The 513490-nt window shown below is 41.4% G+C and overlaps 1 protein-coding gene, 1 long non-coding RNA gene, 2 other non-coding genes and 2 pseudogenes across 10 annotated transcripts; 4 read left to right on the plus strand and 2 right to left on the minus strand.

The window, feature by feature from the left end:
- The first annotated feature begins 66074 nt into the window (after positions 1 to 66074).
- LOC112615416 lies at positions 66075 to 66177 on the plus strand. The gene has a single exon (XR_003117354.1). It is a non-coding gene; the product is annotated as a U6 spliceosomal RNA (small nuclear RNA).
- A 55707-nt stretch (positions 66178 to 121884) lies between these two features.
- On the plus strand, positions 121885 to 122217 carry LOC112611651 (annotated as a pseudogene).
- A 35056-nt stretch (positions 122218 to 157273) lies between these two features.
- Positions 157274 to 485087, minus strand: PBX1 (PBX homeobox 1). 6 transcript variants are annotated; one of them, XM_025380095.1, is made up of 9 exons: positions 484242 to 485087; positions 480964 to 481037; positions 251035 to 251279; positions 243904 to 244094; positions 236145 to 236280; positions 231643 to 231802; positions 223641 to 223753; positions 222200 to 222289; positions 191472 to 193967 (listed from the first exon to the last, which is right to left on the minus strand). In XM_025380095.1, exons 1-9 carry the CDS (start codon positions 484430 to 484432, stop codon positions 193692 to 193694), a joined length of 1476 nt encoding a protein of 491 aa, XP_025235880.1. In that variant the 5' UTR covers positions 484433 to 485087; the 3' UTR covers positions 191472 to 193691. The 6 variants fall into 6 exon arrangements, with proteins under 6 accessions (XP_025235913.1, XP_025235880.1, XP_025235922.1 ...); XM_025380113.1 differs by having other exon boundaries at positions 193392 to 196733; positions 223665 to 223753; XM_025380104.1 differs by having other exon boundaries at positions 193392 to 196733; positions 484242 to 484896.
- On the plus strand, positions 269260 to 274803 carry LOC112621006. Its single transcript, XR_003118638.1, has 4 exons — positions 269260 to 269473; positions 272332 to 273595; positions 273808 to 274064; positions 274559 to 274803. It is a non-coding gene; the product is annotated as an uncharacterized LOC112621006 (long non-coding RNA).
- On the minus strand, positions 404201 to 404307 carry LOC112615565. Its single transcript, XR_003117406.1, has one exon. It is a non-coding gene; the product is annotated as a U6 spliceosomal RNA (small nuclear RNA).
- Positions 485088 to 506037: 20950 nt separating the features above from the next.
- Positions 506038 to 506861, plus strand: LOC112611824 (annotated as a pseudogene). Its single transcript, XR_003116780.1, has one exon. The product of XR_003116780.1 is annotated as a 60S ribosomal protein L7 pseudogene (transcript).
- Positions 506862 to 513490: the final 6629 nt, after the last annotated feature.

Raw genomic sequence — 513490 nt, forward strand, 5'->3', positions numbered from 1 at the left:
ATAAAATCACAGACTCGATTCCCTGTTCCCTAAAGGCAAACCATGAATGTGTCCTGGTTTGGATAACAATATATGTGATCCCCCAATGTGGGAGAACTCAGGCAAATGTAACTCCCTACAGCTGGGTGTCTGAGAAGCTGAGAGATGGGCAGCCTCCAGACAACCTAGAAGTTCTTTGAATGACAAAGCGCACTTGGCCACTCTTCTGGGCTGAATTTTATCCCCTTAAAATTTATATATTGAAGCAAATCCTTAACAGCTCAGAATGTGACAGTATTTGGAGATGGAGTCTTGAAAGAGGTGATGAAGTTGAAATGAGGTCATATGGGTGGGCCTTAACCCATGTGACTGCAGCCCTATGAGAAGAGGAGATCAGGACACAGATATGCATAGAGGGAAGGCCGTGTGAGCACACAGTGACAAGGCTGCCATCTATAAGCCAAGGAGAGAGGCCTCAGAAGAAATCCACCTTACTGACAAGGTGGAGGCTGGACTTCTAGCTTCCAAAACTGAGAGAAAATAAATGTCTACAGTTTAGGCCACCCTGTTTATGATACTTGGTTACGGTGGCCCTAGTAAAGTAATACAGCCTCTCTGTGAGACATATAAAACAGTGTTCACCAGGAAATAAAAAACAGTGTTCCAGGAGTGATGGGCCTTGGACAGCAGTACTTAGTCTCTAAGAACAAAAGCCTGAATTGAAAAGGTCAATCTCTATGGGCCAGGTCTAGAGAGAAGGATCTAGTCAGTGTGAAGTAGCCACAGGAGTTACCAGTCCAGCCTCTGGGAACTTGTGGACCTTTACAAAGTCCTGGTGACAAGGCTTGAGGTGTGACCACACCTCCTCCCCTTGGCAGCTGACTTTCTTGTGACCGCAGCTACTTCTGGTGGTTGTGCCTGCCATGTACTTAGACATGTGACTTCAGAGGCAGGCCCGTCTTTGGGGTGCCATGGTTACCACCATGACACTTTCTCCCAAGGTCCTCTCCCCCCATAACCCCCCACACAGCCCAGCAGGAGGAGAGAGTGGCCATGCCTCAGGCCCTCACTACTCTGGACTCTGGGTAGCAGTCCCCTCTGTGACTGACGGCACTGTTAATCTGCTATCCCATGTCCATCCATTTACTAGGGGCTGGGATTTGGAAACCAATGGACCTGAATTCACATTTTGGCTGTGCCATGAGCCACATTTACCATCTTAGGCAAAATACAAAATCCCTCTAAGTGTGTGATTTGGGATATAATAATACCTGCCAGTTAGGATTACTACAAGGATTAGGCAAGCTGATGAATGTGAATTTCTCAGCATGCTGTCTGCCTAAGGAAGCATAGCTAATGCCAGTGGTAATATTTCTGGACCAGCCCTGCTTTAGTGGAGGCAGCTGCCTTTCTAGCCCAGGGAGAAACACTTTATTAAAAGATGCTCTTTACGGGAGGTCTTGTGACTCATAAGACCACCCTCAACATCCTGTACTTGGGGCCTGTGTCAAGCAACCAGTGACCTCCATTACCCACCACTCACTTTCTCTTGGGTCTCAGCTCTTTCTGAAAGGAGACCTGTGGTCTCATTGTTTGGACCACCTATATCCTATACTTCACCTTTGAGTTCTTTCTTTAGCGTGGCCCATAAACTCCCTAGGCCTCTGTTTTACCTTTCATTCCCATACAGTGGAGTGTTTGGGAGACCCCAAACAATGGAGTGTTTCAGAACAAAATATGGAGAAGCTGATTCTGCATCTGGAGTAAGACTCAAGGCCCCCACACTGCTAGGTGTACTGACTTTGCAGGATCAATGCTGAAACCACCCTCACAGAGGGTATAATATTGTAAAACATATATGGCTTTTCTTCGGAGTTTTCAGGCATACAACTCCTAAAATCCTTAGAACCTCCAAGGTGATATATGCTAATGAGTTGACTAATTACTTCTAGGTAGCTTCAGGATAGAAGCTGGTCTCTAGAAAAACCAAGGCATGATTGGAAGATTGAGACTTTCTTCCCCACTCCCCAACCTCTGGGGAAGGGAAAGAGGCTGAAGGTCAAGTTGATCACCAATGGTATTTAATCAGTCATACCTAGGTCATGAAACTTCCACAAAAACGCAAAGGGCTGGGTTTGGAGAACTTCAGATGACTGAACATGGCGAGGTACCTAGAGCGGGCACCCCTTCCCACACATCTTGCCTTATGCATCTCTCCCATCTGATGTTCATCTATAGCCTTTGTAATATCCTTTATAATAAACCAGTAAATATAAGTGTTTCCCTGAGTTTTGTGAGCTGCTCTAGCAAATTAATCAAACCAGGAGGGGGTTATGAGAACCCCAATTTGTAGTTGATTTGTGAGAAGTATAAGTAAAACAACCTGGGGCTTGCAATTGGCATCTCAATGGGTGGTGACACTCTTGGGGGACTGAACCCTCAACCTTTGGGATCTGACGCTGTCTCCAGGTAGATAGTGTCAGAATTGAATTGAATTAGAAGACATCCAGCTGGTGTCTTCTGCTGAATCTGGAGAACTGCTTTCTTGCTTGATGCGTGGGGGAAAAAAATCCCGCCTATTTGGTCATAGAAGCATTCTGTGGTAGGAGAGTACGGTAGGAGAAATGCAGTGTGTTTTTTCCACTCAGAGACAGACATCTGCTACTTCTAACCTAAGGCGAGGAAGGACTCCGTTGGATCTTAGGAAACTGAGGTCTCCAATCTGTCACCATCAGAGGTCTCCATCCATTCCCTCTACTCTCTTAGTCACCATCAGAGGTCTCCATCCATTCCCTCTAGTCTCTTACCTGGATAAACTTTACAGAACTCAGGTCTACAGGAAGCTGAACCTGTTCCTGAGACTGAATTAGGAAGGGAACAACATTGAGATGATTTCCCAGGAAATAATGTCTAACAAGTCTATAGAACACCCCCATCATCATCCAACCCCTACTTATTGCACATAAAAAATACTTTATAATATCCCATGTATAATTATCAAGCTTTCTAATTATTATTCCCTCAGGAATACAAGGTCTTGATTACCCCTCAAGAATGTATGTTCCTCTTTAGAAAAGTTTAAATATTATCTATATTTTCCCAGAAGATGTAGATTAAAAGGAACATGCACCTGTCACACTTTCCCTACTGAGGTATTTGAAAGCTAATTATAGACAATACAGCCACATTTTTATGCATTTTTCCCCATATAGAGTATTTTTTCATGAGATGCACACAGAGACATATGAATAAACAGAAAAATTGCCAAATCAAGAGATATGGAGATTTTTGAGAATTGTGATGCATACATGCTGTTAAGTACTTTACAGAAAAGTCCTATCATGATACAGCACCTCAAGTTCAGAGAGAGTAGATATTTCACTGGATAGTAATAGGTATTGTCATTTAAAAATATTTGCCAGTCTATAGATAAAAATAATATGTTGTTTTGATTTCTGTATCTTTAACAAACTGAATGGCAAGGTTGAATGTTTTTCATGGGTTCATTTATTAGCAGCATTTTGTCTTCTTGTGAATTTTTGTTTTTTTATATTATCTTTTAGGATTCTATTGTTTTTCTCACCAATTAGCATGCATTTTTAAATAAAGTTGCTAGATCTTTGTCTGACGCCATTTTCTGCAAATGAAGAAATGTGCCTCAGGTCAGATAGCTAGTGACTCAGATCAAATTCAAACTGAGGTTTGTTTGACTCCAGCACTTATTCTCTTCCAATTATATTGCATTTCTTTCCAGTATGCCAGGGAATGGTGACTTAGACAATGTCTGTGTTGGGTCTGAGGCGACTCAGAGCCAAGACCTACATAAATATGGAGCCCGATTACTGCAATGCAAGTCCTGGAAATGTCTCATAAGTAATTTCTCATTTAACCTCAAAATACTCCTATTAAATGTGAATCAAGTATAATTATGATATTGACATTTTACAGATGAAGCTGCTAGGGTAAAATAATATTCATGTGCATTAGGTCAAGTAGAGGTCAAATCAAGTCTTAGACTCAAAACTATTATTTTATGATAATACTGTAACACTCCATTTATCTGTCACCATCAGAAAGAAGAGGCAGGTCACTTAAGTTAATTTTCAGTTAAATAAAAATTACCCCTTTAAATGCCAATTAAAAAAACTTTTATAAAACTTTCACAAAAAATATGACTGATCACATACATTTATTTTTTCTTTCCCTTAAGAAACTGCTAAAATGATAGTAAATAAAAATTTCAAAGGCATAAAACACAACAATGAAGAAACATCGCAGATAAAATTTTAAATAAATTTCTGAGAGACAGAGAGAGAGAAAGAGAGGATAGAGAGGAAAGTTGTAATTGTTGAAGTAAGACACAGGCGTGCAGGAGGCCTGTACAAAGCAATGCTTAGACTGTGGTCTGTGGGTCAGCGGGTCACACCCAGAACGTGTTAGTTTCCCTTGCCAGAACTACGGAATCAGATTCTGTGGATTGGACCAGAAATCTATTTAATAAGCTCAGTTGATTCTTACATATTGTCAAGTTTGGGAAGCATGAACTTAGAGAACACCTGGGTGGTACAAATGAAGAAGCTGTTCTTTACCTTCCTAATCCCAATGAGGTATGGAATTTGCAAGCACCAGGAATGAGAGAGAGGCAAACAAGCTTCATGTTCTTTGGGGGGCCCAGGAGAATGGTACAAATAGAGTCCCCGAGCTCCAGCTAGCACCCCTTCCTTTGCTTCCTACCTCTGTTCTGCACCACAAAAGGCCTCCTGTGCACCTGTGTAGTCAACCCAGTTGGCACGTGTTGGAGCTTCATCCACACCTACAAGTGACCTCCCCTTGGCTACCTTTCAAGGCCTAGGAAAGAGAGCTGAACAGTCTCTGGAAGGAAGAGAGCTTGGAGCTGATTGGGCAGAGAATTCTTAGATCTTGGTTAGCCAGAGCATGGTCAAAAAGGGGAACTGTGAGCACTGGATGGTTTCCTTGGTCCTTTGAACTCCTTGCCCAGTGGGGAGGACTGAGGCCAGAGGAAGGACAGAATGGGAACCTCCGTAGCACAAGAACCAGGGCAGAGGCTGCAGCCATGTGGCTAGAAGGGTGGATAGGAAGTTAACATGGAGTTATAAATCAGATTAATTGAAAGCACATTTACATACTTCCTGTTTTCCTGAACACCTGGTTTTTCCTTACTCACTTCACCACCCTTGATTTATTTTTTTCAAAATTGGGAAACTGAATATCCTTTAGAAAAAAAAAATCTGCACTTTTTATCCTAAAGATCTCCCTAAGAAATAGCCGCACACTTCTGGCCTAATGATCCTGGGTCATAGCCTGCCGGATGAAAGTCCCATCCATAGGCATTAAGCCCCTAGTCTGCTCTTGGTTGTCACATTTAAGATATAGACATGACTAAGGATTGATAGACTGTTGAGGAATGCCAGCCTGATGGAGATAATATAGAAAAAATAATGTCATAAAAAATGTGTAAGAAAAATATCAGAGAGTCTATAAAACTAGTTAGAATCCTCTGAGATAAAAGAATAACTGCATTCATAAAACAAGAAATGATATCATGAAAATAGAACAATCAAAACAGAAAGGAGCTGTTTGACATTAAGACTCTGATTGCCAAATATAGCACTCTGAGTTGTTTATGCAAAAACTCTTCGCCTCACCTCCCCTCTTCTGGCAGAATCCTGATTGTGTGCACCCTTCTCCAAATGTCTTGTGTTTCAGGGAAGACTTAGTTCCTCCCCATCACCAGAAGTGGGTCTTGAGTAGTTTAATGTGAAAATTCTATTCCCTCTGTCATATGACTGGCTTAAGAATGAGTATGTGACACAATATTGGCCAATGAAGTTTGAAGAAAAGTCTGTTATGGGGTTTCTGGGACAATTTTTCTTGCTCTTAAAAAAGGACACAAGACAGATGTTTCCTTTTCTTCCTTCAGATCTAGTTGTGTGGAGATACAATACTTGGTGTTGCTGCAGCCATCCTATTACTAAGAGTCTATAAGCCAAGTGACAAGGGTGACATAATGCAGCTGCCACAGCCCTATGTCATTAAGCAGTTGAATTAATCAACCACTTTGCTACTCACCTCTGAACTTTTTGCTTTGGGAGATAATCCCCTTTTTGTTTAACCTATTTTGAGTTGAATCCTTACTTACTCGAAGGCCACAAGCATCTTAATTGACATATTTAAAGAAAAATATTCCATTGAAACTTTGGAAAACAATACCAAGAAAAAGCTCTCAAAACATAGAACAAATAGGCCCAAGTGGAATATATAAATTAAACCATCAGACTTAAAAATCAGTCTAGGACAGAGTTCCAGAAAGAGAGTTCAGAGAATGAAAAGGGGGAATTATCAAAGGAGTAGTACAATGGCATTTTCAAGAATGAGAGTTATAAATTTCCAGATTGAAAAGTCTTCCCAATCATCAGTTAGAATAAATGAAACACTATCAAACCAGACATATTACAGTGGAATGTTAGATAAAAAGATGTTTTCAGAGAGTAAAAAGCAGGTCATTTGCAACAGAAAAAAACAGATTGTTCATCAGGAATTCTGGATGCTAGAAGTCAGTGGGTGGGACAATTCCCTTGAAATACTAGGAAAATTTATTCTCAATGGGAGAATTCTGCACTCAGCCAAACTCTAAGTCTACTCTAAGGAGGTGGAATAAACATTTTTTCAAATATGCAACAAGAAAGAGGAAGATATGTAAAATAATACTATTGTTCAGCAAATGCTCGCTTCTCTCCGCTCCACTCTAAAGGAGTGTACTTCCCCATCCCTTGGAGGTTGGGATTGGCCATGTGACTTCTTCATCCAACGGACTGTGAATATATGTGATGGATACTGTATTGAGCAGAGGCTTTAAATGTGCTTGTGAGTTAATCTTTCACCTCTTATATTCCTAGTTTTGTTATTTAATAAAAGAGCAACCTTCAGGCAGTGTTAGTTTTTCAATTTGTGCCCCAAAATGAAAGACACATGGAGTCTACCTGAACCTGTCTGACAACTGAGACCCAAGGCAAACTACTCAGTTGTTTCAATGAAAAAGAAAGTCTAATTAAAATAGCAATATAGGGTAGAGAGAGAGAGGTTTTTTGTTTGTTTGTTTGTTTTTCTGTATTAACTGGTTGTTTCAGTATAATTTGTTGGAATATTTTTTTCTCTCCTTATTATATCGCTTTGGTAACTTTGCTGAAAATCAGTATACTGCATATGTGCGGGTTGTTTTCTATGCTCCATTCTGATCTCTCTGTCATTATGCCATACCACACTCATGTGATTACTGTAGCTTTTTTTTTTTTTTTTTTTTGAGGCGGAGTCTTCACTCTGTCCCCCAGGCTGGAGTGCAGTGGCACCATCTCGGCTCACTGCAAGCTCCGCCTCCCGGGTTCGCGCCATTCTCCTGCCTCAGCCTCCCGAGTAGCTGGGACTACAGGCGCCCGCCACCGCGCCCGGCTAATTTTTTTTGTATTTTAGTAGAGACGGGGTTTCACCTTGTTAGCCAGGATGGTCTCGATCTCCTGACCTCGTGATCCGCCCGCCTCGGCCTCCCAAAGTGCAGGGATTACAGGCGTGAGCCACCGCGCCCGGCAGCTTTTTAGCAGGTCTTGAAATCAGGCTTGAGAATTCAACTTTCGCCTCTCTCTCTTTTTTTCTCTCTCTCTCTGAGATTGTTTTGATTAATCTGGGCCATTGCATTTTTATGAATATTTTAGAATCAACTACCAATTTCTGTTTAAAAAGTCTGTAGGTATTATGATTGAGATTGTGTTTATAGATCAATTTCAGGAGAACTGACGTCTTAACAATATTGAGTCTTTCAACTGATGGTAATGGTATATTTCTGTTCATTCAGGCCTTTTCTGTTTTATCTCGGTAGTTTCAAATTTTTAAGGTAGAAGTCTTGCATGATTTTTGGTAAACTTATTCTTACTTTTTATGTTGATGCTATTGCAAATAATTTTTTTAAGTTTCATTTTCCAATTTTTTGCTTTTTAAAAAGGTACTAACCTTGTATCTAGTAACCTTTCTAATTCTACTTATTAGGTCTAGTAGATTTTTTTCAAAAAGGTTACATAAAGTTTTCTACATAAACGATTATTTTATCTATGAATATTTCACTGCTTCCTTTCCAAACTTTATACTTTTTTTTAAATAGCTGTTCTAAATAACACTAGGAGGGATGAGAATAGACATCCCTGCCTCTCTCCCAATCTTCAGGAGAAATAATTTAATATACCACTATTATCACCATTGAAGATAATGACCACAGGCCAGGTGCTGTGGCTCACACCTGTAATCCCAGCACTTTGGGAGGCTGAGGTGGGCGGATCATGAGGTCAGGAGTTTGAGACTAGCCTGGCCAATATGGTGAAACTTCATCTCTACTGAAAATACAAAAAACTTAGCTGGGTGTGGTGGTGCGCACGTGGGGTCCCAGCTACTCAGGAGGAGGCTGAGGCAGAACAGTCACTTGAACCTGGGAGGCTGAGGTTGCAGTGAGCCAAGATCATGCCACTGGACTCCAGCTTGGGTGACAGAGCGAGACTCTATCTCAAAAAAATAAATAAATAAAAATAAAAATAAATAATGACCACATAGGTTTTTTAATATGTATCTTTTACCAAGTTATAGAAGCTTCCTTCTATCCTAATTTTCCTAAGAATTTAAAAATCATAAATGTATGTTAAATTTTCACAAAAATGTTCACCTCCATCAAGCCAATCATATTTTTCTATTTTGTTCTGTTATTGCAATGAATTACTTTGTTTCAGTTGTTAAAGTAGTATTGCATTTCTAGAATAAACTCTGCTAGTCTTCATGAGATTTGCTATATTTTGTTAAGGATATTTTTCATTCATGTAAAAACGACTTTTTAAAATTTTCTTGTGATATCCTGTCAGATTTAGATATTAATGTCATGTGAGTCTTATAAAGAAATTGAGTTTTTCCTCCTTCATGTTATAGAAGTATAAGATTGCTATTATTTCATCCTTTGAATATTTGAAGAGTTCACCATTGAAACCATCTGAGCATGAAGTTTTCTTTGTGGAAAAGTTTTTTTAAAAATTACCAATGAAATTTTATAAGTAGATACAACTATTTACATTTTGTGTATCGTCTTGTGTCAGTTTTGATATGTTGTAATTTTATAAGGAATTTGTCTATTTTATCAAAGTTAAATTTATTGGTATAAAATTTTGCTTTATTATTGTAATAACTGTAATTTAACATTACTATTTTAAGGTAAATGTAAATTATATTTTGGTAATCTTAACAGTCCATTATCAGTAATAGAACAACTGGATGAAAAATCTGTAAGGCTATGAAGATATTAAGAATGAATAACACCATCAATCACCTTTATCTAATAGATTTTTTACAGAACACTATACCCACAAAAAGAATGGAATACACAATCTTTGAAAAAATATAAATTGTTTACTGAGCCATAAATACCTCAACACATTTTAAAAGTCTGATTTTAAGAACTGTTATAAAGCTATGGTAAGATATTTTAATCTAATTTATTTATATTTGAAGCGTCTTTCTTATAGATGACATACAATTGGAAATCAACTTTTAGGCAAACTATTAGTACTAATTCATTGAATCCAGAACTTTTGCTTATAATACCCCTGTCAGTAAATTTGCCCTGGTCTAATATTATACCCCTTTCATCCTTATCCAAGTCATAGTGTTCTTTTCCACATATGTTCCCCTAAATATCTGATTATATAATTGTCAGAATCTTGCAGTTCATTCTCTGTGTGTGATACTTCATGGGTTATAGTTCTTCACTGACTCCTTGGGGCCTGCTGAGACTTGAGTCTGGATATAGCTCTAAGAGTAATGAGATGTTGTAGGTATAGGTCTTGAGGAGAATCAGAATTTCCATGCAAAGTAGGAGACAGCATTGTAGGTCCTTCAGGGAAGAGGAGGCTAATCTCCTCAGACAAGGGAGAAAGGTATGTATCTAGTTCACGCAATCTTGGCAGAATATAAGAATTCAAAGAAATTAGCTTCATTTGAATCTATGCACATATCCCCATTCCAAATGTTGGCATTCTACTCCTTACCAACGAATGTTCTAAGAGATTCTGCAAACTTGTAAATTCAATTTGCATTATAACTCAGCCATTCATAAGATTAAACTTGGAGTTATTCTTCACAAATCTCAACCTGAAGTGAGAAAGATAGGGCAGCTGGAATTGCTTTGTGGCCATGTATCTCGACTTTGATTTGGAAATTTGATGTGCTGAGCTTCTTATTTTCCTCTTCCATGTTCTACAATATAATTGGATGCAACCAACCAATCCCATAGTATACTCTTTATTTCCACTAAAATCTAAAATCTTTTATGGCAGTAGCTGCTTGATCATTCAAAACTTTGTCTTCTTCAGGCACTTGACTCCATGTGACCACACATCATGAATTAAAGAACTGTTATATTACTGCACGCCATGGACTTCTATTTACCTGTGTCTCCCACTGACCACTAGAAATAGGGTCATTAACACCTGTAAATAGTCAGATCAGAGATTCTCATCCTTTAGATTCTATTCACCTGGAACCACTTCTGGAACAAAAACTGCCATTCAGAGTTCAGTCAGAGAAGCAGGTGACTCAGTGTAATGGAATAACACATTTATCATACGTTGCGCAATTGTGACACCGTGCATAATTGTGGGAGGAGTTTAAGAAATGGAGGTGTGGAATGGGAAGCTAGACGATCAGACAAGAAGGCACTGGTGCAGGTGGACAAGTTGGAACTTGCAAGGGAATCTAAACAACCAAGTGTGGGAGGCGGTGAAAGTGAGACCACATAGAGGGAAACTTAAGGAGGGGTGATTGGAAAGCCTCTGTGGATCTGCGACAAGAGGCTGGAGGTAGTCTGGGCTGTTGTTGGACAACAGGACTGAGAGTTAAAAGAGCTAGACATGGGAAAAAGGAGAGTAAGGACAAGCTAGAGCATGCTAGGCACCTCTGCTTTTTTGTTAATGTATCAAACTGCAAAGGTCTTCAGAGAGTAATGCTGCTTCCCTTCCAGCTCCCACGTCTCAAATCTCATGCAAATTCCCCTCTTAGCAACTCTGGCTCAGAGTGGTGCATAAGGAGACTCTGGGAAATTTAGTGCTCACAATAGAAAAAACCGGGATACATATCCTGAATACCACTTACTCTTCTCTTCCCAAAATTATTTCTAAAATAAATAATGGTGATAGCGAACCTACCGGTATAGATCTTGATCATAAATTTTTGTGTGTTAAGTAAACACTTCTGAATCACTCCAGATGAATATTCAAATTAAATTATATGCACATTTATCACATTGTCTATACTGAAGAATTTTAAAGTTTATTACCTCAAGACAGTATAATGTGCATACATATGCCTATCAGAACATGGTTGAAGATATAAATGTAAAATATACAGAGAGATGTCAATAAATACAGTTCATACACACAAATACTCATCAATATACATACATAGGAAAAGTATTGAATGAGAGACAAAATTTTTGGAGTGGTCATCCTAGGGTGTAGATTACATGTAATTTTACCTTTTGATTTTTTTTTCAGTTGTTTTTAGTTGAATATATATTATTTTATAATCAGAAATTTTATAAATATAAACCAAATGAATAAATTCTTGTTTTCTTTATTTGGGACTAAATGTTAAATGATATATTGCATACAGTAAACAATAAATTTAATTCATCAAAACTTATGATCTAGAACTTCTAGCATACTAGGCATTATGGCTGAGTTCTTAGTTTTGAATTCTGCAAATAAAATAATGACCATTTTTCTTTGTACTTTTTTTTCTTGACCTCTGCTTTTCACGTTTTACAAAGAAAAAGGCTTATTTTCATTTCATTGCAACCCCTCCCCCACCCTATTCTCCTTTACATATGTGAAAACATTAACCTTCTCATTTAATGAAAAGCACTACCCCCCAGGCTTTGGCACTAAGTAGAGGCACAGACTGCCTTAGGAAGAGACAGGTTGGGATTGGCTGCCCCTGGCCGCACCTGTAGACTCTAAATCTCCACAAATCAGAGCTGAGTGCCTGGCCTCATGAAATGTTATTTGAATTTGGCTACTGGGAAAGAAGGGTAAAAATCTAACAACTGTGTCTTGGTTTCATCTTTGGGTTGGAGGCTAGGGATATGGGTTTCTGTGCCTCTTAGGGAACAAAAGAGCTGGGCTGGCATTTAGTTTCATCATGGGAATCATCCACTATGACCATCCAGAGGTCCGTGCCCGCCAGTCCCATTTCTGTTACTATATTTAGTCCATTATGAATATGGAATAACACTGAAAATGATTCACATCGACATCCCTCTGTCTAGCCTAATAACGTCAACGTCATTAACAACAAACGCTAAGTTCATCCTGACAGTGTGATTTGGAAATCTCAGCCCTCCCTGGTGCCCTACTCTGCCTGTCTTGGTAGATAGCCTGGGCACAGCACATGCATGCTTTTCTACTCCCCAATCACCTCCCCCTCCAAAGGGAAAAAAGAGATGTGAAGACCAGTGAGAGCAAAGGTTGCTGTTGGCTGCAAGGACTGTTGATGGCATGCTGAGCTAGTGAGAGTCAGGTCCTCTTCAAGGGGAGTGAGAGAGGAGGGAAAAGTGAGAGCTGGAGAAACCTCTTCTCTCCTTCCTTGCTCTCTCTCTCTCTCTCCATATCTCCCCCTCTCTCTGCCTCCTCTCTCTGTGCCTCTGCCCCTCTCTCTCTCTGACTTTCATTCTCTCCACACCTCCCAATTGAACTGCTGATGCTCTACAATCTCAACGGCCCTTCTCTCTTCTGGCAAGTTTTATATCTTCATCATTAATATTCCTACTCAAGCTTTTCCCACAGAGGGCCTCTCCACATATTACTGCACGTTACTCCACTAAGAGGTGAGTCATCTATTCTTTACCTTTATAGCATTTATCAGAGTTTACTTATTTAAATAAACATCTGTTTTCCTCACTAGCCTATAAGCTCTGTGAGGGCAAGGCCCATTTTATAGGGCCTTGAGCAGTGACTTGCAATCATGGTGTTAAAGAAATAGCAGTTAAATAAATAAATACAAGGGAGGAAGACAGAAAGAAGAGAGAGAAAGAACAGAATTCAGTATTGCCTCCAATTTATACAAGGCAGAACAGAGGTACTGAGCTGGTGAATTATTTGATTCAGGCCCTTTGGTAAAATAATGGAAAAATCTACATGAGGTACTTCATTTTTACATTCTGGCTTTGATGTTCCCACTTCCACCCCACTGCAAAACTGTCTGTTCCCCTGAGCATACTGTGCATGCTCAGCCCTGCTTACCTCTGGTCTGTAACAGATCATGGTAGGCAATTCAATCCAGGATAACTGTGTGGTCAAAGTAGAGTTCTACACAAGACAGAGTGACCTGAAACCCTCTCCCTTACTTTGTTTTCAGTGTAAACCAGTCTTGGTGAACAGTTTATCTAACTGCTCTACAACTATCTACACGACCAAACTATCTAGTCCAGTGCTGGTAACCCAAGGCTAAAATCAGTCTCCTGTCTTCAGTTGCATTGCTTGGCCCATAACAGAGGGAAACCCACAGCGCAGCATCATCTACTTGGGTTTGTATTCCTCCCCTTTCAAACTTCTCTTCCTGCATCACATCCAATAGTTGTGCACTAGAGGAAGTCTACTCCCCAGGCTCCTTTGGCAGGGGCTGAGTGGAACTCTCCATCTTTTTCAGCATCTCCACCTTTTCCATCTTTTTCAACAGAGAAATTGCTCAAGGAGAGGTGAGATTCATTAATCCAGGAGTTGCCTGCCTTACTTTGAAAATGTAGGCACAGAATTTTCTCCTGCAGCCAAAGACTGAGGGGGACAGACTCCTGTAATTTCCATCTTCTTTGCTCTGAATGAGGACGTGAGAAATTCTTCCCAACTGCTTTGTTTTGAAGGGAAAGAAACTTGTTTGTACTTTCTTTCTACTTCATAAAGGGAAAGTGAAGAATGAACTAATGTTGTCAACTTAACTTGCTAATAGTCTGTTCAAAGTTAAGTTGACGAATTGGATTATGAAATGTGCTGCGTATGCTTGGATAAAAGTGTGCTGTTCCCTAGGAACCGGTGTGGGATCAGCACGAACAAGTCATGCTAAACACTTCTTTTGGGAAACTATATTAGAAACTATATTAGGGAAATACTGTAGACAGGATGTACATTCTCTCATATATGCATTGTGATATGAAGCCCAGATAGACAGCCAATATGATGAATTAAGGAAATAAGGTTGAAAATTATCTTAACAAATTCCAAGTTTATCATCAATAATGTTAACTAGTTTTTTGTTTCCAGGCCTGGTTCTCCATCCACGTTTTCAATGCTGTCTTAAAAATCAACTTTGTTACGATGGCTCAGGTCTGTAATCCCAGCACTTTGGTAGGTCAACATGGCAGTATTGCTTGAGGCCAGGAGTTCAAGACCAGCTTAAGTAACATACTGAGACCTCCATTTCTACTAAAAATTAAAGAAATTAACTGGGCTTATGGCATGTGCCTGTAGTCTCATCTACTCAGGAGACCAAAGTAGGAGAATTGCTTGAGCCTGGGAGGTCAAGGCTGCAGTGAGCTGCGATTGCCCCACTCACCACTGCACTCCAGCTTGGGTGACAGAGTGAGACCATGTCTAAAAACAAAAACCACTTGTTGTTGCTGAGGTATGATTTATATACAGTAAATGTTCTCATTTTAAGTTTGCAGTTTGATGAGTTTTGACAAGTATTGTGTGTTCATCACCCTAATCAAGATGTAGAACTTAAAGCTTTTTGATACTGTGATTTAGAATCCTAACTCCATCTTCCTCTCTCTGCTAATAACTTCCATCATGGCTCAAAGACAGAAAGTAAATTAGGTATTTGAGATGTTAAATATTTTATTTTGTATTTATTTATTTGTTTATTTAGGTATGTTGAGACAAGTCCTCGCTCTGTCATCCAGGCTGGAGTGCAGTGGCACAATCACTGCTTACTGCAGTCTCAACCTCCCAGGGTCAAATGATTCTCCCACCTCAGACTCCCAATAATGGAGACTACAGGTGTGCACCACCACACCCAGCTATTTTTAAACATTTTTAGTAGAGATAGGATCTCTCTATGTTGCCTAGGCTAGTCTCAAACTCCTGGCCTCCAGCCTTCCTCCCACCTCAGCCTCCCACAGTGCTGGAATTTTAGGTATGAGCCACTGTGCCTGGTCAAATATTTTATTTATTTTAGTTAGTTACTTATTTTTATTTTTAATTGTGGCAAAATATATATAACATAAAATTTACCAACTTAGCCATTTTAAAGTGTAGAGTTTAGTAATGTTAAGTATATTCGCATTGTTGTACAACCAATTGCCAGAAGTTTTTAAGAGATGAAAATTAGTTTGAATAACCTTCATTGAAGTTATCATACAAAATTGATTAGGCATTTCCTAAGCACTCCCAATAAACCCCCTCATCTAGGGGACACTTTTTGTAGTGATTAAGAGCATAAACTCTGGAATCATGTCACCTGGATTCAAATCACAGCCCCACCACTTAACATATTTTATCTCTAAAACATCATCAATTATAAGATACACTATTATTCTATTAAACACTAAGAAGAAAAACAATGCCCCCAATTAAACTAAGAAGCAATGCCTTATGGTGGTTCTCTATGATGCATGCATTAGTTGCAACACTCTCTCATGGCTTTAAAGTTTCTTTCTTCTTTTTCAAGGAATTTGGTCATTTATTACAATCATGTCTTGCTTGGCATATGATAGGCAATCCTTTTGCGTGTCTCTCAGGAATAAAGAGAAACAGCTTCAGCTGTGTGTGAGCATTATCCTTTCTTAGATCTCATAAAGGATTGCATTATTGTTCTGCAAGAAAATATGGACTTGCTATTATTCCTCCAGTGATAAATATTTGTTTCTCAAATAAAAAATTTATGATCTGCTGCTCTATTTTTGTCTCTTTGTGTATACAATAACTTTTAATTTTAATGCCAAGTCATAGTGTACTCCTTTGAAGATATTTTAAGCAGCAATTAAGCTCAATGTTTATACGTGATTGAAGCAAGAACAATATGAACAGCTATGACCAAGGCCACACATGTGCATGAAATGGCAATGATATCAAACTGCACCCTGGTTGCCAGCAATTGTGAAACATCATTGATTATAAGAGGCATCCTTATTTCAGAGATGTTAAGAATGAAAAAATGTGCATCTTGTAACAGTGCAGGTTATGTGTCCTTTGTTAGGATATTTAACTTCCTTGTGCCTCAGGCTCCTAATCTATAAAATGAAGCTAATAATAGTACATGCTTCATAGGATATGAGTGAAGATTAAATGAAACACTTAGCACAGTAACTCATGTACAATAAGCATCCAATAAATATTAACCATGGTTATTATTAATGATCATCTTAGTTGTAGCCAAGTACATCAGATGTCTATTGTTACATAACAAATCACTTCAAACTTACTGGCTCGAAACAATAAACATTTATTATTTCAGTTTCTGTGAGTCAGGAATTTAGAACTGGCTTGCCTGGGTGGTTCTGGTGCAGGGTCTCTCATGTAGTTGCAGTCAGGATATAGGCAGAGGCTACAGTCATTGGTAGGCTTGACTGAGGTTGGAGGATCATCTTCCTAGATGACTAACTCATATGATTATTGGCTGGGGCCTCAGCTCCTTACCACATGTACCTCTTCAGAGCTTCTTCCGTGTCTTCATGACATGGTAACTGGCTTTCCCCAAAGCAGATGATCAAAGAGAGGAAGAAATAATTCACCGTACTTTTTATCACATAGTCTCTGAAATTGTATACTTTCACTTCCAGTTTTATCCTATCCGTTAGAGGCAAGTCACTAAGTCTTACCAACACTCAAGAATGGGGATCAAGCTCCACTTCTTGAAGGAAAGAATACCACAGAGAGTTTGTAGACACTTTGTAAAACCACCACACCACAGTAACTTTAGGTCAAAATAATGATTATCAGCGTCTCTTTCATATTCTCAATTATCTATTAACCAATATCTATGCTGTAATTTTTCTTACCAATAATATTAGTTAAGTTCCCAATAAGAAATAGGTAGCACATTCAAATTAGGATACTTTGAGAAAACCTTATTGCAAAATGTGTGGGCAGGTGATAGGTAGTACAGGAACCCGGGGCAAGCAGCAACAGGGCAATTACTCCCACAGACCTAAAGGAATAAAGCCGGAGAGTGAATCATAATCAACAAGAAGAGAAAGTCCTGCAGAGCAGGCTATATTGAGAGGAAGATCTTGGTGGGGGGACTCTGCCAGCCTTTGGCAACTTTATAGGGAGGAAGCCAGGGAAATAAGCATCCTGACCTTATTCTCCTCTACCTAAAAGAGAAAAAAACCACTATTTTTCTCTATACTCTCTATACTCCCACACTTACTCTCAATCTTCCACTTCTGACAGCAAGCAATTCCTCACTTTTTGGCAGACACCAACTGAGTGTCTTGTAATTTAACTCACTTCTGACTCAATTTACCTGGAGATAGCATCAGTTTCCAAGTGGTAAGGGCCCAATCCCACAAGACTGTCCCCAGTTCAGATCAATGGCAAGTCCAGGTTGTCACCTGTGCTCTGACCAACAGCTGTACATCAGAGGTTCCCACAATTCCCTCCTTGGGTTTGATCACTTGCTATAACAAATCACAGAACGCAGGAAAATAGATTTTATTAACAGACTATGAGTTTGTTATAAAAGAATACAATTTAGGAATAATCAGACGGAAGAGATGCACAGGGCCAGATGTGGGGAAGGGATACAGGGCTTCCATGACCTCTCTAGGCATACTGCCTTCATAGTACATATGTGTTCACCAATCCAGAAGCTCTCCAAACTTTGTCCTTTTGAGTTTTTGTAAGGTATGTTTGATTAATCACTGGCCATTGGTGACAAGTCAATTTCCAGCCCCTCTCCCCTTCCTGGAAGTAGGGGGATGGAGTGAGGCTGAAAGTTTTAACTCTCTCATCCCAAAGTTGGTTCCCCTGGCAACCAGCCCCCATCCTGTGGGCTTTCCAAAAACCACCTCATTAACGTAATTCGAGTGGTGAAAAGGGCTTACTATGAATAACAAAAGTTGCTCCACTCACCTTTGTTGTACTTACAACCTACACAATTCCAAGAGTTTTAGGAGCCCTGTGCCAGGAACAGAGACAAAGACCAAACATATATTTTTATTGTAAATCAAAATATCACATATCCTACCGTTTTTTTGATGGAGGTCCCAATTTAGCTGAAGCCAAAGTCATGAAAGCCTTGTTGGAGGTGGGACCTAGAGATCAGCCTGCTGTGGGAGAGCAGGGCAGAGAAAGGGGAGTGCTTAATCTGGATAAGTAGAGAGATGATAACCAACACGATCTGTCCCCTTTCCCCCTTAACATCCCAAACAGAGGACTCAGAAAGTCCCATCAGCAATTTTATCACCATGGGGAAATGTCAGAGTAGTCACATTTCTCTTGAAACTTGAAACACTAGTCACCTTCTTCATTTGAGTTTGTAACAAAAAAACGAGGAGAAAGAAACTGTCTAAAGAAACATAAAGCACTGTAATAATCTCTGCCTCTGTAGCATCCTGAGGTTAAGTGGGCATTGATAGCAGCCTTCTTCCATTACAGATTCCTTATTCCCTTTGACTTTTGCCAAAATCTCAGCTGAACAGGGTCCTTTACTTTGCAAGGATAATGAAACTTTAATTTCTGCAGAGTCTGAGTTCTTGGTGTTTAAGTCTTTATTTGGTCATAACAGATTTTCATTAACCAGGATTATGGGGCAAAGGAGTATTAAGAAGCAATTCAGTGAATACCCTGTGTTCTAAATATAATTACTGTTGCTGGTTTTGGGTAGCAGTAATGAAATTTCTCTCTGATAATTGGGATCAATCACCCCACCCAGTGCAGTGATCTCCCCTCTTCTCTGTCTGTTGTTTAGAGGCATGAGAAACTCAAAATGAATAGAGACAGACTTAGCATCCCATTCCTCTGGAAGATGACTTATTGCCTTGATGGAAGCTTTTCTTCACTGAGCAGTAGAACCTCCAAAGACATGTAACTCAAGTTCATAGGAAAAAGAAGAAAAAATATGTCCAGTAGGTTATTAGATAGATAAGAGAGAGAGGGACCTCTCCCACTTCCAGCTTTTGACTCCTGAACCTCTTGACCACGGGGAGGTGATGTTGGTTGAAGGCAGGGTATTGACTCTCAAGTGGGACTATATCTCAACCTTTGGTGGGACAGTTCACTACTTTATCAAGCTAGCTGCGTCTGGAAGTTGGGGCATGTGATAAAGTCACTGAATTCTGTGGTCATAAAAGATATTGCTCTTTTATAAAATATGTCTAGTGTTAAGACTTATTTTTATGTCTTAACAGTATTTTTATGTCTTAACTGTTGTGCGACATACCACAATGATGGATGAGGCATTTTAAAGTCTACAAATAATGATACTGACTGAAACACCTCGGGTAAGAAAATAAATATGTGTTTCCCCCTGTGAGGACAAGATGCTGCCCACTTTAGAAGAAGCATGGCCCAGTGCAACCACCCTGCAAGCTGACAGCTCTCTGGGAAATGATGCCATATAGAGGGCTCAGCATGGGCCTTTTCTATTGGCAATTCACTCGGCCATCATGGTAGTTGAACTTGCTTTGATGGAGAACGACCATGCTGTGGGCCTTCGTCCATGCCTCCATGGCCACTTTGTACCTGGGTACATTAAGTAAGCACTGGGATGGCTGGGGAAAGAGGCTGATTGGCATCTACAAGATGAATCATCTTATCCCTTTGCTTATTTAGAGTTTCCTCAACCTTTAGCGGGCATTTATCAGAATGATCTCTTTAGTTTCAGAGCTCCATTGATGATTTGTTATCAATTTTCCAATTTTGTACTTTCCAATTTCCTGATCAGCTGGTCTATCATTAATCATTGCTCATAAATCAGAATATATACATAATTCAGGCCATCTTCCATACAAAGTGTGCAACAGAATAGACTGCCCAAAATTCTGCCTTATTGCAGGATTTTTTCTTGCCATCTACAGTGCAGCATCTGCAGACTTTTTGTTGTGTACGGTGTAGATCTATAAATGAGTCAGGCCAATGCTTTTCTTTTCTAATTGGTCATAGAGAATACCACATGAGGCCATATGTGTAGACTCAGGAAGAGGCAATGAAATACAGGATGGGCAGGTGTTGTTATAATATGGTCTCTTTGTACAATTAACCTGTGTCCCCTTGACTGTTTTGGGTTTAGTCTTTTTATTTTACTTTATTTGTTTTATTTTTGAGATAGGGTCTTGCTCTGTCACCTAGGCTGGAGTGCAGTGGTGTGACCATGGCTCACTGCAGCCTCGACCTTTCAGGCTCAAGCAATCCTCCCATCTAAGCCTCCCAAGTAGCTGGGACTATAGGTGCACACCACCACACCTGGCTAATTTTTGATTTTTTTTGTGCAGATGAGATCTCACTGTGTTGCCACAGCTGGTCTCAAACTCCTGGGCTCAAGCAATCCCCCTGCCTCAGCCTCTCAAAGTATTGGGATTACAGGCATGAGCCACCACACCTGCTGGGTTCAGTCTTTTATATACCACTTCACTTTCGTAAGGTAATGTTTCTCTGTATGTCCACTTTTATGGTTCTATAGATAATACTCAGTTCATTATGGGAAATTCAAGTCACATAGTCACTTGGTGATCCATTGTCAAGCATTCAGTTTCAACCAGTGGCAAGCCATAAGCTATGTTCAAATGCAGAATAGATGTTGGCAGAGGATGAATTCATAGCCTTATCAACCACAGCAAACTTATGGTGTGGTTTTCCTTAACTTCTGGAGGCTCTATCCTACACCCGTGGCTAACATAAATGCTTCCAATATGAAGAGATCTTTGGATCACAAAAGCCCAGGCAGAAGGGTATCTTGCACTATAGCTTTCATCTGCCACAGGTCTACTTGTTCTAGGCTTTATTCAAAACTGACATACATGGGTTACTTGGTAAATGAATCAGAATAACATGCCAAAAAATATTTTGGTCTTAATATACCAAAAACAAAACCTATGAAGCTGTGTGCTTTGGCTTCATGGTGGGTGGTATAAATATGGCAAATGAGTAGGTTACTTTATAAGGAACATCCAACATACTCTGGACTATTACTGGAGCCTGAGAAATACATCCAGTATGCAAACTTGAACTTTTGCAGGGTTTAACTCCTACACTCGGGAATGCCCATGTTATACTAAGGCATCTAACAGGATTATCATTCCATCATGGCCAGTTTTAAATAGCATGATGTCATTAATTTACCACTGTGATGTTCCACTGGTACATTAGGTAATTCCCTAATGGGATAGGAGGACAATTGGGATATTAGGACAATTATGAGAAATCAAGAAAGTTGTTATAGCCCTGAGAAAGGCTGTGAAAGTATATTGTTGAGATTGTCATGTAAATGCAAATCTGCTACTGCTTTTTCTTACTGATTGAAATAGAAAAGAAAGGAAACAAAGCATTTAACAAGTCAATAACTGTGTCTGATGTCAGGGATAATGTTTATTTGCTGTAATAATTATACCTCATCTAAAGTTGTAGTGGTGATTATAATAACGAGATAGTTTTTAATAATTTACTGACATTCTTTACAACCCATATGGCTTTTGCACCATACAAACAGGCAATTTAATTGAGAGTTTAGAAGGAATTTCTACTTCTGCATCTCTCAAGTCTTTGATGAATGTCCTATTCTCTGCCATTTTCTTAAGATTACGGTATCGATTTTGTTTTGCTGTCTTGGTGGAGGTGTAGAGAAGTCAGTTTTAAAGACTTCCACTTGTCTCTTCTTAACCTAATAGCCTTACTTCATGGAAAGGAAATAAAGAACCTGCCTTTTAACAGATGCAGGCATACCTTGTTTTATTGCACTTTGCTTTATTGCATTTCACAGAGAGTACATCTATTACTATAGACTATTGGCACCATCTTTTCCAACAGCATGTGCTCATACTGTGTCTCTGGGTCACATTTTGGTAATTTTCACAGTATTTCAAACTTTTTCATTATTAATATATTTTTATAGTAATATGTGATCAATGATCATTGATGTTACCATTTTAATTATTTTGGAGTACAATTAATCATGTCCGTATAAGATGATAGTGAACTTAATTTATAAATTAAGTTCTGTCTGTTGTGATTGCTCTCCTGACCATCTATTCTGTCATCTCTTTTCCTCTCCTTAGGCCTCCCTATTCTCTAAGACACAACATTAGTAACATTACATCAATTAATAACCCTACAATGGCCTCTAAGTGTTCAAGCAAAAGAAAGAGTTGCATGTCTCTCAAATTAAATAAAAAGCTGAAAACAAAATTAGTGAGGAAGGCATGTTGAAAATCAAGATAGGCTGAAAGCTAGGCCTCTTGTGTCAAACAAATAGCCAAGTTGTGAATACAAAGAAAAAGTTCATGAAGACAAATAAAAGTGCCGTCAGTGAATACAGAAGTGCTAAGAAAGTGAAACCGTCTTACTGTCAAAATGGAAAAAGTTTTAGTGGTCTGGATAGAAGATAAAACCAGCCATAAGTTTCCCTTAAGCCAAGGCCTAATCCAGAGCAAGACTCTAACTCTATTCAATTCTATGAAGACTGAAAAAGGTGAAGAAGCTGCAGAAGAAAATTTGAAGCTAGCAGAGGCTAGTTCATAAGGTTTAAGGTAAAAAGCTGTCTTCATAACATAAAAGTGCAAGGTAAAGCAACAAGTGCTAACGTAGAATCTGTAGCAAGTTATGTAGAAGATCTAGCTAAGATAATTAATCAAGGTAGCTACATTAAACAACAGATCTTCAGTGTAAAGTAAGTAGCTTTATACTGGAGGAAGATGCCATCTAGAACTTTTATAGCTAGAAAGGAGTCAATGCCTGGCTTCAGAGCTTTAAAGGACAGACTGACTCTCTTGTTAGGGGCTCAGATAGCTGGTGACTTTAAGTTGAAGCCAATGTTCATGATTCATTCAGAAAATCTCAGAACCCTTAAGAATTATGCTAAATCTATTCTCCTTATTCTCGATCAGTGGAACAACAAAGCCTTAACAACAGCACGTCTGTTTACAGCAAGGTTTATTGAATATTTTAACTCCATCGTTGAGACCTACTGCTCAGAAAAAAAGATTACTTTCAAAATATTACTGCTGATTGAAGTGTACCTGGTCATCCAAAGTTATGCTAGAGACGTACAAGGAGGTGAATGCTGAAGTGGTCTGGAACTAAATTTACAATATATCTGAGTTATGTCTGCACTTGCATTTCTGTGATATAGTCAGGGACCAATGAGTCTGCATGGGCCCATTTTAAAATAAGCTTGGGTCAAGGCTTGATCTATTATCTGGTCTCCACTATAATATGGAGATTTTGGGTCAAGACTCCATCTATCATCTCATCTCCATAGTCCGCTACTTGACAAGTAGACCATGGTCACATTTTGAGTCTCTAAGGGATCAGTATTAGTTCAAAGCTGGTATCTAATAACCTCAGGGAAATATGATTATTTCCTCTTTTCCACAATCACCCTGATAAATGGCCTTAGATTCTTATGATGAAGTCTTGATTAAAGTTTCATGGTATAGAAACTTAATGGTATATACTTATGGCTATACTGTGGGGTCTAAACTCAAAAGAATTTGGCCGCCTCCTCAGTCAAAGGGCTCTTGGTCTGGCAACAGGCTTAATTCTGGGAACTGTTTCAGTGGTTGGGGATGGCCATTCTAGCAAAGTAAGTTAGGTTTCTGTACATGCAACCTAACATATTTTTCTTACATACATCAAGCAATTTTAGTAGACAAGCTATGTATATTATATCTAGGGACACTGTGACTCATTAGTCATTAACACACATTAAAATACTCTATCATTTTGTCATTGTGGCCTATGATAATAATTGTCCTCCTATTATCTGATGATTCAGTGATACCACCTGGCCCCTATGAGAATAGGATCTCATTAGTGCAATTGAGGTTAGGGAATCCCAATCTATTGCATCATCCCCACTATCCTCTCTAGCCTACAGAAGAGAACAATTACAAGAGCCTTTAGCTGTGCTTGTGCTCAACTCATCAGTGCATTTCCTAATTTCTTGGTGAAGGGAGTGTCCCTTGGGTCTTCCTTTGGAAGGTATATTTACAGAGTATCTAATTAGAGTGCACATAATGAATTCATTTCAACATTCACATTTACTGATCCTTCAGACCTATTCTTTTACAGAATGTTGGTGCAATTCTAGTATTTTGATCTCGTTAATTCAAGACCATGATTGATTATAGGCTTTCATTCACCAAAGCATTAAGCCCCAAATTTTGAGTTAGGGCATCCATGTCACTGAAATCAGCTTATATGAGTGTAATACTTATCCTCCCTTGTCTAATACTCTTAAAATTCATCCTCATGCTTCCCTTCCTCCTGTTTGGGGTGATCTTGCAGTTCTCTTTGTGTATAGCCTGTCTCCTCATGAGCAGCACTCGTGTCTCTCTAACTGGGCTAATCCTTGTTATTGGCCTGGAGGTGATGACAGGTGGTGAGGGCAGGGCCTGAGGAGAGTTGGTGTCAGCTTGTGAGGCAAATGCCCCTATTATACTTTTGCCTTTTTGACAGCCTTTTTATTTGGAGAAAGATGAGTTGAGGCAGAAGATAAGGGGAGAGGGTAAGGAAAGAAGTTGGCTTCTCTGACAAAGAAGTTCAGGGATTTTGGAGGTTCAAAGTTCTCAGCCTCATTTATGTCTGTCCATATATCTACGTTCCACATTTCATGGTTTCCCTTCTTCCTCACAGTACTCATAACTTAAGAAGCACAGAGAACAATTAATTGGCACTGTGATGTTTACAACTCTGTAATACAGATTTGGGTCTTGGTACTCAGCCATACTTACCTCACAACTATTGGAGATGAAAGATTCTTCAAAGCTGTCATGATTCCATACACTGTTTTCACTACATACTCATAATTTTAATTGTTTTTCCTTAGGTTTGTACTCTAGAGCATCACACAAAAGAATGTTAACTTGGCCCAAATAGAATTCTTTATTCCCTTCTTTAAATCATACTTTTTTCTCCAGCTTTCCCTACATCATTAGTTATTACTTGTTTCCACTTAATTGGTTAAGCCAAGAGCTAGGATTTCTCTCCTTTCCTCACTCCGCATATCCAATGTTTTAGCAAATACTGCGACTCCACCTATCTTTAAAATGTGCTCCTATCAGTTGGAGGCCATTATTCTAAGTGAAGTAACTCAGGAATGGAAAACCAAACATCATATGTTCTCACTCATAAGTGGGAGCAAAACTATGAGGGTGCAAAGGATGATACAATGGATGATAGATAAGAATCTATCTTATCTATCTTATCTTTGTCATTGTATGTACTGTGGTAACTCAGGGAAAAGAGTTCGGGGGGTGGTGAGGGATAAAAGACTGCACATTGGGTACAGTGTACACTGCTCGGGTGATGGGTGTACCAAAATCCCAGAAATCACCACTAAAGAACTTACTCATCTAACCAAACACCACCTGTTCCCCAAAAACCTATGGAAATTAAAAAAAAAAATTAATGTGCTCCTATTCATTTCTTTGCATCAGTTGCTATAACTGCAGACTAAGCCAACCCATCTCTTGACAGTCTACTAACTGGTCTTCTTGACACCCTACAATTTATTCTCCATCAGAATTCTGAGTGATCCTTAAAAAACTAAAAAAATTGTATCCCTTTGCTGTTTAAAAACCCTTCATGCCTTTCTATCACATTTAGAATTAAGAAAATAATCTTTCCATCTTGTTGAAAAGCCACACATGCTCCCATCCCTGCTTATTTCTCTGTTTTTCTCTCCTGCTGTGCTCCCTAGCTCACTCTGGTATAGACACACAGGTCTTTTAAGTCCTTGAGAATGAAAGCTTATCCCCATCTTTGGACTTTTGCCTTCCCTGGTCCCTTTACCTGAAATGTTCTTCCTTCTGATCTTTGAAGAGCTGGCTCCTTGTCTTGCAGATTTCAGCAGAAATGTCACTCCTTAGAGACCTCAGCATAGCACTTTCCATCACTTAACTGGTCTTTTTTGGTGAGTTATCCCTTTATCTATTTGCCTGTGTATTTATTATCTTTCTCTCTCTTTAGAATATAAGCACAAATCTTGTTCTGCTTGTTCACCAATACATCTCTACACCTAAAAAATAGCACGTAATAGTTTCCCTGCAAGTACTTGTTGAATGAATAAATGAAGCCTCCATCTGTGAGGGAACTACTTTGGCTCACATGATGTCACTAAAGCAAAGCCATGGAATAAATGAACATTAACTAAGTTGGAGGCAATAAATAAATGAACAAACAAGAAGTCAGGAATAAAAGGACATATTAAGCCCAATGAAACTGATTTTATAAAAACACAGAGGTTATTCACTAAAAAGGAAAACCAAGGCTGGCTGCGGTGGCTCAAGCCTGTAATCCCAGCACTTTGGGAGGCTGAGGCAGGTGGATCACAAGGTCAAGAGATTGAGACCATCCTGGCCAACTTGGTGAAACCCCATCTCTACTAAAAATACAAAAATTAGCTGGGCGTGGTGGTGCATGCCTGTAGTTCCAGCTACTCAGGAGGCTGAGGCAGGAGAATTGATTGAACCTGAGAGGCAGAGGTTGCAGTGAGTTGAGATCATACCACTGCACTCCAGCCTGGTGACAGAGCCAGACTCTATCCAAAAAAAAAAAAAAAGGAAAACCAAAAGCAGACCTATAGGAAATTAATTTATGAGAGACTGGATATAGAAATGAAAAATGACAAGACTGTCTGTAAAAATGGAACCCTGATTTACAATCTGCAGTAACTAGTCGAGGAAGTAAACTTAGTATGTACAGTAAACCAATACAGAAAACCAAACAATAAACCTTGTAGCAATCGGCCCCACATGGCCAGACAGCTTTCCTGATTTTTGCCTCCATTTCCAACTCAGGATCAGCTGGAAAGCCAAATATGCACCCTACTCCAATCACATAAAATGTCCTAATTCTAGTTAACCTGATTATAATTTTCCCAGGTCAACAGCCTCTAGTCAGGGCATACTTGAAGTCCTCCCTTTCTTCCACTGTAAAGCTTTACCACTCCTTTGCCAAAGTTTGAATCTCTTTCTAATGTGTGTGATGGTGACTGACTCCCTTGCTATAGCAAGCTCAGAGCAAATAACCTTTGCTTTTACTCATTTGGGTGGCCTTTGTTTATTTCCACAAATTATACCAACATATCTAATACCTGGATAATGCAGGATAACGAAGGCATTCAGCATGAATTTTCCAGACAATTGTGTATGTGAACCAGACCTCTGGGATTTAAAATGGACTTTTGCATTGAATTGCTGTGTATAGAGCCCCATGTAATGCTAGAATAGTTTAATGAGGTTGCATTGAATTGTGTGATATATATCCCCAGGAGTATTGACTTGATAGATCATTATGCAGTCACATTTCCTTCTCTCTTTAAAGAAAGAACAGGAGAAATGGGGGAAAAGAGGTTGCGGTTGAATATAGTATAAAGTTTCTTTTCTTTGACAAATGTCTACCAAATTAAATATATATAATTATATATGGTTATTTATCTTTAAAGGATGTTTCAGAGACAGAATTATAAGGGAAACTACCTTTCTGTTGTGGTTGCCTGTTTGGGTACTGTGAGCAAGAAAGAAATTGCTTTATTCAAACCATTAATGAAATGTCACTGTCAATCCACCTCTAACTGCATCATGTGCTTTTTATTCTTTGTGTTAAAAATAAAGAAATAAAGACAGAATATTTCCAGATAACATCTTGTGCCTGTAGAAGCAAGCTGTGTTTTAACCCCAAGCTTTATGCTGATTTCTTGCTTATTTATAAAGTTTACTATAAAAAATCAAACATCTACATTTAAGTGCATAAGAAAATATTACCATGAGGAAATTTTTTGCTTGTCAATCATTATTTCCAATAACATCTTCTGATTTTCCCAATGATATGAATGTTTTCCCTTCTTCCCTCCTTCCTTGCTCCTTCTCTTTTTTATTTTTGTTATTGCAAAGAGAGGGCTGAGTTTCTTTCTAATTAACCTTTTCTATCTGTGGCATTGTGCTTTCTTATTCAGTTCCATGATATGTATACGCTGATCCCAAACTTTGAAAAGAGATATTCTTAAGAAACCCTAATGGGTTAATATCGAACCCTAACTCATTGTATGGTCCTAAAACAGAAGACCTGGAATAATTTGTGGTGTACTTAATAAACATTTCCTGGGTTTCATGTATCAACACATGCTTGGCTAAGCTAAGACATGCTGAAGGTATAGTCAACTGAATCCTTGATACTAAAGATACGGTATTTCCCCTGGATAGCTCCATGTCAGAGCAGACACACCTGACTCTGACCTGGCTCCCTCAAATTCCTCAGCTCTCTCAGAAACACTTTGGCAAAATGAAAACCAGGTAGCTAGTGCTTTTTGAAAGCAGTTGTATTGCTGGGGCGACGAGATTACCTGCTGCTTATGAGGACATTGACTCAAAGTTTTAAGGTTGGCTTTTGGACACTATTGATTGAGGGTGGATTGACCTGCCTATTCTAGGAAAAAGGATGATGCTGGAGGTAACATTGAGTTGAGAACAAGACAGGGTCACCTGTGGCATCTTTCTTGTAAACTTTTGTTTATTCTATGACATTAGATGAAAAGATATTGTCAGGAATATGCCTTGACCTCTAGATTCAGAAGGAGAGAGAAAATTGTTGTCAGTAGACCTGGCAGTATTCCCCTTATAAGGTACAGTGAACTGACTGGGAGATGTGCATGAATGGAATACAGTCACTTTGGGACTGCTGGGCTTAGGGTCTCTTTGTTACAGAATTTAGCTTTGTCTGGCAAGACTTCGAGTTGCCTTCAGCATGTTTAGAAACTCCAATAGCAGCACCTAAGTCTAAGGAAATTAGCAAATTTTTGAAATTCCTCACCAATGGCACTGAGGTATTTTGAGTCTTTGGTAAACTGACTCACTCCACAAACAGGAACAGAACTAGATAATGTGTGTTGAATACTTACCATGTGCAGGCACAGTGCAAGGAGCATCTGTACATTATTTCTTTTAGTCTTCCATACAACTTAATGAAGTAGATACATGTAACCTTTCTCTTTTCTAAAAAATAAAACTGAGATACAGAAAGCTTGAGACTTGTCCAAACCAGAAAGTTTGAGGTACAGAAGAGATGCAGAATTTCTCTTCTACAAACCTATGACAGGAGTTTCTATGCTATCCAGAAGAAATAAAACTCACCAACCCGTCCCTCTCTCCTCCTTTTGTCCTTGCTTATCCAAAGCAACTTCCTCTAGTCAAGGAATAAATGAGATAGTTTCTTGACTTTCTGGATGGGACTAAATCAAAACAGAGTCCACATCAGATTTGTCATTGGAGTCTAAATTTAGTCGTTGCTATGGTTTGAATGTGTCCCCCAAAAGTTATGTGTTTGAAACTTAATCCCCATTACAACAGTGTTGAGATGGGAGGATCTTTAAAAGATGATTAGGTAATCTTTTAAAGGCATTGGGTTCATGCTGTTATTGTGGGACTGAGTTCCTGATAAAAGGGTGAGCTTAGCCCCCTTCCTCTCTCTCTCTCTCCCTACTTCGTGTGTGTGCACTTGAGCTTCCTTACCCTTTCACCTTCTGTCATGGGATGACGGAGCAAGAAGGCCCTCACAAGATGCCACCCCTTAGCCTTCCCTCTCTGTTCTTTATGAATTATTCAGTCTCAGGTCTTCTGTTTTAGCAGCAAAAACAGACTAAGACAGTAGATATGCCCTCACACATGTCTCAGTTCTTAGATTTTGGACTGACATATTTTTCTTTCAAGATCAAATGATAAAAATGCCAGGCCCGCCACCCACTTTATGTTCCTTACCTTTTCCCAATCCCCAAGTCATTTTGCCTAATGATTTTTAACTGTACAGTCATGTGGTGATGCATTTGCTTCCCCTTTTATTTATTTTCCTAATATATTATGTGCTGCCTGCTTCATGTTCACTCTTCACCAGTCCTTGTCTTCATAGCTCTTTATCCCCAATCCCAATTTTGGAATAATCATCTGTAGCCATTAACTGACTTAACAAATCTTTCTGTCAGTGAGATATTTTATGGAAATTGAAAATTAATTAACGTTTATCTCAGTGGCTAATCACATAAGATCTACTGCCTTCCTATCTCAGGTTCTAAAATAATGATTGCCCATGAATTGAGCAAGGAAGATCTTGATAAGTCCTGACAGGACACAAGCTGAGATGAGACGGAATGGTTAAGCTTCAGCCTCTTCTGCTAATGAGATCCACGGGGGTATAATAGCTGAAAGTTTCTAAGAAAAGATGGCCTCACCACTTGAGCAGTTAGTTACCAAAACACATGGGCTGTATCTACACACACAAACATACACAGTCACAGAGACAATTATTAAATGCCAAAAAGTTGTTGGCTTCAATGTTTAAAAATAGTCTTTTTGTTAAAAGAAATTGACCCTTTATTCTATCATATATTTATTCATTCATTTGGAAAATATTTATTTATTAATCATCATATGCAATTTTCATTTGTCAAGTACTGGGGAAACAAAAGTGCTTAAGACGTGGTCCCTGTGTCATTTAATTTAAGGGCAGTACACAATGTACACAGCTGAGTGAGGCAAATACATTGAAATTTAACTTTTATTACTACTAAGTTAATATTATTAATTAACTTTTATTAATACTAAATCCATCAAGTCATAGTAATAATCTTAACAAAGTAGATACAGTTAGCACTCTATAAATGTAAACTTCTTGGGGATAAGAAGTGTTTCTCATTTATTTTTGCATCTCCCAGAACCTGGTATTAGTTGAAAAAATACATTCTGATTGTCTATTACTTGACACATAATAGGTGATTCATAAGTATTTGTGAAATTAATAAACTTATTGTTTAAATATTAAAACAAATATTCAGTATTGAATTGGTTGGTGTAAAAGCCCAGATGTGCAGAGGCTTTGTAAGTTGTATTTCAAACAAGGTTTCTTTTAGTTATAGTGAATTTATGTAAGCCTAGCTGAAATAAGAAACCCAGGGTGGCTTGAGTGGGAACATGTCGGGATCTCAGGAGATCTGGACACAGAAATTCCCCAGGTGCTCTGGTTTTCTTGCTTCTCTGCTTCTTGTTTCTCCCCCTCTTTCTCCCTCTCTCTCTCCCCTCTCTCTCCATCCCTTTCCCTGGCCATCTTTATGTGCGTTGCTCTATGATCTGTTTTGTATGTCCTCAGTTTAGTTAAATACATTGGAGCAAATGACCAGCCTCTCTATCCCAACTCCAGATTCTCAGGGGAAAGAATCTGATTGGTTCATTTTTGATCAATCCACTCATGGTCAAATCATCTTCCACTCATGGTCAAGTCATCTTCCACTCATGATCAAATCATCCATAGCTGCAGATGGGGAAAGAGGGGGTGTGTAGTCCAAACCTGACCAACTGGACTCACACCTGTTATATGTATGATGTTCTCGGGGGGGCGGAGCAAGATGGCCGAATAGGAACAGCTCCAGTCTCCAACATGGCACAAGTATACATATGTAACAAACCTGCACGTTATGCACATGTGCCCTACAACTTAAAGTATAATAATAAAAAATAAATAAATAAATAAATAAATAAATAAATAAAGAAAAAAAAGAAAAAAAAAATAAAATATCCCTCTCCAATGTCCCTTGGAACTTCTACCTGTTGCCACCCTACTTCAGCTTTACGGAATCTTTATGGCTTGCCCTAGTAGGGGATTTTGTCAGACACAAGAGTTGTGTGAATTAAATTTTAGTAACTGGCATGTGAGATTTGGATTCTGCAGGGAAGAATTTATTTAAAGGATTCTGTGGTGAATACTTTGAATTTAAAAACAGCGTTCTTTTTTATGTTCTCTAAGTGAAGATTTTTACTGTTTAGATTTTCTTAGAGCAGGACCACTAATATTATTTCCATAACACTCCCTTTTCTGCCCCTTTCTCCTGATAGAAGCAAATACAGAATTTGAATGGATTACTTAGGAGAAATAACACTAGGTGGCTAGTGTTTCCACTCAATAGAAAATATTTTTACAAACTCATAGAGCCAGGTGGGACCTTATGGACCATGGAATTCCAAATCTTTCACTTCACATACAAAAAACTTGATGCTTAGAACACAAAAATAATTTGCCCAAGATCACAAAGATACATAGTGGGCCTTATTTAAAAGACACATATTTTTGTATTTATTTTGATTATAACTAAGTAATTTCTTTGTAACCTAAGGGATGTTTTTGTAATAAAAGTGTTAATGCAGAGAATTTTGTATAGCTTTTTTTTTTTTAACTTATTTTAATTACAAGACTTGGAGAGTGTTTTGCCTCAAGTCTCTCTCAGAAACAATGCATGTTGACAATAATTTTTCCAGCAAAGGAGTGGGGAGAGCCAGCATCTGGTTTTAAATATTGTTAGCACAGTGGAATGAAGGCCCTGGTGAATTTACGGAGACCTTCACTGTTACACAATCCAAAGGGGCCTTTGGAATATATATATTTTTCCATCTCTTTTGGTGACTAATCAAGAGACAGACATTTTCCAAGAAACCATCTTGGTTTTAGACAATGGTTTTTAAATTTGCAAGGAACTCAAGGGCTGTTTGGCAAGGGAAGTTCAGCTTTGGGTTGTCTGTAAAATTACTGCTTGTTGTTTTTCATATTTTTGTGTGAACGTTATTTCTGAGTCCAAAGTCTTTTTCCTTTTTTGGTCAGCAAATTTCACTTTCTTCCTCATGCTCTAGCAGAGCATTTGTTTCCAGATAATGTCAAGGAAAATGGCCAGGAAGCAAATATCACAAGTATAACAGCTTAGTGGTGGAAGTTTTATTACATTTTCCTTAACATGGCCCAGATGAAAAGCAACATCAAGATGCTTCAAATTTTCTTTGGCTCAAAATTCTTGTCTTTCTAGAATATAGCAGCAAAAAGAAAAATTGTGGGCTCAGGTTACATGCAGAAAAATGTTTGATTCCCAGCCTACACTTAGATTTGTTCATCTGCACCTGCAGATGCTTTGGTTCTCTGACTCCTCCACCAACAGGAGCCAATCTCCCATTTCTGCTGCCAGTACTTGAAGCTGTCTGATGCTGCTGTCACCACCACAGCACTACTTTTCTGCTGCTGGTGCTCCTGTAGCTGCCGTTATTACTCTAAGAGCCATTTCTGCTACAAACAGAAAGAAAATTTTCCTCTAAGGGCAACATCTCTCTCAGCCCCAACATCAACATTTTGTTTATTTTTCCATGAGTAGGCTGCTTCTTTTCTTCATCAATTAAAACATAGTACTAAGTTTTCTTTTGGGGGGGACATACACCCTTGTATCGTTGTCTCACTCAACATATCCTTTAGTGACCTTGAATCAGCTGCCTGAAATGGTTCATTTATCTTCCAGCATTCTCATACTTCAGGGCTATTGCTTTGATTTCCAAGGCACCCTCCTCTCCCCACCCCTGGCAATAATGTCCACCTGCATGCTTTTTGTTGAGAAGTCCTTAAGCCCCAGATGTACTTTTTGTCTTTGTAGGTGGACCAGAAAATCACACAAAAAACAAGACTTTGCTATTCTGGTGTGATGCCTAAAAGTTTCCGTACTAGGTGAGCAGATTAGGCTCTGATCACAAAATTCTGGAGGTTCTGTGACTTCGGTAGATTTGGAAAGGCCATTGTAGGAGAGAGAGCTGTAGGATGTGGGTCATAATAAGAAGTTTACCATTCCTAACTCATTTTCCCCTTTAAATTGAATGTAAACTAATTTTTTATGTAAGCAATGTTTGCTTTGGGTACCTCCTGCCTCCGTTTTTGGATTTTGCCCATCGCCTGCTGTCCAATGTTTTGTTTAAATGATGCCAAACATTTGGATGGTTAGCTGGATTGTTCAGTTTTTCACCCAGATGTTTGCAATCCTGTGGACATTGTCAAAGATTTGTTTATTATCATCCAGCATGTAATCACACTGTGTCTGAATAATCTTCATCTTCCAGATGAAAACTGAAAAAGTCAGTCAGTCATCCAGATGTCTCCAAATGTCTGGGTGTTTGTCATTGCCAATGAACATCTGGATGGCTGCTTTTTTAATAGTTTTTATTCATGTCTCTGGCATAGATACAGTCTCGGGTTGAGTTGCTCTGGATACAGCACAATAAATAGCCTTAGTGGTGATGGGTAGATATTTAACAGAGATACATTCGCAGGGTTCCAGCGGTTAGAATTCCAGTCATTGGCTTGTGCAATTGGAAAATCATCACCACCTGAGAAAGTCTCGAAGAGAAACGGCATGGTGACCCTTCAGGGTTCTCTCTAGAGGGCTGTCAGCATTGGGGTGGGGCGGGGGGTGGTTAGGAGGTTGTGTGTCATCAACATTTATGTAGAGTGCCTCTAGGGCTGAAAATACAACTCAGAGAAAAAATGAAGAATCTTGGCACCATTTATAGCCCCAAACACAAAGCATGAAAATAACCACCCATCATAAATATAAGCAGATATCTAAATAAATCTCAGGAAATTTTTTTTTTTTTTGGACAACTATAAAATGAAAGAGCTGCATTGGATGATCACTAAGTTCTTCTCCAGTTTCAGCAGTTTATCATTCTATAAAACCTATAAGCCCATTCAATAAAGGAAGCAGGAATACAGGAAGTAGAGTGGCCCGGTGGTTAAGAGCAGACAAACTTCAGAGTCAGAAACACCTGCTTCACATCCTGGTGCTGTTCCTCATTAGCTCCATGAATCCAGGCAAGCTCCCAGTTTTGAACCGTGATTTCCTTGCCTGAGAAGTGTAATGATTTGGATCATTGTGGTGAGGACTAAATGAGACAATGTTTTCAAAGAACTTATACAAAGTCTGGTGTACCATAAAACAATAGGACAATAAGTGCAATGTAAATTTAAGATTAATTTTTAAATTAATGTCTAGAGTGAATCTGTAATTCAGACAAGAGGCCAGGCTAGATTTATGAACTTGAGTCATACGAAAAAGATAGGAAAAGAAAGAGCAGACATGGAGATCAAAGCCTGAGGCATTCCAATATGAAAGGTCTGGTGGAAAAGGATCAGTCTGTGAAGCAGGGGCAAACCAGGAAGGTGTGGTGTTCTGAAAGCCAGCAGAGGAGATAGCTTTCAACTAACAACTTGGTGATGGGAGATGGAGAAATGTATTAGAGTTAGCATCATAGATGTTGTCTTAGTTTGGATTTCTTAGCAGCAAACTCAGGAATAAGAATTCAAGTAGAGGGAGTGGGAAACAGACAAGAAAGACAAGGCAGGTGGTAAAGGGTGTGTCATCAGGGCAGCTACCAGTGTGGGCAACTGATGTTGGATATCACTGGGAAAACGCTGGAAGCTGGTGCAAAATCCATTCCTCAGAGGGTCACTTCAAACGACGGGCATCATTTATTCATTAAACCCAGTCAATCATCTGTTGAGGTCTTCTCCTGGGGTGAGGAGAAGACATTGTTTTGTTGGCGTTTCTGTTCTACTGTGCAGAGGCAAAGTGAGCTACAGTGCCAAGAGGGGCCACTGGGTAAAGAAGTGTAGGTGCTGGCATTTGGAAGTTGAGCTTACAAGCAGTGGAGTAGGAAGAACGTGGAGTTAAGGCAGTGTTCTGGAGTGAGATGGACAGAAACCAGACTAAAGTGGAATGAGGAGTGAATCAAAAGTGAGGAAGTGGAAATGGCACGTGCTGACAACTTGTTTGAGAAGGCTAAGTGTGCAGAGGAGAACATAAACGAGCTATTAACCAATGTGAGATATGGTTTCAAGGGGCAGTGCTTTTAAAAATGAGATATTCTTCCTTAGAGTATGTTTTATGGTGATATAAATGAGCTGACAGAGAAGGAGACAATGGTTAGGAGAGAGAGTGAAGAGCTGGAGTAAAATCCTTGAGAAAAAGAGAAGAGAAAGGGGTTTTGTGCACACTCAGGAGACTGGCTTTCATGGGTGAGAGATGGTTTTTCTATCTCCATGAGAGCAGAGGTGGAGAAGATGGGTACAGGCAGGTGTTCCTATGTATGGTTTCTGTTTTTCTGAATAAATTGTGAGGCAATGTCATTTGTGGAAGGTGGAAGGCCAAGGTTCGGGAGGCTCAATGAGATGATATAAAGTGATTATCTCAGAGAGGGAAGAACAAGCTCCGCAATATTTTCAGTCTATTATATGGATTTTCTCTTTGCTTGGTGCCTTAACTGAAATCTGCCTGTCCCTTGAGGGCGTACTTTTTCCTGAAGTCCTATAAAGAGGAGGCTGTTTTTACCCTCCTTCCCTGAACCTTCAGAACCAGGATGGGAGCAGAGATCCTACTTGCACCCCATTGCCATTTCCAGACTACTTATCTGTTTTTCACCTTCGAAACTCTGTTTCTGTACTCTGAAAGGCCATTTCAAAATTTTGCATCACTCATTCATTTTTCCGCAGCCTCAGTTCTGCTGTACTTCCTTCAGTGAAAATTCGAATCCTGTGTTTGTTGTTTGTATTTTAGTTCTGTTGGAATCATTTCTTATCTCATTTACATCTCTTTGTCTTACATGGTTGCTGTTTTTCCCATCCTGTTGTCCTATCATCTCACCCTGTTCATTTTTGTTATTTTCTGCTTCTGTTTGACAGAGGAAATCCCATCCAGACCTCTATTATGACGATGCCAATCAGTTTCTGGACATTTTCTTCTGTGTGCTACAAAAGGTCGGTTTCAGGCGGATCTTATTCTGGGTCTTCTGGGTACTTTCTCTTGGTCAGAATTACTTATTTTTATTTTTTCTTTTATGGCTTCATTTTGGTTGCTTTCTCCTCAGTAATCTTTGGAGAAGGCAGCGTCTTTGTCCACTTTTGTTGTCGGCCGTGAAGGCATTGTTTTGGTTCACAACTTATGTGCTAACACACCCACCACGGAAGGGACAGTTGATGAGTTTAGCTCTTAATTTATTTCTCAATTTCTAGGTGAGTTTCAAACAGTGCCCTCTGCTCTAATGAGTTTTTAACTTATGTCTACTTGAATATTTTATTTAAAGTCAATATGATTCTTTAAAAACTATTATTTATAATATGTATGGCTACCAGAGCTTTTCTCATCTCTGCCATCAATGAGCCTCTTCTTATTTCTGACTTAACTCTTTTCTGGCATTGCAGCCCCTGTCTGAATAAAAACAATGTGTGTGTGTGGGTAGGGGTATAAGTAGGAGAAGATATAATGTCCAGGGAAATGATATCTTCCCATTTTATAGAGCAAGACCACGGAAGGAGAAGAACAGCTGCCCAGTTTTTGGCTTGAGTCAGGAGAAGCATGATGAGAGGGCACAAAACATTTTCTTATCTTTGTTTAGGTGACCTGTGGCCCAGGGGATGTCAGATTATGCCACAAACTCAAGTCTGGTCCAGGTTTTCCTCACCCGGATCTGTTGGTGTTCATATCAATTCCTCCCCGTATCCAGCATGAAGTGGCTTGTCCTTTTTTTTTTTTTTTCAGAATAGTATGAGTCATCATCTTTCTTCTGAATCCTCTCTGATATTTAGTAACAATTTGGGTTAGGCTAACTAGATTCATTTTGGACTAGCAATTTCTATCCTCTAGAAATGGAAATGTCCTGGGGGCAGCTCAGTAATTCCAAAGAGGCTGCATGATATTGTTGTGTGTGAGTGTTATAGCTGGATTTATCTGGGCCCTGGGCTTGATTACCTTTTTATAATCATATGGTCTTCCATCTGTTAAATGGAGCTTCATAAAGTTATACTAACTTCATAAGGTTTATAAAAGTGTTTAATAAAATAGTGATAAAATTTGATAATATGTGAAACACCTAACCCAGTACATGGTGCATAGTACGGACTCAATAACAGCTTGTTATTATGATTCATGGGACACACTGTCAAAGTCCTTGTAACAAACCCATGTTAAAGAGCTTAGTAAACAGGATCAACTAAGTTATACTACTAATAACTAACTTCGTATTGCATCATTATAAAGTTCTTTTTAAAGTATATATTTTTTTGCTGACATCATAAGAACTTGTGAAGCAGGGAATGTTGGCAGCAACTCAGCCTACAGAATGAGTCTCAAGGAAATAAGGTGAATTATTCTGTACAGCTAGCTAACTTAGAGCTGAACCTGGAACCCAAGCCCTCTAATTCTAAAATTTGTGGTTTTCAACACTGCCTCTCCAGTCTTTGACAATGCACTGGCTGGGACCAGTACTAACAGCCCAAAGTCCTGCAAGGACCCTCTGCCCCACTGCCTGCTGGGAAATCAGGTAAGTATTCCTAATTTTTGTCTTAAGAACCCAGAGAGAAACATCTCATGCTACTCTTCATCACATCACTGAACTGAAGCACAGCTATGAAAGATGTTTTATCGGGTGTCATTTGTGTTCTTTGTAAGAAAAGCTTTCTAGTGAACACACTTAAGATACTTCTATTTGTTCTATTTTTAACAAAAACTGAGCAGCAACCTTCCCCTGCGGCAACATTGTCACTCAGATCACTTATGACTTGTTTTTAGACTGAACGTGAATTCAAAAGCATCTGCTTTTGACAAATGAACACAAATGAACAATTGCTTTAACAAAATATTTCTCATTTTGGGAAGAGAGCTAAAATTTAAAGTGTATATGCACAACTGGGAAAGAATTCTTGGTCTTTTGGACTTCATCTCTGCCTTTTTAGACAGTAGATGAATCCAAACTATGGCTTTCACTTTACTTGGGGTAGGGGTGGGGCAAGAAAAGTGAAAAGCAAACTTTCTCTCACTAATTTTGATATTTTTTGGAATAGTACATAGGAACTAAGAATGATGGATAAATTCTCATGTAGTCATCTCCCCTTCCCCATGAATGTTTTCAGGGACTAGAGCTTTCAGACATGTTTGAGTTATGGACCTGTAAAAATAGAATTGTATTGACATTTTCTCAAAGAAGGGTCCCTACATTCATTGTCAAGTAATTCAAAGCCATTTCAACTTCTCTATTCAGCTTGGATATGGCCTTCATTTCATTTACCTTTCCAAGACTTGTGAAAGCTGAGAGCTTCTGTGTGCAGTTACTGTAGCACCACGTAGAAGGCATAGATGCAGGTATCAACTGTGTCTGGTGAAGAGAATGTATGTACAATAACATGAGAGAGGTAGAAAGCTTTTCCAAAGAAAATGCATGTAAATAATTAGATAAGAAAATAAAAACAGAGTAAGAAGAATCAAAACCTAAAAGCTTAACAATATTTCACAGGCTTGTGTATATCCCAATCCTTTGCATAGATAAATAGCTATACACACCATGTAATTCGTTCAATCAAAAATATTTACTGAACATGTACTATATGTCAGGCATTATTCTAGGCACTGTTCTAGACACTGGAGGTACAGCAATGAACAAAGTGGCTTTACTATTTTACATTTCCATCAGCAATGTATGACAGCTCCTGTTTCTCCACATTTTTACCACCTGTTATTATATATCTTTTTATTATAACTATCTTCATGTGTGTGAAATGGTATCTCATTGTGGTTTTGATTTGCTTTTCCCTAATGGCTAATACAGTTGAGCATGTTTTCATGTGCTTATTGGCCACCTGTATATCGTTCATAGATAGGTGTGTATTCTAATTCTTTGCCCATTTTTTCAGTTAGGTCATTTGTATTTTTATAGTTGGATTGTAAGAGTTCTTTAGAAATCTTGGGTATGCTAGACTCTTTCAGAAATAATTTGCAAATATTTCCTTCCATTTGATGGGTTACATTTTCACTTTCTTGATGGTGCCCTTTGAAGCACAAAAGTTTTAAATTTTGATGAAATTCTAATTTATTTATTTTTTCATTGTTGCTTTTGGTGTCATATCGAAGATACCATTGCCAAATTCAAGGTTATAAAGATTTATTCCTATGTTTTCTTCTAAGAGTTTTATAGTTTTCTCTTACTCTAAAAGTGTTTGATCCATTTTGAGCTCATTTTTATATGGTGTGACATAGGTTTCTGTGATGGTTAATTTTATGTGTCAACTTCACTGGGCCAGGGGATGCCTAGATAGCTGCTTAAACACAATTTCTGGGTGTGTCTGTGAGGTGTTGCTGGAAGAGAATGGCATTTGAATTGGTGGACTGAGTAAAGCCGATGGCCCTCCCCAATGTGTGTGGACATCATACAATCCACTGAGGGCCTGAATAGGACAAAAAGACAGAGGAAGGCTGAATTTGCCCTCTGCCTGACTGCTTAAGCTGGGATATCAATCTTCTCCTGCTCTTGGTGTTCCTGGTTCTCAAGCATCTTTCAGGTTCTCAGGCCTCTGAATTGTACCACTGCCTTTCCTAGGTCTCCAGCTTGCAGATGGTTGACCATGGCACTTCTCAGTCTTCGTAATCACATGAGCCAATTCCTTATAATAAATCTCATTTTACATGTATCTATATCTGTCTCTCTAGTGTGTGCGTGTGTGTGTGTGTGTTCTATTGGTTCTTTTTCTTTGGAGAATTTTGACTATTATAGGGTTCAATTTCATTATTTTGCATGTAAGTATCCAGATGTCCAAGCACCTTTTGTAGAAGAGACTATTTTTTCACTATTGAATGGTATTGACACCCTTGTAAAAAATCAGTTGACCATAGATAAATGGGGTTTTAAAAAATAGACTTTCAGTTCTATTTCATCCATATGTCTAGCCTTATGCCAGCAACATAATGCTTTGATTATTGTAGCTTTGTAGTAAGTTTGAACTCAAAGAAAGTGTAAGTCATCTGTTTTTCTTTTCCAAGATTGTTTCAGCTACTTGAGGTCCCTTGCAATTCTGTATGAATTTTAAGATTACCCTCTTCCATTTGTGCAAAAAGGGTCTTTGGAGTTGTGATGGGGATTGCAGTGAATCTGCATGTCAATTTGGAAATTATTGTCATTTTAATAATATTAAGTTTTGCAATTCATGAACACAGAATGTTTTTTAATTTGTTTAGATTTTCTTTGCCTTATTTCAATGATATTTTATAGTTTTCATTAAACTTCTTTTGTTAAATGGATTTCTCTCCATTTTATTCTTTTTGTTACTATTACAATTGTTTTTAAGTTGTTTACTGTCATTGTACGGAAAAACAATAGATTTTTGTGTTTTAATCTTGTATCTTGCAATCTTGCTGAATTTGTTTACTAGCAATAATAGTTTTTCAATTGATTCCTTAATATTTTCTATTTACAAAGTTATGTCATTACAAATAGAGAGTGTTACTCCTTCCCTTTCAATCAGTATGCCTTTTTTTTCTTTTCTTGTTTAATTGCTCTGGTTATAACATCCAGTGCAATGCTGAATGAAACTGGCAAGAGTAAACATCCTTGTCTTGTTCCTGATCTTAGGGGGAAAACAGTCCATGTTTTGCCATGGAAGTGTGATGCGAGTTATGTGTTTTTCATCGATGCCCATTATCAGATTAATGAAGTTCTCTTCTGTTCCTAGTTTGTGATTTTTTTTTATCATAAAGTGAGTTGGATTTTGTCAAATGCTTTTTCTGCATCAATTAATGTAATCATGTGATTTATGTTCCTTATTTAGTAGTATGGTGAATTATTGGTTTCTGTATTTGAAACCTAACATTGCAAAAAAAAATTCTACCTGGTTATCATGTATAATTCTTTTAATATTCTTTTAGATTTAGTTTGCTAATATTTTGTAAAAGATATTTATGTTTCTATTTATAAGGAATATTGTTTTATAGGTTTTTTGCAATCGCCTGTTCTGATTTTGGTATCAGGAAAATACTGCCCTGCAGAATAAGATGGGAACATTTTCCTTTTCTATTTTTTGGAAGAGTTTTTGAAGAATAGATGTTAGCCTTTTTAAATGTTCAAAAGAATTCATAGTGAAGCCATCTTTTCTGGAACCTTCTTTCCTTTTCTTTTCCTGGTCTTTTCTTTTCTTTTCCTTTCTTTTCTCTTTTCTTTTCTTTTCAAGATGAGGTCTCACTGTGTTGCACAGGCTGGCCTCAAACTCCTCAGACTAAGCAATTCTCCCATCTCAGCCTCCTGAGTAGCAGAGACAACAGGTGAACACCACTATGCTCAGCTTTTGTCTGGGCTTTTATTTGTGGTAAGTTATTGTTAAATTATTAATTCCAATTTCTTTAGTTGTTATAAATCTGTTCAGATTTTCTATTTCTTCTTGAGTTTTTTTGGTAGTTTGTATGTTTCTAGGAATGTATCCACTTCATCTGAGTTATCTAATTTGTTAGGGTGTAATTATCCATACACTAGTATGGATACAGTTATTTTTGTTTCTGTTTGGTCAGTAGTAATGTCTCACTGTTCTTGATTTTAGTAATTTGAGTCTTCTCTGTTTTTTCTTGGTCAGGCTACCTAAAAGATTATTAATTTTCTTGATATTTTTAACGAACATTTTGAAATGTTTTGTTGATTATCTCTTTTGGTTTTGTTGATTTTTCTCTACTGTTTTTTGACTCTCTTTTTCATTTATTTCTCCTCGATCTTTACTATTTTTTTCCTTCTGTTTGCTTTGAATTTAATTTGTTCTCCTTTTTCTAGTGTTTTAAGGTGAAAAGCTAGGTTACTGATTTGAGATTTTTCTTCTTTTTAAATATAGGTGTTTCCAGCTATAAATTGCCCTTTAAGCTGTATTTTAGCTGTGATCTACAAGTTTTAGTATGTTAAGTTTCCATTTTCATTCATCTCAAAGTATTTTTTAATTTTCCTTATGAGTTCTTCTTTGACTATTTATATTACTATTGGTTACTTACAAATATTTTAATTTCTACGTATCTGTGTATTTCTCAATTTTCCTTCTGTTATTGATTTCTAATTTTATTCCATTGTGTTCAGTGTACATACTTTGTATATTTCAGTGTTTTAACATTTATTGAGACTTATTTTATGGGCCAATGTGTCATCTATTTTGGAGAGTGTTCCATGGGCACTTGAGAAGAATGTCTATTCTGCTGTTGTTGAGTGGAATATTTTATAGATGTTTGTTAGCTCTAATTGGTTCATGGTATTGTTCAAGAATTATATTTCCTTGTTAATCTATTTGTTATATCTATTATTGAAAGTGGGGTATTGATGTCTCAAACTATTATTTTTGAATTGACTATTTCTCCCTTCATTTCTGTCAGTTTGCTTCATGTATTTTTGCTCTCTGTTGTTAGGTGCTGCAAAATTTTAGTTAATTTCATGGTTTTAAAAAAGTTGATTCTGACAAATCAATTGGCAGTCTTCTCATTGTTTTTATGGAGAAGAGAAATTTTGCAGGTCCTTAGTTTCTATTTTCACTGACATCATCCTTAGATAACAGGTTTTGCTGATGAGTTACATGTGGCCTGGGCAGGAAAGAGAGGAGGCAAAGATGCTGCCAAGATTTTTTATCTGAACAATTATTAATGTGAAACTGACATTTTCTGATATGGAAAGATCTCCAGGAAGATCGTATTTTAAAGAGGGGGGGAAATCAGTTTTCGGCATGTTACCTTTACCTATTAGCTATCCAAGGGGAGATGTCAAGTCTCATTCAAGGCACAAGTCTGGAACTGAGTGAAGCCCAGGCTGCAGGTGTAAAATCACAGGCAAAGACTGCAAGACTCTGCATCTCCAGGCTTATACCCATGATGCCACTTAAGAGCCCTCTGGACTAGTAAAAGTGTTCTAGGTACTGTCCCTCAAACATGCCAAACACTGTCCTGCTCCTCACTTTTGCTCACTTTGCTCTGTCTGCCTAACAGACTTTCTTATGCCTTGCTTACAATTGACCCTTCTTTTAAAACTCAATTAGCTTTATCACAAGTCTTCTCACCAATGGAGCCTTGTGCTGCCTGTTTCTCTTCTAATTCTCTGTTACTTACTGCTTGAGAATTTTCATTTAATATACTTTTTACCATGAATACATTTGTTTTCTATAACATTCCTCACCTTGGCCATATTGTACTTATTTGTTTCTATATCTGATGTCTCATGAAACTCCGAGATCTTTGAGACAGGAACTGCTGAAATGTATTCATTTTTGTATTTCTAGGTTTCAGCACAGTGTTTAGCATATAGTAGGTGTTCAACAAGTATTTCTGAATGAATGTGGATGTGGTATGTGTTGGCCCCTATGTTAGGTAATCTTCTGCTTCAACAAAACACAGTGTATCCAAAACTGAATTTGATTTTTTACTTCCAACAAATTACAGACAATGACACTATCATTTGCCCATTACCAAAACCCAAAACCTAGTACTCTCTTTTCACTAGTGTTTCTCCCACTTCTACCCACTCGTGTCTAAGCAATAATAGGTCTTTTCAGTTCTTCATCATAAACCTTTCTTCAATCCACCTACTACTCTCATCCTTAAAGTCACTTTCTTCTTCTAGACTATCGTCTAACCTGAATTGTTTTCAGAGACTTCGTGTGCTTCCCTGCAATCTCTCCACTCTGCATTCTTAATGATATTTCTGATGTTGGAAACGTATTGTGATCTCTGCTCCGTGATATCCTTTGTTGATCCCAGGGTCATAAGTTAAAATCCAAACTCTGGGGAGAGGGATAGCATTAGAAGATATACCTAATGTAAATGACGAGTTAATGGGTGCAGCACACCAGCATGGCACATGTATACATATGTAACAAACCTGCATGTTGTGCACATGTACCCTAGAACTTAAAGTATAATTAAAAAAAAAATCCAAACTCTAACTATGGCTGCAAAAATAATTTTTATCTCCAGTATCAGCTCCTCTATCAGTCCAAATATTTTACTATTTATCATCTCCTCTATTAATCTATATATTCCATCAGTCTATCTTCTCTACCCCACTGAACTAGGATACTACGCACTTGTCAAAGGCATTATGCCCTCTCTTTATACCAGGCTTTTGCACATGCTGCAAAAACAAAACTAAATAAACAAACAATTGCTCTGTATATTCTATTCCTCTTTACCTAGATAAGGTCTTCTCTTTTCTATGTCTCATCTTAAACATAAATTTCCTCTAAGAAACCCTTCTCTGATCACAGAGCCTCTTCTCTGTGTTCTCATAGCTCCTGGTGCTTAAACTTTGGTAATACTCATTATACTGATTGTAATTGCGTGAATTGGGCTTTTCTTATGGTTCTTGTGGTTGTGGTTGTGATTGTGGAAGTTTTACCCACTGGGTTATAAACTCCTTGAGAACGGAACTTCATCATCTGCATTTTCTGAACTTTGCATCGGATTTAGTGCAAGTAAGTTTTCAAGATGTATGCAAGAGTGTACTAGGTGATTTACTTCATTGAATGAAATACACTTAATAGTCATATGGGGTGGGTATTATTGCCTTCCTATTATCAATGAAGAACTTGGTGCTCAGTAAGCATAAGTTGATTTCCCAAGTTCACAGAACTGGTAGGTGATACAACTCAGCTTTTTACCAAGTCTTTCTGACCTTAAATGTAGTGTTCTTTTTAATCAATCAGAGCTATCACCATTATGGCACTTAGCCTATGGATTATTGCATTGTTCTTCATCTCTTCCTACAATCGGTTAAAACATCCTTAAGGGTATCATCTAAGCCTGAAATTTCTTTCTGCCTCCCTATTTTCTGACACCAAGCAGTTGCACAATATACATTGATTATTTCATGTGAAAACATTAATAATATTTAATGAATCCGTAAATACTAGGGACTATTCATAGTTTTTATTAGCAGCCTTAATCCTCAGACCTTCTACCTAGAACTTTCCTTCTGCTAAAAACCAAGAGCAGGTAAGAGAGAAAATATGTGGAATGTCGATATACATACAAATTTGGATATGGAAAAAACTTCTGGAGATTCTGTCAAGTCCTACATTCTCATTTTATGAACATGAAAGTTGAAGCTTAAAAAGTTTCAGCAACATATCCTGTGCTACTGGGGTGATATTTAGCAGAACAGAGAGGGACACACTGATCTCTTTTCAGTATCACTATCTGACCACACTGCTGTGTAACCTCTTTATGCCAGTCATAGGAACACTAGTAATCAAGGTAGACTAATGAAGTCGACCCACTGACTCACTGTTGAGGAACAAGACCTTGGGTGATTTGGGAGAACTGGAAAACTGAATGTGTCTTTCCTTGTAGGTAACAATTTCTCCTCTGGGGAAGGCAATACCAGCATCCCCACTGCAGCATCTCGGTAAGCTGTCTGGGCTGCTGCGATGGGTGTTCAGTCAGTGCATGAGCCTGGAGTGCTCCAGGACGTGCCCTGGATACTGTGGATGGGGCTGCATTTGCATTATCTTCAGAGTTTTTCCAAAGCTGAGCTCTCTCTTCCATGAGTTACAATACAGGAGGTGTATCAGGCTCTATACGAAAAGCAGATTATTGAAAGGAAATTATTGGAAATAAAAGCTCATTTTCAGGCATTTTGTGTATCCTACGAGGTTGTTTTTCAAAGAAATTCTGCACTGCTTTATTTAGTGAATAAAAGCAGTGGTTAGACTAGAAGTCTTTTAATTTTTTTTTCACCTCTGAGATTGTATGAGTATGTTGATAGCATAAATGATCACACTTCAATTTCTCTGCATTTAGTAAGCCTCAATTCTTGCTGGCAAACCTGGAAGCAAATGGGACCAGGATAAATTGGGCATTTGCTCTCTGCCAAGTACTTCACGTGCATTAGCTAGTATAATCCCCCTGATATTTTTGTGAGATTCGAGCCTCACTTTATAGATGAAGCTGCTGAGGTGCAGGGAAATTTTAAGTGGCTTCCAAAACAGCAATCAGGCTTGAAAAACCTTGGGTTTAAACCTTGGTCTGTGTGATGTCCATGCACAGGAAGCTAACTTCAAGGTTGTTTTGGCCATTTTTACCTCCTTCATAATGTGCTTAGAACAAAATACAGTTCCACTTTGGTGAGGTCTGTTGTCCTGGCACAAAAGTAGAGATGCTGTTGTCCTGAAGATAAATTTAAATAGAATTTAGAAACCAGGGTCCACAGACTCCTTTGTGCCTTTTAGAACAACTGCCTCTTGACCGCCAGTGTCGTTTTTACGCAGGACATTATGTGGAGCTGCAGTAACTCACTTGCTCAGGTCTCTAATGTGAAGTTCTCAAGATAAATAGGCTTAACTCAGAAATATTTACACATACATAGAGGGATAAATATAAACAGTTTCTTGAAGATGCCACCCTAGATTGAGAAGTGGGCAAAGCCAGCCAATCAGTTGACCACAAACTGATCCCCTTTAAAAGCTTCTGTTCTCTAATTGACTTGGCTAATTACTTTTTATAACCTGGCCTGATTGTGAGCCTACCGTATCAGCAGAGCCTTAGGAGCAGACACATGGAGTTACTTCTCCAGAGTTGTAGTCAGCCAGTTAGTCAACAAGAGTTGATTGGCAACTACCATACATCAGGCATTGCTTTAGGGACTGGAGACACAGCACTGACAAAATACCTGACAATGAATTGACATTCCAGAGGCCAAAGACAGGCAACATAAACACATAATATTATACTTTTGCTTGGGTTCTGTCCCCCTCTTTCTGATGTCCTGCCTATTCAGAAATGAGACGACAACATCTCCTGGGAAGGAATACTTTTTCCCCTTCTAGAAATGAATCATGATTGGTTTGGACATTTCTCTTTAACATTGATTAATTTAGGGCTAGTTAATAACTGTGACTCAGTTCTGCGATCTTAGGAAGAGTCTGCTTAGCACATTTGATAAAGATTCTCCTCCCTCCTAATAAAATGAAAGGTTTTCTTTTCTTCTTCCCTTTGGACATGTGCAGATGTCATACTTGGAGCTGCAGCAGCCATCTTATACTCATGAGGTGCATCATCAGTGCTGCACTGAAGATGATGCATCAAACAGATGGAAGAGATTAGGTTTGCAATGATACTGTCAAGCTCTTGAACCAACCTTAGAGCCACTGACCTTTAGCATTATTGAGGAGTAAAATATAATCACTTTCTGCTGGGTGTTTCTAACCTGCAGCCAGAAGTATTCTAACTAATATAGCAAGGATAGTGGACTCTATTGTTATTGCAGTGGGAAGACAGTGGAGGGTTTTAGGCAGGAGCACGATACTTTGATTTGTGGTTCAAGCGATTTCTCTGGATGCCATTTGAAGAGTGGATCAGAGTGGAAGCAGGAGTGCAGTGAGGAACCTGCTACAGTAGCCCATGATTGAATAGGGCTGTAAAATGAGGACAAAATGAAATGTTAGATTTTGGATTTACTATGGAGATAATTTTCATAAGACTTGCTGATAGATTGATTTGGATGTGGAGTATAAGGAAAAGAGATGAGAAAATGATAGATAATGCTGCTGTTTATGTCAAAGATTTGGAGAGGTGGGGTGTGGGGTCAATGGTCCTATTTTAGTAAAGTTAATTTTGAGGTGCTTATTAGATATCCGAGTAGATATATCCAGTAGGCAAATGTATAGACCAGTCTCGAGCTCAGGGCAGAGGTTTAGATAGAGATACAGTATAAAGTTTGGAGTCGTCAGTGTTAGAAGGGACTAGATAAAATCACCTGGAAATAGTATAGATGAAGAAGAGAAGAGAACCAAAGACAAAGCCTGGGGATGCTTCAGTGTTAGGAAATGTGGTAGAGGAGACAGAGAGAGTAAAGGAGAAGGCAAGCAAAGGAATCTGAGAAGGAGAGGTCAGTGAGGGAGGAAGTAAACCAGGTAAGGGTGGTGGCACCAAAGGCCATAACAAAGTGTTCCACGAATGAGAGTGGTCAACCATGCCAAGTGTGGCTAAGAGCAATGAGGGAGGAAAATTGATCATTTGCTTTAGGAAGACCTAGTCAATGTTTCTCAATCTTTAATAAGCATAGAGATCACCTGGGAATTATTAAAATCATATTTGGGAGCTGGGGAAGGGACTCTGCAATTCTCTGCTCTATTTTCTTTTCTTTTCTTTTCTTTTCTTTTATTTTATTTATTTTATTTTTTTTGAGACGGAGTCTCGCTCTGCCTCCCAGGCTGGAGTGCAGTGGCCGGATCTTGGCTCACTGCAAGCTCCGCCTCCCGGGTTCACGCCATTCTCCTGTCTCAGCCTCCCGAGAAACTGGGACTACAGGCGCCCGCCACCTCGTCCGGCTAGTTTTTTGTATTTTTTTTTAGTAGAGACGGGGTTTCACCGTGTTAGCCAGGATGGTCTCGATCTCCTGACCTCGTGATCCGCCCGCCTCGGCCTCCCAAAGTGCTGGGATTACAGGCTTGAGCCACCGCGCCCGGCCTTATTTTATTTTATTTTTTGAGACAAGGTCTCACTCTGTCACCCAGGTTGGAGTGCATTGGCACAATCTCAGCTTACTGCCGCCTTCACCTTCCAGGCTCGAGCCATCCTCCGACCTCAGCCTCCCAAGTAACTGGGACAACAGGCATGTACCATCAAGCCTGGCTAATTTTTTTTTTTTTTTTTTTTGGGTAGAGATAGGGTCTCACCATGTGGCCCAGGCTGATCTTGAACACCTGAATTCAATCAAAATGCCTGTCTCATCCTCCCAGTGTTGGGATTACAGGCATAAGCCACCATGCCCAGCCTTCTCTGCTTTTCTAACAAGCTGCCAGATAATGCTGAATCTACTTGCCCTTTGACCACACTTTGCATATCTCAAAGATTAGGTTGTTGGTGCCCTTGACAAGAAGTCAAGCTCCAGTGGAGTAGTGAAAGACAAAAGTCATCTTGGAGTGAGTTGGAGAGAGAATGAGAGTTTAGGGAGTGCAGACTGAAAATGAAAATGTGGACAGTTGTTGAGGGATCAAAAGATTTCTCTCTCTCTCTCTCTCTTTCTCTCCCCTGGCACTTTAATGTGTTTGTTCGATTTGTATCTACGTGTGCCTGCACAAATTCATCCTCCTGGTCATGATCCCATGAGGTGATTGCTGTGATTCTTGAGGGAGGATCGGATTTTCCCTGTGCACCCCCAGTGCACCAGCCCTGGGGCTAAATCCTGGAGTGACCCTGGCATTAGAGAGGCAGAGCATAGCGCATATAAGCTTCAAGCTGACTTTGTGTGTTTGCCACACGACTGAAGGCATCACAGAGTCACTCAGTAGACTGCTAATGATGACATTCCTTTCCAGAGGGCCTCTAAGCACAGTTATTTTTGTTACAGGGTATTTTATGAAAAATGCTACATATAAATATGATATGCACAAACTATATATTGTTTATAAGACTATCTTATAGACTTTTTTTTTTTTTTAATAAAGCACATTATACCACTCACATTTCCCCAGTTACCAAGACTCTGGTGTCAGACTGCTTAAGTTAAAAATCTAGTTCTAAATATTTATTAGCTGTGTAACCTTGAGCAAATTACTTAATTCTCCTAAATTTCAGTTTCTTCACCTTCCAGAGTTAAAAGTACCTAATATCTTTGTTGGGAGGATTAACCAAGCTAATAAATATAAATACTTAGCACAGTAGCTGGCATATAGTGAAAGCTTTAATTATTTGTCTGTTATTACATAATCTAATGCATAAAGTATGAAATAGTCCAGGAATTGGGCCTCCAATAAGTTATCAAATTTGGTTGACTTTATAATAATTTAATGGAATGATCAGAAAAGAAATATTAATGATGGATACGTTTTCATTTTTAGCCTCAAATTGGCAAATGTAAAAACCAAGTATAATGGCCAAAATACTGCTAAATAGCAAGATAATTTCCAGTGCTGCTTTATTATGTTTTTTTTTTAAAGGTGTTCATTCCTGTTTTTTGGCATCCAGAGTCAAAATCAGAATCAGAATCCCAGAACTTTAAAGACAAATGATCTTAGAGGTCACCTCGTCTGACTACTGCTGTATAAACGTGGGACCAAGGCTGGTGAATTTGGGCAGCTCTCACAAAGTCACGTTACCCATAAAGAAATGAAAGAATTGGAATTTAAATATAGGTCTCTGGATTCTTTAACCAACGTTCCTGGATCATATGAGTGATGAGATTAGCAGGGGAAATGTTTCAGGTTAAATCACACAAAATGTCTTTGTGGCATCAGCCTGAGGTGTAAAGAGGCAGCTGGCCCCACAGCAGGTACACACAGAGCAGTGTGGGGGTGGGACTGCAAACTCTTGACATCTGACCTCATCCTTATACACATTTTGCCCTTCCCTGTAGGCTCTGTTCTGATGCCCGTCTTGTCTCTCCAAGTTTTGTGGTTCCTCCTTCTGGTTTACAAAACATCTCCTTTCAATCACAGTGACTGTGTGGGTCAGTTGTCTGTTTGTCTCTTTGGCATGGTTTCATGACTCTTTTTTTCAAGCTCTCTCTTTTTTTTAATTTAAAAGCTTTATTACATCATTTAGACTTGAAAGAAGTCACAATAGTTAACACACTTACACATGTTCTGTATACCACCAACCAAACTGGATTGATTTCAGAATTGTTATTAATAAAAAATAAACATACTTACAGTGAAAATGAAAACATGCTAGCAAGTTTGATAATTAAACTTTTATCTATAATTAGTTTGGGGGAAGTGCCAATCTACAGGATTGCATATAAGACACGGTGTCATTAAGTTTAAAAAGTTCATAATTGAAGAACTTTGTTGTAATATATATGATCCATTTCTTACTACAGTTTTTTTCCTCCCCAAACTAAAAGTTTTAACCTATTTATGTAAAAAGCTCTATTTTCCCTTTATTGGAGGTAAAAGTAGAAAAAGCTCTAAACTCTCCCTAGAACCATCTAAGTAATAGAGCTATTTAATGCTACAAATATGACTATAAAACTACAGAAATAAACCGTTATAAAATTTGTGCTCCTTGTCCTCCAAAATGGCACGGGTTCCTAATGACACTTGCCCCATGGTGAGTTGGGTGGAATGTCCAGGGTTCCACAAATGTTTTCTGACCTCAGAAGGTTGAGCCTGGACACACGTGACTCACTTAAACCTGTTAAAGACCAAATTACCCAGATAAAAATTGTTGAATAAGTCCAACCTAGAACTGCTAGGTTGGGTTTCATTTGAGTGTCTATATTGGTAAACTACAGCAGGCATGGAAAATAGCTTTCATTTTCATGTGCTAGCTCCAAATGATTGCTAGTGGCTGCCTAGCCTACTCTGACTAGGATAGTGGTCTGCGCTGCACCTTATCAGAAAGGAAGGAGTATGGAGGACGAAATGAATGAATGCTGTTTAGAAATGCCTGCCACAGGTCACCAACTGGAGAGTGGTGGCTCCTGGTGGCTTATTTTCAATCTCTAAATGGCTAATTGGAGCATTTTCTGGGACTTGCTTTGTAGATGTGTCCTTGGAGTGTTGAAGTTCTTCTCTAATACCCAACTGATACACTTTATACTTATCTACCTTTAAGGAGATAAAACCATATTTAGAGAATGTGAGAAGATCCAAGGAGGAGAAGAGGAAGGATTTTAAAATTTGCTGAGGGCTTATTGAGTCCTATATACTTTCGTGCATGCAATGGTTTTTTTTTAGGTATGAAAAAAATGTCCAAACAGGAGGGAATGATTTGCCCTGACTGAAGCAGAGATTTTGGCAGGGGTCACATGTCCCAGCTGTTGGAAGAAGAGGAGCTAGGGGTCAGGGAGCCTGCAGGCCCTGATATTTTTGGGTCACATTGTCACAGTTAAGTGTCAGAGAACCAGAAAGGCAACACTGAATAATGAGAGGAAATAATGGGAAGCTTATTAACATATTTTATAAAAATTAATAACTTTGACATTTCCCCACTGTTGTACAGTGCCTCAAGATCCCAGGCTCTGCCTTGTGCAAAAAAAAGTGTTTCCCAAATCACTCAGCTCCTTGCTCTGGTGGGCAACTCTGGAATCCCTATGAGCAGAGACGTCATCCCATGCAAGAACATTGGACAGTGTTAAAACGCGGGGTCTTGGGAGGCCAAGGAGGGCGGATCACAAGGTTAGGAGATCGAGACCATCCTGGCTAACACGGTGAAACCCCGTCTCTACTAAAAATACAAAAAATTAGCCAAGCATGGTGGTGGGCGCCTGTAGTCCCAGCTACTCGAGAGGCTGAGGCAGGAGAAGGGCGTGAACCCGGGAGGTGGAGCTTGCAGTGAACTGAGATCGCCCCACTGCACTCCAGCCTGGGCGACAGAACGAAACTCCGTCTCAAAAACGAACAAACAAACAAAAAATGTGGGGTGTAGGACTAGTGACTTTGGTGTAGTTTTTGTTCTATAACTTTCTGATTTTAAAACACCAGGTAAATTCTAAAACCTCTAACTTCACTTTATTTTCTCAAAAATGAAAAACTCCATTGCATACTTCAAACCTCCATTGTATACTTTAAAGGTTGCAGTTACTCTGTACTAAAAGTGCTAACAGCCTCTTCAAAATATGTTTATGGCTGGAGGATGAAACTTAGCTTTACTGACTAGTTAACTCATGGCTTATTCTCTTTTGGATACAAATGAGGTCATTTCAACTTCATAATATAAATTTCACTGGCACCTGTTTGTGGAGGATCTTATGCTAAGTAACCACACAAGCACATACGCACATGCGAGTGCACTCATACACATGCATACATATATTTCTGGCAGCCCACTAGAGAGAGCTCACATGCATCCAGGAGTAAATCCCCAGCTGCCGTGTGGAGTTCCTGGGTATCGCTGCTCTCTCTGCCTCCAGCAAGTGTCACCGGCTTCCCCAGGCAGAGCTGATGTTCTCTCCACACCCAGAAAGTGCTGCCACCTCTGTTGGCACTATCGCCATCACCAATGAGGCCATTCAGTCCTTGCTGGATGCTACCATCTCTTGCCATTGGTTTTACTGCATCCTAGAAGGTACAGCAAGCTCCTGCTAGCCACTGCTGTCTTCCATGTGTCACCACTGTGGTTTCTCCCATCCCCCCAAAGACCCTGAAATCTGCTGGGAATGACAACTGAGCTCTTAAGGTAACATATCTGCACTTCGTTTCTTGGTTAAACGGGGGATGCTGTCTCCCTGTTTTTTGGTCTTCCAATGTGTGAGAGGAACCCTAAAGTAGTTAGCTTATCCCCCCAACACTTACCCACCATTTAATTAAACATGTTTGATCTTTTGGTTTTTATTTACAGCACTGTCTCAGACTGGGTCCTAGACATGAGTCCACATGGCTGGGTTAAGGATAAATTTGATTTCAGGGACCAGAATCACTCTTCTCCAACAACCTTTGGCTTGATACTGGGTTTCACAGAAGTTGCTAACAGTTCCCTAGAACTTTTTACCTCTTTTTTTTCCTATAGTAACAGATCCCCTCTCCCCCTGCCCCAGTTAGGTAGCTGGGCAGACGTCATTCAGCTAGAAACTGCATTTCCTGAGGATTCTTGTAATGAAATTTGACAATATGACCAAGTTTAGGTCAAAGGTTTCAAGTAGGACTGAAATGCATTTTAATGGTTCTGTTGAGGACCTAGGAGAAAGATCATCTATCCTAAGGGAAGGAGGCTGCTATGACCCAGTATTTTAGTTTAAATGCAGACTGTGCTGGTGTAACAAAGAGACTCAAAAATACACAATAGCATAAGATACATGTTTATGTTGGCTTGAAATGGTGACTGGATCCTAAAGAATTAGACGGGGTCTTCTGCATGTATTTTTGCCTTTTGTGCAGGTTGGAAAAAAAAAACAACAACACATGGTAGTTATCCTTTGACTATGCACTACAGAGTGGCAGAGCTATTCGGTGGAAGAGACCTGGATGTTTCAGTGACCTCATGGAGCATGGCTACTTTGTTACCCTGGACTGTCCATTTCTGGGCTGTTTCTCTTTAATTCACACTATTGTATTTTTTGTTTGTTTGTTTTCTTTGTTATAGCAGCATAGCCTGTACTTTTGTTAGTCTTATACTTGGTTCTTTATTTCCTTAGGATGAGCTTTCTTCTAGGAGGCTTCTTAGGAAACATGAAAATGATCTTCTAATGGACCATTTTACTAACTCACTCAACATACCCAGGCATGTCTCTAAACAGAGCAGAGATTCAAGATGTGCTCCCTGCTCCATTTTTGGGGTAAGCTTCTTCCAATTACTATCACAAAATTTGTTGTGGCTGTTGTTCTCTAAGCTTGAGAAAATTTCCTATTTATATTTGCAAATCTATTTTTCAAAAGGCTGTAAAATGTGTACCTTTAGGAATTATTTTATGTACTCTCTGACCTGTTGCCTAGGGCAGCAGTCAAGAAAAGACTTGAATTTTATGGAAATTACCAAAAGAAGACTTTGTGCAGCGGATAACTGTGGTGGCTTTAACACAGGATCTTTCGGTGCCAGCTTATTTTGAAGCCACCAAGGCTATGAAATGTGCAAAAGAGCCTAGATGAACTAGTTCTCTGAGCTGCAGCCCTCCCAGGTGTTGTGTACATGACTGCAGGGAAGGGGAGCCTTTTCATTGTTGATGTGGAGAAAGATATAACACAGTCCGCCGTGTTCAGGGGATGTATGCATGTTAATTGAGTAATTTCCAGCCCACATGTTCCAGAAAGCAGAACTTTCCATGAAACTCTCTGGGGGTGAGGCATAAAAGAGTACACACTGGGTACAGTGTACACTGCTCAGGTGATGGATACACCAAAACGTCAGAAGTCACCACTAAAAAACTTATTCTTGTAACCAAACACCACCTGTTCTCCTAAAATCCTGTTGAAATAAAATAAGAAAAAAATGAAAAAAAGACAAAACAAAATGACCATTAATATTTGAGTAGAGCTTATTCGTTGATATTTTCATTGTCAGAACCCTTTGAGGTATATACTATGATTGCCACCAACTTAAGGATGCAGAATCAGAAACACACAGGAAAGAAGTCAAATACCTTTCCCAAGTCAGAGAGAGTATATGACCTGAAAAAGAACCACATCCAAACTTCATTTCAAATTCCCTGCTCCTACCAGTACTCAACATGATCTCATTCTTGTTGCACCCAGCTCATCTTCCTCTTTATTTCTAAAAATGATTTGAAATCAGGATGATTATTGCTGATCCTGAAAAAGAAAACAATTGCAAATAGATGCTTTTAAGTCATGTTACATAGCAGAATAGAAGAGTAAAATGTAGTGAGTTCACCTAAGGGAAACATGCTACAGTTAAACAATTAATATAGCAACATAGCAAGATTTGAACCATGCAGTTGAGTGAAAAAAATGAGAGACCAAGGTGAGTTCTATAGCATGATACCATATATAGAAGTTAAGCAAACAAATACAAAAAACAATGTTGGTAGCAAATTCCTATTGGAGCATATCTAGATAAAACATAATAGAGGAGGTGCCTAGGGAGGGCAGCAGGAGGAGAATGGAGATGTTGACAAGAGCCTGTCATGAACTAATGAGTATGGCTAAACCTCTTTGCACTTCAAATTCTGAAGGGAAAAGATGCATAACAACATTGTTTCAAGACCAGGGATGGATCAACAGAACAAGTGAGTCAGGAAGCCACTGACTTGGCCAGATAAACTTCAGAGTCCCTTTTAATGTTAACATTTTGTGTCCAGTGATTTTAATTCATTAGTTCATGCAATATTTATGTAATGTTTACCATATACATGGCAATATTCTCAGTGCCTGAGTACCTCAAAACGCAAATCAGAATGACCCTTTGCCATTGTGGAGATTATATTCTAGTGAGAGGAGACAGATAACAAGCAGTAAACATAAAATTATGGTATATGAAAAAGGTGATAAATACTAAAGGCAAAAAAATACAGGCAGAGGAAGGTATTAGGAGTGCAGAGGAAGAGTGCCAGGGTGCAATTTATGATGGGGTGCTCGGGAGAGGACTTATTTTTAAAGGTGGTATTTGAGCAAATACTTGAAAAAGTAGGACACTCTATATAAATAATTGGGAGAAGAATATTTCAGGGAGAGGTTTCAGCCATGCAAAGTCCCAAGGCAAGGAAGGATATGCCTGGCATGTTCAAAGTATATACTATGATTGCCACCAACATAAGGACGCAGCATCAGAAACACACAGGAGTGAGTTCAAATACCTTTCCCAATTCACAGAGAGAGTACATGGCCTGAAGAAGCACCACATCTAAATTTCATTTCAAAGGAGGTCTGCGAAGGAGGTCTGGGAATTTGGGGTTTTATCTGAGTCCGATAGGAGCCATCAGAGGGTTTTGAACAGAGGGGTAACATCACATGATTTACATTTTGAAAGGATCATTCGGACTGCTGTGTGAAACATAGCCTGGCAGATATGAAAGGAGGAAGACTAGTAGGAGGCAATTGAAGTGTCCAGGTGAGAGATGGTTTTGACAAGAGTAGTAGCAGTGGAGATGTTAAGAGGTGGTCGCATTCTGAATATTGTTTTGAAGGTGCAGTAGACCTCCCCTTGTCCATGAAGCTATGTTTCAAGATGCCCCAGTTGATGAGAGAAACCACAGATAGTACTGAACCCTAGGTACACTATGATTTTTCCCACTCATACATACCTATGGTAAAGTTTAATTTGTAAGTTAGGTACAGTAAGATATTAGTAATAACAACTAATAATAAAATAGAGCAACTAAGGAAAATCAGGGTTATTTGAACACAGCACTGTGATACTGTGACAACCAATCTACTGGCAGCTACTAAGTGACTAAGGGTAGCATAGACAAGGTGGGTGTGCTGGACAAAAGGATGATTCACATCCCTGGTGGGGTAGAATGGGCTGGTGCAAGATTTCATCACACTACTCAGGATGGTGCACAAATGGAAACTTATAAATTCTTTATTTATATAATTTTTTATTTAATATTTTTGGATCAAGGTTGACCACAGGTAACTGAAACCACAGAAAACCAAACCATAGCTAAGAGGGAACTATGGTAAAGACAACATGAGGTCCCAATGGATTGGATGTGGGTGTGGGAGAAGAGAGGAGCCAGGGATGATGTTTTCAGTTGAACAACCATAAGGAGGGAGTTGCCATGCCTGAAATGGGGGAGAAGACTTCAGGTTGCATAGATTTGGCTGGGGAGGGGATGGGGCTGGGGTGGAGCTCACAGGTTAAGCTTTGGATGTGTTAAGTTGAGATGTCTGTTACACATTCAAGTAGAGATGTCAAATAGGCAATAGATTTATGATTCTGGAATTCCAGTAAGAGGTATAAAGATAAAAAGAGTTTGAAGAAATAAAACATTTCCAAGTCTTGCACTAAGGATGCCATACATGATATATATTAAGGAGTTTGTGTCTGTTATTTCTGAGGATTTTATATCTGGAGTGTGTACAGTCATCACGAATGTCATTGTCACCACCATGACTAAACCCCTGCTGTGTTAAAGGTACTTTGGGAAGTTTTCTGAGCATTTGAGTGTATGCCTGTGTTTTGGACCTGCTCTGATGTACAACAGAGACCCATTTAGATTGCTCTCGGCAGACTAAGTTTGGGCAGAATGGATGATGGTATGTAGCCCAATGGCTGTCACATACTGGCATCCCAAGATAAAAAGAAGTCATAGTAGAAAATAATTTAAAGTCAGTTCCTCAGGTGTGCAGAAATACAATTCACATTTTGCAACATTCAGTCGTATTTTTAGCTCCCAATTCACCTGAGGCCTGAAAAACAGTCTTAGTCCACTTGGAGTAGATTCAGACACTTTTGGTTTAAAGTCAGTAAACTCTAGGTTTTCTCTTGTGCTTCCTTTCTGGGGTAGCCTATATGTTCTGGAGTGCATATGGTCACACTGGGGTGGAGACAAGTGTCTGGTGGGAATCTGTAACTGTCCATGTGCAGAGGTGTGCATTGCTACATCTCTGTCCTTTTTTTTTTTTTTTTTTTTTGAGACAGAGTCTTGTTCTGTCACCCAGGCTGGAATGCAGTGGTGCAATCTCAGCTCACTGCAAGCTCCACCTCCCGGGTTTGCGCCATTCTCCTGCCTCAGCCTCCTGATTAGCTGGGACTACAGGCGCCTGCCACTATGCCTGGCTAATTTTTTGTATTTTAATAGAGACAGGGTTTCACCACATTAGCCAGGATGGTCTCAATCTCCTGACCTCGTGATCCGCCCGCCACAGCCTCCCAAAGTGCTGGGATTACAGGCATGAACCACTGCGCCTGGCCACTACATCTCCTTCTTGATTGTCATCATAGTTTCTCACAGGCCTCTGCTGGGATCTCTGCATTCACATCTGGTCTTCTGTCCACAAGCTTTTCCACTGTGGGATTTTCTTGTCAAGACTGTGACACTCCTTCAGGTGCACTGGTTCTTTCTCTTTCCCCTACTCCCTCCATCCCTCTCTTCCTCCCTCTGTTGGTTCCTCAACTCTTACCTCTTGGCTTAATCGGAAGTGATGAGGGGGAGTAGATAGAGGAAAGCTTGACTGCTCTTTCAGCAACTCTGGGGGCCCAGGAAACATGCAGTGGACTGTCCCTTTCTTCTCCAACTTTTTTTGTGGCCTGCTTGCTCTGTGTCTGCTGCTTGACACCTTGAAAGTATAAGAAGCCACTGTGGGTGATGCCCAACTCCTCCCTCCCTGCTTTATAGAAAGCAGACCATGGTTTCTATCATCTCCTCCTGGTCTTCAGTTTAACAGGGATATCATGCATTTCCCAGCAATGTCAATCCCCAGGACATAGTCCAAGATTAGTAGGCAATAGGGCCCATTCTCAGAAACTCAAACTAGGATGTTTCTTGTTTCCTTTCCTATTGTTTTTCAACTTGTCAGCTCAGAGATTTTGTTTTTCATTTCCCTCTATATGGTAAGAAATGGGCTAGACAATTATTTTTCTAAGCCTATAATTTATGCCAGGACTGCAGCGTCTTTTGCTCCTTCTCTCTTCCTTGCTGTGGCTACACTTCCTGGGTAGGGTAGAAACCGTGGTGTAAATCAAATGGATAAGGTGGAAAAGGGCAATACAAAGAAGAGGAAAGCAAAGACATTTTAGAGACAAATTTATGGATCTTCCCAACATCATTCAGCCACAGAATCTCTGGAGATCTGTGCTCAAATTTCAGCTTCACTGCTTCACCTCCAGGCTCCAGCTCAACTCTGCCTCAGACCTGGGCTTCTGACATTAGAGAAGCAAAGTACAAGATGCATCAGACAGTGTACCCATCTGCAGGTTATCACCAGCCCCCAGGAAACCCAGGTAGGGCACCTCCTTCAAAATTTTAGTTTTCCTATTTATCAGACAGGCATGTGTATCTCATGCATACACACATATGTTGGGGAGCATATGAGATGATGAGACTGTGGGGAAGGAGGTGGTGATCAGAGATAACTAAAAGAGCTCTGAACTCTTAATCAAAGGCTCTGAGGCCAAAAACCTTCTGTGTGACTTTTTTCCACTCATTGACACTTCTGTTCCTCAGTACCTTTTTCTGAACTATGAAGGGAGATAGTAGGCTCACTTATCCACTTACTGGTTCAGTCATAAATTCAACATTTACTGGGCATCCCCTGTATTCTATGCATTGTGCTAAGTGCTCTGTCACTATTGCAATTACTGCAGTTTCTTATAGATCACCTCTGACAACTGCAATGACAACCACCATGAGCTGGGCTCCTACGGGATGCCAGGCACTGTGCTAAGTGCTTCATCTATGTTATTGCATCCAATCCTTGGGAAGGGATTAATTCCATCTCTATTTTGCTGTTGAGAAAGAGAAAGTTTATGAGATTAAGGGACATAGTCAAGGTTTTCCAACTAGGAATAAGCATCAGTCAGGGTTTGGACTCCAGCCTTTCTGTTCCTGAAACAAATGAATAAAAAAGATTCACTGTCACAACATCATGTCCTTTGCATCAGCATGGATGGAGCTAGAGGCACTTATTCTAAACAAATTAACACAGGAACAGAAAACCAAGTACCGCATGTTCTCACTTATAAGTGGGCGCTGAACATTGAGTTCTCATGGACACAAAGAAGGAAACAAACGACACCAGGGCCTACTTGAGGGTGGAAGGTGGGAGGAGGGTGAGGATCAAAAAACTACCTATTAAGTACTATGCTTACTACTTGGGTGGTGAAATAATCTGTACACCAAGCCCTTGCATCATGCAATTTATCTATATAAGAAACCTGCACATGTACCCCTGAGCCTAAAATAAAAGTTAAAAAAGTCACTATCTTCCAATGTCTCATATTCTTGTTTCTTCTGATTTAAACATGCTATGATTCTACATAGATTTGAATGCATTATATGCACATCCAGACACACATACAGAATATTTCATAAGTCATTTGTCGTTGCTATTTCAGAAATGAGTAAAATACTTAGGACAGTGGACACACAGGTGTGTCCTGTAAGTAAGGATGACTCTGTGAGGTCTTTGATCCAATATCTTACTTTCTGTAGTGCTCACAACCCCATTTCAGGGCTGGGTTCCCATAGATGGGCAAATATTTGGTCCAGCCTTTGTTGCAACTGCACAGCTACCTATAAAGAAGGAAGAGTTGCCCTCTCTTTTCTCCTCCCACAATTGAGTGTCTCTTTCCTGAGCTCATCTGGGGCACAGTAGGAATGCTGCCAGAAATGCTACCCAACTGCACCTTTGGGTGCTAAGAGTAGTTTCCCACATATGATGGAAACTGGAGATAGGGCATTGACTGCTCTGGACTGGGTGGTAAGAAACAGGGCTCCTCCAATCCTCCTATTTGGTGAATTAATCCTTTTGGTTCAAAAGATGCCTCAGACAAACAGGAGCTGTCATTTTGGAACACAGGGATTCAGGAAACACTTGGGAAAGTACTTGCCAGAAATTGCTCTTGAGTGACTTTATCTCAAAGAATTGCTGAGGCTGAGCTGTTATCAAATTAAATGGCAGACCTCAACATATCCACGCTCCCAATAAACCACATTTATTACCTTACAAAAGTGACATTTTCTTTGACAGTGAAGTAGCATAGTTGTAAAGAAATAATTTTCCATAACATTGTTAGTCACTGGCATGCAAAATCATTCTCTGGCATCAAACTCAAATGATGTCTTCAATGATGAGTATCATCATAAAAAGATGGACTGGGCTCTGATATTATGGAGGAGGTTGAAGCAAGAGGAAGGAGGAGAAAAAGCATTTTCTGCAATCCTTCTATGATAGGAACTGAGATGAGAATCTGAACGGAAGGCCACACTGTACGGAGACTTACTCCAAGCATCCATCCCCATTCTATCCAGTTGAAATGAATAGCAGGGAAGGAATGAAACCTAGATTACCTTTACTAAGGGGAATTGGAATGGGAAAAATATTTACAACAAGTATTAGGTTGATTGCAAAAGTAATTGCGCTTTTTACCATTGAAAGTAATGGCAAAAATCGCAGTTACTTTTGCATCAACCTAATACAAATTTAGCTGCACAGAAAATGCACTTTTCTATTATCCTGTCCTCTCCCAGGAGATGCACAAAGGCAAGAAAGTCTGTACTACTTAACATTTGTGTAGCAGTTGAAATGTACAGTGTCTTTTCGTGAATTGACCTATATATGTCTCTCAATAGCCCTGTGAGTTAGAAATTATCATTCACGTCTTATAGAGAAGGAAATCGAAGCTCAGAGAAGGGAGTTAAATCTAATATTTTATAAAATCGGGGCTTGTGGAATCTAAAGTTTGGAAGGCACCTTAGAAGTGATCTAGTTGAAACTCTAGTCCAAATCAGTCTAATTTAGCTCAATTCCACTGGATTCAATAAACATTCATTTAGTACCTGGTTGTGCCTAACACTGTGTCAGACCCTGATATAAAAATAGGAATTGGTTCTGGTTTCTGTCCTGGAAGAGCATACTGGCAAGGGGGACAGCCTGGTAAACCACTTACTCTCACACTGTGAAGTAGATGATACCTGAAAGAGGTATGTGTGGTACAATCTAGGCAGGAGCCATTATTCACCTGGAAGGGCGGGTGCTGGGGAGAAGTAGTCTAGAGAGGTCCCAGGAGCTGAGCTCCTAAGGAGGAGGAACCTGTCTGTGGGACTGGGAAGGAAGGGCCGCTGGTCAGCAGGGCAGGACTGTGCAGGCAGAGGGAGCAGTATGGGCCCAGGACAAAGGGATGCTCAGAGGAGCCTGGCAGTCTGTGGGGCTAGCGTGTGGCTTTGTGGGAGAAGAAGTGGTGAGGAAGCTGGAAAGGGAAATCAAGATGGGAATCTGAAGGACGTTGAGGACCATGTTATGTAATTCAGGTTCTCTCCTCTAGGAAATAGGGACCCATCAAAGGCTTTTAAGCACAAGAGTACAGAAATAGTGATAATAATGATCCCAGGTAACATTTATTGAGCACTTACCACAGGCCAGACACTTTGCTAGACGCTTTACATGCAGTAGCACATTTAATTTTCTCCAAAACACTTTGAGGAAAGAACTGCTATGATCTCTGTCTTACAAATGTGGAAACCAGGGGTTAGGGAGCTGAAGTAGCCTGTTGTGGCAGAGTCAGGCTCCCCAGCTGTGACAGGCTTAGATGGCTGTGTTTATCAGAACGATCACTAAAAGCACTGTGAAAGGTCAGCTTCAAAGGAGAAGGGGTTTATCCTGGCCCCAAATGTATGACTCAGGACTCATCGGGAGGCCCTCCGTTTCTGAGCTGGGGAAGCAAACGCTCCTGTCCTTCCATGTTTGCTCCCTTCCCCAGGAAGCTCAGGAGAGGAATGTGGCCCTAGTTACCCAAGCCATTTAGCTACTGCCTTCCGCCTGTCCCGACCATGTTTACCCCCTCTCCCTCCCACATTTGCACTCTTCATGAGTGACAGCTCTGAAACCCACCAGTGTTGGTTCAATGGACTTTAGGGAAATCGAGGCTATTCAACCTAGAAAGTGGACAACAAGCATGGTAGGGGCTACCTGTGGTCCAAGATAGGTTTGGAAAGGCAGGATGAGCAGAGAACAACATACCATTTGCACCTTGCAGAGTGGGCCTCAGAAATATTCTGATTCCATGTCAATTAAATATGGGCAATCGTGAATATATGGGTTAAAGATATGAAAATGGCTGGACTGTAAATCAGTTTATTTAAATGCATTTTCGATAGCAGAATATAGGCATATCATTAGCTTGTAAATGTGTCTAATAAGCCTGTCTTCACTAATATGCTAGAAAGAGTCTAATTAACTCTTTTTTCCTCCAGTTAGACAGTCGTGTGAGAATCCCTGATCACAATTCCACACTATCTTTTTAGCATCAGCAAAGCAGCATTAAAACAGCCCCTGTGACATCTATAAAAATGCTAGTTTATAATTAGGACGATCTTGGCTTGAACAATAATGTTGCAATTTGCAGTGATGGCTTCTGTTTCCCTTTCATTTTAATGTATTAGTCTGCAATGCTCTGGAGATTTCTGGACAGACTAGCTTGTTTCCATTTCCAAAATTGCTAGCATTATATGCTTTAGGTTAAGGAAGAAGCAGCTGCGATTTGGTGGGAGTTTTTTGGGGGGAGTGGGAGGAATGTAAAGGCAAAAGAAATACTAATGAGAAAAGCCAAGTATAACATCACCCATTTATTTCGTAACCCATCATCTGATGTGAGAGCCATGTTGTGGAGCCATAGGAATCCCAAAACAACAGAACCCTTGTGTTTCCCAGTGTTCTCCAGTACAGGGGTGGTTAGCCTCTTTCCATCAGGCTCCTAGAGGCCTGCACAAATCTGCCATGGATTCCACCAAGGAAATTCAAGAAGGTGGACCTTTTTGCTCTTTCAAGCTTATAATTCTTTGTAGAGTCAATTTAGATATTGAGACAAAATGCCCACATCACTATCAGAACCACATCACTAAGCCTGCCATGTCTCTTTTGTCATGCCTGGAACACATTTGTCCTTGTTGCCTAAAGCTAGAGTTCTTAACACGGGAAAAGAACAGCCCAAGGATAGGCTTCAGGAAATGTGTGGATACCCTGAAATCGAATGTAATGCTAAATGAACATCAGAATTCTCTGCAGAAGATTTTACCCACATCAAAATGCGTGTTACACCATTGAAGAAACTGACTGAGGAGACCTTAGGTGGGATTTGGGAATCTGTATTTTTTTAAAAGAACCTCCCTGGTACTTTTGATAATATATCTTTAACTGGGGAGAATGTTCATGACTTTTATCAGAACCTCAAAAAAATCTGTGACCCCAAGAAATTTAAGAACCCCTTGTATGAAGTTTGGCATGCTAGGTGCTTTTTAGTCTGACCTCATCTTTCTTTTTCAACACTATTCTCCTATTGGGGGATTGAGGGACCTAATAAATAGCACCATTCTTTCCTAACTGACAATTTAGAAATAAATTAGTAAGGTAGAAAGGAGATGAACATATTACTTTATTTTCTAAGTGGCTAATTGCAATGGACTGAACATTTTCAACAAACACATATGTTGAAATCCTAACTCCCAATGTGATAGTATCAGTAGGTAAGGTCTTTGGGAGGTAATCAGGTCATAAGGGTGGAGACTTTACAAATGAAATTGATGCCTTTATGAAAGGGACCATAGAGAGCTCATTCGCCCTCTTTCTGCCATGTGAGGATTCAAGAAGTCAGCAGCATGCAACCTGGTAGAGAGTCCTCAGTAGAACTAACCATGCTGAAATCCTGATCTCAGATTTCCAGCCTGCAGAACTGTGAGAAATAAAGATCTGTTGTTTACAAGCCATTCAGTCTATGTTACTTTGTCATAGCAGCCTGAACTAAGACATTAATATTGAAGAAGGTGGCATATAACTTCAGGCTAGTAGGGTAATTAATACTGAAACTACAAGTTTCTACCCACCTAGCCTCAGGTAGTGCTGGATGTAGGAGCAGAACCTGCTCCTGAAAGCTATGACATGGGGGAGCAGGGCAGCTCCTGTGTTGTCCCCAAGCAGCTGACTCCAAAGAGGAGGAAGGGCAGGTGCTGGAAAGCACAGGCTAAACTTCTTGCCTAAACTGCACTGGGGTAGAATGAATGAAGGGATAAAGAGAGGCCAGGACTGTTACTCTAACGGAGCTCTGTCTACATGGAGGCAAGCATCAGGAACAGCGATTACTCCTTGACTAAAATTTTCCATTATTTCTTAATAGGTCATGTGTTTCCCTGCCTCTGTATCCTGTTTAACATCTATCCTGTCTGAAATGCCCTCTCAGTGCTCATTTCAGCAGCACATATACTAAAATTGGAACGATACAGAGAAGATTAGCATGGCCCCTGTTCAAGGATGCAATGTCCTCTCAATCATCATCGTTTATCTGAATTTCATGTATCCTTGAAAACCAGGTGGAGTTTGACTTCCTCGGTTGAGTCTTCTCTGACTGCTGCTGTGGGTAAACGTTGCCTGTACCAGGAGCAGTCTGCTCGGAGTCCCCACAGCAGTTCTCCAAAGCCTGATTGACACCGACGTTACCTGCAGGAGAGTTTACCCACACCAAAACCTTGGCCTCACTCTTGGAGAATCTGATCAGATCTTGAGCGGGGTTTAAGAATCTGTATTTTTAAAACGTCTCCCAGGAGAGTTCTAATAATCTGCCTCATCCAGAAACCACCGTCCAGTCATTATTTGCATGACCCTTTTGACACTCACAGCCCTGGCTGCAAGAGGAGAGAAATGCGTCTCACAAAGTAAAAGGGTTACAAAAAGGTGCATAGGATATAGAGCACAGGGGAGCTTAGTTAGGATGGGCATCATGGAAAAGAGGCTTAAACATGGGTGAGGAGACAGTGGTGCCAATTGTGGGGAAGTAGTGGGGATAACCTCCAGCAATTTCTCTGCAGCCAAAAGTGACCTCAGATGTCAAGAGGGCATAAGAGAATTATATGACCATTATCTGTAAAGGAGTATGATCATAATACCTTTGTGTGGGTGAATTAAGTAAACAAAGTATACAAAGTATATAATGCACCTAGCATAGTTCCCAAAATATAGAAGATACAGCAGTCCCTCTTTATTCATGGTTTCACTTTTTGTGGTTTCAGTTACCTGTGGTCAACTGCAGTCTAAAAATATTAAGTAAAAAATTCCAGAAGCAAACTATTTGTAAGTTTAAAATTGCATGCTGTCCTCTGTACCATGATGAAATATTGCTCCATGCCACCTGGGACACGAGCGATCCTTTTTTCCAGTGTATATATGCTCTGTGTGATACCCGCCCATCATGATATAGGAATAAACAGTGTATATAGGGTTAGTACAATCTGCAGCTTTAAGCATCCACTAGGAGTCTTTGAACTTATTCTTTGCTGATATTGGGGGACTACTGTACAGTGAATACAACTTGGAATGTCATTGTAACCCAGATTTAATTTTGTGCCTATAATACTTGCCTGTGGAAAGAAAATGGGACAAGTAATAACAAAATCACACATGGACAGAAGAAACACTGATATTCTCATTTTGTTCATATATTGATTTTTGCTGGCTTCCATTAGTTCATTGTGCTTTCTTTTAGCTTTTTGAGCATATTTAAAACAGTTGTTTTAAAGTCTTTTTCTATAAGTCAAATGTCTGTGATTCTTCAAAGATGATTTCTGCCAATTTATTTTCTTCCTTTGAACAAGCTATGTTTTCCTGTTTCTCTGTATGCCTTGTAATTTTTGTTGAAAATTGGTTATTTGGAAAAACAGCTCTGTGAATCTGTGGTCTGCAGTCTCTTGCAGCTTTCATGAGCAGCCCTGCCACTTCTCACTTAAGTTCCAAGCAGGGTGAGACAGAGAACCATCCTTCATGGAGCTCCCAGATATGTTGGAACATTGCAATTCAGGTCTTCTCTGCTCTTCTGATTCAAAGAAGGGAATGGGGAACTGGGTTGCCCCTCCTCCAGGCCCAGTGTACCATGCTAGGGAGGGTGTAGGAGAAGGGCAAGTGAATCACCATGAATTTGCCTCATATTTTGAATGTAGCTTTTCCTTGATTAAATGTTTGCTTGGTTGCTGTAGACTTTTGACTGTTTTCAGAGCTCCTGTAAGGTTATTTTAGCCAGTTTCTGTTTGTTCTTTGATGTTTCCCTGAGGAAATGAGGGATGGACTATCCTAGTCCACCATTTTTATATCAGTCCTTCTTGATCGTCCCTTTTAGTTATCTATCTTTCAGGATGTCACTACTATTTTTCAAAAAAATTAGGATTTACAGACATAATATTTTAAAGAATAATACAATTATTGAATTGATGGAATAAGAATGGACTTCAGAAACCATTTTGCCCAAATCTTTTTTTCTTTTTCTTTGGTGAGGAAGTGAAGGCTTCCTTCTGGAAAGGGAAAGAGACTTTTCTGAAGTCACACAATCGTGAGTGGCAGATGGGAGCCTCAAACCAAGATTTTCTAACTGAATGTCCAGTGGCATCAGCGTAAGAAATACGTGTAACCCCGGAGAGTGTCCAGTAGGCAGGATTTAGCGATGCAGCCAGGATTTAATGATGCTGGCACTGCTCTCATCCTGCGTGCCTTGTGCCCTTCCCCATCCTGCACACCCTTTTCCTCTTCTGGGACAGTAGCGATCATTTCCAGTTCTTCATGTTAATTAAAGCAGTGCTGACATGGCTGCTCAGACAGGAAGTGCTGCAGCTGTGTTTCTCTTCTCTTCTTACAGGTATTGCCTTTGGAAGTTCCCCAGCAACTGTCTGAGAGTGCTGCTTGATATTAGGGAAGACAGAGTGGAGAGTGATCCTGCACCATTATCTCAGGACATGCAGACTTTCATCAGGTGACTGTTGTAGCTAATGGGCCCAAAGGCTTTAAAGCTTCATAGAACCTGAGATAGAGATTGGACAGGTCCTTTTAGAAAGCTGTTCAGGTGACCTAAAAAGTTGATTTAAGAACATTTTTCACTGACGTTATTTTCCCCCAAAATTATATGTTCTATATCTTGCTTTTGCACTCACTTCATTATCAATAGTAGTATTAGTGAAAGTGGTGGCAGTAGTAGCAATAGCAGTAATGCTTCTTGGCTGTGCAGTAGATGTTGTGAGGGTCAGTAGTCCTGGGAAATCTTACAAAACTAAGGACCTGTTCTTCCAAAAAGTATAGATACAAATAAACATACGATTATGAGACTGCAAGAATTTTACAAGCCTCCTAAAATCTAGACCTCAGATTGAGACACCCCTGTGGACAGATGATACCATTAGCTTATTTGCCATGCTGTTGTGGATAAGCCAGTTTGTCTGGTTTCTATTTTCGCACATGTTAAAATGGGAATAGATAGTGTATTCATAGTTGGAGAGAACAAGATTAACAGCAGAGGACTAGGCCTGGTGTAGCATCAGCCTGGAGTAAGCAGCTGTAGGACACAGGAAAAAAGGAGAAACAGAACCTGAATATGAGGGGATCCTGCAAGAAGGCAGGTGACAGGCAACAGGCTGGCATGAGAGAGGCCCACCCTCAGGAATCAGCAGAGGATGGGGAGATTAGCAGATTCCAGTAGGCAGGATATTTGAGAAGTAGACAATTTTTTAGTTTCTAGCTGAAAGACCAGTAGTCAGCACCGGGTAGATTTGAATACCTGGTAGTTAGTCAATGAGTAGCAGGAAGTGAATTCCTAGGCTGGGAATCAGGGACAGAACTGCCATCCCTGGGGAGGTAACCCAGGGCAACAGAGCAAGAGGAAGTGAAATGTAGCCAGGGCCTGGGAGAAATAGGCACCAAGAACCATCTAGCCACAAGAAATGGAACTCATATTGGGGCTGAGACACGGGACAAAGCAGGCCACCCCTAGAAACCAGACAGATGAAAGACAGGCACCAGCGGTTTACAAAAGGATACAATTAGTCAGTATAGATATTAAAATGTCAGACCTCAATATTAATCAAGTAACTGCAAATTAAAACATGATACCATATTTTGCTTATTAAACTAGTAGCAGTTTTTTAAGCTAAAGGACCATTCATGTTAGTTAGGGTAAGTTAGTTAGTAAGAAAATGGGTACACACTGAATGCTGAGCACTTTGATGGGTGCAATTTTTCCTAATTTGGAAAAAAAGCCAAAAACTTGCACAGATTTTGGCTCAATGTTTTCACTCTGAGAAATTTACACAGACAAACATTTAAGAATGTGCACATACATTTAGCTACAAGAATGCTAATTGCAGAGAAATCAGATGTCCAATAACAAGCAACTGGTTAATGAATTATACAATATCCATATATTGGCAGATAATGAATAAGTATAGCTGATGATGTATAATTATATTTATTGGCATGGAAAGATGTTCATGCTACATCGCTAAAGAAAAGAATCTGGTCACAAATGGGTACATTTGGTATGTTCCTGACACATAGTATACTCTTAATAAAAATGTGATTTATTGATATAGGAAGAAGAACATAGGCCAAAATGTCAACAATTATTACCTCTGGTTAGTGGATAATGGAAATTTTTTTCTTGTCTTTTCTTTTACCTATTTTCTTACTTTTCCACCAATGAGCAAGCATTATTCGTATAACACAGAAAAAGTAAAAGTTACTTTTTAAAAGTACAGATTATTAACTGAATGCCTCCTTTACCAGCAGTCCAGGGAATATTAACTAGCATGCCCTGATCTGCAAGTCAGGCTTAGATGACCTCCCCAAAGCCTAGGCTGCAAGACCCCTAGGCCGAGAGGCAGGCATCGTGGGTCTGTGCTCCTCCCATCCTGCTCCCCTCTCCAGGCTCCACCACTCTATGAAAAGCTAAGTCACTGTCAGACCGGTGGTCCGATCCCAAACGCCAGGCCTCATTTAGAGGAGCCTTTCTCAAGCACCTTATATTTGTTAATTACATAAATACCAAATACTGAAAGCTCCACAAGGACAGAGTAGGTCTGTCTTGTCTGTTGTATTGTCTTCAGTGCCTACAGCACAGTGCTTGGCACATAACAGAAGCTTGATAGAAAGTAGAGTAACTGATATAGTATAAATGTTTTTAAATAAGGTGAAGAAAGAGGAAAGGAAATAAAACTAGAGTCCATGAGTGAGTACCCGATATATGCCAGGTACTATTTTAGGAATTTTCATGAGACGAGAGTTAGTATAGACCAGTGGTCAAAGACGCAAGCTCTGATACTCAGGATGCCTCGGGTTGAATCTTGGTTCTACTGACTACCTCAGTGACTCTGAGAAAGCTGCTTAACTCTCTAAGCCTACATTTTCTCGTAAGTAAAATGGAAACATCGTGCCCAGACTCCAAGACATGGCCTCCAATAAGCCATGCCTTCTGGTATTACTGCCCTGGTACAGTTTCCGCCCACCTTCCCACTCTGCTGGCCTGTGATCCAGTTGAATAAACAGAAGGAAACCAAATGTGATCTTCTGGGAATTCAGAACCTAGGCATTAAAAGGCTTGATAGACACTGCCTTTGTGCTTTTGGGGACCCTTAGCTGCCTTGTAAGAAGTCTATCCTGGAGACACCATGATGTGAAAAGGCCACGAGGAGAGGTAAAGCCCTGAGACCATGTGGAGAGAGGGACCCAGTCTTTCCAACATTTCCACTGAGCCCACGTGACTTCAGTCCTAACTGCATCTGATTGCACCACATAAGAGACCCCAAGAAAGGCCAGCAGAAGAACCCCAGCTGAGCCCCATCAACTCACAGAACTATATGAGATCAAAAAATTGTTATTTTAAGTCATCAAATTTTGGAGTGGATTATAACACAAGAACAATAGCTTTTACTTTGTAGATAAAATACGATCATGCACATAAAGCACCTGCGTCCATTAATTATTTGGTCTTTGCAAACAATTCTGCAAAGTGGGAATCGACTTTTCCATTTTCATGATGAGGAGTCTGAAATAGAAGGGAGAAGTAGAGGACGGGCATGGTGGCTCCTACTTGGAACCCAAGCACTTTTTGTTCCAGCTATGCAGGATGCTGAGGCAGGAGGATGACCTGAGCCTGGGAGGTCCAGGCTTCAGTGAGCAATGCTTGCACCACTGCACTCCAGCCTGAGCGAGACTCTATCTAAAAAAAAAAAAAAAAAAAAAAAAAAAGAAAAAAGAAGTGCTGGGGGAGGGTTAGAGACAGTATTATTCAAGGGACCAAGTCAATCTCGCTCTGAAAACATATTTTCCTTACTTCATAGCCATCTCTCTAGAAAAAGAGAAGTAGCAACTTACCCCAAAGTCTTAGGAACCCAAGTCTATTTTTCCACATCAAATCATTTTAGTAATAAATAACAAGAGGAATGAAGGCTATGTGAACTGAAGAGTGTGCTCTCAAGATGGAGCTGGTTGCTGTGGAGATGGCTGTGATATCTCAAGCTGATGATGATTTCAGTTGGGGAAATGAACCGCAGGAGTGGATGCACCAGGAAGCACCAAAGCTCTTTCTCCTAATTCAATATAATGAGGGAAGTTAAACTACAAATGAATGAAAATAGGGATGGAGTATTTTCTAAAGATAATGCTTCCCGGCATCTCCACAGCGCTCTAAAGGACACCATCAGCTGGCAGAATGAGAACAGCAGTAAGTGCCATTCAGTGTTAATTACATTTAAATGTAAATCTAAAGGCATCGGGCACAGACAAGTCATTTTAAATAACATTTCATCCTGGGCTATTAAAATTTTTATTTGTCATCATCTAATTGATTTGTGTCCATTTCAATTATTTGTTTTCTTTATGCTCGTCACTTCCCCGGGCCAGTGGGAACAGGCAGCTAGGAACTTTCATGTCCTCCCTCCACTGTGTTCATTCTCATCAACACCTGCCATCCCGAATATCTGATAACGTACCTTTTCAAAGTAGTTCACCTCCTGCCTGCTCCCTGACCAGAGAAACTAGCTTTGTGTGATGCTAAGCAATCCCTCAGCCCTTCTCAACCCAACTCAAAAACCATCCTAGGAAGGCTACCTGGAGGAACTTTTTTAGTATATTTCACCTAACCGGTGAACATGTCTATTTTGTCTTATTAGGTATCTACAAGCTCTTTAGGCAAAGGTGTGCTGACTGCCTTTTATCTCAGCCGTTTCTCATAATGTACCCATCCCCACAACACACACACCCTACAGCACTGCTGTCAACTCAGTGCTAGCTTCTCTCATCAAAAGTTGCCCATCATGTATCCCATTCTTTCAAGTCTCCTACAAGGGGACAAGGGTGATAATGGATTAATTAATTAATAAAATAAAGCACTGCTAATGTGTTAGTTTTCTCATGCACGACCCTGGCCAGATAACAATATACTGTAAATTAAATAAAAATGCACATATCGGCCAAGGATCACCTGAAGTCAGGAGTTCAAGACCAGCCTGGCCAACGTGGCAAAACCCTGTCTGTACTAAAAATACAAAAATTAGCCAGACATGGTGGCAGGCGCCTGTAATCCCAGTTACTCAGGAGGCTGAGGCAGGAGTATCGCTTCAACCTGGAGGCTGAGGCAGGAGAATCGCTTAAACCTGGTGGGGGGGCGAAGGTTGCAATGAGCCGAGATCACACCACTTCACTCCAGCCTGGGCGAAGAAGTGAAACTCAGTCAAAAAAAAAATAAAAGTGTATGTCTCCTTAAGACAAAAACGGAGTTAATGGAGAAAGTAAGGAACAATATATCCAACTAGAAGGGTAGATAATTTGAAATAGGGACACTTTTCTGGACCCTTAAATCATATTAGGAAATCAGTTGCCTATTTTGCCCAGGCCTTTGAATACCAGGTTTGAAATAACTTTGTTTTGTAGATCTGGTGGTGGTGAATGTTGTAATTGAGTTCTCTAGGGCTCCCAACCCACCGTCCATATAATAAAAGGCAGATGGGAGATGTTATTCAGTTGACATGGGGCTTCGGGACAAGTACAAGGTAGAGGCAGCAGCAGAGGCAGAAAGGAGGAAAGTTTTCCCTCCCATATTCGAGTGTGCTTGCATTTCCCCCCTCACACTCCCCCAGACCATCCTTCATTCGCAGACAACGTGCTCATGCCTTTGAATGCCTCCATCTCTATGCATGCTGCTTTTTCCACAGCAGTATGAATCAGAACAGACATGGCTTCCAAAGAGCCAAAGGGAATGGCATTCACCCATCACTGCAGGGACAGGCACTGGAGGCTCCAGCAGTTGACAATATGTTTGTAACAGATCACTGGGCAATTTTCCAGTCTGATACTTCCACTCTGCCTGTGTCCTCCAAAGCACAAGGTATCAGGAAAGTTGGCAGTCTAGTGTGACGAAGGCTTTGAAACACAACCCCCATTACACACCGCACGCTGGAAGGCATCCAAGCTGCAGTACCCCGTTGAATTCATTTGCAAGTCTCTGAGTCCCAGGTTAATTGTACCAAACAATGGCCCTGACCCATCAGTACAAAAAGACAACTGGCAGGCTCGCAAGCGTCTGTTCATTTAACTCACCGCTCTAAGTGTCAAGGTACTTACACAGGCATGTGCGCAGGTGGTGAGCACAGGAATACATACGGCCGATGCATATTAACACATATGTGTACCTTTATAGATAGCTACCTGCACATGTACACATATATTCACACACACACATGCACACACACGAACCAAACTAAATAAATCATCCATCAGACTGGCTCTTAAGCCAACTGGACTTGGCCTTAGTGTGCTCCCAGAGCCAGGGCGCAGCTCTGCAATGCTCTGAGAAGGAAACACATTCTAGCCACTGATAGTTACCTGAGCCTAAATTCCATTCCCAAGTACAGCCTCGCCGCTTAGCTTTGAAAGTCAGCAAGTTCACGTCCCAGCCATGAAACAAGGTTTTTCATAGCTGCCTAACCGGGCACATGCTTGACCTGTCCGTGAGGCTGTGGCCCCTCCTACCCCACTTCAGGGAGAGGCCAGAGGTCCCACCCTAGCTCCCTCTGCTCTGCAGCTCTGCTTCCTGTCCCTTAGCTCTCCCATCCCCTGACTCTCATTGGTCACTCGGCTAATGAGCATCTGTCCACTCTTGCATCCCCTCCTGTTATTCCAGGTATAGGTCCAGCTGGCAAAGCTGCCATACACGAACTTGGTGAGGCTGCCAAATGCCTATTCACACACACCTGAAGGCTTCTGGCTGTGCCACCACCACACATAAACTGTGCCACACATAAACTAGTGTAGCAGGAGAGCGAGGAGCTTAAGAACAAGGACATTAGGGAGAAACTGATGTGGATTTGAATCGCCACTATTTAGCTATGTGTCCTTAGACATGCTCTCTGACCTTCAGTTTCCTCAGCTATCAAAGGTGGATGAATAAAACCTACCTTCAGCTTCCTCAACTTCCTCAAGAACCCTTATAAGATTATTGTGAGGCTTAAGTATGTCATGAGCTTAGCCCTGTTCCAGGTATTAAGGGGCCAATAAGTGTTGAACATCACCACTAACATCTTCATCATCGTTGTTCTCATCATCACTTCATGCTCTTCAGCAGGAGAAAGTACTGTGTCCTCATCATGACCCTTGTTGGCGCCTACCACTTGTTCATTTTTGTCCTGCAACCTCAGCTCTCCCAAGTAGCGACACAAAAGTTAAGAACTTTTTTTGCAAAGTTTTTTCTTTCTTTCTTTCTTTTTCTTTCTTTTTCTTTCTTTCTTTCTTTTTCTTTCTTTCTTTTTCTTCCTTCCTTCCTTCCTTCCTTCCTTCCTTCCTTCCTTCCTTCCTTCCTTCCTTTTTCTTTCTTTCTTTTTGCTTTGCTTTGTTGGTTTAGGGGAAAGAGAATGAAAATTTAGTAAGAAGCAGCTACACCCCAGGTACTTTATATAGAGTTAAAAGCTTGGAAATGTCCCCACAAAGCCTAGATTGCCTCTGCATGTATAACTTCGTGAGAAAGGGTTGTCTGGGTGAGAGGATGGTGCATTCATCTCTGAGGGGAGAAGGAGTTCAACTCTCGTGTATGTTGGAAGTGGTGGGAGCAGCAAAGCTCATTGCAAAGAAGGAGGACCCAGCCCCAAGCCTGGTCAGGAAGGTGGAAGGTAGAGTTGTAAGGACCCCAGCATCGCCGTCAGAATGTTAATTCTGTGTCAGCATGCAGCCTGTCTAGGGGCCCCAGGACACATGTTAACCCACAGAGGGGTATCTGGCTCCGGGTGAGAAGAAGGATGAGATGGGGGAAAACAATTTCCCTTCTTAGAAGATGAATTTATCTCTTCAGACATAGTGTCTGGCACAGAGAATGCTGCCCGAGAGAATAATAATATTGGATTTATTGTGCAATTATGATGTGCCAAGCGTTTTTCTAAATACATGCAAATTAACTTAATCCTCACAATGGTTCTATGAGACAAAGACTTATTATTACCATTCTATAGATGAGGAAACTAAACACAGTGAAGTTATTTCCAGCACAAAGTCCCACAACTAGCAAACTTCAGAGCTAGGATTTGAGCCCTGGAGTCTGGCTCAGGGGCCTTCACTAAAAACCATCATGGAACCAGGTGTGGTGGCTCAGGCCTGTATTCCCAGCACTTTGGGAGGCCGAGGCAGGAGGATCACAAGGTCAGGAGTTCGAGACCAGCCTGGCCAACATGGTGAAACCCCGTCTCTACCAAAAATATAAAAATTAGCCGGGCATGGTGGCGCACGCCTGTAATCCCAGCTACTCAGCAGGCTGAGGCAGGAGAATTGCTTGAACCCAGGAGGCACAGGTTGCAGTGAGCTGAGATCATGCCACTGCACTTCAGCCTGGGCAACAGAGTGAGACTCCATCTCATGGGGGGAAAACAAAACAAAACAACAACAAAAAACCACGCCCCATCATGGAAGCAAGCTGCTGCAGAAAAATAGCTAGGGATACTCAACAGTAGGCCCAGGCAACAGCAGTTGGTGTGGAGCTGACTTTCTGGGCAGAAGCAATAGCACCTTCTCAACCATAGTGACCAAGTGACCACATGGAACATGGATAACTAAAACAGTTTGTGGAATCTGAGAGAACATTTTCCCTCACCCTCACCTAGAAGGGCAGACCTCAATTTCCATTAGCCTGACATTAGCAACCAGCTGAGGGTGAGAGGAGGAAGGCATCCTGAATAGGAAGTAACAGGGCAATCTGATTATGCCTTGGATGTGCCCCCAGGCAGGTTTGATCTAGCACAGGGGTCCTCAACTATTGCCTGTCTGCAGTTAATTCTGGTCCAACACCTATTTTTGTAAATAAAAGTGGGACACAGCTATGCCCATTTAGTCACCCATTCTCTGTGCCTGCTTTTGCACTCACTACCATGTTGAAGCTGAATAATCGGGACAGAGTCTGTGTGGTCTGCAAAGCCTAAAATACCTACAAACTGGCCCTTTACAGGAAAAAAAAAAAAAAAAGAAAGAAAAAAGAAAGAAAAAAAAGAGAACGCTGACTTCTAGTTCAAAGAAATACTTGCTCTTTAACATTTTATCATTCAACCTTCCCAGGCCAGGGCATTATTTTTTTATTTTCCTTGTTTTGCAGATGGAAAAATCTGGGGCCATGAGAAGTTAGGCAATTTATTCAAAGTTTTATGTGTCAAATTTCTATGCATCAGATTTAGGGCCCAGATTTCTTGACTCCAAAGGCCATTTTCCTTCAACGTCATCATTTCACAAGAGTTTTTTCCCTGTATGTAGACAGCATAGAAGCCTCTATTTCTCCTCCAAACTTACAAAGTCCCAAGGAACAGGAAAAGTAGTAAGTTATATATGCATGCATCCAGATACATAGTTCTGTCTTTCATGTTCTATTTCCAGAAACTCCAAAAACGCTGGGCCGGGCATGGTGGCTCACACCTATAATCCCAGCACTTTGGGAGGCCAAGGTGGGTAGATCACTTTAGGTCAGGAGTTTGAGACCGGCCTGGTTAACATGGTGAAACCTCATCTCTACTAAAAATACAAAAATTAGCCGGGTGCAGTGGTGGGGACCTATAATCCCAGCTACTTGGGAGGTTGAGGCAGGAGAATTGCTTGAACCCAGGACACAGAAGTTGCAGCAAACTAAGGCCATGCCACTGTACTCCAGCCTGGGTGACAGAGTGAGATTCTGTCTGAAAAAAAAGAAGGACACTGGATGTCATTTATGCCAAATTACCTGTACTTCACATGTATACATGTATATATGAAGACCTCAGGCTTCTAACTTCAAATTCATGACTGTTTTTGAACCTAGAGAAGAGTTGAGATCACAAAGCAATCAACTGGCCCACAATCGACAGAAAGACAGTGTCTGCGGGGAAGGAGGAAATTCAGGCACCTGTTCACCTTAGGGTAGACACATGGTAAGAAGAATTCTGCTGCAATAGCTGGCAAATTGGTGAGGGCTGAATGCTGGCTGGTGACACAGTGTGATCCCTAGGGCCTGCAGAAATTAGAAGAGTCTGCACTCTCTTGCAATCTTGTTCTGCATGAACCCTATCAGGCACTCACAGAATGGATCAGAGGAGTCCTAAGAAGTGTCTATTGTGTGCAGACTTCGGTGAGAGGAGGAGTAGCCACAGAGAGCGGCAAGATAGTTCCTTAGATCTTTTTCCTTTATCTCTCCTACAGAACAAAAGTCTTAATCTGTGGGGAGAAGCACAATAAGTACTTCTGGCCTTGGGGCATTAATGAATACTCATTTCAGCTTGGAAAAGGAAACAAGGAAGAAAATTCTACTCCTGGGGAGAATTTTGACAGACATTACCTTAGTAAAATGATCAACTTAGTAAAATGATGCACTACCTGTATATGTATTGCCATCAAGTACCCCTAATATACTGAGAAGAGCACTTCACATCTGTGGCAACCTTCCAATAACCTCAGTTTAATCATAAGGAAATACCAGACAAACCCAATTGAGGGACATTCTAAACAGTCACTGACCAGTAACCTTTAAAAGTGTCAAAGTCACGGAAAAAAAAGGTAAGCCTGAGCTACCGTCATAGATTGGAGCAGACTATAAGACATGATAATTAAATGCAGTGTAGAGTCCAAATAGGACCCTAGAACAGAGAAAAGGATGTTAAATATATTCTGTGCTTTATTTAATAGTACTACACTAAGGTTAGTTTTATAGATTTTACAAATATTTAAGATATTAACCTTAGGGGAAACAGGGTAAAGGGTATATGAGAACTTTCCATACTATATTTTGCAATGCTATTATAAATTTAAAATATTATTTTCAATTAAAACATAACTATCAAAAAAGTATATGTGAGTTGAATTTTACTTTATCACTGATTGCCATTAGAATACCAGAAACCTGTTATTTAATTCTGATTGCTCTTTAAGGTACTGACTATAACATGTTAGTTTTCCACATCTCTACTCTATCATTCTGGCAATTGTGTCATTGTCTGTAAACAAACACATAATTTTACGAGTACAACATGTTTGAAAGAGTCTTACATTGGTATTTTTCAAATAAATGATATCTTTTGCAAACTTGAGTCTCTTCTAATGTATACATTTTATAAATTTAATTATTTCATATCAGATCACATGAGTTAATGAGTAGCTACCAAACTGAACATACTATGCATGCTCACACTTCAGTATGAAGGTGAATCACCTTTGTCTTTGCTATTTCTTCTGCTGAAATGTTCTTGTCCCATTCTCTATCAGTTCTCATTATTCAAAATGCAGCTCAAATGGTCTACTTTTTTCATTTCGTACATTCAGAGTGTGATGTCTTTAACAGCTGTAATTTTCAGAATATTGAAAAGCTGGTGCATCATAGGCATTTACTCTGAGGACTGACATTTGCCAAAAACATCCAGTTTGACCATATTGGTACACACTTGAATATCAGCCCTTCTTGATCAATTTCACATTCCATTCGCTCTTGCAATGTATATAGTGCTTTAAAGCATGTCTATCTTTATTGGCTTGTGTTTAGTAGTTTCCTCATCTTTGTGTATCCTCAATGCATTTAGCAGTGTCTTTTACCTAACCCTTGCTTGAAGGGTCCACAGAGGCTGAGTGACAGAGCTGGAAATTGAACACTCATTTTTACGAGAGTGCATAGTATGTTCCTATGACTGCAAATCTCATACTGTTTGTACTGTGTCTCTCCTCTATCTTGTACCAGTTAGGATGTGTGTTACTCCAAGGTCAACAGTGGCTTTGACAATGAAGAACTGTGTGATCTAACATCACAATAATTCTGGATATGGATAATACCAGGTTTATTGTTGAACATCAACATATCATCAAGAACCCAGGCTCATGTCTCTCTCATCTCTTTCTCATCTCTGCCATCCTCAACGTGTTGGGTTTTTTTTTTTTTTTTTTTGAGACAGAGTCTTGCTCTGTCACCCAGGCTGGAGTGCAGTGGCGCTATCTCAGCTCACTACACCCTCCACCTCTTGGGTTTGAGCTATTCTCATAACTCAGCCTTCTGAGTAGCTGGGATTACAGGTGTGCCCCACCACTCTGGCTAATTTTTTTTTTTTTAAAGTAGAGACAGGGTTTCTCCATTTGGCCAGGCTGGTCTCGAACTCCTGGCCCACCTCAGCCTCCCAAAGTGCTAGGATTACAGGTGTGAGCCAGCACACCCAGCCTGGCTTTTTGTCCTTAGGTTTGTTGCCGAATAGTTGCAAAATGGATCCAAAGTACCAGAGTTATCCATAATAGCATCTTGCACAGAAACAAAAGGTACACAGAAGAGAATCTTTGCAACTCATGAGACTTTCCTTTATGTTTCACTGTCCAGAAGGGGTCACATACACAACCCTAGACCAATCACTGGAAATAAGAAATGAAATGTCTGTAATTAACTTAGTTCAGTCACAGTTCCTTCCCTGGAGCTGGGGTAGAGACCTACATTCCCAGAGCATGTTTTCTCTGTGTTATACCTGAGCAAACTTGGGATTCTATTAGCAAAAAGGAGGAGAGAATGACTTTTGGAAAGGCAACTAACGTCTGCCACATGTGCGATCCTGAATTATTCCTTATTTTTATACATATTTATATTGTCCGTTTATATTAATTACTATCCTGATAGCAGGAGTCAAGTCTTAGACTTTCTTTGAATTCTCCACAGAGCTTGGTTCAGAGATGAGCACAAGAAACATTTGTTGATTGGTTGGAGAAAAAAAAAATCACAGTCTAAAGTCAAAGAGTTGAAGACCCAGTCATTCACATTGCTTCCCTATTTCCATGCCAGCCTTAGATGGGTCCCTTTGGTGCACTTGCAGAGGGTGCCAAGTTGGAAGAAGGGCACCAGGAATTGTGTGTGGCAATATTCAGTTCATTGGCTGGGCATGCACATGTGCCAAATTATACACCAGGCAGGCATTGGGACACCTGTTTTGACAAAGCATGTCTATTATGGGATTTGTATAGCTACTAATGCCAGCAGCAGAGTTCTCCACATTCATCATGCTGTGTCTCATCTCCATATTTTTGCTCATGTGACCCCGTTTTCCTGGAATACTTTTCCCTCTCCCACCACTCTTTCACCTGGTTAAACCTGCTTATAATTTAAACCCTCCTAAAGAGTCTTTCTTCTCGGATTCTTCCCAGCTGGCTGGGTTTAGGGCTTCCTCTTCTCTGGTACTGGGTGCGTATCTTAATGATTATACTTAATAGTATTATATTTCATATATGAGGAGACTTTAATAAGTTCATGGAAAATGTAATTACAAGATAAAAATAATAAATATAAATTTTATTTCTCAGCATAAACTCCACCAAGGTTAAGACACTTTGTAAGCAATGAGACCAGCCATTTAGTTCATCCCTAAAGAAGTGAGGGTCCTAGGAATTTAACCAGGTCAATGAAGGCTTTTTTACATTATTAACTGAAATAAATGTTCTTTAAATATTATTTAAGATTAGGAAATAATAGAAAGTCAGAAAAATCCAAATCAGAACTGTAAGGTGAATGCCTAATGATTTTCTATCAAAACTCCCGTAAAATTGCCCATGTTTGATGAGAAGACTGTGCGGGAGCATTATCATGGTGGAGAAAGACTCTGGTGAGGCTTTGCTGGGCATTTTTCTTTTTTAAATTTATTTTATTTTATTTTATTTTGAGACAGGATCTCATCCTATCGCCAAGGCTGGAGTGCAGTGGCATGATCTCAGCTCACTACAGCCTCAATCTCCCAGGTTCAAGCGATCCTTCTGCTTCAGTCTCCCAAGTAGCTGGGACTACAGGCATGCACCACCACTCAGACTAACATTTTTCTGCTAAAGCTTTGGCTAACTTTGTCAAAACACTCTCATAATAATTAGATGTTATGGTTCTTTGGCCCTCCAGAAACTCAAAAAGCAAAATGTATTGAGTAACCCAAAAATCTATTGCCATGATCTTCTCTGTTGACCTGACAGCTTTTGCTTTGACTGGACAACTTCTGCATGTTGGTTAGCCATTGCTTTGAGTGTGCTTTGCCTTCAGGATCATAGGAGTAAAGCCATGTTTCATCTACTATTACAATTCTTGGGAGAAATGCTCCAGGGTCTTGATCCCACTTATTAAAAATTTCCATTGAAACCTCTGCTCTTGTCTGCCACTGATCTGGGCACAATGATTTTGGTACACATCAGATGGCCAGTTTGCTCACCTTTAATTTTTCAGTTAGAATTGTGTGAGCAGAACCAGTTGAGATGTCTATGGTGTTGGCTATTGCTTGTGCTGTTAATCATTGGTTGCCTTCCATTAAGGCACAAACAAGGTGACTTTTTTCCTCAAAAATTGATTTGAATGATCTGCCACCACAGGCTTCATCTTCAACAGCATCTTATTCCCTCTTAAAATGAGTTATCCATTTGTAAACTGATGATTTCTTTGGGGCATCATCCTCATAAACTTTTCATGAAGCCTTAATGATTTCACCATTCTTCCACGTAAGCTTCAACATAAATTTAATGTTTATTCTTGCTTCAATTTTAGCAGAATTCATATTGCTCTGGTAAGGGCTGTTTTCAACCTGAGTCTTATCCCTCTTAGTCTCTCCCCTCAAACTACATTCCCTTCAGACATGTTATAAAAAGTTAGCATGAATTTATTTTGGTGCAAAAAAATTTTTGAAATCCATGCATAGTTTTTTCATAATATGCATTTTCCATGAACTTTTTGAAGGCCCTTCCTATATATGATAGTATTTGCTATTTCAGTGCTTATTTTCTTTTAGGCCTATAATAAGTGTTTTAAATATATTATCTCCATCAGAAAAGCCCTATGATACATTACTGGGCTTAATTCCCACTGGGGAGCAAAATTAAATACAGATAGAATTAAAGGTATAGTTACAAGCTCTGAAAAGTGCTTTAAAGGGAAACATACAGGGCCGTGAAAACATCTAAGAGGGAAAGCAGACCTAGTCCACCATGAGGAAGCAACATTTAAATTGAGAGTGATAGACTGAATGAACATCCTCTGGGTAAGGGGAGAGGGAGCGAAGGCTCCAAGCACAAGGCAGAGCATCTGTGAGGCCCTGTGATGGGAGGGAGCATAACAGAAAGAAGGAGAAACAGAAGGTCAGTGAGAGAACAGCAGAGAGAGTGATGGGAGCATGGGGTGCTCATCTTCATTCAAGATGAAGCTGGGGTGGTGGGCAGGGGTGTTTGCATGAGCCCTCACAGGCCACATAAAGGGTATTGTATTTTTTGTCTAAGAGCCACTAGAAGATGCTGAAGGATTTTAAGGTATCTTAGGGTGCATGTGAGTGAGGTGTGGGGCAGGAATCACATAATCAGGTTTCTGTTTTGAAAAAAATCACTTGGACTACAGGGTAAAGACTTCATAGAAGATGAGCGAGAAGGGCCTTGGAGAGAAGAATTAACAGCCAATTTCAGTGGTCCAGGAAGGAGAGGGTGGTGGTTTAGAGTAGGGAAGTGGTCATGAAGATGGAGCAGGATAGATGGACTCAGACTATATTCATTTTCTATTACTGCCATAACAAATTAACACAAACTTTGTAACCCAAATCAACATGCATTTATTATCTCACAGTCCTGGCACAGAATGGCTCAGTTGCGTTCTCTGTTCAGGGTCTCACAAAGCTGAAGTCAAGGCGTTGGCCAGCCTGGGCTCTTTTCCAGAGGCTCTGAGGAAGACTCTGCTTCCCGACTCATTCAGGTTGTTGGCAGAATTCAATTTCTTGAGGTTGTGTGACTGTAGTATTCATTTCCTTGACACATAACCTCCTTTACCTTCGAGCCAATGATGGTGCATTAAATCCTTCTCTTTTCTTAGAATCTTAACTTCCTCTTTTGCTGCAGCTCTCTGGTTTCCTTTTTTGTCTTCCTCTTCTGCTATTAAGGGCTCATCGATTACATTGGGAATACTTGGATAACCCTAGATAATCTCTCTACCTTAAAGTCAGCGGATCAGTAACTAATATCTTCAATGTCCCTTTTGACATGTAATATTACAATGGGCATGACTTCAGAAGGCAAAGGCCATGGGGACAAAAATTGTGCCTATCATACAAGCTTCATTAAGGAGATCAAATCAACAGTTCTTAGAAATGGGATGAAGGGATGGTAATTATATTCTAATTCCTTGAATTCCAGATGCAAGTGAAGAGAAGTTAAAGTCCAATATCAGGTAACAGCCTACTGCTATTTATCAGCTCTTCTCATCAGATATTTTGCAAGCCTGGTACATCACGGTGACTAATAAGCACTGAGTCAGAGGAGGACTGGCCTGAGCTCTAGTCCCGGCTTCACTGGCATTTAAGCAAATAAGACCACCTCTTAGAATCTTGGTTTTCCAGTTCCTAAAAGGACGAAATTGAACCAGATAGTTTCTTTCACCTGCAAGTTTCTAACACTGAGTTAATCATATTCATTTGTCTTTTCTTACTGCTACTTGATCAGGAACAGGCCAGGTGTGAGGAGGAGGGACTAGAGAACTGCTGGCAAATGCTGAATTCATCATGTCTTTTCCTAGAGTTAATGCCAACAGATGTTTCTGAGTCATAATAAAAGGTTAAATATTTTAATAAAAAAGACACATGTTGAAGGTGATTTGAGTTTCTATTAAACTCCCCCATACCCACAATTTTTCCTCACATGCAAATGAACTGGAAGCTTATTAATGAGATGAGAGGCTGGAGCCTAATTAGCAACAGGACTGGGGAAGCTTATATTGGCTGATTCAGCAAACTAACTGGATAATTGCTGTAACTGGACTTTGGCAGCTTCTAGAAAACCTTATTAATGGAACTCTCAGAAATTGCCTTGATTATGGCCTCTCAACCTAGGGGCTTAATCCAGGCCATAGATGTTTTATGGTTTTTCTGCACAGGGAATCACTCTATTCCATCATCGTTAGTGGGCAGGCAGAATACAAACCATTTCTTGCTAGGTCAAAGCTTTATCAACTTGGAGACCCAAGGGAGCTTGTGTGTCAACTGCTGACCCAGTCTTTTCCTAAGCCCAATCTTTATTTATTCCTTGGCTTGGAGAGATACACCTGATGGTACTTTTCACATTCATTGTCTATTTAATTACAGGAGGTCTAGTATTTTAGATGTTAATTTTTAATTTAACAAACACTTATAACGCATTTATCATGCCAGATACAGTTGCAAGTGATGTATACTTATGAAAACTCATTAATCCTCCCAACAATCCTATGAGGTAGATGTCAGTATCCTCAATTTATAGATGAAGACATTGAGGCACTAAGTAACTTACCTGACATCACAAGTCAGTAAGGAGCAGAGCCAATATTTAAACTCAAGAAGTTGGTGGAGTGCAACAGCTCATGCCTGTAATCCCAGCACTTTGGTAGGCCAAGGTAGGAGGATCACTTGAGACCAGGAGTTTGAGACCAGCCTGGGCAACAGAGCAAGACCTCATCCTTATTTTTTAAAATAAAATAACTTTAAAAATAAACCCAAGAAGTTTGGCTCCTGAATTCACACTCTCAGTCACATCATTACGATGCCTCTGTAGCTTGACATGATAATAGTTAAGAAGAAAAACTGGATAAGGCAAAACAGTGGGCTCCCAAACTAAGGCTTGTTATCTAAAATAGTAGTTGTAAAAACAGAACATTAACTTTGTTTTGTTAGAAATATTTTATGCTGTTGGGTTTTTCCCAGCTGTTGTTGTTTTGTTATTGAACAATCATTCCTTCTCTATGTTAACAACTTAAAACCTATGTGGCCAAATTGCCTTCAAACTGAAATTACTTTGCCTGGCTTTTGAAGTTCCTTGTTAACTGGCTCCAGCTTATTGGTCTTGTCTTAGTTGTGTTACCTGAACAGTACCTTTAAGCTACTGCTCCAGAGAATCAAAAAGGAAGGCCTAGTTTCTCATCCTATTCAGGACCTTTGTCCTACACTACTTACTTCAACTTTTATTTCACCTGAAATCTTCGACTTAATCATCCTGCTTTCCACTGAGCTTCATTTATTGATTTTCTACTCAATTCTATATGTGACTGAGCTGAAGTCTGGAAGTATGGAATAAAAGGAAAATCACAACATAGTTCTTGATCTTAAGAAACTTATAGTCTAATGGAGGAAATAGATCCCTGACTTTTAAAAAGTCAATATAATATGATGTATGGAGATGGATGTAAATTTGCAGTTCTCTGAAAGATTAGAGAAGAAAATAATTTTTGGAGAAAATGATCCCTGAGCTAAGTCTTGAAAGATAAGTGTTATCCAGGTAAAGAGATGTGTGTAAATAAACATGGGAGTCGGTGCCATCAGAGAATGGAACAGCCTGGTGTGTGTGGGGAACCACAAGGGTGAGAGTGAAACGTGTAAGGCAGGGAATTGTGAACTGAGTCTGGAGAGATGGCAGGCCTGTGTCATGCAGGACCTCCTATGTCCTGATAAGGGACTTGGGCTTATTCCTCTTGAAAGGAACTGAGCATGGTTATGAGTAGGTCAAATTTAGATTCTAAAGAGAGTAGTCCCACTGCAATGGGAAGAACGGATTTAGTAAGTCAAGACTGGAGGTAGGAAGACCACCTGAGCTGTTTCTGCAGAGGAACTGCTTGCAAATAGCACCTGGTTTGCAGCCCCATCCCTTTGGATGACACCATTCCACTAAAATAGCTACAAGCTCACCAAAATCAAAGCCCAATGGACCACACAATGACAGGATTTTTGAGGAATCTTTATCGACGAAAAGTAAAAGCAGTTGGATGGAGAAATACCTACCCGAACTTCGCTTCATGTAAAAGACAGCCCCTGAGAAAAGAGAGGGAGATGCTTTATCTCTCTGAGTCAGGGACTTCACTTGAGTGTTGAAGTACTCTTCATGGTTTTCCTGTTTTTTCTTCTTTTTGGAGCCAGACTCCTTGGAAGAGTTGTATTCATGTGCTGTTTTCTTTCTTCAACTCCCCATTCTTCAAACCATCATAACATGGCCTCTGCCTTCCCTGCTCTGCCCAAACTATTCTCGTCAAGGTCACTAGTGACATCATCCCTGTTACCAAATCTCTGTTTTCATCTTACTTAAACTCTTAGCAACATTTGACCCAGTCAAAAACACCCTCATGATAAAGCCTGAGTGAAATAACATTTTTTATGAACATGGTTTCCAAATGTATCGCTTTAGCCCAGATATCTCTGAGCTTCAGCCTCACATTTCCAACTCTCTTTTCAACATCCCTACTTGAAGATCTCTTACACATTTTAAGTATTACATGCCCAAAATGGAACTCTTGATGTACGCCTTCTACCCCCAACATGCACATGCCTGCTGAGTTCTGGAACACTCTGCTGGAACTCCCTTGGGGATGTCTGTGCACTACTCAGCATCTGCATGTGGGGGGCCACCTCAGGCCAGAGAAAGAATTCCCCAAAAAGATGAGGGGAGATGATTCCTGGTACTCACGCGGGGCTGGAAATTGTGTCTGTTCCCACCAGACAGAGTGGAAAACCTCATAACTCACAGGGCAATGAGCAGAGTACTCAAAGGGCTTTGTCTCGATAGTGGGGAAAGTTAATGTTACACAAAAATTCTAGGCTTTTGTACTGAGGAACCAAATAATAGATGAAGTGAAACAGCTTAAAAGCAAAACCCGAAAAAAACCACTCTTTCCAAGTAACTTACACAGCATCCCAAAACAATGCTCAAGAACAATTATAGAAATTAAAAAATATTCAGCCTCTAACAAAGTAAAAATCACATCTGACATCCAAAAAAAAAAAATCACAGGCATGCAAAGAAGCAGAAAAATACTACCTGCAATGAGGAGGAAAATCAACCTACAAATACTGACCCCAAAGGTTACAGAATTAGTAGATAAAAACATTAAAAAATATAATTATAACTGTACTCCATATGTTCAAAAATCTAGAGAAAAAATTAAACATGTTAAGTAGAGATGGAAATACATCTATACATATATATCTCTACACTATCTATATATCTGTATCTATAGATCTCGATAGATATCTATATATAGCTATCTTTCACTCTCTTTATACATATATAGACAGGTTGTATATATATATATATCTATATATTACTTATCGACATGAAAACATGGTTGAGATGTAAAATACACTAGATGGGATTAACAGCAGATTAGACACTGCAGAATAAAAGAATAACCAACTCGAAAACATAGAGATAAAAACTATCTAAAATGAAACACCAAGAGAAAAAAATTGTGTTAAAGAATAAGAAGAGAGCTGTGGGACAATTTCAAGCATCTTAATATGCAGGAAATTGGAGTCTGAAAGACAGTAGAGCAGGGAACAGTAAAAAGAAAAAAAAATGAAAGAAACAAGGGCTAAAATTTCTCCAAATTTGATAAAAATCATGAACCTGGAGATCTATAGAAAGGATATTACAGATATAAAAAGTAATGAACTATAGATCCATGTAGTCATATAGAAGAATCTCAACATAATCATGCTGAGTGAAAGAAGTCCGACCACCCCCTATCAAGAAAAGAGAGACAGTCTGGTGCAGTGACTCACGTGTGTAATCTCAACACTTCAGGAGACCAAGGTGGGAGGATTTCTTGAGTCCAGGAATTCAAGACCAGCCTGGGAAACATAGTAAGACACTATCTCTACTTAAAAAAATAAAAAAATAAAAAGTAGCAGAGTGTGGTGTCGCGCACCTGTAGTTCTAGCTATTGGTGAGGGTTGGCAGGGGGACTGAGGTGGGAGGACTGCTTAAGTCCAGGAGGTCAAGGTTGCAGTGAGCCATGACTGTGCCACTGCACTGCAGCATGGGAGACACAGCGACATCCTGTATCAAAAAGAAAGAGAGAGAGAAAATATACTGTATGATTACACTTATATAAAATTCCAGAAAATTATAACCTAATCTAAAATGACAGAAAGCAGAGTGGTAGTTGCCTAGGGATTCTAGGATGGGTGTGGAGGATAGAAGCAAGGGATTATTTAGGGAGATGGGGAAACTTTTGAGGTTGATGATATGTTCATCATCTTGACCATAGATAGTGATGATTTCATAGGTGTATATAAATTATGAAACTTAGAATATCACATGTTTGAAATAGTGTAATTTATCGTGTGTCAATTATAACACAAAGCTATTTTAAGAAATTAATTGACCACCACTAGAGAAATCTTATAAACCACTAATTATTTTTAAAATTAATAAATGAAGAGAAATAAATGGAAGTAAAATCAATACTTTGTCCTCCTTTCCTTTATGAGCTGTTCTATTGAGGATCTAAAAAAAAGATGAAGAAAAATGTCTCTTATACATGTGTTCCAATTTTTTTAAATAATAGAGGAATGAAAAAATGTAAATTTATCATTTTCGTTTTCTTTTCTTTCTTTCTTTTTTTATTTAATTTTATTTTTTTACTTTTTTTGAGGGAATCTTGCTCTGTCACCCAGGCTGGAGTGCAGTGGCATGATCTTGGCTGACTGCAACCTCCACCTCCTGGGTTCAAACAGTTCTCCTGCCTCAGCCTCCTGAGTAGCTGGGACTACTAATTTTTATTATTTATTTATTTATTTATTTATTTTTGAGATAGAGTCTCATTCTGTCGCCCAGGCTGGAGTGCAGTGGCACAATCTCAGCTCCCTGCAACCTCTGCCTCCCAGATTCAAGTGATTCTCCTGTCTTAGACTCCCGAGTAGCTGGGAATACAGGTGCATGCCACCATGCCAGCTAATTTTTGTACTTTTTAGTAGAGACAAGGTTTCACCATGTTGGCCAGCTGGTCTCAAACTTCTGACTTCAAGTGATCTGCCTTTCTTGGCCTCCCAAAGTACTGGAATTACAGGTGTGAGCCGCTGCACCCCGCTGAATTTATCATTTTCTAAGCCCTAATGGTTAATGGATCTAGGCATTGATAATCAGTGGCTGCTAAGATTACAAAACAGTGGGAACCAGCCCTTATGTGTTGCCTGATGTTAGAACACAATACCACCTCTGAAGTAGCCTTGCCCCAAAAACCTGAACATATATATTCAACAACTAAATCATGAGAAATATATAGAACAGGAGGACATGTTAAAGGATACCATGGAGGTTCAAGAGGCAAAACCTAGTCTGTGGGAAACCCTACAGGTCAAACCACCCAGACTCTTCAGTAGATGATTACAAGACGGGAAAAAATAAAGGGAATGTAATAAATTAAAAGAAATTTGGGCACTTCAACTAATTACAATGTATGTAGCTTACTTGGATCTTGATGTAAACAAAATGTAAAAAGTTGATTTAATTGATATAAAATTGATAAAACTGGTAGTTGGGACACTGGGTATTAGACAGTATTGAGTAATTATCATTAATATTTTATTACATGTTATTTTTAAGAGTTCATATATCTTATTTTAAGAGTTAAATATCTATTTGTGGATGAAATAATATGATGCCTGAAATTTGCCTCCAAAGAATATCGTGGAGGATAGTAGGTAAGTATAGTGGTGAAACAAGATTTGCCATGAGTTGATCATTGTTAAAGCTGGGTAACACACACAATAGAGTTTATTCTACTATTCAGTGCACAAAATTGAAATTTTCCACAGTAAGTTTTTAAAGAATTTTATCTTGTTTGAAACCTGAATTTTATTTTGTTCCACAAAGCTAAGGGGAGCTAGCTTAAATAACGTGGAATGACATAGAACAAATTGAAGGTTAAATAACATTTTTTTTTATTAGATATGCAACTAGTTTCATGGGTAGAAATGGCATCTGGAGACAAGACTAAAACCTGCTTGTTTATACCCTAGGACAGAAATTATGGTATTTGTTGAAACCCAAACTGAACAAATCTGACACTGCAAGAAACCACAGACTTCCTTACCCTCGTCATTGGCAGAAGCTCCTGCCTCCGCAGGGTGCTCACATCCAGATTCTTGGATGTTCATCAAGACCAGATTGAGTCTTTAGGGCTTCACCCATCACCAAGCAAAACGATGTCTCGTTGCTTTTCCCCATCGCATATGTCACTGGAGATCAGTTAAAATCTTACCCTTAGGTGGTTGTTGGGAGCACACCTCATTTACTTAAGGCAGACAAGTGGATCAGCCTCAGATCTGTAACAAGTTTCCCTTCCAAAAAAGAAAATGCCAGCCTTCCTTGTAGCGTTGGTCCTCGGCTTTAGAAACCAGTACATCTTTATGTTAGTAACTTCCTTCTGCAGAGTCGCTAACCAGTTTTCTTGACTAGCACTGAGTTCAGAGTCTTTCCTGGGATGTCAATGTGCAACACAGCTGAGTGGGCAACTGCTCTGTAAAAGTTGTTGATCTCAGAATCTCATGGGAGAGTAAAGGGGAAGAGAGGGCTAATTTTTCTTTCTTTCTTTCTTTTTTTTTTTTGTCTCTCTCAATGTCACTCTGCTACAGTCAAGAAAAGACAGTGATACCCAACCTTAGATTTACACCAGAATCATCTGAGGAACTTGGAAATATACTCTGGTTATTGGTATAAAATAGCCCCAAGCATTAGTATTTTTTTCCCAGGTGATTCCAGTGTTCAGTCAAGTCCGAGTAGCCCTGATTGGAAGACCTGAGAAACATCAATGACGATGTGAAGCTCTGTCTGTGAACATGGCTCCTGAATACTTACCACACACCTACTCACGAAAGCTCATAGAAGACAAAGGGAGAGAAGGCACAGTGCTATGAAAACATCAAATGTTTAAGCTGAACTAAGCGTGATCAATATCTTCCACTTTTGTGCCCTCTGATAACTTCAACAAGCTAAGTGCTCTGGAGTCCAGCTGGTTCACTCACTTTTGTCTGTTGCTGTCTAACTCTAGAGTTAATAGGTGGTGAAAACAAGTGTGACTAGAGCACAGAAATGGGAGTCAAGGAAGACAAGCTATAGTCCCAGTTTAACCATTGACTTGTTAGCCTGATGAACCAAAACCACACTCCTAGCCACCCTCTGTGGCCATGTAAGCATGGCCACAGTCCCCTCTATAGCCAACAGGGGCAATTCATCTCAAGGAACTGGTGGCCTGTGCTTGGGACTTGTTTTCTTTGCTTTGGTGTGTCCCTGTCCCCGGTTTCATCCTATTGCCTTAAAACTGATCTCAGTTTTTTGCCTAGCCCATGTGGACTTGTGTTTTAGTTCTAATCTCAGTTTTGCTCCAGACTCTGCCTTTCAGATTTCCCCAGGCTCCACAACTCACAGCAATACAATCCCATTCCCACCACAGCCTAGTCTTTTAGAATCCCTCCCATCCCCATTTCATACTCCTCATACTCAGGCCCTCCCTAAGTTTGTCCCACTAGGCCACCGCTTTTCCAAGACATCTAGACGTCACTGGAGAAAACATAGTACAGAAAGACAGTGGATGGGCTTGGTGTTGGCCAAAACTGAATTTGAATCTTCGCTCTGCTGCTTACTAGCTCAGTGACTCTTTTTTAACACTGGGACCTCTCTAACTTGTGCATGATGATATTTACTTTTTAGATATATTATAGGGAATAAATTTGGTAATGTATGCAAAATGTGTGTCCATATAATATAGGCACTGTGCCAATATCAATGTATTGCTTTTCAGTTTTAATTCCAAACTTTATTGCCTGCTCTGTAAAAAATGGAGATGGGTCCTTTAAATATTTCTCTTTTGCCAGCAGGCACAATGTCAAACTCTGTCAGTAGAGGATGCTAGAAGGACACTGATAGAGGATGGAGTTTTCCTTTCTGGTTCCTTTGTGCTTTCTTGCCAATGTCCTGCAACATTTGCAACTTCCACAGTGCTCTACTCCTGCAGTGTAAGTGTCTTCCCCAGGGCAAGGTTCCTGCTGCATGTACAGCTTGCCCAGTACCTATCTTCCACAGGGCGCACAGTTTCCTTAGTCACCAGAGCCTGCAGCCCAGGCAGCTTCTCCAGCGCCTGGCTCCTGCAGTGACAGTTTCCCCAATGCCTGGATTCTGCAGCAGGTCTAGTGGCCAGCAGCTTACCCCCTTCATCCCCTTATGTGTCTTTGCAATGGAGTGCATTGGCAAGGAACCTCCTCATCATAACACTCCCTGGCTGATCCTTTATGGGATTGTTCAGCAAGTTCTTAGGTGCAGTACCTAACTAGTGACAGCTTCCCTTAGCGCTCCACAGGATGAATTCCTAGCAAAGTCCACCTGTTTGACACCTTAGTTAATTCTTTATTATCTAGTGAGCCACAGCTATGCCCTATCTGGATCTCAGCTGGAAAGAGAGAAGGGAGTCTTTCTGGAACACTTTATGTCAGTCCTGGAGGTAGTGACTGCTCCTTTTATCTGCTACCCTATATTCTTTAGACTCTCTTTACCTCTTACTCTCCAATCCCCTGTTACTTCAATCTACCATTATAGCTAATTCTTTATATTACATTTTCCTTGTTCACGTTATTGTATGGTTTCTATCTTCTGGTTGGACCCTGGCTGATACATACATCTAATTCATATTAAGCGAGCCCAACACTAAATAGATTGGCCTAGATAATCTGTTATATATTATTTCTCTTCTAGTTCTAAGACTTTAAAAAAAAATTTGATTCCACAACTCATGTTACTTCTCATGATAATAAAAAGTGTAATGCATAAGTTATAAATTAATACCTGAAGACAAAACAACATTGAAGGCCCTGCCATATGATATGTATTCATAGTAACACACGGCCAGACCCAGGCCTAGCAAGAATCCTTCAGCAGTCCACATCTCCTGTATGAGGGCCTTCATTCTGCAGTAACATTCTCCCCTACCTTGCCTCCTAAAGTATTCTTTTAGATTCTTTCAAGAAGTTTGTTCTTTTCTGGAATGTACCTCAATATGGTTTCATGGGAAGGAGTGGATTAGTTTAGAGATGAGATTGCTTATCACTGAAAAACAAAACGTTCTTAGGACTTCAGAAAAATTCAGTGGAAAATGGTCTACATTAGTGGTTTCTAAAGAAACAGAAAAACAAGAATAACTAAAGTTTGGGTAACAAGGGTTGTAGTGCTAATTGTTCTACTAAGCTGGTAGTCATTTTAATTTCCTGCCAATGGGATATTGTTGAGAAATTTGTTTTAAAATTAAAGTCAGTTCCTTTCCCAGTGAGTCACTAGTAATTGGTGCCTTTGAAAAGACTGAACAGGACTTATGACTTTAAGTTTCTTTCTTAATTTGCATTTTTAATTAGATGGGATCTCAAAGGGTTTCTGAGACTTTTTTCTTTTTGCCTTTGCATTGCCTTTTTTTGGGTTGTTGCTCTGCAATTAGAATTTGTAACAAATGAGTTGCTGGCATATAAATGTCAACTCTGAGGTAAAATATGGTTGCTGAAGAACTGAGCAGGATTCTGACCACTACTTTTTAAATGAAAGCTCTTTTTAGCACATTCCTCTGATGAGGCAGAATACGTTGCGCTGGAAGAAGGAATGCTCAGATTTAACTCTGGTTAAAGTTCTTTCTGTAAATGTTTTTTTCCCATGTATGTGAATAAATTTTTGAAGGATATAATGCCCACTTCAGAGAACATTTAATTTTTACTCAAGAGCTAGTGTAGAATCATCAAGTGGACAAAGTCAACAACCTAGAAGAAGGGAGTTGGATTCAATGAACTCTTCAAAGAGAGTTCCAGCCAAACAGTGTCATCTGGTTAAATTTTGTTTTATTAAATGATTGTAAGACAATAACCACAGGGCCAGTATTTAACTAGCCACAAACTAGTAGGCTATAATTGATCAATGCTAAATCATTGTATCCAAACTCTCAGCTTCACTCATTCCTTCACATTTCCAGAGCCCGTGATACATGTCCGGTACTGGTGGGTCAAGAGTCCTGCTCAGTAGCCTTTGCTTTCAGAGTCTAGTAAAGACATGCCTGTACATACAAGAGTGTATTAAACGTGCCGTGGACACAGGCAAAGCAGGACATACATCTGCCATTCCGCAAACAGATTATCTAAGCTATTTTTAAAGGCCTCTAAAGAAGAGGATTCTGTAAACTCCCATGACAACCTATCCAGTACGCCGCCAGGAACCACTTCCTCATATCTAGCTTAAGCCCCTCATTCTATGGTTAAGCCATTATTCTCTTGTTCTGTTCTCAGCTGAGAGAGAAAACAGCTGCTCCCCATCCTGCTTAGGTGAGCCTTTTATAGACTTCAAGACGGTGTCTGCGTTCTGTCTACTTGTGACAGGAAAGAAACTGGGGCTGCCAACGAAGATAACAATAATAATTTTCACTTGGAGATGGAATTATTATTGCTATGGTTACTAGTAAGATTTCTTTCCAAAGAAAAAAAGGCATTTATTCAGCACTCTGCCTCAAAGAAGAACAAAGTGCTAATAAACCCTTCTGGTTTGTCTGATTTGTTGATTACTCAGAAACGTCAAATGGGAACTGGTCAAAACATGTCCCTCTGCCATTTGGACTGGGGTGGAGAACTTGATGAAAACCAGTTCTTCTCTCGGTTTCTGAGCTGCAAATGTTTCATGCTTAAACCAAATAGAATCTCCAGTTTATTAAATCAGGGTAATTTCAACCAGGGACTTTGAAGAAATAAACAAGAATATGATTTAGAAGTTGTAATCATCATTAAGACAAAAGGGATCTAACAACCTTTTTTAAACTGTGAAGAGAGCCCTAGAGAATTCACAAAATGGTCGAGACAGGCTTATGTATGATTAGTTGCCTGGGTCTTATGATTTGAAGAATGCCAGCCATAGTTACCTTTCCAAAAATATATTCCCTAGTGGCCAGCCAACAACACCCCATGTTCCCATTTTTGTTTTCTAATGTTTAAGACAGAAAAGTTCAAAATTAAAGTAACATTGTCTTCTGGGGGGGAAAAAGACACATTTCACAATTAGTTATTATCAGTTCTTAACTCTTCAACTCACAGTAGTTTGTTAGATTAGTCATAGCCAAGAGCAGGATTTGAAAGAATGGACACAGGACAAATGTCTGCGGTCTAGGCTGAGCAGAAGCAGGATAAGAGTAAGACCTGTAGTAATGCCATTGGTACACTGGCCTCAGGATGGAATGTTTATGGCAGGGAGGGGTAGACAGGGAGAGCCACTGAATGAAAAGTGTACATAAAAGAGAGCTAGATAAGTTTTTATAAACTGAATACATCATGTAAACCAGCACCTAGATCAACAAACAGAACATTACTAGCACCTCAGAAAAATCTCCTCTCTTGCCTTCTATTTACTACATTGCCCCAAGTGCAACCACTCTCCTGATGTCTAACACTAGAGAGTAATGTTTCCATTATACTTTATATAACCAGCATCAAACTATTTGTATTCTTTTCTGTTTCTGGTCTTTTTGTTCTTAATCTTATATTTGTAATATTCATCAATATTTTTATAAATAATTGTAAATTATTTGGCATTAGCATGTTGTATGAATAAATAACAATGTATTTACCCATTCTGTTGTTAATAGGCACTTAGTAGTGTCCAGACTAGAGTATTAAAAATAGTGATGGGAGTAATGATATCAAGATGGTGGAATAGGAGATTCCAGACCTCATCTCCCCACAGAAACACTGATTTAACAATTATCCATGGACCAAAAACATGATAATGAGAGTTCTGTAACCCAGGTGAAAGGTTATAATGCTGAAGTAGAGCCCAGAAACCACAAAAGATGCACTGGAGAAAGTGAGAAGAACAGTGTTACTTTATCCATTTTGCCCCTCCCCAAAGCCTGCACTGCACAGCACAGCACCAAAAGAGATCCCCTCAGCCCACCAGTCCTCCTGTGGGGAAAGAAATAATAAAGGGAATGTCTGACTTTGTGCAGACCTTAGCACCAGGCCCACGCCAGTGGATCTCAGCACCAGGTCTACCTTCACATACCTTGGCACCATGCCTGCCTACCAATGGACACTGGCAGAAGACCTACCTGCCCATAGACCCCAATACCAGGCCCACGTACCCACAGATCCCACCAGTTGGCCCACCTAGAACTCCTGGATATGCTAACTAGTGAAGAGCTTTCTGTGGCAAGATTAGTGTGCAAGGACTGAAAAAGGGTGACTACTTCTTCAAATGCGTAGACACCAACTCAGGGCTATAAGGATCAGGGAAACATGGTACCACTGAAGAACAAAAGGAACCAAAATCACTAAAGGAACAAAAGAAAACTCTAGTAACTAACCCTAAAGAAATAAACAGCTACAAGCCATTAAAAGAACCAAACAGAAATTCTGCAGCTGAAGAACACAATGACTGAACTACAAACTTCAGCAGAGACTTCAACAGCTGACTTGATCAAGCAGAAGAAAGGATCAGTTAGCTCAAAGACAGATTATTTGAAATTACTAAGTCAGGAACAACATCAACAACAAAGAATGAAAAAGAGTGAAAAAAGCCTATTGAACATCAGCAAACCAAAATATACATTATGAGATTTACAAAAGCACAGGAGAAAGAGAAAGGCACAGAAAGCTTATTTAAATAAATAATGGCTGAACACTCCCCAAATCTGGGAGGGGAAATGTACATGGAGACTCATGAAGCCCAAAGAATCTCAAATAAGTAGAACTTAAAGAGATTTATGCTGAGATACAATATTATTAAGCAGTCAAAAGCCAAAGATAAAAAAAATTTTGAAAACAGCAAGAGAAAAGTGACTCATTACATACAAGAAACTCCCCATAGGACTATAAGCAGATTTCTCAGCCAAAATCCTGTAAGTCAGAGAGGAATGGGATGATGTTCAAAATGCAGAAAGAAGAAAAATAAAAACAACTGCCAACCAAGAATTCTATACCTGGCAAATCTATCCATTAGAAATGAAGAAGGGATAAAGATTTTCCCACAGAAACAGAAAACTGAGCAAGTTGATCAAAACTAGACTTTTCTTACAAAAAATAATACAGTTCTCCAAGTTGAAACAAGAGTCCTGAAGAGCAACACAAATGCCTATGGAAAAGGTAAATATATAAACAAATACAAAATAATGTAACACTGTAAAGATGGTGTATAAATTACTTTTAACCCTAGTATAAAAATTTAAAGACGAAAGAATTAAGAATAACTATAACCACAAAAAGTGGTTTATAAATATACAACATAAGAATAAGTAAATTCTGACATCAAACATAAAATGTGTGCATGGTGACAAAAGTATAGAGTTTGTTTATGTGATTAAAATTGTCAGCTCATACTAGACAGCTATAACAATAAAATGTTTTTTGCAAGCCTCATGGTAACCACTCACACAAAAAAGAAAAGTGTATCACTACCAAAATTATTTATTGCCAAAGAAAATAGAAAAAGAGGAAGAGAGGAATAAAAAACTACAACAATGAAAACAATTAACAAAATGGCAATGGTAAGTCTTACCTATCAATAATTATTTTTAATGTAAAATTATTAAATTCACCATTCAAAAGACATTGAGTGGCTGAATGGATTAAAACAAATGAACAAACAAAAACAAGACTTAACTCTATGCTGTCTATAAAAAAAACAAACAAAAACTCACCCTAGGTTTAAGGACACACATAGACTGAGTGAAGGAATGAAAAAAATATATATTCCATGCAAAAGATAACCAAAAGAGAACAGCAGTGGCTATACTTACATCAGACAAAATAGACTTTAAGTCAAAATTATCATAAAAGATGAAGAGGATCATTATATAATAACAAAGGTTCAATGCAAAAGAAAGATAAAACATTTATATATATGTGTGTCTGTGTGTCTATATATATATATATGAACTTAACATCAGAGTATCTAAATATATAAAGCAAACATTGACAGATCTGAAGGGAGAAATAGATAGCAAAGTACTAGTAGTAGGAGACTTCAATACCCTACTTACAATAACAGACAGATCATCCAGATGGAAAATCAACAGGAAGCAGCTGACTTGAACAACACTACAGACATACTCAGAATACATCACCCAACTGCAGCAGAGTAGACATTCTTCTCAAGTGTACCTGGAACATTCTCCATCATAAATCACATGCTAGGTCACAAAACAAATCTTAAACTTAAGAACATTAATATCATCCCAAGTATCTTTTCCAATCATAAGGGAATGAAACTAGAACTCAGTAGCAAGAGGAAAATGGGAAAATTTACAAAAACATAAAAATTAAACAACACACTCATGAATAACCACTGGGTCAAAGAATAAATCATAAGGGAAATTTAAAAATATCTCAAAACAAACAAAAATCAAAACACATGTACCAAAATTTATGGGATGCAGCAAAAGAAATATGAAGGGGAAAATTTTATAGTGATAAATTTCCACATTATAAAAGAAGAAAGATTTTTTTAAAAACCTAATGTTACACCTCCAGGAACTAGAAAAAGAACAAACTATGCCCAAAATTAGCCGAAGAAAAATATTATAAAGATTAGACACAAATAAAATAACGAATAGGAAAATTTAACAAAAATACAAATTGATTTTTTGAAGAGATAAACAAAATGGCCAACCCCTTATCTAGACTAAGAGAAAAGAGTGAAGACTCAAATAAATAAAATCAGATGTGGAAGAGGACACTGGGCCTGGTGGCCCACACCTGTAATTCCAGCACTTTGGGAGGCCAAGGCAGGCAGATTGCTTGAGCCCAGGAGTTCAAGACTAGCCTGGGCAACATGGTCAAACCCCATCTCTACATAAAATACAAAACTTAGCCAGGCGTGGTGGCACATGCCTTTAGTCCCAGCTACTTGGGAAGCTGAGGTGGGAGAATCACTTGATCCCTGATCATGGCTGCAATAAGCCATGATCGGGTCACTGTACTCCAGCCTGGGTGACAGAGTGAAACTCTGTTTCGAAAGAAAGAAAAGAAATGGGATAAATTCCTAGGAACATAGGTACCAAAACTGAATCAAGAAGAAATAGAAAGCCAGAAGAGACCCATAGCAAAAAAAACGATTGAATCAGTAATCAGAAACATTTCAATAAAGGAAAACATACAACCAAATAACATCGCAGGTGAATTCTACCAAACATTTAAAGGAAAACTAATATCATTCCTTCTGAATTTCTTCCAAAAAGTAGAAAAATGAACATTTCCATTTTTATGAGGCCACCATCACCCTGAAATGAAAGCCAGACAAATACATCACAGGAAAATGACAAACCAATATCCCTGATGAACATGAATGCAGACATCGTCTCCAAAATATTAGTAAACAGCCCACTGAAAGGTTCATAACCAAGTGGAATTACCTCTGGGATTCAAGGATGGTTTAACATATACAAATCAATCATTGTGATACATCACACTAACAGAATGAAAGATAAAAATCACATAATCATCTCAATAGATGCAGGAAAAAGCATTTGAAAAAGTTCAGCATCCTTTCATGATGAAAACTGCCAACAAATGAGGTACAGAAGAAATTAACTTAGACATAAATAAAGCCTGTATATGAAAAGCCCACAGCTGACATCATACTCTGTGGTGAAACACTGAAAGCTTTTATTCTAAGATCTGGAACTGGGCAAAGATGCCCACTCTCATCACTTCTATCCAACAAAACACTATAGATCCTAACCAGAGAAATCAGGCAAGAAAAAGAAATAAAAGTCAGCTAGATTAGAAAGGAAGAAGTAAAATTATCTCTGTTTGCAGATGACACGATCTGATATGTAGAAAATATCAGAGACTACACAAGTTTCAGGATACACAATTCAGCAAAATTATGATACAAAAGTAATGTACAGATATCAATTATGTTTCTACACACTAACAATGAATTATCTGAAAAGGAAATTAAGAAAACAATCTCACTTACAATAGCACCAGAAGGAACAAAGCTAATTAAGGGGTGAAAGGCCTATACACTGATAACTATAAAACACTGACAAAAGAAATTAAAGCAGACACAAATAATTGCAAAGACATGCCATGTTCAGGGATTGGAAGAATTAATATTGTTAAAATGTTCATACTACCCAAAGTGATATACAGATTCAATGCAATCCCTATCAAAAGCCCAATAATACTTTTTGCAGAAATAGGAAAAACAATCCTAAAATTCATGTGGAACCACAAAGACTCTGAATAGCCAAAGCCATTTTGAGCAAGAAGAACAAATCTGGAGACATCATACTTTATGATTTCAAAATAGATTAGAAAGCTACAGTAATCAAAACATTATGGTACTAAAAGCAGACATATAAAGCAATGAAACAGAATGAAGAGCCCAGAAATAAACCCATGTATATATGGTCAACTGGTCCTTGACATGGGTGCCAAGAATTTGCAATGAGGAAATGATAGTTTTTTCAACAAATTGTGTTGGGAAAACTTGATATCCACATGCAAAACAATGAAATTGGATCCTTATTTTACACTATATACAAAAATCAACCAAAATAAAGACTTAAATGTCAGATCTGAAACTGTAAAATTTGTAGAAGAAAACATAGAGAAAATGTCTTCTGACCTTGGCCTTGGGCAATGATTTCTTAGGATATTATACCAAACTGAAGGCAACAAAAGCAAAAATAGACAAACTAAGAAAAAAACTAAAAGAAAAAGAAACATCCGCACTTGGAAACTACAGAAAAGGAGAAAATATTTGCAAACCATATATCTGATAAAGAGTTAATGTTCAAAACAAATGAAACTCCTATAACTCAATAATAAACATTAAAAACAAAAACAATAACCTGATTGAAAAATGGACAAAGGAACTGAATAGGCATTTTTCCAAAAAAATACAAATGACCAGCCAGATCTGAAAAGGTGCTCAATGTCGCTAATCGACAGGGAAATGCAAATCAAAACCACAAAGAAATACCACTTCATACCTGTTAGGATGGCTATTATAAAATGAAAAAAGATAAATATATGCAAAGATGTGGAGAAAAGGGAACATTTGTACATCATTGGTGGGAATACAAATTGGTGCAGCCACTACGAAAAAACAGTATGGAGGCTCCTAAAAATCTTAAAAATAGAACTACCATATGATCCAGCAATCTCATTTCTGGGTGTATATCCAAAGGAATTGAAATCAGGATCTTGAAGAGATATCTGCACTCCCATACTCATTGCATCATTATTAACAATAGCCAATACTCAGAAGCAATGTAAATGTTTATGGATGGATGAACGGATAAATAATACATAGATAAGACAAACCCACAGCCAACATCATACAGATGGGGAAATGTTGAAAGTGTTCCCTCTAAGAATGAGAACAAGACAAGGATACCCACTTTCACCACTTCTGTTCAACACAGTAATGGAAGTCCTAACCAGAACAATCAAGCAAGAGCAAGAAATAAAGGGCATCCAAATTGAAAAAAGAGGAAACAAACTATTTGTGTTTACTGATGATATGACTGTATACCTAGAAAGCCCTAAAAACTCCTCCAAAATACTCCTAGATTTGATAAATGAATTCAGTAAAGTCTCAGGTTACTAAATCAATGTACACAAATAAGTACCAGGTTATACACCAACAACAATCAAGCCAAGAATAAAATCAAGAGCTCAATCCTTTCACAATAGCTGCAAAACAAAACAATACAACCCAACTAGGAATATATTTAGCCAAGGAGGTGAAAGCTCTCTCCAAGGAAAACTATAAAATACTGCTGAAAGAAATCATAGATGACACAAACAAATGTCAAATATATTCCATATTCATGGATTGGAAGAATCAATATCAAGAAACTGAACATACTGCCCAAAGCAAACTAGAGATTCAATGCAATTCCTATCAAAATACAAATCCTAAAATTCATATGGAATTTATAAAAGCCCAAATAGCCAAAACAATTCTAAGCAAAATGAACAAATCTGGAAGCATCACATTACCCAATTTCAAATTATAACATCAGGCTATAGGGGAGAAAAAAAAACAAAAAAACAAAAAACCAGCATGACACTGGTATAAAAGTAGACACATAGACCAACAGAATAGAATAGAGAACCAAGAAATATAGCCAAATACTTACAATCAACTTATCTTTGACAAAACATACAAAAATATGAACTAGGGAAAAGATACCATAGTCAATAAATGGTGCTGGGAAAATTGGGTAGCCACACATAGAAGAATGAACCTTGATCCTAATCTCTCACCATATACTAAAATGTATGTGGATCGTAAGATGGATCAAAGACTTAAATATGTGACCTGAAAACATAAAATTTCTAGAAGAAAACCTAGAAAAAACTCTTTTGGATATTAGGGTAGGCAAAGAATTTATGACTAGGACCCCAAAAGCAAATGCAACAAAAACAAAAATAAATAAATGAGACCTAATTAAACTAAAACACTTTTGCACAGCAAAATAAATAATCATCAGAGTAAAAACACAATCCATAGAATGGGAGAAAATAGTTGTGAATTATGCATCAGACAAAGGACCAATACCAAGAATCTACAAGGAACTTAAACCATCAGCAAGAAAAAAATCTCCTCAACAAGTGGGCAAATGACATGAACACTTCTCAAAAGAAGATACACAAATGGCCAACAAATACATGACAAAAGTGCTCAAGATCACTAATCATCAGGGAAATAAATGTCAAAACCACAGTGAGATACCATCTAATCACAACTAGAACTGCCATTATTAAAAAGTCAAAAAACAATAGATATTGACATTAATGTGGTGAAAAGGGAACACTGGTACACTGTTGATGAGAGTGTAAATTAGTACAACCTCAATGGAAAACAGTATTAAGATTTCTCAAAGAACTAAAAATATATCTACATTTGATCCAGCAATCTCAAGTACTGAGTATTTACCCAAAGGAAAATAAGTCATTATATCAAAAAGATACCTGCACACATATGTTTATCACAGCACAATTCACAATGGCAAAGATATGGAACCAACCTAAATCCATCAACTAATAAGTGGATAAGAAAAATGTAGTACATATACACCATGGAATAATACACAGCCATGAAAAGGGATAAAATAATGTCTTTTGCAGCCACTTGGAAGGAGCTGGAGGCCATTATGCTAAGTAAAGTAACTCAGGGATGGAAAATCAAATACCATATATTCTCTTATAAGTGGGAGCTAAGCTGTGGGTAGGCAGAGGTATGCAGAGTGGTATAATGGACATTGGAGACTCTGAAGGGAGGAGGGTGGGAGGAAGAGGTTGGGAGAAGGGTGGGAGGAGCATGAGGGATAAAAAATTGCATATTAGGTTAAATGTTCACTACTTGGGTGGTGGGTGCACTAAAATCTCGGACTTCACCATTGTACAATTCATTCATGTAACCAAAAAACCACTTGTACCTCAAAAGCTTTTATATATATATACACACACACATATATATGTGTATATATATGTTTTTATATATATATAATATGTGTATATATACACACACATATATATAGAATACACATACATATTCTGTGTGTGTATATATATATACACACACACATAGTCTGTACATATGTACAGAATATGTGGCATGCATTGGAATATTAATCAGTCTTTAAAAAAAGAAAATCTTGCTATTTGCAACATCATCATAGATGAACCTGGAGGACATACTATATGAAAAACAAGGCATACACATAAGGACAAATACTCATGATACCATTTATATGATTAATATAAAATAGACTCCTAGAAGCAGGATGAAATGGTGGTGCCGAAATAGAGAAAAAAATGGGCACATCCATACTTCATAATACGTTCCCCTTTTCTAGTTTTCTAACTCTAGTTGGCTTTTGTTACTTGCCACCTAAAGAACATTAACAAATATAGTGATCATTAACAAATATACCTGATCAATCTGTTAGGAGAAGGCATTATTGATGTTTTTTCATCACACAGGTAATATGTTTGTTAGGGTTAGGTATTGCTGCATAGCATAGAAAAATAAAACAACCTTAGTTGAAATGAGATGGAACTTTATTCCCTCTTGGGTGAAACAAGGCTGAAGGTAGGCAACTTAGGGCTGATACAACAGTTCTTCAGTTATCATAAAACTAGGATCCTTATATCTTTTGTGGCTTTTTTTTTTGCCACTCCTAGCTAAAAATTTGTCCCTCAAGACTGCTTCATGGTTCAAGTTGTCAACTAAAGGCCCAGCCTTCCTGTTTAAGTTGCAGATCCAAAGAAGGAGGAAAGGCAGAGGGGCTGAAAGACGCTCCCAGGCAATCTGTTTTATGCTGCTTTCACTGAAGTTCCTCTCAACAGCTCCTATTTCTGTCTCATTGGCTAATATTGAGTCAAGCGGCTACCCCCAGGTCCTAGAGCGCATGGAAAAATGTCTTTTATCTGGACACATGGCAGCCCAAAGATACAAAGGTTCCCTGAGAAAGAAGGAGAAAATGGAGAGTGGGTAGAGAACTAACAGTCCCTGCAAGTCACACAGGACACTGAGCTATATCCACAAGGAGTGAAAGGGTTTTCTATTTAAAAGCACACAAATCTACTCAAGTTAACTGCAATGGTGGTTTATCAAAATTCTCCCCAGCAAGTGCCATTAAAGAGGGAGAGGTGGAGAGACCACTGAATCCATGACCACTCTCCCTCAGGAAGGGGATGAGGGAAGGCACAGGCATGAGGTAATAAAAATGTGCTGCCTGGGTTCACAAAGCAGCAATTGTTTTAAGGGTCTTAAATTTCCCATCAGCCTCATAAATTTCCTTTGAGATATTTACACGGAACCAATATCTCTCCTGCTTCCTCCTATAGAGATGGTGTGCATTGTTTCTTCTCAGGAAGCATGCAAAATGGGTTAGCTGGCAAACAGCTAAAGTAAGTTCTCTGGAGACTCTTTTTGTCTTAAGCAGATGCTGTGTCTCTATGAGGCAATCTGTAGAGAAAAATGCATCCTTTCCCAATTGAGCAAGAAGTCAAAGGATCAGGGGAGTCTCCAAAGCCCCCATGTGTGTTAACCAGAAGCACAGAGGTGAAAAGAGCAAAGGGAACTGGAGGAAGATTAGGAAGGAGTTGGGAAAGAGGGTCACACTCTCAAAAGTGAGTGCTGTATTTTTTTAATGTCAGATCCATTGCCTGCAAACTGCCGGTAATAAAAAGAAGATACCAGCTCACCTTGGGACGTGCAGATACTTCTGAATTTATGAGAAAGGACATCTGTGGAGCATGAAAAAAAATACATTAAGAGCAGGCAAGATTTTCTTTTGGAAGCTTTCTGGACAAGGAACTGAGATTTTTTCCCCCTCGTTCATAGTGGGAAAATGACAGTTAAAAGCATGCTTTGGAGTCAGTGGGGGCTCTCTGAACTTGGTTCAGTCTCTTAAAATCTCCACCCGCATTCCAACTCAGTGCTGCTGTTTGTTCACCATGCAAAAAGCATCCAGGCCTAGAGGAATAGTGTGGCTGATGCCTGCACCCTCCTACTGTTTCCTAATTCACCTGAGATGCCCTCTGGTCACCAAGATGTTTTCTGAGGTGTTGCTATCTCACCCAACGGGCACATATGGTCAGTTGGTTACCTTGCTGCTATTAACATATTTAAGTTGGTGAGGGAGTTGTTTCCCTTTTATCACAATTCTAGCAGTTGCATTATTTTCCAGAGGTTATGGTGCTTGAATATTATTTGGGAAATATGCATATTCTTAATTACATTTTAAGAAAACCTCAAGACTTTATCAGAAGCAGACATGAATTTTGGAAAAGAGAAATAATTGCAATTTTATTTTCTAGCAAAAAGTCAAGGACCAATATAAGGGCTAAGAGTATGTTTTGGAGTCACAGAGTTGAATCTTGGTTAAACCACTTAATTGCTGTGTGCTTGTGGGCAAGATACTTGGCTTCTCTGTGCCTCAGTTGCCATGTAGTATATTAATGCAAGAGTTCATTAATTGCATTAGTGAATTAAAACAGTGCCTCACACATTGTAAGACCTCTATAAATGTTAGCTATTATTATTAATGACCAGAATACCACTTGCTACTTAATAAGACATCTTTCTCAATGTCCTCTCTGATTTCAAGAAAGCTGAACACATAAAGGAAACCTCTTTTCTCAACTTGTTTGGACAATGATACAGGTTTAACCCACATTCTCTTCACTTACTGTTCAGAATTCTTGGGTAAAACTTCCTGTTTTTAGTGAATATTCACACTACTAGACATCTCATTCTCTTATTTGAGGAGATGTAAAACTAAGTATTTACTTAAAAGATTGTAACAGTTACTGTCTTGTCCCCTGAGATCCTCTTTGCCTCACCCATCTCTGAGAGCCTTGGGTGTGATGGTCACCAGTTATGTGCAGACAACGCGGACTTCACGCCTGACATGTTGCACCTCTCTCCATGCTTCTTCACACGCATACTGCTCTATACTGCTCTCTTTGCCTGCTGCCCAGGGAAGTCTCTATCATTGCTAAAGCATAAACAACCAGGAAGAACAGGGGAGTTAACTTCCCCGTGAGCTGAACCTTTACCTAATGTGAGAAGGAGACATCCGATGAATTCTTCTGTCTTCCTCATCCTGGGTGGACTGTCCTGACAAGCAACTATCCATAAGGTGCCTCAGAAGATGGCCCTGCGAGATCCAGCAATCACTTGCACTTGATGCCAGAGGCTGGACAACTTGGAAACGTCTCACATCATCTCTCCCTCTTTCCCTGCCTGCGGCCCATTTTCCCTCACTTCTGCTCCCCTGGGATCACAATCCTGAATAAAGTCGTGGCACTTAGTCTTTTGCCTCAGGCTGTGCTTCCTGGGGAACCCAGTCTACAGCAAAATCTGTAACTTTAAATTTTAAGAGAGATGAGCTTCTTTTCAAACTGTCGTCATTTATTTTGCATATTTGCATATTAGAAGCTCCTGTCTTGTTTGATGCATTGATTCTTTACAGGGATTTGAATCTTCATACCAATAGAATTCTTTATGAAAATTTGATTTAATTATTCAGAAACTTCTTCAGTGATACTTTTTTTTCTCTGTGGGGTCTGAAGAAATCCTAGATATAGAGCAAAGTTGTTGAGATATTCATCAAATTGCGAATCTGAGAATGGTCACCTCCACTCTTGGCTGACAGCCGTCAGTCCTAACCCCACCTAAAATGCCTAATATACTTTCAAGATTATTTGTCACTGAGACCTCATCACTCTATTCCGCTGAACCTTTAGGAGTTTCAGATATGCTTTTGCAAATACTTTAGGTATTCCTATCTTCTTTAATCCCCTTTATGTCAATAGGATGGCCTACCTTTCTTTAATCTCTTTACAATGGCATTCTTCTACCCCCTGCCCCACTTCTTGCAAATAATTCCAGGACTCCCCGCATTTACTGTCACATAATGGCTTGAGTATTTACTGTTATTTATACACACCGAGTGTCACATGTAACAAGATATGATATGAATTTGACTCAGGTGTATTGGGACTTTCTAAATAAGCCTTAGCTCAATATTATTCACCAGGAAGCCATTTATTATTGAGTTATGTTTATGACTGTACGGCTATATAGAAAAATAATACCTACTAAAAGACCCAGCATGTTTTAATGGCTCTTTACTTTCTCTTCTTTCTCCTCTGCTGACTTGAGCTCTTTTCCTAGTTTTTCCTTTTACTGAGTGGCTAATTCTTCAGAAAGCGGGCAGGGGGCACTCTTATTTCCACTCTCTCTGGGTTTGTTCTGTCTCTTCTTTTTCTTTCTTTCTTTTTTTTTTTTTTGAGACGGAGTCTCGCCCTGTTGCCCAGGCTGGAGTGCAGTGGCCAGATCTCAGCTCACTGCAAGCTCCGCCTCCCGGGTTTACGCCATTCTCCTGCCTCAGCCTCCTGAGTAGCTGGGACTACAGGCGCCCGCCACCTCGCCCGGCTAGTTTTTCTGTACCTTTTAGTAGAGACGGAGTTTCACTGTGTTAGCCAGGATGGTCTCGATCTCCTGACCTCGTGATCCGCCCGTCTCGGCCTCCCAAAGTGCTGGGATTACAGGCTTGAGCCACCGCACCCGGCCTGTTCTGTCTCTTCTTTAATGATAGGAACAAGAGTGTAATGTAAGAGAAGAGTTTGAAGTATTATCCTCAGCCACTTTCCTTGGTAAATCTTCCCACCACCTCCTTCCCTCTCCAACTCAGAGAGTAGTGAGGTATTCTTTGCTCACTACCCAGAATGTAGAGATGCAAGGAGAAAACAACAGAAACCAAAGTTTAGCTTCTGTGTTCTTAATATAGAATTTCCAAACTCAACATTTTGGGAGGAAAAAAAAGGAGAGAGGTGGGATGTTTTGAACTCCCCATACGTAACTATTGAATAATGACAAATAAGATTCTTAAAGACATAGGAAACAAAAATTTTGTAATATAAATTGGCTTGGAAGAAGACATGCTGAGCCCTTTTCTTCCACACAGGAGAAAATCTGGGCCAGGTGCGGTGGCTCACGCCTGTAATCCCAGCACTTTGGGAGGCCGAGGTGGGCAGATCACTTAAGGTCAGGAGTTTGAGACCAGACTGGCCAACACAGTGAAACCCCATCTCTACTAAAAAATACAGAAATTAGCCAGGCCTGGTGGTGCACATCTGTAGCCCCAGCTACTCAGGAGGCTGAGGCAGGAGAATCGCTTGAACTCAGGAGGCAGGGGCTGCAGTGAGCCGAGATGACTCCACTGCACTCCAGCCTGAGTGACAGAGCAAGACTCCATCCCAAAAAAAAGAAAAGAAAAGAAAAGAAAATCTGAATTCCTGGAGAGGCAGAGAGGAGAGGGATAGAATTAGACATTGTTGTGGGTCTCTTAGAAGGATCTATGCATCCCTTGCATCCAGCTCCACTCCCACTCCCCAGATTTAGTCATACAATGCTGAAAAGTTTCCCCGGAGCATCTTAGTGCTCTATCAGGACAGTAGAAATAGTAGCTTGTCTTTTCTAAGTAGAGAGGGTCTGCAGTACCCAAACTACTTTCTCATGATCCTGCAATAGTGCTACAGAATCGGGTCGCCCTTGGGAGGGGGCTCTGCAGTAGCGGTGAGGGGGTGAGCAGAGCTGAAACGGCCTTACATTTGGGCAATGAGGCGAGCTGTGATATGACTTTCAGGAACTAATGACCAAGATCAAACATCGTCATGGATGCCAGAGGAGACTATGGGTGCTGTGGATGAGGAGTGTGGCCTGACTATTAGATAGGAGAGTTCTTCAAAAGCTTGTGACAGATTGAAGACCTGCTATATGCTCAAGCCTCCTCGGGGTCTAGATAGTCACTGTCACTTGATACTGGGACTTCTGTAGTTCTACCTTGGAAGCTGGAGGTGAAGTCCTCTTTTCTTGCTTTGCTGGAGTCCTCTAAACCGCTTAATTTGTCACCCTACATCCACCATGTCCAATAAACACCATTATAAAAGTAAATGGAGAAGTCACTGTGCTTAGAGAATTTAGCATCTCATGTTCAGGGGCTCATCTTTCCCTTGCTAGAAGTCTGTGCTGTCCCTTCACGGTGCCTTTCTTCCATAAAAGGAAACAATAATATTTGTATCCTATTCATAAGAAGATGGAAGTGCATTACATGAACATGAGCTCTAATGGACTTTAAGTTCTAAGGAAAAAGTTGCTGAACAAGGGTAATGTGCTTTTTAAAAACTGACCATTGCACACAGAGCCAGATACTTTAACACTACTGCATTCTTTCTTTCTCTTTTTTTTTCCTACAAGATGTCATATTGTATCTTTGCAAGGCTTCCAGCAAACAGGAGGGCTCATCAATTTCAACCTAAAGCTATTAAAATGTTACTTTGTTAGCAATAATTAAGGTGTGCAGCCAGGGCTCCCTATAGATCACACTCAGAGTCAGGGTCATATTTTTCTCCTATGGCACCTCAGGTATCTTAAATTACCAAGTAGTCAGGGGAGGAGGGGCAAGCTGGGGGTTGGGCAGGAAGGCAGAAAGGGAGGAAGATGCTTGCCTTACACATAAAAGTAGAAATAATAAATGACGCTTTTCCTATGAGAAAAGAAGGGATTGGCATAGGACTGTTCTCCTATGCCAAGCCCTCATAAAAGTTTTTTAAAATATTTTCTCTCAATCTGTTGAAATGTTTAAAAACAAATGTTAGTCTGATTTTTTAAAAAAGCATTTTTTAAATTAGACTTTTTAAGTCATCAGAGGCACTAAAATTCTCCTTCAGCTTTGGCTGACAAAATATGTACATTCTATATACCACAGCACCAGGAAACGTTATGTCCTCTATGTCATGTTTTCTTCTTCCTTTTATTTTCCTTCTTAATCTTATTTCCGTCTCCGGATTGTGTCTTTAGCTGCCCAAGGAAACTGCACTTCATTGCTCTTTCTTTTTCTGTGCTCTTATTCACCCCATCCACCTCGTAACACTCTCATGAAATCAGAAAGTCATGAAATTTACTCAAAGAAAGCTTTCTATAGAAAAATCCTTTGTATGAAAATTTGAGGTTGCGGGGTATTCAAAGGAAGGTTCATGGAACCTTGGAACTCAAGTTTACGAGGAAACACTAGAAGCAAAAAAAGGCTGGGACTGTGAAACCTGGAAATAGAGTCAACTGTCTAATGTGAGGCTGATAATGGGTAAAAATATCTTCCTGTTTCTGATTCTCATTCTCCCTGTGTGCATAAGGACTCTAGGGTACAGGAAATACATTGCACTGTACATTGGAGATGTTTATGACCATGAAAGAAATCCAGGATCCTTATGAACCTATGGGGTAGAAGTTCGATGCAATGGAAATAGTTCCAAATGTGGAGATGGGAGTCCTAGGTCTTATTAGCTCTGCGACATTGACCTCAACATCTAAGTATCTCCTTTTTTCATCCATTAAATGGAGATACCTCTTACCTCACAGTGTTATGATAATTAAATCAGATAATGTATGTAAAAGAGCACCATAGATCATAAAGTGGTATCCCAACATTATTTTTGTTAAGTTCTGTGGTAAATTGGGTTCTCTATCCCAATTCTTTGTCCCTGGTCACATGACTGCTTGGACAATGAAATTTGGGCAGACAGTATATCAGCTGCCAATTCCTTGCGTCAGCCTGAGAGGTGCCACACATGGCTGCTCTCCCTCCTGCACCTTGCCATCGTCATGAGAAAAGTATGCCCTGACTAGCTGACTGGTCCTTGAAAGATGAAAGCTCTAACCTGTACCTTAGGGGAGGGGTTCTCAAATGTTAGTAGCAGAATGACCTAGAAAGCTCATTAAATCACAGATTGCTGGGACCCAGCCCAAGAGATCCTGATGCAGTCAGTCTGGGGTGAGGTCTGATGGTTTGCATTTTAAATAAGTTTCACTGTGTTGGTGATGCTGCTAGTCCAGTTATTTTTGGAACTTGCTCCCTTCTTTCCTCCCCTCCTTCCTTCTTTCTTTCCTTCCATCCTTCCTCCCTCCCTTCCAGTGTATATACCAACCCTCTATCACAGGTCATTTGTGTTCTAAAAGAGACTAATAGGTACAATTTTATCCTATCAATGACTGGTGTGACTGCATTTAAAATTCGGTTTCAAAGTTGCCTCTGAAGAACATTTAAAATAGCTTCTAATTACCAGAGTGAGAACAGAGAGACAGAGTAGCGAAAAGAATGAAGCCTCAGAACCACAGGCTTAGAGATGCCCAATGACCCCCAGACCATAGCAGTCAACTTCCAGGGTAGCTTGAGGACATGTGAGCTAAATCAATGCCCACTGTTGCGCAACACTAAGAATCTGTGGTCATTACATAGCAGTAACTGACCAACATAAGGTAATTGCTCAAACAAGTCATAGATTGAAGAATATATGATTGTCTTTGCAGTAACCAGGCTTCTGAAAGTGAGGCAAGAGATAACCCCTAAATTATAACTGTTGGGCAGTTCTGAAAGTCTTTAAAATGCCATGGGACATTGATTTTTCCCGGGGAACAATCTCCCGCTTCTTCTATTTATCAAGTTTCCTCTGCTCCATCCTGTTCCTTTGTCTATTTCTCTGCTCTCACTGTAAATGTTCCTAGAGATTTGTCAAATATTTTTCAGAAGCAGATTTGAAGGCATATTCTAAATTCAGCTATACTAGTGACTGATGGAATGAACTTGTTTCCACCTGTAATATGAAAATGATGTACCCAGTGGAGGGAAGAAAGCAGGGAAGAAAGAGAAGGAGGGAGGGAAGGAGGAAGGATGGACTTGCAGAGCCCCATAGACTCTGAGGAGCTCTCTGTTCAATGACCCACAGCATCAATTTTTATCAATCTCCCTGAGTGTCCACTTGAGGGACAGGAGAACCAATGGGAAGGTAGGACCTCTGCTACTCTAGGTACTATTCTGTGTTTGAGGAACTGGTTATCTGGTGTGGATGTGCAGCAGACAACTTCCTTCTCTAGACTGTAAGCTCCTCAAGGGCAGAGATTTTTGTTCCATTCACTGATGAATCTCAAAAATCTACAGTAGTGCCTGGCACACTAGGCATTCAACAAATATTTGTTGAATTGGAAATGAACTGAATTGCCCTGAGACCAGGCCATGGACAGTTTCTGGAAGTAGCAGGTTTCCAGGCAGATGAACCAACCCCCAGCCTCACAAAGCCAGTGCCCTCTAGTATGGTCACCAACTCACAGCTCCCAGCACTGCCCATCCCCATAACAGCAGTGACACCTGATTTCAAGAGCCAGACATTCCACTTATTATATCCAACTGCTTCTTTTTCTCTTGAATCCTTTTTATTAGTGCTCTCATTTTCCACTTGGCTTCATTTCCTCTAAGCCTTTACCCCTCCATTATTCCTTACTGTGACAACATTATCACACGGCAATTATGACAGTTTTTGCTGTTATGAAGTATTTAATCTGCTTTTCATGTCAACATTGAGATGGAGATGGCATAGTATTTTACACCTTTGGAAACTGAGGCATAGGGGAGATGAGTAATTTGCCCAACATCACCTGGCAAGCAGGTGGTGGAGCTGAAACTTGAGATTGCTAACAGGAGTGTTCGCGCTACTGATCCACACTGCATAAAAAGTGTTTGGTTATTTTCTGGGCCAGTGTTAAGCCTGTGACTCTGGTAAACCCTATTTAGGTCTCTGGGATTATAAAGCAGAATGTTAACTGCCATGCTTCATCAGAGTGACAAAAAGTCTCCCACTTCTAGAAGACTCTACAGCTTGCGAATCACCTTCAAACACAGTCCCATTTGATAATGAAGGACCCTCCCTAGTTAAAGTGATGGCTTTCTTGACCGACTCCCTCAAGTTCTGCAAGCAAAAAAAGTACCCAGAATGTCACAGTGATAAATAATGCTACATTGATTCTGCCGCTTTCCAAGTCCCACAGGTCCCTGGATTGAGCTGGGCTGCAGCCCTAGAAAACTAGATCATTCTGTGTGTCTCAGACTGGGGTCTGAAAGTGAGATCATTGAAAATGGTGCAAGAGTAGGGAGCAAGAGGCAGCAGGAACGGGAAGTCTCCACACCACTGAGGTAAATGCTGACAGGAGTATGCACAGTAAAATATTTTACTACGAAGCAGAATTACTCCAAAGACTGATGGACTTGCTCGCGAGACCCACTCACATTTATGAAGGTCATAAGTTACAGGCGTCCAGCTCACTCACAGGAGCGCAGCCATCACCTTTTATGGGTGAAACTTCCTGCAATATATTAAACTCTCCAGAAAACAGACAGGGGGTTTATGGCAAACGATAACTTTAATGCCCAGAAACCATTCGGTGATTTTGGGAGGATTATTAGTAACAAGGGCAAGATGTTGAGTCGTTTCCAGGCACTAGGCTCTCTCTCTCCTGCCTGCTCATGCCAATCCTCTTTTCTCCTCTGAATGCTGGCCAGAAATGTGGACCCCGAGCCCCACCTACAGTAAAAGGGGATGTGAGGAAGCAGTGGGTGAAAGAGGGCTGACCTTTATTGGCTGAAGAGTAGACATGGCCCTGAAGACAAGAGGGGCCTCATCGGAATCTTTAGGCTGGAACCGAGACTATTGCTGAGAACCTTAAAGGACAAGTGGTCACAGAGATACCCAATATCACTGCAACTTGTTGCCAACAATCAGGAGCTGTTCCTGTATGAGTCCCCAACCACCCCTCATTTGGAGGAAGTTATAAAAAGGACAAGGCTGGGGTCACTTTAAGAAATGCTTTGCTCTGCATGATTTAGAAGAATCCCTGAAGGCCTTTTCTATTAAAATCTGAGCACTTTTGAGTTGGTTTGTTCCAAGTCCTCCTCAGAAATGCCTTCTAACCTCAGCTGTCACAGCTGTATGCAGATGGCTGTCGGCTGGTGGAGGGGTTTTCAGAAGGCAGGCCAAAAGATCTGGGCGTGGAGGAGTCTGCAAAATGTCCCATCCAGGAGGCTCAGACTCGGTGACTCCACAGCACATGGCATCTCATTTCCTAGGGTCGGGAAAGGGCAAGAGCACTGGACTGGGAGTCAGGAGTTGTGCATTAAAGTCATAATCTTGGATCGTAGGCACATCAATCACTGCAACTCTCAGGAGCTTTGTTTCCTGGCCCATAAAAGAGATGGCCAAGATCCTTCCATGGAGTCCTTTATTGCTGTACTCTCTGATCATGACTTCTTGCCTGGGTTCTCACCAAACAAACACTGGCAGCACTCAGAACCAGTTCTCCAAATGGGATTTAGCCATTTTTTTGTTTTCTCTATGGAACTTTTTATAAAAAGCACGTTTAGATCATTCTTAGTGACTGAGCATCAAACTTTGGAATCCCCTTGAAGAGAAAAGGGAAGAGGCTGGGTGCAGTGGCTCATGCCTGTAATCCCAACACTTTGGGAGGTTGAGGCGAGATCACGCCACTGCACTCCAGCCTGCGTAACAGAGTGAGACTCAGTTTCAACAACAAAAAAAAAAAAAAAAAAAAAGAGAGAGAGAGAAGGGAAGAAACAAAAGCAGAAAGTACCCTGTCGGGAAAGTACAAAGACCTGGCTTTTAGTTCTCATGGAGTCTTCAATTGGCTGTGCATTGCTTCTTGAACTGCACTTCTACTTCCTCCTCCATACACTGAGCGGGATAATAACTGCTTACACTTATGATGGTTTACTATGTGTTAGACAGTGTTCCAAGAGCTTTCTATGTGTGTTTTGTATATTCATTTAATCCTCACAACTCTTTGAGGTAGAGATTATTATTATCCCCACTTTACAGAGGGGGAAATCAAAGTGTAGAAAGGTTTGGTAACCTGCTCAAGGTCTTACAGTGAGCAAGAAGCAGAAATTTAAAACTCAGGCTGTCTGGCTCAGAATCCAGCACTATACAGCCGAGATTTTTAAGTCCTCTAGGATGCTAGTTCACAAACTCTTGTGTTTATCTGCTGCATCTGTGAAGCGTCACAAACTCTTGTGTTTATCTGTATCATCTGTGAAGCATCTAAAATATTCAGGTTCTGAACTGTCTTCTAGGGATTCTGATTTGGCAGTAATGTGACAGGTTCTAGGACTTCGTATTTGTATCAAATGTCAAAGGCACCTAAATTTGGTGATTGAAAAGTCACAGCACTCTGAGACGCACTGTTCTAGAGTAGCTCCATACGTTTTAGGAGCCTTTGCGGGGAGTTAGGGACAGATTGAGTGGGTGGACGACATCTTCCTGTCTTTGAAGACTTTCCCATCTACTTTGGGAGAAACCCCATAGACAGCATATTAAATCAAAAGGTGGCTTAGAACACCCACCCCTTCCCATCAGGTGGCTGATCCTTTTCATCCCATCCAGGTACAACTCAAACAGTAGCAGCCTCACATCTAGTACACTGGGGCAAGGACTCATCTCCCTGGAGGCCCTCGCCTGTCTGCTGCTTCTCCACTCCCGTGACCTTTGGCTCTCAGCATAGTCCAGGGCTGTGGGGCAGCTCCAGGATTGGGGTCAATGGAGGGGTGGACTCAAGGCAGATTCTACCTCCCTTTCCTTCATGTGAGTGCAAAAGGAAAAGGCAAAGCCATTTGCACCCCAAGGGACCAGCTTTATCCAGGGAGGGTACTCTCTGGTAACTGCTTGAGGAAGTAACCAGGCAGTATGACAAACTATTTGTTTCTCTTCTTTATGAAGGAGAGACTGTCCTTCCAGTTGCTGACAAAAACTTTCACATTCCTTCTGCTTTCCCCCAGTGCACATATGGGAGAAAATGCATACATGAATGTGCACACAGATCAAGCCCTCTCTCCTCCTACCCCCATCTGTGCATCTGAACCAGCCACCTGCACCCACTGTAACCCATCACTCTTTTTCATGGATCTGGCTGTGGCTGTGTGTTTGGTTGTCTGTTAGGGTGTCTCTATCTCCCATCATACCTTTCTGTCTTTCTTTGTTATTAACTCTAGATCATCTGTTCCTCGAGGACAGGAGTTGATTTCTGCAAACTTCCTTTTGTTATGTTCACATTCAAGTTACCAGGTATGTAGGCCTTTAATACAGACATTGCTCATGGGTGAGATTCATTTGATGCTTCTAGAGTCCAAAGAACTTTCCTTTTATATGCTTACAGCTATCTGTCTTTCAAAAATGTTCTAAAGGGAAAGTTTCTGATGCTATCAGCAAAGTTTGAAAATCACTTGAATTTTTTTCCAATATCTCTGTTTTAAATAATCCAACATAGTGTTGTCCCCCAGTTTTCTGACACCCCAAACTGTTTGCATGATATTCACCAAATAATTGCCAAAAATATTTAACAGGATTGCACTAAGTTTACCAATGAGACTTAATGACTATGAGTTTTTAAAACAATGAAAGTACATATAAAACACTGTTAGTAGATAAATATTAGTTATCATTAATACTATAATTATTAAACTAATTAATAAGATAATTACTATTTAAAAATTTTTCCCATTGTTAATATCAGTCTAAAATGTGAATTTTTATGAGTTTTCCGATAAATTCATATAACTGAATTTCTAGCCAGTTCACACTTCTGTATCTTGTTCATAAGGATATCATTTAAAATATTGTCAAATGTCTTGCTGAAATAGACATGTAGCATTTTCCTGATATGTCAGTCTAATAATCATAGCAAAATAGAGACATGCATTGGGGATGTATGAATTGTTCAAAGTAAATCTATGCTAATCCTTGAGACTACTCCTTTCTTTTATAAATACTCTTTATGTGTTAATTTTCTATTTGAGAATTTTCCTAAACAATACACATCTATTTTATAGTATGCAGTTTCTAGCTTCAATCATTTTCTCTTTCTTGATAACTTTCATAGGCTTTTACTTTTCTTGTCTCATATTTGATATGGTTTCTCAAAGATCTCGGCTCTTTAGTCCTGTCTGAACGCTGTCTATTTACTAACAAGATGAGAATAAAGTACTTTCATCTGCACCTAGGCACTAGCACTCCTGTAAAGAGCTGAGGTCTTTTCCTACCACTTCCACAGCTAACTTGGGCTATAATTCCTTTCTGCTGTGAGGGTCTTATCTTCGAATAAAAAGAGAAGTAAATGAAGAGTTAGAAATTGTCCTCCATCTTGGATAAAGTGTAAGCGAGGTTCCGCAAATGCTGAATGCCCTGAAAAGTGCCCATGCCACACGGAATTAGACCAGCAAAGTGCCGTGCCACACAGAATTAGGCCAGCGAGGCATGTTTCTCTCTGCGCATCAGTAGGAATACTTCATCATCCTTAGAACAGCTTGCATGGGAGAAAGTGCTCCTTAAGTTCTGATCTGCTATCCTTCCCGGAATATCTTGGTTCACAAAAGTATGATTCTTTCATTTCATCTGAAATTTCACTTGTTCCTTAAAGAAGCAGAGGCAGAAACAATTTCTGGATGTTTTTCGTTTAAATATGCCAAACAATCTTGTTCAGGAAACACATTCTAGTGTCTAAGCCTCAATTCTGATACTAGAGATTTTAGTTTATGGCTTCTTGTTCTTTCTTCAGTGAGCTGGAGGACATCTCACAAAAACTGACATTCTGTGTTAGGTGATGAATATGCTTCCTATAAATAAAGAATAACGACAGGTTATCTACTGAATGGTAAGTATGATACCAAACACTGCATGCCATGGACTGAATTGTGCCACCTCCAAATCCATATGCAGAAGCCCTAAGCCCCAGTGTGACTGTGTTTGGAGATTGAGATTTTAAGGAGATAATTAAGGTTAAATGAGGTCATAAGAGTAGGGCCCTGATCTGATATTGGTATCCTTATAAGAAGAGACACCAGGCCGGGTGTGGTGGCTCACACCTATAATCTCAGCACTCTGGGAGGCCGAGGTGGGTGAATCACTTGAGGTCAGGAGTTTGAGATCAGCCTGGCCAAAATGGTGAAATCCCTTCTCTACTAAGAATACAAAAACTAGCCAGGCATGGTGGCAGGCGCCAGTAATCCCAGCTACTTGGGAGGCTGAGGCAGGAGAATTGCTTGAACCTGGGAAGCGGAGGTTGCAGTGAGCCAAGATAGTGCCATTGCACTCCAGCCTGGGTGACAGCAAGACTCTGTAAAAAAAAAAACAAAAAAAAAAAAAAAAGAAAGAAAGAAAGAAAGAAGAAAAAGACACCAGAGAGCTAATGACTTCTCTTCTCCTCCTCCCCCTGCTCATTGTCTTCCCACTCCTCCTTCCCCTGACCCTATCTTGTGAAGACACAGCAGGAAGGTGGCCATCTGCAATCCAGGAAGAGAGCCCCCACCAAAAACCCATCCTGCCGGGCCTTGATCTAGGACTTCCAGCCTTCAGAACCACAAGAAAATTAATTTCTGGTGTTTAAACCACCCAGTCTGTGGCATTTTATTACGACAATTTGAGCAGTTGTATATGCTGTGAAAAGAGTATAGCCACTGGATAAGTGCTGTACTTAAATTTTAAACCTAACCAAAGTTAGGCTCTTAATTGTTGGTTGATCTTGGACAAGTGATTATCCTCTTATCATCCTTCTTCATATGTAAAACAGGGCTAACTTTATGAGGCCTGTCTCACAGGATTTTTTTTTAGATTAAAAGAACAATGTGTGAAGCCAGTTGTTTTCATGCTTTGCTGCAGATTGGAATCATCCGAGGATCTTCTAGAAAATGCCGATGCCTGTCTCTCACCCCCAGTTATTGTGGATTAACTGGTATAGGGCATTGAGAGTTTTAAAATCTTCCCAGGTGATTGAAATATGCAACAAAGTTTGGGAACCAAGGTATTAAAATATTAGATACAGAACAGGTATCTGTTAAATAGTGGCTTTTCCCCCTTTGCTTTTTCTTCCCTGATAATACAGAAGCAATGTGCTTTATTTTTTATATCTGAGTGGAACAAGATGAGTCATTTTGGTAGGAACTGACGGCCTGAACAAGATAAAGCTCTTGCTGTCATGGGGCTGACATTCTCATGGAGCATCTTTTCATATAAATATTGCTTCTATAGTCATCTCCCATGTTTAGACTGTCCAGGTTCCTGAAGATCTGCAGTCTTTGCTAATTTCTCAAATCAGGATGCACACTTGTCTTCAATCTCCCTCTTTTCTTCTCCCCTGCCACCCCTGGCCCCCAGTAAATACACCTCTGGCTAGCACCTATTTCCAGCTTCCAAGTCTCTCAGATCCAGGATAGCTGCTGTGAGAAGTAAGTGGATGCACCTCCCAGCTGGTCTGTCACTTGGTGGAAAGGATGCACCTGCCTTCTGCCCCTTGGGGTTATCTCGCAGCTGGGTACTCTCAAGGGACACTCTGCCTCCTTTACTCCTACATTTCAACATGAAATTACTCACTTACCTAACTTCTCATTCTTTGGAGGCAACTTATCTCCAGGACTTGAAAACTAATCAACAACTAGGTATTTGTTTTAGTGCTGGGAATTGCAAAATGACCACTGCCTTTTATCCCTTAGTTCTGATTGTCATTGACTTGCAACATCTCATGAATCAGTTTCTGGGGCAAATCTGCCCTGAGTGGCTTCTTCTCCCAACACCATATTGTTTTCTGGGAGGTCCTTTTGGCATTGTCTTAAACTGAATTCAAGTTATGAATGTGGAATTCTAAAATCACAAGGCACATGGATGGTACCAGAGAAGATGAATGCTGACATTCCACTGGGGTTTGAGCTCCAAGACTGTCCCATAGAAGGGTTTCCAATAGAAATGGAGAAGAGGAGATATAGCAAAACTACCTACAAACTTAAAAAATATATATGCACATCCTCCCCTCTGGTTCTACTCTACTCTGGTTGGCTGAAGGGGAATACTCAATGTGTTTATTTGGGAAAAAAATCTTCATCAACCACTGCATCACTAACTTTGTTACTACCATGCCTTTAAGAATTACTGATTTAGTGACCAAATACACTTGGCTCTAAATAGTTCTTTCCAACCTCTGCTTGATCATTAGAATTATTCCCACAGCTTTTACAAAACACAGATTCCCAGGTCCCACCCCAGATTGCTAAGTCAGAATTTTTTAAAGTATAGTCTATCCTCCATATTCGTGGGTTCTGCATGAACAGATTCAACCGACTTTAAATGAAAAAATGTTGAAAGCAAAGAAAATCACAATAAAACAAAAAATAATAGAAACATTTAAAAGTATAATATAACAATTATTTATAGCATTTACATCGTATTAGGTATTATTAGTAATCTGGAGATGATTTAAAGTATACAGGAAAATGTGTATAGATTATATGCAAATACTAAGCCATTTTATATGAGGATCTTGAACATCTGAGGATTTTGGTATCCGAGGGAGTCCTGGAACCAATTCCCCCAGGATACCAAGGGACAACTGTAGTATCAGAAGATTGTAATTAGAAAAAAAAGCTCCAGGTGATTACGGCATTAGCCAGGGCTGAGAAGCATTGACATGGTAAGTAAGAGCCTGGATGTTGCTTTTCTCTTCCCGCCATCTTGGCTCCTGTGGAGGCCTGCTGGGAACAGGACTTCTAAAAGAAAATATGTTTGGGAGGCTGTGGTCCAAGGCCGTTTTTACTGGCTATGAGCGGGGTCTCCAGAACCAAAGGGAGCACACAGTTCTTCTTAAAGCTGAAGGTGGTTATGCCCGAGATGAAACAGAATTCTCTTTGAACTAGAGATGCGCTTACGTATACAAAGCAAAGAACAACATAGTGACTCCCGGCGGCAAACCAAACAAAACCAGAGTAATCTGGGGAAAGTTAACTCGGGCCCACGGAAACAGCAGCATGGTTCGTGCCAAATTCCAAAGCAATCTTCCTGCTAAGGCTATTGGACACAGAGTCCGAGCGATGTTGTACCCCTTAAGGATTTAAACTAAGGAAAAGTCAATAAATAAACGTGGATTTGCGCTCTTAAAAAAAAAAAAAGAGAGCCTGGATGTTGCACCCAAATGTGAAATAAATCTCTGTAGGTGTTGCAGCACCTAACACTTTACATCTGAGAGGTGCTCATAAATCATAATCAAAAGTCGCCATTATTGAGAACCTGTTGTATGTATGTAATGTACCGGGCGCTTTATATGCATTATTTCACTCAGTTCTCACAATAATCAACTTCATGCATAAAGTTCAGAGAGATTAAGGCTCCCTGTGTCAGAATCCAGATTGCGACCCAGGACTGATTCCACAGTTCATGCCTACTTCACACCATATTCTCCCCACCCCATGAGTGTTCAATGCAGCAAGATTCATCAATCTTTTAGCCCCTCCTAAAAACCAGACCCCCTAGTCTCAAATGAACAGTCATTCACTGCCTCACACACACCTAAAATTAAGACACTTAAGCATGCAAAGGCAGATGAAAACTGCACAATTCCTGGTAAATGTCTGCATGGGAGCTTTTGGGTGGCCAAAAATAGGTGACTTCCAAGCATTCATCATCCCGTGGGCATATACAGCACCTCAGAACAGGACTGACTAGGAAGGGCTGGCATCCAGAGTTTGAGGACCCAGGAGGAAGCACACTGGTGATTTAAGGGGCAAAATTTGAATTGCAAAGGGAAAGACTTGGAAGGATTCTCGTATGAAGCAAACTGCTTGCTGAGTTATCACTTTTTTCTCCTAGAGAGCGTTTCATAAAGTACACATCTTTAATGCCCTAGAGTGGCATTTTACAGTTAACCACAGGTCCCACATGTTGGTTTACACGTGAAAGTAGACATGTGATATTGAAATCCCTAGAATGGACATGTGCAATAAGGTAGGCAGAGGCTGAATTCAGAGAGGTCAACCAAGGGTGACTGGGTAGATGCAGGCAAGGTCCAGAGACCTGTAAGTTAAGGAAGCTGCTCCAGCCAGAAAATGATACTGGGCTTGGCTGGGTGTGATGGGTTCTGGGCTGACAGACCATGGATGGAGACAGAAAGCTGACAAAGGTCATTGAAGGCCTGAAGGCAAATCAGGAGACCTCTCAGTCCCTGTAAATCATTAGTATCTCTAAGTGCTATAATCAATCCACCCCCCAGAGAATTCTGTGAATTAGAGTCAGAGAATCTTCCAGTTTTCCACATGGAGGCAGCTGGAGAAGATGTGAAACCGTAGCTTAACCTGTCTTTCCTCTGTGCACATGCATAGACATATACACACATGTGTGCATACATACACACACTCACCAGACCCCTGCCACTTCATATGCACATCACTCCACCACCTGGTCCTTCTTTCAGGACATCCCCTTATTTTCTCGTTTTAAGCACCCTAAAGGACCCCAGTGTGAGTGAAGGTTCGGAACAACCTCAGCTGAGTCTGAGGCTGAAGTCAGGTGATGTTTGCCATGCCCGGTGGCTTCATCACGGTGTCCAGGAGCAATTGAATGAGAGTCCAAGAGTAAAGAACACGTCATGAGGAAGGCAGTTGTCTATTCAGAGATGCAGGGAGGCAGAGAATCCTTCCAACAAAGTGCATTCCTGCCTTTTAGTTCATTCTGGTGCTGTCATTGATCCAGAAACTGAGTCTTAACCCCTCATTTGTCCAGAAGTACATCTCCCCTTGATTGGGTAAATGGTGCCCAGTGATACAGTGAGATCTTCACAGGGAAGTTTTTTGCCTCTCATTGCTTTGCATGTTAAAAGGCTCTTAGTTCATCTTAATTAAAAGATCATGGGCACCGCACCTACTCTCTGGGAACACGTCATACAGCTTCCTTGTGTTTAAGAGAGAGGGCTTCCACACTTGACAACAGGTTGGCAGGAATAGTGGGATGAAGAAAAAGAAGAGGTTAAGGGTGACGCCCAGATTTCTCAGTTAGGCAACATAGCTGAGGGTGTGTGGTGACCAACGCAGTATTTTCATAAGTAGAAACTGATTTTTCAGGAGGACACGTAACCATCTACTGACCTGCTTCCTCTGCACGTGACTCCTCCGGATCTTTCCTGCTCCTGTCCTCCACTGCTTTCCTCTCATTCCTACTAGCCTCTTAGCAATCAGACCCTTTCTCCCCCTCCTACTCTCCCTGCCTTGTGATAGCTCCCACTGTTAATCCCCTAATAAATACCTTACACTTAGGTGTATGTCCCAGTGAGTTCTTCAAAACACTTTCACATACATCCTCTTGTCTTCCCTGCAAAACAACCTTCCTCTTTCACCGAAAAGGCACCTTCATAGGTTTGCTTTTCCCCAAATAGTAAAAAACGTGAAGACTGCTGTTTTTTGGCTGTTTTCCTTGTGTGTTTCTTTCTGTTCATTTTGTCAGTCTATCTGACTTATTGTTGCTTTATTTTAGGTTCTGCATTACTCACTGGCAAAGGCTAGTGCATACTATGCTCAAAGCAGCAAGCACTGAGAATGCTGGGAATTCGGGATCATGTTAGTCAGGAGTAGAGTTTACTGTACTAGACCCATGCACTTAGAGGTGTCTGAAATGGCCCAAGCTGCTTTAGGAGGTGGTGAGACCCCCAACCAGTGGAGGTGTTCAAATAGCAACAGGATGGCTTTTCCATATATTGTAGAGGAAATGACGGATAGAGCAGGTTAGATTGAAACCCCCTATACCTCCTATTAACTTCTCTGATTTTCTCATTACATGAAAATATTGGCCAAAATTTTGTGGCAAAGAATATCTGAGGGTTTTGTTTTAAGAGAAACCTTTTGTGCATGTAAATTTTGATAGGCCCTCCCCCTTCAAAGTAGCCTTGGGTGAAATTTTGTGGTCTTCATTCAGTTTTTCCTTCCTTTAGCACTACATAGTGCCAGCCAGGTCTTAAAGCAAATGCCTGTTGGTAACTTCTGAAGGCAAAGCCCTTCCCATGGAGCCAGACCCCTCAGCCAGAAGCTAGTGAGTCAGTAAAGGCCAGGCAGGAGAATCGACGGCCCCCTCATGCTCCTGGACTGATTAGTTCTCCCTGTCTTTTGTTTTCTTTTTAAACCTCCTGGCACTTTAAAAATCCAGTCCTCAGCATGCTCCTGGACCCTTTCCCCAAGCATCATTTAGTCTCAGAGAAAGAAAACCATTTTCATGTTAGCCTAAGGAAGCATTTCCCAAAGTGTGATTAGGGGAACACTTGCCTTAATAGGTGCTTCTGGTAAACAGGTCCTTCTGCTCAAATATTACTGCCCGTGTTCTTTCCCTTTGGAAGGTTTCAGTGTGCATTTGCGTGTTAAAAGCTTTGAGAAATCCTGCACAAAGAAACCTATTGCAGTTTGTTAACCCAGAATTTGCCAAATGTATTTGATCACAGAAATATTTTTCTAGAACATTTATTTTGGAAGTGGAGGAGCGGGAGGGGAATGGGGCTATGGCAAATCAGTTGGTATCTGGAATATCTGCAAAGTGTGGCCTGAACAAGGCAAAAAGATGAGCATATCATTCACAATTAAGGGAAATGATTTCGGTTTCTGGATTATGTATTGTTTGGAGCGAATATTCCATGGTGCCCACCTCCACCTCCAGGCACATTGGCATAAGTGAGGGAGAGTTGACAATATTATCAGTCTTTCAGCAACAGCAAGTCCTAGGTGCCTCCCTCTGGAATTAGTCTTTGATGAGTGTTATTGACTTAGCTCCAAGTTGCTGGCTATTGAGGGCAGGATAACCTTCATCTTCACAACGGTGCCCAGGTCGTGCCTGCAGCTTCCTCTAGGAGCAAGGGTATTTCATCTTCCAACTCCAGGGCATTTGTCCTGCAGCACCTGGAGTAGAATGATAACTCCTGCCATGGGATGCTCCTGGCAATTCACTTGGCAGGAGTGAGGGGCTCAGAGGCTCTCTTCACAAATCTCTAAATCAACTGGCCATGCAGATGCGGGAACAGTAGCAGCTGTTTCAGAGGCAAGGGCCATTCATCTTCTACCTTTTATTCTCTTGTTTCTGGAGAACCTGGAAGAGTGACGTTGTCTGCCACCAAGCATTGCCTACGTGAGTGCTCACTAAGATTCACACAGGACGATGTAATACGCTGGGTACCTTCAGAAAGCTTCCACGTGGAGGGCAGGGTTCTTTCATGAAAAGGCCTTAGAAGCACAAAGGTTCTGTTTTAAAAGAGCTCATGAAATCCAAAGTTCCTGCTCTGCAGTTTCTGTGGTCACTAGTCAATACAAATCAGAAATGAATTGTGCCCAGTCCTGTTCTAAGAACTGAGGGAGGTTCAGAAAAAAAGTATAAGATGGTGAATCTGAGCTTCTGGTTGAGTAGTGGTGGTAATACCTAGGGGAGGTCTCAGGGAAGGGCTTTAGTTATCCCCCACTAATCTCTACCCTCCTCTTGAACCACTAAATAAGCCTGAGATTTATTTTTTTGAAGGAAGATTTGCCTGGTTCACATGGTTCAACACCTCCACATGGGTGTTTAAAAGAAATCACACATGTAACATCTCCAAAGCTAAACTCTTCTCTGGCCTGCACATTCCCAGTCTTCATCTCAGTTGACAAGTGACACTATCCTTCTTTAGAGAAGCCTTCGAGTCATTCCTGAGTGGAGTCAGGCTACTATCTGTTAGTAAGTCCTGTTGGGTCTACCTCCAAAAAGAGCCAAGATTTACCCCCAAAAGAGCCAAAATCTAACCAGGCTCATAACCTTCACTTCTTGCACCCTTGTCTAAGTCATCTTCCTCTCTCACCCAGTTTTACAACAACAGTCTCCTGACAGATCCTCCTGTTTCTGCCTTTGCCCACATTTACAGTCTGTCCTCAACCCAATGCAAGAACGACTCTTAAAATGAGAAGTCAGAAAATGGGATTTCTCTGTCCCAAACACTTTCAGGATCATGCTTTCTTGTGCAGGGAATAAGCCACTGTACTTTGGTTACCTCCACAGTCCTCCATGGTCTGCCCCTCCTACTACCTCTGGTTTTGTTCCCTAGCACATTTCTTTTTCCTTCTGCTCCAGTCATATCATCCCCAAATCTCCAGCACAGTCTTCCTCAGTACCTTGTGCTTGTTATTCCTTCTACCTGGAAGCCTCTTTGCTCAAGATATCTACATGGCTCAACCCCTCACCTTTGTTAGCTCTTTGCTTAAGGCTCTCTCTCCCCACCTTATATAAAGCCCTCACTATCTCCCTTTGCTGCTTTATTTTTCTAACATTTATCACCATCTGCCACAGTGTATAGTTTACGTTTATGTCTCCTCCACTCCCCATTAGTATCTAACCTCCTTGAGGGCATTTTTTTTATTCTGTTTGATTCCGTTTCAAGGAACAGGGCCCAGCATATAGAAGGCACTCAACAAATATTCACTGAATAAAGGAACCAAAGAATAGTAACATTGTGTATATCAATATACCACATGAGGCAGGTGCTATGTATATGATTTCATTTCATCTTCACAACCTCCCAAAAAGCTAGATATTCTAATTATGCATCCCACCACAATTAACCACAAGAAAACCCAGGCACAGAGAGGCTAAATGACTTGCATTCAATCAGCAATGGTCACAATCACATTTCAGACTCACACCTATCTACCTCCTAAATTCATGTTCCCAACCGCTCTACTCAATTCCTCCCACTTACAGTCCTCCAGACAACCAGAGCTACTGGGATCTCCAAGGAAAGAGAAATGGATTGTCACAGTGGGAGATCTGCAAAAGCTTCCCCCAGGAGATAGAATTTGATGCGGACCTTAGCAGATGAATACATTCTAACAGGTAGAGAAAATAGCAGGTGGCATTCTAAGCTGGGGAGAAGCATGAGAGGTATGGAAGTAGAGCAATTCAAATGTGTTCATCCAGGGGTGGCTTAGATAGGCAACCTCCTCATCCCAGTTTGCCTTTGTTGCCTTGGTTAGAACTTCCTGGTTCTAGCACCAACAATCCTGTGTTCTGGGAAAACTGGGACAGAGGGTCCCCTAAGTGACAAATGGATCAGGTTTAATAGGTTAGAGTGTTGATCGTGCACATTGTTGAGGAAATATTGAAAGTAAAAGTGGAAAAGAGCTTTGAGGCTGAGGAAATGAGTTTGGCGCTCATTGTGCCAGTAAGGGGAAACCTTTGGAGGTTTTGAGAAGGGGATGATGTGTGGAAACACAGGGTTACATGAAACAGGCAAAGCCAATACTAACCTGATTGTGGTGAAGTACTGCCTTGTATAGGGTCGACCATGGATGCCAGAGGAGCTGACAGTAGAGAGAGACCAATCAAGTCTGGACTCAGCTATCCCAGGTGCTTTCAAGGAGCTGCTGCCTCTTGAAATTGGCATTTCCCCCTCTGCTTACAGTTCTCCAATCCTTTTTACATCTGTTGCCAACACCATCTCCTGGGCATGGATAGAGGTATGTCATTTTCCATGCCTTTGCGTCCATAAGTATTTATAAACCTTGGAGACCCAGGGAAAGCCCCTGTTTTGGGCTTCATTTCACATTTTCTCATCAACTCAAGCTTCTCTTTGCTCAGGCATGGACCTATGAGCTGCTTCCTTCTAGAGTGGCAGGTCTTGTGGCCAAGGTCCTCTCAGATCTTGTGCACTGGGTTGCTTTCATATGAGAACTTTTCATCCTCTCTTTTGTGAGTTCTACACTTACTAATTCAATGGAAAGCCCTTATTTAAAGAACAGTGTGAGTGCAGTGTCCATGCATGTTTAAATAGATGAGAAAGAAGTACTGGACAGTCTGCGAGTGGCCTTCACCCTTGGAGAGATCTATGCTCATCTCTATAAACTGCACACAAGGCAACGGTGCCGGATAAAAAACAACCAAAATAAATGCATCTGATAGTTTGTTTCTCAGTGTGGCATACGTAACATCAAATACAACAGTCCTACCATCAGAGGTCCTCAGCACTTCATGAACTACATAGCAAGGGAAGTAAGGCCTCAAACAAACTGTTGTTCAACTGTGATAAGCAAACTCAGCTCCTGGTCAAGCAGAAAACTGTCCTCTGTTCTCACAGATATCTTACACACACACACACAGACACACACACACCCCTACCTGTTTCTTTTTTAAATCTTCAGAACATACAAAGAAATTTTGTCTTAAAAATTGGCTGGGCATGGTGGCTCATGCCTGTAATAGCAACACTTCGGGAGGCTGAGGTGGGCAGATCACTTGAGGTCAGCAGTTGGAGACCAGCCTGGCCAACATGGTGAAACCTCGTATCTACTAAAAATATTAAAAAAAAAAAAAAAAAATTAGCTGGGCGTGGTGGCTCACACTTGTAATCCCAGCTACTCCTCCAAAGGCTGAGGCAGGAGAGTTGCTCCAACTCGGGAGGTAGAGGCTGCAGTGAGTGGAGATCACACCACTGCACTCCAGGCTGGGTGACAGAGTGAGACTCTGTCTCAAAAAAATAGATAAACAAAAAATAAATAAATACAAATAAATACAAGGTCCACAGAAATAACTGACCTCAGTGCCTAGGAAATCATTTGCCTCCAGTTTCCTTCAGAAGTAAAGTCAGGCTTCACTCAGAGGTCAGGAAGCCAGAGCTCAGTTCTTCCTAGCTGTACCTCAAGCTTAATTTGCTAGGTGAATAGGAGATGGTGTCCAGCAATTGTAATGAAAGCAAGCTCTTCAAATGGAGCAACTGTAGTCTGCACCATGAGATGTCTTGGAATCAGCCAGACTCACCCTCCATCCCACCATGCTTTCTGAGGTGATGAGGATGGAAACACAAAAAGAGGCTCTGGCATTATAGAACCCTGATGGGTGGTGGCAAAGGATGGAACCCAGAACTGGCCAAGCTTCTAGTTCTTTCCTCCATTTCCCCCACTCATTTCAATGTTGCTGATTTGCATTCAGAAGGAGCTGAATTCAGTCTGGATGCATCAGTTACTAGCTGCGTGAATTGAGTAACTTACTTAACTTCTAAACTTAAGTTTATTCATGTATAAAACAGGGAAAGTTTCTTGGTAATCTGAAAATTGCTATGGTGTTGTTGTAAGAACTTAGTATAGTACCTAGTATATAGTAAGAGGTCAGAAGTAATAACTGGAATTACTATGCCTTCGGCTAGTCTATTTTCTTGCTTCCTCTATTCTTACTTCTCCTGCTCACCCATCTCACACCCTAACTTCAACTCCCAACCCAGGGTCGGTAAACTGAAACTTGCTTTCACCTGCCATTGATTGATTTGTGAGATGGGCTGCCTCACAAAACCACTCTCAGATATTTAACTGAATTTGAAATTTAAAACCATCTCTTATTCATGTGTGGCTCAGACATTGCTTTGAACCTGGTTAGTTCAAGAATTTTTTTTAAAGATGGATATATGTTTAAAAAGCTCACAAGTCCTCTTGGGCACCAAATGGCTCTTTGGAAAGAATCCTGTGACAAGTTAAGTGTAAATGAACCAGAAACATAGAGATTAAATTCCTCCTGAAATACTCCTGGGTGTGGAAATTAAGAAAAAAGCAATTGCAAGATGTCTCCAGTTCTGCAGACCTGCTTGCAGCTGGCTTCCCTTAAGGCTGCCTGCTGAGCTGTGGGAAGAGCTCGGCTGGCTCGGCCAGGCCTCCGGGGTACCCCTGCAGCCATGGGGTTACTTATTCCTGAGATGGGGCAGCGGAGGCAATTTGATGGAGGCGACTTTCATTCTAACTGCTTTTCCGGCAAAGCTCCTCTCTGGGAACCTCAGACTGGCACCTTTCACCATTGTTAAATTCACTTAAGATAAAAGCGACACCAGGCAAATGACAAGGGAAGAGCCATTAAGGGATGAGCGTAAGCAGTGACTGACAGGCAGGCTCTGTGAAGCGCTCAGCTGCCAGCCCCAGCCTTGGCAGGAATCATCACCCCGAGTGCCTCCCCTAGCCAGCGCTTGACAAATGGGCAAGATTCAGTCCAAGCCTATGGGCTCAGCCCTTTGTTTCCCAGAGCCTCAGCCTCCATGCCTATTCACCCGCACACTACCAGCCCCTCCACCCAGGAACAGCATCAGCAACTACGCAGAGAGGAGCCCATTGCTGCTGAAGGTGAGAGGCTGTCCTCTGCTGCTTTCAGGTGAGTGCCTGCGGTGGTGAGCCACGGAGCGTGGACTACGAATTCATTCACTGCATAGTCAGGAGAGACAATATGAAGATTGAAAACAGCAAACCATAGAAAATACGCACTCTGCCAAGTCTGTCTTTTATACTGTTGTTTTTCGGTCCAAGTACAAAATTATGTTGGCCATCTTGGTCTTTTCTTGGGATTGTGCACAAGGACACCCAATGGGGCTCTTTGCTGAGATACACTCACCATGCAAGCGGGCTCATACAGGTGTGCAGCAACACTGGCTCTGAGTAAATTACTGGCTAAATAATGTTTCTCTTTTTATTAAGGTGACTTCTTTTACTGAAAAAAAATTAGAAAGTACAAAAATAAAAACCTACAAAGAACAATGGCAATCTCATAGAAGGTCCGCAATTGTTAACATATTATTACATTTCTTAAGTGCGAGGTCTCCATAGCCAGATTGCATGGGGTCCTATTCTCGCTCTGCCACCTCTCAGCTGTGTAAGCCTGGGAGAGTTACTTAACTTCTCTGTGCTGTGCTTTCATTTCCGCATCTTTAAAATGAAGATAAGTATAGAACCCACCTCATGAAGTTATTGTAAGCATTAAATGAGTTAAAAACACAAAGCTCAGAACACTACAAAGACTCATTAAATGTTAGCTGTTATCATGCACCAATTTTCACTAACCTGTCATTGTAGTTGTGATTCCATTATATCAGTGGTTCTCTGCCTGGGGAGATTTTAACCCCAGGGGACATTTGACAATATCTGGAGACGTTTCGGTTGTCACAACTAAATGAGTTGGGACTACCGTCATCTAGTGGGTAGAAGCCAGAAATGCTACTTATCTTCCTACAATGCACAGGATAGCCCTCAATGACAAAGAATTGGCCACTCAAAAATGTCAACAAGTGCCAAGGTCGAAAAACCTACATTAGGTTACTACACACATTGCGACAGATCCCAGCCCCGACTTGCTCCCTGTGGATTTCAGCTGTCCCTCAGGGCATGTCTTGTAGGATCCTGGAGTCTCACACATGCTTGGGAACACAACTCTTTCCTGCTCCAGCCTGCCTGCCATCCGTGCTGCTGCTGTTCTCCATAAGATGGCTCCTTCGGTGGGCACAGCTACCCTGTGCTGGTGCCAGCCTGAAACGAGTGGGAGGGTGGGGAGAGGCTGACCAGCGACCCTCTCTTAAATCTAAGGCCCATCTTGTTCCTTAGATCCTGAAGTGGCATAGTTGGTGCCCAGAGGCTAGCAAACTTTTACCAACACAGTTCTTCAGCTTTTCTCCCTAACTTCTCTCTCAGTTGAGACTCAAAACCTGACTGGCTGGGTTTTGAAACAGAGTCCATGCCATTGAAATCGCTCCCACCTCCTTTTCCCTCCATCACTTTGGCTATCTTCATCCCCAATATGTCTTTCTCTTTCTTGAGCCAAAAAACATAAAGATCTCATGAATATCAGTCTTAACAACTCATACAAATAGATTCTGAGGGGCAGCAAGCCAAAGATATCCATATCTCAGCAATAGTCTCTCTTGTACACACAAACTTAACGATACATAACTTTTTAAAACAAAATTGTGATTTTACTGCACACCCTGACACCTTACTCTTTCACTAAAGAAAATGTCATTAACACATTCAGATGTCAATAAATTGTCTTCTATATCACCATTTTATTGACTGTATAAAATTCCATTTTGTCACTGTATAATATCTTTGGGCCCATTCCTCTTTTATTAGACATGGAGGTTATTCCTTAATGTTGAAAATTATAAGAAATGTGACATTGAATATCATTGTAAAGCAGCTTTTCACACTTGTTCAGTATTTTTCTAGGATAAATTTCTAGAATGTAATTTAAGGTTTTTTGATACATACTGTAGAAAAAAATTGTGACAGTTAGTTTTATGTAGCAACTTGATTGGACCACAGGATGCCCAGATAGCCATTTAAACATGACTTCTGGGTATGTGTGTGAGGATGCTTCCAGAAGAGATTAGAATTTGAATTGGTGGACTGAGTAAAACAGTTGTCTCTTCCCAGTGTGGAAAAGCATCATTCAATCTCTTGAGGGTCTGAACAGAACAAAAGGATGAAGAAAGGATGAACTTGCTCTCTGCCTGATTGCTTGAGCTGGGACATCCATCTTCTCCTGCCTTTAGGACTCCTGGCTCTCAGGCTTTTAGACCTGAACTGGAATCTACAGCCACTGGACTCTCTGGCTTTCAGGTCTTCAAACTACATCACCAGTTTTCCTGGGCCTGAACCTTGCCAATGACAGATTGTGGGACTTCTGAGTCTCCATAATCATGTGAGCCCATATTTTATAACCAATGTTTTTATCTATATCTATATATTTATATCTGTATCTATCTGTATCTACACCTCCTATTGGGTTTCTTTTTCTGGAGACCTCTGACTAATACAAAAGGATTTAAGAACTTTGTTTTAGCCAACAGCATCTGCCCATTGGAAGCACATTGGAATGGCAACCCAATATCCAACATGGCTGGGAAAGCGAAGTACTTCAGTTATTGGAATGTACTAGTTAGCTGAGCATTTCCATCTGCCAATACCACAAGTGGGAGGACTATTTCTAAACACTTACCACTAAATTATGCAGAACAAATTTCCATCTTCTTTGGACTATTCAAAAGTCATTTTGAAATGGCTGCTGCATGGCCAGCAGACTGAGCTGAGAGAAATTTGTAGCTGTAGAGAATCTTCATTAGTGCAGCCAGGCCTTCCCTTTCTAGGCAATTCCTGGATCTAGGAGAGATTAACTGAGACTGACACCTTTAAAGGTCTGAAAACATATTTACTGTCTACTCTCTCAGAGCACTGCTCTCTATAAGGCTTCATCCATATAACAAGGCTACCTTTGCTAGATTGGCCTCTTCCTTTCTCCCTCTCATAACTTGTCTTGCCACTAAACCTGATTTACCAACATAACCAGTTTTGGGCTATACTCTGAGCTCACATTTTTTTTCTATAACCTCAAGATGGAATATAAGATTCTGCACCTTATTGTTGGCTTGGGTCTTTATTCTGAAGGTTTCTGTGTGCACGTTAAATAAATTTATATGCCTTTTCTCCTATTAAAGCAAAAACAAAAACAAAAGTCATTTGTAGTGATTCAGGGTAATCATTATAACCTAATTTCTCAATGCAGAGTTTCAAATGATGTTTTGAAAAGTTCTGCCTGGGCAACGTGGCGAGATCCCACATCTACAAAAAATTTAAAACTTAGCTGGGCATGGTGCCTTGTAGTCCTAGCTACTTGAGAGGCTGAGATGGAATGATTGCTTGAACCCAGGAGTTTAAGACTGTAGTGAGCTGTGATAGTGCCACTGTACTCCAGCCTAGGTGACAGAGTGAGATCCTATCTCAAAAAAAAAAAAAAAAAAAAAAAAAAAAAGATAAAGGAAAAGAAGAGTTCTAAGTGGCAAAGACTTACGGAAATGTAAAGGTTTGTTATTTCAGTTTTCAAATAAGGAGAAACTGTATTGACCAGATTCATCAAGAAATGACATACCTTAAAAGCTTCTTTTTTGGGTAAGTTTCTAATAGCAACTTGTTTACATGTCATTTGCCTCTACCTCATAAAAGCAAAATAAAGAATATGTGAAAATTCCCGTTTTAGCTTTTGATGGTATTCCAGATGAATGTGTTTAACTATAATTTTAATATCTCAAAACACTGTTCAGTCATAAATTTTTTTCAGTGTGTCAATAATAAAAATAAGGATGATAATAATAGGGAAGCATCACAATGAAGGAAAAAAATACTTTCTACTACCCTGCGGATGCATGAAGAGAGGAATCTATAGGCAGACTGAGCACTGCTCATAACTAGCCCTATAGCCATGGCCTTGGGCAAGTCAATTATTCTTTTTGGAACATGATTTTTTCATAAATAATGAAAGGTGGGAAGGTGGGAAGAGGGAAAGAAGCCGAAAAGATAACTATTGGGTACTGAGCTTAATACCTGGATGATGAAATAATATGTACAACAAACCCCCATGACACGTGTTTACCTGTGTAACAAACTTTCACATGTACCCCTAAACCTAAAAGAAAAGTTTAAGAAAAGAAAAGAGAAGGTGGTGATTTCTGAGATACTTTAAGCTGTAAAATGTCTACGATTTTATGACTTCGCTCACTTCTTAAGGGGGTTTTGAAATTCTGTTCTTTCATCTTCTTAAAGAATTTTCAAGCTAACAAAAGCCATTTTTCTTAGGGAACAAAATATTGAGTGAGATTTTTTCCCAGTATCCTGGAATGTTGGTTAAAGCCCCAAGCTGAGAACAATGGGTAAGAAGTATATCTGTCAGAGGCATTTGAACCAAAGTGACTCCATCTTGAATAGGGGCTGGGTAAAATGAGACTGAGATCTACTGGGCTGTATTCCCGGGAAGTTAGGCATTCTAAGTCACAGGATGAGATAAGAGATCAGCACAAGGTACAGGTAATAAAGACCTGGCTGATAAAACAGGTTGCCATAAAGAAGCTGGCCAAAACCCACCAAAACCAAGATGGGGACAAAAGTGACCTCTGATCATCCTCACTGCTCATGATATGTTAATTATAATGCATTAGCATGCTAAAAGACACTCCCAACAGTGCCATGACAGTTTACAAATGCCATGGCAATGTCTGTAAGTTACCCTATATGGTCAGAAAGTGGAGGAACTCTCAGTTCTGGGAATTGCCAACTCCTTTCCCAGAAAACTCATGAATAATCCAACCCTTGTTTAGCATATAATCAAGAAATAACCATAAAAATAACCAACCATCAGCCCTCAGGGCTGGCTCTGCCTATGGAGTAGCCATTATTTTATGTCTTTCCTTTCTTAATAAATTTGCTCTCACTTTATGGATTTGCCTCTAATTCTTTCTTGCATGAAATCCAAGAACCCTTTCTTGGGGTCTGGATCTGGACTCCTTTCTGGTAACATCCCCTCATTTTAAAGAGAGGAATTAAAACATTCTGCTGAACATACTTAAAGAAAGCAGGACCTGTTCAGCAAACATCAAACCACATCAATGCCCGGTAGTGCATATAAAACAAGTCCAGAGATTGAATGAGTGACTGAAGAGTTACACTGAAAGGTTTTAGGCTAGTAGTGGTATCTCTTCTGCATTTACCTTTTTAGGGTTGTCCTTCCCCAAATCAAGTGATAAGGATTCATGAGAAATACACATAGAAGTTGAGGGTACCTGTGAAAAGTGAGAGAAAGGCCTCTTACTTCCCCACTGGATGTTTACAGGGTGTGGAGTTGAAGGAGGGAGAAGGGGTGAAAGGGTCCTTGGAAGGATTCTTTGAGATTGTATGTGAAACTCATGACTGTTGCCTCTTCTCTCCTAGAATTGGGCCTGAAGACCAGCTGTGGCCATGCACAATGGTGAGTGAGGAGAGACAGTGGTAGTAGACAGCCATCTCCACTACCACGTTTTGGTCTGGCAGAGATGAGTGAGTTTCCTATGGCCACGTAGGTCCTGTGGGAAGTTTCTGGACTTGAGTCACCATACAAGAAGGAAGCCTGTTGGCGCAAAAGTACTTCGGGAGTAATAGCTGTGGGGTGAACAACACAGAGAGCCAGGGTTAGCCGAGAGAGGATTACTTGGCACCAGTAACATGAAAGTCTTCCCTTCTTCATCTATAAACCCCTTCCCCCTACTTGGACCCCAGGATATCCAGAAGGCAAAGTTGAAAGGTGGCCAAGAATGAGAAGCCACATTTGCCCCCTCCCTCACTGTAGGTGCTTGAGCCACAAGAGAGGCATGAGATAAAGAGGGAAAAGAATTGCAGATTGCACCTGAGATCTGAATTTCTGTTGTGGTGGTGGTGGTTGTTGTTCTTGGAGACAGTCTTTTGCTTTGTTACCCGGGCTGGAGTGCAGAGGCTCGATCATAGCTCGCTGCAACCTTGGAGTCCTGAGCTCAAGTGATCCTCTTGCCTCAGCCACCCAAGTCACTGGAACTACAGGAATGGACCACCACACCTAGTCAATTCTTTTTTTTCTTTTTTGTAGAGATAAGATCTCGCTTTGTTGCCCAGGCTGGTCTCAAACTCCTGGCCTCAAGCCACCTGGTCTCGGTCTCCCAAAGTGCTGAAATTACAGGCGTGAGTCATCTCTCCCCAGCCTTGAGATCAAAGTCATGTTAGACTAGATTTGACCTTTTAATACCTGAAATGGAGTAATAATTAAATAAATGACTGTATTTATGACCAAACGTGAACAAACACTTGAGGAACTGCCTGAGAGTCCACGAAGATACGGGAAAATGGAATATAGTTGGGCAAGTTTCCTGAGTGGCAGACCCCACCCACGTTGGCATGAAAATAACTTCAACATGTCTAGAATTCATAATGTGTTTAAAATAGTTGGGTTTTTTTTTTCAATGTGATTTTATAGCTGAAAAAACAGAGGCATGAACTATGATCTTTTAACCAAGTATCTGCTTTGCCTATCACATATCCTAACAGTGCTGGATTATTTTTCTTTCCAAACACATTTTTTTGTGTATGTGTTTTCTTTTCTATGGCCTTCTTCACTTTCACAACTATAATATTATTCTAACATACTAACTCCATAGCAACAACAAAAATCAGTAAATGTCCTTTCTTCAATAGATATATAGAGGAAGGTTTATGGCAAAGTAGTAAGAAAAATCTGTCCATAAAGAAAGTAATGTTATTTTAACCATAGAATTGTTACTTTCAGTGAATTCCTTCTTCAGATATACAAGGAATTCACTGAACAAGAAATGAATATTCTTTACTTATATTTGTATAAGATGTGTAGAAAAAAAATCTACTTTTCAGAGAAATTATTTCATAAAATTGGGTTTGTGGAAAGCTATGGCTTTTGAAGACAGACTTGGGTTAAATTCCTGGCTCTTCTGCTTATTATCTATCTCTGTGACCTTGGGCAAATTACTTAGTCTCCCTGAACTTCAGTTTTCTCTTCTGTAAAATGGAACTATTGGTATTTATTTCAACAAATTGTGAGTCTGTGAGCGTTAAATGAAATCACATATGTCACAGATTGGCTCAAAGTACAGTCAACACATTTAAGCTTCCTGTCTTCCTCCCTCTGCTATTTGGTCCTAGACACAAGTTTGCCTAATCTTTACTTATTATCATTATATATATATATGTGTGTGTGTGTGTGTGTGCGTGTGTGTGTGTGTAGTTTATTATAACTATTTTACTTAACTTGGTATTTTTTGATTTTGCTTTTGTTTGTGTTTTACAGACAGGGTCTCGCTGCTGTCCAGGCTGGAGTGCAGTGGCACCATCATAGCTCACTACAACCTCAAAATGATCCTCCCACCTCAGCCTCCCAGGTAGCTGGGACTATAGGTGCAGGCCACCATGCCTGGCTAATTTTTAAATTTTTTATAGAGACAGAGTCTCATTATGTTGCCGAGGCTGGCCTTGAACTCCTGGTCTGGAGTGGTCCTCCTGCTTTGGCCTCTCAAAGTGCTGGGATTACAGGTGTGAGCCATCATGCCCAGCCTTAACTGATTTTTAATAATTATAAACATAATCTATATTTGTTACAAAGTCAGGAAGTATAATAAAATGTTTAATTTCCTCACCTTTTCTGACTCTAACCTCCTGAAATACCCAATATTAACAGTTTTGGTAGGGGGACACTCTTTCATACTTTTCTTTATGCTCCTACAAATATGTTTTACACATTACTCTGAAGACTGCTTTTGCTTCCACTGAGGCAACTTTCCATGTCAGAATGGGTGTGGTCAATGACTCAATGGGAGTTTAACAAAGTATTGTCAATTTAGATTCCAAGGCAGAGCTCTGGTCCTCTAAATAATTACTTCCCTCTGGGTTTTTCCTTCATGAGAGGGATATGAGCTACTTGTTGGACTGGAAACTGTTCCTGATGTCAGCTTAAAAGCTCTTTCTGTTTAGAACAAATCCAGTCTCTGGGTCATTAGAAAGTCACATGTCACATGTCACAAACTGTCAGCCTTTCTCTCCCATCACTCCTTATTACTTAAGGGTGTTGGCTGAGATCCCAACATCTTTATCCCTCAGGGTTTGGAAGCCTGGGCAGCTTCTGTTTCTCTCTCTCTCTCTCCTTTCTTTCTCATATCCCTCCACCATTGTCATTGTCTTTACGGAAGGTGTTGCTTATGAATCTCAGAATTATCCGCCTTAGCAAAACCCTTTAGAGACCTTGATTCCAGTACTGATGACATCAATACCACCAGAATCAATGGAAAAATAAAAACAAAAACATCTCTATCTGTATCTGACTCTGAGCAGAGTGTGGCCTTAGCCATGAGAGTTGAGGTGTTGAGTACAAAGGATCATCAAAGATCATTTGTCGTAGGCCAGGGGCAGTGGCTCATGCCTGTAATCCTAGGACTTTGGAAGGCCTAGGTGAGTGGATCACTTGAGGCCAGGAGTTCCAGAGCAGCCTGGCCAGCATGGTGAAATCCTATCTCTACTAAAAATAGCAATTCTATTGCTGGATAATCAGTTTCAAAGGTGTATTAATCCTTTCTCACACAGCTAATAAAGACATCTCCGAGACTGGGTAATTTATAAAGAAACAGAAGTTTGTGGACACACAGTTCCACATGGCTGAGGAGGCCTCACAATCATAGTAGAAGGTGAAGGAGTAGCAAAGTCACATCTTACGTGGTGGTAGGTAAGAGAGCTTGTGCAAGGGAACTCCCATTTATAAAACCATCAGATCTCATGAGACTTATTCACTATCCCAAGAACGGCATGGGAAAAACCTGCCCCCATGATGCAATTACCTCCCACTGAGTCCCTCCCACGACACGTGGGGATTATGGGAGCTGCAATTCAAGATGAGATTTGGGTGGGGACATAGCCAAACCATATCAAAAGGCAATAAAAAATAAAAGTATTTTCTATGATAAAACTGTGATGACATTATTTGTCTGATTATTTTCAAGGAATGGCAGCATCTTTGAGGATCTCGGAGTCAGAGAAATTCAGACACCAAAAAGTTGAAGAGACTTAAGAGGTCCTTTCTACCTTTCTGTCTGACTCTTAATTCTCCTATTTCATCTCCTTGAAATGTGTCATTGATCATCTGTTTGGAACCCACTAACAATGGAGAACTCAATTCAGCATGACAGAGGGGAGGAACCAGACATGTAAATAGGGCATTATAATAAAATGTGATTAATGCTATGAAAGAGCTGTGGAGTGGCCACTATGGGAGTGGTCATGAGGAATGGCCTGGTCTGGAAGGCTGGGGAATGAAATAAGGCTTCCAAGGGAAAATGACATTGTGCTGGCTCTTGAAAGACAGAAATGAGTTCGGCAGATAAGGGGAATAGTGAGGGAGTGAGTGGAGACTATTCAGAAGTGGGCAAAAATAGCAAACATTTAGCAAGCATGTGAATCATGTGACAGGTGTCTCAGTGTGGCTGGAGCATGGACTATGGATGGAGGGATGTTGACAGATCAAGCAGAGCCCAAACTGGAAACTACCCCATGCTGAGGAGTTTGGATTTTATCCTGAAGTTGAAAGGAAGTCATTTAAGAGTTTTAAGGGATTGACAGGATCAAATTTGCTTTTAAAATGAACTGGATAAGAATGGAATCTGGGAGACCCCGAGGAAGCTAGTGCAGGGCCTGACAAAGAGGGATCAAGGAAGGAGGAGAGACAGCAGTAAAAGTTAAAAAAAATTATAAGAATGTGGGTGTGGTATGGATAGAGAGTGGGAGAAGTAGAGGATGATGCCCAGGTTTCTAGTTTGGGTACTTGGTACCTGAAAAAGTATGCAGGGGGAAGCAGAGCAAGTTCTATGCCATCACTGGCAAACTTCAGGTATAAAGTGAGTCTTCTTGTATTGATCTGAAAATGACTACCACCCTTTAACCTTCTCAGGGATGGTCTTAGTCTCTCCTCCATTATTACAAATAGCAATGAACATTGTTTTGTGAATATACTCAGTTGCAAATAAATATTCTACTGGCAGACTGTCTAATAAGCCAGATTTTATCATGTTTTTCTCTCTCTCTCTATATATATATAATTATATATATAGTTGTATATTATGTATATAAAATTATATAAAAAATATAATTCTTGTTTTTCTAGGAGCTCAAAAATTTTATATATATATATATATATATATATATATATATATGTAAAGAGAGAGAGCACTTTAGGAGGCCGAGGCAGGCGGACATCTTGAGCTCTGGAGTTCAAGACCAGCCTGGGCAACATGGCAACATGCCGTCTTTACAAAAATTAGCCAGGAGTGGTGGTGTGTGCCTGTTGTCCCAGCTACTTGGGAGGCTGAGGCGGGAGAGTCAATTGAGCCCTGGAGGTTGAGGTTGCAGTGAGCTGTGACTGTGCCACTGCACTTCAGCCTGGGTGACAGAGCAAGACAGAGATTTTTTTTAAAAAACAAGTAAATAAACGTTCAGCAAATGCAAACACTGGGAAACAATGGATAAATTGTGAAAAAAGTAATGGTATCCCATCCTTTCTCTCTTCCCACTGGCCTCTTCATTGCTTGTGTTGCATGTCTTACTGTTTATTCCACCATAATGACTAGGAGGCTAACCACAGCTCTGTTCCTAATACAATACTCCTTGTTTCGCAAAAGCCCTTGGGAAGAAGGAATCAAATATAGAATTTGCTGAAGAGCACAAATATCAGCAGTATTCAACTATCCAAATCCAACCTAATGACATTCAGCTAAATCTGGGATGTCAAACATGCTATTCACCCCCTGTGACAACTGTTACTGCTTTTTCCTTTTCCTATCCAAACTTTTTTCAAAGAAAGGATATCTTTTGACTAGGCCAGTTACTAAACTTCACTGAAGAAGAGACGTGAAGAATGAAGTGATTTCATGTAGAGGCACAGTTTGTGGAGGTTATGCCAATTCCTGCTCAGGCCAACATGTTTCTTGCTTGAGAAGTCAGCGAAACTCAAACTGCACAGCCTTTTCTTCCTTCCCGGCATATCTTTACTCATATGGCAAAGTTGCAAGCATGTCTTATTTGAACAGGAGTCAATGTAGATATGTCTCACTCTTATATTGAACCAGTATTGCTTTTTAAGTATATGGGGAAACATTGCTTTGAATACAGTCCCATTAAGTTAAAAACTGCAGTGAAACATCATCTGAAGATGTAGATGGAAAGCTGGTTGAGTAACAGTATTTTCATTTCACTCCCCACCCTCAAAATTCACGAAACCATTGGAATTAAGTTTTAGGAAATAAAGGAATAACAACAAGAGAAATCCCTCTCTAAAGAAAAAAGAAAACTTCACAAACCCATTTACAACCTATAACACAGCCACTTAATAACATTAAGTTTGGGCCAAGATGATAGGCCACAGGAAAGCCGAAGGCAGAAAGAAGGCAGAAAATGGACAGATTGCAACATGGAATGCCTGTGAATTAAAGCAGAGAATTATCTCTCATTTCCTTTTAGATGGCCAAGTTTTTTATGGATTTGTAAACACTGCTATGCAAAAGATCTTAACCCTTTGTCTTTCACACAGGTTGAATATTTTCTTCTGAATTTTATATTTTAATTAAAATTTTGCCTATAACTTATTTTGTTTTGGTATTGTTTTTGTTTTGTTTGGGGGTAGGGTGCTTTTTAGGTAGCCAAATATATTATTTTCCTATCTTTGGTGCTGTGATTAGAAAAAATGCTGTAAAATGCTTTGTATTAAAAACAGTGTTTCCCATATATTTAAAAAGTGATACTGGCTCAATATAATCATGAGAAATATCTACATTTACTCCTATTAAAGTAAGACACGGTTGCAATTTTGCCAAAAGATGAATTAGAGAGTATTTATCCTGATATTTTACCAAAATGTTAGTTCATCTGAAATTGATCTTGAAATTTACCTTTTCCAACAAATGAATTAACTCAGCATTAAATAAACCAGACTTTCTGCTGTCATTTTTATCACATATGAACTTCTTATATATACATTAGAGTCCTGTTTTTAACCTTTTTTAAAACTTTTTTAAGTGATGTTGCAAGATTTTTTTTTTTTTAACTTTTATTTTGGGTTCGGGGATACATGCACAGGTTTGTAATATGGGTAAATTCATGTCATGGGGGTTTGTTGTACAAATTATTTTGTCACTCAGGTACTAAACCTAGTACCCAATAGTTATTTTTTTCTGCTCCTCTCCCTTCTCCCACCCTCGAGGAGGTCCCAGTGCCTGTTGTTCCCTTCTTTGTGTTCATGTGTTCTCATCATTTAGCTCACACTTATAAGTGAGAACATGCAGTATTTGGTTTTCAGTGTCTGTGTTAGTTTGCTTAGGATAATGGCCTCCAGCTCCATTCATGTTCTTGCAAAAGACACGGTCTCATTCTTTTTATGACTGCATAGTATTCCATGGTGTATATCTACCATGCTTTCTTTCTTCAATCGGTCATTGATGAGCATTTAGATTTATTCCATGTCTTCACTATTGTGAATACTGCTGCAATGAACATATGCATGCATATGTCTTTATAATAGAATGATTTATATTCCTCTGGGTATACACCCAGTAATGGGATTGCTGGATCAAATGATAGTTCTGGTTTTTTTTTTTTTTTTTTTTTTTTTTTTTTTTGAGACGGAGTCTCGCTCTGCCGCCCAGGCTGGAGTGCAGTGGCCGGATCTCTACTCACTGCAAGCTCCGCCTCCCGGGTTCACGCCATTCTCCTGCCTCAGCCTCACGAGTAGCTGGGACTACAGGCGCCCGCCACCGCGCCCGGCTAGTTTTTTGTATTTTTTAGTAGAGACGGGGTTTCACCATGTTAGCCAGGATGGTCTCGATCTCCTGACCTCGTGATCCGCCCGTCTCGGCCTCCCAAAGTGCTGGGATTACAGGCTTGAGCCACCGCGCCCGGCCGATAGTTCTGTTTTTAACTCTTTGAAGAATCACCGTACTTCTTTCCACAATGGTTGAACTAATTTACACTCCCATCACTCCCACTAACACAGTGTATAAGTGCTCCCCCTTTTCTTTGCAACCTCACTAGCACTGGTTACTTTTTGACTTTTTAAAAATAGCCATTCTCACTGGTATGAGATGATACTAATTGTGGTTTTGGTTTTCATTTCTCTAATGATCAGTGATGTTGAGTTTTTTTTTTTGTTTTTTTTTTTTTTTAGACAGAGTTTCACTCTTGTTGCCCAGGCTGGAGTGCAATGGTGTGGTCTCGGCTCACCACAACCTCCACCCCTTGGGTTCAAGCGATTCTCCCACCTCAGCCTCCCGAGTAGCTGGGATTACAGGAATGTGCCACCACGCCTGGCTAATTTTGTATTTTTAGTAGAGACGGGGTTTCTCTATGTTGGTCAGGCTGGTCGCGAACTCCCAGTCTCGGGTGATATGCCCGCCTTGGCCTCCCAACGTGCTGGGAGTACAGGTGTGAGCCACTGTGCCCGGCCGAGCTTTTATATATATACTTTTTGGCTGCATATATGTCTTATTTAGAAAAGTGTCTGTTTATGTCCTTTGCCCACTTTTTAATGTGGTTGTTTGTTTTTTTCTTGTAAATTTGTTTAAGTTCCTTGTACATGCTGGATATTAGACCTTTGTCAGATGATAGTTTGCAAATATTTTCTCCCATTCTATAGGTTGTCTGTTTACGTTGTTGATAGTTTCTTTTGCTGTGTAGAAGCTTTTAAAGTTTAATTATATCTCATTTGTCAACTTTTGCTTTTGTTGCAATTGCTTTTGGAGTCTTTGTCATGAAATCTTTGCCTGTTCCTATGTCCGAGATGGTATTGCCTACATTATCTTCCAGGCTTTTTATAGTTTTGACTTTTACAGTTAAGTCCTTAATTCATCTTGAGTTGATTTTTGTATATGGTGTAAGAAAGGGGTCCGGTTTCACTTTTCTGCATATGGCTAGGCAGTTCTCTCAGCACCATTTATTAAATAGGGAGTACTTTCCCCATTGCTTGTTTTTGCTAGCTTTGTCAAAGAACACATGGTTGTAGCTGTGTGGCCTTATTTCTGGGCTCTCTATTCTGTTCCATTTGTCTATGTGTTGGTTTTGTACCAGTATCATGCTGTTTTGGTTACTGTAGCTTTGTAGTATAGTTTTAAGTTGGGTAACATGATGCCTCCAGCTTTGTTTGTTCTTTTTGCTTAGGATTGCCTTGGGTATTCAGGCTCTTTTTTGTTTCCATATACATTTTAAAATAGTTTGTTCTAATTCTGTAAAGAATGTCATTGACAGTTTGATAGGAAGAGCATTGAATCTATAAATTGCTTTGGGTAGTATGGCTATTTTAATGATATTGATTCTTCCTATCCATGAGCATGGGATGTTTTCCATTTGTTTGTGTCATCTCTGATTTCTTTGAGCAGTGTTTTGTAATTCTTATTGTAGAAATCTTTCACCTCCCTGGTTAGCTGTATGCCTAGGTATTTAAATGGGATTATATTTCTTATTCAGCTCTCGGCTTGATTGTTATTGGTGTATAGGAATGTTAGTGATTTTTGTAGATTGATTTTGTATCCTGAAACTTTGTTGAAGTTGTTGATTAGCTGAAGGAGCTTTTGGTGTTTTTTTAGATCTAGAAAGACTATGAGGTTTTCTAAACGTAGAACTACATCATCTGCAAACAGGGATAATCTGACTTCCTCTCTTCCTATTTGGATGCCCTTTATTTCTTTTTCTTGCTGATTTCCCTGACCAGAACTTCCAATACTATGTTGAATAGCAGTGGTAAGAGAGGGTAACCTTGCAAGATGGTATTGTTAATAAATAACTGTTAAATTTAGTAGAAATGAAGTGCATACTGAAGTGTTTAGGTGTATCTGCAATGTACTTTAGCAAAATTAAAAGAGGGTAAAAAAAGAATCAGATATGGAGAAAAGTTGATAGTTGCTGAAGCTCGGTGATAGGCAATGTTGTACTCTGTACTCGTGAGCATGTTTGGGGAAGTTCATAATGAAAACTTTAAAAGAGGTTTAAGTTGATATCACATTGCAAACATCTTGGATTCACTGCTCTCTAATACTTGGAACTCTGTTGTCTTATCTCAGTCTACATTATAACCTCTCATCTGAATTTGTGCTTTTTCCCAGGTTTGGTACCCCAGGATCCTCCAGTTTTATTTTTCTGGCTTTTGCCTCTTGGCACACTGCTAGTGCTGCCCCCTTTCATTGACTTGGAGTAGCTTGCATGAGGTCAGCTGCTACCCCAAAAAACTGTCCTCGTGAGTGAAAAAAAGAGGAAATTTCTGGAGGTTGCTGATTGGCCTCTTTCCCCAATTGCCTTCCACCCACCTCTGTTCCATGGTCAAAGACAAAGCTATACTTTCAGTCAAACATTTCTTATTATCTTTCCACACTTATTTGGAGAATGAAAGCAGCTGACTGTCTTTCCTTGTTTTTTAGACAGAGTCTCGCTTTGGTGCCCAGGCTGGTGTGCAGTGGCACCATCACAGCTCACTGAAGCCTCAACCTCCCAGGCAATTCTACCTCAGCCTCCCAAGTAGCTGGGACTACAGGCATGCACCACCACACCCGACTATTTTTTGTATTTATGTTGCCTAGACTGGTCCCAGAATCTTGGCCTTAAGTGACCTTCTCGCCTCTGGTTCCCAAAGTGTACAGGCATGAAAAAAACCACCTGGCCTGATTTTCTATTAATAATAATTATATACCCTAGTATTAATATATGTAGTTATGATCCTGCCCTGTCTTTCAAGTTTCTAAAAAAACAGAATTATACCTCCATAAGCCTTGCACAATTTTCTAAAGAAGTTTCTAGGATAAAACATGCCACTGGAAATATCCCCAAGAAAACAAATTGCTTCTCCTAAGTATTTCTTCCAGCCTACCAACCACGGGGTCTCCTCTTCCTTTCTTCCTTTTGGTACCCTCTTGTTATCCTAATTACAGACAGCAAAACAAAGAATGTTCATAAAATGGTAAAACTCAAGTGGCAGAAGATCAGAATCCTCCTATAATACGAGAAATTGTCCAAGCTTTCTAAAGAGAGCTGCTTTGCATGCATTTTCACTTAATCCTCAAAATACTCCCAAATAATGTTTATTATTACGTCACCATTTTACAGATGTAGAATCTGAGGATCAGTGCTATTAAATAAAGTTGCCCAGTCCCATCAAGCTAATAAGTGTCAATGCAGAGATTCAGACTCAGGGCTGTCTGAATTCAAAGCCTGTGCTGCTGAACGCCATCTAACACTGCCTCACAAATCCTCATTTATTCAGGACTCACATCAATATTAAACACTCTTCCTCCCCAGTCAGGCCTCTTCCTTGTTGCTGGGTGAGTGACCGTGCTGTTAGTCACCACCGTGAAAAGAGACCTTTGTGACAGTTAATGGTCTACATGCATGTAGGAGACTCAAAATAAAGCAAAATAGCCTATTTGCATAAATAGAATCTGCTCAAACGTCAGCAAGCACGAGCTGGCAACAAATGTGAAGACAAGGCAAAGAGGAGGAAGGACCACTGCTTGCCTCACACCCTCCCTTGTCCCCGCACCCTCTGTCCTGGACCCTGGGACCCGCCAGGGAGCACGTCCTGTCAGATAAGCCCCAGCCAGACAGACATTGTCATTCGACTTCAGCACATCACTCCAATCCAGATCAGTTCCAAGCTAGACACCCAATCATGAGTGGAATTTGGTTTGACACGTACCTGGCTATGAAAGCCATGTTCTCGCCCCCACCCTTGCCCACTTGACCCCCATAGCCTCATATGTCAGAATGTGACATCCCAGGTGTCAGCTGTAACACCAAGTGCACACAGCAAGAGAAAGATGGGCAATGACAGCAGAGGCTCTGGTGCCCAGCCCAAGCCTGGCACCAGGACTGGCCTCCTGCCTGGGAGGAAAGAGCGGGGCCCACAGCTGTGTGTCAGGGAGGCTGGGACTGCAAAACCCCTTCAGCTGAGTGCCATGGGGTCTGGAATACCACTGCCAGAACTGCCAGAATTTTTCTTTTGCTTCAGCATTGTCCTCTCCTCATAAACTCTGAGTCATTCAATGTGAATTTGGATATGAAACAGCATTTCCCTGGCTGGAAAGACCCAGAGGTGCAAGAGTGTAGACATGAAGTTACCGAAGACAAGATAACTCACAGTTTTCCCTAGCACTGACTCTTGAGGCAAAGTAGGAAAAGAACATATGCTAAAAGGAGGCAAAAATGGATGTTTACTGAGCATTTAGTAAGTACCAGCCTTGTATAGGTGCTTTGTATACAGTATATTTTATTATTGGAGCAACACAGCAAAGCTCATAAAGGAAGCTGCTCAAGATCATACACTTACTAAGTAATGGCCCTGGAATCATGGCTGGTGCACTCCACAGCATCCTTTCTTCTTATTAAGCTTATTTTCCTAGGGCCAGAAGAGCAGTGTTGGGTACACCAGGTTAAGTTCTCAGTTATTTGCATTATCCCTTCTGTCTGACACCCCACACAGAGATGGGAAGGAATGGTCAAATATGGAATCTTATCAATTCCCAAGCCCCCTGGCTCCCATGACAGCTAAAAGGCTCCCCTTCCTCCCAGACATCCTGTGGTACTCTTGGGACTGTGCAGGCTCCTGATTGACCAGGTAGGAGTTTTGAGGCCTATGAGGGCAGAGTCTTGGCCCCATCATGATGAGCCATTGGTGATGACTTCTTGACACAATGACGAGTCAAATGCTTGTAGTAATCTCCGGCTCATCTTGGCGGATGCTGCAGGCAACAACATAGATGGCCATAGAGTACCGTGTTCCCAGACATCAGGATTCCTAATTTTTAAAAGCATTAAGGACTGTCATGTAGTTCACAATGTTCCATTTGCCAAGCAAATATATAAACCTCCACTATTTATTATCATTATAAGCTCATAAAGAAGAGAACTGTAAATACCAAAAGTGTAGGAAGGACATCATCTTATAAAAGACAGGCTTTCCCAAGAAAGGTGCAAGGTTTGCAAGGTGATGTTGATATGTAAGCATTTCATATTTGTCATAGTTGTATGAAAATATCATCAATAACCTGCATAAGTTTTTAGACTAACATTAACGGATCCTTGATTAAGATGGAAAGGTCTTAGACTGAGAGTCAGGCTACCCGGCGTCAATCTCAGACCCCACTGCTAACCATCTATGTGGCCTTGGGCAAGTGGCATCATCTCTGTGGTGCTTAGCTTCCTTCCTCATAGGATGGAGTAATAACACCCACCTTATCGGGGCATCATGAGGACTAAATGAAATAATGAGTGAAAAATGATGATGAGGAAACATCAATTTCCTCATCTGTTAAATAAGGGAATTAGATTAAATGAATGTTGAGATCCCTCTCAACTCTCTGTGATTTCAGGAAAGCAGCCTAAGCTTCCTGGCCCTACAGCATAGGCCTCAGAGAGGAAATACTTTCTCAGAGAGAGAGAGATTGACTCTCAAAGAGAAAGTGTCCCGTATCACCTGGGACGTATCAGGTTTTGGGTCAACCCTAGCAAATTCTCAACCCCTCTTTCACCTATCCCTATGTCCTTTTCCTGGTCATCTTCATACACAAATAAAAGCAGCAAATGCTTTTATGCTGTGTTTTGGCAAAGTTGGGATTCCAGAGATAGCCATGGTGAGTGGCCCACTCTAAGAAGCTGAGATCAGGGTCAAGAAGTAAAACACAAAGACAGGAAGAGTTAAATAACACAAAGTGTCAACCCAGATCACGTAACTGGCTTTGAGTTCACTGAGCCCCTGAATCCCATTCCATCTCTGCCACTCTCTGTTCTAGAATGCAACACTCTCAAGAGAATCAAATCTCAGGAAAGGCAGGGAAAGAAAGTGGGCACAGGCCACGTGGTACACGCAGTGCTCATGCATGCATGTGGAAGATGAGGCAGTGGGATGTCTTCGTTTCTCCCTCCGTTGTTCTTCCATTTCTGCCTCCCAGGTCCTCATCCACCTGGGACGCACAAGGAATGAAAGGTCCCACACTGCTTAAGTTTGCCATTGGGGCAGGAATCATTGACTTATGCTAGCTTGCTCTTCCTTACATGCAGAGAGATTTACATGTTACGTGTATGAGGCCAGGGACAGCTTAGGCAGGAGAAACATTTTGCAAAGCTCCAAGAATGATTTAAAAGCACTACAGGCTTAATGCATGGAGCACTGGGCTGGATACAGGTGCATTGGTGGCACCTGTCTTTGCCTAACTGTTGGATTTCATCCCTTCTCTAGATCACATTGTCACAAAATCTGGACTAAGCCCAGCTCCTTCCATGAAGTGCATAGATAGTCCTGCCAGTGCCAAGATGTTCTGAAAAACTGACAACCATGTGAAGAGGGCTATGAGTGTGTATGTGTATGTGCATGCATGCGTGTATGTGTGTGTGTGTTCACATTACCTATCGGGAAAGATGAGGGCAATCCTGATGCAGTTTGCTAGGGATCCTAAATATTGGCATGTTATCAGATTAAGCTGTGAAGATCATACTTCCAATGTCAAAGTGCAGCTGAAGGTCAGCATGCCCAAGGTAAATGGCTTTAGAAGTTCTTACTAGGAAAGGAAGATTGAGCTGAACACACCTCATATCCTCTCCAACTTACCCAAAGCCCATTAACTAGGCTGAGTGAGCTGCATCCAGCCCTACAGATTCTAATACTTGGAAGTATGTATTAAGAAGTTCAGAGATGCATGAGTCAATGGGAGCTGAGAGTGGGCAGTGGTGGAGGTTCAAAACAGGTAACAGACCTAGAGAATGTTTCATAGCTGCCAATACTAGGTTTCACATCTGTTCTTTTAAGGTAAAGCTTATGGTACATCCATGGTAGATAGGAGGCAGGTTTCTGAGCTCTCGCCTTACACAGGGTCTCTTTTTAAAAATTATTTGCACATGTGAGCCAGAAGCTTTCAAGCAAAATCCTGCAAACTTTATTGCCTTTTTCTGAACAGGAGAGAGAGTTTCTGTAAGGGCCATCACAATTAAAATGACATCAAAAGAGGCATCTGTATGGAAATAGAATAAAATAATTAAAAAGATGAAATAGTTCAAAGGGTGCACACAAACCATTCATCCCCTCTCTTACCTCGTGCTCCTACCTTTTTCACCCAGGAGGAACTGACTTTTAAAATATTGCAGGTTATCAACAGGAAATCTGCTGAAGATGCAAGAGTGAAGTGTAATAGGGTCTGCTCTGTGCTTGATCACCTTGCCGCCAGTGGGGACACCTACTGTTGGGAAAAATGACAGGTCATGTAAAAAGAGAAAGGAACAGCGAATAGGGTGAGCATCCTGGGACAGGCAGCACTTCAGCGAGTAATGTTTTGCCAGAGCAGGGAGAGAGATGCCAGAACCTGGCAGAGCTGGACTGCAGCAGAGAACTTTACGTCTTCTAGGATGGATGTAGGGGACAGGCCTGGAATGTAGGTTTTCCATAAGCCCTAAGCTCCAAAAAAAACTGTATATTACACAGACACTGAACTTAGACTGATCTATTAGGTATTGGCTAGGACACTGTATTAGTATGCATTTCCCAGAAAAACAGAACCAATAAGATATAAGATTTATTAAATAAAGTTTGTTTATTATGAGAAATTGGCTCACACAATCAAGGGGACTGAGTAGTTCCACAATCTGCGTCTGCAAGCTGGAGACCTAGAAAAGTCAAGGTGTAGTTCCAGCCTAATTCCGACAGCCTGAGAACCAGGAGAACCAATGGTTTCGGTTCTGATCCAAGAACAAAGGCCAAAACCAGAACCAGGTTTCAGTTCTGACCCAAGAACCAGTGCGCCGAAGGTGTAAGTTCTAATTCATAACTAAACCCTAAGACGCAAGCATACTAATGGTGTAAGTCCCGTTCAGGGGCAGGGGAAGACCAATGCTTCAGTCCAAGCAGTCAGGCATGGAGAGTAAATTCTCCCTTATTCAGCCTTTTGTTCTGTTTAGACCTCCAGTGGTTTGGATGAGGCTCACCCATACTGGGTAGGGCCATCTACTCTACTCAGCCAACCAATTCAATCAAAAGATTGGTTCAGCTCAATCTTCCTCTCCTAGTAAGATCTTCTAAAGCCACTTACCTTGGGCATGCTAGTCTCTTCCAGAAACACCCTCACCGACACACCCAGAAATAATGTTTAACCAAATATTTGTACACTCTGTGACCCGGTCAAGTTGACACATTAAATTGATCGTTACAAGCACTGTTCTGTGAGCGGGTCCAAAAGGACCCTGGAAAATGGTGTGAGTTAACTTACAGTTTTTGTGTAAAATCCTACACATTGCAAAGTGTGCTCTGGGACTGCTTTCCAATATGCAGTGGTTATTGCCATTCCTCCTCATCACAAAATAAATGTAATTCACTGCAGCATTACTTGGTAATCTCCTGCTGACTTCTGAGAGTAAATGGACGAGTGCAGCAACTGTATTTGAGAAGGACATGGTGACCATAATCATCTGGCTGCCAAATGTATTCGGTCCTGCCCCAACTGGTAGCAGCAGCATCACCTCCTAAGGTGGGTCAGTTGGCCTTCTTCCTTTACCTTGCTTGGTGGTTTCTGTCAGAGCTCACAGTGCTAAGACAGCAGCCATAGATGCTAGTGGCAGGCTATGTCTCCTGGAGGAAGGATTTCTTCTTTGTGAAGTAGACTTCCAGACCCACAAACACTAGAGTTATGGGAACAGGATGTATAAATCCCCTAAGTAGGTCATTGGGAGTGATGGAAGTGGGTCACTCTGACTTCTAACCCTTGGCTCCAGATTCATATACCTTATATATCAGTGACACAGTACCATAAAATGGTCATTGATCTAGATGTACACTATGTTCTGGAAGATGGTGCCCTATCATTGCAAGCTATCATTTCTAAGCTTGTGCTGTCTTAAAAAATTCATTCTATAATTCTGTTGAGATAGTAGTATTTGGATGGTGTTGCATATGATAGGAAAGTGAACCCCATGGTCGTTTGCTTACTGCTATCCTTCCTTTGCTATAAAGTGAATTCCTTGGTCCAATGTGATATGATGTAGAATCCTGTGTCAGTGGATCATATGCTTTAGAAATCCTCAAGAACTGGTACCAGACAAGGCCTTGAGGTAGGAAAGGCAAACCCAAATGTCAAATATCTGTTGATTTCCATCAAGATGAATTTTTGCCCTTTATGGGGTAGAAGAGATCCTGTGTTGTCAAGTTACTATCAAATGGTTAGTTTGTCTCCTTGAGGAAAGGGGTGCCATATTTGGAAAGGGGCTTACTCTGGTCTATGTTGCTAGCATACACATTTTTTTAATGGCAATAACTAGATTAGCCTTGGTGAGCGGGAGTCCTTGCTATTGGACCTGCTCCCTGCCCCCATAGCCATTTTGTTTATGTGCCCATTGAGCCAGCACTGGGCTGACCAATGAGAAAAGCAGGCACTTTCTGCCTCATTCTATCTATGTGATTGTTTAGTGCCTCTTCTTCAGTGGATACTCTTGGGTGAATGTTACTTAAGTGATGCAAAAATCCTCATTCTTTTTGCCCACTTTCGTAAGTCCATCCACATATGTCCTTCCTAGAACTCCTTGTCTCTGACCTCTAAATCTCTCTTCTTCCATGTTCCTACCCACTAGCCAAGTCATTTGCCATTGCCATGAGTCTCTGTATGTTTTTATCTCAGTCCACTTTTTTCCCCAACACAAAATATAAGGCCAGTGAATCACTGAAATCTCTGCCAATTCTAATAATTTCTGTTTCCCACTGTATTTCATAGCATTACCCAAGAGTGGTTGTGCTCCTGCTGCCATCCATTTGGGGCTTGCCGCACATACTAAGCTCAGACTTTTCCTCCTCAGCCACAGCATCATAAAGGACTCTTCAAGTTGTCAAATTTGTGAGCTGAGGGAGAAGCACCAGTGTAACAGGGGGAATAACATGAGACTCTGGGCCTTCGGCTCTTGTAGCTCACTGTGCCCTCTGGATCTGAGCCCATATAAAACACTTCCGTCTTATAATGGGTAGTTGATAGGACCACTGTGTCTTAAAATTTGCTGGGTCTGATTGAACCCAATTTATGAGAGGATGTCTGGCTGCACAGTCATTTGATATTCCAGACCAGGTACTCATCTCTCCTAGATCCCAGTAGTACACTGGAGCTCTTTTTTCAACTGGTGTCTAATTTTTTGATGCAAAAGGCATGATCTTGCTCCAAAATTTTATGGGTTCATATTGTGGTCCTTTCACTGTGGCTTGACATAGCTACACAGCATGTCTTTTCCCACCGTAGATACCTATAATATCATGGGGACTACTGGGTCTTATGGTTCAAGTTGCAGGGCTGTTTATACCGCAACTGAAATTTTTTTTTTTTTTTTTTTTTTTTTTTTTTTTTTTTTTTAGACATAGCCTTGCTCTGTTGCTCAGGCTGGAGTGCAGTGATGCGATCTCGGCTCACTGCAACCTCTGCCTCCCAGGTTCAAGCGATTCTCCTGCCTCAGCCTCCCGAGTAGCTGGAATGACAGGCGTGTGCCACCACGCCCGGCTAACTTTCGTATTTTCAGTAGAGATGGGGTTTCACCATGGTGGCCAGGCTGGTCTTGAACTCTTGACCTCAGGCTATCTGCCCGCCTCAGCCTCCCAAAGTGCTGGAATTACAGGCATGAGCCACCATGCTCGGCCTAACTGAAACTTCCATAGAGCCCTTTCCTACTCTCTAGGCTTCACCCAGAGTTAGAAATTTTCCATGTTACCTGGTATGTGGTCAGAGCAGTATGTCCAAATGTGGAAGTCCTGCTTCTTCCAGAACCCAATGAGACCTATCAGGTATTGTGATTCTTTCTCAGAAGATATAAATTGAAATAATCTGCCCTTATTTTTGGAAGGGCAATCTCAACATGCCTCATAGCACTGAACTTCTAAAAAGTTCACTAATATGGCAGGTCTCTGAATATACATAGGTTTTATTTTATTTATTTATTTTTATTTTTTTGAGATGAGTCTCTGTCACCCAGGCTGAGTGCAGTGGCATGGTCATGACTCACTGCAGCCTTGACTTCCTAGGCTCAAGCAAGCCTCGCACCTCAGCCTCCCAATTAGCTGGAACTATAGGCACGTGCCATCATGCCCAGCTAATTTTTTATTTTTTGTAGAGATGAGGTTTCACTATGTTGCCCAGGCTGATCTCAAATTCCTGGATGCAAGCGATCCTCCCACCTTGGCCTCCCAAAGTGCTGGGATTACAGGCATGAACCACTGCACACGGTTTTATTTTTTATCTTGTGAACCACATGCATCTTACTCAAGGCTTTCAGAATAGTTACTAGTTTTTGATACTCCTTAACATGACTTCATCCATATAATAAATAAATGTGACATTCTTTGGAATAACCAGATAGTCTAAGTCCCTTCAGACTCTATGATGATACAGGGTAGAAGAATTAACATAGCCCTGGCACAAGATCACAAATATACTTTGTTGTCCACCCTATGTGAATATGGACTGCTTCTTGTCATCCTTCTTGACAGGGATGGAAAATAACTTATTTGCCATATCAAAGGCTGCATATCATATGCTTGACGCTGTGTTAATCTTCTCTAGCAAAGATATCACACCTGGCACAGCAGTTGCAATTGGGGCTAATATTTGTATGAGTTTACAGTAATGTAAATGTCATGTTCTAGTATCCTTCTAGTTTTAGTAGGGACTAAACCAGTAAATTAATGGGGATATGATGAGGACCACCATCCCTACATCCTTTAGGTCTTGAAGCATTTCATTAATTTCTTCCATTCACTCTAGCATGCGATATTGCTTTCGGTTTACTATTTTCATAGGGAAGTGGGGTTGGAGGAAGAGAAGTTTCAGAAGATTACACTTGGTCTTCTTCATTACAGTAGCTCTTACCCCACAGTCCAAGGAACCCTGTGAGCTTTCTGTCAACTACCAAGTACATGCATTTCAATTATTCTTTCAGTTACTGAGGAAATTCCCAAGTGTGGGTCCACGGACTGAGTGGATGCACTGTGGGCAATCACAGTTGTGGATATACTAAGACCCCATACTCTGACAACAAGACCATGATGACTCTCTGGGTCTCAGATATCAGTGTCAACTTGGGACCTATGTCTCATGGTCCTCAAACTATTTAGGTCATCCTCTTCCCCTAGTATATGATCACTTGAGAAAATGGCCAAGGGCCTTTTGGGAAAATAATGAGAAAATCATCACCATATATATTTTCTATAAAATTTGAAAGGTCTTATCACCTAGGGACTCAGTTTTTTGTTTTGTTTTGTTTTTTGTTTTCTATCAGTGGGTTCTGAATCTGAAAATTGACTTGAGTCTGGGTATCACGTCTTGACTTTTATTGAGATGGCCATCCTCAGTCCTCAGTCTCTTAATCATCTATCCTTGATTTCTTTGAGTTTATAGATTGAAACACTCTTATTGACTTATAGATTGAAATACTCCTATTGACTGTCCATTTATTTTGTCCCTAGGAATGCCATATTTTGCTAACTATCTCCATAAGTGCGTGATCTCCCTAGTTGCACTCCAACCTCATTACTCATTACAATAATTATCCTCAGAGTCAGTGAGATTTAGTTACCTAGCTTCTAGGAGACCTCTAGAAATGGGCAACTTGATATCTCCTGAGACAGATTATTCTATTATACACATCCAATTATGTTGAAATCCTTTCTTGTGCAGCAGAAATATTCTTCCTGGAATTGCTATGCATGTGACACACCTTTAGGTATTTGAAGGTAGCAACCACACAAATCCCCTCCTTCACTTCCCTCACAATGATTAGCTCCACTTGCTTCTAGACTAATCTCCACAGAATCAAGCCTTCATACTCATTAGCTGGATTAAAGTACTAATCTTGGGTTATCTGGAGAAGAGAACACATGTGCCCCACTGAGATGAGGGAAAGTTACAATAAAATAGTAACACAAAGAGATAACATGTTTGGAGTGTTTACTATGTACTGGGTCCTGTGCAAAGGACTTTACTCACATTATATTCACAAAAAATTCATTTATGCAAGAAATATTTATTAATCACCTAAATCATTCTAGAAACTGGGGATACAGCAGTAAAGAATACAAAAAAACCTGCCCTTATAGAGCTTACATTCTAGAGGTGGGAAAGAGGCAATAAATAAGATAATTGAGTGCTATATATAGTATGTTAGGTGTTGAGTGCTAAAGAAAATAAAAAAATGAGGAAAGAGGATAGGAAATGACAGACGGTTTACAAGGTTAGGTATTGTGTTCAAGAAAGTTCTCACAAAAAGGTAAGTGGAGTGAAGACCTGAAGGAGGTAAAAGAGTGACCTTTGTGGATATCTGGGAAAGACTGTCCCCAGGAGAATGAACAATAAGGGCAAAGACCCTGAGGTAGGTATTACCATCTCCATTTTTACAGATGGGAAAATGACTTGCCCAAGAGCCCATTGCTTGAAGATGGAGCCAGGATTCAAACTCAGGTCTGCTTGATGTTAGAGCTAGTGTACCATACACCTGCCTGGTGATGTAGTGTGAGTGGCATTAGGCAATCTAGAAACACTCTATACTATGGATGGTGACACAAAGCCTAGAAGCAGGAAGCAACTTGCTCGGATGAACACGTGTGGATAACGGCTGAGCTGAGACTAGAGTGCTGTCATTTCCACTCCACCATCCCTGCTTCCAGAATCCAGGCATTTTTCCTCTGGCTAGAAATATTTCCCAGAAAAGTTAATGGACTTGGGATAACTTTATCAATGTGTTTTGCCAATTGGCGTTTTAAAGTCTTGTCACGCCCCAACCGTACTAAATGATGTCTTTGAGCTCTGATTTCTCTCATTGGTAGGTGTGTGTTAGTTATGGAGCATAGATTACAGAGTTAGACACATCTAAACCTGAAAACAGGCCCCACACTTCTGTAGCTATGTGATCTTGGGTAAGTTATTAAATATCTCTAATTCCCACATCATCCACAGAACAAGGATAGAAATACCTGCCAGGGATTTGGTGGGGATTAGATAAATTAGTACTTGTACAGCACCTCACACAGTGACTGGTACAGGGGAGATGCACTAAATGTGTTCGCTGCCTTCTCCCTATGTAGTTAGTTGTCTTTTTACATGCACAACTCTTGTTTTCTTAGTTTATTATAATATTTTGAGAATTCAGAGGTTGTCATATATATATATCTAGCTACTCATCACATTTTATGTTATACGGTGATGCACAGTAAATGCTTAAAAGTGATTATTTGATTGCTGGATTAGCGGGCAAGAGAAAGAGAGATTATTGCTTTGGGGCTCTGTTGATGCCACAGTCTTCCAGTTGCAACATCTGTCAATTCACTGCTCACCAGAGTTGTTTTGGCTGATGTGACTGGCCAGCAGGTATCCTTTGCTTCTTCAAAAGTCAGTATGTGTCATTCTGGAAGAGAGGCCACTTTTCAGATAGGGGAAGACATTTCTTCAGTCAAGAGAAGAGGACTTGCTGTCACCACCAGAGCATCCACGCCATCAATAGGTTCTTGCCATTTCCTGGTAAGAAGGCAAAATTCCAGTTTAACTCACAACTTTAACACCCCCTATCCACAGATCTTTCATCAGGACTGCTATCAAAGAGTCAAATTGACGGATTTCAGTTTTTATTTCTTTCGCCCACCCTCTGGCAAGATCTCAATGAGCAGCTAACCAGCTGAAAATAGAAGAAGAAGAAACAGGCCTGGACCTAGACGATTCAGGAAATGGCTCATCAGCCACCAAAAATCGAAGCCACTTTTCATTCATATAATATGGAAAAAAATCTCCGTGATAAATATTAGGAATAGTTCAATGGAGTCACCTGTTTATAATTTATTTTTAAGAAAAAAAATGTGATTCATTTTTGCAGCACTTTCTCCTACATTAGCTTGTTTAATCTTCATAACAACTCTACGAAATAGTTATTATTACCCGTGTTTTACAGATGAAGCAACTGATCCTAGTAATATTAAATGACTTGCTCAAGGTTACACAGCTGGTAAGTTGCAAACCCAGGACTTAAATCTGCATGCTCTTAATTTGACCAGTGGTTTTCCCCTTCCCCTTGTTTATCTGCCTCCACCTAAAAAAAAGCTAATGAAGAACATTCTGTACTGGCCCTATCATAGGTCAACGACCGTTCAGAGGGAGTGTTAGATACCTGTCTCCTTTTTTGTAGCAAATCGTACATAGAACCCAGCCTTAATATAAAAACACTGTCAGAGAAAAAACGTTTTTCAAAAGTTAATAGCGCATCTAAGATTAATTCGTACTTGTTTCTGAATAGCTGAGAAGAGCTCAAAGACATGAAGCATTACTGCTATTCATTACAGAAGGCAAAGGTGCCTGTGCTCTCATTTTATGGCCAGGGATAAAGAAGAGGGAAAGGGAATGTATAACAAAGTTGAAAAAACAGCCAGTACTTCTAATTTCTGAGCTCAAATTTGGCAAAATTCAGCTTGACAAACTAAAAAAATCTATCAATAAATTTCCAAAATATTCATTGTATACATATATGTGAGCAAATATTAGAAGGAAATTATGGAAAATGAGGACTATTGTGTTAGAGTGATAGAATTATAAAGATTTTTTTCTGTTTTCACATATTTTGCAATGACTTTCTATTATTTTGTGTAAGGAAGATATAAAGCAATAATTATAATTATTTTAGTGGACACTTTGAAAATATCCATTTGCCCAGGGCTAGGCAATCTCTTTCCACCAAATTCCCAAAATGACAATTGATTGAGTTGACAATAGCTGAAGACAGATATTTTTATGGGTGAGAGGTGCTAATAACATCTTCTCATATTGGTACATAGAATTGGGTCTCGTGGAATTAGTACTCTGCACCTGAACACTGATGGGCTCAACTTTTTCTAGTCCTTCTCAGAATGAACATTGAAGTGGGGTTTGATGTTTTTAACTAAGGTCTTTTAGCACAGATTCTCTAGTAACATTTTCCCTTTTATTTTTACCTAAAGGGCTTGAAAGATTTTTAAACCAATTATTTCAGTAATATGCCGAATTCACTAACTTTGGAATTTCTCATTTAGTTCAATAGCTTTTATAATTCCTCATTTAGTTTAGAATGCTAGAGCTTGAGTAAGAGAAAACAGTTAATTTTCTTGTCTGCAGATGAAGAAACTGAGGCTGAGAGAATATAGTTCCAAATTTAAAGTAAGTACATAGCATAGCATACCATAGCATGTATCATATTTTCCCAATTATAATTACAGGTACTCCTATAAAATAAGTACACCTGTTACTCTCCTTGATGTTACCGATGTCCTTGATTATAATTACATCAGAGGCTGGGCATGGTGGCTCATGCCTGTAATTGCAGTATTTTGAGAGGTCAAAATGGGAGGATCGCTTGAGGCCAGGAGTTGGAGGCCAGCCTGATCAACATAGCGAGACCCCACCTCTATTTTATTTTTTGAAAAGATTACTAAAATATTAAAGTAAAAAAAAATATGCATTAGTTCAGTAGAAAGTACTTTAGCCCTTGGTATCAAGGGCCTAAGAGTAAATTTGGACTATAGACTTTTCACATTTGACAGTGAAAGAGGGACACACACTGTATACATATGAACTGACATATGGACAATTTTACTTTCACTTGTTTTCTCACAGGAGAATATTATCCCATGGCTTTAAAATCTTAAATAGAATCTAGGAAATCAAGACAAAATGAAGCCATGAAAATGAGGAGCACAGATGAGAATTTCCCAGGCTCTGGCATGGACTCTCAGGCACGTTTCCCTGAGTTGCCTTCACTTTCTCAGAAGATGCCTATTTAGTGAGCACCATATTTAGGCAGCACAATCGCATAGAGTTAGAGGCCTAGGCTCCAGCCCTGGAGCTGCCAATGATCATTTGTGTGATTTTGAGAAAATCACTTAATACCTCTGGGTCCCCTACCTCATCTACCAAAATAAAGGGTTGGACTAAAGATTGTTTTAAATCATTTGGATTGCATGAAACTGACTCAGGTTATTTTAAGCAGAAAAAGAGTAAATCAGAAGGATATCAGGGAGCACTCAGAATTTTACCTGGATAATTACTTTTGGGGAAAAGCTGGAACCAGGACAGCTTGGTGAGGGGTATGGGGGTGGGACCTGATGGTAGAAATGTAGTGTGGATGCAAGTCTCATTGGAGTGAGCTGCTGCTAAAGTGAATGAGCTTCTAAGATTCTTTGTCCTTGAACCTCAAGTTCCAGATCTTAGGACTTTGGTTAGTTGGCCTAGGGTAAGTTCATGTGACCAAATCTCAACTAGAAGATAGCAGCCAACGTAACTTACAGCCTCACCAAGACAGCACACAGTAGCCAATGAGCAGATACTGGACAGCCAGAAAATGTAGTGTCTTTGGAACTTCCTAGCTCTCTCCTTCCTTCCTCTTTTTCCCCACTTTTCCTCCCCTCTTTTCTTCTTTCTTTCTCTCCTTTCTTCCTTCCTTCCTTCCCTCCTTCCTTCCTTCCTTCCTTCCTTCCATCCTCCCTCCCTCCCTCTCTCCCTCCCTCCCTCCCTCACTTCCTTCCTCTCTCTCTCTCACCACCCCTACTGTCTCTGGTTCTTCTTTAGTGCTCTTACAAATATCAACTGGCATTTATATGATGGGGAGATTACACAAGGGCAAGGTGTTCTCTCCTCTTTTCTATTTTTCCTGCCCTGCCCTTCCCTTTCCTTCCTTCTTTCCTTCCTTCCTTCCTTCCTTCCTTCCTTCCTTCCTTCCTTCCTTCCTCTGTCTCTGTAGTTCTTCTTCAAGACTCTTCCAAATATCAACTGGTTTTATACTATGGGGGGTTTACATTTTAGCACTCAAGGGTGAGCCGTTCTCCCCCAGAAAAATCCCCACTTCTCTCCAGACTCCCAGGAGGATTAGGCTCATGGTAGGAGGAAAAGGGGAGGGCTGCCTTGGCTGCAGCTGGGTACCAGAAAGCCAGAGTGTAGCAATGTTCATAAAGACCAGAGCCAGAGAGCTATGGGAGCATGAGCTTGGAGCAGATGGCTAGGAGAACAGTCCACCAAGGACCACTAGGTCCCACTCCTAGTCAGAGGGGTTTTCTTTTAGAGTGTTCCCATTAATACATTTTCTTAGCCTTCACCTAATGGCTGCTGGAATGAGTGGCTTTTTTCCTTTTCCAAACTGTCCTTATCAGTAATGCAACAATAGCTAATTTAATTAGCTGACCTGAATGGAAGCCAGCTTGAGCTAATTTGGTTTTGCTAGTGCTCTCTGGTATATACAGAACTGATAATCCTACTTCCCTCTAGACACACAGTGGAACTTGGGAGGGGGCAGCGAAAGTGACAGTAGCTCTTCCAAAGTCAATCGTACACCGGTGGGATTTAGCACTTGACCAAAAGCAAATAGTCTTGAGTCAGTATCCCCCAAGGGCCTGTCAACTTTGTCAACTGAAAGAGATAAAATATACAACCAGGAAATTGCAAAGGCAAGGTGCCCAGGATGGGAGTGCTGGGAAAAAACCTTCGCCTTAGCAGAAAGAACACTTGGCCAAAAGATTTGGAGCTCAGCCACTGACTGACCTTCCCAAGTCCCTACACCTCGGTATCTCAGTTACCAGATGCATCATAATAATCACTGTGAAGAAATGCTTCCTTTGCAGACATGCTGTAGCACAATGTCATGTAGATGAGAGTGCTTTGACACACAGAAAACTGTGGCAATGAAGAACCCTTTGATAATTAGCCTATCGCCATGAGTATATTTTCTGTTTCTCAAGGGCAGGAACTAAATACCATCCTCTCTGTGTCCCTAGCATCAAATATGAGGTCTCCACACAGAAGTTGCCCTACATGTGCTTGTTGACTGAATAATACAGGAATAGGGGTATGAGGAGATGTGTAGGGATAGTTTAAAGTGCAGGGAAGTCAACACATAATTAAAGAAACATTGAAAAACATAAGCCTTCTTTTCAGGTAAGTGTCTTAACCCTCTCCATCCTTCACAGAAGAGAAAACTGCCACAGAGGCACAATGGTTTATTCAGATATCAATACATCAAAATAGCTCGTCTATCCAACCGGCACCTCTGCCCACATTCCCCACCCCAAGCTCTTACAGAGCCACTGCCCAACTAAGGTAAAGGAGCACCCCCAGCATAGACTTTTGTGTTTGTTTTACGGTTCTTTTCCTTCCTAAGTACTGCATTTCAATGGAATACAGATTAGAATGTGCATGTACGCACATGGAATAAAGGTGTGTTGTTAAAATAAGTAGATCTGGAAAAGTTTGGAATAGGAAAGATCTATCTGGTCATATGATCCACTCCCATTACTTTAATATGCCTCGGTATATTGGTATTTGGTCAAACACATTTAACCATCATGACTACTGTGTTGACTTACTCCATCCACGCTCCCTCAGTGATTCCATCCGCTGCATAACTTCAACTGTATCCTATACACTGATCTTCAACTCTGACCTCATTCCTGGGCTCAGTTGTCTAGCAACACAACTGCCTGTTGGAGGTTTCCACCTAGATCTTCTGTTACACATCAAACCCAAGATGACAGAAATTGCCCTCCTCACCTACATTTACAGAATCCTCTGTTTTTAGCGGTTGCTCACATTTACCAAGGCCAGAACCCCAACCTTCCCTTCATGCCTACTTGCAGGTAGCCACTGAGTCCATTGATTTTGCCTTCTAAATATCTTTCAAATCCAGGCCTTTCTCACCACTGAAATTATTTTATTTATCTCTTTCATTCCCTAGCCCCCAGCTCCAAGCAGGTGTTTCTCAAACGCGAATTCTGTGCCAATCAGGCAAATAAATGTTTGTTCACCTGAACTGAATTAAAAATTTTCTCCCTCTGTTCCACTAAATTTCAAATCTTTTAGTGAATACCAATTACTATACTGAAGACAACCAAAGGTAGAGCTGAATTTTTCCATTCTGTTGTAACAGCTATTCCAATGGGCTCCAAATTGACAGCTAATCCCCAAATTTGGGATGAGTACAGTTTGCTTAGCTGAGACTGTGCAGCCTCAGTGGTGGGCTTACCTTTTGGGTCTGCTCTAAAACCTCAGGCTCATACAAAGAACACTGAAGTTTCTCCCACGCTTCCAGAAAGGTAGATTATGCTCTGGTTGCCATAATTTCTTCTTCAAAGATTCCTTGTCTTTGACTCTCTCATAGTTAACCGTAAAATCAGGTGTGCATTACATTTTATAAATTCAAATTTCCTACATATTCCTATAACACATTTAAAATATTTGGTATTCCTTGATAATAATTGGTGTTCCAATGATAATTTTGGTTTTTTACCCATTTCTCTAACTTTTACTTGACTACTGTCATGGTCTTCATATCTAGATTTTTTTTTTTCCTATAGCAATTCCCCTAAAACCCTAGGGCTAGTGGGTGACGTCATTGCATATTGAAATGTAGCCAGGTCATAATGGAAATGACAGTCTTGAGCTAGACTGCCTCAGTTCAATTCCTGATTCTACTATCTATCTCAGTTTCATCATCTGTAATAAGGGATTATAATGTGACTGCATACTTTACAGTCTTCTTGCAAATATTAAAAGAGCTAATTCATATGCCACATTAAGTATTCTACTTGGCACAATATAGGCAGGCTATTGTTTTATTAACCTGATATTGAGGATCTAGGAGACATCAAAGGAATTTTGGTGAACAATATATTTTTATTAAAAAAAATTATTTTAATAGCAAAATCAAATGCTTACCATGAATAGAGGCTGTGCTATGCAGTTTACCTATATTATTTCATCTAATCCTCACAGTAACCCTATAATGTAGTTTTCATTATACTCAATTCATGGATGAAAAAAACTAAGCCTCACACAGATTAAGAAACTTGCCATTTGGCACACAGATAACAAATGACAGAACTGAAATTTGAACTCTAAACTGAGTCCAAAGCTAAAATTAAATAAAATGCATATTGAGTACTCAAAGTATTCATGTCTCTAAATAAAACAAAGAAAAAATACAACGTTGGATGAATCTCAAAATAATTACATTGAGTGAAAGCAGCCAGACAAGAAAGAGTATACATTGCAGGACTCCACTTATATAAAACTCAAGAAAATGCACGCTAACTATAGTGAGAGAAAACCTATCAGTGGTTGACTGGGGAGAAGATGAGGCAAGAAGAGGTAGGAAGAATGGATTACAAAGAAGCAAACTTTCGGATGTGATGAATATGTTCATTATCTTGGTTGTGATGGTGTCACTGGTGTATACGTATGTCAAAACTTACCAAATTGTATACTTGAAATGTACAGTTTATTATATGTCATTATGTTCAGTAAAGTTGAGCATAATATGTTTAAGAATGAATAAACACTTGAGCTACTTTTCTTTTTTTTTTTTGAGACAGGGTCTCATTTCGATGCCCAAGTTGGAGTGCAGTGGTGTGATCTCGGCTCACTGCAACCTCTGTCTACTGGGTTCAAGTGATTCTCTTGCCTCAGCCTCCTGAGTAGCTGGGATTACAGGCATGCACCACCATGCCTGGTCAATTTTCATATTTTTAGTAGAGAGGGGGTTTCACCATGTTGGCCAGGCTGGTCTTGAATTCCTGACCTCAAGTGATCTGCTCGCCTCTGCCTCCGAAAGTGCTGGGATTACAGGTGTGAGCCACTGTGCCCAGCCTTGAGCTACTTTTATACCCTCAAAATCTGTCACGTTAAACAAAGGGTTTAATCATTATTAAGAATAACCTATCAAGTATCAGGAAGATTTGGATTTTGCTTGTTTGGTTTGGGTTTTTTTTTTTTCCCCCATCACTGGGCTATAATCCTCAGGTATAAGGAGGATTTTGATCTGAGTGGACCAACCTGGCTCTCTCACCTCCCCCTTGAACCAGTTGTGTGACTTTTGGCAAGTTACTTGACAAAATTCAGTGTTTCCATCTAAAATGAGAACCTTAAAGGCAAAAAAAACACAAAAAAACAAAAAAAAAAAAACAAGAAAAAAAACTGACTTCACAGGGTTATCACAGAATTAAATGAGATAATGTACATAAAGCCATTATGGAGTATTCGGTACATGGCACTTCCTCTATCATTGTTCGCTAGATGTTATTAAGGTGAAAGAAAGGGCTGAACGAGGCTCTGCGGGGCTGCGATGTCCAGGGTGAATTAGGTGCGTGGCAGGGGGCTGGGAGGAGCAGTTATTGGGTGTAGCCCCAGAGGAAGATGTGACTCTTTTCATCATACAGCTGTGCGTCCTAAAAGGTCCCAGCATTTGGGGGCTGTGATAAATCACTGGGTCAGGCTTTCTCTCATTCCCTGTTCCAGATCTCACTCCAGAATGCAAAGAGGAAAACAGCAGCTACAGCTCTAGGGTAAGGCCTTCTGCTCTTCTACAGAAATTAGTAATGCATTCGGCTTTATTCCACTCTTCTATTACCTTAATGTGGTGACCTAGAGGATAAATGAGATAATAAACACAGAGTACCGAGCACAGTGTCTGGGTCACAGGAGGCGCTCAGTAAATGTTAATTCTCTGCCTCCCGCCCACTTATAGATTAGCCCTGACTTCTCAGAAATGCAGATCCCTATGCACTCACCTAAGTCTCCTTTCAATATCCCTGCATGGGAGCCTTTTTACTACCCTCTTCAAGCTGGCCGGAATCCCTCTCCTCTGCTAATTGTCCCACCGAGAAATGAGGGGAAGAGAATGCAGCAACAACGAGCCAGGAGGCCCGGCCTCCTAGCAGAGGAGACTGTGCTGTTACCCAGCTTTGTGAATGCGAACCTCATTCATCTTCACAGACACTGCTGCGCCATCCATTTTAAATGACATAGAAGCCGACCCGTTTATCAAGATCAGCATACTACTATATTATTATGATTATTTAGCATTTACATAACACTCTATTTGCAAAGTGCTTAATAATAATTTATTTATTACCTCATCTAACTACTCACTAATGGAAAATTCAAGGGGTTGCTCTGGGTTCACTGACCTCCACTCTGGTGATACCTTAGGCCATTTCCAAAAGCCTGCCATAAAATATTTTAATAAAAAACCATTTAGTGTATATGTATATGTGTATATATATACACACACATATATATACCAAATATATATACGTATACATTTATTTTTTGGATTTTGCAACATATCTATTGAGACAATACTATTGAGACATATCTATTGAGACAATACTATTGAGACATATCTATTGAGACAATACTTTTTTGCTTTACAATGAATAAAAATAAGCATTACTTTTATTATAAAGTCACAAAAATAATATCTGTCTAGAACTTATATAGAACCAATACAAGATTACATTCCAGTTCTGGGACAGACATGGAAATCATGCAAATGTGCCCTTCACATGTCCCTTCAAGAAAGGGCTGGTTGCCCAGCTCAGAGGAGTGTGGTTGGCTGGCAGCCCCTGCCTGCTAGCTCTCTTAAGGTCCACCTCAAGCAGCGACTGAGCCTGGTGGTGGTTCAAGGGTTTGGCCATTTTTGCCCAAGGTGGGACTCATCTAAAGGGTGATTTTTGGCCCAGGCATTGTGGCTTGCCCCAGTAATTCCAGTACTTTGGGAAGCTGAGGCAGAGGGATCACTTGAGCCCAGGAGTTTGAGACTAGCCTGGGCAACTGAGACCCTATCTCTACAAAGAATACAATAATTAGCTGGGCATGGTGGCACACACCTGTAAGTCCCAGCTACAAGGGAGGCTGAAGTGGGAGGATCTCTTGAGCCCAAGAGGTCAAGATTGCAGTGAACTATGATCATGCCACTGCACTCTAACCTGGGCAACAGAGTGAGACCCTGTCTCTCAAAAATAATATAAAACAAATAAGATAATGTAATTTTTGTTCTGGGGCTCACTCACGTCTGTATCCCTGTTTGACAGCTTCCCAGCCCAGTTGTGCTTCCTTTGCTTTTTTCCTTCACAGGTGTAACTCCCTGATAAACTTTGATTTTCAGTCCTAATTCACGTCAGAGGTCTGGCAGCATGAACTCTACATTCAGCCCTGTCACTAAGGCAAGTGTCTCTGGACTGCAGATTTTTCACCAGCACACTGAGGGGAGGCAGCTTTGATTCTTTCAAAATTCATTGTGTTTCTTCCATTCTATGAATCTATACAGAATGAGACTCCATATGAATTTTATGTCTTTAGTCTACCTGCTAGGGGGTTTTGCAGTGGAGGAAGGTTTTGAGGAAAAAGCTCCTTGCTTTTTCCCCACATGGTTCCCCCATTTTCCTGCCTACAATGATCTGTAACAATTCCACCTCCATTAAAACATGCAGTAGGAAGATGATAGTGAGTGTGGATTGATGTGCAAAAATTACACGGTAAAGCCAGGCACAGTGGCTCATGCCTGTAATCCCAGCAATTTGGGAGGCCAAGGCAGGCAGATCACTTGAGGTCAGGAGTTCGAGACCAGCCAGACCAACATGGCAAAAACCCGTCTTTACTAAAAATACAAAAATTAGCCGGGTGTGGTGATGCATGCCTGAATTCCGGCTACTCAGGAGGCTGAGGCATGCGAATCGCTTGAACCCAGGAGGTGAGATTGCAGTGAGCTAAGATCTCGCCACTACACTCCAGCCTGGGTGATGAAGTAAGACTCTGTCTCAAAAACAAAAAAAGAGAAACAAACAAACAAAATTATATGGTAAGAATGTATGTGCATGTAAAAAATTTATACTTAATATTACAGAATATACAACAATGCATATAGTTAAATAATATCATAATATACATGATCTAACACATATGCTTACATAAAATATCTATGAAGACAGAGGATCTCACAGCAGAGAGAAATGGGGGAGCGAAGTCCCGTTGGCAGATGGGGAAAACAGAACTGCACACTGAGAGGGCCTAATCCCTGGCTATGATGGTCCCCAAGTTCTTATATCAAGTTATATTCTATAGGGTGAAGATCAGCTCAAGTGAAATACCCCAAGAGAGAATAACTCCTTGAACCTTACACACCTCACAATTCTAGAAGATGCAGCCTCCTTATCAGCTGCTCACCTGTGAAGGTCTTTGTTTTCAAGTCAACAATCAGAACAAAAGGTGTGTACCCTCTCCTCTCCCTTCATCCGTCTTTTTCTTTTCTTTTCTTTTTCTTTCTGAATTCCTCAGTACTCTTGGGTCAAATGTATCTCCACAAAATAAACTACTACAAAACTTAATTAGGATTTTTGAAATCAAAAGCTAGTAAAAACGTATTTACTCCTGTAATTTTTTTCAAAGCTGTTATTGTAAGGCTTATGTATAAGGTTGTCATTGGACACTGGCTCTGAGAGTCACATATGTAAATGAAAGTCTATAGTTTGAGGTCACACTTGCTAGAATTTTAAAGTGTGTTCAATAATGCTTTGTGTAAGTTTACAGCAGATTGATCTATAATTAACTAGAAAAGACATGTGTGGTGGTTGAGAGAATATCAAGAAAGATATCTCTGGCTTTCCTTTGATGCTGTGTTTAGAGGCCTGGTGAATAAGGTGTCACCACCAACCCCTACCCCTGCCCCCCATCTCCCAGCTACCGAATAAGAAAACTAAGAAGGCTCAGCAATATTCTTGGGCAAGGGTCTAGACCCAGCTCTTTAAACAAGGGCTTCAGAGCATGTAGTAAGACAAGCTGGGATTTCCAGAGGCCAGCATGAATTGACGAAACATAAGTCATGCCACATTCGCATTATTTATTACTTGGTAAGGGGGCTCAGGGAACAGCAGGGAATTACTATAACTGTGTTTCTTCAAAACAGTGAACCAATGCCCTCTTCTAGTTCTTAGGATAATGGTGAGTAACGTGAAAGTAACATGCCAAACAGAGAGAAGGAATCACATTGAACGAATCAACCCTCTCCGCCTGAAGCCCTCAAGTGTTTTTACCCCAAGGCTCTGATCCTGTCCTCTCCTGATCAAAATATGAATGACTTGGATAAAGGCAGCATGGTAGGGTGGCTATGAACAAGACCTTCAGAGTCAGACAGAGTTGGGTTCAAATCCTGTCTCGACTCCGTACTTGTTGTGTATCCTTGCCTAAGTTACCTAAACTTTCTATGTCACAGTTTCCATGAATATAAAGTGAGGATTATAACACATTCTTCGTAGAGCTGGAGTGAAAGTACAATGAAATATTCTGTGTAAACCCAAAGAGTGGTAGCTCTTTGCTGCATATTAAACACATTGTCTGCGAGTAATGAGCTAATATGTTAAATGACAAAATCAGGATCCAAAAAGGTCTCACCAGGCTGGACTCAAGGACCAAATCTAATAGGATGGCACTTAAGAAGGATAAATGTAAAAGTACTGCAATTAGATCTGAACAGCAAGCTGCACAAATGCCCAGTGGGGAGACAGGGCTTATCAACCAGCACACCTGAAAAAAGCCTTGGGAGCATTATATGACTCCTTGCCCATTACAGGCCAATGGTGTGAGGTGGCTGCCAAAAAGCAAATGCAGTGAAATCCAGTCTTAGGCGGCATAAAGGCGAGTGCCTTGTCTGGAACAAAGAGGAAAATAATGCTCAGCTCCTCTGCTTCTCTCTGGGTACCACACTTTAGTAGGGGTGTTGATAACCCATGCTTTTGTTCTGAATACACAGAATCAGGATAGGGAGAAGACATAAAGCCCATCAGAGCAAAACACAGCTGAGGAAAGAGAAGCCCAAGGAGGCTCAGGACATGTGTCTATAAACATTTGTGCATGATGGATTAGATCCCTTGTGATGGAAAATTTCCAGCTCCTTTCTGTTTAAGAAGAGAACAGGGACTATAGATGCGGGTTACAGAAAGCGAGGTTGCTATCCAATATATAAAGAAAATACCTCTAACCATGAATGCTGTCCACACATGGAGAGGGAGTGAACTCCCCATCACTGGAATGGTCCAGGCCAAGGCTGCAGGATTGCCTGTGAAGAATTTTGTACAGTGATTACTATGCTCTTAAAGCAGGGCTCAGTCTGTAACCTAAGTGCCCCACAAATCCTCTGTTAAAATCTTGTAAGTATACAAATAAGTGCATTTTTCACTGGGGAGAAGGTCCATAGCCTTCTTCAGATCCTTTATGGGACCTGAAATTCCACCCCAAAAAGGTTCAGATGAACTGAGCTCGAGTATTAGTTCTTTCAAGATTTATTGAACACATGTTATCTTCTAGTAGGGGACACAGAGATGAGGAAGATGCTGTATCCTTGTAAAGGGAAACTTTGAGTTCGGTGTGTTCTTTTAAACAAACAAATGCACAAAAAATCCTTATGTGTGCTATGATAGAGAATGTTGTGCAGTAGAGCAGCAAGAAGGAGAGTGGTCCCTTCTTCCTGAGAGCAGGTTCCTTCCAACTCCGAGGTTTGGGACCTCGACGACAAATATAAGAGTGGAAGGTTCTTTGGCCACCTTCACCACTCTTTGGGTACAAGTTATCCTCACAGGCTCCCTACAGGTTCCCAGGGGATGCAGATTTGGCAAAACAGCAGATATCTTGAGAGCTCCAAGCAAAGCTCTGGGAAATGCTAATCTCCAGACCTGATCTTTCCTCCAAGACCCCATCCCACCTGTCCATGATGGGGGCAGGGTCACTAGGATGCCCTAAAATGAGGTGCCATGAAATCTGTAGAAAAATGATTTTGATCGGTTCATGAAAACCCAAATCAGCAGCTGCTTGTGCCTGTGTGCATATGCACATTAAACTGTCAACCTGCTTTACATTTATTTTCCCACCATGTAATGCCTGCTTTATTGGGCCAATAAATTGGAGGCAGTAATATATACCCATTAAAATCCTACCTAGCTTCCAAGGCCTGGCTCTCTCCCTACATCCCTCAGAGGTCTCCCCAGTCCCTCTGCCCTCTGAAAGCACTCTATTCTCTGAGCCCCTGCAGCACACACTGTGCGTGCCTCTCATTAAGCACCTGCTGTTTACAATTTTTGTACCCTTACTTAGGTGAATCCTATTGAGTACCTTTTTCTAGTTTCAGACTAAACAAGATGTTATGTGACAAGATCATCAACTCTGCAAGGATGGGGAACCTGTCTGATGCTTCTCTGTCTTTGGTTGACTTTTTAATAAGGCAGGGTATGTCATAGGGGCTCAATTAAATAGGATGAAATAATGATTATACAACTAGAGTGTTTTAGGTAATCAGCTTGATCTCGTTGACAGGTGCGAAAAGGGAGTGGGGGTGGGATTTAAGACTCCCGTAGAGGAGTAGATGAGTTTCACACCTCTGATCTGTCCCCGCAACTTTGAGGGAGATGGCGAGTGATGCCCCATGACCTCCCACTGGAGCCCTGTCCAGAGGAACCCTGAACAAGGAAGGATGTGGAAATGCGTCCTTTTGACACTAACAAATGATATATTTGATTTACTTTTAGATTTGTTTGGCGCGAATAATAGAATGTTAGAGCTACAGAAATGTCAGAATTCAAAAGCACAAACTCCTCATGTTAAAGGTGATGAAACTAAAGTCAACAGAGGCCTGGTGCAGTGGCTCACACCTGTAATCCCAGCACTTTGGGAGGCCGAGGCGGGCAGATCACCTGAGGTCAGGAGTTCAAGACCAGCCTGGCCAACATGTCGAAACCCTGTCTCTACTAAAAGTACAAAAATTAGCTGGGCATGGTGGCACGTGCCTATAATCCTAGCTACTCGGGAGGCTGAGACAAGAGAATTGCTTGAACCCAGGAGGCAGAGGATGCAGTGAGCTAAGATCATGCCATTGCACTCCAACCTGGGGGACAGAGCAAGACTTCATCTCTAAATAAATAAATAAAGTCAATAGAGAAAAAGTGATTGTAGAATGAGAATAATTAAAGTTACTTGATCATAGAGCTTGTAAGTAGCAAAAAAGATCAGGGTCTAGGTCTCCTGAGTCCTAAATAAGTGCTCCTCTACTTAAACCCTCCTGAGCTTTCCTCCGGTCTTTCTGAGTAGAATTCGTGGCCCCGGCAGTGACCTAAGGGACCTCTTAGTTACTGCACCAGCTGTTCTCCCTCCTGTTCTCTCTGCTCCAGCCTTGCTGGCCTCCATGCCGTTCCTTGAAATGCCAGGCATGGTCCCACCCCAGGACCTTTGAATGTGCTGTATACTCTGCCTGGATTGCTTCTGCCCCAAATTCCAAGGGGGCCTCACCTCCTTTAGGTCTTATTCAAATGTCACCTTCTTAGTGAGGCCGAACTGACTAAAACTACATGTCCCACTGCCTGCTCTAGCCAAACATTCACCTCTTTCTTCTCTGCTGATTTTTTTCTTTAGCACCTATCCCTAATATTCTACACATTTTATCTATTTATCTTGTTCATGTCCTTTCCTCTAATATAAAGTGTGCTCTCTGAGGGCAGGGATTACTTGGTCTACTTGAGTTCTCTACCCCTGATGCTTAGAATCCAGGCTGGCTCACAGAAGGTGCTCAGGAAACTCTCATTAAATGAGTGACAGCAGTGCTGGCTAGGATGAAACCCACAGCCCAGAAGCTCCAGTGTGAAATTCAGGGATACGTGAACCAATGGCTGGATATGTAGCCGTATTTTGTCCTCAGGTCTCTTCTAGAAACCTGCCAGAGCCACGTGGAGCCAAATGTGGGAAGTTAACCTGCCTCACCCTGGCCTGGGAGCTTATCCAGGCTTATTGACTAGCAGAGCAGAAACAGGCAGATGGATCTCCTGGGGTTTTAACTTTGGACTTAGAATTGTGGCCTTCAGGTTTTTCCATGGAGTACAGTCATCGTGACCACCATTGTCACCGTTGCACAATGTTCTGATGAGATCGGGCATGTTCGGGGTGGTATGGTCATAGACCGTTGCACAGTGTTCTAAATAAACCTTAGTAACCGAATGGACAGTCCTGGGCTGATTGCAGCGTGGCATCGCTGAGGTGATGTTTAGGTTTTGTTAAAATAAAAGTTGATTATTAATTCATGGCAGAGACAGAAAAAACACAATTGAAACTGTCAAAGGTCCATCTGCCAAAGGCTGGGAGAACCCTCCTCTCCTGCCAGCAATGGGCCCTTAACCTGCTTGGAGAACCACTGACTCAGATGAGGAAACAAAGTTCAGGCTCGGGACAATTAGAATCAGTAGCTGCTCTAGATGTGAAATGTCTCGCCATCCCAGAGCCATCTGAATCACAATAGTTGTAACTGGCTTTTAGAGGGACTTAAAGAATCTGAACCATATCCCACCAGAGCATTACCTGGTGGAAGATGCCGGGCTCACAGACCACTAGAAGCCTCTGTGGACAAGCCCAGATCTTCCATAAAAGCCTCTCATTGAGTCCTCATCACTGTGTACGTTTAAAGAAAGCGAGAGCTCTTTAGGGACCAGGGAGACAGAGGACAAAGATTTTCTTCATGCTCGTTATCCAAATCCAGGCATTTCCCAAGCCAAAATGGCAGAGGATTCTTTCTTTTGTCTCACCCATCCCTTGAACCATGCTATTTGCAAATAAACCAGGTTGCAGAGGTCATGGGAGGCCTTTCTCTCTCTACTTTTCCTGTTCTCCATGTAGGGTCCCTGTAGATGAGGTAACCATCTGGACTCAGGTCCAAACACCAACGCAGAGCGGGGAGAAGTCCCAACAGCTGACCATTAACTGTCAGCTCCTCCTGCTCCTCCAGGGCCACTAGCTGTCTAGATGCACAGCATGGTCAGAGGTCCTCCAATTCCTTCCTACTGCGTGGAGCTGCACTGAGGGAAGACAGGCTATCACGGGGCGGACACTGGCTAGAAAAAATGGCCCCCCTCGGAAGTCACCTCTGGCCGTGGCTCAGCTGGAAACCATTAGCCATTTTCTTAGCCTGGTATTGTGCACGGATGGAAATTTAAAGCTAGCAGTGAGCCGCTCTATTCTTTCTCTTTCTCCATATTCTCTTCTTCTTCCCACATGAAATGCTGGGGCCCACCTGAGACCTAACATTTGTCTGTTTTGAGAATAGATGAGTATTTATTAGAATTAAACAGCTGGGAGCTCTGTGATATTTAGACGGGTATTAGGAGGAGTGTATGAAAAGAAGATAATGCTGGGTCTTTTTTTCTGTAAACCAGTCTGGGCTGTTACTGAAGGGATTTCTTGGGTCTCCTGTGAGAGCCAGATACAGTTAATTTCCTGCAAAAGCTGCGGGCTGGGCCGCGCTGATATTGCAGTGTTATTTAGAATAGAAAGGTCAGGCCTGAGATTGAATAATCATTGACAAGAAATCCATGGGGGATATGAAGCAGTTGGTAAGCAGTGACTGAAACCTCGTCTGACTCCTCCCCCGCTTCCCTTTCTTCCTGGGTATCCGGCTGATTCTGGGGTTTATTTATTATTCTTTCTGCAAATGTTTCGTGTACCCTCCAAGCTAATGGGAAAGGTGTATTGAGACAGAGAGGGCAAGTTTTTAGGCCACCATTTGAGATGGGATGCTCAACGTTACAGACAGACTGGAGAGGCCCACTCTGGCTCTGGGGCCGCTTGCCTTGGGCACCTGCACGTGAATTTTCAAATCACAAATGGCAGCTTTCTCTTCAATACCTTGAGGCACTTTGTCCCCAACAGGGCTTTCTTTTTTCTGCGTGGTCTCTGAGCTGTAGTCTGTGTAGCCCAATTTTATAGCCTGACCTGAGTGTGAAGCCAAAGGTAGGATGCCGGGAAAGCACAAAGGGAAATGAGATGGATGCAACAGCTGCTGTGTGTCGGGCATGTGCTGTGTCTTTTGAATATAGTATCTCATGAATCCTGGCATCCCAGAGATTCCCGCTCTACTGATGAAGAAGAAGCCTCAGAAGGCTCAGAGAGGTTTGAATAACTTGCTCAAGACCTCCCAGTTCCTAAGCAGCAGAACGAAGATTTAAAACCTAGAGCTTCTCTGGGTACCAGGCTTATGCCCTTTCTCTGTGTCACATTGTCTAATAAATTTTCTAATCTCCACTGTGGACTCTTTTTCTGACGCTGTCCTCCTTCTCTTTAATCCAGTCTCTCTACAGGGTTTCTTGGAAATCCATGTTTTCAATGAAAGAGTTTCTCTTGCTGAAAACCATCAGTAGCCAGTGTGTCAGAAGTCAGGTCCCATAGATTGGGTGGCATAGGGTTCTGTTCAGCTTAGAAAGAGGAGAAATGGGTCAGGGGACTTTCAAGGTCCCTTCTGAATATCAGATGCCATATAATTTATTTTAAAATTAGATTTATTTCTTAAAGGTTTAGCCAGGGAATGATTCTTCAAAGCATAGTTATCTGGCTCAATTTGGGAACATTAAAGTAGATGAATAATAAAATAATCAACAACTCATCCATTAGCCACCAATTGTGAATTAGCATCTAGGTCATGGTTACAGTTATTCTGACTGGAGCCAGGTAAGGGTTAGTGCCTACACTTCTGGTTAGAATAAGGGAGCGTCTATAATTGTAAAGTCAGGATCAGCATGATATCTCTGTGAACAGCTCATAAACCAGGTAAGATTATCAATAGGGAATGTCATTCAAGGATGGCTTCTTGGCACAGTGGCTTTGGGTCACAGGTTATCTGTTGCTGTGCTATGTTGTCACCAAGTATTCTGGTATCTGGTGACATTTCCTGTGCTTCCTGTGACTCTATGGCTGGGTAACATGGAGAAATCCTAGACAATAGGCTGAGCTGGGACCACAGCCTCTTCTGCAGGTTGCCCACTGGCAGCTGAAGAGCTACAAGCGTGAAGATATCCAGTGTGTGAGTAGATTACTGCGTCATCTGCTTCACCCAAGTTTATGTAAGTCCTACTCCTTCACTGAGATGCAATTTGATCATTGCTGCCAAATCAGTTACAGAATAATGAATAAGAATATATTTTTGGCTTTACTGGTTTTAAAACATAGATTTAAAACAATAGTACAAGTTTTTAAGCACCCTGATCCGGTGGCTGGTGTATGAACTGGAAACTTAGAGTCCTGAGTTTTATCTCCAGATTGCACACCCCCGTCTCCTGAAAGAATTGAGGTAACTGTGTGCCTTGGGTCCATATCCTGAGGCTACAGAAACTGCAGGGACTTATGGCATTGACAGTTTATTTCTTTGAAATGTCTGAGTAGTTTAACGCAGCAAAGATGTCTGCTATTACCCCTTTCCCTATCCTTTCCTGAGCCCCCATTTCCACACTGAGGCAAGAACTCTTTCTGTCATTTCACCTGTACCTGGATTCTGGCAGTGCGATGTTTAGGACAATAGATATGTAGAGCAGGAATGTGCACATTCTGGAAAAAAATGAAGTATGAGGTGGTGTGGCAAAGCAGTCAACAGTTCCGACTCTGAAGCCAAATTCTCAGCTCCTGCGCTTTGTATCTTAGCACCTTTTGGAAAGTGGATGAGCCTCTCTGTGCTTCAGTTTCTTCGTTTGTAATGAATATTATAATAATAGCACCACTTAGAGCTGTTGAGAGAACTAATGAGTATATGCAAAACTCGTAGAACTGTGCCTGGTCCATGGTAAGCATGACAACATGCAGACATAACTTTTCCTGCCCACTATGCATCCATACCTTCAAAGCACCTTTTCCAGTGTCAAGCACTCTGGCATGCACACAAATTGATTAAGAGGAAATTGGTGGTGATTTCTTATCCAGCTGGTTCAGGTGGAAGCTGCAGGCTCTCAGGATCTGAATCCTAACTTTTCTCTGAATGTGATTCTAGAAGCAAACCTTGAGATGTTCCTTTGAGAATGCCTTAGGGCAGCATAAACGGATCCATTCATTAAACACACATTTAATGAGAACCAGCTATGAGCCAGATACTTCCTTGGGCAATTTACTCCTTAGTCCCCTTGTCTCAGTTTCACCACCTGCAGAATGGGAATCAGGACACCTGCCCTTTTGCAACCACAGGATTGTTCTGAAGCTCCAGAGGAATGTGTCAGTACAACTTATAAAATGCTAGACAAATTGATGGTGCCAATATTATAACCATGATGACTGTCACTGTCTGTGGGGTCGTGGCCCTGCCATCAGGTGGCAATCCCTCCAGTGCAGAGCAGCACTAGATCAGACGGATGACCTCGGGAACACGAGCTCCATGGCACCATCTGGCATCCTCTTTGCCTTTGATTTATCAATGCAGATCTCTCCCCATGCAATACCATAAAGGCAGGTTGTGTGACACCTTTACTGCCTGGCACAATGTGGAGCAGGGATGATCTTATGCATGCAGGGACAAAGTGCAGAGGCTCACTTCTGCCTTCTGAGCATACGTTTCTTAGGCGGGAAAAGGCCACTGGTACTGCCAAGGGGAATTCGGCCATTCTAGCTGCCCTGGGATAGGTCAGGCTGATGCAGGGCAATAGCAGGACAGCCAAGGTCCAGCCAGGTGGAAGATGTTCTTGCAACCCCTCACCCTTCCCTCCCCCAGTTTGCTCTGGTGGCTGCCATCCCTGAAGTTTATAGGTATCATTACCTGTGAAAAATCTGTTCCATCTGAAGACAGTTGGGGTTGGGGATGGGTGGCAGATTGCAATTTAATGATCAGATTAAAATATGCTAAAGCAAACAAATAAATAAATAAAAAGCCCAGCAGCCTGGAGCGCCACAATTCATTCTGCGGGCAACAGAGGCTGGGGCTCCAGGGACCAGCTCATAATTCACCCCACAGGCAGGTTTAGTAGCCTGTTACTGTATGACCACAAGGAGAAACAACTCTCCAAGAAAGCTTTACACTGAATGGCACTGGAGGCTGAAGGGCTAGGGCCTGGGAGAGGAGGGAGGTGCGGGAAACTAACAGATCCTGGGGTTAATAACGGAGAAAGGATGGATTCTAAAGTTACTCCTGCCAGCGACAGTGACCCACACCTTCCCTCCCCTTCCAAGTTTTCCCTGGCCCCTCCACAACTCACCACACTTGAGTCACCCTGCCCGTGGCAATTAAACAAAACTTGATAATACCACTGAGGGTCACTTTTCGATTTCACAGCTTCCCAGACTGAGAGCTCATGAGGGAAGAACATGGGAACTATTCCTCTCACTGTCCCTGCTTTTCAAGACAAAGATGCTACTCAGTAAGTAAGTGCTGGGAAGATGAATGAATGAAACCACTATTCTATCAGAGCCTGTGCTCCTTACTGAGAACTACTCTGTGCAGGTGCTCTGGGGCATGAAAGATGGGTGAAAACATGCCACCCCATGCGGCCCTTCCTTCTCAACCTCCCTGTCTTCCTCATCTTCCTTGGGGACCATTCCTTGCTCTCTCTGATCTGCACTCAGGTACTGGTATCTGCCAGATTCCCTCCTCCAGCACAACCTTTGTACCTATTCTGCCTTCTGCCTAGGACTCTCTTTCTGTCCATACTTAACTAATTTGTCAGTTTATAGCTTGAGAGGCAATTTCTCAAGAAGACATTGTTGACCCCGTGGACAAATTCAATTCTCTTTGCTATAGACTCTCATAGGATCACATATCTTTTTTCATAGTACATATCGGAGTTGCAGATTTACACTTACCTACGTGAATACTTGACTGATATTAGATACCCCCACTAGACAGTAAACATCCTGAGAGTAGGAACTGGATATTTTTATTTTTGCTCGTCATCCCTGGCACTCAGAACAATGCCTGGTTCACAGTAGGCTCTTGGGAAACATTTGTTGATTAGTGGAACAATACCTTTCCCTAGCTAGGGACTTTAAGAAATGAACATCACTGAATCCCCACCTCAGCAAGTCCTGTGAATCCGCGACCTGTCACCCCTTGCCCTCTGCTAAGTCGTCTGCAATTATTACAACAGATCTCCATGAACCTACAATGTAGAACCGATTAGGGCAGCTCCCTGCCAGGGCCCAGCATGGCTGTGGATTGCTGTTGTGTCTGAAGAAAGAGAAGAAGGGTGAGGCAATCTGAGATAATCATTCATTTCCCCCCTTTGGGGAAACTTTTTTTTGATCACACTCAGCAAATGATGCTCTTGTACCAATAACAAATGTCAAATGCTCTGTCTGGGACTTGGGGAAGACAGAACATTAGCAAAAGAGGAGCAATTCAATGAAAAGGACAGAATTTCTGTTTAAGGACTGGAAAGTCAAGTAACAAATGTCACTAGAGACTCCGGGGAGACAGCTTTGCATCAACAACCAACACGACAGAAAAAAAAATAAATACATCCACAACTACCTTTAATCATCTTGCACTCCCTGCTTCCTGGAATCTTCCACAGGGTCTCCCTCGCTCACTTTCACAAGATCCTTAGCTCTCAACACTGTAGCATCTATTGGCAACGGTGTTGGCTGGAAGTAGCCAAGCGGAGCCGTGGGAGCAGCAGATGAAGCCCTATACTATGACACATTAAACAGCATTGCAAATAAGAACACCATATCTCCAGCCCATGGTGGTTTGGCTTCCGGTAAATCTCTGTGCACGTATTAATCTGACAACTATGAACCAAATGTGGGGGCAGTTGTTCAGTCTTCTCCTATATGAGATGGTAATTGGGATAACATCTTACTTTACTCCCACTTACTATCAATGTTTGAACTAAGCTGAAATCAAAGTGTTCTTGGTTCGGAAGAGAGCCAGAAAGGTAAATGAGTAATTGCAACACAATAGGATGACTGCCACAAGAGAGGGATAAATAGGGTGCTGTGGAAGCAATAATCCTTGGGGGGAACTTGGGAATGGGTGGCATTGGCACTGAGCCTTGAAACCCGGGAAGGTGTTCTAGCAGGAAGACAGTCATTCCAGGCAGGAGAATTGTGTGTGCAAAGGAAGGTCTAATGAAGGCAAATGAACTTTGCTTAGTCCAGGATGTTCTCTGGGTCCTCACACCATCAACTTCTCCCCCAAATACTGCAATTGCCTCCTCACTGGTTTTTCTGTTTCCAAACCTTCTTCCCTGTGGTCTATTCACAGCACTGCTGCCAGAGTCACACTCTTAAAACTTAAGTCATATCACGATACTCCTCTATCCCAAACATTCCAAGACCTTCACGTTCACTCAAAAGAATAGCCAAAGTTGTTACTAGACCCGACAAGAGGCCCTGTGTAATCTGCCACTCCCTTTCGCCATTAATTTTCTGACCACATCATCTGATAGTCTTCCCCTCACTTTCTCTGATCCAGCCACCTTGGGCTCCTTCCAATTCCTCAAACTTACCACATGTGTTCCTGCCCCAGGGCCTTTGCATGAGCTATTCTCTGCCTGAAATACTCTTCTCAGATAACCTAATGGTTTACTCCCTTTCTCCTTCTGCAGCTTGCTCAAAATCACCTTTTTAGTCAATTCCCTGGACCACCCTATCTTGATTTACTCCAAAACTTCTACCCTCCTTTCTTACCTCTTTCCCTTAGCACTTGTCACTTCTAACACACCATTTAGTTTACTCATTTATTTTGTTTATTGTTGGTTTCCTCTTCTGCTGGCACCTAAGATCCCTGATAACAGACAATTTGGTCAAAGTTGTTTCCTTATTACCTAGTTTAGTGCCTGGCACACGGTGGAGTGGTGGGGAGGTATTTTTTCAATATTTGCTAAGTGAAGGAATAAATAAATGGATAGTTTAAAATAACGATATGTTCAAACCGAACACTGGCAGGAATATTCAGGTTTGTTAGATAACCCAGGTCATCATCTCAAGAAGAATTCGGATCTTTAAATAAATCACAAACTTGATATTTAGAAGTGAGGTAAGCAACGTTGCTCTTAAAACTGCAAGGGCATGCCATGGAAGTTTGTCCTCATACCTGCTGTGTCATCACCTTGAGGCCTCGTTCTCTATTAGTGCCCCTTTTTTAACTTCTTACTCCCGAGATGCTAAGATCTCCCTTTAGGGAGAAAGGAGGCACCATGTCTCTCATGCCTTACATGCCTTACGTGAATGGCTTCAATCTCTCCCGCTCTTCCCTCCTCTCTTTTAACATTTCTCCTTTAAAATCTTAACCTCTCTTCTGTATTCCCTTTCCTCTTTTTTGTTCCTTCAATGTTTCTCTCCTCTTTTGCCCTTTCCACCTCCTCCTACATGCTACTCCTCTATCCCAAACCTCACACCCCTTCTCTCTGTATTTTCCTGTCTTTTCCCCATCTGCGCTCTCCTTCACTGTTTTATTCCCTTTCTCCCTCTTCTTTTTTGCCTTCATTCCTTCCTCCCTCTCTTGTCTGAGCAAGTACTAAGTGTGTTACGAGGTGCTTTGTTCTGTGTATGAGGGAGATCTGATCCTTGGGTTCTAACAATTTATATGGGAAGCCAAGATATTGAAAGACAATTCAAGGCAGTACCAAAGACACACTAGAGGAGCTCAGTGGAGAGGCGATAACTTCAGGAAGGAGAAAGGTTTCATAGAAGACATGGACACCTGCTGGAGGAAGGAGTATGTGAGTGGGTCTGAGTGTGTTAAGGACCATCATTCTAGGTGGCTGACATCATGGCATCATAAGCAAAGGTAAAAAGGCAAAAAGAAAGAAATAAGTTTGGAATTTCTAAGGATGCTATAAGAAGACCAGTCTGGCTGGTGCCAACAATTTTTACTTGAGCCTAGTAAAAAGGAGAAAAGATTAATAAAGCCCCCTCAGAATTCAGAATATTCATTTTCTATAATTTTAACAGTATTTCTTTTCCTCTACAGAGAAACCTAAATCTACATACATTTTTTAAAGAAAGCAATTGCTAACTCATCTTAGTGATCATACACTAGTGTATTCCCAGCATTCAGCTGCCAATAAGTATTGATTGAATTGTTTGGAATTATATACCTACATGACTTGGGGGCAGGTGAAGTAACTATAATCCAGACTTGAGAAGGTTTTAAATCAACATCACCATTGCTTCTAGGTGTGAGGGATTCCTGCCTAGCATCCTTCCACCTCTCCTTGAAGCTAGATGATTTGAAATAATTGGGTCATAACATTTCTTGAGCAGCTTTCTTGGGCTTCCTATAGTTCCATCCCTTGATGGGATTAGCTCCAAGTCATCCAATTGTAAGAACTTTTAAAATTTTAATCCACATCTGTTCCCATAAGCCCAGCCTAATTCTATTTCTTCCTGACTTTGTTAATGGACATCATAATTTTAAATTCTTGTCCAAGCTTGTAAATTGGTGAATACAGTTGTATTCCTGACCAAGGACCCAGAGATTTGGGTTGTGTTTTGTTTAATCTTGCATCATACTGAGCCAGCATTTCCAGTGGCAGTCCTAGCAGAAGATTTGCCTGGGGTACAGAGCAGTGCCTGACACATAGGAGGTGGCCAGCACACGCTTGCTTGTTGAAGAAATGCAAAGCTGGTTTACAGATAGCTTGTCAATGTTCATGATGTCCCAAGTAACAACCCCCAGCAAGAGGGGCCAAGAGGACTCACAAACTTTTCGGCAGAGATTTTGCTATTTGCATAGAGAGGGTATTGGCAATGCATAGAAAGTTCCAAAGAGGGAGTCTAGACAATCTGAATAAAGCAGTGATGTGCAGAGAGCTAGGACTGCAGACTTACGAGTGAAAGGCTGGTTTTATGTCACTGAAGGTCAAGATGCAGTGACTTGACTGGAATAAACTTGGGTGCAGAGGATAAATGGTTAATGCAATTGATGCAGTCACAGTCTCTTGTTCTCTGGAACCAAATGCAGAGGGCCCTGCTTGAGCTCCCAGTCCATATGGCTATGCAGGAATTCAGGGCTCTCCAGGGGCCACTGGTCTATCCCCATAGATGTATCTGGAGAATGATCCAGGCCAGTCTGTACAGAAGGCCCTTTTACTTAGATTTGAGGTAAGAGATGGGAGCTTGCTCCATTCTCTAAGAAAGTTTACCAGAGCCCTGCATTTGGAGAACAACCAGGTATCCCTTCTGTCATTAATAAAAATGATTTCTTGATTTCATTCAGCTATTGCTCCTTGTATTGATTGGTAAGAAGCTGGAAACCCCTAGCCTTAAACAGAGGTTAGGTCAGTCTGGCAGACTTGCAAATAACCCAAAGACTAGCATTAGAAGATTTTACACATTCAAGTATTTTATAGTTCCTTTCTCCCTAAAGTAGAATCTCGAGCACTTTGGTCATCAGAAGCCTAGAAAAAAAGCACTTGGAGAGAACAAGAATTCAAAGAAAGTAAACGGCATATATGAAGACAAACTTCAATAACAGCATAGTTTTGTTCAAGACCAACTTTGCCTACTTCCCTTCTCAGCACCAAGTTTGTGATTTGTTTGAAGAATTCTAAATTTTCTTAAGACAAGATTCTGGAATGTCTAGCAGGCCTGAATATCCCTTCCACTGTTTGCTTTGCAATTCTTCATTTATTTATTCATTTGGGCCTTTAGATTGTCTGTACTAGGCATAAGTGGGTCACACTGCATAGTCACCCCAAATTCTCCTTTCCCCTTTCTTTAATTGAAATACAAGATCCATAAAGGAAACATTAGTGGGGCTTGAGACCCCTACTACAGAATTGCAAGATGGCTCTCATGAGAGTCGTGGTTTCAGAAACTCAGATTTGAAGTCAGCCACAGTGTGTGTGTGTGTGTGTGTGTGTGTGTGTGTGTGTGTGTGCGCGTGCACGCGCGCTGGCTCTGGGGGTGGTGACAGAGCATTTTATCAGTGAACTGACACAAAGGAATGAGGCCCTTGTTTATTGGAGGTGTTCATCTACTCTTGGGTTGAGGTACAGAAATATTTTAGTGACATTTTTACAAACCTGAGGCTAAAAAAGACATTTACAAGACACATACTTGGACTCTTTGTCCCTAGGAATCAGGTTCGCTCAGATTTTCTAGGAGAAATGGAATCAGTATCTTTTTCTTTAAGTTTGTAATTTTTGTAAACAAAATAGGAGCAGTGGAAAAGTGAATGAGAAATGATGGAAAGCACACCCACTGAGCTGGGAGATGACAAGAACTTTTCCAGGAAGAATAAGATCTTAGCAGCCAGGCTAGCTTGATATAAAAGAAAGAAAATGTACCCATAGCTAACAGTTCTTTATAAGGGAACTAGGAAACAGGACAATATTTTAATTATTCTTCGTTCAGGTTTGAAGATGCACCCAGAGAGATATAGTAGAGAAATCACACTAATAACAAACACATGTTTAGCATTTACTGCGTGTCAGGCATTGTTCTAAGTGCTTTACATATATTCACTCATTTAATTCTCCCAGTAATTCTGTGAAGTAGATACTAGAATTGTCTTCATTTTATTGATGAGGAAACTGAGGCACAGAGACATTAAACAACATGTCTAAGGTCACATGGCTGGTAATTAGTTACAGTAAAATGGGAAATTTGGTCTTTGTCCCCAGTTCCTGGTACAGAACAACTGAAACCTTTGGAATTTCCTCAGTGATAAGGGTGATAGGAGAGTCTTTTGTTCTAATGAGGTGACTCTTGGCAGGCCACTAGATAGCTTAAGTATGGGGGCTGGTCACCAGAAAGACCAAGACTTGATTAAAAGGTTAGAACTTTCAGCCCCACTCCACAATTCCTGGGTGAGAGGCTATAGCATGGGTCACCAATGCCTATGGGCAATGATTTAGTCAATCATGTGTATTTAATGAAATCTACATGAGATCCCTAAACAATGGGTTTCAGGGAGCTTCTGAGTTATTGAACGTATCCACATGCCAGGAGGGTGGCACATCCCAACTCCATGGGGTCAGAGGCTCCTGTGCTTAGGACCCTTCCAGACCTCCCGCTATGTGCCTCTCTGTTTGGCTGTTTATTTGCATCCTTTATAATAAACTGCTAAATGGAAACAAAGTGGCTTCTTGAGTCCTGTGAGCCATTCCAGCAAATTATTGAATTTAAGGAGGGAGTCATGAGACCTCCCAATTTTTAGCCAGTCATCAGAAGTATGAGTGACACAATACTTATGGCTGGTGTCTGAGGTGAGGGCAGACTTGTGGGACTGAACCCTTAAACCTTAGGAGTCCGACGCTAACTCTGGGTAGTTGGTATCAGAACTGAGTTAGATTGTAGGACACCTAGTTGGTTTTCGGGAATTGGAAGAGAACTTCTCATCTGTTGTCAGAGTGGCCTCAGGAAGAACCTGGCAGTAGCAGAGCTGGGATTCAAGTATGTGTGGTCTTGCTTTTAGGATCTCAGTGAGTAAACCAACGTGGTCCTCAATACCAAAGGATCCAGAAAGCACCCACAGCAGCAGATAGGAGACCAGTTATGGCAGCAATTGGAAATATTCTCACCAGTGACTCAGAAGGCTTAACTAGGTGGGAACAGAAAAGGTAGACACATTTGAAAGGGGAAAATCAAGAAGATCAGAGGAAAATACTTCAAGGATTATTAGTGAATTCCAACACAGCAGTTACGTGTATAGAGAAACAGACTTGCCACGTGTTCTGAAGGTGTAGCGCAGGAAATGGGCTCTAAGGGAGGGCTCTTGGGAGGGCGGAAACACACTGCAGCCACGTGATGGCTGAGCCTGGGCGTGTGCTCCTGGGAAGACTCGCCTGCGAAGCATTACTCAACCCAAGGAATTAAAGCTGAACAGTGGAAGCTTTGGACAGATCTGGAGATATCGAAAAAAAACTAAAAATATAATTCAGAAAAGTATGTTAGGAAAACAAATGTCTGTGCCCAAAAGCAGAGAGTGAGCCCTATGCAAGACAGAGAAGGGATGGAACCAGGAAAAGGAGCAGGCGAGAACATTTTAAACTTTGCAGGCTCTGCTGAAAAGGAGTTGAGGAACACTAGGAGAGACACATCAGGGGTGAATCTCAAGGGGAGGGCAGAAAGGAATGTTTCTGCTAACACTGAAGCAGCAGCAGTTATTCAAGACCTGGAACTCCAAGGTGGAGGGAAGGGGAGGCTTTGTGGGGAGTGGTGCCCAGGGAAGAAGCCCTGCCCTCTGCACCAACAACAGCCTGCTTCAGGATTTGAGCCTGACTCCAATTGAGACAAAGGAAAAGCCCAGAGAAGGTCATGGGCTGGAGGAATTCCAGAGAAGGAAGCAGCAGAGGTCACAGTGGTACAGGGATAAACATATCTGGGATTAGGGATGTAGGGTTTAAAGGGAAATGGAAATCGAGATAAATCTTAAATATGTATATGAATACCAAGGGGGAGGCAGGAGCCTCAAGTGAGCCTGTGGACTGGAGAGGACCCATTTTACATTTTTGAATTTTTCACAGAGACATGAATATTTCAAAGGTCATTCTCAGAGAAAGGAGGCAGAATGCATAGATTGGATTGTTTCCCTCAGGATATAGGAAGCAGAGTGCAAAATTAACCTCTTGTTGGTGGCTGTGTTTCAACATTACATTTGATAGTACTCAACTGGCATTGTAAAGACTGAAATAAAAATTGTATTTTTGATTTTTCACGTGCTCTCTGTCTTTCCTGCTTCCTCACCAAGTTTCCAAATCTCTTCTATGGTCATTCATTACCACCAGTCATGTTCTATGCTCTGGGCTCTGGAAACCTAACTGTGCTGTAGGAGTCTGAGCTTTGCTGTGTTTTCTAAATTCTGTGGGTCAGGCTAACACTGGGATATGGTTCAAATGCCTACTAAGTGACTTTCTAGAAAAAAAAAAAAGGGATACTAGAAAGATTCAAGGTTGGATTAATTGAACTTTGGAGGGGGCAGACGGTTATCCTCATTTCAGTAGAAGAGGCCCACTGCTGTTATAGAAGGAAGGCCTTCAACTTTACTTCTGGCAACGGAGTGAGGGTGTACTGGTTGGGAATGAGCACACTAGGAGGAAATTGGAGACTGTGGAGTTGTAGACTAATATTTCTTTGAATTTTAATTTAAAAGAGAGGAAGCCAGGCGTGGTGGCTCACGCCTATAATCCTAGCACTTTGGGAGGCCAATGTAGGCAGATTGCTTGAGTCCAGGAGTTCGACACCAGCTTGAGCAACATGGAAAGACCTCAGCTCTACAGAAAATACAAACATTATCCGGGTGTGATGGTGCATGCCTGAAGTCCCAGCTACCTGGGTAGCTGAGGTGGGAGAATCATTTGAACTCAGGGAGGTCGAGACTGAAATGAGTCATGTTTGTGCCACCTCACTCCAGCCTGATGAAACAGCAAGACCACGTCTAAAAAAAAAAAAAAAAAAAGAGAGAGAGAGAGCAAGAGAGAGGAGTATTTTGTTTTGAACTTCAACTTCTGTCTGAATATTAGAACGAGAGATCTGTATTCAAATGTATGCGATCACTTGGGGCCTTTTATGCTATCACAAAGTGCGTGTTAACTCTGGTGAGCTATGTCGTGTGGCTGGGCATTGTGGGAGAGAGTGAATTTTGGCTGAGGGTACAGAAGAACCTGGATATGAATGAATGCACCACTCTGATCTATCCAGAAGCATCCAGAAATAAGAGCTGCATTGTCTTTTGCATGGGTCCTGGGAGGATACACAAGGACAATGATTCTCCAACGAATGTGGCCCTGGGCAATGCCACTGCTATAACCTTTTACAACCTTCCTTACCTCACTTCTAGCATGCCCAAGGTGACCTGAGAAGTCTGCCTAAGGCTGGAAGCCATAGGTTGAATCACACTGGCCTCGGTGGTCAGCAAAACCACTTACTTCTTTGTACACTATAGTAGCTTTTATGCAGGAACGAGAGGGAACTCCCCAAAGCAAAGCATCATTCCTGATTCAGGGATCCAGATTAAAACAACTTCCTTGAACTCACCCACTGCATGTTTTATAAGACTAGGTTCTTGTGCCTCTCTCCACACTGGGTGTTTCCAGAAGGAAGGCTATATTCTGCATACGAAATGGTGGTCGGTAAAATTGACATTTGGTTGCATGTTTAAAAAATTTTTTTTTTTTATTTTAAAAGTCTTATCAAAGTAAGTAGTGGGAGTGGAGAAGGAATAAAGGAATCTGTAACTGGTTGTAATCAATTAGTTGCAAACACTACTGCACTTGGACCAGTCATGTCTCTTTTTAAAATGGGGATTTGGCCACGCGTGGTGGCTCGTGTGTATAATCCCAGTACTTTGGGAGACCAAGGCGGGAGGATCACTTGAGGCCAGGAGTTCAAGACCAGCCTGGCCAACATGGTGAGACCTCATCTCTACTATAATTACAAAAATTAGTTGGGCATGGTGGTGCATGCCTGTAATCCCAGCTACTTGGGAGGCTGAGGCAGGAGAATCGCTTGAACCCGGGAGGCAGAGGTTGCAGTGAGCAGAGATCACATGAGACTCTGTCTCAAAAAAACAAAATAAAATAAATAAAAATAAATAAATAAAATGGGGATTTGGTGGAAGTCTAGTCTATACGGACAGCCATGTACAAATCTATGGTTTGGGAGAAGGGGTGAGCATATGAGATTTTGTGATTTTAAGGGGTTAGACCCACACTTTACCATACTCTCTAAGATGACTGCTGGCTGCCAGAGTTGATTCTTCCAGCTAGCAGTAAACGTATCGGTGTGACCCGAAGATGGGAACAAGGTGGCCCTGACGTACTGCAGCTCTCCCTTCCTAATGACCATAGGCTTGGTGCTAAGGCAAGCTAGAAAACAACATTTGGAGAATGTTGGAAAAAAGGGGTTGTTTACCTCGCATTCTTACATTTCCATAGAGGTGGAGACTTTTGCTTCCTCTACTTTGAGCGGGCAATATTGGATTGCACATCTCTGGCCCCTGTTAAATCCCTCTCTTGATCTTTGTGAAAAGTAATCAAGCCAAGTGTGGAATGCTGACATGGAAATGTCTCTACTGAAAGTGTGTCTAATCAATGAAACAGCTATATATGGGCTTGTCTTTTGCTGTTCCTTATCCCATCACTAGGTGTGATGGAGATGGTCAGCTGTCTACAACGTTACTGTGTGCAATTATTCCCAGGAAGTGGCTGCCTAGCCAGGGACTACTTTTCTAATCCCCACGCCTACCCCTAACCCTTGCATTTAGGAATATGAATGGAAGGGAAGTCTTGGTCAAGGCTTTCAAGAAGTGGGTGGGCCTTCTTCACACCCTTTCCCTTCTGTGGGCTAGATGTGAAAAGCTACAGATCCTTGGAGGACGGATGAGCCACAAAGTAGAAGCAGCTAGATCCCCGAATTACTTCAAGGAGAGGAAATGACCAGGGACATTTGCCTTGGACTATACCATAAGTGAGAAATAGCTTGTATTGCATTTGAGGCAGTATACATTTTTGGTCTATTTGTTATATCTATTTAGTACCACTCTAAGTAATACACTAGGTGGGTGAGTTAGACCCTAATTTTCCATGCAATTGGAAAAGGAAGTAATCGGAGCCTGCTTGCTCCCATAAGTATATTCCAATGTTTAGATTTGAAGAGAGAACACGAGTCCTCCATTTTGACTTCTGGTGACACTCACCAACTCAACATTAGCAGATAGCTGTAAATGTTGGAGGCCAGTAGGCACTTAACTTGTCCATTAATAAAAATGATAATTTGATTCCCACAGGCTGGGGATGCTTTGATCTTGTTCCTATCGTTTAGAATTGTGATTGGGATAAGTGATTGTTAACTCAACTTTCAACACATACTCGTCTCATACAGGATCTGGACAGAGCCTCATAGGAGAGTTACAGCATGAAAATGAGAATGTAATGCATGTGATGGCCCTAGAATAACATGTCAAAAGCCAGACAAGGAGTTCCATCTCACTCTATGGATGGGAAGACGGTGTTAAAGACTTGGGCACAGACTTAGGTGCGGAGGCCTGGTGTTCCAGCTAGAACACTGGGGACACCACATTCTGTAACACATCAAAACCTCAAAGGTCAGGGGTTCAATACGAGTGCAGACTATTGGAAGAGATGCTTCTTTGGGATGGTAGGCATAACAGATGGTAGAGATGCACATCTGTTGGGAGTAACATCTATCACACTCCTGAGAGCCTACAACTGGGTATGAGTTGTAACCTAGATTCCTTCCCCAGAAACATCTCTTGGGAACCACAATTTTCCTTATGACCAGATTACAGCAGACAAAGAGAAGAAAAGGAGAATCACTGGGCAAACAGCCATGACTTAGGAACTTAGAATTTATTATGGACAATACTCCTGGAATTTCTTTGAACTGGTGCTTGGTGGATGGCTGCCAGTTGCAAGCAGACAAGATGGGGTGCTCTGTCCCTCTGTAAAACAGCTATTGTTTACCCACAAATGATCCTTTCTTCCTTCCTTCTGATCTCCTGAGTGAAGAAGGTGGCCCATGAGGTCTCTGCCCCACCACCATGGCATGTAGACATTTCAGTGATTAGGGCAACAGTTTAGACCATCATCTACACTAATGCAGGCCTAGTTTGGGGAAAGAGAAGTTGCCAGCATGTAAGAAAAGAAATGTGCACAAAATACAAGTTTTTTGTTTTTGTTTTTGTTTTTTTTTGCAACAAAAGAAACTATTTATTTGGAATATGCATTACCAGTACAAATTAGGAGACTGTAAAACCTACACCGTGTTAGTATCATTAGAGAACACAAAAGTTCAGTTGGAATCAAAAGGGACAGAAGCCTGTGCTCTCACAGAAGCAGAAAAGCTTAAACTTTCAAAACCAAAACAGAGCAGAGCTTTGCAGGTTTATACTGTGAATAATAAGAAAAGGGGAGGGGTAGGGGGAGAATAAAACCAACAACCAAAGGAAAGCATTTCAAAATGAAAATGCCAAAGAAAAGAATAAGAGAGAAAAGGAGAAAAACATTGAATGTTTTATTTATTTTAACAAAAGAAAAAAAAAAGTTTACAAAAAATAAAAGATTCCAGAAAGCTTTGAGCTAGGGATTGAAACCATAAAGGTGATGTGAAAAGCTCATCATTATGTTGTTATGACTTCAAAAGTACAAGCGCTTGGGTAGGAATATTTCCTGAAGCGTTGCTCCACAATTCTGCATTATTACTTCACTTTTCTTGCTGAAGTTCTGATCACTTTCTGAACATAATTTGTTGAATAATGGATATTTAAAATGAAGTGTTTTCCAGATAATACGGCTTTCTTTTTTCCTCTAATAAAAACATTCCAAATCAAGCCAGTTTTGCAATTTGCTTTAAGCAGCTGCCTAAGTCAGAGGTTACTAAGAGGTGTACTCTGTGAAGTAAACTTAACCTCTTAGCATTAAAACTACAGCATTGAGCCTGGCCCAGTATCTCATCAACTCTTCATCCAAAAGCAGGACTCAGGTGGCAGACTGGCCCCAAAGACTGCTTCCTGCATCTAGTTTACTTAGCCAATGGTGCCCATCATACCAGCATCTTCTGCAGGACTCTTCTGGAAGAAAAGGCCTCTGTAGTTGGAAGAGGCCTCATGGAATGTAGTTATTAATGAGGGAGAAAGAAAACAAAGTACTTGGCTGTGACAATCAGAATCAAAAATGGCAAAAACCTTTCCTGATAGCATACAAAGTTCCCTTGGATTAAATGTTTTGAATTTTTAAAAGGCTAAAAGGAGAATCATGTCCCTGATTTTATTTTTCTCAGGGACCGCAGGAGGGCCACACTCTCTGGAAATGCAGGTGAGCAACGAGACATCAACGTGGGCTTGATCTTTGCTTTTGGCATTAACTGAATTGTGAAGCAAAGTAGAAGAACAAGCTTACTTGTTCTCACTACTCTGCCATGTCGCCTTTTCACATCACCTTGTATACATATTGAAGAAAAACAGCAAGATCATAATCCTGACAATTAAAAAAAGCCCCCCCACACCAATAAACAAACCAAAAATAACACAAAACAAAACATTTTTTTTTTTGTATTTTTAAGAGCAAGAATAAAGAAAAGAAAAGAATTTACTTCTGGGTCTCAAAGTTAATAAACATAATAATGTGTTAGGTTGTACCTATTATGCTCACTATTCCAACCTTTTTTTTTTTTTTTTAGTTTACAAAATGAATTACTGCCACTTTTAAACATTGTGAAACAAGAAATGGATGTGCACAACTCGACACTTTTCTAGCATTCTTGAACTAATTCACAAATGCAAGAAAATAAAAGAAAAATGAGGGAAATGATGAATGTAGGTAGTTTGGTGTTAAAAACTAATGCAGGAATGATGCGCATTGTCACAGAAAGAAGAAGGGAAATTCCCCATCCTGTTTTGCGTGCTATGAGGGTCATTTTTAAAATTTTTATTATAAACACTATTAAATTCAGACCGCTTTTTTGGTTTTTTTTTTTCTTTATCTGAATATACAAGAACATTCATTATCAAATGTTCATCATCAATACTACAAAGAACGAGACACAAGTCGCAAGAAACAATGGAAAATGTTAATAAAGCTGAAAGAATCGTTGAGTATTTTTTTGTTTTTTTTTAGTTTTTTTTAAATTTGAGTTTCTGTAGTTTCATCTTTTTTGGTATCGAAGTCAGGTTTTTCTGGGCAGAAAAACAAAAAGCAGAAGGAAGGAGAGAGAGAGAGAAAGATGTGTGAGAAAAGGCAACCAGCAAATAAAGAACCACCACCATAGCAAAATGAAACATAAATTGAAAGAAGGTGCCACTTGGCAAATGTACTGCACGGGCGTCAATTCCACGCCAGGGGGAGGAGGAGTTAGGGATGAAAAGGAGGAGATAATGAAGAGTTACAAGGGGGGCAAACCCAGGGTCTAGTATCGTTTCTCAGGGAAAATTCGCTGTCGGGGAAAACGGAGCACTCCCACATCTATTAGAAAATGAAGAAATCCTGGGGTGCATCTTGGTATCTGTAGGACTGGCCTAATGTAAATTCCCAGGAAGCTGTGTTTCCAGAGGCATGCTCCTTTCCAAACCCATCCTGCTGCTCTCAGTGCTCTCCTGCTTCGTCTAATGTGGACAGATCTCACGGATGCCACGATGGATGTCGGAAGTGATAGTGGCCTTGCAGGGGGTGCCAGGGGGAGGTGCTGGGTGTAGAGAAGACTAAGTGAAGTGCTGGTTGGGGAAAATGCTGTGAAAGGTGATCATCAGTGCAAACTACTGCCCGGAGAGAAACTGCCTGTGCAAATGTAGCACTGCTCTGATATTTTGCATTAACTTAACACGGTAATCATTTCAAGCCACATCTGGAGTCACTCTTCTTGTTTCCAAGAGAACCCTTTCGTCTCTCTTTCGTACTTTGCCCTAAGTCAAGCAAATGTGATTCAACCATGTTCTTGTGTGGGTAGTTTCATTATATTCCTGCCACTAAGATGGAGCTGTCCACTGATTCTAATCACTATGAAGTTGTCACACAAATGCTCCTTCTAGGCATCTGTTCTGATTAGGGCAGAAGTTAGTAGACACATCCTTTCTAGTGCTTTTTAGTCATCAAGGCATAATCTCATTTTGCTAAATATTTAGTGTTTGCGTTTCCTTCAAATACACATTCCCTCAAGTTTCTTCAGAGGCAGCCCCTGCTCCCCTGAGCACACAGAGAGTTTTCTATTCATGACTGCAGTGCCATGCAGAATTGCCATGTCCTTGGTAGCTGCCCATTCTCACCCTCAGGGTCTCATACTTCTCCCTGGAAGCCTCCCAGGCAGTCAATGTGACAGGGACCAAGTATGTACGAGGCAACATATTGGGTTCCAGTGCAAACTAAGTGAACCAGGGCCTATTTTTCTAGTTGGAAAGTTTTTCTTTATCCTAAGAAACCAGACAGACCAAAACCAAGAAGATCAACAAAAACTCTTCTCTTTGTCATCACGGTGATGACGTCAAGGTACTGATATTAACCAGAAGTTACAACAAGAAAACCATTTATTGTCCCTAGATGGCATGAACCCATTTATTTCAGGGACATTACTTCCCCTGACTTCGCATTTACAGATTGAATATGAATAAAATCAACTTCTTCAGTCTCTCAGAAGCCTCTTAGTAAGCCAGGCATAACAGTTCCCATCTCACAGATGAAGAAAATGAGGCACCACAAGATTTGACCACCTCCCACTTAATCAAGTGATACAGCTGCCATCTTTATATCTTTATAGCTGGTAGGGTTGGCTATGAAGATGGTGAGCTCAGGGTACTTTTGAGAATAGCTTTCCTGTACATGCTATTTTCTCATGTATTTTTAGTACATGCTGTGTTCCCAGGGAATAAAACTCACTGTGATGATTTCAATGAAAACATTATCTTCCCTTTCCCCATGATTCTCAGGTCCTCAAATGAAGCTAGCAAAAGTTCACATGAGCCATGTTCTTATACAACTCTTTCCTCTAGAGCAGTAGGTCAGGACCAAGAACATAGTGTGGCATAACATTTTGGAAAATGAATACAGTGTGCCTAATATAAAACAAAAAAATGAAACAGAACCAAGTCCATTAAAGACATTGTAAGTACCGTATGTGGCTCCCTGAGTGCTCCAGAGGGTGCGAACAAGAGTAGTTTACACTGGAAACCTGGTCTTCCTCCAGATCAGGTCCTGTGTATGCTATTCTGGTAAGCGCACGCTAGTGGGCCTGCAGGTCCTGGAAGCCACAGACACATACTGCTTCTCTCTGTCAGTGACCTTCACTTAGAGTCACTAATTCCCTCTCTCGGGCTCATAAGGTATAGTGCTACGGTTATTAATGTAGGTAATTGTATATGGCATCTTGGGAAAGTGAAGATGTGAGATGGTGCGTGTGCCTACATGTGCATGAATGTATGTGTCTATGAAGGCATAGTTGAGGTTGAAGGGTTTCAAGATAAGAACTTTCTACTCCTTACTGATGCATTCATCACCATGCCTAACTCAGGCCCAGTTTTGCAGTAGGTTCTAAATATTGCTTTCTGAGTGTTAAATGGTCTCCAAAGACTGTGCCTCTGAAACTGAGAGCTGTCGATAGCAGGATAAGAAAGACTGTAGGAATTCTCCACCTGCTGTTCCCATGTCCTTCCCTGCTGCCTGACTTCCTGCCTGGGATCCAACCTAGCGGAGATGAAAATGAAAAACGTGGCACCTGTAAAATCCCAGCTATGACAGTCCCCAGTGAATAGCTGGGGCTGGGAAGGAAGAGGAGGAAAGTGTTCCAATCAGTACTGTCCCCAGGGAGGAAAAGCAAGAGGAAGCAGGGAGGCCTGGAATGAGCAGGGCAATGTGGCGTATTCCTGCTAAGAGGTAGTGAGAGTAATAAGAGAAACAGAGAAGGATTGCCTGTGAACATAGGGAGTCAGGGATCCGAGTGAGGTAAATTTGGCTCCTCAAACCACCAGCATGAAAACGTACAAACACTTTTATTATTTTCTTTGTAATTTTTTTCCTCTTTAAATTCATCTAATTGTTGAAAATATCCTTCAGTGATATGAGAGAGGACGGGGACCCCGGGAGTCTAGGACAGAGGCACAGGGGCAGGGAAGATGACGAAAACCAGGCTGACAGCTGGAGGCAGGGAAGGGTGGCTTCTACCCAGAAAAAAAAAAGGGAAGAGAGTATAAAGAAGTGTCCAGATTGGCTGAAATAGCATCCCAAAGAAGAGAAGAGAAGGAGACTCTTATTGTGTTTGCTGATTGCTTCGACCTCCAGTCTGACCGCTTCAGCGTTGGGAGAGAAACCCTCCCTCCTGCCCCTGCCCCAACTGGGGCACAGGGTCAGCCGGGATGCGATTGCTGGGAGATCAGTTGGAGGTATCAGAGTGAACACTGCCAGGGCCTTCTGTAGGGGAGGTCACTGATGAAGGGGTAGTAGCATCCTGCCAACCTCCATTAGCCTAGAAGGGAAAAAGGGAGAGAAGTCAGTCCTCTGAGATTGGGTGGCTATTTTCAGCAGACAATGACAATGAGGCAACTTGTGTAAAGGACCTACCACAGTGCCTGATACATAGAGACACTCATCAAATGGGCAACTATTACTGTGAGTGATAATATTCCCCCCACCCTCAAATAAGTTTGGGTTCTCCCAGTGAGCCTCTGGATACGATGTTAATACCTCCCACTAGTATGATGTGTTTATACTTCTCAAAGACTCTGTAATTAAGTCCCAGCCAGCAGTGAAATGATAGCTGTCCTGCAGGTCAAGAGACTCAAGGTTTTGGTTCTGACTCTGGCAACAACTAGCTAATGTCAATGGTAAAGCACCTTCACCTATTTGACCTTAGTCTTCCTTTTTGAAAAATAAGAAGGTTGGCTCAAATGCTTTCTAGGATTCTTTCTGGCTCTGGATGTCCCATATACTTACGGGATTCCAGCTACCTATTCTACACAAGGTTCTACACTAGATGCTCATGGGTATATAATGGTGAGTGAGATGTAGTTCATGTTCTCAAGGAGGGAGATAAGCCCACGAATGAACTATAAATCAAGGCAGAACCTAATAAATGGTAGAGTCCCATTGTTATGAAGTTTCAAATGAAAACAATATCACATTTTGTTGCAACATCAGGAAATACTTCATAGAGGGAGCACTCTTTGAGGTGAGTTTTGAAAAGTACAGAGGGTAATTCAGGTGACTATAACAGATACAACAATGGTGCCAAGGCCATAAGGACTGGTCAGTGTGAATATATCCAGAGAGGTGGTGAGATGAGAAGGTATAGGCTTGAGCTATATTTGGAGATCATTTTTATAAGACTCTAGATCCAGGAGCATCCCAACAATAAAACTGTTAAAACCATTCTAAAAAAAATCTGTTTAGTAACCATCCCTCTCAAAAAAATTCCAGCACTAAAATAGTTGAAGAATGCTATGCTATGGTGGTTAATTCATGATGCATAATTCATGATTGCTTATATGTTTTAAAGCATTGAAATATAAGTGTGCTAAAGTGCCTTTCCCCCCTTCAATTACTGTGCTCCTTTGGAGTTCATGTTGAACAGATCAGGTCTGAGACATCTCTGGTAAAACGATTTCTATTGTACTATCCTCTTATTCTCTGAAAAATCTGGGGGAGATGGGGCAGGTATTACTGTTGCTGTTCGGGAGGGACCACCGCTTCAACTCCTGCATACTCCACGGCACCTGGAGAGTGCCTGGCACTTGATAGGTGCTAGAAATGTCCGTTCCCATTTTATTCATAAGAGAGCAGAAGTGCAAGAGAAAAGCAGGTGTCCTGGTTCATGACTGAGAACACAGGCCTTGAGACCTTTGAATCAGGCTCCATTTTCTCTGCGCTTTTCATCCACTTGGCTTTCTTTATCATTGGCTCACCCACATGATGCTCCAATTTTCCCAGAAAGCCAGGCTTTAAATTCAAAGCAGCTTCCACTAGTTACTTCAGCATCACGGTAGGTTTTGTTCACACCTCACTGAGAAGCAGTTCTGGATACTAAGAGGGCATCCTGAGCAATGTCAAGAACAGTGCTCCCCAATCGCGGGTCAGCGAATAACTGCCCTCAAGTTCCAATCTCCCATCTCCTAATCCAGTCAAGTCTCTCCTCTCACTCCTTTCCTCTGTTGGAGGACATTTCCCCTGCTGTTTGTGATAAAGAGATTAGATGGAGAACAATAAGGAGGAAAAGAGTTCTTTCTTTCATAACAGAAAGCTTTTCCAACTTTTGGGGGCAAAGACTCTGTAGTATAACCAGAATCAAGAACAGAATTAATTCAAATTCCTAATGCAAGTCTGTCACGGGGGTGATAATATTGTAGCCTCCTGTCCCAACCAAGAATATAGATTCTGGTGCCATTTTAGGCTAAGAGTGGCGGCTACGTTTATTTTTCCCAAAAAAGATCCTTGAATGTCATTTTTAAAAATAAAAATAAGATGTACTTACTCTATAATATTTGGGAAATAAGAAAGCATAAAAAACAAAATATACAGCATGCACCCATAATTCTACTACTTGGGGAAAATTATTCAGCTTTGATTACACATATAATTACTTTGGTATCTGTTTCTCCTACTCGTTTTGATATGTGAATGTTTACCAGATAGATATTTAGATAGATAGATAAGTAGATAGACAGGTAGATAGGTAGGTAGGTAGGTAGACAGACAGACAGGCAGGTAGGAGTGTATCTGTGGGGGCAGAAGGTAGGGGTTCTACTTTTTAGAAGAAGCATGTCACACTGGGGAATGCAGCAGGTTCCCGAGATAAGAAAATCTGGATTTCCAAAGCACAAAGATATTTGGAAACAAAGTGTTTCAGGAATAAAAATGACTCAGCAGTACAGAAATTTAAGAAAACATGACAGAAGTTTTTAAGTACAATGTCATGAAGTAGAGTAAAAATCTGGTAAAAAAAAAGAAAAAAGGCATGTATCTTAGAATCAACCTGGTATAAAATAAGCAGATACGGAAGCTTTATGAAAGCAGTGAGCATACATGTCACAGAACATGGAACAATGGAGTTCTATTACATTGCTCACAAATCACCACTCTAACTATCATTTAGCCATGCCATAATTCCATTAAGATAACAATAAGTGGCGCAAAAAATGAAGCCATTAGTAAAGAAAATTAGTTCTGTGGCGTTTCATTAAGAAGGAATTGACAAGGCATTCTATATTGCCCAGAAGGTTCTGGGAGACTTCTTGAGTCATCCCAGACCTCAAATATCTCAAACAGTAAAAATTTGATCTCTTTTCTTTAAAAAGTTCTGTTTTCTCAGACCAGTGTGTAAGATGTCAGGGAGTACAGAGAACCCACAGATGGTAGAAAGAGGAATTATTTCAAGCTCATATCAAAACCAGCATTATATTATTCTAGTTGACCTAGTGAAGAATATATAAAACCTTCTAGCTAAAAGAAATACATTTAAAAAACCCTCTTTCACTCCCCTTTTTTCCACTCCCCCTCCAACCATAAACATTCACACAGATACACATACACACACACACACACACACACACACACACACACACACACACCCTCAGATTTGGCAAACCCTCCATCCCAGTTTGCCCAGGACTTTACCATGTTAGTACCTAAAGTCTCACATCCCAGTAGACGTCTACAGCCTGGGCAAAATGAGACTGCTGACCACCCTGTTCCAGGATATGCCAGCTATGACCTCCCACTTCTCACCAAATTTAGGACATTGTAGCCAATAGGGTTTAAATTAGAGAAACACAAACACTTTTTAGAAGAAGCATGTCACGCTGGGGAATGTGGAAGAATTCTTTTCTCTAGAGGGGCTTTATAGGATGGTATATTATTTGCTGCTGTTACTGCTAAAACCATCATAAGATAGAAACTGCAAGCAAACCCAACTTAACCGGGTTTCCTGTAAATCACTTCGGCTGTTTCAGCTGTATCATTCTCGCTTTCATGTAAGACGTTCAGAGGCTGCACCGTCTTGGGAAACAGCTGACCTCGCTTACTGCCACGTTAACCCTGGGGAGCAATTCCTTCCCTCTTCCTCACTGTGGGTGAATATTAAGTAGGAAACTCCGCCTTTGTGTGTTTATTTATCACTGGGCACAGTAAGAGGAGAGGATGCTTTCATTAACAACCGTGCGGGGGCTGGGGGGTGGAAAATCAGACTTTTATTTTTATTTTTTTCTGCACCTCAGCTTCCCTCTCTACATTCTGATGCAAACAATTCTTTGTAATGAACACACTCTTGGAAATGCTACTGTCATAAACCATACTGAGGGGTCACAGGGTGGGAGGTAAAATCTGCAAAACCAAAGGTACCCTTTTAATTGCTAAAAACGTTTTAATGGAAGAGTGTCTACATTTGCACTCAGTTTTATATAGGTAATTCTGTGGCCTGTGATGCAACACCTGGGAAGTGTGACCCAACGTAACTTTTCATTCTACCAAGTGAAGCCTAAGCCAGCAGAGCAGGCTCAACCTGGAGCTCACGAAGAGAGAAGCTCATAGAATATAAAACTAGGACAAAATACAGTAGGTTCCCAAGATAAGAAAATCTGGATTTTCAAAACACAAAGATATTTGGAAACAAAGTATTTCAGGAATAAAAATGACTATTTACTCTATGGTCTAACCTAAAGAATTTGGCACATAATTTGCTATACATCAAATTTTGCTAGAACTTCATCTAAAAGGTAATGCAAAACATGCCTGTCTGAGGAGGTAGAGGGAGCTAGCTATTGAGCCAAGGACAGGGCAATGGCACATGAGAAAACCCACATGGTTTCTCCTGACAGGACACGCGACACAAAATTGCAACCCAAACCCTGCCTTTTCTCTACCACCCTCCTTGAACCAGAATGGGGGCCACAGGTAGTAGCTCTCCCTCCCTGTTGTGGATCCAGTACTGCTTTTAGCCCAGAGCAGTGGCTGCTGGGCTGAGAACCACCTGCCCCATCTCCTCTTTTTCCCACTCTTCCTCTGCGCTTACTTTAGCAGCACACCGTTGATGCAGAGAATTCATTACCTGATGTGACAGCCCAAGCAAGCCTGGCACTAAGAAACTCTCATTTGCAACCCAGAAATACGCTGAGGTGCCACAAACCGGCTGATGTCAGCACAGAGTGGAGCTAGATCTGCATATGGGCCAGATGCCATTACTAGAGATGCCTTCAGCGTGGGTGAGGAGCTGTACGTGCTCCGGCCCCTCAATCACCCAGTCACTGTTGGGGCCGGCCAGGAAGAAAAACAAAGAGACACGGATGCATCCTCTTTCCCTCTCTATGCAAACACACACAGAGCCACTATATATCAGGGACATCAGCTCACATAGTAGAGGTCACATCCTAGATTCATCATTCTTCTATCAAGCTAGAAGAAATATGTCTTCCTGATATGCTTAACACTTTCCCAAGATTACACAGAGAGCACTTTGAAAAGACGCTATTGGAAAGCCCCCGTAGGGATGTCAAAAGATTCAAAATTTCCTGGGGAATTTTACAGTGGAAAACAGATCCAGGTCCGGTCTGGGTATTCCTCCAGTCCTATCTCTAGCTGCCACCAGAGCTATCTTTCAAAAGTGTCATTCTGTGCATGTCATCTCCCTGTTGAAACCTTCAAAGGCTACTCATTGGCCTCAAGATGAGGTTCAATGTCCTCAGCAGGTCCGCAACAGCCTTGATCTTGCTTACTTCCCATATCAACACAAGTATTTACATTCCCATGAATTCCCATGACAGAGCAGCCATCTCATGTCTGCTTCTTTCCCCTTGAATGCTGTGCCCTCACTCCTCCAATTACATCGCACTCACACCTTGGCTGCTTTGTAAGACTGAATTTGAATATCTTTGCACATCCATCTGTCCCCTGGCCATATTTTTTGTTTCTTCCTCCTGCAGGCCCCCAGTTCTATGTATGTGCCTCTATCACAGCACATGTGCTGCTGTATTGTGTGTGTTCCTTCACATGTCGGTTTCACCTACCTGACCATAAAAGCAAGGCTGTGGGATTTATCTTTTACTCCAAAGTGCCCACCACAGTGTCTGACACATCACCGATTTGATAAACGTTTCTTGGAGAGGCATAGAACGAAGTAAAGAAACACTTAGTGGCGCTGTGACATCCATCCCCCAACATGGGCATGGAGAGACATGTGGCATCAGATCCCTGACCTCCATAATTCAATCCAACTATATGTAAATAGCTGTGTACAAATATTCAAAAGACAGAGCAGAAGCACCGTCAAGTTTCTGGGTAACTTTAATATTCAGGCGGTGAACGTTTCTCTTACTAAATTGGCATCAGGGAGATTTGGTGCTTCATAGCTTATCCCAAACAAGCAACGATAATTAATAGTTATACTATTCTGTTTTGCGTTTAGAGAAAGCAATCGAGAAAGACACTGGAACCTGACTGTTGCAGTACCACAGCTTAGCACACCGTCTTAACAAGGAGTGTTCTCCAGAAAGACACAAGGAGAAGGGAGGCAACCCACACTGCATCTGTATCCCAGTTACCACCCTGAGCACAGTGGGAATTGAAAAATGCAAAACAGACATAGTCTCCTAATGGCCTGTTGCGTCCTTGAGCCCCTGTCTTTTCTCTCTCTGGTGTGAGACCCATATTCAGATTCAGATTCCCTCTTAGGATCTAGGAATGACATTGCCGGATAAAATACGGGATGCCCTGTTCTGTTACATTGTAATTTTATAAGTATATCCCATGCAGTGTTTCCATTTGATAAATCTGGTAACCCTATCTAGGAATAACATGTGTTCTCAGACAGAAGAAATTTTATTCTGGCCTAGTTTGGTATCATAAGTAACTCAGAATCAATTTCGCCACTTGTCTTACTTGGACATTTTGCATCAGTATGTTCATACAGGAACTTCATTCTTGTGGTTGAGGTTGAGACCATCTCTACCAAGCTTATGCCTAGCTTTGCTTAATTTTCTGCTAAAGCCAATCCTCTGCTTGGATTTCCTCACGCTGCTGGCTCTAGGATTCCTGTCTCCATGGTCCTTTGACTGCTAGAGTATCCTCTCTAATTGCCATCTGCCACTAGGTCAGCCCCTGGTGGCTTCACATCAATACCACACCACCACACACCTCTCTTGTCTGGCTCCCATCAAGCCTCTTGAACCCTGAGATCTTGTTTATAGGTTTCTATGTTCAGAAAGACTAGCAGTGCAATCAGCCATTCCTGGTGGAGAATAGAAATCCTTGCTGCAAAGACTTCTGTAGTTTACGCTGCCGCAAAGAAATAATTTTTCATTGTCAAAGTGAGAATTCTTCCTTTACTGTACAGAGACGTCAAGAGAGGGGATTTTTTGCCTTTGCCTGTCTATCTCCTCTGGTCTCTATAAATCCATGTTATCTTTCAAGGCCCAGCTTGAGAGTCACCTCCTTCTTGTAGGTTTCTTCAAGGCACACTTCACCCACATCTCTAGCCTCTAATATCACTGACTTACTGATCCTTCATTTTGACATTTAAAACGACGTGCAACTTTTATTTACCATTTAAAATCTCCAAGTGCACACCATATGTTTTTGGCTGTAATCACTTAGTTTTTAATTACGTAAATACATACTCAGTGGCTACTTGTGCTACATACTGGGTAAACAGTGGTTGATAAAATAAGCTAAAAAAATCTCGTTTCTGCTCTCAAGGAGTTTACTGTTTTGCAGGAAATAGACATTTGCTATATTATCAAAATAATGTATACAAATGCTAGATGGCAATAAGCGCTAGGAGACAGTACAAAAGAGGGACCTCACTTGGGCTTATGGAAAATCAGCCTGAAGGTAAAGAGAAAACAGACAAGTCAAGAGTGGGGCGAAGAGAAGCCTTTCCAGAGTCTCCAAGGGATTCAAAGAAGGCCAGAAAGAACGGAACAGAGCTGAGCACAGTGGTGAGTGAAGCAAGATAGGACCGGAGAGGAGAGGACTTAGCCATGCTTAGACGTGCAGGCTACATGAAGGGCTTTGATATGTATCCTCAATGAGATGGTAAATCATTCAACAACAAGCCATTACAGGACTAGGCTCATGTTTGACACAGCAGCTGCTCAGTTAAGCACTTGGTTGAATGGATGGAGAAATGATGCCTTTGAAGCCTTCCCTTGGTGTCTCATTCCTGTGAGTACTGGATGGCTTGGCTGCAGGTGCCCAGCATAACTGCACAGTTATAAGGAATTGTTCTAGGTACATCTCTTGCTCTGGATCACAAATATATAACGGCACATAAATCTAGTGTGAACTCTTAGTCCTACTTCTCAGGAGAGAAAACTAGATCTCAGAACCCAGGATTTGCCAGACTTAGGATCCACTGCCTGCTACTGCTTTTTGGACATTTCAATTTTCAAAAGCTGGAGCTGTGGGACAATATGTGGGCTCCACATGCAGAGCACGGCTACTTGGGATGCTCACGGCTAAAGGCAGGCGACTCGTGCTCTTCAGTTTACCTTTGGGAATCCCTGTGTTGTTTATTAAGATGCTAGAACATAGGAACCACAAGACTGGCCTCAGAAAAGTCCAGGGATTCTAGTATCTCCTGCTACTCAGCAACAGTCCACTTCACCAAATTTGGTTTTGAACAAGACAAGCTCTGCTCCTCCAGGGCTATGCTTCTGAGGCTCTACCATGGGTGGCACCATTTTGCCAGTGAATATGGCTTAACTTACACTGGCAAGGCAGAGTTCTGCTCTAAGACCTAAGAGTAAGATGGTATATCTGATCCACGTTCACACAGTAAGAAAACAAACTCCCTCATTACAAGTTACTACCTTGAATTTTATCTTGCATGCACCCGAACTGCTAAGGGGTGCTCAGTCACCAACTGGAAGATTCCATCAACTGTAGCATCATCATAGTGTGCCCTCTTGCCAACATCCTAATGCCACATTATTAAAGTGTGCTTGTATAATACATCAACTCTGAGATCAAGATCTACTCTGGCTCCTTCTTAGCTTTATCCTTTTCTAATGAATCTGTTGTGAAGATTCAGGATTAATACTGCCATAGAAGGCATCTGACACACAGGGGGTGGTTTTAGTTGAGCCTCTCCATAACTCACACAGTATAGGAGATAGTGTGCATTTCCAGGTTTTGGATTGAGTTGCCTTCCCATTTCTGTTAAAGGTACAAATAGGACAGTTAAACATAACATGTTCATGTCTTACAGACTTAAGGAGTCCTTAGGCTAAATGAACATACAAGAGGCTAAAGCTTGAAGTTTGATTTTATTTAATTTTCCAAAGGCTATCCTGATCTCCTGGCAACGAAACGTAAGCTCAGCTTGATTTTAGCTAAACAAAGGTGTCTTAGTGCAGAGAATTCTATTCATATCTGAATAAATAACCTCTACCCTCACAACTGCAAAAACCAAAACACAAACACACTTCCACACATCAACAAACAGCATTTGACAACATGCATAATTTCTATATTTATTATATTCACGTAGAGCTGATACACATTTTGAATGTACTCATAGTACCTAAAGAATATAGACAGACACACAGATGCTACTTATGCTAGAAAAGAGTAGCTACGTAAGACAAGGCAGTTATGCTTCCTCATAAAGCTCACCCTAGATAACTCAAGTAAGGGTATTCTTTTTCTTTTTTAAACTCTCAATATAAATTATCTGATTGGCTGACTATATACAGCCCTGAATTCTTCATTTCATTTTTATAACCTTTGATTTTGCTTTGGCTTTGTTGACAAGGCTATTATTTACTAAGGGTACACACAGAGATTGTATACACATCTTAACGGTGAATGGTGGCTACACATGAAATACACACACAGCCAGTATGTGTGAACCTGCCTTCGTGGGCTAAATCTTGAGGCTATTTACCATCACACAGGAAGCTAAATCCCTTACACTCTTCTGACCATCCAAGAGACAGCAATTACCCCAGATTATCAGACCAACAATGACATGCCGTGTAAAGAGAGACACTGAGCCAACTCCACATCCCAAAGACTGGCATATTCAAGTACACTTAGGACATTAATAGCAATTTACGTGCCATCACTGAGACAAAGCCACAAAGGCTCCGTTGGCAGCCTCTTATTTTGAAGCCTATTATTTGTGGGAGTTACAGGCTATAATCACAACAGAAACTTTCAAAACCCTTATCTTCCGTGACGCACCAAATCTATTTCAGAGCCATAATTGCTATGTCACCAGAGAGTTTGCTGCTTAATGCACTCAAATGCCATTTAGTGTTTGCAGGGTCATTACAGCTAACAGAAGGGTTGGGGGGGATATAGTGGGAAGCAGACCCGGGCTTGGGGGTGGGGGATGCAGACAGAAAATGTTGACAAGAATGTACAAGAACGGGGTGCTAATGTCCATTGTGCCAAATCTACTGATGGGAGGATACTGTTGTTTTTAAAATTCTATTTACTGATGAAATGAAAACAAGAGCTTGAAAACAATCTATGTGCTCAAGAATTTTGAATTCACTTGACACCACCCTAGAGATATTCAGGGGATGCTGGGGAACTCCCTCTTTTATTCTGGAATTCTCATTCAAGTGAAAGGGGGTTTGAGTTTTTGCAATTTTTATTTTTTCCTTTTAAAGAGTCCCAGAATTTCTGCAGTATAAATATTCCACCTGTACTGTGGACTCAGGAGTCTGCTCTGGCTTTTCTGTACATGTGCTGCTATGGGATAAGATGGGCAGAGCAGATGATGGTGAGATGTCAAAGTTCAACAACCTAGAAGAATGTGTTATCTTACAGATAGTGAAAGAAACAAGGAGACTGATCGAGCATCCAAAATAAAACATCTAGTCACTCAAAATACCATTTTCTTGACCTAAGTGTAGCTAAGGTCATAAGAAAGCTTTTTAAATAGATGTGGCTGTTATCTCTTCAACCTGGCTAAACCAGTCAAGGACTTATTTATTTGGCTTAGGGTCATACTAAGCCTAGGGCAGATCGCCCCACAAACTTTTCACTAACATATCTCTAGGTTCTTTTAGAAAATTCTTGGGCACTATTTTACAACCTCAGATTTTTCATAGATCAGAAAGATAGAAAATGTCAAGCTAGTTCAGATTGTAGGGTTAATTAATTTATTTATTTTAAGATCAATACCGGCATCACGTACAGATGTGTCTTTAGTTTTCCTAGGGTAACAATCCAGCTTTCACTCTGAAGAACTTTACACAGAAATAGGATGAGACTTGGGGCCTTATTCCACAGGAGTCCTCCTCCACTCAGAAAGAGAATTTCCCCTATTTACTAAATGCTCGCCTAGTGCAGGAGGATTAATATCCTTATTGTGTAAGAGTTCTTAGAAATCAATAAGAAAAGAGATGAACATTTCAAGAATACATACAAAAGGCCAATAAACATATAAAAAATGTTCAATCGTACTAGTAACCCAAGGGATGCAAATTAAAATAAAAACAAGATGCCATTTAATGATTTGATAATTGACAAAGACTGAAAAACAGTTGAGGTTGTGAGGAAATGGAAACTACCAGAAACTGTTAGTGAGAACCATAAATTAATAGAAGTTCCTAGAAGAAAGTTTACAATACATCACAAAGACTGTAAACTTATGCATACCCTTTGATCTAGTAATTCCATTTTTAGAGATTTAGCCAAGCAAATAACAGAAAACGTACATTAAATTTTCTGTACTACAAAGCTTACCACCATGTTATTAATAATAGTAAAAAAAAAAAAAAACCCAAAATCAAAACATAGCTTAATGTTCTATAGTATAAATTGATTAAACATATTGTGGACTTTCCCTATAACAGTTTCCTATGCAGTTATTTAAAGTTATGTTTGAGAAGAATGTTTAATGATATGGAAAATATTCATAACACATTTTTAGTAATATAGGTAGGTAAAATGAATTGTCACTTTCTTACACCCACATAAAAAAACACACTTATACATAAAGTGCTAGACACGAGCACGAAGTTAACAGTAAATTTTCTTCTTTGTAGTTTTCCTGCATTCTCCAAATTTTCTACATTAAATATTAATTTGCAATCAGAAAAAAATTTAAAATTTAAACAAAGTGTCTGAAGAAAAGTCCATATCTAACTTATGTCTTTGTTCTTTGTGGCCAATCTCCAGAGCTCGTTAGAGAAGAGCAACCAATGCAATTTGCAGCCAACTACAGGTCTTAGGAAGAAAGGCTGAGGGAACTCAAGACTCTTTTCCCCAGAGAAGAGAAAGTCAGCAAGTGATTTCATAACTCTTTTCAAAATACAACAATTACCTGTGAAGAGTGTTAACAGTTGTTTTTTCCTTTCCATGAAAAATAGGGCTGGCCGGGTGTGGTGGCTCCCATCACTTTGGGAGGCTGAGGTGGCTGGATCACCTGAGGTCCGGAGTTTGAGACCAGCCTGTCCAACACGGTGAAACCCCAACTCCACTAAAAAATAGAAAAATTAGGCTGGGCGTGGTGGCTCATGCCTGTAATCCCAGCACTTTGGGAGGCCGAAGCGGGCGGATCACGAGGTCAGGAGATTGAGACCATCCTGGCTAACACAGTGAAACCTCCTCTCTATTAAAAATACGAGAAATTAGCTGGGTGTGGCGGCGGGCGCCTGTAGTCCCAGCTACTGGGAAGGCTGAGGCAGGAGAATGGCGTGAACCCGGGAGGCGGAACTGGTGGTGGGCCGAGATAGCGCCACTGCACTCCAGCCTGGGTGACAGAGCGAGACTCTGTCTCATAACAACAACAACAAAAAAGAAAATTAGCTGGGCGTGGTGGCGCATGCCTGTAATCCCAGCTACTTGGGAGGCTGAGGCGTGAGAATCACTTGAACCCGGGAAGTGGAGGTTGCAGTGAGCCGAGATTGTGCCACTGCACTCCAGCCTGGGTGACAGAGTGAGACTGTCTCAAAATAAATAAATAAAGAAAAGAAAGAAAGAAAGAAAGAAAGAAAAATAGGGCCAATGGAAATAGGCTAAACAGCAAGATCAAGACAGAGTTGCTCAAGATCAGGTATTAGATCTCCTTTTCATTTTCTTTGCCTTAATGCCCAACATAATTCTGGGTAACAAGAAGTCCCAAGAAAATGTCTACTAAACAAATGAGTGAATGAATGAATGAATGAATGAATGAATTATGGATCAAGCTCAAGGCCACTGAGATAACACCTGCCCCCAAAGAAAGTATGGAAAAGAGAAAATACAGTAACAGACATCTGAGCTCTGAATATATACATACATACACACACACACACACACACACACACACACATATATACCCATCCCAGAGTATACATACACCCATAAAATATTTCTGGCATAAAAATTATAGGGTATGCAATATAAATAAGTTGGAGGTAAAAGATGGGTACCAGGCTATGGTAAACAGAAAACACACACACACACACACACACACATACACACACACACACACACACACACAAAGCCATTTTCTCGTGGGAGAAATTCTCTGGATAATAGAAATACAAAATACATGTCTGCAGGGTTTCAAGGCGGGCAGAAAATCCGATCTGAATGCTGGTTAAAAAAACATACACACAAAACCCACTGACAACAGGTTCAACTAGGCTCACTTTGAAAAGCATTCATTGAGCACCTACTGTATACCAGGCCTGAGTTGAGGAACAGGATATAAAACTATGATCCTTCTCTTCAGAATTCTATGGTCTAGCGAGGAACGAAAGGTAAGTGTCAGAAAAGAAATCCCATTCCAACTCCTGTGTACTAAGCAGTACACAGGCACAGTCTGAAAGAACTAGGAAGTACTTCCAGAAGACAGGCCTGAGCCTGGTCACGTAAGATGAGTGGGATTATGAGACGCTTGCCCACTGCCATAGGTTCTGGGCTATGGATTCTACTGATTGAGAACTTTGTTGCCCCTAACAAAGGTCCATCTTACCTGTGACAAGAGGGAAAGAGAATGTACATTTTATAATGCTAGACACTTTAGGAACCTGTGATCTAGAAAGGAAGTAAAAGAAAAGTACCAGGGCAGGTACTGGGTGTTTTTCAACTGCAAAAATCACCACATTAGACAAGGAATGAAAATTGATATCTGCAGATCTATTTTGCTTACCTTCAGTTTTTAAAAATTTTTTATTTATTTTTATTTTTTTTTAGCGAGGGGACGGTTATTGCCCTGATGCCTGGCTTTCTCTTCTCTGAACTCTTTTGTGCTTACCCGCAAAATAAATTTCTAATTATTTTAATACACTTGAATTACATAAGTTAACGTACATGAAGTGTCTACCACATAGAAAGAAGTCAATAAATGTTAGCTATTAATACAATTATTAAGTGTCATTTTGGCCTGTTAATTTTCTCTCCTTATTGTTTTTTAATTGTTCTTTAATTTACTGCCTTAAACCACTTCCTTATTTTATTACTACTTGATCTGTTTTTTAATCTTTGTAAGTATCTTCTTAGCTGGTGTTATTTATTTTAACTACTCATTCTAGCTTATTTTATGTTTTTATTATTCTCTTCAGTGCTTGTGTATCTTAATTGCTTTTAACTTTCATTTTATAATTTACATGCAATGTTATCACTCTCCTGCCAGTTTTATTCTTCCCGTGCTTTGTAGTTGATGAGTAAATTCTTTCTTCCTACTTTTCTTTTTCTTAGTTCCTTGCTATTCTAATTTTTAAAATTATATTTTCTATTTAATTTTCTAGTTTTATTTCTATTATACCACCCCTGCAGGCTACCGCATTTATTCTTTTAAGTTACTTTAAAAATCCACCTCTACTGATACTTCACACCTAGATTCTAGAACAGTTTTGCCTTCTATTATAATGAACACCACACGTTTCTCAACAAAGTGACACTTGATCTAAAATCCTGCTCTCATGTATGATCACTGGGTCACTATCTAGGCTGGTTAACCAAATATGACACAATAAAGGTGTAGGGTAGCCTAGATCCAGGAAAGAGCTGTCTAAATAATTTTCCAAATGTAATTTTAATAAAGAAATGAACTAGTCTTAAGCCTTCCATATGCTACCCTGAGAGGATACACAACAGAACAGTCATAATTGAGTTCTTAAGAGTTCATTTCCATATCATTCGGCCTCCAAAATGTGTATCACCAGGTCACATAAATTCTTTCACTATAAGGTTCTTGCCAATTCCCTTCACTTGGCATAAGGACTGGAGATCAAGGGTCTATCTGGATAAAGGGAAAGAAGAAAGGGGAGAAATGGCAAAAGGCAAAAGAGGAAAAATGTCATAGTGAGGTAATCACACTGTAATTTAACTTTCTGATATCTCTTAGAAAGTTTCTATTTTTATATATCTCAAAAACTTTTCTCATTGAAATGTGAATATAAGTTGAATACAAGCCTTTAAAGGCAGGCTCACCATATCAGAACATGAGACAAGTGTAGAATAAACCATCTCATTTGATTTAAATTGGCCTTTCTAGCAATGCTTGGCTATAAGATAGAATGAGGGACTGAGGGTAGAAGGTGGAAGGGAGGGATCCCCTGGCTGCCGGGAAAAGAACAAACTATTCTGTGGACAACTATGTGCCCTGTCCTTCCATTTCCTTCTTATTTTGTTTTGCAAACTATAGGAATGAGGTAGACACAACAAAACAAAGAGTAGGAAATTTATATACAAGTGTATTACATTTCTTAAAACTCAAGAGACCCAGCACTTTGGGAGGCCAAGGCGGGTGGATTACGAGGTCAGGAGACCTAGACCATCCTGGCTAACACGGTGAAACCCCATCTCTACTAAAAAATATAAAAAATTAGCCGGGTGTGGTCGTGGGCGCCTGTAGTTCCAGCTACTAGGGAGGCTGAGGCAGGTGAATGGCGTGAACCTGGGAGGCGGAGTTGGCAGTAAGCTGAGATCGTGCCACTGCACTCTAGCATGGGCGACAGAGCGAGACTCCGTCTCAAAAAACAAAACAAACAAACAAAAAACCTCAAGAGAATAGATACTTATGATTTGCATATTTAATCGTGTACAATTTTGTTCCAGAAGAGGAAAAAACTGCAAATAAATATTGAACTCTAGTTAATGATACATGTGCCAGGATATTTACTTAGGAGAAAACGTACTGTTGTCTGCAATTTACTTTGAAATGAATGAAAAGAAAAAATCAAGATGGATTGATGGATGCACAGAAGGATAAAAGGGTGACAATATGACGAAGCCAGTAGAGTTAAATATTAATGATAGAATCTAGGTGGTAAGAATACTGATTTCACTGTAAAATTCTTTCCAGTTTTCCATGTTTGAAAATTTTTTAAATAAAATGTTGAAAACATTTTGAAAGGTATCCTTAATGCAAATAAAGCTATGTAATTCCTTCTCTTCAGTAAGCCCTAGAGAGCATGTAGACTTTACACACTAGAGCAGAACTTCTCAAACTTAATGTGCTTAACAATTGCCAGGGGATCTGGTTAAATTGTAGCATCTGATTTAATAGGTCTGGGCGGGGCCTGAGATTCTGCATGGCTCACAAGCTCCCAGGTAATGCTGTTGATCTGCAGACCACACTTGGAATAGACTAGCAGGGCAGGGAGGAAGAAACAGGGAGGCTGCCAGCAAAGGCTTAGGTCACCTGGAAGACTTGAAACAAAGCCTCTATCTTATGTAAGCCCCACAGGGTTTAGACTTAAAGAAAGAGTTCAAGATGAGTTCAAAGACATGTCCTGCTTGGGCCTGAAGAATTATTAGGTTGGATGAATTAGTGGCTGACCCACTTAAACATTATTTCAAAAAACCCATAACAAATGTAAGTATTTCTATATTCATATTTTAAATCTTCCTCCATAGTATTTCACAGTTTGAAGCATATTATTATGCAACCGGAGTTAACTTCTTATATGTAGTTAATTTTTAATAAAGAGCTCTATTTATTTTTGGAAAGGTTGATTTAAGCGGAAAGCATGCTTTTCCATGTTTTGTGTTAGGAAGTCTACTCTATTTTCACAGCATGGTGACACCTCTAACACCATCACCCCACTTTGGTGGCTTCATTTTAACCTTCAATTTGCAATTTACATGCTATTTTATCACTCTCCTGCCAATTTGATTCCTCTAATGCTTTGTAGTTGATTAGTAAATTCTTCCTACTTTGCTTTTCATAGTTCCTAGCTATTCTAAAATTTTAAATTATATTTTCTAGTTTTATTTATATTACTTTTGCACGCCATCACATTTATTCTTTTAACTTACTTTACCAAGTTACAGTTACCAGATAACCAGCAGAGAATCTAGAACTTCACTAGTCAGCATGGTAGCCACTGGCCAAAAGTGGCTACTAAAAATTTAAATTACCTTAAATTAAATAAAATTAACAATTTATTTTATTTTTCAAACACCATATTTCTTTTTTTTTTTGAGTTTCGAGATGTTTATTTTGAAAAACATGCTTGTTTACAATGTATGCATCTTTATATCTAGCAGCGAATCAGTATTAATTCTTTATTGTCATATCTTGTATGTTAACAGTACTTAGTTGATACCCATTCTCTTTTGGACCTCATGCCCAACACTTCTTTTTTTTTTTTTTTTAATTTCAAACTTTTATTTAAAGTTCTGGGGTACATGTGCAGGATGTACAGGTTTGCTACACAGGCAAATGTGTGCCATGGTGGTTTGCTTCACCCATCAACTAGGTATTAAGCCCATTCATTAGCTATTCTTCTTGATGCTCTCCCTCCCCTCAACAGGCCCCTGTGTGTGTTGTTCTCCCCATGTGCCCATGTGTTTTCATTGTTCAGCTCCTACCTATAAGCGAGAACATGTGGTGTTTGGTTTTCTGTTCCTGTGTTAGTTTGCTGAGGATAACGAGCTAGCCATATTTCAAGTGCTCAAGAGCCATGTTTTGCTAAAGGCTAACTTATTGGACAGTGCTAAAATAGAACATTTCCATCAGTGCAAGAAGTTATCTTGGACAGCATGGTTCTAGAAGCAAAGTACAGCTTTTGCTAGTCACTCACAAAATCTATGTAAGAATAGCAAATGTCAGTCATGCTTATAAGCAATTCACATATTTATAGTTGATAGGAATATGAATATATATGTGTAAATACCCCTTACAATGGCCATTCACCAAATTTTTGAAAATAATATTGACTACACTGGCTGGTATATTTCTTCCCTTTCAGAAAATCAGATAACTGAACCAGATAACTCTCAGTTCTTTTTGCTTTCTATGACTTTATGAAGTACAAGAACCATGTCCCATTGATGTGTGTATTCCTGGTACTGGACATTAGAAGGATCTCAACAAACATTCGTGGAATAAGGCATTTTTATTTACTAATATTATCAAATGGAAACATATTTAGAGACGTGAAAAAAAATTTCCTCAAATGTAGCCAGAGATTGGGATTTTTAAAAATTACCTTAAAACAAAGGGATTTTCTAAGAAAGAAGTCTAATATTTTGCCGGGCGTGGTGGCTCATGCCTGTAATCCCAGCACTTTGGGAGGCCGAGGCGGGTGGATCACCTGAGGTCAGGAGTTCAAGACCAGCCTGACCAACATGGAGAAACCTCATCTCTACCAAAAATACAAAATTAGCCAGGCATGGTGGCACATGCCTGTAATCCCAGCTACTTGGGAGGCTGAGGCAGGGGAATCGCTTGAACCCGGGAGGCGGAGGTTGCGGTGAGCCGAGATCGCGCCATTGCACTAAAGCCTGGGTGACAAGAGCAAAACTCCGTCTCTTAAAAAAAAAAGGAAGTCTAATATTTTATCTGAAAACAAGCTTGTCTAAGAACATGGAACTCTTTCCTAAAAGGCAAGAAGGGGTGAGGCTAGATTCAGCAAGAAGAAGACTATCTTCAGAAACCAATGCTCAATCAATGCTCATGTTTCCCACAATTAAACTCAGCTCATTTAATTACTTAATATTTGCTGACATCTAGAGGGACCATGCCACTTTCAGGAGCAACCATAAAAACAAACTATCCCTTTGAGGTTGTGATTTTTCTTCACAGAGCAGAAGGAAGGCCCGACTTGAGTCTGCAACAACTAACCAGATCCCAGCCTGAGGACAGCATGGCTACAGACCAAATGTGGGCCAGGCTGGGCAGGATGCTATAAAATACCAATTCCAGTGAAAGGAACATGGCATACACTGTCATCTCACAGTGGAGAATCTTCCCCAAAGCACAATCTTGCATTTTCTTGGGAATGGAAAAACAGTCATTGTTTATAAATAGAACTGACATTGGAAGATGCCTTAGACAAAATCCAGCTCAACTGTCCTCTTTAGAATTCAGAAAACTGAGTCCTATCAAGAGAAACTGACTTGTTCATAGTCACGCAGGCAAACGTGGAATGTACGTGTACGTACACACACACACACACACACACAGCCTAAATGTGATAATGTTTAGTGTGATCATATCACTAGGTTTGAGATCATAACTCATTGTGACAATTCTACAAAGAGAGAAGGAGTTTCTATAAAAGAATGCTTATTATTATATTATTAAGTCCGTGGTAATATCTATTTGGTTGGGGTTGGTACTTTTCTCAAACTTTGCTGGTTGGTCCTAAATTCCCCTCTTCGGCTACAGAGTTGGTCAGTTCCCTTGGTCTAATCTTCTAGGAACAGGAAATTCAATCCCAGACGAAGTGCTGAATGAGACTAAAAGGGAAAATGTACCCTGACTGACATCAGAGTTTCTCCAAATTGATCTGGATGTACCATGACGTAGCTTCATTCCCCAAGGTAAAAAAAGATGCTTATGTTGATTGAATGAATGAATGAATGAATAAGCAAATGAATAAATGAATGCATGAATAAGCCATTGAATGACTTGACCTCATTTGTACTTTTAAGGGCTTTCACTTGGCAGCTGGGGAAGAACATTGGATTACACATGAAATCACAATGCTGGGATATTTTTTGTTTCTTCAATCATTGTGGGCTGAAATAAAATGCTCTTCTGGTCTCAGGTTTGTTATGGTGCTACGTTTAAAGGCCGTATTAGAAGCAAAGGCACTGACTTACTCTGTTTCTCATTGGTTTTGTCGTGAAGGAGAGTGAGGCTGTTAGCTTCTGTCAATCTACTCTATCCCTGTTGCCTTCAAACACTAAAGAGTCTGGTCTGCCACATTCAGACCTCTCGATTTTCCTTGGTTCTTTTACCCCTCAGTCTGGGGGCTGTTCAGTAGTTCCTGGTCATAGCACCAGAAGGTACCCAAAGACAACCAACTGGGGGGCACATCTGGGTATGTTTTCATCCCTTTGAAATTCAAATTCAGCTTGGTAAAATAGAATTAAAACTGTGTATAATCAACATGAGTTTTCAAAGATTTGCATATGAATTTTAATTATTACCCTCAGTTCCCAGCCTTACAATTCCACATGTGGCAACATCTTACTAATATATACTTTAAGTGGAAAGAGGTCTCTTAGAAATAGTTAAGAAAAAATTAAAATTATGGCATGTGGCCAGTATTACTAAGTATCCCTGTGGTAGCCAAATGTCTGAAATATGTTCATTTAAATAGGACGCTATTTTTGTCCTAATGATTTATATTCTATTTATTTACTTGGCAAATGTTCCTTTCTCCCCCTTACCTAACATAGGAGAAAAGAAAAAACAAAAACACCTATATTATAGCTTACAATGATAAAAGCTTCATCTCTATTTTTCTGTTACTATGATGATTACAAAGCAAGATTAATGAGATTTTTTTTTCTGCCATAAATTGATGTTAATGGCACGTTACTTTTGTAGAGATAGTGCTAACACTTATTTCCATTTTCACCAAACCTTTTGAATAAGAAAAATCCATAGGGGTATCTATTTATATCAAAGACTGGCTGGAGTAAATTCATTCCCATAACCCACATTTTAAAACAATTAAACATAGTGGCCGGGTACAGTGGCTCACACCTATAATCCCAGTACTTTGAGAGGCTGAGGCAGGACGATCACTTGATGTCAGGAGTTTGAGAGCAGCCTGGCCAACATGGTGAAATCCTATCTCTACTAAAAGCACAAAAATTAGCTGGGCGTGGTGGTGCACACCTGTAATCCCAGCTACTCAGGAGGCTGAGGCACAAGAATCGCTTGAACCCAGGAGGCAGAGGTTGCAGTGAGCCGAGATCACACCACCGCACTCCAGCCTGGGTGACAGAGCGACACTCTGCCTTAAAAAAAAAAACAAAAAAGTTTTACCCTAAAGAATAATGCTTTCTGCTATCACGAATATCCAAGGAATTCAAAGAGAAAAGTTTGTGTAACAAGAGCACTTCTTCCTTCCCATTTGGGTTTCAAGATATAATTTGAACACTGGGGTTGGCTAGAAAGAATAGAAGTTACTAACTCTAATGAAAGAGTTTTCTGGAGGGATGATCTACAGTTTAGTCTGGTGTCCCTCGAGCTAACGGTAACAATCAAAGATCACAAATGTAGAATTCTAGAGCTGCTGAGCTGAAAGAGAGCTTTCAGTTTGCTTATCTAATAAACTCTACAGATGAAGCAAAAACACACAGGTGAAGTGACTCCTTAAAAGAAAAGTCACAAGAAGGACCTAAGTTTCCCAATTTCAAGTTGCTTCCACCTTCCCCCAGGTTGTCCTTGGAGGTTCCAGTACCACATCTAGTAGGCAGGGCAATTACAACAATGAGAATCCAATTACAACAATGATATGTTGCTACACGCACAGCTATCCCACAAACAATGTTATGCTGCTACATGCATGGCTGTCCTACAAACAGGTATATATACACTTTTTTTTTTTTTTAACAGGGATTCTTTTAGTATAGAAACACGGGGACTCTTTAAGGATAGGAGGAGTAAAAGAAATTTTATAAAATTCATAATAAGAATGACTCTACTGCTGAGGATAATTATCTCTGCAATATCATCATCATATAAATTCATATACTTACTGTTGATTTGAATCTTATTCTCAGAGAATATGCATCAGCCAGAAAGTTTGAAAAACTTTTTCCAAAAAGAAAGACTTAAGGATATTTTTGGATCTTAAAGCCAGTATATTTGTGGATAAGCATTTAAAACAATAATTCTCACCAGATACTTTACAGCTGATACACTAGATGTGGCTATTGGTCATTAAAATGCATTTTTAATCTAGTATCATCATTTCTTCTCCTCCCTGATTTATTCATTCAACGAACATGTTTTGAGCAACTAGTACATGCATTTTAGGACCATACACATAGGCAGAAGTGAAAGACACAGAGGTAATTTCTGCGCACATATGTATAGTGCAAAGAAAATATGTGTCTGTGATTAAGCAGGGAGAAGGGGGGAGAAGGACTAAGAAGAAAGACACGAAGGAGAAGCTGGGCTTGAGAGTAAGTGTGATTTGGATAGTGGGGTGGGATGGAGAGGGGATGTAGGAATGAAAGGACATTTGTATAGATGGCATACATGAGTAAATGTAAGGGGGAAAATGGGTAATGAGGTAAAGGTGAGCTGGCCATACTGAATGGCATCTCGAGCTTATTTTGATGATAGCAGGATGAGGTAGAAGGACAGGAAGGCTGGGCCCAGATGTAAAAGACCCTGAATGTTGTATTCAGGGTTTGAGCTTGCTTGGGTAGGCAATAGATATCTGAGCAAAGAATGACAAAATTCAGAGGGTGTGTGGGAGAGAGGAGGAACTAAAGACAGCAACATTGATTAGGAAGTTATGGCAATAGTCTAGTTAATGAACTATTTCTAGAAATAGGATGGTGGCGGTGAGAATGGATAGGAAAGATGTGATAGCTAAGTGATCTTTAAGTATGTCTGATGGACAGAGAGGTGGAATTATCTCCCTCCATTTCTTAGAGCTACTCTAAGCTTAGTAAGTATTGCCCGTTGTCATACGAGAACACAAAGTACTTCAGGAGGTATAATTTAGCTCTCACCGTGGCTAAGGAAGGGGGTCTTTAGGCCTTGCATAACACTATATCCATCTCAAAAGCACACCTTTCCATCAGAAGAGAAAAAAAAGTGACAACTGTGTCCTAACCTATCCTCACTAGGAACTACCTACTGAGAAAACTGCTCACATCAGAGGAGAAAAAAGGTCAAATGAGAAAGTTACCGCTTATAAAATTTCATACCGCATCCATGTGGAAACATTTATGCTTTGCCAAGCCCTTCCTTACTTATTTTCTCATGCTCCCTAAGCCAGTCCTTGAGGTATAAAGGGTGGGAATTACTGGCCCCATTTTCTAGAAGAGAGATTAAATATTTGCCCATGGGCACATGAGTCTCCAGGACTAGCAGTTCCCAACTCCCTTTACAACACTCTTACCACTGCACCTTGCAATCCTATTGCTGTGTGGTCAGTTAAAGGCAAGTGGTCTGAACTTTACAGGGCTTAAAATAGATGCTGCTTGGATAAGATACGGGTGCCGTGAAAGCCCAGCCAGGGGAGCAGATAAAGGCTGCCCAGAAAATGTCCTCCACTGAATCAAACACAATCCAGAGCCCAGCTGGGAATTCCACTGCAGCTTTGGGGTTAGGAACTGTTTATTTTTATTTCTTGGCTCAAAGCTTTCATTCCTGTCCTTGTCTCTTCTTGTCTCCCCTCCTCTCTCTCTCCTGCTGGCAGTCATCATCCTGCTCTATACACACACGTCTCAGCATCGAATACCACCATCTAAAAATACATCTCACTATAACAAGCTTAGCCTCCTGCAGGTGGCACAATTTAAAACTGATATCAAAAGAACATATCACCATCAGCCTTTGATTCGTTTACCCTGCATATTAAAGACCCAGAAATAAAATAACCACAGTTCACGGAAAAAAAAAATTAATGCAAAGTGAGAGACTCTTTCAAGTGGCATTTTCAAGCCCAGTTTTTGTGGTGGGCTTATGTAATCAGACATAATTGTCTGCACATGTTTGGTTACACTATTTCAGAAATTATTCCCAGCCCATCAGATGATGTCAGAGGGGTCAGTGTTGACCTTCCCACTCCCCAGAGTCTGACTGCTGCTCTCTCTCTTCTATGCTGCCCAATTAGGAAAGAAAGATGCCAAATAACAGAAGTGTCAGCCCCATTTCCTGCTCAGTCACGTGGACTTCCTTCAGTTCCCTTTTTGAGTATGGCCTGATTCTTGTTCCTACACTCTTGTGCTTTCCTCATGTTCTTCTCTTCTGCTTATGCACAGAGCAAAGCTTTCTCTGGAAGAACTTATCTTATATCCCCAAAAGATTCAGGAAATACATAAATGTATGTGTGTGTAAACCTGCACTCAGACGAATACCCAAACAACTTCATTCATTTGGAATTCTTTTGAAGAATACACTTTCCCACAATGGCTTCTTGTACTTTCCCAAGAAGTCTTCCCAGTAAGTCAGCCATCAATGCAGTACTAGTAGTTAATGTAGTTAGAACAAGCACAAGACGGGAAGAATCTCCCTGTCCTGAAAATCCTTCCTAGAAAATAACATGATGGTCCAGAGTATGTTCAACACGGTTAACTTTGACTTCTCTCCTTCCATTCCAGAAAACACTTGATAAATATTGTATAAACCCAGAGAAGATTCTGCCTGAAAATGGTAGACAACAAAGACTCCCTAAGGTAAGTGGTCTTAAAAGTTACCAAGACAATCAAAATCTGCTGCCTGACTTCCTTCTGCAACATCCTTACCAAGCAGCTAGCCAAGCCATGTTTGAATTTTCCAAGGATGGGGAACTCTTAAAGGAAGCCGATCCCTTCTTCAGAGGACTCTTACTGTGAGAAAGGTCCATCAGATGTTGAAGTGAAACCTGTTTCTCTGAATGCACTACTCAGTAGTCCTATCCTATCCTAACCCCTTTAGATCATTCGTGATGACTCTAATAGTGTTAGCATGCCTTACACTACTATATACGCCCCCCAAATTTTCTCTTTTATGAGGTAAGAATTCCTAATGTGTTCAACCATTCCTCATCTGATCTGAGAAATAACTGATATTCTCTTAATCCTCCCAAACCAGACAGAATCATGTATGACTTGACCAACGCAGAGTTGAAGGGGCCATCACCTCCTTCACTGCAGACATTATTACCTCCATTAGTATAGATTACATTAATAAATCATGCCTAACTCTTCTTCCTTTGATCCCTCATTTACTTTAATCATAGCAACAGAAACAAACAATAAAAAACGATCACCACCCACCACCCAAACCTTTCTTCAATAGTTAAGGGCCAATAGTTCTACTCAAGCCTTCTGTGACCTCTAAAAGCCCAGGAATCATTCCTGATCTAAAAAACGGCCTCCTTTTCCAGGCTGCCCTCTTGTCCCAGCTTGCTGTCACCGCTGCTGAGAAAGCAGACGATTGATCTGAGAAATCAAGTTGGATTGCTGTCCCAAATCTACACTCGGTTCTCCTTGTGTCTGTCTGATCGATTTCACTCTGTGCGACATAGCTTGTCGCTATGAATTTTCATGCTAGTCAGGAGCCGCCAGCGCACCCAAGAACAAGTAGAAGATGGTCTGCACCCCTCCCCATCCCTTCCACATACCCAGCTTCTGCGTTAATTTTCTTTTTAATTGTCCATAGACAGAATGAAAAAAAAAAGTATTTCTTTTTTTCAGACCACAGACGTGGATGCAATGGATTTTGGCTACTAGTTTCACTTCCCAGGTTCCCAGGCCCCAGCTTGTGGTCACATTTCCTACCACTGTTGTACTAGGTGTCACCTGTTTAGCAGCTCCCCTAGCTGAACGCATGTGGCCGCAGGTGCCATGCAAACACTGATTGCGTCTGACAGCCCTAGACGCCAGCTGCCTGCATGAAGCCTGCCCAATCACCACTTTTTTTGTGGGTAGAATGCTGCCGATGGCATGACCGATACAGAAACAAGAAACTAGGTGACCGTAAAGCTAAGATAAGTCCTACTAAGTGGCATTCTGGGCCCTACGGCTTTGAAATAATTGGTAGTGAAAGAATAAAAACAAAGCAGGGGGTGGGGGGGCTTGTTTTCTTACACTGATGCCCTGCGGACTGTACATCTGACTGGCTGCGAGTCCATCACTGTATCCTCCTGTCTGGCTGATAACATGGCGAAGGGTATCCACCTAAACAGATGAACAATAACAAAGAGAAAATTAGTCAGAGAGGTGCAGGAAAAGGGAGGCAGATCATCATCAGGCAGGCCAACATTTGGGCATGCCATATTAATGCAATCATTTTGGAGACAGTTGTCCTGGGAGAGTCCATTAGGAGGAGGCTAGCCTCCTCTGTATGCCAATCCATAATGAGTTCTGAGTTCGGTAAGCAAGACAGTAAAATGGTAAAAGAAAACTGGGATCCCCACATTGAAACTAGTTCAACAAGTCTGCGTGAGATGGCAGGGAGTAGGATGCTAGAGGAGCTGGAGGGGAAAGCATGAAGGAATTTTCTCTTCTCCCCATTTTTCTTCCCTACAGATCATCCTATATAGCTGTTCCTTTGCTGGGTATCCTACAAAAACAAAGGTTCTGTTTAGAGGAGGTTTGAGCAGTCATCTCACAGAGAGAGCAGTACTTGATTGAGACCTTGTATTTTTTGAGGACTTAAGTGATGGCCAGTTGTTTAGTCACTTGACCAAAGCCTGACCATATCATTTCAAACTTGTTTCCAGGCAATGTTTCTCGAGAAAGGGGTGAATCGCTGACCAGTTGGTCTGTTCTGGGCTTGTAATGCTTCTTGTTCCACATGGAGGGTGGGAAACTAGACCGACATGGCTCAGAACTTCCCTAATAATTCTGACCCACAGCATACTACTTGACCCTCTCACATCACGTTTCATGCTGAGCTGGTAGGATGGCTTCTGGAAATATCATGAAGGAAATCTGCTTACTATGGGGCACTAAGATTTGATATCACATGGCTTGATTTTGCTTCCCAATGTGGACGTCTACTCATCACCAGAAACTCAAGTCCCTTGACCTTAAGGATGACTAAGAAATGAATTTAGTCAACCTGGCTGGGTGTTTTTAAAGCTTAAAATGAAAACGTCAGATAGTAATATATTTGCTTGCTTGTTAATTGCCTCTTTATATGGTAAATGTTGAGCACGAGAAACCAACACATGAGAGGGAGACCTGGAAATTGAGATAACATTCTGACACCTCCTCCTTTTCCCTTTGCTGAATAAAGAATATGCTGGTTCCACTTGCCTGATGTGTCTCGGTCACCTTGCCCTGTGCTTACTGTTCTTTTCCTGCCTTCCTGGTCCAACTGAAAAGCCAGAGCCAAATGCATTCACAAAGTGTGGACGAGATTCCCCATGACAATGGTTGTCTTGATTTTGGTTTGGTCGTTGGTAAGGTTTTGGTTCTGATCTATCTTTCTCTCTCTCTCTGGACAGAAGCAGGAAGTCCAATATGACTGAGGGCTCTTGGACTCTAAGGCATTCACCTGGCGGCATATTGGCTGGGTCCCTACCTGTGATTGCACGTTGGCTCCAACCTGGGCCCCTTGGTAAGAATCCCCATTGAGTGACTGCACGCTCATGAACAAATCTCCAGAGTTTGACATGTTAAAAGAACTGGAAGAACCTGGAAAGGAAAGAGTGAGGCACCTGAATCACAGAAAGGAAAAGGCTCAAACCCCGCAACTAACAGCCAAGAGGAAGAATGACATGCAAAGCAACCCCCCAAATAAAAACTAAAATAAAAATAACACCAACAGAGTCTGGTTAGTAGCATGAAGAACAGAGCAAGCAATAAAGGGTGCATATTGTTTATGTTATGTGAAGCCATACCTTACTGCAAGTTGTCAATAGAACTGCTTCCCCTTAGCAACTTCAAGCTGAGAAAGGGAACATTTATTCTTCCTAACTTAGTCTATTTGGATTGTAGTCTCTAGTCCTAGGATCTCTCTTCTATGCCTCTAAAATTCTAGTGTTGGCCAGGGGACCACAAGATGGAGGCTATGGGCTGGTCAGTGGTATTTCTGCCACCATGATAGAGCACATAAACTGTTCAACTGGATTCTAAATATGCCATTGCTAAACCATCCCCTCCCCTGTGAGGAGCAGCACCCGGGAGGGAATGCATGAAGGCACTGTCACATACTAGGACCATGTATGGGTCTATTGACATTCCTAATTTCTAAAATGAAGGTGAAATTTCTTGCAAGGTGGCAACAGCCCAGGGAACCTTGAGGACTGTAAGAATATGTGGGAGTGATCTACCCTTCTCTGCCACCTGCAACTATGGAGAAAACAAAATAACGGGCCAGGAATTCTCAAGCATGCATAAAATATGAAATGTTGTTGTTGCTAATAATAATAATAATAATAATAACAGTAATAAGAGGGCCTCAAGAAGGGCCATTAGCCATCTGCTTTCACCTCCCAGAGATGGAGGCATCATCCAGTGAGTTAGCCTAAGGTCCATCCTGGCACCACCCAGGTTCCACTGGTTCCACTGTGGTGAACCTAGCCCACATTCAACCTAAGCATAAGGGCTTGCAAAAGCTTAATATTATTCTGAAGTCATCGTGCAGCTCAGCGCATTAGGAAAGAAAGCTCAACGTGCAAGGTTTGGTTAAAACATGACGTTAGCCTGGAAAAGGAGAGACCTTAGGGACCCAGGTCAGTTGCACTCTATTATTTCCAACCCTATATTGCTCAAATTGTGCTCTTGCCCTCATATTCTGAGACAGCCATCATCAGTGTGGAATCGCCCAACAATGATTCATGCCTCAGCTCTGACACTTTTCTTTTCTCCTCAGGTAGGGATTTGAGCTCTGAGAGCTTTCCTGCCCCACATGAAGAGGTGCAGCTAAGCAGAACAGAGGACTTTCTTTCCCCATAGAAGGACCACTTAACAAATGACAAACTCTAAACTCTGACACAATGCACTATTTATTTATGCTATCTATCTATGCTATTCATGGTGTCTTCATACTTTAAAGGCAAGAGCCATTTAGAGAAAGCTGACGATTTACAAACCTGGGTACAACTCCACATTAAAAAAAAAAAAAAACTCAAATTTTGTTTGTCCTGTGGGATGTTCATTCACATGCAAAAAAAACTAGCTATTTTACTAAATAAAACAATCCTCCACCTAACTCCCTTCTCATTCCTTCTTTCCCAGGAAAAAATAAATGCTTTCTTTGGGGGTTAGAGGAGGACTCAATCATCAACCAAAGGACTATGCCATCTCCATAGCTCTGCGACTTGTCCTGTCTCATCTGGCCCACATTTCTCTGTTTAGCTTATCTGAAAGGAATTGGAAAGGTAGGGCCTTAGCAAAACAGGTGTAAGATCTGACCAGGTGTGGCTTATACCCAGTCAGTGGGACAAAGTCTTTGGTCTGTAACTTCCTTCCATTAATATGGGACTATCTTTGAAACTGTCTTCCTGAACATATGAATGAAACAATGTGTGGCACAGATCACATGCTCATGTGTAGATATATAATATCTCTATATACTAGTACTATCCCTCTCAAATATTTTTTGTAATCACAGATACAACCTAAATAATAAAAGCCATTTTGTAATATATTACAATACATGCTTGTATTTAGATGTCAACAGAACCAAGAAGAATCAGCTCCAAGAACCCAAATTATAATTTGTTATATGTCATCAGACTCCCCCACCCAACACCCCAGAGTGTTCAGTTTCAAGCTCAGGTGTTTTACTTCTCTCCCATCATCTCTAGATGATGTCTCATCATCCAGAGGGTCAACCTTAAGGTCCATCCTGGCACCACCCAGATTCCACCGGTTCCACTGTGGTAAATCTAGCCCAAACATAAGGACTATAAGTTTGACCAATGTTTTTTTAGAAATTAGTACACAAACTTAGAAATGGGAGAAACCCCCAAAAGGCTACATGATATCCAATGACATGGCATCCATGGAACCATGAAGGCATGGAATGTGTCATTTAAAAGATACATACGGCAATTGACACAGATGATTTAAAAAATATATGTGCATAGATAAACTGTAAATATGTCTGGCTGCCTAATGTACACAGAGATAAATATGCACATATAAATGTACTTCACGTACAAGTGCATTTGTATCAGAGCAGCAACTGAAGAAACAGTCCCTTGTGCTCTTGGCTGTGCTGTTTCAGCATTTCATTGTGTCTGTACACCCATGTACAGTATTACCATGGCTTCTCACTCTCTGGTAAGTATCCAGAAGCAGTGATTGTGCTGAGGGAAGAGACCAGGTGCCACTAATACCACAATAAAGCAGACAGAAGTCCACAAAAACATCTGAACTACAAGGGGAGGACATGTTCTTCACCCAGCACTGCAAGTTGGAAAGAATTTATCAAGGAATGGATAACCTCCTGGGACGCACACGATTCACTGACAAATAGTGAATGGGCTCTCTTGGAGGTGCTGTGGCATTCTCAAAGAGCTGAAACAGAATAACTTGGTGAGCTGAAACAGAATAACTTGGCTTGCTGAAAAGATCATGCAGAAACCTTACCTGCAGGCTGTTTTGAAGCCATCAGCTACTACTAGAAGGACATTTTAAGATGTGGTTGTCAGTTAAAAGGTTCTGAATTTGGTTTAGGAAGGAAGGCAAGCAGCTCATTTAAACTGCCACCCAGACATCTGGGGCATGTACAGAAAACTAAATCTGTACTCAACTAGGCAGAGAAGAAATAATGGATCACCTACGATTCTAATGCATTTGCTTGGGCAAACATCATGATGTGGTAATGTGTTCACATCCATTTTCATTAGACAAGTTCCCGAAAATTGCATTTCTACTCTAAAGAATCTTCAGGAGACTTAAATTTGTTAAAGAAAAACAAAAAAAGTAACAGCAAAAAACAAACAAAAAAAATCCATTAATTTCATAATCCAAAAAAAAAAAAAAAAGAATAATGATAAAGCTTAAACCTAGAACAGGATCTCTCAACCTTGGTGCTACTGACATTTTGGGCCAAATATTCTTCATTGTGGGGGATTATTTTATGCATTGTAGGGTGGTTAGCCCTACAATGGTTATCCTCTATCCAACAGATGCCAGTAACACCCACCGTTCAAAATTGTGACAACCAAAGATATCTCCAGATATTACAAATGTCCCCTGGGGATACAGATTTGCCCCTAGATGAGAACCAAAGACCTAGAACAAGAATGGATTTACTTTTTTCTTTTAAGGAACTCCGTGTTTAAGTGTATTCACTCAATATTTCTTACAGTATTTTAATGAAGTAGTTGCCGTTTTCTGTAGTTTAGAAATCAAGACTTCAGGTAGATTATGTGGCCAGCCTGATTCAGCTTGATAGATTGGACTCTCATACCATTTGGGAGTTCAAAGGATAGGTCCTTTTTACTAGATGGAAGCTTAATTAAGTCTCAGGCATGCTTGCTTTTCCATTTCCCCTTGTGAATTCCAAAATTCACTGTTACTTTCTACCTGGGACAAAGTGAAAGAGTAAAGTGTTGTCTGGTTCAATGTGAAAACCCTTCAACAGGTATGTATGTCAAGGTTGTAGAGTTCCAATTCCAGGAGAAATTGTTTTCACTCTTCAGTTAAAAATAAAGAGGAGAATCATACTAAGGAAGAACATGAGATAAAACATCAGTAGGATAAATATTTTCACTTGGTTGTAAAAAACAAAATTATAAACATTCCTGTGGGTTTACTAAAGTGTCAGTCAACTTCTCTGGATGTGTTACCTTCTCTCTGTGTGTACTATATAAAAACTTCTCATAGGGCACGAAGGCTCTGAGTTTTAATATAATAACCTTTCATCAATCCTGAAAAACACCAACCCTCTTTTTAGGGGTTGATATGGTTAGACTTTGTGTCCCCACCCAACTCTCATCTTGAATTGTAATCCCCATAATCCCCACGACCCCCACGTGTCAAAGGGGAGAGACCAGATGAACTTAATTGAATCATAGCGGCAGTTTCCTCCATGCTGTTGTGATAGTGAGTGAGTTCTCACAAGATCTGATGGTTTTATAAGGGGCTCTTCCCCACTTCACTCGGCACTTCTCCCTCCTGCTGCCTTGTGAAGAAGGTGCCTTGCTTCCCCTTCACCTTCTGCCATGACTGCAACTTTCCTGAGGCCTCTCCAGCCATGCTAACCTCAGTCAATTAAGCCTCTTTCCCTTAGAAATTACCTAGTCGCAAGCATTTCCTTATACCAGTGTGAGAACGGACTAATACAGGGGTAATACAAGATTATGTATGTGGGCTTGCCATTGACTAAAATAGTGCTAGAAGAAGATTTGCTGTTGTCCTTGACACAAACACACAGCTAAGCAAAATCATTCAAATCTTGGGGTTCTGAGCTTCAGTAAGCCCACTACCACTTATCTAATCACAGAATGTGATATAATTTCAATGCTGATGGCATGCCACAGTGAGCATCCGTAATGCACAAGTCAATTTCTTTCTTCTTGGATGTTAAAATCCTCTCCAGAAGATAATCCAAGCTTCCTGAAAGGGCCTCATTTTTCTGAGGTTTTATAATCTCATCAAAATTAAGAAATTAAGAATGCATTACTCTAGGTCATTACAGAAGAATTATAGACCCCAGGTTTTAACCAGTGCTTCAACTGGTCCCTATTTTTGCTTTCTTTTTTCAAAATTTAACTTTTTCTCCTTCCTTCTATTCTTCCTCTTTGCTCCATCCATTTTGTCTAACTCTGCTGGTATAAACTATGAAGCATGCTAAATGTCTTTAAATGCTTGCTAATCCCCCCGGGTTTTAGTCTTAAGTGATTTAAAAAAAAAATAGATTATGCTTAAGAAAACAGGAGACATGGAACATATCAACAAATAGAAATATCTGGAAGTAATCTAAGATACTGAAGTGCTGTTCTCCATACAGAAGCCTCTGGCAGGAAGAGGATTTACTTGCAAAGAAATATATTTGTTTTTGTTTGTTTGTTTTTTTTGAGATGGAATTTTGCTGTGTTACCTAGGCTGGAGTGCAGTGGTGCGGTCTCAGCTCACTACAATCTTCGCCTCCCAGGTTCAAGTGATTCTTCTGCCTCAGCATCCCGAGTAGTTGGGACTACAGGTGTGCGCCACCATGTCCGGCTAATTTTTGTAATTTTGGTAGAGACGGGGTTTCACCATATTGGCCAGGCTGATCTCAAACCCCTGACCTCGTGATCCGCCTGCTTTGGCCTCCCAAAGTGCTGGGATTACAGGCGTGAGCCACTGCACCCAGCCAGAAATATATTTCTTTACAATAGAAATGAGTACTTATATTTTGTAAAACTCTGAAAAAAAACCTTCTGCTTCAATACTGAGGCTATGAAAAGTTCCTAGGTTCCACAACTCTGCCAAAATATATTTTCACATATTAACTTCTTATTTAAAATTTATTTCAATTATCATTTATCTTTTGAAATTATTGAAGAGCAAGTACATAACATGATAAACACCTTATGTGAAAAGTTTGAACATTTTAAAGTTCTACTTTATCTGTGTGGATGATTTAAGTTGGTTAAGAGCAAAAGAAAATACAGAAAAGCCCATTTATAACTTTTGCTGTTAAAATGTTTATCTTTTAAAATTCCATGCTATTGCACACATACAATAGTATTTTCTTTTGTCTCTACTTTAGAAAAAGCACTACAAAGGGGTTCCTGTGCGGATTATTTCCAACAACTTAGCTCAGATTTTCCATAATAATTTACTTTGTGCTCAGAATAGTCACATGATGTTTAAGCCACCAGAAAAAAATTCCTTAGAAAACTGTAATCATAGTCTGACATTCCGTAACAGGCAACCATAATTCTTAAACACAGAGTAGAGGGTTAAAATGCTTACTTTTCTCTTCTAAGGGCTTTAGGAAAGAATAAATAGTTACGAATTTAGTAATGAAGAAAGTCCACAGGGCCTTTCTAAGGAGTAGTCATAAATCATGCTAAGCCATCTGCGATGCAGATATACCAGGGACAGGAAAAAGTCATTTCGATATCTGTTTTGCATTATGATAACCTTTGCAGGAGTGTTGAGTGCATTTTTGCTAATGTTGACAGAATTGTACTTCTTCCAAAGAGACAAGTGAAAATGTCTGCCTAGCAGCACAGTTCAACTTGTTATTGGGTCTGAAATTCTTAATAATTGACCAGATGGAGAAGATGGAACTCTCTGGTTATTGAACCTGTTAGCTTTGATCCCTTGTCAATCACACCATGATGGAGGAAGAAAAAACCAAAATATTCCTCAAAAAGTAAATATGCTCCTCATAGGAATCTAACCTGTAGTGCTGAGAAAATTAAAACTGGATTGAATTCTATGTTATTTTATTATATTCATGTTGAAAAAGCCCAGGCCACTCTTCATGCATGATTCCATTTAGATAAAAGAAGGCCATAAAAGGCATGCTGGGTATAGCCCAGTGAGTTGGAGAACCTTATCATTAACAAATTTGTACATCTGGAAGCCCACAGAAGACATCAGTCTGTGGAACCCTACATTGTCTCCAGTAACAAGTCACCATAAGAAAACTTATTTTAGTGGACAAACAAGCTTTGTGGTCAAAGATACCATTACAAACCTAATGTTAGACATTAGGTTTGTAATCATATGATGATCAAATATATTTAAATTGGTAACCTTTTAAGTTAGAATCATCAATTTTCTTAGCTGTGCACCCTAATCGAAGTCAAACCAAACTTATTTAATGAGGAAATACTTGTTTTTCCTTTACCGAAGGGGAAAAAAAAATTACCACATGCCTTCCATAGCCTACAAACACAAAGGTTATAATTTTTGCACTATTAACTATATTTTTTCACCTGTAGAAATTCTGAACTGATGACACAAGGCACACCCCAAAATACAGTATTTTGACCTAAACTCTTAAATTAGTGATATAATGCATATTTCCTGAAATAAAACCTACTACATAGCACATGACCGATAATCATAAAGAAGACCAACAAAAAACAATAAAGAACAACAACTATAAACAATACATAGAAATATTCATAGCCTGGTTTTGCATACCAAAACATTCTAATAAGATATTTGCTAGAAGAGTAAATATTTCTGCATAGAATGAACGCTAATAGGTGACCCAGACATTATGTTGTTGGAACAGCAAAACTGACAAGGATAAAAACTTTATATAAAATGGGCCAAATGACAGAATCCCAATAGACTATCTCTAAGCATTATGTCTAACTTATTTATTGATATCCCTGAGGGGAGAATTTAGAAGTCTCATCAAGCTAACCAATTTACTTTGGTCTTAATAGACACATTAATGCAAACCTCCACACAACCCACCTTGTAAACAGTCTAACAGATTGCTCTTTGGAAATGAAAGGAAGAACCCAAAGTGACATTAACATCCAAAAATACAATTGAATACAGAAATTAACCAATCAAAAGTCTAACAAATTAAAAGAAAATCAAAATGTAAGAAAAGCAAGTATAAAAATAGAGAACAATTCCTCCCCCCACCCCCAATCAAAGAAAAAACTAACCAGCTGAGTTGGGAGTTGAGGGTGAGTTAGCTTGGCTTCCATGGGCTGACACATTGGTAGCAGTGACAGCTGTTTTGGCAGCATAAATATTGGCTTCCTCTTGAAATTTACCTATGTTCTTCTTGTACCGGATTCGCTTATTTCCAAACCAGTTTGATACCTAGAGTAGTTTAATAAGATGAGAAAGTTCACATTTCATCCTTTAGAAACATTGCAGAAGAAAAAAAAAAGGCTTTATGGGAGAGGTGAAGAGGTAAACTAATTGGTCTTATCCTACTTGTATTAATAATTTGGCAACGTCAGTAAAAAGATCTGAAGTAAGAGCTTCAAAAGGACAACTACATGAAATGCGATTCTCTTGTTTAATATCACTAAAATTTAGTAAAACCACTGTGACAAAAATCTTCCTATAAAGGAGCTGCTCATTTAAGCTAGAACCCTTTTAATTTAGAGCAAGCATTTTAAATTTGCTTACATCTTCAGTTATGACACTAAAATATACCTAACATTTCAGGAGAAATGCCCCGAGTGTTCATCAATGCGAAAGCTGGCTTTATGCCATCAAAATACACAGACCTTTAAATGTCCATATAGGTGCTTTCATGTGATAGATTAATTGCAAATTTTTAGAAGTTACATGACTTTAATGTGGACTGAGATTCTTAGCTGTATTTCACGATAGACCTTAGGATCAATATAATTCAATCTACCAGATTTCACTGACTATTTTGTGTAAAGCTTGGTATTATCTACATAAGGAAAAACTGTAGCATACAAATGACTATCCCCTTGAATTCTAGTGTTTAAATGTTAAAGCCAGCAGACACAATAAACCTAATTTACTTTCATTTGTTAATTTATTTCCTTCATGTGGTTCACAGCAGGTGTCTTGGCTCCATTTGGTACCTCTGCTCCCTTCATACCAAGACTTCTGCCAGACACAAGGGGAGACACAGTTAAATTCAAGTTTTACCCCCATAATTCCTGCCCTGGGAAGGAAAGTTTTATATCCCACATTCCAGATATGATTTTGAACTAAAATGCTGAGGTTTTCATATAATTACAAACCAAACTATGAATCTGGTGAGGGAAGGGGGAGTTGATACCACATGTACCACAGTTTACATATCATTTATATTTAACTCCCAAAGACAGCAGATAAAGAAAACTGTTGCAAAACTATAATTTTTATATTTATGTAAATATAATTTATATTAATATAATATAACTTAATTTTTTAAATGCATTAGCAAACTTAAAACATCTTATAAGGACAGCACTGAAAGGCTTATGCAACTTATACTATAGCAGAAATGTCAAGCCTTTTTTGAAAAAAAAAAAAAATCCGTCCGTACCACCACAATATTAGTAAACAAAAGAGAAAAAAATTCAATAAGAAAATGCTTTATTTATTGTAAATGCTGATGTCTACAGAAAAAGAGGTAAACTGGAGGAGGAAGGACACTTTTGGGTGTATTTCAGGATCACTGCATATCTAGTTTCACTTTGAAATTTATGTTTTTCTTGATATAACTTTCACTATTCGTAGGAATCGGTCATAATTATGGTTGCTTTTTGATTTATGGGATAGCAAAAGAAGAAAAAAGATAAGGAGATTTTTTTTCTCAGATAACTGCACAAGCTGAAAGAAAAGGGAAAAAGATGAAAGTAATTTGGGAGGACTTTTGAAGAAGAAATACCTGAGGTCCAATTATATGTGAAAAAAAATATAAGCTGAAGGGGGTAGAGAGGGGACATGTTGTGGGAGTGATTCCCTTCTAAATGACAAGAATGGAACTGGTAGGAAGGTGCTAGGTCAGTTCAGGGACTTCCTGCATTGTCCAACAGACAATGATCCAGACAATGTATACAGTGTTATCATGAATGAACTAATTATTCAACAGTCATGGACTAAGGGCCTAATATGCGTTAGGCACTAGGGATGTATAGATAACAGACACAGAATGAGACATAAAATACAGAAAGAATAGTAGGTTTTATAGGAAGAGTTTGATTCACATTTTGAGTAAGTTAATTTTGAAGAAGCTCTGGGCAGAGCCACGATGAAGTCCATTGGGAAGTAAAATATATGAGTTTGGTGCTGCAGGAGAGAAGTTCCATCAGGTATTCAAATGGAAGTATTATTTGTAGCTGTGGGCATGGAAAAGATTAAGTGTTAACTTCAAAGTTAAGTGTTCAAGGGGAAGTTGTTAAAACAACTTCTATTACAGATTTCACCCTCAAAGATTCTGATTCAGAATTAAGGTGACACTCAAGAATTTACATTTCCAACAGGCTCCCAGGGGATGCTGATGCTGCCTTCTGTGGATCACACTTCGAGTAGCTCTGGTATAGACAAAGGGCTCTTTAGGGATTTGGGGAGATACAGTCAACAGGCGGATTTCAGATGGATTTGGGTGTATGGGCAGCATATCTTTGTTTTGGGTCATGGGGTTTCAATAGCTTTTAGTAGATTTCAAAAGAATTTGTGACTTCAAAAAAAGACAATAATGATACAGTCCAAGAGGTATTCCCTGGCTTTGGGAACTAGGAGAAAGATTGAATAAATCATGTGATCCAACAAACCATGATTAGTAGATGGGGCAACTAAGACCCAAAAAGAAAGAGTGAGTTCCCTAGGATCCCACAGTTGACTCTTGTCAAAAATATGCTCCTTGCTTAATGCTCTTTCTATGATATCACATATTGTCTCCCATTGGACTTGTTTAACAATGGTAGCTTAGTTGCTTTGGGGAGAGACAGATGTGATGAGGAAGAAAGAAGGGCATGACTTTGGCATGGGCAGAGGAAAGGGAAAGGTGACACAATATGTAAATAAGCATTTTAATGGACACACTATTTGTACCTTGAGTTTCCATAATGAAGGAAGTGAAGGTTGCGGGAACAGATCAGGATTTTAACTTGTATCCAGCTATACTACAAATTACCTCCAGAAGAATTCCTTTTACCTTCAACACGGAGTTGAAATTCTGAATTCCACACTTGGAATTCAGACAGCAGTAATTTAATTCTACTTTAAAAGCAGAGGGTTCCAGGATAAAATTCACTGATTTAATATTTGCTCCTTGTTTGTGGTCCATACCTAGAAGCATTCCTGAAACATGCAGCAAGTATCAAAAAGCATTAATTCCCTTTTTTTGTGGACAAGGGGTCTAGATTTGGACAAGAATGGTGATAGCCCTAGAAAAAACTAGGCTACTTGAATTTCACCACTGACATTCCAGTTTCCCAGAATTGTCAAGACTGAAAATGACCTTCAGCTGGGTCAAAGCACCTAAGGAAGGCCCAAGTTAAAAAGGAGTCAATTCTTTCTGCTTTATCTGAAAGAATGTTTTCAAGGATATTTGCTGCTGTAAAATCATCTTAGTTTGTTGGGGAGGCTCGGCCAATCCCTTCATTGTCAATACCTTTTGTGGAGCTCTATATTCTGACTGGACCTAATTCTGTATAGGTAAACACAGGTTGATGGGATCAGCACCCTGCAGGGATCAACGGAAATCAGGATTCAATTCAAGGAGGTACAGATGCTTAGTTTATATAAAGGAGCATCTGCTTCATTTGAAAAGTGGTAAGTGAAATTTCTCACTACAGTAGTCTTCACTACTCCCTCCCTCCCCAGTTTTAATGGAAATACCTGTACATTTAATTCTCCTGCATGTGACAAAATTCTAAGAAAAACTTTCTTCGACAGATTTCAGAACTATCACTATAGGTCTCAATTACAAACCAGTGGTGGTATTTGAGGTTCAGACTGAGTAAGAAGTTTGGGTGGATCTTTTGAGCGGACAAAATGTACGTACGTATAAATATTGCCTACTGTTCTGCTTCATATTCATATTGAAAACTCTAGGCCTATAACAATTTTATATCATGTATCTTTCCAAGTCAACAGACACCACCTGTTATGGTTATTGCTCTTTGGGGGAAGGGCGCATTCAGTGACATTTTATTCAACCATTCCAATGTAATCGCAGTGACATGTTAAAATTCCTACACTCCATCAGTTAGAGAGTCAGCACATCAAGAGGAGACATTTAAGTTCCTTTCATTTAAAAGGCTATATAACAACTAGTTCCATTCACTGACTCTTAAAGTTCCTGGGTTGGGCAAAAAATGGCTAAGGAATTGACTGAGTTTGAAAAAACAGCATGAGGAATGCAGGTAACTTCCCTAGTACACTTTAGACACCTCACCCATTTGAAGCAAAGGAGTGCTTGTTGGAAAGAACCCTAACCCTGTTTTTACACTGTACTCTACTTATTCTTCTCTTCCTTCTGCTGGTCCTTCTCAAGTTTTGCCAAGTACTTACCTAGAAACTCACTTATACACATATACATCAAGCGTTTACCTTGATATTTTAAGGCTACAGCTGATGGAACTTGCAAGGCATGAATGTCCAGTAAAGCAAGACCTCCAAGAGCCTGCCCTGGAGGCCCCACCATGGCCAGGCTACAGGCTGAGGCTTTTGAGGGGCTGCTTACCTGGGAGACTGTGATGCCACACTTCTTGGCTAACTCCTCTTTGGCTTCCTCACTGGGGTAAGGGTTGCTGAGATGGGAATAGAAATATTCATTCAGGATTTCTGTCGCTTGCTTGTTGAAATTCCGTCTCTTCCGCCTTCGTAAAGAGAAAGGAAACAATAACAAAAAGGCTCACACCAAATAAACATAAAATGGGAGAGAATAGAATCTACTTCTGGGAGAAGACAAATTTTTGAGCAAAAGGTGAATTGGAGCACATTTACTAAAAGGGGCTGGATGCCAAAACCATAACTAAAAGCATTTGCTCAATACTTCATTGTGTACCATCTGGGCACCAAACAGAAGAGTGGTCACGGATATTTTTGCAGAGTAGTGAGGAGCATAAAGTTTCAAAATTCGGGCCATCTTGGTTTGTTCACTCTGTCACCCAGGTTGGAGTGCAGTGGTGTGATCTTGGCTCACTTTGAACCTCCACCTCCCGGGTTCAAGCGATTCTCCTGCCTCAGCCTCTTGTGTAGCTGGGATTTCAGGCACACACCACCACACCCGGCTAATTTTTGTATTTTTAGTAGAGATGGGGTTTCATCATATTGGCTAGGTTGGTCTCTAACTCATGACCTCATCATCTTCCTGCCTCGGCCTCCCAAAGTGCTGGGATTACAGGTGTGAGCCATTGCGCCCAGCCCCATCTTGGTTTTGAATCCTGGGTCAATTGAATATCAGCTGGGTGATTTTGACCAGTTTCTTCAATGAAAGTGAAGAGGGTCATACTGACTTCACAGGGTGAGAGTAGGGAAGAGATGAGACCACACAAAGACAGCATTCAGCACAGCGCCCAACACATGGCAGGTGCTACAGCGTGGTCTTTCTTCTTACCAGGTTCCAGGCACTGGGCCTTACCCCTCCCTCTTGGCAATCAATTCAAGTTATTCATTTTTCACAACTACTGAGGTAGATATGATTATTTGTATTTACCGATAAAGAACAGAGCTCAAAGGTCACTCAGCTGGTATGTAACAGAGCCAAGGTATTAATTCAGGTCTGACCGACAACAAAACCCAGTCTCTCTCTTCTACACAAATGAGCTCCTCACAATTACACAGAGATTCTGCAGCCATAAGTTAAAAATAAGTTATCACGTTCTTTCCATTCTATCCCCATGTAAATGCACGTAACATTCTTAAAAGGCATCTGGAGAAGAGGGCACAGAACTGACTGAAATTAACCCCCAACAGCTTGACCTCCCTCAGAAGGAGAAAAGTGGCACTTCTTAAGCAAGAACAGCTGCTAAATGGTAAAACAAAAGCCCACAGAATTCTTTTTCACATACAGGTTGCCAAAAAGGAGAAAATCACTTTTTTTGAATAAAAGCATTTTTCTGCCTTAAAAAAGAAAAAGTGCTAATTGAACTAATTTAAAGTGAGAATCACTTTATCGCTTCCTGACAATGAAGGCCTGTGGATAGCTGAGGGCGTTGCAGGCTCATTGCAGGGGCTGGCTGGCCCTCCTTAAAGCTGTGGGTCCTTCATCTTTAAATTAGCTTGCTTAGCACTTTTGCCTTTCTTGCTTTTATTAAAAGCTTTTCCTTATGGAAAAAATGTCCAGAACATCCCTGATTATGCCAGGATATAGGATTTCCCAATTTAGCCAACAGAAAGCACTGATGGCCTTGCTAGACAGGAAATTCAGCTAATATTGTATTTTCAGGGTCCCGCTTGGATTAATTAACACAATAAAGTGCCTGATTTTACCGGATGAATACCATCTGTCCACAGGTATTAACCACATCTGTCCAGATTATGCCAAGCCCAAGTCACTCTCCTAAATCATGCTGAGTTTCTGGGTCACTCAGCATCAGAAATTGTACAGATTGGATTTAAAAGCCCAACTGCAAAGTGGGCATGTGTTAAAAGCTCTTGCATGATGGGAATCTGAGGAAGATAGCCAAGTGACTAACACAGTCTGCAGGCCAGGCTTTAGATCACCTTTGGCTTCTCTTTCTTCTTCGCCTAAAGAAGACTGTTGTTTTAGGCCTGGGGAACTGGACCCTGAAGACTCCCTAATTGGGAGAGCCTCCGTTCCCTCATTCAGTTGTTTGCATTAGCATTACTGTGTATTTTTTGGGACTCTTCCAATTGAGCTCAAAGGAAACCTCTCTGGAATGAGCTGGTGGTATGCGGATGGTGCAGACAGCTGTTCCCAGCTCTTCTCTCCTTGTGATGTGCAATCTTCTCTAGGTGGTCTCATCTACTCTGATGGACTCGCTTATCACCTCTTTTAGTAGCTGTCTTAATCTAGGGTGTTTGAAATCCTAGGATCAGGATTTTTCAGAATTTCAAGAAACCTAGTGAAAATAACACCTTTCTACCATAAGGTTGAGCTAACTGAGACGCCTGGTTTCTTTGCTTTGGCTTGTAGTGTTATCACCTTGCTGAGTTAACATTTGTGATTTCAAACCAATGAGTAGCTTTGTGAGTTGGGCATCAAGGTTTTGAATTTAAGAAATTTGGAAGTTAATTAAATATTACTGGATAAACATGGTGTTTTAGGGACAGAAAATTTTTGAAGCACAGGGTCCATGGGGGAAGTTTTTTATAAAAGACTCATGATAGTGAGATGTGTAGACGTCACAGACATACACTGCTAACTACCAAATTTGTTATCTCCTGCCCTAATACCTGTGCTAAGAGCCACTGGCCCATTTATGACTGCAGACTCCAAGCATCTTCAGACAAACTGTTTCCAAAACTAAGATCACCTTTTACCCAAATCAGCTCCATTTTCCTTGTTAGCCTTATTATTTAGTGACATTACTACAGATATAGTTCATTATATTTGCTAATTTGTTCATTCTTTCATTCATTCATTCATTCATTCAAAGATTTGAGTACCTAGCATGTGCTAGAAACTAGGAGTTTCTCAACTCTTCCTGCTTTCTTACCTTCATCAAATGATTGCCTCCTAAGCAAGTCCTGCCAGTTCTACACTTTCAAATCAACCTCTTTTGTTTCATTCTAATTGTGCTGCTATTTGTGAAGTGAGTGAAGAGGAGCCGCTGCCTATTGTACGACTGTATGACTAGCGCTGTCCAAGAGTACTTTGTGCAATGAGTGAAATGTTCTATATCTCTGCTGTCCAATGCAGTAGTCACTGGCTACGTGTGGCTACTGAGCAGCTGCAATGTGGCTACTGTAACTAGAGAGCTAATTTTTAAATGTTTATTCATTTTAATTTAGTATTCAGTTAACTTAAAATCAAATAGCTATATACCAGAGCAACACTAGATCAATGCTTTCCCAAGAAGCCCTCTTGGAAAAAGATTGTAGCTCTGGGGACACCATCAAAAACATAAAATATCTTTGAAACCTCTTGTTTTAGTCCACTCTATAATATAGCAATGTTTATCTTAAAATAAGAATATTTTCTTTGGAATACTTATGTAAAATGTGAAAAGTATTTCAATTTATTCTGTGTGGCGCCAGTCTGAGGAGCACAGGCTTCAACAATTGTTCTTTACATTGTCTTTTCTCCAGTCCAGCTCATCTTCAAGAGACTCACTAGAGTAATCTTTCTAAACCATAGATATGTCACTAATCATTATAAAATTTAATAATAATGTGTATATAAACAACAATGTACAATAGCATATAACAGTAATATATAACACAGTAATCATTATGATAGCTGAATTATGATGTGAATATTATGTGCCAGATACTATAGTAAGACTTATTCCTATTTACAGGATTATCTACATTTTACAGGTAAGAAAACCAAGTCTTGGGAAAATGAGTCACAGGGTCATAAAGGTCATCAGGGTTGTAGCCAGAATTTGAATCCAGTGCAATTTTATGTGATAACTTCCCATACTTCTTCTTTAAATAGCTCTGAGGGTTTCTGCTGTTTGATAGGATAAACTTAAAATCTTCACTGGTACAGTTAAGGTTTTTCAGTGGATCTTTCCTATCCCTAGTGCCTCATTTCCCCTCAATCCTACACATGCTCTGAACAATTTCATCTAGCCACATCATATGCCTCTGCATTCCCCAAAGACTCGTGGCTTTCATGCTCCTGTGGCTCTTCACACCACCCTGCGTCTTTCTCTCCCACAACATCCGCCACAGATTTACATATGTTTCCCCAACTAAACAGCAAATTCCTCAAAGGCAGAGGACAGATCTCACTCATATTTGAAACCCTTGTGTCTAACACATAGTAAGCACTCAAGTAAGGAATGCTTGCTGAAGTAGAATTACGTTGTTTATTTTGCTGTCATTCCTTCTGTTTGGCAAACATCCTGCTCCTCTGAGACTCAGTATTTTTCCGCCCTCTCTCTGGATCCTTTCCTTCAGGTGGAGTAGGTAGATGAATGAACTGAATGTGTAACATGTGGTGTTATGTGTAGTTGGAACAGTATTTGTCCTATGAGATTATGAGCTCTTTGAAGGTAGCACCCACATGTATATGCACTTTTTTCATCTTTGATGTTCCAGTGGCTACTACAACATCAGGCAGATAGTAAGAGCTCAGTTAGATAAACCAGTAAATCTAAGTAGAGTGCCAGTGTGACCAGACTAGACCTTCTTGGATGTCCTTTCCTCCTTCTTGCCATCCTCTCCTTGGCAATATACTTTATGTAATCCCCTCTATTGCAGTGAAGTATACAGACGTACTTTTAATTATCTGTTTATGTTACTGTTATTTCTAGCAAAATGTTATAGAAAAACAGTTAAGATTACTGCTTGAAAATCAGTTAGATAGTTTATAAGTTCTCTCCCTCTTTTAACTAAAAAAAAAAAAAAAATGTTATTTATAGTCCTGATAATAAACTTACCAAGTAGTATGGCACAATGCTTGGTATATAGAATGATATGAGATATGTTGAATGAATGAATGAATGGAATTTTTAAGTTAAACCTTCCTGGTACAGTTAAGTCAATCTAAGGAAGAGAGACAGGAAATGACTTGAGTGGGATAAACCTGGGCCCAGAGAGAAGTTGAGGAGTGTGGTGGACAGAATTCCAGAACTGTAGACCCTGGTGTACACACCTTCCCTGTGAATGGATGGCATAGGAAATATGATGAGGTTCCTCATCAGCTGACTTTGAGTAAATGAAAGGGAAGATTCGATTAAAGCCTTAAAATGGAAAGTTTCTCCTACGGGCCCTCAGGAAGAAAACAGGCAGCCAAATTGTGAACTGCCTATTGAGAAGGGCAGCCTCTAGGAACTGAGGCCCTCGGTCCTACAATGAGGAAACGAATTCTGCCAACAACTAGAACAAGCTTGGAAGGAGACTCTGAGCGTCAGATGAGATCACAGGCTCAGCTTATAAGCTTGATTACAGATTCGCTGTGACTAGGGCAGAGGATCCAGCTAAGCCATGCCCAGGCCCCTGACCAACAGAAACCGTGCGATAATAAACTTGTGTTGTTTTAAGCTGCTTAATTTGTGGTAATCTGCTATGCAGCAATAGAAATCTAATACAATGAGTGTTCCACAACAAAGTAGGAACACTCAATTCTACACACCTATTAGATTACAAAGACTAATCTTATTACTAAATCAAGTCCTCTTTGTATTTTATTTGTCTTCCATGAAATCTTTTTTGGTGAGGCCCTGCCCATCAGATGCATGGTTTAGAGGAGCATGTGAATATGTGCAGTGAGTGTGTCTTTCGTACTAAGTTTGCTTAGCTATCTCTCCCAATTACAATTAGTGACGCCGGAGGCACTGATATGAATTCCCCAATCAGGATGTCTGGCAAACATTTGCTTTTGAACTGAGAAGGCCATTTGCTCAGCCTTAGGCTGGAATCTGGGGTCATGTTCTTTCACTGGTAATAAATATACCCCCAAAATGAAATGATAGTAACAGTGACAATAGGTTAGTTGTTTTCGTTTGGAATCTTGGCTCAGAAGCAATGATTCAAAGGTTGTAACCAAAGCAAGAAAAAGACCCTGTCTTAAAGTGATTGTCTGTCTGGTGCCAACTGGAACACTCTAGGCAAAGGCCGGTGGAAGTGAAAGAAACTTGTGGACAAAGCTCTCCAAGCTTTGTGTCTGTTACAGTCTGACCTTCCAACTGGGCACAGTGGAATTACTGAGAGAAGATATCCAATGAGACAATTAATTCTGCTCCTCCCGTCTCTCTGCTTACTTTCTTGAAAAGAACTCAGTCTGGAGCCAACTGTTCTTTTTTTTTTTTTTTCAATACCTGCCAACATAAATACTAACTCCAGCATTTTAACTAGAGGAGTTACCATGGAGATGTAAGCAATACACACAGGGTGGCAGTGGCACAGAGGAAGGACCCAAACAGAGGCCACCAGTCACTTGCACTTTGCACTATGCAGAACAGGCTGTATTAAAGAAGCCAGGCAGACAGCAGGCCACGGGTGAGGGAGAGGCTCAGAGGATCCTGCTTTAGGGTGATTTTGCGTATTTCCACTCCATTACTATACCCAGTTGGGGAAAACTACCTTCGTTTTTACTTTCTCTTGACTTATTCTATGGAATTCTACTGGCCCAGAGTTACATTTTGCTAGCTGGCATTCTCATGTTCTAGTCCATGCAACCCAAAACACATTGACTAAAGGGAGTGAGAAGATGCCAGGGCGTTTTAAAGAGGTTCAAGGACTGTAAAGACCACAATTGTGAAGACAGAGAGAAATGCAGGTAGGATAGCTGAATAAAACATGATCTCAGGGGTGAAAAAATTCAAGAGGAGTAATAAATCATTTTATCTGATTGAAAAGAGACAAAATTATAGATTGTGAAGTGGTACACTGACCCTGACATATCTAGCGTACTAACGATAAAAATAACAGATTGGGATTATTATCAAGAATTTAAATATGAATGGTATCTGAATTCACAGATGATGAATTTAAGACAAATTCTAGATCACAAAGCATACCCAAAATCAAAATGTATTTGCTAGATGAATTATCAAAATATTCTTCTAGAGTAGATGAAAGATACGACTATTACTATTTTACAGGCTGGATAACAGAAGCAAAAGGAATCAAAGGGATTCACATAAATCTATCGGTCTAGAGAGTAGGGGAACCAAGAGATGACACTTGTTCTGTGTTCTCAGTTCTTGTCTTCTTTTAAAGGTCCTTTGTATCCATGGTTTCTTCAACTGAATGCCCTGAACTCACAAGTAAGGACAGGAGCAGCAATGCCAGATGGAAACCATCAAACCAAGTTGGCCCATGTTAGACCATCTCCTTGTCCCTCTATGTCCAAAGTGCCATGTCTTATTCATTTCTGCACTCCTAAAATTAGCCCAGAGACAGCAATTTACTTAGAAATATTTGTTGAATTGTGTGCACTCTCGGTCCATCTACAGGGTGGAAAAGATCCCAATTTCCAAGCAAATGGAATAAACTTTATTGAATAGAGCCTGTCGTGATAGAATGCTAGTAAGACAGCTGCAGGCCCATAGTTACAAGACGCATCTATAAGAGAGGTACCTAGTGCTATGAAAAGAAAAAAAATCTCACTGTACCTAAGTCCTCCTTGCTGCTACCCACAGTGCGTAACACAGTGATAAAGATCACCTCCTGCAACCATGTATTTTCCTGGTACTGTGTGAAACCAATGACCTATCTAGTCTCGCAGAACCATTCTCAGGGTACCATTTGGTTCAGTGTTGATGGGGTGAAACTAGAGCCTATAAGGGTGGCCAGCTATGGACTCTAGCCGCAGATCAGTGACTCCCACAGAGGGCAGGACAGCCCCATGGGAGACTCACCGCGCATCCAGAAATCGGGAACGCAGGATCATCACGGCCTCGCACGTGCTCTGCTTGAGCTGCATCTGGATGGAGCTGAACTTGCGGTGGATGATGCTGACCATCCGCTCAATCTCCTTTGGGGAGATAGGCCTGGTCCGGCTTTGCTCTCGCAGGAGATTCATCACGTGGGTGGTGAACTCGTTGCAGGCCTGGAATGGCAAGACAATAAACACAGTCATTGCGGGTCCAAGCCTCAATGCGTATCAAGTCTATGACACAAGGAGCATGTGGGCTTTTCTAGAGACTTGTGCAAATAAAGAAAACTAAGATAGTTTGTGGTAGACGTCCATTTCAGCCCCTATGGCTCTAAGTTTTGGCGATAATGTTGAATTTTTTTAAGACACAAAAAAATTTCTTAATCATTTTATCTTAATTTTTTTTCCATGATTTTACCACAGTAAAATGTAAGAATATGACTTCTAGTATAAAACACACTTTGTCCCAAAGTTAACAGTCAAAGAGAGTTTGGGGTCAAATGTATCATGTGCTTTCTGCCTTGCTCATTATTTCTGATATAGGAGTGCTTCCAAATTCTCAATTTCAGAATGCATAAACAGCCAAAAGAGTTTAAATGGAATCATGGAATTAAAAGCTTTGATAACTCTTCTGGGAGATTTCTCATCCATCTATTTCTGTTTCAAGTTTTATTATAAGAACTTCCTCTCTTGCTCTGGCCTTCTGAAGATCCACTATGTCTGTAACACAAAGGGAATCTGTCCCCAGGGGTCTTAGAGAAACAGCATCAAAACATGATTGAGAGGATTCACGAACTATCCCTGCAGAAATAAAAATTCTCAGGTTATAAACTAGCATATCATCAGCTCCGGAGGTGGAGTTGAAAATCGTATTTCCCCACCTCCTTATTTAACAGGGAGAAAAACTGTGGCCCAGAGAGGTGAAGGGACATTTCCACAGGCACACAGCAAACATGAAGAGGCAGAAGTAGCACCTGAGCCCTTCCTATTTTAGGCCATGGCCTCTGTCCTTTTCCAGAGTCTGAACTTACTCCTCTGAAAACTCCTGCCCTCTCTTTTAGTTACTATGACTTACTTAGCATCCATAATCTGGTTTACTTAGCTGAGCATTCAGTAAAACATCTATTCACAGATTCACTCAAAGCAATACTGTAAAACTGTATTCGATTCACAACAAAAAAGGCAAGATGATGCTTTAAGAGTTAAAGAACTGAAGACTCAATTGCTCCAACTTTTTTTTTTTTTTTTTTTTTTTGAGACGGAGTCTCACTCTGTCGCCCAGGCTGGAGTGCAGTGGCGCGATCTCAGCTCAGTGCAACCTCCGCCTCCCGGGTTTACGCCATTCTCCTGCCTCAGCCTCCCGAGTAGCTGGGACTACAGGCACCCGCCACCTCGTCCGGCTAGTTTTTTGTATTTTTTAGTAGAGACGGGGTTTCACTATGTTAGCCAGAATGGTCTTGATCTCCTGACCTCGTGATCCGCCCGTCTCGGCCTCCCAAAGTGCTGGGATTACAGGCGTGAGCCACCGCGCCCGGCCTGCTCCAACTTATTAACGGCAGAAACACGCTCGTTATTGATAACATTGCACTGCTGTTGTCACATGTGTCGATAACGCAGTACCAATAACAATAGTACACATTTACTGATTATTCACCTAAGAAATCCTTTGAGGTTGGTTGGCCAAAGGTACATAGGCAGGTGCATCCACTGGGCTGTGTCTACACTGGTGAATGGGAGGCCTGGGTTTTTGCCCCCGCCTCCGTGAATATTTGCGCACATCCTTTCACTACTCAGTGCCTCATTTAATTCACCCAAAAGTGGCTTTAATCACTCCTGACCCTCCAGCAAGGTTAACGGCACCCACACTCCTGTGCTATGACCTGCAGACTGAGCAAATCCCTCACAGGAACACAGCAGAGAGGCTGAGTGCGAGCACAGCCTGGGTTCACAGCTCCTGCCTCTGGGACTCACTTGGCTGTAGGATCTTCAAAGTGACTTAATGTATCTGTGCCTCGTTTCTCTAATTTGTGAAACCGAGATGACAACACCCACCTCATAAGGTGTAGTAAGGATTAAATGAGTTACTATATGTGTGCCTGGCCCTACAAACACATGTCACAATTATCTCTTCAAAATATAGATAACTTAGAAATCCAGCATATTTGGATATATCAATAACCGGGTAAACTTCTCTAGAGTTCAATTTCCCTCTTGGTAAAAGTAAAGGTGGTGATAAATACCTCCTTTCTACTCTACGGGCCTATACAGAAGACATACCCATAGGAGATTGGGTCCTTATAGCATGTTACTCTCCACTCTCCACGGAAAAGGGCTATATAAACATGAGATCTATATAGTAAGTTCATTCCCTAGCCAGCCCCAGCACGCAGAACTGTACAGCCAAGAGAAGGAAATAAAACCTGGCAGCAAGTTCACTGAAATCTGGAGACCACAGGATGGAGAGTGGAGGGCTAGGCACATAGCAAGCATCCCAGCTGCCTTTCTAGAGAAACAACCTCCCACAGGGCTGCAGCCTCCCCACCTCGTCTGGGCTTAAAGAGAGGAGGGGCTGGATGTGAGGGAGGATTGTCCAGTGCACCAGCTCTCAGCTGGGAAGCCACAGTGCTCAGCTAATAATCATATGCTTCATTATGGTGAATACAAATACTCACCATATCTGATGTTTATTCAGGGCACTGTATCCCGGGGCCCTTTCTGCTCTTCATGAAACAGACAGTGGAGTCGTTTCACCCACTGCTGAGGTGGAGCAAAGCAGCTGCTAAACAGCTGCCGAGGAACGCACAGCAGAGAGCAGAGCAAAGCTCCAAGTCCGTTTGAGATGGACAAAGCATAAGGATCCAGATTGTTCCAGTACCTGGGAAGGAAGGAGCTATCCACACCTCCTCCTCACTTCCCTCAAGCCTTGTACCTAAAGAAGCTGGGCTACTTCCCACAGGACAGGCACTCACAATGTGACAGGAATGTGAATACTTGGGGTTACAACTGTTAATGAAATAAAACCCTCACATGCTGAATGTTTCTCAACAGAGGAGACAATACTGTAGGCTGTCATTAAAAACAAACAAACAAACAAACAAAAAAAAACAAAAAACCGTTACTTTCTGGGAGCTCAGGCTGCCTCCATAGGGCAGAGGGATTTCGAATAGACCTCCCAGGTTACAGGCAACATTGTTTCTGGAAGCAGACAATGAAAGCGAAGCCTTTCAAAAATCTCCTATAAGGTTTAAGTTTACATCCTGAACTATAAGACCTATCTTCTTCCTTGACTCCTTCAAAAAGATGGATTGGATTGAGATCCAAGGATGAGATTGGATTTGGCTGCCAATCTCATCAACAAAAGTAACTGGGATCTTAGGGCTGTCTTAGCTATGAACTGAATTAACCCAGTTCAGTTCAACATTAGACATTTAGTCCTGTCTATTCGCCAACAGCATTATTTACAAAAGCTAAAAAATCCTACAAAACCACAAGAATTTTTTTTTTTTTAAAGTAGATCTTGGAATAAAATTCAGGTTTCTGACATCATGGTTTTATCTATTATAATATGCCAGCTCTTAAATACCTTATAGTGCCGGGCGCGGTGGCTCACGCCTGTAATCCTAGTACTTTGGGAGGCTGAGGCAGGCGGATCACATCAGGAGATCCAGACCATCCTGGCCAACATGGTGAAACCCCGTCTCTACCAAAAATACAAAAATTAGCTGGACATGGTGGCACACACCTGTAGTCCCAGCTACTTGGGAGGCTGAGGCAGGAGAATCGCTTGAACCCCAGGCGGAGGTTGCAGTGAGCTGAGATCGTGCCACTGCACTCCAGCCTGGGCAACAAAGCGAGACTCCGTCTCAAAAAAAAGGTCTCCTGATGATTTCTTTATTTAATAACCTCAGGGTGAAACAATGGCTGATTCAGGTAGTTTTTTGTTTTGTTTTGTTTTTGGAGGGATAAGGGTGAGGGTGAGCTACAACAGTTAATTATTGTGTAGTTATCTGCCATCACCATGCCAAAAATAAAACAACAGAATTAATTATTAAGGAACCAATTTGGTAATTTCAGGTAGGTATTACTAAAATACTGACACTTTCACTTGACCAAGGTTTTCTATTTTTAAAAAATCCCCATAAGGAACTGTTACAGGAAAATGAAGAACATACATCTCTCAGACACACTAGCTAGAAGGTTAATAGCATAATTTCCCTACAATCTGCTGTTTACTATAATTAACAACACAACTAATATTAAGAAGTTATTAAGCATCCAAAATATATTAAGCAGTATTCACTTCTTAACTAGAAAATGCCCGTATAAACAAATAGATGACATTTCAGCACTTTTAAAAATAATAACTACAGATGACCACCACAACTTCTACACTGAACATAATTTGTTTCTGTACTGATGGAGATTTTAAGTTCTCAGTTTCCAACATCTTTATTGTTTAGAATAGCTAAGTAGCCACAGGGAGTTTCTGAGGAGAATATTCTTATCACAACCCTCTCTTAGGTGCCAGTAATCTAGTCCAAGGAAGTAACAGAGAGGACAACCTGGCTACTCCATTGTCGAAAGACATCCACATTCTCTTCTTACAAAGTGGAGTCAGGCATTGTTCTAATAAGAGCCCTTGGGGTAAGGGTCAAATCCTGGATTCTAGGGCAAATTCTCTCCCTCATTAAATGTGTGACCTCCACCACATCTTAACCTCTTTCATCTCCATTTCCTCACCTGTATCAAAAGGGAGAGGATGGCAGTACCTGTCCTGGGTGCCCAATCTCAACATTGCCTTGAGGAGCAAGTACCATTATGTCAGCCACAGAGTTTTGTGATTGGTGACATGCTATTGAAATGTACTACAGCTGTCATGATTTTTAGTCATTTTGGATGAGGATGGAAGAATGATAAGAAGGTTTAAATCAAGGAAGCAGTTCTACGTTGCTGGCAACCTGAGCTCAGACTAAAGACAGTTTTCAACACCTCCCAACCTAACATCCATTGCAGTTATGGTTTAGTGAAGGAAGTCACACTCTGGGCTTGTCTTGTGTCCTGCTCTTTGGCATGAGTTAACCTGGAGGACAAATCTGAGGACAGCTTGCTATGCCAGAGGACAGGGTTATCGGTGAAGGCGAAGTAGGAAGAACATTGGGTAATAAGAACCCAAGAGGTCAGCGAGAGGTCTGTCCCCATTTGCCTTCCAAAATTACCCTTTTAGGTTAGGGCAGACTGCAAATTCTAAGCGATGGTCATGGTTGGGGAAACTGTCCGAGTTCAGCCAGCTCTCTGAGCTCAGCATTGCCTGGGATCTGGGGAAATGTCTATAGGAGCCAACACTGTGGCAAGAACATTTGTTCTTTCCCAAGAAGGCAAAGGAAGATGACTCACAGCTTCTTACCACAGCTTGCTTTCATTTTCCTCCCCTTCACCCTCCCTACACCTTGTCTGATGGTCAAATTTCACTATTCTTGGCTTCACAGCAATTTTTTTGCCCTCATAAAAGACAGGATTTTGTAGAAATCCATTCCAAAGGTAGATAGGAGTGCAGTAATGAAACTTTATTCACTTTAAATTTTAAAATGCCTATTTCTATTTTAAAATTTAAATTTTCTATTAAGTTTGCATTTGCCTTCTACCTAGTTATGAGTGGACTGCACAGGGTCTTCTACCTTCCACTTTTTCTCTCTCTTCTTTTTTGGCTTTTAAAAAGTAAGGGGCCGGGTGTGGTGGCTCATGCCTGTAATCCCAGCACTTTGGAAGGCCAAAGCAGGTGGATTACCTGAGGTCAGGAGTTTGAGACCAGCCTGGCCAACATAGTGAAACCCTGTCTCTACTAAAAATACAACGATTAGCTGGGTATGGTAGCGCCTGCCTGTAATCCCAGCTACTCAGGAGGCTGAGGTAGGAGAATTGCTTGAACCTGGGACATGGAGGTTGCAGTGAGCAGAGATCGTGCCACTGCACTCCAGCCTGGGTGACAGAGTGAGGCCCCATCTCAAAAACAAAAAAAGAAAGAAAGAAAAGAAAAAGAAAAGAAGGGAAGGGAAGGGAATGATTCAACGAGAGTAAGGTAATGGAGAACTTCAGTACAATGTTGCATCACAAGAGGTAACAACAAACTTACCTATTATCTAAATGAAAAGCTGCTGTTAAACAACTCCTGATAAAGTAGCATGCTTACACTAAACAGAGGAACTAGCGTTGCTATATAGATGTGTGTATGTGTTTGTGGGGAGGATGGGATGGGGGTTCTCTATTAGAGAGGGGCTCTGTTATAATCAGGAGACCCTACATGTATTGCTTTGTAGTTAACAGCCTTTCTTGCCCTTTTCTTTATGTAAGTTTTATGGTCCTTCACATCCGTGACTCCAAATCCACAGATCTGTGCCACCCATCAGCTTTCAGAATTGAGTATGCAGAACACTGAGTCCCACAGACCATCCGTGGAGTGCCCGGATTAGAATCCCAGTTTGTCTGGCTCCATGGGTCTCCTGAACCCTTTAACCTTTTAACAAAGGATGATGTGTATCATAGTCCATACCATCTATTAGGTCAAAGAGGGAGTATGTTTAACTCTCATTTGAACTGAGTCTGGGTAAAGTGAGGGACTTTAGGGCCAAGTTTTAAAAACACTTTTCCATAGGTTACTATGAGCACCCAGAAAAAGTATAATCCTCCTAATACATAAGGAAAACACAAGGGTCAGAGGAAAACCTCCCACCTTCTTGCAGGTTAGCTGGTGACTCTGCTGATCACCTACAGCGCCTGGGTGAGAGCCAGGACTGCCCATCATAGGCACACATTCTGGAGTCCAGGCATGGAGTGTTCCTTCTATGCATGATTCATGTTTCCTTGAAATCATCACTTACAGCGTTGCACATTTTTTAATGCCTTTACCTCCATTGAACGCCTAGGTTTTTAACAGTTGAGACCAGGACTTGGCAGACTCAAGTTTGGCCAGGGCTCTGTGGCCAGGCAGGGGATGCCGGGCACAAGGACGCCAGCACCTGGGAAACGTGAGCCGCTCGTCTCTACAAGCCCCGGGGTTGTGCTTCCTCTACCCTTTCCTACATGACCTCGGTGCTGAGCCCCAGGTGGTTCTGGTTACCTGCTCGTATTTCTCCAGCTCCGTATGGTAGATTTGTCTGATCTGTGAGAGTTTGGCTCTGTAATCTGAATGTTCCACTGAGTTGTCTGAACCTGCCCCTCCAGAAGCCGCCGCCGCTGCCGCTGCTGCCGCCGACCCTCCGCCCTTCTCAGGCCCCGCCACGCCTTCCGCTAACAGCATGTTGTCCAGCCGCATCAGCTGGGGGTCTGTGGGCTCCTCCTCCTGGGCTCCTCGGATACTCAAAACTACAGAAAAGGACAAAGGGAAGAGAGCGTTAATAGTAACCCAAGAAAGAAAATTAAAAAACAAAACACATTTGTGTTCTTTGGCTAAATAAGCTGCCAAATTACTTGCAAGATGCCATTTGAGGAACAGAAGAAAGGCTGGAAAAAGAGAAACCGAGAGGGTGAGCAAATGAAGGAGGTACTTGCTGTCTTCCAAAATTACACTCCACTTGTGGAATCTAGAATAATCACATTTATAAGAACGTAGAACAACGGGTACCATGAGTCGGGGAGAGGAGTGGGGAGCTATTGTTTAATGAGCACAGAATTTCACTTTGGGAAGCTGAGTTTTTGAGATGGCAGCAAAATAATACAAATGTACTTAATGTCACTCAACTGTACACTTAGAAATAGTTTAAAATGGTAAATTCGGCCGGGCACGGTGGCTCACACCTGTAATCCCAGCACTTTAGGAGGCTGAGGCGGGTGGAACACAAGGTCAGGAGATCGAGACCATCCTGGCAAACATGTTGAAACCCCATCTCTACTAAAATACAAAAAATTAGCCAGGCCTGGTGGCGCACACCTGTAGTCCCAGCTACTTGGGAGGCTGAGGGAGGGGAATACCTTGAACCCAGGAGGCGGAGGTTGCAGTGAGCCAAGATTACACCACTCGCTGCACTCCAGCCTGGGCGACAGGGCGAGACTCCGTCGCGCAAAAAAAAAAAAAAAAAAGTAATTATAACAAAATATATTTTTTACTTTTATCCCCATACTAATTTCAGTTTAAGGAAAAGCATTTCCCTCTTTCTCATTTTAAATTTCCGTAAGTTTGTGGTTTTGCACTCATTGCCTTTCTTTGCAATGTTTGATCAGTTTAAATTTTTCATTTCCAAAATCACCTAAGGTACATAAATCCAGTATATTTGGAACGCAATCTTAAGACCTTTCCTGTGGACTAGCAGAGAGTGAGGTCTAGCATAGCAAAAAGACAAATCAGCCCTTGAGCAGGGTCGTTTAGCTCCAAAAATTGAGATCTATCTGTTCTGAGTGATAAGGACTCTGTCCTGTTGGAAACAAGGGTGAGGTCCTTTTAACAAGCTGTCTCCAGGGATTCGGGGAAGCCAGTGCTCTGGTAGGATGGCATCTCAGATCAATGAGATAGCTGCTTTTTATTAAAACACCAGGACCCCTGGTGGTGATTTGGACGGAAAGAGATCCAGTGATTTAGTAAATCAGCAGAAGAGCGAGACAGTCTTTTTTTTACTACCCCTTCAGACAACCTCCCATAAAATAAATCACTCATCTAAATCCAGTTCGGTTGTCAGCAGCCAAGTCTTTGTTAAGAGGGAACATAAAAAGTGTTTTCAATGTTTAAGAAATTGAAAACAATGTGTGGGTAGGGTGGGAAAGAGGAAGTGATTAAAGGCAGAGGAGAGGGGTCCGGTGTTGGCTCACATTTTGGGGATGGAGGTGGCAGGGTCTAAGTCCCTGGTGGATATTCGCACACCAGAGCAGAGTCAAGAGCTGTTTCATAGCAGGGTGCATCTGGTGAGCCCCAGGGGGACGGTGCCAGTTCCAGGTGTCTCCCCAGCCCTGGCAAAGCAGGGCTGCGGGTTGTGACAGGGAAGGTGAAGATGAGTTCAATGAGGGTATGTCTAGATGTCTGAGTGTTCCATCACATATAATACCAGCATAACTGCTGGCTGTGCCCACACGCTCCTGGCTGCCAACAGGCAGCACAAGAACCAACCCTGAACGTTGTTCAGAAGAAATCCCAATTCCTAGGCCAAAAGGGAAACTACAGTATGGCTCTCACAAAACACGAGACCATCCAATGGAATGGTGAGCCATGTGAACCAGAGGTGGCCATAAGGAGCAAAGAGGACAAAAGGTGCAGAGCAGAAGCTTGGGCTCCGTGATGAAGTAAAAAAGGATGAGAGTAAGGGAAGGAGAGGGAGGGAGGAGGGAGAGCAAGTAGCTGGGAAGGAGAAAAGAAGGAAGCCTGCACCCTAGACACAAACCACAAAGCTATCAGGTCATGATCTTCTCTCTTCAAACCTGAATGTGTAATATTCTGCTACGCAAAAACAAAATTGCTACAGTAGTGATGGCAAAAGGTTAGGAGATCATTGAAGTTTATTTTGTGGACTTTTTTTCAATAAAATCCTTCTTTTGTAGGCTTAGGAGACTGAATGGGAAACTGCTCCTTTAGCTGATCTTTGAATAATAAGGATTTAGTCACGTTATTGTTTCTCAAATGTATTTACTCAAATCTCCAAAGCACTCTGAAGAACAAATTGCCGCTAACAAAGGTTTCCTTAAGAAAGTAGATGGCTGCTGTAACCATTCCCTCAATACCAGGCCCTAAAGGTGCCAGAAAGAATCTGGTGCGTCCAAGCATCCGGCAGCAGCCCCCAGCAGCCCCTCCTTCCTCACCTCTACGTGGGGTTTATGGGTGTTTCTCTTTATATGATAAATGTAATAGTCTTATCAACAAAGATATTTATGGGTCATTTACAAATGAGAAAAAAAAAAGAATCCCCTCTGAGCCATTAATAAATACAGTTCTTTCACTTTAGCTCAATTATTCAAAACATTGTGCTGGGGCAAAATTCTATTCTCTCATTCACTCTATTGAATCTCATGTCCAATATACTTCCTTCAGAAGAGGCTGTAAGCCCCCACAGCTGGTAGGAACATTCCCCGCGATGCTGAGGCTGGTAACCCTTCGGCCGGGTGTTAATGCCTTCACGTGGGTCCACCTGGCTGCTCCATAGCCAACGGGTCCTGCATGCGGCCCAACACTGAGAGATCTTAGGACAACCTCTGGTCTCAACAACAACAGCGAAGCAAAAAAGAATGATGTCCTATTAACTGTCAGGACTTGCCTTGCCAGGACTAGCTTAAGCACTGCCTACTTGAGGTAACATCAAGTATCCCACCTTCTCCAATCACACGGGTACCCCAAGCGGCCTCATTCATTCCATCAGCTTATTCCTCCAGCCAAACTCAGTGAGGTATGAAAGAAGGGAGAGGCGAGGCAGACAGACAGTTCTGGTCCTCGCTCCTCCAGGAGCTACGTAGGTGATCACGCGCACGTCACTATCAATATTTCCCGTGTACCTAATATTTACCTCTGAGAATATTTCCTCTTTCTAGCCCCTCTCGGTTTCACGCCTCTGCTCCATCTTTTTAAAACAATCAATGGGAAGCACAAACAATTCCACACAAACTCTACACACCTCCTAATTAATACTTTTCTTGGCCTTCAAATCTAACTGATTTTAAATAAAATAAGAAAGAAAATTGTCAAGGCTGGCAAAGAACACTGAAAGGATAGACTGCAAGCCCCTACCTGCCATGGAAGTTTCAGGAGGGTTGCAGAGCTTAAAGCATAAAGCATACTGACTCTTTTCTTTCAGGTATGAAGGATACATTTAATTGAGCCCAGCGGCGGTGGGTAGGGTGGGGCAAGAAAGTGTTAGCATTTCGCTTAGCGTTTATATCATTTTATCAATCTTGCAAACAAATACTCCTTAAAAAGAAATTTGAATTCACTATGAGTTAATAGACTTAGTTTCTAAATGTGGCCAATTAGAAATTGATAAGATAGACACAGCGCACCACAGCATAAATGTTGCTTGCATTTACACTCAGAGTCCGGGACACATAAATAGGTCCCAAATCAGAGATCTGAAGAAAATAAAAGAATGAAAAGAAATGGGGGGGGGGGGGGAACAACAGTCATTTCTAAATTACACCCTTTAAATTATACTCAAATTATGAAAATAGAAAATGATTGTGCAAGAACCCCAAAAAAAATTTTTTTAAGGAACAATATGAACAAGGGAAAACCTTAAAAGAAAACCTTCATCTTGCACTATTTTGCATAGAAAATTCAGTTCTGGTGGATTTGGGCTGTGTCTGTAATGCTTGGAGGGGGCAGAGATGGCCCAATAAGCAACCTTGCATGCTCATATTTATAGCCAGCACAAGGAGAATCCAAATATACCACTATTAAGAATGGGTGTTGGGCTTCACTGATACAGAAACTGTTCAGCCCGGTGGTTAAAAAAACTCCCACCAACATTAGATAAATAAATGAAAAGGGTGATCTGTCTAAGCAGAACTGATGCTACCTATTTATTGCTTGAAGCCAGTACTCTGGTGAGTAGGAGACAAAATGATTATTTAAAAGCTCCTTTTTATCGCTGCAGCAGCATGCAAGACTCGAATGAACCTTCCGCCAGGACACCAGAGATGTTAACACTCATCCTCCAAGATCCAATTTCAACCAGCGGAGCTGTTACCTAATCCAGCAACCATCACATATGATCAGGTTCCTGCTTCCCTGATGGGTGCCCTGCGCTCTCTCCCTCCTCCTCATTTCTTCCCTCCCCACCCCAGCAGCTTTCTGTGAAATAGGTTTTAAAGGGCCAAATCCCCTGTTTGTCCCCATGCATATAGGATTTTAATGGCCAGGCAGGCCTGGACGCGTCCACTACCCAAAAAATGTCATTGACTGCAGTGGATATGCAATCTGCAGAGGGGTTGCGCCCATGAATATCTTTAACCCATTTGGTAACAATTCTTATAGAAGGAGTTTCTTTCTCACAAATCCACCCAATTATGGAAGAGACCAGTTGAGACATGTAGGTGATTTATACAGGAATTGTCACAAGCCCTTTAAAAAGCTTCTGATGTCACATGTACCTTGCTGCCATCGCTTGCCCTGGGGTTAATTCTTTGGTAAAACTCCTAAGATAAGGGGACTGTCACAGCATTGTGGCAGCTGCTCTCACCACTTGTCTCCTGCTGTTCTTTCTTTCTTTTTCTTCACACAAGGAGAAAAACAAACCAAACCCAAAGGCATAGTCAAGATCATCCTTAGTGGGAAGGCTGTGTGCGGGTTGTTTTGTCCTTGGCCGAGCGACGTGGGTCCGGAGCAGCTCCAGTCAATGCCCACTAGAGGGCACTCTTTCTTCACCAAGGACTGGTTCTCCACGCGGGCGGACAGTCTCAAGTGTCCAGGTTCGTGCTGGGGGAATGCCTCTGTTCAGATTCAAACTTCCACAGGTGGGGGCAGGTGGGGAGGGGAGGAGGGCAGATCTACAGGGAGGGTGGTCTTCAGATTTGGACAACAGTCCAGGGGCCCAAAGCTGAGCTGACAGAGAGAAACAGATAAAGAACAAGACAGAAAGCAGAGAGGCAGGTGGTTTGGGGAAAGGCACAAGGTGTGCAAAAGGACAGGCTCTCTCTGGCTGATCTTTGTTTGATTTGTAGGCACAAACCTCCATGCAGAGTGTTCTATTGCCCAGGAGCTAAGTCTTTACCACATCCTACCAGAAGAGTTAGAAAAGAGAGACCAGCTCTCCCTGCCTCATTCCCAAGTCAGCGATGCAGTTTTAGGAAAAGAGCAAAGTGCTTGCTTCCTGAGAGCATCAGAGTTACACCTTTTATTTGTTCATAAAGTACCTGCACGCACTGAATTACATCATCTTATAAAACATGAAGTAATGTTCCAAACTTACATAGCAGGTAATTGAAGATTATAAAAGCAAAGCACATTTCCCCAAAATCAAAGCAAATGAGACACAGCCGAGACTGAACTCTAGATCTTTAACTCTCGGACACTTTAGTCCTCTCCAATATTGCAGTTCTGAATCCTTTTCATAACAGGCATCTACATGGATGTGATATCTATTCTGTGCATGCACGCACACACACACACACACAAACACACACACACACACACACACAGTCTCTTCTGATGCCGAAGGCACACCGTTACTCCGGCCAACAAGAAAACAATCAGATATGAGTAATGGAAGGAAGGAAGTTTTTTCTATTGATTTCCTAATTTCTTTTAATTTCTCTAAATCTGGTCCTTTCCCATTAGCTCTTTCCACTATCATGGTTAGAGCCACTGTATTGGGTGACAGAATGCCCTCTTCTTTCTTAGCCACAGAAATCCACTTACTACAGTCCTATTTCATTTTAAATCTCAGCTCAAAATCCTTTATGAAATCTGCCCCGATGAGAAAAGCCAAAAATGATCTCTAAGCCTCTGAGCCACCAGGGCACGTACTGCCTACACCACAGCCGTGGGGCATCTCAGGACACGCCAGGGCACACCTACCATCTTGCCAGCAAGACTGTGAACTCCTGAAAGGCGGTTCCCCACACAACCTCACAGGGCCTCTGACACTAAGTATCTGTTCCAGTATTTCTTAAGAGCAAGGTAATAAAGAGTCAAGGAGGGAAGGAAGATATAGGCTGGTGAGATCCAAGGATCTCTGCCTCAGCTTCCTGTTCTCAGCCAGGCAGCCAATTCCCTGTGTGTGCTCTCTTTCCCCCTGCATTCCAGTTACAAGTTGTACCACAGCCAGCATGCTGTTGGGTAGAAGGCTGTTCTCTCTGCCACCTCGTCCATATCCACTTCAAAAAACTGTCAAATCCGCCTTTTCAAATCTGACAATTCCAAACAAGCAAAACTACACTGGCATCAAGCCAGAGTTTCCTGGACCCAGCCTGGTATGTCCCCAGGAAGCCAACATGACCGGTGACAAAGGCTCCGGGTGCTGGGAAAAGTCTGGTTGGTGACTGGTACCTGGGGAAGAAGCGCCCTGTGACAGCTGACAGGGCCTGGCAGCCAAGGGGCCACATAGAGGTGGTCTCCACAAACAGGCCCTCTGAGGAACGCTCAGTGCAATCAAACAAATTACTGCTCAAGTACCTCCAAGGTGACAGGAATGAGCTGGATGCTGGGACCTTGGATGAACCAGATACGGGCTCTGACTTCAAGGAGCCCGTGGTTTACGCTCCTCCAGTCCCTCGGACACAGGATACCAACTGCTTTGAGGCTTGTGGGTACGTGAGATTGCCAGGGTGGGTGGATAACAACTGCAAATCTGGAGATTTGTGTGCATCCAACTGATGTACATGTACTTCTTCCTCTGATTTTGCTTACTTCCTATAAGCTCAATATATCCACAGCCTGGAACCTCCTCAAGCTGAGAAATAACTATGCTCTAATTTGATTATTCTCAACCAAAGGTGGGACCCAAATCTTCTGTTAACGTCTTGAAACTCAGGGCAGCAGGCCCTCGTGTTCTTCACTCCTAATTCTCCATCTCTGTTTGTTTGATGTGAAATGTCTTTTTTTTTAACGGTGATTTTTAAAGAGTTATTCATCAAACAAATAGAAATGACTGACGATTCTATTTTCTAAATTTTACAAGTCAGCATTACTGATAGGTGTCAGTCAGTGCTTCTGATCAGTACAGGGAAAGCAGTTACCACCTGAGTTGACACCTTCCGGCCCCAAGTGGAGACCCTAGATGCCGCAGTAGGCCTGGAGTGGCCTCTTCAGATGAGCAAGTTCTAGTTTAAGAAATCTCCAAATGTTGAAAGCCACCCTTGTTCCCCCAGGGTTGTCTCTCAGCCCTCTAGAATCTCAGAGAGACGGAGGTGGAAATTAATCTAGGTCCAGGGTTTCTTAAAGTAGGGGATTTGTATTGAAGGTAAGATAATATATTTTTAAGCCATTGCAACTGTTTTTCTTGGTTTGCTAAGCAGGTAGGCCAAAATGTAACCAAGTGCAGGGATTTGAAAGCTTTAGTCAAACAAAGGCAAGAATTTGAGGTCCTCAAGTGTTTCATCCCAGGAATATTTCTTGAGCATTTACTACAGTGCCAGGCACCGTACTGACTTTCCAGATAAACGTGGTCCTGCGAGGAGCTCTTAGAATCACTCGTTTTTCACATTTAGCCAACAGCCACTCTGTGTAAAACTTTGTGTGAGGTTTTAGGGCAAGGGATGAAAACAAAATTATATGACACTCTTGAGACAGTTTTACGTTTTTGTTTGTTTGTTTATGTTTTGTGGTTGTCTTTAGAGGAACACACCAAGTTTTTCTTGTCATCTTTTTCCCCGGGTTAGGTTTTGGCGGTTCTGGTCACGTGCATTTTCTACTTCTCTGGGGATGCATGGGCATGGATCCCATTCACACGTTCCCACTTGGCACACTGCGCCTCCCTGGGCCAGCTGGCAGGGAGAAAGCTAATGTGCTGGGCGATAGGCCCCTGCCTTTCTGGATGGGTGCCGGCTGCCTAGGTGAGGGGCTTTGGTCCTTAATAGCTCAAGTCTGGACTGCTGCTCAGGAAAGCCCTTTGCCTAAACAGGAGCCACAGAAGTTGGTAGGAAGGCATGACTTACAGCAGCTTTGGCCTCTGACTGACATACCCAGAGGTATGAGGAAAGGGGGAAAGCCATCGGAAAGACAGAAGGCCAGGACCAGGGCCAGGGCCAGGGCCAGGGGAGGGTGTGTGAGACCTGGATTGCCTGTGGTAACCCATGATACAAGGAACAGTTTCCTTCTTAGTTACACATAAAAAGCATGAAAAATGTGGAGCCATTGGTTGGCAGCTTGCTGTGCATTCTGTGGAGATGAAAGCTTCTCTCTACAATGGTATTTCCTAAAGGAAGCAACCACAGAGAGAAAACAGAAGAAGTTTCTCAATACTCTTTAGCCTTAAGGTAAAAATGTTCTGCAGTTCCGAGTCTCAGTGAGGCACCTAGCACATTGCCTGCTTTCTGGCAAGAGCTAATACATGATAGATTTCCTTCTCCTACCACATTTTAATACCCAGAAATGTGTAAGTATGGGCGCGAGCTTTCTTCTGTTAGTGCCACAGCATGGCACACACACACACACAAAATGTGCACTAAAACAGGCCATGGGTGTCTAGGTTCAAAGCCAGGCCCAAGACTCCTACTAGGTGACTTCACCAGTTTCAAAGCCAGGCCCAAGACTCCTACTAGGTGACTTCACCTATGCCTTAATTCTTACTAAGGATTAAATAAGGTTATTTTTACAAAAGCACATAGTAGTGCTTGGTGACTGATAGATTTTAGATTTTTGGTTAAATCTGAACCAATCTCACTGATAAAGATCCCTTTGGGAGGAATAAAAAAGCAGGATAGATTTAGAGTTAAGAGTTTGGTTTTTCTGCATGTTAGAAATCAACAACACAGGAGAAACCAGGATAAGCCAAGAATATACACACACACATACATGCAAGCACACACATGCACACAGACACCCCCGCTACCTTACTGACCTATGTTTCCAGGCAAGCTCACACTAATACCGTCACAGGCTAAGGAATCCATAGATCCTCAGCCAACAGAATACATTTCAAAATGTCTTCTTTCTCTCCTCTTTTCTCCTCTTTATAGTCCTTTCTTGCTGTTTTGCCCAAGTACATTAAGGATTCTGCAGCTTCTTAAGTCTTCACTCAGAGGAGATGCCACAGTCTTCAACCCTGGCCTCCCTGAGCCAGAGGCGACACCATCCTCCTGGCCTGGCAGAGCTCACACTGGAAGCCTCTCTTTCTGAGGCTGGAAGACCCTTCTGGGAACCACTTAGCTCTGAAGTCATCTCACCTTGTGTCAGACAAGCTGGCCTGGAAGTCATCTTTAATGGCTGCTTTCAAATTTCCATTAAAAAATAAATAAATTATAACCAGAAGAGGGTAAAGACGCTATTTGTACTCGAAGGTTTGAGGAAGCATGTTTAAGTTTTGATTTTGGATGGGATCTGCGACTCACAGTCACCCTTCTCCGCCGGGATGTAGAGAAACCCCATAGGTGAAATATTACAATGACTTGCCCGGGCTGTGCATGCTTCCGTGTTGTCTTACCCCGTTGCCATTGTCACTACTGTCTTGAGGCTACAAATTAGCTTCTAGCTCCTAGGGACAAATGGCATTTTCCAGCCCGTATCTACAACCTGAGTAGGAACAGAACTAGTTTTTCTCTAACTTTCCAAACAATTTCATCAGAACAAGTTTGAAATAAAGAACATTTTGCTCCCACAGGAATATTTCCCAGTTTTTGAAAACTGCTGAATAATTCAAATGCAGGGTTCCTAATACAATGAGCTATTGACCTTGGGCAGTCCTTACAGAATTCGTCGATTGTTTAGTCTTAACGCGATCCATAATTACTTCCAAATCTACAGATCACAGGAGACGAGAACTACCACTGATAATATGATACACCTTTTCCCTGCTAGAGCAGGCTTCCTTCCCAGTAAGATTGAAATGCAAACCTCTGCCAGGTGACAGCCACAGACAGAGGTGTGCAGACCAAGGACAGACAAAGGCATGATGTCACTGATGCCAAACCGAAAATTCCAACCAGGGTGACCAGTGGCCTAGAGTTGGGCAACGAGGCGCAGTACTCTTAATCACTCCATCCCTTCTGCAGCTCCCCCATCCCCCGGACCATGAGCTGGGCTGGGCGCTGGAAGCCACTCTAGGGAAAGAAGCCAGATGGGAGTTCCCACACCCTGGAGACCAGCCCGCCAGTCATCTTTGGGCTATAAGAAAGGAAAGGAAAAAATAAACTTGTATTTTGTTTAAGCCATGTTATTCTGGGGTTTTTCAGAGGTTTTGATTTTGTTTTGTTGCTTTAGACAGCTTAACCAATCTAAGCTAATACAAACTATTTCTAAAAATAAGAAAAAAATCTAGAAGGCAGAGTGATTTCATGTTAGAGTATTACAGAGAAAATTAGAAAGAGGCAGGTTTAATAACCAGAGGCAAGTCACAGAAAAACTTGAGTAGTCACTGTGGGGAACTCCTGGCAAAAAGAGGTTTTAGAGCAGATCAAAGAGACCTTGGTCATTAGAGGGGCCTCTCTTGGATACCACCAGGGCTATCAGCAGAGGCAAAAGAAGGCCCAGGAAGTCCGGGATGAGGGAACAAGGAAAGACATCACCTAGTGAGGATATCAGGTGCCCTTGAGGAGTTTAGTCTGGACCGAGAATACAGTGATAGGTGGTGAGGGGTGGCTGTATGTGGAAACCAGCCAAGAACCTCCATGATGAGGGAGTAGAAAAGCAGATTCTATCTTGACCAAGGCAATTCTAAGGTGGACTAAACTGTAAACCTGTGAGACCAAGTTCTAACACATGACCTGAGGCTGAGTACCTGTAACTTGCCTTCCTGCATATACTGATCTATATCTTATAGTGGGATGTTTCCTTACACTATACTAATAAAATCAGGGTTTTACTCTAACCAGCCTGCTCAATTTGTCAGGTACAGAGGATTGGAAGAGAGATCCCAACGCACTCTACTTAGAGGAGAAATCACCTCCATTCACTTTAGTGGAAGCAGAATTCTCCAGCTGAAGGACACTGGGTCTATTTATGGGCGCCCCAGGTCCATTTCAAAACACACGCCAATTAGCTTTTCTTTTTCCATGACCACAAACAACACCTGTGACCCCAGACAGTCATCTCACAAATGCATACAAGGTCAGTCAGGGTCCTTCAGGGAGAGTATGTGGATGATCCATCACCACTGTTACAAAAACCACCCCAAGCACATGCCGTGCTGCTAATGAGTCACTCGTGCTGTCCTTAGACACAAGGAGCCACAGAACACACAGGCAAACAGGCCGCATGAAAAGCAGGAGGCATTTGCTGCTTCTCAGAACTTTCCAAGTAGCCCCTGAACGCGCTAAGCCTTTAACTGACAGGGAAGAGCGGATGGCAGGGCATGATACGAACGGTGTCCTGGACAAGAGGCACTAAATAAGAAATTCTGGTTGTGACAGTGGAATGGGGGAAGGGCGACTGAGATTATGAGCTCCAGATTGCAAATTCTGCCTTTATTCTTCACTAGATCAGTCTCTGGATAAAAGAGATCTCATGGGGACCAAGAAAGCTACTGACTTAATATCTTCAGGGATGTGCGATATTTCTGCTTTGGGGACGACTCCATGGAGCCATCATCTCCTGTCTCTCATCTCAGCACTATGCCTTCCCTTGGGGAAATGAGGCCTAAGGAGTGGCTCTGTTCTCCTGGACAGTCTTCCTCTCTTCCCAACAGAGTCTAAGGGGCTGAAATTTACAATTCATCAACACCTGGCAGTCAAATGGGTTTAACTGTTCTCGAACTTGAGTGCAAGCATTCAAATTCCATCCTGAGCAAGGCTTCTCGGCTGCCGATTCAAGTTTCCAGGGGGACATTTTAAAGGAGAAGTAGATTTCAAGTAAATGATTGTAACTTATCGAAAATAATGTGCTACTTAGCATCTGCGGCAAACATCCTGGCAGGCAGCGAGAGGAAGCAGCACTGGAGCAGATGGGAGCGATTAGGCTCTTATTTTCAGACGGGCTTTTTTGTGGTGGTGGTTGCCTCCACTTGCTTTTACACGCTGGTAAAATGGGGAACTCGGGGAGAGTAGGGGGTCTCTGGACCATTCCTTCTTTCTGTGCACTGGAGATGGAGCCCCCCACTAAGAACTATCACATCGGAGGCGCCCACCCCTGTGGGGAGGTACAGTGGTCATCATGAACCATCATCATCAAAAAGCATTTAGCACCACAAGATGCTGGCTAAATGCATCAACGGGTGACAGAGAGATAGATGAGGAGCCGTCTTAATTTTCCTTTAAATATCTGCCTCCCTGAGGCTGGGCCTTATTTACTGTGGTTCTTACTGTATTTCTCTGAAGAGGTGTCTGGCTTTCCTGCTCACTGAGTAAAGCAACATCTCTCCAACCCACGTAATATCTGCTCTGGAAATTCCCCTGTTTCACTGGCCAGACATTAGCATGGCCCTTCGTAGGCACCTTGTTGATGGTACTTCATTTAGCCCAACTCTGGTTGTATGGGACAGCCCCTAGCAAGCCATCCCTATTTCCATGAGGACACTGGGGCCAGCATGCTAAGCACCCTGCAAATCCTTTGCAGAACAGAGGAGGCTCCAACTCTCCCCACTTCAGCAGAGACCTTTGCAGGGGCTCATGCTTTCTGGGGTAACAGACATATGGTCATCTTAGAAGCCAAATTTGCTTTTCTCTTTCGGTGCTGCCTGCTTTCCAGCAGCACTCTGTTTGACTCTGCCAGACTGGTCATGTCCACTTATGTTCAGTGACAGCCTTACAGCTCAGTTAAAATAAAAATCTCTCAACCCGCACAAAGTGTGACCAGGCTGCACAATTTTGCCAACACTGCTACTCCAACAAGGACCCCAGTTGGTCTCTCGGTCAATTGTTCATTCAACATAATATACTGAGGATCTACTCTTTGACAGGACCTATATTTCGTTGGGAAAACTTGACCAGAAATAAGACAAGTGTGCAGAATCATGGGGGAAAGAGCTAATATACAAAGTGAAATTGCTAGAACAGATATATGGACAAGGTGGTAGAGAACTAAATACGCCATGTTTTCTTTCATGGAAATTAAACCTTACAAATCCATTGCCAAAAATTACCAGATTCTGCTTTTATTCTCACATGAACATTATGGGGTATTATTAACCCTTTTTTAATCAGATGAGGAAACTAAGGTAGTGGAAGTCAAAGTGGCCCAAGGGCACACACTTAGTTCTGTAGTTGACTTTGCTCAGGGTGTTCTTCCTACCTCACAGCTGCCTCCAGTTGTAGCAAGGTTGGTAGCAAGCAAAGGCGGTGCCCTGAAGAAAGAATAGGGTTGAACCTCAAGTAGCAGCTGGCAGAGTTTCACAGCATGAAGGCCAGTGTGGACTTTCTTGCTGCCTTTTGCAGAATTTCGTTTCTGTTTTCCTGAACTAGCCTAAACCAAGAAAAACTACTAATGACACACATGTAGTTTTCTCAGCTTCACACTCTAACCTATTCTTTTTTTTTTTTTTTTTTTCTGAGATAGAGTCTCACTCTGTTGTCCAGGCTGGAGTGCAGTGGTGCAATCACAGCTCATTGCAGCCTCAACCTCCCAGGTCCAAGCAATCCTCCCACATCAGCCTCCCAAGTAGCTGGGACTACAGGCACACACTACCACGCCTGGCTACTTTAATTTTTTTGTAGTGATAGGGTCTCCCTATTTTGCCCAGGCTGGTCTCAACATGCTGAGCTCAAGTGATCCTCCTGCCTCGGTCTCCCAAAGTGTTGGGATTACAGGCATGAGCCACTGCACCTGGTCTATTATGTCTTAAAGCAAACCAAATATACACAGTATTGTTTCTACACTACACCATCAAAAATTACAGTTGTGCAAACACTTTTTTTTAATGCTGAATTTGACTTCGCTTTTTGGGACAGGAGATATGGAAGTGAAACGAAAGTTACCCCATTTTTGCCCTGTTTGGTAATGAATAGCACTGGGTTGCTGGTATAAAACCTTGGTCTTAATGTTCAGCATCACCCAGCAGGAGATATACTCCAGTTCCAGCCTCTGTTCCCAATTTGCAAACCAGAACTGTGGGGCCACCTCCCTATCTTCATGTTACCAAAATAACAAGTGGGCTCAGGAAAACTGAAAGGAAAGGCATTTTGAAGGTTTCCAATGAGAGAAACATCTAGCACTTGTATCAAGGATGTTGAATGTATATATACTTCTTTTTCTTGCAAAAAACCAAAAGGTTATGGAGTCATTTCAGCCTAAAGTAAACTAGCTAATTTTAAGATTCTGCAAACCAATGCGAACGATGTTCACATAGTTTTCTTTCCTCTTCTAGAGAGAATCCCAGGGAACTGACATTGGTATAGACTAAGAGATTTCCGCTTTAGGTAAACGTTCAAACAGTGCTGCTGATTGCAAAACCGAGGATGGCGACCACAGGTTGGAGATCAGACACATAGTTATCTCCAGGCTTTAAGTGACAGGGATGTAAATAATTATGAACAGAATACAGGCAGAGATTTCTTAATTTCGCCCTCCTTTGTTTGCTACTTCTGTAGTCCTGTGACGGTGGTAGGACCCTAGACTTTTGAAATACCATAGTGAGTGATGACGTCCTGTGAGAAAATGCTCAGAGTTTAGCTTTATGGTCAGAGTCTCTGGAATGCAGCCTCGCTATTCATCTCCTGACCCTTAAAACCTCCTGAGATTTTGTTGTTGTTGTTGTTTGAGGTAGGATCTCACTCTGTAGCCCAGGTCGTGGAGTGCGGTGGCCAGATCCTGGTTCACTGCAGCCTCCGCCTCCCAGGGTCAAGCGATGCTCCCACCTCAGCCTCCCAGGTGGCTGTGACTACAGGCGCATGCCACCAAGCCTGGCTAGTTTTTGTGTTTTTAGTAGAGATGGAGTTTTGCCATATTGGCCAGGCTGGTCTTGAACTCCTGGCCTCAAGTGATCCCTCCATGTCGGCCTCCCAAAGTGCTCAGATTACAGGCATGAGCCACCATGCTCAGCCCCTCCTCAGATTATTTCAAAGATGCTAAAGTGAATTTCAAGGTGTGGTTTTCCAAAACGATTATTCTTTCGATGGCCAAATATTTATTCAGTTCATATGTAGGGGGAAGAAAAAAAAGCCTCCGTTACTTGTACCTCCCATCTTTTGAATGGCAGCCCCCCCCCCCACACCTCCCATCTCTCTCTCTCTCTCTTCCCACCACACACACACACACACACACACACACAACGCACAAATGAAAAAACCACAAGATTTAATGCAGAGATTCAATATTAAATTTTAGCCCAGCCACACGTACAATGACAAGTATACCGAACTCACAGATTCATTAACCTCTTGAAATTAAAGAAGGGAAAGTTAATCATTGCACAGAAAAGAAATATTTTATTGCTCAAATTAGGCTTAAAACTTTGCACCTCTGCATTTCCTTCTGGATATGTTCTAAGACTAGAAATTAAAGTCACAAGGAAAAGAAATGCCCCTTGGGGCACAATTTATCCATTTGGAGAATATGCTGATCTTTAAGGGACAATTATTTCCCTAGAAAAGGCAAAGGGAAGAGAACACTTTAGATGAAAAAAAAAAAAAGAGGACTCAAAAAGGAAAAAGGTAGGTGTGAATGGAAGAAGAAAAGAGGGAGATAAAATAACACTCAAGAGGCCGGGCGGTGGCTCACGCCTGTAATCCCAGCACTTTGGGAGGCTGAGGCGGGTGGATCACGAGGTCAGGAGATCAAGACCATCCTGGCTAACACGGTGAAACCCCGTCTCTACTAAAAATAAAAAAAAAAAAAAAAAAAATTTAGCCAGGCATGGTGGCGGGCACCTGTAGTCCCAGCTACTCAGGAGGCTGAGGCAGTAGAATGGCGTGAACCCAGGAGGCGGAGCTTGCAGTGAGCGGAGATTGTGCCACTGTACCCCAGCCTGGGTGACACAGCGAGACTCCATCTCAACAACAACAACAACAACAACAACAAAAAATCTCTCAAGATATTTGTGGATCAAGAGGTACTATGTGGCTCAGATGTCTCAGCAGTGAGACAAAGCACAGCACCCCTTCCTTCTAAATCACATGCCACAGCTGCCCCCTACCCCTTCCAGAGCAGCTTTTCTGTTCTGCCCTTAGCTGGCCATGCCCTTTACACCTAAGGAACACGCACGTTTCTGGGAATGTAGATTCCCTGCTTCCTAGAAAGGCAAGAAAGGTACCTGGGAAGGAACCCACCTGCAATGAGCTATGATAAATACCTAGCAATTTATACTGTGCATTCAATCTAGGATAGGCTTCCTCTTTACTGAAATCTATTAATTACTCGTTCATTAAACCAAAAACCCATTCCTTGATTGGTTATTATGGGCCAGATAGGCAACAGAAATAAAAGACAAAGTGCCTGCCTTAAAGGAAATGATGCTGTCATAGAGAAACGTAGACAAACTGATTATTAGTATACAGAGATGTGGAGGAAGTTTACTCAACAAACGGCCTCCAATTGTGATATCATCACAATTAAGCCTTTTGACATTCATCCTTATTTCCTTACTCCAGTGTAGACTGCCACATATTCAAATATAGAAACAGACCCCAATGTATGCTCATGCAGCAGGTGACAAAGGCCAGGTGCTTCTGTTTACCTGTACTTGTTTCAGCACTCACTCCGTCATCACACCATTAAACCGAATAGCCATTTGTAGGGCTTAAACACTTAAAAGCCAGTTTTAAGCAGAACCTCAGCTCTGCATCTGGGGACAAAATACCCCGCAAAAGGGATGGGAATCCCGAGAGTGCAGCCAGCATAAATCACGCCAACCTCACTGGACAGATGGTTATAACAAAATGCACTTCCTCCTCCATGAAGAGCAAGGGCTTCGTAGACTGCACCCAAGCCACAAGCTGCACACCAGACCCGAGATGGGCTGGTAGGCAGAGGCAAAGGTGGTTTCAAGGCTTCTGTGGCTTTGAAGAAAACGTCTCTGAGTGTGAGAAAGTATTCACATGGTCTCTGCGGGCATCCTTTCCCTGTGGTCGGGCACTCTTGAGTCTGTGGCTGTTGATTTCACCACACACTCAACTTGTCCCGCCATACTCCTTCCTAACGTAACCCTCAAGACAAAACACCACTAAGATCGCCCTGCAAACCTAATCAGAATGTGGCAAGTCTGGGGCAGTGATCTTTCACTCTATGATCTTTGACAGTGGGTCCTAGGGGCAAAAGTCTCAGACTCTTAAAATCTTATCTGGCTCCTTCCGTTAACAGAGAAAAGTAAATATTTAGCCACCAGCACAGAGGTTGAGAGAAAAACAGCTGTAATCAACACTCCACTTCTCACCCCTCCCAGATCAGAGGTGAAGCCTGACACCTCTGACCCCTAAGCGAGCTTCCTCAGTGTAGCGAAGCCCGGAGCCCAGCCAGCAATAATTCCACATATAAACAACTCTTGCTAGGCATGAAGCACACACCAGACAGTAATCAGCTTATCGAACAGAACAGGCCTCTTTTCCGAACGCAGAGGAGGATTAGCAGGCTTGAATTACAGCCGTGAAGTGTAATCAAGCCCTGGTGGACCCTGGCAAAGGCTACTGTATACTCCTGCTGGGCCATGGGTTGTTGGCACGATGTGGTGTACCTACAGGGGATGAACAGAAAATGCTCGAAATGGTAATTACACTGGGAGACAGCAGTTGAGAAATGGGGAACAGCAAGTGTGGAGGGGAGACAAATTAGATTCCAGCTGATGCCCACATCCTCCGCTCCTTCCAGTCTTTGCAAAATCTTGAAGTTATTGGGTTTGAACAGATTTTTTTCTGGCTTATTACAAATAGAATATTGCCTCCATCACAATAAAGCGCGAACTCCTCCCTCACTTGGTCACAGAAGCTATTACAGCATTGTCTGTAGTACAGAGACCATGGCCTCTAACCACAGTGATGGCCACACTTGGTGATGTGCGACTCAGTGAGGCCCAGAGGGGCCCAACTGACATGGACATCACAAAGGAATTTGAACCAGGACTCGGAAATAGGTAGACAATTTTAAGAATTGTATCCTCACCTGGAAGATGCTAAAACCAACCAGATGGGGGTTTCCTTTTATACCTCCCAGATGGAGACTTCTCATTTCACTTGAGAGTCCAGCATTTAATGATATGCCTACAAAAAAGTCTCGACTTGGTAAATTCCATGAAAAAAGGCACCATGACTTCTGAATTTTTTGAAGCTTCCCAAAGAACCCTGTGCCTTGCTGAAAAAGAAAAAATGTCTTATGTTAAGTTTATTTTTTTTGTTCTGTCATTTATTTCTGAAGAACTTTCCTTAGCATCCTATTCACAGCACCCCACTAGGTAAAACAATTCAGCAACTCACGAGCTTTCCCTTAAAGTTATCTTAGCCCCCTCTGAAGTTCCTCATCTATCTTGCCATCTATCCTTTTCTCTTATTCATATTTCTTAAAGGTCAAAGAATTCAAAGTGGTATCACATTAAAAAATTGCCTTCACTAACATGGGGCGTAGCAGAAATACAGCTTTCTGACTTTCTTAAGTTCTGGGCCTTTTGAGGAAGATCCACTGCCCTAACACTGCAAACACGCTTCCTTCTCTTCAGTCAAATCTCTCCCCAGCTAACTCTTTCTAATACCAGCTTTCCAATGCCTTCCCAACACCCAATCCTTTTCAGTACACTTGGAGAGAGCAGAGACTCCACGTGACATCATGAATCCCCTCTCGAGATGATCCACGGGTGAAGAGAGAGCCATGAACCACGAGGTGTGGAGTACGGTTAAGGACTCTGAAATATGCCATGGGCCGCTCGTCCTACCAGTCTCAACCTATTCCTCACTAGCTTATCCCTTAAGACACATGTCCCCAAAACCACTGTCCACATTTAATCACAGCATAGAAGCCCGAGACCAGTGATCTTTCACGCCATAGTCTTTGACAAGGAACTCTTAAGGCCAAAACTGCCAGACTCTTAAACAACTGATAAATGCATAAAACTATTTTTCAAAACAATTTAATGACTACAGCCTGATTGCTGGTACACAGGAAGATATACAGTGTGTCAGCAGTGTCTGAAATAGGAATGTTGAGCTGAGTGGGTCACTCAATTCAGCCTATCAGGTTACCATCTGAGAGTGGAAGGCAAGACACAGCATATCAAGTGTGTGTGTGTGTGTGTGTGTGTGTGTGTGTGCGCGCGTGCGCGCGCGCGTGTGTGTTACCTATATGCAAGAACTGGAAAATAGAAAAGAGCTCTATTTGATGAGTGACATGGAGCTGAAGATCCTTTGAGAGAGCTTTACATTCATTCCAAAGTGCAACCAAAATAATTACAGTATTCAAAATTGTGCCACCAGTACAGAGGGCTGAGAAAAAGTGCTCTTAGTGGAACAAAGCCACAAAATGCAAGAAGGAACCATAATCTACCAAGAAGTACCTTGGAGATGAGTTAAGCTGATCTGACCTTACGATAGTTTTGATAGCCAAGGAACAGGTCAGGACTGGAGCCCAGAACTGGATATAGTCATATCTGAGAAATCAGACACTCAAGAGTAGGAGTCACCTCTCTGGGTCTGAGTCAGCAGGCACCTCCCGCCTCTGACAGGCCAAACCACTTATCATGAGCCAGGCATGCACTCAGGGTAGCCTAAATGCTAAGTACTGCCAGCAATGCTCAGACTCTCAGCCAATCCTGGAGGTCTTCTCTGGGGCCACCCAAGTATCCTTTCAGACCTCATTCTGATATCTCTGCCTGAAAAAGCATGCAGGACAGCAATAGTCCCCAGTCACTGTCCCTTTTAAGGTGTAAGGGGGGCAGGGTGGGAGAGTGGGCTGTTCTAGACCCTTTCAGGGGCTATCCTCCAAGCCACAAGTCTGGTTTCTATTACGATTTTCCAAGTTGATATGTGATCCTGGTGACAACAGTCACTCTCTGCACTCGAGTGAGTTAGCATCATCTGTAAAATGGGCCACTTGCCTTTCTTTTTCCAGACCAGTTGTGAGTTTTATAAACATATTCGTGGCAAAGCCCTCTCAAATTGATTTTCCTATCTGATATCTGATATGGCCCCATCAAACAAGCACACTTTTAGAGTAGCTTGTCAGAGTGGGTAAATGGCATTGCATCTTTGGCTAGGATTTAAAATGTCTGAAAGGGGTTAAACCACATGTTCTTTTAAAGATACAGAAAATTTCGCTGCTGTATCCCAAGATCTAATGGCAAAGAATTTTGGTGTAGTAAATCTATTATATGTTATGCACTGTGATGGAAAGTATTTCATAATTACAAGGTGTTGTTGCTACAGGAATCTTTCTTTTGCATTTCCTATCTGTAGCTAAAATGCATTTTGCAGCAGATCTTTGGATAAAAGCTATCAGGTGCTTTCCTGAGAAAGGATGATCAGACAAAGGACAGCTGGAATTCTTGGGGCAGGATTGCTTTTTCCCCCTATTCTTGGGGTAGGGCCCACCCTTGAATTCAACTCTATCTTCCCTTACAAAGATCTCAGTTTCTACATTCCATTCTCCTTCCCTCATGTTTGCCCAGCCCCCCTTCCGGCCTGGAGGCCCAATCTCGATCTCAGACAGACAGGTCTGGCGGGGGCAGATGGGTAATTTTTCCTTTCAGCTTTAATGGCTGCTATTAACAATAAGTTGCCCTGCCCTACTAATGGCTCAACTTTCAGCTTTTTTCTGATTGCCTATGAGTAACACTGTGTCACATGAGCTGTGTTTAACAGAGGTGTAATAAATGCCAAAGAAAAAATATTACCCAAAATAAAAAAGAGTTTGTCCCAGTGTGACCAGGATCTCATGACTCGCAACAATGTTCATTTCAGCTTCCAGCGCAATTTCTATTTGCATTCTTTTTTTTATTTTTTTAAGGGTCTCTGGGGGCTTTAAAAAAGCTGTTTAAGAGAAAAAGCAGAAAGACTGTAGTGATTGTCAAGTGCAAGGAGTTCTGCATTCCAGACAAACAAATGCGGTGTGCAGACAACAGACAGAGCGGCAAGGGAACCCTCTCAGCAAAGGGGACAGAGGCACATAGGCAAAAAGGTAATTACTACATGTCTGCCTCTCATGAAAGGCAGCCTGCTCTCTCGTTGGTGTGGCTTGAAACTTCAATTCTGGCTACCAGGATACAGAGGTGGAGGAAGAGAAGGCTGAGAAGGCTGAACACCATCCCCCTCTCCCAACACACACCCTTGAGGCAAGAAAGATATCAAGTTCTCATTTTGTTGCAAGAAAACTACATTCTCCTTTTGATAATAAGCAAAAAAATACTTCTATATTTTTCAAATAGTAGCTGGTCGGAACTGTTCCAAACCCAGAGAAAAAAGCAATAAACACTGAAATCCCCTGGCGGTCCCTTAGTTGAAGATGTGGGCAGGAAGTATTCAATATCTTCAAAGGTTTTAGGGAGAAGCAAGAAAACGGTAGAGGAAGGGTGGAGGAGGCCTCCCAGGAGGCCTGGGAGCGAAGTGTACCCGTCCTATGAAAGCTGGAACCTTTAGGCAACAGAATCAGGAGATGCTGACTTTAAATTTAAATTACCTTGCTGAAAAGGATTGGCCCAACACAGGACAAGCAGCAGTCTTTTGAAGGAATGCATCTTCTACTGACCTATGCCTCTCTTTTAGAGGTCACGGTTGTCTTCACCCTCTTCTTTGCATGTATCTCAAGCCTATGTAATTAACACCAATATTTTTACTGCACATCTGAGAAAGGAGACCAAGGGCATCAAAAGACATGGCAGTGCTGGGACTTGGCTTCAGAAATGCACTTTGCTCAAGGAAATTCTCTGAGCCACCAGTACAAACAGTTAGGAGACAGTGATGCACTTCAAAAGTTATAGCAGAAAATAGAGATGAGCCAGTAAGATAACTGCATAGCTGCACCCTATAGGAGAAGATCCTTAAGGGGAAAATGATGGAGCCCTATAGATACAGAACAGCTTGAGGCATCATTCTGCAAGATATCCCAGCAATGAAAACTGAAGAAGAGAATGGCACTAGCCTGCATGGTCAAGAAGGGAAGGAAGTGGGCACCCAACTGTGAGGCTGAGGTATTTGGAGCACAGAATGTGACACTGATTATGAGGATTTCCCAATAAAGAGCTGGCTATAGTGAAAAGAGCCCTAGTTTTCAAGTGAGAGCGATGTCCTTGGTCTGCCACTCTTGATCTTTGTAATCTTGGGCAAGTCACTCTACCTTATCTATAAAGAGCAAAGATGGGACTGGGAGGGCTAAGACATGGACCTGGAAAATAAGCATGCTCTAAAAAGGCAGAGATAGTCAGATAGCCTTTGAATAGCAATTTAGACTTCTTTATTGTGATAGTGCTTTATACCTTCCCAACAGCTTTCATTTTATCTCACCTACATTGTCTATGCTGACCCACACATCAAGCTTCAGAAGTAGATCCTGGATGCCTATTTTTTAGGAAAATAAGTTCAAAGTTACAGCTCACTCAAGTGCAGTTCTTCAATGTCCATGCTCTTTGCACTACACTGGGCTAACACCAGGAATTCAGATAAGCATGGGCTGTCTGCTTACATGCAGGTATGTACTGGTCTCAAGTCAGTTACCATCTGGAAGCTAAAAAAGGGAGTCAAAAGGTAGGTAACTGGGATAGGTACAGGCAAGCAGAGAGAAAGTGTGGGAATCAACATGAGCACAGACTTTTTTACAGACCAAAATGGAGTGCGGGTACGAGGGCAAGTGACTGGAACCAAGTTCCTTTTAGTACTATAGAGTTTCATCACTTATATGTAAGTTATTCATAAATGATTTGGTGCCACAGGAATAAAAGTTGGCTCAAGGTCCACAATTGCCATGCTCCCTAGATTTCCAACTCAATCTTCCTGGTTATGATGGTGTCATTCCCATTTGTACAGCACACACAAGACCTCATCTGGTCCTTACAACAGCCTTAGGAGAGGACTGGTTCTACTGGGCCCATTTAATAAATGTCAAAATGGGACTTCATCATGTGAAGGGCAGAAGAGAGCGCATGTCCCAGGGGCCTTAATTAGGGGCAAGCTGCTTTCCCCACTTCATTTATAGCATCTTCTGGACCTAAGTCTTCCCTTGTGTCACACTTTCCCTGCAGGACCACAAAGATGAAGCCACTTCTGACACCAAAGGAAATGTGTCTTCTGCTCACCTTTGTAGGGGCCAGGAAAGAAAATGAACCCGGAGTACAGATCCATAATTTGGGGCCAGAATCTCATTTGAGCCCTGTGAGATTCTTCACGATTCACTCCAAAGCTTTAAGCCAGCAAATTCGACGTATTTATAAAGGAGTCAAACACCACCACATGTATAAGCTCAGACAAAGAATCTGATGTTCGAATCAATTTGAATGGCTGGCCTGCCTTCCTTATTTCCGTCCTTTTTTTTTTTTAAAGACAGAGTCTCACCCTGTTGCCCAGGCTAGAGTGCAGTGGTGCAATCTCAGCTCACTGCAACCTCTGCCTCCTGGGTTCAACCAATTCTCGTGCCTAAGCCTCTAGAGTAGCTGGGATTACAGGCATGCGCCAACACACCCAGTTAATTTATGTATTTTTAGTAGAGATAGATTTCACCATATCACTCAGGCTGGGCTTGAACTCCTGGCCTCAAGTGATCTGCCTGCCTCGGCCTCCCAAAGTGCTGGAATTATAGGCATGATGAATGGATTTCTTAATGAGAGTTTTCTTATCTCACACAAATAGGTTGACAATATTCCAGGTCCAAGGCAGGGAGATAAGGCAGAGTGGATTGGGCACAGTGGGTAGAAACAGATGATATGCTTCTCTGTCAGATGTTTTCTTCTTCCGCTATACTCAGTACAGGGCAACTGTTCTTGCTGGCTGGAACCATTCTATCGGGAACCGTTGGGTTTCATACAACGGAAAGTCATTGCAATCTATAAATCCAAGTCACACTTTCGAAACATTTAAGGGAGTAAAAGCAAAGTTATAAAGCAGTGCTCAGCCTCCATGAAGACCCAGAGAATGTTAATAGGAGGGTCTCCCCTCCTGATGATAGGATTCCTGCAAGGTTGAGGGGCTGGATTGCTTTGCAGGCCCTGTACCCCTCTGTGTCCTGGGCTCCTTGTGTTGGAATTCAGAACAGGATGGGTAGTCTGGTGTGTGGGAAGAATACAAGCTTGGACTTAGAATTCAAGCCTTACGTCCCCAGCTAGCACTTACTGTTTGGGAGGCCTTGGATGACATCTCAGAGCTTGTTTCCTCAACTGTAAAATAAAGTCGGCTGTACTTGCTGTCTGCAGTTTTGCTGAGCCCCTAGCACATGGCTGGTGTGAAATCAATGTTAGGTTTTCTTACTCCCTTTTCATGTCCCTTTAGATAACATGATTTGAAAGAGTACTATATTTTGGCTTAGCCTCTTTTTGAATGAGAAAAGTTGTTTTCGTTAAGTAGGCACATCTACTGATGTGGGGGGGAAAAAAGTATATATGGAAAGACCAAAAAATATCCTCCCTTTTCAGAAGATGTAGAGTTAAACCACATTCTGGTTCAACAACATGAGTCCTTCATTTGAAATCTTGTTCTATTTAAATACCCTGTGGTTTTTAGTTGCAATTTCATGTTTTGCTTAATTGTCCAGAGTGGCAGATGTGATTTTTGTGTAAGTTTTTATCCCATCTGTTTTTCTGTGCCAGAAATATATGTGGAAGGTACTGCGACTTCTACATAAGAATGGGCCTTATCTACACTTATAATAATAAACTTATAAACTTGAAAATGAACCAAATTTGAGTTGGCAGTGAGTACAGAAAGCCCCCCGCCCCGCCTTTTTTTTTTTTTTTTGATGTTTGTGCTACCTCCCACTTTTACATTCTCCCCTTTGCTCCAAATCAGAATTCTTTGGGGATGACTTATCAAGAGATATTTTTCCTTGTGCAACTGAGAGTTAACGCGTTCCTGGTACTTAGGAGTAGAGTGCAGATGGACACAGAAAGCCACATCCAATCCATATCCTGTCCACTGCTCCCCTCCAGCCCCTGCACATGTATATGCCTCCAGCACACTCCCTGATAAAATTTCCAGGATAAAAAGGTATTCCTTGTATTCTAAACCACAGCACTGGCTTTGTGAGCATGAGACCTGTGTGGAACCCCAGGACCCCGTGTTTGGTTTCATACTCTGATGACGCCATCTTGAAATACTTAATTTTTGAATGAAGAGTTGACACTTTCCTTTTGTACCAGGAACCACAAATTATATAGTCTGCCCTGCCTCAGAATGTATTGTTTGTATTAAAAACTATTTTATAAAGAATGAACAGACATAATTAAAACAGAATAAGCAGGTCACAGTCAAGGCACAATCTCTTTTGCAATAGGTCCAAATAGACCTTGGAATCTAGCCTTATGACACTTCCTGAAAATGTGTTATAGGTTGCCAAAAAAAAAAAAAAAAACCAAAAAAAAAACCAGGATAAAAGCTCACACCTGTAACCCCAGCACTTTGGGAGGCTGAGGCGGGTGGATCATAAGGTCAGGAGTTCAAAACTAGCCTCACCAACATGGTGAAACCCCATCTCTACTAAAAATACAAAAAGATTAGCTGGATGTGGTGGCACGCGCCTGTCATCCCAGCTACTCAAGGAGGCTGAGGCAGGAGAATCACTTGAACCCAGGAGGCGAAGGTTGCAGTGATCATGCCATTGCATTCCAGGCTGGGTGACAGAGCCAGACTCCATCTCAAAAAAAAAAAAAAAAAAAAAAAAAAGAATAAAAGAAAAGGAAAGAGAAAAGAACATTTCTCGAATACAACCCATCTGTAAACTGGAAGTCGTTGATAAGGAATATAAAACTCTAGAAAAAGCCTTTACTTTTTATCCAAAGTTGGTATCAGAGGGCATGGGATAAGGCCAAGTCCCTGCTTCTCACTAGCTGTGTGACCATGAGCAAGTGTCCTGCTGCTTCTCTCTTAGCTCGAGAATCTTATTTATTTCCTCAAGAGCCCTTCCTAGGGCACGGTATGTGTATGGGATGGTACTTGCTTGGTGTTCCTCATAGGTAAAGCAGGGGTGATGATGATTAATAACAATAGTAATGGAAGTGAGGGAAAATAGAGATAAGAAAATATAGTGCTTGGAAAACTGTGAAGTGCCAGGCAGATGTTACTCTTCTTAAATCTGCAATGATGACACTTTATGTTTCTACAGTCACCGCTCAGTCCAGCTGTTCCTCTCAAGTTTTCTTTCCAGCCTTCCATGCAGCCACGTTTAAACTGTCCTTCTAGGTGTGTTCAACCTAGCACACAGTAATCTCCCCCTTCTCTGCTTCTGGATTTTGTGCTTGAATGATGTCATACAGTTACTTAGTTTCTGTTGTCACCCAAGTCACAAATTTATTAAATATTGTCATGGACATCAGCTTCTACATGTACTGCTTTTCTGACTGCCAAATGAGAGTTACCCATCCAAGGGCAGGGACCATATTTTACCCTTCTTTTGACCCCCAACGGCATTTAGAACTTTGCTAGGGGCATGGGACAGGTTCATAAATATTTTTTAATTTATTCAAACAAGGTTAGCAGAGTCAGTGAAGATAGTACATAAAGCCACCAGCTATGATTTCACATAACAGTATTTTAAGGGGCATTTCACACCCTGACAGAATGAGAGTATCTGACTCACAGTGACACAAGTTTCCATGATTCTCTGGAAACTGGATGGTTTTACAATGAGACAGACCTAAGTTAAATTCCAACTCCTCTGCCTCTTATTAGCTGTCTGACTCTGGGAGAGTCAGTTCACTTCTCAAAGCCTCAGTTGTTCCTTCATCCGTAAACTGGGGAGAACCACATTTATCTCACAGGACTGCCATCAGGTTTAAATGAGTTAACATGTGTAAAGCAATTAGACTAGAGCTGGGCACACAGAAGGCACCCAATAAGTGTTAGCTGCCTTCTCTCCTATGTTTACTAGGTGAAAGTCATTTTGAACAGCTGTTTGCTTTTTCCTCCCTTAAATCTGGCACCAGAAGGGAGCCATTATCGGGAGCCAATCATCTTCATTGATGAAGCCAAGTTCCCTCTTCCTGTTCCAAGTTTCCAAAACAAATGAGAACAGAAATGACTCTGTGTTCTTCAATTAGTAAAATACATTGATGCCCACTCCACTGCACATGTATATGTGCACAAGCTCACACATACATACATGTTATTGCACATATACCAAAGTGATTTGTTTTTAAAGATAACACTGACTCTTGCTGGGCAGAGACAAAAATCATGGAAGTAGGTAGGGCTACATGTATATCTTTATACTGCTTGCTCCTCTTTGTCAAGACATCACTTCTATATGTTTCTAAAACTGAGGGTTAAATCACTATCTGTATACTGTTGACAACCATATATGTGGCCGCTGATAGAAGCAATCAAGCTGGAAAGGTGAGGGTGGAGGAAGGGTATTTTAACCTCTAACTATATGGAAACCTGTCCTCCAGTGCTAGAAAATTCCTTCCCAAAGAAGACCAATTCATGGGAGAATTATAATAAAGACAGCTTGGCTTATAAAAACCAAACGAAAGTCTTAAATTAGAAGAATAATATCTTTGGAAGTCGTTGCAAATGTTCCAACAGAAACGACTGAAACAGTAGTTGCAATAATGGTAAAGATATATGCACACTTCTACATTTCATATAGGATTTGCAAATGTTTCTTAGATAAGAAATCTACACATTTCAAGTTATGTATATAGATTTGTGGACTGAAGTTGCCACAAATAATAGTCTTTTTCCATGTAGGTAGGCTATAACTATTTAGACAAATTTCAATAAAATTATAAAGGCAAGAAAAGAAAAAGAAAAAATGCAGCTGAAAATGTAACAAAATAAGACAACTAAATTATGAGACTGAACATCTGTGGTCTAAATAAAATATGTGGTGGTGCAGGCAGCACCATAAAGTTTCTCCTGACATTCTGAAGAGACCAGCAGAGCTCACTTATGAGTAATGTGGTCATCCCCACATTACTGCAACAAAAATATTAGAGCAAGCTACACTGTCAAATATTCTATATGGATTTGTGACCTAAGGAAAATCATATTAAGAGGCTAAAGTGATATACAATGTGAAATATTATACAGATACACAAATACACACAAAATCCTTCCTGTCGTGAACATACAGGTGCTGTATTTTCATCTTATTCTTCAAAAAATACAAATAAATCAAAGATAGCTATCTGCCATCAGTACCTCTGAGGTATGATGTGTGTGTGTACTGTAACTCCCAAAGCCCTTGGGGCAATTGATACAGAAGACAAAGAACTGAGGGAAAACACCCCACTTGCTGAGCTCATTGACAAGAGTTACAGAGCATAAAGTATATGCCACGTACTTGGAAATCTGGATTCTTTTTTCCTCCAGAAATAATGTTGACAGTAAGAAGCCCTATCTACTGAGGTCATATAGGGCACTTAGGTTCCCTGACCACTGGCCACCAAATAACCAAGGAATTGATCCTATAAATCTCCACAATCCTATAAACCATTCTATTAAAGTTTAAGTAGGAAGTAACACCAAGGGGGCATGTGAATTTAGCAGCTTGGAGCACACAGATTAATCTTTATGAATTTACGTCAGAGTTTGTGGTCACTCTTGTCTCCACAGATTGCTCACCATGGCATGATTAGAGTCAGTGCCTTTTCAGTGTTGCTGTTGCTCTGGAAGTTCATCACCTCCTCTTCGGATGTGCCTTGCTGCAAATGTGTGCAATTACATCCAATACAGCTAACGTTTATTAATACGATCAAGATTTGCCTTTGCCCTCCGCCAGATTCTCTAGTATAACATGACACCTATGTTTCATATCAGATCTAGACAATTACAATGACTCCTTGGTCTATCTTTCTTGGTTAGGGAAAATCTGGAGGCTACAGCTAAACCCAAGTGCAGTGACATTTCAGAAACTTGCCCTGTTTCTGAGAGCTGGAACATTTTTACCCAGCTACATGTCCAAGGCTCCCTTGTAACTAAGTGTAGTCATAATACTAAGTCCTAACTGACGGGATACAAGTGGTAGTACAAGTTATTATGCTAGAAAGTTGTTTTTAAAGGGAATAAGTCTACCATTATTCTCTGCCCCTTCCTCCATTCTGGTGCCTGGAATGCAGGTGGAATGGCTGGAGCTCTAGCAGTCAACTTAGATCATGAGGATGACACAGGATCACCTTTTAGGGAAGACTGAGTCAAAAATCAGGAAGGAGCCTAAGTTTCTTGTGGTCTGTGGAGCCACTCTGCCAGCCCTGAACTGCTTGTATCTTGCTTCCTATTTTTTGAAAGTGGGGGGATGTGGTTTCAGTTACTCACATTTGAACCTAATCCTAACACATTCACAGTGGGCTTGAATTGTAATTTGACTGTTTAACCCCTCTGGGTTTGTTTTCACAATTGTAAACTAAGAAAAATAAAAGCTATCCCTTTAGAATTATCATGATATCAAAATTGAGATAATATATATGAAAAGTACTCCATACACTGGAAATTATTATACCAATATTAGTACAGCTTCTATTATTTTTCAGTTTATTACAAATTTCCAAAGAAAAGTAGGTCAATGATTGACAAATGAAAACTAGCTGAAAATAGGAACTCCAATTTCATTATTCTGGCAAGATTTGATATTAGCAGAAAATGAGTTCAAGATAATTAATTGTAAGAAAGTGACCACAGGTTATTAAACATTTCTAATTGTTGTGTTCCTAGAAAATTTGCTACAAAGATGTTCTTTTAACTACTTGAAAAATATGGAATAATAGCATTTCTAAGTCCATTTAGGTTCCGAATTGCTCATCGAATATCATTTGGATATCAGAAGCTGAGCCAGAAATCAAGCTAGACAGAGACACATAGAGGATTGAACCTATTGCACACTGCAGACCCAGATCACCCATTACAAGGTTGGTTCCAGAAGGTGGGTTATCATAAGCTAATATGAAAATGAAGCACACTTTATATTTTTTAAAGTATGTCATATTTCTGAAAGACTTGGCTCTGTGTTTTAGGTTAATTTTCACTGTTATCTCTAAGGGTAGGTTGGATCACATTTAACATAGTAGGAAAAACAAGTGAGATGCTGAGCTGAGGATTGCTGCAAATTGCATCAGAAAAGAACAGAGTTCCCTAAACTGTGCTGCTTCTGCCAACCTGTATTGACCTAGGGCGTCACAGCTCTTACTGTAACATTCCAACACTTTCTCTTTTAAGCTGGCAATTTCTCTGTAGGCCACTTTATTCTTCACCTTAATGACTTAAACTTATAGAACCATAGGAGGCTAGGAGATACTATCAATTTATATTCTATTTAACTTTACAAGGGCAGATCATCAAAATAAGGGCGAAACAATGTTGAGCCCACAGGTGTCCCACTGCAAAGCTGGTTTCCAACAGTAGGTGAAGAACAAAGCGAAATTAAAAATATATATATATAGATCTTCTTGGAGCGTCCACGTAATCTAATACAATATCAATTAATCTTAGAGAATATAGTTGGTTTATCCCTCCTTCTTTACATTACTGGTAGACATGTGAATTAGTCACCCTTCTGAGAGTATCTATAGTACTGTATTTGCCCAATACTTAGTGCTCATAAATTTGAGGCTGAAGGAAAAATATCCCTCACACTGATCCCAGTAAGGGTATAGCCTGAACTAAACAGCAAGCTTTACAACTTGATAAAATGACCATAAGAATAATGTCCCAATGAAAGACGACGTTTAATGTTTATTTTTTAGAATGTCCAAAAACATACCAAACCCAAAGCCTTTTGGCATGTGTGTGCACACACCCTCCTCCACACAAACACATTAAAAATACTACTAGTGTCTAATAAATATGTGCATATAAGATTATACTCATAAATTTGCATAATTTGCTCTACACGTGTGTTCTATTTTTATATATTGATTTAGTGAGCTGAGCAGACACGTCTTACTGTCAGGAAAAAACCTTTTCCCTGACCACCAATGTGTCCCTAAGTAGTGTGATGTGAGGGGACAGTACTTTTAAGGGCATAGAGGAGGGAAGTGGTTTTACTCAAGATTCTTGAATAAATAATGCAGTCACTGCTAAGAATTGATGAGAAATAGAAAGTAAAAAGAAAAAGATGGGTGGGGGTCGGGGAGACAGAGGTTGCTTATACTTTTAGAATACAGCCTTATTCCAAGTGAGAGGAAAGAAAATATTCAAAAATAATAACAATGATTATACATTTGGCTTCAAATGTGAGTGCAAACCAAGTACTCTAAGAAGCAATCTAATTGGGAAATGTCCGAGGTGAAAAAGAGGCAGTTTGAGAAATTCTTACCCATCAAGCTTTATTGTGTTATTCCAACTAAGCAGAGACAAAAAGACAAATCTCAGCTCCCTACTTTCATTTATAATTGAACCAGGTCCAGAAGGATGAAGCAAGTACCATCTGTAACGCATGCTGCATTAGCAGCCGGGAGAATGAAATATTCAAATTACTCTAGGCCACCTCACATAATGACAGGGCTACAGAAACTGACTTGCAACCACAGACGAGAGAAGAAGAAAAGAAAGTTGAAAAATTGTGTTTTTTATTGTTGTTGTTTTGGGGGGGCAGGAGTTAACCAAACAAAGTGTTATTCTCAAAGAGAGTGAATATATAACAAAATATGTTTTAAAAAATCCGAAGGAAGGAAGCAGGGAAAGAAGGAGAGAGGGAGGAAGAGAGAGAAAGGAGGGAGGGAGGGGGGGATGGAAGGAGGAAAGGAGGGATCGAAGAAGGGAGGGAGGGAGGGAGGGAGGGAAATGCTACCCCAAACTTCCTCAACTTGGAAACCTTCCCACTTTAGATACAAGATCCTGTTGTTCTCATATTTTGCTTCATATAAATAAGGGGCACTATTTTGGGGAGGGTGGAGTTGGAGCTGCTCATTCTGATCCGGTTAATCAGGGCTGCTGAATGTGTGACATGGTAAGTGGCTCCAGCCCCGAGCAGTAGTCAAGACGGAGTGACAGCCTCCATTTAAGATGTCACTGCACATAATAAAGTGTAAAACTATACTTAAAATAAACGAGATAGAAACAATAAACTTGACTCAGTATTTGAACTTTTACAGACACACGGAGACTGGAGGAGGAAGCACATGTGGCTGCGTGCTTGGGGACTTTGAAGAGGCCACTACCTCTACAGAGCTTTACGGCTGTGGTTTTTAGGGGGATCTAGTTAGGCTCCACGTGGAGGTCAAGCAGTCATCTCTTACTATGTGAACTGGGCCTCTGATTAGCTCATGGCCAAAGCCCCCTAAGGAGTCAGGAGCACAGGCCATCACCAAGGGCTGGGCCTGGAGGCACGGGTCTTCCCTGAGAGTGCCCCAAAGGGTAATTTTGCACTCCTTAGTCTCCTGGCTCCAGAAGTGTCTCCCAGCTCCAGCTCTCCGTGTCCCCTGAGTGTCCACCTGTGCCAGAGTTGCCTCGCTGCAGCCTGGCTTTACCACTACAGAAGGTTTAACACAATATTGTCAAGGCAGTTGGCCCCAAATTGGAATGATACTTTCTTTCCCCCTCTAGGTCCTGCAATTACTGTGACATGGAGGGGTGGATTCAATGTCAAAGCAAATGTTTTCCTTATGTTTCTTTCTTTAAAAAAAGAAAAAAAGGCCGGGCGCGGTGGCTCAAGCCTGTAATCCCAGCACTTTGGGAGGCCGAGACGGGCGGATCACGAGGTCAGGAGATCGAGACCATCCTGGCTAACACGGTGAAACCCAGTCTCTACTAAAAAAAAATACAAAAAAAAAAACTAGCCGGGTGAGGTGGCGGGCACCTGTAGTCCCAGCTACTCGGGAGGCTGAGGCAGGAGAATGGCGTAAACCCAGGAGGCAGAGCTTGCAGTGAGCTGAGATCCGGCCACTGCACTCCAGCCTGGGCCACAGAGCGAGACTCCGTCTCAAAAAAAAAAAAAAAAAAAAGAAAGAAAAAAAAAATCATAAATGGGAGCCAGCACATGAAGCTCCTGAACCAGCCACCCAGGATTCTGTGTCACCCAGGTGCAATGAGTCTGGGCTTCCTTGTGCATTAGATTTAGGGGCCTCCATTCAGAAGGTGGCCCACCCCCTGGGAATCTATGTTAATGGCATACATAAGGGCAGAGCTTAGAATGAGCCATTCTTCCCCCTGCAATCATAGCATGTTACTAGAATATGGGGGTTCAGCCAAATAATGATCCTAATTCGTTGCCTGTATATTGGTTTCTACACCCACCTTCCACTCTCATCTGCAAAAAGATTGTTAAGGTACTTGAGAACCAACAGTATCCTTTAAAGTCTTTTTTTTTTTTTAGATAGTAGGATAAAATATATTAAGTAGAAATACATACACGACGGCTGTACAGTGAATTTCATATAATGCATGCAGCCCAGTCTCTAGACGTGGGATCAAGAGAGTATTATGAGCAGCACCGAGCAGCACCCAGCAGCCCCAGCCAAACCCTTTGCAGTTACTGTCTCCAAGGGCAGTCAGTCTCCTGACTCCTTTAGGCAGAGGGTTTGTTTTGCCTGCCTTTGCTTGCCTTAATTTTCCGTTACATTTCTTTATCCCTCTCATTGGATCCTGGAACTTCCATGCATTTAGCAATTCAGCGAGTATTTAGTGAGTACCCATTATGTGCCAGGCATGATGCTAGGTGAGCACAACAGGCACTCAGCTCATGCTATGGAACTGACTAAGTTGAAAGGAAAAGGGATTTTAGTTTCCAGCTTGTTGGCTGTTGGTATGAAAGGAGCATGAGAGAGGAAAAAAAAAAAAGTGATCTAACTCTCATACTTTGAAGGAGACAAGTATACTTTTAGATGGTAATTTGCAGTCTTGTCTTGCCCTTGGCTGGTCACTGGGAAGGATAGGAAAGGTTGTGATGGAGACAGGGTAAGAAGGCAGTGAGGGCAGGCAGGCTTCCACCTGAGCATGGCCCCGGAAGTCACCTTCCACCCATCCTCTGCCAGGGATCATTAGGCAGGGATGCTCGCATCATCTCTATGTCCTCCAGTCTGCAGAGCCAAGATCAATCCCTGGCATCAGGGCACATCTAAAACCTGCCTCTTCAGAGTCAGCCTGCAGCTCACAATGTCACTTCCCACCAAGCCAGGCTGCAGTCACTCGAGTGGGAGTTTTATTAGCTGTAACCCATGACACCATGCACTGATATATTTAAGCAATCATGAACAGAAAAAGGTGGTTGTCTGAAACGACCACTGAAGTGGTAAAATAATCAACAGTATTTTGTGAACACAACGTTCCACTCACAGATCTGTGATTCTGTAAGGGACGAAAATAACACGGGTTTCTGGGGATAGAAGTCGTAGGATCAAGGAGGGAAAATTACTGTGAAATATGAAGTGCTGTAGAAATATGAGGCGGCTGTGGATAAGGATAAAACTGGTCAAGTAGATGGTTCTGGGTAGGTTTACCGCCCAACTAAAAATCAGATCCAACACATAGTTCCATCTGCAGGAAAAGTCTAATCACCTCCAACGCCATGAAGTACAATTTTAAATTATAAAACTAAAAGTGTTTTAGTGAAAACACTATCGCATGGGAGTACATACTTGGTCTTATCAGATCCAAAGGTTCACTTTGACCAGCCCACCAAAGAGGAGAACATAGCTGTGGTTGCAGTCTGAATTGGCCTGGTGGTTGATAAACCTTGGAAAGTTTTACCGGGTCAACCCAACCTAATGTGATTGCCTTAATGGAAACATGCTGGGTGACGAAATAGTAACAGCATGATTTAGAGATTGAAAAAAAAAATAGCTAAAATGAGCTTGGAAAAAAATATATTTTAGAAATCCTTTCTTATTCCTTGTCAATACCCAATTGACTGCAGATGGAAAACACTGACTTCATTGGCTAGATATGTTAAAGGGATAATAGAATTTATATGATTAACAGGGTGGACAAGATAACCTTAAACCTCTTTCAGTATTTAGAAAGCTAAAACATTACTTTGGGGTTGCTACCTAACATTCTTTTAAGCAACCCCTTGATTTTCCCTATTTGGTCAAACTTCAGACAATAACTGAAAACATGACTCTTCAGTGAGTTGAATAGGTACAACTTCAACATTAGGACCAAATATTATTAATTTCCAATGGCATTTACTTAGAAATTTCCAGGTGTTATATTAATTAGAAAATTTACAATATTTCATGATTTTTCTCATCAGTACTCTGAAATTGAACTTTACAAGTCATGATCAGCTTTTCAAAAATATCACTGTTCCCCATCAGGTTACATCCTTGAACCCTAAAATATTTTTTATATGTCTCTCTTATAAAAATCCAGTTTCCATGGGGGGCAATGATACCTTCTCTCTTGTTCATTGTTATGTCCTCTGTTCTCCTCTCGCAAAAAAAAAAGGGGGGTCCCTATAAATATTTGTTGCATCTTTCTCCTGACAAAAAAAATCCAGAATAGTTTCAGAAATATGACTAAATACCACTTCTACTTCCTCAACTCTCAACTCCCTTCCCTACAACTCCCAATGCATCACCGAGCTAAGAATGCTGAGTTATTCAATGAGTTGCTTCATAAATACATTTTTTCTCCTTACCTGGACTTTACCTGTAACAACTGTTTGAATTATATATTTAAAGTTTAGAATTTTTGCTATGTTGTTATATTACTACATTAAGCATTCTCCATTCAAATGTTATGATAAAGCCTAAATATGTATAGTTACATATATGTATACGGACACCCAGAGTCTACTAAAAACATTATCTTCTATTTGTTTTACAAACACTAAACTTAGTGAGTTAAGAAACGTACCAGATATTCTCAAATCAGTTTTCCTCAAGTAAGTAGATTTTATGGTTTTAGTATTTTCATGATATAGGCTTCTATTCTGAATTACCCAAATTTATGTGTTGCCTTTTTTTTCTATGACTATGTATACAATGTTAGGATACCTTAAGACCTCATAACCAAGTGTACGTTTTGTAAATTGCAACAAAGAAAATTATAAATATGATTATAAGCATACGTGTGCAGCATTTCTGTGTACAAACATGTAAATTATCTCTGAAAAAAACCACTTTTCCAATGTTTAACGTTTTGCAATGCCCAAATTAAAGGATGCTTTTTAAAAATTAAGGTTTCCAACGAAGGCCACTATTTTCCATAAGATTTTAAAGGGAAAAAAAAATCAGACAGCCCTTTTGTGGCAAGGACTTGGGTTACATAGGGCAGTGTGAGGGAGGGATGGAGGACTGGTCTTTGTGCTCAGTCATCCCTATGCGGTGCTATTCATATAATATGACAATGATGGCTTACATCAAAAGCTACAGTGCAAATAATCCCCTTCTCCATGCCATCCCAAAGCAAAAGCCAGCCCCTAAAATAAGGGGCAATGTGCCAGCACAGATATTACTTGTATGCCAGCTAGCTCTGTGCAGAGGGGAAAGCAAGGGAAGGGTGTGTTTTTTTTTTTTTTCCTCCTGAATTGGGTTCTACAATGAATGTTAACTTGCACCAGGAGGCTACCTTGGGCCCCCAGAGCCTTCTTAAAACCCTGGCACCCTGCCAGGGGAGCTCCAACTTTGCAGCCCAGAGAAAGCCGTGTTGGCAGCTTGTCAGGAGCCAGGGAGTTACATGGCGCCCTGGGGGTAATAATATTTTCCAGAACGCTCAAGCTAATAGTCCCATGATGGGCGATTGAAAGGACTGCAGGTATGCTCTTCCCTGTCCTCAGCCTTGGAACTCTCATCCATCTCTGCAAAGTGCCACATCACACTCTGCTGACCTTCATGGCAGAGTTGGGGACACTGTCTTTTGTTTCACTTTACCTCACTGCTGAGAGCCAAGTCAGACTTCTACTTATTATTGTGCTTTGAATTCATTTCTTTAAAAAAAAAAAAATGCTGTATATGAACCTAGAGGCATTCTGGCACCGAGCATATTTTTCTATCTTCTTTTAAAACAACAACAGAATTATGTATACATAAGTACACTTTTAAAAATAACCACAAGTAAATGGCCGGGCGTGGTGGCTCACGCCTGTAATCTCAACACTTTGGGAGGCCGAGGTGGGTGGATCACCTGAGGTCAGGAGTTCAAGACCAGCCCGACCAACATGGAGACCTCGTCTCTACTGAAAATACAGAATTAGCTGGGCGTGGTGGTGCATGGCTCTAATCCCAGCTACTTGGGAGGCTGAGGCAGGAGAATCGCTTGCAACTGGGAGATGGAGGTTGAGATTGTGCCCTTGCACTCCAACGTGGGAAACAAGAGCGAAAATACCCACAAGTGTAGCAGGATGTCTAGTTCATGGCCTAGATTCTTCCTAGATCAATGAATTGGAATCTTCTATTGCTTTTCTAGGGTAGCTGGAGAAACTGACAGCTGACTCACTTTTGTTCTTCCATCAAAGGTCCAAGGAGAGAGGAGTTGTGTGCAGACTCTCAAAATTCATTCTTAGCTCCTTATATTTTAATCTTTAATTTATTTCATCAAGATGTCTTTTAATTCTTAGCACCATATTCAATATTACGCAGAAATTTGTAGGGCTCTTTATTTACATTTTATTGATTACAAAAATAAAGATAAAACAAGTTCATTCTTTTAAGCTTTTTGATTTAAAAAAAAAAACAAAAAACACAGTGTCATTGCGACTTCTAGGTGAGCTAAACTTCAGAGGAGCTGGAGTACCACCTATAACATACTTAGCACAAAAGATCATGAAGCATATCATGCCCATAAACTGATCTGTATTATCCTAATCTCTCTCTCTCTCTCACACACACACATGCACGCACGCGCACGCACACACACATACACACACCCCTTTGTTTTAGAACAATAAACTGAATTTAACTACCCTGTTGAAAAGTAAGGTAACCACTTCTCCTTATACAATCACTTTTTCAGTCCCTGCAATGCAACAGCATTGAAACCCACATACAGGTTGATGCCAGTTTTACGTGTTGAAACAAACCAGTCACTCTTTCTCCCGCTAAGCAGTTAAATTAGAGAGTATTCAATTAATAACAGCTGAATATTCTGTCACATTTAGGAAGATGTATGGTAAGACAAGCGAGTTGTGATGTATCTGACAGAAATGATAAAGGTTCTCCCGACACAGTCTGGCAGATACTTGGCTCCTACTGCGGCTCTTTCTCATGTTCTAAAACGTCAGCAGCACAGACCCAAGATCCAGCACTGGCTTCAAGAAAAGAAGCACTCTAAAGTGAACAGGGAAGCCTTTGCCAAGTTCTCAAAAGGAGCCCAGCCTCTGCTTTTTCCCGTGAGCACATGGATCTGAGTTCCCTTCCACACACCAGCCGGGCACATAGGCAGCAGAGCAGTGGGCACACACTATCACCCAGAGATCAGGACGGGCTCTAAGTCCCCCACCTGCTCAGTCCACCTTTGCCGAGATACATACACATCTTCCCAAGCCCAGCTTTCCAGTGGCCAAGGGAACACGCTTCTCCTAGATACATACTAAATGACAACCAAGAGTACTGACCCCTTCTCCACCACACTAAATAGAACTCTCTCCTTTCAGGAGCCTTTCAAGGCTACTCCTGCCACCTTCAGAGGTGTGGCAACTGCTCAACTGCATCATTACCGTTTCCAACACTGACAGCCTTCATCCACACTCCTTTGGGAAAACGCTGGGGCCCAAATTGAAAAGGAAATAAAAGAGACCACAATAAAATTGCTAACATACGGGGAGTAACAGAGCAATCCATGACACAATTCTATTACACTCGTCCCCCAAGCCCAGCTAGCCACAGTGGCCCTGGGGAGGAGGAGCCACTCTCATTTCCACAAATCAAAGGTCAAAACCACGCAAGGGCTTTGTTACCCACAAATGGGTCTGGCCGACCTGCACGAAGTCAACGGTGGTCTTGCAAAATCCATTTTTAATTGCAAGGGACTCCTTTTCTAAAACTGAAATAGCATCTCACAAACTTGGGGACTAATGTACCAACAGCAATATAAAATGAGGGGATACAACGAAATCTTGATGCAAGATAATGTGAAACAACAACTACCAAAACCCAAACAAAAGACAAGATAACAAGGAGAATTAAATAACCCTGATTTTACGCAGAGAAATTAATGATGCATTAGTCTACAGCCTGGTCAAAAATAAAGACTAAGAGTTGCTGACTTAACTCATGATAATTATTTTTTAAATTGAGTTACACCACCTAAAACATCTCAGAACTACATGCTGTGCACTTTTTAAAAATTATAAAATAATTCAAAGAAACAAAAAATAAAGACAATCTTGTGCACTTTATTTAACTTTCCATTAAGAACTTCTGAGAGCCAGAAAAGAAATGAGTGTAGAGGCTCTTTTCTCTTGCAGCACAGATAAAAGATTCAGATCGTTTTTACTCTTCTCCCACAGCCCTGTTGCTGGAAAATTTGCAAAACACAGGCTTACTCATGTTTGCTAGTAAGAAATCAAATTCATCTCCATAACCCTTCCAAGTTATATTCTTTTGAAACTTTCATTCTAAAACACACACATGCACAGACATACCATTTTCCCCACCAAAGGCAGTTTATAAAATTAAAACTGGTCTCAGGGATTCAATATACATTCTCCATGAGCAAAAAATACACATGTAAATGTGGTATGGTACACAAGGACTTCATCTTCCTTACCCCAGTGACAGGCCAAAGCATGCAGATTCCATGTGGATCACTGCAGCTGATTCACTGCATTCCTATCCACATCAAAATTGCCCCTTCAGTTCTTCCATGTTCCATAAAATTACTATTATTGCCGCCTTTCCCATCTACTTTATTGGCAAATGCCTTGGATTAATAAAGCTCTCATGGTGTTTATGAGCAGAAGATCACTTTATTCCCCTAATACACCAAAAGACACCGTGGGGCAACAGGACCTACCACTTAATTAGATTATATAACTGTCAGGAGTTGGTGAGGTTTTAAATTTATATTTCAATTAATATTTAATAGAGCTTAATTAACAATTCCCCCCTCTCTTCCTTCCACATTCTGCATTCTCCCCTATGTCTTCCTCCTCAGATCTTGGTCCAGAATGGCAATCTGGCTCACAGTATTTGGTAGGGTGGCACCTATGCATGCAGACTACTTTACTCAGAACTGCATTTGCCATGGCACCAGCAGAAGCAAATTATGAGTAGAAATGAATTCCTTTCTTAAGAGCTGAGTGTCTATCTACCTGGATATCTAAGCACGAGGACACACACACACACACACACACCTTAAAGGAGTCTAAATGGACACATTAACTGTCTGACATCTCTACTTGTTTGTTTCTTGGTAGCCACGTTAAAATCTCCCATGACATTTGAAAGGAAATAGTGTTGGTGACTTTGCCAAACCTATGAATCACACACAGGCATAGGCAGCCAGTTTTTAGAAGCAGTGTTTCTCAAACCTTTTGGGCTTGAGACCCCTTTACACTCTTAAAAACTATTGAGGACTCCAAATAGCTTCTGTTTATATAGGTCATATCTATCAATATTCAGAAATTTGAGACTAAGGAATTTTTAAATGTTAATTCATTTAAAAGCAATAAACTGGCCAGGCGAGGTGAGTCACACCTAAAATCCCAGCACTTTGGGAGGCCGAGGCGGGTGGATCATGAGGTCAGGAGTTCCAGACCAGCCTGGCCAACATGGTGAAACCCCGTCTCTACTAAAAACACAAAAATTAGCCAGGCATGGTGGCAGGCGCCTGTAACCCCAGCTACTCGGGAGGCTGAGGCAGGAGAATCACTTGAACCCGGGAGGTGGAGGATGCAGTGAGCCAAGATTGTGCCATTGCACTCTAGGCTGGGCGACAGAGCAAGACTCTGTTAAAAAAAAAAAAAAAAGGCAATAAACCCATTACATTTGAACATAAATAACCCATCTCTATAAAAAATGTTTTTGAAACAAATATATTAGTGAGAAGAGTGAGTTTTACATTTTTGCAAATCTTTTTAAGGTCTGACTTAAAAGAAGATGGCCAGATTCTCCTGTTTCTGCATTCAGTCTGTGACAATATTACATGAAGCCTGTGGAAAACTCCATTGTACACATTCATAAAAGACTGAGAGTAAATAAAGCAAATACCATCTTTTTTTTTTTTTTTTTTTTTTTTTTTTGAGACAGAGTCTTACTCTGTCACCCAGGTTGGACTGCTGTGGCGCGATCTCAGCTCACTGCCACCTCCACCTCCTGGGCTCAAGCAATTCTCCCACCTCAGACTCCCGAGTAGCTGGGATTACAGGCATGCGCCACCATGCCTGGCTAATTTTGTTCTTTTACTAGAGACGGGGTTTCACCATCTTGACCAGGTTGATCTCGAACTCCTGACCTCAAGTGATCTGCCCGTCTCGGCCTCCCAAAGTGCTGGGATTACAGGTGTGAGTCACTGCACCTGGCCTGCAAATACCATCTTAAAATCATTATTAATACACTTTTGACCTCATAGTCTCCCTGAAAATGTTGGGGATCCCTAGACCCTATTTAAAAATTGTTACCTTAGGGGGTTTCAAAATGTTTAAAGACATAAAACAATAGGCCTGAAGTAGCTAAATTTCTCTTTTGCTTCCCAGCCGCTACCACTATCATTCTGGCTAATTAACTGATATATAAGCCACTGCTTACAAGTCACAGTGAAGACAAATCTGAATGCAGGCTTTCTGTTCCAGATCTTATGTACTAGTTCTTATAGTACTTTCTAGCCTAGTATATAACATAAGAAATGGTTTTTAAAAAGAAGCCACTGAAACAAAGAAGAAAAAGAACACTGAACATTTTCCCCAAGCCTCCTGAAAGCTACTTCTGAGTGTCTCTGCCCCCATTGATGCTAACCAAGGGCAGCTGGACCAGCCAAAGGGTTTCAGAATGTTTCAGATAAATTTCATTCCCACTCAATAGGAATAGCTTGCCCAGACACCAACTATGGGTCTATTTTTTCTATTGTGGGCTTAAAAAAATTTTTTAAGCTCTTGTTTGATAATTTATTTTAGTTGCTAAGAAACTAGTTTCTTATTGTAGTCAGTGAGAGTAAAGATAAAGCAACTGTCAAAATAGTGTGTTATTTTGACAGTAGCCATATCAGAATCATAAATGATATAGCTTATCTGTACATTTTTACCCTCACTAATGGGGTCTAAATACTATATTCTCAGATATTTCATACATACACAAAGACATACAAACATGCATTTTAGTAAGAAAGGCCATCACACAGTTAGCAATGAGCATTCAGGGAATGCACATGTGCATGTATACACACACACACACATACACACACACACACACACACCCAACTAGCCCCCAGTTTGAAAGCTCTTTTTTTTTCTTCCAATTTTTGGAGCTAGGATCTCACTCTGTCACCTGGGCTAATGTGCAGTATAATCATACCTCACATAGTTCATAGCCTTGAACTCCCGGGCTCAAGTGATCCTTGTGCCTCAGCCTCCCAAGTAGCTGGGACTATAGGCATGTGCCACCTTGCCCAGCTAATTTACTTTATTTTATTTGTGTAGAGATGCAGTCTTACTAATGTTGCCCAGCTGGTCTCAAACTCCTGGGCTCAAGCGATGAATGTCTGTATTCATTCAAACCCTCATTCCCACATCCTCTTGATCTGTCAGATGCTGGTAATCACCATCAGACAGGGTGGATCATCTGTACGGGCCTGCTTGGTCCATGGTTCTCCTAAGCCATGCACAGTGCTTTAGTCAATGACAAATTCATTCTCTTCCTTTTGCTCTCCCTCCCATCCATCCATCCACTCACCCATCCAATCATCCCCTGGCTACTGTACTTTTAAAAAGTTTTTTTGTAGCCAAAGAGTCCAAGCCTTGTGAGTAACAGTGGGTTGATCATGTGAATAATTAAATCTACCAAAAATCTCTAGCAACTCCAAATCAAATACTTGAATATGGATTTTTATTTCACTGTTATATTGCTGATGAGTGGCATTTGGCAGAATTCGAAGGAGGAGAAAAACAAAAATGTATCATTTTCTTTCTGTGTCTACCCAGGACTGGCTATACTAAACGCTATTCATCATTACTTTCACCTATTTGTAGGGTAATAACACTTAAAACTTTATCTGAGAAATATTAAGCAGTTGTTAAAAATAATTATAAAAAGTAATAAAGTAACAGAAAATTTCTGTATTATTTTAAGTTATAAGGTGAATAAGCAAGGTATGTATTGTTTATGTTCTAATTTTAGCTAGCTAATATATTATATATGCAAATAGATTAAAAACTGAAAGGGGGCATTACTAAAAATGCAATGAGTTGTATATTTGAAGGGCAGGGCTATTGGCATTTTTTCCCCTTTGTTTTCCAAACTTTCTGTAATGTTTTAGCATTGTCCTGATCATGAAGACAAGGAAAAATATCTCAAAGGTTGATTTTTTTCCTATTCTTGGTGGCTTAGAAAGTTTCCCAACTGGGAGTGAGGTCTACCTATCAATGTCAAGGTGGAAAAAATATGCCAAGAGTGGTCAGCTTGCTCTTTTTGGCTTCCTCCTACATTTCTGATCTCATCTTGCAGTGGAGAAAGATTCTTCCACCCCTCCATCACACACCACTCCTCCTGCCCCCACGCTCATCCCATCCTAGCCCCATGTGGTTAGGGTGATATGTTCCAATCTTCATTTGAGGTCTGATGCAATGTGTTGACCTTGCTTCTCATCTTATCTTGAGTAATGGATGAGTGTCATGGCCATATGCTTCCCATGACCACAATTCTCATTCTCATTAGAGATCCAGGAAGGCTTCCTTTGAATTCAGCCAAACTGCAATGTGTAAACATTTCTGCTGTGAGATTTGAAACTTGTGATAGAAATTCCAAGCCAGAAGCTTCTGCAAAATATGTGAATCACAGGGAAAGAATCTGCTCTTTTCTGATTGACCCTTTTAATGACGTATTATTTAACCTTAGATGATAGAGATCACAGAGCCTGCCGTGACCTCTTCTAATGACTATTAAGCTGACCTTAGGCAACAAAGCCAGCAGGAATCAGAATTGATTAGGAGGATTTGCTACCTCTTTCCAAAGACGCCGGATATAGAGTTCTTATTTCCACTTAATTATCTCTTGGCCTCTGATCCACATGACTGCTTCTAGAAGCCAGCAGGAAACGTGAGGTGAGGAAAGTCAGTTGAACCTCAGTGAACTGGCTCTCCACGTACCCTGGAGACACACACACCTTTTGTATCATACAATTACAATTTATGGTGTGACGTGATCTTTCTTTATCATGTACTTTTTAATAAAGGATTCGACATACAACCTTAGTTTTAACACTTTGCATCTCAAATCCTGCTAGTCTGCTTGTATAATTAGCTGTGGCTTGACAAACAAAAACTTAAAAGCAAAAACATGAATCGTGCCCATATTGTTTATTACAATGGCTAAACTTGATCATTTTGGAGTAAGAATGGTGGGTACACCTCTTTTCATGAACTGCTTGGCATGCATCATTTACTTACAATGCGTACTCATGATCTGTGTATAGTTAGGAGGTGGATTAAAAAACGTTGCTGTTCTAATTTGTAAACCTTTATCTTCTAGCTCTCAACCTCCAATCTAAACAAAATTCTAACGCTGTCTAGCTCCAGGATGCCCTAGGGCGAGACACAATTCCTCTGTGAATGCATAGATAGCCACTAACTTGGTATCATAGTATCTCAGGTTCAGTCCTAGATTACTTAAGCATCATCAAAGTCCAGCAAATTTTTCTATGAGAGGATTATTAATTATTTTACAATTGCTATAACCCTGAGCCTACGAAGAGATAGCAAGCAAAATCCTGCTTTACTCACTTTTCATGTGGAAACTGGCAAATACTTTCATTTCCAGTGTGCCCATGGTCATTCAAGATGCAGAGAGATACAGTTACTTCCTTAAGGTCAAAGTCAATGGCTGTTCTAACCTAAAGTCTAACTAGCAGAACACAAAATATACAAAAACACACTGTTATGTTACATCCATAACAGGCCAAGAATGTAAGCATGACCAAAGTTATCTTTTGTGAATAGCTTCGGTCTACCTTTTTGCTCTTTGAAATATGTATATAAAATACATACATGCATGTGTGTGTGTGTATATATATATATACATGATTCATACATATACAGATGCTAAATTTACATAAGTAGGAGAGTTACAAGCATAGTACTCTCTACAGCCTAAGACAATTTTTTACAAAAGATCATTCTCAAATTTACTGGTATTTCAAATTTGGAAAAAGGAACTAGCAGTATTTAGTGGTAAGAACATAAATGGTAGAGTCAGAAAGATCAGAATTAGAGCTGGTACTCAGCAAATTTTGAGTTAGGTTCTCTCTGGAAACTCAATGTGTTTAAGCCTCAGTTCCTCACCTGGACAATGGGAACAACAAGAAATCCAAAGATTTCTGGAGAGAATAAATGAAAAAATGCAGTGATTTTTCAAAAGAGTTTTCTGAAACATGAACTCCCTTTTTTTTTTTTTGAGATAGAGTCTCGCTCTGTTGTCCAGGCTGGAGTAGAGTGGCATAATCTCAGCTCACTGCAAGCTCCGCCTCCTGGGTTCACGCCATTCTCCTGCCTCAGCCTCCCAAGTAGCTGGGACTACAGGCACCCGCCACCACACCTGGCTAATTTTTTTTTTTTTCTGTATTTTTAGTAGAGATGGGGTTTCACCATGTTAGCCAGGATGATCCTGAACTCCTGACCTTGTGATCCGCCCACCTCGACCTCCCAAAGTGCTGGCGTCAACTCCTTTCTTAAGATTACTAAGAAGCCCAATATGCAAAAGAGGCCCAAATGGCCCTACGTCAGAAGAAGAGCAGGATCTTGTAATAGCTCTTCTGCCAGCACCCCATCAGCCCTACCCCATGCACTCACTGGAACCACGAGAATCCACTGGAATTCTCTGTAAAACATAGGAGATAATTCACATAAAAGCAATATAAAATTGCTGTTATCAAAATGAGGGCTGAAAAAATTGAGATAAGAATAGTTTAGGAAAGGGCCAGGCACAGTGGCTCACGGCTGTACTCCCAGCACTTTGGGAGGCCGAGGCGGGCGGATCACGAGGTCAAGAGTTTGAGAACAGCCTGGCTACATGAGGTCAAGAGTTTGAGAACAGCCTGGCCAATGTGGTGAAACCCCGTCTCTACTAAAGAATACAAAAATTAGCCGGGCGTGGTGGCGCGTGCCTGTAATCCCAGCTACTCGAGAGGCTGAGGCAAGAGACTCACTTGAACCTGGGAGGTGAAGGTTGCAGTGAGCTGAGATTGTGCCATTATACTCCAGCCTGGGCAACGGAGCAAGACTCCATCTTGAAGAAATAAAAAAGAAAAAAAAGAATAGTTTAGGAAAAAAAGACAACTATTTACCATAGCTTTCTCAAATTGCATTTACAATTTTACTACTTGTTAGCACTTTTACCTATGAATTTCATGCTAAGCAACTGAGACTTGCAAGTGAGGTACTTCCTATAACTATACCCTATACCGTCTGCACTGAACCTCTTGCATGACCAAGATGCCAAACACAGGAAACATACTTCTACATACTTTGAAACTTAAAAGCTGACTTTTCTAGATTTTCTTTGGCTGAAGAAAAATTAACACTTTATTTTGAAGTACTTAGAATAGCCATTTAAAAATATACATGTACTAATGTTCTATTATAAAATAATCATATGCTTCTCTGGGTGATGCCATGGGCCAAGTGCGAGCAACAGGTCAGTGACTGTTTGATCATGATATTTACGATGTATGGAGGTGGCCAATAGGAATAATCCTCTATAGGCACATGACTCAATGATTTAATTCTGGCTGCATTGGGAAGTAAGAGTATTTGGAGGAGAATGGTACTCAGCAATGTCATATCAGTTACGTTCAGTCATGTATGCATATATGAAGGCACACAGCAGAATTAAGAGACTTTTCTGAAGGCTCTTGGGAAAGTCCTATCGCAGATGGGCTCTCAACTCTGTTAATGTCCTTATTAGACACTTCAGAGCATGAGTAAATTCTCTCTGGCAGAAAATGCTTAGAAGCTTTAGCCCAGCCTGTAGCTGGTTGACTAGGTTTATTACTAATTACTATTGAACTGATATTGTTACTATTACTACTACCTTCTTTGGGTGCTTTAAATTTAGATGATGCAGCTCAATTAGAAGACCTCAAATCACTTTGCAGAGTTCCTGCTTTGACAAGTAGGGATGTTTAAAAGGTTCATCATTTGTGGTTCTCTGAGCACGTTCCAACATACTATTATAGCACTTTGGTGAAAAAATAATATTAGCCCAATTTTATAAGGGTAGAAATGTAGGTATAGATAAAACTGTTATTATCTATAACAGTTATATAGATGAAATATCACTTGTATAGGGCTCCATCCTTTATAAAGGACTTTTAATACACAGTCTGTGATGATAAAGAAAAGTCCCAGGGCAGTGTTGAGTAAAGACAGAATTCAGTAATTCTAATTTCCAGGCCATTGCTCAATCTGTGGCCCATGCTTTCCATCTATTTTTCACTATAGAGTCTAAACTTCCTGCTTTGCTATTTTTCCTTGGAGAGGCAATGTGGCATAGGGGAAAAATATGGATTTTAATATTGGCTTTGCCACTCATTAGATATGTGGCCTTCAGCAACATTCTGCTGCTCTCTGACTCAGTTTCCCCATCTTTGAAAATGGGAATAGAAACAGTACTTTGCAAGTCTGTTATAGAGAATAAAAATATTACTTCGTAAGTTTGGTGTATTACATGACTTAGAGTCTGGCAGGTGATGGGCAATCAACCAAGATGCAATCCCTCCTTTCTCTTCCCACCCACCATCACCCCTACCACTGTCTTCTTAGATAAGATTAGAGCCCAAATAGCTCAACTAAGGTTTGGGACATATGTATAACTTTTGCCTATGCTGCTGAATAAAATGTCCTCAGATTACTTACCTATCTGCTATCTCCTGATCAACAGGTCTCTAAGAGCAGAGGCCACGTTTGCAGTCTTTTTTGAATTGACCCTTATGTCCCTGAGTAGACAGTGCCTATGGGAAAGTGCGGAGAAACTATTTACTGTGCAACGACTCTGTGTCAGGCACTCTTCTAGCTACAGGGGATGCAGAGGGGATCCCGCCAGATCAGGATGTTCTCCCATAAGTGAGACCCTACCCCTGTCTTAAAGGATTCTGAGAGGATCTAATGAGGCGTTTGAATTTTAATTGCACTGGGTACCTATGGAGGCTACAAAAATGTCAGTATAACCATGAGTAATATTGTTGTTTTCGTTAAGAGGGGATTCTGTTCAATAATTATTTGCTCATTAGACATATCTAAGATGTTGTGATTGGAAATTCTTTGGTAGTAAGCATGAGAAATTTTTGATATCTCAATTCAAACACAGTAAGGCAGTAAAGAACTATGGAAGAGAGAAGAGAAATTCCTCCAAAGTTACAAGATTAGGCTAGAAATAAACCTAGGAAACATAATCCCCTGTTGAGTCAGACACATGATTTTGAATTTCTGACTTTCACTTCCCATCATCAAGTATGTGGGGAGAGTTTGCCTGTGTCTTCTTATACTCCTGAAATTATGCCATCACTCTCTGATGTGACCTTAGCTCCTGGTGTATCTCCTGGTGCTGTGGGACAAATGTAGAAGTGATATAATCAAGAGTAATCAATCGAGTCCATAAGTTCCCATCAGACTTCTAGTTACCTAGCCAATATTCATTCTACCTTTCCTCCTTGGAAACAGAACTCCAATTTATTCAAGTAATATGCCCAGGTAAGTTATTACATTTCTTAGCCCCCCTCACAGCTAGGAGTAGCCATAGGGCTAAGTTCTGGATAACTGTACATATGTGGAAGTGTTACACTGGAGTTTTAAGAAGGCTTCTTAAAAGAACTAACTCAGTTGAGAAGTATTCTCATTCTAGTCTTCTCCTTCCTTCCTTTTTGCCTGGAACATTGATGTGATGGGTAGAAAATCCCCTTTATAAGGCCTTTGGTTCCCTAATGACCCACCTCTGGAATTCTATTCCATGACTTTGTTTAGGCCACCATTTCTTTTTTATTTTAATGTGCTTGGCTGAGAGACTTAACTTTAACTGATACAGTGTTAGTAAGCTGTCTGACAAAATTTTGGATTCCCTTAGAATCAATTTTGGAAACATATATAAAAGATGATGCACCTTCTCTTAAATAGCACTTAATAAATTCTAAGGGGTGCAGCATAGTGCCATGCAGAAGTGAGCGCTGGAAACACATCACTTCCAATAGTAGCAGTAGAATGTAAATTTCAAGTAATAAGATCAAACCAGTGGATCTAAAGGCTAGGAGTGTTATATCCTTGAGTCTTCAGGATGCCTTATTTAAAAAGATAGAAAGAAAAAAATTAACACACACACACACACACACACACACACAAAATTCAACATGCCAGAGTCAACCAAAATTCTAAGATTGCACCGAGAAAAGGAGATGAACGAAACAGTCCAATAGAATCATTACCAATTCTGTTATCATGGCAATACATATTACTATTATCATGGTCACCTTATTGTGTAGCCATCGATTGGGTGTTTGTACGGAAGGAATACAATAGCTAAAATACCACTACAGGCACCCGCTTTAGGCTAGATGGGTTTCTCTGGCTTTGCCCCATCACTGTTTCTGGCCCTGTAGGAATCTTCTTCACTGGCTTACACTGCTGTTTGTCGGGAACTGACCCCATTTCAGGAGAGTGGATCGTATTATTGGAGTCAAAGCTGTATGCAAAGCCATGACATCTCTGCTCTGTTATGAAGTTATTCATTACTATTTCACATTCATCTCTGTCAACCGCTCTACAGTCACTTTCACAAGCCATGCCTCTAGCATTTTCAAGCAGCAAGCTGGCCAGGACTATTAACCCCATTCTGTAGATATTTAAATAAAAGCCCAAATTTGGTTAAATTGATCTTCATGTGGTCTTTTTTGGGTCAAGCAGCTGCTCTCCAATTTCATTTTTTAAGTCAGACGGAGGTTAGGACAAGGTTATCTAAAAATGGACTGTTTTTATATAGCAATTTCCTTAAGTAGATACCTGAGTTCTAACGTAGACATTGGCCTCAATGTGTCTTTTATTTATGTACTTACTTTTTGGTATAAAATGGATCTACTACTGTACTGAAAACCAAGTTTTGTGATCTTTTTTTGTTTGTTTGTTTGTTTTTGAGATAGAGTATTACTCTGCGGTCCAGGCTGGAGTGCACTGGCATGATTTTGGCTCACTGCAACCTCTGCCTCCTGGGTTCAAGCAATTCTCCTGCCTCAGCCTCCCAAGTAGCTGGAATTACAGATGTGCACCACTATGCCTGGCTAATTTTTGTATTTTTAGTAGAGATGGGGTTTTGCCATGTTGGCCAGGCTGGTCTTGAACTCCTGGTCTTAAGGGATCCAATGGTCTGGGCCTCACAAAGTGCTAGGATTACAGGCGTGAGCCACCACTCCCACCTTTGTGATCCTTGATATTAAATACATGATGGGCCTTCCAATCCATAAGTAATACAGATACCCTGTCATCAAAAGACTTTGAAGGCTTTTCTTTCCCTACCTGAGATAGAATAAAATACCTACAGGTTTCCCTAATCTGCAGTTTCTCAAGAACTAACGACACTATGAATAAGAAAGGTTACCTTTCTTTTCAAGAATTCCTGGAAGACTGCCTTTCAATAAGGGGTATTTTTTGTTTGGTTCTCCCATGAAAACCACAACTCTCAGCTTTTCTTTTTGCCCATAAATTTATATTTTTCCAGATAGAATAGAGTTAAGCCTAGAAATGTTTTAAAAAATTCTACCTTAAAAGAATTAAACCATTGGCTGTTAGCTTCGGGTTTACAAGTCCCTCTTGGAATTGATGGTGACATTTTTTTTCCTCTGGAAAGGTAGGTGATTTTCACCCTAGTACTTCGTCGGGCTTCAGTGGTCTATAAATCAAGCAACACACACACACACACACACACACACACACACACACACACACACTCCAACCTCCTAGGATACCAGTCTCACACAGTGGTCTTCATCTAGAGATCATAAGTACGATGATGGCCAGGGGACTTATTAAAGCACTGTTACCATTTATTAGAGCAGTGTACTGAAAAAGAAAGAAACAAAAGGTTAGCTACCTTCCCACCAGCCAGCCAACAGGAATATACAGACTACTCCTATAGGTACTTTCTTGTACAGATATTATATTTAAATGGTAGGGCCAAAAGACCATAAGACCTAGTATACCATTGTTCTTGCACTCTTGGATCTGAAATACATTTGACTTAAAAGACCTTTCTGGCTGCTTTGAGGAGGCTGCTTAACAGAAATTGCAATTTATATTCTTGAAAATCTGTCTAACATTCTTTGAAATAATAAAGGCATACATGTGAATCATATGAAAAAGGAATTTTACCAAAAAGTCCTTCTGGCCCTATGAGTCCAGAGATCTCTTCCTCATGTCCCACAAATGCTGCCTTCACTTCATGAGTCTCAAATAGCCACAAGGACTACTGGGCCAACTTCTTTGCTTATGTTTTAGAAAATGTGCTTCACAATATATACCTTATCTAGGATAGGCAAAACTATTAATCCTACATAGTGCTAAGGCAGACAGGGAAAATCAATTACTAAATAAAACCTTTATTAATACAAACATGAGCATTCACACAGACATAAATTATTAGCTCTTGGAAGATTTTCGTATTTACATTTTTACTCAGGCTGCCATACTTAACAGTATTTAAAGTTCAATAATCTCAAAATCTTAATTCCACATCTAGTAACAGTTGATCAAATATCAATATCCCACGGGCAGAATAAGACCCCCTTTTTCTATCTTCCCATAGAATTAAGCCAAATATCTATTATAAAGTACTTATTTTTAAGTACTGAAAAGAGTTCAGTGTCATATATCTGTCTTATACACGAAATGCTAGTTCCTTGAGAGCAAAGATAATGTCTATACATGTCTGGCACATAATAGATGCACATTCGATATTTTGTGAATTAATTAATGAATTCATCTTTGTATCCCACAACACCTAACACAGTATCTGGCACATAAGCACGTAATCAGTAAATATACTAACTACTTGTCACACAAACTCTTATCAGTGGGTTCTGAGCTTTGAGGGTTCAGCCCACCATCACCAAAGAGAGTCATGGGTTTGCTTTTTCCATCAACTGGTCTTCACTCTGATATGGTGACCTATTTGCAACACAGCTCCCTACTATTAGGGATAAAGTCTGGCTACTAGATTGTGAGTTCCCTGAAGACAGAACTGAGTCTTTGACCACTGGATTGCTATGACTGTGCAGACACTGTCTACTAGAGTCAAATTTTGGTTTGAAATAGTTCATTATTTTATTTAACCACTTAAACTAGTTTAGTCTATAATGAGTTAATAGACAGATGTGAAAAGTTTTAAACCCCTCTGTCAGGGCTCAGAACATGATATTTCCAAATATGGCTTCTTGATTTTTTATTTTTTCCATGCTATAATTTAAAATGTATTTATTTCATCATATTCTTTGGCACGTAGAAAGTATATGGCATCAAGTGTATGGCTCAGTATGGTTTATTGCACACATCATAGTGAAGATAACTGCGACACAGGGAAACTGGACCCAAGGTGCTGGGTCTAAGAATAGGATGCTCTCATGGCCTCTGTCAACTAGCCATAGCCTTTCATCTTCATCTCTTTCTTCTCTTTCTTCCCTGTGTTCCTAGTGTTAGTTCTTCACGGTCACCTTTTATTTCCTCTTCCTATATTTATATCAAATTCTGTTTCTTCTTCAGACACAAAATCTTGAAGGTGTAACCTATCTTGCCTACTCCTAAGTCTTTGAGGCTAGTTGCTACCTTATCTTCCCACATAAAGAGACAGAGATTTTTCCATTAGGTGTATTTTCATTTTATTTTTACCTGCAAACCTCTAGTATTGGGGCCTAGAGAAAATGAACCCTAGCATTAAAATATAAAATGTTAGTCGAAGAGTTCAACATAGCCTTACTTTGTCTCGAGATCTCAGATAAATGAACACTAATGTGTAAGGAGATAATATACACACACGCACACATACGCACACACAACCACTTCAGGAACCCTGCAGCAGGAACCCTGTCCAATCCCAGAAAAGAGACGGCACTGTGCTGCTTAAATGAAAAGGAAGAAAAAAGGCAAGGAGGGATAAAAGTATAATCATCTAAACTTTTAAAGACAGCAATTTAAGCAAATTGCCATATCTGCTTTTAGAAATGAAAGGGGAAGAAAAATGCTCATTTCTTTTGAAGTAAAATTGCGTAGGTCAATGGCTGTGACAATCCTCTCAATAACCACTAACAAAAGACCAGTTTGGGTGGTTAGGGAAGCCGCTCAATAGCAGGTATTCATTGAATCTTGGAATAATTTCGCTTACCACAAGCTGTGAGAGAGAACCAAGCACTGTGTAGAACACAGCCTGCTAGGTAACACATCAGCAGCCGAGGTGGAAAAATAAAACCCACAACCAAGTATTTCTTGAGCTTTATCACATGACTATTTACTCCAAGGCAGGGAACTGAATGTGGAGCCCATTTAAGGCACATGAACAGAAATACATATACTGGATCGCAGGCGAATGTATGTCTATGATTGGTTTGCGCCAGGGGAATCCTTATGTGTTATTTAAGATATTTTATTTTAGATGAGAGAGCGGTAGTTTTCTGGACTACAGCTTCTGGAAACTAGGTTCACTTATTCAAGAATTTACTGAACACACAGGGTACATGGAGCCGAGTAAGTTATCTATTACCCAATTTTGAATCTATACCAAAATATATCATGAAACAAGCCATCACACCAACTAGAAACAAATAAATAGTTACAAAAATACTGTCCACAGTATAATTTACGTAAATAATGGTGGAAGAAATGAGAAGTAAAAATGAGTTACTTAGGGAAGGTTTCTTGGAAAAGGTGTGGCCCAAGTATGATGTTAGAGAAACTGTGACTGTAACCTCGAAAAGTGGTTTTATGCTGTTTTAAAATAACCACATGATTTAACTAGGTTGACTAAAAGACAGCTTCGTAGTGCACAAGAAGCCTATATACCAGCCATGCCTACTTCTATCACTATCTGTAATACCTCATTTAATTTGTCCTATATGGAAAAGATGATATGGTCTCCTTCCAGAAGAGGTAGAGGCATAACTACTATGGAAAATGTTGTAGTAGTTTCTTATGAAATTAAACATATTGCAGGATGTGGTGGCTCATGCCTATAATGCAGCACTTTGAGAGAATTGCATGAGGTCTGGGGTTTGAGACCAGCCTGGGCAACATGGTGAGATCCCATCTCTAGAAAAAATTTAAAATAAAAATCAGTCGGGTATAGCGGCACATGCCTATAGTCCTATCTACTTGGGAGGCTGAGGCAGCAGTATAGCTTGAGCCCAGGATTTTGAGACTACAGTGAGCTACAGAGGATTGTATCACTGCACTCCAGCCTGAGAGACCCTGTCCCCAAACACATATACATAGAGAGAGAGTTACCATATGACTTGGGAATATAAGTCCTAGATATTTATCTAAGAGAAGTGAAAATATACACCATGCACAGATTTGCACACAAATGTTCACAGTAGCTTTATTCCTTTTTTTTTTTTTTTTGAGATGGAGTCTCACTGTGTCTCCCAGACTGGAGTGCAGTGGCGCGATCTCGGCTCACTGCAAGCTCCAGCTCCCGGGTTCACGCCATTCTCCTGCCTCAGCCTCCCGAGTAGCTGGGACTACAGGCGCCCACCACCACGCCCAGCTAATTTTTTGTATTTTTAGTAGAGATGGGGTTTCACCGTGTTAGCCAGGATGGTCTTGATCTCCTGACCTCGTGATCCACCAGCCTCAGCCTCCCAAAGTGCTGGGATTACAGGCATGAGCCACCACGCCCGGCCTAGCTTTATTCTTAAGAACTCCAAACTGTAAATGATCCAAATGGTCATCAATGGATGAACGAAGGAACACATTGTGGTCTATTTTCACAATAAAATACTACTCAGAAACAACGAACTATTAAGCCAAGCAACAATGCAGATACATCTCAAAGCATTATTTTTATATTATACATGAAAAGCAATATATATATATATATATATATGAAGTATGACACGACTATATTCCATATAATTTCATTTAAAGAATGAAATTCTAGAAGAGCTTATAAATAGCAACAGAAAGCAGATCAGTGGGTGCCAGACACCAGGGATGGGGTAGGGAAGGTTGGCCGAAAAGGGGCATGAGGTGACCTTTTGGTGTCATGGGAATGCTCTTGTCTTTAGCGGGACTGTGGCTGGAGAGAGGAAAACATACATTTGTCAAAACTCAGGCCAGGCGCAGTGGCTCATGCCTGTAATCCCAGCACTTTGGGAGGCCAAGGCGGGCAGATCACCTGAGGTCAGGAGTTCGAGATCAGCCTGGTCAACATGGTGAAACCCTGTCTCTACTAAAAATACATCAAAATTAGTTGGGTGTGGTGGCGTGCACTTGTAGTTCCAGCTATTCGGGAGGCTGAGGCAGGAGAATCTCTTGAACCCAGAAGGCAGAGGCTGCAGTGAGCCAAGATCATGCCACTGCACTCCAGCCTGGGTGACAGAGACTCTGTCTCAGAAAGAAAAAAACAAGTAAAATAAAATAAAATAAAAATGTTTATCAAAACTCATCAAACTGTATACTTAAAATTGGTGAATTATTTATGTGAATTATACCTCATTGATCAAAAATAAAAACCATGGATATGAATACTGAAAAACTCTGATACATTTCTATATTTTCCTAATTTCATCCTAATTTAGTTTTTTATTTAGACGATTGATCCAATACATCTTTAGACACTACTAACGTGATGTGTGCCAATCTAACTGAAAATAAACGACCATTGGAAGAACTAAAAAGTTTATCGGTCCATGGCCTGTGCCTGGAGCTTTTCTGGTGGAGTTCTGCCATCAGGTGCTGAGAAAATGGGCGGCCTTCTCAGGACTGCTAAAAGTCAAGGCAAGAAGATGCTCAGGCACCACTACTGGGTAGAATCCACTTAGACACACACCTTTCTTGGGTCTCTGTCAACGGCATTGAATCCTAACTCATCTCATAATCCCTCTTGAATACCTATAGAAAGGACTACTTGTGAGCTCAAAATCAAAGGCATATTCACATGTTACTATTTTTGGCTCCAACATATTCCCACTCTCCTTTCTTTTAATAGAGTGAAACTCTAGCCTTCATTTACAGAAGGACTAGAAGTAAACTAGACAATGAGAAATACAGTACTTCTCTAACTCTTCTCTACTTGACTCTCCCTCTGATTTGTATGCATGTTCTCTCTCCTTCCTTTCTTTCCATCCTGTTTTGCTGGCCTTCTTTCCTACATCTCTCTCCTCCATCTGTCCATCTTCTCTGCCTCATATTTGCTTCACAATTATTCTTCTGACTTTTGGTGCATTTCCTGACTTCTGCCTTTGTTAAAATCTATGTATTTTCTGGAGGATAATGTATATGTCATTGTTCCTTCTGTGGCTTTTTCCCTTTTCTTTATTCAAATAACAGAGGAATGAATTTTTCTCAGAGAAAAGAAAGAAGATGAAAGGAGGAATTAGGTTGAGACGAGAGAGCGTGGAATGAGAGAGGAAGGTGTCAATTAAAAAAATGAACCCCACTGCATCCCCCTCTTGACAGGTGGGGTGAGTGGAGCTGACAGCCGTCGCATTAGCTGGCTTTGGTGGAACCCTCATGCCTTGTGGTTCCCCCGAGCTCAAAAAGAGTGATTCCAGGGCCAGCGGACACACTCACACATTTTTACTTGGTGTTCCAATGCCTCCCCCGCAGCTATTTCTAATAATGGTAATTATAATGATTTGAGGCTTAAGCAGGGCAATTCCGGCCCGAAGGCAGATTGTAATGAAGTAGTCAGGGTGAAGGGAGGGGAGAGGGGCTGCGGTGGGAAGAGGCTGGATGGGGCACTTTCAGGCCTTCAATAGCTTTGTCTAGTCAAGTGCAACCAGGATGGCCTCATCTTTTAAGCCCAACGTTTCGTCTTGCAGGATATTCAGAAGCCAGTTTCTGCTGGAGACAGAGGATTGCTCACATCCATAGACAGGCCATACTGACTCCTGAGCAAACAAACTGCTTGCTCTGTATGCCGGCAGCATTCACCCAGCCTGTGGCCTGTAGTGGCTACTGCTCTCTCAGCTATGGCTTGAATCACATGCCTCATGCTTTGTCCAGCCCCTCCTTGTTCCCTCACCATAGATAATACTATCTTAAGAGCCTTGGCCAGAATCCAATTACTGCTGATATACATCTTCTCTTGACTCCAAATGACTCTTTCTGCCATTGAAGGATACCCCGGAATGTTGAAAACTTGTCCTGATTGCAGAGTTAATGGTCATGTGGTCCTCCGCACTAACAGAATGGCCTTAGGGGGAGCCTTGATGGGTCTCTCTAGTCATCAGCGTTACCCCACCTCTCCCGCTCTGCCCTTATTAAAGCCATTCGTTCTGAAAGCTAAATGAATATGTTTCATCTTCAAATGCTGGAAAACAATAGCAGGCAGCTAGCGATCTGTATAGAACAATGCTAGCTTAATCACTACTATTCTCTTTCCTTCTCCCTCTTTCTCTCTCAATTGCTCTCTTTTCAGCTTTGTTCCCACTATCATCAATGACGCCTTTATAGACAACTCCATGATTTTGTACTCACGGAGCACACACATGTAGGCACATACCAATACCAATCTATACTTACATTAAATCTGTGAGAAGAAAAACATACATGTTTTATAGATGCATACTACATATAACAATCTCATATATAGATTATGCATATCTAGGGATATTTATTTTGGTCCTTTCTAAGCAGTCAACACATTCTTACAATGCCAAATGTAATGGATACTTATATCTAAACAGTTCATTTTACAACAGCAAGATTTTTTCAAATAATTGCAGTGATAAAAATATGAATACATTTACGTTATCAATGCATTACAGATGAGCTAAAACTATAGAGCACATATAGCTTATGCAATATAGTGTAAATAACTGCATAACGCCTATAATGAAACAAATTAAGCATTTACATTAAATTAGAGATGTATATTTTTGAAACTGCATTATAGAAACATTTGGAGTATTCTGTTTCCCTTTTCATCGTATCTATCCAGCTCGGAAAATAGGAAGTCATAATATTATCTCTTTATTCCATACTCCTTTACTTCAGAGATATTCCTAAAGTAATAGCAGAAAGTTAGTATATGAATATTTCCTCTCCAGATCACAGTACCATCATATAAAATTTCATCTTTCCTGACCGGGCGCGGTGGCTCACGCCTGTAATCCCAGCACATTGGGAGGCCGAGGCAGGTGGATACCAGGTCAGGAGATCGAGACCATCCTGGCTAACATGGTGAAGCCCCGTCTCTACTAAAAATACAAAAAATTAGCTGGGCGTGGTGGCGGGCGCCTGTAGTCCCAGCTGAGGTAGGAGAATGGCGTGAACCCGGGAGGCTGAGGTAGGAGAATGGCGTGAACCCGGGAGGCGGAGCTTGCAGTGGGCTGAGGTCGCGCCACTGCACTCCAGCCCGGGTGACAGAGCAAGACTCCGTCTCAAAAAAAAAAAAAAAAAAAAAAAAAATTTTCATCTTTCCATTCCTCCTCCCTTGCATGGTGTCTAGGCACTTAAGTAAATACAACCGCAAGAGAAAACAACGTTCAATATATCAAACAATAATTTTTACTCATTGTAATGCTCTATTATTAATTTTATCACAGAGTATATAATTCATCACCACAGATAATTTAATAGCATATTATCCTCAGGGCCTATACTACGTGTGACATACAGCAGGCACTCCATACATGTTTGTTAAGTAAACCATTTATATCCATTTCATATATGGGTGAAAGAGTACTCAATCTGTAACTTTATGAGTTAGAACTTGGTGAGTACTGGCAAGCACACTATCTGATGGCTTGCAAAACAAAAATCACTTTCAAGGAGAAATTCAAATTGTGAATTAATTATTCAGACAAGAAATAATAGGATGTAGCTGACTAATTTAGTATTGTAGTTTTTATATTTTCTGTATTTTAAAAATGCAAATGAGTTATTCACAGAAGTTGATTCGGGTTCATTGTATACAAGAAATGCTTGCTTCAAGCCATTACTGGGAATCTGAATGTTCGGTAATATACTGCTTACAACTACATTCTCAGAGAAAATGAGAAAGGAGATAACTCCAAAGTACACAGTAGTAGGATCCAATGTATTTGAAATGTACGTGAAGTGCACACCCACTGAAATCCCATGCATTTGAATGTCCACTAAAATCACAGTCAGCAAACATGTAGTGAAAAATATAGAGCACACATACAAAATGAATCCATACTACACAACATAGCAATATTCAGTATGTAAATACGGGCATGTATATGCTAAAGCCCAGCAATCCATTTGCTAATTAGTCAACCAAAGAAAAAAATTAGTAGAACATTTCTGTCGATTCAGCAAACACAAAAGGGTCTGTTTAAAAAAAAAAATAGTTTAATTGCATAAACGTTGCTTTCTTCTAGTTGGTCAAGTTTAGTGTAAGATGTAAAATGATTTAATCCAACGTAAAAAATCTTATTTATAATTAATTATAAGACTGTTAAACATTTTTATTAAAAACTTAATTTCCATGTTTCTTTAGTCCCAAATTAAGGTTTCCTTTACACCTGAGCTTTATCATCTAGTCAATATGATGACAGCCTTACTTACGGGCAAACAGGTAAACAGGTTTTAGTACACAGAACAAAAACATACTACAAAGTACACCCAGTGTTCCTTTTATGTACCAACTGTTTCAATTTTGCTATCAAAAAAGACCTTTTTGGGCCTCCTTTGAAACAGTCTAGTCCTAGGATTTTTTAAAATGTCACAAAGACCTGTCTCATACCCAGCAGATAAATCCTCCTGTGTAAGGGTGAAAGCAACACAGGAAATAGGCCCTGTGTACCCTTGGAGGGTTCACAGAGATGCACAGGATCCAAGGTTCCATGGTCCATTAAGCAGGAGGTACCCATTGTGTTGATAATGGCACTACCTCTTTGTGGGATACAACAACGAATGAGACACAAGGTCCGAAATCAAGAAGTTCTCAGTCTAGTGGGTGAGTCACAAACACCCTGAGAGTGATGGGATCCCTCAACAAGAATGTAGAATGAGATCCATGCAGAGCCAGTCTGAAGTCAGAACTCAACAGAAACATCAATATCTCAGAACCTGGTGAGAAAAGATGCCCAACAGGGGTAATAAAAACACCCAGGGTTATAGAGGTCAAGGGAGTAGAGCTTCTGAGAAGTCATGAAGTATCAAATATTTTAAGAAAGAGGCTCAATAAGATCAATACTGAAAAATATACATTGCATTAAGCAACTGTGGAGTCCTGGTGACACTGACTAGAAAAAAATATTAAAGATGGAGACAAAGGAAGACAAAAGTGGGTTGAGGAAGTGTAGACTTCTGTCTTTGAGAATTCAAACGACATAAGAAAGAGAAAGGCTGTATATAGGTAAGAAAGATGGAATCCAGTCGAGGGAAGGTTTCTTTAATTTCTGTAGGTTCTCTAGGTTGGAAGAGAATGTCTGTCGGCTACAGAGAAGGAAGCATCAAAGGGAATGATAGATCTAAGACAGGAGGCTAGCGTGAGGGGCACAGGTAGAGGAACCAACTTTATGCAGAAAAGAGAGATTCTTACTGAGAAAGGAGAAAAGAAAAAAAAGTGTATTAGGTTGGTGCAAAAGTAATTGCAGTCTTTGCCATTAAAAGTAATGGAAAGACCTCAATTATTTTTGCACCAACCTAACAGATACATTTGAAGAAAATGTAGGGGGAGATTGAGAAAGTTCAAGATTAAAGGATTCCATTTCCTCCATGAACTAGAAGGCAATGTCATCTGCTAGAAGGAGGTTGATTTCAGGAATTAAGGAAAGGGGAACATTTTTAATAGTCCTACAGTCACCAGTTTCTCTAGAAAAAGTGAAAACATTAACTGGCAAAACTGAGAATCCAGGTGAAGTTGGAGAACAGGTATTTGGGGTGGCACTAATCCTCATATTTGTAGAATTAGGTACATATTTGTAGAATTTGTAGAATTAGGTACATATTTGTAGAATTAGTAACCATCATTTTATCCATTCCTTACTTCAAAAATAAGACCATGTTTTAAAAGGAGAAGTTTATTTCTGCTCCAGTTACCCGTGGTGAACATCTCCCATACCTCAGCACCAATATAGAATGTTGGCTTCTTGCTAGCTCACAAAGCCAACAGTGTAGCACTAGAGAAAGAATACAAGACTGGCTTCCACACTTGCTGGGAAAGGCTGGTGCTTTGTGCATCTCTGTCCAGGTTGTCCAGGCCCTCTCCACAACATTGTCCCTGTTCTTCCGGTTGCCCACTGTGTAGGAAAGTGCCTGGTAGTTGACGCACTATGAGGGCCTGAGCACTGACCCCTCTCCCACCTTTGAACTCCCATCCCGCTGGTGATGCTGGAAGGTCAGGAAGCTTCATGGCAGCAGGGGCCCAGGCGATACATAGAGACCTGCAGAGCTCACACAGGCCGCCAAGCTCATGCTCACTTCTGTGGCAGACTTCATAAGGCTCCGCTCTTTGACTGGCGTTGAGTTTATGTGAAAGTAATTAACAGTAATTAATCCTTAATTACAGTAATTAGCCAAGTCGCAGTAAATTAAACCACATCTGGAGCAGATGAGGGCTTCCGAATGGGAGGCAAAGAGAGGCGACAATCGGGGAGATGCTGAATTCATCTGACAGCATCTGATTAAGTCTACCTGTTGCTGGCAGCCTCATTTGCATGTTGTTTTTGTTTGCATTTCCCAGTAACCCTTTCAACGGCATTCACAGTGTGGACCTCTTGGTCCCTGCTTAAATACCAGTTAGGCAGCCCTGCTGCCACAATATAAGGGAGTCCCTTCATATCCAGCAGGGTGGTTGTGTTTGCCCGGGCTTTATTTATGTTTCCCCCCCTCCCTTCTAACAAACAAAAATATAAATAGCAGGGACCTCATCAAGTGACAGGCTGAAATCAGAAGAGAAGCCAAGAGAGTTTTTTTTTTTTTTTTTTTTTTTTTGGCTGATGAAAGGAGAAGATGATATGAGCCATTAACATGTCTGATAGGGGTAGGGAAGCAGAGGGTAGGAAAATGGCAAAAGATACCCGCAAAAATAGGTCAAGTGGGTCATCCTCTTATGGAGAAGTCCCTAGAGCCTACAGAGAGGGAGTCCAGTCTGCAGAAGACCTGTTACCCAAATGTCAGAAACACAGACACAAGCGTGCACATGTATGTGCACATGTGCGCCCACACACACACACACACACACAAATAAAGCAGTGGCAAAAAAACACTGGAGTCCTCCATTTTTCTGACCTTATTCTGATGAACGCTACCCCTCTATATTGCTTTTGCATATTAAACAACGAAACACATGCACATGAAAGAAAATGTAAACATGCAGTAAAATATAGTGATAAAAATAAAAACTACCCAAAATGCCACCATCTAGAGATGGGTGGTGGCAAATCTTAAAAAGAGAAAAAATATGGCAAAATACTGCAAAAGAATAATTATTCTAGTTGTTTCTTTAGCACCAAGGGGACAGAGCTGATTGAGTTCTTTTGACTTTGTGTCCTGTCTCTGCTCTGGTCTTGATTAAACTTATGCAAAGCAGTACTTTTCCTGGGTTGTGACTCTTGGAGGTCACCTTGCCAGATTGGTGAGATCTCAGTTTGGCTGTGGTAACCAAAGCAAGGAGAACAGAGAGAGCCATAGATACTTTTGCTTAGTAAAATCTTTCTTTGAGGATAGGGACTGGAGTATTGAACCTTTTCAGAGGAATGAGAGGGGCCTGTGACAAAAGGGTAGAGGAGGGAATACCTCCCTGCAAAATCTTACACAACTAATTAATGCCATAAGGCCGAGGATGAGAAAGTAGCACTTCACTGTTTCATCCTCATCACACATAAAGTATTCCAAAGACCCACATCTCCTACTCCTGAGCTGTGTGCTGGACAGGCCAGGCCATCCATATGACTGGCTTCTGGGCATGCAGCAGCATTACCAGGCCACAGATGAGGCATGAGCTTCAGGTAACTGATCTGCATTAGTCTGTTGCAATCTTTTTCCTCAACAATGCCACCAACTCTGGGACTAACAGTTGATGGCTGTATTATTGGACTAGGGCAGAACTAATTGACAAGAAGTGGATTCACTAACTCCATGCTCTAACCAGCTGATCCACCTGCCATCCCTAACTTCCATTACCTTCTGCTACCCTCACAGTGATTTATGGTTGCCTTCAGATATCCTGAAGCCCTCCAGGGTTTACCCCAACAATAAATGGCTCTGCTGTTTACCAGCCATATAACACTGGGGCAGGTTTAGAAACTAAGTTATGTTTTTAAATATCTGAAGTGGGATAAAATGGTATCAACATCATCAAATTATTGGGAAGATTAAACGAGGCAATGAATATACAATGCTTGCCACAGTGCCTGATGCATAGGAAATATTCAGTAATGTTTACTTATTATATTAATTGTTGCTATAATGATTTTTATTATCTGTCTTTTGCTTATTATACTGAGAAGCAGTACAGTGTACTGATCAAAAGCACACACTTTTGAGTCAGACTGCCTGCCTAGGTTGATGAAATATGCCACTTATAAGCTGTGTGACCTTCAGCAAGTTACCTAACCTCTCTAGGACTCAGGTTCTTAACTGTAAAAGAGAGATTATAATTATACCTACCATATCTACTTCTTTCAAAAAGTTAAATAAATTGCCTGAAACATGTTGAGAACAGGACCAAGCATATACCTGTAGTAAATGCCAAATAAGTGCTTCCTATTAGTTATATATATATATGTATATTATACATCTATATTATGTGTGTATATATATCTACACAATAGCTTTGAAATCTTGATATCCATATTAAAAGTATGTGTTAATTTGCATAAATTCTTAAAAAAATGTTTTTGGTTGATAAAGAGAAGGAAAAAAAGAAGCACAAGGATAAATAGCAGAAGGTAATTCAGTAGGCAGAATCTGTCCATTTCATAGTGAGCACATCTATCAATAGGTTATCATTTAGGGAAAACTCACTTTTTATCAATAAAGAGGCTCAATTTGATGCAGGCAGTCTAAGGTTAATTTCCTACTCACTGTAAGAATTCAACCACATATTTTTATTTTTTACATTTTTTTAAACCTCTGAGGTTAGTTACCAAGTATTCCTGGATGCTGCCTTGAAAATTCTGCTTGAAAATGCTTGTCAACCACCTTTATTCAGATGTCCTATAAAATGTACTGAAAAGAGAAGTGGCTATTGCAAGTTGAACAGAGAAGAGTATAAACGCCGCACACAATGCTGAGGAGCTTACCAGCAGTAACCCTACAATTATCTTGTGGTTTCCTAGAAGTTATAATGAGCTGACCCACTTGGCGTATCAAATTCCTCCTGACTGGTTTTGTAGTTCTCACCCATGCAGAGACACAGCTCTATGAAGAAAAATAACAGGCCATTTAAACTGAAATATGTTGCGGTGGGTGGGGAGAATATCGGGAAAGAGATGCATCCTGCAGTTAAAAATTATTCAACCGGTGTTATAAAGTTAAAAACCAGAGGCCCTGAATAAAAAAATTTATATATATTTTTATATATATATACACACACACACACACACACACATATTTTTGAGAAAATAAAGAATTCTTTGGCTGAGAGAGCTTCCCTCCTTCTGTTGAATGAAGTATGTTTAGTTAACATTAACGCTCATATTTTCTGCATTTCTTCCAATTTCATTATTCTGGCCTTGTCTAAATCAAAATACACTATAAGTCTGAATAATGGGCTATCTGCTGCCTGTGGGGAAATGTTATAATGATAATAAATACTTTCTGAAAATTATGAATTACTTCTATCCTTTTGGAAAACAAGCAAATTATTGGTTTGCACGGGAAAAGGGAGGACATGTGTGCAGAACCTTTTCAACACTTGTGGGCTTCTTGCTCACTTCCCCAAGAAGCAAGGCCTAAAATGGTTCACCAATCTATTTCTCTCTCTCTCTTTTTTATTTTTATTAAAAAAGACAAGATCTCGCTCTGTCACCCAGGCTGGAGTGTAGTGGTGCGATAATGGCTCACTGCAGCCTCGGCCTCCCAGGCTCAAGCAATCCTTCCACCTCAGCCCCCAGACTGGCTGGAACTACAGGCATGCATCAGCAAGCCTGGCTAATTTTTTAATTAAGACAGGGTCTACTATGTGGCCCAGGCTTGTCTTGAACTCCTGGACTTAAGCAATTCTCCCACTCTGGCCTCCCAAAGTGATAGGATTACAGGCGTGAGCCACCGCACCCAGCCTGGCTCACCTCTCTTAACCATAACCATACCAAATGAAGAATGAATAGGAAGGAGCTATCTCCACTTTCTGTTCATTTGTTTCTTTTCTCATATCCTCAGCAGATGATGAAGGGAGCACACAAATGTAGACAAGTCACACTAAAACATCAGTGAGGTTAAGAACCTCCCACTCAGACCAGGGATAGATAACTTTTCACAAGTACTTCCTACAGGTTGGGAGAGGGGAGTACTGACTGCTAACCTGGAGGCTGGGACAAAGACTTCTGGTGCACAAGCAAAAAGAAACCTTATATACCATTTACCTGTATCCAAATTTCCAGCAGTCAACAATGGCAAAGAGCTTCATAGCAGATGTGGCTGAGGCCACCACTTCCTATGACAAAGGGAGGTGGCCATGATTCATCTCTAGTGCATGGGGACAGTTGCCTTTTGCCTCAAATCAACTCAAGACCCCTTTCCACCATGTCTGTATGTAACTCTAAATGCATCTCTAGGACTTAAGAATAAAAAGCCACTGCTACCTGGCAAGTGGATGAGGCAAAAGAGAAGACATACCCCAAAGAACTATAGCACTCTGCTCCAAATTACAGAACTTCCAAACTATGTTAGTACTTACAAACTGTAAAATCCCCTGTATAAGAATTACATTCCTCTGAATTATAACCTGATTTAGTTTTATTAACATGACACAGTGAATAGTAAATAAAATTACACAGGCATAATCCCTGTCTTCTAGAATCTTACAATCAAAAACAACAGAATTGTAGACATTTTCTTAGATCATAAGGCAGATATTAAGGGCACACATTAAATGAATACATAAATTAAGTAAGTTAATTACTGAATTTCATTACATGTTCATTATGAGCATGCCAAGGGGTGAGTGCAATAACTCATTCAGGAGATGCTAAGGGGTCAAAATCTTCATCCCTAGGGGTGTGTAACTTAATAAAGACAAAGCTTGGTGTGGAGCTCCAGCAAAACCATAACACCATATTGCACTGCTCAAGCATCTGACCAAAATGAAGTGATCAAAAACAGTAGCTGAGGGAACACAGCAAACCAAAGCAAAGGCTTCTTCCTGCATTATGGAAGCATAAGTGAATCTCTTGGGGAAAAAAACAGCACTAAGGCAAAAGCTGAGCCCCAATTCTGCCTCTACATGAAGGGATTCTGACAATGCCATTTCTCCTAGATGTGCCTCCGGAACCGCGATGTTCCAGATGGGCCTCTAGATGCCCTAGATGTGCTTGGAGAATCCTTTTGTGAAGAACCGTAAAATTGTTTCACAGTGTGAGGTACAGAGCTGCTTTTACTTGTAAAACATTATTTTGTCATTATAGGTTATAGGAAATGCTTATCTTCCCAAAAGACTTTCTAAAGACCATTTTATACTCCATAGACCTGTATTTTATACTCAATAGATGTCAAGCGTAGTGCTAATTCAATGTGGTAAATGGCTATGCTCACAATTTTATAAAATTCCCTGATGTGGCTTTAGCATGCATCTATTTATATCCCAGATGTGACCATGTTGTTTTGGTTAATTCATTGGTTCCGGCCATATTTATGGCTGAATGCCACATGATTGAGTAAACTGATCATGTGGCAATCTTAGCTAATCACTGTTTGCATGGCTAAAATAACTGGGCCAGCAGGGTCATTGTCTAGCTATTCGGGTGATATATAAGTAGACTCAGGAATCATCATTCTCATCCTGTCCTATTTTCTCTACACTAAACCCATGGCAGGGAAAGACCATAGTCTCTGTAAATTTTAATCAATGTATTGAAATCAAAAGATCCTGTTCCTGGAGGAGGCAACTGTGGGTTGACCAAAATGTTTGTATGCAAAAAGAAATTGCTCACAGGTAAATGCTGGGCACCAACTCTGATCATTCCCCTACAGTTACAAATGATTTTTAATTTTGTTAAAAACAGATCAAGCTCTTAAGGTTAAAATGGTTATACAAGAAACCATGCAGTATAATACTTTTCCAGTAAGATAACATCTAATTCACCCAGGGCAGTCAGAAACTTTCAGTTGAACATAAGAGAAGAAAATTCCAGAAGCTCTAAGGTGGTTAAATTTCATTTCCAAATCCTGGGGTCCTCGAAGACTCCACGTACCAACTGAAAAATAAACCAATCCCGTCATGGTGCCAACCACTCTAGTTGACTTGGGCAAGTCACTTATTTATCCATCTTGGCTTTCTTGCTCAAAAATGATGGACAGCTACACCTCACAGCAAGGATTCAGTCATGTAAGCAAAGTGCCTTGAAGATAGGAAGCCATACATATTATAGGAGCATAATTTTTGCCCTGAAATGCATTTGGTATGGGTTGGGCATCAGATGTTTCTGATTTGTGAATTAATCTGAGAATGTTAGACATGCAATGGTTTAAGGATTGCTAGGAGCAAAACAGAACCATGTTGTGTGTTTACGGGTAATCAGCCAGTTTGGCAAACCACCAGTGGCTGAAGCCTGTGAGGAAGCAGAAAGGTGTTAGAGAAGTTAAGGCCATGCAAGCAGAAGCAAGTTAGGGGAAGCATGCAGATCAAGAGAGGTGCAAAGATAGCTGATGTGCAGAACACGGTTACAAGGGAGGCCCTTGAATCCTCAGGAGGTATCTCACTGGTACAACTTCCTCCTAGTATTTCTGGTTAACTATGTGAACACACAGGCAGACAGATCAAGCCACTATGTGAGGGACAAATAAACATACTGAAGAACTAAAAATGTGAAGTCAGCTGAGCCTCAATTCAATCCAAACCTTTGGGGGCTTATGCATCATTAGTCTGTATCATGGCCTCAGTCATTTGTCCCTCTAGAACAAGAACTCTCAAAGGCCTGACAAAGAAGAATGGACAATCACAGACACCGGTTTTGCCTTTTCATTCCCTGCAAGTCTACTGGATGCAGGAAGTAGGTGGGGGGTGTAAACTGCCTGCTTAGGAGCTTAAATACTAGAAAGGATTTTCTCATAAAAAGCTAACCCAGAGATTCCTCTGTTTCCTATGATACCACAGCATTCGTCATTCAAAAACCGAAAAAGAACCTGCCTGTATAGGCATCTTTAAAAAGACAATAAAGGGATCCCAGCAACTGCCTGCAGAGTACATTGTAAAACACCCCACAAGTTATGTAAACAGCCTGGATATTACACAGCAACAAAGATGAACACTGCACATTTGCCTGAAAGAGGAATACAAGAAAGGAAGAGTGGTTTAGACACTGCAGACCATTCCCCATTTGAATGAGGCACTTGGGTTACTTTCCCCTCATTATGTCGCTACTAGAACGGGCACTAAAAAAAAAAAAAAAAAAAAAAAAAAAAAAAAAAAAGCATTTTTCTGCAGCTACTGCAATGGGCATCTGTGAAGAAAAATAAGATATTAGACATGAAACATATCATTACCATTGTCTAGACACAAGCTTGTCCAACTGTGGCCCGTGGGCCATATGCGGCCCAGACTGGCTTTGAATGTGGCCCAACACAAACTTACAAACTTTCTTAAAACATTACAAGATGTTTTTGTGATTTTCTTTTACCTCATCAGCTATTGTTAGTGTTAGTGTATTTTATGTGTGGCACAAGACAATTCACCTTCTTCCAGTGTGGCCTAGAGAAGCCAAAAGAGTTGCCCAGGGAAGCCTGGCTAGAGAAGTCATTTGTATTTTCTGTTTGTACCTCAGCACGTATACGAGAGAGGGAGAGAGAGAAAGAGCACTTACCGGTGAGAAATCCACAGGCCTGGAAGCTCAGTAGAGTTCCGGAATGTTTGGATTTGACTTACGCCCTTTTGAACTGTGGAAGTAAAGGTTCTGATGGCAGTTTCTGTGAGACCCCCATGCAACAAAGACTTGTAACCCAGTAACATATTTTCTGTTCAAACAACATTCTTCTGGGGCCAGGGAAGGGTAAATCAAAATCAATTAAAATGCTTTTGAACTTCTAAGAAATTCATTCCAGGTTTTAGTTGAAAGAACCTTGTTTCTGGTAAGCTGCTGTGTTCAGGTAGACCCACAGACTACACCTCACCCAGATGCAGATTTACACTATTTGGAAATAGAAGCTGAGTTCAGTAAACACACCCCACACTTCAGCTCCTTCCAGGCTGTGGGCTCTGGCCCTTCTTCTCATCTGCACAGTTCAAATTAATTATACACTTTAATTTCATGAATTATTAATTTGATTCTGACTCGGCAGCTTATGATTATCCAGCGCTACAGACTATACAATTCCAGCTTCATTAAAACATCACCAGCTGCCTGAGAGACAGACATTAAATAGGGGAGAGCAATAATAAAATTAAGCTTCCGGCGCATAGCAACAGAGTCTTCCTCAGTTGCAGACAGTGCAGGGCTCTGCTGCCTGGCTGGCCTGGGCAGAAAGGAAAATGTCCTTTTAGACAAGTCCACGCCCCTTCTCAGAATGTGTTTCTTGGACTTCCACCATGCACACAACCTCAGATGGTCAGATGGCATGACTGAGGATTTGTATATTCCTCTGTCTCTCTCTCCCTGCAACCCCTTTCATATGCCCGCCACCCCTGCTCGTCCAACATTAATTCTTTGATGACTGCCAATGCTCCAAGCACATCCAGGCTGGCCACCACCCAGTGTTTGTGAGACTGCCAGCTTCTGGGAAGGGTTCACAACTGCCAACAGTTTAGCAGGTAGAGTGGAGCACAAGCCTCTAAAGAGTTAGCCCAAGAAACTTCTTTGCACTGTGCCTCTCTTCCCTCTCTTTGGCTTCTTGGTTTAAGAAGGAGTAGTCTCGTGCCCGGAAAGGGATTGGGTTTTAGTAGGAGTGTCTAATATGTCCAATACATTACTTCACTATTTGGGGTCATAGATGCATAATGTCCTATCTAGGTACGTGTATAATCTGGTACATGATAGGTGGTCAATTGGTACAAGTTCCTTTACACCATCCTTGCATTTATAAAATGAGGGCATTGAGCTCCTAATCTCTAAAGTTCCTTTCCATGCTGATTTCTGAACCTCTGTGTAGAAAGTTCACCATTTCTGCAAACCATATAACCCTAAGATACATCTGATGACTCTCCCCCAGAAATTCCATGCTTACTGCTAATAGGGAGTACTAGAAAATCATATATGTATAACTCAACAAGATCATGGCTATCAGGTTTGCATGAATCCTCCTGGAAATCACCCTGGGTAGTTGCTCTTCAAAAAGAAGTCCTGGGCAGTGCTTCTGCACCCTTTGTGAACTTCATACCCTTCTTCAAAGGGTTCAAGAAATCACTGGTTGCTAAGGCATGGTCTTAGTTGGACCAGCATCATGAAAGTAAGTGACAAAGAAGGAAAATGACCAAAACAAAGAAGAGAATGAGGAACAGAATCTTGATGGTCAGTGGAAGAGGAGGGGAAGAAAGAGGAGGAGAGGAAGAGAGATCCAAACATCTTTTTTTCTTCTGTTTTGTATACAAAAAGCCCAGTTAAGCATGCAGAGTCTTCAGGGAATTAATATACTTCTTCAAATAAATAAAACCACAGCACTTTCTCCCAGTAACTTTGTGGCAAAACAATTTGTAGAAGGAAAAGGTTGGAATTTAGACATTCCATTTAGCTGCTTCAGAAATCTAAAGACCCCAAACCTTGTGGGATTTCAAATCGATGGAATTAATTAAGGGAGATGTCCAGCACTCTCCACTAAGTAATCAGCAGGTACAGTAGACCTGAAAGTCTATAAAGAAAAATGGAATTGGATGACATTGAGGGAAGCAGCAGGAATTAAAAAATGAGGATCCGAATGGGAAAGGCGCCCACCCACTGATCGCAGCATAAGAGATTAAGGCTTCGGTGAGCAGCAAGAAGATTCTATAACAGAAAATGGTTACAGAGCATGAGCTTAGGCCCTGAAGATATCTATAATCAGTGACAGCCAGGCATAGACAGACAGGGGACCATTTGCCCAGGAGCCAGGACCTGAAGAGTCGGTCAGGGAGTAAGATATAAAATTGGGTTTAAAAGATGTTAGTAGTATAAAGGATAGTGTATCATTTTATATCATGTCATATTTATTTTCTATTTCTTTCACTAAAATGGAAGCTCCATGAAGGTAAGAACTTTGTGTGTTCTGTCCACTGTTGGATCCTCAGTGCCTAGAATATAGCCAGTCACAAAAAGATACTCATTCATATTTTGTAAAGGGAATAGGTAACATGAACACAGGAATGAAGCACTGAAAGTGAAAATAGGCACCCCTGCTAATCCTTAAGCATGATTTCCCATTTCCCTGGATAAGGCAGAGTCAAGCTGAGAAAGGGGGAGCCACAGGCCAGCTGTTAATGAGACACTAAATAAAGTGTTCAGTATTCATACCTGTGGAACATGGGTGAACCTTCTGGTAACTTGATTTTTCACACCAATGACAGCAAATGAGAAAGTGAGAGAAGCTAGATAAATGTTTTTGAAAGCATTACTGCAGTGGAAAATAACCGCACTCTCAGGACAGAGCACTGTAGCTCAAAGAATTCAATTGTTTTTGCTTTTAAGTCATTATCCTTCTTCCTCCATTTTCTTCCAGTCCTGTATAAGAAAACACACGCGCGCGCACACACACACACACACACACACACACTACATTGCCACCCAATTTTACAGATGGAGTGTCACTGAGATTTGGAGCGGTGCCCTAAAGAGAATTCTGGCCACACTGAGAATCAAGTAGAAAAAGCCTTAAGACCCCATGGCTCCCAGGTTCATATGCAGCAGTCAAATGCCCGCTCAAGGGCCCAAGGGGGAGAAGAGCAGTGAGTCCCCTGTTCCTCCGTGCTCAGCTGACCTTTCCACCACAAAGCACGACTACAACAAGCCCCCTGCATGATGACGCCAAGAGGCAAATTCCAGAAATGGGAGTAGACAGTTTCCGATGAACTCTAGAATGCTTACAGACTCGCAGGATTAGAATAAACCTTTATAGACACCTACACTTGCCCTTGCTTGCTCGGCCATCTTCTCATTGGTTCAAGTAAACAGAACATGATGCCTACCAAAGATATCCTGACATGTTTCTGAAGAGAGAGGCTCCTTCCCCCTGCTCAAGAGGATGAACCTAAAATTTGCTGCAATGAAGGTGCAGTCCCTGTAAATATACCTCAGGAAGGGAACCGCAGAAACTCTAAGTCAACCACAGTTCCAGCAAAGAGGAAGCACCTCCCTTGGACAGAGGTCATAAGGCTAAACAAGCAGTGTTCCACTGGACATCTCTGATACCTTCATAGGCATCTCATCACCTCCCGGCCCAAATGCCATTGCTATTCATACTGAATAAGACATTAGCTAGACCTGGAGGCAGGGTACTCAAGGTCTAAGGATAGTATTTCTTCACATGAGCCCCCGGTTTGGTCACTGGCAGAAGGTATCCTTGAGGGGCTTCTGTTCATGTCAATAGATGTTAGCCTGAGAAGTAGCAGCTTTTGTTTCCAGGACTTCTTCCAAATGAAGTCAGAAGCCTCCAGGATTCTCGGATACATCAGAGGGTTCTAGGGGCATTGTTTCCTTTGTGGCCAGAACCGTAATGCAGGGAGGGAAATGCTGACTTTCTTTGCACAGTAGAAAATGTCAGTCATATTTCCAAGAATCTCTCAAAGGGGTCAGCATGTTCACATCAGGATCCTTGGCACTACGGGTGACTTCACATACAGTAAAAGATCCAGTAGGCTCTGGCATCTAGGAGCTTAGAATCCAGACAGGGTGAAGTTTCCCATGAGCCCAGGATATCCACAAAATTGCCTGTGGTCATTAAACTCACAGGACTGTCAAAAATAAAATAATAAAATATAAAAAATATGCAGAACAATGAAGGAAGGATTTTCTAAAACAAAAAACACAATCTTTCATTGTTTCCCCTGTCTTTACAATAAAAACACAGTTTTGGACCTGTCTGGACACGGGGACTTTCCAGTTTCCATGTGAGGCTGGACATTTTGCATTCAATACAAATTAGTTCCTCAAAATCAGAATCAATTGTCATAAAATGTAGGGAAGTATTTTCCCATGGGGCAAGCATTTGTGGTAAAACTGGAAATGTTCAACTTGATTATAATGCTTCACGAAAAGGTCAGCGTGGGATTTCAGAGCTTTACCTTGAGGATGTTAACTCTGTTTGCAGGCAGGGTGAAATGGGGAGAGTGAGTTTGCCCAGGCTTGCCATGTCCACATCGCTCTGATCACCTGTCACAGGGCCAGCAGCAGACTGTGTGCCTCAGAAAACGAATGCATGTATACACATGCACACTTTACACACACACATACCCCATGTGCTTTCCAGCACTGGACATCTCCAAATTCGATGACAGAAAGAGTATGCCAATGTGGGTATGTTCATCGGATAAGACAAAAAGAACATTACTAACAGTAATCTAAAATAATAGGTCTCAATTCACTGGGACATGGCATAGCATCACCTGGAGAACTTTCCAAAAATACACATGCCTGCGCCTCCCCATATCCAGAAATTCTGATTCAGGGCATGCACAAATATTAAAACGGTCCCTATGTAATTATACTATGCCATATACCTACTCCCTGATTTCCTGTAGAGACAATATTTACAATGCCAATTAATAGCCTAAAGCTTTCAAATACTCAGGCCAGGTAAAAATGGCTACCACTTCCTGATGTCCAGATTCTGGCTGTATATTTGTCATAGAACTTCATTATATTTAGAATCATGGTTCACATTCCACAGTTGACTTTACACATCAGATCATGAGCTTCCTAACCCTCCCTCTAACAGAATGAAACACAGACAGAAGGATGTCTCCTAACCCTACCCCAGATTTAAATCTGAATGAGAGTGATAGAAAAATGGCTCATCATGGAGTTGGCTTGCTCCTGGGACACCACCCTAACCATTTGTTCCCTCTCACAGACTAGCATTTCTGTGTAGGTCTCCTTTGCAGCTCCTGGTAGCCCCTAGCTTGTTCAGTTTATCAGATCTGACGGGGTCATTGCCTGTGAGCAAGGCTGAGTAGAATTCTGAAACACTTTTTTTTAAATCAACCAAAAGTTGTCATTTGGCCAGATCCTGAGGGTGAGCCCCTCCTCATTCAGTAAAGCTGAGTGTGATTCAATTTGGAGGAGGGGGATTTACTATGAAAACTAGAAAAATAGGAAAACAATCTCAGTTTTAAAAGACCAAAATTATGCCTTACTTGCAAGTCAGAACATTTTTACATTTTGAAATCTAAAATTCTGAAACAGACCTCTTTTTCCAAACTTATTCCTGCCACAAAGATAAGAGTCTTTCAATATCTCCACCATATTCACATAAGGTCAAAGAGTCAAAAGCATTCTGAGTCTCCGGCAACCATCAGTCAGGCAACCTCTGTCATTGGCTCCGATTTTACAAAGTGGTAGAGATGGGCTGGGCTCATCCTCAAAGCCTAGGCAATTCACAGTTTGGCTGCCTATGTGCTCCTATGTCATTGCCACGTGAAAACTCACGTGATAACAAGAAGCACAGTGATTCCACAGAACCATTTTGAACACTGCATTTGTCACCCAAATCTTAAATACTCCTGGTTGTCAAGCATTCCTCATGGGCCTACATGTGCCAGAGTTAGTCCTATAAGAACAGTGCCCATTAGTGAAGGTCACCCCACCCTGACCACTCAAGAGTTATGTCCTCGAAGTCCCTAAATGTGATACAACTGGAAGCTTCAATTGGCAGAAGATTTTCACCCCAGGCATGGCTATCTTTGTGGAGGTTGGGTATGACAAATTATTTTGCCCAAAACAACCTAGATTCCCCAAAATTAACTTGAATATGCTGCAATGCCAAAAATGCAAGTTTTTATTACACATTAATGTATATGGCAAATTTAGAGTCAAAAAAGAAGGTAAAACATGCCATATTCGTGGTAAGTCCATAGGGAAACACAACTTTATCCATAGTTTTGGAATCGGACTTGGATCTGACGTCCAACTCTGTGACTTAAAGCATGTGTCCCCTTGGGCAAGGTACTTAATTACTTTGAACCTCAGTTTCTGAATCTATGCAAATGGGGATAATGTCATTTGCCCTGATATTCTTTTTGAGGGTTAAATAAATAAATATGGTGTCTGACACAGTACATACTTAATAAAAGATTGCTAGTATATTAACAGTTGCCATTATGATGTTTGTTATTATAGATTATCTTCTCGTTGAAGTTATGCTAGGTACTACTTCTTAGTGAAGAACAAGTCCTGGACAGGGAGCAGGTAATATTAATTCCACTTACTACTCTGAAACCACCATCTTCCCCTAGAGAATGACTATTAACTTGTTTTTCAGCTCTACTCTGATGCCAAGGCACACCTGTTTCCAGGTAAGACTAGATGAAAAAAATGCTTTGTTTCATTTCTCCATTGGAAATGAGGTCTTGGTCCATGTTGAGGATGTGTCTGGAGTGTGTCTATTCTAAGTTTCTGGAGCTACTGCGCACCTGCTCGAGTAGCTGAGGTACATACTCCCACCATCTCAGAGCTACAGAAGTCCCAGCTGCTGCTGGAAGTATTTTTAGCTGCATTATTTATTTGAACACCTGCCTAACAATCCTAGACAGAGCTCAGTCTGGGAGGGGAAGGGCCACCAGAACACCCAAGGGTTCCTTCCCTGTATGGCCGCATTTGCTAATCTGTACCCATCCTGTGGCCAAGAAGAGCCTTTCTCTTCCCAAAGAGTGGTTCTGATGACAACACACCACAGGCAAATAAAAGTCTCCGAAGACACACCTCCAATGTCAAATTCTTAAACAAAAGCATCTCATAAAACCCAACAACCTTAATGCCAACGCCACGTGAAACACGCAGCCTCGCATCCTGGCAGCTATGGACCTATTAGTCACCCTCAGCTATCCTTCCGGAGGCGACACACTACTAACCAATATCGCTTCCTTTATTTTACCAGGACAAAAACTGAGATACAGAGAAAACTGCTACAGAAATGCTGTCCTCTTTCTGACCATTCCGCGTTCGTGTATTTGGTTCTTCTCAAATATAATGCCCTTCTGCTGACTTCAACCCTACCCATTTTTCAGTTCATAGCCCCAACTCCTTTCTCTTACTATCAATTCCTCACCACCACCATGCTGAAACTTAACTGCTCTCTGTCTCCAAAACTGTATATTGTCTGTATTTCAGTATTTAATGTTTTAATTATGTTCCGTGTTGAACTGTCTGGCACCTAGGATGTGCTCAACAAATTGAAAGAATGCCTTTTAGGTCTTGTAAGAAAGATATTACGCATGTTTTGGCTTTTTTTCTTTTAATAGTTCTTTTTTTTTCTTCTCTTTGTGTATCTCTGTGTGTGTGTGTGTGTGTGTGTGTGTGTGTGTGCGTGTGTAGAGATGACATTTCACCACGTTGCCCAGGCTGGTCTCAAACTAGGCTCAAGCGATCCTCCTGCCTTGGCCTCCCAAAGTGTTGGCATTACAGGCGTGAGCCACCACACTTGGCCTTTCACAGTTTCTAACTCAGTACCAAAGACATATCAGGTACAGAATAAAAGCTTGCAGACTGACTGAAAACCCCTCCCAAGGCTGCACTGCCATCTGCCATCATTAGAATGTTTACAGATCAAAATTCTTGCTGCTGGCACTGAGGTCTGGCTCACCAGGTCATGCTTTCTCTGCTCATTCTGCCTTGGGCTAAATTGCCTAATTTTTCAATATGTAGGCTTCATATTCTTTTCAAGGGGGTAAGGATCTTATTATTTATTTAACTCACTAGAGTCTTAAGTGACTGTTTATGAAAGGTTCTGAGATCCCAGAAGGAACGATGTGGCATTTAATGCAGAGCACCACCGCCTTGCATAGACCAGTGGGTGGTGTGTACAGACATACACATAAAAACACTACTTGGCAGTCACCACACACATTGTTTTTGTATGATCTGAAAACATCTTGCTGGCATAATTCATAAGCAGAATGTCTTTATATTTAATGACCCAAATATGCCAGTCACGTGCTTCTGAAAAGCAAGTTAGATCCAATAAAACAGCAATTTTGTTAACCCTCCTTACCACCTCCCCACCAAAATAATCTCTGCTTTAAATTCTGACCTCTCTGAATGGCTGCTTTGAGAAGTGTAAGTGGGCAATAGGCCTTTGTAAGCCGTCATCTCATAGTGTAGGCATGAGACAAGGTGTGGAATACAAATGGTCCTGGCAGTGCGAATTATAGAGCCAAAGATACAGATTTTTAAGGAACTGGTAGAATTTATGCTTTGAGAGGAAGAGTTTGTCCTGGCTTAGATTTCTGAGTCAGAGAAATAGACTCAAATAATTCACAAAATCATATATTTTAGAAGAGAATAGTCATCCCGTCCAGTTATAGACTTTGAAGGTATGAGCTAGTCAAGCAAAAGCAGACCTTCAGCAATTACTTATCCATTTAACAATTATTTATCAAGTACCTATTATGATCCAGGTATTATTCTAGGCACTATACTACCACGGGAGTTAGATAAGGTCCCCCAGCATGGTCCTGTCTCTTCCTTTCTTCAGGACAAATGACAAGAATGCCACAGCAATATGCTGGGAAGGGTTCTTGGGCAGCTAAGAATACACCAACTCCTGCTACTGAGAACCTCAAAATCAACTGACCCTCAAAATCACTAGGCCTTCCCAGGTCTTCATGAACAACCAACTACAAAGAAAACAAATGACAATAACAAAATTCCACGATTATAATCAGACCTCTGCAGTACTGAAAGGTCTTCCATATATGACTAAGGACATCATCATCATTTTTCACTGTTTCTCCTAAAAGATATTTAAGAAATGAATGGCTGAGAATGTGCACACAACTTAGAAGAAAAATCATTTAATGAAAGAGTCATCACTTGCAAAGCCCAATTAAAAGTCATATTCATTCATTCATTCATTCAACTATTCAATAGTGAACATTTATTGAGCAGCTCTGTGTGTACAGCACTTTATGGGTTAGGTGCCTTGGGAAATACTGAGATGGATTGCACAGTCCCAGCTCTTGAGGAACTTAAAAAAAAAATCAATGGGGAAATTACAATCTTCATTTTACAGATGAATAAACAGTGGCATGGACAGTTAAGGGATATATTTTGAATGCTTCATCACAGAACTAAATCACAATATAGTCATCAAAAAGATGCAAAAGCACTGAGCTAGAAGGTGGGATATCCTAGCTCCAGTCCTGGTTCAGACTCACTGGTCAAGTCCATCCCCTTTCTTGGCTTTTAATACCCTTTACAAAATGAGGGAGTAGTCTTCAGAGTGGGTTCTTTCAGCTCTAGGATGACATAATTCTAACACTTGTGAACAATAAGGTTTAGTGGTCAGAACTAAAGAACTCAGTCTCTTGACAAAGGGAATGACTTTTAATATGAATTGTTATTGAGAGAATTTAAAGTCCCACCTAAAGGAATATGGAAGCTATTCCATTCCATTGGCCATTACTGCATTTGTTCTTAGAAGATGCTCAGGCCTAAATATCCTCTTCAGTGGACTTTCTAATTGGCATCTCTCCTATCTTAAAATAATGATAAAGAAGGCTGCAGCCCTTCCCTACATCTCCCTTCAGCCCCTGCTAAGTATCTATAACACAGGGTAATAAGTGTTTGCAAGAACTACGTTGCTCCCTGTAGGAATAACTGCCCCAACAATAATGTAACCCATCTATGTGTGATGTGACAAATGGGGGCTTAGCCTACATGTAAAGAACTCTTAATTAAAGGTTTAATAGACAATGAGAGGTTTGAACTAGATCATATATGTAAGATCCCTTCCGGCTTTGGCTTTCTACATTACTGTGAATTTTGCGAAGACAATGTAAAAGATCTCTTTATTGAGTTAATCAGTGAATCTAGAGCACTAGCCAAAATCATTTCTATTTGGCTTATCAGTACTTACTTCCAAAAAAGAATCATAGGAATTAGTGTAGAAAAATCTTAGTTTGGATCTTTAAAAATAAACTGTTTAATAATTTCACAACATTTTGAACCCTCCCCAGAGCTGTTCTCTGAACTTGGATGATGTCCCCTAAATTGCCAGTCAGCTGGCCATTTTGCAACACGTGAGCTGTGAAATCATATATGTGAAGATCTAAATGACAGAAGAAATGGCTTTGAATCCTTCTGTTTATATTTAATTTTTCCCTTCCTGCTTCGACATATCATTTGTCCTTAACACTTTTATTTTTTGGTCCTAGAGGCACAGGTGGTTCTCATTTCAGGCTGTATGAACAGTTCTGCTATTCAAAGATTAATGAATAAAAGGGCCTTGTAAATGGATTAGCATGATAATGGTAATAATGCTTTCTGCTGCTTTCTGCTGCCTTCTGTGCCTACTTCAATCTGTGTGCCCCTGAAAATGCCTCCCCTCCCCCATGCACGGGTTCCTTTCCCCTCTTTCCCACCACCTGATTCTTTCAGTCTTAGGAAGACAAAGTGACTCACGAATCAGGCAGCTGTATAGAAAGCAAGGAGTGGATGGAAGGAAGGGGGAGAAGAGGGGTGGAGAGAGACAGAATAGAGAGTAAAAACTCTAATGTACTTTAAGATAGGAAGGTTTATGCAGAATGTGGAGAAAATACAAGACTTCACTTTTTAATGCAAACAATACCTTCAATCTTCCCCTTCTTTTTATGACACTTGCTGTCAATCACCATGGGAAACTTACCTGTTACTTTTTATTTTAATCACATGTTCCTGACCTCATATACATACCTTTTATCATAGCTGTTGGAGAGCCATGCTTAGGTCAAGATTTTAGAGAATTACATCCAGAAGCAAAGAATAGTTACAGGTTTGGCTTTTCTCTATCACTACATAGAGACAAGGTCAAAGGGCCTTTCCTTGAAGGTTTTACCAAGAGGCAGAAACTTCTCTGAAAACTTACAACTCCTCCCTAGGGGCTTAGTGTCAGTTATTAATGAATGACTTAGTGGGACCTCTGCTGACATCCTCCTTGAGCCTCAATCAACATAAGGAGACTGTAAGAATCTCCACACTCAAGACTTGCCTGTGCCCCTTTCCTCGGAGCCTAACCCGTCATCTGGTCTCTAGGCATGTGTAAGGATGATGAGTTGGGTAGGGCAAGTCATTCTGGAGGGATGCCATGAAGTCGTCCAGGCAAAATGGATTTAGACAGAAAGCAAAAGTCAGTCCCTAGAGCAGAAGAGAATGTGGAAAGAGACCAGTCTTTCAGAACCCCACACCTATGCCTGCCTGCCTAGGTAGAGAGTCCAACGGCAAGGAGCTGCTGAACCAAACAGGCAACAGGCCCACACACCGGGCCAGGAAACAGTCACTTCCCTTCCTTTGTCTCCTAAGACCTGCACGTGTTTTCCCTCATTTGAAGGGAGCCCGGAGCACTGGAAGCTGGGCTGACCCTCTGCCTCTCATGGTGATTAACATCCCCCTCCGCCTCACTCTGACCCCCAAGGGGGCACACATTACTATCCACCCTACCTCCTGCCTCTGTGCCTTCCGATATCAACCGGGAAAGGAAAATCTAAAAATAAAGCCAGGGCCAGAGTGTGTACCACTCGATTGGGCTCCTGTGCTCACAGATCTGCTTATTTTGGCCTATCTCTCCCCAGCGATAAGGCTGCTAACAGCCTGTTATCAGCCAGTCGGTGAAAATGTGCTCCAGCCTGATTAGGCCTCAGTCTTTGCCAAGGTTATAAACAGCCGTTATCGTTTTCCCGAACAGAATAATCCGGACAGTATCAGCTCAGAAACATATGGGCCACACAGAGAAGATAGCCGCTGACGGACACTTCATTTTAATTGTAACGAGTGGGTAGCAGCAGCCTGCAGACAGCAGACAGAGAGCTGCCCGACTGGCAGCGGGGCTTTTTTTTTTTTTTTTTAAATCCCTTCTTCCTTCCCTGGTTTCCAACGCCTAAGCTGCTTTGATATTCTGGGTGGCATAATGAAGTAGCCCCTCCCCCAGATGTTACCAGTCACCAACCATGACCCTTCCCTGCAAGGCAGATGGGACCCTTCTGATTCTCTGGTCGTGGGGGGATTGGGGGGGGCGCGGAGAGCAGACAAAAACCACCAAACAGCAAAGGGGAACCAGTACAGCTCTCCCTGCTCTTCAGACAAAATCCAGTTTCAGTAACCTGTCCCGTCACCCCACCCTGCTCTCAGCCCCCATAGCCATGCTTCTTCAAGACCCTCGGCCTGTGAATGCCACATTTCAGTGTCCGGCAGACGGCAGGCTTTCAGCACACGATGGCTGAATACTTACGAATGGGGCATTTATATCACTTCCTTCAGCCTTCCACATGTACACATATATATCAGGCAAGATTAAGCTTGCAGGGAAGAAGCCCACGTGTGTGGGATTTTGTGTTCTGAAAGCAATTTCCAAAATCTCTGCTCTCCCCATGCTCTTTCATGAGATTCGTTCCTCAGGCTTGACAGAGAAAGTCAACTAACTGGTGTGAGGCAAGTAGGAAGGTAGATATGACAAAAAGAGAAAACTAATGATTAAAGTTTTGGGGAAAGGGTTCACCTGTCTGCTTCTGGGTCAATAGAGGTCTTGGTTGCTGACAAGTAGGCCCTGGTTCACTGCTGTTGGTACAAAGTCAGCAGCCACCCTGTTCTTTCACAGGGTGATGCGTTTCCCCCCTCAAGTGTTACCATAAACAGAGTGGTAAGAAAGGAGCAGAAGAAAAAAGAGAAAGAGTTGATAGCAAGAAGGTACAAAATGAAGAGTGCATCTCTCCTGCACTGAGCAGCAGACACAATGGCATGAGGGAGTTGGAGGAAGGTGAGCCATCAGGCCCCTGCCTTGCGCTTAGTCATCCCTGTTCATTCTTCTCATCAATCCTCATGTTTCACAATATTTCAAATAATTAAATATCCTCAACTTGGTCTTCTTTTCCTGATCCTCTTCTCTATTTTCCTCCCCTCTCTCCTTAAACCCTCAAGGGTCTTCTCCATTTTACCACAGAAAGCCAGCACGGCCGGGTGTGGTGGTTCACACCTATAATCCCAGCACTTTGGGGGGCCGAGGCAGGCAGATCACCTGAGGTCAGGAGTTCGAGACCAGTCTGACCAAGATGGAGAAACCCCATCTCTACTAAAAATATAAAATTAACAGGGTGTGGTGGCGCATGCCTGTAATCCCAGCTACTTGGGAGGCTGAGGCAGGAGAATCGCTTGAATCTGTCAGGTGGAGGTTGCGATGAGCCGAGATCGTACCATTGCACTCCAGCCTGGGCAACAAGAGCGAAACTCCATCTCGAAAACCAAAAAGGAAAAGAAAGAAAGCAAGCCGGCACCTTTCACTGCCTGCCTACACACTCAATATATTCAATGGCACTGAAGACATCCCCCAATTTAAATTCAACCTCTGGAGGCTTTCTTATAAGGAAGAAAAAAACTGAAAAGAGAAAAAGGAAAAAAGGTATGTGAATCTAAAAGAAATTCCCTCTGATGTGTGATGTTGCTCCCTGCCTCTTTTTTTGACATCAGTTTCAAATTCTGCAGAGAAAGGATGATGTTGCTTTCACGAAGAAACAGTCACAATAGGTAATACTCACTGAACACTGGTGTATGTGTCAGACACTGACCTAAGCATTCTACATAAATTTGCTCATTTAATTCTCAAAACAATTCTATGATTCACACCCAGGTGGGCTGCTCGCTGCTGCATCTATGCAATTCTAGGCACTCCCGGGCCTCACACCCAGGGAGCACCCTTTCCCACCAGCCTGGAGAGGCCTGTGTCAGCTTGGCCACCCACTCCATCTCCATGCTTTCCTTCTGCAGATTTACAGGGACTGGATGGAGACAGCACTCTGGACCCGAAACGACTTCTGGTATTTCACTGTCAAGTGAAAATTGAGTCCATGGTAATGTTCCTGCAATCATATCAAATTCAAAAGGGAAAGACGACGGAAATTCTGCTGCCAGCTGAAAGGAGCCTGAGGCACATTTTTGTTTTAATTCTTTTTTTCATGGCTTTTCAACACCTGCCTTCGCTCTTCCACTCTCCCAACAAAATACGGCTTAGGTTGCCTTGCAGTGTTAAGAAGAGACTGGCCAGCAGACCTATGCAAGAAATTGCAGTGGGTGGTCTGTGTGCAATGTCTTGGTGGTCTTGAGCTCGGTCCTCTGACAAAGTTCAAGGTTACAGTGGTCTTTCCTGAGTTGCCATCAGAATCTGAAAATATCCTGGAAACGTGAGAATCCCCCGCTGAACTCATGAGTTGGCTCAGCAGTTGTTTATTCAACTTAAAAGTGTTTTTCCCCCTTTTTCTATTTTTGTTTTCTTATGCTTTCTGTTTCAATGGACCCAGCTTTGTCCTTCCACAATTTGGAGTGAACAAGACTAGAGGATTTCCTGAAATAAACAACTGGGCCTATTTCTCCAGGGGGCCTGCTTCCCATTTTGTCCATGGCCACCTTCTGCTGATCAGCTTCCACTTTCTTAGAAAGAAGACTGGCTTGCTCAGGGTTATACAACAGAGACAGATGGAGCCTTGAGACTAGCAGATAGATACAAGTGACCGACAAAGTTAGGTGTGCTGCAGCCTTCCTGTGTCTGCTGTGTCGCTGACATTATGAACTAGCAGGCCCCATGAGTACCCTTACTACTTCTCAGAGTATCTACGGCACCACTGCCATCGCTGATTTGCTGGGGTATCTCCGCGGCTGTGAGTACACACCAAGGACTAGGGCACTGTCTTCCTCTAGTCAGTATCCCCTGGACCTACCATGGTACCTGGCATACAGTTAGTACTCAATAAGTAGTGGTAAAAATGAAGAAACAGATTCAGCGCAAACGTGCCCAAATCCGTGTTCAAGGCCAAGTATTATGGAGACAGCCTAGATTCAAACTTGGCACTTTCTAACTTTGTCTTGGTTCCTTCTCTAGCCTCAGTTTCCTTATCACTAAAATGGGTAAAATATAATCACAGTACCTGTGCCATATATTTGTTGTAAAGATTGTATATGTTGATGGATGCAGCTAGAGGTCATTATCCTAAGTGATTTAATGCAGAAACAGAAAATCAAATACTGCACATTCACACTTATAAGTGGGAGCTAAACAATGGGTATAATGAATGTAAAGATGGCAACAATAGACACTGGGGTTTCTAAAAGGAGGAGGGAGGGAAAGGGCAAGGGCTGAAAAACTCTCTCTTGAGTGTTGTGTTCATTATTTGGGTGAGGGATTCAACAGAAGCCCAGACCCCAGCAATACATGATATACCTATGTTAACAAACCTGTATATGCACTCCCCCATAACTGAATTAAAAGAAAGGAAAATATTGTTAAGAAAAAGACGACTATATATGTGTAAAGCACTTAGCCCAGCTCCTGACATATAACAGTCACCAGATAAATATTTCTTATTTAGGAATGACTATCACTCACTCATCTCTATCTGCCCCTTACATAGCTACTAGAGTAGTCAACCTCTCTTACCAAAGAAAAGGCTGCATGCAGTGCAAGAACTCTGGTTTCTATCCCTGCTTTACTAAGATTCCAGCAGTCACTTAGTCACTCTGCCTCGCTCTGCTTCTATGGCCTGCATCAGGCCGAGGTCACTCGGCCTCACCTAACAGCCTTGCAGGTTGGCTACGAGACGGCATGACCTACCAGATGGGGACAGGTGTGGAAAAGCAAAATCCAGGCTATCAAATCTGCCGTAAAGTTGTGCTCCGGCAAAGCCATTTGAAGTCTAGCCTGCCATGGACTTTGCTGCATGCCTCGGGGTGCCTCAGCTCTCTAGAACTCTGCCAATGCTCCTGCCTTAAAGCAGGGCTTCTAATCAAGATAACGCAATCGAAAGCATTTGCCTGGTTCTTAGTCCTCACAGTGATCTCTATTTAGTGGGAAATTAAACCACTTTAAGGGCTAACACCCAGACAACCTATAACGCCATTTCACTGGGACGAGGCTTCCCTGTCTGGGAGCAGCACACTTTCTTTCCCCTTCTCCCACTGCCCCTCCCGTCTCCTGGGTTTTTATCTTCCTTTCCTTTTCTTTTCCCTTTTCCCAAAAAGGGTGTCTTGGCTTGGCGACTCTTAAACCCAGCTGCATTCCCGAGACAAGCTCTTAAGCATAAATTCATTCCAGCATTGGGTTCCTCTTACTCTCTTTCCTTCCTCTCACTATGTAGCTGGAGTGAATTCATAAACAGTTACAGTGGTTTTAGCATCAGGGCCTTATATGAGACAGGATTACAGAGGATTCAGCTAGCTCTCTCTCTCTCTCTCTCTCTTTCAGCCTCTCTCTCTCTCTCTCTCTCTCTCTTTCAGCCTCTCTCTCTCTCTCTCTCTCTCTCTTTCAGCCTCTCTCTCTCTCTCTCTCTTTCACACACACACACACACACACCCCACAGTGGTGTTAGTCTCACGACCACAATACTGTTCTAATCTCTCCCATCTCTAGATTTGCCCTACCCTGGATTAGTCAATGCTCTCCTTCCTGGCCTCCGTGGAAATACTGCCAAATAAAATAACAAAATATTCATATGGTAAGGCACGTTAAAACCTTGGGAAGATTTAAGCCAGGGCTTCATGTCACAGACGCTCCCTCCCGTAATCTGTATTCCAATCTTGATGCCAGCGGAGCTGTGATCAGAATATCCAAGGTCTCATAAAAGATTCAGGCCTTACTGACTTCCCTGACATTTGCTGTTTCATGTTGTTCCTGCTAACTCCCTTTCAGCCTCCAGAGCCCACAGTCCCTTTCAACTCACCACTGCAGATGGCAAACTGGCCAAGACCGTCCACTAACTCAGGACAAACACAGGTCCTAAATCTTCCCTGGGAATTTAGCTGGGACTAGGGAGGGGTTTTCAGTTCTTTCAGTGGCTTCTTTTGTTTGACTAAGGGTTTATTTTTCTGTCATTGCACGCCTGCTGCCTCCTCCATGGTACCTGAAAGTGGGACTTTGAAACCCAGGAAGTTAACAAGACTTCAGCAAGATTCCCCCATTTAGCTGTGAGTGCTTTTGAGGGTAGGGTTATGTGTGCCTGACTCAGAGTGTTTAAATCGTCCTGGTTCTCAACTGTTACTTAAATTAGAGACTGTGTTATTTAACCTTGTAAAGCATCAAGGCTATAATTTGTAGAGAAGACAGTTCACCAAATCGGGGCTATGCATATTCTCACATGTTCAAAAAAAGGTGTATTAAATGTATGTGACTGCATGAATCCAGGCAGGACACAGCTATCATACATATCATATATATCACCATACTAGAATGGACATTAGTAGTTTAAAAACTCTAACAAGATATATTATGATTTAAGGAAACCATGCAGAACTAAAGGGGTGATTGTGAATGGGTCTTAAGACTTACTAGGAGGATCACAATGGATATCCTAGCCAGACTCCACTAGTGGATTCTAATATTATTTGCTTTCCAATCATATAATTTATGCACAGCATATCAGAAAGACATTTAGTGAATAAAGGAAGTCAGACCACACTTCTTAAGGCATGGTTTAAAAGGAAACACAAAAGGAAACCTCTGCTATGCCTACAGAGGTTTCCAGAGGAGCCTAGTGACCCACAGAGATGGCAAGAAGAGGCGAAAAGACACACAGTATATGGCTAACACCGCTCAGCCATCAGAGGTCATAGGGGCAAAAGAGAATGGTAGTTCCACTGAATAACAGAACTGAGACATTTTCAAGATACTCCTTAGTAAGTCACAAGTGTCTAGAATTTTTTTTTAAAAATCAACCATAGAATTCCAAAACTCAGCAATCAAAAACCGAAAGGCCAATTATAATTTAAGGCCTTTTGAAAACATTTTGGCTTATTTCTGTAAATGCTATGGCCACTAGAAAAATTAACACAGAATTCTCGATCAAAGTGCCATTCACACATAGGTGCTTGAATAACATCAGGTAGCATGAAGGTGAACAGGTGCTATAAACAACTTCTTTGAATGTTTTAAATGTATCCACCATGAAAACCTTCTGAAGAGGTTAAGGAATTCTAGAACACAAACTGAAAATTAAAGGCAAGTTGATGGTATCTCAAAATTGAACTTGTCAAATGAGAAAATTATAATCAAAATTGTCTTCGTACTTTTCATATCCTTCACTGTGTTAGTCACATAATATATACATATACATATGTTTCTGCATATGCATGTGAAAAATCAAAAAGGCAAACACATATCAGAGGCTAATCATAACATAATATAAAAGGAATATGAGGTCTGGTTTCATAAGTGATTCTATCCACAAACACATGTCCTGAGCCTTAAGTAAGCAAGCAAGGCATCTCCTTCTACATAGTGATATGATCCCCAAAATTTATATGAAAAAGTTTAAAGATTGAGCTATGTTACATTCTCTGGGGAAACACCTTATTTAAAAGCAGTCAACAGTTAGATATTTCTGCAAGTAAATAATCCTGTAATTCATCTTGTTTAGTAACAATATATTTTTAATTACCAAACACAACCTATATTATGTATTTACAGTAAAATGTATTTTCCCCAGACATATTACAAAACTGTATAGATGAATGGTTCTCAACTGGATATAATTTTGCCTCCCAGGAGACATCTGGCAATGTCTGGAGACATTTTTGGTTCTCACAATGGGGGAGTGGAGATGCTGCTGGCATCTATGGGTGGAAACCAGGAATGCAGCTAAACATCTTACAGTACACAGGGCAGCCCCCACAATGAAGGATCATCTGGCCTCAAAAGTCAGTAGTGTGAGGTTGAGAAACCCTTTTACAGATTATCACAAACATTAAAAAATTTCTCAAATCATTTTCCTCAAAACCTTTAAGAAATGAAAAATGAGAACTTGGGGAAAACAAGAACTCCTTTTGGTAGTATTTTGATTATCAAAGGTACAGTTGCTTTGGTGAATGCAACAATATATTCCTTCACCATAAAATATGCTCTGAAAACCTAACGCTTGTACTTGCATTACACCCACACACTGAGAAATGCTGGAAAATCAGCAAGGATTTTAGGAAAAAACATTTACCCTGAGACATCCTTCAATGAACAGAGGAATACCCTGACCAACTGTGTTAAAAGCAAATAAAGTAAGATGTAACACAAGCTAACTTTTTAGCCAGTGAAAAATAAACACATCTGGTACATAGAGTCCTATATGTGTGTATCCATCCAATTCTATAGTATTAGAGCTCTGACATTCAGTAATATAATAATATTATTTTTGAGATCAGTTAAGGTATAAAATGTGCGTACTCTCAGTCTTTAATATTAATAAGTCTTGTAACTAGCAGTTTCTCATAGCTCCGAATTCTTGAGCACAACTAGAAAGGGCACTTATCCTGAAAAATCTAATAAATTTACAGTTTTATATACTTCCTTCAATTGTAAAAGTCTTGTTCAATAAACTTTAAAATGCCACTATAGAGCAATAACACAGACAGTATAAACCCAGCCCTGGGAAAGCTGTGCAACCAGAAATTGTTCCCCTTTCTGCTAGAGCAATAAAGTTTTATATGTTTGAACTGACTGTAAAAAGGTTTGAATGTTGGCAACTGGGGAATAATCTGTCTTCTTTATAGTTATTATCATATTTCCCACAAGACCCCTTGGTCTGTGTCAATCCTTCTTGTATATGACACCTTTGTACTGTCAGCGAAAGCAAGACTACTTTACTTTTTTTTTTAACTATAGGACTTGTATCTGTTTTCCTTCAGATTACAGCTAACAGGAATAAATTATTTCTGACAAGCATCTATTGCAGCATTTTACCAAATAAAGCTGGTTGTGAGCTGCTTTTCCAAGAGAGGGGGGACCTCCTCCCTTCTCCTTCCCTCTCTTTCTCTCATCTGATTCAAATGCAATTCAGGGCTGGTTAAATTGGAGGAAATGCCAATAAAAAGAGATTTGTAGGAAAGTTGCTCTGAATGCCAGAGCCCATTCAACATGGTGGTTCGGTTCTCATGGGTGCAATTGGATGTGTGGAGAAGGGGCTTAGGAAAAGGTAGGAGGAGGAATCATCCCTTTCCCTTGCTGATGTCTCTTAGATCTGAGAACATCTCTGCATGCACCTGGATTCAGGCAGCACACTGAGTCCAGCCAGCAGAAGTGGCCAGAGTTTCCCATACTCTGATTAACAGCCAGTGAGGGAAGCGGTAGCTGTGACCAGCAGAGGCAGATACCCAAGCTGTCACATGTGCGCCTGGGCTCTTGGCTAACTGGTGATCTCAGCTGAAATGAGTTTAGCCTTGTGGTAATCAACAGGGAGCCATTTTGTACATATGAATTTGTGTCCCTCTGCCAGGCCTGTCATGCCACAGATCAACATGGACCTATACCCAGTAATCTATTACCCATAAGGCAGCCATATGAACTAAACACATTCTCCTCTCACTCACAATGCTACAGCACCGTCCTGAAGTTGCTTGGCTTTCCACCTTTTAGAATAACAATAAAAAGTCACAGAAGAATAGATTTTTGCAGCCCAGCATGGAGGTACACACCTATGGTCCAATCTACTTGGACGCTGAGGCAGGAGGATCACTCCAGCCTAGGAATTCTGGGCTGTAGTGCGCTACGCCAATCGGGTGTCTGCACTCAGTCTGACGTCCATATGGTCACCTCTTGGGAGCAGGGGACCACCAGGTTGCCTAAGGAGGGGTGAACCAGCCCAGGTCAGACACAGAGCAGTTCTGTGTTGACCAGTGGTGGGATAGAGCCTGTGAAGAGCCACAGCACTCTTGCCCGACAACATAGTGAGACCTTGTCTCTCTCTTTTTTTTAATAATAGATATTTGCAAACATTGGGTTTTTAAAAATCCAAAGATATATATGGTTGGATATCAGTGGAAACGGCCCCATAAGTGAATTACCTCTGCACTCCTAAATAGACAAAGTATCTCCAAAAGACCATGAAAGATGATCAGTCATATGAATATAGGTATACGCAGATATGCATAGACATACACAATGTCAACGAGAAGAAGAATTTTCCTCCTCATCCTATAGACGCTTAACAGACCTGACGGGACAGTCCTGGCATTTCCCTTTCAGACAAAGAAGTGATTTCCCCTCTGTCCTCTCCATCCCCTGACCACCTCCCCCTTTCATATTCATAGTGTTTTAGAAAAGGGCTGATATTTCCTGCACTGCACTCGCTCTACCTGCCACTGTAGAAGCACAGTCAAGCACAAGTGTGACACCCTGTTCCTGGGGTAGGGTGATTCTTAGATTATGGTATATCTGTACGAATGCACACACTCAACTCACGCTCAAGCCCACCTCAGTCAACTCAAAATGAAGAGTCAACTCCAACGTGAAAGCTCTGATGTGGAAGGGTAAATGCCAAATGATGTCTATAAACATAGCAATTCTACCAGAATGAGGTAATGCAAATAAGGCTGAGTCAATACGATGACATCTCAGTGACTGTGGAAACAGCTTGAGCCCATGCTCATGAATGTGAGCTCAGGGTATCCTCTTATCTTCTCCTCACTAAACCCTACATGAATGTTCAGGTGCACATTATGATGCCTTCTCCTTGCCCAGTTCAGGCAACAAACATTTTAATCTACACATGGAGAACATTGAAAAGAAAAATCTCATTGTTGTAATTGTCTCATACTGCCAGCAGGGGCAAGGTACACTGTGCTCCCTCCTGCTCTTCCCCCCAACCCCCAGAACAGAATTACTACACAAGCTATATATTTTAACAAAGGTGTACTCTTGTGCACCTTAAAAGCTCTTAAATAGCTAAGCTGCCCACTGGAAAACCATAGGTCCATAAGAGATTTTTATTCTCTCCATGTCCTCTTCATGCACTTTGTCCATGTGGTTAAAGTTTACAAATTATTTACTTTTCAATAGGTTATTAATACAGACCAAAAAGGTTGTGGGTTTCAGTCATATGTCACAGTACCATTAATAAAAGCAATATTGGTGCTGTTATAAAAAATCTTTCTGAATACATAATACAGAGATAGAAAACGACACAAATCATAAGTACAGAGCTCGGTCAAAAAATACAAAATGCTTTAAAAATGTGCACATCAGTCTTGTGCCGGACCCATGGGCCGATGAAGTGAGGGCATTGGTGGCATTTTAATTATTCTTGAATAGTAGCGGGTTATCACCTTTAAGACCAGTAACTAGACCATGACCACAGGGGAATGGGAGAGAGTGTGAAGGAAGAGGTACTTTCTAAAAAGTGAGGTATGTACCACGGGCATGTGATTCACTCACAGTGTTTGTGAAATATAGATTCCTAGACCCCTATCAAATTTGCTGGGGCAAGGCCTGTGAATCTGCATTTCATAAACGTACCCACCCGCAGGGGTATTCTTGGAGAATTACTGAGCTTGGCTAATGAAGTAGAGCAGTAACTCCCCTGCTGAACCCCATCACATTTCCTTTTCCGAAAATGGAGTGGCACTGTCCTGACTTGCCCAGGCCTCAGACATACCCATCTCTGAGGTAACAATTGGTGAAGTTCAAAAAATGGCATTGTGTTTCCACACAGAAAAGAAAAAGGTTTAGAAAAATAACAGATCAACCAGGAAGTATTGTCCTGGAAGCTTTGCCTCATTCTGACTTTCCCCTGAACTCTGCTTTCTACATATCTTACCACTCTATGTATCCTAGTGGGGGAAAAAAAATGCAGAAAGCCAAAGAGTCTCCTGAAAAGATCAGGAGTTGGAGCTTTACCTTATTATCTGACATGCATTTATTGTTTCATTACTAACAACACAAATAATGATAATACTTGGCTATTTGCATAACGTTTTAGAGGTTTCTACACTTTCATAGGCATGATTATGTTCAGTCTTGCTAATGAATTTATGAAGTGTTATTATTCTCATGTTACAGATGACGAAACTAACACCCAGAGAGGTTCAATGACCTGCTCAAGGCCACACAGCAGGCAACTAACTGTCAGAGGTAGATGGGAGTCCATATCAACTAAGTGGCAATATACAAGGCTGGCCACCACCAAAACACAAAGACAGGTGAAAAAAGTCATAGAAACCCAATACGAGGGAAAAGCACCTTGTTCATTGAAACTGGCAAACCTTCAGTTTCCTTCACCTACCTCATTCAGGACAGCTGGGTCCCCTTCCATCATCCTATCTGCTGCAGGGTCTCCACCTGACACGATCACCTTTATTATTACCTCTGTACCATGCACTGTACTAGACCATGAGGTCATAAAGATGATCAATTTCTGCTCCCATGTCTCCCAACCTAGAGCAAAGCCACCACATTCTGGTCAGTGGTAAACAGCTAGCATTTGCTACGAAGAGCAGCAGGAAACCTTCGGGGGCTACTTGAAAAAAATCAAGTAACATGAATCTCCTCCCCTACGTAACCAAAGCACTTCTCTTAAGTCTCCAATGGAGAAATCAACAGAACCTCACGCTCCCTTGATGTGCCTTCCTTGGCTTCTCCATAATCCAGCAATCCTGGCACATTCTGTCTCACACTGCCACAGGAGTCCCGTGCCCCTCAGGAGCTGCCAAGCTCTCTGATGTACAGGCTGCTAATACAGCGTTATTAAGAATGCGTTTGTCTCCATTCCTCTACACACGCTGGCTTCCCTGCCTGAAGAAAAGCCACACACATGCTCCCACAGAGGGACCCAGCAAAAAGCCCTGGAACCCACAAAGGGAAATCAGCATGCCAAGGGTTAAGCACACCCTGTAATAAGCATCTCTGTTCCGGCATGTTGCGAAAGCCCATTACCTCCCGCCACATTACCTCATTCATTTCTTATATGCGGATGGTTTATTTTCCCATGAGCACCCTGGCTCTCAGTATTAAGTCCCCTCCTTCGCCTCTATTTCTCTATCCATCACATTTAACACTCTGACAGTAACAGTCTATAATGTTTCTATTCTACAAAACCGCTCTGTCAACTCCGGGCTTCCAGAGCAGCAACTGAGGAAAATAAATAACATCAACGCCAGGGACGACAGCATCACAGCTCCCTTTCTGCTGGGCTTTTTTATATTATTCTACAAAGTGAGAAAGAATAAAGGGGATAGGGAGAGGTGGGAGCAATGAGAAGAAGAATTTTCCTCCTCATCCTATAGATATTTAACAGACCCGAAGGGACAGTCCTGGCATTTCCCTTTTAGACAAAGAAGTGATTTCCCCTCTGTCCTCTCCATCCCCTGACCACCTCCCCCTTTCATTTTCATAGTGCTTTAGAAAGGGCTGATATTTCCTGCACTGCACTCGCTCTACCTGCCACTGTAGAGGCACAGTCAAGCACATGTGTGACACCCTGTTCATGGGGTAGGGTGATTCTTAGATTATGGTCATCTTTTCTGGAGCAGGAGTCCAGTGAGGAGGTAGAGGCACTTCGGGGATCCACAATCTTTGTTCTCAGGGAGACACCAGGCAACAGAGGCTCTGGAACCCGTGAGCAGATAGAAAGGCACAAAAACGTTAACTACTGAAAAATAAATCACTTTTGAAAGCTTGGCTCTCTGTTACTGGGGCTTTACTAAAACTATTTGTATTTTCATCATTTTCTATAATAATCTTCTAAAACACATTATATTTCCATCTAGCTTATTTTAAAAAATATCTAGGTGGATAGATAGGGATCTTGGACATTATTTGGCCTCCTCTTTGTGACCCACGTCATTTATCATTATGAATGCCGATGATCACCCAGGCCCACTGCTATGTGAGAGCACGCATGCCTATTCTGTATAGACTCAGTCTGCTGGGCTTTTTAAATTCTTGAGTCTCCTTTATATGATTTTACTGCTTCTTCAAGTTTCCCCCTCTTCTGAGGTTGCAGTGCTATAGCTGATAGCATGGGCTGTGGTTCCAGATCATGGAAGCCAGACCTGACTACTGGCTTGGGACCTTGTTTCAAATCCCCCCTGTGCTGTGTCCTCATCTGTAAAATGGAGGCAGTTGTGGTACCTTGGGTTCTAGGGTGGTTGTGAGGATTACCTGAGTGAATGCTTGGGAGTATTTAGGAGACTGCCTCAGTTAGTAAGTACTTAGTAAATGTTAGAGATTATCATGTGTATAGCCTGGCATGGGCTAGGAAGCCAGATAAACATACAATTAGAAATCACATCCTATTTGAAATCACAGGTCTTGAGTGGTGGCTTCTTGGTGCTCTGATGTCAACTGCACAAACTTAAGTACACAGGCCCTTGGTTTGGCTACACAGATATCCTCTGCTAGCATCCTGGCTCTCAGCTGCTTCAGATGGGTGAGGCTGGCAGCACTGAGTCCTGAATGCCGAGATGTAACTCAAGAGACTAATTCAGGATTAAGAAAAAAATGAGGGAGGGAACAGGGAACAAAACAAGAAAAACAGCTAAAAATTTCTCACTCAACACTGTCAAACACAATTCTGTAATTCCTTCTATTCAACCCCACAAGGCTGTTTCTCAAAGAATAAGAATGAGAACCACGATGCATAAAATTGCTTTGATATATATGAAACACTCTGTGCTTATTATTTTTACCAGTAAGACCATTATTATTACTCAACTTTGTATCGTAAAGCAGTCAAAATGAACTTCTAAATCTAAAGGCATTCAGAGGTAGGAGTCTTGCTCTTACCCTCTACTGCTACCCAAGGGGCCGTGGTATTTCTTTTTTCTATCTCAGGTGTGGCAGAATGGAGGAAAAAAAAAAAAAAAAAAAAGAACATACCGAGGTCCCAACCCTCTTAATAATCGGTGCCCTGGGAGATACACGCACTTTAATTTCCCAGACCCGCTTCTCCCTTCCTAAAAAAGAGAAGAGCGCGACACTAGAAGAGCCAAGTCGCTTACCACAAAGCTTCAGAATAATGCCTGCATTCCAACCAAAGGGGTAAGTGAGAGAAAAAGTGAAGACCAGCTGGGATCTAGCATGTCTGATACGCGGAGGCAAGGAGGAACTGGTTCCTGATACGTCTCTTCTTGTCTAGTTCAATTCCAAATATCACAGACAATCTAACCTACTGAGACAAAGATCACTTCTGCTTTTATGACTTTTCTTTGGTCGGGGGAGGTGATGTGAAGACCACAATCAGGCTAAGTGATATTATATCCCTATTTTAAATGATCATATTTCATTACTGCTACTCGTAGTACTCCATGACACTTTAATTTTTCTATTTTGATGATGGAAAAGCAAAGGTGACCTCAAGGCACCAAGTGGCTAAAGATGTCCCCTAGGGAAGGCATGAGCCTTTCAAATAATTTCTTTGCAACAAATTAACATTGAGAACTCCTGTGTATAAAGGCATCGGATGCAAAAATACGTAGGTAAACACAGTTTTTGTTTTTGAAAGTTTATAATTGAGTGAAGAGAGGGGGATGTATAAAAAATGATTAAAATTAAGGGTTGAATAAAGGGTTGACATGGGATAGAACAAGTGCTAATTAAAGTTTCAGGAATTCTGTCATAGGAACATGGTAGAAGAGGTGATTAATCTGAAAGAGGGTCTTACTAGAGATTTCACATTTTCATAGAAAGGGTGATATTTGGGAAGCTGCCGTGCTTTCAGTTATTAAAGGCTCAGCTTCTGCAGTCATTCAACCTAGGTTCAAATCCCTGCTCTGCCAATTCCTAGTCAGGTAACAGGGCAAATTATTTAATCCCTCTACTGGTCAGTGTAACAGGGACGATGAAAATACATACTTTATAGATTTTGCAGGGAGGATTAAATGAGATAACGAATATAAAATAGCAGTGCTTAGTAACTAATCCCTAAATTAATATTAACTATTATTATTTTAATCTTTCACCAAACCCTATGAAGTAGGTGATATTATCCCTATTTATAGTACTGAGAAGACAGACATATGAAAATTAGGTAACCTGCCAATGTCACAAAATAGACAAAGGATACAGAACACAAATTTGGGTCAGTCTGACTCTAAAACCCAAATTCTTTTCCACTACAATTTTATTCTGGTCCACTGTCACTCAATAAACTCTGACCTCCTACCAGAAAGAGGTCACTGAAACTGGTGAGCTCAGCCTAGGGACTGCCTGAAAACAGAGTATGATTCCAGCAGATAGAGTGCTATCCTATGAAAGTCAGAGACAAAGCCAAAAGGAAAGTCAACAATCACACAGAAGTTATCACAACGTTCAGTGAAACTCAACGATCTACCACAATCTGAAATGAAGAACACTCTACCTGGCATCCAAATCCCCTCCCTTCCCTGACTTCCTTATTCCTATTAATGCCAAACCCATTCTCTCAGGTAACCAAATCAGAGAACTTACAAAGATAAACACATAGACAGACATGGGATATATCTCAACAGTCTAGTCCAAAGTTGCATACGATGCAGCAAACTCTACGACAATCCTAGCAAAGCCTTATTTCCAAGTTACGTGATAAAGTCAGCATCTGTGACCATACCCTCCAGCCATGTGCCTAACAGTTTGCATTGTACTGAGTCATATCCCACCTCAAACTTTCTGTGGAATCCAAATTAACAAATGAATTAAATGATTCCATCATCTTCAATTCATACCTTTCCTTCAACTTCCATATCTAGATGGTTATCAGGCTCTGTCAATCTTTCTTTCAAAAATTTTTGAAAAAAAGTCTGATCCTTTTCATTCCCGAGATACCAGATCCCAGATCCTTTTGTCTCCTGGCTGAAATCTCTTTCTTCAATCTCTCTATACTCTAGAACATCCGGCACATTTTTACCAGATGAGAAGTCCTTCAATCCAATTTCAGCACATGTCATCTATGCTCAAGTAATGACTGGGTCTCCATCTATTACCCCGAGCTAGACATTCAATGACAGACTATCAATGGCAAGCACATGAGCCTCACTTTGCCTATTCTATCCTACTTCCCGTATTTACTAATCAATGTACACCTTCCAACTTGGTCTAAACCACCATTTCATAGGGAAGTCCTACAAACAGACCATGTGCATACAAACTGAGATATATATATAAGTTTTATGTAACATGTCAAGGGCCACAGAACCATTATAGATGAGCTAGGACTAGCTGCTCAAACTCCCTGTCCAGGGCTCTCTCGCTCTAGCCTATCAAGTTATGATGTGGTACTAAAGTTGCCTGATTCTGAAGAATGTTAGGACCAGTGAATAGATTACACAGCACCTACCGTATGTCCAGCCATGTACTAAAAATTGGGAGAAGAACATGAAAAGGCATTAACTTATAGTCCTGTGGGAAAATAAACACACTAAAAATACCATGTAATTATTATAAGCTACAATGAAGGAATATACAAGGCAAAGCAGATACGAAGGAAGAGGAATATCTAGAACTGGGTCAGGATACTCAGACAAGGCCCCTGCCAAGATCTGAATGATCAGTAAGAGTGTTTTAGGGGACAATAGGTACAAGAAATCGCTAATAGGAGACAATCTTCAAAGGTGTAAGAAAGAAGTGACAGGTTTTACGTATTACAGGTAACTCAGTATGTTTGTAGCATATGATGAGATAGGAAAAAAATGGTGAGAAACAGGCCTGGTGAGGTAGGCAAGGACTAGATCACAAGGTTCATGTAGGTTATGCAAAGGAGTTTAGATTTCATCCTACAGACCAAAATGAATAATTCTCAGCAGACTGTAATGCCACTCTTTCTCTTCCACTAAAGAAAGCATATGGGAATTCAAGTGAGTGAAAGTGACACTTATATAGTGATAATTTGACTTAGCTTAAAATTTTAAATAATTTGCAAACCTTAGGTCTTGAACCATTATTAATATCAAAATTACTTGTGACATACTTCACAACTGATCATGGCACAACAGTTTTAAGATTCAGGACTGCAGCTTTTGACAATGGGACTTCCATCAAAGAATTCTGAATAAGGGTATAGCAAGCAGGTTAGCATGTTAAGAGTCTCCCAGCAGACCTCAGATGCAATGGACTGCTTGAGGATATTACAGGCAGAGACACCAGTCAAGAGGTCAATACTGCTGAATGGGTGAAAGATAGTGAGTCCCTGACTTAGGATGACAGTCGATAGGAAGAAGGAGAAAGGAGAACTAGTTAGGATGTGTTTAGTTTTATAAGGCTTGGCATAAAGTGTTCATTAAATGCTTGCTGGTAGTATCAACACAAATTGGCTAATGATTAGATGAAGGTAGTAGGAGGTGACATAGAAAAAGGTTAAAGTCTGATACAAATATTAGGTTTCTAGATTGGGCAGATAAAAGAGACGGAATACAGGAGGAAGACTTATCGTGGATGGGAACTGATGAGGTCTGCCCTGGACTTAGGAATCTGCTGAACATGGATATAGAGATGATTGCCAGGCAGTTATATGTGTAGATCTGAAACTCACAAAAGCAATCTGGGCTAAACGTACAGGTTTTAGTTTACCATTTGTTCAATAAATATTTACTGGATACTTGTTTTAGTCCATACATTGTACTCTTCACTGGGGATGCAGCGGTTGACAAAGATGCTAAGTCCTCTGTCCTCAGTGAGATTACAGATGGATATATTTGTGAGCCATAGGTATTTAGTTGATAAACGCAGGCATACGAATACTTAGTGATGGGCTAAGGAGGAGGCAACATTGAAGTTAACTAAGAAGGCCCAACCAAAGAGATATGAGGTAAACCAGGAGAATACAGAGAAGAAGAAATGAGAATTTTATAACAGAAAGGTTGTCAGGATCAAATACAGCAAGAGTGTAGAATAAGGACTGAATTTGTCCACTGGGGAGATTTCATAATCAGGAGGGGCAGAAATCTGACTTCAGCAAAGAAAAGAAAGCACTCTAGACGTTAGTTGAAAAAAAGGCTAGAAATCTTAGAATCAACAGAGTCTGGTTCTGTGACATCTGAGATAGGTGGGACCTGGGTTAGGAGGTACAGAAGATACAGAGGACAGTTTTAGACAACATCAAAACAGAATACGGCCCACAGAAGGAACCAGACTGGGAGAACACTTTCCTAACTCTTCTAAAAGGCAAGCTTGGGCATAAGGTGCCTATGATTAGCTGCACGTTGCGAAAAGGCAGATGTCATGGTGTTCAGAGCAGCAAATTATCTTCCAGGAGTCTATGGACAGATCTGTTCCTCACTGGCTACGTGATACTCAGGAAAAGCCCTTGCTATGTATGAACACACTGGACCTGGAGAGCAAAAGTGTGTGAAGGCTGCAGATGGAATAAGATATGCTAGATGATAGCACACTAGAACAGCCAATGACACAGGCACTACCTCTGCTCTGCCAAGTGAGGCAGCTCTAGGTAGCTCCCCTACCAATGGAAAATGGTGGGGTGTGTTGGGTGTGGTAGGAAAGAAGGGGAAGCTGTGAAGCAACTGAAGTAGTATAAACACCCACAGAATAGTGGGGACCCTACCTAAAGCATGCCATAAAAATGTCATACTTTGCTCTAAAGAACATAAGTCACACTGTCCTAAATTTACAAGATCAACAACTTTTGGTGTTTTCAGTGCCTGATTTGTTCTTCAGTCCTTCCAGGTATTATAATAATTATAATAGCTCCCTCATTCCTCAGCAGGCACCCTGCGCATCTCAGGGCCACCCTGAAAACCAGGCAAAGGCCATCTGCTTCACGCTTCCTCCCTTCTGCAACAGCGTGCAAGAACCACGGGACCAGTTCAAAGACAGCTCGTCTTGTACATCCAAGCGCTGCTGCTGCTTGTAGTTTAAATCTGCTGTGTTACAGTGGCAGTCGGGAGAAGAACCCTGAGCTTGCAACTCTTTCTTCCTGCAGAGGCCTGTGGGGCACATACAGTGACCTTGGCACACAGGGGTCTCAGGGAAGGCCCCAATCACATAGCCATAAACCTCTCCGGGGATTAGTACAGTTGGGACAATGTTCACGGAAGTCATATGCTGTGGAAGGAAGAACCCAATCCGGGCCAGTCTTGCCTCTACAACTTACGAACTCTACGATCTTAGGTAACTTATTTATACTCTTCAATTCCCTTACATGAAATTAGAACCTAGTAAAACTGTGCACTCCCTTTAAAGGGCAACTGTGAAGACTGGGTAAGCCAACGCTCCAGAAAATTTCTTTGATTTTAATATTATTTTTAAGTAGTTAATGCATTTACAATACAAAAATACATCTATAGTATATATTATGAGCACCATACATTGCCGAGTCTTGCTCCCACTCTTGTTTAGCCCTGTTAACCCTATTCCCCACCCTCACACCCGGTCTGTACTGATAACCATTTTTTCCTTCATTTCTTGCTTATCTTTCCAGCATTTCTTGAAAGGGTTACTTTAAATATAAAGTGCTGCATAACTTAGCTATCATTATTATCATTGAAAAGTAGGAGGGGAGGGGTGGGGTGGGAATGGATGGTTGTGTTATCTATAAGGAGACCCATTTCCTCCATGAAAACCTGCCTCATTATCATCATAGTTCACACTCCCCCTTTCATTCATCCGTGTATCCATTCAACCAGTATTTGTTAAAAGCCTGCTATACTCAAGGCAATGGGCTGAGTGATAGCATGAAGAACACTTCTATGGCACTTTTGAGTTCACACCATCCTCACTTACACTTACCCTCACCCTCATGATACTCACTTCTGCCTGGGTATGAACTGCCTATGGCCACTTCTGCCTGTGTATGAACTGCCTATAGCCAGCTGCCTACATAAACTTTGGTATTTCCCACAGCACATAATGTGGTGCACACAAGCACATATACAGGCTTAGTATCTCTTATCCAAAATGCTTGGGACCAGAAGTGTTTCAGATTTGGGATTATTTTCTTCAGATTTTGGAATTTTTGCATATACGTAATAAAGTATCTTGGGGATAAGATCCATTGTATACACAAGATTCATTTATATCTCATATACAGTTTATACACAGACCCTAAAGGTAATTTTATACAATACTTTAAAAATTTTGTGCATAAAACAAAGTTCTGACTATGCTTTGTGTAGTCACATGAGGTCAGGTGCAGCATTTTCCACCTGTGGCATCATGTTGGTGCTCAAAAATTCTGAGATTTGGGAGCATTCTGGTTTCCGAATTTCCAGATTGGGGATCTGTAGAAGATGCTCAAATCTGCCTGCTAACTTGGGCTGCTCACAGGAAAGAAGTCTTATTTTACGGTGACGCAACATTCAGTTGGGTGATCGCAGACCCAGCAGCCTTTCTATCCGCCCTTGAGAAAAGCCAAGGTTGCCTGCAAGCTCTCTGCTCTCCATCAGTGCCCTGTGGGAGCCCCTAGCCTGGAAGATGCTTCAGCCTCAGGTGTGTCTAGATGGGACTGAAAGAGAATGGGACTGTCTATAGGTTCTTGCTTGGCAACTGGATGTTATAGAGCTGGATGAAGGAAGCTTAGAACACTCTAAAACACAGTTAAAATTATCACAGAGAGAAAATGACTCCTCAGAAGGAAATGTCATATGCCTACAGTACTCTAGTGTGATTTGTATTATGTCAGGATGTGATATTCCAGATATTCCACCACCAACTGCCCAAGACAGCTTTTCAAGATTTAACAGCTCTCGCCGGGCACAGTGGCTCATGCCTGTAACCCCAGCACTTTGGGAGGTTAAGGTGGGAGGGTCACTTGAGGCCAGGAGTTCGAGACCAGCTGGCCAACATGGCAAAACCCCATCTCTACAAAAAATACAAAAATTAGCCAAGCATGGTGGTGCATGCCTGTAATCCCAGGTACTCAGGAGGGTGAGGCAGGAGAATCACTTGATTCCAGGAAGCAGAGGTTGCAGTGAGCCGAGACTACGCCACTGCACTCCAGCCTGGGTGACAAAGGGAGACTGTGTCTCAAAAAAAAAAAAAAAAAAAGACTTAAAAACTCTCGATCACTTTACAACGTATCCTTGAGCTGCCCTTCAGAACCCCCAGCATTTTAAGGATTCCCCCTCATTTGGGCACCCAGTGACTTTGTGACTTCAAACTAATGCAGCCAAGCCTCTCGAAATCTCCATCGCATCATCTGTAAAACGGGGGGATGATTCCTGGTCTACCTGTGTTGTCAGATGCTGATGAAAATCAAACAGGTTAACATATATTGAATATTGGTGTGATATGAAAACAAAATATATTACTGGTGATAGAGTATGAGCTCTGCATTAAAAAAGAAAAGGCAACAACGGAAAAAAAAATTTTTCTGCTTTTAAGAAAATCTTAAATTTTTTCTTCTTTTAGAGACAGGGTCTCACTATGTTGCCCAGGCTGGTCTCAAACTTCTAAGCTCAAGCAACCCTTCTGCCTCGGCCTCCCATGCTAGGATTACAGGCATGAGCCACCGTGCCCAGCCAATGTATTCTTTTTAAATAAATCATTTCAAGGTAAGGACTGACTAATCACATGCAGCCATTGCTTCACAACTCTGGAGAAACATTTCCAGCCCCTTTTCAGAGCAGGCCTGACAACCACTTCCAAAAAATACAATTTTAAATGTTAATTCCAAATGCAAGTACAGAGGCCTCTCTTTTCCTCCCCACCAACCCTTTTGCAGCGGTCTGTCTGTCTGATGCGCCTTCTTTCCCAGAGATCCACAGGCCCCTCCCTCTCCCACCCCCATCCCGCATCTGATGTGGCAGAGATGATAACCGATAATGAAAACCTGCGGCCTGCAGACACTGGAGAGCGAGAGCACAGAGGGGAGGCCGAGGAGGAGCCGGTCAGGATGCATGTAATCAGAAGGGTTATCTAATGCTAGTTTCATTCTAATTGAGTCAGTACCATATGTCACCCTGCAATAACATCGCAAGCAGCATGCAACTGAATACATATTTAATTCACATAATGGGTACAGCAGTAGAAGTAATCAAGGCAGTTTGCCATAAGCCATAAAGAAATGTAGCTTGTTCCTATCAAGAAACATTTGGCACTTAGGGAGAGAACTGTATCACCAGTGAGAGAGGAGCTGCATTACTGAAAAAGCTCAAGGGGAGGGGGAGGGATAGGTACCGGGAGCAGGGCATGGGGAGAGAGAGAGGAGGACAGGGAGAAAGAAATGAAAGAATGAAAACACCAAAGAGAGCCAAGCCAGAACATCGATTCACTGCGAATGAAAATCAATGAAGGAATATTGTCAGCGGATCATTGGCCATCTCAATATAATTAACAGTAATGGATTTATTGGCAGAAGCTTAATGATTTAACGTTAAATGTGCCCCAGAATTTCCTGTGCAGTCGTAGGTCCTTCTCATTCCCTCTTGGGCCAACCCATGTCCCAGGAAATGGATGTAGCTATGGAGGATTAAAAAAATTTCTTTTCACATCTCTTCATCTGGATTGGCATCTGACAGAAACCTGCTCGCCCATTCCCTTCATTTCCTCCCTCAAGGAGATGATTAATACGCCTGGGCAATGCTCATCAATATCTTTGGACAGATCAACTGGAGTTTTCATTAAACCCATATTAATGTCCTAGATACACAGCTGTGGACAGGTTATTCTGGAGAAAAAAAAAAAGAAAGAAAAAAGAAGAACGAAAAAGAAAAAGAAAAAAAACCACCTTCCACTTCTGTTAACTATTTGCCAAGAATTAACAGAAACCTGGCCCCTTCCCTCATTAGGCCTTCTTCTACCAACATGTTTTGATGTATATTTCATGAGCATAAACAAACATTCATTTCACTTTGGGAAGGTGTTTGCTGTAATGTATTGTCAGCGTACCCAGCAATGAGGGGACATTAATTTCAATTCTGGTGTTTAAACACTTTGGCGAGTCCCAATTACTCATTCCCCAGCTCGATATCAGGAGCCCCGGAGGAAGGTCGCTGCCTCTCTGCGTGGCCCGCGGCATCAAGGGGAGGCGCGACGCCACCCTCCAGCCAGCACAGGTCTTCTCTGGCTGAGAGAGCAGGGATGATGCAAGACGGGGTTGTTCCCTCCTATTCCTTAGTCAAATAGTGACATGAAGGGCCACTTTAGGGAATACCCAGACTTGCATTACAGCAGTTTCCATGAAAGGCTGTGTGCAAAGAAGAGTTCAGGAAATCAGATTCTATTTTTTTCTTAGCCTACATCTGAAGGTGCCAATCATTTAACAGAGAAGAGCAAAGCTCTGAAATCTGGGGAAGAATGGAAAGTAGCAACAGAGTCATGTGTTGTTAGGGTCATGTGTCATTGAGGAAGACCTTAAAAAAGAGGTGTAAGAGGCCATGGCCCTGGTGCAACTGGGTTTGTGTATGGTATGATGGCAGTTTCCAGCCACCTTATGGCTCCTTAGAAATGTATGTGGCAGACTTTCCACCTTGCAAAGGATTAGAGATGGAAATCCCATATATCACATGAGCAAATGTGGAAGTAAGTTTTGCAATGCTATGGAACTGAAGAAATTATTTTTCAGGTATGGTTCCATTTCTGACAGCATCTGCAACTTTATTAAGAGTTCTTCAGCAATGCACCAACCTCTCCTTCAAGCTGTAATTGATCTGTACTCAAATACACCAGAAAATCTCTCTACTTATAGGAGCTTGCTACCAAATACTTTACCGAACTGAGGAATGCTTTTTAATAACATGAATAATTATCCTCAAGCCTATCGGAACAGTAACTTCCAGTTAATGATAAAGTGTCTAAAGGCGGATGCACACGTTTCAAAGATAAAGCCCTAAGGTTGAGAAAATGACGATGAAAAGGTAGCATGAGTGCATGTGCCTTGACACAAGGGGAAAAGAGCTGGGAGAGGCAGGTGTCCCCTGGACAAAGGAACAAAGATTAGTTCCCAGAGAGCACCAGGGCACACGCAGCATCTTGGAAATATCATAACAGAGTCTCAAATATGTCTCCATTGCAGGGCACAGCTGGGGAGAGTTAGCAAGATCTGAAAACATGAAACCAATAAAGAGAAAGAACAACCCACGTGGTTCTTTTCAAAGTTATTTCTTCTTTAAGAAAGTGCTAAGTCCAGTTTCTACATATATAAATTCTTCAGAAAGAACTCAAAACTAAGTGCCAGAAGCCAATGCTGGCTATGCTACTAACTGTATGGCTGGTCCACCTCATATTGCCAATAAGACATCAAATACTCTTAAAACCTTGTGTGTTTTTGGCTTCATTCAGACGTGCAATGAAAATCCCTGTAGTCCCATAAACTGGGTTGACACATAGTCACACCAGTACAAGTGGACCAGAAGCTAGATACTAAACTACTTCTTTTTTTTTTTTTTCTTTTGAGACAGGGTCTCACTTTATCACCCAGCTGGAGTGCAGTGGTGCAATCACAACTCACTACAGCCTCGACCCACAAGGGCTCAGGTGGATCCTCCCATCTCAGCTTCCCCAGTAGCTGGGACCACAGGCGTGCCCCACCACACCTGGCTAATTTTTGTATTTTTTGTAGAAACAGGGTTTCACCATGTTGCCCAGACCAGTCTTGAACTCCCAGGCTCAAGCCATCTTCCTGGCTCAGCCTCCCAAAGTGCTGGGATTAGAGGTGTGAGCCACGTGTCTGGCCTGAAATACTTAGATAGCAGTTGATAAACAGCTGTGCCTTACACTATCTCTCTACTTTCAAATGCCAACCCCTTTTTTTTCCAGCCTCTCTTCCTTATATTCCAAGGATCTAAGAGTTAAAGTGTTCATACTCTGCATACAAAAGGTAGTCTTGAGGACCATGCTCCAGAACTATGACTGTTGTCCACCCTGACTTGCTGGTGCCTATGCACCGTGATTGTTATTAAATAGCTTGAGTTCTACTTCTGCATCCAAGAGTTACGAAGGTCAATGCCTCACTCATTTGTTTAACAAACTTATCCATGGCTGAGGATGTACCTGGCCTATGCCTAGGAGTACAGGAATGTTCAATGGTAACCTTGTGGCTTGTACTGATTCACTTCTGTGAACTCAAGGAGGAATCCCTTCCCCATTCTATCATCCAACCTTTCCTTTCTGCCTTCTGATATCTTAAAGTACTTTTCCTCCTGACCATTCTGGGGCTGCCAAGGTAAGTTCTTATGACCCATTTGTTCCTGATGCCACTTCTGCTGCACCTGTCCTTGTTTTCACTGTCTGATTCCCATCAAATGGGTCATGGAAGTTTCCCGAGAAGCCACACCAAATAAAAATGACAGGTTTGGCAACAACAGAGAAACCTAAAATGTTGATCTTTGACAGAGCAGAGAAACTGGGAAATGGGCGAACAGTTCAGTCACAGATCAAAAAGCACATACTCACAGGTTCCAGGTGACCAAACACTTTCATCTGAAAAGAGTACAGTGGTAATCACCATAATAATAAGGAACATCATCTAGTCAGCACCTACTGGGTGTTAGGGCTTTGCACATATCCCCTCATCTAATCTTTGTAAGTTCCCTGCCCTGTAGGTAGTTCTCCCCTTCATAGATGAATAAATGGAGGGCTGGAGATATTCAGCAGCACTGGTCGCCAATGTGATCGACAGTAAATATCTGAAGGAGGATTCAAACTCATGTCTAACTCCTAAGCCCAGACTCTTCCCCTGGGTGGTGCTGCACTTGGTAACACTCACCACGGGGGAACGGGCACCTAATGTTCTTCAGCGGAAAGCTGCAAGAAAGCCATGGTCTGAGGTTTTCTCCAACAGATCCTGAACTCTCACTGCGGGGAGGGCAGCCTGTGTAAACAGAATGCGCTTAGCCTTTGAAGTCATAGAGTCTGAGTTCCTGTCCAGGCTTTTTCTCTCACTAGCTGTGTGACTTTGGAAAATTAACTTAATTCTCACTTTTCCCAACTGAAAAAGGGGAAATGCCTACCCTCTGTTTCAATAATGGGGAACTGCTGTAATAACTGTAAAAATGTATATAAAAGTCCTAGCACTGTTGCTTGTACAGGGAGGCTTCCAGTGAATACTAATTTCCCTTTTGTCTCCAGACCCTCTTCCCTTTGCGGGGGAAACAAAAACTCTCACATTATTTCATGGCTCTAAGAGGTAGGAAGGAGGACCGAGTGGAGCAGGAATCTGGCTCAGATGTTCACTGGGAGGAAGTGGACTCTGCATTTCTTCCACCCCAGGAAACATGAAGGTGTTGCTAATTTGTGGGTGAAGTAAACTTGTCTGGGATACTTTGATAAGCTGCTGCTATGCTATTTTTGTGGGCTAAAAAGTACATTTTTCATAAAAATAGAACCAAAAATAACAACTGTAATAATGCAAAGAGATACCAAAAAAGTCATCTCCACCTCATAGGACTGAATAACCATGACAGTAAGAAGCCTTCAAAAAGCAGGCTGCTGCAAGGTGTGAATAACAACACTGGTGGACTCTGCCAGTGATGCTTTTGCATGACTTGGACATCTCCTAAAAGACAGGACTAGAACCCTGGATTCAGAAAACGAGGACCACATCTTGGTTAGATCAAGAAAGATCCTGTGTCCTTGAGGAAGTCATTAACCTCTCTGAGACTTACTTTCCCAATCAGTAATTGGTTCTTATAATTTATGTCTAATTCCTAAGGTTGTGGTGAGGATTACATGAGGTAATATATCTATAAGTGATTTTTTTTTTTTTTTTGCTTCTTGCTGAAGTTCCACACACAAGACTAAGTAGTTCCTACCCATAAAACGTTATATAAGGTTTATTTACCTTCCTCATTATGGAAATGAGTGCAAGCAAAAGAGGAATATATTCTGTAAATATATCGGGAGGGGAACAAAGAAGTGCTATCGTCAAGCACAGTGCCCCAGATCTTTTTGCCAATACAAGGTGACATAAGGACTCTGTCTCGGGAACCTCATGGGAAAAGCACCCCCTTCCTTTTTAAGTGATTTCTGAAAGCAGAGGGTGATAATTCTCTTTTCATATTTATTGTCCTCAGGAAGTAACTTCTGCATATATCTTGATGCTCAGAGAAAGAGAGGTTATTTGGGTCTATGAACCTAGAACACTCAGAGAAATATCTAAATACAATCTTTTCAATGAAAGGACTGGGTCAAAGAAGAATCGTAGTCTGCCTCAACCACCTGGGATCCTTATTTTCAGTGTGTATTACAGCTTCTAAAAATTGTAAAGCATTTTTTTAAGCCTGCTTCTCAAAACTTAGGGAAAGCATTAAAGCATAGATTTCCTTTTTCCTCCCTCAATTTTTCAGAATTCATAAAGCATAAGAGAGGTCAAAGAATAAAGACTGTTCTTTTATTTCTACAATGCTTTCACAAAGTGTCAAGAAACAGGGAAAACACGATGATAACGTTACCTGCCAGAGATAGGTAAGATCTATCTACAGATATATCTACAAAATGCAAACAAGACCCTTGAGTTTGAAGAATTCACAAGTATATTCACAAGGCTGCTTTAAAGGTAAGCATAGCTGTTAGATATTCTGTACATAAACAGGAAAGAAATCTTTAGAATAATCATAGGCTGGGTGCAGTGGCTCACGTTTATAATCCTAGTGTTTGGGGAGGCCAATGCAGGAGGATCATTTAAGGGTAGGAGTTCAAGACCAGCATCTCTATGAAAATGTAAAAAATATATAAAATTAGCCAGGTGTGTTGGCACACGCCTGTATTCCCAGCTACTCAGGAGAACTGCTGGAGCCTGGGAGTTCGAGGCTCAAGTGAACTATGATCACGCCACTCCACTTCAGCCTGGGTGATAAGAGTGAAATCCCGTCTCAGAAAAAAAAAAAAAAAAAAAAAAAAAACAATAAATCTTAAAGTGATTCCTCACCAATACTTAAAAAAATAAAAAAATAAAAAGACTTAACACAAGCACATCTCAAAAGCAAAATTTGACAGTAAATTTCTGGATCATGCTCAGCAGTCAGTCCTCAACTAGCTTATTCTAGGATGGGTCCACATTAAAAGTGAGAGTGTGTATGTGTTTTGGAAGGTGGGGTGGTAGTTTCTGACACATTAACAAGGTGATACAGCAGAAAGACTTAGCTTCCATTCAGATGATCTGGTTTTGAAAACCATTCCTACCACCACCCAAGTAATCTTAGGCAAGGCATTTAACCTCCTGGCGTCTCAGTTGTCATATATAGGAAGATTAATGACATGTACCTGGCTTGTCTCCTTTGTTGTGTAGGTCAAGATAATAAAAGTGAAAGAATATGGCCTGTTAGAAGAATCGCTGGGCTTGAAATCAGAGAGTCAGGGTCAAAGTCTTATTTTAGACACTTTCCAATGACCTTGGGCAAATTCCTTGAAATTTTGGGTTTCTTCTTCTGTAAAATGAGGCTATTTCTTCTGTCTCAGGACATAATACTTGAGATCAAATGAAAACACCTGATAGGAAATAAGGAATGCTATACACCACCACACAAATGTGAATGCTACTGACTGATACAGGGCCATGCAAATACAAGATGTTACCATTATCTGCTTAGTAATACATATCAGCAGTTTTGAGTTTTAAACCAAACTTTGACGATGGTTGTAGAATCACCACTCTCTTGGAGGCTTTCTTTCCCTCCATCCTCTGTCTCAAGACATGCTTAGTAAATAGCTTTCCACATCAAAAAACTCACAGCCTGGGTTCTGAGCAGTACTAGCCTATGGGAAAATAAGCAGAATGAAAGAAAACGGCCTGACACCTCTAAGAGCTGCTCTGCCCTTGCAAGGATCCCATCTGCAAGGAAGGGAGGTATGAGGGGAGCAAAGGGAGAACCCCTTCCGCCAGCACAAGTTGTTTCCCAGGAACGACCTCTGATCCATGATGGGACTCTGCAGTGGCAGCGGCCGCAGGTTTTATGTCCCCAAGCACAGTGGGCACATAATTAGTTTCCCTTTTTTTTTTTTTTTTTTAAAGTTGAAAGTATCCAGTTTATGGGTAGAGTTAAGAGTTAATAAAAACAGCAACTATTAAATGACTAAAAGCCATCATTCCTAAAGTAAAAGCTCCTTGAGGTCAGGAGGTTTGGTTTTGTTTTTCCTATTTTGTTTACTGATGTATTCCAAAAACCAAGAATAGTGCTGGCATTCAGTAGATGCTCAACAAGCATTTACTCAGCAGATGGATGGATGAGCTGATGAACAGGTTCTTCCCGTGGGTTCCGGAAGAGCTGTACCAAAACCACGCTTTTTTTTTGAAATACCTGCCAAAAAAAGTGGGTGACTGCAAATCCAACTGAGGTGCCTGCTCTCTCTCCAATTCAGAACAACCAGAAGGGTCTGTCTGAATTAGTAACGCATTAAAGAAAAGTAGGATTATTATATTCCAATTCTTTCCATCAAACGTACAACATTATTGGTAGATCACATCTGTTTTAATAAATCTGTAAGGAAGACATGTAATTATAATTATGTTACCATTGTATGTAAATGGCATTTTAACAAGAAATATTAATACATTTTTATAGAGTACTTACAGCATACACTACAGAAATACTTAAAGGTGCTATTTTGATGGCTTGGATTCTTCAACTTTCCCTCTGAAGTCTTTACATATTAATGTATTTAATGTTTCTTCATTTCTGGGTAAATATTTTTACCAGTTAAGACAAAGGCAAATTTGAGTTCCCGGGACCAAATATCAAAACATTGAGGACAAAACGGCTTAATTTTTTTTAACTTTTATTTTAGGTTCAGGGGTGCACGTGAAGGTTTGTTATACAGGTAAACGACATGCCATGGGGGTTGGGTGTATGAATTATTTTGTCACCAGGTAATAAGCATAGTACCTGATAGGTAGTTTTTCAATCCTCACTCTCCTTCCACCCTCCACTCTTATGTAGGCCCCGGTGTCTAGGGTTTAAACTAATGAATGTTTTTACGATTGAGTTTTCATTTACTTTCTAAGTCCCGGCTTCAACAGGTTACTAAAGCTGAGTCTCTCTCCTCACAGGCATCTAGGCCTGACAATCAGCTGTGATGTCTCTTTGAACAGTTGTATCTCTAAGAGGAGGCTATAATTAACCTTGAAATTAATATCTTAATACATCAAAAGTGAATTGATTTATTTTAAATGCTTAGTTTTTCAACTCATTTTTCATTTACTTTCTAGTGTTCATCCCCTATGATTAAAAATATATATGAATATGTATATACATGTATATGTATGTGTGTTATAAACATACACACACATTTCATTTTCTATTACTTGAGCACAAAGGAAAAGAGTACAATCAGCTTTCTTTTCTCTAGTTCTCAGGTTGTAGTTTGTATTACAAAGAAAATGATTTATTTATTTATTTATGTATTTGAGATAGGATCTCATACTATACCTCCAACTCCTGGGCCCAAACAATCCTTCCACCTCAGCCTCCCGAGTAGCTGGGACTACAGGCGCGCTCCACCTTGACAGGTTAATGTTTTAATTCTCAGTAGAGTCAGGCTGGTCTTGAACTCCTGGGCTCAAGCAATACTCCTCCCATGGCCCCCCAAAGTGGTGAGATTACAGGCATGAGCCACCATTCCCGGCCAGGAAAGGGTTTTAAATTAAAAATGCCAGGCTCACACATAGTAGGTGTTCTATAAGTATCTACAGAGTTATGAATTAAGAATAAATTATAAATAATGCACAGAAACCTAAGGAATTGGGAGTTTTCGTTTTGTTCCACCTAGGGAAGAGAAGATGAAGAGGTAAAAAATAACAGTCTTCAACTATTTGAGTGTCCTCTGTGCAGGAGAGCAATAGATTTATTCTACATTGTGTCCAAAGGGAGACCTCAGACAGATGGGAGAAAGTTTCACTGAAGCAGGTTCAGTTCATCATGAGAAAAAACAGCCTAGCCTAGCTGCAAGTTTTTGTAAAATAATAATTATCTTGAAGGCTCCTTTAAAATAGAAGAATTTATGTTTCTATGATCGTCCTTCCTATTTCTAGAAGTACTTAGACAATATTCAGAAAACCTTAGCAGCCCTGTAGCAGTCATGGGAGTAGCGGTAGACCCACTGCATAAGAGTGTAAAATCAGATCGCTTTATCTGTACACCAAACCTCAGCATCACACAATATACTCAGGTAACAAACCTGTACATGTACCCACTGAATCAAAAATTAAAATTGAAAAAGAAAATAAAATCAGATCCCTTGTGAATCTGTCATTCTAAAATTGTAAATGCTCTCTCTTTCAGATATCCCCAAAACAGGAGTATGGGCTTTGCTTAAAATTTTTTAAAAAGGTAAATGAATATAATAAATGTTTGCTTTATAAACCTCTAGAATATAATTTTTTAGTAACTCAGTTCTAACTCCTTATGAAATATCTATAGGATCTGACTGAAAATAGATTTTCCCTCTACTTTCATTAAACCATGTAGGTCCATCCTACCAACATATAGCTATACGAATATACAGCTAGAGGCCAGATTTCCACATGGAATGGACTAATATTATCTGCTCTACCTGATGGTCTTATTCTCACTAGGAAGGAAGAAACTGTTAATTAATTCACGTGAGTGATATTTCCAACAACACTTCTTTGTCCAAATAAGATCACATCAGTCAGTTTTCAGACAAATAAAAAAAAAACAAAACAGCAGGAGTTTGGAGTCATAAGACATAATTTGTGAACTTCATTTCTCTGAGCCTCAGATTTTCTATCTTTAAGATGAGGGGTGATCGATGTTTGTCCTAAGTACCTATTTCACAGGGTAGTTATAAAGATCAAATGAGAACACAAACATTAATGAAAACCTATAGCACTACTCATAGGTGCATAAATTTAGAACATAACTGCGGACCATACATAATAGCAAAATTTGTCTCCTAATTACGTAGACAATGCTTAAATGAATACAACCTGTCTTCTGTTTCTTAAGATTCACTACAGGTGTTGGGTTTCAGATCCAATGATCTTGGATTTGTTGTTGTTGTTGTTGTTGACAATCTGATGATCTCAGACTGTGACTTTACAAATAAAAAGGTCAAAGGAAAGGGGTCTGCCTACTTGTATCAAAAGCCCACAGGATTGTATACACTGTGTCCCATCACCTGCTTTCAAAGGAGCCTTTCCACTGCATCGTAATTTTACTTTTCTCCCACTGAGGTTCCCAAGTCCTGACAGCACCCCTTCCACCCAGTAGACTGCTCCCACTGTGGTGTCCACAGCAGCCGACCGTCTCAGTAACTGTCTCACTGTCTTCATCCTTTCGCGGTGCAAACAAACTAACAAAAAATGCAGAATTTCGCAAGAGTTTTTTAGTCTTCCATCTACCCACCATCATTTCCTACCTGGTGACTATTCTTTAACTGGATAAAAAGGCAGCAGCCAGCTAGCCCAGCCTAGGAAACAAATTATTGGATGGGGTTAATTAAGAGCGTGAAAAGCTATGTAACAATTAGGGGAAGAATGAGTACTGGGAGGAAAACCGATGGATGGTTTTCATATTTATTGGCAAACTCATTTCTGAAAATGCTGGTCTTGATATAGGAAGATACACGTAGAAGTTGAATTTAGTGTTTTCTCCCTCTGCCTACGTGAGGACAATTTCCACACCACTTACGTGATTTTTCTGGAGTCTCAGATAAATCTAAATTAAAATAACCTTAGCGCTCCTCCTTCTTCCACCTCCAGACAGGTCTCCCCTAGAGCTTGGAATGCATCTAACAGATGCCCTAAGAGAAAAAAAAAAAGTTGTTCATAAAACTACCATGCAGACTGAGGATGAGAGAGGGGCCTGTGAAGAAGATACCCTGAGCTGTGGTTTCCTTAGCACTGTGTTGGTAGTAGCAAACCATCACGTTCTTCTTTAATAAAGAGGAGTTTTGCTGAGATAATTATGTAAGTGTACATATTGGCTGATGAAAACTAACAGACTACAAGACATAGGTTAAATTGTTGCAGGTATGTGGGGTTAGCCCTCCCCTAAATGGGCTGTGGCAGCTGGATGACTGGTTCCCAAGACTTTTCACTCAGGCCTTGGTTACCAGCTCATGTTCTCAGCCAGTAACGTGAAGAAGGCCAACGGCTCTGCTCATCAAAAATGCAATTTCCCACACATGGAGGGCAATAGCACAAAACTATTCTCTTTCATTGCCGAATGAATTGTGTTTGGTAATCTGAAAGCATCGTAAATTACAGAGACACAGACCCGAGGAGTATTATGCCTTTTATGCTGGCTGTGATACACAGAGAGCCCTGTGTGGATACAAACAGGGCTGGTGGCTCCTGGGTACACAGAAAAGGAATGCAGAGCTCAGGAGCTGACTACATCATATGGCCCTCAGCTTTGCCTCTTTCATTCCTCTATCTGTTCCACCAAAGGACATCCTTATCCTATATAAACATATGGATACATGCTCAGTAAACAATTTCATTGGATAACCCCCTTTCACTATATCTCCTCTGTTCAAGAACCCACAACGATTCCCTACTACCAACCACATCAAGCCTAACATCCTTTCTTGAACGTAAGGTACCACGTTGAATTGAAAAGAGGTTGGCTTTAGACAGACCTGGGTGTGTATATACTATATACATTTTCTTCAAAATGGAGCCAATAATACTAAATGAATAGGGTTTTTAAGAAAATGTATGTGAACCTGCTTAAAATTTCCTTTGCCTCCTCTCCATAATCTGACCCTACCAATGCCATCCTATTTCATTACTACTCTAATCTTAAATCTGCATCATGGCCAAGCCAATCCCCTCACTGTCACCCTCTTCCCTTGCCAAAGTAGTTCCATGCTTCCTTAGTGCTGGCTACTATACCCTCCTACTACACCATGTGTCCCCACCCTGCTTACACTAGGATTTATACGTATCTGTCCCTGCCCAATTTCTTTACCCCACCCTGACCTCCTCTCTATGAGGCCAACCTTAATTTTCATGAACCCCAAACCACTGCTTTTGTCTCTGAAATATCATTATACTTTTAACCCATGACACATAATTATCAACTTCATTGAACATTATCATCTGTGGTTTACATATTTTAGTATTTTCTTTGGAACACTAGAAGTTCCCCTAAGGCAGAGATCAGTTCTTATACTTTTCTTAAGGATCCCACAGCACCTTCAAAATTGTAAATGGTGCAAGTGATGGCGCTTTGTAAAACGTCAAACAGTATATGCATGGAAGATGCTCTTATTTGTCATAAACCATGAGGACTTGCCTGGAAGTCATGTTGAAACCTTAGAATTACCTTCCAGTTGGGGAAAAAAGGTAGAAACTAGGCCAAGAATCCTACCTAGAATGTCTCACTGGGTGTGACAGTGTTGAGGTGAGCCTGACACATTTGTCTTATGCAGAAGTAAAAACATTCCAACAGTCATTCCTTTTGGGTAGCTGGGCAGCACATTCATTTAAAAGCAGACCTCAGTCCCCTCAGGGTTTAAGGTTTGGGCAAAGGAACTCTTGGTAGCTAGGGAGTGAGTCACGCTGGGAAACAGCAACAAGGACATTAACGCATACGTATGAAGCAGGAGAGTTAGTTTCAATGTCACTTAGCTGGCAAGTTAGGGGGCTGCAGGCTTTGAACCCAGGCTACGGCACTCCAGAGGCTCTCCTCTTAAACGCTTCAATTATAATCCATTTCAAGATCTGGTGTCCGTCCCCAAAAAGCCGTTGACCATAAACTCCACACTTGCGGCAGCCAGGCCCCGTGGCTTGGGATTTTGTATTCTATCCTTAGCAACCATCTTGCTTCAGCGTGGTGTTCTAGTTTCCACCTGTTCACACAATCCTGCCTCTTGGCCTTGCCTTCTTGGTTTGACACTTGGCCCTCCTGGATTTGGTTTTACTTTCATACCTTGGTTCACCCTCAGTTCCATTCTCCTACTACCTTGAGGAGTAGGAGAGCCAGACAGACCTACTCTATGCCTACTACATAAATCGAGTATCTTAAGGTGTCTACTTGTTCAGGAAAGGATCTGAAAACAGAAGGAATTAAATGTAGAAGCACAGGCACTTGGTCTGGGCAAATATAGCACTCATGGGTCCATGGAGTCCCCAGATCATCCCAGGCAATTCCAAGACTAATTTGTTGCAGCACAAAGAATGCAAAATGCCTCCATTTCCTTCGTGCGCCCCTCTGTGCAGTAAGCTACTTCAATCCAGCTCTCCTCTATTAAGGTAGGCTCAGGAACTGGGGTAAGGAGACTGTGTCTGCAAACTGCACACGTTCATGCCAAGTATAAAGAGCATAGTCCTAACAGCAAGGCATGATGGGAGAGGTCCTAGTGAGAAAAGAGGGTGAGAGGTTACCAGGCTCAAACTGCGAGAGTAGAGAGACACCTGGCACACGTCCACACAGAACACGGGCATGCACAAAAAGTCTAAAACCTAGTCTGATGAAAAATAGAAATCTCTAGTCTGATCCCCACCAAGATCTGCTTGGAAGTTTTCATCTGAGCCAGCGTGGTGGGATGTAGCACTAAGAAGACAGCAGTCAGTCCTCAGTGTCTGGGAGGTCTGGGTTTCAGTCCTGGAGCTTACTCATAATGGTATGAGTAATACCTGATGAAAGGATCTTGCAGCCACAAAGGCAGTAAAGTGCATGATCCCTCATAATGGTGGGCAGGTAAGAGGTGGGATAAATCAGAATAATTTCTGATGCCCGTTATTGATGAGAAAAGTTCCCACCCACACAGACTGCACTGACTCTGGCTGGCTGGGCCTGGGTGGTGCTAGACAGGGAGGTGGTGGCAGGATGAAGCAGACTGTTGCCTCCCCCAGAGAGGAGCTAGGAAGACAGACACAAATGATTATTATTAGGCTGATGCAAAAGTAATTGCCATTGAAAGTAAAGCAAAAACCTCAATTACTTTTGCACCAACCTATAATACTTCTCAAGTGAATGGTAAGGGAAAGACATTTCCTACTCTCTTCCATGTCAAGGGTCAGGTGCCAGAGGTAGAATAAAGATCTAGAAGGGAATTTACATTTCTATTCCATTTCCTTGAACGAAATGGTTTTATACTTTTTCACCAAATTCCTAGGGAAAAGATCTGGTGGCATCATCTGTCAACCCAGGACCAAGAATTAAAGACCTTGATTATTGTCCTGTTATCTACCAGTGTGTGACATTAGGCAAACCATTCTAGACATCTAAAGCTCAGTTTCCTTATCTTAAAACGGGGTTAATCATATTTCCCTTGCCAATCTCTCTGAGTTGTTTTGAGGATTAAATAGCAGTATCAATGAAAGTATTTGGCAAACCATAAGCACCATGCTAAAGGAAAGGGCTATTTTCATGGCTACCATAAAATCATAACATCATTCCATCAAGTTTAAAGATCCTTTTGGTGGGCGGGCTGTGATTTCTTCCTCTGACTAAATACTCAGTGTCACTTTCTGTCTCCATTAGGACAGGGTCAGTGGCCTCCAGGATCAGCTGGATTCAGTTTGAAGTACTCTTCATTTTTTCCAACTTGGTAGAGTGGGTAGTTCTGCTCCCCTGAAGCTGTGGCACACTGGGTGGTTTCTAAATTCTGGCAGCTTTTGTAAAAATTTCTGCCTATTTAGTTGGCATCAACTTCTTAATGGTACTTAGTGGTTCAGAATTAATTTCCCCACCACAGAATTATCCAGGACATTCCATGCCCACCTGTAATTTTCTCAAGACTCCTTGGCTCCTAGCTTTCACTCCAAAGCCGTCAACTGCCTCTGTAACTGGAAAATGGGTTTTGGTGGCAATTATCAAAAAGCAGATGTTGCATCCCAACTCAGCAAAGCAATGGTGACCTTGGCCAAGCCAAGAAAAGTAAAGAGCAAGGGAAGAAAACCATGTGTATACAGAAGCCAGAGAATCAACTAGATTTGTATTGAAAACACAAAGACACTATGGCAGTTTGGTTTAGAGTCAGCTCCTCCTTCCTCTTCGTCCATGTGTAAGTCAAGACCCCAGCATAACCAGACTTGATGCCATAAACAGGAACCTGTTTCTAGAAATCAGCTGCCTGGGGACACAAAAAACAGTAGGAAGACTCAACCATAATGAACTTGAGGACCAGAGACATGGAGGTTTACCAGGGACTGATGGCTAAAAGGCAAACAAACTCTGCCACCTGAGGAACGGCCAACTGGACGGGGAACTGGCTCATGTTAGAAACTCTATGTTCTGTATGTACTGGCATCTTGTTTTCAGCTCAAAGTCACTTCATCTCTGTGCCCCAGTTTCCCAATGTGTGAAGCAGTGATATTCACAGCCCCATCCCTGTACTTTCCCTACAAGGGAGTAGTGAATAAAGTAGCAGCTATCATTGTGCTTTTGTAGCAGAGGACAAGGGACTCCAGAGGCTCCAGAGACCTGGCGTGTCTATCGCTCTGCCCCCTAGTGGCTGGGCGTAGCATGTGCTGAGAGATCTGCGTGGAATCACACCGCATTCACACACAAGTTTCATCTAGTTGAGAAGTTTAGGGTTGAAAGAAATGTTTTCTTTGCTGAATTTACAAAGTCAAAATATAAGCAGATTCCTAGGAGTTACGTTTCTTAGGGCAACTTAAAAATGTCAGTAACTTTCCAGAAGAAAAAAATCCCAGAGAGGTTGGGCTGATGAAAGGGGAGAGACGTGGTACCCCCTGAAGCTTGGACTCACTAGAAAACAAGTTGTCTCCTTTGGGAGACACCCAGGTTCTGGGCGCTCCCAGCCCCACTCCAACCCTTTGTGGGGAGCACTGGTTACCTCTTAGTATAGGTGACAAACAGCCCAGTGACTAATCTTCCAAGAAAGCCCCTTAAGTGTGTTATGCTGCGGTTTTCTTTTTGAAACTTAATATAAAATATATCATATACTATGATCATTTTCACGGCATTTATACATCCGGTAGCATGTATGTATTGTATGAATTTTCTTGGGCTCAAACAGGTTTGCTGGAATCCCTCAAAGAAGGACCCTATATAAAAACTCAGAACTATATTACATACACATGGACACCCACATCTGAGTGAGCTCAATGCTTTGGTGTCGCCCCTTTCAGTCAAGTACAATTGTGGCTTTAAAATAGCAGGAGAAATTAGACAGAGAAAAAAAGAAAAAAGAAAAAAAAAAAAAAAAAGAAAAGAAAGGAAAAGGATGACATTTCACTCCTGCCTTTGAAGTGGTTACATATTTACCAGATGAATTTTGAAAGAACAAATTATGGGTAGTCCAAAAGCCAAAGGCAATGTGACGAAGGACACTACCCAGATGAGAACAAAAATAGAAATCTGTATGTGCTGTGTGTTACATACAGTTGCAAATAATCATACGTACACACATGATGCAAAGGCATGCCGCTACACATTTATGTGATATTCAGACATATGTTCAAATAGAGGAGGTGAATATCTTTTTATAAATACAATTTAGCAAGTACAAGAATGCTGATCAGCTGCAGCTTAAGAAGAAAGGAAAAAAATCTTATGGAAATTATTAATAGTCCAAGAACCTCTAAGACTCAACCTGAATGCAGACACTTAAGCTCTCAGCTTTGCCATTAAAGCTGGGGCCTAAATTATTGATCTCTTGCCTTTATCAGCATAACAGTCACGTCTCAGTATCGAGATCTAAGTACACTGCAGTCCCTCTGCTGCAGCCACTGAAATAATTAGGAGAAATTCTCATTAAAGGAGAGTGAAAGGTTCAGAGACAGAGGCAGAGCACAGGGTCCGGAAGGGTGTTAAATGTCTTCCATGGGGTCGAGAGATGACTGGGATCAAATCCCCTGAGCAGTGCCCACCGATGACAGCTTATCAAAGGGAAAAAGTACAACAATAAACACATGCAGTGGTCCTCTCTGGTGTGTTTACACCCATGAGTATCTGTGTAGAGACACATACATGCTGCAGACAAATCACTCTCCATGACTGTTCGTGTACAGGGAAGAGAGCTGTTCACAGAGAGAGAAGGGAGGGCTGTATATGTGGTGTGTCAACAGGGGAATAAAAGGACAAAAAAAAAAAAAAAAAAAACAAAAAAACAGAAAAACAACCAGAGTAAGAAAAATGCATGAAAAATAAATAAAAAGAAACAAATTAATAATGAAGAATCCACTGTGGACTCTCTTCAATTTAATTTATTCATTCTTTGAAAGTACAAGAGGGTCTGGAGAAGAAAGGGAAGGTAAAGGCATATGGGCAAGCAGGCTCCATCTGATGAGCTCCCAGTTGGGCTGGCAGATACCAGGATAATATATAACACTGACTCCGACACCCACACTCACACAAAACCCTCATTCCAAAGGCGCAGCGGCTTTCTATTGATTTGAATGCAGATTTCACCTGCTTACTCTTACCCTCCCCCACCACTTACCACTCCCTGCTCCCCCCACCAAAAAAAATCAGCCTTTCACACATGTTCCCAGAAATGGCCTAGACTTACGAGGAGAGAGCAAAGGACAGAGAACAGTCTTTCAGAAATCATACTCATGGAGGCACAGGGTTACGACAGGGGAAATTAAAGATGAAGCAGGCGGTAAAACAGCCAGGGTAAAGGGCAGGAATGAACATAAGCCTCTTGCCCAGCTCCAGGCAGGCACACGCGCTGGCAGGCGAGCGTATGCACACGCATGCACGCACACACACAGTTTGCCCATCTTTAATGTCAACGTGCAGTCATTTAAAAGAAAAATTCCACCTCACACGGCTAATCAGAATTGTTAGGGAGACTATTACCACCAACACTGGAAACATCTGAAATTGATTATTTTTACTTCATTTCATTAATGAAATTCTCCAGCAACCAAGAGCCAGCCCTGGACAAATTTCTATATAATGAAAAGGAAAAACAAAACAAAAACCAAGAGTAACTTCTCTGACTTTAAAAAGAAAAAAAGGGCTATCTCAGCACTTGAAAAACACATATATATTTGTTTTGTGATTTCTGTCGGTGCAGAATAATTGAATTGAGCTGAAATCTGTTCCCACCATTTTGTGAGTGGAGATATTAGCATGGACCTCACATCCCATAAGGAGCACCACATCATTAAATGTCTTGGGCTGGTGCATGGGGAAGAGAAATGCGGGATGTCACTGGCTGATAGGGAAGAAGACTTGATGTTATTTATTAGGGAACACTTACCAGAAACTGCATTTTCTCCATTTGCATTAGATACGGCACTGCTGCCTTTAAAAAGTGCACACGGGCGCAGGGACACAGGCAGAAAGAGAATACCCCTTCTGATCTTCCCTCCCATGCTTTGTTCACTGTCCCCTCAATCTTAACGGCATCCAGGCCTTGGTTTACAAGAAGCCTTGCCCTATCACTTTCTTTTTCCTCTCTCTCTGCTATTTTCCTCTCTCTGCTATTCTCAGTACGCCATTTTTCTGCCCCAGAGTTGCTTTGTACCTCTAAAAGCCCCTTTCTCTCTCTTAGTCTTGGCAGTCTTGATACATTCAGCTTCAAATGCTCTCTTGCCTGCTCCCCATCTGCCTCTCAAACCTGACCCCACAGGCCTTCAGTCAGCTGGCTATTGAGATGTCAGAATGTCTGCAAGGAAAGGCCATAGCAGCAGTGCATATAGGTGGATTTCCCCTAAATCCATAAATTACAGGAGTCACACGGGGTGGAAAGGAAGGAGGGATAGCTGACATACATATTTTTTAATGAGAGTAAGGGGAAAACTGAGTTAAGGCTTCCAGTGGAAGTGCTGAAATTTCCCACCAGGGGATTCTCCTGGAAAGGGATTGAGTAGGGAAGCATAATTGCAAAATCCCTGGCCTCCAGGTTCCTCCCCAGCACTTCTTCAGCCTATCAGTCATCAAAACAAAAGATGCAAGCCTCAGGCCATCCGCTCTTAGAGAGGTCCTAGGCAGTTTCCCCTGGGCCTCCCTGAGGGTGTAAAGGGAAGAAACCAAATATTTCTTTTCCAAGGTGGAAGCTCTCAGGAGGCACCTCTGGTCACTTGAGGGCAGAGTCCCACTTCCTCATGGACTCTGCCTGTGGCTTAGCACTCTCACACTCTCATAGCAGCCAGATGTGCAGGAGGAAATATTGTGAGCTGGTAGTCAAATCTTGATACTGCTGGCAGCTTTGGAATTGGAAGTGGGGAAAGGGCTTATAGAAGCACAGACCATGAGGGTCCATGACAATTCATCAAGACAATACAGCAATCAGAAATATAGATGCAGCCAACATCAGAGCACCTAAATACACAAAACAAGTATCAACAGACTTGAAGGGAGAAACAGAAAGTAAAGCAATAATAGACACTTCATGACGGTCCATGACAACGCCCAACATGGATATATACAAAGGAACGGCCAATTGGATAGCAGGAAATACTAGAAGGCTGTGAACGTGTGTTTAGGGCTAAGAATAGAACAGTGAACTCCCCAGGAGTATGAGGATTTGTTGCATGAACCCAGGAAAGAGAAGTAGGTGTGCCCAGAGTCAGAAGGTCAGAGAGGCAGTGTGTACATTCTAGAAAATTCTACTTCTGGAGAGGAATATTGGAGCTAGAACCCAGCCCATACTTAAGACTACTTCCTGGAAGTAGAAGGAAAAGAAGAGAATAAAATTTCTGTGAAACAAGTTTTGCTCACCTGCAACACCCACATCTGCTAGAAGAATGTGCCCCTACCCCATGTCCTCTGTGGGTTCAGGAGAGGGCACCCCTTATCCCGATCCCTTGCTCTTAATTCCCAATGCAGCGGGTTTCTCCCCAACCTCAAGAAAGTGGACGAGTGTAATTATGCAGAAAGCACCACTGGAGCTATATCAATAAGACAGACGTCTGTTGTATCATTCTCTCTCAGTAAGGCATTTCTTCTCCCCAATTGCTCATATAGAATCATAGCCTAATAGCATCCCATTAACATAATTGCCAACACAACTAGTGTTCCGTGTCTCAGAGCCATTTACTTACTTTACCATAAAGAATACCAAAACAGCCCTAAAATCACAAAGAGGAGGGAAGAAGAGGGGTGGGCAATGGGGGAGGTAAGAGGAAAATGTTACCCCCTTTATATCCCCTGTGCTCCCCAGAGTGGGGCTCCAAGATGATAAACACAGGAGTGCCTCTCTCATCTGCGGGAATCGTAACACAGAGCCTTCCTACCAGACTCCCAAGCAGACGTGTGCTAAAATCTAAACGGATTCTGCCAGGCGAAATGAAATTCCCATTATTTTTAATTAATCCTTAATTAAAATATATTACTCCGCAGATTCCGCAAATCTCTCTTAATATGCAAATGCGGCCCATTCAAGGATATTTACATATCATTAATTAAAACGGCACATTCTTTCAGTCTAACAAGCTGAGGGGCTGTGGCTGCTGCCACATTGGCGCGAGGAGCCGGTCCTGGCAGTGCCAAGCTCATCTGATAAAAAGATGTCAAGTATTGGCTGCGCCTGGGGAAGGTAAGGTGAAAGGGGAAGAGTATGTTATACTTTGACACTCTTGAGCACAAGAACTTCAAATATTATCTTGGGGCTGTGGCCAAGTGATTTTGGCAGGGCTCGGAGGCTCCCTGTTATCGACACCTATCTAAAGATCACCTCGGGAGACAGCCCAGCGGGGCCCTGGCTGGGAGACCTTGTATTTCTCTCTCAGGTGATCCTAAGTCATGGTGGAGGTGGGCTGGGTGGAGGAAGATGGTGGCGTGTGAGAGAGAATTTGTACACGTTTGTCCGACTTTTGCCACAGGAGTAAAGTCTGACCCTCAAAGTCAAACCACTGCCCCAAATCAAGACACAATTGGGTCTGGCAGGGAAACATTAAGCATAACATACCCATCCCTTACAAACTGCTTAGGTTAACAAACAAAGGTCTTCCTAGGAAAGATGGGTCACTTGGGTGAGACTTTATGCTCATTCCACAGAGTGCTACAAAGACAAGTTCAGGACCATGTAGCCAAGGCCTGACGGTTGGGAACAGATGACAGGAGGGTGGTATGACATAGTTCCTGACCAAATGTAAAGGAGGAATTCACCTAGGAAAGGCATGTAGAATGGACATCAATCACTCCATTTCTGAAGACAAGCCCTATCAATCAGGGAGAGATCTGCAAACAGCACTCCGCCCACTCTGGAGGGAGAAGTGGGAGAAGGGGACAGCCATTTGTGTACAGCCAGGACAGCCTGCTGGCCTCCTGTACCTCACTGCCTACAACACCTGAGACTAGGAAAGGCGAGGAAACAAAAATACAGGAAGTGTAACCTGCATCTACCATGAGCCTTGTTGTCCTGAGACCTCTGGGAATCCCCACATCTGAGAGTCTCACTCAACAAGATGGGGTGCTGGTAGCTGGCTGGGCTCTCTCACTAGCTAAACAGCTCACTCTGGCACAAGTATCTGAAATGTGTGTCTCAGCACAATTACAGCTGATTACATCCTAGATATCTGTGGCCATTTCTTAATAGGTAAAACCAAGAATATTAAATCCTTGAATGCCAACATTTTACTGTGCTTCACTGTGAAACTATTTAAATTATGACAGGGGTCCATGTGATGTCTTGAAGCTGAAGCAGCTACCCCGGGACTACAATCCACGGCTTCTTGTCTTGACCCAAATGTCCACTGCTTCTCTGTAGTTCTGCCAGGGTCGAAGTTATTACTCTGCCTATATATATAGGCAGAGCTATACATATATATAAAATATATATTATATATAACATATTACATGTTATATACATTATATTATATAGATACTATATATGTGTGTGTATATATATATTTCTGATTATAAACTTCTACAAGGCAAGTCCCTTAGCTAAAAAGGTCCTTGCATTGCTTTTTACTTAGCTCATTGCCATGTAAAGACAGGAACTAAATACACGCCCAGTGCAAGATTAGATGAAATCAGTAAGAAAAAGGGAAGGTCACAAGGCCAAGGTTCATAAAGATGGAGCGGTTGGCCTGAAAAAAACCTTCAGAAGCAGTGGCAGTCTGGGTAGGGAGAGCAATGAAGTTTTCAAAGCAATTTACTAGAATGGGCAGAACCATCCTAAGACAGACACGATGTCAGGCTCTATTCTTAGGGTGTAGCTTGGTGCTTCACAGCAAATCCGGGTTCAGATCTCAGCTCTATCCAGCACACACTCTGTGACAAAGACTGGTTCCATAACATCTCTAAGCCTCAGTCTAGGCATCTGAGAAACGGAGAATCACTGCCTGCCTTAAAGGGTTCTGTGAAGATTCAATGAGATGACCTCAGAAAAAGCTCAACACATAATCAGGACTCAGTAGAAGGTAGCAAGCAGTAAATTATTATTTATTTTTACTACTTTCTTTTCTTTAGGCAAATGGCTCAGTCTCTAAAACCCTTTCCAATTTAAAAATTCAGTAACTCCCCGGAATCCTCTCATTCCCGTCCCTCATCCTCCACATTTGCTTCAGCACCTCTCCTAGGCCCATAGGTGCTATTTACTGATATTCTTGGAAACTAGTATAGGGACATTTCCATTACTCAAATAGCAGTAACAGAGGCCCCACAGTTCTATGAGTTTATCAAGCTGCAGAATATCTGCTCCATCAGCCAGAATCTGTTATCAGGCTTCTTAGAGCAGCTATCATTATTTCATTTTTCTTACTCAGACCAATCTGAGAAACGAACACCCTAGTACATTGTAACAGCATAAGCATTAGCTAAATATATCACTGGATCTTTGAAACCTTAGGCATATTTATATACAAAAACAACAAATAAGAATAATAATAATAATGGACTTAAGCCTTTCATTAGCATTTGTAATGTGTCCACTGAATGCAGAAATGAACAGAGCCTCCTTCCTTTCCATCTAGCTTTTGAGGCTTTGGGGAACAAGGGCTGAGACGCCATGTGGCAGTTGAGAAACCCCCAGGAGAGACCACTATGTTAGACAGTCACCCCAAGAGTATTGCAAACGGGGACCTCCTCTGGGAGGTGAGGGATTCATGGGAATAGTGAACAGTACCCAGGAGTCACATCCCGTATCTCTTTAACTCCATCTTGTCGTGCGTACCATTCCCTCCTGGAGTTGCCCAACACTGAGAATCCCATACCGAAAATTTTATGGCTGCCTAATATCTTTGATAATTCCCTACTTTATGAGTCCCATCTTCTCAAGGCCAAGCCAGAAAACTTAAAACCCTAGACTCCCTTGAAACTAGGTACAAGCAGATACAATGGGTCCCATGAATCTGATGAACACTCACAACACTGATGAAGCCTTTCACTTGGCTTCTGAAAACTAGCAGTTTAATTTAGGGGACTCAATCTTTTGCCCTCCACGATGACAAGCTATGTAGTTGTTTAGGGGTGGAAGTGGCCACATGCCTGGTGTTAGGTCCTAAGTGTCCTGGCTGCTAGCAGCAGAGGTAGAGGTGTTTCCAGTGGAGACAGCCCCATAGGGTAGCTAGGTGCTACAAACACAGGCTGCCAGGCCCTCCAGACATTCTATGAACTAACCAGCGTCCCATGTATTTTTTAACCTTTTTTTTTTTTTTTAATGTGAAAAATTAGGCCAGGCACAGTGGCTCACACCTGTAATCCCAGCACTTTGGAAGGCCGAGGAGGGTGATCACTCGAGGTCAGGAGTTCGAGACCAGCCTGGCCAACATGGTGAAACCCCATCTCTACTAAAAATACAAAAAAAGTAGCCGGGCATGGTAGCGCATGCCTGTAATCCCAGCTACTCGGGAGTCTGAGGTGGGAGGATTGCTTGAACCTGGGAGGTAGAGGTTACAGTGAGCCAAGATTGCAACACTGCACTCCAGACTGGGTGACAGAGTGAGACTCTGACTCAAAATATAAATCAATAAAATAAAATAAAATCTGAAAATTTTAATACATTTTTAAATAAGTTTCTTAAAATGTTTAATACTTTTTTATTTTTTGTTAAGTAGCCAGACCTTATTATTTTTAGTGCCACTAAAATTTCTGACCAATACAGCTATGTTGCCAATGTACAAGAGATCATCAATTCTTTCCCATTTAGACAAGAATATTGTAGCTAAACTATGCACAGAATTTATTACAGAATTCAAACTCCATTGAAGAAGGCTCACAGTCCTCCTTTCCCCCCTTTTACAAAATGGTCTCTTTTCTAAGATCCTGCAACACACATTCCAAGCTTATGCTATGATATGATTGGGCTGTGTCCCCACCCAAATCTCATCTTGAATTCCCATGTATTGTGGGAGGGACTCACTGGGAGGTAATTGAATCATGGGGCAGGTCTTTCCCATGTTGTTCTCTTGATAGCAAATAAGTCTCATGAGATCTGACAGTATCACAAGGGGGAGTTTCCCTGCCCAATCTCTTTTTTTGCCTGCTGCCATCCACATAAAATGTGGCTTGCTCCTCCTTGCCTTCCACCGTGATTGTGAGGCCTCCCCAGCCATGTGGAACTGTAAGTCATTAAGCCTCTTGTCTTTGGAATTTGCCCAGTCTTGGGTATGTCTTTTTTTTTTTTTTTTTTTTTTGAGGCGGAGTCTCGCTCTGTTGCCCAGGCTGGAGTGCAGTGGCGCGATCTCGGCTCACTGCAAGCTCTGCCTCCTGGGTTCATGCCATTCTCCTGCCTCAGTCTCCTGAGTAGCTGGGACTACAGGTGCCCGCCAGCACACCCGGCTAATTTTTTTTTTTTTTTTTTTTTGTATTTTTAGTAGAGACGGGGTTTCACCATGTAAGCCATCATGGTCTCAATCTCCTGACCTCATGATCCGCCCGCCTCAGCCTCGCAAAGTGCTGGGATTACAGGCATAAGCCACCGCACCTGGTCGGGTATGTCTTTATCAGCAGTGTGAAAACAGACTAATACATACCATCACAACCAGAGTAATGCAGAATGATGCCAGGACTTGTCTCATATGATAGGGGTTCAACTCAAGCCAAAAACTCTAATACATTGTGCCAGCTGATATTGTGACTAGTTTTGGTATGGTCAGTTTTGGTTTGGTCACACCTGATTGTGAGAATCCAGAGTTGGTTTGGTACAGGTGGCAACACAAAGGATGTACCGGGGCTTCCCAATCGTGGTGACAGTTGTGGTACGGCCACCACCGGTTATCAAAGGCTGCACAGACATATGACTAGCGGGACACCAACTAAAAAACTCCCTCCTCTTACAGAGGAAGCCACAAACCCTCAAAAGGTCAAGACACCTAGACAGGGTCCCCCTGCTGGTCAATGTCAGATCGTAATGAGAAGGAAAGACTTCATTATGTGAAGGTGAGGAAAAAGTGGACTTCTAAACTCTATGACCTCCGTTAACCTATTTCAGTTGAGACATCTATGTCCTTCTCTTGAACAGACACTTCCCTTGGTTATGTACATTAATATTAGGTAATTCAACAAACTCACCAAATGCAAAGTGGCTGCTCAGTCTCTGACAATGCAGCCTTTTTGCTCTTTCAGGATTTACCTGTCACAAATGGGGAGACTGTTTGAAACACCCTGACAAAATAATCAGGCACCATTCAGCAGGTGCTTGGATTCCCACACAAAGGACCACCATCTTTCATTTTCTTTAATACTTGGCTTCTGGGAAGAGTTATTAACTTAAACACCGTCTGATTAGTCATAGCTCTGCTATGAAAGTTGGCCTGGGGTTCACCCCTAACGTACCTGGCAACTGATATTTTATTTAAGGCGCCAACACACTTCAACATACTTTGCTAATATAATTATTTGCATAGGACTATGATGGATAGGATATCATACCAAGAGCAATACATTGAGGAGCACTCAAAAAGGTGTTTGATGATCTCATAAATGTTTTAATTGCAATGACAGACAGGTGCAATCATCTCATTAAATATAAGTATCTTTGATATAGCTTTACTTTTAAAGAACACACAGCATGTCGATGATAAGTATCTTTACGTTCAGGTCCCAGATCAGGCAAGCTATGGGCCAGAGCCCAAAGCACGTAATGTTGAACAGGTTCCACATTTCATGAACAATAACGTATTATCACACTACATCATGTTGTACCATAGGGAGAAGCACCCCTACTAAGATACTTTCTACTCTGACCAAATCTCTAAATGAAGGAAGGAAGGAAGGAAGGAAGGAAGGGAGGGAGGGAGGGAGGGAGGGAGGAAGGGAGGAAGGAAGGAAGGAAGGAAGGAAGGAAGGAAGGAAGGAAGGAAGGAAGGAAGGAAGGAAGGAAGGAAAGAAGGCAGGCAGGCAGAAAGGCGGGCACGCTTCCATTTGCTTAAGTCATTCCTTTGACTGACAAACATACGGCTATGGCTTCTGGGAAACTATCTGAAAGTTACACAGCGGGGCAGGACATATTTTCACTAGCTGTGCTGATGTTAGCACCAATGTATTTCTATGATATCATCAAAACGTTTGAATTTTAGAGATGTAGTTATTTGCAATAATCCTCAAAATAAAAAAATAATAAAGAAGATAGTTCTAGTTCAGGAGTAAGAAAAACAAATTTGATCGAAGTTCTGCACATTAACCACCCACTACAAAAAGAAAATGAATGTTCACACATGTTCACATGCATGCACATAATGACATAGAATGATAAACCTTCACAGTACAAGGTGACGGTCACCGTAACAATGAAGCTACCAAACTCTAGGCAATTATGGGAAAGACAAGTGCTGCAGCGTAGGCATGGAACAAAAGCATCTCACTGCCACCAGGCTGCGCAAGAGGCCTTGGTCCACAGAATGCTCAAAGCTCACGCTCCGGAATCCTACAGGGGATCACAGATTCAGGGAGGCTTCAGGCTTGTCCGGAACAAGCTGAAGAAGGCTCCTCGGGCTCTGAACCACCGGGAATTGACATCAGACCATCACAACTGACTGAAGAAATCCAGAGTGGGCTTGGTACTGGTGGCAATGCAAAGGATGCACTGGGGCTTCCCACAGCTTCAAGGTATTCTGCAAAAATCCTATTAACTCTGCCTACACCCTGTCTCCTAGAAGGCCTAGAGTCTGGTCAGATGGAAATTTCCAAAAAACAGACTAAAGAAGTTTTTGTTTGTTTGTTTGTTTGTTTCTGAGACAGAGTCTCGCTCTGTTGCCCAGGCTGAAGTGTAGTGGCATGATCTTGGTCCACTGCAACCTCTGCTTCCCAGGTTCCGGTGATTCTCCTGCCTCAGCCTCCCAAGTAACTGGGATTACAGGTGGGCACCACCACACCTGGTTAATTTCCGTATTTTTAGTAGAGACAGGGATTTAGCACGTTGGCCAGGCTGGTCTCAAACCCCTGATCTAAGGTGATCTGCCCACCTAGGCCTTCCAAAGTGCTGGGATTACAGACGTGAGCCACTGCACCTGCACCTGGTCTAAAGAGGTATTGAAAAGAGGGCTCTTCAAATCTGGGAAGAATTGATTGGTTAGGATTTGGAAAGCACTCAAGAAGAAAACATTTAGGCAACTGATGCCCTCCATGAAAGTGTATTTTTAGGTCTTTAGTCTTTCTTTTTTCCTGTTTTTACTCTACAACCTATCCCTGCTTGAAAACATGAAATAAATTTTTAAAAAGTTAAAAAGCTAGCACTACTTTTTTTAACTTCCAATGAGGTGATAATGCCTGTGGTACATATTAACTAATACCAAAAATAAAATTACAAAGGTCAATATAAGAAACTGGCTTAAGGCTAGGCACAGTGGCTCACGCCTGTAATCCCAGCACTTTGGGAAGCCAAGGTGGGTGGATCACCTGAGGTCAGGGGTTCGAGACCAGCCTGGCCAACATGGTGAAACATGTCTCTAATAAAAATACAAAAATTAGCCAGGCATGGTGGTGGATGCCTGTAATCCCAGCTACTCGGGAGGCTGAGGCAGGAGAATTGTTTGAACCAAGGAGGTGGAGGTTGCAGTGAGCCGAGATCATACCATTGCACTCCAGCCTGGGTGACAGAGTGAGACTCCATCTCAAAAAAAAAAAAAAGAAACTGTCTTACAGTGAAATTGCTGGTGATCCCTAGTCCACAGTCTCAGGGCTCTCCCTGAGGATGTAGAGCCCTCTCTGACATGAACCATTGGTAATGTTATCCCTCATGCCAGATGGGATGTCCTTCAGACACACCCATGGGAGAGATTCATTCACAGGTGTTCAAACATCAGCATTCCTTCCCCACCATTACTATAGATGCTGAAGAACTAAAGGATAAGAAATGCAAGGGTTCAATTTCTGAAGAATTCACAGTCAAGTGAAGAAGAGTTGGTAGACAGAGAAAAGCATAGAAAAAGTCTTCTCCTCTCAGCTGCTTCCAGTCTGTCTTTACTTAAATAAGGTGAATAGGCACACTAACAAGCAGCGTGCTTGCCTTCAGATGTGATCAGTTGTTGTGATGTGGCAATTCTCTGGGTTTCCTCCTGTACCGGAATAGTGCAGGTATACGTCAAGGTGCCTGGCTCCACCGGTAAGGTAGGTAACCTAGTGCTGAGCAGAATTTGTGAGGGGAGAGGATACGAATCCTAGAAAGAGAATTAGTAGCATGAACGGCTGATGTGTTATTTGTAGGCACAGACCACAATCTATATTATTGTTAAAACGAAGATGAAATAATATACTTTAAAAAAAATCATCCTATGTTTGGTTTTCTAACCTCAATGACTAGCAAAGGCACTGAAGAGCTGTAGTCAAGGATGATGTACATAAAAGCTGCTCTGTTCTGTTAACCAAGAAAAGAAAGCAATGGCAGCAGGCGTCAGTATAACCACTAAGTGTGACCTCTAGACAAAACCACTTCCTTCTCCCTCTGCTGATGTTGCTACAACTGACTGTGGTTTTATCTAGCTGATAGGGTGACAAGGAGCAAGCTAATATAAAAGGAATTTAGGTAATGGCACAGGTCCTACACTTTATCCCAAGAGGAGGTCTGTAAAGTGTCCTTGATCTTTCGCCAGTCTTACCACGCAGGTGTTTTGGGTCTCAGCACTGCCATGTCAGCTGCAGCTGAGACGCCTCAGCTCCCTGGCAGCTGCTTTTCAAACCCAGTGTAAGTTCCCCAAAGCTCCAGGCCCCAGCATGTCCCATGTAGGCAAGGTCCCCAAAGGGCTCCATTCAAAGCCCAAACCTGTATTTCAGGTTTAGACAACATTCCCTTATATTTCAAAGCCAGGTGCAATCCTTCTCCAGTTTGCTTAAACCTTGTTTTCTACCAGAAATACTTGGCTCACTCAGAAAACCTTGTCCTTATCATCATCTACCCTGTAGAATATTACCCCCAACCCCTCCTCATTTTCCTTTGGTGAGTAGTTTCTGAAACAGCATGTGATTTTTCTCTAACTTTTACCTGTCAAGGTTTTTGGTTGCAAACTACAGAAGTGGACTCTGGCTCACCTACCCAGGAAAGGAATTTATTGGACAGATAGGCAGTGCCTCCCAGAGTCAACAGGAAACCTGGAATATCACGCTCAGAAAAATAAGCACAGACAACTGAGAATACAGCCAGGGTGCTGCCAGAGGAAGCCTGTTAGGAGGCGGACCCTGGTACTGTTGGCCTTGGGGACTTATCCCCAGCACTGCCACCACCCTCAATTCTGCTGCCACCTCTGAGGCATCTGTAGTAATCCCGTCCCTCTGCTTAGCTCCCTCAAAACTCAAGACTGGGCATGGCTGGCTTTCCAACTGGCCAAGCTTAGTGCTCTTGCTCAAGCTGCCAGGGAGAGGGAACAAGGGAGGATGTGTGAAGGGGCAGGCAGGTTCTGCAGCCACTCAAACCAATGGAGGTGTCCACTCATGTAGCAAAAAGATGTCCTTCCCAAACTCACCTGCTGCTTCCTCGGTACAAATCCCAACTTTCCCTTGCTCACTCAAAGAACTCCACTTGATTCTACAACTATTTTTTGGATATACAGCACATGTTTGGTGCTATGTAAGGTGATTTAGGAACAGAAGGGAAATATATGCTACAGGTTGGTTAATATAACGGGAGGAGACTTACATTCCCAATGAGGAAGTGGCAGAAAAATGCCTTTTCCAGGCCTACAACTAAAAAGGAAAAGATCTGTGGATGCCCTTGATTTATCCCCATTTCCCTCAGGAGATTTGGATGCAGAATTTCAAATGGCATTTCACCCTCTCCAGCTGAGATGTTGTGAATCAATGTATAGCTTCAAATCTGGGCACATTCCCAGGATGTGATTTCTAGAGCTTAAAACAACAAACCTAATTCCCAACAATTCAGGGAAAGAAATATTCCCTCTCTGTGTCCATGTGACATTGTTCATTGTCGGGAAAAGAGATGATGAACGAATCAGCCCTTTCTTAGTTCCACCTACCCATCAGACACTGTGCTATGAGGTTAATATGTGGGATTGGCACTGGTCCTCCTAAGAGTCTTAGTGAGACAATGGCAATGGACAACTAGAAATCATGGAGTCTGAGATCAAATCCTAGCTCTGCCATTTAATAACTGTATCCACCAGGGCAAGTTACTCAACCTCTCTGTCTTTTGTTTCCTCAGCTATAAAATGGGGGTAATAAGAGCTTCTACCTCAAAAGGTTGTAGTGCACAGGGTAACAGATAACATACGCAAAGTGATAATAACAGTATTTGGTACGTACATGCTCAATAAATATTGGCTGTTATTATTATAAGGTAACTATTAAAATCCCAATTTTACAGATGAATAATCTGCGGGTTGGAGGGTTAAATAGCCCATCCAAGGTCATAAAGCTTGACCTCATATGTAGATACATAGCAGGCTGGAATGCCAAATAGGTTTGACTCTAAGAACCATGCGACACCATGCTGTGTATATACTTACATAGTGTCAAACACACTCGGGGATATCAAGCTGCAATCCAGAGAAAAAGCTGTAGTTCCACAGCTTTTGATGCTAAGGAAATGTCACAGCCATTATCTGTATTAATAGATCTCTAATGTTTTATCTCTGGTAATTATCTGTACTTATTTTGGTCATTCTTGGAAAGGCAAGAACTGAAATTGCCAGAAATCCCTATGACCACAGCAGATAAAAAGCAGTTTTCAATCAGTTGAGCTCCACAGTAGGCTGATGAGAACCTTTGGAAATGGCGGCATGTGCTTTACTGGGTGTTGGGGTATAGGGTCGCTTTTACAATTGAGCCAAATAGTGGCTGCAGAATTCGAGTGGGCTGTAAGGTTGATTTGGCTTTTATTTTAAATTCCAGTTTTTCTTTTTCTTTTCTTTGTACCTGATTTATTATTTGTGAAATAATTACAACTTCTGAATGCCATTATGACTTAAGAGAGAAGGGGTCTAGCTTTTGGACTTTAGGTCTCCCCTTCTACCACCTGCCTGCCACCCATCATTCTGGCTCCCCTGTCCCCCAGAATCTGCCTGACAGTGGGACACGAATGCCCACAGCCATAACAATGAAGCTGCTGGGAGGCCATACGCAAAACTACCATGATGATAGTATGGCAAGACGCAGAGTGGCAAAGGCACCAGGAGTTCACCTCTGGGACCATCTGTCCATCACCTTTCTTTCTTGCACAGCATGCAGGTTGCATGGGCTTAAACTGCAGTGGTCAATAAAGCCACACAGATCAGCGTGAGCAAATGAAAGGCAAATCTAACTCAGGTAGAAAAAAGTGCATTTATTTCCTTGACTGGTACCTTATCAAAGGAAAGGTGGGGCTTCTTTCTACTTGAGCAAACTCCTGATTCTCTAAAAAACAATATGCCTACTTATAGGTTAACTCAGATTAAACAAGAAGGTGCAATGTAAAATGCACTCTACATCCAATGCTCCATATTTTACTACGAACTAAGTTGTTATTAGCCTCTTGTATGAATTTTTGAGCCTTGTTTCTGTCCTCTCAGAACAGGTATCAAGAAATACATCTGCTAGAATGTAAAATTATCATTTCATTTCTAAGATTGAAGTAAATATTACTTAACATGGTGTATAAGCATTTACTGTTACTTTGATTTTATTGCTTCGATTAACCCAGTTTTAATGCATCATGATAATATTAGGTTTGGTTTACCATATTATTATTGCCTCCTGTTGAGATAAACATCTCCCAGATACGTGACAGACAGCAGATGTCCCCACCTTCTGAATAGATACCAATGTATGATGCATCTTCTACATCCTAAAAATGTTCAATCAGAACAGGTGGAACTGCCCTAATCACCGAAATAATTGCTTCTCTTTGAAGTTCCTCAACTACCATGGATTTTGTAAGCTTGTCTCTTGGAGCCAATGACATTTTATCATCTCTACATATGTTCTTATCTTCCTACTCTGTGGAAAACAGTACCAATACACTCCATTGTTTTGTTTTGCTTTATCAAACAGCAAATTATATCCTTATTTGGAATAGAATATGTTATCTTAATATTATTGCTTTAGTCAAATACTCCATATAGGAGTTTGAAGGGGGTTTTTGTTTTAACACAGGCTTTGTATTATATATACAATCCACAGTCAACCCATGTATAAACTCACACTTGAATCACCAGTTGATGAAAAATATTATCTATTCTTGGTATAGTATGATAATATAATATACGGCCGGGCGCGGTGGCTCAAGCCTGTAATCCCAGCACCTTGGGAGGCTGAGACGGGCGGATCACAAGGTCAGGAGATAGAGACCATCCTGGCTAACACGGTGAAACCCCGTCTGTACTAAAAAATACAAAAAACTAGCCAGGCGAGGTGGCGGGCGCCCGTAGTCCCAGCTGGTCAGGAGGCTGAGGCAGGAGAATGGCATGAACCCGGGAGGCGGAGCTTGCAGTGAGCTGAGATCCGGCCACTGCACTACAGCCTGGGCCACAGAGCGAGACTCCGTCTCAAAAAAACAAACAAACAAAAAAATATATATATATGTATATATATATATAAAAAATATACATAATAGGATATTATAATAATATATCATTTATATAACGTAACAATACCTGTAGCAGAACTGATCTCTACAAGTGTCATATATGATTAGTCATATTACAAGAATTTCCTGTACATTTTAGCATTTTATTGTCCTTTATACTTTCTATTTCACATTAAGAAGGTTTTTTTTTTCTGTCACTTTCCTCTACAGCTGTCACTCAATCTTAAATTGACAAAGCAAATCCTCCAGTGGCTTCAAATGCATGCCATGTGTTAGCCAAATTTCAGACAGGTTTCCCCTCATAATTTGTCTAAGACGAGGGGAATAGATGTGTTTAGTTTCAGGGAAGTGAAAATATTCAGCAATATCAGTATGTTGATCCAAACTAACTCAAATGAGATGAATTCTTTTCTGACTCTTCAAAATATGGATGAATAAGAAGAATGTAGATTGTACAGGCAAACAAATTGGGACAAAATATTTCTATGAGATGTACTAAACATTTGTCTCCTGAATTATTGTTTACTTGAAAAAGATCTGATTATATTAAGTATTTTAAAATAACTGAGATTTTGATCAGGACAGAAGTGCTTTTGTTGTTACCCATATTTAACCCAGTTACCTGGCTAGAGTTACATAATTATATATGTATTAGGCCAATATTTATGTGGCACTTCTTACCACTGAGTAGTCATATCGATAGATCCTAAGAATTATTCATTATATTGAGTAGCCCAATTTCTGGTCAATTAATCAGACGAAAGCACTTTATTTTGACTCTTTTAAAAATATCATTTCTAAAATATTTTTAAATGTACCATATTAATTCTGTTCTCCACCTGCAGTTGAAGGCTCAATGTCTCTATATAATCTCCATCTTTTCATGCTGTGATGAATACCTGCATGCCTTCTTGTTCTTGTTCCATATATCTACTAATCCCAAAGGCAGCCACAGCTTCATTTGTCATACAAAATCTTCATCAAGTCCTTATACCATGTTAGACTATGACAATCATAGTAGTTTCACTGCAAAACCGACATATTGATGCCATGTAAAATCCTATTCACTAAGATTTAGGGAGGCTACATGACATAACTATATACAATGTTTTACAAATCTAAAGCCCAGTGCAAACAAACACACAAAACCAGAACAAATGATTGCAGTCAAGGAGGTCAACTGAAGTTCCAGATCAGCAAACACAAACAGCAGGTCAAGCACAAGAAAACATTTCACTGAACATTACCAGAAATATTCATATTGTCTTGACTGTCTCAGTAAACCACTACAAGAAATGGTGGTCATCCTTGGAAGATTAAGAGTGGTCCCAACAGTCATGTATCTCAATGTTGTACTCAATATTGGACTTTTCTACTCCCAAAGCCAGACCACACTCCCATAGCATGGTGCTCTGTAGAAGACAGGCAGTCTAAAAAAGACTTCAGAGGCCGGGTGCAGTGGCTCATGCCCATAATCTCAGCACTTTGGGAGGCTGAAGCGGGTGAATCACCTGAGGTCGGGAGTTCCAGACCAGTCTGACCAACATGGAGAAACCCCGTCTTTACTAAAAGTACAGCATTAGCCAGGCATGGTGGTGCATGCCTGTAATCCCAGCTACTCGGGAGGCTGGGGCAGGAGAATCGCTTGAACCTGGGAGGTGGAGGTTGCAGTGAGCCGAGATCCCACCATTGCGCTCCAGCCTGGGCAACAAAAGCGAAAAAAGAAAAAAGGAAAAACAGAAAAAAAACACACATCAGAGACTGGGGAGGAGAGATGCTAAATTAATGAATAGCTCCTTTGGATAATTTCCATAAAATCGGTTCTTCCCCTGATTTATCCAATCCAGTGTGCCATCCTTGACCCAAGCAGGCCATGCTAGGAGCCAGTGTTCCATTCCCATCACCTGCTGTGCTCCCCTCTGTAATAATACAGATCACACCACACACTACTCCCCCATCACAAGCTCCTGAGGGCAGAGGCTGGCTTTATCTATTTCTTATATCCAGTTTGATCAATGTTGCTGAATGAATAGAGAAATGCTTAAGACTTGGTTAACTATCTTGGTTCTTCCATTGACTACAACTGAATCCTTTCTGAATAGGCCTTAAATGCTACAAAACTGAGTTTATTTTCATGAAGTTTATGTGTGTGGGAATGGAGAAGAAAGTAGAACTAAGGACGTGATGCTGCCAAATCTCCACTCTCGGACCATTCTCTTCCCATTTTGACTCTTTAGAAAGTACAGATAACACCAGGGATAGTTTTTAAAAGAAGGAAAGAATTTAAATTCCAGTATTTCTCACTTCACTTGTCCACATCTTTGAAAAACCTTCTTGATCCTGCTCCTCCTGGAATGTGTTCAGCCCAGCTGAAGCAGTGGATTTAATGACAAAGACCATCACTGATGAGATAATCACACGACATAATAAGTTTAAAATCAATGAAACCTGAGGCCTGATGTTTTGCCATGATGTCAACTCTAACCAGAGTTCCAAAGACTGGACCTGTTTTCTGTTAATACGAATGACAAATCGCAGAGACCCTGGAAATACACACGCACATCCTACCCTTTAGGTTCAAGGTAAAAAGTACTGCATTGTAAGTAAGGGAAACTGGATTTTCTTGCCATTCTAAGTGCCAAAAATCTTTGTGGAGTAACAAAGTTTTTCATATTGTCCCCAACTACAAAATGCAAATATTAGAGCTAGACACCCTATCCCCAATGCACTGTTTACGGAATATCTGCCAGCAATTTCTAGTCCCGATTTGTGATATCCTTGAGTTGACTCTACTGTTTGGAAAAGAATGGTAAAAATTTATCAGAAACAGAATTCCATTTTAATTGGGAAAAAGGAGCAGAATTTTAAAATCAAATAACAAACACAGAAAACTCCAAAGAAGGAATATGCTGTTCTATTGTCATGCCTATTGTCACAAATAGCCAAGGACAATGAAGCAGACAATGAGCCCCAAGCAAAGAAACAAGTAAGTTCCAAGCCATTTAAAGTATGCGTTTGTGGGCCCAGGTTTGAGAGGTGCGGTCCTGACAGGCTTTTGTCTGCCCTGTGCCTCAGCTCACTCCTCACTCTGTTGCCCAGGCTGGAGTGCAGTGGCACCATCTTGGCTCACCGCAACCTCCGCCTCCCCGGTTCAAGCGATTCTCCTGCCTCAGTCTCCCAAGTAGCTGGGATTATAGGTGCCCACCACCATGCCTGGCTAATTTTTGTTTTTTAGTAGACAGGGTTTCACCATGTTGGCCAGGCTGGTCTCGAACTCCTGACCTCAAGTGATCCACCTGCCCCAGCCTCCAAAAGTGCTAGTATTCCAGGTGTGAGGCACCACGCCCAGCCCTCACTCATCCCTCTTGCCCAGCACCACGGCTCTGCCACTGAATTCAGGGAGCCAGGCCTCATGGACCATCACCCATGTGCTCCAAAACTCTTATAAAAATTGTGTCTTAAGTACTAAATTATTATAAAAAGATTTAAAAAAAATACAAGTGAGACTGAATAAAAAAAATATTATGGTGTATTCACATAATAGAATACCACTCAGTAACAAGGAGGAGTGAAGTACTGATGCAAGCAATAACACAGATAAATCTCAAGAAACAGTGTGATAAGTAAAAGCTGGATACAAAAGTATACGTGTTGTGTGATTCTACCAACAAAGTTTAAACACGGCTGGGCGTGGTGGCTCACGCCTCTAATGCCAGCACTTTGGGAGGCTGAGGCGGGCAGATCACTTGAGGTCAGGAGTTCGAGACCACCCTGGCCAACATGGCAAAACTCTGTCTCTACAAAAAATGTAAAAATTAGCTGGGTATGGTGGCACACACTTGTAATCCCAGCTGTTCAGGAGGCTGAGGCAGAAGAACTACTCGAACCCAGGAGGTAGAGATTGAAGCGAGCCAAGATCGTAACACTGCCCTCCAGCCTGAGCGACAGAGTGAGTCTCTGTCTGGGGAAAAAAAAAAAAAAAGTTTAAACATGCAAAAATACACTCTGATGATGTGGCGGTGGGGGTACGGGTGGTAAGAGAAATAAAAAAGGGCTGAAAGAAACTTTCTAGGGTGATAAAAGGGTGTTGGTTACATGAGTATATTTACGTGTCAAAACATATCAAACTGTATATTTTAGGTCTATTTTGCTGTATATAAATTTTCAAGTTTTAAAGTTCACAAGCTTATTTAACCTCCTCCCACCTCTTGACAAAAATCTAGGAAGTTTAGTGGTATAAGGGAAAAACACTGAATTCTGGAAAGGGAGGATCTGAAATGTAACCCTCTTCTCTCACCTTCTAGTTCTATTACCTTGAGCAAGTAAGTTAACATCTCTACTTCTCATTTTTCCCATCTGTCGAATGTGAAAAATCTATTAATGGTCATCTCCAACAAAATGCCCCAAAAATAAAATGCCAATAATATAAAGGAAAATGCTTTGTAAATGACACAAGGTTATATAGAAAAGAGATGAAATGAATCACTATTTTCCAAACTGGGGTGGAGTGAGGGGAGGAAAATCTGCTAGAGTACCCCCACAGGGGTTATTTAAATTTATATGAGGTCAGGAGAGCGAGATCATCCTGGCCAACACGGTGAAACCCCGTTTCTACTAAATATACAAAAATTAGCTGGGTGTGGTGGTGCGTGCCTGTAATCTCAGCTACTTGGGAGGCTGAGGCAGAAGAATGGTTTGAACCTGGGAGGTGGAGATTGCAGTGAGCTGAGATTGTGCCACTGCACTCCAGCCTGGTGACAGAGAGGGACTTCCTCTCAAAAAAAAAAAAAAAAAAATTACGTGATGATTTCCTCTTTCTACCATTTTGAATTTCCATAGCTGATCAGGGCCACTAAATCAAGAGCTCACATTTGGCTTCCACTTTTCCTTAAACACACACACACACACACACACACACGCACACACACACACACACCCTCCATAAGCTCTGACTCCTCTTATTTGCTCTGTCTGCTTTGCGAGGTGCTCAATCTGCATAAACCATGAAAATAAATCAACCAGACAATGAGGAAAAAGCAACAAACCGCAGCCAAGGCCAAGGTACAAACCCCACCCGGGGAAGAATAGGTCATTAGGTCCTGCTGTGAGTCATGGATGTCACCGTGCTTGAAATGGATTTGGTCGCAGGAGGAAAGTCACCCATTTGTGGGCTCCTCTCTGTCTCATTCCCCTCCTTTCTTTTCCCCCCACCTTCAACTGTTCTTTTTGGAGGGTTGTTTATATGTTCTCTGCACCTCCCTCTTCCCCTGCTCTTGCTTCTCTCCTGCACTTTCTCTTTCTCTCTAGGCTGGGTTTAATTTGACACCTTGAGCTTTGGTAACGAGGTGGGGAGCAGAGCAGCCACAGTGGAATTCATTAGGCTCAACACTGCAGGGCCCGCTCTCTGTGCGTTAATGACATCGGAGGGTAGGGAAACGAGACAGCCACCACGCGAGATGAAATAAACATGAGGACTGTCAGCAGTGACAGCCTAAGCAAAGGGGACAAAATGAGCCAGGTAAAGACCTTTCCCCGTCCGCACAATGCAAACCGACAGCTTGCAATGCCCCCCCTCCGCACAGCCTCCACCACCCCCTTCCCAAAGCTGAAGGATGGGTAATGAAGAGGGGGGTGAGATCGAAATGTGGATGGGAAAGAAGAAAATAAAATACAATTAAATTATCATTGTTTTAACATACAAATTTCATTTATCAGTTTAATGTTGGTGGAAACCGAATTCATCACCCTCCTTCGGAGACCGGAGGTACGAGGAGGCTGGGGTGGGAGTTGGCACGCCTGGGCTGGGCTATGCTTGAAGTGTTCTTTCCTTTCCCCTCACCTCTTAAGCTCTAGGCTGATTTCTTTTTTCTGAGCAACATCATTCCCCCCATTTTCAACCACCATCCCTCCCTGGTACTAAAGGGAATGCTACAAGGAGGAAAAGAAGGGAGAAGGGAAGCAGAGGTGGTGGAGAAGAACTAAAATGCTACTTCCTGCACGATTTTTTTTTCTTGGAGGTGGAGAGGAGGAGGATGATGAAAATTCAAGCAGCATGTTCTAGACCGCAGAGCAGCATGAGCTATATCCACACTGTGCAAAGTCCTTAATGTGCACACCTAGAGGAGCACACTGAGGCCCTCTTCTCAGTTAACAGTTGTCAAGAGACAAAGACAGGTTGTCCAGCAGGGTTAACTGGTAAGGAAAGTTTTAGGGACTATGATGGCTTTCTATTATCCACATAAAGCAGACTGTAAACAGACTAAATCAGGGCTGCCTTCTCTTCCAATAGCAAATAGCAAAGATAGCCAGGTTATACCTGTAACCCCAGCACTTTGGGAGTCTGAGGCGGGCAGATCATTTGTCAGTAGTCCAAGACCAACCTGACCAACATGGTCAAACCCTGTATCTACTAAAAATACAAAAACTAGTCAGGCGTGGTAGCAGGCACCTGTAATCCCAACTACTCAAGAGGCTGAGGCAGGAGAATCTATTGAACCCGGGAGGCGGAGGTTGCAGTGAGCCAAGATCACGCCACTGCACTCCAGCCTGGGCAACAAAGCGAGACTCCGACTCAAAAAAAAAAAAGAAGGTAGCAAAGGAATAGTCTCTCGTTACACCAGATGCCTAGGAGTCTAGTGGCTTCCCCATCTCTAAAAAGTCTCCAAATCTGACTCCATATGGCTGGCCACAATGTGAGGCCCAGGGATGGGATCTGTAGCACTACATTTGCCTTAATTTTGTCTGCAGATCCACACGGCCAGAGTTGAGAGTTGCTTCTATGCCCCTTTCCCAGAAACCTTCAACCCTTTCTCTCCCTTCCTCAGAGAGAGGAGTTTGGGGAGCAAAGTCCATACTTTAAAGCCAAATATCTTTGTTTTCTTTGGCCACGGACTTCTCAAGCAAGGTTTTCAAAGAACCTCCAAAGCTGGCAATGTTATTATGAGAAGGGACAGGAAAGCCATTATATTTTTATTAACTAGCATTAAAGGGAATTCATAAGAGAAAGTATGTGAAGGCTGGATCAAGGTCAAAATTCAAACTTAGAACAGACCCAGCATGGTCATTTTGACTTGCATGAGTTTAAGTCTGCCCTATCACACCCCTGGCAGGAGGTGGAATGCAATAAAAAGCTAACTTGAAAGTTTGTTACAGTCTGCTGCAAGGATGTGAAGGACAAGGGAGGCCAGGTGCAGCAGACTGGGAGCTCCTTATGCTTGAATTTATGAGACACAATCTAGGAAGCCAAGTGGCAGGGACTCCAAGCCACAGGTAGGAACAACTAATACCAGAAAACAGCCAGTTTTGCATACTGGCGGGGGAGGGGAGGGGGGAACTGATAGATTTAGGGCATTATCTTTTAAGGGGGTTGGGAGGATGGCAGTTTTGTCAAACATGTTCTCGGTTTAAGGTCTAGAGACTCCCAACAAAAGTTTTCTCTACATTCAAAAATAGTTAACACTTTCCTTCCCTACATGGCATGAAAATAGATGAGTTAAAAACTCATACTAAGCACTATAATCCCTGAAGGAAAGCGATCCATTAATAAAAGTGCTTTAGATGTATTTTACATTTAAAAGACTAATTTTGTTTTAAGCTAGAAAATATGATTATAGAATACTTTGTTAAGGGAAGGAGACACACACAGCCCATTTGTTTTGGAAGGCAGCAGGTGAAGTGACTAAGAGCATGGCGGTGGGAGAGGACCGAACTAGATCTGTAGGCCAGTGTTCCCACATTCCAGTACATTCTAGCATGGACCCCCTGAAAATGATCAAGGTCTAGAATGAATACAAAGTAACCCCGCAGAGGTGTGTCATCTTGGAATGAAAGAGGTAAAGAGCCTACGTCACATCAATGACACCAAAGGTATCACAGTTAAACAAAAAGCATGTTTCCCATATTACTCACTTGGACCCTCCCACAATTTTCTTTCTTTTGGCCCAGTTCTAATTGCAAGCCTGCCCCTGGGGCTAGAGGCCCCTGCTCCGTGCATGTTTTCATTGCATTACACTGCCTTGCTCAATCTCTAAGATAATCTCTGCAGAAGCTGATTTCTCCTCTCATGTTTTCCCTCGTATCTGAAAAAGAAAGCCAAACGCCCTCCCACCAAGAGCAAGCAGCTGACAAATCAACAAGTCCAGAGGCATTCAGTATAGCAGAAAGAGGCGGGTAGCTTAGAGTAAGATAAGCAAGTTTGATCCCCTTCTCTACTATTTACAGGTTTTGGGACCCAGAGAAAATTATGTAGCCTCTCTGGGCCTCCACATCCTTCTCTGTAAAATGGGGAGGATAACAGCAACCTCTCTGCTGCATGCAAGTAAAATATCCTAAGTGTGATTTCCCCACAACGGTGGCTGGCATGTGACTCACACTTTCAGTGGCAGCCAGCTAGTGAGGAGGTGGCCAAAGAACTTGCTGTGACACTTCTAAAGTTTCCCGGTCTTGAAGTATGTGAAAAATAAGTTACACAAGCCAAATGGGCTACACTTACTATAAGAATATCCTATAGCTTGATAACTTTAAAGTATAGTTTAAGTTTCCTTCCTCCACTGTTAATCGGAAGCACTGAAATCACACCCCTAATAAGCCCCTCTTTGCCTTTCTCTGGGCACACTCAAGTTCACCTCCTATCATCAGCCTCCCCAGGTCCCCGGGGATTTCACAACCCCAGTGCATAACACAAAAGCTGGGGTGCTTTGAGAAAATACAGATGCTCAGCACCAGCCCCCAGATGTTCCGATTTCATCATTCCAGGGTAGATCCCAGGCACTGGTAATATTTTTTTTAAAGTTCCCCAGGTGATTTTAATGTTCAGCCAGGGTTGAAAACCACTCTGTACCAAATATACTTGTTATTGAAAGGTTTATGCATAACATTTAAAAAAATTTTATGACGATTTTTATTGCCATAACAACTTGGCAGAAGGGTTAGGCCTGCTCACCTAAAAAGGAAAGCTCCTCAGGCTTCTTTAAAAGATCATACCTGGGAGGGGCCGGGGGGGGGGCGGTCAACTAAGTCACCAGGAATTCATGGAGGAGGCTGAGAGAAGGAAGTGACTTTTCCTGATAACAAAACAACTTCCCAGCAGGGCTGGATTCCTTCCTGGAAAACCTGGAGTCGTTAGGATTTTCCTCCTTTGGCTGTAGTGGTGGCTCTGGGGTCTGGACTGCTGTGCTCTTCTCTCTGCTCTTCTTCCCTCTTTTCTTATCCTCCCTAGTGGTTCCTCCTCCGGAGGCCCCTGTTCAACCTTCAGTGCTAACTGCTATCAGTTTGATGAGTTCTATTTGGTGCCTTGAGCTTTGAAAGGGAAGGTGCCATGAAAATCTTAATAAACAAATAAATAATTCATACTAGGCACTGGTCTATTCTCTACACCACTAGGTTTCAAAAATTTCTTAAAAGCACTCTTTCCCATAAACCCGAGCAAATAAAAGCCATGAAACAAAGGTGCAGAGGTTGAAGTTGGGGTGGGACCCCCGAGCCTGTAGGGCTGCCCCCCTTACTACCAGGAAGACTGTCCTGGGACACCTCCATAGTCTTCCCAGGGCCATGTCCTGCAGAACGGACCGAATGCCACTGCATTAAAGGTATGAGTGCACAGTGTGTGTTTGTGGTGGGCAGTCCTAAAGGATATAACCGCATTCCACCACACATCCTGACCCCTAAAAAGGATTTGCTGTAAAACAAACACGCCTCTGTGAAAAACTGCATGTGCTGAAATTGGGTGGTGAGAAAAATAAAGAGACATGGCAGTGGTTGGACCTGTTTACTCAATCCTGTAATGGATTTAAGAGCACATAACTATCAAAAAAAAAAAAATCTCTCTCTTCTCAATGAGCAGGGACATATCTCTAACAAATGTGCACAGGTATGTGTGACTTTCTACCTGTTACCTCTGCTGAAGACTTAGTGTCCCCAAGTCTTTTTTCCATTCAGAAACAAGGAATAATGGAGGGCAATTAGAAGTAAGAGGTCAATTTGACCACATCTCCCCCTCGGAAGCATCCACAGGTCTTTGGCAGCCAGGACAGAGGCTGCCTCTTCTAGGTAGTCAGCCTACAAGGGAAGCTCTAAAAAACACCCTCTGGTTGATTCCATAATGTATGTGGCTGTCAATGACGAGCTTTCCTACTGTTGATCAAACTAGTTACGCAGTAACCACTACTGATTCAGTACCTACATTTGCCAAAAACATCAGATTGATTATTTTAAATGGTTTTCATAACATAGATGAGGTGAGGATTAAAATGGGATTTTTTGATTTTTTCTTTGTTCCTTTAACCAGCACGCTGCTCCTGAATCAATTTCCCCTTCATTCTTCTGCTCCAAAGAAACTCTGGCTTGCTGAGAAGACTAGGTCTGGATATCCAAAATGCCATCAAGAAAAGGAGGCACAGAGAGAAAAATAAAATCCCTTCAGATTCGCATCTTGTGTTACGCATAAAAGTACTTTTGTTTGGCCCTTATAATTTTTCCCCAGGGCAGTTGCCATAATCCCCACTTATAGATGAGATAACTGAGACAGAAAGATGAGGTGAGTTGCCCACAGTCACGCAGCCTGGGTCTCATGGGGCTTGGATCCAAGTCTTCCACTTCTCAGTGCAGTTCTTTACCTATCACACAAGTCCTGCCTCAAAATTCAAAGTGCCCATTGTTAACCTGGACTGAAGAAAGCAAAAGAATCACTGAACAACTTTAATTCAGGACGGTCATATCGCCTTAGTGTTGTCATTTCTCCCCAGTACAATCTCATGACCATTTCCAGTTTCCTTGGGGACAAATTTGCACATTAATCGGGAGTGAGGTATATATCTGTGTGTACATGTTGGCAAGAATAATGGGCCCTAAGCTATTTTCAAAGGTCCCCTTACTTTGTCCTCCATATTTCCATCCCAAGTCCTCCTGCCATGGTTTTTCTCCCACCTCTCTTGTTTCAAGTTCTTTTTGATCACCCCCCACTATACTCTTTAGCCCAAGCCCCCCTTCTCCTCTGCCTTAAAATCAAACAGCCATGGAGTTTGTTCAGATTCCCTATTCATCAAGGAAATGAATTCCATATGCATAATTCATTTCTTTTGTGAACTTTTTTCCCCTTCAGGGAGTTAATGCTCCCTAGTGCATTGGGAACAGAGACAGTGACAGAAGGACCAGAGAGCAAGGGGGCAAAAATGCTTTTCCCCATGTAAATGGGACAGATAGGGGCCAAAAGGTCTAGCCTCTGCTGGCGGACACCTTGAGCTCCACAATTCTATCTCACCAAAAGGGGGGGAATCCTGTACTGGTTATTAGGGCACAATAGGCTTCATCCTTAAGGGTGAGAAGCCCAGGGAGCCCAGAAGCCTTTTGAGGCTGGAGGCCTTATTTCCAAACCCAGTGGATGACTCATGGGTAGAAAGAAATCGATAGAGTCTTCCCACTCCTTTATGTCCCTGCTCATATTAAAAACCCAAAACTGAACAAAGAGATATACACCGTGCCCAATGCACCATGTTTAACAGCTGTTGCATTTGGAGAAAAAGCAGTCCCTAGTCCAAAGTCAGATTTGAAAAACGGCTTTATTAAGAGAAAGATTTACTGTATATGAACTCCAAGACTAGAAACTGGAGGAGGAGCAGCTGAGAGAGACAGATCTGCCAGACGGAGAGCCCAACTGATTCCACTGGCTGATGTTACCTCTTGGCAAGATACACTGACCCACACAACATCCTGGACGTTGAAGCCTTTGGTTATTAACTCTTTAATAACAGTCTGGAGTCCCCAAAGTTCAGAACTGATTTAATAAATGGCACAAGACACATTAAGGCCAAGATATACCTTTTATCCTAAAACAGTCTATTTCAGGAAATTCATGTTACTTGGCATCTTATTTAAATATTTTTTAATCCATCCTTCTTTTCTGTTTTTAACTTCCAACTTTATCTCCATTTAGGGAAAAAAAAAAAACACAAAAGCTGATAAACATTTTAGATTTAGGAATTGTTTTGCCTGATTTGCCCAAGACCACCTCTTAGCTCAGGGTCTGCATTTTGTAAATGAAGGGTGGCTGGCAGGCTCTCTTAGAGGAACTGTCTAGGGTCCTAAGATGAGCAGAATTTGGTACACACCTCCTAATATAGACTGCTCCAAAGATGCCGTTTAAATACATAATAATAAAGTTTCATTTGCTGTTTACTTTTCTCTGTACGGTTGGATACAGACTAGATAGGTAATGTACTAGTAGGAAACAAAAGTGGATCCGCCAAAAAATTCCAAGAAACAGAAATTTTACTGTGATTCCTGTAGAATTAACTCGTAAAGACAAGTAAAATCCCCCAAGGCTTTCATCCAATGTATGAAATGAAAACCAGAAAAGCAGCTGGCCAGCCTTTTTTAACCATCCATTAGAAGCATGATGCCAAAAGTAAGCACTCCATGTAGAAACTAGGGATGTCATCAACATTGAGGAGATTAGAGAAAGGGCTTGGCTGCTGGCCTCAGAGAGCTTATAATCTATTTACAAAAGAAAGAATTGTGAAGGGAATGCCAAAGTTAAAGTTAAACTGAACCCAAAGAATATATAAGCAATAAATATGTGAGTGAGTCAAGCTGCTCCCAGTGGTTATCAGGGATTCCCAGCTATATCCGACATGAGAGTCTTCAGAGCACAATGATTTTGTGCAAGGTCTTTGGAGTGGGGTAGACATGGGTTTAAACCCCAACCATGCCACTTACTGGTTACATAATTTTGGAAAGAATTTAGCCTCTCAAACTTCATCTGTAAAATATATGTGATAATTTTGCTTCTTCATCGGCTATTTGTAAGAATCTAATTAGATTAATACATATACAATAACTCAGTAGTATGCCCAGCATGTCATAAGTATCCAAAAGGTTGTAACTTTAAAAATAAACAAATAAAGCCAAGGTATTAGCTCATGTACCACTGGAAACAAACAGTGCTGCAGACTGACATGGTAACAGATAACTTGCTTTGGCACATGGTGGGAGGTCACATTCTGGAACTTAAAAATGTTGCCCTATCTGCAGTATGCCACATATCTGGTTCTTGTGTGGACTGGCTAGAAAGTGAGCCAAAGAGAATTAAGAAAACCAATCCCTTCACCGAAAACCAAGTTTTCCCATCTTCTTCTAGAATATATATCCCGAACCTTGCCCTTTCTTTTTACCAGGTGGAGCCTCCATTCTATCTTCCACCATGACACCACGTCAGCATTGCTGTCTTTCCTGTACTAAATCTGGACAGTAAATGGCATCACCCTGTCACGGGGGTACGGAGAGCGTCTGCAACGCCCCATTTAACTGCTCTGTGCTCCTATCTTCGGGCTTCATTAGCATATTTCAGCAGGGCCTTGATGGATGAAGATGGATGGGGCAACATCATCCTTGGTGAAATCACTGTTTCATCAAGGTTAAACCAGCCTCAAGCTTTGCCACCTCCCTTTGTTTGGCTAGGTTTCTAATAACAAAATTAACGGCAGAATTAATGCCCAGGAGGCTCCCAGTGAAATATACTGATGCCCTCAGAATGAAGCTTTATCCTGGACCTCCCAGTTTATAATCCATCAATCAGTTGCTTCTATACTTTATCTTAAAATAAAACACCACCTCCATCACAGCAGACGCCGGCTTCTCTATCCTTTCATCTGAAACAACTGGGCTGGGTAAAAGAATAAAAGGTGGCTCGTTACCTTAGAATGATCACAGTGACACAGTCCAAGCAGACCGCAGAAACTATGTATGTCCAGTTTCCAGAACTAGACTGTGAGCTCCTTGAAGGCAGACAGTTTTTGTTCTATTTCCTTTCAATATCTCATTTTCTATTTTTCTGTGCGGCAAAAGGAGCACATGTTCACTAAGTCCTGGCTGATATTAAAGGAATTGTATTCACCATGAGAAAAAAACACCTAATCAAATAAATAAATTCATACTGAACACTTACCATCTACCAAAGATTTCACGGGGCCAGGTTACAGTACTAGGTCCTAGACCTCAGGACCTTAGGAACTACCCTGACAAGTTTCAACATGATTCCTGAAGGATATGGTCTCCTAATCAACCACTGAGACATACTTGGATGCTTCTCCATATGAAAATGGAGAGATGCCTTGAATGTCCTGGTCTGAGACCAAAAGGAGAAATCATGTTGGTGAGAGTGGTCAAATAGCTGGGGTCATACCTAGGTTCTATTTTTAGTTCCATTTCCTATTAATAGTCACATCCCCTTGGCAAGACACTTCTACTTGCTGGGACTCAGTCTCTACCAAATAGAGTAAGCCTGCACTTGGTTCTGCCAGTTCTGAAACAGGGTCACAACAAACTCTGCAGGTGTACCTTCTTAGAGCTGGTGTTGGAAATGTGGAAATACACAGAGTCCCCTGAAAAATAAGCTCGGTGGAAATAAACAGTACTACAGATGGGGCTTATTCTATGAAAACAGAACACTGCTAACCTGGACAATCACATAATTCATTTTAACAAAATGATGGAGAAAGAAAAAACAAAACACAACAAAAGAGCCACCAAAAAGCAGTACATATCATATAATTAATCGAGACACTTTACCTCACTGAACCTCAATTTTCCAGGGGTACTACTGAGGATGAAAAGCTTAAAATTTATCAAGTGTTCTAACTTCCCTAAAGGAAGGGTGTTAGCTGAATACCAAAAGTCACCCTGAGCATGCAAAACCCAACCCAATTTGTGATATCTGGCATGGGAAGGATGCAAATCCAGACGTTCACGCCATTTGGAGGGAGTCAATACAATAAAATCCTTTCTCGCAGTGTTCTCTGACTTAGAATAAAATCTGGAATTCTTAAAATTCAAAAGAAGAGTAAGTACTGGACAAAAGACACGTTAGCCTTGAAGTTATCCCTCAGGCCTGCTATCCTTGTGTCTTCTTCATTAAGTGCCTCTGCAGTAAATAGCTGAGGGAAGGCAACTGAGTCAGGCTAGACCTGAAGTTAACACCATAAGCTGCCTTTGGTGGCAACCAAGGCCTCTGCCCAGAGTCACAGAGAGGAAACCCCATGGAACTAGGGCACAGGAAGACGAGTCATTTTGGCCCTAGCCAATGGGGAGGGCAGCTGAGAAAGCATGTCGAGGCAGGAAAATGGCCCGGTTGCTTTACTGGTCCAGATTAAGTCATTGGATGGCCCCGAGGTCTGAGCTAGTTTCTGAGGTACCATAGTGGGAATTGGTGGGCCCCTAATGACAGAGAGATGGATGAATGGACCCCATTCCCATTTCTCCTCTTCTCTCCCCTTCTCTTCTCTCTCCTTCCTCTCTGCCCCCAGTGGCCAAGGACAACACTAAAATCAGTATCACAAGTCTGCTGTGGCACATGGCCATGGAATGTGACCGTCAGAGGCAGCTCAGAGAGGACACAACTGGAAGAACAGGTGGTGTGGAATTTTAGAACCACTGCCTTAAGCATTCTGCCCAAAGTCCCAGAATGGGTGCTCTGATGGGAGCTTTTCGAGAGATGGTCCCTCCCTGCACAGAGAATAAGAAATGGGTGAGGATGATAGTATCCTGGAGAAGCTGTAACTTTGACAGCTCGAAGGGTCTTAAGCAACCAAGTCCTCCTTTGACAGAGAGGTCAAGCTATTAACATCTGTTTGCCCAGAATACTGTGCCTGTGTTTGCTTTAAGACACAAGGAACCGACCGGGTGCAGTGGCTCATGCCTCTAATCCTAGCACTTTAGGAGGCCGAGGCAGGTGGATTGCCCGAGCTCAAGGGTTGGAGACCAGCCTGGGCGACATGGTGAAACCTCGTCTCTACTAAAATATAAAAAAATCAGCCGGGCATGGTGGCGGGCGTCTGTAATCCCAGTTACTCAGGAGGCTGAGGCATCAGAATTGCTTGACTCCGGGAGGCAGAGGTTGTAGTGAGCTGAGATCGTGCCACTGCACTCCAGCCTGGGTGACAGAGCAAAACTGTGTCTCAAAAAAACACACCAAAAAATGAGGAACCACTGAAAATAACTATAAACCATCCTTTGTGCTAGTGTCATCACATCGTTTCCCCATATGTATGTTGCACAAGGAGCAATCTGCCGAGTGGAGCACTTAAACAGTAGTCCAGATGAGTAATTCCAAACCCCTGACCTACCTTGTTCTGAGAAATAGGTCAATGTTATCATCATTCTAGCTGAGGCAACTGAGGAATAAGAGCTCTTAGCAGGACCTGGATGAGAAGCCAGTTTAGAACCCAAGGCCTTCCCCATTTGGATTCCTTAGCTACTCTGTATACTAGCAGACATACAAATGTAAACAGAGCAGAAAAGATGCAAGGGCCCTCTTCCAACCCTACTGACCCATCTAGCACATCCAGGCCTCCAGGAGCCAGGCTGTGATCTTTTGGGGAATATACACTGATGTCACAATTTTGAAGTCTAAAATTCAGGTCTTGTCAATACCTGGAACCCTCGGACTCCTTGGTGGCTTTCTACCCACTCCAGCCCCTCTGGCTTTGGCAGGGGCTTCATCTATACCGTCAGGCCACAGGATTTTTTTTTTTTTTTTTAAATATAGAACACAGCTGGGTATGGTGCCTTACACCTGTAATCCCAACATTTTGAGAGGCTAAGGTAGGAGGATCACTTGAGCCCAAGAATTTGAGACCAGCCTAGGCAACATAGTAACACCCCATCTCTACAAAAAAAAAAAATAGAAAAAATTAGCTGGGCATGGTGGTGCATGCCTATAGTTCCCGCTAACAGGGAGGCTGAGGTGGGAGGACCGCTTAAGCCCAGGAAGTCAAGGCTGCAGAGAGCCATGGTCATGCCACTGCACTCCAGCCTGAGTGACAGAGCAAGACCCTGTCTCAATCAATCAATCAATCAATCAATCAATAAACACTTCACCACTTTGCATGTCATCCTTGCCTAGATGCCATGCCAATCTTCTCTGTATCATTGTAACTTTAGTATATGTGCTGCCAAAATGAGCACAGGCCATAGGATTTGGATCTCATCTTGGAACTAATGGTCTCTAGGGTTCCAAACAAATCATCCCACTGCTCTGTACTACTGTCTCATCATCCTAAAGATGGGAGCAAACCATCCTAACTGATTCCGTATGGATTAAGAAACCACTAAAATCAATTACTACCATCCAGGCACCCAGCATCAAAAGAAGAGAGATCTCTCGTCTTTTCCAATCTAAACAGAGAGAAATAAAGGCTCTTCATTTAGGAGGCTAAGACGGAGGACAAAAACCAGGACATTGAAGTTTGGAATAGACAGGGTAGCTACAATACTCACCCTCTTTTCCCAACTTCCTACTCTTTAATCATGGAGAGGAGGTGAACAGCAACAATTACGTTACACTTGCTGCATGCCTAATGGAACTAGCGCCTCTTTTAACCTTCCAGCCCAGTCTGTAAAGCAGATATTGCTATCCCTTACAGACAACAGCAGTAAGGTTCAGATGAACAAGCAGCTTGCATAAAGCCACATTGCTGGTAGGTAGAAGAGATATGGATTGAACTAAGGCCTTCTGATGCCAAGCCTGTACTCTGGCTACTATTCAACTCCTGTAGAGAAAAAACGGGCAGGCAGTACCTACTCATCCCAGGAGGGGTAGGGGGAATCTGCACACTCCCTTTTTCTTGCTGCCAAATAATATCTTCCTTAAGCATTCCGTTCCAAATGCTTCCAATGTTCCATGCGCACAACTGCCAAGCACAGTAGAGGCCGGCACTCTGACTCTGGGGGCCTCTGCCAAGCAAGCCCCTTTTAGAATCTGTAGTGAGCAGGTGACCTCATTGAAGAGTGTCATGTGTGAGGGTGACGGTCAGAGCTGGGAGAAAGGGCAAACCAGCAGGGATCGCCTGCCTTTATCACTCCTGAATGCTTTGTTCCCCGGGCCTCAAAGAACAATCAGTAGTCACGCTCTGCTCCACTTGTCGTTTTCACCCATAGTGTGAGTGTGTGTGAGTGTATGTGTGTGTCTTTATCAGAAAACCGGCGGCTTTATATTCACACATGCAGAGTAAAGGCTTGGGCTCAGTAGAGGCAGCACCCAGAGGGGTCTAGCACTTTTCAAAGATTCCTCTTCCGGCTGACGAGTCAACATGCCAGTGCACAATATCTTCAAAGGGGAAACTGAGGAATGCTATGTAAGAATCCCTGCTCAGCCCTAGGCAGCTTGGAAACGAATCACTTTAAAACATACACTTGTGTATTTTTCCACCCTGGTTCATAATGTTTTCCTACCTCTCACTATGGCTAGGGCGGAGAGCAACCCATAGAAGCCATCTGTATTTTCCAGCAGACCAAACAGGAAGAGGCGCAGAAATCTGCGCAAGTGACCACGCTGCCGCTGTTGCTAGGCAGCACGATTATGTCCATTCTCCGCTGCTTGGCAACCAGCCTTTCCCATCACATATACACACAGTCACAGCAGCAATATGAGTGCCCTTAACTGTTGCCTTACAGCTTTCAAAGAAAAGGGCTGAATTTCAAAGGAACTTATAAACATTAATAGACCCCCTCAATATTCCACTCATACTGAGATGGCCCCCAGAGCACGATGGCTCTATTTAATCAGAAATTATCCTTTTGGTGATACTTGAGTTTGCACCTGATGGTTGCACAAATCTTCTCGTGAATGCAGTGACAGGCCAGAGAGATGAGTAAAGAGCTTGAGTCAGCAAGCTTGAACTTTCGGAGAAGAAAGCCTGTTCTGTCTGCCCCCATACCTCTGAAGAATCCACTGGTGAAATAATCTGCTCCCCAGGATCCGCCATCTAGGGAACTATGACAGAATAAGGGCCAAATACCTTGAACAGTGACGTTCCTTTCTGTGGTCCCCAACCAAATGTCAGTGGAACTTGGCAGGCCTCTCCTCACTGAGGGCAAAGCTGTCCTACAGTCATCCTAACCTCATTGGTCACAATCTGTCACTCCTCAGCAGCAGGGCCAAAGTCATCAACCTATCGTGCAAATCAAATAGCTGCCTACTGAATAACAGGACTCCCTCACCCTACCTCCTGCCTTTGGTCGATAAAAAACAGATGCCCAAAATCCCACAGGAAGTTAGCATCCCAGTAGGCAGCTGAACTCAGGAGCTCCTGGTCTATGATCAACGGCCTCAGCCACCGTCCAACCAGCCCCACTGCTTTCACGCGAGACCCACATAAGAATCATGTTAAACCATTTTTTCTTCCAGTTTTACTTTGGTCCAACTTTTTAATATGTTAACTTTTCAAATGACCCCTTTAGGTGGCACTATATAGAGTTCGGCTCTGCCTATCAGGGAAAGCAGTCCGTTAATACTAGCAAGGGCATATGCATTTTCTTCTAGATCTCTCTGTAGGACTTTGGAAAAGTCTCCAAGCATCATTCCGATTATAGTCTGAATTCAGTGAGATCATCCAAAGTGATAACCTCATTGGTATTTCATTTTCTTCTCAGCCCCAGCTGGAGAATTTTTCCCCTCATTAAAATTAACGAGGTCAGTTTCCCAAGCTCAAGATACTGAGCACTCCTGTTGGTGGAGTTTTGTTTCTTAAATTGAGCCACATTTCTGTAAGTGTAAAGTTATACTAAGCGTCATTTACTTTATTGCTGTGTAATAAGAAACCAAAATGGAAGTCCTAAGCTATCCTCCTACCATATCCTACACTTCAGTGGCCACATGCAAACACACACAAACCACACGTCCCCAACTCAACCCACGGTCTCTCCCCATTCTGGCCATGAAAGAAACCCCACCACAGTTTAGAATCAGGAGCTTGGTGGAAAATATAAAAACACTCAGGCCTTCTAAGTGGCTAAGGGCTCCAGTGTTACAGCCAATTTGAGAAGAAAGTTGCAGTCTCCCTGGGCATTTGTCAAAGCCATGAGGAGAAGACGTGAAAATTTCTATCTCCTTCTCAAGCTCTTCTCTGCAGCCAGCAACAAGGTGACTAGGTATCCAAAGTTCAGTGTGACCTTAGTACTCATAAAACTCCCCAACCAAAAATCAAGAGGAAATACTATGTCAGCAAGTAGAAACTGTGCTTCACATTCCAACTCTGGTGAAAAGGGAAAAAGAGAAAAGGATAAAAATTAAAAGCCAATTTCATAAATGAGGTGGAAAGGCACTCTACAAGACAACTAAAAACATACACTTTCCACATGGAACAAACAAGCTGGGCTCATGCACCTTGTTCCAAGCTGAAACAAGATGCTTTCAAGATGGTCATGTAGAAATGAAAACAGCCTTTTCAGACTCACTCTTTCGGTCATCCTTTCAACATCCTTCTCCTTGGTTAACCCAAGAAACTGTGTTCCTCCCCCCTTCCATCTCTGTAGACCTGAGTTTCAATATAAATAAAATCTAACTGTAACTGAGATCAAAAGGAGAAAAAAAAAAAAAGAGAGAGAGAGAGAGAAAGATGCTGGGGGCTAGAACTAAAGCCTGGGAAGGGGGTGCCCACTGACTCGAGGCCACCAGATTTGTCAAGGCCCATTTACCCAGACCAGGCAGGGACTGGGGAGCTTGCAACGCCCATTGTTGGCTGATCAAAGTTCAATCAGAAAGTAAAGGAGGAACCCAGCCAGCCTCATGTGATCCAGCACAGGAAGCCAAGTCTGAAGAAAATGGGCTGTGCTTGTGAATAAGGTACACCAAGACATCTTTACTGAGCTTGCCACACAGAGAGAGAGAGAGCAAGCCAGAGAGAAGGGAGTCTATTCGAAGCTGCATCCTAACGAACCTTAATAAGTTAATGCAGAAATCCTCCCAAAGAGTCTGGCTATAGGAGACGCCGGTCTCTATGGAATCAAAATCTGTTATGTTGCAATATAATAGATGTAAATTAAAACAGAAAATCTATCATGCCTCTAATGTACCCTGATAGCTGAGTGTGTGGATCCGTCCGAGGAGAGGCACAGGAGGAAGGGTGATATATGGCGAGGCTGGATGGAGGGTGAAAAGCGTGGCGAGACGAGCGGGAGAATGGCGCAGCCCGCGCGCGCCTCAGACCCAAGGGCAAGAGACGAATAAATGTTGATTAGTGTTGATTTTGTCCGACAAACGCCTGTCGAGTGACAGTTGGGCTAAGCTGCACTGAAAGAGAACCATTAATCTTGGTCTGGTTTAAGTAGAGTATATTAATTTGTGTCATTTTTACTAAGTCGCACTGAGAAAGGCCTCTTACTGCTTTGCATTTGACTGCTTTGGTGGTTGAGCCTGGTTCCCCTCCCTCCTCCCTCATCCCCCACTTTTTAAAACAGATACCATGGTGGCAGCGGTGGCAGCAGCAAATTCAAATGACACAGCAGGGGAGCAGGGGACTGAGAGCTCCTCTCTTGGATTAAGAAAATAAACTCCCAGGGTGTTGGCATAGCAACAGCATTTCAGATGAACTGCTATATATTCAGTGATTAATAAATTAACATTTTTTACAGTTGTTCCTCCTTTTCTCCCCACCCCCACCCTCACAATAAACCCCTTCCCCCACAGACACACTTCAACCTTCTCTAAGCTGTATCGCTTGCCTCTTCACAGAATAAGAAGGCGCAGAATATTCACAGCCTTAGAGTTAATTCCTGCCCACAGTTGCCATCTCTACAGGCTGGCGACACGGCCCCTTGTCACCAATGAGGCTAAGAATAGGCTCCAAGATCAATGGGCAGGTCTACATAGAACCATGTGCATGTGGTTGGTGGAACCTGGCACTCTCCAAGATTCTGATAGCAGCAGGCCCCACCCTCAGAATTTGGGGTCTTTCCAGGTCCTGAGAGGCTAGGAAACAACTGAGAGTTATCATTTCTCCCAAAGAATTTATTTCCCTACAACAAAAACCCCAAACCATGACTGAGAGAGTCCTGACCTTGCCCAATTATGCTGGCTAAAAAGAAAGTTGGTGTCTATCAGAGGGTGTTGGTGTATTAATAGGAAGCCGACACTTCCTTTCTGAGCTTACAGTCCTCTACCAGATAGTTCAACTAATTTGGGCAATTCATATTCCAGAAATCAAACCCAACGAGCATTGTGGGAGGAACGAACGAAGACATTGATTTTAAACACTGCCATAGTAGTCAGGTCCAGTCAGTTTCAACAGTACCCCAAGCTCAAAAAGCACTCTCTTTTCAAAGCTTTCATGAAATAATATATGCTTTAGGAGATAAGGACCAGGGAAGTAATAAGCTTTGTTTTCCATAGCTCTTACCTGTATCAGTGTTTTATTGTAACCATCCTCTTAGTCCTAGAAAGTGTCAGCTGGTGTGGGGCCAGGCAGGGCACTGCAGAAGGTCAACGGCACTAATCTCGACCTTCGAAACTCACCTGGCCATATCCCTCAAGAAGCCTCTGGCCAAATCTCCCAGAAACCCCATGCTTATAGGCTTCCAGACAGGGAATATTCAGTGAGCAATGCCAGAGCCACCTCCAAACAATAAGAAAGAAAAGCCTTACTCTGTGCAGGTCCAGAAGACAAAGCTGGCAGTAAAAACTGACCATTACAGGTGGTGGGGAGCTGGTTCCCAGGGAAGAAACTGCTCATCCATGGCTGTGCCATAGCAGAGCTGGGAGCTCCTTCCTCAACTGAATGGAAGATTAAATTACAAAACCTTTTAGGTAGCTCGAGGCCACTGCTGGAGAGCGAAGAAAATAAATAATAACAATAATAACAAATATACTATGAGGCTTAACATGCACCAGGCACTATTTTAATTGCTTTCTGTGTATTAACTCCAAGGCAGATACCTATGAAGTAGATACTGCTATTATCCTTCCTATTACATAGATGAGGAAACTGAAGCAAAGAAAGGTTAAATAACGTGTCCAAAACAACTGGGAACTGGGATTCAAACCCTCGCAGTCAAGAGTGTAGAGTCCATGCTCTTAACCACTACATTATACTTTTCCATTTATAATACATGAAATCTGCAGGGAAAGGCTAGGTAATTCAGTATTCGTGATGACATACACCATTCAAATTCTACCAGATCCAAGAAACAGTCCATACTGAGACCCCAAATAATAACAAAATAGACTTGGCAGTGAAAATACTAGTAATAGAAAATGACGCAACTATTAGTAGTCTAAAGAGAGAGAGAGGCCGGGTGCTGTGGCTCATGCCTGTAATCTCAGCACTTTGGGAGGCCGAGGTGGGCGGATCACCTGAGGTCAGGAGTTTGAGACCAGCCTGGCCAACATGGCGAAACCCCATCTCTACTAAAAATACAAATATTAGCCAGGCATGGTGATGCACACCTGTAACCCCAGCTACTCGGGAGGCTGAGGCAGGAGAATTGCTTGAACCCAGGAGGCAGAGACTGCAGTGAGCCAAGATCATGCCACTGTACTCCAGCTTGGGTGACAGAACAAGAGTCCATATCAAAAAAAAAAAAAAAAAAGAGAGAGAGAGAGAGGCGGGAGAGATGGTTGTGAAGAAAATAACTCAGTAACACCATCCATTCGAGGATATTCTACATTGAGGATGTTACAGTGGACTTACCAGGCAAATTGGTTTCGAGTCCCACCTATGCCATTGAGTAACTATATGACCTTAAGCAAACTGATACCCATTCTAGGTTTTCTTATCTATAAAACAAGATTGGGGATTTCTAAAGTCTCTTCTAGGTCTTAACTCTACATGAACCCTAGGGTCTAGGCACCATAAAATCCATTTCCCACTTTTTAGATGACTTCCAAAGTCACCTAAATTATATCCTTTTGAGCCTCCATGTTTACTGCTCAACCACCATCAAAGTTGTGGAGAGCACCAATGAGTTCATGGTTATAATATCCTCTAGACCATAAATACCACATGTCCAATGTGTCCGTACCACTGCTTCTTCCTAGTGTATTAATCATTATAAAAGCCTAGTTATAAGTGTGCTGGGGAGGTTGATATAAAGCCACCAATTGAGAAAAAACCCCAAACACATAGTTACACAGTGATGAATCCATAGTGGGCATTCTGCATGTTCTACACTAAGAGTACATCTATAATTCCTGAAATCATTCATGGACTATGAAACTATATACTCAAGGTCATTGATGTTGGCTTTTCATCCTACTCCTGTGTCCAGCAGGAGAAAGGCTGTGCTGTGACCCTAAGGACAGGTGCGCCAGCTCTTGCTTCTCTAAACTCAGAGCCCGACTTCCCCCTCACCCTCCCCTGAAATCAAAATATCTGCAACTTTAATTCCTTGGGAAAATGGGCAGCACGTAAGAAGAAACTGCATAATAAAGATGAAGGGGGCGAGGGTAGCAGGGGCACTAAATGATACTTCCCTGCTTTGTAACTTCAACTCCAGTGCAGCCATGTCAACGAGGTGCCGTGAGGGCTATTAATGCCTAGGCTGCGGCAAGGTCCTGTGGTTTCAGGGCAGAAGGGTATTAGGTCAGCCACAAGTAATCATGGTGATAACAATAACAATATTAGTATTTGTCCAGAGACGGGGTGGTGTGAAGGGAATCACATTAAATTCAAAAGGACTCAGATAAAATGATGCTAAGGGTCAGACTAAATCTAACAACAGCCTGTGATTTGTGGCTTATGCCACTGCTCTAATTTGCCTCTCTACGGCTGATGGCCCATGAAGGTGAGGGGTGTTATTGAGTGCTGCCCAGGCTCTGCTTGTGGAACAAGCAAGTCACAACGCTGCTTGCCCAGTTCCTGACTCTGCTACAGCCAACCTGCTCTTCTAAAATCATGTTTCTTATATGAAAATAGTCAAATATAGCCCAAATCTGTTCCAACTCCTTAATTTGTATTAGTTTCCTTCATGTGCTACAAGAGCTGATTTACCTTACTGATTTCATATGCACATTAATTGCTGTACTCTTGTTTGTTTAAAGTGTATCTGGATGCATCTGTCTACAAAAATAATATGTCTTGTTTATATATTATCTATTGTAGATTGTAAACAGTAATGGCAGGGACTGTCTTTTTTCTATCACACTTGTAAATATGCCCGGAGGCTAAGCAGAAATGAGCTTCTCCAATAACTAAAATAAATAATGAATTAAGTAAGTGGACTTGTCACTCTCCATGTGGATTATTTATGCTTTGTACCTTACACCTCAGTAAAAGGGTCAATGCAGAGTAAGAGTTTTTACTTTCCTCTTTTACTTAACTTTTTGCCCCTCCTTAGCTCCCATGCTTTTATTACTTGAATCTGAGAGCCATGTTTTCTGACTTCTCTGTGTTGCTTACATCCAAAGAAATTTGTTTGTTCAGAAAGCACTGTGAACACTGTAGAAAAAAAACAAAGAAAAAAAAAATCCCCTCTGACTAGGTTTATGAAACTATTTGTTTTGTTTTAACCAGAACTTTCATCTAGCACCTAAACCAGATGGTGGCTTTTAAAAGGTATCTTAAACTGCAAAGCCAAACAAAAACAAAAACAACGCAGTAATTAGTGAGATAATAATTATGTGCACTAACCTGCAAGAAAAAGAAGGAGCAACTCTGTGTATCAGTAAGGTTAATATATTACTCCTTCTCCCATTCTCCCACTCCACACTCTCAACTTCTGCCAGGTCCCCAGGGCTTCCTGATCCACTCTGCCAGTGACATCATGCTACCTGGAAAGCTGCTGGAGCTGATGAAGCTAGCTTTACAGTAAGGTGAGTCTTGCTGACACTCAGGCTTGTGTGTGATGATGCTAAATGCTCGTCATCCTTACTTTACTATGAACTGTGAAAGGAATGATTAAGCGCATTATCAAGGCAAAGATCCAAAGATTGCACAAGACAGTCATTGCCAAGTACCTGGTAGGGGCAATGCAACTCAGAGGAAAGAGTATGGGCTTTGAAATCAGAGACCTGAATTTAGTCACTCAGTCACAGAAGGTTCTATTTTATTTAATCTCTCTAGGGCTCATCTTCCACATCTGTCAAGTGGGACTAATAATCCCTTTCAGGGTTATACCATGTACTTTATACAGATTATCTCATCTTATCTGTTTGGTAGCAACCTAGTGCATGTTAGCTTTCTCTTTTACCAAGTATTTGGGTAACAGAAGAATGATACCGCATGTAATATTACAGATTGATAGATGTACTGATAGCAAATCACGAGCTGCCATACAGGCAGCCTAAATATGAAAACAGCATACCCACTAGTCAAATATACGATCACCACACCACCCCGACAAGTTGGAAAGACCAAGTGCAGATCCAAAACAGAGCATCATCAGTCTCCTAAAATCCCATGTTACCCATCCATGTAAAACTTCCCACTCAGACTTTGGAAGCATAGAAAAGAAAAATATATTCAGGGTTCTTTTTCACGTCATCCAAGAACAAATTATGCAATCTCTCTGTCTATGCCCATGCCAAAAGACTCACAGATCTGAATGATTTTGCCCAGTAAAAACCACAGCGTCAGCCATGTACTGTCCCACGAGCATCACCCCATTGGTCACAAGCACTAGCTTTTCTAATGACTTTGCAAAATAACATTAGGAAAAAGTTTACATTATTTTGGGATTATTTTATTCACCTTTCTGAAAAAATGCTTTTATTGATAGCATTTCTCATATCATCTGTGATTTTTGGCATACTCATTCACACTGTCTTTCAAAAGAGAAACAGTCAAAATATTGCCCATAAAAAATATATAAATATATGCAGTCATATATACAAGCATCCCAAATGTAGTTAAGAGAACAGATTACAGAAACTCCTACCTTTTATCAAAGAATTGGCAAGCCAACCTTCTTGTTGGAAAAAGAATTAAGAAATTTGGAGGTACAGCCTCACCACCTATCCACATTTGCCAAATGAGGTCTCCACTATGGCTACAGCCACGTTTTACAGAAATGTTGCAGTGGCTTGAGGGGAAATTCGCTTGACAGTAAAACTTTTCAAATAATTTCTGTTTTAAAAAACTAACAAACTGTAGCAAAAGTGAAGCTCAACTGAAGGCTGGGAGATGTGGGTTTTCATCCCATCTGCACCAATAAAGGATGAGTGATCTTAGCAAGACACATGCCCCTTTGGGTCTCAGTTTCCCTAGGAATGTAATCAGTGCACCGGACTCAGTTCTGTGACTCCCTTTTAGGACTAATATTCCATGAGTCACGGAGAAGGAAGGTCTTCTGGGTCTTAAAGACACACAGAGAGGACTGAAAAATGCACATGGTAACCTGTCAAAACCGAGCCTGTGAGGGAATTCCAAAGAGAACATTGACATGCAGAGGACGAGCTGCCCTCACCTTTCCATCTTGCCACAGTATTTACTATGTATCCAACCACTCACAAAGCTCCATATTTAATTCAAAATGCTTAACACTAACTTTTTTTTTTTCAATTTTAGATCTTCTTCCCATTCTTTGGAACAGGTCCACGGAGACATGACCAATGATTAATGTAGAGACAGACATAGCAGTCTAATAAACACAGCCTCGGGCAAAAAAAGAGAAAACAGTGCTACAGATGACCAGGGTAAGGGCCACAGCACTGGCCCCAGCTGAGTGTCTGAGGTCAGTCCAAACAAGCACTGACTTAAAGAATCTTGTGTGAGACGTCATTCTGCTCTACCCTAAGAAACGATGGAACTGTTGCCATGGCAACAAAGGTACTTGAGAGGGACATGAGCAAAGGGAGACTTAAAAAGAAAAAGACAATATGTGGCCTAAACAAAAATATGTGACGGTGTAAGGGGTGCTGTAAAGCCTTTATTGCCACTTGTTAAGGAAGACCCGTATAGCTCACTCGTGAGTAATAAGGCGGTCAACCCAAACTAAGGCACTAAAAATTTTATAGCACCCCACATATCATATATATCTAGATAGATAGAGAAAGAGAGAGATACATATATAAAGGACCTCCACAGATACACTCACAAACAACGCAAGCAAACGTTGCTACTGATCTTGGAAATGCTGTCTTCTAATAGAGTCGCTCCATTTACCAATATCCTTAATTTATCGGCTATCAAATGCCACATCCCATCAATTCAGTTCTTAAAAGGTTCAGAAAGCTCAGCTGCAATGAGAAGGAACTGTGATGGTTTCATGGGGAGTGCAGACTAGCCAGGTGCATAAAGCCAGGATTCCCTGTTCTGGTGGTGACTCCACAGCTAATTTATTATTTCACAGTTGGATTAAATGCTCCCTACTGCCATCAAGGATTGTCAAGGTGACTGTTTGGACTTGGAGAAAGAGACCATTGCAACCCAGAGCAGGAGATACGGGACTGTCATGTTGCATGTTCTATATCCCCTACCTTACTCAAAAAATATACTTCCAAAGTATCAGTTGTAAACTGATTTGTAGTCTCATTAGATGACTACAGGACTAGAAAACGTAGCGATTTAAAGCAAACCTGCAGTAAAGCCTTTCAGAGTAAAATTGTTTTAACATTTTTGTAAAGTAAATAATGACAATTTAAATTCTCCCCCAAAGTTTGTTTCTTATAGTTCTTCTCCAAGTGAAGTCAAAAAAACCCAAGGGATTTCACTGAGCACTGTGCTAGGAACAGATGTCCCCAAAAAGCAATTCATGTACTTTTCTCAGCTACCTGAATCTAAAACAGGTACAGAAAGATCCATTCTTGGGGTTCATGCTCTATTCACTGTAATTTCCAGTTGCTAGTTTCAAATATATGGTCAGAGCAGAGAACCAGCTTGGGTAAACTGAGGGGCCTGATCTTGCTCTTTTCTAACACAGCGATATGTGAGAAAAATTAGATTATCTGGATAAAGTTCTCCAAGCCTGCTGGAGAAAAAAAATATAAAGGAGATGCAATGTATTGGTATTATTATTTCTTTTGAGCCTTTTCTGAAGCACAGTCATGAATGCCTGCCTGGCTTTTAAAGAGAGAAATGCTTGTCCCCCAACAAAAGGCCATCGTCCATTCCTTCCAGAGCTAAGAAAATGTGAACAGCCTAGTCTAGCTTCCCTAAAACATCTCCTCCAACACACTGGCTTCCTATCTCTTGAGGCTTCCTTCAAGAGAAATATTACTTCCTTTCACTGATATTCTCACTTTCCTGTTCTTGATGCTGCGGGTCCATTCTTAAATGCCACCACCTCTGACTCTACCATGCCAAAGTGAGCTCACCAAAACAGGAGGCATCTCTTGCTGGACTGAACATGCATAGGCTTCAGGTGACACAATGATTAGGCCAAGCCATTGCTGGCCACACATCTGTACCAACACACTCAAAAATCAATAGGGCATTTATAATAATGGAAGTTCAATGGCTTCCATTTTGTGAAGTGTTAAATGTGCCAAGGGACTGAGTTAAAGCTTTGGCTATGAAAGGGGACTGTAAGTTATGCTTCCTTTAAAAAAAAATTTGCAAATGGTTCATTTTTCCTTAAGGAAAAAAAGGAGTTTCAATTAGGTGAGTGGAAGGACAAATGCTCCAAGTGCATTTTGCTGAAGTTCTAAGTGCTTCTGAAACCCCTCCTGTCAAGGCATTAGTAATACAAGATTTAAGATGCCCAATTAATTTTTTCCAGCCACCAGCCAAAAGTAGATGCAGGAGGAGGTTAAAAGCTAAGTGTTTAATTAATATTAAATTTATAAGATTCTCTATCACTGAAAGCATTGTAAAATTGAAAAAGCAGTTAATTTTACGGTTGCTGTGTATTCCTCTGCTTTGATCTTTGATCTATGATATAAAATCACCAACTGTAAAGATTCCCCAGCTTTATTACACCTGTTAAATGGTGAGAAGGAAGAAAGAGAGGGGGAACCTGCAGACATGATGGGGAGTGGGGAATGAGGCCCTGAAAGTGGTCATTAACGTTGATGAGAAAATCTAAACATGAGAGATTCAGGAAATAGCTTTTGACTAAGCCACATACATAGACGAGGCATTGTCATCTTGCCCATTCTCTACACTCTAGTTTTCTAGAGTTTTAAGATGGGAAAACAGCAGTTGTCTATCTCTGGCTTAAGATAAAATAGTAAAGCAGAAAAGATTTAGGTTGGATTATAGAAGAATTTTCTGAAACTGAGTTTCCAAAACATAAACTCTTCATTGGAATAGATCACAGCATTGCCTTTCCTACAGCCAGAAATGCTTAAATTAGGTAAGTATGTGTGTATCTTGAACAGTCCTTACACTGATTCCTTCTTCCAAAGGCTCCACTTACCCACCCACTAGTAGAGACCAGACCGGGCAAAGAAACGCTCAGCCCTGGGCAATGGGACCTCTTTAATCCATGGCATTTTCAAAAGCCTGAACTGATAAAGGGCAATGGAATAGGAACCAGAGGTAACAGGGAGGAAGACCTACTTCTGAAAATGTTATCCTGAGAGGTTTTCCCAAGATTTCCAAATACCATATTTCTGCCATCAAGACAGATGTGTGGTTCCCTCAATGACAGCCCATGTCACGAATCCTTAAAGAGAAAAGGGGGAAGGCATGGTATATGCATCTCAAATAAACTGGCCATTCAGCCTGCAAAGATATCAAACACTCACCTTTGCCTTCTCCCTACCCAAATTTGGGGTGGTGGTGTGTGGGCTGGGGGGTAACGGGGTTCCCGGAGGTAGAAGCAGAGGAGAGTACTTTGTGTCGAACACAACTTTGTATCCTAGTCACCAAAAAGAACAATGAGGGGCATTTCCGACTCCTGGCCTCCTTCAATTCTGTCACAAATCCAGAAACAAAGACCTATTATGCAGAATAGATTTTACAGAAAGGCAGAAGGAGGGTGGGGGAATGGGATAATTCATGTAAGGTGTTTTTTTCTTTTTTTTTTTTTTTAATCCCATCAGGGATCTCATTATAATTTCATTATTAGCAGAAAAACCAAATAAGTGGCAAGAGAAAGAATCACCACTTAATATTAACACACACACTCACATACACAAAGATGAAAGATCTCATGAGCTTCAAAGAAGCTGCTAATTTTCCAACTTCAAACGACTCAGTGAGAGAGACACTGATAATGAATGTGCTTTTTCCACTGGCTTGCTTATAAACTTCTCCCCTTTCTGTCTCCTTCCCAAAAATTACTTCTCATTTTTAACTGGAAACAAACATCAGACATAATAACAGAATCCTGGGTTCATACATAATCTTCCTTCAGGGCTTCCTTTTTCTCTCTTTCCGTGTACAATAAAAATGTAAGGGGAAAGACAGAAGAACATCCTCAATGGTAACAGGGCATACTGCCTTAGGAAGAGCAGCCAAGAAAAAAATACAAACGTACCTCATTGCCAATAGCCTACACTATTTCAAGAGTAGATGACTAATTCATAAAGCACTAACTTTCTTTGTCTCTGTAACTGTCTTTATCCATCAAGAAGCTGCAAACTTGGGGCATTTTCACACTGAATATATGTTTCTAAAAGCTTTACCTGGTGGTGAAGTGTGATACTGCAAGCCTATCTCTTTTTGGCATTTTAATCCTAAACAAAAAGTAAAACCAAGTTTCTGGAATTCAGGCTCCCGTAAGCTAGTGCCACCTATGCACTGCAGTACCCATGTTTCTGCATGGTGTAACGTGTTCTTCATGAAAACTGTTCAATTATGACTAAAGGAGATTTTTCTTCCCTATAGAAATACGTTCTAAAATGTATAATAAGTCATTGGAAGGACAGATAACACTTTAACAAAATCTTCATAAACCTATTTTCTAGAATTAAAATAGTTGTCAAAGTGAAAATTCGTTGCTATATTTTATAAGCAGTTTTGATAACAACAGGCTAGACAGAAGCTCCCAACCTCTGTGAATGTATAGTCTCTTTTTTAATGTCGAAACATTGCAAGTACCACTATAAGAGAGTTATTATATTTTTAGCGTCTACAGATGGAGGAATGATACACATGAATAAAGAAGCCTATACGAACAAAAAAAAAAAAAAAACGCTTGTTTAAGTGAATGTGCATTTCATGAACCACAATAGCGATTCATACATTCAAAGAATTTTAGTAGGTATATTTATCGGCCTGTGTGTCCAGGACATTATTCTGTTCACAGACAATGCTTGCTATGTGCATGAATTTACCAAACCTTTTTAACAACTTCAAGGCTCCCTCAGGGTCCGAGGCGCACAAATTGAGAATCACCACGTTAGAGGAAGAAAGATACCAGCTGAAGGAATGGATGCCTCTAACCAATTCTTTCATTGAGAGAAACTGACATTCAAACAGCTGAATGATTTTACACATACCACTCCTTGTTTTACTCCTACCAATACTGTCGAAATGTTGATAGACACAATACAGATCATTTCTGAGCTTACATGGTCTTGATTGTTGGTTTATAACACAATAAAACTTCTTTTTGGCACAAGAACCTATCTTCCCTGTGTACATCTCCCATTACAAATTGCAAGTAAGGATACTGTGAAGAATAACATAATCAAAATAACATTTCTAACAAAGATATACGAGTATGATCAATGGCAACAGTAGCAACTGCTTAAGAAACATCAGTAAATAATTCTTCAGCTACAGTTAGCCTTGTGGTTTTAGGACAGTGGAATGATGATAAGACAGCAATGCTACCGGTAAGAAAGGCTGACCCTCACATAAGTGTACACACAGGCATTCACAGCCCCAGTACACACCTCCTCCTTCTATCTCCCTGTCTGATTTCCACTCATCCATTCTCAGCTCCTGTTTGTCTGAGGCCACATGCAACTGTATTTGTCAAGCCCCCTTTTAACAACTTGTTGTCACAGTCCATTACCAAATTGCATATAGTTATATATTCCACTAATTAGGCTTCTAAAATATCATTAACATGTCTCTTGATCATTAGCATAACGTATGAGGCGACGTCGTTAGGCACAACTCGAGTTTGTTAACGTGGTAATGAAAGGCACAAGGAGGCAGGCTCTGCAGGAACCAAGATGCACAGAGAGGTGGGGAATATCCAAGCACCAAGATGCTAAGCCACAGAGGCACAGACAGAGACACACAGAGACAAGGGCAAGCACAGAGAGGAGATGCAAGGCACAAGGAAAAGGCAGAGGAACACAGTCAAAGGAGTGCATCAGGAAGCACGACTCTGGAAGTGAGATGGCTGCTTGGACGTAAAAAGGTAAAACCTAAGGCACCACTCCCACCTGTGCGGGAATTAGACCCTGAAAAGGCTCTAAGCAGAAGAAGTTTTAGAAATTTCCTAGACAAGAAAAAAATAAAATTCAGAAATAGCCTTCTTTCCTGCCACCTAACAGATGGTACCCACGGGTGTGCCCATCTCCCCCATTCCCACGCCACCCCCTCTCCAGCAGTGGCTACAGAAGACTGCGGACAATTACCTGAGGGCGACATTTTTCCATTCCATCTCAGGCCCTTTATTAACATGCTGGTAGATATCTCTATCTATCTATATACACTGCATTAGTCATGATCCTCTTGTGTGTAACGAGGCAGGGCTTACCTCCAGAGATTATAGACATGCTATGTCTGGAGAAGAGAGAAGGAAGGAAAGCACATAAAAAAGATGGCAACTGGCCAGGCGCGGTGGCTCATGCCTGTAATCCCAGCACTTTGGGAGGCCGAGGCGGGTGGATAACGAGGTCAGGACTTCAAGACCGGCCTGGCCAACATGGCAAAACTTCGTCTCTACTAAAAATACAAAAATTAGCCACGTGTAGTGGCACGCACCTGTAGCCCCAGCTACTTGGGAGGCTGAGGCAGGAGAATTGCTTGAACCCGGGAGGCAGAGGTTGCAGTGAGCCAAGTGCACTCTGGCCTGGGTGAAAGAGCAAGACTCTGTCTCAAAAAAAAAAAAAAAAGGAAAAAAAAAAAGATGGCAACTGTGCGTATGTATAGCAAGCATGTGTCAGTATGTGTGTGAGCAAACACCAGCAAAGTGGTTGTGGGCTGTGATTTCAAACAGCCAGTTAAGCCTGGATTTCATATTTCATAGAAATGTTTCTAAATATATCTATGAGGACTCACAGGACAAGATAATAAAGCGCTTGGCTCAGGAAAGTGGCCAAGTATATGATGGGTAGAGAATTCAAAGAAGTTGGGGGAGATGAGTTCACAGCATGTGCACATCAAGTGCTTAATTCATCCTGAACAAGGAAGCACTCAGCCCAAGTGAGCTATACCTTGGTCACAGGCTGAAGACATAGGGAGCAAGCAGCCTCAGAAACAATCCGGAGAACCTCACTCATCTAGTCATTACGACAGAAAAAGATCAGTCAAGAACTTTGGAGTCCCAAACTCCTGCCAGTCTTTCGGCACAGAGATTTTATTCCAGGCTAACCTCGATGGATTTGACATTTCACACAGACCCACTGGAAGCATCCTAGGCACTCACAACAGTGCGGCCCAGAGAGAAATGTGGCTTCCTTGGAACAGCTTCACCCGAGACAACACTGGGAACAGAGGCCTGGCAACCCGCTGTTTTACACCAGCTCCTTCCAACAAGACGCCTTCTCCTACCTAGTGATCACTTCCAGCCTAGCCTTGCCTCCTGGGCCCACGTGGAAAGATGAGTATACTCAGCATTTACGAGGATTAAAGCCAATGTCGGTGCGGAAGAGAGGCTGGGTAAACTTAGATGGTGCCTAAATGGAAGTATTTCCTATACCCTCTAAGTCATCTGACACCTGACTTGACAGGTCAAAGGCTATGCAACCAGGGTTCACTTACAGGGAGGAAGAATCAAAGTTGCTTGGTTTTAGAGAACATATTGAGTGTGAAAGATGGGAGCTTTTCCTCTAGTTCTAACTTCTCATTCTTTAGGAAGATGGAAGTCAAATGGTAGAAAAAAAAAAAAAATCTACCCAAATGCCTATTCGATGGGCAGACTCAGGAATCATCCTCTGTGCACTCTGAACTCTCACATTATGGAACCACAGAAACCTTTCTGTTCAGGTATGTCCATTGATCCTTTTCTCAAAGGAGTTGTTAAGAAACTCCATTGGCTAAATGTGCACCCTGGACATGAATGATTCTTAATTATGGCCAAAAAGACAGACTGTGCAGCAAGAGGGATGGCCACATTTCACAATTATTTCAGTCCAGCAGCCTTGTATAGCTTATGACATGGGCAACTAGGCCAGCCTAGGACTGCATAAACACCAACCTAAATCAGCCCCTGAAGGAGAACCTGCGGTAAACCAGTCCATATCCCATGCCCCTGTACTAAATAGCACCCCCAGGCAGTCCTTTGCAATGCTTTCTCATAGTGCTATCAGTCAAGGAAAACGTTCGTAACAGGTTCTGGGAACCTAATTCTCACCCCCACTGGGGATAAAAGAAAAGGAAGGCAAAATACAAAAACAGAGAGAAAGAGAAGGAAGACTGTTTAAGAAAATAGGGAAGGCAGGGCGCAGTGGCTCAAGCCTGTAAACCCAGCATTTTGGGAGGCCGAGACGGGCAGATCACGAGGTCAGGAGATCGAGACCATCCTGGCTAACATGGTGAAACCCCGTCTCTACTAAAAAATACAAAAAACTAGCCGGGCGAGGTGGCGGGTGCCTATAGTCCCAGCTACTCAGGAAGCTGAGGCAGGAGAATGGCACGAACCCGGGAGGCAGAGCTTGCAGTGAGCTGAGATCCGGCCACTGCACTCCAGCCTGGGCAACAGAGTGAGACTCTGTCTCAAAAAAAAAAAAAAAGAAAGAAAGAAAATAGGGAAGGCAGGGTGCGGGGTGGCTCACACCTGTAATCCCAGCAGTTTGGGAGGCTGAGGTGGGCAGATGACGAGGTCAAGAGATCGAGACCATCCTGGCCAACATGGTGAAACCCTGTCTTTACTAAAAATACAAAAATTAGCTGGGCATAGTGGCACACACCTGTAGTCCCAGCTACTCCGGAGGCTGAGGCAGGAGAATCGCTTGAACCCAGGAGGTGGAAGTTGCAGTGAGCCAAGACTGCATCACTGCACTCCAGTCTGGCAACAGAGCAAGACCCCATCTCTAAAAAAAGGCCGGGCACAGTGGCTCATACCTGTAACCTCAGGATTTTGGGAGACTGAGGCGGGCAGAGCACCTGAGGTCGGGAAATTGAGACCAGCCTGGCCAACATGGTGAAACCCCGTCTCTAATCAAAATTAGCCGGGCGTGGTGGCGGGTGCCTGTAATCCCAGCTACTCATGAGGCTGAGGCAGGAAAATCGCTTAAGCCTGGGAGGCAGGGGTTGCAGTGAGGCGAGATCACACCACTGCACTCCAGCCTGGGCGACAGAGTGAGACTCCGTCACAAAAAAAAAAAGGGAAAACATTTCTTTGACTTTCCTCTCAAAACCTGAAGTCAACAGTTACAAAATTAATCATGTATTCAACAACCTACTCTGCACCAGACCTGCTTTTAGGCCATGAGAATACAGTTATAGACAAGTCCCTATTTCATGTCAGAGGGTGGGGAGGTGGTACAAAAAAGAAAAAAAAATTGCACACGCACACCCACATACTCACAAATGCACGTGCACACATATGTACTTGCTTAAGCCTAAATTGCAAAAGGGCTATTTTTAAAGTTACATAATTTTATCACATTTCGATGCATATAAAAATTAGAATTAGCTAGAATTACACTAACAAAATATAGCCTCAAAATAATGACTTATGAAATCTGCTTGAATAAGTAAAACAGATGTGCTATTTTGGATCTTTAAATACAAATGGTGTTTTTAAAGTACCTTAATACAAATTTTTTTTAAAGAAGTTCATGTTTTACTATGAAAATCTGCTGGTTTTGCTGATTTTTTGGTAGGATCTTACTCTGTTGCCCAGGTCCAATCATGGCTCACTGCAGCCTTGACCTCCCTGGTCTCAAGTGATCCTCCCACCTCAGTCTCCTGAGTAGCTAGGACTACAGATGTGTACCACCACGCCTGGCTAATTCTTTAATTTGTTGTAGAGACAGGGTCTCACTATGCTGCCCAGGCTGGTCTCAAATGCTCAGGCTGGTCTCAAACTCCTAGGCTCAAGTGATCCTCCCACCTCAGCCTCCCAAAGTGCTGGGATTACAGGCATCGGCCATGGCTCCTGGCCTCCAAAGAAATATTTAAAAGGCAAACTCATTATTTTTCCTAGGCTTTCTACACTTCACTCTCCACAATTACCTATAAAAATTGCTTCCAGCCCTACTTCTGGATCTAAAAACAGGATTTTTTTTTAACTTGAAAAAAACTAGAAGATCCATGGATGATCTTTCAGGGGTTCCTTACCTTCCTGAAATTCCATGGCGGCGGGGGGAGGGGAATGTGTGTATCTAGGCTAATTTTCTAGAACTAAACCATAAATTTCATCAGAAAATAAAGGGACACATGACCCAAAGGAGGTGAACTGCTCCCTGTGGTCAAGAGGAGTACTTAGGCTTCATACCAAGGACTAAGATGGTGTAGGAGTTAATTTTTCAAAAGTATAAAAAAGCACCCACTGCCTTGTACAGGTCATCTTCCTCTCCTTGAGCACTCCCCACCGATCCCCCCACTCACTGCCCCTTAACTGAATCACCCAGTAAGTCAGCTGCTTGAAAGATATTGTAAATAGCTCCAACAGAGTGCAGTTTGGGGCAGATTCCAATTAGCCTTCACTTAACGGTCTTTTTTCCTCTGCCAAGTTTGTGCAGTGAGGATCCAATGCCCCACTCTCTGCTTGGCGCTGAGTTTAGGCGCAGGGAGGAATCAAGTTTGTGCTCAAGTTGATAGATGTCAGCCACAAAGTCTGTATGTGTCCCACCTGAAAGCTAAAGAGGGAATCAAAGGTGGTTTCAAAAGGGGTGTGCCTGGCAGTGTGGCAGAGAAGGGAGCTGGTTTCCTGTGAGTTTCCTTCTTTTGTTTCTGTCCCTGTTGTCTAACCCTAAATGTCCCTGCTGCCACTTAATTATCTCTGATCATTTTACCCTTTTCTCTGCTTACTGGTTGATTATCTCCCCATTTCATTTGAATCCCAGTGGAGGTGCATAAGCGCTAAAAACAAAGCTGATGGCCAATTAAAAGGTAAGTGCCTTATGTTAAAAGCCAGAACATTATACTTCAATATTCATAATTAGGTAGCTTTTGAATGGCTGAAGAACAACGCAAGTCCATATAGAGGGCTAATCAGGGCACCTATATTTTGCAATCCAAATCAACCAATGCCTATTAAACTGATTGCTGAGAATTGCCAGCTTCCTTATTGGCTGGCTCAGAGCCTCAGTACTTCATAAATATTAGAGATGTAAAAGACCAAGGAGTTCCTAATGTGTTTATTTCGTTATAATGAATTCTTCAGGCAAGTGATAGGATTACTGAAGCAGAGCTTGGTAAAAAACCCTACTGATTTTGGCAGCTCTGCTATTCTTCAGGAGTAGCATCTAAATATTACTGAGAAATAGAGCATAAAGATTATTCACTTGGGTGTAATTTTTTTGAGAAAAGGAAAATAAAAATTTATCTTCCACTCTTTCATTTATTTTCCAAATTATCAGATCACTGAAATTGCCACTGGAGCTGTACAAAATTAAACAGAGAAAAGAGCAAGTGAGCAACAGAGTAGGAGAGAGTCATTGACAAGGTTCAAGTGCACTTCACCACTCCCCGGGAAACCCTTACTCCAGCCTAGGAGAAGGCTGGGCTGGTGCTGACCATCTTGAGTCCTCCCCTGTGATTATTCTCCCTGGGGTAAGTCAACTTAGAATCTCCGCTAATAATGCACTTAATTTGGGGGGTGGGGAGGCGAGGAGGAGGAGAGTTGTTCAGTCTCGCTCACAGAGTTAAGACAATGCCACCTTATAATTCAAGAGCAATGGGAGGCCAGAGAAATGCTCACAGATACCAGGCAAACGCTTTCTAGAGAAGAATTAAGCATCATGATCTCTGCTCTTCGCAAATGCTCTGTCCACTGGGAGGCAGCATAGGCCACTGGAAAGAGAAATGGGCCAGAGATCTGGATTCTAATCCCTGAGATGTTACTGATTCGGGGTATGTGTTATGGCCAGCAACAGAATCCTGGTTTAAAAAATAGGGCAAAACAAAGAAAATGGGACAAGAGATGTGGAAGCGCTTTAGAGGTAAAGATAGAGCCTGCTGAAAGGAGATCCACACATGTAGAAGTTTGTGGAATATGGAAACTGGTCTTTTTTAACTGTAACTGATCCCCAATGTGGAAAGACTACTATAGGAATTTAAAAATAAATAGAACAAAGCAAGTACATTTTTAAGACACAATTTTCTAAAGTGTGTTTTTAAGAATCCTGGTCCAGGAAAAAGGTCCTCAGGTCAAATAAATTCTGAAAATGCTAACCACTCCACCACACACACCCCTCTGGGAGATTTACAACACACATTAACATATTAAAGCTCGGGGAAGCCCTGTAGTTCAGAAAGCTCTTTTAACTCCCAAGCTTACTTGGCAATACAATGCTTCCTCACATATAAACACTAAAACAAATACTAGCTCCAAGGAGCACACTAAGAAAAATGCTGTTTTAAACATGGTAATAACGTCTGATCCCATATTGGAAAGAAAACACTACTGAACCACCATCCATAGTCTTGGGTGGCTGGTCTAGTGGTCTGTGCCATTTTATCCACAATCTCCTCCTTATTCTCTGTGATCAACAACATGCATTTGTGAGGCAGCTGGCCAAGGTGAAAGGTTAATTCTGTGGCCATGAAACTCAGCCCAGCTAACAGACTCAAATGGGGGTTGAACCTTGTCACCTTGGTCCCATTAGCTCTAACCAACTGGGTTGAGTAGCCAGAGACATTAGTCTTAGTTATAATCTCTAGGAGGGATAAAAATTTAAAGGCAACAGCACATGGCCAATGAGCTTTAGCTTATAAATTTGAGGAGTTTTTAAAATAATACTTAAGATGAAGGTATGCTATTTTATCCTAACAGGAAAAAGATAGTCAAGAGGTAATAAAATATGACCTCTGGATCTGGACTCCAGGTGGGTTCAAGTCCCAGGTCTACCATTTAACAGCTGTATGGCCTTGAGCAAATTACTTATTTGAACCTCAGTCTCAAAAATCTGTAAATCAGAATAAACATATTCCATTTCTCAAAGGATTATTATGAGGATTATGTGAAATGATCTATGTCAATGGGTTTAGCACTATGACTAGCACATGATAAGTATCAATAAATATTAGTAATTATCACTGCATGTAAAAGGACTGAATAATCTCAGAAAATGCAGCTCCCTCTGAAGTTAGCATTGGGAACATGCAATTTTTGATTTTTTTTGTTGTTGTTGTTACGCGAAGTGTTCTTACCTTGTAGTTTATCAGAGAATATGCCTCTTAACCTTCACTAAAAATTTCAGTGAGGTTGAGATAGCCTCAGTCAGATTTTTGTCCTTGAGAAAAATTTCTACATTAATAACTTCAATGGCTATAAAATATGATTCAGCTAACCGAAACTCATTTTACTGGTATATTTCCAGGAATATATTTCTCAAGGGAGATACACCCAAGATAATGCTAAGTAATTGCAAGACATTATTATTTGGCCTAGCAAGTGTTTCCCACCAACACAATAATATATAGATCAGTAAACGGAGCTTCCCACCCCTCGTCACAGGAGCAGGAGTAAGGAGGACGTGGGGAGGGAGACCCAGGGGCTGAGAGGGCAGCAGAAGGCACAGAGAATGATCATGAGGGCTCCGGGCAGCCGCAGTGTGCCTCCTGGCCTAGACGCTGGTGGCTACATCAAAGACTGCCCAGACTTGTTGACACACGGAATCAGCCCCAGGCATGAAGAACAACCATTTGAAAGTTTACAGGGAGTCAGTCACGCAGCTGCCACTCCAGAGGTGGAGAGAGAGAGAGACTAAGTCAGCTTTTCCCATTCCTATCCCATGGTTTACATGACCATATTTCACATAGACACATTCTGCGTTTTTCACCTCTGGAGATCCCAGTGAAAGGAATTTCCATGGTGATCACCTGGAAGGCACCTCTGTAACCAAACACAATACCCTGGCCTCCCCAGACTCCTGGCTCTTAACCTCTGCGACCCTTCCAGGCATATCCAACCCAGGGAGGCCAAATCCCAAAGTCAATAGGGGTTGTGGTCATTCACAGAAGGCCTGTAGGCTCTCCCTCTGGCTCCTTCTACTTCACTCCTCCCCTCTTGTGACAGGTCATTTGTAACTGTCTCGTGGGTTTTATTTAGTTGTGGTGGGCACAATTAAAGGCTGTTCTAACTAACAGAGTCCTTGTCCAGAAACAAAAACCACACAAAAGTCAGTCTGGTTACTCTGGCCACGTTTAGCGACTGTTTCACATCACCACCTCGTCGATCCAATCAATGATGCAGCGGTTGGCTGTTAATAAAGCTAGATAAAAACAAATTGATTACAAAAAGGTCAATTTGGTACCTAACATTTAGAAGGCTCGAGTTTGAGCACTTGTCATCTGTAGGGAATCACCGCACTATAAAATCAGAAATATTACACCCGAACAAATAGTTGCTTGCCTGAAAGAAAAAAAAAATTACTCTAAAAAAAAAAGAATGTTATTATTACTTTCTTTTATATCTATCAGAGACAAAAAAAAATTGAACCTAGAGAAAAAGATACTGACTTTGTTTTTTAAAAATTCATTGTGGTTATTTGAAAGGTTATTTCAACAACAAGTAGAAATGGAAATAAACTGATGAACAAGACTAGGGTAACCCACAGATTGTTAGAAAAAGAAATGAGGTTCAACTTACTCGTTTTTCTTATTTTCAGAAATAAGCTACTATATACAGAAATTGTGTCCATAAACTTCCTTTGACTCCTAGAGAAACATATAGTTTTGAAGAATCCTGACTACCCAAGAATTAAGGGAAGAGCTGACTACACTTTTTAAAGAGTTCAACTGACGCCAGGCACAGTGAATCACACCTGTAATCCCAGCACTATGGGAGGCCGAAGTGGGCAGATCACCTGAGGTCAGGGGTTCAAGACCAGCCTGGTCAACATGGTGAACCCCTGCCTCTATTAAAAACACAAAAAATTAGCCAGGCGTGGTGACAGGCTCCTGTAATCCCAGCAACTCAGGAGGCTGAGGCAGGAGAATCGCTTGAACCCAGGAGGTGGAGGTTGCGGTGGGCTGAGATCATGCCACTGTACTACAGCCTGGGCAGCAGAGTGAGACTCTAACTCAAAAAAAGAAAAAAAGAATGCAACTGACATGACCAGGGAAGCCAGCCTAAGCTGCCAGCCATGCCCTTGAAAACCTGTTTATCATAACCATGTATATTATATTAAGGCCCAATTTAGATCTGCAAAATGTGTGGGAGTCCATTTCTTTATGATCCGCTTCCATAGTTCAGAGGGTTGAAACAGGCAGAGTGAAGTTGGATAGCACAGAAGTCAGCAGCCAGGTGGCAAACAACAATTTTAGGTAGGGATGTTGCAAGTGCCGCAAGTCACATGTCAACATAGAGAATAGGGGAGGTGGGAGTGGCGGTGGGCGCTGCAGAGAAGGAAAGAGGAAATGAGTAAGATAGGTCTCACCTAAGAAAAAGGAGGTGTCTATAGGCTGACCTGATGGTGTGAACCAGAAATTCAGACACCAGCATACCTAGATACTGGAAGAATTACCGGCATCCTAAAATCTGGCTCCCAAGGCTAAAGTAGGTCTGTGTCCTTGGTCCAGTCACTTAACCACACTTTGCCTCACTCTCCTCATCTGTAAAATCAGAGAGGCTGAACCAAATGGTCTGGAAAACACGCTCACCCTCTAATTTTGTCTATCCTGCTTTCATGTGCTTCCGCACACAAGGAGGACCCAATCACCAAAGGTCCCAACTCAAGGAAGAACGGAATTGTACTTTGCCTCCTGAGCGATTCTGGGCAAGGAATTGTGCTTGGTTTCTTCCGCTTTGTGCTTCTGCCTCCCCTACAACAGACACCCCACAGAAACACCTGAGAAAGGTTATCCTGGGAGTTGATGGAGTTGATCTGCTCAAGTGTTGCTTTACTAGCAAAGCAGTAAGTACATGCCACAGAGTCTTCCAAGGTTCTCAGTGCATACTGGGATCTCCACTGTAGGTTCCAGGAGAAGACAGCGCAGCTGAAGGGGCAATCTACCTGCAGCCCCCAGGTAAAGTCCAGCATTGTTAGAGCATGCTTTGGAGTGGGACTAAGAGTTTGGTCAGGTCCTAGGGTGGAGTCAGATTTCTTTGTTTCTACCTCGAGACACCCTCAGCAGAGAGAAGGAAAACAAGGAAACTGCTGTTGTCACCAAAAAGTACTTATCGTTTATTTGTTAAAAACATGGGGCATGACTATGTAACAGACACTGTACTAACTGCTGATGTTCAGCATGGGAGAGCTCTGGGCCCCCATGTACACACATACACAGATCATAACCGCAACACTGTGTGCCAAGGCTGGCACACAGACACACACACAATGCTAGGGGGGCTCACAGGAGAGCCTGGAGAAGGTTAGGAATAGCTTTACAGCAATCCTCATACTTGAGTTGGTTCCTGAAGGAAGAAAAACAGTTTGCCAGGTAGTGTGGAGAAGAGAGAATGAATTCAAGGCAGAGGACACAGTGCAAAGGCTGAGTCAGCAAGGGGCGTGACCTGCTCAGAGAAGAGTGACAAGTTCAGGGCAGTTGGGATAAAATGCTTTCCCTGACAGTCCAGAAAGGTTTTCCGTATGCATATCTAGGTGATTACTTTAGATGCCTTGCCTTACAGGGATAGTAACAAAACACTACGGCTCACAAATTGGAACATGAGACTTGACATTGCTAAGAAACAAGCTAAATACATCAATCAATAAAAGCAAGGTGCAGAACAGTATTCATGGTATTCTACTAGTTGTATTTTCAAAATTAGGAAAATATATTCATAATTTGTAAAAATATTTCTAGAAGGGTTTTTTTAAGAAAATTATCATACAGTGATCCCTGGGTGCCACACACTGATGTAAATAAACTCATTTAAACTGCCTAATAACCCGGGACACAAGTCTATTTTTCCTCATACTTAACAGACTAAGAACTGAGGCAGAGTTCAAATCACTTGTCCAAGGTTAATCTGCCAATTCATAACGGGATGGAAAGCCAAGCTAGACACTATCTCCAGTGCTCTTAACCAGGATGCTTTACCATATCTCATGAGACACCAGCAGCTCAGTCGCCTCCAGAAGGGGAGAGGGACCAGGAAGATGGGAACAGAGGTGGGAGCCTCATCATATTCTGCATCTCTTCCTCTGCCTAGGAGAGTGCTCCACCTGAGTGCCAGGCACCTTTCCAGTCTAGAATCTTTTGTCTCTTTTCATTCAAAACAAACAAATGTAGATACAAAAGTGGGAATTTTCTGACATTTTTTAGGTACAGATATCGTGGGGTGAGGGAGGGAGGAAGACGGAGGAAGTAAAAGGAAGCCATGGCCAGTTTCCCTTTCTATTCCCGCCGCCAAGTCCAGCAGCACTGCTCAAGCAGAGCCGGGGAAACCAGAGCTACAAGAGGTGGCTGAACGCTAGCCTAGAAGACAAACTTGGTCACATAGAGGTCCCCCCTGGCCGGGCGCGGTGGCTCAAGCCTGTAATCCCAGCACTTTGGGAGGCCGAGACGGGTGGATCACGAGGTCAGGAGATCGAGACCATCCTGGCTAACACGGTGAAACCCCATCTCTACTAAAAAATACAAAAAACTAGCCGGGCGAGGTGGCGGGCGCCTGTAGTCCCAGCTACTCGGGAGGCTGAGGCAGGAGAATGGCGTAAACCCGGGAGGCGGAGCTTGCAGTGAGCTGAGATCCGGCCACTGCGCTCCAGCCTGGGCGACAGAGCAAGACTCCGTCTCAAGAAAAAAAAAAAAAGAAGTCCCCCCTGTCCCCCTTTCCTTTCTGTGGTCATTTTCTAGATTAGTCTCAACCATTGCAGCTGCTCAATGGCGACGCATTGGAAATCAAGGCTATGTCCCCGGAACAGGAAAAATTGCATTAAAAGGGGCAGCTTCCAAGCCTCCTTCTACAAGGGTGCTTTTCTCAACAATGATAGGTTGGCTGAGGTGCCCAGAGGTGGAAGGTCCAAGCAGAAAAAGCTTTATGACACCCTACTAACTTCAGTGCAATACACCCCCCAGCCCCACCTCCACCTTCTTGAACTAGGAGTCCATATATTATACCGTGCCATGGTTCATTTCAGCAAAAATCAACTAGCATTCTTCTGACCTGGGGCAAAAAATTTCCTCATTGAGATCCTGAAAAATAACATTACATCATGTTGCCTGTGTCAGGTTTATAAATGGGCCAAGGGGAGGCTGGGGTGTAACCTGACACTATCAAAACACTGGCCCTGGGAGAAGAAAGGAGGCCATTGTTGTAGGCTGTCAGCTCTCCTCTTGCTGGAGGTAAAGTGAGATGCGAGAAATGTTAGTGGGAGGCCAGGCACAGAGCAGGTCCCCACTCCCTGTCTCCTAAAAAATCAGGCAGTCTCCCTCCAAAATGGGCTTGTCCCCATTTCCTGTGGAGCATGTCACCCTCTTCTCTACTCTCCCAGCAGAGTGGATGAGCTAAGTAATTTTTATTCCCAAGCCTCAAAGCAAAGAAACAGGCATAGGATGGCAAAGTCCAGGAGCCAATTTTTTTTTTTTCCTAACCAAGCCTTTTCTCTAAACAGACAACCAAAAAGAGAACTGAGCCCCAATGATTATGTATACACAAGCGTCATTATTTGAAACCCAGAAATGTGAACATGGCCCAAAGCTAGAGAGAAAAACAGACCCCAAAAAGGGTTAAGTGAACATCCCACTCTAAAGCAAGAAAGAAATCCTGAAATCTGAGAAAGAAAAAAGCATTTCAAAGTGAAAGGCTGGGGTTCAGATCAGGAGACAAGAAAGTGACCAAAAGAACATGGGGAAGATTATAGAGCTGGGACAGACACAGAAAGAGCCAAAGGACAAAGTGCTGGCACAAAGAGTAAAAACATTTTAATGGATAAAAGGAAAGGAAAAGGATTTATGGTGAGAGAAAGTTCAGAAAATAAAAAGCAAGACAAATGCAAGCCAGCCTGACTGGAGACAGAATTCATTCTGCTGGTCAAACATTTAATTTGATTTTCTCCTTTCATTCTTCCCCATCTCCCAGCTCAGATTTTAAGGAGAGGGGAGCATGCAAATGTACCAATCATCCACGGCAGAACATGCGTAGATACTTTTGGCAGGAGGGCCAAGCACATTGGCCTGCCAGCCCATCACAGCAAGGGTGATGCCAGCCCTGTGATCATTGAGAACAACAGCCCTAAGGTCCCTGGTGAACCAGAGAACACAGGGACACAGTGCAGAACTGATCGCTTGTAGCTCTCCTGGTATTCTGCTTGTTTGTTTCCACCAAATTATTGCTAATCCTATCATCACTCTATGAGGACCTTAACCTCTTACAAAGGATCTCCCCAGCCACCCCAAATGCCTTCCTGGCTTAATTCACTAACAATTAAGAAAGCAGGCCATAGACCATTGGGTTTCTCATTGCTAAACTCTGCTTTTATGTTAACCCCACCACACTCTCTTTGGAACACAACAGGGACCCCCCTCAACTACAGCAGAATGATGCCCCGTGGCCCAAGTACACCATTCTTCAAAGCAGCTTTCCCACAGAGCCCTAGAACCAGCCCCTTCTCTGCTTCAAAGGTGAGAAGGGGAGGGGCCCATGGACCACCCTCAAGTTCAGAGCTTACATTTCTTTCACAATTCCAGTCCCTCAAATCTCTTTCCCGGGGAGATTGTTGTTGGCACCAGAGCCTGCTGCACTGGGCTGATGGCAAGCAGGGACTTGGGGTAGGTGAGGCAAAGGAGGCGGCGGCCACCAATTGCCTCAGTGCTAAACCTGATAGAACAAAAAGAGACGCGCAGGCATGGAAGGTGGGGCCCTTCGACAGAGGGCATTGTGAATGTGCACCAACCCTTTGGTGTAACAGGTTCCGGTCTTGGGGGTTCTGTGACTACTTCTGTTATGACGCCAGGAAGCCTTGTGCTCAGACACCCCCCAGTCATGGGGCTCCTGTCTGTTGAAGATGCCCGTGAGTTGCCTAACTCTCCTCTTCTTCTTTTACCATATCCCCCCATTAAATTATTCACTGTATTTAACTCAAGAAAGACTGAGAGCCTACTACAAGCCAGTCACTGGCTTAGGTGCTGGGAATGCAACTGTAAGCCAGGTAGAAATAGTCTCTGCCTCTAAGCCTGCCTTCCTTCCTTTCCCTGTCCAAGGCTCTTACCAAGTGCAACAGAAAAGTTTTAGGTGATTTCATGAAATCCATGCAGCTTACACAGATTTGCCCAAAAAGCGGTCCCTAGTACTCTAGAAGAGGCTGAGAATCTCAGAGGATCCAGAGAAATGTGGAATGGGGAAGTCTCAAGGAGCCTGAGGAGAGAAATGGGATTTGAGAGGATGGAGGGTATTTAAAAGAAAAGGGAAAGAAGGGTGTGGGACAGGAAAATGGTGATTTTAGGAATTTGCCTACACATTTTTTAGACTGTTACACATGTCCTGCCATGCCATCTATCCATCCCCTCAGGCGTTCTTACCTAGGATTTCAGGAAGAAAATATCGGTACAAAAAAAAGATGTGCCTAACATGCTGAAGCAGGGTGGGGTACAGGGAGCAGCTGTGTCCAACCAGCACCCTCAGTTTTGTGTCCCCAGAGACTTGGTCTCTTGTTCTGAACTTTTCACTCTCTCAGGAAAGAAAAAAAAAAAAAAGACAGTGTTAAGAGAGGCTTCCTGTACATCAGTGTAGTGTGGAAAGTTTTTTAAATTATTAAAGAAGAAAAAAAAAAAAAAAAAGAGGCCTCCTGAAAAGTCTGACACCTCTGGCCCTAAATTTATTTTCTCATTAATGAGTAAAGGGGGATTTATTGTCTGAAATAATGTCTGTTTTATATCAACTCTTTTTCCCTGTTTTCCCCTCAGACAGTGGAGCTCCAAAGAGACCAAGAGCAGATGTTTTATATTTCAGGAGACAGCAGTCTCCACAATTCCTAAGAGATTCCTGGAATTCTTATACTTAACAAAAATTAGCCACAGAGAAAGAATCATAAATTGGGAGCCCATGAAGCCTCTGGGAGCCAATCATTTCTCTTCCTCCTACCAACCTTGTACCACCCAAAATGCTGCCTGTGGCCCACTGCATTCCATGGGAAAGCCCCTCTGAATCACAAAGTGTCCAGCTCTGCTCACTGCCCAAATGGCTCAGCCACATTTTGTGATTGGAGATGCCCATTTCCGAGCCATACTCTCAAGAACTAGAAGTGGGAGTCAGTCCTCAGTTCCAATTCTGGTTCAGTGTTCGCTTTCTTACTCAAATTTTTAGGAATAAATATCTCTGTTTCCTCATCTGTCTAATAGAGATGGCAACAAATGGCCTCTCTCTCTTGCTAGATTAATGCAAAGATCAAGTGAGATGCAAGTGCACACTAGTAAGTTAAATACTTATAAAAGTGAAAAGTATTTTTGTTAAAATCATTAAAATCTGGCATACTTCTACCAGAGACTTCGTGTTAACCAGTACGCTCTGCATAGGTGGAAGACGGGATGACCTGAGGCACACAACACTGTGAATGGCCTCAGCTGGGCTCTCAGAGGAGGCTCACCTCACTCAAGTCCTTTCCCATTCCTTCTAAAGGATGTTGTGAGCCTTCCTTTAACCATTCAACATTTATTCAATACACATTTATTGAGCACCTGGCACATTACTTGGCACATGCTGGGCACTCAGTAAATATCTGTTGAATAATGAATGAATAAGTGCCTAATGCAGACATGAGAAATACAGGGCAAGTTGCCACCAGTCCCTGATCCTGAAATCACTAATCAGAAATCACTAATGGATGAAGGCACTCTTCTCTGCAGACTCTGGACTCAGCTGAGAATACTCAGACTTGGAACACGAAATGAAACCTATTTGCCATTTCTGGGCTATGCACAAAGATGAAACACATTTTATCCCTGCCTTCACAGAGCTCACAGGCATAGGAAAAACTGACAGAAAATAGATGAAGTTAACATAATATATGTTAAGATAGAAGTAAAGGAGACCAGAGGAATGATGTGGATGAACCTATAGTTCTCAAACTCCCCTTGGCTTTTAAGATACTACTCCCTCCAGATTTTTCTCTTGCCTCTCTGATAATCTTGTTCTTAACCTCTCCGCTAACCACCTTGCCAAATATTTGGTCTTCTCAGGGTTTGGCCCTGGTCTGCTTCTATACTGTGTATGCTCTCTTGGATCACTGCATTCCCTCTCATGATATCAATTGCTATTTACATGCTGATTATATCCAAATTTATGTCTCTAGCCCTGACCTCTCTCTGAAGCCTCAGTCATATATTTCCAACTGCCTCCTGGACAGCTCCACTTGAATATCCTACAGGCTACTCAAAATCTAACTCATCAACTCTCTCCTTCTAACCTTCCTCAGCAGCTTTCTTCAGCCTCTGGTAATCTTGATATCCTTTAGGACATTGCTATTCTTCACTTACAAACTAGAAACCTTGGTATTAACATCAACCCTTCCTTCTCCTTCAAACCACCTTCCCATTAGCAAATTGCTTAAATTTAATCTCAAAAATAGCTTTTTAAACTCATTCATCCCACTTACTACACCATCTCTCACCTTCTAGCTCATTTTTTTCTAATCTCACCCCACTTTAATCCATCCTCAACAGAGACACCAAAATTACCTTAAAGCACAAATCTGATCTTGTTACCTCTCATCCCCTTCCCTTGCACTGTCCTCTGATTTTTCAATAGTCCCCCACTGCCTTCAAGATAAAATTCCTTGCTTGGCATAATCTGATGGCCCTGCAGATCATATGACCCTGGGCCTTTGCCTATACGGTGCATTCACAGCCTGGTGTGCCACAAACTTGCTCTTCAGCAACACTCTTGCATCTGCAATATCCAGAAATCCCATTCCAACGTCACTTTGAAATACTTCCCCAGTACCTCACGTCAGAGTTAGTTATACCATCCTCTGTAAATAAATGATTTTATAAGAGTCTGAAATTCCTCTCATCAAAAAAAACTTGTTACATATAAGGCAGTATTAATATTAATGTAATATATAAATTATGTAATTTTATATATTTAAATTTTACATGTATAAATTATATATGTAATTACATATATAAAAATATGTAAATTATAAAATTTGCAAATATCATGTTTCCATGCACAAATAAAGAATGAACTGTTTCACACACTCATTAAATAAATATGAAGACTTTCCCATGCAGCAGGGACTGTTCTAGTTGCTAAGGATACAGCAACAAGACAAAGTCCCTGCCATCATGGAGCTTATGTTCCAGCAGGAAAGACAGACAATAAGCAAATACGACATCGGATTCTCAGATATCATAGATTTATACAATACGCTTTTTTTTTTTTTTTTTTTTGAGATAGAGTCTCACTCTGTTGCCCAGGCTGGAGTGCAGTGGCGCTGTCTCAGTTCACTGCAACCTCCACCTCCAGGTTCAAACAATTCTCATGCCTCAGCCTCCTGAGTAGCTGGGAATACAGGCATCCACCACCACCCCCAGCTAATTTTTTTATTTTTAATACGGATGGGGTTTTACCATGTTGGCCAGGCTGGTCTCAAACTCTTGACCTCAAACAATCCACCCGCCTCGGCCTCCCAAAGCACTGGGATGACAGGAGTGAGCCACCACGCCTGGCCATAGAGCAGAATGCACTTATTAGAGAGACTGAAAGATGAGAGTTATTTTAAATGCACACCACAAATTACAACCCTTGAATAATGAAAGAATTTTTTAAAATCCCTTGAAGCTGAAAAGAATTGCTCTTACCCTACCTACCCACAGCCTTTTTCCTATTCACTATCATCAGTATGCTTATGTTATTATAAAACTAGAGAGTGCAACGCCAGGAAAATCTACCCAATGTAGGGAAATCGGAGGGAAGGCATGAATTACCAAAAGTGTCTGAATTCAAAGAATTTTAATGAAAAATAAAATCTTAAAACTTTATGAGACATAAACTCTAACTACTGATAAACTGTTTCCACAAAGAGGCACCAGCAGACCTACTTTTGAGCAGAGCATAAATTGGAATTGGTATGCAAATAGATGTTTTTACTTTAGAAAGCCTTTTAAAGGTTTGTTTATTTAACCCAGCTAAATAATCCCCGCAAGCAACCTTGAGTACATAAACCCAGCACCCTACACATTTAAATGCTCAACATACATGTATTGATTTCATAGTTTTATTTATATGCTTGGTCAGTTGCCTTCAAAACCACCAAACATTCTAAACACCGGAGTTTCAATTAATGGGGTTGTATTATGCCTCCTTTGAAGAAGAGTAAAAGCCATCAGCACAGCCAATCAGGAAAATTAGAGAGACCCAAGGCCCCTCTTCTCACTAAAAAGGCCCCTGTTTTTCCCACAACAAAGAGTACCTCCTCTACAGAAGCCCTACAGAGGTTAAACTCACCAGTCTGTCCCTAAAAAATTTGTTCATCTGTTGTAGAATATCTTAATCCCTATTATAGCCCTGGAAGCTCTGCTGTGGAATTTTAGGACAAAAGTCTTATTTCTTCAAAACAAAAAAAAAAAGGATTTTAACAAAAATGTTCTTCAGCCAGTCTGCTCCCCTCTGCCCCTTACATCCGCTTTATCTAGAGAACTCCAATTCATTCTTAGATCTCTACCTATGCGTCTTCTCTTTAGAAGAAACTTCTGTGACTACGTCATCATCACCAAGACGATGAGGTGCCTTCCTAAACATTCCCAGGATACTCTCTCGGTATCCCCATCACAGCATTTAATACCCTGGACGAGGGCTATTTCTTTGACTGCCCCACAAGAACACAGGTTCCTTGAGCTCAGGGTCTATGATATGATTACCGGTGTCTTCCACACACGGCACACACAGCTTATTCCTAGAAGGCACTCCACCTCTATGAAATAAAGGAAGATGGTTTGCCTTGTCTTTTTCCATTCTTTACTTTTATTTGTTTATTTACCTGGGAAACAGAGTGAGAAATTTCAAATACACTTTGTCTAAAAACACAGTATTTCATAAATGAAAAAAAAAATAGTCACCGATATGAAGATGTCTTAGGGAAAGCCACAAAAGAATGACTCGGTTTTATATCAAGATGCATTTCCTACTTATTACTAAGAATTCTTCCCATTAAAATTTAATGCAGTCTTCTCTAGCAGTTCATTTTGTCTACCAAGTCCTTTATGACTATTTTGATAAGTTATTTATTACATATGCATGCCACTATAAGAAGTGGATAGCATAGGCAACGGCTCTCAGGACAGAATAAAAAAGGGTCATGTCCAACCTTCATTTGTTAATGCCAAATCACTAGATCCTGTGACCAGCAGTTATCACTGAGTGCTGGCCTGACTGGCAGGGCATCCTGCCACACACTCAATACATGCAACTGCTGAATGCACAAATAAATGAGTATCAGGGTGGAAGGGACCTCAGATCGTAACCCTTAGAGTAATGGGAACACTGTGCAATAATGATGAAACACAGGTGGATACAAAGGCGAGCAACCAAACATAGTGTGTTCAAGAACAGTTTACATATCCTCCATGAGCCTTTGTCACTTCATTTCTAAAATGGCAATAGAATTAAAAGAGATAGGCCGGGAGCAGTGGCTCACGCCTGTAATCATAGCACTTTGGGAAGCCGAGGCAAGCAGATTGTCTGAGCTCAGGAGTTCGAGACCAGCCTGGGCAACACAGTGAGACCTCATCTCTACTAAAACACAAAAAATCAGCCGGGTGTGGTGGCACACACCTGTAGTCCCAGCTACTTGGGAGGCTGAGGCAGGAGAATTGCTTGAACCCGGGAGGCGGAGGTTGCAGTGAGCTGAAATCGTGCCACTGCACTCCAGCCTGGGTGACAGAGGCTCATCTCCAAAAAAAAAAAAATTGAAATGACATAACGTACGAAGTATCTTGCATTATGTCTAGCAAACAGTATGTGCTTAAAATTATTATCTGTTATTATTTCATAGACACAATTCAGGTACTAAACTGAAAAGTATAAAACATCAGACTAAACTCAAAACTTGAAATGTATAAAATAGATGTCTCTAGGAAACAGTATAAACTCAGGACATGACTTATATAGGTATCCTCCATACAGTTTATTGTAAGTATTCTATTTGAGTAGAAATGATGTTCGGTAAAGGTAATCACATCTTACACAAACTGAAAAGTCTGTTATCAAAAAATAATGCAGTACTTTCCATGGCTTACTTATTGTAGCTTAAAAACACATATTCCATTGAATTATACAAGGATTACTTTTGGAAGTGTTTATTTGTATATGTATCTGTGGATCTGTATTTTCACATAATGGAGCTGCTTAAAGTGAAGACTATTCCATATCCAGGTATAATTATACCAGCACTGTGAAGGTCCTCTAGCTACATCTGGCCAGGTCCTCCAGGACAAATCTGCATTATTCTGCCCTAATTTTAATTTTTAATACATGGGACAGAGTCAAAGTTTTTTCATATTCTGTTTAACTCAGGCAGTTATTCAAAATTCCTGTCTTTTGCAAACATCAATTTCAACCTTGACTTAAAGAGAAAGAAATGAAGCAAACACAAACAGATAAAAGGAAAAGCAGAAAAAAATAAAATGCACTATTTTGGCCCTGCTTTCTACAGGAATAGAGGAAAAAAAAAAAATGCTGTTTCCCTAGCCTCATTCCGACTCTGTTCCTCGTGGTTACTTTCAGAAAAAGCCAAAGGGGTAAGGGTGGAGCGGGCAGGGAAGAAGGAAGGGAAGGGAAGGATAACAAGGTAGGGGGGAAAAAATAGCTACAGAAGAAAAGATGAAAAAAGAAGAAAGGAGAGCTGAAACCCGACACTCAGGAACTCAGGCCTCCAGCAAGAGACTTCGTGGACAGCAAACCTGCCAGCCGGGACGGGACATGGAATGGTTCCAATGGCAGCCTTCATTAACGCTTCATACACTCAGCCCCTAATTTACAACCGTTTAACGGCAAACATGCGACAAGTACCTTTGAGGACAGAAAGAAATCTAAGAGAAATTAGGTGCCTAGAGAGCTCCCCTCAAAGGCAAGAGCCCTTGCGTGCAAGCAAGCAATTTCACCACCTCCTTTTTTTTTTTTTTTTTCCCCAATCTGTTTGGGACTTTGAGGGCTGGGGTGGGAAGGTAGTGGAATGGAATAAACAGCCAGTCAAGAGCTGTGGGGAGGTTGACAGAATTGGGGTGCAGGTACATGTAGGATACACAGAAGCTTTGTGTCTCTGGAGGCTGTGTGTGTCTGTGGGTGAGAAGCATGTCTAAGTGGGTGGAAACATGTATAGCTAAAGGCAGGAACTCTTCCCATACAGCTAAACCCTTGTTCAAACAATTTAAATAAACAAGAACATTTTAAAAATTTAAAACCCACTAAAGCAATCCTTGTTGAGCAGTTTTCTTGAGTGCTTATGTAGAGACTAGATTCAAAAAAGGATTAAGAGGATGTCGCATCACCCAGCTGCAGAAACTGAAACCGAGCCGGGTGTGAGGGGAGATGGCTTGGAGGGTGGGGCCCTCCCATAGCAATTTCAGCAAGCCTTTCTAGTCATCCCCTAAGCTTTCCCTTCAGCTCATACCTGTGTCTACTGTAAACAGCTTACACATGGTTGTAACTAGCCAGGGCCCAGAACTGGTTAGGCAGCTTTTCTCCCCAGGCCACAGTGAAGAATCAATCTCAGCCAAAACACAGGAGTCCTGGAAAGAAGACTTGAACTGCCTCTTTTCTGGCAGGAGAATGGGGAAAGGGAGGCTAAACAGATTACGTTTTAACTAACAACTTTACCTAAACGGATTAACATTGAAGATTAACCTTCCTGGAGCCACAGAGCTGAATCCCCACTCCTAGGGTGCATGGCTGACTGGAAGCTGGTCTCTGCTCTCAGCCAGGATCTGGTTCCACCCTCGGTCTGAAAAGGAGGGCAGTGTCTTAACTAACTTCCTTTGAAAGGCGCTGTCTCAAGTCTGTCCAGAATGGGTTCCATGGAAAGTTAATTCCACAGGCTAAGGGGTCTCATCTTCAGAGTATTCAACTGCAGCATTGAAACGCACTTAATCTTCCCTGGAACAACAGGAAAATACAGTGAAAGCTCACAATGAGGCAGGGGACAGGGAGTGGGAAGAAGGGCTTGTACTCAGCGTGGAACAGGTGAGATGCAACGCCATGCCCTGTTCTGCCAAAATTAGGACCCTCCTGCCACAATTTAAGCTAAAGTCTGTGTACTCCCTTATTCCCACCTCCTCCAGAAAAGGGCACTTGCATGCTTTCTGCTAAAGTGAGATGGTTCTTTTTCCCCATTGCAGTGGAATGTGGTAAAATCCTTATCACCTTCATAATGGGCTTACCTGAAAGTGAATGAGGCTTCCTGGGAAGACCCTTCTCAAGGAGTGTCGGATGCCTCAGAAAGAACTATAGATTTACCTTCCTCCTTTCTGTTTCATCGCAACCATAGAAGTTTCTCAGCTTAGGGACTCTAAAAGTGGTTGCTTATTGAACTGTGAATCTGGTTAATCTCAGGTTAAGTTCACCTCTGTGTCTGCTATTTTTTGTTTGTTTGTTTGTTTGTTTGGTTTTCGAGACGAAATCTTGCTCTGTCACCCAGGCTGGAGTGCAGTGGCCCAATCTCGGCTCACTGCAACCTCCACCTCCCAGGTTCAAGCAATTCTCCTTTCTCAGCCTCCTGAGTAGCTGGGACTGCAGGTGCCCACTACCACGCCCAGCTAATTTTTGTATTTTTAGTAGAGATGGGGTTTCACCATACTGGATCAGGCTGGTCTCGAACTCCTGACCTCAGGTGATCCCCCCCGCCTCGGCCTCCCAAAGTGCTGGGATTACAGGCATGAGCCACAGCGCCCGGCCCTGTGCCTGCTATTCTGAGGGCAGAAGAATCTCCAATTTTTATAAAATGCAAGCCATTCCTCGGGTATGAAAATGATAACTTCCCCATTAGAAGTGAGCTATTTGAATTACTTCAGTGGCTGGATCAATCTTGATCTGTGTGATCAGAAGCAAACATGTCTGAGATGGCTTGACCACTTTAGGGATGAAGTCTGCAGCCAATGAATGCAGTAAATAAACTAACAGGCCCACAAGGGATTCAGCCCCTAGTCATGTGTTTACTAGCCCAGTGCTTTAACCAGTTAAGCTACACTGTGTTAAACAGGCATGGGGCTGCCTCAGGAATGATGTGCCAAAAGCTCTGTTTGCGTTTTGTGGCAAGAGAGGGAATGCAGGCAGACTTTAGTTAAAAAGCAGTAGCACGCCAAGCGCAGTGCCTCACGCCTGTAATCCCAACACTTTGGGAGGCTGAGGTGGGCAGATCACCTAAGGTCAGGAGTTCGACACCAGCCTGACCAACATGGTGAAACCCCGTATCTACTAAAAATACAAAAATCAGCCAGGCATGGTGGCAGGCGCCTGTAATCCCAGCTACTCGGGAGGCTGAGGCAGGAAAATCGCTTGTACCCAGGAGGTGGAGGTTGCTGTGAGCCAAGATCATACCACTGCACTCCAGCCTGGGCAACAGAGCAAGACTCTGTATCAAAAAAAAATTTAAAAAAAGCAGCAGCATACTTTAAGCCCTCACTATTTTCATTATTTTAGTCTAGCCTTACAAAAGCAATACATCTTGGATTTTCTAACACAGTCCTGACTCAAGTATCCCATTTAAATTTTCCCATAATTATACTCACAATTATAAGACCAAACAGTCTAAATTGAGATTTAGGAAATGGGAACACCATGTTTAAAGTATTCAACATTAGGAGAGGTGCATCAGATGCCAGGAAGATTTGGGTCTTAGCATTGCCCCTAAACTGGCAGTTGTGAATTAAAATTTGGTTTGGAAAAGAATTTCTCATGAGGTCTGAGTTGCACACACACTGGCTTCAACTTTTGTTGGCTTGTTTCAAAAGAGCACAGAAGCTTTTTAAGAAAAGAAAAAAAAAAAAGCGGGAGGAGAGGGGTTGTACAAAGCCAGCTCTTTGCTTAGCAAACCAGTAGGAAAAATAAAATGAAAGAACACACACACAAAAATGTATTTCTCGTTTTCACTACAGCAGTAGGCTTTTAGAAGGGCACAACCCATTGAATCTAAGCTTCCCTAAGCATTTACAATATATAACAGAGCAAGAAATGAGACAAGTGTCCCCACAATCGCCAGGCATCCAGTGTCCAAACCCCATTCCCAGTTATCCCCATGCCAGGCCTGTGTCCCTCCCCTCCCGAGGGACAGTCCCACTCCAGGCAGCTTTTATAGTAAGTCTCAACCCTCAAAAGAAGAACGATGGGTTTGAACTATTAACCCTTCCCCAGAAAGGACTAAAATTAAGAAGAGGCCACCGGCAAAATATTCACATGAGAATACTGTAAAAAATAACAAGCTAAAATATGCTCCCACAATTGCAGATTTGCCTGAAGAAAGAGAAGAGAAACAAAAACGGAGCAGGGTGTGGCTGAGCAGTAGAAGATGACTGTAAGGTCAAGCTCAGGATCTATTAAAAGAATTATACCTGCACATCATGTATCCCAGAACTTAAAGTAAAATTAAAAATTAAATAATTAATTTTTTAAAAAAGAATTACATAGGCCAGGCGTGGTGGCTCACACCTGCAATCCCAGCGCTTTGGGAGGCCAAGGTGGGCAGATCACAAGGTCAGGAGATCAAGACCATCCTGGCTAACGTGGTGAAACCCAGTCTCTACTAAAAATATATATTTAAAAAAAATTAGCCAGGCGTGGTGGCGGACGCCTGTAGTCCCAGCTACTGGAGAGGCTGAGACAGGAGAATGGCCTGAACCCGGGAGGCGGAGCTGGCAGTGAGCCGAGATCGTACCATTGCACTCTAGCCTGGGTGACAGAGGGAGACTCTGTCTCAAAAAAAAAAAAAAAGAATTACACAATTTAGAAAGAACTGGAGTTCATGCTGGTCTCAGAGGGAAGGAAAGTTAGAGTGGTGTTAGACATGCGATCTATTGGGAGAGAATGAAAAGAGGGGCAAAATCATACTGATAAAGTTACTGGCAGAAACACTCCTCTTTGCAAAAAAAAAAAAAAAAGAATCATGAGAAAAAAGAGACAGAAAATAAATCTGGTGTAAAGAAACACCATGATGTCTATCAGCAGGGCAGGGTTCGTCAGGACACAGACTGGAGCTGGACAAACCAGGATTCAAATTAAAGCTCAGCCACACACCTGTTGAATAACCTGGGGCAACTGAGCCTCTGTTTCCTTTTATGTAAAAGTAGGATAATGATCCCTCCCCTTCCTACCTCCAGGTAGTTTTAAGGTTAAATCTGATCACATAAATGAAATATGCTATACGCTCCAAGGTATGACACAGTGTCACGCTATTTCAGGTATAAGGCTCTTTATGAAAAATTTGGCTGCCCAGGTAGCTCTTCAAAAAGTTAAGAAGAATAAAAAAGGCAGAGCGTCACTGGAAAGGGTGGAGCTTGTTGCTCAGAAAGGATAAGAACTAATGACAAAACCAAATGCAATCAGGTTTTTCAAGGAATTTACCACATACTGAGAGTTCCAGTCATCCAACAGAAAATCAATAAACACTAGTACGTTTCTCGGAAAACTCTAGGAATTAAACTAGTTCAGCTCAACTGATGTCTCTCTAAGAGCGCTGGTAGTCATCCATCCACAAGGTTTGAGTGGAGAGATACACAAAGAAGCTCTAAGACAATGGAAGGCAATGACTTCACCCTCCACAGTGTGCCTTGGTCTCCACCTAACTCCTGTCTGAAATTTCCCAGCTCTGGTCTCCACCACCCTCTAGGAAGGGAGGGAACAAAGGAAGGAGAAAGGGGAAAGAGAGAAAAGAAAAAAAGAATTCTTATTCTAGTAGCCAGATAAAAACAAACTGCTATGATTTGAATGTGTCTCCCAAAAATTCCTGTGTTGGAAAGTGAATCCCTCTGCCCTCATGAATGGATACAAATGGATTAACATTGCTATCCCAGGAGTGGGTCTGTCACTGTGGGAATTGCTTTGTTATAAATGCAAGCACTCTGGCTCTCTTGCTCCTGCCCTCTCACCATGTGATGACCTCCACCATGTTACCAAGAAGGCTCTCACCAAATGCCAGAGCCATGCTCTGGGACTTTCCAGTCTCCAGAACCACAAGCCAGATACACTTCTTTGTGAATTCCCCAGTCAGTGGTATTGTTATACCAACAGAATATGGACTAAAATACCAGTAGAACCAGAAACCCAGGAATTGGGGAACTCTACAGAAATGTACAGCAATAATTGAGTCTCTTAAATTAATTATTTATTTAATTTTTAAATAAAAAATTTAAGGCCAAAGTGTCTTAAAGGCCCAGAGTTATAAGCTACAAACTCTCCCGAGGTATTATATTTACAGCATGGCTGCAAGACCCCAAAACGAAGGCCACGAAAAGTCTATTCTTAAAGGTAATGTCCTAAAATATGGAAGAAACTTCAGAAATTCATGGAGTAAAAGCACATGCCAGGTCCTGGCTTCAAGGCAATAACTTTAGAATTATCATAGGTAGGAACAACAAGATGAATATCATGGTCCTCTGAAGACCGTGTAAAGATTTGGGAAATTCTTGCTCCTTGGCCAACAAATTTCAAAGTGTGGTAGAAAATTATCTCTGCACCTCCAAATAGCTCCATTTCAATACCATTACTCCAACAAACTAGGTAGTTCCATATCGTCACAGAACTATGTTATATTTTCCAAGTGTCAACCCCTGATGTCACCATCTACTTACTAAGGAGATGAGATGACCACCCTTCTAGGGGGACAACAACCAACTCTGTTCCTTCCACAAAAGACAGGGAAGACAGTCTTCCTGGAAGACCCTGAGGGGCCACACAAACCCATCCTGGCTGAAGAAGTGAGATAACTGGTTGTACAAAAAGAAGTAGACATGATTTAAAGCACTGTTTTCAGACTTTTTAATGAATAATGATTCCTCAAAGGAAATGTTACACCATTGAGCATTTTATAAAACAAAATAAAGCATAAGAAAACCAACAAGAAGTCCAGGGTAAGTGTAGATCCTGGAACAGGATCACTGAACCCCCAGGGTTCCAATCCAAATAAAGACAGAGGGTACAGTGTGCATGCAAGTAATTGATCCAGTTCAGGAGACTGAGTCTCATACCCACGCTATGCCACTTAGTTGTGGTGTGGCCTTGGCCAAGGAACTAAATTTCTCTGACCCTGGAGTTCCTCCTGGATAATATCTTTTTTTTTTTTTAATTTAGAAAAATTGAACAACATAAGAAGTAAAAAAGCTCAGAGATGAGTGTGGAAACAAAATTAGGGTGAAGTAACAGTGACAGAAATAATAACACCTAAGTTCTTAATACACTAGGATGTCACTATTATCCCTACTTTATACATAGGGAACTGAACCTGAAAAGTTAAAATGCTGTGTCTAAAATCAGGATGAATGGAACAGAAACTTCTGCCCCACCAACAGGTATGTTTTCCACTAGATACAATAAACTCCTACATCATAGGCAGGTCTATGACTCTGGTAATAGTCAAAGTCATTAGAAAATGCAACAAGTACACAGTAAAGATATGTCATAAAAATGAACCTGCATTATGACAAACCAGTAATGTCCCCAGATATTACCAAATGGCCCCTAGGGGGCAAATCACCCATGGTTAGAACCACTGCTCTAAAGAGGGGACATGGGTTGAAACTGAAAATGCCTTTGTAAGGAACAGGCATATAAAAGTAAATGAGTAAAGTATTTGCATGGGAGGGGCTATGATGAACTAGAAAGCTCATGCACTATCTCAAAGAGGGTGCATATTTACCATGTAGGAAATGAGGCCCGATTTTACCATGTGATTTTGCAAGGATTCAAACCTGGATTTGTATGTCAATGTGAGACCCTAATGCACTTGAAAGTAACCTTTTTGCACAGAAAATATTTCAGGGGCTACTTCAGTTGTTAAAGATATCTGATGTATTAATGCATTAAAGTTCAAAATTGAAAACCCAAAAACAAAAAAAAAAGGAGGGGGACTTGCATGACAATAAAACAAAACAAAAACACATACCCAACTTTTCCCTTTTACTTGTTCTTTACAACTCACTCTAATAGTAAAATTGGACTGAAACAAGACTTTCCTTGACTGAGAAATTCTACTTTCCATTTTTCTGTGTTCAGGGTGCCATACTGAACTCCACCAAAGCCCTAAAAATTACAACCTTTGCAGCTATTTTGTCAGCTGTATTTCCCTAAAATGTATTTTTCCTAGCTAGCCCAGGCTGGGTGTCTCTTTCTGTCATGCTTTTCTTATGAGCCCATTCGCAAAGACAGGGTCTAATTCTGTGTTCTTTAGAGCACCTTTCATCCTGTTGTTGATTAACACTAAATAATAATGATGTTTATAATAATGGCTGTCAATAATCATAACCATAACCATCATCCCCATAAATAAGATTTCCCACTGGTGGCGTCTTGAAGCCAGTGAATATACAACGATCATATCAGTTTGGCAATCACCTACTAAAAGCAAAGCTGAGTTAGGCACTGACAATGAGTAAATGAATCATATGTAACATGCCAAAAGTGGGGATTAATAAATGGCTCCTCTTCTCCTTTAAAAAAAAAAAAAAAAAAAGGCTCCCACCGTCATCAACTAGCCAGGTGACTGACCTTGCTTTCCATTACAACTACTCAGTCTTAGCTTGAAGAGCCATCATTCATGTCATCCTCAACTGCTTCACGGCCAGCTTGCCACCGTGGGACCACTACTGAAAACTGCTCTACTGCCACTGCCCACTTGGCTCACCAGAGCAATTTTCCAAGGGCTCTGATCATGGTTTCCAGGAGTTTCTAGGGAGGATCATGCCCAAGTCCATAGAGTTGTATAAGGGAAGTTCTGGGCAACAGTAACTTCATTCCGCTGAAGGGAACTTTGCAAAGCAGAAATCCCATTTCTTGTAGAGTAAGGAGATTCTTAGGAATCAGAAAGCTTTCTGCTAATAGAAAGAATACAATAGAACTCTGGGTTCAGACATGGTAACGTCTTAAAGTCTGTTAAGACTCTAAGTTCCAAGCCCAAACTACAGACTGTATAAGAGAGGATATAAAAGTATGAACAAAAACCAGGTTCTTTTGTCTCCACGTTCAAGACAGTTGAGTGAAGACAGTGTAATGAAAAGGGCTCTGGAGGGAGACATGTTTGATTTCTGCCACTTATTAGTTAATCACAGTTCTGGGCCTCAGTGTCCTGATCTATAAAATTAAATATTTGGAGTAGATCTGTACTGTCTAGTAAGGTCCACTAGTCACTGTGGTTACTGAGCGTTTAATGAGGCTGCTCTAAATTGGTAAAATACAACCAAATAGTGAAGACTTAGGACAAAAAAGATGATAAAATATCTCATTAACATTTTTATGCTGATTACATGTTGAGACAGTAATCTGAATATATTGGAAAATATTTTATTAAAATTAATTTCACATTTTTTTAACTTTTCTTAATGTAGCAATTAAAATTTTTAATTTTCTACTTAAATTTAAAGTATCTCTCTTTTGGCCAGGGACAGTGGCTCATGCCTGTAATCCCAGCACTTTGGGAGGCTGAGGCAGGAAGATGACAATGTCAGGAGTTCGAGACCAGCCTGGCCAAAATGGCAAAACCCCGTCTCTACTAAAAATACAAAAATGTGGCAGGTGCCTGTAATCCCAGCTACTTGGGAGGCTGAAGCAGGAGAATCACTTGAACCCAGGGGGCAGAGGTTGCAGTGAGCTGAGATCATGCCATTGCACTCCAGCCTGGGCGACAAGAGCAAGACTCCATCTCAAAAAAAAAAAAAAAAAAAAAAAAAAGAATCCCTCTTTTTCTCAGTGCTGGACTAAATGATCTCTCAAGTCTCTGTTGCAGCTTTAACATTCTGTGTTTCATCTTGTGCTTCTGAGAGATCTTCCTACAGCAAGAAGGGGAATTTAAATCATGTCTTTATAGAGGCTCAACGTCCTTATCTCTAAAATGGGGGTAATACCACCTTTGATGTGAGATGAAATAGGAAAGTGACATGAAATTAATAAAGTGCTATAGAAATTAAGTTATTATAATCATCACACTATGCAATTAATTCCCAGGAGGTTCTACCAAGAAACAGCAACCTGGAATGACAGGTGAAAGAAGGTTAAAGTGGGAAAAGTGAAGCTTCTCCCAAAGGAAGAAAATATCAGCTTCACCTTAAAGTTTCCAAGCTTATAGGCATGAATGAACTCTGAGAGAATCAGGAGCTGAATCTCTCGAGAGCAAGAGATTCTCAGAACAGTCACGCAGAGCCAAGGAAGAAACGGAGATAATAACAATAAGTGCCTGCATTATGTGTGAAAAGCACCTTGGTCCCCAAGCACAAGGCACTTTCTACTTTAAAGGAAGTACAAGGTGTGTTTTCAACCCAGTGAAAACTAAAAAAGGAAGAAAAAAACTTAGCAATATTTTTGCAAAAATTTGGCTATTATTTTATTATTTTTCCAGTCCCCCTCCTCCCCTGCCACAACCTTTAGAGGTAAACCAAATACCCACATTTTTACAGATGAAAAAAAACAAAGGCTTAGAGAAGTTACTTGTCCTGGGTTGTGCAGCTGGTAACCACTGAAACTGGGATTTACACTCAGGACTCTGTATCTGATTATTTTTCTCACCAGGTAAAAGGGGAGAGAGTATGGGGGCAGACAATATTCCTAACCTTTTGGGAGCATAGCTTAATTCTCTGGAAGTAACCTTGGCATCTAGGGTCCACCTAACATTTGAAAAATACAAGTGCTACCACGGCAACCCACCAGGAGTCAAAATCCAGCAAAATGACGTCTGGATTTATAAAGAGGTAAGTTGGGTTAAAAAAGAATCTAAGGGTTGGACGGGCACGGTAGCTCGTGCCTATAATCCCAACACTTTGCAAGGCCGAGGCAGGCAGACCACTTGAGCCTAGGAGTTCGGGACCAGCCTGGGCAACGTGGCAAAACCCCATCTCTACTAAAAATACAAAAAGTAGCTGGGTGTGGTGGCACACACCTGTAATGCCAGCTACTTGGGAGGCTGAGGCATGAGAATCCCTTGAACCCTGGAGACAGAGGTTGCAGTGAGCCAAGATCACGACACTGCACTCCAGCCTGGGCTACAGAGCAAGATTCTGTCTCAAAAAAAAAAAAAAAAAAAAAAATCCAAGGATTGTGTGCTACAAATGCTGGGAAAGTACTGGCTCTCAAGTTCCCATTGTGGGGAAAGAGAGAGAGCAACCTGTCACAGGTGAGTGCTCATGACAGAAAACCCAGGGGCAGTCTTCATCCCCAGCAAGGCCAGTGGGTGGGAGACTGGTGTGTCACAGGAAGCAGCAGAGACTCCACTCAGGAGGGATGGGTGGGAAGGAGGGGATACAGAATTCAAAGCCTGAGGAGCAATAAGCCCTAACACCTGGCTGGCCACATGTGGTCATAGATCCTGTACTGCTTTTCAACTTACTGTGTGGAGGTGCCACGCCAATTCCAACAAGACCATTCCCTTTCATTCCTCCTGGTCCAGGCTAGACTCTGCCCCAAAGCCTCTGTGGCCAGGGCCAGCACCCTCAGACTCTGCTCAGACGCTGCTCCTCCTCAGTGACAAGGAGAAATGGTAATCACAACTGTGGCCTCAACTTCTCCTTTCCTTTCTCAACAGACCATCAACTTTGCAGACCCTTGAGAATTAAAGGCCTGCCAGGGATAATCTTAACTTTGGAAAGTTGGGCCACCAGGCAAATCTGCAGCAATAGAAGCTGCTTCGTGATTTCCCTTAAATTCAACCAAAAAGGTTGGCATGGAGGTTTACACGTCAAAGCTAAGTGTTTCTATTTCCTTTCCTAGGACATACACTGGGATGATCCTCATTCAGACTCTCACGCTCAAACCATGAGCCCTGTGAGGATCTCATATGCTAGGAATGAATCACTGTCGACCTCCCTTAAAACCACAGACTTGAACACAACTTGATTTGAACAAAGACCCTCCTCCCCACCTCCCTCTAGCTTCCCAACCCCCATCCCCTTCATCTGCCTTTCCCCCCAGCCACATTAACTACTCAGAAACACAGTCACTCCACTCTAGAGTTACTCAGGAATCACATTCTTAGAATAACTCATCAATTATACCTGTCAACTTGCCAAAAGTGCCACAGGGGAGGTGGAAAGTCTAGACTGCAATGAACTGCAGTACCACAGCACCCCTGTTCACAGAAGGCCCCAACTTTGCAAATGCCTTTACAGGCTCACAAGAAACAAGAATCCAAGGAAATACAGGAGCACTGCGTTAGAATGCAGACACTATCACCAAGTTACTCTCAGGCCCAGGGTAGGACATGGATCTCTCCATTTCTCTACTTGTAGGACAGGAAAACCTGCACAAGTCTGCTAACAGAATGTTCTGCCATACAAAGCCTGGGTTAGGAAACATTAAAAAGAAATGTCACTGTATTATTTAAAATATGCACACAAGCTCATCGTCAATAAAAGTGCTGCCAAGAAAGCAGCACCATGACAGACATACTTTTTAATTAATTGGCATGGATCATTAGTAATTAGAACATTTATTGTATGCAAATGCTGCTAACTGTGAAAAGTTTACTCTCTTAAGCAGGGTAAACATTCACATGAACACCGTTTGTGCTCCTAATATAGTTACAGAGCTCCTTTTTTCATGTGCGAAAAGGTAAGTTTTCTTTCAACTTAGACTGAAATGATTTAGAATCTACATTATCGAAGATCTTAATTAATAAGGTGTTCCCTTGATTCCAAAACTTTTGTGAACAGAACTCTTTTCCAAAAATATTTAATTGGGGGCCAGGAGCGGTGGCTGATGCCTGTAATCTCAGCACTTTGGGAGGCTGAGGCAGGCAGATCACTTGAGGCCAGGAGTTCAAGACCATCCTGGCCAACATGGTGAAACCCCGTGTCTACTAAAAAATACAAAAATCAGTTGGGCATGGTGGTACACACCTGTAGTCCCAGCTACTTGGGAGGCTGAGGCAGGAGAATCGCTTGAACCCAGGAGGCGGAAGTTGCAGTGAGCTGAGATTGTGCCACTACACTCCAGCCTGGCAACAGAGCAAGACTCCATCTCAAAAAAAAAAAAAAAAAAAAATAGCCAGGTGTGGTGGCACACACCTGTAGTCCCAGCTACTCAGGAGGCTGAAGGAGGAGAATCACTTGAACCCAGGAGGCGGAGGCTGCAGTGGGCTGAGATCGCACCACTGCCCTCCAGCCTGGGCAAAAAGAGTAAGATCTTGTCTCAAACAAACAAACAAAAACCTCAATAAATGTCTGGAAGGGTAATCATGCAGTCAGATATGTATATTTTTTTAATATCCTGAATCTTCAACATCCCTGTAGAGCAGACTTTGCTCTTTGTTTGGTTTACAGTTTAACAAATCCTTAGATCAATGCCCTGTTTACCCCAACAGACCAAACTCCCAATTCCTCTAATCATCCAGGCTTCCAAGGGCCAGGTAAAAGCATATACTTCGGGGAGTCATATATAGTCCACTATGATGCTGAAGATTTAGGGGAGGAAAAGGCAATAGATCTCCTGGTCACAATGCCAAGCAAGATTTCACACTGTTGTCCTCCTCATTAAGGCTCACCAATAAAGGCACCTCTCAACTTAACTTCCTCCTCGTCAATTTAGGCCCCATTATTCACTTCCCACAGAGCAGCTTGTTTACCTGAAGCACAGGGGGGTGGCGGCGATTGGAAAGAAGCAAGCAGTGCAAGTGAGCAAGCCCGGAGCACAAAGAAAACAAGGGGCACGCAGGAGAGCCCTGTGGTAGCTGCTAATGAGGCTGGCACAATCAAGAAAGGGTTCCCCTTTTGGCTCCTCCCTTTCCAGTTGCACTGGCCAAGGTATTTCTTCTATCTGCTCCCCGACCCCTAGCTTTTTTTTTTTTTTTTCAAGACAGGGTCTCGCTCTGTTGCCCAGGCTGGAGCACAGTAGCACGATCACGGCTCACTGCAGTTTTGACCTCCCAGGCTCAGCAATCTTCCCACCTCAGCCTCCCGAGTAGCCGGGACTAGAGGCATGTGCCACCACACCTGGATTTTTTTTGATTAGTAGTACTATTTGTAGAAACAGGATCTCACTATGTTGCCCAGGCCAGTCTTGAACTCCTGGGCTCAAGCCATGTCTCACCTCAGCCTCCCAAAATGTTGGGATTACGGACAGGAGCCACCGAGCCTGGCCTTATTTTATCAGCCTTTTTACGTGAGGCTCCGTGTGAGCATTAAGAGATTTATTTTTCTCTGACAAACAAGAGCACCGCAACAGGAACAGAAATCTAATTCAACTTCAATCACTGGATCACTATAAGACCTTGGAAAAGTCACTTCACCTTCCTCCCCAGCAATTCAATCTTAGGAACAGGAATCAGAAAAGTATTTGTCAGCCTCCTTCCCCATGGTGACAGGTGGATAATATCACCTCCACCCTAAATACCTCGCAGGGATGGAGAAGGATGGATGAGCAGGCATTACAGCCAATATTCTACTCGGTTGCAATAAACAACTCACCTTTTGGAGGTAAACGGTCTCTTTCCAGGGCACCAGGGGATCATTTAGCACTCTGGAAGAAGTAATTCGCTCTATGGTTCTCTGGTGTCCTGAAAAGTGTAATCCACCTCCAAAAGGTGAACCCTTACATCCCAGAGAATTTGTTTTCTCTGGGATCAGAATGCTTTAATGTTTTCAGTTTCAGGAAAAGGCACCACAGGTATCATTTTCTGGTCAAGAGAAGACTCTCCCCCCTTCCCCGTCCCCTCTCCTTACTGATCATCTCATACTCTCTTCCTCTCAAACAGAAACCAGATGAAACCATCTGCAAACAACTTGGGAATGCTGTGTGTGCGCCTGCAGAAACTTAAACAAAAATCCTTTCTCAGCCGCGCCCCCCTCCTCCTTCCCGTGGTTGTTAAGGGCCCGGCGAGTTAATGGGAACTTTTCTCGTCTCCCCTCCCTCCCCCACTGCCCCTCTCCCGCCTGGGTCCTCAGCATTTGATTCCTGTCTGTCACTGAGTGATGAGGACAAAGGGTGAGGAGTCAGGAAAAGGTCTGCGCCACTTTGTTCAGAGTCTGGATTCGAACTTTGGATGAACCCTTCATCGGGGAGGGGGCTGGGGAGGAGGGGAGAGGCCGGCAAGGAGAAATCCGCTGCTGTTCTCGCCGCTGGAGCCTCAAAAAAGAGATAGATTCTCTTTAAACAACAGAAAGGAAAAAAGAGGGTTAGGAGGGTACAAACAGCCTCCCTCAGCCCCGTTAGGAAAAAGGAGGGCATGGTGGGGGCGGAGGGATAAAGGGGGCTGAGCTTAAGAAAACAGAAGGCCGGGGCAACGCGCTCAAACAAGGCTGTTGGGCCCATGCTGTGGGCGGCCAGCCAAGAGCTAGTTTGTTTCTTCCCCCTCCAGCCTCTCTCTCTCTCTCCCTCTTATTTTTTTTCCCCCTAAACCAAAGGGAATTCCTAATAAAGCCACAGTAGACTTGTAGAGAGCAAGGGGAAGGAAGAAGGAACCAGAGGTGGGGAAAAAAACAGATGAAACTCATTGCTTTCTGGAAGTCCAGAATAAAGAATATACATGCATATAAAATTATAGCACACTTCACCATATGCTTCAAAACTAAAAAAAAAAAAAAAAAAAAATGCTTAGTCCGGAGTGTATTTCTCTTTTTCCTCATCTCTGTGTGTGTGTGTGTATGTGTGTGCGCACTTACATATACTGGCTGGCAACTTTTACTGTGTGATTTCTCCCCCAAATCCTGTACTGTAGTTTTTAAAAAGCACTATTAACATACAGTTGAAGTCACAGCAAAAGCCAGTTTGTCTTCTTTGTGCTCAATAAAACCCAGCTGAAACTCTTTCACCTCCACTTACTATTGATTTTTCTATTGTGCTGTACAGGCGGCTGTATCTCACTCACTCATCAGACTGCCTTTCATTCTCTGAACCTCTCTGACTGCATCTGGATGTGAGGTTTTTCAGCTCCCAGGGATGGGTATCCTTGCTTCATTCAATCATTTGGGGCCCACATGCAACCATGTAGTCACTTTTGGTTTGGCCTCTGTCCTTTGGTCTTTGCCCCCAGACTCTGGATTTCACTTCCAAAAAGATCAGGTGTCTATCCCAGCACAGAGGATGAGAGGTGACAGGACATCCTTGCATCCCAGGGCTTTCTCTTCTCTTCTTCCATATAAAAATGGGATTTCAGTGACTGTGCAGGAGATTCAGAAAAGGGGTGGGGGATGAGAAGGAGGATCAGGGAGGAGTGTGCTGCTGCAACATCTGGCACCTGGTCTCTCTACCTCTCCTGGGGACACCCCCTGGTGTGGTGCGTGTGAGGCTGTATGTGCCGGACTGCTGCAAGTGAGAGTTCTGTGTCTGTGTGTGCCTCATCCTCACAAAACGATGTGAAGAGAAGCAGATGGGTCAACAGGATTGACTATTCATTAATCTTCCGAGAAACTGGGTTAGGAAGTGAATCCGTGTATTTAAAACTTCTCATTTTGCATTCCTATGAATGGGAGAATAAACTCTACACTTTGAATAAAAGAGTATGTAACATCCTTACTCTTAAAAAAAAAAAAAATCAGACACACAAAGATCATCAGCTAACAACAAAGAGGCAGATAAACTGCTGGGTGAATATACACAATACAGAAAGGGCTCCTCACCCGACAAAAGGGAGTGCTAGAAGCACAGACCTGAAAGGGATCTTATTAATCATTCATATCTAACCCCTTCACTTAGAGATGAGACAGCCAAGACCCCCAATGTGTAAGCAACTTACCAAGTCACCACAACACTCTCCACAACACTCCCCTCTGGTGTTCCTTCTGTCATATACATTGCTTCCATGAAGCTAAGGAATGGACTTAAGTTTAGGGTAAGGATTACCAAAATCACACCCATACACTTTTTAGGAACACATCTACATAAAAGTGAAAGATAGCAGTATATCTTACCTGAAGATACAGCAGTAGTTGTAGCATCCTACATCCCAGTTATGTAAAACCGGGAATGAGAAACAGGGACACACACACAGGGCACACACACAGACAACACTCTGCCGCTCAACGTCAGGCATGGGCTTGCTATTTCGCTTGTATACCTCGTTATGCATGACATCCTTACAACGCAGAGCCGCTGCTGAAATTGGGTGTGAGGTCGACATTCAAGTCTCATTCTCCATATAAAATCCTGGTGGACTGTTGCCACTGTTCTCTCTGTGGGCAGATAACCTCTATTTTCAAGCTCCCTCTGTGGATAATGGTCTCGACTCACCATCATCTGACTCTCAATCACACCTCTCTGCTCAACTCCCTTGGGATCTCCAGCTCCATATTCACTGCATGCCCCACCAATTCTGTGTTCAACAAGATTTCTAAATCTATGCCATGTTCTAAATCAGCCCTCCACATGCCTGCCAATCTGTGACTTCTTTCTCTTGCTTTGATTTTATAAGCAATTGTGACAATATAGGTTAACAAAGAAATCTTACAGTTACATGGTGCTTTATAATTTACAAAGCATTTTACACCCATCTCACTAGAGATTCACAACCTCCCCGGAGGTGGACAGGGCCTGGATAACGAGTGTAACTAGTGTCCCCATTACAGATCAGAAATTGTTCTGAGTGAGGTGCCCCCTCATTACCTATCAACTCAACAGTAGAACAGTCCAGTCATTGTTCCCCTGCATCATAATGCTGCTCCACACGGGCTCAGATGTTTCCATTTCACCTTGGAAATGAAAAGGGGAAAGCATGCATTTATTGAACACTTCTCATGTGCCCAGTCCTGTGTCTGATGCTTGTTCTTGCAACAGGGATAACTTCAGCACATTTACCATGAGCAGCTTCCTCTAGCACAGCAATGAAATACATGCACATGTGTCTTCTGCAGACAGTACACACCCCTTTGCTCTTCTTATTCCTGTATGAACACATTACAGCAATAAGTCCACCAATGTAAACCCCTAAACATAAGATGTGTGGATCTGCCCATAGGACTATGAGAGTGATCGCCTATTATTTAGTTCTTTCAACATATGTGCAGTACAGCACCTATCTGTGAATATTCAAAGTTGTACTGCCAGGTTCCCCAGTTGCTCTTCTCTCTTTTTTACTAAGTACTCCTGGAAAAAGCCATTTGTTGAATATTTGAATGAATGAATGAATGAATGAATGAATGAATGAATGAATGAATGAATGTCATAAGCACTACTTTACTTATTCAAAGGATAGTATATAGAAGAGGTGAACCTATATATTGAAATTTATTTCATTAATTACAGACAGGAAGGGGGTTCTTGTTTAAGAAAGGAATCCCCATGAACATTGGATGTAAAGAAAAAGTTTACAACCCAAAATACTAAAAGCTTCTCAGCTAGACAAACATACACTGTTATTAGCTGCCAAGATGCCCCAGTCAGGATGGCAGCCTTGGCAACTAAGAATAACATAAATAAGAAATCGTAATAGATTGTGGTTCTTCTTAGGACATTTTTATTTAAATGCACTGGTTCTCAATGCCTGACTACCCTCCTCAAAGACTACAGCCAAGACTACAGTGAGATTCCTTGCCTGACACTGCCCCCCAACCCCAACCTCCCCAGACAGGTCTATAAATAGCAAAGCCACTAAAGCAAATGCTAAACCCAGCACTGAGTGGGGCTGATGAGGATGGAAGTTTGCAGGGAAAACTGAGCTTCTCACTACTCCTTACTCAGAAACATTAGAACTGCCCCGGGATTGGGGGAAGGATGTCCCCAGGGAATGACCCCAAAAAGTGACAGCCAAGTTTGAGATATCGCAGACTGTAGCTAGGAATTTTCACTAAGGGAGGAGGGGAATGGAAAGAGGTGGGGAAAATTCTTCCTTCACTCTTCCCCAGGAAGAGGTTTAAATTACACATACTCACATTGGAAGGGGTTGGGGAAGGAGTGAGGAGGGTGCACAGAAAGATGTCCATTCCATTGTTTCGCTTGCCTCCGGTTCTACAACTTCTTTCATTGATGTCAAATTAATTAGTTAATTTCCATTTTTAGCTTCCTGGTGTTATTTATTTTATTACTATTATCATTACTAGCAGTAGTAGTAGATGGAAGAGTCCTTTTCTAGCATTTTGGTTCATCTGATGGGAGGAAAACTGGACAAAAGGTCAACATGAACAGACAGAAAATTAGTTTAACTTTTAAAAGAGGGGGAAAAAGAAAAGAGGAGATTTTACAGATGAGAAGAGACAGGCCATTCTGTGGAGGGGGATAAAAGGAAGGTACTGGAACCTGAGCCCTTGATTAGTTAAAGAAACAGCTGCCCCCTCGTGTCCGCCTCTCCCACTGGAAGGTCGTGTCCAGCCAGCTTCCTAGTCTGACTATCACTTGCCTTTACATGGTCCTCAGGGTGCCCTCTCTTGCACACTTCCCATTCTACCTCACCCCCATCTACTCCATGATACCCCTCTTACTCTTCACACCCCAAAAAACAAAATCTTAACTTAGAAAACAGAGAAGCTGTTCAAGAACTTCTCCCCATTCAATAACATGTTGATCCAAACCAGAAACCTTTCTCTCTGAGCACTTAACTGGAGTGATGCATTAGATCTAAAGAGGCTTTTCCATCCTGTCTTCTAATTCTCGACACATCACGTAAGAACATACATAAGATGAACAAACTAGTATCCTTCAAGCAGACAATACTACTTTTAGATTTCTCTCTCTGTCTCTTTCTCTATCTCTCTCTCACTCCCTCCCTCCCTCCTAGAGACTGAGTCTGACTCTGCTGTCCAGGCTGGACTAGAACTCCTGTGCTTGAGTGATCCTCCCACCTCAACCTCCCTAGTAGCTGGGATTTATAGGCATGCACCGTACTGCACTTGGCTTTTGGAAATAATTTCTTAAGATATTCTATCTAAAAATATAAGTAAATCCAAAGTAGATTTAGATGAATTATTTGTGATCTAAAAATATAAGTAAATCCAAAGTAGATTTAGATGAATTATTTGTGATTCCTTTCCTCCTTCCCCTCTCCCTCCCTTCCTTCCTTCAACTAGCATTTGTTGGGCATCAAATATATATACCAGGCACTGGTCTAGATATGCAAAGATGAATAAAGCATGGCTCACTAGGACCTCACCATCTTCAAGGTGGAGCTTGCAAGCTTGGAGAAAACTGGGTTCATCTTGCAGGACTTTCTTTGAGAGCATACTGGGGGTTAAGTGCTATGCTATACTTAAGTTATCTTCAAGGGCCTGATCAAGAGCTGCCCTAAAGAAAACGCCTTCATTTTCTCCCAAAGGTAAGCAATTTGAGGACAGGTTCCTATCTTGTATTTCTCACTCTGCCTGCCATAGAAGTACCCAGGAAATCGTTTTTAAATGGAAAGAAGAGGAGAAAGGAAGAAGAAAAGGAAATAAGGTAAACATTATTTCTAATAAGTGTAGTAATAAGTATCTAAAAATTAACAGCCCTGGATAAAACCAGTTGTGCTAGTTATTTGCTTTTTACACTCTTTATTTCACACATATGTCTTGGGGACTGTCCCTCCTGGCCTTCTTAGGAACCATGTTTCTTCTGTAAGCCAGTCACAGGAATCACAATGGTGGCTACAACTCCAGCTGCCCATGAAAAATGGAACAGTGTCTCCCAACTAAGGCTGCCAGGTCAAGTCAGGAGTAGACTAAAAGAGGGGCCCCACTCCCCTCTCACCCTGTGACCTGAGAGTCAGAGAGGCTGGGTTAGTTAGCCCAGGACTGGGACCCTCTTCCCTAAAAAAGAATGGAAGCAAAAAAGCAAATCTACAAGACAATAGCCTCTCTCCTCTCAGAAAACTCTCACATGCCCTATTATTCTATTTTTTTTTCCCTCCTCTCTTGGCTTAAAGATCCAAACCCCAAATTCCAAAAGGCAAAGCTAGCTGTAACAAGAGTGTAGTTTAAGCAGTCTATACTTCATTTCACAAAAGAAAATGTTCACACTTCTATCATACAGCAATTATCCAGCTAGAGTACAATGTAACTATTAATATGTGTTTATTCCAGTAAATCATACCTTCCTCAAGGACAGGGACTTTTGATTCATCCTTCTTTTTATTTCAGAGTCAAGAGTAGCAAGTACTCAATAAATGTTAATAAATTAATGTTTCCCCTTTTGAATAAGCAGATAAAACAGTGTTTCAATTCAAAAAAATATTAACAGGATATGTACTATGTATGGGCTGAGCATACAAATCCTGTTCATTATTTTCAAGAAATTCTGGGTCTAACAAGACAATTACATAGTAAATCAATAATTATGATAAAATCTGGTGAGTGCTGTGGATGGGTTATGTATAAAGGGCAGTGGTAAAACATGAAATATATTTTTTTATCATGTTGTTGAGGACAATGCCTATCATATCACTACCATCTTCTTACTAGAAATTATGAGGCTGGGGGCAGTGGTTCACACTTGTAATCCCAGCACCTTGGGAGGCCGAGGCAGGTGGATCACCTGAGGTCAGGAGCTCCAGACCACCCTGACCAATATGATGAAACCCCATCTCTACCAAAAACACAAAAATTAGCCAGGTGTGGTGGCATGTGCCTGTAATCCCAGCTACTCGGGAGGCTGAGACAGGAGAATCGCTTGAACGCGGGAGGCAGAGGTTGCAGGGGGTTGAGATCGCATCATTGCACTCCAGCATGGGGAACAAGAGCAAAACTCCATCTCAAAAAAAAAAAGAAATTATGAAAGAAATTTTGCATGGTGTCCAGTACCAGGAAAAAAATCTGCTTCTCCTTAAACAACTGATTAGTTTCCAATTCTAAATGCTTTGCAATTTGAAACTGATCCTTTCTCCCTTTTTTACTTGTGCTACTAGGAAGGACAAATCTGTAGCCAACCTTTCCAGGATATGGACCGAACAAGATCCTAGACTAGTTTGACCCAAAGAGACAGGTAGCTACTTCCTTACTAGCCAAAGGCCTGAGAAGTTCACAATAAGAAAGGATCTTATGGAGAACATTCCCTTGCATGTTTTTTTATTGCCCTACCTGAATTTTTTTCTTCTAATTTCTTCATTTACTTAGTAAATCTCTTGGTATCACTCACATCTTTTGGTAAGCTTCCTGCATGCCTTTTTGAAACGAAATAAGCAATAAACAAATAAATAAGATACATAACAGGTTCTCTGGATAAATAAAAGAATTTTTTCCCTAAGTACACAATCATCCCCAAGATATGGAAAATTTACACAGCCATAAGGAAAGTAACACAAGAAAACGGAAAATAGACGGTGAACTAGGATAGTATGATTAAAGGTAAGTTAGTAGATTTATTATTTTCTTTTGTAAAATTTTCTTTATTAAGGTCTTCTTGGTAATAATGATGCTATTATTATATTTGTAATATCAACAGTATTTTTTTCTAAACGGTAAGTTTTAACATGAAATGCCTTGAACTTTTTCTTCCCCTTCAAAGACGTGGGGTGATATGAACAGCTTCACCTTCACCCTGGTCCTGCATACCAGGCTGTTCTCTGGGCCACCACCACAACTTGGAAGGTAGATCTTCCCTCCTCAAAACCGAAAACCACCACTAATCAAAAAAGGGGGCTGGGCACGGCGGCTCACGCCTGTAATCCCAACACTTTGGGAGGCCGAGGCAGGCGGATCACAAGGTCAGAAGTTTGAGACCAGCCTGGCCAATGTAGTGAAATCCCATCTCTACTAAAAATACAAAAATAAGCCAGGCGTGGTGGCCCAGGTCTGTAATCCCAGCTACTCGGGAGGTTGAGACAGAAGAATCACTTGAACCCAGGAGGCGGAGGTTGCAGTAAGCCGAGATCACGCCACTGTACTCCAGCCTAGGTGATGGGACGAGACTCCATCTCCAAAAAAAAAAAAAAAAAGGCGGTGGGGGAGCTGCTGGATATGCCTTTCCAACCACAGAGGCTTTGTAACTGGAGAGATGAGACTTTTGGGTCTCTCACCAAGGAAGCGTCCATCCACACCACTTAGAATCACTGGAGGGCCCAGGGCCTAGAGTCTGGCTGCACCAGGGAGGTGGTATGATAGGACAGTGGGTACAGGAAGGGTGTGCAAAGGCAGGACCCTGTGCCCTGCTTTATGCTTCTGTCAAAATACTGGACTTCGGAGAAGGAACTAGGAAAGGTGACATATACAACAGGGGTGGTCAAGCTTTAGACCCCCTGCAAAAATAAGTCATGCTTGTTGCCTGAAAGAAGTCAGGTGGATTCTAGAGCCGGGTGCGGTGGCTCATGCCTATAATCCCAGCACTTTGGGGGGCCGAGGAGGGTGGATCACCTGAGGTCAGCAGTTCCAGGCCAGCCTGACCAACATGGCGAAACCCCATCTCTACTAAAAATACAAAAAAATTAGCCAAGCATGTTGGCATGCGCCTGTAATCCCACCTACTAGGGAGGCTGAGGCAGGGGAAACGCTTGAACCCAGGAGGCAGAGGTTGCAGTGAGCCAAGACTGCATCATTGTACTCTGGCCTGGGTAACCAGAGCAAAACTCCATCTCAAAAAACAAACTTGGCTGGGCACGGAGGCTCAATGCCTGTAATCTCAGCACTTTGGGAGGCCGAGGCAGGTGGATCACTTGAGGTCAGGAGTTCAAGACCAGACTGGCCAACATGGTGAAACCTCTGTCTCTACTAAAAATACAAAAATTAGCCAGGCATGGTGGCACGTGCCTGTAATCCCAGCTACTTGTGAGGCTGAGGCACAAGAATTGCTTGAACCTGGGAGGCGGAGGTTGCAGTGAGCCAAGATCATGCCACTGCACTCCAGCCTGAGCAACAGAGTGAGATTCCGTCTCAAAAAAAAAAAAAAAGGTCAGGTGGATTCTAAAAACAGAATAGGCAGAGGCCTAATGAAAATCAGGAAATAAGCTCAGGGCGAGTTTTGAACTTATCCTCTTTACTTGTTTTGCAGCCAGCCACAGTCATGAGATAATTAAATTTCTGTACCTGAGAAACAGGATCAGAAATGAGTAGAGCCAGACAATTTGTTATTTGGACAACCAAGTAAGATTCCACTGGATTTCCTTGGAAGAATCACAGTTTGACAGGCTATCACTCGATGGGAATGAACACTTTTATAGAAAAATCTACACTTAGTAAAACTTACCAAGTAAAATCTCCAAGTCAGCCTCTCATTAGCTATGTGACTTTAGGAAAATTCACTAAACTCTCCATGCCTCAGTTTCCTCATCTTAAAAATCTGAGTAATAATAATAGTGTATCTAATACATTTTTTTTTAAATACGCATTAATTCCTATTACACATAAACAGAAGAATTCTGGGCTCTGCAGGAAAGTATGAGACATCCCTTCTGCTGACATTTTCTGTTCAGTTTCATTCCAGGATGATCCACCACTACTGGGGCCCAGAGCACTCTTTCCTTCGAATCACTTGGAGGACACAAGTATAAAGTAACAGCTTAACCATCTACATAGCATGTCTCCCTTCTTCAGCTGACAGCCAGGACAGACAGACTGTGCTGTCTGTGTGTTCCAAGAGTCAGAGAAGCCTTCAGGGCTGGTCTGTCCCAGTAACTGGGCTGAACAAGCTCCTAGACCAGTTTGATCCAAAGAGACAGGCAGCTATTTCCTTACAAGCAGAAGGACTGGGCAGGCCACAGTGAGAAAGCCATCACATGGAATATCATAAACCTTAAGGAGACCAGGCGGTCTAATGGCACAAGGCCTCAAAGAGCATTAAGTTAACCCAGTATCTTCTACCAGCAGGGACGGAGAGGAAGGGGAGGGTATGAACATGAAAGATGACGCTAACCATGAAAATTTAATTTGTTAAAAAAAATGGAAGACAATACACAAATTGTCTACATGTTCTTACTGAATACATAATAAATGTAGGGTATAAACATATATGTGCACTATGATAAAAATTAATTCCAGCTTCTAGAAAGCATTGCTGTTTGTCTCCCTGCTAGCAAGAACCCTGGAGCACAGAGGTAAATTTCACACTTCCTCTCAGCACTCCTTCAAGGCAGAAGCAGACCATGTAGCTTAAGCTGCCCAGGTGAGCAAATGTCACAGAATGCCTATTCAGCGGGTGGTAAATTTCAGCCATCCCACGGAAATGCCAAGTGGTCTCAGGTCACAAGTTTGGCAAATAGCAATGGGGGCTGGGAGGGCATGGAGGGGTGGGTAGGCCCCAGTAGATGAGAGGAAGAGAACAAAAGAGAGCGAAAGGGGAAAGGCAGAAAAGAAACGAAGGAGGTTACAGTGCTTGAGAAAAGGCAGGAAGGCCAAGTGTGCAAGGACTCAAACATAGAACATTTCTGAGGCATCTAAGTAAAAAACTAGAACTCCTTGATTCAAAGAAAGCATGCTTCTGCATGTATCACCAGGGCAGCAATGAACTTTGGTCAAGAATGACCTTTACAGCCACACTCCTGGCTCTAGGGAACACATTCCTGGCTCCTGTCATGGGCTTTGGGCGTGAGGGACCTGCCCATGTTACATTGATTCTGACCTTGATTCAGGCCGCTGGAAGTTCCTTGAGGGTAAGGGCCACAACTCACATATATCTGTATTTTTCAGTCTCTTTCACAACATCCAGGCATGGAAGAAGTTTCGCAAATATTTGCTAAAGCAATAACTAGACCAAAATGGAATATAGACTCTTCAGTCCCATCATGCCCTCCAGGAGGTCTAAAACAAAAATGTTTAACTGGTATTTCTCAAACGAAAAAATAAATCCAACTAAGACAGAGATTCATTTTTAACTTCTTCACTATACAACCTGTGGAAGATAAAAAGTTTTCACCAACATCTCCAGAACATAGGGCATTAAAAAATATCTGATGAAACTTACTTAGAAAACAATTAAACTTCCATAACCTCTACTTACAAAGGGCAACATGCAGGAGGTGACATTATAGGTGAGAAGATATACTCCAATGGGATCTTGACAACACAAACAATCTTTGCATACTTATACCCAAATGGAAGCCACTCGAGAGATGCTTCTCTCCCCTAGGAAGTCACCAAAACATTTCTGTTTGAAACACCTAGAGAGGAGTCAATAGAATAAATGAGTAGGAGGGTGGGGGTGTCCGAATCAGGAGCAGAAGGAAGCAGTTATTTCCATTCTTTATTATCATCATTGCTGATATTATTATTGCTATGCTTATATTTTAGCGGCAACATCTGTAACAGTCAGAAGCAACATGTGAACTCTCAACCTACATAATAACCCTTTCGTCCTCTCCCCCAGAGTTACTAGGATGAGAAATTCATCCTGTGAAATTAATAATGGGCTTGATTCTCCAGCTGGTGGATCAGAGACTAGGCTGGTGGAAATTTATAGAGGGAATTAATTCACAGATTTTCGAAGTAATGAGGGAATTCAACCTTCCTGACTTCTAGCTCTCCCACATTCATTCAATAGAAAGTTTCTGGACCGTCTACTGCAGGACCTGCTGGTTTCCCGTGAAGCTGTAACACAGCAATAATAAGAAAGCACAAGAATCCATTTAAGAATAATAATCACACATCAAGAACATCTTTCCTAGTGTAACTTTCTAAGAAGAAAAATAAAGTAATATGGCTTAGGCATGTGTGTGACGACAGCCCCTTCCTGCCCGGGCTCCAGCAGGCTAGGTGGGGGAGGGGAAGCAACTATGCGTGCATGGGCAGGAGGGAGCAAACTACCAAAATAAATTTTCCATTTTCTGAAAACTGGTAAAAATAAGGCAGCTTGAAGCCCCTTTACACATTCCTCTGAGACAAGACAAGCCGCCATATAAGAAACTAGCTATGTTTGAAGGCCCCAAACCTCCTTCAAGTGTTAAAGAAATCAGACCGAGCTTAACGAAAACAAATGTCAGTGCTGTTTAAAGTACATCAAGGTTCTTTGGGTTAAAAATCTCCCCAGGGGAAGATGACGCACTCCCTGTAAGAGCTGAGAGATAGAAAAGACGGGAGGGTTTCGGCAGTAACTCCAGATTATATTATTTAATTCATTTCATTACCATAAAGCAACAACTCGAATATTTATCGAATAGAGCTGAAACAATACACGGCCAACTAAGAAAGGAGCTGCAAATTAATACGCGTGCGTGTGAGCACATACACTCACTCACCCACGTGCTCACACGCGGCCTTCCGAATTTCACTTCTGCATGCAAAACCACCACCACCGAGGTCTGCCCGGCACCGGCACTTTGCATATTGAAAACGCGGCTCCGGCGGGCCCCACGGAACAGATCCTGCCCAGGAACAGACCCTGGGCCCGGCTCCCTGGGGACAGACCGCACGCATCCCTCTGCCTCAGAGGCTCTGAATGTGACTCCAAGCCCACATTGAGAGGTGTTTAATAAAGGAAGTATGGCTCCCGAGAGGCTGTCTTCCCCCTGGGTGGCGGCGGCCCTCTCTTTACCACCCTTTGGGAGAAGAGTGAAGTCAGCCGGGACACAGGAGGTGGCGGGGGAGCCTCGGGCCGCAGCCGGGAGCAGAGCGCCGCGGCTGACCACTGCAACCCCGGCCGGGCAAGGGAAATGATGAAAACACAGCAAGCCCCGCTTGGGGGAACACTTGGCTTCGCGGTCCGCGCGCAGGCGGCCGGTGACGCACGGCCTGCGCTGGGAACTCAAGGCCGGACTCTGCGGAGGGCCGCTTCTTGGGCCGCACGCCCGAACGACAGGGAGCCGGTGGCGCGGGGGCGCAGGGTGCAGAGAAGACCGGGTGTGATGCGGCGCGACACGGCGCGTAGCCGGGGGACCCGGCCGTAGCCGGGCGCTCCCATGCGTCCTCTAGGCTGCGCGCATCAGCCCTGCGGTGAAGTCAGTAGATTTGCGAGGGGGTTCACGGCCACCCCAGCCCTCACCTCTAATCTAAGTATTAATTGTGCAGTGTCTTGCAGCAGGACCCAGGCGACAATCTATGAAAGTCCAGCTCCCAAGATCATCATTATCCTGTCTGAAAAGGGCATCTAGTCTTAGCACAAGGCCATGTGGCTCGCCACCGGGCTTCTCCACTATTTCTTGGTTCCAAAAGTTTTATTTTGTGATGCATCCCCTTAAACTCCTTCTAGACGACTTCAATTTCTCTTTTCTACGTGATCTGAACGAACATGCCCTCTCATCTCTTGGATTTTATTGTTGCTGGCTTTTTGTTGTTTTTTCTTTTTTCTTTTTTCCCATTCTTCCTTAATTGGCCTCAGGATGAAGCTGCTTTAATTATTCCTCACACGACGTGGTTACTTCTTGGGCCTTTATACTTGGTGCTGCGCGCAGCATCACCACCCACCCGCACCCACCCAGACATTTCCCCCGCAAGAGGTTAGGGATTACAGGCACCCTAGTAAGGAGGATGCACAAAGGAAAGCTGTGCATGTGTTACCCGCTCTTTGTTTTTAAATGTTTATTAATGTAAGCAGGGTGCATGGCCCTAGAGCCTCTGCATGCAAATTCTGCAGAAAGAAATTAACGTCTACACCCTCGTATCCACGGAGTGCCTTTCAGAATGGATGTAGGCAGGGCTCATCATTAGACTCTCTGGGAGTCTTTCTTTGTTAGGGACAAAAGATAAATGCAAAGTTTCAATTCTATTAACAATGGTAATTATAAGGAAGATTCTCTTACAGTGACAACACTTGAGGTCTCAAATCACCTAACACCCTCAGGAAAAGCGACTGACTCTCCCTGCCCTACCAGCACAGGCCACTAGGTAAACTTATTCCTCTGACCTACTGGCAGATTCAACCTGTCTCAAAGCAAGACAAATATATAAACTTTTTTCTCATACTTACTGACCACTCTTTCTTAGGGAAACTCAAATATCTTTCTGAATATCCTCACTGTAAGTTTGCAAAAGCCCCAATGACAGTTAGGTGGGAAACAGAAATTATTTCAGTATTTCAGCTGAGGCAAACATTGAACAAGTAACTCCACCATTCCAAGGTGAAAGCCAAACCCCTTTCCTAAATTCCTGGGCTCTGCCATATGAACTCAAGAAGGTATTCTGCCCTTCCAAGACTGCAATCAGAAATCTATTCCAAGACAAATTTCCAGTCTAAAATCCAATAGCTGCAAATACATAGCATGGAAACAACCTATGCATTCCATCACAAAGTCCACAAGGTGGATTAAGCTGGGATTGGCCTCCAACTGGCCTTATAAATGGGATCCTGAATGCTTCAATACTTTTTTTTTTTTTTTTTTTTGAGACAGAGTCTCACTCTGTTGCCCAGGCTGGAGTGCAGAGGCACGATCTCAGCTCATTGCAACCCCCACCTCCCAGGTTCAAGCAATTCTCCTGCCTCAGCCTCCCAAGTAGCTGGGGTTACAGGTGCCCACCACCACACCCAGCTAATTTTTGTATTTTTAGTAGAGACAGGTTTTGCCATGTTGGCCAGGCTGGTCTCGAACTCCTGACCCCAGGTGATCCGCCCGTCTTGGCCTCCCAAAGTGCTGGGATTATAGATGTGAGCCACCACACCCAGCAATAAAATTTTTTTTTTAATTCCACTATTTTTTCCCTCCCAGTTTGCCTTCTCCAATGCAACTTGATTGATGGAGGGTAACGTTAACACCACCATAACCGGTTTTACATGACTATCTAGGAAAAATACAAGGATTCATACGATAAATCAGAATGCCATAACAATGAAAAATAATTTTCTTTTTTAAAGGTTCCACCTGTCTTGCCTCCTAGAAATCTAAGCTTTGGCAGGGATCATGTTGGGGCTCACGACCCATGGAATATGGAGTAACATTAAGGGTTCTCTAAAGGCACCCATTCCATGGATGTGGAAACCTGAGACCAAGAGGTTAAATGGCATTCTCAAAATAATATGCTACCACAGAGGTAGTCAGTGTGAGGCCGCAGAACTCCTGATACAGGGTCCAGCAAACTCCTGTCATACCATAGAGCGCTCTGTACTTGTTCCATTGCATTACAGCTGAAGAAAACAAGAAACTGCTTCGGCCCACTCAGTCTATTCTAGGGAACACTTCAGATTTTGTTAAGGAGGAAGAAAGAACCTAAAATGAAGAGCTATGGAAAGAAAGAAGCAAAAAAACACAGAGAAGGAGGTGGGGGAACCACCCCATCCCGGCTTCCAGCAGTGACCTCAATAGGGTACAGAGGACGTTCTCTTCCAGAAAAAGATGTCTCAGATATGCTTTATTCTGGAACACGGCTATCCATCAGGAAACAATTTCAATGGCTACAGAACCACCAGCTCAAGTTTGAGTGGGGAACAACCATGTATCTCCCTCATAATGTAAAAGCTATAGCAAAAAAGGAACAAAACAGGGACTTATGCCAGAACAACTATTCTACGGCTGTAGATACTACTCATGTGTAGCTATTGAGCACTTGAAGTATGGCAAGTCAAAATCAAGATATGCTATAAATGCTGGATGCGGTGGCTCACGCCTGTAATCTCAACACTTTGGGAAGCCGAGGTGGGTGGATCACCTGAGGTCAGGAGTTCAAGATCAGCCTGGCCAACAAGGTGAAACCCCATCTCTACTAAAAATTAGCGGGGTGTGGTGGCAGGCACCTCAAGTAGCAATCTCAGCTACTTGAGAGGCTGAGGCAGGAGAATCCCTTGAACCCAGGAGGCAGAGGTTGCAGTGAGCCAAGATCACGCCACTGCACGCCAGCCTGGATGACAGAGAGAGACTCTGTCTTAAAAAAAAAAAAAAAAAAAAAAAAAAAAAAGATGGGCTGTAAATGTAAAATACACAATGGATTTCAAAGCTTCAGCATAGACACACAAAAAAAGAATGTAAAATATCTCATTAATTTTTATGTTGATTACATTTTGAAATATTTTCAATGTATTTAAGTTAAATAAGACGTATTATTAAAATTCATTTACTTGTTTCTTTTTACTTTTTTTTAAATGGGGCTACTAAAAACTTTAAATCATTAAATTTAACATTACCATTTCAAGGCCTTAGCACAAAAAAAAAGAGTGCAAAATATCAATAGTTTTTATATTGATTACATGTTGAAAGATTTTTAGATATATTTGGGTTAAATAAGAAGTATTAAAATTTATTTCACCTGCTTCTTCTTACTTTTTAAAAATGAGGCTACTAGAAAATTTAAATCATTAAATTTAAAATTACAGGTGTTCACTAAAAAGCACTGTTCTATGAGATTCTCTCCGCAGAACTCTAGAAGTGAGGGAGGACGATGTGAAAGTGTGGAGATGCCTTTTGCTGCGTTTTGCCCAAGACTTTTATTTCTCTCACACTGACAACCATTTAACATAAAAGCTGGGTCAGGAAGCATGTTAGTGAGCCTCTAAAACTCCCGGACAGAGGTAGCAGAAAACTCAACCTGAACAGACAAGGCCAAACTGATGAGAGAGGTGGTCAACACTGTCATGTGGTTTCAGAAAAATAACAGTAGTGGCCATTAGTTGAGCACACTCATTGAACTATGTGCTTTATATTATTGCCTTTTTCAGCCCACCAAGCCGACATCATACGTATTATTATCTTCACCACAGAAATGAGAACATTGAAGCTCTGTTAAACCCAGTAACTCACTAATGTTACACAAGCTAGAATGGTTTCACTCAAAGTCCATGCTCCCTCTTTCACACTAGATTACTATTCAGAAAATTCTCCAATCTTTTTCAAAAGTGTCTTCCCCTCCAGGAACCTGACCTCTGAAATTCCAGCATTGGAGAATCATTCCTTTGACTTACTTTTTTTCCTCTTTAAAATGCAAATAGTTCTAACAGAGATTTCACATAAATCCTGATCATGCATACTTCAAGTCAGATAAATTTATCAAAAACTTTTTTTTCTTAGAGTATTTACCAAACATGACCATAAACACAGCAGAGTCCTAAACACAGAGAGGAGACATCACTGAATGGAGAAAGAGGTTGAAAGAATGAAAAGCTGAGAGTGCTGAAGACAAAACTTAGTGCCATTTACACTATGACTTAAGAATACACCCGGCTGGATGCGGTAGCTCAGGCCGGGTGCGGTGCCTCATGCCTGTAATTCCAGCACTTTGGGAGACCAAGGCCGGCAGATCACTTGAGGTCAGGAGTTCAAGACCAGCCTGGCCAACATGGTGAAACTCGGTCTCTACTAAAAATACAAAAATCAGCTGGGTGTGGTAACCCATGCCTGTAATCCCAGCTACTCAGGAGGCTGAGGCAGGAGAATCGCTTGAACCCGGGAAGCAGAGATTGTGGTGAGCCAAGATTGCACCAAAAAAAAAAAATATATATATATATATATAATGTACAGATTTTTGTATATCAAATATACCTCAATAAAGTTGTTTTTTAAAAAAAGTACCTACTACAGCCACTCTGTAAAACAGTTTAGCAGTTTCTTAAAATCTAAACATAGAGTTATCACATAAGCCAGCAATTCCACTCCTTATCCAGAGAAATGAAAACATATATTAATACATAAAAACCTGTAAGCACATGTTCATAGCAGTATTATTCATAATAGTCAAAAATGGAAACAACCTAAGTGACCATCAACTGAATAATGAATAAGCAAAATGTGGTATATCCATACAGTGGAATAGTATTTGGCCATAAAGAAAAATGAAGTACTGATACATGCTACAGTACGGATGACCCTCCAAGGCATGGTAAACAGAAGAAATGAGTCAAAAAACATCAAATATTTTATGATTCAATTTATGTGAAATGTCCAGAATAGGCAAAAACCATGAAGACAGAAAGTAAGTTAGTGGTTACCAGGGGCAAGGTGAAGGGGGAAATATGGACTGGCTGGTAAAAAGTACTGGGTTTTTTTTGCGGGGGGGCGCTGATAAAAATGTTCTAAAATTAGATTGTGATAATGGGTTCACAACTTTGTAAATATAGTAAAATCCACCTGTCTGTCATTCAAATGGGTAAATTTCATGGTGTTAGAAATATATTTCAAGAAAACTATAAAAAATAGTAAAAAATAAATCTACTATGAATCAAGGTTGTCCTTATGACAAAGATAACATTTTTCCTAAATAAGGAACATATTAGAAAGGCAAGAGGTCAGGTTGCCCTCCATCAAAAAGTAGGTGAAGGATATGAACAGACACTTCTCAAAAGAAGACATTTATGCGGCCAACAAACATATATGAAAAAAAGCTCATCATCACTGATCATTAGAGAAATGCAAATCAAAACCACAACGAGATACCATCTCACGCCAGTTAGAATGGCAATCATTAGAAAGTCAGGAAACAATAGATGCTGGAGATGATGTGGAGTAACAGGAATTCTTTTACACTGTTGGTGAGAGTGTAACTTATTCAACCATTGTGGAAGAAAGTGTGGCACTTCCTCAAGGATCTAGAACCAGAAATACCATTTGACCCAGCAATCCCATTACTGTGTATGTACACAAAGGATTATAACTATGAAGACACATGCACACATGTTTATTGCAGCACTATTCACAATAGCAAAGACTTGGAACCAACCCAAATGTCTGTCAATATAGACAGGATAAAGAAAATGTGGCACATATACACCATGGAATACTATGGAGCCATAAAAAGGATGAGTTCACGTTCTTTGCAGGGACATGAATGAAGCTGGAAACCATCATTCTCTCGGCAAACTAACATAGGAACAGAAAATCAAACACTGCATATTCTCATTCATAAATGGGAGTTGGACAATGAGAGCACATGGACACAGGGAGGGGAACATCACACACCAGGGCCTGTCAGGGTTGGGGGCACGAAGGGAGGGAGAGCATTAGGAGAAATACCTAATGTAGATGACGGGTTGATGGGTATAGCAAACCACCATGGCATGTGTATACCTGTGTAACAAACCTGCATGTTCCACACATGTATTCCAGAACTTAAAGTATAATTTAAAAAAAAAAAAGAAAGAAAGAAAAAGGTCAAGTTGCCCTAATCTCACTTTGCGCTACTTTTCCTGCTTTGGAACTTCACAAGTTGAATGGATAGGCTTATGTATCTTCAGAGAGAAGATGTTTTTAACTATGATTACACAATGCCTCCAGTTGCTGACGCTAAGAAAACGCTATCCCTAATAGGCAATTCTAGCTTTTCAAGTGGTTGTTGTCCAGTTTGTAGTTTAAAAACTTTTTCTCTGTTCTTACCCATTCTCTTTTCCCAACCTCTTCTTCCAATCTAGTCCCAGACTTTTGGCCAGATATAGCCAATTCTCACTTTAAGAGAATAGCAAGGGAAGCAGGGCCAGGCATGGTGGCTTACAGCTGTAAACGCAGCACTGGGAGGCCAAAGCAGGCAGATCACTCAAGACCAGGAGTTTGAGACCAGCCTGGCCAACATGGCGAAACCCTATCTCTAGTAAAACACAAAATTTAGCTGGTGAATGCCTGTAATCCCAGCTACTCAGGAGGATGACGCAGGAGAATTGCTTGAACCCAGGGGCAGAGGTTTCAGTGGGCTGAGATCACGCCACTGCACTCCAACCTGGGAGAGAGAGTGAGACTCTGACTTAAAAAAAAAAAAAAAAAAAAAAATTGCAAGGAAAAAAAGAAAGCAAATCTTAAATTCAGCAATTTTTGTCTCTTTTCAGCATAAAATCAGAGTCTTGGAATTGGCTGTGTCTTTAGGGACCATCTGGTATAAGCCTCTCTATTTCATATAAGAAAACAAGTCCAGAAATAATAACAGCTAGCAGCTATTGACTGTTTACTCTATGCCAGGCATTGTGATTTACATGTATCACCTTATTTAACCTCACAGTGACCCGCTAAGATAAGTACCATTACGATCTGCATTTTATAAGGAAAATGAGGCACAGAGAGGTTTTTTAACTTGAATAAGATCACACAGTTAAGAAGTAAAAGATCTAGGATACAAACTCAGAGAGTCTGGCTTTAAAGATGAGGTCCTTAACCACTACTATTATAGTTTATCATAAGCTTATTTAAGCAACTTCTCTAAGGTCTTATAACTACTTAGTAGAAGGTCCAGAACTAGCACGGAGTGTGACGTATACCCACCCCGATTACCTACGTAATGACAAAAGTTTCAGTAGAAGATGAAGTTGAAACTACAACCTAAATCAAAAAGATGAATTTTTCACCCATTGCAATCTTGATTTCCACCAATAATTGAGAGATTGAAAGAGAGATGTCAGAGGTAAGAAGACCTTTGGGTAAGACACTATTGACCTTATTCTGCCATCACGGGGGTAGGTGTTATAATCTTATGACAGTCTATTCTTGCACCTTTTTTCCCCTCTGGGGATCACTCTGCTAAGTTCTGAGAAGTGACATCTCTGAGATGCAGATGGGGCAAAGACACAACCAGAGAATTTTCCTCATGAGTGACAATCGATTACCCCATTACTTAATTAAAGACCAGTAGATGTACATTTTTTTAGCCTGAAAGAGTTAAATGCAGTGATATCCTGTGAAATAAAATATGAATCCTGAGATAATTTATTATAGAAAATACAGCACCTTAATTATTTACATAATCCAGGGAACTCAAAGCACTTCACGAACAACTCATGAATTCTCTACTTATTTTATTTATCAATTATTGCATTCCTTACATCCTACCACACCATTGCAGGTAAAGGGCAATGGAACCAAAATTATTATATTCCTCAAAATCAGGTTAATATTGCAATGAAAATGAATGGGTGCTTCTTAGGGTCATATGAGAATGAGTAAGAGCTGTCTGGAGCTGGACCTAGGACACTGTCTCTATCATGTGGTGCTTTGGTAAACTTTTATTTTTAAAGGAAAAGCAATAAAAGGTATATTTAGATTCACTTCACCCAGTTCAAACATAACACTATCCATCTAAAAGAGATTTGAAACCAAATTGAAGAATAAGCTTTCCTAAGATATGCCTATGACACAAAAGAAGTCAGGGTCATGCTTTACAAATGAAAATATCTTCCAATTTAAATTATGTACAACATCTAGGTTTTGGTTTATTTGCTTGTTTGGGGGTATTTTTATAATTTTGCCAACAACCACAACAAAAAGTTCATGGATGTCAACAGAATGCAGAGGCAAAACCATGTGAGCAGGCCTGGCACCAGCAGTGAACTAAACACGCAGGCAGGTAATGCCCCCTTCTCAGCAAACAGTGCAGCCTACTGTATAGAACCCACCCACACCCGGCCCAGCCCAACGCCCCACAGCTCCTAGTTCACAAGGTTCTATGTTTCCCCGCTTATAAATCCCCTTCCAGATTCTTCAGTGTAACCTAAATCTCTCTCACGTCCAATCCTCACAGACACTCCTATTGTTAGAAAAAATGACAGCAAATTTCCCAAAATCTCATTCTGGCAGCTTTGACCAAACAGCTCTTTGCACTTCTCAAAAGCCAGAATTGTTCTAATTCTAGTAGTAGACTAAAAATGGAATACACAAAAGTGACTAAAAAGAAAGGACATTTCTCATCACAAGTTCTTCTTATATTATGTCTGTCAGAGTTACATTGTTGTAGGTCTGTAGCTTACATCCACATTATAATAAACAAATAACACAGGGTCTAACCACATTACTTCTGCCTTAACACACTGTACCTGAAAGATAGCATCAGGTAAAACTGACTTGTAAGTTCCTTTCATTTAATACCCTTTTCTTTCCCCGGCATCTTTACCACAAGGGAGAAAAAAAAAAAAAAAATTAACTAAATTCTTGAATTTTCTCATCAGCAAGAAAAGTTTTTGCATTTGCTGGCTATCGATGAGCTTCTATGAAAATGACTCCTACCATTCCAACCCCAAAAGGAATCTGATCAGAGGCTGCTCTAAATGATTTAAAGTTATTTTACTCCTATTTTGCTCAAGGCCTAATACCATCAGAATTCTCTTCCTGCAATCTATAGCTTCCTTCCATTACCCACCGCCCCTCCACCTATATATGCAAACATACACACACACATATACATAGACACACAAATTATTCTCTAATGCTTTAAAGGGGAGAGGGGAGGAGGAGAAGTCCCATAATGTAATTGCTATATTAAAAAGAAGTGGCAGGCGAGAATAGTAAGGGAGGGTGTCAAAAGTGAAATACAGTAGTAGAATTAAAAAAACACACACGCTACAGTTCTGTGATGGGGGTGTTAATTGAACACAGAGAGAAAAGGAAAGAGAGAGAACAAAAGGGCGTTAAGGAGCAAAAAATAAATTTTTTTAACCTCCTCCAAAGATTTGATTTGCATTAACTTCAATGCAGACAATGCACAGAGGACAATTGGCTGAAAAGTGCCATATATAGCTATTATGTTCTAAAATTAAAAACTATTCGCAACAATTGCAGCTATTCATTGCTATCTATAAATATTCTCCTTAGTAAATGGCATGCAATATTTTTTGTGTTTTTCTAATTTTTAAACTTGCGTGATTTTGACACAGAAGTAAAAAACAGGAAACGTTTAAAAATATATTCAAGGCTTTTTAAAGAAATGTAATATGCTTGACTTTTTCTCCTTTTCTTCTATCCCAACAACCCCATTACCACCACATATACACATATGCAAAACTTAGCCTATTACTAATAAGCCAGAAGACAAGGAATGGATCTTAAAAATCCCTAAGAAAATGTTATAGTAAATGATCCAAAACTCTAATTGTCTCTGTATTCCTAGAATGAGTGAGCAGATAAAAGTCACATGCGAAATATACATTGCTATAGGTCTTGACAGGGTTTTTTAGCTGCTCTTTGAGATTCGCCACCCGAGCATTTTGCTGGCACTTCTTAGCATTTATTTTTTTTAAAGTGAAAAGGTATTAAAATAAAAACTACCCACATTCTGAAGCAAGAAGACACATGGGTTCTTTTTGTTTTGTTTTGTTTTTTAAATATTCCCACAGTAATTTCTGACTTAAACACCCATCAATCAATTGTAATTCAGACGGCACTGCCTACTTTGAGGTGTTATGTGCATGTGTGTATGTATTTTTAAAGTTCCAAAAGGTTGGTAATACATCTTGGCCAGTTTTCGTATTTACAAGTATAAAATCATTAACAAATGCAAAAAAGCAAAAATAACAAATCAATTATCAAGTTCCTCTCAAGGGTTCTGCCTAGGTGAGCCAAATGTATGAACTTTGTGTTAGAATACGAACAAACAAAGCCCACCCTAAATCAAGTAACCTCTATTATTATTACAAGCATTATAATGCTTGAGATGGAAACTCAAAAATACTCATTTAATGCAAAGAGGCTTGAAAGTACCAATAGAAAAAGTCCCCAAACAATAAAGGAATGTATGTGAACTGATCACTCAAGCGATCTTTTCACCAGCTCTGTATCAAAAAGAGGGAAAAAAAAAAAAGGTTCCTGCAACTTTACAGACACTTTGTTCCTCCGACACATCAACTGCATGGAAGACATGCTGGCAAAAAGATTCAAGGTTCCAGGGTCCTCAGTAGCCAAGTAATCGTGCTTTAGAATCAAAGGGTTCTTTTCAGCACACCACAGTTGACTCCTACCTTTAACACAACACTCAACATTCCAGGAGAGGTTTTTGCCTTCCCTTCAATCCTTCCAACACACAAGTTGAAGACTAAGAGGGAGGTAAGCCTTTTTTTTCCCCCTACTTTCACCCAGGGGTGCCCTCTTAATCCAAAACTTGTGTGTGTGTGTGTGTGTGTGTGTGTGTGTGTGTGTGTGTGTGTCTGTCCCTTAACACAGGGGGCAATGATTCTTATCACTTTCAATTACATTATTTGATAAACTATTTTTTTAATGTATTATTCTAGAGACAACACAAAAAAACCTTAATTTAGATTTAAGTCTCTAAACATTAAATGTATTGACACAAAATTCAAAAAACAAAACTTTTAGAATGTTACTTTGACCAGTATGACTACTTTACTTCCTATCACTATACTTGAGCCAATATGAACAAGGAGCGAACTCTTTAACCCACACCTGAACCGGATCTCTATTCACACCCACCCACTTTGATCTACTGCCTCAGTAGGTTTTAATTAGGAAACTAGAATTAAGCACTTTGGCCACAATGTACATAAGTGCCCTGACAGGCTTCCTTTCAATCAAAATGTGATAGATTCTCTTTAGTCCATATTATCACATATGCTTTTATATTTTGATTCTACATTTCATGAAACAAGATCAGCAGGAACTCATACTCGATTAGAAACAAATCTCAACAAACCAAATATTCAAAGTAAATAAGCATCAGAGATCAAAGAAGAAAAAAGAGAGAAGATAAAATATATATATATATACACACACACACACACACACTCTTAGGTTTCCTACTCTGGGCTAATAGAAAAAAAAAAACTAAAAAGTGTGACAAACTGGAAAAAAGCTCTCTTGATATTTGAATGCACAGTCCATAAATCTTTTAAAAGGTATCTCACAGCTAAAATAATGCAATTAACAGGTTCGCCGTAAGGTTAAGCTTTGGCAAGGCAACCTGGAAGACTTAGAGGTCTGAACATCACTTCTCAGGTGCTTTGTCTAGAATGTTATGCACAACACAAATAAGATTCAACAAAGGAGCTGCGTACTAATTTTACACGCATTTCAAGACCCAAGTAATTACATATTCCATCAACAGCCACATCTTGAAACTATTTTTTAAAAAGAAAAACACAGAGCGCTCTCAAAAAGAAAGCCACCCTGTGTGCCCTCTCCCCCCACCCCTTTTTTATGTGTAACTATCAATGTATATCAACCAAGCATGCAATCATATTTATTGTCACTTTCATTCATGTCATGCCCTTGCTTATATGGTTTAGATATGAATTATTGACTGTTACACTCCTTGTTGTAAAAAATAAATAAATAAATAGGATGTCAGGTACTTTGCACTGCTCTAAAGCGAGCGGGTAAGTCAGAGCCCAGCAGAAGCTCCCGATTTATATAACCACTCCTGGTCCCTCATCTTTATTCCCTGGTTTCAGATTGCCTTCTCAAATCTTTCTTCTTACAAGGGAGAGCTCTACCCACTTTGGAAAATTAAGGATTAAAATAAACAAACAAGGGGATGTTGCTAAATGTCCTTCCCAGAGCATCTGTTGTTTAGGAACACCTCTGATTGATGACTGCTATTTTTTAATTGTTGCTTTAAAATTTAAATGCCCTCCTGGGATGTGTTATAAGTGTGTTAGTCCATGATACGAGGTCTAGAAAGTAGAAAAACAACAGAGTGAATGATCTCATGGCGTTATACTCTCCCAAAGCCAACGATTCTCCCTGCAATAAAATCACAGGCCACTCAAATACCGATAACCTAATGTTGTATAGCGCATTCCACAAAGGTATTTGACAACACTCTCTGTTGAGAACCTCTAGTCTGCTGCTTTGTGTAATTACAAGAAAAAAAGGAAAGGAAACTTCAGTTTAGCACCCCCATACCCAACTCCAAAAAAATTAGGGTTTTAAAAATGGGCTAAAATATATTCCTTAAAAAAATGAACTTTTACTTTCATATTTTTGCCCCAAAGATACATCAGTCTATAAATTTCCTTTCAGAATCTACATTTTAGCCCCAATCTCAAAAAGGCTGGAAATAGAGTTATGGAAAATTAGCCAATAGTGCTTGATAATAACTGTCAAAGAAACTTGGTGCTTTCTTTTAAGGAAAGCAGGGCTAGGACTTCCTATTCGAATATGAGGTCAACCTTGATAGTACTTGTATTCTGAAATTTTAATATTTAAATGATAGATTTGTGACTGCTGGTTAAGTGATTTAATTGGCCAAAGAAAATGCTAAAATGTTGGAATCTCATTCCTACCTGTTTTTTCTTTGATTTCACACAACACATTAAACAAGGCAGGCTTCATTCTGTGGCAGTTTAAAGCATGTTTTCTGCAAGAAAGAAACAACATGATAGCTTAGGTGGACTCTCAAGATCAAACTGCCGATAATGCACAGGGTGAAAACATTTGAACATTTAGACAAAATTATATACCAAGCATAACTCTGTGGCATGCTTCAATTGTTTTCATGACTTAATATACAGAGTCCCGCCACAGAAAAAGAAATAACGTTAATTAGCAGGGAGAGAGTAGGGATTTAACTACAGAACAGAACTAACCTAAATTAGGCCCATTTAGGGAAAGGGTTTTTTTTTTTTAAGTAGTTTAATCAAAGTGTAATTCTTAAACCCACAATTCTTCCCAGGACAATGAATACAGCAAAGCCAAAGGCGTAGGTTAACAGTTTTGTAAAATCCATGCAACGACCACAGCCTAGGAACTGTCTGCCTCTCGGTCTGTGTGTTTTCAAATTTAATTCATCCATGTGTTCGAATTCATTCCGCAGATGCCCCTGTATTCTCATAAACACAAGATGCTTGAAAGGTCTTCTGAGTAGAACTGTCAATTTATAACATTTCAGTCCCCAAGTTAAAGAGTATGGAAATGCATTGCCAGGGGGCAAACATACCCATATGGGGAATAAATTCATTTCTCTGTGTTCACATTATGCCTCTTGTGCACACACTGCTTATTTGCAGGTGTTGAAATTCAATTATTTACAATTAGGACCTTGCACCCATTGGGGGAAAAATAAATGCAATTTTGTCTTTTAGATTAGTGATTTACCTGGTGTGTGTGTGTGTGTGTGTGTGTGTGTGTGTGTGTGTGTATTCCGAATGCACTTGAGGAACAAAACAATACCTTTCCTTCTATTTTATTATGGAATCACTTAGCAGAATGATACTGTTTTGGAAACAAAATACTGATCATATCAGCTATTAGTTAAGGGAATTCTGTCTACTAACTAAAATTAATGTGTAAAGATAAATGGAAAGTTCTGGCACTCAAAACACATGCAATTCTTTTTTAATCCCTTTGAAAGTTAAAAAATAGACACACATCCTCATGAAGAACAGACATCAGAAACATACTCTGTGTAGTGTACAGCAGGGGAGTAATAAACTCAAAATTCAGGACTATCAAAAAGAACACATTTATTATATCTAAAATATTAATGGTTTACTTTTGTAAATAATAAATATACATTATAAAGGTGTGACTAGAAAAAGGAAAAAAGGACATACTATCTACTGTTTATCCAAAAAGAAAGCTTAGCTTTGATTTAAGTTCTCATGTGGGGTGGGAAAAAAAAGATGGAAAATAAAGTATTAAAGATCTTTCCTGGGTCTTTTAAAATAGTTTTAATTAATTCTATTCTTATACATAGGACCAAATGCAGACAAAAATTCTCACACAGCTTTATAAAAATATTGCATTTCCACAGCACACAAACGGAGCTAGCTATAGAGGAAGAACTGAAAATTTCCCCATCCCAAAATTGTATCTGATCTCTCTCTGCATCTAGGCCATTGAAAGGGGGAAGTCGCCAAGCCCTATTTGTCCTCAGTTTCACAAAAAAAGAGAGACTGAACATCAAAAAAGTAGTGAGTATCTATTCTTACTAGCCCCTTCCACTTCACAAACTTGTTTTTAAGCCAGTTTATCGGTATGTCTGAGAGTATTTTTCTAGAACAATATAATAGAGAAATTATGTCCCAATTCAAAAGAGAATTGCCAGTGGGAAATCTTCCTCTTACCATACCTATTAGCTTTTCTTCACATAATAAAATTTAAAGAGAGCACCAATTAATTTTTTAAATTTCCCCTATTTAAACAAAACTTAGAATGCTTTGAGTCTTTCAACATTTCCAAGTTTTCAAACACCCATAAACCTTAGTACTTTTGAGTTTACATGTTGCATGTGCTTGCAGCTAAAATTGAGTATAATTCATAACCTCCATGTTTTTAACTGCTTCCTCTCATTTTCTCAACTCAGATTCTTATTTCATTTAGACAAGAATACACATAATGATGTCTTCTCCATATAACCAAGTCATCTGAAGTACAGGAGTTGTGTATATTTGTTTACAGGGTTTTCAAAGAAAAAAAAAAAAACGCTACTTCAGAGATATAACAAAGCTGGGTTATTGTATAGACATATGTGGTCATTAGATTTTTAAAATTCTTGCTTTTGAGTTCGGCCTTGGGCAAGCTGTTAGCGGGTTGTCACTTAGTCTATGTTTTACTTTGAAAGAGAATTTACTGTAAAATCCTGGAGGAGAGAACTATATACCTGGCAGTGGATTAACTTGAGAGGCTACATAGTTTATTATGTTTCCTAAATGAGACCTTCATGTCCTATAGTATTGAAATACATAAAATTCATACATGCTTTCATTTCTAAGTGGTCCTGAAAGAAGCATGGGGGAAAAGAGCATGCTTGATTTTTGTCCCCCCACCCCTTTTTAAAGGACCATACATAGCTGTCTGTGTCACGGAAGGTTAGTAAACCGGCTCAAATTAGGAGACAATAAAGTTAAACTAAAAATCCGAGTCTCTTAAAACTAACAAATATACCTAAAAACAAAATTATCTTTTCATCAACTTTTTAAAAAAACCAAATTAAGTGAATGCAAAATATATTCTGGATAGCTGACAACTACTGACAAAGAAATACCCTGCTTTTTGGTTGTTTTGTATTTTGGGTAGGGGGGAAGGAAAGGAGAAAATATCAAAATTAATTTAGGACGGGAGAGTCAAGAAAGAAAATCAAACTCGCTGAATTAGGTAATGAGTCAACTAAATTTGCAAATAAAGTGTTCTTGGGACATTTTATTTTGTAATGTTACAGAGTCCCCTCAACAAGAAGGCATGGAATGCTGTTCAAAACTTGACAATTTTGCTTTCTCTGATACTTTTTTAAAGCAGTAAAAAGTGCCGAGGGCCGCTTTTGGATCAGTTGGCAGCATTTTCGGCGTGCCTGTGTGTCTGTGTGGATATAAATGAATACCCCTATATTCACACACACACACACAATATGTACACAGCCACATCTCGGCATGGGCGATTACACTTTCGATAACAACGCTCCTTCAAATTTTACTCCTCCGCCATGTAGTTGCTTGTCAAAATAAGAAAAGAAATAACATTTTTTTAAAAAGCGCTGTGGTGATTCAGTTCCCATTGTTTCCCCCTGCGAGAGGGAGAAAAACAAAAAAACCCCAAGAAAGGAAAAGAAAAGCCTCCATCTCACCTGGCCTGCGCCTCATCCAAACTCTGGTCTGTGATGGTCATAATTTGCTGTAAAATGTCTCCAATGTCCTGCTTCCTCCCGCCCTCCCCCTCGGTCCCTCCGGCCCCATCCTGCAAGTGCTGGGACAGGCCGGGGTGTCCGGCCATCCCGACCCCAGCATGGGAATGCATCAGCCTGGGCTGCTCGTCCATCTCCAAAGGCTACGGCAGCCCCCGGCTCTTCCTCTTCTGCTCCTCGGCTCGGCTCCTGGGAAGCACCAAGGCTTTTTATCCTTCAAGCTTGTCTTCAAATCCTTTTCAGGATAAACAGGGAAGGGGGAAAAAAGAAGACCAAAAGAAAAAAAAAAATCCCTTTGCCTCTTTAGAGGATGGTGGGAGGATGGGGATGGGGAGGGGGAGGGGGCGTGAAGGGGTTGCGGGGTGAGGGTGGGGATAAGGGCTGGTGGGGAAGGGTGTTGACTCCAAAAAGCAAGAAAAATAAACCACCTTCCCACTTGGCGAAAAGAAATCAGAGCTGGCTTTGGGTTTTTCAGTCCGGTCTCCTTTGCAAGGCAGAAATGGGCTCCCGGCGCTTAAATCTGTGGCTTAATCCTTTTGCAAATATGCATTGATCGGGAGAAAGGAGAGGAAGGCAGGGGGATTGCAATGCAAACTTTCCCCCCCCACCCCCCGCTGCCCCCCACCCCCACTCCGGGCCAGAGTGATCTCAAAGGGGGTGGGCTGTTGCAAAAGCCAGATCTCCCCCAGCCGCGGCGGCAGGCAAAGCACAGGCTCTCTCCTCCTCCGTGTCTCTGCAAACTCCAGCAACCCCGTCAGCCTCCTGCTTTTGTTTAGCTCAGGCTCAGGACTCCAGAAACATATACAGAAAAACCACAGCCTGAGAGGAGGAGGAGGAGGAGAAGAAGGAGGAGGAGGAGGACGAGAAGGAGGAGAGGGGAGGGGGTATAGGGAAGGGGAGGGGGCGGGGAAGCCGGGAGGCTGGAGGGAGAAGGAGGGAGGAGGGTGCCTGGAGCTCCTCCCCCCTTCCCCGATTGGCCACCAGATAAAAGACCGGCCCCTCCTCCCCTACTTTCCTCACTGCGCCTCCTCTCCAGCTTCCTTCAGCTCCTCCTCGCCCGGCGCCCTGTCAATCAGAGTTCAGAGGTGGGCCGGGAAGGAGGCCGAGCTAATACCAAGTCTCCAGTCCTTAAAGGTGCAATGATACTGTAGTTCCAGCTCAGTTTCTACTTTTCCTGCTCGCCTTACTTAGGTTGCATCCTTGAGGAAAATGTGTCTCCACTTAAATGCAAACATATAAAATTAACACGAAAGAACACAGACGTGTGCGTCCTCCCGCCCACCCCTGCTTTTCTTTTGCTGTGGCATTTTCATTTGAAACTTGATTCTTTTAAATGCTTAGACCTCATGGAAACTGCTGAGAGAAAAAGTTTGTCAGCACGACGTAGTTATGAAACATAATCGAGCTGTTAATATAGTTAATAATGATCTCTAATAAGTGGCAGATGTAATAATAGATAAATTTTTAAAAAAACAATTCTAGCACAGTAAAGTTGAAAAGAATACCAAACTCTTGTCATTTTTGCTACATGAAAACTAAATTATGGACTATGAAACTGAATAATGCTGAAGAAAAAGAAAGATTAATAAATAAGTTCACCAAATGAAACTAATTCAACATTTCTCTCTCTTCCCCCTGGGGGAAATTAGTTATTTGGCTTAAATACCTAATAAAGAAATGCATTATCACAGTCTGGTTCTAGTTTTTAATATAGTCTAATAAGCATTATTAACTGAGAGAAGAAGTGAACTGACATTTATTGAATGCCTACTATGCACCAAGTAATTTACATGAGTTATTTTATTTAATCCCCAAGACATCTTTGTGAGTTATGGATTATCATTTCCATTTTACAGAGAGGGAACTCAGAAAGGTTAAATAATTTGTCCAAGGTCCACAGTTATTAAGTGTCAAAGCTGGAATTTAAACCCGCGTGTGACTCCCTCCAAAGGCCTAGTATTTCCACTGCACAACCTGCTTCAGTCTAACAAATGTGTGAATAGTGTTAAAAATTAGTTATGTACCTATTGCCTGTCTAGTTTGAAAGGAAACTTGAGGTGCTTAAAAGGGTACATATTCTAACAAGATGACTCAAATTGAATATGGGTAGGAAAAAATAAAAAATAAAATGGGATCAGGAAAAAAGCCAATAAAAGTCCTAACTAAACTCCAATATCATAGCTCCAGACGGACACAAATTTGCTTCCAATCTTTTCTTTTTTTTTTTTTTTTTTTTTTTTGAGACGGAGTCTCGCTCTGTCGCCCGGGCTGGAGTGCAGTGGCCGGATCTCAGCTCACTGCAAGCTCCGCCTCCCGGGTTTACGCCATTCTCCTGCCTCAGCCTCCCAAGTAACTGGGACTACAGGCGCCCGCCATCTCGCCCGGCTAGTTTTTTGTATTTTTTAGTAGAGACGGGGTTTCACCGTGTTCGCCAGGATGGTCTCGATCTTCTGACCTCGTGATCCACCCGTCTCGGCCTCCCAAAGTGCTGGGATTACAGGCTTGAGCCACCGCGCCCGGCCATTCCAATCTTTTCATTAGGCAAAGTGAGAGGGAAAAAAATCTGACTTTGTACACAGTCACAATGAATAGAAGATAAAATACCAGGCCAATTACTTAGGAAAAGTCCAGAATATTTTGTAATATAAAATATTCTGTTGTGTAGCCAGCCCTCTTCCTGGATGGCAGCATAGCAAAGGAAATGCAAAGTGCAGTGTAACCAATCTGCGAAATGGAAAGCGGCCTTGCCAGGTGCTTTGAGATCCTCAAATAAAATGTTATTCTTTTCATCAATCATTATGCAAAACAAGTTTGGCAAGATGAGGAGCACTAATGCAAGCATTTCAAAGCAGTTTTTAGCAAGCTATTTGGCACTTATTGATATGAGGGCGTGCAATAGAGAGTATTAATTGTAATTATGATGTTATATTACTTAATAACAATTGTTTTAATCACATACATATCCTGACTTGTAAACTTTTTTTTTAAATTAACACTAATCAAAAGTTGAGCACAAAGCTATATACTCAAATTACATATCAACCACAGTGATTGAGAGTTAACATACCCCTTACAGAGATGAAGTTACCGCATCTTAAAGCATGAAAAGAAGTCAACCTAGAGTCTATAAGAAATCAGTTTGTGAGCAATTAATTCTAATTGCAAACCTAATAAAATCTTTCTAGGCAAATTACTGGAAAAGGTGCCATCAATGCCAGAAGATCCTTGTCATCTAGGAACATTTTAGTAGGGAAATAAGATGTGTATACACAATAATACTAAAATTAGGTAATATTTATCGACTCCATACTATAATTATTATATTGAAGGTGTTTTGTTAATTTAATCATTGCAACGGTCTTACCCCAATACCTATGTTTTAACCATTACTTTAGAGTGTTGCCCAGATATATTTCAATAGATAATAAATGCTATAGAAGTGGTAACAAGCCCTAGACATCCAATAAGAGATGAGAGAAGGGAGTAACCAGTTCGAGTGAATAGAGGCTTTGCAGTAGATCTAAAGGATGAACTGGATCTGGAGGGCTAGGTTAATGAACTTGACAGAAGTACAGGCTATCTCTTCAGAGTCACTCTGTGACCCAGGCTGGAGTGCAGTGGCGCAATCTCGGCTCACTGCAACCTTCACCTTTTGGGTTCAAGTGATTCTCCTGCCTCAGCCTCCCAAGTAGCTGGGACTACAGGCACCCACCACCAGGCCTGGCAATTTTTGTTTGTTTGTTTTTTGTATTTTTAGTAGAGATGGGGTTTCACTATATTGACCAGGCTGGTCTCAAACTCCTGACCTCGTGATCCACCTGGATTGGATTTAATCCCAATCCAAAGTGTTGGGATTAAAGGCGTGAGCCACCGCGCCCAGCTGTAAAGACTTTTAACAGCAGCATTTGTGCTTTATTTGATGGACACTAGGGATACACTGAGGTAAGCTGTTTTTTTCTTTCAAAGATAGGAACAGAAAAGCATGTTTCGGGAAGAATTATCTGGTTACTCAACACTTTGGGCAACAACTAGCTGTTCACCCAAATCATTTGGCAAGGAAAGATGAAATTAGGAAAGTGACAGTAGAAATGGAAAAGAGAGGACCATTTTGAGGAAGGTCTTTAAGACAGAGTCAATAGAAATTTATAATTGATTTTATGTGAGTGGGAAGGATAAAAGAAATGTCTTCAAGTTTGAGTGAGAAGAATGCAATGGCATTAATATAATAATAATTATAGATATAGATAGAAATTGTTGAGTGCTGATTGTGTTTCAGGCACTGATTGTACATTACCACTTAGTTTTAACAATTTAACACTTCATTTAAATAACTTCCTTATGAGGTTACAATCTCCATTTTGCAGATGAAGAAACCAAGGTCCCTAAAAGTAGAATTACTAGACAAAGTATGATGTAAAAATTCTTTTTTTTTTTTTTTTTTTTTTTTTGAGTCAGAGTCTCACTCTGTCACCCAGGTTGGAGCGCAGTGGCATGATCTTGGCTCACTGCAAGCTCCATCTCCCAGGTTCACGCCCTTCTCCTGCCTCAGCCTCCTGAGTAGCTGGGACTACAGGCACCCACCACCACGCCCGGCTAATTTTTTTGTATTTTTAGTAGAGACAGGGTTTCACTGTGTTAGCTGGGATGGTCTCGATACCCTGACCTCGTGCTCCACCCGCCTCGGCCTCCCAAAGTGCTGGGATTACAGGCGTGAGTCACCACACCCGGCCATAAAAATTCTTATTCTTTAATACATTACAGAGAATAAAGGACATAAAGAGGAGGAAGTACCATAGGCGAAATAGAAGTAGAATCTTCAGGCCAGGCGCAGTGACTCACACTTGTAATCCCAGCACTTTGGGAGGCCAAGATAGGAGGACTGCTTGAGCCCAGGAGTTTGAAAACAGCCTGGCAACATAGTGAGACCCTGTCTCTGTAAAAAAAAAAAAAAAAAAAAAAAAAAAAAAAAAAAAAATTAAAATTAGCCGGGCATGGTTGCAGTGTCCTGTAGTCCCAGCTACTCAGGAGGCTTAGGCAGGAAGTTCATTTAAGCCTGACAGGTAGAGGTTGCAATGAGCCATGATCATGCCATGCACTCCAGCCTGAGCAACAGGGCGAGACTCTGTCGCAAAAAAAAAATTAAATTAACAAAAAAATTATAATCATATTTTATTTGCATTTAGAAACTTCTGAAAAGAAACTCAAACTTGCAATTCCCATAGCTTATGGGTTGTGACAAGGAATGGATAATGCTTTTTTGTTCCTTCCATATCTCAACAGGGCTCTCATTGTAATAAACAATTAACAAGTATATTTTAAAAGAATTAATGATGCTAGCAATCATGCTGTATTTTTTTCAGAATAATAAGTGAAGGCCACTGAATCACGTTTTAAAGACATGAGTCATTATCGGCCGGGTGTAGTGGCTCACGTCTGTAATCCCAGCATTTTGGGAGGCTGAGGCGGTTGGATCACCTGAGGTCAGGAGTTTGAGACCAGCCTGACTAATATGGAGAAACCCCATCTCTACTAAAAATACAAAATTAGCCGGGCGTGGTGGCACATGCCTGTAATCCCAGCTACTCAGGAGGCTGAGGCAGGAGAATTGCTTGAACCTGGGAGGCGGAGGTTGCAATGAGACAAGTGCACTCTGGCCTGGGCGAAAGAGCAAGACTCTGTCTCAAAAAAAACCAAAAAACAAAAACCCATGAGTCATTATCAAAATTTGTCCAACTAGCAAAGTGGCTGTCATACTGACCTTAATCTAACATGTTTGCAAAGTCATCTTACCATGTTTACCTCTATGTTAAGCCTTAGTTCAACCAGGCACGGTGGCTCACGACTGTAATCCCAGCACTTTGGGAGGCCGAGGCGGGCGGATCACCTGAGGTCGGGAGTTCAAGAGCAGCCTGGCCAACATGGAGAAACCCCATCTCTACTAAAAATACAAAATTAGCCGGGCTGGTGGTGCATGCCTGTAATCCCAGGTACTCAGGAGACTGAGGCAGGAGAATCACTTGAACCTGGGAGGCGGAGGTTGCGGTGAGCCGAGATGGTGCCATTGTACTCCAGCCTGGGCAACAAGAGTGAAACTCCATCTCGAAAAAAAAAAAAAGATTTAGTTTACCCCCAGGAATCCTTTTCAGACTTTATTAGAAGTCCACTGGTACATGTATTCCCATCTTCATTAAGAGAGGAAGATCAGGTACGAGGAGTGTATGCAAAGACCTCTGTCTATTCTCTAGCAAACAAAATGGTTGCAAAGAGATGGGTCCCTTCTCATGATCTCAGAAATAAATTCACTACCATAAGATGATATAGTCTTATATCATCTGAGCTGGTATTCATCTGTGTATATTTATGATTATATTTGAATGGGCATCTAGGTTTCTCTAACTTTTCTATTTATGTAGGAAAAGGAATTCTCCTCTGCCCAAGAAGGTCAGAACCAGGGCCAGTAACCAAAGATAGTACCTGAGGAAGTTAGTGGCATCTATTCCTCTGCCCAAAAATTCCTGTCTTTCTCTTTCAACTATTCTCTTAGCCCTAATTTTTTTTTTTTTTTTTTTTTTTTTTTGAGACAGAATCTCGCCCTGTCACCCAGGCTGGAATGAAGTAGCACGATCTCAGCTCACTGCAACCTCCACCTCCCAAGTTCAAGTGATTTTCCTGCCTTAGCCTCCCGAGTAGCTGGGATTACAGGCATGTGCCACCACGCCCGGCTAATTTTTGTATTTTTAATAGAGACGGTGTTTCACCGTCTTGGCCTTGGCCAGGCTGCTCTCAAACTCCTGACCTTGTGATCCACCCACCTCAGCCTCCCAAAGTGCTGGGATTACAGGCATGAGCCACCACGCACAGCCACTCTTAGCCCTAATTCTTTGCTTTCCTTGAACTTTTCTACTTACTTCTCTACCTCCATTCCCCTTGCCTTCCTTTTCTTCTGTCTAACCTCATCTGTCTTGGTCACAGAAATCTTCCCCCTCCCAGCTTGGTCCTATCTCCTTGCCTTACTGGGCAGGTCCTGAAGCAGTGCTGGGACCACCAGCCTGCATGGAGCATGGGAGTTGTATGTTAGAGCAGGAAGAGCCTCCAACAGGGATTCCTAAACCAGAGTCCATGAATGAGTTTCAGATGTTCTGTGAACCCCTAGTAATTATACACAAAATTTGGTGATGATATGATTTGGCTGTGTCCCCACCTAAATTTCATCTTGAATTCCCACGTATTGTGGGAAGGACCCAGTAGGAGGTAGTTGAATCATGGGGGCAAGTCTTTCCTGTGCTGTTCTTGTGATAGTGAGTAAGTCTCACAAGATCTGATAGTTATTATAAGAGGGAGTTTTCCTGCACAAACTCTGTTTGCTTGCTGCCATCCATGTAAGACGTGACTTGGACCTCCTTGCCTTCTGCCATGATTGTGAGGCTTCCCCAGCCACGTGGAACAGTAAGTTCAATTAAACCTCTTTCTTTTGTAAATTGCCCAGTCTTGGGTATGTCTTTATCAGCAGTGTGAAAACAGACTAATACAGGGATTTTCAACGACTGTCATCAGTATGGAACTTTGGAGAGTTCCATATTGTTGAATACAGTGAGTGCTAAGTTTCTTTTCAAAGAATCAGTATGTCAGTATGTTCAGTTCTTTGTTCCCCATTTTAAAGTTTAACTTCCTCGTTCTCCTCACCCCTAGTTTTAGTAAACAACATTTTCCACCACTTCTAATCAGTAGTTCACATCTGTTCCCCTGGTCACTTGCTCTGACCTGAATCATTCTGAGTCACCTGTTCTGTAACTGCCCTTCCTGGAAAACCACTCACCCCACCACTCCAGCTCATACCCCTACTCTCTTTAAAATAGCCAATCGGATTTAGTTTAGACTATGCAGTCCAATCCTAGACAATAGGGGAACAACACAGCAGTAGGGGCTACCTACATCAGGAATAAAACCCCTTCCCCTCCCTTGTTCAGGTGTGCTCTCACCATTGCTCCATCTGCGAGACACACCCTTCTATAGAAGTAAAATTGCCTTGCTGAGAAAATTAAAATTGTGTTCGAGTGCTGTCTCTTCTGCGGCACCAAAAATATATTTATAACACATATCAACATGAGAACAGACCAATACAGTAAATTGGTACCAGTAGAGTGGGGCGCTGCTGAAAAGATACCTGAAAATATGGAAGTGACTTTGGAACTGGGTAATAGGCAGAGGTTGGAACAGTTGGGAGGCCTTAGAAGAAGACAGAAAAATGTGGGAAAGTTTGGAACTTCCTAGAGACTTGTTGAATGACTTTAACCAAAAGCCTGATAGTGATATATACAATGAAGTCCAGGTTGAGGTGGATTCAGATGGAGATGAGGAACTTGTTGGAAACTGGAGCAAAGGTGACTCTTGTTATATTTTAGCAAAGAGACTGGCAGCATTTTGCCCCTGCCCTAGAAGTTTGTGGAACTTTGGACTTGAGAGAGATGATTTAGGGTATCTGGTGGCAGAAATTTTTAAGCAGCAAAGCATTCAAGGCTGGGCGCCATGGCTCACGCCTGTAATCTCAGCACTTTGGGAGGCCGAGGCGAGCAGATCACGAGGTCAGGAGATCAAGACCATCCTGGCTAACACAGTGAAACCCCATCTCTACTAAAAATACAAAAAATTAGCCAGGTGTGGTGGCAGGCACCTGTAGTCCCAGCTACTCAGGAGGCTGAGGCAGGAGAATGGCATGAACCTGGGAGGCAGAGCTTACAGTGAACAGAGATTGTGCCACTGCACTCCAGCCTGGGTGACAGAGCAAGGCTCCATCTCAAAAAAAAAAAAAAGCATCCAAGAGGTGACCTGCGTGCTGTAATATGCATTCAGTTTTGGCCAAGTGCAGTGGCTCACGGCTGTAATCCCAGCACTTTGGGAGGCCGAGGCGGGTGAATCACCTGAGGTCACCAGTTGGAGACCAGCCTAACCAACATGGAGAAACTCCATCTCTACTAAAGATACAAAATTAGCCAGGCGTGATGGCACATGCCTGTAATCTCAGCTACTCAGGAGGCTGAGGCAGGAGAATCGCTTGAACCCAGGAGGTAGAGGTTGCAGTGAGCTGAGACGGTGCCATTGCACTCCAGCCTGGGCAACAGGAGTGAAACTCCGTCTCAAAAAAATAAAAATAAATAAATAAATAAAGGCATTCAATTTTAAAAGGAGAGCAGAGCATAAAAGTTCAGAAAATTTGTACCCTGACAATGTGATAGAAAAGAAAAACCCATTTTCTGGGGAGAAATTCAAGCTGGCTGCAGAAATTTTCATAACTAACGAGGAGACAAATGTTAATCCCCAAGACAATAGGGAAAATGTCTCCAGGGCATGTCAGAGTTCTCACATCACAGGCCAGAGACCTAGGAGAAAATGGTTTCGTGGACTGGGCCCAGGGTCCCTGTGCTGTGTGCAGTCTATGGACTTGGCGCACTACGTCACAGCCACTCCAGCCGTGACTAAAAGGGGCCAAGGCACAGCTCGGACTCTTGCTTCAGTGGGTGGAAACCCAAAGCCTTGGCAGCTTCCACATGATGTTGAGCCTGCAGGTGCACAGAAGTCAAGAATTGATGTTTGGGAACCTCGGCCTAGATTTCAGAAGATGTATGGAAATGTCTGGATGCCCAGGCAAAAGTTTGCTGCAGGGGTGAGGCCTTCATGGGGAACCTCTGCTAGGGCGGTGCGAAAGGGAAATGTGAGGCTGGAGCCCCCATACAGAGTCCCTACTGGGGTACTGCCTAGTGGAGCTGTGAGAAGAGGGTCACGGTCTTCCAGACGCTAGAATGGTAGATCCACAAACAGCTTGCACTGTGCACCTGGAAAAGCCACAGACACTCAATGCCAGCCCATGAAAGCAGCCAGGAGGGGGATATACCCTGCAAAGCCACAGGGGCAGAGCTGCCCAAGACTGTGGGAACCCACCTCTTGCATCAGCCTGAACTGGATGTGAGACATGGAGTCAAAGGAGATCATTTTGGAGCTCTAACATTTCACTGCCCTGCTGGATTTCAGACTTGCACAGGGCCTGTAGGCCCTTTGTTTTGGCCAAGGTTTCCCATTTGGAATGGCTGTATTTACCCAATGCCTATACCCCCATTGTATCTAGGAAGTAACTAGCTTGCTTTTGATTTTACAGGTGAATAGGCCCAGAAGGGACTTGCCTTGTCTTGCATGAGTCTTTGGACTGTGAACTTTTGAGTTAATGCTGAAATGAGTTAAGACTTTGGGGGACTGTTGGAAAGGCATGACTGGTTTTGAAATGTGAGGACATGAGATTTGGGAGGGGCCAGGGGCAGAATGATATGGTTTGGCTGTGTCCCCACCCAAATCTCATCTTTAATTCCCACATGTCGTGGGAGTGATCTGGTGAGAGGTAACTGAATCATGGGAGGAGATCTTTCCCATGCTGTTCTTGTGATAGTGAGTAAGTCTTACGAGATCTGATGGTTTTTTTTTTTTTTTTTTTTGAGATGGAGTCTTGCTGTGTCGCCCGGGCTGCAGTGCGGTGGCCGGATCTCAGCTCACTGCAAGCTCCGCCTCCTGGGTTTACGCCATTCTCCTGCCTCAGCCTCCCGAGTAGCTGGGACTACAGGCGCCCACCACCTCGCCCGGCTAGTTTTTTGTATTTTTAGTAGAGACGGGGTTTCACTGTGTTAGCCAGGATGGTCTCGATCTCCTGACCTCGTGATCCGCCCATCTCGGCCTCCCAAAGTGCTGGGATTACAGGCTTGAGCCACCGCGCCCGGCCGAGATCTGATGGTTTTTATAAGGGGGAGCTTTCCCGCACAAACTCTGTTTGCTTGTTGCCAACTGTGTAAGACCTGACTTGCTCTTCCTTGCCTTCTGCTATGATTGTGAGGCTTCTCCAGCCATGTAAACTGTAAGTCCAATTAAACCTCTTTCTTTTATAACTTTCCCACTCTTGGATATCTTTATCAGCAGTGAAAAATGGACTAATACAGGTGGTATGTGCTACTTTACATTATTCTTAGAGCAGTCTCCATTATGTTAATCAAAGTCTCAAGAAATTTAAAGACCCAGAAAAGGTAACAGCTATTAGCTTTGGATTATCAAGTAAAGTAAATGCTACAACTTTAAGTTGCTAGTCTGGGGAAACCATGTGACTCTTAACAGATGAGCTTTTCTAGGAAATATCTGCTTCTATTTCCAAAGTAAGCAAGCTCACAGACTGTCAACAGCTCATTAGGACTGGCTATTGAGTGATAGTCAATCCAATATCAATATCAGGGCTAAAGAGCCACAGGTGTGAACCTTGAACGTAAATCAGAAGGAAAGGGGATGGAGTTGTGCAGATGAATATTGACATTGTTATATTGTTCAAGGCACTGGGAATATAGTGGTGATAAAACAGACCGAATTCCCTAATTTCATGGAGCTTCTATTCTTGTATGGGAAAAAACAATAAGCAAAAAAAGAAATAAATAAGCTCAGAGATTCCTAAATGCTATGAATAACATAATACAGGGTAATATAACATGAATTTAGGGAGGCAACATCAGATAAGATGGTCAGGAAAGGACCTTCCCAAAGCTCACATTTGGGGTTAGTCTTGAGTGATGAGAAGCCAAATATGCAAATATCCAAATTGCTCTGGGAAAGAGCAATTGGAAGAGGTGAGAAGGAGGGAGCCACTGGCACAAAGGTCTTGAGTGCAGATAATTTGAAGGAAAGAAAGCCAGAGAGACTGGAACATAATGAGCAAGAGAAAGAGTATACAAAAATAAAATCAGAGTGGGGAGCAGAGACCAGATAGCGTATGAACTTTTGTAAGATCATACTTACAAAGTAAGGCATTTGGATTTTATTCTCATTGCATTGGCAGTCCCCTGGATGATGCTAATTGGGAGAATGATATTGCACATTGATCCGACACACATTTTTGACCACCTACTATATGCCAGGCACTTTCTAGTCACTAGTGGATATACCAGCTATACCAGCAGTGGATGTGCCAGGCACAGTCTCTGCTGTCATGGAACTCACATCCTAATGAAATATACATGAACACAGCAAGAAGTCAATGTCAGGAAGTAATAAGTTTTACAAAGAAAACAAAGCACAAAGGTGTGATGGAAAGTGACCTGGAAGTTACTTTAGATGGAGTGGTCATGAAGGACACATGGAGGACAGACATGTAAGCTCTGACATAAGTGGTAGGAGGGAGTAAGTCACATAAGGCCAGGCAGAAGAAACGGTCAATCCAAAGGCTGTGAGGCATGAAAGTGCCTAGAATGTTTGAGGGATAAGAACTGAAGTCAAGGTCAGGTGCGGTGGCTCACGCGTGTAATCCCAGCACTTTAGGAGGCTGAGGGGGGCATATCACCTGAGGTCAGGAGCTTAAGACCAGCCTGACCAACATGGAGAAACCCCGTCTCTACTCAAAATACAAAATTAGCCTGGGTGTGGTGGTGCATGCCTGTAATCCCAGCTACTTGGGAGGCTGAGGCAGGATAATTGCTTGAACCTCGGAGGTGGAAGTTGTAATGAGCTGAGATCACGCCATTACACTCCAGCCTGGGCAACAAGAGAGAAACTCAGTTTCAAAAAAAAAAAAAGAACTGAAGTCAGTGTGGCAAGAGGGGAGCGTGGCATAAAGCCAAGGTCAAGGAGGTAGGTAGGTTTTAGATTAATGAAGAATGGATTGCAGGGGTAGGAGTGGGGTTAAATGCAAGCAGGAAGAATCCTGAAGGCATGATACAGTAGCTTAGGCCAGAAATGATGGTAACCTGGACAAGGGCAGAAGTCCTAGGCATGGTGTAAAATGATTAGTTAGCTTCATGACATTTTTGGAGGTGAAGTCAGAGCTCATTTCTGGATTTTGGCTTTTCTAACTAAATATGTGGTGTTGATACTTAATGAGATGGAGAAAATATCCTTTGTAAGATAAATACTATCACTCCCATTTTACAAGTGAGGAAACTAGGGTTCAACAAGTATAATTTCAAAGCATATGCTTTCTCTACCACATTTTCACCAGGAGTGAGAGCTACCTAAATATGATTGATCGTTTAGAAAAAAAGAACATATAAGGCAAAGTCAAAGAAGTAGTCTCACAGCATATGTACAGTCTGTGTGTGTGCATGTATGTTTATGTGCCCTTGTGTATACCTGTGTTCTGACAATCTTGGTGAGAAAGGTGTCAGAAACGACTATCCTATGGTCTTATCCCTTCCTTTCTCTTCATCTATGAAGGGACATGATAGTGGAAAATGAGAAAACCTTGGACTTAAGACTAGCTTGTGCTGGTGATACTAGAATGAACATTGGTATACTGAGGTTGACAGTGGAACAAAAAGTCCTGACTTAGCAACTCAAATGTTTATCATCTATGATGTTAAATGCAGTGCAGAAAAGATTTTCAGTCACATGGCAATTTACCACCAGAGTCCTAGACACAAGCACAAGGTGAACAGCAGAGCCCAGTGCTTAGAGATCAAGCAGACCCTGGCTCTGAAACTCACCAGTTTTGTGACCTTGGCCAAGTAAGTTAACTTATCTGAAACCTCATTTTCAGAACTGTTCAGATTGTGGTTAGTTTGAAATCAGATCATGATGAATGTTAAGCATTTAGTATAGTGCTTGATAGAGAATAAACATTCAATAAATGGCCAATTTTCTGATTCCTTCCATTACTCTTGGGTGGTTTCTTCTAGAACTGTATTATTTCCCCTTTGTTCTTCCCTGCCTTGGAGACTACTAATAAAATTATACTTTTCTTTCATGATTCCTAAATCTCACAACCCATTCAGGTAGTAACCTGCCTGTATAGTTTCTCTGTCTAGCCTCCATACCACACTGCCTTTCCATTGAGACTGTTCCTGTTCATATTTAACTAAAGCAATTTATCTTACAGTATAGATAAAATATACATGTAAGCCCCTGAGATAGTTGTAGAATCCCAAAAGGGAGCTTTATTTTAGGGAATCCCCGTTGTCACTACATCAATTATCTACTGTTGTATACCAAACTGTCCCAAATTACTGACTTCAAAGCATAACCATTTGTAATTGCTTACAAATCTACAGATAGCTAGCTGCTTCTGCTGAACTGGGTCATGATGAGCTGAATGTAGCTGTGCTTATTAAGATAGCCAGAAGGTGGGCTGGCACCTGCCTAGTTAAAGATGGCTTCGCTTACATGCCTGACAGTTGGCTAGCTATGCGTTAGTCTGGGGCTCCGACAGTGATTGGCTCCTGCATTTCTCAACATCCATCACTCCAGCTTAGACTTTCTTACACAGTAGAGACAGAGTTCCGAGAGAGAGTGAAAGTGCAAAATGTCCTAAAGTGCAAAAGAGTCCTAAGCTTGGAACTGGAACATATCCAAAGCATTCTATCAATAAAAGGAAGTCCCAAAGCCACCCAAGATTCAAAGATTGGAAAATGGACACCACCAATACCATCTCTTGAAGGTAGCAGCTACGAAATCACATTGCAATTGCAAAGGAAGGGGTGAAGAATTGGAAACATTGGCCAGGCGTGGTGGCTCACACCCATAATCCCAGCAGTTTCAACTTCCCAAGACCTCCCTTTCAGGGCCAAGGTGGGTGAATCACTTGAGGTCAGGAGTTCAAGACTAGCCTGGCCAAGATGCTAAGACCCCCATCTCTACTAAAAAATACAAAAAGTAGTCAGGTGTGGTGGCAGGCACCTGTAATCCCAGCTACTCAGGAGGCTGAGTCTGGAGAATTGCTTGAACCCGGGAGACGGAGGATGCAGTGAGCCAAGATCCTGCCACTGCACTCCAGCCTGGGTGACAGAGCAAGGCTCCATCTCAAAAAAAAAAAAAAAAAAAAAAAGAAGAATTGGTAACATTTTTGAAATTCACAATCAGAATGGACCCTTGACCTGTGGCATTCTGATTGCCCTTGCTTACCCCAAGTATCCTTCCCCCATTCTCTAGTCAGTCAATATGTGAAATTTAGCCTACTTCGGTTTGCCCCAGTAATATTAGCCAGGCTGCTCTGCTTCCCTCAAGTCCAGCTTCTCTGAATTACTATAATTTTGGAGCCCTGAACACTTCTTTTCCCCTATGAAAGTGAAAAGTTGAAGGAGTCGGGAGAGGAGACGTTCGAAAGGCACTGTGGCTGGAGAAAACAAGTTAACCTCTTATTTCCAGGTGACTCTCCTCCCTTCGGACCCTCCAGCCTTCTTTTCCTCCATCTTTAGTACTTATATATGAAAAAGATCAATAGAAATTGTAGCCAGTAAGAAAGCATTCCACTTTCTACATTTAAAAGGAAAATGTGTGGCTGGCAGGCCCAACTAGTTGTATACCCCTAACATACATTCTTCCTTACAAATCGCAATTTAGTTTAACAGCAACGTACCCAGAGAACTAACTTAATTTCCCAGGCTTCCTTGCATTTAGGTGTGATCATGTGTCTTAGTTCTGGGCAATGCAATCTGAGACGCAGTTTCTTGGGCTGAACTTCTGGGAAAGCTATTTTTTCTTTTTTTTAAGTGGTAAAAATGGACAGACTCCACATGTTCATGCCTTTTGCCCTTTTCTTTCTTATTGCTGCCTGGGGCATAAATGTGATGTCTGAAAATAAAATAGTCGTCTTCAGATCAGAAGAATTAAAGGTGCCATTAGGGATGGAAGAGGAGGAAACTAAAAATGTCTTGGATCCTTGATTTCAAGGAAAACTATATGGATTTCCAAACAATATGTAAAACCGTATCAGTCCTTGACCACCCACCTCTGGACTTATTATATAAGAACAATAATTATCTATTTTCTGAAAAAACTGTGATTGTTCTACTAATACATGTACCCAAACACTATTTTAACCAACACGGCAACTGAAGTTGATCACAAGAGTACAAATTGATATTAGCAATACAAGTGGCTCAAAGAAAAAATAAAGAATTCATTTTCCTCCCCAAAAGCAAGCTATCATTAAGTGTATGTTGCTGCCAGGCATGGCGGCTCACACCTGTAATCCCACTTTGGGAAGTTGGGGCAAGAGGATTGTTTGGGCACGAGAGTTCAGGACCAGCCTGTGCAACATAGCAAGACCCCAATCTCTACAAGAAATGCAAAAATTAACTGGGCATGGTGGCATATGCCTGTGGTTCCAGCTACTCAGAAGGCTGAGGTGGGAGGATCATTTGAGCCTAGGAGGTTGAGGCTGCAGTGAGTCATGATTGTACCATGGCACTCCACCCTGTTTAGAAAAAAAAAAAGAGTATGTCACTTCTCTCTGGTTCATCAACTCTGGGCAGCGGATGAGAATCATGTAAAAGGAAGGAAAATCTTGCAGTAGCTATGTGGATGGGGTAAAGAGATGTCAAGAGAAAGGAAGGATTGGTAAGCCATTCTATAGATGTCTACCTTATCAAAACTTTTCTCTGAATACCACACTGAAAAGTCAGCTGGAAACTGACTAAATTCATCATTCTCCTCTTGTACTTCTTTCTTATCTTTTTTGTTTTGTTTGGTTTTAAATATTATGCATCACCAAAGCCTGCAAACTTCCTTATCTATTATCTAAATTAAGGTCATCACTACCTAACCATTCAGCTTAGTCAAAAAATATTTTCTTCTTCAACCCCACAGCCACTTGACCACCAAATCCTCTTGAGAGTACCTCTTTAACTCAGAGGCATATGTGGATGAGGAAGACAGACGTATAAAGACAATTACAAATCACTGCTCAAGAAATCTTGGTGTCTCATCGTCTCTCGTCTGGATAACCATATCAATTTCCCAGTCCCCAGTATGCCCACGTCCTCAACTTCAATCTAAAATACTGACAAAATTGTATTTCTGAAACCCAACACGTTTCTTGTCGCTCTCTTGCTCTAGGATACCTGGAAGCTTTGTGTTTGTTTGCATGCCATTGTAGGACTTTGGAAATCTATCCTCAGGCTGGTCTCCAGCCTTATTTCTTATTACTACTTCTACATGAACTTCTGCTTCCCATGTGTGCCATGCACTTGCATAAGTCTATGAATTTGTATGTGCTATACCAGAAATACAGTCAGTAGTATCAGACCCACATGCAAGAGGCCCAAATATTTTTCTGTCTCCTCTCATTGGCTAAATCCAGCTCAAATTCCTTTCTGACTATTCCAGGCAAATGGATTACTAATTATTTTTGTCCCTCTGCCAACTGTTCATATAACTCTTTGTTTATGAATATCTACCCAAGGACAGTGAATACCTTGAGAGGAGCTTCAGGGCCTGGTTGGCTGGCACATGGAAACATCTGAGTACATCGAAGAAAGAAGAAAAAAGAGGAGAGAATTCCTACTACAGATTTTTTTCTTTTTATTATTTATTTATTAAAAAAAATTTTTTTTTTGAGACAGAGTCTCGCTCTGTCACCAGGCTGGAGTGCAGTGGCAGTATCTCGGCTCACTGCAACCTCTGCCTCCCGGGTTCAAGCGATTCTCCTGCCTCAGCCTCCCAAGTAGCTGGGACTACAGGTGCATTCCGTCAAGCCCAGCTAATTTTTGTATTTTTAGTAGAGATGGGGTTTCACCATGTTGGTCAGGCTGGTCTTGAACTCCTGACCTCGTGATCCTCCTGTCTCAGCCTCCCAAAGTGCTGGGATTACAGGTGTGAGCCACCACACCTGGCCATTTTTCTTTCTTTCTTTCTTTCTTTTTTTTTTTTTTTTTAAAAAAAAAGCTTATTGCCTGTAATTAACATTAAGTCGAGTCTGTATCTTCTCATACAAAGTGAAGGATATTTTTGGTGGAAGGGGTTCATGCTTCAGAAAAGGGCAAGGCTACAGAGACATCTAAGATCCTTTCTAGCTCCAACATTCTATGCAGCTTTTGTAAACTGCTGTATCAAAATATTTTAAAATAAGAAATTAGTAGAGCTCAATTATAGAACTAATTGACTGAAATCTTTTCGTTACTTTGAATTTATATGTAGATAAAAGTAAAGAATAATTACCGGGCGCAGTGGCTCACGCCTATAATCCCAGCACTTTGGGAGGCCGAGGTGGGTGGATTGCCTGAGTCCAAGAGTTCAATACCAGCCTAGCCAACATGGTGAAACCACGTCTCTATTAAAAATATAAAAATTAGCCAGGCATGGTGGTGAACACCTGTAATCCCAGCTACTTGGGAGGCTGAGGCAGGAGAATCACTTGAACCTGGAAGACAGAGGTTGCAGTGAGCCAAGATTGAGCCACTGCACTCCAGCCTAGGTGACAGAGCAAGACTGTCTCAAAAAACCAAAACAAAAACGAGAATAATCAATGAATTCTACATTCTCGAATTAGCACTTCGGATTTCAATAAATTTCAAGGCAGCATAAAATAGTTTAATAGACTAAGTAAAGATGATAAAATGATGGAAAGCTTTATGTTTCTCTTCATTACATCAAGTTTTGTAAAGTCAATAGCAAATATATAAGTTCATAGCAACCATCTTTTGTAAATCAATATTAAGTACCTCCATTAGTTGGGATTAAAGAATTATTTTATCTGACACTTCCCCAAATTATGATGTAGCTGACAGCAAGACAGTACTTATCAAATAGATCAAAAAATAGTGAGAGAATACGACTTCATGATTTTTCCTAGATTTAGTTCTTTTTGTCTGGACAAACTGGGAGTGAAATATAGATGAGAACTGCAACACATGAACATATAACACCTTACTGCTTCCCATACAAAACCGATCTTTCTTTATCCTGTGCCAATATATGAAAGCTCATGCTCTATAATGGAGGCTTTTTTATGAACAGAAGAACTGAAATTTGTTTGTCCTTTTTACTATAAAGCAAGATCCATCTGGCCGGGTGTGGTGACTGACACCTGTAATCCCAGCACTTTGGGAGGCTGAGGCCGGTGGATCATGAGGTCAGGAGTTCAGGACCAGCCTGGTCAAGATGGTGAAACCCTGTCTCTACTAAAAATACAAAAATTAGCCGGGTGTGGTGGCAGGTGCCTGTAATCCCAGCTACTCCAGAGGCTGAGGCAACAGAATTGCTTGAAACCGGGCAGGTAGAGGGGTGGAGTGGGGCCGGGGTTGCAGTGAGCCAAGATTGTGTCACTGCACTCCAGCCTGGGCGACAGAGTGAGGCTCTGTCTCAAAAAAAAAAAAAAAAAAGTCCCGTCAAGCTCAATTCTCCAAGGACACAAAGAAAAAGCAGCTCTAGATTTCCACCTCTGGTTATGGCAGACCAGCTCATATCAGTCAATTGTTACTGACAATAACAACTAGAAAGGGTTAAATTTAAAAATACATATTTTTGAAGGTATTTGAGAATTAAAAAGCCAGTGAAGACCTATGGCCCTAAGATCCAGGAGAGAAGGGGAGTCCAGAGAGGTAAGTCTCACTTTCAGTGTTTTTCTCTGAGTCATTTGCTGATTTTTAAGTGGCTGTCAAGAGTCACAAAGTCAGGTAGATAAACATTATATTGAAGGGCCGCTAAGAAGGAGGGTTTCTTTCTTTCTTTCTTTCTTTCTTTCTTTTTTTTTTTTTTTTTGAGACGGAGTCTCGCTCTATTGCTCAGGCTGGACTGCAGTGGCGCCATCTTGGCTCACTGCAACCTCTGCCTCCTGGGTTCAAGCGATTCTCCTTCCTCAGCCTCGTGAGTAGCTGGGATTACAGGCAAGCAGCACCACGCCCAGCTAATTTTTGTATTTTTAGCAGAGACGGGGTTTCACCGTGTTGGCCAGAATGGTCTCCATCTCCTGACGTTGTGATCCACCCGCCTTGGCCTCCCAAAGTGCTGAGATTACAGGTACGAGCCACCGTGCCCGGCCAGGAGGGTTTCTTACATTCACCGCTGCTGCATTAAGAATAGAGATGAACCAAAAAATGAAATAAGCCTCATAAACCCTAAAATCCAGATTCTAATTAGCAAAATTCTAGACTGGATTAAATCGACCTGATCTGGCCAGGAGTGGTGGCTCACGCCTGTAATCCCAGCACTTTGGGCGGCTGAGGCGGGTGGATCACTTGAGGACAGGAGTTCAAGACCAGCCTGGCCAACATGGTGAAACCCCATCTCTAATAAATATACAAAAATTAGCCAGCCGTGGTGGCGCATAATCCCAGCTACTCAAGAGGCTGAGGCAGGAGAATTGCTTGAATCCGGGAGGTGGAAGTTGCAGTGAGTGAAGATCGGGCCACTGTACTTCAGCCTGGGCGACAGAGCGAGATGCATCTCAAAAAAAAAAAAAAAAAAAAAAATTTACCTGATTCTGCTTATCTGCCTCTCAGAAGTGATAACACTGATAACAAACCCTGGTAGTGATATCTAGAAGGAGATAACATCAACCCGGATCTTAAATTATCTCCAGAATTTTCTACATTCAATATTCATTATTATCAAAAAATTAGTACACATATGAGTAAACATGTGAAATAAACAAAACAAAACAAAAAAAGAAAGAAAAAATAGTAGTGTCAGACCCACATGGAAAATGCCCAGATATTGGAATTATTACATGTGGACTTCAACTGTCATGTTTATGTTCCAGAAAAATAGAAAAAATACGGAGAATTTCAGCAGAGAATTATAATCTATAATAAAATAAAAAGATATTCTGGAATTGAACAATCTAATAACTAAAATTAAGAAAGTGGAGGGTTCTGTTTTTCAGCTTTGGAACCGCCACCCCTCCCCTCCCCCATCTGTACAGGGGAGCTTCTATGGAGCCCCCCTCCCTCTGTCTCTGGACAGGGGAGCTGCTGCTTTCTTTCTTCCCCATTAAACTCCTTGCTCCTGAAAACTATTCCATGTGTGTTTGTGTCATTTTTTCTAATTTGACTCTAGACGAAGAACCAGGTGTTCCTCCACTCATCAGAGCTGTATCATTTTGGTGCGTTGGCTGGGAATCCGAGGTAGAGCCTTCGTCAGAGTGTTACAGGAATAGGCTCTTGGATACATCACACTCCAGTCAAAGCCTGGAAAGCTGAGGGAGCAACCCCTGACAGCCAGAGGAACGACTTGAATATCAGTGCGAAGAAATAGGAGACCTTAAACTGAAAATCACAAAAGATAAGTAATGGAAAGCAATCAAATTCCAAATGGTGCTGCAAACTGAACCATGCATGAACATGCTGTTCTTCCGAGGACCCTTAGATTGACCTCAGGAGAAGCCTTAGCTACTGTTCCCCATTCATATCAGTATCATTTTGCATTCCCACGAGAAATGTATCACTTTAATTTGCATTTCTTTGATTAACAATATTCATGGCTGTGCATGGTGGCTCACACTTGTAATCCCAGCACTTTGGGAGGCCGAGGTCAGGAGTTCGAGACTAGCCTGGCCAACATGTTGAAACCCCATCTCTACTAAAAATGCAAAAAATTAACTGGGCGTGGTGGTGGGTGCCTGTAGCCCCAGCTACTTGGGAGGCTGAGACAGGAGAATCACTTGAGCCCAGTATGCAGAGGTTGCAGTGAACTGAGATCATGCCACTGCACTCCAGCCTGGACGACAGAGCGAGAGACTCTGTCTCCAAAAAATCCAACCCCACCCAAAAAAAATTCATTCAACAAACATTTATTTGCACATTATGTACCAGGCTATCATAGGCATTAGGGATACAGCTGTAAACAAAACAGACAACATTGACCATCCTGGAGCACACATTCTAGTAATAATAAACAAACGTAAACAAATTCGTAAATAGCATGTTAGATTGTAAAAGGTACTCTGGAGAAAAAGCTATAAGGAGAAAAATAAAAATGTATATGGGGTTAATTGAAAAACAAAGCAGCTCTTTTTCTGGCCGGAAGCATGGAGGGTGTAGAAGAGAAGAAGGAGACGCTTCCTGCTGTGCCAGAAACCCTTAAGAAAAAGCGAAGGAATTTCGCAGAGCTGAAGATCAAGCGCCTGAGAAAGAAGTTTGCCCAAAAGATGCTTCAAAAGGCAAGGAGGAAGCTTATCCATGAAAAAGCGAAACACTATCACAAGGAAGATAGGCAGATGTACAGAACTGAAATTCGAATGGCGAGGATGGCAAGAAAAGCTGGCAACTTCTATGTACCTGCTGAACCCAAACTGGCATTTGTCATCAGGATCAGAGGTATCTATGGCATGAGCCCAAAGGTCCGAAAGGTATTGCAGCTTCTTCGCCTTCGTCAAATCTTCAATGGAACCTTTGTGAAGCTCAACAAGGCTTCAATTAATGTGCTGAGGATTGTAGAGCCATATATTGCATGGGGGTACCCCAATCTGAAGTCAGTAAATGAGCTAATCTACAAGCGTGGTTATGGCAAAATCAATAAGAAGCGAATTGCTTTGACAGATAACGCTTTGATTGCTCGATCTCTTGGTAAATATGGTATCATCTGCATGGAGGATCTGATTCATGAGATCTATACTGTTGGAAAATGCTTCAGAGGCAAATAACTTCCTGTGGCCCTTCAAATGATCTTCTCCACGAGGTGGAATGATGAAAAAGACCACCCATTTTGTAGAAGGTGGAGATGCTGGCAACAGGGAGGACCAGATCAACAGGCTTATTAGAAGAATGAACTAAGGTGTCTACCATGATTATTTTTCTAAGCTGGTCAGTTAATAAACAGTACCTGCTCTCAAATTGACAAAAAAAAAAAAAAAAAGCAAAACAAAAAAAAAAGGTGGGCCAGGCATGGTGGCTCATGCCTGTTATCCCAGCACTTTGTGAGGCTGAGGTGGGTAGATTACTTGAGCCCAGGAGTTCAAGATCAGCCTGGGTAACATGGTGAAACCCCATCTCTACCCCAAATAAACTGGGTGTGGTGGTGCGCACCTGTGGTCTCAGCTACTCCAGAGGCTGAGGTGGGAAGATCACTGGAGCCTGGGAAGTTGAGGCTGCAGTGAGCCATGATCATGCCACTGCACCATAACCTGGGTGACAGAGTGAGACCTTGCCTCAAAAAAAAAAAAAAAAAAAAAAAAAAAAGAGAGTGTGGCTGGGCATAGTGGCTTATACTTGTAATCCCAGTGTTTTGGGAGGCAAAGGCCAGAGCATTGCTTGAGGCTAGGAGTTTGACACCAGCCTGGGCAATATAGTAACCTCCTATCTCTCCAAAAAAAAAAAAAAAAAAAAAAGCTGAGCATAGTGGCACTCATCTGTGGTCTTAGCTACTCAGGAGCATGAGGCAGTAGGATTGTTTGACCCCAGGAATTCAAGATTGCAGTGAGCTATGATCACAACTCCAGCCTGGGCACCAAAGTGAGACCCTGCTTCTTCTTCTTCTTTTTTTTTTAAAGTTTACTAGGAAAATGAAAGAGCTGAAGAGGGCACTGGTAAGCCAGAAGACCAGAAGAAAGGTCAGTATAGACTGAAGCAGAGAGAAAAGAGGTGGAAATGAAAGACCCTACAAAATAAATAGAACATGGTGGCAAGATTTAATATACTTGTAATAGAAGTCCTGAAGGGGAGGAGAGAGAAATTAGGGGAAAAACTGCTACCTGAAAAGAAATTGACAGAAAATTTTCCAAAGCTGATGAAAGGCATCAAGCCAAAAATCCAAGAATATCTATGAACTTATATCGGGATGAATTAAAACCACACCTAGGTATGTGATGGTATAACTGCTGAAAAACAATGGAAAAAAAATCTCAAAAACGGTCAGAGGAAATATATACATTACTTTCAACAATAAGATTAACAGCTATCTTTTTATTTTATTTATTTATTTATTTAGACCAAATCTTGCACTGTCACCCAGGCTGGAGTGCAGTGGCACAATCTTAGCTCACTGTAACTTCTGCCTCCCGGGTTTAAGTGATTCTTCTGCCTCAGCCTCCTGAGTAGCTGGGACTGCAGGTGCCCGCCACCATGCCTGGCTAATTTTTGTATTTTTAGTAGAGTTGCAGTTTCACCATATTAATCAGACTGGTCTCGAACTCCTGACCTCAGGTGATCTTCCCACCTCGGCAGCCCAAAGTGCTGGGATTACAGGCATGAGTCACTGCGCCCAGCCAAAGCTATCTTTTTAATAGAAACATTTTAAGCCAAAAGACAGGAATAATTATTGTAAACTGCTGAAAAAGAAAGGGAAACTAAACTAGATATCTATACCTAAGAAGAATAGCATGGTGGTGATACCAAGGCAGACAGAGTAGGAAATAATGTTTCCTTGTGCTGCTATTCAGTAACAGCATAAAATATTGTGAGCTCCTTGTGTAACCACCCAGTAGGTTCACCTTGCTTTCTGCCTAGACAGAGCAGATTTATCAAGACAGGGGAATTACAATAAAGAGTTATTCCCACAGAGCTGGCTTTGCAGGAGTCTGGGATTTCATTATTAATCAAATCAATCTCATCAAGAATTCAGGGGATGAGAATTTTTAAGAATAATTTGGTGGGGAGGGGGCCAATGAGTCAGGAGTGCTGATTGGTTGGATCACAGATGACATCACAGCTGTCCTCTTGCTCAGAGTTACTTTCTGGGTGGAGGCCACAAGATCGGATGAGACAGTTTATCCATCTGGGTAGTGCCAGCTGATCCATGAAGTACAGAGTCTGCAAAATACCTCAAGCACTGATCTTAGGCTTTACAACAGTTACATTATCTCCAGGAACAATTTGGGGAGGGTCAGAATCTTGTAGCCTCCAGCTGCATGACTCCCAAATCGTTATTTCTAATCTTGGGCTAATTAGTTAGTCTGGCAAAGGCAGTCTAGCCCCCAGGCAGGAATGGGTTTGTTTTGGGAAAGAGCTGTCTTTGTTTCAAACTATAAACTGTAAACTAAATTCCTCCCAAAGTTAGTTCAGCCTACACCCTGGGAGGAACAAGGACAGCTTGGAGGTTAGAAGCAAGATGGAGTTGGTTAGGTCAGATCTCTTTCACTGTAGAAATTCTCAGTTATAACTTTGCAATGGTGGTCTCAGTTGGAAGCAGAGACTGTATCATAGCCTTCTTTGTATCCTCAGACTGTAGCAGTACTTAAGAGACTTATAGAACAACTGAAGAGTCTAGAGCAGTTGGACCTTTCATTACATGTTCAACTCACTATATCTGGGCAAAACTGATGCTGACCCAATGCTCAAGTCTAAGAAAATGTTTTAATCTAGGCCTTGATACTTTTTAATTGTGTGATAATAGAGATAATTATTCAACCCCTAGTATTAGTTTCCAAGGGCTGCCATAACAAATTATCACAAACTGAATTGCTCAAAACAACAATTTATTCAAGTTTTCAGCAAGACAACGCTCCCTCTGAAAGCTTGTGAAGAACTTTCTTTGACTCTCCATAGCTTCTGGAAGCTGTTGGCAATCCTTGGCATACCTTGGTAATAGGTATATCATTCCAATTTCTGCCTTCATTTTGACACAGGCATCTTTACTCTGGATCTCTGTGTCTCTAAATCTCCCTCTCCAGTCACTGGGTTTAGGACATGAGTCATTGAATTTAGGGCCTACCCTAATCCAATATGACTGCATTTTAGCGTGTTTATACTTACAAAAACATTCACAGGTACTGAAGGTAAGGACTCCAGTATATCATTTTTGGGGACGCAATTCGATGTACTAAACTCCGGAGCCTCCATTTTCTCTTCTATAAAATAAATATAGCCTGGCCGCAGTGGGTCACGCCTGTAATCCTGGCACTTTGGGAGGCCGGGCAGATCATTTGAGGTCAGGAGTTCCATACCAGCCTGACCAACATGGTGAAACCCCATCTCTACTAAAAATAGAAAAATTAGCCAGGTGTGGTGGTGGGTGCCTGTAATCCCAGCTACTTGGGAGGCTGAGGCAGGAGAATTACTTGAACCCAGGAGGCAGAGGTTGCAGTGAGCCGAGATCACGTCATTGCACTCCAGCCTGGGCAATGGAGCAAAACTCCATCTCAAAAAAACAAAACAAAACAAAACTAAACTAAATAAATATAATACCAACCTTGGAGAGTTATGATCAATAATCAAGTAATGCCTAGGACCCAGAATAAGTGGGTAATACATTCTCAAGGCAGGTTTTAAAAAGTAAGTACTAAGTGAAACATTGGGAGGCTGAGGTGCGAGGATTGTTTGAGGTCAGGAATTCGAAACCAACCTAGGCAACACAGCGAGACCTCATATCTACAAAAATAAAAACAATTAGGAATGGTGGCACAAGCCTGTAGTCCTAGCTACTGCAGAGGCTGAGGTGGGAGAACTGCCTGAGCCTAGGAGTTCAAGGTTGCAGTGAGCCATGGTGTGCCACTGTACCCGAGCCTGGGTCAAGACAGAGACCCTGACTCTTTAAAAAAAAAGAAAAGAAAAGAAAAGAAAAAGGCACACAAATACATACTGATAGATTCAGGAAGGGGTGCAGTGGTTGGGCATTGAAAGTGAAAGTTTCTAGTAACTATACATATTAATAAGATTCTGTCAATGAAAAACTCCATTTTTTTCAAAGAAACTATAATATTCAGTCTAATATCAAATAAATCAGAAAATTTGAGGGCCTAATAGACACAATTGCAGTGCACAGCAGCAGCAGAGCTACTGCTCCTTTTGGAGCAGGGCTACCCCATAGGCAGTGTGCCCAGAGGAGCAGCTCAGAGGCAGTGTTGCACTCATATTTATACCTATTTGTAATTACATGCAAATTAAGAGGTGATTTATATAGAAACTTCTAGAAAAGGGTGGTAACTTCTGGATTATCAGGTCGTTGCTATGGAAAGGGGTGGTAACTTCCAGATGTTGCCATGGCAATGGTAAACTGAGGTAGTGCACCAGTGCACGTGTCTTATGGAAAGCTGCTTCTGCCTCATCCCTGTTTTAGCAAGTTCTCAATTTAGTCAGATGTCCTAGGCCTGTTTCTGGAGTTGAGTCCCATGCCTATCTCACTATGACTTATTAAAGGTTATTAAGATTAGTATATTTCTAGAGTTCACTGAAATATATACTGCTGAAAAGTCTGATTGCCACCCAAAGATTGGCAAGGTAATTACTGCCTTGGAACTAAAGCATATATTTGGAATGATAACAAATTTGTGGAAAGACTCCTTGCTATTGGTGCATTATGTCTTAAATTGGTTGCTTTTTTTTTGAGACAGTTTCACACCTGTTGCCCAAGTTGGAGTGCAATGGTGCGATCTTGGCTCACTGCAACCTCCGCCTCCCGGGTTCAAGCAATTCTCTTGCCTCAGCCTCCCAAGTAGTTGGGACTTCAGGTGCACGCCACCTTGCCCAGCTAATTTTTTGGTATTTTTTGTAGAAACGGGGTTTCACCATGTTAGCCAGGCTGGTCTCGAACTCCTGACCTCAGATGATTCGCCCACCTCGGCCTCCCAAAGTGCTGGGATTATAGGCGTGAGCCACCGTGCCCAGCCAATTGGTTGCAATTTTTACATTTATTTTTATTGTTTTTCTGAGACAGGGTCTCACTCTGTCACCAGGCTAGAGTGCAGTGTCTCAATCACAGCTCACTGAAATCTCCACCTCCCTGGGCTTAAGTGATTCTCCTGCCATAGCCCCTCAAATAGCTGGGAGTACAGGTGCAAGCCACCATGCCAACAGGCTAATTCTTTTGTATTTTTGGTAGAGATGGGGTTTTGCCATGTTGCCCAGGCTGCTCTCCATCCCCTGGGCTCAAGCAATCCACTGGCCTTGGCTTCCCAAAGTACTGGGATTACAGGCATGAGCCACAGAACCCGGCCTAATTTTTATTTTTATTTTTATTTTTAAATCAAAGTAACATTTACATAATTTAAGATGTCCGGTTCTACTTTAATGCATTTAACCAAGAGCATTAGTCCTCCCTTTGTCCCTTTCACTGGTATCCCACTTCCCAGAGGCAACAATAACCTGCAATGCTAGATACTTTTATGGTATTTTTTTTAATGGGCTCTTATATTTAAATAGCACATTTACGTTTAAATTGCTATTTCTTTTTCAGTTAAAACATTGTATTAATTTCCTACCATCCAAGTTTAAGAGTTTGCTGTCTTACACTACCGCTATTCTTACAGATCATCCTCCCCAACCTTCCAATACAGCTCCATCATATTTTCTGTTTTAACCAGTACACAGTCCTTACTTTATTTCTTTTCTTTTTTCTTTTCTTTTTCTCTTCTCTCCTCTTCTCTTCTTTCTCTTTTGTTTTCATTTTTCTTTTTATTTTTGAGACAGAGTCTCAACTGTCACCCAGCCTGGAGTGCAGTGGTGCAGTCTCGGCTCAGTGCAACCTCTACCTCCTGGGCTCAAGCAATTGTGCCACCTCAGTCTCCCGAGTAGCTGGGACTACAAGTGTGCGCCACCACACCCAGCTAATTTTTGTATTTTTTGTAGAGATGGGGTTTTGCCATTTTGCCCAGGCTGTCCTCAAACTCCTGAGCTCAGGCGATCCTCCCACCTCAGCCTCCCAAAGTGCTGGGATTACAGGAGTGAGCCACCACACCTGGCCTTACAATGTAAATATTTCTTATAGCTAAGTTGTGTGATATAATAGTATGTTTTCATTTCTCTGTAGTTAAACAAAAATCTGCAATTAGTAGTTGTCCTTTAAAAATTTTGTTTTCTTTGTACCTATCACTAATGTTTTTGAACCTTACAGAACTCTAAATGCCATTCCACAGGATCAAATCCATCGTGTAATCCATTAGTTCTAATTGCTTATTGAAAATATCTTTCTTTGAACTCTCCATACTTCTGCTCTAATCTGTACTGTGGCTTCAAGCTGACATCCTGAAACTCCTCCTTACCATATCCTGAACACTATGTTTGCCTCCCTTAGATAGGATCCCCAGTTTCCTGGATCCCAAATTTTCCTGTTTCTTAGCTTAGTCCCTAGTATTAATAGAGTACATGGGAAGGAAATTTTTGGCTATCTTATGTATGTATGTATTTATTCTCGATTATTACCTTCATATTTGATTGACAGTTTGGTTGAGTATAGAATTCTAGATTGGAAATAATTTACTGTCTTAAAAATTATTTTGGGGGCCGGGCGCGGTGGCTCAAGCCTGTAATCCCAGCACTTTGGGAGGCCGAGACGGGCGGATCACGAGGTCAGGAGATCGAGACCATCCTGGCTGACATGGTGAAACCCTGTCTCTACTAAAAAATACAAAAAAAAAAAACTAGCCGGGCGAGGTGGCGGGCGCCTGTAGTCCCAGCTACTTGGGAGGCTGAGGCAGGAGAATGGCGTGAACCCGGGAGGCGGAGCTTGCAGTGAGCTGAGATCTGGCCACTGCACTCCAGCCTGGGTGGCAGAGCGAGACTCCGTCTCAAAAAAAAAAAAAAAAAAAAAAAAAT

The sequence above is a fragment of the Theropithecus gelada genome, chromosome 1 (assembly GCF_003255815.1).
Source record: "Theropithecus gelada isolate Dixy chromosome 1, Tgel_1.0, whole genome shotgun sequence".
NCBI lineage: Eukaryota > Metazoa > Chordata > Mammalia > Primates > Cercopithecidae > Theropithecus > Theropithecus gelada.

Bases quoted from the DNA above. Each gene is read 5' to 3' on its own strand.
- PBX1 (XM_025380095.1), bottom strand. From the start codon at position 484,432: ATGGACGAGCAGCCCAGGCTGATGCATTCCCATGCTGGGGTCGGGATG. The intron at 244,095-251,034 runs GTAACCAGAACC...TTGCCATTCCAG, and splicing joins AGCTGGAGAAATACGAGCAG to GCCTGCAACGAGTTCACCAC. The intron at 236,281-243,903 runs GTGAGTCTCCCA...CTCTTTACGAAG, and splicing joins TCCCGATTTCTGGATGCGCG to GCGGAAGAGACGGAATTTCA.